Source organism: Lissotriton helveticus, chromosome 4_1 (genome assembly GCF_964261635.1).
Source record: "Lissotriton helveticus chromosome 4_1, aLisHel1.1, whole genome shotgun sequence".
Lineage (NCBI taxonomy): Eukaryota > Metazoa > Chordata > Amphibia > Caudata > Salamandridae > Lissotriton > Lissotriton helveticus.
Genome location: NC_136063.1, coordinates 31,206,344 through 31,783,059, shown reverse-complemented (window position 1 = coordinate 31,783,059; position 576,716 = coordinate 31,206,344). Strand labels below are relative to the sequence as shown.

At 45.0% G+C, this 576,716-nt stretch overlaps 2 protein-coding genes across 2 annotated transcripts; one reads left to right on the top strand and one right to left on the bottom strand.

Annotated features, from left to right (window-relative positions):
• Positions 1-102,287: 102,287 nt before the first annotated feature.
• LOC144827832 (fish-egg lectin-like) lies at positions 102,288-321,848 on the top strand. The gene is made up of 3 exons (XM_078685998.1): positions 102,288-102,521; positions 170,016-170,355; positions 321,713-321,848. Exons 1-3 carry the CDS (start codon positions 102,293-102,295, stop codon positions 321,846-321,848), a joined length of 705 nt encoding a protein of 234 aa, XP_078542124.1. The 5' UTR covers positions 102,288-102,292.
• A 364-nt stretch (positions 321,849-322,212) lies between these two features.
• Positions 322,213-564,954, bottom strand: LOC144827831 (uromodulin-like). The gene is made up of 8 exons (XM_078685997.1): positions 564,597-564,954; positions 490,223-490,363; positions 397,124-397,225; positions 392,438-392,655; positions 351,076-351,236; positions 339,163-339,405; positions 325,481-325,640; positions 322,213-322,350 (listed from the first exon to the last, which is right to left on the bottom strand). The coding sequence occupies exons 1-8, from the start codon at positions 564,952-564,954 to the stop codon at positions 322,213-322,215; spliced, it is 1,521 nt and encodes a 506-aa protein (XP_078542123.1).
• Positions 564,955-576,716: the final 11,762 nt, after the last annotated feature.

Here is a 576,716-nt window from a genome sequence, read left to right as displayed (position 1 = left end):
AGGGATTGGTCTAATTTGACGCCCACATTTTTTACGTTTTCTTTAGGGCATGGAGCCGTACCTAGTTCAGACGGCCACCACTCAGGGGACCAAAGAAGTGGAGCATTGCCGAAGAGCATGACCTCTGTCTTGCCCACATTGCACTGTAGGCAATTGGAGGTCATCAATCCGGCAATGGCTCTCATTCCAGAAGCAAATGAGTCTTTCACCTCAGATCTCATATTCTTGAAGGGAAATAGAAGCTGAGTATCATCAGCGTAGGATATTGGTGTGAACCCATATTCTCTCACAATATTCGCTAGGGGGGCCACATATATATTAAAAAGTGTAGGGCTCAAGCATGAGCCCTGTGGAACCCCCTTTGTGAGCTCCCTGTAGATGAAGCTATGGGAGCCCAGGCGAACACATTGTGAGCGGCCTGAGATAAAACTTTGCAGCCATGATAGGGCCACTCCACCCACTCCCACCCTTTTTAGGCGACTGATGAGGATGTCATGAGACACCGTGTCGAAGTCAGCGGACAGATCTAATAGCACCAGAATCATTGAGCCTCCCCCATCTTGTGCCATCCTGATGGTATTGGTCACAGAGAGGAGAGCTGATTCTGTGCTATGGTTTGGTCTGAACCCAGATTGTGAAGGGTCCAGACCGTCCGCTGCCTCGATGAATTTCGACAGGTGAAGGTTGACATGTCTCTCAGTCATCTTACTCAGCTGGGGCAGGAGGGATATTGGGCGGATATTGCTGGATCTGTAACATAACCGCTTGACAATCGAGAGCTGCATTGGGAGTGTTGAGGGGATAGATAATTTGCAGATCATCCGCATAGTTGAAGACGGTGATGTCCCACCTCTTCAAGGAGTGCATAAGCAGTTGGAGATAGAGATTGAAAAGCAGAGGGATGAACTCTGGGGCACTCCGCAGGTGGATGGTTCCTTAGCGGCCGTGAAAGGGCCTAAACGGACCGCCTGGGTTCTGCCCGACAAGAAAGATTTGATCCAGGCAGAGGCCAGGCCCCGAATGCCGGCCTGCTCGACACAGGGGAGAAGGATGTTATGGTCCACCGTGTCGAACGCCGCCGACAGGTCCAATAGGACGAGCGCCTGAGGTGCCCCTCTATCGGCATTACCCCTTAAAGAGTCCATAACTGCCAGTATCACAGCCTGGTGGAATCGGCTGGTCTAAAACCGGCTTGATTAGGTTCGAGGTAGTTGGAACACTCGATAAAATGAGAGAGGCAACTGGTGACATGTGCCTCCAAAGGTTTGGACAGGTAGGGCAAAAGGGAGATGGGCCGATAGTTGGCAAGGTCCACCGGGTCGGCACCAGGTTTTTTCAGCAAGGGCACCAAGACAGCCTCCTTAAAGGAGTTGGGTACCGTGCCCGTCTCAAGGGAGTTATTTAACAGAGGCAAAATGCAATCCGGCAAAGCCAGGCAAATGTCGTGGAAGACAGAGGGGGGACAACAGTCATTGGGCGAGCCAGATTTGACTCGGGCAACGAGTTTGGTCAGAGTGGCAGGGTCAAGGACGGGGAAATATGACAGTGAGAATGGGTTTCCAGGAGAGGAAGCTGATATGGCGGCGGAGGAGGAGGGAGGAATAGTATTCTTGATCTTAATAATTTTTTCAATGAAAACAATATTTAAGGCGTTGCAGGACTCTTGGGTAGGGGCCTGAGAAGGAAGGGTTCTGGCATCAGACGTGAGCTCACTCATGACTCTGAAAATCTCCTTGGACTTGTTAGGGGCAATGAGGATCCTTTCAGAGATATGTGAGATTTTGCTGCTATAATTGCACTTTTATATTTTTTCCGTGCAGCGACGTATACCTCTCTATCAGTGGGCGAGTAGTTACATCTCTACCTACGCTCCAACTGGCGCAGTTCGAGTTGCTGAGTTTTCAAGGTGGTATTAAACCACCTATGTGACTTGCTGTGCCGGGAGCGAGGGAATCTGGAAAGGGGGGCGAAATGGTCGCTGGCTTTAGTAACCCAACTGGAGAAGTCATCCTCCAGTGTGTGGACAGTCGCGACACTACGCGACGGAGGGCGAGTCTCAGCCAAGAAGGAGAGGAAGCCTTGAGAATCAAGGGCGCTCCATTTACGAGCGACTCCGCCCACCAAAGGAGGGACCTTTACACGACCCCTGACTGTGATCGCGGTGTCGATCATATAATGGTCCGACCAGATACAAGGAGTGATCACAGGGCAGGAGAGCGTAAAGTTGTGGGTCCAAATATGGTCTAGGATGTGGCCCCTGATATGGGTGGGAGAAGTGACAAGTTGAGTCAGGTTAAGGTTGGAAAGAACTTCAAACAGCTTGGACGCATGAGGGCCAGCGTCGCTATCATTGTACCAATAGTTGAAGTCGCCAAAGATAGCGACTCGGGCAGAAGAAGTAATCAAGTTGGCTAGCTGTTCGCTAAAAGCGACAGGAAACAGAGGCATAGATTGGGGGGGGGGGCGATAGAGAACAATAAGGGTAAGAGCTCCCTCCCCAGTTTCAAGACTGATGAAAAGATTATCTACACCGGTGAGGGTGAGAGAGGACGTGGAGATGAATTTAAACTCCTTTCGTATGACAGCTGCTACCCCACCACCAGCGCGACCTGAGGGTCGGTTCATATTGAGCATATAGTAGTCGGGGGGCAATGCTGCCAGGATGTCAGGGAGGGAATCATCAGTCAGCCAGGTCTCGGTAATTAGAAGGATATCAGGGCTTTCATCGATAAGAAGAAGAAAGAGATCAGCCTGGTGTTTTACAAATGAACGTGTATTTAAGTATAATACACGGATGCACGTTTCGCTGGTACTAGGGCAGGCTGAGGGTTTACAGCTATGACGTGGACGAGGTGCTTCACGCGCAATACCGAGTGATGAAATACGATCTTGGCTCACCAAAGGTAATACGCAATGTGCAGATTGTAGATTCCTGAGAGCAGAGGGTGAGTAGGTAAGGGGAGTAACAGCATCCCTGGCCCCTGGACCCGTCCGGCCGCGGATGGGTGCAGACGGGCAGGACTCTGGCACAACTCCGGCGCGGCCGCTGATCGCGTCAGCTGCGCGGAGGCAAGTCCGTCCCTTTTATCAACAACTAGAGCGCGAATAATCACAGCCGACTCAAGATGGCCGCCGTTGTTCTGTACCCGGGACCAACTCCACAGCTTCAATACTAGGCTGGGAGTGGCCCTGGGCAGCGGAAAGGAAAGGGAAGGTGATAGCAATAAAAGCTTATTAAGTCAAGCAGTTGGAGCAATATTGCCAGTAAATTTAAAAACACCGATTTTAAGCAGAATTTCGCTATTACAAATGAATTAAAAGTGCAGTCACACAGAGCTACAAAAACCTCCCTGCTTCCGCCTCAGGAGGGACACAAACACTCAATACGATCGAGTGCAGGGTCGAGGGATGCCCCTTTTATCAGCAACTAGAGCGCGAATAACCACAGCCGACTCAAGATGGCCCCCGTTGTTCTGTACCCAGGACCAACTCCACAGCGTCAATACTCGGCTGGGAGTGGCCCTGGGCAGCGAAAAGGAAAGGGAAGGTGATAGCAATACAAGCTTATTAAGTCAAGCAGTTGGAGCAATATTGCCAGTAAATCGCGTCAGCTGCGCGGAGGCAAGTCCGTCCCTTTTATCAGCAACTAGAGCGCGAATAATCACAGCCGACTCAAGATGGCCCCCGTTGTTCTGTACCCGGGACCAACTCCACAGCGTCAATACTCGGCCGGGAGAGGCCCTGGGCAGCGGAAAGGAAAGGGAAGGTGATAGCTTACAGAGATAAAAAAAAAAACAATCTAGCAACCTACTTGGATCAGGAACAATTGGAGTTAAACAAAGAAAAAACTACAATTGTTCGCTTAGTGGATCCCAAAAAAAACAAGCTTAAATGGTCGGCTAAAGGGGCAATCGTGGAAGTGCAGCGCTCCTATAAATATTTTGGCGTAACAATTGGGCAGGGCGCATCTCATAAGGAACATAAATTGGTATTAAAAGCTAAAGCTCAATCATTAATGTCCGCATACAGATTACTACGTAAAAAATTGGACGGCCCAAATTATATCCATCTGCTAAAGTTATGGCCGCACAAATCCAGCCCAGCCTGTCTTATGGTTTAGCCCCCTGGTGCGGCAAGGAAGCGGACTTAATGAACGAGCTTCAGACAAGGATTTACAAGGCTGTTTTTGACCTGCCAAAATCTGCCTCTCCTTCTCAGGACCGACTGGAATTCGGCCTCCAGCACCAGAAATTCCGAGGAATGAGCGGCTTTGTTAAACTTCTCTAACCCAGACACCTTGAACAGATTATGCTGAGACGAAATCAAGCACCGGATGGACCTTGAAACACCGAATTCCTGGGGAAGCTTTCTGAGAACATCTCTGGCCGAGCTGGAACTACAAACAGTATGGGGAAACGGGGATCATAGAGTAAGCTTCGGCAAAGCTGCAAATGCGGCAGCTAAAAATAAATCTTTGCTGGCTGACAAAAAATAAATTACCAAGCGCCGGCATGGTTGGACAGTCATCAACTCACATAGAACCCTAAGGCCACAAGCATATTTATCTGCTCACTTCAGCTTGAAGTTAAAAAAGAGCTTTACATATTTTCGAATGGGATTTGCACGACTCAAAGACCTGCATCCATCGTAAAAAAAGTCCTTTCAATCTGTGAATTGTCGATTATGTGGTTTTAAATTAGAATCCTTAACCCACTTATTATGTGTCTGTACAGCAGTCCTGGACCAGAGAAGACAGTATTTGAAACAAATTTTCAACATTCGTTCAAGCAGGCAATCGGTGATATGCTGGCTGGAGGGCACGTCCATCATCTTGGCCTGCCGGGGGGTCAAATATATGACAATGGTCAGAAGACTCTCATGGCAAGCCAATGGAGAGCAAACAAAATAAGTAGGATCCACGCCACCATGCAACAGTTGACTCATCATATTAATAAGCGGACAGAATGCTAATTCAAAAAACGACCCTGCTTAGCTCTAGGCCTTAAGTAGACGGTCTAGAATAGTATAGATTTGAAGAGTGGGGCTTCATCAAAATAATTGTTTTCTTGAAGGGTCCTCTATACTTTTAATTACGCTATTCTAAGTTTTTAACTGTAGCCCCTACCGGTGTTGTAACGCGCTGCTTAACTGATAGTCCGTCTTCTGTGTTTTCTATTCAGGAGACGGGGAGAGACAACTCTAAATAAGTTAAAGAGCTATTCGGGTTTTAAGCTAGGATAATGACTCTGTAAGTAGGAACACCTATACCTGAGTTTTTAACGAAAAGTATTTTGAATTTTTGTCAAATAGTTACGGTATCGTGTTAAAATCAGGTGTATTTTAAATTGGGAATGTAATGATCTGTTTTTATGGTTTTTTATCCACATCGGGGGGGAATTGTAATGATTTTAATTAATCAAACAATAAAACAATACTGACTGACTGACTCTTCGTTGGGACACCATTTACTAAAATAACTACTGGCTCAGTCTGTATCCAACTCCAACCGACTTTCAATGAACAAATGAGTACAACATTCCTGCCACTTATCATTGTTTTCCTTTTCACTTTTTAAATATAAATCACATTCCTAGTTTGACTTCTATTGTGAACACGTCGGCAACAAATACAAATATAGTTTGGTTTTTCAGATTAAACTATCTTAAACTCTGTAAAGTCTTCTGCAAACTTCTCAATACCTTTTACCTGTTCTTCACACCTACAGTTATCAAGCTCTCAGTTTCTCTACTCTCCTTTTCTGATCTGAAAAATTGAAACTGTATTCCATCACAAACCTTTTTTACATCTGAAAGTGAACCATGCAAAAGAGCTGTTTTCGTTTCACTTAAACATAATGCAGGACTTTTTACTTTTTACATCCTAACTTCTGAATTTCTGAGTGTTGTACTGCTTAAATTTTTTAATGATTACATTTACTTTTACACACATTTCTTGAAACACAAGCCAGAGAATGACCCTGCAGCTTAGTATATGTTCTTACTTCACATAGATCTAGTCCTTGTAACATCTTAATATTCTGTTTAAGACTTGTTTTGGCATATTCTCGTACAAAAAAACTCTTAATATGTCAATAGATTCCTGTTGAAAACTACAAATACTACTACAATCCCTGTTATATACTGGAGCTTGTGTGCACCTTTCTCATACTTCTGCAGCTGTTTCTTCTTCTATATTTCTAGGAACCATCTCTTCTTTTTCAATTGGACAACCATCTTTCATCTCATAGCAATGACCACTAGTATCAACAGCATGAACTAATGTATTTTGTTGAAAATAGCTTTCTTCATTAAAAAGAGGGTCAATACTAGAAGTGTGCTTCCATTCACCATAAAAAGTGTTGGTAAAGTTACTTCTAGTAACAAGCCTTTTCCTTTTGCTTTTCTCCTTCATAAAGTGCATTGTTTTATTCATTGTTTTCATTCTGTTCAATACCAATATAAATAATGTTTGCTTCAATTCAAATGCAGTATCTCAATGTGTTGTTTCTTCTTATACACTGCTGATCTTCTTTTATACTTTTTACAATCTTTTAATATATTTTGAATTGCTCTATTTAGAAAAAAACGGACACGTATAACTTTAAATTATTTCTGTCTATTAGTGACAAGAGTTATTTTTCCATTGCATCGCTTTACTTGCTACTGCATTTTTTATTTTAACTTTCATTCCTTATTGTCTTGCTTCAATCTCTCTACAACTTTTTAAATACATTGTTTAGTTTTCTTGCCATCTTCAATTTATAAGTCAATCAAAATATTTTTCCAAAAAACTAAGAACAGTTCAATTAGTTTGTTACACCAATTTTCAATTTAAAATCAATGACATCTTAATATTGAAGATAACAAGTAAGCATATATTTACAATTTCTTTGCTATTGCAGAAAGAGAAGAAAAGGGGCTCACATAGAACAATTTAAATTGGTGCAGAAAAACACAAGAGAAGTGCAAAAAGAGGCAAACAGGTACAGAAAGAGGAAGAGAGGTGCCAAAAGAGGGAACAGGGGTGCTGTGAAAGGCAAGAGAGGTGCAGAAAGAGGGAAGAGGGGTGCACGAAGATGCTGGAAGGGGTGCAGAAACAGGCACGAAGGGTTCAGAAAGAACAAATTGAGGTTCAAAAATAGGCAAGAGCACTGCAGAAACAAGCAAAAAAAGTACAGAAAGGAAGAACACAAATGCAGAAAGAGAATGTGTCTCTAACTGTACATTTGCATACAATAATATGAGGAAGCCTAATCTCTAATCCTTCTACCAACATGTCTAAAACCATACTTTTGTGCTGCAGCTTCACTATTAAGCAACCACTGAGAGTGTTGGGTCTAGCTAAATACCAGGAAGCAACTTTTCCAATGTGTCTGTTAAAAGTCTCACTATATTTCAGAATGCATGCATACATGTCTCTGTACCTTTTACAAGTGACATCATACATAAAAGAAACATAGAAATACATGTTTACCTGACAACACAAATACCCTCCCGACGTTCCTTCCGATGCTCCACCACTACTGCTCACGCGGTCTGCTCGACTCGGCTCTGGTCTGGTCTGCTGCAAACTCCTGACTGGGCTGCCCAACGAAGAGTCAAAAAATATGGCAAGTGTTTAGTAGATGTTCATAAACGCCATAAGGCTATATTATATCTGGTAGAGAATAATATGTATTACAAGAATGTAGATAGTGAAGAACAGGAAATATGCTTAGAAGATGAAACTGAAATGTCAAGTGGACAAATTGAAAAGGTGGACAAGTCTAAGACTGCAGACAATTATGAGCACTACAGTACATTCCAAAGAAGTGATAGGAAACAGAATTAAATTATTTCAAATGAAGAAAGCAAAGCAAACTCTCATGAGAGTTTGTGGGAAAAAAGTTTAGAAGCACGTTGTTTTCCACAACTGTTCCCCACTGGAGAAGGTGGGCTATTTGATGAGCGAGCTGTACAGATTCCAGCTTCAGAATACCGCTCGACAAGATTTTACTCTGAAGATCCAAGATTTCAACAATCAATTCCATACATATTTCATCTTCTATTTGAAAGTGATCTGTCTGCACATCCATATGCAGTGAACCACATAATAAAAACAGAAATTCATCTTCAACATGTTTCTGCACAATAATTCATGGAGAAAGTTCAACATAACGATTCAAATTTAGAGTCTCACTTAATAGATGGCATGTCAAGGTGGTACCAATGAATATTGTTTTAGATATCTCAGAGAACTTAAATGTATGTTAAGGAACTTGGGTATCCCTACATGGTTTGTAACACTTAGCTCTGCTGAATATGCGTGGGATCATTTACTTGAATTTCTATGAGAAGCAAATTCAAAAGTTCAGTTCACAAAACTTTATTCGGATAAGCATAGTATCCATAAAAGTACGGCAATGGTTAAAAAATCTCTCATGTGTTATGCCTAAAAAGATGGAAGAAGTATAAAACTCTGGTCTATATGTATTTATATGTTTGTTTTATGTATGACGCCACTACGGAAAGGTACAGACACTGAAATATATTGTGAATTATATTTCTAGACTCAAGAGCTATCTATGCACCGATGTAAAGAGGCACATATCACTCTTGGACTCATACATTCAGATGGGAGCTCCTATTCAGTTACGTATCAAGGAGGTACTATGTAACCACACTTGTAATTACTCAGACATTAACCATAGATATGTGTAATCAGCCAGCACTACCCATGCACTTTTTCATTCTTTAAAGCACTATCCATACACTCAAAGCATGCATTGGCTTTGCACTCATAGTTTCTCTCAGGTATTTCACATGCACTGATGTATTCACTCAGGCAGTACTGCTGCTCTAATGCAATCACACAGGCACTACTCTTGCACTGATCTGTTCTCCTACACAGTACCCATGCACTCATCCAAAGACCCAGGCTTTGCTACTACAGTTATCATTTTACTCAGGTACTACCCATGCACTGACGTAATCACCCAGACATTACCTTTGGAGTCAAAGACTAGGCCAGGTTGTTGTCAGGTAAACATGTATTTCTATGTTTCTTTTATGTATGATGTCACTTGTAAAAGGTACAGAGACATGTATGCACACTCCCAGCAGGCAGCACCCACCACGACGGCTGCCTCCCACGACACCAACGAAGAACACATGACCTTCCAACACAGTATGTTAGGGTGCCAGGAGAATCTGGCTGAACAGGTGAGGGTGGGCTTCGAATGCATGGCAGTCAAACTAGATGCCATACATGGGTGTCTAAGTACCATCAGGGACAACTCACAGTCCCTAACGGACACCCACAGTCCACTCCATGCTCTCCAATAGACCATGGCTGACATCGTTGGAGTCCTGAATAAGAGGATAGGACAAATGTCCAGTCAGAGTGGCTCTAGCGATGTCACACAGGAGTTGGGAAACATGCGGAGGTCATTGGAGATCATGGAGTAGGTGAAAGCGGAACAAGCGGCTGCCACAGCTGTACACCAGCGAGTTCTGCTACCACTACTTTCACATCTCCGCCCCCTGAAGTGTCAGTGCCACACAGTGTGGCAGACAATCCACGTCCGGACCCTGAGGTGTCACTGCCACACAGTGCAGGAGACAGAACACCACCACACATACGTGAGGCACATTAACCAGCAGTGGACGAAGATGCAGATGAACCTGCCTTCATGGTACGAAGGAAGCAGTAACATTCTTCTCTGCCATATGGCCAGTTTCTGTATGGTCCTGCCCTCTGCATCATCACCTTTCACTGTCCCCCGATGCACTCTGCAACACTCACCTTGGACTTCGACATGGACTGCCATGTGCCGTTTGATCGCCAATGATACAGCAATCAGACTGCGGACTGAACTCTTCTTCTTTCCTTGGACTTGTCATTCCCTGAAAGACTCTGGCTGGCCCTCCATGGGCTAACATTGTCATGTGGGCATTGCATGGCCCTGGAATGCTTCGGATTCAATACTCCACTGAATGTGCACTAAACATTCCTCATCACACATATGTGTCATGTCTATGGTTTTTTAAGTGTGGAAGTATGAATGAATGTAGGCTCAGTGAATTCCTCTTACGTCCATGTGGCTCATGTCATAGAACTTGAGTCACAGGGTCACACATTGCCGAATGGGGTCCGGGTGGTGCAGACACAACAACAGGGACACACTCATTAGTTACTTCCTTGTCCAGCCCAGTACGGAACCATGCCCAGTGGTCATTGTTCACACCCTTACGCTGGACTGGCATACTCCAGGGCAGTCCACTCTGCTTACACTCACAGGGGGGGTGGCAACGCTACATGCCCCAGGTCTTCCCTGTAGTGATCTGCTGGTCACAGGTCTAGTTGTCAGCATAACACAACCACTCCCTCATGGCTTTTGTACACCCACACCACACTCATTCTGCACATGTGTCACAGGACATGCGACCCTTCCAATAAAAAGTGTTGGGCGTACTTGCTCAATGCCATTACCTCTCTCTATCTGGGAGGTGTTCATGTAGGCATAAGGGCCTGGGGCCCTGCAACATCACTTCCCCCCAGCACAGAGGTGACATGATGACATCCGCACCGCGATACCCAAACAGACAGGGTCCATGATTTTTGGGGCACAGACTTGGTGGCACCGGATACACTGCGGCCGGCATGGGTACACCGCCATGGGGTGGTGACATTCGGTGTACTGAGGTAGGGGCATCTTAAGTGCTGAGTGGGTGTTCAGCCTGCGATGATGCCCCGTCCCGGTGGTCCGGACTGCTCAGGATTTGTGTGCCCTGCTGAACCTCAGTGTAGGCCAGAGCCAGTAGGCAGTGCAGACCTATCGACACTTGGCGTCGCCTCCTGGATCACAGAGAGTTAGTGGCTGAGCGGGTGTGCAGCCTGCGATGATGCTGAGTGCACTGGTATGTCCTCTGCCATGGCGAAATCAAGACCTAGAATCAAATGGAAGACCTGGTGGCATGGGAGGGTGCCATGTTCGCAGGTCCCGGACTTGGGGCTTTCACCGGCATGTGGTGGGCCCTCATTATGACACGACGGTTGCGGAAGTTGTGCATTGAGGAATGGGTGCGCAAGGGAGGCATGCAACGCTGGGTGGCGGGAGGGGCTTGGGTGCAGCTGCCTTGGTGCACTGGGGCGGGTCTGCACTGCTGGGTGGCTGGAGGGGCTGGGGTGCAGCTGCCTGGGTGCCTAAGGGTGGGCATGCACCGCTGGGTGGTGGGAGGGGCTAGGGTGCAGCTGCCTGGGTGCGTATGGGTGGACATGCACCACTGGGTGGCAGGAGGAGCTGGGGTGCTGCTGCCTGGGTGTGCAGGGTTGGACAGGCGATGAAGTTGTGTGCAATTGTATGTACTTTGCGGTTTATGTATGTGGACTCTGGTAAACTGCACTACACACCGGTATGTGGCTGGAGACACACTGGTGTCAGCAGGTGAGCAGTGGCACAGGAACCCCTACTCTGCATCTCATTAGCGATAGTTGTGGGGGTCATCTGTGGCGATGTTTTTTGAGGTTGCTATCACAGGTTAACTGGTGATATGGGCTGTTTGCACCAGCTTGTGAATAAGACGATATATTTATCGCCACTATGGCTGCGATAAAGTGCTGTTATCCCGGTGATAACTCCTTGAGAATATGCTCCTCAGTCTTTCAATGGAAAGGACAAGGGTTTGCGCAGCTACTGGCGAAAGTGATGAATTGGACTTTTTAAGCAAACAAGATGTTCATGTCCTGTGCTTTTAGGAAATCTAGTCTTCAAATGAGATGTCAGTCTCGCATGTTGTGGAACATGGTGTGCTGGCCAAAAGCAAAACAAACATGTTCACCCTTGTGGAAATTTAGCTATTTATTTATTTTTCTTCAAATGTTTATTTAACGGCAGCAAGGCTTGCTTGTTACATATGATCACATCCTGGATTTAGAGAGTGCCAAATGAGTCACTTCAGTGATTACGGCCACTCCTAGTTCAGTAATTTATACTAACATCTATATAATCCCTGCAAAGCATATAGAAAAGTTTCATTTTCAGCAAAGAAAAATATTATATGACAAATTAAGCAATATTAGTTTCTTAGATGTCAGAAGCTTGGGGCTCAATTTGAAGACGTAAAGTTACATATTTGTGTAAATTCATGTTTTTTCCAATTCACAAAGGAATTTTACTAGTAGTAACTTTACAACAGCAGAGCCTCCCCACATACAAAGATGGGACAGTCATATCTTTTTATGTGTGGAGTATCTGCCACAAGTGTGAGACTCTGCAGTCATAAAAATACTACTCATGAAGTACCTTTGTGAATAGGGACAAGTCATAAACTTACACAAAGGTGTAGGTTTCCCATTGTGAATCTGGCCCCAACTGAGCAAACACCTCCAGGATACTTTACACAGCTTATAACTGAAATCTCTAAACGGAAGATTCCTTTTGGGGCAGTCAATGGAGTACACCTAATGTCAAACCCTTTTTGAGGTTGCTGGGCCTTGGCCATTGGGCTGGTGTTGTTTACCTCTGCCGTCCTGGGGTCTGTCCTCCTGTGATTCTACAAACTGGGCCAAGTACATCCACTTCAGCACTTTACTCTTGCTGGTACTGATGCAGAGATGGCTCAAGGGCAGTGCCACAGGTGCCAGCACTCCGGAACTGACTTCAGGGGGTGCCAAGTTTGCAAGTTTATTTTGGTTGTAAAAGCAAATGCTCCAGGGTTCCTGGTCACTAGCAATTTCCAAGCAACCATAACAATGTCAATATAACTCCGGTGATTTATGTTCATTCTGGAGAGAGATCAAAGTTTCGTCTAGTGGACGTTTTGACTCATCTTAAGGTAGTGCAGAGGGTTAATATGTCTGCTGCAATGAGCGTGTACTATGCAGAGCACAAAAGGCATATAATGTAAGTAGGTCAGCGGGTTACTGCTTTTGGCAGAGAGATACTTTTGTTATTTGTAGTTTATAAATTAAAATCCTAATAAATAAGAACAATTATTTATTAACTGTCATAAGGAACTGCGTGCATACTGCCAGGTACAGATTAGAGCATAGCTTATTGTTGCCAAAAGGGCTCATTTGGGTAGAAATTGATTCTTATTTTTAAGGAAAGCCCCCAACTATGAGGTTTCCTTTCCACTTCCAAGTTTCTGCGTCTCTAGACTAAGCACTCAAACTATACTGCCTAACAGTAGGATGCCATGTCACTCCTATACCTTGTAGTCCTCTGGTTAGTGTAACATTTCCTATATGCTGATTTGCACATGTATAATTGATTGTCTCTGTGTAATGTGTGTGTGATGCGAAGTGCTCTGACAACCTACAGTGGTATGAGTGGTGCTATAAAACTACTCAAATGGATCGGGAAGAGAGTTCCCAGGGGGACTTGAGGGGCATTGTTAAATGTGGGAATGAGGGAATCTCTGGTGGAGGTGGTCTCGTCCTCCACTATGGATGGGCGGGCGCCAACAGACATCGGTGCTCCAGGCGCCGTTAGAGCTAAAACCAGCCCTGTGCTGATAGCAGGCAGTCACAGGCTTTACAGGAAGGTAGTATGCTCACCCTCAGCATTCATTAAACACTCATCTGTGTAATAATTGATTTGTAACCCAGTGCTTGACTTTATAAAAGAAAAACATTTTAATGGGCACTAGATCAGAATACTACACACTACTATGCACATAACCAAATGTATTATTCTGGCCTTCGGTGGAGTGTGCTTATCCCTTTTTCCTGTAACGGGACTGTATACTCAACGCCCCCAAATGGTTCAGGATTTATCATGATTAGGCTCAGGTGATGATTGAACCCTTCATGCACCTTCAAGCAAGTGCTCAGTTTTAGCAAGCCTCTTAACCCCTTCGATGCTTGTGACGGAACCATTCCGTCATGCCTCACGGTTGAGCTGTGCGGATGACAGAATGGTTCCGTCACGACCACACCTGCGAATGGAATGTTCAGCACCGGGGGAAAATCGGCGCCGCAGGCAAGGTGTTAAAGGCTTTCACCCTTAAGTTCAGTACAATCCATGGTTAGCTGTACTCAGAACGAAACCTCCTCAGGACTCCTCCACGAAATGAACATCGGCGCTCGGAGTCTGTTGAGTGTACGCTACAAGCTTCAACTCCGACACTGTCTGCCAGCACCGCTCCATCCCATCCTCATTGCCATTACTGGAAAAGAAGGAATCTTCAATGCAAGGGAGGATTTAAGGGAGCTTATTTATTGAAGGATAAAATCTTCACAAAGAGCTGTGCCCATGTTTGGCATTACATAGCTGGCAGCTCCTTCAACTGACACAGCCAACTAACCTCCCTAGAACTATGGTCAACTCATTCTATGTTCCACATTTCAGCCCACACTAACATTCTACCTACCCATCTCCATCCCGCCCACCTCCCCCTAAAAACAATATAAAATATGGTGCAAACACAATATTAACTAACATTTAATTAACAGAAGTAATACAAAAGCACACTGAGAAACAATGCAAAAATATTACAAGACACTACAATTAATGATGCAAGATCATGTAATTCTAACAGATAAATGTTTAAAATTGGTCCTCTTGTTGTCAGTGGTTGGCATCCTGTACAATGGGCGTCCACAATCCTAGTCAGGGTAAGCTTGAAACACACTTCAAATTAACCTATGCTCACCCTGTGCTGGCTTGGCACAGAGCAGGCAGGCTTAACGTAAGAGGCAATGTGTATAAAACATTTGTACAACACGCACACACACAGTAACGCAATGAATACTTCATAAAAAGACTCCACAGAGGTTTAGAATAAGAGAGAATATTTATCTGAGTAAAACAAGACCAAAATGACAAAACCCCAATCAGTAGAAGTCGACATAGAAATTTTGTAAGATTCAGGGCCTGATTTAGATTTTGGCTAACAGTTTACTTTGTCACAACGGTGATGGATATCCCATCTGCCAAAATATAAATCCTATTTATCCTATGGGTTCTATATTTTGGTGGCCAGGATATTCGTCACAGTTGTGATGGAGTAACTGATCCGCCAAGATGAAAATCAATCCCAAAACAGTGCTTAGAAATCAATACTGCTAAATGTCTACATGAGGTCACAAACCACAAGGGACCAGGACAGATCCAAAGTTCAGGCAGACCTCGAGGGGGAGCAGGCCGGCTACAGGACCCATGAAGGGTCCGCTGAATAAGGACCTTGGATTGAGCAAAGCATCTTCATCAACAGTCTGATGCATTGGTTCCGATTCACGCAGTCGGTTAGCTGCGCCAAAGTCGAGCCTCGCAGTCAGGACTTCAGATCCATGCTGTGTCAGAATCGAACCTCGCTGTCGCGACCTTGGATAGGCGCTGCATTATTGTCGAGCCACACAGGGATGTCTTTGAATCATCACTGCATTGGCATTGAAAGGCAGTCTGTCAGTTCCGATCATCACAGTGATGATGATGATGTTTCGATTTTAAAGAAGGACAGATGAGGAACTCACTTCTGAGGCCCAGTACTGCATGGTGCACCTCATGCAGGGCTAGGACTTACAGATGGCAGAGTCCAGCAGCAGCATCAGAATTGTAGACAGTCTTTTGTGTCCTTGAGACCTGAGAAAGTAGGAGGCAAGTCGGAAAGCACTTCGAATCACTGTGGGTTCAAGTGAGATAGGTCCAGTCCTTGTCCTCAGCAGGGCAGAGATCAGCAGGCAGCAGGGCAGCTCAGAAAAGCAAAGAAGTAGTTCCTCAGAACAGACGGTCAAGGCAAAGTGGCAAGCCTGACAGCACAGCAGTCTTCACGCCAGCAGAGTTCTTCCCAGGTCCAATAGTGTACTGATTTGGTCGGGTCAGAGACCCAGTATTTATACTCAAATGTGCCTTTGAAGTGGGGACTGGCTTTAAAGCAGCTCCTTGAAGTGCACAGGTAGCCTTTCACCTCAAGTGTATCTGCCAGTCTGTCTGTGAGGGTAATCAGTCAGCTGTGTGGGAATGGGACACAACCTAATCAGATGTAAGTGTGAGCTCCCTCTCCTCTTTCCTGCCCAGGAAGACTACCAAAATGCACATGAATGCAGATGGGTCCTCTGTCTCACCCACCCTTCCTGTGTTTGTGGATGTCTAGATGGAATGCACAAAGTGTAGCTGTCACCCAGACCAGACGTGTATTGGAGACAGGGTGCAGGTACACAAAGCAAAGTTATGAGCAGAGAAATGTCCACTTTCTAAAAGTGACATTTTTAAAATAGTAATGTTAAATCCAACTTCACCATTTAAAAGGATTGAGCATTACCATTCCAAAGTTGTGAAAAATAATTTAACTACTCCTTTCTAATAAGGGATTACAGCTTAAAAGGGTTCTAAGGAATTCCCAATACTAGGTTATGAGAAGAGTGGGCCTCACAGTAGTGAAAAACAAATGTAGCTGCTTGTCACTACTAGAACATATAAACCTTAAGTGTACATGTCCTACCTTTTATGTACACCACACCTTCCCTTAGGGTTACCTAGAGCCTACTTTAGGCGTAACCGATGTGTGAGAAAACAGGAATATAAGGCGTAGCAAGTGGTTTTAAATGCTAAGACGAAGTGCCCTTGGTTAGCATTAGTAGAGTGCTCAGAGGCCTAAGGCCAACATAAACATACAGCACAAAGTGGAGGTAAGCAAGAAAAAGGTTGGGGGAAGACCACCATAAGAATGACAGGTCCAACAATAATCATCAAAATGTCCAGGTACTTTCCTCACTCTTGCACACCGCCACTCACATGAATTAATTCTAAACTCATTATATCTTCCATTCATACCATAACCACTCCCACCACCACTTTTACTTTACACACCCACTTCCACAACATCTTTCTCCAACTCATGTCATTATTAGATGCACTGCCATTCTTAGCACCAACTTTCTTAGTTCAACACAAACTCACTCAATGTAAATTCTACACCTTCCTGTCTTCAAGTTTCACAGCTCTACCTAGAACCTTAATCATCTTCAAAATTTCGGACCAACTCACTGTGACATTTTGGAAGAATTGTGCTTTTCTTATATGTACGTATTGACCTACTTCCACCACAGACAAACTAAAATCTTCCTGTAATGTCTCTACCTTTCTTCTGATATCTGGGTCTGGTCCCACCGCAAATAATTTCTCATTCTTCCTCTTCAACCACCATTGCACCAATTTAGTAGACGGTTTCCTCCGCCTTAATAACTCAAACAGCATCTTGCCCTTCACAGAATGGGGAATAACCCCGTAAAACAACAATCTTTCCTGCAGCTATTTTTTCCATAACAACCCACATTTAAAAGCTAATAGGATGGTCTCCATTACCACCCTATTAAATCATTCTACCTGACTGTTTCATTCTGGGTAATACAATGATGTTCTCACATGTCTAATACCTGAGTCCCTCAAAAACATTTGCATTTTGCCAAAAGTAAGTGGCTCCTCATTGTTTGAAACCAACTCTTGAAGAATGCCTTCCTGTGAAAACACACCTTTTAGAAATTCTATCACCACATCAATAGTAACAATACTCACCATCCTCACTTCTGGCCATTTTGAATAATGATAAATAAGTATCACAGCATAACTTTCTTTATACAACAGTGTATTTTCTGTCTCATTTTCTCCATTAATAGCACTTATATGAGCAGAACTACCACTCTCACTGCTTAGTGTTTGTGTGCATTTCTCCGATACCTCAATACATCAGGCGGCTTCAACTGCTGCCTTCAATGTTAGTTCCACACACAACTATAACCTTTCTTCAATTTATTTAGACTTGTTCTTAATGAGAATTTGGTCCCTCAAGTATTCGCGGAAGGCCTAAGCTAATCTGGCATCCTCTGAGGCGCTTGGCAACCTTTGATGTCCTTGAAAAATGGCTGCCAACATGACACATTACTCTGCAGGCAGCAAAGGAAAGACTTCTGACATGCTCACTTGTTCACTATTAGAGGTCACATCCAATATGGCCAACACTTCCAATGTCAGCACTAGACCAGTAACCTTGATGTGCTTAATACATCACACCTCTAACAGTCTCTCCAGCAGCCGTCCTCGGGATCCAAAATATCAGAAACCATGAGACTGGTCCTCCAGGCCCCTACACCTCAAAGGAACAGCTGTACCCAGAACAAAACCTCCTCAGGACTTCTGCACCAAATGTCCATCAGTACTCAGATTCCGTCAACTAGGCACTTCAATCTTCAGCTCTGATGCTCCATATGCCCACACCACTCCATCCCACCCTCATTGCCATTGATGGAAAAGAAGGAGTCTTCAAAGCAAGTGAGGATTTAAGGGAACTTATTTATTGAAAGATATTGAAAGATAGGATCCTCACAAAGAGTGGTGCCAGCTTGTGGCATTACAATATTGGCAGCCACTTCAACTGAGAAAGACAACCAACCTCCCTAGAGCAATGATCCCACCATTTTGTGTGAGATATTTCACCACACACTAATATTCTACCTACCTTTCTTTATCCCACATATTCCTACTGTGGCCTTTTGGCTCCTCTTGTGCTTGCACGCTTACCTGTTCTTGGCTGAGCAGAAGCAATGAGCCTTCCTCATCCACCTTGCAGTGATATCAGTGGATGCAGAAGAGACTGGGGACGGCAATCCTCTTTACGGCCAGTGGTCTCCACTCCCACCACAAAGATAAAACTGGCACTTATATTTTCAGCGAGCAGGAGAGAGAAAGACACACAAAGAGGAAAGAAGGAGAAATAGAATGATGGAAAAACATCACAAAGGGAGTGGGATAAAGGAGCAGGGAGTGTCTAGCAGTAGATTAAATAGGTATGAGGTGGATTGAAGGCTATGCAGCATTAGAATATAGCGCAATGAGGTTTAATAGCACTGGCTGTAGGCTTCTGAGCAGTGGTTTTGGCACCAGTGCTCATTCTTGTACAAACTAAACACTGTTCACTACAATATATTATTAAAAAGCAGTACACTGCCACCAACCCTCTTTTGCCATGTTCACAGAACGATATTTCCCCAAACTTTGGAAAGAGGCATCAATACTACCCCTGCTCAGAAAGCTGAGTCTGGATCCTAAAGACGTGAATAATTATAGACCTATGGATCACTGAAATAATATCGAGGGACAGAATATCGACCAACAAAAATATCGTTGACAAAATATCGAGAGACAAAATATCGAGTTTCTATCTACAAACAGGTAAGTACAAAAATATCGAGTTAAAAATATCGTTTACAAAAATATAGTTGTAAAAAATATCGACTTTAATAAAAACAATGTTTAATTACATTAATATAAAAAATTCATTACTAAAATATACTTAACAATACTTAAAATAACTTTTAATAATTAAATAATTAATGATATTTCTTAAAACATATATATATGGTAACAAAATTTAATTAAATAATAGCCAATATTATTAACGTACAAATACAAAAGAGTAAAAATTACTATTCCCACTCCAGTGGGTGCAACAGTAGGGAAAGCGTTGGATAGTGTAGGGGTTAAAATTACTATTCCCACTCCAAAGAGTGCAACAGTGGATATATGACGTTACAACGCAACTTTTACAACGCACTACCATTACAACGTAAGTATTGGTAAGTATATAATAATTTTTATAATTTAAATTATTTAAAATTAATTTAATATAATTTAATTTAATTTCATTTCATTAAATTAAATTAATGTAAATTTAATTTTACTTTATTTTTATACTGTACCCCTGTACCCCAAAAACCCAAAACTGACCCTGAACCCTAAAAAAAACCCTTTACCCAAAAACCCAAAACTGACCCTGAACCCTAAAAATACCCCTTTACCCAAAAACTAAAAACTGACCCTGAACCCTAAAAATACCCCTTTACCCAAAAACCCAAAACTGACCCTGAACCCTAAAAATACCCCTTTACCCAAAAACTAAACACTGACCCAGAACCCTAAAAATACCCCTTTACCCAAAAACTAAAAACTGACCCTGATCCCTAAAAATACCCCTTTACCCAAAAACTAAAAACTGACCCTGAACCCTAAAAATACCCCTTTACCCAAAAACTAAAAACTGACCCTGAACCCTAAAAATACCCCTTTACCCAAAAACTAAAAACTGACCCTGAACCCAAAAAATACCCCTTTACCCAAAAACTAAAAACTGACCCTGAACCCTAAAAATACCCCTTTACCCAAAAACCAAAAACTGACCCTGAACCCTAAAAATACCCCTTTAATTTAACATAATTAGCAATTCATCAATTAAATTAAATTAATTACCAATTACATTTTAATTAATTAACAAATATTTTTTAATTAACAAATAATTAAATATTACTACCAATTATTAAATTTACATATTTAATTAATTATAATTAAATTACTTCCCACCCTATTCCCCTATAAACCCACAACCCGCTACAGGAAATAAATTATTTAAATTTACACAATTAGCAATTGATCAATTAAATTAAATTAATTACCAATTAAATTTTAAATAATTAACAAATATTATTTAATTACCAATTAATTAAATATTACTACCAATTAATACATTTACATATTTAATTAATTATAATTAAATTACTTCCCACCCTATTCCCCTATAAACCCACAACCCGCTACAGGAAATAAATTATTTTAATTTACATAATTAGCAATTAATCAATTAAATTAAATTAATTACCAATTAAATTTTAAATAAATAACAAATATTATTTAATTACCAATTAATTAATTATTACTACCAATTAATAAATTTACATATTTAATTAATTATAATTAAATTACTTCCCACCCTATTCCCCTATAAACCCACAACCCGCTACAGAATAAAATTACACAATAATTTTAAAAAAATCATTAATTAAAAATAATTATAACATAAAATGACACTTTTCACACATATTATAACATAAAAACACTATAAATAATTAAATATTATTTAAAAAACGATATTTTTTACTATCTAGATTATATACTTGGATATTTTCACTTTCTATATTATTTACAGTCGATATTACTTCACTTACCTTAAAAACGATATTTTGGCTGTCGATATTCTGTCCTGTCGATATTTTGTCCAAACGATATTTAAAACTCGATATTCTGTCCAAACGATATTTTGGAGTCGATATTATGTCTGTGCACCTAGACCTATATCTAGACTCCCTCTTGCTGCATAAACTGCAGAGAAAATTATGAATGAACAACTCAGTTCCTTCATGGAAGAAGCTCCTGTACTAGACCCTACTCGATATGGCTTTCGCGGTGGCCATAGTACAGAAACTGAGCTTCTCAAATCCACCGAGGAGATCAGGACCATTATTGATCAGGGAGGAAAAGCAGCTATGATTATGCTGGACCTCTCCGCGGCCTTTGATACAGTCCATCATGCATTGCTGATGGACCGGCTGCAAGAGATCGGAGTACAGGGCTTGGCATGGAAACTACCTAAATCATTTCTGTTAGACAGACGACAGACAGTCACCCTAGGCGAATTTTCAACTAAACCATACTCTCTTCCTTGTGGGGTCCCTCAGGGATCATCCCAAAGTCTGACACTTTTTAACATATATGTGTCACTACTGGCCCCCCTGATTGAATCATTTGGCTTCAATTTGACCTCATATGCAGATGACACCCAAATTGTGGTATCACTAAGGCCAGGAGAATTGCCGGGAACGGCGTCCAGATTTCATGACTGCATGATCGCGGTGGGTAACTGGATGGCCCAAATCTGTCTCAAACTGAACTCTACTAAGACGGAGGTGGTACTATTCAGCAATGATGTCATCTTCTGGACCCCAGAATCGTGGCCAAATACACTGGGTTCCCTTCCCACTCCTGTCAGAAAGGCAAAAAACTTGGAAGTCAGGATAGACAATAATCTGAGCCTAAGGGACCAGGTGAACACAGTGGTCTCCTCCACCTCCTACATTCTAAAAGCTTATAAGAAAATCCTGCCAGTCTTGCCTAAAGATAGTCATTAGTTAGTTATCACGGCTTTAGTAATGTCTAAACTGGATTATTGCAACAGTTTATATGTCAATATCTAGGAAGGACTAATGAACAAACTACAACTTCTGCAGAACGCAGCGGCCAGACTGTTGACTGGCACTCCCAAACATGCCTCCATCACAGCGGAGATCAGAACGCTCCACTGGTTGCCAGTGTGAAAACGGGTACAGTTTAATGCCCTGTGCACAGTACACAAGGCACTCTATAGAACTGGTCCCAACCATCTCAAAACGCAATTCCAATGGTGGACACCAACTAGATGTTTACGCTCTTCAGATGCTAAACTGGCGTCTTTGCCTTTTGTAAAAAATGCCAACTGGGGGGAAGAAGCTTTGTGGTTGGGGCAGCCAAGGCATGGAATGGCCTCCCAATGTATCTCAGAGCCTTGCCAAGTCTGCTCGCCTTTAGAAAGGCTTTGAAGACTTGGCTCTTTACTGACTAGATTAAAATTCTGGTTGACACCCCTTTGTTGCTCAAACCCAGGTAGGACTTCAGGTAGCGCCAGGACACCTTCGGATAGCAGTTCACGCTTTAGAAATGTAAATAACATTAACATAAAATACCATTAACATTATTTATCAGAGTTTTATACAGCGCAAACTTGAACCGAATAAGGTCATAGAGTGCCTTACAGAGCACTAGTTGCGTTACATGAGGACACATTCATTTTTTTTTTAGGCATGGGGAGATTAAGTGATTTGCCCAGAATCGCAGGACATTCAGTGTCATTGTCGAGACTCAAACCCAGTTCCCCAAATTTGTGGTCAACCACCCTAGCTGTTAGGCTAACTCCTCTCCCTTCTGTGTGCTAAACCCATTACAAGTGTGGTATTCCACTATGAGTATTATGAGGGCACGCTTGGTGCACCCCTCTAGGTCCAAGGACGAGTCCACGCTCTCAATTGTTTCGGGAGACAGTCCTAAGACTCTGCATACACACTATATGATTGCAAGGCTATGGCCAAGATGAAAACCAGGATTCCAGTTACACACAGTCGGCACTCAATGCAGAGGAACCCAACTCTATCCCATGTAGGTGACATTCGGGTCCCAGCACACCTGCATACACTAACAAAGAGTCACTCTTGGATTCTATATTTTACTTTATTTGCATTTCAATGAGTGGAATTAGTAGCATTCATGAATGTAAAAGCGCCTCTAATCTGCAATCAAGGCAAGACATCAGCATAGTCTTGTATCAGTGGACAACATCTGTGAATGGCCTTCCTGTTTCCAAATGGTAGCAGGTCATTGTGAGACAGGGCTTTTGCCCTGTTTAGTTCCTTTTACGTTTTGAGCTGCGCCATTTTCGTTCCCCTTCTGTGAGTCAGTCTCACTGCCTGAGAACTGAAAGTTCTGTCAAATGGATTGGGGGTGGGCGTGCTCACTGGTAGTGCCTGCTTTTTTAATGCAACGTAGGATAGAGAGGCTCTGAATGGATGACAATCCAGGTAAATAAAAGTCCCAACCACATGCACTGTGTGTTACTTCAAAGTTTTAATAATTCTCTGAGCCAGCTTCTTAATTAGATTGAACAGATTCCAGCTCTGATTCACCATGCGGGTCCAACACTCTTACTCCCCTGGTCATCTGTAGAATCAACGCTCTCCCACACAATAGGACATGGGACAGTGTCTTGGGCTGTCCTGGTAGAGCAAAGGGAGGGCACATAATATGCATGAGCTAATGATATTTCCACACTACACCTTCCCTGGAAAGGCTCTACTCCACAGAAACAAAGGAAGCCAAAATTGTGAGACCATTATAGGATGGCTGCCGCCCTTTCAATTTTTGGTGGGAAGGAACCCGGCTTCTCTGGCACTGAGGGACATGACTTACAAGTTATTTCAAAAGACTACTTGACACGCAATCTTGGACAGTTCCAAAATGCTGTGCAGGAGGGGTTAGGGCAGAGTTGGAGTGATGACTCAACACCTTAGGACAGTGCAGTATCCCATACGCCATGGAACATTTCACTCCCATTTATTAACCACTCCATAAAGGAGTATCCTTAGCTGGAAGAGAGAAAGCACCTGACTCCTTCTGATAGGGAATCAAGGACTCCTGAACCCCAATGGAGAAGGTGACCCAAGGGCTTCTGACGTCATTTGACATGCAGGGTCAGTGGTGCTACTCACTCAGACATTCTGGGAACAGTAGGGGGATGGACCTGCTCAGGGTACCCTGAATCTTCTGTGCAAATTGGTGCCTGCAAGGGTAGGAGGTAGACGCTGTGATAAAGGGCTGCGCGATTTTGCGCTAACGCGCTTATTTTTTTAAATGTAACATAACGTTTCATTTTTTGTGTGTATAATTTGTGATTTTACTACAAATACTATCCATCTGCCTTAGCGCTTGTTCTGGCCCCTCACCTGCATTTAAAACATTATTTTGCACCGCCGTTTGGTGGGCCCGGTTCTGGGGTGGTGAGGGAGCGCCATGTTGGTGTAGCCTGCGAAGCCTGACGCCGCCATCTTGGTGCGGGTCGTGGCGCCTGGGTTGCTCTACTTCCGCCGGCCTACTTAAGGCGGAACCTTCGGACGATCCTTCTTGGCAAATTGGTGCCTGCAAGGGTAGGAGGTAGACGCTGTGATAAAGGGCTGCGCGATTTTGCGCTAACGCGCTTATTTTTTTAAATGTAACATAACGTTTCATTTTTTGTGTGTATAATTTGTGATTTTACTACAAATACTATCCATCTGCCTTAGCGCTTGTTCTGGCCCCTCACCTGCATTTAAAACATTATTTTGCACCGCCGTTTGGTGGGCCCGGTTCTGGGGTGGTGAGGGAGCGCCATGTTGGTGTAGCCTGCGAAGCCTGACGCCGCCATCTTGGTGCGGGTCGTGGCGCCTGGGTTGCTCTACTTCCGCCGGCCTACTTAAAGCTCCACCCTATTCAACGCGCAGCGGTGACGCGCAAGGTGGCGCCTTCCCTGCGCCTGAGTCGTGCCAGAGTCCTGCCCGTCTGCGCCCGTCAGCGTTCCGGCAGCGGACGGTGCAGGACGGCTGGCAGGCTCTTTTTAAGTAGCTGGTACTGTACGTTTCTTAAAGTCTTATAATGTGCTATTTTTATTCTTCTGAGACTCTTTCTGATCTCCGTCCGCCGCTAGGGCGCTGCCACTCGGTTTTTCCGGGACATCGAACCTTAAGGAAAGGGTGTCAGGTTTGTGGTTGGCGAGCCCCTTCATGTAATAGACCAAAACATATTTCCTCGGAAACTACTATTACTTGTTTACTCCTTAATACACGTTCATTAGGCTGTCATGCCTTAGATATATGGAATTTACTTGATAACTCCGACATATCTTGTCTTTTTCTCACGGAGACATGGTTGAGTGATACCTCGGCCCCAGACTTAGCCAACGCCATCCCACCTAATTATTCCATCTTTAGGAGAGATAGAACATCTGGGCGTGGGGGCGGTGTAGCAATTATTGTTAACAATAAGCTGCACTGCACCACTTTTACGGTAGATAACATCCAGAACACCGAGGCGCTGGGTTTCACTCTCCATTTGTCTCCTCATTATGCTTGTACTGGCATTTTGGTATATCGTGCCCCTGGTCCATTAGGTTCTTTTCTGGACGAGCTACAGGTTGCTCTTTCAGTCCCATGTCTCAAATCTAAACATTGTTTATTTTTGGGTGATTTGAATATACATATGGATGAGGCTGTAAACCCCGACACGATGAAACTTCTGGAGGTTACGGCTACATTAGGACTTACTCCTTTCATTCATGATCCTACTCACAATAAGGGTCATACTTTGGACCAAGTATTTTCCACTGTTTCGATTAATGTACTCGCCCCCCAACCCGTATTATGGTCAGACCATTCCTTAATCACTTTTAGTCTTTCAAGTGTCTCTTCTGCCAGATTGAACCCCGTTAGTTCTGCCAAACGTTTGTTTAAGCCTTTTCATCTGCTATCTAGTGACACGTTACTCCAGGTCTTGGCTCGTTCACCCTGCACTTTGTCCGGTGAGGTGGAAGTTGACCTACCCCGTTATACGGAGTGGCTCACGGCCATACTGGCGGATCTCGTGCCTGAGAAAGTTGTCAAACCTGGAATGAAACGTTCTTCTGCTCCTTGGTTCTCATCTAAGCTTAGAGAATTACGTCAAAATTGCAAGAGAGCCGAAAGAACTTGGAGGAAAGACTATAACCCTCGTGAGAGAGAAAAATTTAAAGATCTGACCAAATCCTATCATAGGATGATCTGGAGTGAAAAAAAATCCTTTCTTGAACGGCGGATAGATGAATCGGATAATTCCTGTAAGGAAATTTTTAAAATTGTTAGAGACTTCACTTCCCCATCCTTAGCCACGTATGTGCAGTGTCATTCAGAATCTTGGCTGAATGAACTTGCACGTTATTTTGTTGAGAAAATAACCACTATTCAAGCCGACCTTGCCACTCATTCCATTCAGCCTCGGGCTGTGGATCCTGATGCTATCTCTCTTGCTATTCCCACTCTTTGGGAATTTCCGCAGCTAAGCCTTACTGCTTCACTGGATCATTTGACAAGCTTGAAATCGGGCTCTCCCCTTGATCCTTGCCCGGTCTCGTGTCTTAACAAAATAGCCTCTGTGCTAAATAGTCCCATTAATTCCATTCTAAATTCCTCATTGTCCGCCGGCATTGTGCCACAGGCCTGGAAGAGCGCCTGTATTATTCCTTTAATAAAAAAACCAACTTTGGATCCCATCATACATGCCAACTATAGGCCTATTTCCCTACTCCCTGCTTTGGCAAAGGTGGCGGAAAGACATGTGCATCGATCCATCTCCGATTTTATCGAGATTAACAACTTATTGCACAGTACTCAATCTGGGTTTCGTGCGAATTATAGCACCGAGACCACATTACTGGAAGTCACCACTGCCATTAGGGAGGTTTTAGACTCAGGAGGAAAGGCCATGTTGGTTATGTTAGACTTGTCGGCGGCGTTCGACACCGTTCCCCATGACACTCTCCTAATTCGACTCTGGGATTGTGGTCTAAGGGGGACGGTGTGGAAATGGCTTAAATCATTTCTAGCCAACCGTCGACAAACGATCTGGGCGCCACCTCACTCCGCAGCTATGTCAGCCCTGGAAGTGGGGGTCCCTCAGGGGTCTATTCTTAGCCCCCTGCTTTTTAACATCTTTATGGCCCCCCTTGCAGAGGTTGCGGAGTTGTTTGGCGCCCAGATCGTGTCTTATGCTGATGACACCCAGCTCTTGTTCATTCAGAATAAGAACGAGGTGTTTGATGGGACCCGCATCAGAGGCTGCTTAGAGGCAGTCTTTGATTGGTTCAGGAGGCATGGCCTGAAATGCAACTCCGATAAATCGGAGCTGCTCTTTTTCGGGTGTGTCTCCGAACCAAACTGGAAGAACTGGTGGCCTCAGGATCTTTTTCCCCCTGCCAATGCCAGTACCAAGGCTAAAAACCTTGGTATTATTGTTGACAACGAGTTGACTTTTGGACCTCAAATAGCCTGTCTTGCAGGGAAGTGCTTTGGTATCCTACGGATGCTTAGGAAATTCCTCCCTTTGGTTTCTGTGAATCATCGAAGGGTTATTGTCCAGGCATTGGTAGGGTCGCGCCTGGACTATGTTAATGTCCTTTATTTAGGTCTTCCTAAGTATCTTGTAAGAAGACTTCAGGTCGTGCAAAACTCAGCTGCTCGGGCCATTTATGGTCTACCTAGACGAGCTAGTGCTTCCAATCTGCTGAAGGAATTGCATTGGCTTCCTATAGCCAAAAGGGTGCTGTTTAAAAGCCTGACGCTTACCTATAAGGCCCTCCATGATTTGGGCCCTAGGTATATTAGAAAGCGCCTTGCTTTGTACCAACCGAGCAGAGCTCTTCGCTCCGCCTCCTTGTCTACAATGCGCGTTCCATCCATCAAACGAGCCAGACAAGGGGGGCGTTCGTTTCATTACCTGGCCCCACGTGCTTGGAATGAACTTCCAATTGCTCTTAGACAGGCCCCTAGTCTGTTGTCTTTTAGAAAGGCATTAAAAACATGGCTTTTTATTTAGGAATCGTGTTGTCTTTTATTTTCAGTTATGTTTCCTTTCCATTAAAGGTCCTCTTCGCCAAAGCGCCGGGACACTCCATTGTGAGTAGCCGTTGCGCTATAGAAGAGCCAATTAACATAACATAACATAACATAACTTGTCCAGTTGGGGGGAAAAAGGGGACCGCATGACCCCTGCTGGCACTCAGGTACCCTCCAAGAAGTATGTGTGCTGGGGGGCCTGTGGGTGCAGGAAGAGAGGGTTTAGGGGGCTGCGGATAAAGGCCCAAGCGCGAGAGAAATACCAGGGGACCAGGCCAGAGACAGGTTCTAGGACCAAAAGGAGCTAAAGAGCAGACGGAAAGGCCCAAATTTTTCCCACGTCAGAGGCTGATCAGGTAAAAATGAGTTCTAGAGAAGCAATATCTAGAGGACAGAAGGTCTGAAATAAATACTTTTGGTGACTTGATAGCACCACCATGATCAAAGCACCGGTATACAGCCTTTACAACAAAACTTTTACAACAAACTACCATTACAACGCAACTTTTACAATGCAAACCATTACAACGCATAGCGCTGGGGGGCGCTCTAGGATAGGGAATAGGTTTATTGTACTATCCAACACCTTCCCTACTATCCACGGGGACTGGAGTTGGAATTGTAAATTAAACTATTCACTATCCCGCGCCCAAAAGCATTATGCGTTGTAATGGTATGAGTTGTAAAACTTACGATGTAAAGGTAGGCGTTGTAAAAGTATGCGTTGTAACGTCATACATCCCAAAGTACCACCTACTTGTCAAAATTGGTCCTGTAGGGCAGAGAACAGAGGGAAAGCTGTCTGTAAGTCATCAGTGCCTCCAGGCCACATAAAATAAAATTGCACTTGGCAGTGAACAAGAAAACCCCTGGGAAAGGCCATCACCCTAGGGGAATTGTGTAGTAGAGGTGCACGTGGCATCCCACCCTTATTCTTTTCTATATCACCGGGGGGCACCTGCCCTAGGGACAGACTAGTTTCCAAAAGCCTCTTTATTCTCAACTCCATTACAGCGAGGGAGACAACGATGCAGCAGCAACTCCACTTCAGCATAAACTCCCAACCATCCATGCCCAGAAGCCTTACCTACCCCACATCACACTCACCTGACACATTCCAGTGCCAGCAGGCAGCGACACCTCAGCCTTGTACATGAAATAGAGAAGCTCATGGGGGTGGCCAGGATGCTAAGAGCACTGTAGTATGCCCCCCCACCCCCTAGTGCATGAGTGAGGGGAGCAGGGTGCACACTGCAAACTGCACTAAACACCCTGTGAATCCATGTGCAGAGGGGGAGAATGCAGGATGTCAGATACTGGGCGTATCCCGGCGGCAACAAAGTCGTGTAGTGTCACATGTACTTGTGTCATGTGTGGCGCTTGATTTGGACCATCCTCGGCACCCCACATGAGGTGCAGAGACACCCATGTTAGCAATACAAAAGCCAGTGGGGGCTCATCCGCTAAGGCAGAGAAGTGTCACTCCTCTGCTCAAAAAGGATAAAAAAAGATAATAACATATTGTTCTCATCATTTTATTTTCGCTATTGCAGTCAGTGGATGGGGGGAAACATCCTTTACAACGCAACTTTTACCACGCAGTGCTTTTACATCGCAACTTTTACAACGCAAACAATTACAACGCATTGCGCTGGGGGGCGCTCTAGGATAGGGAATAGATTTAATTTACTATCCAACACCTTCCCTAATATCCACGGGGACTGGAGTAGGAATAGTAAATTAAACTATTCACTATCCAGCCCCCAAAAGCGCTATGCGTTGTAATGGTATGCGTTGTAAAAACTGCGATGTAAAAGCATGCGTGGTAAAAGCATGCGTTGTAATGTCATACATCCATGGATGGACAGGGCTGGCCATAGCAGGGGAAGGAGTGGTGTGCACTCCCTCAGCTGGGGCGCACTTACCTGCGCTCTCCAAGGCCAGTAACTCCCAGCCACAGACAAGGAGGCAACATTAAGCATGGAGCAGATTCCCTCTTTCGGTGCGCCTGATCCCAACATGGCGGCTGCAGCACAAAGGCGGACAAACCCCAGTCACAGAGGCCCAGGAGGCACTAGATAAGTGGGAGGTCAGAAGCCAGAGACCTCTGGGTCCTCAGGGGAACAGAGTGAAGACCCAGCAGGACTTTGGACATAGTTTTCCTCGTCTCTACCCCTACCTCTGTTCCCTTACCTCTCCCCTCTTCCTCCTATGCCACATTCGTCTTGTATCATGTACCTTTGTAACATTGCTATTTGTTTGTCTATTTTGAGTGTGCATCACCATGCCCCAGTAACTGTTTGTAACCATGTAACTGTTACCAAACTACCTACCCCCTACCCCTCCCCACTCTACTCCTCTCCATTTTCCAGCTACTGACCTCTGCCCCCACCTGTTCCCGGCCCTAGTAAAAACCCTGTTTACCTGTGAGTTTTCCCTCGTCATTTGAGATCTACCTATTTTGTCTGATGCCCGATGGAGCTACCTGGTTTAGCTATAGGGGAGACTGGTCAGGGATTCCTTCCTTGGACATCACCTACCCAGTCGGTCTTTAGCCACACTTCCTTTCGTCTCTCCTTGTCGTCTCTTCATGCATCCTCCCTCTATTTATGTGTCTCCTTCTCTCCTCTCTCAATGTATTAAGACTGAACTATTTTGTCTCAAGCCCGATGGAGCTACCTGGTTTAGCTATAGGGGAGATGGACCGGGGACTCCCTCCTTGGTCGTCACCTACCCAGTTGGCCTTTAGACAGACTTCATTTCGTCTCTCCTCGTTGTCTCTTCCCCTATCCTCCCTCTCTCACCTTCCTTGTCCCATCACCTCTACACTCCATTTATTTTGCCCTCCATGTTCTTTAAATGTTTCCCATTAAGACCTAGCTACTTGGCCAAAGCCCAATGGAGCTACCTGAGAGCTATAGAGGAGATAGGTTTTGGTACTTCCCCCTCGACCGTCACCTACCCAGCCGGACTTTGGGCAGACTTTCCTTCGTCTTTATGCCGTATCTCCCTCCCACCCCTTTACCTTTCCCCCCTTCCCCTCTACACTTCACTTATCTTGTTTTCTATGCTCTTGTAATTGTTTGTCTAGCAACTGGTGTAAATTGGAACAGATGTAAATTTGTGGAACCTCATGTAAAGTGCTCTGACACCTCCGGGTCTAGCCAGCGCTATATAAAACTCTTAAAATAAAATAAACAAAAGCTGCAATACAAAGCCTGGTGAGGAACATTCACATGCTCCCTGTCCCCGTCTGAGCACCGAACCATGGTGCTCATACCAATCACAATGCTGCATTGCAGCGCTGTGATTGGCTCAATCAATCAATCAATCAATCAGGAGTTTGTTAAAGCGCGACTACTCACCCGTAAGGGTCTCAAGGCGCTAGGGGTGGGGGGGTTGGGGGGGTGCAGGTTCCATTCCATCAAGGAGGGGGTCTGTCGAAGAGCCAGGTTTTGAGGTTTCTTGCGAAGATGGGGAGCGATGTTGTCTGTCTGAGGTGGAGCGGAAGGGCGTTCCATGCTTTGGCCGCGAGGAAGGAGAAGGAGCGGCCTCCCGATCTGGTCTTTCTGGTGCGGGGGACCACAGCGTAGGAAAGCTGGGCTGATCGTAGGGTCCTTTGGGGTGCGTGGAATTTGAGTCGGCTGTTCAGGTATGCTGGTCCGGTGCCGTGGAGGGCCTTGTGTGCGTGGGTGAGCATCTTAAAGGTGATTCTCGCCTCGACGGGGAGCCAGTGGAGTGTGCGCCGGTGCTGGGAGATGTGGCAGTGTTTTGGCAGGTTGAGGACCAGTCTTGCGGCGGCGTTCTGGATGTTCTGTAGCTTGCGGATGAGGTTTTTGTTTATTCCGGCGTAGAGTGCGTTGCCGTAGTCGAGTCTGCTGGTGACCAGGGCGTGAGTGACTGTCTTTCGGTGTTCGAGGGGGATCCATTTGAAGGCCTTACGAAGGAGGCGGAGGGTGTGGAAGCAGGAAGATGAGACAGAGTTGATCTGGCGGTCCATTTTGAGCTCGGAGTCCAGGATGATTCCCAGGTTGCGTGCGTGGTCTGTGGGGGTTGGCGGGTTTCCGAGGGCGGTGGGCCACCAGGTGTCACTCCAGGCATCGGGGTTTGGGCCCATGATTAGTACTTCTGTTTTGTTGGTGTTTAGTTGTAGGCAGCTGTTTTTCATCCATTTGGCGACGGCTTCCATGCCTTCTCGAAAGTTGCGTCTGGCGGTGTTGGGCTCGTTGGATAGGGAGAGGATGAGCTGGGTGTCGTCTGCATATGACACGATGTTGAGTCCGTAGGTTCTGACGATGGGGGCAAGTGGAGCCATGTAGACGTTGAAGAGCGTTGGGCTGAGGGAGGAGCCCTGGGGGACTCCGCAGGTGATAGGTGTGGGGTCCGAGAGGAAAGGGGGGAGTCTGACCCGCTGCGTCCTGCTGGAGAGGAAGGAGCAGATCCAGTCGAGGGCCTTGTCCTGGATTCCTGCATCGTAGAGTCTGCGTATTAGGGTGCGGTGGGAGACTGTGTCGAACGCCGCTGATAGGTCGAGGAGGATGAGGGCTACTGTTTCACCTTTGTCCAGTAAGGTGCGGATGTCGTCTTTTGCGGCGAGGAGGGCGGTTTCCGTACTGTGGTTTTTTCTGAAGCCGGATTGGGAGGAGTCGAGGATGTTGTGTTCTTCAATGAATGTGGCGAGTTGGCTGTTGATGGCTTTCTCGATGACTTTCGCTGGGAACGGGAGCAGGGAGATGGGTCTGTAGTTTTTGAGGTCGGTGGGGTCCGCTGAGGGTTTCTTTAGGAGGGGGTTGACCTCGGCGTGTTTCCAGTCGTCGGGGAATGAGGCGGTCGCCAGGGAGCGGTTGATGGTTTGGCGGAGCATGGATGCGATGGTGTTGGCGGCTCTGTTGAAGATGTGGTGGGGGCAGGGGTCCGTGGGGGCCCCTGAGTGGATTGACTTCATGGTCTTCAGTGTGTCTTCGGTGGTGAGGGCTGTCCAGTCATCAATTGCTGGTTTCCGGGTGTCGGGGGTGGTTTGTGAGGGTTCAGTGTGTTGGTTGTCTTCGTCGAAGTTGTCGTAGATGCTCTTGATTTTGTGGTGGAAAAAGATGCTGAGTTTGTCGCAGAGGTCTTGTGAGGGAGGGATGTCGGTAGACTCGCTGGTGGGTTGGGCGAACTCCTTGATGATGCTGAAGAGTTCCTTGCTGTTGTGTGCGTGGGTGGAGATTCTGTCTTCAATCGCTTTTTTCCTCGTTTCTCTGATGAGTTGATGGTGGGCGTTGGTGGCGGCTCTGAAGTTGTTGTGGGCTTCTGTGGATTTGGTGTTTCTCCAGGCCTTTTCGAGGCGGCGGCATGTGCGCCTGGACTCTCGAAGTTCGGTGGTAAACCATCTGGCTTTCTTGGCACGGGTATTGTTGTTTTTCTTGAGGGGGGCTATGGTGTTGGTGCTGTCCGAGATCCATCTATGCAGGGTTCGGGCTGCGGTGTTGGGGTTGTCGTTTTCCGCGATGGTTGGGGTGGAGTTGTTGCGTGAGGAGGTGAGCTGGTCATCGGTGATTTTGGTCCAGTTTCTTTGTGGAAGCAGGTGCTGGTGTCTGTGGATGGTGGGTGTTCTGAAGGTGAAGTGGACGCAACGATGGTCGGTCCATGGGAGTTCGGTGGTGTGGCTGAAGGTGATGGAGTTTCCTGTAGTGAAGAGGGGGTCGAGGGTGTGTCCTGCTGAGTGCGTGGGCTCGGTCACGATCTGGCGGAGTCCAATGTTGTGGAGGTTGTCCAGGAGGGATGTGGTGTTGGGGTCCAGTTGATTGTCGAGGTGGAAGTTGAGGTCTCCCAGCAGGGTGTAGTTGGTGGACGCGATGGCCCGCGGGGAGATAATGGGGTGCCTGTGTGGCCAGGTGCTTCCTGTTGCTGGCCAGGACAGGAGACAGGAAGAAGGAAGATGGAAGAGGATGGAGGCAAGGCGGAGGCCGTTCCAGGTAGTTCCCTTTTTTCTTTATTTTTCAAAGTCAAGGCCCTGAATGAGTCAGGTCAACCACAAGATATAGGAATGCAGAGTTTGTTTCTCGGCGAGGCCTCCTATTGCTCCAGATATATCAAAGTCTTCACTGCTATGAGCACACCTCCTACAGAACAAACACAACAAAATACAGAATTCAAAAGGTCACCTGAATGCAAAAAGGGCTTTAGAAGCATCAAAGAAATAAAAGAAGCTGCAGTGGTCATGGCATACTTCGATGGAAAACTGCACACATAGGAGGGGGTGGACGCCAGCCGGTTGTATGTCAGTACAATGCATGCTTGGAGAGTGTGGTTCAATGGTTAGAGCGGCAGACACTGATGCAGAGCTCTAGCACGGGACCAGGGTTCAATTCCCCGTCTCGGCGGGTCTGGGGCTCAAAAATTCCACGGACCTGATAATTCTCGCCTTGATGCCTATTCCAATCATGGAGTCCAACTCTGCAACTCTGGGCAATAGCTTGCTTAATCTCCACAACGGCCCCCACAACGCTAAGGATGCCTGGCCTCCACCTTGGGGGTGCCCAGGAGTGGACACCTCACAGGGAAAGCCAGGATGGGTTCCACAGCGGTATTCGTACAAGCGCCTTGAGACCCTTGCGGGTGAGTAGTGCGCTATACAAGTATCAATTTACATGCTTTTACCCCGCATGCCATTACAACGCGGGGATTACAACGCAAGTCGTTACAACGACTTGCGTTGGGGGGCGCTGGATAGTGGGATAGTTAAATTTTCTATTCCAACTCCAGTCCCCGTGGATAGTAGGGAACGTGTTGGATAGAAAATTAAACTATTCCCTATCCAACAGCGCCCTCCAGCGAAAGTCGTTGTAACGACTTTCGTTGTAATCCCCGCGTTGTAATGGTAGTGCGGGGTAATAGTTGCGTCGTAAAGGATGTTTCCCACGCCAGCCCAGTGGGGCTAGGGGCTATACTGGCGCAATGCACGGAAGGCCAAGCATCCCCAGGAACCGGTGGTGGTGTATGCTCGCTGGAGCCTGCCAAACATAGGAAAAGTGTACTCAGAACCAGAAAAGAAAAGCCTGGTGGTAGCTGGGGCCTCTGAACACTTACACATGTTCTTGAATGGAACAATATTCACCATCATAACAGACTAAAAAGCCCTACTATCACTTTTCAGCAACCACAAAAGGTGGGAAATATGACTACAGGAATATGAGCTACCGTATCATCTACAAGCCAGGGAAAGAACAGGACTCAGCCAACTATTTTTCACAACATCCGCTGGAGTCAACAAAGTCACGTCCATCCATTACCAAAGAGTGCCTACAATTAATAGTCAGCAGAAGTACACCAACAGCTGTGTCATAACATCAACAAATAAAGACAAGGATCGGGAAGCCATCAAATATTTGATTAACACACAGAGATGGAAGCACAGCAAAGAATACGAAGGAAACCTTGCAGAACTCAAAGCATTCCTAAATATTCATGAAGAACTGGCCATAACAAAAGAAGGAAGATTATGGGGATCGCGAATTGTCCTTCACAACAGCCTTAGAAAGCAAGTGATCGAATCCACTCATGAAAGACGCTGCAGGATAGCTGCCACCAAGACAGCATTAAGAGAATAGGAGAGGTTTCCGAAATGGGAAGACCTGATCACAATGGAGCTACAGATGTGTCACACATGCCAGTGCACCTCCACAATATCAAGAACATTACACCTTCCAATGGAAGAACTACCTGAGCATTGGAGTTAGTAGCTTCAACAAAAGAGGGGGGGACCAAGGAGCTTTTTAAGGTCCAGTGTCCATGCTCCTTAATTATAAATGTATACCAAAAAAGTGAACACTGTTCCTAATGCAAGGTGCAAAAGTCACCCATGCAAAAGGGTGCAAAAAGTCACCCGTTTAAAAACAGGGGAAGAAAACAGAAAGAACAGGGATCCTAGGTAACAGTCCCCACTAGTGATAGGAAAACCATATTGTTGTCCTCTGTTGCCCTCACACACCCCGAAAGGTGTCATGCTTCATCATTGGGCAGTTGCTCCTCGTAGGGCCGGCGCTGCAATTCCCTACGGGTCCCCTGAAGGGTCTCTTTATCGGAGTTCTCTCTGGTAGATATTGCCTTCTCCATCAGAACCACAAAAGTTATGTGACCCTGGATGACATCTGTACAGCATTTGGACACCCAAAGACCCTTCATTAACCAGTGGAGCATTCAGACACTCTCTAGCCCAGCTAGCCATGGATCACAGAAAGATAATGGCTGTGGGGCTACAAGCCAATGGAATGGTGGAACGGTTCATTGGTACACTGAAGAGGACAGGGCAATGGGTGATGGCAAAAGGTGTGACAGTAGCAAGAGCATTGTTCCAGGTCCTGCATGCAATCAAAGAAAGGAGAGTGCCCAGCCACCCTCTTGTTTGGGAGATCCATTTGCACCAAACTACCACATTTGTCTGCCTCCATGGAAAATAATAAACTTAAGGCCAAAGATTAAGAGAAAAGGAGGATGAAGGCATACCCTGATACTAAAATAGCAATCAAAGAGATGACCCTCACAGAAAGGGACTGAGTAGTGGGCAAACAAAAACAGAAGAGGAAGCCAGACATGCCCATGACATAGAATCCCTACAGGTGACCGAATCAAAAAGCAGCATATTCACAGCGATTCGATCAAGAAATTTCAACATGTGGAATAGCGTGCACGGGGTCCACATCTGTGTGTATAAAATCAAATGATGGATGGAATCCTTGAATTAATGTCATCCACCGATAATTGCCCAGGCCGCATCACAGTGTTTGCGAGTCCTGAGTCACTGGAATCAGCTATACCTGACTGATGAGCCCAGTCTGGGTTGCTTGTGCTTCTGTTCAGGGAGGATGTGGCCTGCCAGTTCAGCCTTGACTGTTCCAATTGGAGCAGGGGCAAGATTGATTAGACTTATGATAGAGGCGAGCACTTAAGTGACACAATCAGGCAATACTGGAAGCAATGCAGCACAAATCAAAGAAAAATTGCAAACAAGCACAGAGTTTAATGACCTTTATCTCAAAACTCCTGATTTGCACATAGCTGAGTGGGACCCTTGCCGCATGGTGGGCAAAATAACGATGGACTGGGATGGAGTCTGAGTGATTACCAGTGGATGAGATTAATTCATGCATTCCATCTATCATTTTTAAGTATACTTTACTGTGATTAGGTGCACTACTTGTTTTAACCCCTTGGATGCGGGGTTAATTCCCCCGCTGTGCTGGGGGGCGGGTGGCACGCACAGCGCCCTGGTACTCGTGACGAGCTCAGCTCATCATGAGCCACGGTGGCCGTGTGCAGCCACATCCGTTTCTTTGGAACGCTAAGCACTGCGGGGGAATTTGCCCCGCGTACAAGCGTTGGAGTCGTTATGATGAGCTCAGCTCGTCATGAGCATGGCAGGGGTTAAGATTTAGCACATGCTTGTAATTTCCTCTGCATAAGCATTTAGGCTGAGTTATTCACTCAACCCATTTAATGTTTTTTTTGCTTTGTTGCCCTTCTTCCTGCCTGCTCGGAGCAGTGGCCACGTTGTGCATGTGTTTCCAATGACATAACTTCCTACAAGTCAGCAGGAAGATTAATTAAGAGCACAGGGGGGTGCAGGTGTACCTGTTCACACCATCCTGAAACATTTTAGTCTCACTGAGTAAGCACTCAATGAACACTGCCTTGATTTAATGTCACTTTTTATTGTACTCACTGGCCAGGTTTGTGAATGGAACGTAATGTGGAGTAAAATAGTATGTGTGAATGTGAGAGGTGTCCACGGCGCGCCAGGTGACTTCATTGTGTGTAAGCTGGCTTTCAGTAAAATATTTCACTGGTGGCTCCCAGTGTGAAGAAGGGGTGCAACTAGATTCACTCTTCCTTTCCATCTTCTTTCAAACTCTGGACATCTCCCTCTTTGAAAGCTCCTCAAATCATGGTTGTTCCAAAATGCCTCTCTGTAAACCATTTAGCTCTTCCCTGTCTTGCTGCTAGCAATGGGATGCCTTAAGGTAGATATGCTCTCAAGAAATGCTGTTTTAAATTAAACTGCAGTGAAATATCAGAAACAAATGATTCATCAGATACTTCAGACAATAGAGCAGCTAGATACCTGGTTGACAAATGAAAATGGATCTATGACATAATATCGACAGACAGAATATCTACATACAAAAATATCGACACAAAAATATCGACATCAAAAATATCGGAGTTATATCTTCATAAAGGTAAGTACATTAATATCGAAAAAATAATATCGTAGTACAAAAATATCGAAATTAAAAATATCGATTTTTTAAATGTATTAATAATAATGTAAAAATGATTTAAAAATACATATAATTTTACAAATATTAAAGAAAAACATTAAAACATATTTAAAAATGTATAACTAATGCATATACATATAAAATAAATTAAAAACTCTACATATAAATGTATATATATACTTGAATGAATGAATGAATGAAAGTGGATTTATAACAGCGCGATTGCTGCCCTGAGGCGTCCAAGCGCTAAAAAAGGAACCAGGTGAGAGGGTGAGAGATGGTAGAGAACCAGAAAGGAGGGAGAACTGAGTTAAATTAGACGGAATTGAATAGGTGAGTTTTTAATTGTTTACGGAAGGAAACGAGGTCAGGATTGGATCTCAAGTGAGACGGGAGGGAGTTCCAGATCTTGGCGGCGTTGAAGGCAAACGTCCTCCCGCCCGATCTAGTCCTTTTAACTCTGGGGACTGCTGCCATGAAGGCCTGACTAGAGCGCAGATTTCTACCTGGGTCATACTGGCTTACTAGATTACGGGTGATTAGGGGACCCGAATCCCAGAAAGCCTGGTGAGCAATACACATTGCTTTAAAAGTGACTCTCTTACGCACTGGGAGCCAGTGAAGATTGATCAGAGCTGCCTTTACTGACAGTCTACGAGGAATCTGCAGCAGAGTACGAGCAGCACAGTTTTGTACCAGCTGTAATCTCTTTAAGGTGTACTCTGGTGCACCCAGATATAGGACGTTGTTGGAGTCCAGTCGTGATTGTATCAGGCCCTGTATGGCTATCTGCTTTGCCTCCATTGGGAGCAAAGGAAGAACTTTCTTCAGTGTCCTGAGTATTCCAAAGCAGGTGGCTGAGAGCTTTGTGACCTGGGTGTTGAGTGAGAGACTCCTGTCCAGCCAAACCCCTAGGCTTTTGATTTTATCCTTCGGGGCCGGAGGGGGACCTAGACAGGGGGGCCATAATGAGTTGAAGAATGTGGGGTCGGCAGGGCCCAGGAGCATAAGCTCCGTTTTGTCACCATTAAGTTTTAATGATGACCGAGTCATCCAATACTTCACCTCCTCCAGACATTCGGTTAGTCTCCCTGATCGTGGTTGGAGAGTCTCCTGCGCTAATGAGACCACCAACTGGGCATCGTCCGCATAGGATATGATCTTGACTCCATACGGACGAACTACCTCAGCCAGTGGCCTCATATAGACATTAAAGAGCGCGGGGCTTAAAGAGGAGCCCTGCGGGACTCCGCACTTCAGGGGAATGCTAGAAGACACTGTCTGTCCATCAAACACTTGGAATGACCTGTTGCTCAGAAAAGATTTTAACCAGAGCCAAGCCTTGTCCACAATGCCGACATTCGAAAGACGGTTCAGTAGGGTGACATGACTGACCGTGTCGAACGCCGCACTGATTCAAGGAGGATCACTGCCACTGATCCTCCCTGATCAAGGATTTTCCTGGACTCCTCGATGACCATTAGGAGGGCGGATTCTGTTCCATGCTTAGGCCTGAACCCTGTCTGGGTGGTGTCTAACAGCTGGTTATCTTCAAGAAAGCTGACCAGCTGGAGATTGACATACCTCTCCACGATCTTACTCACCCAGGGAAGCAGGGAAATCGGACGATAGTTCCCAAAGTCCGATGGTTCCAGATTGGGCTTCTTTATCAGCGCTCGGACCATCGCCCGTTTCCAAGCAGGAGGGACAATGCCCGAGGCGATGGAGGCATTTAGCAGGTTCCTAATGATTGGTAGGACAGTCTGAGAGACCAGCATCATGGCTTCAGGGGGTGCCGGATCAGATGGAGATCCAGATTTTACTTTCCGAGCCATGGACTCTAATACTTCGAGATCCATGCCAGGAAAGTGACTGAGCAGAGGTGGAGGGGCTGGAGCGGAGTCTGACATCTTGGTTTTATCCTGAATTAACGGAGGGGTGGGAGTGAGAGTGCAGGGGAAGGAGGCATATATTGTATTTACTTTAGCTGAAAAAAATTCAGCCAAGTCATTGCACTGGGAAACAGACTTTTCCTTCAAAACACTTGGAGAAGGGAGTTTTGTGAGTTTTTGCAAAGTTTGAAAAATTTCTCTAGGTTTGGATTTTGCAGCTAAGATCTTGTCAGAGAAGTACGCTGCTTGGGCGGCTTTTAGTTCCTTTTTTAGGCTTTTATCTCCTCTCGATATCGAGTCTTTTCCTCCATGGAGTAGTCTATGCGCCATTTTCTTTCAATTTTTCGGCATTGGCGCTTTTTGTTCCTAAGTGCCTCCGAAAACTACGGTGCTGTTTTATGGAGGCGTTTTACTGTTAATTTCTTGAGGGGGAGGATGGATTCGAGAGAGTGCAGGATCCAGTTTTCATAGGCCTGGTTAGCCAGACATGGATCCTCGTTGTTAGGGGGAAGTTCTTTCATAAGTTAGTTTTTCCATTCCTCTGTAGGTATCCGTGCCCAAGATCTGGCATGTCTTATCGACGGTTTTACCGGACCGGATTTCTGGGTAGACCAAGTAAAGGGCACCAAAGAGTGGTCAGTCCACGGGAGGGGGAGCGGAAACTCAACCACAAGGTCCTCGCAGTTACTGAACACTGGATCTAATAGGTGACCCTTCACATGGGTCGATGCTTTTACTCGTTGGCTAAGTTGCAGCGCAGCCAGGTCATCGGCTAGCGTAATAGCCGTAGGATCCAGCAGTGAATCAAAATGAAAATTGAGGTCGCCTAACACGGTATAGTTGGCGGAAGCGCTAACGTGTGGCGCCATAATTACTGGTAGGAGATTGTGAAATTGTTTAGGGGGACCGGGTGGGCGGTATATCAATGTGCCCGAAAAGCAATGGTTAGGGGAGAACTCCAACGAGAAAGCAAGGGTCTCACAGTCTGGAATGGTTTCAGGGATGAGTCTGCAGTGGTATTGTTCTTTGAATATAATTGCTAGCCCTCCACCTCTACCCTCCGAGCGATCTTGTCGGATGATTTGGAAGCCTGAGGGGAGGGAGGTTACAACAGCAGGGTCGGAGTCGGGTGTCAGCCATGTTTCAGATAGAAATACTGCGTCCGGCGAACGCTCTTCTAGTAGAAAAGAAATTTCCACCTTATGTTTTGGTAGGGATCTGCAGTTTAGTGAGAACATACGGTATTCCTGCTTCGGTGTTTTGGTCTGCCACCGGTTAAGAGGGACGTTGCAATTTGGGCAAATGGCTGGAAGAGACGTTACCTCATAGCGATGCAGTTCACAGACCGGTCCTGAGGACCTCATGCCATGGAGAACGTCCGCACTGTAGGCTATGGGCTGTTTGGCATAAGATGTAAGGGGGGTGGCCCCTGGCCCGGACTCGGCGCGGACGAGCGCAGACGAGCTTGCCTTATGCGTGCCTTTGGCGCGCAATCGTCGCGCCCGCTGCGCTCGTCCGCTGCGTTTCCTGTCTAGACACATAATTTATAGATGGCAGGGGAGAGGAAATATGGGCGTGGCCTGGCCAGATGGGCGTGGCCTGTGTCCTGGGCAATGGTGGCAGGGAAACCAAACAAACCCTCGCCAGAGGCAGCTTTCAACTCAGCTGTCAGAGGACTCGTGAAAAGCGCGAAGTGCTCAGGGCAGGTGAGTGCAAGTTAAAAAAGACAAACACAATTCTAACACTTTAGATTTAAAAGACAGTTTCACTCTACTCCCGGCTCAAGCCTCAGGAGGTTCCAGTTTTTAATAGAGGCAGCGCTTGCAATCAGCGCGCTCTATATAGCGATGTAAGGGAGGGTGGGCGTGGCCTGGCCAGATGGGCGTGGCCTGTGTCCTGGGCAATGGCGGCAGGGAAACCAAACAAACCCTCGCCAGAGGCAGCTTTCAACTCAGCTGTCAGAGGACTCGTGAAAAGCGCAAAGTGCTCAGGGCAGGTGAGTGCAAGTTAAAAAAGACAAACACAATTCTAGCACTTTAGATTTAAAAGACAGTTTCACTCTACTCCCGGCTCAAGCCTCAGGAGGTTCCAGTTTTTAATAGAGGCAGCGCTTGCAATCAGCGCGCTCTATATAGCGATGTAAGGGAGGGTGGGCGTGGCCTGGCCAGATGGGCGTGGCCTGTGTCCTGGGCAATGGCGGCAGGGAAACCAAACAAACCCTCGCCAGAGGCAGCTTTCAACTCAGCTGTCAGAGGACTCGTGAAAAGCGCGAAGTGCTCAGGGCAGGTGAGTGCAAGTTAAAAAAGACAAACACAATTCTAGCACTTTAGATTTAAAAGACAGTTTCACTCTACTCCCGGCTCAAGCCTCAGGAGGTTCCAGTTTTAAATAGAGGCAGCGCTTGCAATCAGCGCGCTCTATATAGCGATGTAAGGGAGGGTGGGCGTGGCCTGGCCAGATGGGCGTGGCCTGTGTCCTGGGCAATGGCGGCAGGGAAACCAAACAAACCCTCGCCAGAGGCAGCTTTCAACTCAGCTGTCAGAGGACTCGTGAAAAGCGCGAAGTGCTCAGGGCAGGTGAGTGCAAGTTAAAAAAGACAAACACAATTCTAGCACTTTAGATTTAAAAGACAGTTTCACTCTACTCCCGGCTCAAGCCTCAGGAGGTTCCAGTTTTTAATAGAGGCAGCGCTTGCAATCAGCGCGCTCTATATAGCGATGTAAGGGAGGGTGGGCGTGGCCTGGCCAGATGGGCGTGGCCTGTGTCCTGGGCAATGGCGGCAGGGAAACCAAACAAACCCTCGCCAGAGGCAGCTTTCAACTCAGCTGTCAGAGGATTTACTCCACATATTGCAACAGTAGGAAAAGCGTTGGATAGCAAAGGTGTAAAAATTACTATTCCCACTCCAGAGGGTGCAACATTAGGGAAAGTGTTGGATAGCGTAGGGGTTTAAATTACTATTCCCACTCCAGAGGGTGCAACAGTAGGGAAAGTGTTGGATAGCGTAGGGGTTTGAATTACTATTCCCACTCCAGAGGGTGCAACAGTAGGGAAAGCGTTGGATAGCGTAGGGGTAAAAATTACTATTCCCACTCCAGAGGGTGCAACAGTACGGAAACCGTTGGATAGGTTAGGGGTAAAAATTACTATTCCCACTCCAGAGGGTGCAACAGTAGGGAAAGCGTTGGATAGCGTAGGGGTTTAAATTACTATTCCCACTGCAGAGGGTGCAACAGTAGGGAAAGCGTTGGATAGCGTAGGGGTAAAAATTACTATTCCCACTCCAGAGGGTGCAACAGTACGGAAAGTGTTGGATAGCATAGGGGTAAAAATTACTATTCCCACTCCAGAGAGTGCAACAGTAGGGAAAGCGTTCGATAGCGTAGGGGTAAAAATTACTTCCCACACTACTCCCCCTTTAACACACAACACACTACACATACAAAAAACACAAATAATATAAATTTCAATTAATCAATTAATAACAATTAATATTATTAAATTGATGTAATTATAAATGAACTAATTAACACATATTAATTACCAATTAAATAACAATAAATACCAATAAATAAATACAATCTCCTTCATTAATTACATTTTATTTATATCACACCCTATTCCCCTATAAACACACAACCGACTACACATAAATAAATCACATCATGTAATCACTTAATAATTATTAATTACAAATTAATTATTAATTAACAATAACAAAACATTAAATATATTAGCATATTAACTCTAATTAATTTAATTAAATAATTATTTTTATTTAATTACCAATTAATTATTAAATAACAATGACAAAAAATTAAATATATTAGCACATTATCTCTAATTAATTTAATTTACTATTTAATAATATTTAATTACCAATTAATTAATTAACAATAACAAAAAATTAAATATATTAGCACATTAACTCTAATTATTTAATTAACTAATTAATAATATTTAATTACCAATTAATTATTAATTAACAATAACACTAAATTAAAGATATTACCACATTAACTCTAATTAATGTAATTAACTAATTAATATTAATTAATTATCAATTAATTATTAATTAAAAATATTTACAAATATATATTAATTAATAAATTATTATTAAATTACTTCCCACCCTATTGCCCTATAAACCCACAACCCGCTCTGATACTAAAACGCAAAATGTAAACAACATTACTAATTTTCAAACATACATTACAAAACATATTTAACAAACATATAAACAACATAATAAAATACATAACACTAAACAAAATTTAGATATTAGTAAATTTCGATATTAGTAACATACATACCTTAAAAAACGATATTCTGTCTGTCGATATTTTACACATCAATATTCTAGTAACATACATACCTTAAAAAACGATATTCTGTCGATATTTTGCACATCGATATTCTATACCATCGATATTAAAACATCGATATTATTGTATATCGATATTTTAATTTCGATATTTTGTCTCACTACCAATGAAAATATTACCACTGATAGTATTACTATCTTAGGTTTAGCACCCGCAGAACAAAATACACCAATAACTTTATATGAAGACAAAGATTCAGAATTATTTGCTTTTCCATTACTTTTTTTGTGGAGAACAAAGACCTAATAATAAAGATAGATACTTACCTGTACAATACAACAATTCACTAAAGTATGGCAATGGCAATTAAGGAGCTGTGAGAGAAGGGTGGCAAAATCTATCACTAATATTTTCTTTAAGCTAAAATAATTACACATAAAACAAATTCAAGGTAAAATTAACATTTCACTACCAAACATTTTAACAATGGAAAACGTGTTAGTGCAAAAGACATCAATTATAATTTTAAAAACATGTTACAATACAACAAATGATACAAAATAAAAAACAACATTCACTGTTCCCCACCATATTGGGAACATTGCAAAAAAAATATTTTTGCTATGATACAGCCACTTGGAATACCTACATTTTTCCTATCTTCACCAGCAGCAGAAAAAAAATTTAATCATTTGAATAAAATACCACTAAGATTACAAAAATGAATGAATGCACACAGCAGTAGCTTGAAAATATTCCTTGGGAAAAAAGTGTAAAATAATTCAAGAAGATACAATTACATTTGCAAGTCATTATTATGGATTGAAAATGTTCCACAGTGTGAAAAAACAAAACTAAAAGAAGTAATTCAATTTATTTATAAATATGTGACATGCTAAATCACACCCCAACTAGAACCTTTAATACCAATACAAAGGCGTGCACACACAAAAACGTGCCATACAAAACAAAATAACATGCACATATCAATATCCTAATTATCCAATGACACGAACTATGATCCTTGAACCTTTACCAATAGACAAACAAATAAACAGTTGCAAGAACAGATTAATGAAACTATGAATACACCAGGTTTTACTATAGATTTTGTGCAATTCTTACAAATAACACATTTGAATAGAGAACATTATATTACATGTATATGATCAATATTGGAAAGAAATTTCATAGGAGAACATCAGCAGAAAGCTTTATTAATAACTACAATTCCATTATGATCTTGGTAAGCAAACATATATTTACATAGACTTTACAGTTTATATTAGATGATTATGCTTGTGCTGTCAACACAAATTCATATATCAGTAAATCACAAAGAGGAATGAACAAAATAATTACACAGGCAGTCAAAGAAGTATATTACAATACCAATATAAAAGAACAACTGAAGCACATGGGCACAAATTCCTAAACTGTACACAAATACATACTCAGGAAGCTGTTTACCTCCTTCATATTCCATTACACAAAAAGTCTAGGTCATTTGTATTTAATAATACAAGCCAAGCAGAAAAAAATAAGTTATTTATTGTGAGATCTAGATACTATACATGAATTACTAGATATATCAACTAGTATGCAATATAATAATATCATATTAAAATACAGCAAGCGGCCAAAAGCATTAGAACAATGAACATTAGCAGACTATTCTTCGATGTATAATCATAAAAGGACTAGTAAGCACACAAAAACTCAAAATTACAATGAAAAGTTACTTATTGAAACAGATTTCTGTAGCTCAGGTGAGGAGGAAATTGAAATAGACAACTTAAACTATGAAACAGATAATGTGCACATGGAAAGAACCGATAACCTAATTAAATGCAAAAGTAAGAAAATGATATGTTATTGCAGATTTAACATAAACAATAATTCTGTTGCATGCTGCCGAATGCCTTTAAAACTTACTTCAATGCTGAGACCTGTAGATGGCTGTTTTCTAACTCCCACAAAGAGATCCAGTGTGGAGTGATACACAAGTAATCAGTTGCTTGAAAACTGGTCCACATGCCTGTCATGAAGCGGATAGTATGAAGACCTCTCAGCTGCAAAGCTTGTCTAACCAATCACTGTACATCATGATGGCGTGCTGGAACAGCAATTCTGGCAAAATATGTCCAGCTGGGAACCTTCTATTTCAGTCAAATAGCTGCCTCAAATTCTTAAACTCCCACACATTCCTCAAAAGAAAAAGGGAGGAGGTCCATCGCTAACATTATTGCCAGCTTGTGGTTGTACAAACGTGCTGTTGGGTGTGTGCATTCGTAGGGCCCCTCCTGGCTAAACGTGCCCATATTAGTAGCCTGGATGTATTTATTTTCTGGTGCCTCTAAATCAGGCAATTTCCAGAGAGAACAAGGAGATGGTAAACTAAATTTATACCTTGAGGCAGTCACAGCATGATATGGTGTATCCATCTAATTATTGTGCCATTTTGTGGTTGCTGAGATTGGTGACACTTGCACACTGCTGGGGACAAGGCTGCTTTCCGTAAAGTTGACACCCTCTTCTTCCTCATCATCTCCCACTGAGATTGGGCCTGATTCTCCTCTCTCATCACCCACACCACCTCCACTAATTTTTTAAGGGGCTCCGCCCACCAGATTACATGATATTTTTTCTTATGGGTTATGTGGCCTCCATTACCATAGTGTGAACCAGGCTTACCTTGATGTAGACTAGTGTGGCAAATGTTTTCCTCCTGACTGCTAATCATAAATAAGTCCCAGTGGGCCACTGGAGCCACTGCCAATGCCCAAAGAACTGAACGTAGGTGGGTGTGTTAACAATTGCCTTCTGCAGTGCGTACTTTGACTGATATAGTGGTGAATACAGGTCTTAGCAGGGGCCTTATGAATATGGATGCTGGTGTTGGTGGTTGTACCGGTGCCACATCCCTAGGAGCAGGTTGAATAGGAGGGGTAATGTCTAGATCCTCTGAGTCAGCTTCCATGACAAGGACTGGCTCATCCTCCTCATCCCCTTCCATAACTGTAAGGCGTTCCGGAACTGTCCTTTTCCTTTGTCTCTTGTGGGAAGTCTCAGACTGAGCTGGGGTCCAATTAATGTCCGGATCTTCAAAAGGGAGGCTTGGAGAAGTTGGTGGAGTGCCCTTCCTATTTTTTCTCACTGGCCACTTTCTAGGCAACAGCTTTCTTTGGGGCCATTTTCAAGCTCTATCAGTTAGCAGTGGCATTAAGTTGTACACGCGGACATGTTTTGGTTACTTCACTTTGTGCCAGCCTTCTGTCTGTCATTACTGTGGGTGATGTCTCTTGTGTACCTAAAAGCAAACAAGCAAGAAAAACATTTAGTGAAATGTGTCATGTTTGCATTTTATAATATTCATAGTACAGACAATATAATTAACAACACTAGTGTATTCATTCCAAAGTCAAACCACACTACAATAACAATATATTTCATTTCCAATCAGGATAACAACATACAAATGTAACAGTTTACTTTATGGGCATATAAAGGGAGACACCTGTGGCAGTCATGAAAGTGCCGGAGAAAATGTTATAATAATTAAAAAATGAATGCTGGTGTGTGCCTATGGCAGGCAGGCGGTCCAGGGGAAAATGGAATAATCCTTAAAACAATAATTTTGGTGTGCACCTACGGCAGGAAGGGACTCTAGGGAAAAATGGAATAATCCTTAAAGCATTAATGCTGGTGTGTAGCTATGCGCCTTCAGGAGGCAGGGGTCTAGTGGGAAATGAGTCATGACAATCCTTAAAAAAATAAATGCTGCTGTGTGGCAGGTACCTATGGCAACCAGGGGGTGGCATGGAGGGAGAAATGTAAAAAAAATTCAAAAATATTATGAATGTAAAAAAAAAAAAAGATTTGAGCAATATTTAAAAAGTTAATGCCTCGTGTAGTAGGGGACTATGAGCAAACCATTGGGAGGAAAGAAGGTGCATAGGCGAAATGGAGACAATGCATGTAGTATTAAATCTGTGCATATATACATATACTGCAATGATCCTCAGGCATATTCAGCTGATATGAGGAAATGTAAAAAAATGAACAAAAACAAAAAAGGCATGGCCCTCTCCTATTAATTTCCCCAGAAAACGGCTTAAAAAACTGGAACAAGGATTTATACAGTGCTTGGCTGCACAAAATTACTGAGGGCCACATGGCCAACCAACAACAAGAAGCAGGGAGGTATGGACACAACAAAGAACACATATGGCCTGTGGCAAAATCACACTGGCTGGCTGCACAAACTGACCATCATCCACATGGTCAAACAATAAGCAAGGAGGCATGGACAACAAATAACACATACAGACCTATGGCAAAAGCTCACTGACTGGCAACACACAATGGTCACAGGCCACATTGTCAAACAACAACAACAAGCAAAAAGGCTTGGTCCCATCAAATGACACATACCGGCCTGTGGCAAAAGCACACTGGCTGGTTACCCAAAATGACCACAGACCACATGGTCAAACAACAACAACAAGCAAGGAAGCATGGCCACAACAAAGAATGCATGTAGGAATATGGCAAAATCACATTGGCTGGCAACACAAAATCGCCACTGGCCACATGTTCAAACAACAACAACAAGCAAGGTGGCATGGACACAACCAAGACAACATGCAGGCCTATGACAAAAGCACACTTGCTGGCTACACAAAATGGTCATCGGCCATATGATCAGACAACAAGCAAGGAAGCATAGACAGCAAAAAACACATACAGGCCTATTGACACTGACTATACAAAATGTCCCCCGGCCACATGGCATGCAGGACAAAGACAAATGGTGGCCTATTGTATACACACAAACTCCTGCATACACACACAAACTGGCCAGACAAAGGAGGCATGTTAACAATGAAGAAAACACTGCCACTACTTCAGAAATGCCCAAAAAAATAATTGAGAGAGCTATAACATTTTTATAACAGCACACATCCTCCCAAGGCATAAAATATTATCCCATGAAAATTAAATAATTTTTGCTGAAATAAAATGCAAAATTCAAAAAAAGACAAAAACACCCACACATTTTTTATGTAACCCAATGCAATTTCGGCCTGAATGATGTTTTAAAACAACATATTCCACAGAAACAATTGTTTCACGTACCCATGGCTAGTACTGGTTGCATGGCCCATGGTCAGACTAGGCCACATAGTAAAATGAAAGAATAGAGCAAATTTTACAAACATGGAGAAAATGTACTGAGCTGTACAAACATTTTCCCTTACAAAAAATAAAAAATGAAATGCAAAAAAATTACTAGGCCCCTACTGAAACTTCAGACCACCGACAACAATAAATCTAAAAATGTAATAAAAGTACAAATAAAAACTGATGCATGTCCTCTAGTATTCAGTATCAAAACTTTTATTCGATTGTCACATGACGAAACCATAAAAAGTACATAAAAACAATTGCAATACATGTTTACATCACAATGTTATAACACAGATAAAAACTGTTGAGCATTTAGAAACATTTAGTAAAAATAATTATTAAAAATGATGTACAAGAAAGCATGGCATCGTATAAACAGTAGCTCAAATTGTGCAGCGGATTTTCAAACACGATTTTAAAAAATAGGCTACACACTTAGCAACGTTTTGAGAATCTAGTAACTGTAGGCCCAAGTAAGCAGGCCGACAGGTTCTCAGGCCCATTTCACGAAGAAGGGGAATGATCCAGCGCTTGCGGGGTTGGTCGTAATATCGGCAGAACAAGGTTACATGTATTGTGGACTGGGATGATATTCCGTCGCAGGGACATTTAATCAAATCATGCGACCAGTCTGATTCATTGGGAATGAACAAAGCGAAAAAAAGAATTAAATCGGAACCTGGTCAAAACATATTTTTCATAGTTGGTTAAGAAAAAAGTTAAGTATGGCTGAATACCAGGGGAGGATTGGACCATAAGGATCTGCACATTGGATGGTTTGATTACTTCTTGGGAAAGAAGCAAATCTCTGAGATGGGTTAAACAGAGATTTTTCAAGGCCTTCCTGGAGATGTCTGATATTGAAATAGGCTCTGAGAAGTAAGATGTGCAGTTCAGATCCTTGAGAAAATTGGAGACATATAATAACCAAGGAATTTTGCACCAATTTGCCAGGGATAAGCAATTGGTTATTAGTGAACGGGTTAGATGGCATTGCGGTTTATTCCAAATACGGTGCCATAAAAAGATCGGCTGGCATCTGATGTTATCTGACAGGTAGTCGATGCCCAGCTCGATATGGCAACCGTATATTGGGGCACTTTGAGGAAGTGCCAAAATGTATTTTAAAAACCTGTTTTGGACCTTTTGTAAGTTATCTAGAGGAGCATAGCCCCAGACACCTGCGCCATAAGTTGCTACGCTATGGCATTTAGCGTGATAAATATTGAGCAACTCGGCTGGGGCAGGTTTACCCAATTTTCTCGAAAAAGAAACAAGAGCTGAAGTTGTTCTCTGATAGAGCGCCTTTTTGCTTATCATAGCTTGTTTCCAAGATAGTTGGTCATCTATTAAGATTCCTAGGTAAGGGTATTCCCTGGTACGTTCCAATCTAACTTGATCTATAAAAACAGGTTTTGGGTTCTTCGCCTTGGGGCCGATGTGCATAACAAAGGTTTTATTTTTGTTTACTTTCAACCCCAAGGAAAGCATAAACTGACAGTATTTATCGAACTGTCTTTGTAACTGCACTAGTGTTCTTGCTAAGATTACGGAATCATCTGCATAAAGTAGCGCGGGAAAAGGGCGGTGGTTGATAGTTGGAAGGTCCTGGCTCCCTGCTAACATGGCCGATTCCAGCCCATTAGTATAAAGATTAAATAAGAAAGGGGCCAGGACACAGCCCTGTCTAACTCCTTTGTTGACTGGGAAGGATGGGGATAGTTTGCCGCCAATCTCATATCTCACGCAAGCAGTGGCGTTGGAGTACAGTTCGCGGAGAAATTGGATAAGAGGAGGATCTACCCCCAGTTCGCTGAGAATAGACCACAGCCTAGAGTGTATCACGCAGTCAAATGCTGCGCTGAGATCGACGTAAACTAGATACAGGTTCTTTTTGCCCCAAAGTATTTACCTATTAGAAGGGTTAGATTCAATGTCTGCTCAACAGTACCAAGTCCCTCCTGGAATCCATACTGGAGATCTGTCAGAATGTTATTCCCAGTCGCCCAGTCCTGGAGACGTTCCAAGATCGATCGGCCAGCGACTTTCCCCAGGGAGTAGAGGAGGGAGATGGGCCTGTAACAGGCTGGGTTGTTGCGTTCACCCTTCTTAAAGATTGGGAGCAGAATAGAAGAAGACCAAGAGGTTATTAAACCTATCTTAGTGACTGCTGTCATTACCTGGGTGACGAGGGGTGACCAAAGTTCCATATTGCTTACAAAGATATCTAGTGGGACCCCGTCAGGACCGCGTGCCTTACCAGTATTAGAGGATGATAGTGCATTAATGACCTTGTTATGGTCAAAACAGAGGTCAATCGGAAATATTTGGTCCCCGATGCGTTCGCTTTCCATCTGAGCCAAAGTTATGGTGTCGACGGAGGAACCACCAAATATCCTTGAGTAGTGAGCCACCCACTCATCAGCCGTCACTGCCACATCTAGGTGTTGCGCATGTCCTCTATAAATCAACCAACACCAGCATACAAATGTATTTGAGGTTACTTGCGATATCACAAAAAAAGTCCTTAAAATCCACCTGTATACATGCAGCAGGGGATGCAAAGAGAGTGGTCCTTTCACCTTTATTTCCAAATGAAAAGTGATCAGGTGATTGACAAAGCACTGGGAGGAGCCTCCTGGACAGGAAGAGGAAGTTTGAGTCTCTGCGGCACTTCATTCTTGTTGAAAAAAAAGTAAAAGAAATGCTTTTCACACTAAAAAAAAACCCAAACGGTCCGTTGGAGTAGAATAATAACAAAAAAATGTTGTTTTGGGTAAATTTAGCTGCTTCTAAAGTAGAGAATCTGCGCAATAACCAGCCACAGCAGCTCGTGCTCACAGCATCACATCAATGACATTGGAAGGCTCTGTAGCAACCAGAAGCCACTCTAGCAGGCAGCAAAGTCATGTTTGCTCACTAGCAGCCATAAAATCTCTTTTTACTTTCCAGGGAATTCTGAAACAAGTTTTGATCGTGGCAACTGAAATATAATTTTGCAATGCACCAGATGGCAGAATTTAGTGAGAACTCCACGGCACATGCATCACATGGAGATAATGAGTTCCGCCATCTCCGCAAGTGGAGTTAGATTTCTGCCCAGGCCTAGTATTGGTCCAGTTCCTACAGAAGAACATGTGCAGGGAAGCAAATGACCCTATCTATTCTGTATCAATGATTCAAGATGATGAGTTTGCAATCTACCTTGTCACTTGTTTCCCAGGAGAAATTTTAGGGATTCACTAAATCTACTGGCTGTCTATCTGAACATCAATATTCATCCTTCTTCTGACTTGTTTCTACACTTCACTGTGTCAGACATTCACTTTCTATGTTGTGTCCTTCCTTTTGGACTTTCATCCACATCTTGAGTGTTTACTAAGTTCAGGGCAGCATTGGTGGCTGCCCTCAATTCCTTGGGTTTGTTAGTCTCCTTTCTTGGATGATTGGCTAATATGTGCTAAATCTTTCTTAAAGGCCCAGCAAGTTGTTCATCTGTTCTGCAGCTGCCTTAAAAGCCATGGTTTTCTGTTAAATCCAGAAAAGTCTTACTTAGTTCACATGCAGAATTTACTCCTCATCACAGCTCTTATAAACACAATGCTCAGAAAAGTGTTCCTTCCAGAAGCTCGACAGCAAAAACTGATGTTTCAACTATCTTGCCTTCTGTCTCTTTGGCAAGCCCTGACATATGAGTGCATGCGTGTTCAGGGGTATATGGCGAGCTCTCTATATCATGTTCCTTGGGCTCACCTGTACATGTATCATCCTGTGTCACATCTCATCTGTCTGTGGGAACCCAGCTCTTGGGACTATGACTTCCTACTGCCAGTCTCAACAACTATTTGTTGCAATCTTCAGTGATTTGCAGAGACTCCGGATCTGAACAAGTGGATTGTGCTCTCTTCTCCACTTTCATAGACTTTTACTACATATAGCAACTTGAACAGCTAGGGGGCAGTGTTGTAGAACTCATCACCCCAGGGTCAGTGGACCAGGGCAGAGGCCAGCAATTCACCTGGTTAGAGGAAGCTGTCTATGGTTTTCATGGTTCTTCTTTTCTTCCCCCTCAGATCTGTTTTTGTCAAGTACAGATCAGAACAGACAATTATGTGACCAGAGCCTATGTGAACCATCTGTGGGGCACAAGGTCTCTCCAGCTAACCACTCTGGCAGGGGAGATGGAATCTTGGGCTGCTGCAAAATTGATATTTCTTATTGCAAAGCTCCCCCACCCTCGGCCATTTCCTCTCTTTCTCCCCTGATGTTCTGGAAGATAGCTGATTTTGTCTTAGATGCTTGGGGGGGTGGATGCAATGACGTTTCCCTGGCTCTAGAATCCGCTCTACAATTTCCCCCCAATTTCCTTAATCAGCAGAGATTTGGCAAAAATTCAAAAGGAGAGGGTTGAGGTCCCACTAGCGGTCCTGTCATGGAAATGGCAAGCTTGGTTCCCTTACCGACTTCCTTTCGCTGTGGAACCCCACTGGATCCTCTCTCTGAATCTGTCTCATCTCCGATTCCTGACTTGGAGATCTTGCTTTGGCAGCTGTCGTAGTCTGGAAATTGAAAGGAGGATGTTGGACTCGTTAGGTTACTAGGATGAGACTGCCAGCTCTGTACAGAATTCAAGGAAATCCAGTTCTCCAAATGTTTATGAGGCCATTGGAGTAACTTCTCCCGATGTCATTAATCCAGGGGTTTCCTTCTTCTATCATGCGATGGTGGTCACATTTTTGAATTCCTGTACGATGGTTTCCTTTTGGGATCATGAGTATCAACATTAATAAGTCAATGGGTGGCTAGTAAAGCCATTAGATGCCCTGCACTCTCGCAGGTTGATGCCATGGATTCCAGGATGGTATGTAGCTTTAAATTAAAAAGAAAAATTGTTAACATTCCAATTCAGCCTTGGGATCTCCCTCTAGTTTTGCCCTTTCTGCAAGGTGTTCCTTTTGAAACTCTTTCTTCAGTGTCTCTGAAGTCTCATACTTTCAAGGTCTTTTTCTTGGTGGCAATCCCCACTGGTCAAAGATTGGGGAACTTTGAGGTCTCATTTATCATGAACAATTCCTCAAGGGGTTTCCAGATGAGGTGGTCTTCTGTCCATTTCCTACTTTTCTGCCTAAAGTTTCTTCTTCTTTTCATGTCTCTCATAATCTTGTTCTTTCTTTCTTATTTCATTGTCCCTAGTCGGAGCAGGAAGTTCTGTGGCAAACCTTAGACCTTGTCAAACCTCTGTCCATCTATTTAGAAAGGACATCCATTTTTCGGAAAGTGGAATTTCTTCTTCTTTCTTTTGGTTTTGGTAATAAAGTTCACCGCCCAATGATTTCCCCTTTGAGTAGGTGAGTAGGTGGGCCAAGAAGGCTATTTACTTGGCTTACCAGAATGCAGGCCTCTCTCTTCCTGTCATCATTGAGGAACATTCCACCAGAGAAGTTTCTTTAGCTTCTTTAAAATAAATTTTTATGCATCTTCTCCACATAGCTTTATTTCTCATTATAAGTTAGGAATGGAGGAATTGTTTTCACCTTCCTATGGTTTTGCGGTACAGTCAGCTGTGGCAAGGAAGACTATGAATAAGAGTGATGGAGATTACCAGTAGGAAACTGAGTCATTAAGAGCCCCAAGGAAAATGTCAATATAGGTACAAATGGTAATTTGCGCTCTATTTGACATTGCTTTTCGCAAACAAATGCCTACCCTGGATAGTTTCCCCATTCACATTTTGCCAGATGATAGCTGCCAAAGTCTGTGTGGAGAACCACGATCATGACTCAAGTTCTGCTGTTCAGGACATGAAATGTAGAAGGTTTTTATAACAACAAAATTGCAACCATCCAGTCTCAAAAGTATATTTACACACAGGAAAACCACAAGCACTAGCAATCCTTGGTACCAGGGTGATTTTTTTTATTTTAATATCGCTAAGCAAATGCAAAGAAGGTTCTTGTTATATAACATATATTAATTAAACCTGCCATGTTTGCACAAAATGCCCTGCCAAAAAATACACTGATTTGTGAAAATATGCTGATGTCCATGTCCACAGAGAAAGGGAGGGTCTTTGGAAGAGTGACACAAATGTTGAGTGGTTTTAACCCAATGTGCATTTCACAGAGTACAACAATGTCAAATCTTTAATTTCAGTACATTTAAACATTTTTGCCCCAAGAACAGTGGAATATTAAGATGTAACATGTTTGCTTGACAGTTCTGCTTTTTAAATAATTGTACATGTTATTGGAGTGTTTAACTCAATTCTGAAGTAATTATCTCATTTCACTTGTGTGGAGTGTCACTCTTGTATGAGTGACCCTCTTCTGGGGACTTTCCCTCTAGTGGGGAGAGTCCCCCTTTTGTGGGGTATGTCCCTCTTATGAGGACGGTCCCTCTTGTGGGGGTGCTAAGTTTCCCTTTTGTGGATAGTGCCCCTTTTGTGGGGAGTATCCCTCTTGTGGGGAGTGTCCCCCTTGTGGGCAGTGTCCCTCTTGTGAGGGAGTGTCCCTTTTGTGGGAAGAATCCCTCCTGTGAGGAGTGCCCCCTTTGTGTGATAGTCCCACTTGTGTTAGTCTCCCTCTTGCAAGGGAGTGTCCCCATTGTGGAGAGTGTCCCCCTTGTGGAGAGTGTCCCCCTTGTAGAGAGTGTCCCTCTTGTGTGAAGTGTCCCTCCTGTGGGGGTGTCCCCTCTTGTGGGGAGTGTCCTTCTTGTGTGAGTGTACCTCTTGTGGGGTGTGGTCCTCTTATGTGTAACCCTCTTGTGAAGTAGGGAGTGTCCCTCTTGTGTGTGTCCCTCTTGTGGGGTATTGTGGGGAGTGTCCCTCTTGTGGAGAATGGGAGTGTCCCTTTTGTAGAGAGTGATCCTCTTGTTGGGAGTATCACTCTTTCGGAGCGTGAGGGTGCCCATTTTGTGAGGAGTGTCCCTTTTGTGGGGAGTGTCTCTCTCGTAATGTGTGTCCTTCTTGTGAGGAGGGAGAAGTGTCCCTTTGTGTGGAGTGTCCCTCTTGTGGGTAGGGGGGAGTGTCCCTTTTTATGGGGGGTGTCCCTCGTGTGGGAGTATCCCTTTTGTGAGGAGTATCCCTTTTGTGTGGAGTGTCCCTCTTGTGGGGAGTGTCCCATTTGTGGGTAGTGTCCCTCTTGTGAGGAGTTTCCCTCATGTGGGGATGTCATTCTTGCTTGGACTTTCCCTCTTGTGGGGTGTGTCCCTCCTGTAAAGGGTGTCCCACTTGTGGGGAGTGTCACTCTTGTGGAGAGTCTCTCTCTTGTGGGAAGTGTCCCTCTTGTAGGTAGTGTCCCTCTTCTGAGGTGTGAGGTCATCCCTCTTATTAGGTGTGTCCAACTTGCGGGGAGGGAGTGCCCCTCTTGTAGGGGCTGTTCCCTTTGTGGTGAGTGGGGGTGTCCCTCTTGTGAGGAGTGTCCCGCTTGTTGGGAGTGTTTTTCTCTTCCGCGGAGTGTCCCTTTTCTGGAGGTTCCGCAAGATTCAAGAACATTGCTTTCTGATGCATATGTACCTTCCTAGTTATAAAAAAGTCCACAAACACTGCTCCTGGTGTGTGCAGTTTGTTTTCCCCTAACAAATACCTCTATGTGATGAATCTTTGAATACACCAGTTGTAAAAGAAATGCAGCCTTGCCGTTTATCCTCCAGCAGGTTTCTTTCCTCCATGAAATGGGGCGGTGCTTCCGGACACCCCAAACCCCTAGTCGGTGGAGGCTGCCTTAAACAAAGGGTGGTGAGGCAGGTAGAGAGAGTGCGGGGTTAGGAACCACAGAGGGGTGTTAATAATTATAATTAAAAATAAATGTACCTTTAGTTGCCGGCAGCCTCCTGGTCACACTTCCTCTTCTCTTCCTGGCAGCCCCTGGGACAGACTCTCACCCAATCCCTGCACTGCTCCCCTGCTAGGATAGCAGCATGGAAATCGGCCTGAGCGGACTGAAAACATGCTCCGCTGAGGCCAGGAGTCTATGGGGGTTCCTCCAGCCCGGCTATCCAATGCAGCCAGGCTGGAGAAACCTAAGTGCACATGTGCCTTTTGGTCGGCCTGAGATAGCTGGCCAAACACATATGTGTACTTAGGGAGTGCGCATAGCACTACTCCTCCCATGCCCTGCCCCACAGCTCCCTGCACAAGCTAGCTCTGAGCCGGCAAATGAAAAATAAAACGATCTTAGAACATTATTTTATTTTTCATTTGCTGGATCTGAGCCAGACAGTGGGGTGACGCCCCTTTGCCACTGCGGAGGAGTCACCGCTGCCCTTGTACCACTGCCACAGGTCCGGAGTCCTGGCTTGAACATATACAGACATCAGGTAGTGGGTTAGAATCGTCGTCGTGAACATTTATTTATTTATACAAGATTTATAATGCGCATGGCTGCCTCAGCGATGAGGCGTCCCAGGCCAACCAGAAACCGGAAGAGAAACAGGGAAACTCACAAGCATTCAGTATCCGATGGTGGAGAACAGCCATGTTTTAAGGACTACCTAGCTGAACATGGCCTGGCTTTTCTGTATTCTTATAAAGTAGGAATCTTGTGCTCTTGATCTGATCTCTCCCACTATGTCAGCATCTTCCCGTCCTTGGAACTGAAGCCCGCCTCTCTATCTGAGCCTCAGATGCACATGTGTTGACGTCCAGGGGGAGGTTCCAGTAGGTGGAGTTAAGACGTCAATATCAGTTCTCCTCCAATCAGATGCATTTTCTGGTCCCTCCTCCTGGGCGGGGCTGTGGATTGCAGCCTATTTAAGGCTCAGCACACAGTGCTCTCCTCATTTTACAGAAGGTCCTGCAGGTTGGGCGGGTCAGACGACAGACAGACAGACAATGGCTCCTACAATAACTCAGCTGCTCCTGGCCCTGGCAGTTTACAACTCAGGTGAGAGCCCCATCTAATGCTGTCAGCATGGCTTTGTGCAACAGGATCACACACAGACTGGGAAGAACTGCACATGTGCTGAAGGATAAGGGGATCATAGAAAGGATTCAATGATATTAATGCAACAATAATGAGCATCAGCTTGTGGGCTTGACTCTTATATCGCACAGCGCACAAAGGTGACACAAGCCAATTTTGATCCTTCTGAGTAAGCGGCACAGCACTCTGCTGCACACGGTTTGGACTCCAAGACCTGACTAGAAGGAGCATGTTGTATTCTATTTCTGTGCCTTACATTGCTGGATTTCACTTGCCTTGCATTTTGCATTTGTAAAGTGTTACACCACCACTAGTGTGGCCTGAAAGCCCTCTTGAGTCATCCTGAAGGCTCTTGCGCACTGGGGTTGTATGTATGGCTTGTAGCTCGTATGTTGGTAGTACGGCATACAAAGGGGTCTGGAGGTGTTGCACCTGATTCTCTTAAGGTCACCAGTCTTGTTTCTGCACCTTTGTGACTGCTCTTAGACATGTATTTTATTTTATTGTGACATTTATATATCTGTTGCTATCCCTATGCAAGGCATGTAAGAGCTTGCCCACATGGACCCCATGCCACATTGGGTATGGTGTATTGTTTGATTGGTGGCATCCTTATTTATTTATTTATTTATTTATTTAGAGTTTTATATAGCGCGGACAAGACCCGTGGGTATCAGAGCGCTTAACATAAAAAGATTACAAATTACCGATTGACATTATAGTGGCAATTATAACAACAAACATATATGAGGTAGTAGGCGATATGTTAACAGTAGTGATTAGAAAAGTATCTTCTTAACGTCTGTAACGTAAGCCTTAGGAGGTGCAAATATACGGCTAGAGCATAGTCATATCGTCAGGCTCGGTGAGGTAGGTTACATAGTGTTATCAGTGCAATTCCATGGTTAGATAGCAATAAGAGTTGAGTAGGTTTGGCTAGTGGTAGGGATTAAATAGATAGCCAAGTAGGGTAGGGAATTATATCATTAAAGGTGTGAAATGTAGTAGAGAGATCACATATAATTGAGGTAGCCTTGGAGTGTATAGCCACTGTTTGCACGGGAATCAGTCATTGTCTAGTTGGTCTTCATATTATTCAAGATGAGTCCGACCTTCGTTGTCTTGAATTGTTCATACTCATGGTCGGTGGGGATCTCTATGTATATTATTTACTCATCAAGTGGTTCTTCAGTTCCCGTTTGAATTTTACAGCATTTTGAATCATCCTGATGTTAGGGGGGAGGGAATTCCAGATTCTGGGGGCGGCTCCGGAGAATGCACGGTCATAGGTCTTTTTCTTGCGGAAGAAGGCCGGTCGTAGTAGCAGCTCCCTCGAGCTTCTAGTTGGTCTGTTACCTCCCGATAGCTTAATTTGCTTAGCTAGATATATAGGCGTGTTGAGGTGAACCGCTTTGTGGGTAATGCATGCCATCTTCATTTTAATTCTCGCTTCGTAAGGTAGCCAGTTTAGTGCCTTTAAGTGGGGAGATATGTGATCGAATTTTCTCGTTCCCGTGATGAGTCTTGTCGCAGCGTTGAGACAGGCTTTTAGTGGTGCAGTGGATGTCTTCAGTAGGCCAGCCAATGTGGTGCAGCCATATTCAATTCGCGAGATCACTAATGATTGGATAGCCAGTTTTAGATCTGCTTCTGAGATAAAGGGTTTCAGTTTTCTTAGATAGTTCAGGTGGAAACGGGCGCTCTTGGCCATTGTGTTTATGTGGTCTTTCATGTCGAGGTTCTCATCTAACGTAATTCCTAGTGATTTAGCTGAATTGATTAGGGTCGGAGTACAATTTAGAGCAGTCACCAATTTAGTCCATTCTTTTACCTCCGGTTGACTCCTTGCAGGTGATATTAATAGGAATTCTGTTTTGTCGGCATTAAGTTTTAGATGATTGGCTGTTAGCCATTGTAGTGCTCGCTTTAGTGTTTCATTCATTAGGACAATGTCATCCCGACTGGTGATCTTCATATATATTTGCGTGTCGTCTGCGTACATGTGATAGGAGATCTGTGATTTTCCAAGAATCTCCGTGAGGGGTTCTACATACAAGTTGAATAGATCTGGGGATAACGTCGAGCCTTGTGGGACTCCTAATGTGTTAGGGCACGGGGATGAGCTTACTTGATTGACCAGGAATAGTTGTGTCTTGTCTTTGATCCTATGAGGGAAAGATTTCAGAGTTGTAAGTGATGATCAGAGAGGTGCAGGTATTACATTATGGATGAAGCACTTAGAAGTGTGTTGGATAAAGAGAGGTGAGGGATAAGGTGCACAGTTTATAATTTTCAGGGCACTTTCTGGTATTTCTTATTATCATAGCCCACTTAGGTGGTAGGTCATTCTAAGGTAGTTTGTTTATGGTACTGAGCAGGCATAGATTGGAGTAAGAAATGGTGGAGAGTTCTGCTGGGACTTTGTTAATATCATTCCACATCTGATTGTCATTGTGAGATGTAAAGAAGTGGTTATAGTGTGTAACTAGTAAGGACCTTCAGGGGTGGACTTGGTTAGAGTCCTCTGATTGGCTAGCAGCGGGCCTGGACTGAAAAAACAAAAGCAACCCTGCAAAAATGTTCAAATCGGTAGGTGAGTAGCTTCAGGTTTAGGAGGGTGCCTGGGGTGTTACCCACCGTATACATATTTTTTTCTGGTATATTGTTGGGTACAGGTACTTTCAGTAGTGTATAGTGATTTTTATATGCGCACAGACAAAAATCCACACACACTCTCTCCCGCTTTAAAAAGTTTTCAAAACTGTTGGTTATTTTACAAAATATTGTGTTTTCTCTAATTACCCCTATCAATCTGTATTCCTTTTCCTTTCCACTGACCATTAAGTCCTTATCATGTGCCCTGCTTGTGATGTAATGGCTTTCAACATTATATGCTAGTGTGATTGTTGGAAAATCCGAAGCTCACCCCCCCAATCTTGCGGACCAGGCTGCGCACCTGTAACCCATTCAATTCCTCCTGCTATCTCTGTTTCCATCCATCCATTCTTCTATCCTCTCCTTCTCCCCCTCTCTTTTTCTTTCTTCGTACCCTCCCGATGCCTGCTGCAGTTAGGCTTGTGAAGCTGAAGAAAGTGACCAAGGCACCAGGAGCGGTCCTAGGCTATCAAACGGGGCTCTGAGTGCTCTAGCCCTCACCCCCATCAACAATGGTAATAAATGCCATATCATATATCATATCTTAGGCACCTGCATATATGGTTGATGGCATAATATTTGTTCACGAGTACCTGTTTCCACAACTAGAACAGGCTGGAAGGGGTTACATTTGTGCAGTGTGGTTACCTCTCGCTGGGGACACGAGTGACCCTTGCAGTGCAGTAATTCATGGATGTTCATTAGTGCACCTGTTCTAAATAATGTACATCGGGCCACAAGCATTTCCATTGGTACACGTATAATGGGGTGATGAGCATATTAACGTACCGCGGTACTCCAGTAACAGTCCTGCACTAGGCGGGAACCGTCTGGATGTCCACCAGTACAGCACTCACCCTGTAGAGAGGAACGTGTCATGTGTGCATCAATCTACCATTGTGAGCAGTGCCAGGCCTGGAGTGTGTGTGAAAGGGACAGCACTTCTCACCAGCACAGCACCCTACCAACATGAGTAGTGGCAGGCATGCGGTGTATGATGGACAGCACCTCTTCAGAACAGTACCTCCATCACCGTGAGCAGTGCCAGGCATGGGGTGTGTTATAGACAGCAACTCTCACAAACGCGAGACCAATTTGCATTGCAAATGCTTGTTTATATAGTAGTGCTCATTCTTTTTTTCCAACCAGGTGGTACCAATAGCATACCCAGTGAGCAGAACACCACAACTAAAACACTTGTTACACCCCCGCAGGACCATGCCTTCCCAATACCATTCCCCATGCTTCCTGTATCCCGTTATTTGGATACGTCCACTCTAATAATAATATATATTTTTTAAATGTTTTTTTATTGGTTTTTTCAATGTAACAGTACAGTCTTAATAAAAGCATGTAATAGTAGGCACAGTATGTATGCATGTGGGTGATATTGCTTATCTTCCGTTCGGATGGTACAATATAGAAATTTAGCCACATAGTTTGCACGCTCTTGTTGCGTTATTTACCATCAAATATCACAGTGTGACATTTCTTACGATAATATCAGTGCATCACCGGACACTCACCGGAGTGTCTTACTTCCAGTCTGCAATTTTCAGCCGCCATATTGTTGGTGAGGCAGTCTAGTCTTCTGGCCACCTCCCCATAGCCTGTATTTAACCGGGCCATGGCACAGGAGCGCAACTGATTACCTGTCAGTTTGCTAGGAGGCTAAGCACTTTGCTGTGTGGCGCACTTTGCTATGTGGCGCACTTTGTTTTGAAACTGTTACTGTGATTGTACTTTTATCTGTAAATTTACCACATCCACTTTTTGCACTTTATATCCTGACCTAAGCTTGGCCTGACCTGTTTGCAGCTCTGCATTTGGTCTCGGGTGCTTTTGTTGGCTGTTCTGCTCCCCGGTCCACCCCGTCATTAGCGGGCTGATCGTTGTGAAAGTATCGAACCGCCGATGCCGGAGTTTCTTACTTCCGGTGTGCCATTTTCAGCGGCCATATTGTTGGTGAGGCGGTCTAGTCTTTTGGCTACCTCTCCTGAGCCTGTATTTATACGGGCCGTGGCGTGGGAGCGCAGCCTACGTACGCAGCATACGGAGCCGCTGGTGCGCTAGCGGCACCCGTAGGCGCCAGAAACGCTGGTATTGGCACTTCAGGACCTTGTACCTATTCCAGGGCAAAGCTGCTGGCTGTCAATACTTTGGTAAACCCTTGTAGCTCGCCTCCAGTTGGTCCCATTGAGGGGCCCTTTTGCTGCCTTTTTGTCGGCTTGATTCGCACACGCTTTTGCCTCCCTCACCCCCCCATTTGTCCAGATCTTCAATGAAAATCCTTCAACTTAATGTTCGCTATCTGAAGCATGGGATAGGTGACCGTTTATGAGGTCTTTGGCTGTTGGTAATTGATATCGGAGCTTTATCCAGGAAAGAAATAGTGGTGGAAAGCCCATGCTTTGTATCACCCCAAAAATGTAGACCCATTCAAATGAATGAAATGCCTTGGTGGCATCTAGAAAGACTGCCGCCAGTGGCAGCTCAGGTGCAACATTATTGAGGGTTCGCCGATTATGTGAAGTGGCCCTCTCAGGCACGAATCCTGATTGGTCGGAAAGAACCAACTTTTCCATTAAGGGGCAGATAGCTATGATCTTGGATAGGATTTTTGTGTCGCAGGTGAGAAAGGACAGCGGTGAGTATGAGTCGTGGTGGATGGGTGACTTTTCTGGCTTGAGTAAGAAAGTGATGAGTGCCTCCCTCATGGATGGTGGGAGTTTGCCAGATCCCAATGAGTCTTCATACACCTCTCTGAGGATAGGGGCCATTTGATATATGTACGTTTTGTAGAATTCTATGGGTATACCATCCATACCAGCGGCCTTGCCGGATTGTGTATGCATTATGGCCTCTCGCACCTCATCCAGTTCAAAAGGAGCACATAAGAATTCTCTGTGCCAATCTCCCAGCCATCCCAGTGCCACATCCCCCAGGTATTTATCTAGGTCTAGATAGTCGTTCGTACTGGATATGTTAGCGAAGAATAGTGCTCGGTGAATGCATTAAGTATGCTGGCACGATAGAGTACCTCCCCTGGGCCAGCCAATTCCAATACATAGTTGAAGAAGCATGGCTTCTGTATAGTTTCTGCCAGTGCTTTTCGTGGACGTTTGCCTTCCCCGTAATGACGAGCCACCCAGTATTTTCCACTAAATTTTCCCTCACGATTAGCAGTGTCTGTGTAGTCTGTGAGCTTCTCTCAGAATTGTTGTTGGGCGTTGTAGTCATGTCTCACCAAGAGCTGTGCCTCAAGTGTTTTAAGCTCAGATTCTAATTTCTGCAGTGTGTTCTGTATGTCTCAGAGTACTACCAAGCTTTTTGAAACACAGAATCCCCTTATTATGACCTTGAAGGCCTCCCAAATGGTCCCCACACTATCTACTGAGCCTTTGTTTCTAGGATTTTGTCCACCCATTCACTTAGAAAGACTGCATCAAGCAAATCTGAGGGCTGCAGTCTCCAGCCACTGCGGGGTGGTGCTGTATCCCAGGGAGACTAATGTGAGCCTGACTGGGGCGAGATCAGAATATGTTCTTGCTAGGTGTGTAACATTGGTTATGGCGGGTCCTAGTCCTCGTGAAAAGAGCCAGTAATCTAAATGTGCCGGCACAGTGAAGTGCATGCCTTCCATTTTGTGAGGGTGTATATGTTGCCAGGCGTCAAGTAAGTGGTTGGCTGCTATTAAATCATGTATGACTTCACATGATTTAGAGTAATGATGAGAGGCTGGGTTCGATCTGTCAGCAGCAGGGTTATGAGTGGAGCCTATCTCCGGGAACTCACCCCAGGATGAAGCAAGGAATTCTAGGGTGTCAAGGTTGGTGCCGTAACAGCATGCTAGTGGGACTGAATCTATTCCCAGCCAACCCCAAGCTAGACAATATTGCCCCTGTAGATCCCAGGAAGCACCTGCTAAAGCAAAAGTAGTGCGTTTTTTTGAGAAGTATGGCTGTCCCTCTGGCATCCGAAGAGTATGAAGAGAATATCCTATGGTCGGCCCATTTTTGTGCAAAATTGTGATTAATATGTGTTTCCTGTAGCATAGCTATATGGATCTGATGTCTGTCTAAATAGGTCAGTATCTGTAGGCACTTTTTTGGCTCTCCCAACCCTCTGACATTCCATGTAAGGATCTGCAATTTCTCAAGCAATGATAAGTCAGTCTTAGGTCCATATAATACGTGGTAGTTGGCCCTGTGGCCTTGGAGTGTATGCAATAATGAGAGTACAACCATAGTTCTGTCCAACATACTGTGATGTGTCTATATTGAGTTCCCAAAGAAAAAAATACCCCATCCATCCCCGCCCATTGAAGCATCTCAATCATGCCAGAATCACATTTCTCTCCGCCACGCAAACTCCCAGAAACAGTAAGGCCATGCTGCTTGTGCTACGCATCGAAGTTCAATGGGGGGAATGCCCGTGAGGGGGATCCCCTAGGTGTATGCATGCTGGTTCTTTGCCTTTAGAGATCCGAATTGGTGGCACTGACTATCTCAGAGAGGGCAGAGGGTGCTTGTCGTAAGTGTTTTCTCTTTTGTTTGAAAAAGAAAAAGAAGAGAAAGACCCAGTATGTCACTTAGCTGGTCTGTGGTGGCTGATGTCATATGCAGGCAGGGGTTCATTTAGCAATGTTCTTTAGGCTATATGTCTCTGCAGACCACCCAGTCTTGTTCATAGTAATTGCTGTGTGTTCAGTGCAGGTCCTTCTCTGCGGTCGGTGAAGTTGATCGTGAGGGCGCGCCTGGCAAGGCATTCGTTGTGTTGTTACATTTTAGGGGTTTCAGGAATTCGGCCACTTGTTGCGGATTGGTGAAAAAGGTCTGTTTGCCCTGGTGCGTGATTCTGAGGTGTGCTGGGTACAGAATCACGTAATCTATTTGTGTCTTTCACAGTTTCTGTTTGGCGGGCATGAACTTCCGTCTCTCTTCTTGCACCGTCGCCATAAAGTCGGGATATTTGGAGAACGTGACGCCTTCCAAGCTCAGCTGGCGTTTATCTCGGGCCAGTCTAAGTGTGACATCACGGTCTCTGTAATTCAAGAATCATGCAATAATGGGTTGAGGTGTGCTCCCTGGCAGCGGCCGAGGTCCCAGTGAGTGATGTGCGCATTCAACTATGAATTTCGATGAGAATGATTCTGCGCCAATGGTTGCCAGCAATAATTTCTCGATGTAGTCCTCCATTTTCCCGGTGTTGGTACTTTCCAGGACCCCGAGGACGCGAATATAATTGCGACTACTTTGTGCCTCAAGGTCCTCGTTCTCGGCTGCTATTAGTTTCAAAAGTTTGTCCATTTGCGCCATATTTGTCTGTATCTGGGAGGTTGTGTCCTCAGCATCGGAGAAGTGGTGCTCGGTGTCTTTGATGCACTCTTCGTGGCCTTCTAGTTTGTGGACTATGGCATCCATATGCGTCGTCATGGCATCCCTCTTATCTGCAATGGCAGCTAGGCCATGTCTGACCTCATGAAGGATGGCTTTCATATCCTCATTTAGCATATTGGGGGAGTATTATTAACGAGCTTTGTGCGATTTCCCTCCCGGCTGTGTTCTGTTCATCCAGGTGCAGGCGGGTGCTTTTCTCCAGACTGCCTTGTGCCCTGCTTCCCCATGAGTGGTACTATGGTTTTGCGTCTTGGCCGCTCATACCAATTACTGTTATTTTGGTCCCACTTATTGCTATGCAGTGTCTTTAGTCTCTGGTTATCTCCAAGAGCAAGGGCAAGTTACAATGTTTGTGGTTGTTCTTGATGTTATGCAATTCAGTGCTGCATTTTGATGTTACATGTGGGCATGCTCTCGGTGCGTCTGCTGCCCGCTTCATGCCCGCGGCCAGCAGGAGCCGCGGCTCGACCGGGAATTGATGGGACTCTGGTTGTGTCCGATAGTTTCGTGAAGAGAGCGGCAAAGTTCTGTGGTCCTGCTGTTGGAAGTGCATGTACTCCCCGGGTTATGCAGCAGGAATTTCCCTGCCCGTTGAGCCTAGAGCTTTTCTACTGCAAGTGGTTTGCAAAAGGCTTGTGTCAGCAGAGATTCAGGGGGAGCAGGCGTTGATTTCTATCCCCTCGCACTGTCCTCTTCAATGGGTGCTGTGTAATGGGAATTTGCGCCCTGCATTTGTACTTTTACCTGAGGCGTTCTTTACCGCCTTCCAAGCGGGTCCTCTTCCACGTCTGGACAAACGCCGGCATTGTGTTAGCGGTGCTGCGAATTACAATCTGTGCGCTTATGCTGCCACTGGGTACGGGCCTGAGTTAGGGAGCCACCGGCTCTTCTGATCGTGATCGGGGGCAGCGCCTGCGGCAGCAGGCCGAGATATTTGAGTGGTTGCTTTCAGTGCTGGAATATGTTATTATATGCTTGTCTGCCAGCAACGGGGGGATCGACGCAGCACAGTCTCACCTCCTGTAGCCACTTGTCACTTCCGCTTTTATCCTTCGGTGGGGCCTATTCGCCATGTGGGCGCCGTGGGCCTCCCGTGTTCTCTCTTATCGAGCAGCGGCTTCAGGTAAGTCCGGCAGGCACAGCAGAGTATGGTTACAGTGGCGGCATGGAGCACTCCACCTACTCCAAATTCACAGCGGAGTAGCCGGATTCATTAGTCATCTTATTGCAATGGTTTCTGTGCATTAATGTTCATCTGGGCAGGATTAATTAACGTATCAATGTGCTGAGCTGCAGGAGCCCCACATCAGTGCGGCCATCGTGCTTGTGCGCCACCTAGTGCCCTCCCACTCTAATGATGATAGCTTGGCAAAACATGGACAACCTGCCTAATTTAGTCACTAGCAGCCTTCCTGTCACGAAGGCATGTGCTGGCAAATTTTCTCTAGTTCAGTCACAAAATCAACTCCTGAATATTGATCTTCCTACAGATACCTGCCCATATGTGGCCATTTTGTTGGGTGTCTCTCAGTTAAGATTTGACCAGTGTGATTTTTAAGAAGAGCTCTTCAATAAAACCTTACATTGGCTGGTCCGTCACAGAATCATGTCTTTCTCCCATGCAGGAGACATCGTACACGTAAGGAGATGTGCTTAGATTGGGCCAGTTCAACAAGGAGATTCCATTGTGGTAAATTTTAGACCCCCCCCCAACCTGGTGCATTGTTTGCTTTTTAATTTCAGGCACAGTAGCCTATTTAGCAGTTATATTATTCTGGCCTCACTTGGCCACTTTTATAGTCCCCCCCTCCTTTATGGCACCAGTCTTCTAATCCTTTACCACTCAAGCAACACTGTGCACCATATATGTGTACCTCTATTTATTGGGTGGTTAACAAAACATGTTCATTTAACCTTAAATCTCTGTATCTAGTTAGAGCCTCTTCCAGTAACGTCGCAGCCAGTGCTCAGGACATACGGTTCGCCCCGCATTCTGCACCCCTGTCTAAGAGGTTCAACGCACTTTCTAACCTGGATTGACATATGGGTAAGAAGGCCCTTGTAGTACCTGCTCTCATTTCTACTAAAGTCCGGGTTGTTATATCATCAGCAATTTCAGCTATCCCACACTTGTCCCACTGCCTGAAACAGTTTCTTCTTTAACTATGTCCTCACAGTACAGATCTCTTTCTATATTGAGCGGAATGTGCCTGGCTTAAAGGGGAAGATCAACAATTGTGATTGGCTGATATTTGTGTCAAAATTTGATATAATTGCACTACAAGCAATGTGACTTACTTCTGCATAACACATTGAGGGTTATGCCTGTTCTTCCCACATTGCCATCCTTTCAAACCGGGGACAGTCCATGGGAAGATTGGCCATCAGGGTGAGTCTAACCCTCTTGGAGGAGGTTTTGCAGGTCAATTCTGGCTCATCTACTTTATTTTTGCAATATTAATTCACATTTCAAAGTCAAAAATAGTATTTTATTTGATACATTTTTAAAAAAATGACTTTGTATAACATCACTTACACACACTTTATCAGTCAGTTCAATTTTTTATCAGACATAAAAACAAAAACTAAAGAAAATAGACACTCTCAACCATGCTTTATCATTTGGGGTGATTTTAATGCAAAGTTTAAAGATACAACCTTTATCACTTATTGAAAGTACAATTAATATTATTGGCAGATTAATTTAGAACAAACTAGTAAACTGGGCAGTAGACAAGATTTTTCTTTCCCCTTTCCAATATGGTTTCCACACGAAATTAGGCACAAACTAACAATGTCTGAACCTGGTGACAATAATTTCTAAATAACAGCAAGTAACCCCCTCCATCTACCTTGCTTTTATGGACCTGTCCACTGCCTTTGATTCAGTAGACAGAACCAAGTTATGGACAATGTTGCTGGAGCAAGGAGTGGACCCCCACTTATTATTTTTGTATTCTGATCACATTTAGACTTATTGGCCAGAATGATCTTAAATTCCTATGGTGATCTTTCTGCTGCCTTCCCCTTGAGGAGTGGAGTGCGGCAGGGATGCATATTGGCCCCACTGCTATTTATTTTATATATAAATGGACTAACAGGCCCAACCCTCTGACACTTCTAGAATAGAAGGCTCTTCAATCCCGCACTACTCTGCTCTGATGATGAGCTGCAGTTTGCCCTTACTCCCAATGCACAGAGACATCAGATGGAGGCCTTTGCTTGTTTCATGTGAAATGTTCATGTCCTGTGTACCAGGGAAAATAAGGGTGAATAAAATCAGCCTTAATGGGAAATACCTAACTGCTGTGAACAGCATCAGCTATTTTTGTCCAACTTTTATCTCCCCAGGGTCTTGGAACCCCCATCTGGCGCAGGCAAGCCTTAAACATTGCAAAACTGCAGCGACTGTTCGTAACCTGTCTAGAGAAGAGTCTAGAGGGACTGTTCTTCCTCCCTTCAAGGTATGCAGTTTTCAGTGCATTTGTGCAGCCACCTACGGTGTAGGTGTTTGGGGTTATAATAACTGCGCTGACCTTCAGTCCGAGTAAAATTGATTTTTTCAGCTGCTACTCAATCTACCACTTAGCATGTCCAGTTTTATTTTCCACTCGGAATTAAATCAGGATTATAAATCGGATAAAGTATGTGTGGAGCCACTTTTACTGTGGGTCAGCGTTTGGATGAATCCACCAGCAAAGCTTTGCAGGGACATTATACTTGACTCCTTGCACATGAAAAGGCCTTTTCTATCCCTAGCTAAATTTTATCTGGAACACCTAAGGAACCCTGAGTTTATCCGCCTGGTTTTCCCAACCCACCAGTAGCAGAAAAAACTGGTTAGACAAATCCTTTAAATTTGACTACCAAGCAATGACGCTGGCAGGAGCCTGCCATGGAAGGGTATAACCCTCCTTCCCATAAGGGCAAGAAGAATCATGGTCCAGGCCTTGGTCCTTTCTCGTCTGGACTATGGGAACTTCCTTTATTTGGGAGCTCCTAATTCATCAATAAGGAAACGCCAAGTCATTCAGAATTGTGCTGCTCGGTTGCTTCTTGGCACGCTTAAAACTCAGTCAGCTAAGCCAGCCTTGAAGACTAAACATTGACTTCCAATCTCAGAAATAATAAAGTTTAAATCTCTGTGTATAGCCCACAAAATCTAATGGGGGAAGGGCCCATCAATCAATGATTCTATTAACACTATCTATCACGCCATGAAATGCCTTCACTCGGCTAATTTAAATTTAGCCATATTCCCTGAAATGAAAAGGGTGGGATGTGGAGGCAAGCCCTTCACGTACAATGTAGCTAGACTCTTGAACACTCTTCCTTTACATCTTCGTTCAGATTCTGGACATCTCCCTTTTTGAAAGCTCCTCAAAACATGCCTTTCATTTAGCTCTTCCCTGTCTTGTTGCTAGCTTTGGGATGCCTTAGGGTAGCTATGCTCTCAATAAATGCTGTTTTAAATTAAATTAAATGAAACTGCAGTGAAACATCAGAAACAAATGATTCATCAGCTACTTCAGACAATAGAGCAGCAGGAAATCTAGATACCTTGTTGACAAATGAAACTATTACCCCTGATAGTATTACTATCCTAGGTTTAGCACCCGCACAACATAATACACCAATACATTTATACGAAGACAAAGATTCTGAATTTTTAGTTTTTCCAACACTTTTTTGTGAAGAATGAAGACCCAATAATAAAGATAGATACTTACCTGCACATTACAGTAAAGTATGTCTATGACAATTAAGGTGCTGACAGACCGTGGCAAAATCTATCACTAATAATTTCTTCAAGCTAAATTAACATTTCACTAAGAAACATTTTAACAATGGAATATGTGTTAGTGCAAAAGACATCAATTATAATATTAAAAACATGTTACAGTACAACGAAGGATTCAAATTACAAATAACATTCACTGTTACCCACCATATTGGGACCATTGAAAAAAAGATATTTTTGCTATGATATGGCAACTTGGAATATCTACATTTTTTCTATCTTGACCCGCAACAGAACAAAATTGAACCAATTACAAAGATGAATAAATGCACACAACAATAGTTGGAAAATATTCCTTTGGGAAAGAAAGTGTAAATTAATTCAAGAAGATAAATTACATTTGCAAGTGGTTTGGACCTACTAGTTCAGACATTTTTTAATTGCATTTTAATGCATGATGGTAACCCCTCTGGGAAATTAGTAGGCCACTTTTACAGGGCAGAATTTCAAAAAAATGATTTACCACATATGCATGCTTTATTATGGATTGAAAATGTTCCACAGTGTGGAAAAACTAATCTAAAAGAAGTAATTTCATTTATTTATAAATATGTGATGTGCTAAATCACAACACATCTAGAACCTTTAAAACCACTACAAAGGCATGCACACAAAAACATGCCTTAATAAAACAAAAGAACATGCAAATATCAATATCCTAATTATCTAATGCCACAAACTATGATCCTTGAACCTTTACCAATAGACAAACAGTTGCAAGAACATATTAATAAAACTATGAATCCACCAGAATTTAATAGTTTAGATTTTGTGCAATTCATACAAATAACACATTTGAATAGAGAACAATATATTACATGTATAAGAACAATGAAGGAAAAAAAATTCGTAAGAGAGTTTCAGCAGAATGCTTTATTAATAACTATATTTCCATTATGTTATGATCTTGAAAAGCAAACAAAGACTTTCATAAACTTACAGTTTGTATTAGATGATTATATTTGTGCTGTCAACATAATTTTATATATCTGTAAATCACAAAGAGGAATGAGCAAAATAATTGCACAGGGAGTCAAAGAAGTACAGTACAAAACCAATATAAAAGAACAACTGAAGCACATGGGTAACACATTCCTAAACCATACACAAATAAGTGCTCAGGAAGCTGCTTACCTCATTCTTCATATTTCATCACACATAAATTCTAGGTCATTTGTATTTAATAATACTAGCCCTCCTGAAAAAAAGAACATATTTAATGTGAGACCTAGATTCTATACATTAATTACTGTATATATCAACTAGTATACAATATAATATAATAATATCATATTAAAATACAGCACACGGCCAAAAGCATTAGAACAATGTACATTAGCAGACTATTCTTCGATGTATAATCATAAAAGCACAAGTAAGCAAACTCAAAAGGACAATGAAAAGATACTTATTGTAACAGATTTCTGTAGCTCAGTTGAGGAAGAAATTGAAATAGACAACTTAAACTATGAAACAGATAATATGCACATGGAAAGAACTGATAACTTCATTAAATGCAAAAAGAAGAAAATTATATGTTATTGCAGATTTAACACAAACAATAATTCTGTTGCATGCTGCTCAATGCCCTTAAAAGTTTATTCAATGCTGAGCTCTTTAGATAGCTGTTTTCTAACTGTGTGAAGTGATACAAATGTAATCAGTTGCTTGAAAACTGGTCCACATTCCTGTCATCAGGCCGATAGTATGTAGAGCACTCCGCTGCAAAGCATGATGGTGTGCTGGAATAGCAACTTTGGCAAAATATGTCCGTCTGGTAACCTTCTATTTCAGTCAAATAGCTGCCTCGAAATGTTAAACTTCCACACCTTCCTCAAAAGAAAAAGGGAGGAGTTCCAGCGCTAACTATTATTATGCAGTTGGGTGTTTGTGTCCATTGGGCCCCTCCTGCCTAAACATGCCCATATTAGTAGCCTGGATTTATTTCTTTTCTGGTGCCTCTGACGCAAGCGGCTTCCAGAGAGAACCAGGAGGTGGTAAACTAAATTTACACCTTGAAGCAGTCACAGCATGCTATGGTGTCTCCATCTAATTATTGTGCCATTTCCTGGTTGCTGAGATCAGTGACACTTGCACACTGCTGGGGGCAGGGCTGCTTTCCGTAAAGCTGACCCCCTCTTCTTCTTCATTACCTCCCACCTTGATTGGGCCTGATACCCCTCGCTCATCACCCCCACCACCTCCACCATTTTTTTAATGTGTGCCTCCCACCAGATTCCATGATATTTTTTCATATGGGTTATTTGGCCTCCATTACCATAGTGTGAACCAGGATTACCTTGATATGGCAAATGGAGCATATTACAATGTTTTCCTCCTGACTGCTAATCGTAAATCAGTCCCAGTGGGCCACTGGTGCCAAAACTGGAAGTTGGTGGGTGTGTTAACATTTGCCTTCTGCAGTGCGTACTTTGACTGATGTAGTGGTGGATAATAATTAGAGAGAGACCCCGTACAAACCAGGGGTTTAGAGTACTGGTAGATAGTGAGAAAAAAGGGGGATCCCTTGGTGACATAAACTAACACAACAAATTGGTATATAATTTGAACCAATTTAGCCCATATATTAGAAGTGAGTGCAACAAAACCAATCAATACATTCTATGATTCTTCTTTATTTTTTGTTTAAAAATTGAATATTTGCAAAAGTTAAAAACAGTGCATCACAAATACATTCAAATACATGTACATTAACCCCACATTGTATTAAAATAACAATAAAAATTATACTAATAAGGTTTCTAAACCATATACAATCATCAAATAAGGAAAAAGGGAGAGCACAAGAGACAGACAATCCTATTTGTCATATATGTACATACCAGGGAACCCGATTGTAAGAGACTAATCCAGGACACACTCTAATTTCAATGTCTATGGAAGAAGCTCTATCCCTGATTATGTGAATCTGGGCGTCGACGCGTTTCGATGGTTTAGTTAAAATTGACCATCTTTTTCAAGACAGAATAGATACGTCTCTCCTAACACGGGTACTGGATGGTTGCCACTTTCGAGGAAATCCTGTGGATAAACATACTTAAATAAGTATTGTGTACCAAATAGATCCGACCTGTCTGGTACAGTGACATTATTATTGACACTCATCATTTCGAACCATTTCAAGCCAAGTTTTCTGCATTGTATACATGATTCATTAAAATTGTGTAAAGGCACAATCTAAAAAAAAATGTTGCTACTGTTTACTGTTCAGTTCGTGTCATTCTTAATGATCTCAACAAGACATTTTCTTGTGTTATTCTTTTCCCATTATCATTTCTGGTATATGGGCTCTTAATGCTCATTCCCTTCACCCTTTCCGTATCAACCTGTGGGTTACGTGTGTCCAGATTTAATAGGACCACCTGCTACCTCCCACCCCGAGAACCTTGGGGGCAGATCAATCCTGTAGGCTTAACTAATTTCATATCCTCCATGGGAAAGCTCCTCCTATCCTAAAGGACCTCGTTGTCCCATATACCACCGCCAGAACTCTTCGATCCTCCAGTGCCCATCTAACCTTGACACCCAGGATCAAGAAAGCGCGCTCTGGAGGCCGACGCTTTGCATACCACGCATCTAAACTTTGGAACGCTCTACCTTCGGACCTCCGTGCCCAACACAGTCTCTTGCCCTTCCGGAAGCTTCTAAAGACCTGGCTGTTCCCGTGACTTTCCCTCCCGATCCTCGCTTGATCTTCTGTCAGCGCTGGGACGCTCACGGGCAGCCATGCGCTTTAGAAATCTTTTAACATCTAACAACATTTAACATCTAACATCTTTACCTTATATCATATTTGCCTTGCACCTCTTTCACTTTTCATAATTTTTATTTTTTCAGTCATCTGAGTAGTATCTGTAATGAGATAATCTGGTATCACTACACCATTATAATTAAATTATATCTCGCCCGTGTTCTCTTTCCTCAACTGTTACCTTGTTCTTTTTGTTTTTCGGTCTATTCCTGGATGTTCATATCTTCTGAGTTTATGATTTAATCTACAAAAGGAGAGGTTGTGGGTTATTTACTCCATGTTGTTAAACTCCCCAATTTTATTTACAGCAAGTGCTTTCTGTCTTTAACATACCTTTTGTTTTCGGGTACTACATGCAAAGTAGTCTTCCCTTCTTCCTACGATTATGGTGGGCAGCGTTTGGGGTAATGCAATCGTTTGCCTCTTATTTCCTGACTCTATAGTAAAATACAATAGCATATTTTGAAGTGTTCTTATTATTAATACTAATATGCTTCCAGCATAATAGGGCAAGACTTCGGACAATAGCATACCTCCTCGAGCTTACTCTAATGTTTTCCAAAATTCTTCTTCCTCCCCGATTATGTACCCTGCTGATAAGCGACTTTAAAAGGTTTTTCTTCTTGTTTCCTCGCTAAAAATTAAGGAAACAACACACATCGATGTTGCCTACTATTTTGTGAATATTTATTTCCTTCCGCTATTTTATGTGTATACGTGCTACTTACAATCCAAAAGGTAGGTTTGATCCTCCCTTTTGTTTTCAATCACCGGGGTGGTTGATCTATATGACTCCTGGTCCGCCTTGGAATACTCTAATTTGGAAAATAAAACGGACATAGTTCCCACTATTAGAATAACTTTACTTTTAACACTGTATTCTATACTCGAGCTATCCTTAGCGTTTAGATATAGTCCTCCTTACCTCAAAAAGTCCAAGCGCTTACTTCCAGGTCTCGTCTTTTGTCCACCCTCGGGTCGTGTATACGAAGAAAACGGCTGGCTAACTGTGATAACTATGTCAGGATATTTATATGCTAAACCCCAAATCTTATTGGCGCACACTAAAAAACTACAGGTGCGTACATTTGGAGTTCCCGCTCTTCCTCTCATGGCCCGGAAGTTCTACCCACTTTGCCCGGATAGTGTGATACTAACCGTTTTGATTGGCCGGATCTTCCAAGCCTCTCTTTCACTTTGATTCCTTGGCGTGGTTCTCCTGACCGCATCCAAGCCTCGATGTACTACAAAACGACGTAATGACCATAGCCGTGGTTGCAGCCCCCATTGTTTGCACGCATTATGCGTTGTGCCCCTACAGTTCAGCTATTACCTCATTTCATAATCCATGTTTAACCTGTATCCCGGGATACCACGAAGAACTATTTATTACAACTACTGACCTTTGTTTTACTATAAATGAGTATTTATTTTCCTCTCTATTTTAAATTGGTTAAATTTATTTTCAATAAATATAGGCTATTATATGTCATTCTTAAACCCGTATCGCGGGATACCGTGAAGAACTATTTATTACAATCTACTGACCTCCTTTGTTTTAACTATAAATTAGTATTTATTTTCCTCCCTATTATAAATTGGTTAAAGTAATTCTATAAATACAAACTATTCCGTGTCATTCTTGGAATAATTTATTTCTCATCTTTTGTTTGAAATTATCATAGGTAATTTATTCATCTTATGTCTTGTGACTGATTCACTACTAGCCTCATCCATTCCTCTCTGGTATTGAGGCCCTTGTGAATCGTATTCAGGTAACACATGAACCATTGTTCACGTGTTTTTCATATTGCCTCTAGATTGCCCCCCTACCACTGATGATGACCTTTTCTAGGATATACCAGGAGAAATCATTGCAACCATGGTTGTTTTTAAGAAAATGATCAGCCAGGGGTGCATTTTCTTTTTGATTTTTAATAGATGACCTGTGTTCCAAGAGTCTTATCCTGAGCTCCCTACCAGTCTCACCCACGTACCCATAGCCACAAGGGCAGATGAGTAAGTATATAACACTCTTGCTTCTACAGTTATTGAGTGTTTTGGTGGACAAGATGTTTCCATTAAAATTCAAAATTTTCGTTTCTATGCAGTTTGGACAGATTGAGCAGGAACCACACTTGTAATTTCTTACAGCTCTTATATTATTTAGGGTACTTTGGATACTGCTTACAGGATTTTTTTTTACATAAAGCTCAAGCAAATTGTGAGTCCCGAAGATGACCGCATAATAATATAGTGGCCGAAACCCCGTCGACGCTTTTTGGTGGCCAAAATTGAATTAAGGACACATTATCTCTGTTTGTGTTGTTCCTTTACCGTAATATGTAATGGTTTTGTTTGCCACATGTCTGGTCTGTGATAATTGTTTTTTTTTGTATACCAGCACTTTGTCTTGAGCGTAGCTGTTTTTAGAATCTTTTGTATTATGTGTAATAAACAATGTCTTTTTGATACTAGTAACACTGTTTGAGGGGCTTCTTCAATTATCTTTTCTTATCTTTCATTGAATAATTGCTTTTCTTTACTGTCTATAAACGTACAGTTAATGTGTTGGATCACATATAGTTTTAGGTGATCCCTTCCCTGAACCTACTGTTAGATGTATTGATCCTCTTGTGTGAGAGTCCCAGTTATGTTACTCTCCCTCTTGCAAGGGAGTGTCCCTCTTGTGGAGGAATGTCCCTCATGTGGAGAGTGTCCCTCTTTTGGGGAGTGTCCCTCTTGTTGTGTGTGTCCCTTTCATGGGGATGTCCCTCTTGTGGGGATGTCCCCTCTTGTGAGAAGTGTCCTTCTTGTGTAAGTATCCCTCTTGTGGGGAGTGGCCCTCTTATGTGTAACCCTCTTGTGGGGAATAGAGAGTGTCCCTCTTGTGGAGAGTGTCCCTCTTGTGGGGAATGGGGTGTCCCTTTTGTGGGGAGTGTCCCTCTTGTCAGAGTGTCACTCTTGTGGGGACCGGGGGTGTCCCTTTTGTGGGTAGTATCCCTCTTGTGAAGAGTGCCCCACTTGTAAGGAGTGTCCTTCTTATTAGGAGGGAGAGGTGTCCCTTTTGTGGGGAGTGTCCCTCTCTTAGGGAGTGTGGTGTATCTTTTGTGGGAAGGGTCTCTCTTGTGTGGAGTGTCCCTCTTGTGGGCAGTGGGGAATGTCCCTCTTGTGGGGAGTGTCCCTTTTGTGAGGAGTACCCCTCTTCTGAGGAGTGGGGTCATCCTTCTTGTTATGTGTGTCCCTCTTGTTGGGAGGGAGTGGCCCTCTTGTAGGGGGTATTCCCTTTGTAGTGAGTGGGGGGTGTTCCACTTGTGAGGAGTGTCCCGCTTGTGGTGAGTGATTTTTTCTTGCAGGGAGTGTCCTTCTTCTGGGAATTCCGCAAGATTCAAGAACTTTGCTTTCTGATGCATTTTTACCTTCCTAGTTATTATAAAGTAGCAATAAATTGGCCTCAAACGCTGCTCGTGGTGTGTGCAGTTTGTTTTCACCTAACAAATAACTCCATGTGATGAATTGTTGAACAAAAAGTCGTAAAAGAAAGGCAGCCTTGTTGTTTATCCTCCTGCAGGTTTCATTCCTCCATAAAATGGGGGGTGCTTCCGGACACCTGAACTCCTAGTCAGTGGAGGCGGTCTTAAACAAAGGTTGGTGAGGCGGGTGGAGGGAGCGCAGGGGTGTTAATAATTTAAATTAAATAAAAATAAATGTACCCGGCAGCCCCTGGGAGTGAGTGGAGTGATTTCAGGCTGGACTTGTGTTCTGTTGGTTGAAGGTGGAGAAGGAGTCTTGTGGACTGTTCAACAGAAGGATGCAAGGTTAACAGGGTTCACAGCTTCTTCAGGTGACTTATGGGTTCTGTCCTTCTCGGTAGATGTCACTGAGTATTCTTAACGGGGGAGAAAAAATGTCACCTAAGGAGGCCGGGTGCTAAATGCTTTCCAGACTTTTATGTGGCTTTAGAGTGTTCTTATTTGGGACAAGAGGCTTTTGCACTGTTAGAAGTTTTGTTTGTTTGAGATGGAACGGTGTGGTGGCAGATGGTATAAAACCTAGGGAATAGAGATCCTGTCGCAACAGTTCCCAAACTTGGTGAACCATTGAAGGGAAAAAGAAGAATAGTCCTTTATTTATATATTATTAAGAAATATATGTCAACCATCCGTACAGTTACCGTCCTATTCTTCCTTAGAACGACAGCAGAAAGCACCCTTTCAAAATGGACTAGAGGGAGGGAAGACTAGTGTGCATTTGAAGACATAGATGGTGAGAGAAGGTGTTATAACCTGCTGTGAATATACAGATGGGTTACTCGAGAATGGGAAGATGATTTTTTCAGCCACACACCATAAAAGAAGGTACAAGAAGCAACAAGAAGATACAACAAGGAACAAGAAGGTACACAAGGTTACAGGAAGTCACAAGAAGGCACAAGAAAGTACAAGGAGGTACAAGAAGGAACACGAAGAAGAATTTACAAGAAGGCAGAAGCTCCATTACAGGTGCTGGAGGTTACAGGAACATCAAGTGCCGCTATGCTTGAGGTTATGTGGATCCTCCAAAAAATCTTGCAAAGCATGTTAGAGGTATCTTTATTGAATAATGAATTCTTAAAAACACAAGGGGAGCAGTTTAAAGCAATGTTGGGAGAGTTGACACAAATTGAAGGGTTAATGCCGGCATTAGTTAGACCGGCTGGTGAAGATCAGGACGGGGTAGGTAGTAAAGAGAAAGTTGTGTTAGGGGCTCCCAACTCTCAGAAAGAGGAACCACGTGTTTAATTATCCCAGAAGCAATGATTGTAAGAAAATGGGGCGAAATGAGATACTATAGGAAGGGCGCCCCGTGGTCTAGGCGGGAGAAGGTCGCTCCTAGAAATAGACAACCTATAAGACAACCTGTAAGGAAGGTGAGAAGAGGGAATGGAGGGAAATGAGCAAAGAATGAATATGAAGCCCCAGTAAGGAAAGTAACGCAAAGGTCAAAGGAAAATAAGGTAAGGCCCCTGGCTCGACAAGTAGGATACTGGAATCAGCTAGATAGAACAAAGAATAGTAAAAGTAATTTGATGAAAACTCCGAGTGAAGGAGGGGAAAGTCACAGAAAAGAGGATACTCGCACAATCAGGACCTAGTAGTCCTAGGTGTAGCAAGGCCCTTATGAAAAAAGATAAAGGGGATATAGTAACAAAGAGAAGGGAAGCTGGATTAATGGGGGGCCCCATGGTGCAAGGTAAGAATGTACCCCGATCTCTGGGTTTTCCTAAAACCTTCCTGCCAGGGTAAAGGCGGGCAAAAAGCCAGGAAATTAAACCCACTAAACCGATCAAAACTTCTATTCTCCCTGTTAAAATGTGCAAGCCCCTGTAGCATTGCCACTGAGGACCTTAGAGAAGTAGGCTTTGTTACAAGCAGTAAAGGGGGTGAAGTAACCAAGGTTCTTTTCTACTCTGCCTTGGTGAAAGCTACTGTGGAAAAAGCTAAGAAATAGTTGCAAAAGGAGGGGATTAGATTGGTAAGAAGGGAGGAAATTCAGGGGCAGTATTCCCTTATGAACCATGTTGGCCTAGGGTTAAGGCAGATAAGATTAATCAACTCATGTTGGAATAAAAAGGAGGATCTTGAGATAACCATAACTGATAACAAAACTGCAAGATACGAAATAGATATACTTCATGGAAACAGGTTTAATGTCCTAACATCCCCAGAATTTATGGAGTACGAAGAGGAGGGGTACCTGAGCGAAATCGACTAGGAGCATGGGTCATCACACAGCCTATCAATCCTATCATGGAATACAAATGGCTACAAGAAAATAATGATTCAAGAGAATTTTGATAAATTCATTAGCAGTAACGATATTGTGTGCCTGCAGGAGACTTGGCTGTGTGACGATACCCTAGCAACCCTAGTTATAGAAGGAATTGTTCAACACTCAAAAGCACCAAAGAAAAATATCATGGGGAGGCCATCGGGGGGCAACTAACGCTGATAGCAAGGAAGGTTGAAAATGTGAAGCTACATTGTAAATGGTCGCATGGTTGTAGGGTTCTGCTATAGAAGTCGGATCCCTGTTATGATGGAATATGTATTATAAATGTATATATACAGAAGGGAAACAACCATGATTATAAGGAGAACCTGGGAAAGTTGAAAGAGGATTTAGCGTCTGTAAGTGTAAATTATCAGAAGGGTGTATTATTGGAGCTGGGCGATTTTAACCATAGATTGGACCCCCGAAGGGTGGATGCTGGCATAAGGAATTATTAACATCTTATAATATCGAAGTGGCCATCTTCCCTAGAGGAAAGACTTTGCCAAAAGATGTGATGTTTACACAGCTGATGGGCTCATTAGGCATGGTATGTGTAAATTGGAGAATGCAGTCGGATCGGCCAGAGAGTCGCACTTTTATGAAGGGCCAGCAACCCTGCCCAATAGCGTATGTATTTTCCCATGCCTGGTGTTTTGGGCTAATTAAAAATTTTGAGGTGGTAAAAATGAAAGGCAGCCATCATTATCCATTGAGGACAGAATTATTTTTATCAAGTCACAAAAATAGAGAAAGGGTCCTACAAGTACGTGTGGAGTAGCCTAAATGGCTGACAACTAGTATAACAGAGGAACCTATCGAGAAGCTAAAGCAAACCCAGCTGGCAATCCCTTTAGAAGAAATTCCATCTAAAAATGGAAGCACCTGGTTTGAAACCACCATAGGTAAGCTGGTGGATACCCTAAAGATAACATTTCAATTAAGAAAGTCAGGGTCTGGAAGTCACAGAGTCATTAAAAATGTGCATGCTTGGTTTGACAAAGAATGCCGTATAGCCAAGGCACAAATCAGACAGAAGGAGAGAAGACTAAGGGTAAAATTTAATGTGGAATTAACTCAGGCCCTCCAGTCATCAAGGATAAATTATAAAGCATTAATTAGAAATAAAAAAAGAATTTATAAAGATAACTGCTGGGCAAACATGTTGGAGGTAATAGAAACTAGAAATGTTAAAGGATTTTGGAAATTGGTCTAAGAAAGTGGGGGGAAAAAGTAGGATCCCTAGACGGTATGGTCCCTGAAGATGACTTGGTGGGTTACCTGGGAGAAATATATGGGAAATGGTCAATACATGATGAGGCAAGGACGTTAGTTTGGTCACGGGTGAGAGATGACATAAAAGTATATTTTACTTCTAACCATGTAAAGAAAATGATAGTAAGTTTGAACCTTACTCGTGCCGCAGGCCCAGATAATCTTTCGGCAGTGATAATAAAAACTAGATCTGAGTGGTGGGCTGAGTTTTTCGCAAGGATGTTCCAAGGGATCTTGGAGACAGGGATTGTACCAGAAAGCTGGAAGGGTGCAATTTTAAGATCAATTCATAAGAAGGGTGATGTAAAATCACCAAAAAAACTATAGGTTAATCAATCTCCTGGCTATTGGGGAAAAAGTCTTTGTGAAAGCCGTTTTGTGTTTACTTAAGGGCTAAGCGGAGGAAAATTAAATCATACCCCGGAACATGGGGGGTTTAAAGCAGGTCACTCCACGATTGATCATTGCTTTGCTCTCTGGTCCATAGCGCGGAAGTCGATCGAACAGCGGGGAAGCCTGTTCTGCTGTTGTGTGGACTTCCGCGTAGCCTTTGATTTGGTGGACCAAGTGCTGTTGTTGGAGACACTAATTAGATATGGTATGAGGATTTGTTAAGCCTGATACAAATTCTCCATACAAAGAACTGGGCCCAGATAATCTTAGATACAGATGGAAGTTCATCTGAGAAGATTGAGATTGTTAACGGGCTGCGGCAGGGGTGTGTATTGGCCCCTCTGCTGTTTTCTCTGTTCTTTGCAGATTTGCCATTGACCTTAGGGAACGTAAATGGGGCAAGCCCGAAACAAGATGGTAAGCATATTGCATGTTTGCTCTATGCAGACGATCTTGTGATCATGGATCAAACCGAAATAGGCCTGCAAAGGAAACTAAATATATTTAATGATTTTTGCTGCCAGAAAAAACTTAAATGAAGACAAAACTAAAACCTTTACCTTTGGCCAGAGGAAAGTTGGGTTTACATGGTTTTTGGGGGCTGAGAAAGTAGAAACTTTTACAGAATATAGGTTTTTGGGAATGTGGCTAGCAAAAAGTTTGAAATGGCATACCCACCTAGATGCGCTAAAATTAAGAACATCAGCATCGATTAGCGGCCTGAAACTATTCAATAAAGCTTATGGTGTGATGTCAGATCAGTATGTGAGTCTGTTGCACTTTTATTTGGCACAGTTTATAGGAGGCTGGCTAAGAGGTTGTATTGCATCACTTTAAGTGTTCTCTATTTTGGACACTGGGTGTCTTCGGCACACATCTTTGAATTTGACTAAGTGTACCTACTTTGCCGGTTGGGTGGTGAGCATAACAAACAAGAATTGGCACACGGTTTGTGTTGGGATCTAAAGGTTTTACCTACACTCCCATGTATGTTTGCATTTACGTTTGTAAATATATTTCTATCTAAAATATCTCAGTTTAAAATAGTCAATATTATATATATTATATTATATTATGTAACTCCGCCACAGTGTGGCACCCGTCATACCCAGGGTCCCCCACCAAGGCAGGCATTCTTACTTACACCCTGCTGATTCTAAGGCATCACCCAGGTCCAATAGGAATAAGTCCATGCCCATTCTAGACAAGTGGTCCACCATCCACATTAAAACCTCCATGTAAGAGCTGAGTCTGATGAAGCCAGAAACCCCTCTGTTCCGCAAATTTTGCGCATGGCGCTGTTTACCCTCCTTCAAGAAATTTCAACTGCCTCTCCGGACTTGGACAATTCCCATTTACCTCTGATGTGGTTACCTGTCCTTCTGGCTGGATAATTCACATCTACCTCTGCAGGTGTTTCCCGGCCCTAGCGAGGAAACCTTGAAATGTAGCACTAAAGAGAGCATGCCTAATTCACCAAGCCCTTCAGATTTTATATGATTTTGAATTAGAGTTGGACCAAGCCCTCATGCTTGGTGTCCTTGAGCATGGCTTATTTACCCTTGTGTAGGCAAGTTTGGTGGCCCACTCTTAACTTCGGCACTACTATTCTCTGTTTTAACCACAGATATATTTACCCCCATGGGCATGTTCAATGCCTCCCGAGGGTTGCGTCAACTGTTCACTATTTTAATCACTTGTCAGGAAGAAATCCCTATGGTGCCCTTTGCACTGCTTAGGGCCGTCTTGTTAGGTGTTGCCGCATCATGGGTTTACCCATTACCGCCCAGTCCCTCGTACAAGGCTTCGCTGGTAATCTTGGTGGATTTCGCCTCCAAGGCCATCAGTATAATTGTCAACCGTTATTAATTGTGGCAGCACAATACCCTTCTCTCTACCGGCTGACCTCCGTTGTATGGGAGTACAGCGCCGGCCAGAGATATTACCAGAAAATTAAAACTATTGCTCTCCTCTTGACCAGGCTTCTGCATGGTATACTCCCTTGTGCACTGTGTACCATTATGTGCAGTTCCTTATGGGGGTTGACTAAGCCCTTGGTTACCCCCTTGCTTGGCAAGTCCACGTTTGGAGGTTCACTGATGACCATGTGCAGCACTAAGAGAAAGTTTGACCCCCTGGAGAGGGTCCTCAGGCGGGGACAGGGTGGAGACTTGGGATAGATGCTGTTTCACCATGCTGGTGCCCCCACCCGAGTAGTAGCCCATAGACCGCTTAAGCCAACGGTACATCAGAGTGACAAAAAAGGTTTGCCAATGCTTTTGGATTTGAGGACATGAGGTTAAAAAATATGAGCAGATGTACCAGGCCCTTCTTAAATATGAATGCAATGCATTCACTGTTAGTTGTCTGACTTTGTGCTCCAATCCAGCTTTTTCAACAATATTGAAATAACCCCACCCTTTTCGGAATACCAAACTCACACACCACCTGACTGAATAGCGCTTTTTTGTGTGTGTCCCATAACCCTACTCTTGCTAAAGGTATACCAGTGTGCTGAACAGATGCCATTGTTTTTGGATTGTGGTTACCTGTAGTGAGTCATAAAAATCAATTTACCTGCACCTTCACTGAAAATACACATGTGTTCTGGTGGTTGTCAGCACATGTGCTCCAAATCCATCTGTCTCAAAACTATTGAGGCCAGCGCACACTTTTTAGATAAAAACTAACACAGCCCACTTGGCTGATGGGCAACAGGTTGTCTTGGCTTTATTGCAGGGACCCTAAGCCCACACTCATCCTTACAGTATTCTGCTTCATGTCATCCTTGCCTGCAAGCCCGTCACATCTGACTGTGATTTTTTGCTCCTGTGTCGCCCTGCTGATGTTCCCACCCTAGCGTGAGTAGCCTAGTACAAAACGTCTGCTCTTGCCTCATGATGGAGATCAGTGATAGAAAATGTTCCTGATGGTGAAAACAGGGAGACAGTAAGTACAACATCCAATCCCATTCTAATTGCAGGCTCTAGTTGGGTGCTGTGTTGCCATATTAATGCCCTACTACGATGTGTAAAGGCTCAACTATCTGAAGAGTCTAGAAATATGTGACCTTAAACAAGCGAGTCCTCGTATACTTGTCGTGAATCCCTCCTTTCTCACAGGAATTTTGCCTGTTCAGTTTATTTGTGGTGATTTCCTCTCATACTTCCCAGGCTGTTCACAGCTAACCATGTGAGCAGCTGCTGGCTTTAATGATGGAAATCTCCCAGTTGCCAGTTGAACTTATACACCGTCACCTTAATGCACTACGTTGTATACGAAGAAGTACCTAACTTATGTCTCTTCACCTTGGAATGATAAAAAAAATGCATTGGTCATTAGACCCATCATAAGCATAACATTTTAACATGGACATACCTCGAAGTGAGAGTGGCTCTACCCAGCCTTAAGCCCAGAGACACCCATGCATTAAACTCCCAGATACACCTTTGAGGTATGTTAACCTGCGCCAGAATCTGCTTCTCCCTGATCCTGAAGTAGGAGCCTGTTGCCTAGAGGTACAACCCCTCCGCCCCTGAACTCTCAATGATATCTGCTGGCTTAAGGTGCAACTCAATGCGTTACATTGGTTTGCCCAGGCCTGTTGAAAGTAAATTGTACTCTTTTCATTCGGGGTCTGGGTGAACTTGAGGTATGTGGGGGGACTTATAACTGTCTTTGCAGTACCAGAGTTATTGTTTTGACCAATTTATGGTGCACATGCTTGTGAAAGTGGCCCTTCAGATCTATGACTCTATCCCCTTGAAGCATGAACCTGTGGCTTTTGCCTAAGAAACCTGTATGTATGTGCCAAACATGACACGTATTTGAGCGCGCCGTCAACTTGAAAGGTATGTCGGCTCTGAATAACAGATGTCTGCTGATATTTGACCTAATGGTAGTCATATCATCGACCTCAGGGGGCTCAAAGGCTTGGTGATAGGACCCTCACATGCAGCAAATACTGTACAGATCTGCTCACCCTCCCTGGGCTGTCTAAATATTAACATTGTGGGTATTCCAATTACCCTAATGTCAAAACCAAGGTTCCCTGTTAATGTTCTAACTCAGCCCCTGTTATTTAGGGTCCTTCAAGGCCATCTCTGTTTTACTGAGTGTAACCTATATACTTCTCACTAAACGCACTTGCATGTCACTCTGAAAGGACGCACTGCATCTTGGAGAGGGGACAATCGGTAGCACCCATCTCTATGGGGCATCTGCTAATGTTTGGATGGCTGGGACCTATTTGGTACATGACTGCAGTTCGTCCCCCTCTAGGGGGAAGAACTGGAATCATCTAATATTTACTTGGGTCCTGCAGCTATGTGAAATACCAAAACTATTGACTTTGCCTGGCCAAGTTCTTCTTGATGGGCCAGAATTTGAGCACATTGCCCCCAGTAGTGCATGCGTGTCCTGCTGGAGTTTAGAGGCCATACCTTCCAATTCCCTTGTGTTCAAATCATTAATATACTGTTGTCCCTCTATCATAACAACCAGCAACCCACGGGGGTTCCTTGTGTTAAATGACTCCGTGGAGGGTGTTAAGGCTCCCATTGACAAAAAGTGTACCAAGTTCAAGTGCCACCAGGGGCCACAGAATGCACACTAATGATCTCCCAAAGACTGGCTGTATGTGGTACCTGTGACCTGTTGTCCTTTAAGGCTTTGTGTTGCTGATTGTAATATAATTTTGTGATCTAATCCTGTTCTGTTAATTTTCCTTTTTGACTTGATTGATGCCTTCTGAGAGAGGCCAGGATACCCAAATAGGAAGTACTTCTGTATATTGGTGGGTCAAGGGTGTGTTTGCCGCTGATGCTGGTGCAACTCCAGCTCTCTGAATACACACAGCGATACCAAGGGGGATGAAGGATGGCTCGTTGGAGCAAATCAAACACTTACTCCCAGTCAACTGATCTGTGTTTAATCCATCATCATTCTTTATCTAAATCCACCACCCCAAATTCAGACATGGCCATATGCAAATCAGTCTGACCCTGTGCCTCGTGGGAACAGTCCAGCCCAAACTGCTAAGCCATGTCTTCCCTAGACCGGAAACAAGCATCCTTTGACCGGTTTCTGGCTAATCAGCCGTCGTCAGCCAGGCTTGCTTGAATCCAGTGGCAAAGTGAGCAAGGGACCCACGTCTGGGCATACCCAGCCCATTTAGGGGAAACAAAGCGATACCAAAAGGGGTGATGGAAGGATCGTTGGTGCAGATCAAACGCATCAGAAGGGGACATGAGTTCCCATGAGACCTACTTCCTGAGTGGCCCAGCTGTCCCAAGATCACCTCACCAAGGCGCCTGCTCCTGATCGCGGGAACTTCAAGACTCACGCTGCCTGGCTGACTATGCACCCAGCCACAGGACCAACCAATTCAGCTCTGCTCCCATGGTCCCCGGGAATCACTGACATAATATCGAGGAGCTCAATATCGACCAACAAAAATATCGGTGACAAAATATCGACTACCAGAATATCGAATTCCTATCTACAAACAGGTAAGTACAAAAATACGTCTCCTATACCATGACGGATGGTATAGAAGACGCCCGTAGCCATGGATTGGGACTTCCCTTAGATGAATCGGCAAAATTGATACAGTTTGAGCAGAACTTGGATGCAAGATGTGTATTGGTTAAAAACAGATATAAAAATTAATGGGAATATTCGAGTCATCCGAAGTTCAAGTTAAATATTTGCTGATAACGGTGGATAGGAATAGTGAACACAGATTAGGAAACATTGGAAGAAAATGAAATGAGGAAGTGATGTCCAGGAGCTAAATATTGTGAAGTATAGATATTGAGTATTGCTTGCTTACAATTTTACTTTTGATGGGACTTGAAGATAGAAAATTGTTTTTCTGATAAGCTATTTTGAGCCCTGATGATGTCCTCTTGTGGACGAAACGCGTCGGCTGTTTGATGTTTTGTTTTGGATCTACATAAAAAATTGTGGAATAAACTGTGGATATTGTCGCCAGTTTTGGACTGATATTGAAATAAAAAGAACAACTTGGGAATCAACTAACTTTGGACCCTGTGATGTTTATATGGAATGAAGTCTACTCCCTTGAGTCATTGAAATAAAATTTTCCAAAATATCATTGTAAATGTAAATGTAAATTGATACTTGTATAGCGCACTACTCACCCACAAGGGTCTCAAGGCGCTTGTACGAATACCGCTGTGGAACCCATCCTGGCTTTCCCTGTGAGGTGTCCACTCCTGGGCACCCCAAGGTGGAGGCCAGGCATCCTTAGCGTTGTGGGGGCCTTTGTGGAGATTAAGCAAGCTATTGCCCAGAGTTGCAGAGTGGGACTCCATGATTGGAATAGGCACCGAGGCGAGAATTATCAGGTCCGTGGAATTTTTGAGCTCAAGACCCGCCGAGGCGGGCAATTGAACCCTGGTCCCGGGCTAGACCTCTGCATCAGGGTCTGCCGCTCTAACCATTGAGCCACACTTCTCCACTAATTGTAAATAATATAGCTTGTTAAAATATTGAATTTTTTAAATGTCTTAAAAGTAATGTAAAATTAATGAAAAAATAAATATAATTAACTAAACATACTTAAAAATACTTAACCTTAAAAGGTATGAATAATGAATGCAAGTAAAAAAAAAAATAAACATGCATTTTTATTTTTTAATACAACTTAATATTAATAAAAAATATTCAATCTTTTTTGCGTAGGATAGCGGGAGGGTAAAATGTACTATTACCTATCCAGTGAGTGCAACAGTAGGGAAAGCATTGGATAGCGGGAGAGTAAAAATTGCTATTCCCTCTCCAGTAAGTGCATCAGTAGGGAAAGCGTTGGGTAGCGGGAGGGTAAAAATTACTATTCCTACTCCAGTGAGTGCAACAATAGGGTAAGCGTTGGATAGCGGGAGGGTAACAATTACTATTCCCACTCCAGTGAGTGCAACAGTAGGGAAAGCGTTGGATAGCGGAAGGGTAAAAACTACTATTCCCACTCCAGTGAGTGCAACAGTAAAGAAAGCGTTGGATAGCGGGAGGGTAAAAATGACTATTCCCACTCCAGTGAGTGCAACAGTAGGGAAAGCGCTGGATAACGGGAGGGTAAAAACTACTATTCCCACTCCAGTGAGTGCAACAGTAAGGAAACCGTTGGATATTGGGAGGGTACAAATTACTATTCCCACTCTGGTGAGTGCAACAGTATCGAAAGTGTTGGATAGCATAGGGGTAAAAATTACTTTTCCCACTCCAGAGAGTTTAACAGTAGGGAAAGTGTTGGATAGAGTAGGGGTAAAAGTTACCATTCCCACTCCAGTGAGTGCAACAGTAGGGAAAGCGCTGGATAGTGGGAGGGTAAAAACTACTATTCCCACTCCAGTGAGTGTAAAAGTAAGGAAACCGTTGGATATTGAGAGGGTAAAAATGGCTATTCCCACTCCGTTGAGTGCAAAAGTAGTGAATGTGTTGGATAGCATAGGGGTAAAAATTACTATTCCAATTCCAGAGAATGCAACAGTAGGGAAAGTGTTGGATATCGGGAGGGTAAAAATTACTATTCCCAGTCCAGTGAGTGCAACAGTAGGGAAAGTGTTGGGTAGCGTAGGGGTAAAAATTACTATTCCCACTCCAGAGAGTGCAACAGTAGGGAAAGTGTTGGATATCGGGAGGGTAAAAATTACTATTCCCACTCCAGTGAGTGCAACAGTAGGGAAAGTGTTGGATACCGTAGGGGTAAAAATTACTCTTCTCACTCCAGAGAGTTTAACAGTAGGGAAAGTGTTGGATAGAGTAGGGGTAAAAATGACCATTCCCACTCCAGAGAGTTTAACAGTAGGGAAAGTGTTGGATAGAGTAGGGGTAAAAGTTACCATTCCCACTCCAGTGAGTGCAACAGTAGGGAAAGCGCTGGATAGTGGGAGGGTAAAAACTACTATTCCCACTCCAGTGAGTGCAAAAGTAAGGAAACCGTTGGATATTGAGAGGGTAAAAATGGCTATTCCCACTCCGTTGAGTGCAAAAGTAGGGAATGTGTTGGATAGCATAGGGGTAAAAATTACTATTCCAATTCCAGAGAGTGCAACAGTAGGGAAAGTGTTGGATATCAGAAGGGTAAAAATTACTATTCCCACTCCAGTGAGTGCAACAGTAGGGAAAGTGTTGGGTAGCGTAGGGGTAAAAATTACTATTCCCACTCCAGAGAGTGCAACAGTAGGGAAAGTGTTGTATAGCGTAGAGGTAAAATGACTCTTCCCACTCCAGTAAGTGCAACAGTAGGGTAAGTGTTGGATAGCGTTGGGGTGAAAATTACTATTCCCACTCCAGTGAGTGCAACAGTAGGGAAAGTGTTGGATGGAGTAGGGGTAAAAATTACTATTCCCACTCCAGAGAGTACAACAGTAGGGAAAGTGTTGGATAGCATTGGGGTAAAAATTCCTATTCCCACTCCAGAAAGTGCAACGGTAGGGAAGGTGTTGTATAGTGTAGGGTTAAAAATTATTATTCCCACTCCAGTGAGTGCAACAGTAGGAAAAGTAATGATTGAATATTTAAATAAAAATACATTAATTATCAATACCAATAAAAAAATAATTAAAACGAATTACCAATTGCAACATATTTAATAATTAATTAATTATAAATACCAATGAATATTATGTATTAAAAATTAATTACCAGTTGATAATTAATTAAAACACATTAATTTTCAATACAGATTTTATGAAGTAATAAAAAAATAACAATTATTAATTAATTAACAGTCAATTAATTATCAATACACAAAAATAATTTCAATTATCACTTAATTACAATTAAATTACTTCCCACCCTATTCGCCTATAAACCCACAACCCGCAACAGACCTAAAACGCAAAATTTAATTAAAAATAATTCATAATTCCTAAAAATTAATACTTAATTTTCTATAATTAAATCACTTCCCACCCTATTCCCCTATAAACCCACAACCCACCACAGAATAGAATTATGTAAAAATTAAATACCATCAAATTCATTACTTTAAAAAAATTCAAACATACATTACAAAAATAATACATACTTTTCACATATACTAACACTTAAAACACTATAAAAAATTCGATATTTTTAACAACTGTATTACGACTGTCGATATTACTAACTTCGATATTATGAAAATCAATATTTCTTACCTGAATTTCGATATTCTGCACCACTATATTTGTGCAATTCGATATTCTTTCGATTCTATATAAAAAACTCGATATTCTGTCCAGTCGATATTCTTTTTTTTCAATATTGTGACTAGTTACCTGTCCCCAGGCACTTGCGACCTCTTCCCTCTCTGGAACCCCACCGGACTTACCTGTAAGTCCCTCTGTGCAGTGCATTTACAAGTGGGCCCCTTCATCTTTGTGCACCAGCTTCTCTGCTCCCAGCTGATCCGTGATGCTCCTAAACGTCTCCTGCTGGAACTTTGGACTTGGTCCTGACATTGACATAATACAAGAACGTTAGCTTTGAGAAAGCATTGCCTGAACTTCTATGCATTTTTTTGCTTTTTCACCATTGTTTCCTATAGTACATAATTGTGTATAGAAGTTATATATTTATCGAACTTTGCCAAATCGTATCTCCGAAAGTACTTAACTCAGAACTGTGTTCTTAGTCTTAAAATGCATATAAAAATCTATATTATATTTACAAATTGGATTCATTCTTGAGTTGGTGTCCCATTTATTATCTCTGAGTTCAACAAATGCTTAACACTACCCTCTGATAAAGCCTAATTGCTCACCCACACTACCACAAAAAAAGAGTTAGTAGTATCTACTTATACCTTTGCATAACCATTGGGCATTCCCCGGATTCTCTACATTTTGCAATTCATGTTAGTACACTGTACGGAGAGCCAGTTTCCTACAGTGCTGATATTTCCTTAGCAGATGCCCCTGTGTTTCCATGACCAGGGCAAATTGGAGCAAGGGTAGTAACATCCCTGCTTTGTCCCTCGGCCAAAGTGTAGTTTTATATAATCCCGAAGGAGATGCTTCAAGTTTGAGCAAGACATCTACCTAAACAGAGCACATAGATGAGGAATCTAATCGGAAAGCAAAGTGCTGTGGTTGGGAGCAGTGACTCCCTTACCCCCCGGCGCATTTGGTAAATTACATAGAAGTCACTAACCTCTCTCTTTCTGAAGAGGTATAAGCTAAATGACTCACACTCCTTATAAAGTCCCAAGGAGGCTGGAAGTTACCTGGCTGAAACTTTCTTCAAAAAAGGAGTCCACGACAACGGGAAACATCCATTACAATGCAGTCATTACAACGCACTACCTTTACACCGCAACTGCCTTTACATCGCATGCCATTACAACACATGCCATTAAAATGCATGTCACTACAACGCATACCATTACAATGCATGCCATTACAACGTATGCCATTACAACGCATTATAAGGTAAGTAATGGAGATTTTTTTTAGATTAGGGGTGGGTATGTGTTTTGGGGTAATAGGCAATATTTATTTTTACCCCTACACCATCCAACACTTTCCCTTCTGTTGCACTCACTGGAGTGGGAATAGTAACTTTTACCCCTACACTATACAACACTTACCCTACTGAAGCCCTAAAAGTATTATGCATTGTAATGGTATGCGTTGCAATGGTAGTTTAAAAAAAAACTGTTGTAATGACATGCATTGTAAAATCATGCGATGTAATGGTAGTTGCGATGTAAAAACTGCTTTGTAAAAGCATGTGTTGTAATTGTTTGCATTGTAACATCATATATTCACCACAACTGGAAAAGAATTCTTGTGATGAAGATCACCTTGAATTTTACGAGTGGACTACCTTAAAGATGGACCCAATGTAAAAAGATAACATTTGGGGCCGCCTGTGCTTGTTAAGTGTATCTATAAGGACAGTATCTATTGCAATGGATTTTTATAAATTATGGCATGTATGCCAAAGAAATTAATAAAAAAATTGATTTACAGCTGTATCCTACAATTATTTAAAACAAATAATATAATGAAATATATGTGCTGGAGCAACGGAACAAACTCTAATAATAATTGAGATATTATTGTTGACATAAAGTTATAACATTTATCCCTCAAAAGTCAAGTTGTTTCAGTTATTCATGTGCTTGTGCCTAAGACTTGACAGCAATAATTGGGCCACCCCTATTGTATACAACGTTGAGTTATAGTTAGTTTCCACATGAAAATAATTATTTGTTAGTCTAATAAGGTTGATGAATCTTCACAACACTTTCCAAATCAGTCAATCAATCTGGCAAGGGTTTGTAAAGCACCGCAAATCACTAGTGAGGGACTGAAGGTTCTGGATGTACTGACTACTTCGTGGTGATCTGTTCATTTGATCAGATGGGTCTTGAGTTCTTTCCTGAATTGCTGGAGCGATGAGGTGGACCTGAGATGCAAGGGAAGTTAACTCCAAACTTTGGCCACGAGGTGTGATAAGGAGCAACCTCTACTGTTGCTTTGGTGGATTCGGGGTATCAGTGAGGAATATGGATGTGGATCATTGGTATCTGGTCGGTTGGTGGACGGTTATGCGTTTGTTGATGCATGCTGGTACTTGTTGTGCAGGGAATTGTATGCGTGGGTCAACCTCTTCAACTGGCATCTCTACTGGATTGGGAACTAGTGCAGCTTCTTAAGGTGGGGTGTGATGTGGGTTCATCTAGGAAGGTCAAGGATGAGTCTGGAAGCTGAGTTTTGCATTGTCTATAGTCTCTTCAGGGGATGTGCGGTGATTCCTAAGTACAGTCTGTTCCCATAGTTCGGACTGCTGGTGACAAGGGCCTGTGTGATGGCCCTTCTGGTGTGGACTGGGAGCCACCTGAAGAGCTTATGGAGCATGCATAGGGTGTGGAAGCAGGCAGAAGAGACTGTGTTGACCTCATTCTTCATAAATAGCTTGCTGTCCAAGATGATGCCTAGGTTGCAGGCATTGTATGTTGGGACAGGGGATGGGCCCGATTCAGCAGGCCATAAAACATGTCGTTTCATGGAGAGTTGTTCGCTAAGATAAGGACATGTGTCTCGTCCTTTTTGAGCTTAAAACAGTTTTCCTTCATCCAGTCCGTGATTGTAATTGTAATTTTAATTTATAGCGCGCGTTGTCACCCAAAGGTCTCTAAGCACTCTCAGAGGGCGAAACCTAAACTAGGTGGAGAGAAGGGGGGGAAAGGCTGCTTAAGTTGTGGCTCATGCTTCGAGGAAGAGCACAGTTTTAAGCTTCTTCCTGAAGGGAAGGAGATTCACTTCCTTGCGTAGGCTCACCTGGAGGCTATTCCAGACCAAGGGGATAGCGGTTGAGAACGCTCGCCCTCCCACGGAGAACAGTTTGAAATGAGGGCAGACCAGAAGGGTAGCCTCTGCCGACCGCAGTGCCCTGCTGGGAACATAGGTGGCAATAGGGTCCTTGATGTAACTTGGGGTTTGGCCATACAAGGTTTTATGTGTGATGCAGACACCCTTAAATTTAATTCTCTGTCTGATTGGGAGCCAATGGAGCTCGCATAGTAGGGGTGTGGCATGCGCTCGTCTTGGTCTTCTAAAAATTAATCTGGCTGCGTTGTTCATGATGATTTGTAATCTGGCCAACAATTGTTGTGGGAGGCCAGCGTAAAAAGAGTTGCCATAGTCCAGACACAACAGTATCATTGCTGAAACCGCCCATCTGAGCGTGGCAAAGGTAAGGAGTGGAGACAGTTTTCGCATTTGTCTCAGGAGGCCAACACAAGTTCCTACGACTGTCGAGACTTGTTGTGTCATGGATAGTTTGGCATCTATTTTGATTCCCAGGCTTTTCACGGCCATGGCTGGTTCAGGAAAAGGCCCGAGTTCTTTTGGCCAAAAGAGGTCATTCCATGGGCTGGAGGATGAGGTAATCGCCAGTACCTCAGTTTTGTCAGGGTTTATTTTTAGTGAGTTGGCTGACATCCAGTTGACAGTAAATTTTAGCATGTTTTGCATTCTTGCATATGCTGTTGGACAGCTGTCAATTGGATAATGATTTGAGTGTTGTCGGCATAATTGTAAATCCGGCACTTCATCTGATTCAGTGCGGCGATCAGGGGCTGTAGATTGGCATTAAAGAGGAGGGGCAATAATGCTGAGCCTTGGGGCACTGCACATGAGAGAGTAGCTGGGTTGGATACCAGATCCACTAGCTGGACTCTCTGGGAGTGTTTTTTTAGAAAAGAAGTGAGTCAAGCAAGGGCTGTGCCCTGAATGCTAAGATCCACCATCTGCAACAATAGTTGGTGATGCACATCACATATCTTTAGAAGTTGGCTCTGGGGGTGGAGGGGTCTTTTGACAGTGAGAGGATGAGCGTCATTGCCGTAGGAGGTAATGTTGAGTCTGTGGAATCTGACGCCATCGACTAGGGGATGTCATTTACATGTTGCACAGAGTGGGGCTGAGGGATGATCCTCGGTGGAAGCCGCAAATGATCTTCTTGGATTCTAAAGTGAAAATGAAAGTTCATCCACATACACTTCCTGGAACGTTTTGTGTCAATCCTTAAATGGGAAATTTCTGACGTAGCTTAAAAAACAGCTGAAGGGATGTATACTAAATTAGGCAAAAAGTTAGAACTTTACTCAGAAAACATTCTTTTTGTGATTTTATGTAAATTTGTTGAGATGTGTTTGAATAATTTGCATATAAAGAAGAGTTCAGGATGGGGTTAAAAATCTGTTTATCTGAACAGTTGATCCGGTGGGGCTATAATTCTAAAAATGTCCCAGAGAGTTTTTTCTCTCTTGATCCTTTTTGTTACCTCAGGACCAGGACTGGTGTGGTGGTAGCAAGCAGGAGGGGCAGGGGCAGCATGCAGAAAACAGAGGGCAGATGAGATGGGGGATAACAAGCTGACCATGGAGGACAAAGCAAACACAAGGGGGCATAGTGGCGCATTATTTACGCCACCGTTGCATCACAAAAGTATGGAGGTGCCTGTTGCAGCATCTCTATGTGATTGTCACCATATTTGTGCATGTAAATGTGTCGCAAGGGGCTTGTAAATATGCCCCAAGGATATGATGGACTGGGCGCTGAAACTTGTCAGATACTCACCCCCAGTCATAGATCTGGGTTTAATCCATCATCATTCTTTAGCTCACTTCGCCACCCCTTTTCAGACCCAGCAATATGCAAATCATTTTTGGCCCTGTTCCCCATGGAAACAGTCCAACCTGATGTTGGCCCTGCAGTCTGGGTGCTGCATCAAGTCGATAGAGCAAAGCGCTGATTCTGAGTGTGGCAGTTCCAAAAATGATGCGCCGTGTTGATCCATGCTGAAGGAGTGATGGGTTGATCTTCTCCACATAATGGAGGCAATGAGTTGGTTTAGAACCAGCGGTTTTGGATGTTGTGCGGCGGTTCATAGTGAGATGCACTGAATCTATTCCTGCAACAGGGTCAATGGAGCAGTTCTGCTTCACGCAGACTGGAGATGCATTGATTTCTCTGGTGCAAGTATCTGTGTCCACTTCCAGTGAACCAGCGCCAGGAGCAAGGGTAGAGACTTTGAGAGTCCTGAGTCTCAAACAACAGGAGGCATGGTAGGAAGTCCTTGGAGGTCACTTCAGTTGCAATGCAGAGTCCATCTCTCCTCAGCAGGGTCAGAGAGAAGCAGGTGGCAGGGCCGCACACCAGAAAAGTAAACCTTCCAGGTCAGTCAACCCTTGATGCGGCACAGCAGTTCTTCTGACAGAGTCCAGCTGTAGGTCTGTAAGTGTTTGATTTGGTGGGGTAAGAGACTCCGTACTTATACCCAGTTGTGCCTTTGAAGTGGGAGTGACTCTAAAGAAAGGTCTATGAAGTGCATAGAGATTAATTCTTACATGCTCCGGCTCCACATTATCAGTAGGGGGTAATCAGCCCTTTGTTTGGAGACAGGACACTACCTATTGAGGTGTAAGTGTCAAGCCCTCCCTCCCTGCCTAGGAAGAGCCATCAGAATGCATGCAAGTACTCAAACACACTTAAACTGCAGGTGTTTGTGGCTGTCTAGAGGGAATTTACAAAGTGTAACTGTCACCTACCCCAGATCTATACGGTACATAGAGCAGTAAGAGTAAGAGCAAAGAAACGTTCACCTTCTAAAAGCGGTATTTCTAAAATAGTAATGTCAAATCCAACTTCACTAGTAAAGAGGATTTGTCACTACCATTCCAAAGATATAAAACCTGACACAGCTACTCCTCTCTAGGCGGGAATGACATCTTAAAAGTGTATCAAGGAATTTCCCATGTTAACCTATGAGGGGAGTAAACCTCACAGTAGTAAAAAATAATTTTAGGTTTGTTTCACTACCAAGACCTGCCAAACTTAACACTACATGTCATGTCTTTTCCTTACACAGCATCCTGCCCTAAGGGTTACAGAAGAACTACTTTAGGGTCAAGATAAGGGGTGTTTAAGGCTTGGCAAGGGGTTTTAAATGCCAAGCCATATCGCAAGTAAAAATGGACACAGACTCTGTAATGGCAGGCCAGAGACAGGTTTGAAATGGCTACTTGAGTGGTTGGCACAATCAGTGCTGCAGGCCGACTAGTGTCATTTAATTTACAGGTCCTGGGTATATGGTATACCACTTTATAGGGGACTTACAACTGAGTTAAATATGCCAATTATATATGCATCAATAGTACCATGCTAAGTCAAGAAGCACATGCACGTTAGCACAGGTCAGAAGTGGTAAACTGCTTAAAGCCCTAACGCAACCAAAAAGAATCAGCAAAAAGAGGAGGCAAGCAGACAAAATGTTAGGGGAAAGACCACCATGAGGATGACCAATCTAACATTCATTCTCAAAGTTGAGCATATTCAAACCCTTCTAATGAAACCAGTGTCCAACCCGCTACCCAGTGCATTTGGCCATGTTCAGCAGAAGGGGGTGATGGGTGCCCACATGGTCTGGTATCTGGCCAGGTCTTGCTCCTAACCCCTAAGCTCCTCCGACGGCCCAAATCTCTGGCCAGCCTTGTAACCTTTCACCCATATTTGGCCATTTTCCAGGAACTGGACCCAACCTCTTAGAGTTGCCCAACCTCCTGCTGGTACCCAGCCTCCTGTCAGATGCCCCACCTATCCCCATGACCATTTTCAACTGCCTTCTGTGCATGATATCTGGCTGTTTGCAGTGGAGTGTTGGGCCAGAGTGTGGCTGGAGGCCAAGCCACGCACTAAACCTCACGTGGGTGCCCACATTTTAGCCATCCCATGAGCCCATTTCTACTTTTGGTGTTCATAGCCAATGGCACATGGCTTTTAGGTTTGTGCGGCAGTGGATTGAGCACTAGCCTCTGGACAAGCTGTGGACCCAAACATCTCCAAGTGTCTAAACCTCATGCTATACCATGCGCTCATCACCTTGTGGATGTGCAAACTCAGATTCTCACATCTTCGACTCTGCACAGTGGGGCTTTGGTGCACTGTCTATCCGGTGTCCACACCATTCACCCAACTGACCACTGGCTCCCTTTGCTGTGCACAGTAATTGGCTGTGCACAGCCATTCACGGTGCGCAAAAGAAGCATAGGCGTAGGACCTATCTTATGGCCAGACACTTTACACATCTGCACCTCTACTGCATATGGCCTTTGGCAGTGCACAGGGGGTCTTGGCATATGGCCTGGCCTCTAAAAAGGTCCAGCACACAACCCTTGTGAGCCACCAAACCTGTGCCCGGCTCAGCCTTTGACCATGTGCAGCGGTTAGTTGGTTGCCTTACCCCCCAGTGGTTGGCCAACTGCCCACTGCTCACGGCCTTTGGTCATGCTCCACAAAGGGATGGCTGCAGGGCTTATCTTGCAGCCATCACTGTACCCAGGCTCCTGTGATTGCCCAACGGCCAATGGGGACTCAATCACCCATTGCACAAAGCCTTCAGCCTTGTGCCTTGTACAGCGGTTGGTTGTACATGTGCAAATGAACTCCTGGCAGCCAATCCCCACTCCACAATTTCTCCACGCTATACCTTGGCAGTTGTCTCATTATCTTAAAAAATCTCATTATTACTATGGTGCTGTGATACTGCAGTAATATGGTACCACAATGACGGTACCAAGGTACCGCGGGGGATGCTGCACTGGTTACCTTAGTACCATGCATTGGTAATGAAGTGACCAAACTAGAAATATATATATTTCCCCGAGTCCTATAATGACCACCTGTCCACTTTGATTTGACCAGTCAGAGCATATCTGGACCATTGGTGTCTTTGAACTTTGAACCAGATTTAACTCCTTCATGCCCACCTAAGCACGTTTTTAAAATGCTAACTCCTTGAAAACAGAGGAACGGATTTACACCAAATCACAAAACCCATGCTTTCCGCGGTAAGTTCTAACTTTTTGCTAAATATTGTGTAATTCCATTGATTATGTTTCAGCATGTTCCTCTATATGGGAGCGACAAGTTCTGATGCATTAGGATCCGCACCTCCCTCCACCTCAAGAACTTTAAGCCAGGAGCTGATGCTCGTGCACAAAGTAATGCAGAGCAATTTGCATATGGAGGGTATTGGCATGTAAATACACATGGGCAAAATATATTTATTACTTCTGCTACAGCAATTCAGGCAAAAAAGACTTGTGAGACCCACCACACCCTTCACCTGAACTTCATTAGCCCCAAAGCAGTACTGATCTTACTGAAGGAACCCCCCAAAAATGCCCTTTTCCATCAGTGACAATCATCCAGTTTATGGTTGCATTTATGAAGACACCTTGAGTTGTACATCTGTAGTAAACATTATGTTCCTTGTGATGAAATCCCACTCTCCTGCACCCCATGATACAAGGGGATGTTTGGTGCGCTTCATAAATAATTTACACACCTTCACTGTATTCTGCTGGCACTACCTTCACATGTCTACATTAGGTGATAAAGCCACTGGGATGGTTTTTAAATGCCCACAGCTGTGCCCGTGATCATTGCTTTCGAAAAGCAATGCTCCTGCCCCTCCTCAGCTCCCCTGAGAACAAGTGTGTACCCCACACCCTGAACGTCTGATCATAGAAACTCTGACACACAGGTTGAGTTTTCATCAATCTAAGTTTGGGCCAAGCAGGAGTAGGTGGGATTGTTGCTTTTTAAAGATTGTGAAATGTCCACCCTTCATTTAGCCTCCACTTCTCTTCTCGTCATGAGGTTTATTTTTCCAGCAGGGGGCAGTATCTCTGCCTTTAAAAAGGTGCTTGGCTACTGTTCAAGTCATCAAAATTGACATTGTTTTACTAGTCTGAAAGCATCTCTGCCATGTGGATTACTGAGTATTCCCTCATCATCTCACTGTTTTTGGTGTGCATGCACTTGGAACCCCTCTGCTCCCTGGGCTAGGTTGCTGCTATGTAGCAACCCTGTATGTTTTAGTTCTAATTAAAATCTCATTTTTCATGCCTATCACTCAAACTCACGCTTCCGTCCAATTTTTAGGTGCTGCTCTCCAAGAGGTGATGAGAGCACCTCTGTGGTCACTCACTTACAACACCAGAGTGCTTCCACGTAGGATCCCAATGAAAGCAACACCTCAACAGTGTAGCATGATGCCTATAAGAAAGTACGCTTCAGTGCCCTTCATCAGGGTACAAAGGCCATAATATAACATGTGTAAGACAGTCAGTTAGTTGCTCAGTAGAAGCATGTGGGTGAAGGCTAATATTTATATATCCTACACTGTAAGTCAGGAGGCTCCATATAGAATTTGAATCGCATTTCTCGCACACCTAAATTGCACAGCGAACACTACAGCAGCCTCTTACGTTGATAAGTATTAAGCTCAGCTTAGATCTCCAAGATGCTCACCTTAAAGGTCCATTTGTAGCTGTTAGATGCACACTGAAGGAAGTCTGTTTTGCACTTCACACCCTCTTCATCACTGGACATAAAGGTAGAACCAATTCATTTGAAAGAGAAGAGAGACACTTCATACAAATATATTGGAATCAACCTGAATAAAGAAATAGCTATAGACCGCAGTGGTGATTACGTCTAGGTGTAAAAGCGGATTAGCCAGCCCTGAACACCCATAACACAGCACAGCTCCCTTCATGTCTTTCTTGCCAGTAATGTTTATAATCGTGGTGATGATGGTGGTAGATGGTGGTGGTTGTACATTTGAAAATGCTTCTTGTTATAATAAAAAACAAAATAAGAACAGATTGCGTTCTGGTTACAATGTACATAGCTTTCTCCTTAAAGTGCATGTAAGAGGTATATAGAATTGGGTGTGTAATGCTTGAGTGTATTTTGCACATGATAATTAGTTCCTTTAGCACTCTTTAGAAAGAGGAATGTTACACCAAACAGCTAAATGTGCATTACTCCTCTGGGTGGAGCCAAATCTCACACCAGGTCCATTGAATTATGAATATTTGTAATATGTATTGCAATGGTTTTAATTAACTATGCAAAAATAAATACACTTCAAACTTCACTCCAGGTCCATTGAACGTGTAACAATAGGCAGAGCATGTGTGTTTTTGTCTGTAATTTCAGTGCTCAGCTGCCTGGTGTCCTCTTCCTCTTCTCACCCTGTAGGTACAGTTGTATCCATGAAGTGTACTAAAGTCAAGGGGTCCATGGTGAGGATTGATGCCGGCAATGGCCAGGTGTTCGGAGTTAATGCAGATGCCAATCTTTTCACCCTGAACAGTTTAATCTGGACTCAGCTCCTGGGAGAGTTCCTCCATGTCACTGTCGGTGCGGCCGGAGTGTGGGCCGTCACTGCCAGTCACCGCCCCTCCAAGATGGTTGGCGGAGACTGGGCCAAGACAAAGGGAGGTGGGTGGAACCTTATTTACATTTATATTCATTGATCAGAACCCTTTAACACATGCAGTCATCTGCTCTCAGTAGTGTCTAATTTTAGAACAACTAACTCAAGCTACTATCTTTCTGAGGTTAATAATTTGATTATAATAACATTGAATAATGTTACACATACTATTTGTATACCTCAGCTAGAATAGAAACTGTGTATGAATCGTTTTATAAAAACAGGTATTATCCAAATTATTATTTCTATTTGTATTGGAATCTTATTCATGATTGCTGTTCTTATTCATGACTCTTATTCTTATTCTGTATTTGTATTCTTATTTTTATTCTTACTCTTATTCTAATTCTTATTCTCATTCTTGTTAGTCTTACTCTAAAACTAAATTTATATTCCTATTCCTATTTTTAATCTCACTATTAGTTTTACAATTCTTCTTCTTATTCCTACTATTACACCTATTCTTTATTATTCGTATTTTTACTAGTATTCTTATTCTTACTCTTATTATTAATATTGTTCTTATTCAGTTTTTTCTTACTCTTTTTCTTACTCCTACACTTAAGGGTATATGTACAATAGAAGTGGTGGAGCGCTGCGTTAGCCTCCTTGGCTTAACCTTGCGCTCCGCCACTTCTGAAATGCAGGGCTGCATCATATTTACAACCATATGGTTCAGCCCTGTGTTTCGCCCTGTGCTGGTGTTAAATTTTCTGCATAGCGCCAACACAGGCAATGTTGCACCATAGTGCAAGGGTGTCTACATTGCAGGGGAAGATTGTTTATGTGCAGGAAGGTCCACCCTTCATATGTGGAAGAATTCTGATGCATTTAAATCGCTCTGTTGCACTCCCCTGATTCGAGTCATCTGGAAGGCATTCCGGAACCAATTTGGTCGGAATGCTTTACAGATCGTAATCAGCCCCTAAGTGTGGCTTAATGATACCTTGTACATAAGGCAACGCCCCTGTCACCACCAAGACATCACGAAGTGACATTGTGGTGGTGATAGGGGCTTGTAAATATGCCCCTTAGTATTATACTTAATCGTATTATTATTATTATTATTAATATTATTATCTTTACTCTTACTTTTAATCTTAATGTTATATGTTTTCTTTTTTGTCGTAATCTTAGTTTTAATATAAATCTAACTTTAACTTTAATTCATATTCCTATTCTTACTATTACTATTTGTCTTACTCTTACCATTATCATTATTGTTCTTATTCTTACTATTGTTCTTTTTATTCTTATTCTTGATTCTATTCTTTATTTTACTGTTATTCTTATTCTTAATCTTACTGCTGTTCTTTATTCTTTATTATTCGTATTAACACTGTTAATATTAATTCATATACTGTTCGTTCTTACTCTTACTCTTATTCTTATTCTTACTTCTACTTTTATACTTATACCTAATGTTAATCTTAATTTTACTATTATTCTTGTCATTCTTATTCTTACTTATACTATTTTTCTTATTCTTATTCCTAGAGTCATGGATTCTTAATATTAGTATTACTCTTATTGCTATTCTTACTATTAGGCTTTATATTCCGATGCTTATTCTGTTTATCCTTACTCTTACTTTTATTCCTACTCTTATTTTTAATCTTACATTTACAATTATTCTTACTTTTACTATTAGTCTTACTCTAATTCTTACTGTAACTCTCATTGTACTCTGCTTCGAGCTCTTGTTCTTACTCTCTCTCCATTATTCTAACTCTAACTCTAACTAACTCTTAGTATTATTCTTATTCTTGTGTGGATTGTGGTGTATTATATGATAACATTGTTTGGCAATACTGTGGTTTCGAGCAGCAATGCTTAAGCAAACTAACTTTTACATAGCATTTAAGAGCACCAAACAACGACAAAAGTCAATTGGGGGGGCACTAAGTAGAATTTGAACAGTTATCTGGTCACCAAAGCAATCTCAAGTCTAGTTCCACACACTACTTCAAGAACGCCCTAGACTTTAATGGAGTTTAATGGAGTTGTCCTGATGCTTAGGATGCAGAAGGCTGAGGATTGTGAAAGATGCCCTAGGTGGTTTGCTGTCGATGGGTTATTCCTTGGTCCACAGATAAGGGGGTGACTTTGGCTACAGGGGTCAGCATCTGTTGAAGACCTTTTTGAGCCAGTAGTAAGCCAGCTTTGGCTGGGCTCCCAAACTCTGGATGAAGTAGTTCCGGGGTTATCCATTGGTGAAGGCTGGTGTCCCTTTTTGGTGACCAATCTGGACTCAAAAGTCACTCCCGGGTTGAGCAGACTGGGGTGCGACCTTTGGCTATTGAGGCTCGATCTCTTTTGGTGCCCAGCTGCAGCCAGTGGTGATTTGCAGAATGCTGCTGCTGACTTGCAGAATGGGTTACTTCAACTTTGATGGCCCTGGTGGCAGTTCCAGGAGGCCAGTCCACTGTCTCCTAGAGTTACGTCACTGTTCTGGCTCAGGAGGGACTTTCTCAAAAGCCAGGAGCCCCAGGCACGGTCCTCTATTCGCTAGCCCAAGGTATGGCAAGTGCAGTTCTGCAGTCAGGGCAGTTTCTCCTGTCAGGTCCAGGGGTCATCAGGTCTGTCCTTCTTTGGTATTTTCTCCAGTTCCAGGGTGGTAAGCGTGCCATATGTATGCACAGAAAGCACCCTGGGGGAATGAGACATTCACTAGCAATGAACGTTCCACGATCCCTCCTACCCTATGACAATTTCAGGCTATGTGTGCCTCTAGCAATCACACAGTGTACTATTCTGCCTACTCCTAATATTTCTGAAAGCTTCCTTGGATGTTAGGCGCTTGGTTGGCCACCATAGGGGTGTGGCTACCTGTGGGCAATACACATAAGAGAAAAACATTTTGGGCACTGGTCTTCCCTCTTTGTTTGCGCTGCTAGCCTGTCATCCTGAAAAAAGGCAATCCTCCAAGAGTTTGATCAGCTTTTGCCTACCAACGGTAGCTTTGTCTTTGAAGCTCGCCTTTTGGGAAAATACCCTGAGTGGCTTTCTTCAAAGGGGAGGAAACACATCTCTCTCCCCGTACCAGGCTTCTATTGCTCCTGAGCCTGGGAGTCATTAACCCTACTCCTCTGGATGGCAGAAGGCTGTCTAGTGGCCTGCTACCGTGCAAGGCCTCCGGACAAACTATGCAATGGAGTGGAAACTTTCTAAAATGTGCCTTTCCTTAAAAATGACATTACATTCGATTTGGGCATCAAGTTGGGTTTATTGCCATGATTAATTTGATACCTTTAAGTACCCATTTATAGTTTTATTCAGAACCTAGCCGGGCTGATAGGTCAGCCATTAACTCTGTTTACACCATTAGGGGTATTAACCTTTTCACTGGAAAATGTAAAATTTTAAAGTTTTGTTGTTGGGACACAGCAAAAGTATATGTCTCACATCATACTATACATCTTCCTGCCTCAGGGTTCCATTGGACTTCCTTGGGAGAGACTTGCATATATAGTTAAGGAATATGGGGGATTTGCCATCGGTTTGAATGGCGAGGTTAAAGTAGCAGCTTAAAAGGGCTTTTCCAGGCTGCAAAGGCAGGCAGAGAGCCATTTGTGTACTCTGTAACCCATAGGGTTAAACATCCAGTGCTGCAGCCTTGGGTATGGGGGTATTACATGCCCTGTGAACCCTAGGTACCATATACTAGGGACTTATAAGAAAGTCAGCTTATCTTAATAGTGGGTAGCAAATTTAACATTAGCTTTGCAGCGGGTTAGAACATTGGCACTGAGGACTGGTTAGAAGGACTCAGTGCACTCCCTAGTCAGAAAACCAGCAGCATCAGTCCAAAACATGGGGCTGATCATGCAAAAGAAGCATTTCCATACTCTTTAACTACATAACTCCAAAACTCTGTAACTCTATAAATCTGTAGCACTAACTCGAGCCTAACTCTAACTCTATGACTCTACCTCTATAACTCTTTCTCTACCCCTAACAAAATAACTCTATAACTCTAGATCTCCGTTCCTCCTCTCACAACCTTTTAGTCATCCCTAAAATCAAACGCAAAAAACATGGCGGTTTATGTTTCTCTTTTTTGGCCCCCAAAATCTGGAACTCCCTCCCGTTTGCTTTCTGACATTGCCCTACCTACGACTGCTTTCGTAGGATGCTGAAAATGTTTCTCTTCCAGTCAGCCTTCGAGTAATACCCGTTCCTGCCCTCCGCATTCGTTATGAGCGCCATGAAACCGTACGGTGACTGAGCGCGGTATAAAAATTTTAACATAACATATAACTCTAACTTCAACTCTATAACTCTTAATCTAACTCTAACTCCGCAACTCTAACTATAACTCTTTGGGCATATTCTCAAGGAGGTATCGCAGAGGTAACAGCACTTCATCGCAGCCAAAGTCGTGATAAACATATCACCCCCTTCACAAGCTGGTGCTAACAGCCCATAGCACCAGTTTACCTGCGATAGTAGCCGCAAAAAACATTACCACAGATGACCCCCGCAACTATCGCTAATGAGATGCAGAGTAGGCGTTCCCGTGCCAAAAGCCGCGACGACACCACTCCGCAACATTTTCAAGGACAAGCCAGATCAGCGATATGACCACAAAACATGCGATAAGGCGCGTTAGCAGCAGGAAACTAACACCTGCTCTGACTTGGTGTAAAGTCGGACCACAGCCTGCACCACAAAAGGGAGCCCAGCCCAGCGCCACACCTGAAGGGCAACAGATGCCATGGAGATACTGATCGTGCAGCTGGGATCCCCAACAGGACTACAACACCCACTGGCACCACCCCGAGGACCACCCCTCCACGCCCGACCTACCCCCATCCAAAGACATGTCACTTCAACTACACGGAATCATGTACCAAATAATCTGCCTGATGTCACACAATCACATCTGGTGACATGCATGTGTCGTCAAAAAAGTGAGCATCACACATTCACCTTCGAATCAACAAATGAAAATGTATGCAAAGAAACACAGAACAGAAATGAAGACACATGGCGGCTTCCCTTGGGACAATTCGTATGCCACAGCCTGCAAGACAAAATCATGATGAGAAGGCGTGTCTTGCGCACATCAAATGACAGAGAGAGAGCCAAGGAGAGAAGGAGATACAGAGAGAGAGAAAGAGAGGGAGCGAGAGATAGACTGACAGAGAGGGGGAGAGAGAGATAGACGGACAGAGAGGGGGAGAGAGATAGACAGACAGACAGAGAGGGGGAGAGAGATAGACAGACAGACAGAGAGGGGGAGAGAGAGATAGATGGACAGAGAGGGGGACAGAAAGATAGACGGACAGAGAGGGGCGAGAGAGAGATATACGGACAGTGAGACGGAGGGAGAGATAGATGGACTGAGAGGGGGAGAGAGCGATAGAAGGACAGAGAGGGGGGAGAGAGAGATAGACGGACAGAGAGGGGGAGAGAGACACAGATAACAGAAGAGACGGACATGGAGAGAGAGCCACACTGCTAACCTGCTGCCACTGGTAAGTCTCCAACCACTTGATGGTATGTAGTGAAGCTCACCAGGTCCCACATCTGAGACAGACCCGTCAACTGAAACAGAGTCCAAATACATGAATGGCACAGTACATACAATTGCACACAAAATCATCGTCTGTCCACCCCTGTGCACCCAGGCAGCTGCACCCCAGCCCCTCCTGACGCCCAGCGGTGCATGCCCGCCCCTGCGCACCCAGGCCTCACTGCTCACCTTCCGCCACCGGCGTGTAGAAAAGAGGGCCCACCATGTACTGCTGCAAGCCACAAGCCTGGTGCCCATGGACATGTCACCCTCCACATCATGCAGCCCCACTCTGCAGGTCACCAGGTCTCACTTTTGAATCTGGGTCTTGATTTCACCATGGCAGATGACATACCAGTGCACCTGGCATCTTCACAGGCTGCACACCCGCTTAGCCTCAGAAATCCTCATGTAATCCAGGGGGCGACATCACGTGGCGGTAGGCCCCAGCTGTCTGCTGGCTCAGGCCTACACTGCGGTCAGCAGGTCGCACAAAACCTGAGCAGTCTGGACTGCTGAGATCAGGCACCATCACAGGCTGCACACCTGCTCAGCACTAAAGGTGCCCCTACCTCAGTGCACCGAAAATCACTGTCCCATGGCAGTGTGTCTGTGCCGGCCGCAGTGTATCCGGTGCTACCAAGTCGGTGCCCCGCAAGTCATGGACCCTCTATGATTGGGTAGCGTGGTGGGGATGCCGTCATGTCACTCCGGGCCGGCATAATGTGATGTCGCAGCCCCCATGCCTACACGCACACCACACGGATACACCCCGAGGCAGTTTGGAAATGGCGTAGAGCACGTGCGCCCAGCCCTTTTTATTGGCAGGGTCACATGTCCTGTGACGCGTGTGTTGGATGGTTGTGGTGTGGGTGTATATGTGGCATGCTGACCACTAGACATGTGATCAGCACATGTACCATTGTCCCCCCGTGTGCATAAGCATAGTGGGCTGGCCTGGCGTTTGCCAGTCCAGCATAAGGGTTTGAACAATCACCCCGGGACTCTGGGTGGTGTTCTGTACTGGGCTAGACAAGGAAGTTACAAATGCGTGTGTCCCTGTTGTTGCTTTGGCACCACTCGGACAACATTCAGCAATGTGTCACATTGTGACCCAAGTCCAAAGACGTGAGCCACATGGATGTAAGAGGGATTCACTGACCCTACATTCATCCAAACTACCACACTTGAAAGACCATAGACACAACATATCTGTGTGATTCAGAATGTTTAATGCACAGTCAATAGAGTGTTGATTCTGGAGCTGTACAGGGCCATGCAAACCCCACTTTACAACGTTGGCCTGTGGATGGCCAGTCAGAGTCCTTCAGGGAATGACAAGTCCAAAGGAAGAGGAAGTGTTCAGTCCGCAGTCTGAATGCTGTCTCATTGGCGATCACACAGTATATGGCAGTCCATGTCGAGGTCTAAAGTGAGTGTCGCAGGGTGCATCGGAGGACTGTGGAAGGTGATGATGCAGAGGGCAGAACCAAGCAGAAACCGGCCATATGGCGGAGATGCATGCTACTGAGCCCTTCTTACCACAAAGGCAGGTTCATCAGCATCTTGGTCCACTACTGTTACATGTGCCTCACGTGTGGGCACCCTTGAAGTTTGTCTGTACGCTGTTGTGGTTGATGCTTACACTACCCAACCCTCATACATCACAGGCATTACTGAACATGTAACCCTGGCAGTGAAAGGGGCCAGGCACACGTGCCCATTGCCAGTTCCACAAACTCACTCAGTGTGTCCGTGTGGTCATTATGTATGCATGAGGGACCGGGGCCATTCCACATTACATTGTGCTGTTTCCAGCTGGCGCAACCGTGTCACCGCAGGCAGTGGTGTAGACCTAGGACATGTAACCGTGTCATAACTCCCTGTGAGCGTAAGCGGGGTGGACAGGCATTCGACGGTGCCGCGTAGGGGTGTGGCTCCTCCACATGTGGACTTTGGTGTGATTAGGTGTTCGCCTTGCCAAGGATGTGGCTCATGCGTGTGACCCTGTTGTAGTGTCTGCGCCACCCAGCCCGCATTCGGCAATGTTGCCATGTAGCATGCCCCCGATGCGCATGCTCGGCTGAAGGGGTACATAGGGGATGGCATTCCTGCTCGGGGTCAGGAATCACACTTGCTAACTGTTGTGTGTGTCACTATTAGCACAGCATGAGCCAAAGATCTACCCTCAACTGCATGTCGAGTTCAGCCAGGCAGGTGCTCCACATCTGTGTCAGCCCTGTCCTTACAATGGGCATACACACCATGTCCAGCCATGCAACTCTTCACATCGCAGTCTATAGCGGGAAAATAACGCTGTGTTAACGTATTCACAAAACGGCGCTACTATGCGATATGCCCATGGTAACGTGTCAAATGTCTGCGATAAAGTCAACGCGACACCGCAAAAACGCAAAACACAAACGCAAAAAAAGTTGCGATGAGACCAATTGTGATACAAAAATCTGTGAAAACCAGCGACAAGCATGCAATTCACACACGTCAGCCGGGAAAAATCACCATAAAAGTACAAAGAAACGTAAAAACAAAAGCCAAACAACAGTGAAGCACAATGGAGGTTGCCGGGGCAAGGAGAGAGGACAACCAGAACCCCACAAGCCCCCCTGAGGACCAGCCTGGGACCTCGGGGTCAGGGAACTGTAAGGAAAAGAAGAGTAGGAAGAAGCGGTTCAGTATGCAGGAAAACAGGATCCTGATAACAGAGGGGGCAGAACACCATCAACTACTGTTCGTCACCTGCACTGTGTCATTGGCATCAAATAATGGAATACAGCAGTCCATCGTGGATAAGGTGAATGCAGTCGGAGTGCTGAAGAGGACAATGGAAGAGGTCAAAAGGCGCTGGAATGATGTGAAGTGCAAAAGCAAGCAGAAACTTGCAAACAACCGGAAGGCAGCAATGCAGACTGGAGGTGGGAGTCCTGCGCCACAGGAGGAGCTGGATGATATGGAGGAAATGGTGTCCTCAGTCATCGATGGAGAGACGGTGGCAGGAGTTGGGGGTCCGGACACTGCTCAACATGACTGAACACAACAGCACTAGGGTGAGTAACGAGCAGGGACTGGGGGGACAGTGAGAGATGGGCACAATGGCACACATGCACAATCAAGTAGAGTATATCTGCAGACAAACCATGCCCCAGACCCCCAACTTACCCCAAGAGACCAATGTACCAAAGTATGCAACATCTCAGCACCGTATAAGCACAGAAGTCAAAGGCACACTGCATGTAAGAGAGAAGGAGCTGCAAAATCGAAGTTGCAGGGGCGACTCCTCCAAAATGCAGCTCACACACACATAACATGCAGAACACATCAACCTTGTCAGTGATGTGGTACAAACTGCAACACATACACAACAGAACACGGGATACAACAGGTGCCTTATGTATGTAGAAACTGGCCAATCACATAAGGCATTGCAGGGAAATGTGAGTTGATAATGTACAAGTACAAACACACATCTGTGATGTCGAAATGTCCACTGTCCCGCATCAAATAGGCAGCTTTTCCCAAACAGTCACTGTACACTGACATGATGTCTGTATGTAAACATGTATAATGCGACAACATACATGTGAACACAATGTTAAACTGCTTCTCCCCTTCACATTGCAGAAGGAAGTCCAACACCTCCTGCAGAGCAGCCCATAACTCTCCTCTCTGATGACGAAGAGAACCACCACACCTTCGACTCCGACGCCCTCCAACAGCTCGTGGAGAGCCTCCGCAGCCCACCTCCAGGAGCAAGGCAGCCCAGTTGCTACGAGGAGACCCCACCCCCTGCACAGGCCACACAGCAGGCAGCACCCACCACCACAGCTGCCACCCATGACCCACACAAAGAACACATGGCCTTCCAACGCAGTGGGTTGGGGTGCCAGGAGAATCTAGCCGAACAGGTGCGGCTGGGTTTCGACCACATGTCAGCCAAACTACATGCCATAAGTGGGTGTCTAAGTCCCATCAGGGACCACTCATAGTCCCAAACAGACACCCACAGTCCTCTCCATGCTCTCCAATGATCCATGGCTGACATCACTGGAGTCCTGACTCAGAGACTAGAACAACTGTCCAGTCAGAGTGGCTCTGGTGATGTCACACAGGAATTAGGACACATGCGGAGGTTAATGGAGACCATTGAGAGGGGGCAGGCAGAAAGAGTGGCTGCCAGGGCTGCACAACAGCAAGAGTTAGCTGGATTCCTCAATGACCTCTAGACCATCCTCATGGCATTGCTTTCACAAGGCCTGACTCTGATGCATGATGCTGCTACCACTACACCCACATCTCTGCCACCTGATGTCAGTGCCACTCACTGCGGCAGACATTCCACCTCCGGTTACTGACCAGTCACTGCCACACAGTGCTGGAGACAGACCACCACCACCCACATGTGAGGCCCTCTGCATCATCACCTTCCACTGTCCCCCGTTACACTCTGCAACACTCACCTTGGACCTCGAAATGGACTTCCATATCCTGGTTGATCACCAATGACACAACAACCAGACTGCGGACTGAACTCTTCCCTTTCCTTTGGACTAGTCATTCCCTGAAGGACCCTGGCTGGCCCTCTATTGGCCAACATTGTAAAGTGGGCTTTGCGTGGCCCTGTACTGGTCCAGCTACAACTCTCCACTAAATGTGCATTAAACATTCATAATCACACAGATGTGCCATGTCTATAATCTTTCTAGTGTGGAACTATGGATGAATGTAGGGTCAGTGATTCCTCATACGTTCATGTTGCTCATGTCATTGCACTTGGGTCACAGATTGACTATTGCCGAATGAGGTCAGGGTTTCGCCGACACAACAACAGGGACACACTGTTGGACTTGGCCCTTTTACCCTGAATTTTTTGCTTTTGTGGGAATGAACATGTCATGTTGATGTATTTGAAATGCAAATGTTAAATACTGCGCAAGGGTGTACTCAGGTTTATTTTGACCATTGTGTAACTGCTACTTTCAAAATGCACGCCATTCCTGTCTGCACATGTGCCGCCTGTCTGAGGTGAGTTGGTGGTCTAGCTGTATGCTTCCAACCCCCAGTTTTTGGAGGGAAGCTTGGCAGAGAGGGTGCTCTACACCACCACCTAAACCAGTTGGGACCGGTTTCCTAGGGAATCTCCTGGAAGCTTCCAGCCCTTTCTGGTAGGTAGGGTGAGCGGTGTATAAATTTCAGAGCTGGCATGCCATGTGCTGAGACTGAGCGTGGACCTGAATGAGAGGGGACACTCTGCCAGGAGGTACCACCGCATGGGCCTGTGTGCTGGCCCCAGTGCCCAACTGTACCCCTCTGATGTCCAAAGGGCTAGTGAGGTCCCCCTGACTGGAGTGAACACCGCTGACCCAGGAGGAGTGCCACTTTATGGGGGATGACTGTTCCTAGGAACAGCGGCCCTGCACTTATGAGTGCCCACTGCCCGCTGATCTTGCCCAGTACTGACTGATGCTCTCCAACCTAGCGCCTTGTGAGCGCTACAACTGTGCCCTGTCTGCTGGCTAGTGCCCGGAAAAAAAGAGTGCTTTATTTTACTGCCCAGGAGGTGATGAGCTGACACCTGCAGCGCTGTGCTGCGGGAGCACTACCTTTCCATTGACTGTGCCTTTCTGCCTGCTCCCTAACGCCTTGTGAGCGCTACAGCTATTTTTCAGCCCCCAAGCAACTTTTGTTCCTGCACCCCTGGACTCAGCGCTACAACTTTCTCCCTGCATGAGGAGAGCGCTTGATCTTAACTGCCCAGGAGGAGTGCTGGTGGCCTGCCGCGCAAGGCTGCGAAGTGTGTGGGTTCTACAGCGCTGTGCTGAGGAGCGCCTATCCCCTGCACTGCTGCGCTGCCTGAGGGAGCTGATCCTTTGAAAATGCAGCGGGAGCTTACCCCACATTTGTGGCCTCTTGCGAGTGCCTACCCTGTGTTGAGCCGTGTTTTTACATACTTGAGCAGTGGGTGCCCACCCCACATTCTTGCCGCATTGGTGTTTGTTTTTGTCGCAGGTGCCCAACCCGCGTTAACGCAGCGATTTCCATGCTTAGTGAAAACCAGCGGGTTTTTGCACTGATTTAACAGGAGCCTAACCCGTACTGGCATTTTATTTAAAAATGGGAGCCTACCCCGTATTATCCCTGTAAGAAGAAAATTGCCCAAGATCACCGCCGCGGGCCCGAGTTCCCGCACACCAAGAGTGCTCTCGAAGAAATCACGACCGCGACCTGGGCGCTGAGAAAACCCTGAGCCGCTGCATGCTCACAGCGACCCGGAAGGCAGGCAGGAGTGCGCCTGGTTGGGGATGTGGCCGGCCGGCCAGCAGGAGGAAGCCGGAGGCAAGCTGTGTTGTGGCGGGGCTCCCGTTGTGACGAGGGAGCCCGTGTGTGGAGAGAAGCCAGAAGAAGCGTTGCTGTGGCGGGGTTCCCAGGAGCTGAGGGGGGCCCCGTTTGCTGAGACGAGCAGAGCTCCTGGACAGCCGGTAAAATAAAAATAAATGTAAATGTAGTATACTTGTAAAGCGCACAGCTGCCCCAGCAACGGGGCGTCCCGGCGCTGTATAACTCTGGGGAACCCGTCCTGGCTTTCCCTGTGGGATGGTCCCTTGCTGGGAGTCCCCAAGGTGGAGCCAGGCATCCCCGGAATTGGTGGGGCCGTTGTGGAGATTAGGCAAGCTAATGCCCAGAGTTGCCGAGTGGAACCCCTGATTAGAGTAAGCACCGAAGCGAGAATTATCGAGTCCGCTGACCAAGGTCCACGACCCTGCCGCGTCGGGAATTGAACCCTGGTCCTAGGCTGACTTCTGCTCTCAGGCCTGCCGCCTCTAACCAGTGAGCCACACTACTCCACGGCGCAGGAGGAGACCGAGGGAGGGGGAGGACACTCGAAGGAGCCCCGGTGAGTGGGGGCCTCTTGGGCCATTTCTGTGAAGAAGGGTGAGTGGCAGGGGCTCCTTGAAGGCCGGAGCAGCCCTGCCTCTCCTCCCTGACCCATGGCTCAACCGGCTCCCCCAAGTGATAGAGGGCAGCCATGATCTTCTTTTGGGGAGCTTATGGTGGAGGGGGCAACAGGGCATGTTATCTGTGCCTGCCCCCCGGTGGTCCTTCTCAGAGGACCAGAGTAGTCGTGTTGGCTTTCGCAGCTGCCCCGCTTAGCAGTGGGCAGCTACAACGGATCGGGCATTACTGAACTTGAGAGCCCCGGGAGAGGGGACTCCAATGTGTGCCGAACTGGTGTTACTCACGCTTTTACCCTAATGCATAAGATTGTGCCTAATGTTATGCAGAATACGCTCACCCATTTATGCCTGATGCTAATAGGATTCTTCCTAATGTGATTGGGGCTCATGATGTTATTCCCCTAGGATGTTAATATGGTTATGCATTCAATACAAAATAAGGAACCAGTGGTGGACAATGTTTAACGGGGTCCAAAGTATATGTCCAGACAACTTGTAAGCAAAAAAATACTGAGTTCCCCAGAGATAGAAAAGAAGGAGGTGTACGGATATGGAGACGGGACGAAGGCAGGGAACAAGGTGTTCCCTTGTTGGAACTAGGGGACCTCACACACCCAGAAACCTAGGTGTCATGCTTCATCATTGGTCTCCTGCTCCTCGTCAGACTGCGCTGCAATGTCTGACGGGTGCCGTAGGCGCTCTTTGTTGGAGATCTTTTGTTCCAGCCAATGGTTTGAGTGCGTGTGAGGGGTCTGGTGAAAGTGTAGTCGTGAGGGGTTGGTGAGGTTTAAAAGAAGGTGAGTCAGTCCACAAGGGACCTTTATTAGAGTGGCTGACTCCCTTATTAAAAGGGTGGGAGGGGAGAAAGGAACTGCTCAATTTACAGCGGACTAACTCAACCCTCTAAAAAGGTCGACATGTTTCATGCCTGTCTGGCAATTCTTCAGGACCTCGTGTTTGGGTACTACACAGTGAAAATTATGATAAAAATTAAAAAGATAATGAAAAGATACAACCTCAATGGGTCAATCAGGGAGCAAGCCAACTGGTCCTACTCTAGAGGGGAAACCTAGAAGAAGCATGTGAAGGAGAGCCCATTTAGCATAAATTACGGCAATTCCTTCTAGAGCTGGGTTCCAATAAGTGCTCCATAAAACATACAACAAACATACATGAAGAGTATTCCTCGAATTACACAATAGTGGGCATATTAATGGTAATATGTCCACTCCTGACATTTGGGCAGTGTAATACAGGTTTGAAACATTTAATATTTTACAAAAAACATGAGAGGAAGAGGTTATCACAGCACTAATAGATGACTGGTCTTGTGCTTACCCTAAGAACAACCCTAGTGGGCCCCGCAGTCTGTTCCCGTGGGGCTGTTCGAAAGGTAGAATACCTGTAAAAGAGGAACACATACAGGCACCCAAAGGGTGTGTTCGTATAAGGCAAATTACCATAGTGAGGCCAAGTAGGTATTTGGATACTTGGCCTAACTAGAAGGACTGAGAGTCAATGAATGGAGGGACCAGAGAGAACCAACTCAGTCCCCCTCTCTGCCCTAAGGGTCAGCCCTGCCAAAGGTAAGCCCTGCATGAAATACAACAGGACCGCGTGCACAGCCGACTCCGCCTCTGAGTGCGGGGCCGGACGGGTCCGCAAGGTCAGCACCCGCCCGAGCATCGGTAACAGCCCGGATGGTCAGGACACCCCCGGCCCTGATGTGGAATATCTCTGCAGGGCACCTGATGGCAGGGGGGCATGTCCACCAGGCCAGAGCTAAGGGTACCCGCAGAGGTTCTCATCTTGGTAGAACCAATCACGTGATTGCAGTGTCAACTGCAAGAAAAGATCACAAAAACACGACCACGCTTACCTGTGACTTTTGCAAGTGTGACCAGGCAAGTCAACAACGTCTCCTCGGCGTGCTTCAACATCCTACGCATGCTACGGAAGATCTTCTGGTGGATCCCCACCGAGACCAGGAAGATCGTCACCCAGGCCCTCGTCACCAGCCGACTGGACTACGGCAACGCCCTCTACGCCGGTACCACCGCCAAGCTCCAGAAGAGACTCCAGCGGATCCAGAACGCCTCAGCCAGACTCATCCTCGACATCCCACGAACCAATCACATCTCCGGACATCTGAGAGACCTTCACTGGCTCCCCGTCAACAAAAGAATCACCTTCCGCCTCCTCACCCACGCACACAAAGCCCTACACGACCAAGGCCCGAGCTACCTCAACAGCCGAGTCAACTTCTACGCTCCCAAACGCCACCTCCGATCAGCCAACCACGCCCTCGCCGCCGTCCCCCGCATCCGAAGAGCGACTACAGGAGGAAGGTCCTTCTCCTACCTGGCTGCCAAGACCTGGAACTCCCTGCCGACCGACCTGCGCCTGACCCAAGACCACCTCTCCTTCAGGAAGAAGCTGAAGACCTGGCTGTTCGAGCAGTAGCGGCACCCCCCCCCCCAGCGCCTTGAGACCCTACGGGTATGTAGCGCGCTTTACAAGTGTCATTGATTGATTGATTGATTGATTGACAACGAACAGCCAGGGTGAAAACCTACCCCCAACGCGAGGCGCCCCTGCCGGTAGCGCGGAACAGCTGGTCCAGTCCTGGAGGGGCCATCAGGACTAAATGCTGTTAGACCGCGAATCCGTAGCGTGGCGCCCGTCAGTGGGCGTGGCCAACGTAACCCCGACCGCGCATGCACGTCAACGTGGACGCGTGTAATGCGTCTAAGATGGGAAAGAGTGTCCCTACGGTGGCGGCCATCTTAGAAGGAGGTGATTGTACAGGGGGGCAATGTCCTGCGTGATGTATCAGGTGGTAGGTGAGCCGATATCACGAGAAACATATGTTGACGATATTATTCGTCCACTGGGTAAATTATCACATGAATATGATGAAGCCGTCACTAACAAGTGTAGGGTGGGAAAGTAATAGAACCGTGACCAAAGAAAGGTAAAAGGCACGGTCTACTCAATTTCATTGTAAAAGCCGGGCTGTGAGGACCTACAAACAAATGGAATGGGGTGGATAGGTCGTGCTGGATTGAGTGCATGCCAAGAGGATCAACCAATAATGCTGGCACCAAGACCTGTGTGTCCCAGTAATGATCAGGCTGTAGTAGCACGGGCAGCGGGATTTCTCATGTGGCAAGATCAGGATTGAAGTAAGGAAAGAGAACAGTCTAGTCATGGACATATACGCCAGTAGAAGCATTCACAACGATACTCAGATGTGGCCATATGCAGTAGTGGCAGACTGTGGTGTTGTAAAGTATCTGTATGCTGGGGCGGCAGACTATGGTGTTCTCCAATGTATAAGAGTCATGTAGGTAACTCACAGTAGCTGTTGTAGAGGGGACCATGAACCAAGTGACCAACACGGATGGGAATAAGTCACATGAAAGATAATAATAATAATAATAATAATGACTCATATGTCAGAGAGTAAAGTTATCTCGCTAATAATGTCCAAGGCACAGAGTCATTAAGGCCCAGGGTGTCCAACTGGAGGCGATATATCCATCGCTGTTCGATTCTGAACAGTGCTTGGTGGGTGATGGACGCATGGGACTCAAGTACCAGCCATTTAATGTTGTCAGCTTGATGGCCATGTTGTACAAAGTGTTCGTACAATCTGGTGTGAGTTTTGGAGCAACGGATGTTGCTCTTGTGTTCCATGATTCTTAATTTGACTTGTCTCATCGTCATGCCTATGTAGTGTTTGCCGCACGGGCAGGTCAGTAGGTAGATGCATCTTGAACTGTTACAATTTGTATGTCTGTTCAAGTGCCAGGTGACATTTTCTGAGAGTTTGATCTCTTTGCATTGTGTGGTTTGTTGGCATACAACACAACCCCCACAAGGATAGTGACCAACCACCGGTGGAAGCCTCCACAGGGTACTCTGGTTGGTGGTAATTTGTTTTTTGGGGCGTGTGTGAATCAGGGAGTCTTTTAGATTGGCCGTGCGCTTGAGGGCAAAGTGAGGGCACGGTATTTCTAGATCCCCAGTGTTCAGTAGACCCCAATGTTTATTGATTGTTTTTTTAATACCGGTAGAATTCTGTGTGTAACAAGTCACGCAGGTGATAACGTCATCAGGCTCTTTTGGGCGTGACACCAACAGGGCCTCTCTTGGATTATTGAGGGCTCTTTTGCGTGAATTGTTAACCAGTCTAGAGGGATAACCTCTGTCTTGCAATTTATGTTGAAGCATCATAGACTCTTTCTTGTAGTCAGAGGTTGCGGTACAGTTCCTGCGAATCCTCAGAAACTGTCCGAAGGGGAGGTTTTCTCGTAGAGATCTAGGATGGTGGCTCCCAAAGAGCAGTAGGCTATTCCTGTCCGTCTCTTTCCTATACAGGGAGGTGCTCAGTCTCTCCTGATTCAGACTGATTGTGAGATCAAGGAAGGGTATCTTGATGTCTGAGATAGTGGCAGTGAATTTAAGAAATTGATTTTGGTGGTTGATCCACACACAGAAGGCTTCGCAACTCTCCCGGTTCCCATGCCATAGAACCAGAATATCATCAATATACCTGCGCCACATTGTGATGTTCTGGTTGTAAGGGTTGTTTGCTGAGTGGATGTGGAGGTTTTCAAAAGTAGCCATGTAGATGCAGGCTAGGCTAGGGGCAAAAGTCGAACCCATAGAGGTCCCCTGGATCTGGTGGTATAGCTGGGACCCATATTGAAAAAAGTTTCAGTTAGTGCTATACATGCCATTATGAAGGAAATGGGCGTAGGTGAGCTCCAATCCTCCAGCCGGAGGGTGTGCTCAACTGCATCTAGGGTGGCCTGCTGTGGAATATTCGTATATAGGGCCTCCACATCTAAGGTTAGGAGGAGGTCCACATTCTCTCTGCCCTCGATGGATTCGATGAGGCGAAGCACATCCCTAGTATCTTGGAGGAAGGATGGTATCTTTCTCACTATGGGTTGAAGAAATATATCACAAAACTTGGATAACGGCTCGAGTAGTGAGCCTAAACCGGACACTATCGGTCTCCCGGGGACTGGAGTAGTGCCCTTATGTATTTTTATAATACATAAGGGCACTACTCCAGTCCCCGGGAGACCGATAGTAGTGCCCTTATGTATTTTTATAATACATAAGGGCACTACTCCAGTCCCCGGGAGACCAATAGTGTCCGGTATAGGCTCACTACTCGAGCCGTTATCCAAGTTTTGTGATATATTTCTTCAACCCATAGTGAGAAAGATACCATCCTTCCTCCAAGATACTAGGGATGTGCTTCGCCTCATCGAATCCATCGAGGGCAGAGAGAATGTGGACCTCCTCCTAACCTTAGATGTGGAGGCCCTATATACGAACATTCCACAGCAGGTCACCCTAGATGCAGTTGAGCACACCCTCCGGCTGGAGGATTGGAGCTCACCTACACCCATTTCCTTCATAATGGCATGTGCCAGTATAGCACTAACTGAAAACTTTTTTCAATATGGATCCCAGCTATACGACCAGATCCAGGGGACCTCTATGGGTTCGACTTTTGCCCCTAGCCTAGTCGGCATCTACATGGCCACTTTTGAAAACCTCCACATCCACTCAGCAAACAACCCTTACAACCAGAACATCACAATGTGGCGCAGGTATATTGATGATATTCTGGTTCTATGGCATGGTAACCGGGAGAGTTGCGAAGCCTTCTGTGTGTGGATCAACCACCAAAATCAATTTCTTAAATTCACGGCCACTATCTCAGACATCAAGATACCCTTCCTTGATCTCACAATCAGTCTGAATCAGGAGGGACTGAGCACCTCCCTGTATAGGAAAGAGACCGACAGGAATAGCCTACTGCTCTTTGGGAGCCACCATCCTACATCTCTACGAGAAAACCTCCCCTTCGGACAGTTTCTGAGGATTCGCAGGAACTGTACCGCAACCTCTGACTACAAGAAGAGTCTATGATGCTTCAACATAAATTGCAAGACAGAGGTTATCCCTCTAGACTGGTTAACAATTCATGCAAAAGAGCCCTCAATAATCCAAGAGAGGCCCTGTTGGTGTCACGCCCAAAAGAGCCTGATGACGTTATCACCTGCGTGACTTGTTACACACAGAATTCTACCGTTCTGAAAAAAACAATCAATAAACATTGGGGTCTACTGAACACTGGGGATCTAGTAATACCGCGCCCTCGCTTTGCCTTCAAGTGCACGGCCAATCTAAAAGACTCCCTGATTCACACACGCCCCAAAAAACAAATTACCACCAACCAGAGTACCCTGTGGAGGCTTCCACCGGTGGTTGGTCACTATCCTTGTGGGGGTTGTGTTGTATGCCAACAAACCACACAATGCAAAGAGATCAAACTCTCAGAAAATGTCACCTGGCACTTGAACAGACATACAAATTGTAACAGTTCAAGATGCATCTACCTACTGACCTGCCCGTGCGGCAAACACTACATAGGCATGACGATGAGACAAGTCAAATTAAGAATCATGGAACACAAGAGCAACATCCGTTGCTCCAAAACTCACACCAGATTGTACGAACACTTTGTACAACATGGCCATCAAGCTGACAACATTAAATGGCTGGTCCTTGAGTCCCATGCGTCCATCACCCACCAAGCACTGTTCAGAATCGAACAGCGATGGATATATCGCCTCCAGTTGGACACCCTGGGCCTTAAAGACTCTGTGCCTTGGACATTATTAGCGAGATAACTTTACTCTCTGACATATGAGTCATTATTATTATTATTATTATTATCTTTCATGTGACTTATTCCCATCCGTGTTGGTCACTTGGTTCATGGTCCCCTCTACAACAGCTACTGTGAGTTACCTACATGACTCTTATACATTGGAGAACACCATAGTCTGCCGCCCCAGCATACAGATACTTTACAACACCACAGTCTGCCACTACTGCATATGGCCACATCTGAGTATCGTTGTGAATGCTTCTACTGGCGTATATGTCCATGACTAGACTGTTCTCTTTCCTTACTTCAATCCTGATCTTGCCACATGAGAAATCCCGCTGCCCGTGCTACTACAGCCTGATCATTACTGGGACACACAGGTCTTGGTGCCAGCAGTATTGGTTGATCCTCTTGGCATGCACTCAATCCAGCACGACCTATCCACCCCATTCCATTTGTTTGTAGGTCCTCACAGCCCGGCTTTTACAATGAAATTGAGTAGACCGTGCCTTTTACCTTTCTTTGGTCACGGTTCTATTACTTTCCCACCCTACACTTGTTAGTGACGGCTTCATCATATTCATGTGATAATTTACCCAGTGGACGAATAATATCGTCAACATATGTTTCGCGTGATATCGGCTCACCTACCACCTGATACATCACGCAGGACATTGCCCCCCTGTACAATCACCTCCTTCTAAGATGGCCGCCACCGTAGGGAAACTCTTTCCCATCTTAGACGCATTACACGCGTCCACGTTGACGCGCATGCGCGGTCGGGGTTACGTTGGCCACGCCCACTGACGGGCGCCACGGTACGGATTCGCGGTCTAACAGCATTTAGTCCTGATGGCCCCTCCGGGACTGGTCCAGCTGTTCTGCGCTACCGGCAGGGGCGCCTCGCGTTGGGGGTAGGTTTTCACCTTGGCTGTTCGTTGTCACAGGTAAGCGTGGTCGTGTTTTTGTGATCTTTTCTTGCAGTTGACACTGCAATCACGTGATTGGTTCTACCAAGATGAGAACCTCTGCGGGTACCCTTAGCTCTGGCCTGGTGGACATGCCCCCCTGCCATCAGGTGCCCTGCAGAGATATTCCACATCAGGGCCGGGGGTGTCCTGACCATCCGGGCTGTTACCGATGCTCGGGCGGGTGCTGACCTTGCGGACCCGTCCGGCCCCGCACTCAGAGGCGGAGTCGGCTGTGCACGCGGTCCTGTTGTATTTCATGCAGGGCTTACCTTTGGCAGGGCTGACCCTTAGGGCAGAGAGGGGGACTGAGTTGGTTCTCTCTGGTCCCTCCATTCATTGACTCTCAGTCCTTCTAGTTAGGCCAAGTATCCAAATACCTACTTGGCCTCACTATGGTAATTTGCCTTATACGAACACACCCTTTGGGTGCCTGTATGTGTTCCTCTTTTACAGGTATTCTACCTTTCGAACAGCCCCACGGGAACAGACTGCGGGGCCCACTAGGGTTGTTCTTAGGGTAAGCACAAGACCAGTCATCTATTAGTGGTGTGATAACCTCTTCCTCTCATGTTTTTTGTAAAATATTAAATGTTTCAAACCTGTATTACACTGCCCAAATGTCAGGAGTGGACATATTACCATTAATATGCCCACTATTGTGTAATTCGAGGAATACTCTTCATGTATGTTTGTTGTATGTTTTATGGAGCACTTATTGGAACCCAGCTCTAGAAGGAATTGCCGTAATTTATGCTAAATGGGCTCTCCTTCACATGCTTCTTCTAGGTTTCCCCTCTAGAGTAGGACCAGTTGGCTTGCTCCCTGATTGACCCATTGAAGTTGTATCTTGTCATTGTCTTTTTAATTTTTATCATAATTTTCACTGTGTAGTACCCAAACACGAGGTCCTGAAGAATTGCCAGACAGGCATGAAACATGTCGACCTTTTTAGAGGGTTGAGTTAGTCCGCTGTAAATTGAGCAGTTCCTTTCTCCCCTCCCACCCTTTTAATAAGGGAGTCAGCCACTCTAATAAAGGTCCCTTGTGGACTGACTCACCTTCTTTTAAACCTCACCAACCCCTCACGACTACACTTTCACCAGACCCCTCACACGCACTCAAACCATTGGCTGGAACAAAAGATCTCCAACAAAGAGCGCCTACGGCGCCCGTCAGACATTGCAGCGCAGTCTGACGAGGAGCAGGAGACCAATGATGAAGCATGACACCTAGGTTTCTGGGTGTGTGAGGTCCCCTAGTTCCAACAAGGGAACACCTTGTTCCCTGCCTTCGTCCCGTCTCCATATCCGTACACCTCCTTCTTTTCTATCTCTGGGGAACTCAGTATTTTTTTGCTTACAATATGGTTATGCATAACAGGCCTATGTTATCTGTATAATGCCCTTATGCTCAGGTTCTGCCTAAGTATTTCTGCCTCGCCCTAATGTGTCCATGCTTCAAGTCATGCTGTGGGGTACTATGTTCATACCAGATTACGTTTTATACCTAATGTGGTCCTCTGCCTAATGTTTATGCCACAAGGATGCCTAATCTAAGGTTGCCTAAAGCTAACTGGATATATGCCTTGAGTGATTTTATGCTTATGCAAATATGATGCATAAAGTGTTTCCAGGCCTGACTGAAAGCATTTATGTTCATGAGGTGTATGCCTATTTTTCTGCACCATGGACTTTGATGCTTATTGTGATTTATTCTACTGAGGTTATGATGCTACACGTTTATGCATACTTGGTTTATGCAAAGGAGATGTTGCTACGTGCAATGGTCCTGCCAGTAGGTGCTGGCTAATATACCCTTATTATTACTACTGGACTTTCATTTGTTCCTTACACTTACCTTACTCAGAAATATATTGTGATGATGTTGGCAGCGGCCCGATTGCCCCTGCCCTGTAAATAACCCCATGTAAATGATTGCTGGGTGTCAATCAATCAATCAATCAATCATAGCATTTGTAAAGCGCACTACATACCCATGAGGGTCTCAAGGCGCTAGGGGTGGGCTGCTACTACTGTTCGAAGAACCAGGTCTTGAGGAGTCTCCTGAAGGTTAGAAGGTCTTCGGTCTGCCGTAGGCGGATGGGGAGGGTGTTCCACGTCTTTGCGGTGAGGTGGGAGAATGATCTTCTGCTGGCGGTTACTCTTTGGATGCGGGGGACGGTGGCGGGGGCATCATCTGCAGAGCGGAGCTGGCGGGCGAAGGTATAGAGGATGAGTCATCTGTTGAGGTACGCTGGTCCTGTGTCATGGAGTGCCTTGTGTGTGTGGGTGAGGAGCTTGAAGGTTATCCTCTTGTTGACGGGGAGCCCGTGCAGGTCTTTCAGGCGGGGTGTGATGTGGCTGCGGTGGGGGATGTCGAGGATCAGGCATGCGGAGGTGTTCTAGATGCGTTGGAGTCGTTTGAAGAGTTAGGCCGGGGCTCCTGCCTAGAGTGCGTTGCCGTAGTCCAGTCTGATGCTGACAAGGGCCTGGGTGACCGTCCTTCTAGTTTCGGTGGAGATTCACTTGAAGATTTTGCAAAGCATGCGGAGGGTGTTGAAGCAGGAGGAGGAGACGGCCTTGGGCTGCTTTGTCATGGAGTGTGGAGTCGAGGATGACCCCTAGGTTTCATGCATGGTTGGTGGGTGTAGGGGTGCTCCTAGTGCTGTCGGCCACGAGCAGTCATCCCAGGCCGAGGGTGTGGAGCCGAGGATGAGGACCTCAATCTTGTACGAGTTCAGCTTCAGTCGGCTGTTCCTCATCCAGTCGGCGATGGCCGTCATTCCTTAATGGAGGTTGGTTTTGGCTGTGTGGGGGTACTTGGTGAGCGAGAGGATCAGCTGGGTGTCATCGGGGTAGGAGATGATGCTGTCGGGCAACGTGTGGGAGTAGTGCCATGTAGATGTTGAACAACGTTGGGCTGAGAGATGAGCCTTGGGGTACGCCGCAGATGATCTCGGTGGCTTCGGAGCGGAAGGGGGGGGGAGGCAGACACTCTGGGTTATCCCAGAGAGGAAGGAGGTGGTCCAGTCCAGGTCCTTCTCTTGGATGCCAGCGTCGTGGAGGCGTGCTTATAGTGTGCGTTGGCAAACTGTGTCAAAAGCGGCTGACAGGTCCAGGAGGATGAGGGCCGCGGTTTCTCCGTTGTTGAGCATGTTACTGATGTCGTCGGTGGCGGCGATGAGGGCAGTTTCGGTGCTGTGATTGCTGCGAAACCCTGACTGGGATGGGTCCAGGATGTTGTTTTCTTCGAGGAAGCTGGTCAGTTGTTTGTTGACTGCCTTTTCAATGACCTTCGCCGGGAACGGGAGCAGGGAGATGGGTCGGAATTTCTTGAGGTCCTTGGGGTCCACCTTGGGTTTCTTTAGTAAGGCGTTAATATCTGCGTGCTTCCAGCTCTCCGGGAAGGTCGCTGTCTCGAAGGTGATGTTGATGGTTTCAGGAGGTGGGTTGCGATGGTGCTGCTGGCTTTGTTGTAGATGTGGTGTGGGCAGGGGTCTTCCGGGGCACCGGAGTGGACGATGTTCATGATCTTGATGGTGTCGTTATCATTGATGTTGGTCCAGGCGTGCAGACGGTTGGTGCGGGTGGTGGTCGTGGGAGCGGGGGGGTGGGATGTTGCTGGGGTTGTGACAGGTCGAAGGTGTTGTGGATATCTGTGATCTTGCGATGGATAAAGGTGGCCAGTGAGTCACACATGTCTTGTGACGGTGGAATGTCGTTGGTGTTGGAGCTGGGGTTAGAGAGTTTCTTCATGATGCTGAAGAGCTCTTTGCTGTTGTGCGCATTGTTGTTTAGGCAGTCTTTGAAGGCCGTCCTTTTGGCAGATCTGATGAGTTGGAGGTCTCGGCTGGTGGTGTTCCTGTGGGCTGTGTAGCTTTCCGGTGTTCTTTTGCAGGTCCGTTTTTTTTCTTGTTTTCGGCAGGTTCGCTTGGAGGCCTGGAGGTTTTCGGTGAACCAGCTGGCTCTCTTGCTTTTGTGGGTGTTCAGGGGTTTCTTGAGCAGGGCGAGGGGGTAGTGCAGTCGTTTATCCATTGTCTGACGCTGCGGGCTGCGGCGTCTGGGTCAGTTGGGTCTGCGGTTGTGTTCTGGGTGAGGGCGGCAGTTAGCTGGTCCTAAGTGACCTTGCCCCAGCTGCGAGGCATCTGCTGGGTACGGTGGTGTGTGGTGGGTTTCCGGAAGGTGAAGTGGATGCAGCGATGGTCGGTCCAGTGGAGTTCTGTTGTGCGGTCGTAGAAGACATGGGTGCTTGCTGAGAAGATGGGGTCAAGTGTGTGGCCGGCGGAGTGTGGGGGTGCTGTGATGAGTTGTCTGAGTCCGAGGTTGCCGAGGTTGTCGATCAGGGTGGAGGAGTTGGCGTTGTTGTTGTTCTCGAGGTGGAAGTTCAGGTCCCCGAGGAGGATGTAGTCCGTGGAGGCAAGGGCGTGTGTGCTGACGAGGTCGGTGATGGAGTCGCAGAACTGCAGTCGGAGTCCGGGGTGGTCTGTTGATGAGGGTGCCTCTCAGGGTGGTGTTGGGGTCGGTGTGGATCTGAAAGTGCAGGTGTTTGGCGGTGTTGAGTGTGTTGAAATTTTGAGAGTGTTTCTGTGGACGATGGCATTTCCTCCTCCTATTCCGTTGGTGCGGTCCTTCAGGGTGATCTTGCAGCCTTCTGGATGGCTGTGGCTATGGCTATGGCAATGTCAGGTGCTGAGGAGGAGGTCAGCCAGGTCTCAGCCAGGTCTCAGTCAGGAAGGGGACGTCTGGGGCGTTGGTGTCGAGTAGGTCCCAGAGTTCGACGGCATGTTTGCGGGCGGAGCAGGTGTTGAGCAGGATACATCTGAGGAAGCTTGTTCCCATGTTGGATGGGTTGGCGGGCCGGATGCTGGTGAAGCTGCAGTTCCGGCAGGAGAAGGGTCCTTGGGTGCGTTTCGGGGTGGCCAGGTAGCAGGTGCGGGATCGTCCAACATTGAGTGCGTGGAGAGTGCTGGAGTCGTAGCGGAGGCGGGTGTCGTGGTGTGTGCGGGGTCCAGAGTTCCTGTTGCTGGGTGCGGTCCAGGTGCAGACGGGCTCAGACGGGCTTGCCTTAGGCGCGCCTGCGGTGCGGCCGAACAGGGTCCGGCATATATGGGGAGGTGGGAAGGAGGAGCTGCTGGGAGGCGGGAACAGCGAATGGGCAGTGGTCACTCAGGGGGGTGGGGACGCAGGGGACAAGGCAAAACGGGGCACAAGGAGGGGGAAAACTGTGGCACAGAAGGCAAAACAGGGCAGAAGGAGAGGGAAAACAGTGGCACAGAAGTCAAACAAACGGGGCACAAGGAGGGGGAAAACAGTGGCAAAGAAGGCAAAAAACGGGACACAAGATGGGGCAAACAGTGGCACAGAAGAAAAAAAAAACAGGGCACCAAGACAGAAAAGCACACTTGCGAGCGAGACCTCAGCAGCGGCAGGGGCACACAGGCAGAGCTGTGCGGAGGGGGAGGGACCTACCAGGGGGTAAGTTGGCACTGTGTTCATACATGTGATAATATCCTAACGTGTTCTGCATAATACAAATGCTGTCAGGCGGGAGGCGGTAGCAGCGAATGGGCAGTGGTCAGTCAGGGAGGCGGGGCCGCAGGGTACACCGCGGCGGTGGAGATGAGTGGCACAGAAGGAACAAATGGGGCACAGGAGGGGGAAAACAGTGGCACATAAGGCAAAACGGGGCACAAGGAGGGGGAAAACAGTGGCACAGAAGGCAAAACGGGGCACACGGAGGGGAAAACAGTGGCAAAGAAGGCAAAAAATGGGGCACAAGAGGGGGCAAACAGTGGCACAGAAGGCAAAAAAAACGGGACACAAAGAGCGGGAAAACAGTGGCACAGAAGGCAAAAAACGGGGCACAAGGAGGAGGAAAACAGTGGCACAGAAGGCAAAACACGGGGCACAAATAGGGGAATACAGTTACACCACAGGCAAGAAAAATGGGGCAGCAAGACAGAAAAGCACACTTACGAGCGAGACCTCAGCATCGGCAGGGGCACACAGGCAGAGCTGTGCAGAGGGGGAGCGACCTACCAGGGATTCAGTTGGCACCGTGTTCATACCTGTGATAATATCCTACCCTGTTCTGCATAATACAAATTCTGTTTTTTCATGCAACTTGGTGTGGAGTCCCTATTTGTAGTGTCCCTTGTAGGTCGCCTGTGTGTGCTGCACCGATGCTTTACACATTTCTTCCGGAGTTTGGCCCACTTGCTCTGCACCACGCTACCCGTTTCTGACACACACGCATTAGTTACTTCCTTGTTCAGCCCTGGACGGAACCTTGCCCAGAGCCCCGGGGTCATTGTTCAAACCCTTAAGCTTTACTGGCATATGCCCAGCCAGCCCACTCCACCTGCACTTACAGGGTAGGAGACGACAATGCTACATACCCTAGGTCTTCCCTGTAGTGATCTCCTGATCACAGTTCTAGTTGTCAGCAAACCACAGCCACTCCATCACGGCTGGTTCACACCCACACCACAACCATCCAGCACACGCGTCACAGGACATGTGACCCTGCCAATAAAAAGGGCCGGGCGCACATGCTTGACGCCATTTCCACTTTCTCTCTGGGTATTTATGTGTGGTTATTATTTCTGCATGAGGGCCTAGGGCCCTGCAATATCACATTCCCCATGCCCGGAGGGGACATGATGACGTCTGCACTACGATACTCAATCATAGAGGGTCCATGACTTTCGGGGCACAGACTTGGTGGCACCGGCTGGCACAGGCACACCGCCACAAGACAGTCATTTTCAGTGGACTGAGGTAGGGGCACCTTAAGTGCTGAGCGGGTGTGCATCCTGCGATGATATCCCGTACCGGTGGTCTGGATTGGTGTCGATTGTTGTGAGCCCAGCTGGACCGCAGTGTTGGCCTGAGCCAGTGGGCAGTGTGGGCCTACTGCCACGTGGCATTTCCTCATGGGTCAGCGAGTTAGTGGCACCTAAAGGGCTGAGCGGGTGTGCAGCCTGCGAGGATGCCATGTGCACTGATATGTCTTCTGCCATAGCGAAATTAAGACCCAGAATCAAGTGTGGGACCTGGTGGCCCGCGGAGCGTGCTGCATGATGTGTAGTGTGCTATGTTTGTGGGCCCCGGGTTTGGGGCTTGCACCGGCACGTAGGTGGCCCTCTTGGAGACATGCCTGTGGCGGAAGGTGAGCAGTGAGGCCTGAGTGCGAAGGGCGGGCATGCACTGCTTGGCTGTGGGACGGGCTGTGGAGCAGCTGCCTGGGTGCGCCCTAGGTGGGCATGTACCTCTAGGTGGCAGGTGGGAATGGGATGCAGCTGCCTGGGTGCGCAGGGACGGACAGGCGATAATGGCATGTGCAATTGTTTGTACTCTGCCATTCATGATAAACACCCAAAATATAGATTTAAAAATCGAAAGGACACAATATCGAATCAAAAATATTGAGAGGATAGAAAATAGAATAGACATAATATAGTTGGAAATAATATCGACATATAGGTAAGAAATATCGAATGTCATTATATTGATTTTTTTTATTATATTGTATGTTAGTATATGTGTTAAAAGTATATAATATTTTTTTTGATGGTTTTAAGATAATACATTTTATGTTAAATAATTTTTGTGTATATTAGTTCTGTAGCGGGTTGCGGGTTTATAGGGGAATAGGGTGGGAAGTAATTTAATTAATTTTGAAAATATAAACACATTAATTAATAATTGTATGGTTAATAATTAATAATGGTAATTAATGTTTGCGTATATTAGTTCCATGGCAGGTTTTGGGTTTATAGGGGGATAGGGTGTGAAGTAATGTTATTTAAATTTAAAAAAATAATAATGTATTAATTAATAATTTTAGGGTTAATAAGTAATATTGGTATGTAAGTTAAATAATGTATTATTAAATATTTAAAAAGTTATTAATACAAGTTTGTAATTAATTGATAATTATGTAAATTGTGTAATTTTCTATTAATTAGTAATTAATTAAATATTAATTATTAATGAATAATGTATTACTATGTTAATTATGTTCATTTTTTGAGGAGTGTGTTGAGTGTTTGTAAGGGAGTATGGTGTGTATTAAATTAATTGGAAATATATTTTTAATAATATTGATATCATATTTAATCAGAGTTATTTTCTACTGTTAATTGTGTTAATTAATTTGGATATCATTGTTATTTTATTTTTTATTGTAATTAGCTAATTAATTACATGTTAATTAATTATGTTAATGTATTAATGTTTTAGACTATTGGAGGTGGCGTGTATAGTGGAAAATAGTGGGAGGTAAATTACATTTAAATAATTAATTATTTTTGGAATACATTTTTATTAAATTGAAGGACTGGGTCTACTAAATTGTTCCTCTACGCTGTCCAACACTTTTCCTACTGTTGCACTCACTGGAGTGGGAATAGTAATTTTTACCCTCCCGCTCTCCAACGCTTTCCCTTCTGTTCCACTCACTGAAGTGGGAATAGTAATTTTTACCCACCCACTATCCAACATTTTCCCTACTGTTCCACTCATTGGAGTGGGAATAGTAATTTGTACCCACCCGCTATCCAACATATTCTGTACTTTTGCACTTGTCGTGTGAATACTATTTTTATTCACTACACTATGCAACATTTTTGAATGTATATAATATGTTTATTTATATATATATATGTAATAATATTTGTAATAATGTTTTAAATATATTATCATTAAACATATTAATTATTTTTTAATATTATTAAGTTAATATATATATATATGTGTTACAACATATTTAAAAGATGTACATTACATTTATTATTTTTACATTTTAAGCTTTTTCACATTATTTTAACTATGTTTTATTTAATTGTGTTTATTATTTACACACCAGTTCCAGCAGGTGAGCACTGAGGCCTGGGTGCTCAGTGTCCACACTCTCTCTCCCTATCCCTCTCTTCTTTTCACTATGTCTCTCCCTCCCTCTCTTTATGTTTTTCTCTCTCTCCTTCTCTCCCTCTCTTGCCATCTCTCTCTCTCTCTCTACCTCTCTTTCCATCTTTCTCTCTCTCTCCCTCTCTTTCCATCTTTCTCTCTCTCTCTCCCTCTCTTTCTGTCTTTCTCTCTCTCCCTTTCTCCCTCTCTGTCCGTCTCTCTCTCTCTCTCCCTCTCTTTCTGTCTTTCTATATCTCCCTCTTTCCGTCTTTCTCTCTCTCCCTCTCTTTCTGTCATTCTCCCTCTCTCTCTCTTTCTCCCTCTCTTTCCGTCTTTCGCTCCCCCTCTCTTTCTCTGTGCCTGTATCTCTCTCTCTCGTTTGCTCTCTCTCTGACTTTGATGAGCACATGTCACACCTTCTTATCTGGATTATTATCTTGCAGGCTGTGACCTACAGATTGTACCAAGGAGACCCGCCATGAGTCTTCACATTTGTTTTTTTGGGGTTCTCTGAATAAAATTTATATTTGGTCATTCAAAGGTGAATGTGTGATGTTCATTTTTGTGATGACACATGCATGTTACCCGTTGTGATTGTGCGACATCAGACAAATTTTTTTGTACATGATTTCGTGAAGTTGATGTGACATGTCTTTGCCTGGGGTAGGATTTGCCAGGGGGGTGCCCTGCAATAGCAGCAGCAAAAAACATCACCACTGATGGTCACCACAACTATCGCTAATGAGATGCAGAGTAGGCTTTCCCATGCAAAAATTTGTGACAACACCACTCTACAACATTCTCAATGACCAGCCAGATTGGCGATACGACCACAAAACCTGTGATAAGATGCATTAGCAGCAGGAAACTAACACCAGCTCTGACCTGGTGTAAAGTCAGACCACAACCTGCACCACAAAAGGGAGCACATCCCAGCACCACACACCTGAAGGGCAACAGATGCCATGGAGTCACTGATCATGCAGCTGGGAGCCCCAACAGGACTACAACACCCACCGCCACCACCCCCCGGGCCCGCCCTCCCCCCAGCCCCCTGGCCAAAGACATGTCACATCAACTACATGGAATCATGTACCAAATAATCCACCTGATGTCGCACAATCATATCTGGTGACATGCATGTGTTGTCACAAAAATGAACAGCACACATTCACCTTCAAATCAACAAATGAAAATGTATTCAAACAAACATAGAACAGAAATGAAGACACTATGGCGGCTCCCCTCGGGACAATCTGTAGGTCACATACTGCAAGACAAAAATCATGATGAGTAGGTATGTCTTGCGCACATCAAAGGACGGAGAGAGAGAGATACAGAGGGAGAGAAAGAGAGGGAGCAAGAGATAGACAGACAGAGAGGGGGAGAGAGAGAGATAGAGATAGACGGACAGAGAGGGGGAGAGAGAGATAGACTGACAGTGAGGGGGAGATAGACACAGATACCAGAAGAGACAGACAGGGAGAGAGACTCCTGACACTGCGCACCCAGGCCACACTGATCCCCTGCTGCCACTGGTGTGTCTCCAACCAATTGCTCACAACATCATTGCCTGTCTACCCCTGCGCACCCACACAGCTGTACTACAGCCCTTCCCGCCTCCCAGCATGGCATATCCACCCCTGCTCACCCAGGCAGCTGCTCCCCAGACCCTCTCGCCACCCAGCGCTGCATGCCTGCCCCTGCGCACCCAGGCCTCACTGCTCACCTGCCGCCACCGGCATGTAGAAAAGAGGGCCCACCATGTGCTGCTGCAAGCCACAAGTCCGGGGCCTACGGACATGGCACCCTCAGCATCATGCAGCCCCGCTCCGCAGACCACCAGGTCTCACTTTTGAATCTGATTCTTGATCTCACCATGGCAGATGACATATTGGCATCATCGCAGGCTGCACACCCGCTCAGCCTCATAGGTGCCACTAACTCTGTGATCCAGGAGTCAACGCCACGTGACAGTAGGCCCCCGCTGTCCACTGGCTCAGGCCTACACTGCAGTCCAGCAGGCACACAAAACCTGAGCAGTCCGGACCACCAGGACGGGGCATCATCGCAAGCTGCATAGTCGCATATACGCTCATCACTTAAGGTGTCCCTACCTCAGTGCACTCACCGTCCCACGGCTGTGTGCCTGTGCCGGCCACAGTGTATCCGGTGCCACCAAGTCTGTGCCCCGCAAGTCATGAACCCTTTATGATTTGGTATTGGGGTGCGGATGCCATCATGTCACCTCTGGGCTGGCAATGAGCATGTGCACTTAGCCCTTTTTATAGGCAGGGTCAAATGTCCTGTGACGCGTGTGTTGGATGGGTTTGGTGTGGGTGTATACCAGCCGTGAGGGAGTGGCTGTGGAATGCTGACAACTAGACCTGTGATCAGCAGATCACTACAGGGAAGTCCTGGCACAAGTAGCGTTGTTGTTCCCCCTTGTGTGTGTAAGAGTAGTGGACTGGCCTGGCGTATTCCAGTCCAGAGTAAGGGTTGGAACAATGACCCGGGGCTCTGGGCGTTGTTCCGTATGGAGCTGGAAAAGGAAGTAACAAATGTGTGTGTCCCTGTTGTTGCGTCAGCGCCACCCGGATAACATTTGGCAATGTGTCACCCTCTGACCCAAGTCCATCGACATGAGCCACATAGACGTAAGAGGAATTCAATGACCCTACATTCACATTTGAAAGTCCATAGACACGACACGTGTGATTCGGAATGTTTAATGCACATTCAATAGAGTGTTGCATCTGGAGCAGTACAGGGCCATGCAAACCCCACTTTACAACGTTGGCCTGTGGAGGGCCATCCAGAGTGCTTCAGGGAATGAAGGAAGGGGAGGAAGTGTTCAGTCTGCAGTCTGATTGCAGTTTCATTGGCGATCACACAGTATATGGCAGTCCATGTCGAGGTCCAAGTTGAGTGTCACAGTGTGCATCGGGGGACACGGAAGGTGATGATACAGTGGGCATAACCAAGCAGCAACTGGCCGTATGGCGGAGATGCATGCTACTGCGTCCTTCTTACTACGAAAGCAGATTCATTTGCATATTCGTCCACCGATTTTTCTTGTGCCTCACGTGCAGGTGGTGCCGGTCTTTCTCCAGCACTGTGTTGCAGTGATACCTCAGGGTCTGGAGGTGGAATTTCTGCTGCACTCTGTGGCACTGACACTTCAGGGGGTGGAGATGTTGATGTAGTGGTAGCAGCAGCATGCATCAGCGCCAGGCCTTGTGGCAGTAATGTCATTACGATGGTTTTGAGGTCATTGAAGGACCCAGCTAACACTCGCTGGTGTGCAGCTGTGGCAGCCGCTCATTCCGCATTGGCCCGCTCCATTGTCTCCATTAACCTCTGCATGTGTCCCAACTCCCGGGTGACATCGCTAGAGCCACTCTGACTGGACAGTTGTTCTATTCTCGGAATCCGGGCTCCAGCGCTGTAGGCCATAGTCTGTTGGAGAGCATGGAGCACACTGTGAATGTCCGTTAGGGACCGTGAGCGGTCCATGATGGGACTCAGATGCACACATATGGCATCTAAATTGTCTGCCATGCATTCGAAGCCTACACACACCTTTTCAGCCAGCTGCTCCTGGCATACCAACACACGGCATTGGAAGGCCATGTGTTCTCCGTAGGGGTCCTGGGAGGCAGCCGTGGTGGTGGGTGCTACCTGCTGTGTGGTATGTGGAGGGGGTGGGGTATCCTTGTTGCAGCTTGCCTTCACTGATCCTGGAGGTGGGCTGCAGAGGCTGTCAATGAACTCTTGTAGGGCGTCGGAGTCAAAGGTGTTGTGGTCCTCTTCGTCATCTGAAAAGAGAGGGTTGGGCTGCTCTGCAGGAGGTGTTGATTCACCCTCTTCAATGTGAAGGGGAGATACAGTTTAAAAATGTGTTCATATGTATGTTGTCGCATTGTACATGTTTACATACAGACTGCATGACTGTGTACATCGTGGCTGTTTGGGAGGAGCTGCCTATTTGATGGGGGACATTGGACATTTCGAGAACAGATGTGTGTGTATGTTTGTACTTGTACATTGTCAACTCACATTTCCCTGTAATGCAATTGTGATTGGCCAGTGTCTACACCCAGTCGGTACCAGTTGTGTTCTGTGTTCTGTTGATGACGTGTTGCGGTTTGTGCCACATTGTTGTCAGTGTTGAAGTGCTCTGCATGTAATGTGTGTATGCTGCATTTTGAGGGAGTGAACCCTTCTGCTCTGATTTTGCTGGCCCTTATCCCTTTCCTGAGATGTGCCTTTGACTTCTGTGGTTATATGGTGATAAGATGTTGCATACTTGGGTACATTGGTCTCTTGGTGGGAGTTGGAGTCTGGAGCATGGTTTATCTGCAGATGTGTTCAGCTCAATTGTGCATGTGTGCCATTGTGCCCATCTCCCCCTATCCCCCCAATCCCTGGTCGTTGCTCACCCTGCTGCTGTTGTGTCCCATCATGTTGAGCAGTATCCGTTCCCCCGACTCCAGCCACCGTCTCCCCACTGATGACTGTGGACACCATTTTCTCCATATCATCCAGCTCCTCCTGTGGCGCAGGACCCCCACCTCCAGTCTCCATTGCTGCCTTCCAGTTGTTTGCGAGTTTCAGCTTGGTTTTGCTCTTGATGTCATTCCAGTGCCTCTTGACCTCTTCCATTTTCCTCTTCAGCACTCCCACTGCATTCACATTGTCCATGATGGACTGCCATAGTCCATTTTTAGTTGCTAATGACACAGTGGAGGTAACGTACAGACTGAACCGCTTCTTCCTACTCTTCTTCTCCTTGGCCTTCCCTGACCCTGAGGTCCCAGGCTGGTCGTCCGAAGGGCTTGTGGGGCTCATGCTCCGGCAACATCCATTGTGCTCCGCTGTTGTTTGGCATTTGTTTGTCAGTTTTTTTTTCTACTTTTATGGTGATTTTTCCCGTCTGACATGTGTGAATTGCAGGCCTGTCGCTGGTTTTCGCAGATTTTTTTAGCGCAATTGGTCTCATAGAAGCATTTTTTGCATTCGCGTTTCGCATTTTTGTGGCCTGGAGTTGATTTGAATGTGGTCAGTTGACACTTTATCTGGAGACTATTGCATGGTGCAGCTGTGTTGAGAATGCTTTGTTATCACAGCTTAATTTTCCTGTGACAGACTACGATGTTGGAAGTTGTGTTAAGTTACTTTTGCACTGGTTATCACACGTTCTTGACAATATTCCTCTAAGTCTATAACTATAAACTTTTATAATCCTAGCTCTATAACCCTAACTCTATAACTCTAACTTTATAACTCTAACTCTATAACACTGACTCAATGAATATCACTCTATAACTCTAACTCTATAAATTCAACTATATAACCATAACTCTAAAACCATAACTCTATAACTCTAACTCTAGCATTACTATAACTCTAGCCTAAATCTAACTGAAAAAAATGTGGTCCATAAATCTATAACTCTATAAATCTGACTGTTTAACCCTAACTCTATAACTCTAACTCTATAACCCTAACTCCATCACCCTAACTCTATATCCCTAACTCCATAACCCTAACTCTCTAACTCTAACTAGATAACTCTAAATCTTGCCTAACTATTACTCTATAATTCTAACTCTTAATTTAACTCTAATGCTAACTCTATAATTGTAACTCTAACTCTAATCTAACTCTTTCTCTAACTCTGTAAGTCTAGCTCTCTAACTCTATAACTCGCACTCTAATTCTAACTCTTTAACTCTATCCCCTAAATCTATAACTCTATTACTCTAGCTCTATAACACAGACTCTTAGGGGCATATCCTCAAGGGCAATTTCACTGCTTTAGCAGCACTTTTTACTGCTAACAGCTGTTAGTGACAGATTTCTGGCAATAGCGCCCATTTTTTTGCCGCTTTGCATGTCAGCAATATTTATCGCTAATGACATGCAAAGTAGGCATTCCCCACTAAAATGTAATGAATAATGTCGCTAACACACCATCGCTCTATTATCAATGCAGATCCATATCCATGAAGCGATGAATAAAGGTGGGCTAAGCACTGTTCATCGCAACTATTTAACACTTTAAAATTTGTTTACTCAACCACCTTTACCATGGCAGGTGGATTGTTATATTAAGTCCACGCTTGCCTACTAGCAAGCTTTTCAGTATCGCACTTGCATTATCGCTGGATTTCTCCCGCTAATCCCGCTATTGCTGGATTTCACATATCAATTTTAGCAAAGCGTTGATAATACATCGCTACGAGTGTCTCCAGTCATTCCCTTGTTCTCTGGAATGCAAAAAATGATTTTACCAGTTTTTAGTGGCACTGGCGCGTCCTCAATCAGTTCTCCACTGCCAAACAGTTTTTGCTTGGGAAAACTTTATGTTTCTTCTCTCCTAAAGTGTTCGAGCATATGAGCATCATAGGGTAAAGAGATTGAAGCACACCAGATGTGACTGGCATGGATCCAGTTTATATGGCCTTCACAATAAACTGCAGTTTGGGTGGTTAGGAGGACCTGTACAGGACCCTACCGGGGCAATTGAAGTCCAGAAGTTTGTTGAAAGTTCTTGGTCAGGATCTACTCCTCAGGCCAGATATTGTGTCCCGGTCCTTCAGAGGTTGTGGCATGGATTACTTGACCTGTTGATGGATAGTAGAAAGACATTCAGTCAGTTCTTTACAATAATTTAGCAACATAGGATATTCAATTTTAGACAGTTTCTTAGGTCTTGGTACACCCCACATGCTGATGGGGTGACCCATTACAATTTCATAAGGGGCCAGCTTAGTGCTGGAATATACAACTGTTCTCATGGACTTAAGTGCAAGTAGCAATGCATCCACCCAAGTCAGTTTTGATTCGTACATATTTTAGAATGCTTGTTCTTGATGGTGGAATTGCAACGCTCCTTCAAACCAGCTGCTTGTGGGTTATACACAGAATGAAACTTGTGTCTAATACCAAGAGCCTGGCATACAAAAGTCATAGTGTTATTGATAAAATGTACGCCATTGTTACTCCAAATCATGTGAGGCAATGCAAAGCTAGGGAAGAACTGAGTGACCAGGGCCTTTGTAGTGTTTACAGCTATATTGTTTCTGAGTGCATATGCTAAAACATGCAGATCACAACTAAAACATATCGAAATGTATTGCAAGGTGGAAGTTCTGTGAAATCTATTTGTAGATATTCAAAAGGCACCGCAGGAGGTCCGAAATGACCCTTTGGGACAACTGTACCCTTTACGGTATTATACTGAGCACAAATTACACAGGACTTGCAAAGGGGAGTAGCCACTTTCCGAATTTTATAATTTTTACAGACAGAGTCAAGAGTATTCACTATGGCATTTGCATTTATGTTGGTGGAACAATGGGCTATAGTTACAATAGCAAATATATAACAATTAGGCAATAGCCATTGCCTTTTGTCCAAGTCATCTATCCAACACCCATTTGTATTTTATATTTCAAACTCCACATTTTCTATTCCTCCTCTGTTGCCTCACATTGTATACTTTTTACAGCATCAATAGTATTGTCAAACATTTGACAATCTGGAACCCAACGTTCTGACATACATTAAACTGGTTGCCTGTTGAGCAGTGTGTTTAGCAGTCTCATCTGCAAAAGCATTCCCTTGTCCAACATGAGCAACAATTTTGTGGTGTGAACCATATTTCATGACAGCCAATTTTTGGGACGTGCCAAGGCTTTAAGCAGATGCCAAGTGACATCAAAAAATCTCTCTCAGCCCATAGGCATCCAAAATTATGTGTGACACCAAAGGTGTACTGGCTACCTCTATAAATGTTAACATTAAGACTAGTACTTATATTACAAGCTCTAGTAAGAGCTATTATTTCAGTTGCTTGGGCAGAATATTGTAGAATTCGACAGCTTTCAACCACTGTCTTCAGTGCAGTAATCACATAGGCTGCAGTAGATTTTTCATCAGGTGATTTAAAGCATGAACCATCTACAAAGAATTCTCCATCCAGAGAAGTAATTGGATCATCAGTCAGATCCACCCTCCCTTTGGTTTCCTCGTCAGTAGTTAATATACAATCATGCAAGACAGTAGACTCGTCCCCAGGGAGGGGCATAAAGGTAGCAGGATTGAGGGTATTATATCACTGGATGACAATATTGGAGGCAAGGAAAGTGAGCTGATAATGAGATAGTTTGCCATTCGTCAGGTGTTGGGTCTGTGTTTCATTCAGGAGAATATCCACAGCAAGAGGAACAAAATTAGTCAATGAATGACCCAGCACAATGCTTTGGGCTTGTTTTAGAGAGAGGGCAATAGCTGCTACACCTTTAAGGCATTTAGGCAATCCTTTGGCTACTGTGTCCAGAGTGGCCGCAAAATAAGCACAAGGTCTTTTCTTCCCTCCGGGTCATTGATTTAGTACAGAAAGTGTGCAACCTTGTTGTTCATGGACGAACACAGCAAAGAGTTTAGAATAGTCTGGAATACTTAGAGCAGGAGAGTTGCAAAGGGCATTCTGAAGAGCATCAAAGCTTGGTTTGTGGGTGTCATTCCATGGGAGGGGTCTAGAGTATCTTTAGTAGAGAGAGAAAAAGCAGTAGTTTAACATGAATGAACACATTTGGGATCCAATGTCGACAGAAAGAGGTCATGCCGATAAAACCACTAACTTCCGGCTGATTAGTAGAAATAGGAATGGACAATATGGTAGCAATGTGCTGAGGGTGTAGTTTCCTTCCCCCTTTTGACAAGAGTTGGCCTAAGTAGGAAACTTCTTGTTGCCAAATTTGCAATTTGAGAAGGGATACTTTGTGACTATTGTCTGCAAGGAAATTTAAGAGAGAGATAGTGTCAGATACACAACCCTCTCTAGTGTCTGAAGCAATTAACAGGTCATCCACGTATTGTAATAGGACAGTACCAGAGGAGGAAGAAAAGGTTTGCAATTGCGTCTTTAAAGCCTGACAGTAGATACTTGGGCTTTCTATGTACCCTTGAGGAGCACGACAGAAAGTAAATGATTCACCAACAATATTGAAACTAAACAAATATTGGCTATCTGGGTATATTGACCTACTGAAAAACGCATTCTTCAGGTCCATTACAGTAAGCAATTTAGCAGCGGGAGGAATCATATTAAAAACAGAATTCATATCTGGGACAACAGGAAACTGTGTACAACTATTTTGTCAATGGCACGTAAATCAGTAACAAAACACCATTGCGGATGTTCAACATCATTAGTTATTTTTAAAATCAGAAGAATAGTACTATTGCAAGGGTTCCCTGAAATTACAAGCATACAATACATTTAGCCAACAGTTCAGAGAAAACTGCTTGCAAGCCCAAAAGAATCTCATGGGAACTTTTGTACAGAGAGATACGATGCAATTTGACATTAGGTTTGAGCATAATAGTGACAGGATCAATGTCATGCACTCTAGATCATTTATACCAACTTCCCATACTGCAGAATTGACAGAAGAAAGTTCATAATGGACAGAAAACTCTTTAGGGTTCAATATTACAAAACATTTGGCAAGGGATGCAGCAGAACACGTGAGGTAGACACCATTAAGGGAATAGTAAATATTGGCATGCAAACAACTTATTAGTACAAAGGAAGAGGAGCATGTTAGGGGACCAATATGAAATGCAAAGGTGTAGAAATGGGGCTACAAATAGGGGTATTTGCAAAATCCACAGAAGTGTTCATTTTCCCAGAGAGAGTTAGATCATGTGATAAAAAGGTATTGGACGCCGCTGTGTCCAAGAAAAAACTATTTTGTTTTTCCCTCAACACACATCTCTACATAGGAACCTGAAGTATCCACTGGAGTAGAAACATGATCCATGTTCTCTCTAGGGCTGCCCTATTCCACATGAGGGGAATCATAGTAGTCATCTTCGTAACACTCTCTAGAAGAGTAATTTAAAGTAGGTATGTCAGTGTAATTTTGGGGTTAGTAAAAATAATTTTCTGGGGAGGTGGGAGCATTACTTGGTTGTATGGAGAGGCAGAGCTTTCCCTATCTCGGCCACGAAATTAAGATCTACCCCTACTCCTTGGAATTTTGTGGGCACTTATGAATGAACTGGTCTGGTGCATGACAATAATGGCATCCATCATCTTGGATATTTTGAGGCTGAGAGGCAGGAGGAGTAGAGACTCCTCAGAGGTCTCCTCTGAAGGCGGCTCTACCTCTCCCCCTTTGGCCCCTTTGGCCCCTACCAGGAAATGCTTGTTGCATTAAATATTTCATCCTTTTATCTTTTGTTCCACTCAGATGGGGAACATCAGTTGAAGCAAATCTTCGTGTTGTAAGGTGTGGCGATCATCAAGCCGAGACCGTGGCTGCGGAAAACAAAATCCCCTCTTGCAGTGCGCTCCACTGTTGTAGCCTTCAGTCACTCTGCTTCAACCACGGTACATACTTTAAGATGTATGTTGGCATAATATCTTGCCATTGTCAATATTTGGGCAGTTATATATGGGTAGACAATGGTTCGACAACTGTCCAATAGGATCACATTAAACTAAGAAAAAGCGTTTCAATTAATTCACGCTAGGGAGCAGAAGACATAGTGAGTTTGTACAGTATACATTTATTTAAAGTACTCTATAAAAAGGAAGACAGAAAAATTTCAGGTGCTCACATAAGTGACAGTGTGCAGAACGTGACATAAGTGAACGAAGTGAAATCAGGCATCACAAAACAACAAGGTAAATCCACATAAATATATACAATTAAAACATGGAAATTTTCTTGTATAGGTCGACGACGTTTGGATCTATATAAATCAAGATCATCATCAGGACAGAGACGGAGCTTCCTGAAATAAGGAGCTGTTTTCATAACATCCTCCTCACACTTAATTTAATGTGGCTGTAGGAGTTTTAGTGCAAGTTCCGTTTCCTCGGAATAATGCTCACAGGGGAGACGTTTGGCAGGGGAGACAGCTGAGGTTTCTGCGGTAGCTTAGCTTAATTCAGTTAAGGAGCGGAGCCATAGTCCTCCGGTGGCTCAGTTTCCCTGGATGGGGGCAGCACTTGGGGTTCTCAATCTTGGTCTCCGGGCGACTCGCGTCCGTAGTCCGCGGCGCCGAGGTCCAATACTTCCTGTCCAGGCCAAGTAGATCCATAAGTCGGGATATCACTTTTAGGATGAGGTAACAAACTCTCAACATAATGTGAAAAAAAGGACTTCTGCCCTTCTGGATTAGCGAGGTCCGTTCCACTGTAGGAATTGAATGTGTTTTCCATTTGTGCAAAATATTTTTCAACTGTTTCGCCATCTTCTTGTTTTTAAGAAGTTAGTTTTTCCAAAATTCATTTGTTTACGAGGAACAATCTGTTGCATTCTTTTTATGATATTTTCAGGTAGTGCCAATATACTCAAATATAATACCCCAGCATTGGCTTCACGAAATGTAGCAACATCGGCATCTTCAAGAGCTGTCCATACAATGGGTGGATCTACACTACATTCTTGGCGACATTGTCGCCATATGTCAGGAGGTAGTATATAGGGAAACATTCGATCTAAATTAGACAGAGTTAATTGACCTATTTTAAAAGTCTGTGCATACCATTGCTTGGGGTTCTGGCAAATGTCAGGAAAATCTTCGGCAAATGAGAGCATTCCATCCTACTCCAAGGGACATGTACATAGCAGGCGGAGGTGGCCGCATCAAACCTGGAGACATCTATCATTGGCGCTTGTGTTTTGGGTATTGAATCAAACCATTCTAAGAAAACAGCAAGATCTCTAGAGCATCCATTTGAAGTTAATCTATAATTCTCAGCTTTCTCGTTAATATCATGAAAACCTTCAGGAGTGGTATAGATGGTACTTCATTGCACCCGGTGGCAGGAACATCACAGTGCCTGCCACCTGGGCCATGGCGGTTTTGGGGAACCTGTGGTGCACCCCTGGCCTCATAGCGGATGTCGCAGAGGGTTGGGGGTCCTGCTAAGGGCACCCAAAGTCCGTTTCTAAAGTCTTTCAATGGCAGTCAGACAGACATTGAAAGGCCATCAGAAAGGGCCATTGTGCAACCCTATGGTAGAGCCTGAATAGGCATTGAAAAGTTTACATTCTGACCTTAGGACCAACATGCTACTTGAGCCTGTTGGTACCTCAGTGGTTTGTCCCTCACCCATACAATAGGACATACAGCATTGTAATGCAGCAGTCCGACTGATGCTACTAATGTTGGTGGGACGCAATATCCTAAGGATGCCCTTTAACTCTAACTATATAACCCTAACTCTATAACCCTAACTCTATAACCTTAACTCTAGTATTCTAACTCTATAACTCTAAAACTAATTATAACACTTTAGCTCTACCTCTAACCCTATACCTCCATTACCTTAACTCTATAACACAAACTCTAGCCTAGCTCTAACTTTAATTCTAACTCTATAGCTCTAAGGGGCATATTCTCAAGTAACTATCGCCAAGTTATCAGCACCTTATCGCAGCCACATTCGCGATAAAGTCATCTCTCCATTCACAGGCTGGTGCTAACAGCCCATGTCACCAGAGTACCTGCAATAGCAGCAGCAAAAAACATCAGCATGCCCTGGCAACTGTCGCTAATAAGATGCAGAGTAGGCATTTGCATGCAAAAAACAGCAACAATACTATGTCACAACATTCTTGATGACCTGGCAGATCTACGATAACACCACAAAACAGGCGATTAGGCGCATTCGCAGCAGGAAATTAACACCTGTTCTGACCTTGTGTAAAGTCGGACTACAATCTGCACCAGAAAAGGGAGCCCAGCCCAGAGCCACACATGAAGAACAAAAGATGCCATGGAGCCATTGATCATGCAGCGCTGACACACAAGAGGGACACAACACCCACCTCCAACCCCCCCAGGACAACCCCCACTCCCCCTCCCTGGGCCCTACCTCGGGTACCCCCCACTTTCCCCGGACCAAGATATTGCACATCAAAGTCACAAAATCATGAACAAAAGCATTCGCCTGATGTCGCACCTTTACAACAATTAACATATATGAGTACAGAAAATCTGAATCATTCATTCACCACTGAAAGTAAAAACAAGATATCACAATCAAATTTGTCTTCAAACAACTATTTTGAAAAGTCATGGCGGGGCATCCCGGAACAATCTGTAAGTCTCACCCTGCAAGACAATATTCAAGATAAGAAGTTGTGTCAGGCACTCATCAAATGACAGAGAGAGAGAGAGAAAGAAAGAGGGAGATGGAAAAAGAAAGAGAGAGAAAGAGAGACAATCGGGCCCTTAGCTCATTCATACATGCCAACTGCTGCGTGTGTATCTCAGTTGGTGCACCCCAAATCTAAGGCCTGGCATCAAAGTCAGAGCAAAGGCCACATCACATTTAAGAAATGAAAGCAGTAGTCAGACTAAAATTAGGTATGAAAGCTCCTTTGTCTCAATACACAAGACGGAAGGACAACTGAACCTCCGACTTTGTTCCTGAATGCGGCTGGCACACATTGAGCGAGATTCCATACCAGACTCTGTGACTCCCACACCACAAACTGCGCTAATGAAAGACCAATGTGTCCACACCCCACACACACTTGGCGCTGCTCAAGCTACTCCCACAAAAGATGCCCTTGATACAATGCTAAAAAACAACCCATACGTCTAAACGTTGCACACACATATGAATCATTGCCCACAGCTGTGGCATATCGTCCACTAAAGTGCAGCCGATCTGATGATTGCCGGTGCTAAAAGACCAACAAACACAATGGCAGGCAATCCCGGGCACATGCAAAACTAGGTCATGATGGAACTGTACCGTGCATGAATGCTGCATCTGTTGGGATCACTTCCAAAGGCTGTGTTTCGAATCAGTTTTCGTCTGAGTTTCCGTCTTGACTATGTCACCTGAGTCCAACCCTGGTTCCACCGTCGATCATGCACATTCGAGTGGCCCATGGAGGACTGCCAAACCAACGCAACGGTAGCTGAATTGGATTATGACTTGACTGTGCGGCCCCTGTTGACCCACGAACAGGAGTGTCACCGGGATACCTGTGCATGGGATGCCTTGATCTTTGGCCTATGTGCTGGCTAATGTGCATGGGAGATTGCATAACTCCTCGTTGCAGTGACCACATCGAGGTGCTCCCCTATTGGTCTGTTTTGAGGATTGGTGAAACGAAGTGGACGGAGCACATCTGCCCGGACCAGTTAAGGGATTGGCTCTCCCTGGTGTTCCTTGAACTCGACAACAACCTACCCTTGCAACAGATTGCCCATGCAGCTGCGCTTGCATTCGTGGACGAGTAACTACGTTCCTGCAGCCACATCTGATTGTCACCCACAGCACAGGTACCCACACCTTGTTGCATCTTGGCCAATGCTCACATATCCCACCACAACAGTGGACATGTTTGCCTTCGCCTGGACTCAGAATGCATGTGCGTGGAACAACGCGTGTGTACACATACCTGCGCAAGGTGATGCAGTCCCATGGGCGGAGCTGCACAGCGTCGTTTGGCAGTGTTCCCAAATCGGGCATACTGCTTGTGGGAGAGTACACACATGGCAATATAGTACAACATGTGACCTTGTAGGACCCTTTCACCTGCTCCCTGTCAGCAGAGCAGACAGTCGGCGCAGTCCGTAGGTACAGCACCATGCCGATCTCATCGGCTGTGAGTCGTGTCTCCTGGCACGGCACACTGAACATACGCCAAACATTACATGACTCATCCAGCAAGGCAAGGTGGGCTGAGCGTGTTGCCATCCGGTATATTTTGTGTTCATTTTTGCCTCCCAATTTCTTGCACCATGACATGTTTCCATGCTGCGTGTAAGTCTTAAGCATTTCTCTGCATGTTGTGGCTCTTGCCTTTCCTGTACAGATACGCACATGCTCATAAAGTCTACGCAACTTCACTAGTGTTCAACTATGATGAGTGTTTATTAGAATGACAAATCGTGTCCCTCAATGAGCATTGTCTGTACACAGGGAGGGACTGCCTGACACCTGTACAATGGGGGTGGGTCCCTTTTGACAGCTCCACCTCTGTGAGCCAGGCATTGTGTTTAGGATAGTTGCTGGCACACCTGTGCACTTATGTGTCTTCAGCAATGTGAGTATGGTGTCCAACTTCTGGCCATGTAGAGCAATGTTATACATCAAAACAGACTGTCCACACAGATGTGTGTGAGTAGGTATGCGAAGAGACGTTCTGTTGTCACATGTGATGGTGGACACCATGTGAAAAGTTGGCCTGGCATATGCTGTCCAATATTCTAGTGGGCACCTTGCACCAGTCCAAACGACCCTTATTGATGGTAGGTTAAAGAGAATCTTTATAGAAAGATATCCTAGTGGTAGCTGTGGAGAGCAGCCTCCAGGCTAAGTCTTGGAGGAATGTAAAGCAGGTTGTTTTACCAGTCTATAATCTTGTGAATGACCAAATGAAAGGAGAACCACACCAGGTATATATATATATATATATATATATATATATATATATATATATATATATATATATATATATATATATATATATATATATATATATAAAATATATGTATTTATCCTAAATACATCTCACTAGTCTCTTTATGATGCTAGAGGCAAAAGTACATACAGTAAACTTATTAGCACACAGTAAATTAGCACAATGTATGTTGAGCCCTAGGGGCGTACCAAACCATATATTAAAAAAGTGGTATACGAACTACGACTTGACTAGACTGTGGTAAATAAATAATTAATTACCGGTACTATTTTTGACTATAATAAATAAACGGTTTAGCTCAATAAATAAGAGTCAAGATACGAGGTAGCTGGAGTATACAGGCTTTAATCAAGCATAAAAGGACTGGAACAGGACAGCCTGCATGGGAATGGGATGGCAGCTGCCGGGGGCAGGATCTGGGCAAGAGTGGCTAGCTTTTAATAACAGTGCACAAGTATATATAGTTAAACAAAATACATGGTATTCAAATACAGTAGGCGTAGCAGTAGGCGGAGTTTGTAGCAGTCGCGAAAGATAAGGCATAAAGTGGGTGTAACAAGAGGTGTGTACAGGGCGTATACATAGACATGTGATGCAAACGTAACAGAATATGTCATAAAAGGGGCGGAAACATGGAGGGGGCTACCTGAGGAGCTGGGACCTCTGACCTAGTGGTGCGCGCAAACTGGCAATGACGTGTTACCAGGAGGACTGGGGCTATGACTTCTGCACTAGAAGAGGAGACGAAAAGTCTGGAGTGTCAGGGCGACATGTACCTAAAGCCTATCTTGTATCTAGTGTTTAGAGAACATGTTGATAGAATCCAAAAGTTATCAGGGCAAAAGCTAACAGACACTAAGACTGGTGCATACATAATTCTACATGTAGTGCGGGTGCAGGGAATATTCTATGAATATTAATACAGTATTTCTCTTACATGGAGACATAAAGGCTAGACCATGACGGAAACTATTGATGTGATTCAGTAGCTTAGGAATGCAGAGAAGGAGGGCTGGACTGATAACTAGAATCATAACATACTCTTGGCAGACTGGCAGGCAGAGCCAGGCCGAGCCGGGCACTGTGAGGCAGGAAGTAAGCTAAGGGTCAGGGATACAGGTGGGGGCTGTATTGCTCCTCGGAGAGGGTTCAGGAAACAGGAGCTGAATCTGAGTCCGGGCCCTTTTGAGGCCTAGAAACGGGGACTTTTCAATGAATTAACGTGCACACTGTAAAACGTGGCAACGTAGGTTCACATAGGCCTAATATTCGTTGTATTCATGAAGACTGGAAACTGGCATACTAGAGATGGACACAACTGTAATTGCGTCTTTAATCGATCATAAGGGAATACATGCATATCGATCATGCACATATAACATAACATGGGGAACACGTAGGCACATATAACATGGCAAAATTTACTTTTCCACATTCCCTCCTTGTGCCCTACGTTTCCATCAGGAAACATCTATATTCATGATACCATCTATCATTTCATACAGCATCATTTGCTCGTCTCGAATTATCTTGGAACGGGACTTAGGACTAGGACTTGGAATACAGGATGTAGCACAAATGCCGCAAATCGCAGGGCCACATTGTAGACAGAGGCAGCAACTGAAAATGATCATTACTGCAATACCTAGGAATGACAATACTTTCCATCCCCAGGCAGAAATTATACTCCAGAGCCAACCGGACCATGTCCAGGTGCCTGGATTCTGGTGTAACTGATGGGCAATTTTATGAAGTCTGGTTATAGCTGAATAAACAGACGGCGCGTTATTAGGAATGAAAGGCAGCAACTAGATCCGAAGACTCTACATGCTCCTCCTCTATCGGCCAGTATGACGTCAAGAACGAGACGATTTTGGAGCACGACAAATCTCATAGCAGATTGCTCTTCGGTTAAGTTACCTAGAGCAGAAGTAGTCTCATTCACTACTGCTTCAAGGGTTCTGGTTAACCTACGGATTAGCTTACTATTCTGGATAGGGCCTATAAAGAAGAAGAAACCTTTATTGAAATCTGTATACTGTTCTAGAGCAGTTTCAGTTTGATCGACAATTGGGGACTCAATCTCCCTTCTATGTCTGACGTGTACTAGATGCGTGTTTCTGTGATAATCTGATGGGGCTAGAAAAACTGGTGGCAGTAGGAAGGCAATGTAACATGTTCCATCCCAATCGAGGGGCAGACGAACATATGCGGTCTGACCACACACAAAATAAGAATGACGTGAGGCTTTGAAAATAGATTTCCCACTGTCACTATACTCGACAGTAGTAGTACAATCACTATGTCCTACATGTGCGGAACCATTCTTCCTGACACATAATTCGCCTTTGACTGGTAGTACTGAAATAGCAGGTAAGTCTGGAGTAGTATCAGACTGAACATTCAGGACCATGAAATTCGAAGAATAATTACCTAAATTATAAACTTCATTTTCTAGATCTAACCCTGTTCTATGGGGGAGACCTTGCTTGTCTGGAAAACATGTTCTATTCAGAAGGGACATATCATTTGAGGATGACGTTAACGTGGACCATGCTCCACACGAACCATTATGTGAAAACGGATAAGGAAAGAGTGGCAGAACTCCCTTCGGTGTCTGGAAAGGGGGGAGTCGACCACACACCCAACAATTAGTAGCATTGTTGGTCTGGTGTGAATAGTGTAACATTCTAATGAACGTGTTATTGCGCATAGCAAGACGATAGGATAACTCGTGAGGAGGCAGATCACTAAACGTGTGCTCTACTGTAGCATTAGAAAACTTATTTACATGAGAAATTGGAAAACATAAATGAAATGCATAACTAAAATAAATAAATAAATATATAAATAAAAATAATAGAAAACTTAGAAAAACGATACATCTGATAGAGTTTTGACTAACTCTCTCACTATGGGGGTCTATCTCATACATGTCAGGGACCTGTCTAACCGTTTCACCCGAGGGGGACTTAGACAATTAAACTGGCTGACTTATTTTACTAGACCGGAGCTTCTTTTTATACTCCTGCTGCGGAGTTTCCTCTAACAGGGGAGGCTTTGACTCAAAGTTTGTAGCGGGACAGTCCTTAGAAATGGAACAGTCTTTAGAATTCTGGCAGTCCTTTAAAATGGAACAGTCCAATGTTTTTATGCGACATCCATGGAATTTCTTGACGTGGGACAGGTGCACCCAGCCTTTGCGGCCTTCCAACTTCACGGCCGTACGGGTGGTCAGAAGGACAAGTTTCGGTTCCTTCCAGCGAGGCTCCAGCGGACTTGAACGATCAAAATTCCTGATTAAGACCAGATTTCCGGGAAGGACCTCGTGTGGTTTGACTTCAGTATTGTCTGGAAATGCAGCGGCAACCTGTGAACGACAAGAGTGTAGGGCAGACATCAAGGAAGCTAGGTAATCTGTCAGCATATTACTGGAAACATCTGTAATACTGCGGGGTCTAGGTGTACCCCACATATTTGGGGGGCGGCCGAATACGACCTCATAAGGGGACAGACCTGATCTGGAATGTGCAAGCATTCGCATAAAGAATAAAGCAACTGGCAGAGCAACTAGCCAGTCTACACCTTTCTCTTTACATATTTTAGCAATACGGATTTTCAGGGTTTGATTATGTCTCTCTACGAGACCTGCTGCTTCAGGATGGCGCACACAATGGAACTTCCACTGGTACCCTAACAAAAGGGAAACATGCTTCATGAGCTCAGAGGAGAATGGCTGGCCGTTATCAGAATACACGACCCTAGGGAGTCCATAACGGGGGAAGAATTCACGAACCAACTGCCTGGCAGTGGTCGCTGCTGTGTAATCTGGAACTGGATATGCTTCTGTCCATCTGGACAAAGCGCATACAACTACAAGGACATACTTGAAACCTCGACATCGCTCCATCTGAATATAATCCATCTGGAGGACTTCAAAAGGGTGGTCAGGGGGCTGGAATCCACCTTGTTCCACCGGGACACTTTTACCTGGATTGAATTGACAACATATCATACAAGTACGGACTTTCTGCTTGGCTGCAGCTCGTAAATGCTTGTTGAACCAAAGGTTCTGTATACTGTCTAACATAGCTTTCTCTCCTAGATGTGCTGGACTATGTGCGGTATTAATAATGACTTGAACCATAGAGTCGGGGAGAAACCATGTGGCTTTTCCCTTCGTCACCCATCCCTGATCTGTCTGGACCCCTCCTTGTTCGGACCATTTCTTGATTTCTTCGGGAGTAGCATGTGACTGGATATCTATGACATCTTGAGTGGGGTCCTTAACTGTCATACATGTAGTCTGTTCTGGAGTGGATGTCTGTGTCTTGTTAACTGGAATGTCTGGAGTCTGAGCTGTAAGCTTGGCTGTTCGATCTGCTAGATCGTTACCCTGGGAAATGATGTCAGTAACTTTAGTATGTGCCTTGCACTTCATGATAGCAATAGCTGTCGGTAAATGTATTGCATCTAACAAAGCTTGAATGAGGAGACCATGCTGAATCTTGGTCCCATGAGAAGTCATGAAACCTCTCTCCTGCCAGAGCACTCCAAACTCGTGTACGACTCCGAATGCATAACGTGAATCTGTATATATGTTTACTTTCAGGTTCTTGGCACGTATGCAGGCTTGGGTCAGAGCAACTAGCTCTGCTGCTTGAGCAGACAGGGTGTCAATACGGTGTGTTTCAATAACTTCAGTTTCAGTAGTCACTGCATACGCGGCTACTAGTTCTCCTGTACTAGTTCTCATACATGAACCATCCACATAAAGTGTCAGGTCGGGATTAGGTAAAGCAATGTCTGTCAGGTCTTGTCTTGGCTTAGTCATAGTGTTAACAACTTCCACACAGTCATGTGTGGCCGGATTTGAAGTAACTGACGGTAACAGTGTAGCAGGATTTAGAACGTTGCAGCGTCTGATTTCTATGTGTGGCTGGAACAGTGTCAGTTCATAACCTGTTAAACGTGCAATTGTCAAGTGCTGAGTCTGTGTTCGGTTTAAAAGAACTTCCACGGAGTGTGGAACTTGTACTGTCAGGGAGTGTCCTAATACTATGGAATCACTTTGTCTGATAGCTAGAGCTGTGGCTGCAACTGACTTGAGGCATGCAGGCAGAGCCTGGGCTACTGGATCTAATGTGCTCGAAAAATAAGCACAGGGCTTGTACTGTCCTGCTTGATCTTGTGTGAGAACAGATAATGCAGTACCATCACGTTCTGTGACAAAAAGTGTAAAAGGCTTACTGTAGTTCGGTGTAGCTAGAACAGGTGCTTGGCATAAAGCTTTCTTTAACTCATTAAAACTAAGTGTATGTTCAGATGTCCAAGGAAGGACAGTCGATACGGCTGCCTCCTGTGTCGTTAACTGTATCAGTGGCTTTGCTAGAAATGCATACTGAGGAATCCATTGTCTACAATAAGAAGTAAGGCCAATAAAAGCTCGTACCTCCTTCTGTGTCTTGGGCTGTGGAAGACTCGCTATTAACTGGATACGGTCTGGTGTCAACTGCCTACCCCACTTGGACAGTAAGTGGCCTAAGTAGATCACTTGCTGGACACAGAACTGAAGCTTCGAAGGGGACACCTTGTGCCCCTGCTCGGCCAGAAAATACAAGACTGTAAGTGACGCACGCTCGCAAGCACGCTCAGAACGGGCTGTGATCAGTAGATCATCGACATACTGGAGCAGGGCAGTGTCAGTTGGCATGTGAATGTTGTCTAGTTGTCGTTTAAGTGCTTGACTGTAAATGCTAGGACTTTCTGTGAAACCTTGAGGAGCTCGTGTGAATTTATAGCTCCTTCCATTTAAACAAAAACCGAAAAGGTACTGACTGTCTGGATGAATTGGAACACTGAAAAATGCATTCTTGAGGTCTATTACTGTAAAAAATACAGCTTCAGAATCAATAGCTGTCAATAGGGATGAAATATCTGGGACTACTGGATACTGGGGTATGATACATTTATTAAGTTCTCGAAGGTCAATCACTAATCGATATACTGGAGGTGCATTTGGATCAGTACGTTTCATGACTGGAATGATAGGAGAATTACATACATTGGAGTCAGTTTCTACAACCACTCCTTGAGCAATAAGCTCGTCAATAATTTTGGATAAGGCTGCTACAGCCTCAGGTGGCAATCTGTACTGTCTGATTCGTGGCAAGACTACACCTTGCTTGAGGGTCACACGATGGGGTGTGATTTGCATGAAACCTACATCAGTTGGACCTTGCGCCCATAAATGCTGCGGTACATTAGACAATCTGGGATCAAAATCACGTAGTACATAGTGACCTTTGAAGTCACGCAAAAACAAATTTTCTGGACATGATTTCGTAAGTAACAAATCAGTAGTTCGGGACAATGGACCAACTTCCAGAGTAACTGGCTTTGATATCTCGTTTACAATAGGCTTTCCTGAAAATCCAAGGGAAACATTTCTAGAGCCTGAGAGCGGAGCCCCTGGAACCTCATCATGACTGATAGTAGTCCTACTTGCCCCTGTATCAATCAAAAACTTTCTGTCTTTCCCCAATACTTGACTGTGAACATAGGGACCCTCTTGATCTACAGGTATCTCGATGAGAGGCAAGCCTACCTCCCTCTCTAGGCTGTTTCATGAATATGGCTGATACTCTGGATACTCGGACTAGGCATACTGGTACATTTGCTGTGTAACATGCTGTGTTGCAGCGATAGGCTGCGGTGCTGGAACTGTCTGTTGTGCATTCTGTGGTGACTGAGAAGTCTGTGAAACTTGCTCTTGTCTAGGCGGACGTGGTCTTTCTTTAGTTTTACCAGTGGCTATGTTGTGTTTCAGAACTGCACACTCGTTTATGAAATGACCTGGCTGTTTACAATAATTGCATGTCCCTTTAACGGGAGCTGCAGGATGACTGGCTTGATTCGTACCCCTCTTCTGACTGTCTTGTGGAACAGATTGTGCAACTAGTACTTTCATTTTCGTGTCTTTCATACGTCTCCTTTCGTGTTCTTGCTCTTCCCTGATTCTATTCTGGTGATACTGGAGCATCTGGAGCATCTGTGACGGGGTACTAGCTTGCCACGTACTTTCGACTTTCAAAACTCGATTCTTAACTTGTGGGCTTGAATTCTCGACTAGTTTAGTAACAAAAAGATGAGGGTATGATTCGCTACCTGTCTTCAAACCACTGTTGATGATAAAGCATTTCTCGAATCTAGAATAAAAATCACTAGTATCTTCAACCTGTTTCTGTTTGCATGCTGAGATTGCATCCCAGTCTTCCTTTTTCGTGGCTAATAACCTAGGCAAAACCTGAATCAATAACTCTGGTAATTCTTTACATTTATCTCCAAGACCGGTACCTGGTACTCGTATCTTATCTTCAGCTTCTAGAACTGCCCAATCGATCTTTTTCTCTCCCACCTCCCATTCTTTTTCCTTGAGTTTCTCATATACCCCTGCGGGCAACAGGACCTTTAACATTTTAATAATATCTGGATACGTGTATTCTCCGATACGGAGCATGTCTTTTAATTCTCGATGGAACCCTGCTGGATCTTTGTCGTGACAGGGAATTAATTTCTTCATCTCTAAGAGTTCCATCTTTGTGATAGGGGTGTAAACAAATACTCGTTGCATTTCACCACCCGCTGTCCTAACTGGATGCACTTCTCGTAACTGATGCTGTCTATCTATGTAAAATGGTTTACTTTCTGGAGGTGAGACGTGAACAAAATGCGGGTTCAGAAACGTTCTATACTTGTGGCGCTGTTCTAGAATGACACTAATTAAATCGGTACCTAAACCGTTCCATTTATACTGGAGTAACTCGTTCAGAACATCATGTAACGGGCCTGGATCAGAATGTTGTCCCTCATACAGTGTAATGAGGTGCTGAATCATGTACATACCCACCAGTCGCTGCTCGGCTGGGGGCAGTTTCAGAAACATTTGTGCCACTATTTCGTCTGGAAAAGTGGTAGAATCAGTAATCCATCGGACTGCTGATCGGGCTAGTTCTTGTTCATGCATGGTACTGAGTTCACTATAACCGATACGTGATTTCAGAATGTGATCGGTAGCTTGAAATATTTGTTCCAGAGAACCTTGTTCTGGTGCTGGAAGATGAAAAACTTTCTTGTGTTCTAGGCGTGAATGTCGGTCTGGAAATCTAGATTTTCCTACATACGCTATTCTAGCGGTATTCTCGTCTTCTGCTTCTTCAGTATCAGAGTTACTTTCTTTCTCGCTTACTAGTGCCTCTTTGCGTTGTTCGTGTAACCTTATTATTTCTTTACGTATTTTCTTGTACATACTCTCTATACTACTGATGGTCCTGTGTTTACCCTCGGCTATATTATCACTCCACCTTGTCGGAACTTTCATTTTGGTCGGATCTTTAGTCGGACAATCTTGTTCCCTTACTAAACAATTGATTAGGAACTTTAATAACATGAGCTGGGTCTCAGCTTTCCTTAAAGACATGATTTCACCAATACTTTCTGGATCTTCTCCTGTACGGATGAAACGATACATTCTGTCTAAATCTTCTTTCATATTCGGTAGGGTGGCCAGATACTCGGTCACCCGTCTTACACGCAATGAATATAAAACCATATTGTCTTCGCCTGGGACTGGATCATAACAGCATTCGGTAAGGGCTCGCCTGATGTCTGCGACGGACTGATGTTTGGGCGTACGCTGTAACGCACGTTCATGTAACTCGACCAACCCTATACGTTTATTTGGCGGCGGGGTGCCAGGAGGACCTCCTCCCGCGGCCCCTAAACTGGAATCGTCGACTGATACTCTTCGTGCTGGCAGAGTGACCGATGTAGCGGGAACTTGTACTATGGGCTGGACCGGGGGTACCGTAACAGGTGCTGTAACAGGTGCCCCGGTGGCTGGAGGAACGGGAATTACATTATTTACAGGAGCTGGCGGAGCAGGATTCGCATACTCTGGGACTGTGTCGTCCAAATAGGACGAGAGAAAAATATCAGCTGCGGTCGGTTTGTGACGTAGCTTAATCGGAACTAATGGCGGCGGAAAATTACATGGTGCTTCCGGGGTTGCTTTTGGCAAGCCCTCGGCAAGAAGAGGATACATACCCTTAATGAGGGCATTTCTCTGTCTGTCTGACTGTTCGGCTTTAACTCGTTCACCTACTTCGATTAATTCCCTTTCCTGGGCTCTTTCTAAGGATTCTCTACTTAATTCTGACTTTCTGATTTCTTTTTCTGTTCTCCTGTGAGATTCTTTGCGCCATAACTCGATGGCATCTTTCTGGGACTGTCTGGCTTTCTTTTTCCATAATGCTTCTTCTACTCGCATGATGCACTCGGCATCCCACGTACCTGATACGGGCCATCTATACTTTTCCTCTAACTGTTTGGTGTACTCCACCCATAAATCTAGATACAATATGGCACTTATGCCATGCTTTTGATACATAAAATGACCTGGACTGTCCCTAGGCGGGACAGGAACTGCTTCTTCTAACAGACCTTTTCTAGTTTTTAACTGACGTAACTTGGAGAACAGAGGCATGGCTGAACTGGAGTCTAGACACAATACAATACACAATGAACACGATGATTAATGAAAAACAACACATTCATACCACGACATTGAAAACACATTGAAGAACATTTAAAATAACAGTTCGGACAAAATACTACCTGGAGTACTGAAAACAGAATACATGAATTTCTCGAGAACAGAACTTGACTTAGAACAGAAACTAGAAGGACTAGATGCACTGCTAAAACAGTACGAAACTTACCGGTCCCATAAAGAGACACGTCAGGACCCGCATCCACCTAAGTGGACACTTCGTGTTGGATCTGTGTACCCAAACCCACGGACCAGAGACAAATTAATTGACCCTGTCTAGATACTACCCCAGCAACGGTACTCACCGGGCAGCAAGAACGGAAGGCCTCGGACTGGACTGGACTGCTACGACGACGGACGGACGAACTTCGGACTTCAGTTACAGGTGGGCCTCCGGATACCTCGGACCTTGGACTCTAGGCTTGGGCTCTGGTCGGGACTCGCCGCGTTCCTCCACCGCCTCGTCTGGACGCTGGACCGCAACCTCCGTCTTCTCCGTGGGCCTGAGGGATACTTGAAGCAGAAATATCTGCACGTGCACGGTATGGTTCCGTCACGGCTGCAGAGGATCAGGGGGCCTGCGTGGCTTCTCCGGCGCGTGGGGAAAGGGCAAGTCCCTATTCGGGCGCCATTATGTGGTAAATAAATAATTAATTACCGGTACTATTTTTGACTATAATAAATAAACGGTTTAGCTCAATAAATAAGAGTCAAGATACGAGGTAGCTGGAGTATACAGGCTTTAATCAAGCATAAAAGGACTGGAACAGGACAGCCTGCATGGGAATGGGATGGCAGCTGCCGGGGGCAGGATCTGGGCAAGAGTGGCTAGCTTTTAATAACAGTGCACAAGTATATATAGTTAAACAAAATACATGGTATTCAAATACAGTAGGCGTAGCAGTAGGCGGAGTTTGTAGCAGTCGCGAAAGATAAGGCATAAAGTGGGTGTAACAAGAGGTGTGTACAGGGCGTATACATAGACATGTGATGCAAACGTAACAGAATATGTCATAAAAGGGGCGGAAACATGGAGGGGGCTACCTGAGGAGCTGGGACCTCTGACCTAGTGGTGCGCGCAAACTGGCAATGACGTGTTACCAGGAGGACTGGGGCTATGACTTCTGCACTAGAAGAGGAGACGAAAAGTCTGGAGTGTCAGGGCGACATGTACCTAAAGCCTATCTTGTATCTAGTGTTTAGAGAACATGTTGATAGAATCCAAAAGTTATCAGGGCAAAAGCTAACAGACACTAAGACTGGTGCATACATAATTCTACATGTAGTGCGGGTGCAGGGAATATTCTATGAATATTAATACAGTATTTCTCTTACATGGAGACATAAAGGCTAGACCATGACGGAAACTATTGATGTGATTCAGTAGCTTAGGAATGCAGAGAAGGAGGGCTGGACTGATAACTAGAATCATAACATACTCTTGGCAGACTGGCAGGCAGAGCCAGGCCGAGCCGGGCACTGTGAGGCAGGAAGTAAGCTAAGGGTCAGGGATACAGGTGGGGGCTGTATTGCTCCTCGGAGAGGGTTCAGGAAACAGGAGCTGAATCTGAGTCCGGGCCCTTTTGAGGCCTAGAAACGGGGACTTTTCAATGAATTAACGTGCACACTGTAAAACGTGGGAACGTAGGTTCACATAGGCCTAATATTCGTTGTATTCATGAAGACTGGAAACTGGCATACTAGAGATGGACACAACTGTAATTGCGTCTTTAATCGATCATAAGGGAATACATGCATATCGATCATGCACATATAACATAACATGGGGAACACGTAGGCACATATAACATGGCAAAATTTACTTTTCCACATTACACAAGGCCTAGAGCCTGTAAAAGTGCTGGGGCCACAAGGATCCACCCAAGGTAGTGACACATGGGACCCACAGGGGATGCCTGCAGTGTTTAAACACAGCTGTGGATCACCATTACCTTCTATGGGGAAAGTCGCGGTTGGAAATTTAAAGATAAAGGACACTTAGGAGAGGACTTTGATCAAAGCCCTTTAGACTTTATGTGTTCTAGGGCGAACACCTCAGGAGCACCGGAGTACTTGAGTTACCTCACCCAGGGAAGCCGGGTGCATAGGTGTATTTTGGTGTTGGGAATCGTTGTCGTTTTCAATGGCGATCTGCTGCAAAGTGCTACTGCCGTCCAAGTGGAAAGAGACCAGAGTGAGCCAAGCCTGGATCAAAGATGAGAAGAACCTGAAAGCAGAGGGGACAGAGTCTGGGTCACTTGCCAGTGACCAGGGGCACGATAGTCGAATGTCCACCAATGCTGGGAGATTTCAGGTGAAAGAGGTGAGGCCATGACCCGTTCTCAGTCGTTTTCAGTTGTTTACGTTTTTTTTGTTGCCCTATTGCTTGTTTTCGTAGATTCCAATGTAACCGGCATTTTTGACCCGCGATCAAATGCGGTAGGATTGTAACACTGCATGTTTACTTCGTGTAATAGCAGGGTAGATCTGTTGATGTGTGTATTTTCCAAACATTAACCCTCCAACGAGAGTTTTCTTTTAATACATACAATAAACCTCGGATCACAAAGGTCATGATCAACACGTCTGTTGTATATCGATCATGAAACGTTTTTTCAATTCAAAACAGTCGTCCGCCTTGAGTTAAAAATGGGTCTGTTTGACAACGTCTAAAGGGCTATTTGTAGGAAACATGCAACAAGAGAAATATTTGTCTTGTGGCACAATAAACACTCTCCTTTAATGATTCAGTTTTGATTCTAAAGATTTTCAATCTCGAGGTAACACACCTTTATAAATGGGCAACGTTTATATTGATTTGCCAAGAGTGGTTTGAATAGTCCAAAATGCTGAATAGTGAAGATGAAGGCCTTTTGAATTGTGGCGCTTTATAGATCTAATCCTTGAAGGTTTGTGCTACAGCAAGGTCTGGTGATACCATAGAGAATATTGCCTTTACATGACTACATTACCTGAGTGACTGAACAGCCAATAAATAAGATTAGTATCTTTGGACCCAAAATGCGTTGTTTGGTATAAAGATATTACATACACATATGTATTTTTAAACTTGCAATATATTAGATCCCCCTGTGACTAGAGACTTCATTGTATTACAGGGCGGGGTCTCTTACTCCTGAGTAGGTACCAGGTGAGGTGAGGCCTAGACCTCATACAAAGCAGGTGAGTGTAACCACTTTGTTGTTGTTTTTTGTCTTAAGATAGCCAACCTGAGATAGAGATGGCGTTCTTTTAGAGAGTAACGAGACGCATACCTCACAACTTGTATTTATGTCATCTCTCTTCTACAGGTGTGAAGATCACCCTGCCGGTATTGAGGTACTCTTTGTATATGAATATAAGTATGCACCTTTGCACATAATAAGTATGCAGTAGTTGATTTACAATGTAGGTCCTGAAGAAAGCCTGGGCGCAAGGTCCGATAGGCTGAAACTAGTTGACCAGCTTTTTGATAAGCGGCCTATTTGTTGAAAGCCGCTTACTGACACGTTTTTACTAGGATTGGAAGAGATGTCAGAATAAAAGAAGTTTTCTCTTCCGAATTCTTTTAAAAAAAAATGTTTTTATTTGTATTTACAAGATACATTATACACAAGATACATTGACATATATATCTTTCGGATTCCGTTATCCGGGGACAGGTTGATTATCTTATCAGTCAGGTTCTTCTTGTCTGCCCCATGAGGTCTGGTTTACATAAAAAACATAAAACATACACCACATAGAATGTTGCAATTGGGCGCGTACTTAGGGCCCTATTAGGATGGCGGATGGACCTGCCTCTGTCCGCCATCCCAGAGGTGGAGAGACCGTCCACAGGGGCAGCGACGGTCCCTCCGTGCAAATTAGGATGTGACCGCCACCCTGGCAGTCACATCCTGTATGTTTAACATTGCGGCGGGTGCTGCTTGAAGCAGCACCCGCCGCAATGTCAAAAATGCATGCTTTGCATGCTTTGCATGTGCATGCACAAAGCGGTATCCCCTATGTGCACCCCCTACCCTCCCCCTTCACCCTGGGGGCCCACAACGGGCCCCCAAAGGAAAGACCGTATGCCTTTCCATGGCGGCAATGCCGCCGTTTAAAGGAATGGGACCGCGGGCATCATAATATGGCTGGCGGTATCTTGCAGACACCGCCACCATATGTCTGCGGCAGACGGTTTTGCCGCCTGCCGCAGACCCCCCAGCCATCCTAATGTGGCGGGGGGTCTTTTCAGTCATCGCAGCGGTGAGTCCGCATCCTCCGGGCCAGCAGTGGCATCCGCCGACCCGGAGGATGCGGATTCACCGCAATCGTAAACGGCCCCTTAGTTGGGACAAAAAGACATTGAGTTGAATGGTGGTTATTTGGTGACAGAACGCCTGAGCTCCTTTGGTCTGTTTGCCAGGCATGAGTTGTCTAAGGGGTTTATATGTGCTTAGGAATTTGTCTAGTTTCACCCACATCAGTCTGTCAGCGTGCCTCCCTGGTGTGTGTCTGAGCGCAGTGCTATCAGCTCCTCTGAGGAAGGTCACCCAGTTCAGCCACTCTTTGAATGTGGCTTTGGAGGTGTCCTTCCATTTGGCTAGTACTGTTTTGACTGCAGTCGTAAGGAGGAAATCTAGGAGGTTTTTGTCCTCTTTAGTAGTAATGTCTGGTGCGATGTGTGCTCTGATAGTTGTGGCAAATGTTGCTTTAATGCTGCAACCTACTGTTTTGTTCATGAAGTCGATCACCCTTTTCCAGAAGTTTTTGACCTTGGTGCAGCGTTAGATGAGGTGCTCTTGGTCACCTCTGTCTATGCCGCAGTTCCAGCAGATGTCGTTGTCTCTTATGCCTATCGAGGCAAGGTGGGCTGGAGTCCAGTATGACTGGTGCAGAAACCAGTATTTGGTTTGAGCCAGTACTGGGGATATCATGTTTTTTGACGGAGTTGCCCATATGATTTGTAGTTCTCGTTCCGTGAGTTTGGAGCCTATTTGGGTTTCCCAGTAGTTGGTGTTTTTGGCATTAAGTTTGGTGGAGACTGGTCGGAGGAGTTTGTAGAGGAGCGAGATTTGGTGTCCTGTTCTGTTTATGGTTTCCATATATTGGAAGATCGATGGTTTCTCTTTGCTTAATTTTGACTTTGTTAATGCAGTTTGTATTGCTAGGAAATATATAGTTCTATGTCCGGTAGGTCGTATCTTGTTTTCAGGCTGTTAAAGGTATGGGGTTCTCCGTCAGGTTCTAGTTGAGCTGGAAACGAGATTCCTAGTTTTCTCCATGCTGCCATGTAGAGCATTTTACTTCTATATTTAATATTGGGGTTTGTCCAGAGCGTCTCCCACTGTGAGTACTTGATGCTGTTGGCGAGTTTCTGATCTAATTTGAGCAACGCGTGCCTTGCGATCCTAAAGATTGGGTTGTTCTTAAGTGATTGTTTGTTGGATGTTAGGAGTGTTAGTGGGTTTGTGTTGTTTAGGATTGCTTTTTCTATGGCGAGCCATGTCGGTGTGTATTCCTGTTTCAGGAGCACCCAGTGCATCCCTTGTCTTCTCAGGTCCGCTACGTTGAGTCCGCCCAGTTTCTTCTTTAGTTTGAGTTTTTTTAGGCCAATTCTGTTTTTTTTTTCCTCCATATGAATTTGTTTAGTAATCTGTCTATTTTCATGTGGAAATTGTCTGTGAGTGCTTGGGGTAGCATACCTGCAAGATAATTAACTATGGGGTGATCATCATCTTTACAGTGTCTATTCTGTCCCACCAGGTGATGTATTTCGGTGACCATGTTTCTAGTAGCTCTTTGATCTTCCCCAGATTTGTTTTCTCATTTTGTTCTAAGGTGCTTATTAGATTTTTCCCAAATTGAATGCCCAGGTATTTGACAAACCCAGGCTGCCAGGCCAGACCCGAGGTCCCTATTACCTCACTTGTTGTCTGTATGTTGAGGGGCAAGCATTCTGATTTATCTCTGTTGAATTTGTATTCTGAGTGGTTTGCGTATGTTTCTATTGTTTGCATGAGTGCTGGTATGGATTGGTCCGGATTTTCCTTTATAATAAGTAAGTCATCGGCATAGGAGGCAAGTTTGCCTGTGGTGTTGTTGATTGTCACGCCTGCTATGTCTCTGTTAGCTAGAGTGTCTCTTATAAGGGGTTCGAGTGCTAATAGGAACAGTAACGGTGATAGCGGGCAACACTGTCTGGTCCCTCTCTCAAGTTTAAATTGGGCCGAGGAACTTCCGTTAATGGATATCAATGCTGTGGGGTTTTTGTACAGTGCCATGACTTTCCTCGTATAGCTGTACACTAGGTTATATGCTTGCATGCACTTCTCTAGGAACAGCCAGAATACTCTGTCGATGGCTTTTTCTGTGTCTAATGTGATAGCTACTGCTGAGTTGGGTGAGTATGAGCAGTGCTCTATGACTTGAAAGAGAAGTCTTGTATTATCGTGTGACATGCGTGTTTTCATGTAGCCTACTTGTGTGTTTCCTATCAGTTGGGGTAGTAGTTTCTTTAGCCTTGTGGCCAGCAGTTTGGCATATAGCCTACAGCTTAAGTTTATGAGTGATATGGAGTGGTAGTTTTTGGGCCATTGTGGGTCTGTTCCTTTCTTGGGAATAACAATTATGTTGGCTTTCATCATGATTTCTGTAACTGTACCCTCTTTGGCGCAATGGTTGAGGGTTTTGGTCAGGACTGGGAGAAGGTGTTCTTGGAATGTTTTATAGAAGGGTGCGGTGTAACCTTCTGGACCTGGGCCTTTGTTCTCTTTTAGAGATTTTATAGCTAGTGCGACCTCACTCTTTTATATCTTGGCCAAGTGTTTTGGCTTCAGCTTCTGTTACCTTTGGTAGGTTCAGTCTGTCTAAGTAGGCCGAGCACCCCTCCTGGTCGATGTTGTTATCCCTTGTGTAGAGGTCCTTATAGAATTCCATGAAGGTGTGTAGGATAGCCTTGTGTCTGGTGTGTGGCTTGTTGCCTGAGTCTGTGATTGTGGATATGCTATGTTGTCTTTGCTTGCATTTGAGGTATGATGCTAGTTTTTTTCCTGCCTTGTTGGCTTTGCAGAGATTGATCTGTTTGTATTTTCTTAACCACAGCCCTACTCTTTCACTGAGAATCCTGTTAAATTCGTAGTTCTTCCTTGTAAGTTCTATCAGGACAGCTGTGCTTGAGGTGTCTGCGATATGCTTGGTCTCAAGTTGCTTTGCTTAATGTCTTTTTCTAGCTGGTCTAGCTGCTTTTTGGCTTCTTTGTCGCTTCTGGCTTTGATTCCTAGGAAAATAGAAAAATGAAAGATAAAATTGAAATATACTTGCACGTATAATAAACATAGGATCCCAGACATCATCACAAACATCCAGAGATGTGGGCTCCTGTAGGAAAAGTACACGCTCCCGGAGAGGGCGCAATGCTCAAAGAGCAGTATCAACCTCCCCTGCTGGTGCTCCCCCCGGAGACTGCGCGGGTTGCCTGCACCTGAGGGCCAGACCAACCTCTCGTAGAGCCTCAGTGGCTTGGATGGGACTCTTGGAGGGAGGCCCCCCCAGGTCTCCAACACTGTGATCAGAGGACACAGACCTCTTGCGAAGGAACTGTTATTTCTGTTTTTGTTAACAGTTTTCCACACAGCTGCAACAATGGCTATGACATTAGAGATGAATCTGCAGGCATCCTCTATAGGAAGGCCTGATTCACCCAGATGCTCCCAAGGTTTTGCCTCTTAAATCCAATAACCTGCCCACATTGATGGCCCCATGCAGCACCACCAGACCAACCTGGTAATGGTCCACTACGAGGGTGAACCCCTCAGAGACCTTTCCTGGAATGTGAATGGACTCTTAGATAAAGTGAAGAGTACTGCGATCCGAAAATATGCCCAGAGGTCATGCTGAATATTCTGTTGCTCCAGGAGACGCATCTCATGGGGAACTGCTGCCTCTTTTTAGCACGCTAGCGTTTTGACAGGGTCTGGCATTCGGAGTTCGTCCGAGGATTCTGTGGAGTGGCGATCCTCCTGTGACATTCCCTTCCCTTTACACTGGTCTACACAACTTGTGATCCTCAAGGCTGATGTTGACCCTCACAGGGACACTAGGAAAAGCCACAATTAATTTTGTGTCACTTTATATACCTCCAGTGACCCTGGATCACACCCTCCAGGCCACCGTAGAGGTAATATTATCTCTTCCTCAGGGGTTAACAGTAGTTGGAAGGGACTCTAATGCAGTCTTGGAACCCACCAAAGACACCACTTGGACACCCTCTTCCCACAGAATCCTAGGAGCTAGGTGACTGGCAGAATGGACATCCAAGTTGGGCCTCTGTGACATCTGGTGAACTTGGAACCCCAGGACTCTTCAAACACCCACACATCTGCTGCACACCAAACCCACTCCCACATTGATTTAGTCTTTATGCCTTCCCGAGACTGTCGCATGGTCACCAACATCCAAATCCTAGTGTGTGGAATATCAGACCACCCTCCTCTTCTTCTTAATGTTGGGGGCCCCACGGGAGCTCCACGTCCTGTTTGGAGGTTCAAATCCTGGTTTCTCCAGGATTAAGACAATAAAAAGGAGATAGGGGACGAATCAAATACTACTTTCAATCCAATGAGGGCACAGTAGAACTTCAGGGCAGATTATGGGAGATGGGTAAAGCCACTATCAGAGATCACACTAAATTCAAAGGCTTGACGCAGGTCCATCGTCTCTCTCAACTGGATGCCCAGGCCCTTCGTCTTTCTGTGACAGAGGGAGAAGCTGACTGATGCCAGCTTCATTTGATAAGATTCCTACAGGGCATCCCCTTCTCATGGCTCTCAGAGAGCAAAGCTCAGGGCCTGGATGAACGCATCTCAAGCTAGAAGATTGAGGAGGCAATCTCAGTGCTTGCAACCCACTGAATGTCTGAATGGCCTTCCAGCAGAGTACTATGTGGCGTTCTCAGAAACTCTGGCCCCACGCCATCATGTCTTGTATGAGGAAGTAATTGAGATAGGCGCCTTTCCTCCAGAGACTGCCATGGCTACAATCGCGATTATTCCCAAAACGGACCTCCTGTCAACCTCCTGCTCAGAATAATGCAGGATCTCTCTCATAAATACTGAAGTCAAAATATATGCGACCATCCATGACACACAACTTAAATAGGGAATCAGTAGCCTCATACATTCTGATCAGTGCGGCTTCATGCCTCATTGAAGCACTAGACACCCTCTAGGGTGCCTAAATGTGGTGCTCGCTCAACACCACCTCCTCCCCCCATATTTAGCCTTATTAATAATTGACTTTGAAAAGACCTTTGACACAGTTGATTGGATGTATTCGGGTAATGTGCTGGAGAGAGTGCTATTTGGCTCACATTTCAAGAAGCTGGTACTAGTGCTCTACTCTAACCCGTCAGCTAGGATCCTTGTCAACAGGGCACTCTCATCGATCTTTCCCATCTAGAAAGGAGCCTGGTAGGGGTGTCGTCTCTCTCCCTTCCTCTTTGCTCTAGCAATAGAGCCATTAGCCTGTTTTATCCGCTCATATATCCAGATTCAAGGTTGACATTGGCAAAATACTCATGAGGATCGCATTGCATTGTATGCTGATGATTCCTCATACTCTTTCAGCAATAACTAGGATGATCTTGTTGGCATAGTGCTTGGCATTGTGATACACCCAATGGGAAGTCATACTCACAATGCAGATGCCCCTATGGCATGGTACCTGGTTGAGGGAGGTAGCGACACTTGAGGGCTTCTGGAAATAGGATCTGATATTACTTACACACTTTGGGGATGTGTGGAAAGGTAGACATATGTGCTCCTTCCAAGACCTACAGGGGATTTAATGAGCACACTCGCTCACACTGTTTGTTTCCCGCCATCACGCATCAGAACAACCAGCACACTACCACCGTCAGCTTTGTGGTTTATCGGGCTGTTCTTTCGGCATATCTGTGGTCATCGTAGCCCGCCGTAAGCCTATCACCAACTCCGTGTCCGACGGCAGCAATCCCACGCTGCACTGGCTTTCCACATACCGGCACTCCGTCGTGAGAAGATATCGTGAAGCTTTAATCGCCAATTTTGTGGTCCACGCACTTGTCGTAAGCTTGCTACCAACCTCTATGACGTACCAGTTCTTCCATCACCCTATGGAAATACGTGAGCAGCAAACCACCTGAAGGCATTGATTAATATGCAGGCAATCATTTTATTAGTCCTGATGATGATCCCACTATTCTTCTGCAAGAGATCGAAACGTTGTCGACCAGTTCAATAGTCCCACGCTTAAACCATTGTGTAAAACCTGTGTGTTGACTATTATGGATAGCTTGTCGTAATCTCTTATTCATTCAAAGCTTCCGTTCCTTTTTTGCCTGGATTCCTTTAAATGTTTGTTTACACCTTTTCTTTGTTTTGTGTATTGGATGCAGGACTTCATCCCGCTCTATTGTTACTTTTGCTAACTGTGTAAAATTGTTTAGTTAACTAACGGATTAAATTCTGTGTCCGGCTGGACACTGTATAATAAAGCACCCATTGTGGTCTATATCTTATTCCATGTTGTACGTTTGTTTATCTAAGGACCATTGCTACACGTTATAATTGACACCCAGGGTCCTTAGTTACTCATTGGGTTCCCTTGTTTGTTCTAAACCTTCCAAGACCTATAATACACTTTTTTTACACTCGACCCAGTTTTATAAGTACCTCCAACTTCAGCACACCATTGCTCTTAACTTCCCCGAGAATGCCACACTCCCAGAATACAGTCCACTAGAAGCTATAGCACTTATTGGTAACCTAGGTAAGGGGGGTGTCTCCAAAATGTACTGCTCTCTAATAATCAATTTCCTGTCTACACTCGATTCTCTCAGGAGTGGTTGGGCGCTCTAGATTAGAAGGACTGGAGAGATGCCCTAATTGCCCCTGTGTACTCACCATCTCTGCGAGACTTCGCTTAATCCAAATATACTACCTGCACTGTACTTACCTTACCCCGATCTAGCTGCACCGGGCTGGATTCTTTCCTACCCCAGAATGCCCTTGATGCGCGGCGTACACTGCCGACTTCATTTTACATGGTCTGGTCTTTCACCTCTATCACCAGATACTGGTCAGCAATAGTGACAAAACTGAGCAATATGCTAGGCTGGACGGTCCCCATTGGTCCCCTTGCTCAACTCCTAGGGGTGATGGAGGATCTTGATGGCTCCCGAACCAATAAACTGTTACTGGGGTAGCCACCATGGTGGATAAAAGAGACATTGCAGCTGCCTGGAAAGATCCAAACCCCCGTCCATCATAATATGGCAGAAAGGAGTGGACTGGTGTGCCATGCAAGAGAAACTAGTGTACAAAGCATGTGGTTATCCTGCTAAGTATGGGTGTAAATGGGACAAATGGCTGGGTTCGGTGAACTGAAGATATGCAGGGGGGATTGGGTAACCTGATCATGTGCCATTTGATTAATTTGTGAATATTAAGTACCATCTAGAGAAGTAAATAAAGGTGTTGTATGCCAATGTGTAGCATTATGTGAAAACAAATAAAATTGATTGTCAAAAAAAATAAACATTGGAATAATAAATATATTCATTCATATGGTGATATTCTTCAAAATCAGTACAAATCACCCAAATTAATTACAAAAAGAATATTGTGTCATTGTTTGATTATAAAACAACACTTATGGCTCTCATTGCAACATGTTAGTACTACTGATTTTTCCTAAGTTGGCATGCCTAATTTTCAAACTTTACAACTTTTTGAACAATATGATTTACAAAGGTGGCAGGTAAATACAATAATGTGCATTTGGAAGCCATATAACTTTTATCCATTGGTTGCTCTCATAAAAAGAAGGGCTTGAGCACCTCAGGCCCATTTTCTCCATCAAGGCACTTGCACAGCAAATGAAGGAGTTCGCCAGCTCTATACTTTAGACACTGTGAAAGACATGGGTCATTTTGATACATTTTTACAACACACTCGTTCCCTTCTGAAAGACAAAATGGCCATAGCAGGGAGCGATCAGCAGCCGGATGAGTCTCACACGACTTGGGGCCCTCTTTGTACACGAAGACCCACAAACTACAATAGACTAACCCTCATTGTAGCTTTGTCTTAACTTTGCCACAAAACAAATTATTCAGCCCTAAGACACTGGGAAAAGAACAAGTTTATTACACATTAGGGGCCAGATGTAGGTAGGCTTTTACCGGTCGGTAACGGCCGAAATCGGCCGTTACCGACCAGTAAAAGCCTTTTCCTATGTAGGAGGCTATTTTACGGATTCGGTAAATAACGAATCGGTATTTACCGGTTCAGTATTTACCGAATCGGTAAATGAGATGTAGGAAGCACTGTAAACAGTGCTTCTGGGCTTTAAGAATTCGTTATTTACCACCAACTATTAGTTGGTGGTAAATAAGGAATTCCTATGTAAATGCATAAATGTGCATTTACACTCCAGGCCCATAGGAAGCAATGGCAAATACCGAATCGGTAAATACCGATTCGGTAAATACTGAATCTTACCGATTCGGTGTTTTTTACCGAATTATTATCTACATTGCAATTATCGATTCGAAAATACCGAATCGGTAAAATTCGGTATTTTCGAATCGGTAATTTACAATTACCTACATCTAGCCCTAGATTGTTGACATGAATTTAAAGCATTTTTGTATTTAAAATTGATTTTAAATCCGATTGTTCTTCTGCCTCTTCTGCCTTTTAAATTGTAATGATTTTAAGCAATCCCACAAATAAAAGTTATTCATTCATTCATTCACTTCACATGGTGTATGTCAAGTGACTGACTTGTATTCATGTCAGCTCCACAATATCAAATACCAACACATCTTTGAAGTAAGTAAATATGAAATTAAGAATAGAAAATCCTTTTCTGTGCCTGCTTTGACAATATGCAGGTGGTTGATAGGTTTGTGACCTCAGGAATTGTGATATTCAAAGGGAAATTTCTGCAACATGTGGTTGGTGGGGGTACTTGCAGCCACCCTCCCTGGGATCTGATCATCATCTCTTCCTGCCCACAATGGTGAATCATCTGCTTTGGGGAGATGTTTAGTCAAGGCTTGCATGAGTTTGTGGGGATCTTGGTTTCATTACATCATGACCTCATGTCATAGGAATCTATAATGCTATCTGTGTATTTCCAGTTTAGTGATTCTATGTCTCACAGTTAATCTGGGACTGCTGCAGCTGTGGCCAATAAACATTCATCTTGAAGTATTTATGTCTTCTGGCATTTCCTACAATATACTTCATTACAGAGGTGCATCGACCCACCTTTACTTTTGATTCAAACGCTTTCTCCTTCCCTCCTTTTCAGAGAATGTAATGCAGCTGGACGCAGGTGGAGATGGCTTTCTAGTGGCTGTCAGTGGCAACAATGACGTGTATTGCCTGCGTCAAAATGAGACGGTGAACGTAAAGAACAATACATTTCTGCCCTGGACCGAGATGAAAGGCAAGCTGAAGTACTACAGCTGTGGTCCTCTGGGCTGCTGGGGCGTCAATGCCACAGAAAGCATCTTCCACCGCCCTGCCCCCAAGCGGAACCCTTGCAAAAGCGGCAAGCCGCGGTTCGTGGATGGAAAGTTCTCCATGGTTGAGGTTGGCAGCGATGGTTCTGTGTACGGGGTGAACAGCCTTGGTGAGCTCTATCGCAGGTAAATACAGTGATAAAGTAAGCCTCTTTGGTTAAACCAGTAGGACTGTCCTTTACTAGTTCAGTGATGGTACCTGGATAAATAAGGACTAGTTTCAGGAATGGAGCAGCAGTATCTCATGTTCTCCTCTTGACTCTTTGTTCTGTGATGCAGAAGACATGAAATAGCATCCATATTCAAGCAGCATCTCAGGGAGGGGGGGGTTCTGGGGAATTGCAGAGTTGGGTGCAGAAATTGGCCAGACACTAGAGGCCAGGCACAGAGTTCTGTGCTCCCCTGCCCTCTGTTAGCTCCCCACAGGAGGTACATTGAAGTATTTTACCATGACTCCCCTCCTAGGGGGCAGTTATGTGCACCACTGTCTACTATAGACACACAGAGGAGGTAAATTACATTTTCTTACCCTGACTCTCCTCTACTAGGGAGGGTCTGTGCTCCTTTCACTACTGGAGATCTACACAGGAGTTATTTGAAGCTCTTTACCCATTACACTCCTCTGCTGGGGTGGCTCTGTGCTTCCCTGTAGTACTATAGATACACAGAAGATATACCGAAGTGTTGTACCCTGACAGTAGTCTGAGAGAATGGCTCTGTGTGCCACCACTTAATGTAGAGATACAAGAACCTATATTGAATTATTTTCCCCGACAATACTCTTGCAGAAAAATTGTATTGAAAACCCTTAAATCAATAAACACATTTTCCAGCATCCATTCTGTCAACTGTTAGCAAATGTCAGAACAAAAAAAAACTTGTTGTGGGAAGTCACTTCCATTAACTGAATAGGGCTCATTTATGAATAAACACATCCAAAATGTATTTACTACCCATGTCACACAAACTCTGCAGGCAATAAAAAATCATGAATGAAATTCAGCATATAACAAGCCGTTAACTCACCATGCTTTCATTTAATGAGCATCTTCACTCATCATTGTATAGGCCAGAAGAAGATCCCTTACATGACTGGTCCAGCTCTTCACTATGATGCATACCTTCACCTGACTAGTCCTTCCTTTCACCATCATGCATACTTTGACGTCACTGGTCCAGCCATTCAGCATGATGCATACCTACGCATGACTAGTCCATCTTTTCACCACGGTGCATACTTTCATGACACTCGTCCATCCTTGCCCCATGGTGCATAACTTTACATCATTGGTCCATCCTTTCACCATGATGCATACCTTTTGTTAACTCAACTCTTTCACCATGCTGCATACCTTCAGCTCACTGGTCCATCCTTTCACCATGGTGCATATTTTCACATCACTGGTCCATCTTTTCACCAAGATACATCCCTTCACATCACTATTCCATCCTTTCACCATTATGCATACCTTCACATCACTATTCCATCCTTTTACCAATATGCATACCTTCAGGTCACTGGTCCTTCCTTTTACCATGATACATCCCTTCACATTACTTGTCCATCCTGTCACCATGGTTCCTACCTTCACATCAATTCACCATGATGCAAACCTTCGTCACTGGTCTATATTTTCACCATGATGCATATCTTCACCTATCTAATCCATTCTTACACCATGATGTATACCTTCAGGTCAGCGGTCTATCCTATCACCAAGGTGCATCCCTTTACATGACTAGTCCATCCTTTCACCATAATGCATCCTTTCACATCACTGGTCTATCCTTTCACCATGATGCATACTGTTAGACCTGGCACCATTGGCGTGGGTCTCCCTTCCACTTTTGCTGTTGCCTCATGTGTTTTAATCAGGTGTTAGATGCTTTGGGCACTGTGCCACTGCTGTCCAGTGCCACAGTGCAAGTGCTCCCTACTGTAAATGAATGTATTAATTAGTTATTCCATGATTGACTATTTGGTTTACTTGTCAGACCTTAGTACAGTGCACTGAGTGTGCCAAGAGAGTGTCTATCCAAATGCTGCTAGTGGGCTTGCAGCACTGGTTGTGCCACCCACAGAAGTGGCCCTGTAAAATGTGTCTAAGGTCTGCCATTGCAGAGCCTGCATGCAGTCTGGTACTGCCATGCTGACTGGGCAAGTGCACCCTCTTGCAAGTCCCTAAACCTTCCCTTTTTTTAATATTAGTCACTCCTATGGTAGGCCCAAGGGCAGGGTGCATTGTAAGTATAAGGTAGGACAAGCCCTGATGTGTGTGGCATGTCCTAATAGTGAATTACAGCCATTTTCGTTTTTTCACTATTGCAAGGCTACCTGTTCTCCATATGCCAGAATGGGCTCTTAGAATTATTACATTTTATAATCATAATGGACTCAGAGAACATGGTAGAAATTCGAGTTTAGTATGCCTGGACTCAGAATAAAAAAATACCTCTTTTAGTGAAGTTTATTTTAATATTCTTTGTTTGCAAATACCAATTTAGGAAAGTAGGTAATTGCTTGTTTAACTATCAAAAGCCTGCCTCTGCTAGGTTGTGTATTCCTTTGTCTGGTTTTGTGAGTGACAGGGCTGGGGGATTCCAAGAGACAGGATGAATCAGCCCAGTGGTGAAAAGAGAGCTCTGCATATAGATGGGAGGGAGGAGTTGTACCTGAACCTTGAATAGGGCTGTCAACAAAGTGCTCCAGGACTGTACTTGCCTTCCACAATGCTGTGTCCACCTCCTGTGGGGCATCTGATGTTCCTGCCCTGCACTGTGAAAGGAAAGGAGAAGTCTGGTAAACAGAGTGCTTCAGAACTTGTTTGGACTGGGCACGGGACCCTCTTCCCTCAGAGAACAAAGGATTTTGGGGTATAAATATTGGGACCCTGATACCAAGAAATTAGATCACAAGAAGAAACCTTTGCTAAGGGGAGAAACCTGAAGAAACTGAGGAGAGACTATTCCCAAGCTGAAGTGCTGCTTGGGGGATGGCCTGCAGTGGTTGCCTGACTGCCAAAGGATGGAGAAAGAACTTTGTGTGCTTTACTTTCAACTTGTGAAGGATCTCCAAGGGCTTGGAAGAGAGCTTTCCCCCTGACCGAAGTTTCAGGACAAATAGACTTTACCAGCCTTTGTGGATTGCTGCTGGAAATACTGTTTTAGTGGCTACAGAGGCAGGGAGCTGTGACCGACTCTCACGACCGGCCCGGTGTCCTGTAGGCACCGCATCGACCAACGTCCTCCTCGAACAACGCAAGCTCTGAGCTCACCAACTCCGTCCTGACGCCATCACCGAGCCGTTGCTGGCACCGCGACTGGGGGACACCGCGACGTACAACGCCTCGCTACACCGACTGGTACTGGTCTGACCGACGCGGTCACTGTTGCTGACTTCAAGTCCCGGGAATGCACCGGAGTTGGGCACCGCCTCGCACGCTTCGCGACGCACCTCCAGACTCGCACCGCTGTCCGGACTGATCGATGCCAGCTCCCGAACTCCACAAACTGGGAGCACCACAACGAAGCACCGTCTCGCCCTGCAACGCACGCCTTGGATCCACCGACTCTGTCAACGGGCCGCTGTCTGCACTACATTGAGGGACAACGCATCCTGCAATGCTTTCTTTTCTGTCCCGCCCGAACACTGGAACCGGCTCGCACGTCCGTGCCAGCCGCATCATGTGAAAGGTACTGTGACGGAGTCTGTCGACATTTGAGTGTGCCCGGACCGACGCGGTCTGCTGGATTTGTTAGACTCTGTGTTATTTCAGCAACAAAGTAGCCAGACAGGGTAACAAACTCGCACAGAACCTTGATTTAAGCCTTTTCAACCAGAACTCTTGAATTCTAATAGTATTGTGGATTATTTTTTGTCATTTATTGGTCTTCTGGTAACTCTATATAAATATACAACCTGTGTGGTGACCATTTGTAGTGTTGTCACTTGATTACTGTATGTGTTCACAAATGCTTTACACACTGCCTCTGAGATAAGCCTGTCTGCTCGTGCCAAGCTACCAAGGGGGTAAGCAGGGGTTATTCTAGGAGTGTACCCTCCTTACTCTGACTAGAGGAGAGGGTCCCTATTTGTCACAAGTACCTACCTGTCCCAACAAGAGACCCCCAATTCTAACACATTCCTTCACATCACTTGTCCACCCTTTTACCACAGTGAATACCCTCATGTCACAAGTCCATCTTTTTAACATGACGCAAACCTTCACATCGCTGGTTAATCCTTTCACCCTGATGCATACCGTTGTCACTGGTCCATCCTTTCACCTTGTGCATAACTTCACATTACTGGTCCATCCTATCACCAGGATGCATACCTTCCTCACTGATCCATCTTTTCACTATATGCAAACCTTCACATGACTGGTGCAGATGGAACTCCACTCAGTCCTTCACTTGCCTGTCTCAGTAGGTAAGAATTACCTCTTCTTAATAATTCTCATGAGTTTCTTTTGAGACGCTTTCCGTTCATCGGTATTAAACATTTGTATTTATTACAAAAAACAAAAAAGAAGGCAGTAAGGGATAATTCAAAGCAGCACCACCTCGCTATACACAGGGCATAGATATAGTTTTAGATCAAAGTTGCCCACCTTCTTAGTCCACTGCCAACAAACCACACAACTATAGTACACTTCGAAAAGCACAGAGAGGCAACATAAATATTTAAAAATGCACAACAGACTAATCAATCCGGACTCTTCAATGATGTTAAGTATGATCCTTTAATGAATTCTTGGACCACCTATCACCTAAGATGTTGTAATAATACAGCCAAAGTGCATCCAACTGGTTTCGCCCAGAATAGGGCTTCCTCAGGGCTGCAAGCATAACATAGGCACAATCAAATAGACTGTTGGTAGTATAAGATAATTAAATCGTATATATCAATATAAAAATACTCCTCAGAGATTCACACGTTTAACATTGCTAGCATACTCAGTATTTGGATCATCATATTGGTATTTTACACCTGTGATTCGAATTCATCTACACGTGACAAGACCTGCAAAGAGAACGAGAGAAAAAGAAGGAAAAAAACAGAAAGTTTGTAATCACACAGTGAGTTTTTGAAAGATTCATGAGAAAAGCCCGACAACAAAGACAGCATTAAACAATGAGCTATCAGAACTATTCCTAAAAAATTCCACGGGTTGTCATACAAAATTAAATTAAATGTTAGCATCACTAAAACCAACCACAACATATACATACTGTTAGATCTGGGGGTCTCTAATTGGCAGAGGTGTGTACCTTAGCCCAAGTAGGGACCCTTGCATCTAGTCAGGGAGAATAATTACACACAGTAGATAACCCCTGCTCACCCTCTAGGTAGCTTGGCACGAGCAGACAGGCTTATCCCTAAGGCAATGTGTATAATAGTTGCACTTAACACAAACAATGACCCCCCATCCACCACAAACTGAGACCACACAGGTAAGTATATTTATAAAAATATATCTTTATCTAGGTTATGCAGTAAAAGATCAGCAATACACGGTAATCACTTTTCTAGGCATAGATTGCACTTAATCATAATGGTTGTCCTGGTGTTCAGGAAGTTTTAATAGCAAACTCAGTCTCAAGTCCCTTTAAATCAGTATAGAAAAATGATCTAACTGATTTATCTCAAATAGGTTGAAAAACGAACAGTCAAGCAATGCCAAAGGATAAGTTATAAAAAATCAGCCTTCTTAAACAATGAGCCCCAAGCACGGCAAGCGCGCCTCACCGGACATTCCTGGGACTCCTTTTCTGGTGATCGTGCACCTCCAATGGTTTCAGGCGCACCGCGCCGAGCAGAGAACACTCGCTCCCAGCCCCGGACAGTCTCAGCAGCCCTCCGCCCGCTCTTGGTTCCTCGGGGAGCGGCGGGGAGCTAGCTCGGCGCTCCGAGCAGAGACAGGCAGGCCGGGGGCTGGGGGCACTTCTGGGACTCCCACGGCGAGGTCGGGTCACTCTTCCCCGGCTCCGACGCTGAACACACGGCTCTTCCAGAGGTCCCGATGACGGGGACCAATCCTGTTGGCGACCGTGCGAACGCGCAGCGGTCACGCGCAGCGGGCGCGCCGATTGTGCGCCGAAGGCGCGCCAAAGGTAAGCCCGTCTGCGCCCGTCCGCGCCTGGACCGCGCCCAGTGCCAGAACCCCTGGTCCCCACCGACGGAAGCCGACCCGACGAACCTACAACGCCGCGGACCTCCTCGCACTCAACGCCGGCCGCACCCCAGGATGTCACCAAGCCGCCCCGAAGCACACCCACGGACCCTTCAGCTGCCACGCCTGCAGGTTCACCTGCATCCGGACCTGCCCTGCACCAGCACTCGCCAAGCCGAACATCAGCAGCAACCACCTCAAGTGCTTCCTGCTCAACACCCGCTCCGTCCACAGACACGCCGTAGAACTCTGGAACCTCCTCGACACCACCGCCCCTGACGTTGCCTTCCTCACCGAGACCTGGATGAACGCCTCCTCAGCCCCAGACATCGCCATCGCCATCCCGGAGGGCTACAAGATCATCCGAAGAGACCGCGACAACCAGACGGGAGGAGGCATCGCCATCATCCACAGAGACACCATCCGCATCACGACCAACACCGACGACACCCTAACCACCGCTGAACACCTGCATTTCCAGATCCACACCGACCCGAAGACCACCCTCAGAGGCACCCTGATCTACCGACCTCCGGGACCACGCACACGATTCAGCGAGGACATCACCGACTTCGTCAGCCCGCATGCCCTCCCCTCCGCCGACTACATCCTCCTGGGGGACCTCAACTTCCACCTGGAGAACAACAGCGACCGCAACACCATCAGCCTGCTCGACAACCTCGCCAACCTCGGACTCAAGCAACTGGTGACCTCCCCCACCCACCTCGCCGGACACACACTCGACGCAGTCTTCTCATCCAGCAAAGACGTCACCTTCAGCCACGCAACAGGACTCCACTGGACGGACCACAGCTGCGTCCACTTCACCTTCAAAAGAACGACGATCCACCACCACCAGCAACAGGCTGCCCGAAGAAGCTGGAACAAGATCACAGCCGACCAGCTCACCGCTTCCCTGAGCCAGCACCCTCCCGCCAGCTCAGCGAACCCCAGCCAGGCCGCTGACAACCTCACGAGGTGGATCAACAACTGCGCAGACGAACTCGCCCCTCTGAGAACCCCACCCAGCGGACCCTGCAGCAGAAAAACACCATGGTTCACCGAAGAACTCAAGAGCTCCAAGAAGAACTGTCGAGCCCTCGAGAAAGCCTGGAGAAGGGAACCAACCACGGACAACATGACCACCCTCAAGCACGCCACCCGGAAACACCACCAACTGATCCGCGCCACCAAGAAAAATACCTACAAGGACCGGCTGGACAACAACGCACACAACTGCAAGGAACTCTTCAACATCGTGAAAGAGCTCTCCAACCCGAACGCCGCTAACAACGACATCACCCCGTCGCAAGACCTCTGCAACTCCCTCGCGTCCTACTTCCACAACAAGATCGCGGACATACACAACAGCTTCAGCAACCAACCAACGGAAGCCACAACCGCAACAACGCCACCCACCACCACCCTCCGCACCTGGACTCCGATCAGCACCGAAGACACCATCCGCACAATGAACTCCATCCACTCCGGATCGCCGACCGACCCCTGCCCTCACCACGTCTTCAACAAGGCCGACGCTGTCATCGCACCCCACCTGCGGGACATCATCAACACCTCCTTCAGCACCGCCACCTTCCCGGAGAGCTGGAAGCACGCCGAACTCAGCGCCCTTCTCAAGAAACCCACAGCAGACCCCACCGACCTCAAGAACTACCGTCCCATCTCGCTCCTCCCGTTCCCGGCCAAAGTCATCGAGAAGACCGTCAACAAACAACTGGCCGCCTTCCTCGAGACGAATGGATCCCTCGACCCCTCACAGTCTGGCTTCCGAGCGAACCACAGCACCGAGACCGCCCTCATCGCCGCCACCGATGACCTTCGAACTCTGATGGACAACGGGGAAACAGCGGCCCTCATCCTCCTGGACCTCTCCGCGGCTTTCGACACAGTCTGCCACCGCACCCTAGTACAGCGCCTCGGCAACATCGGAATCCAGGACAAGGCACTGGAATGGATCACCTCCTTCCTCGACGGAAGAACACAGAGAGTCCGTCTACCACCGTACAAGTCAGAGGCCACCGAAGTCATCTGCGGCGTACCCCAGGGATCCTCGCTGAGCCCAACCCTCTTCAACGTCTACATGAGCCCCCTCGCGACCATCGCACGCCAACACAACCTGAACATCATCTCCTACGCCGACGACACCCAGCTGATCCTCTCCCTGACCAACGACCCCGACGCCGCCAGAGCCAACCTGCACGAAGGGATGAGAGAGGTTGCCGAATGGATGACGACCAGCCTTCTGAAACTGAACGCAGACAAGACGGAGGTCCTCATCCTGGGCTCCTCGCCCTCCGCCTGGGACGACTCCTGGTGGCCCCCCGCCCTGGGCACCGCACCCACACCGACGGACCACGCACGCAACCTGGGCTTCATCCTGGACTCCTCCCTCTCCATGACCAGACAAGTCAACGCCGTCTCCTCGTCATGCTTCAACATCCTGCGCATGCTACGGAAGATCTTCCGGTGGATCCCCACCGAGACCAGGAAGACTGTCACCCAGGCCCTCGTCACTAGCCGACTGGACTACGGCAACGCCCTCTACGCCGGAACCACCGCCAAGCTCCAGAAGAGACTCCAGCGGATCCAGAACGCCTCAGCCAGACTCATCCTCGACATCCCACGAAACAGCCACATCTCCGGACACCTGAGAGACCTGCACTGGCTCCCGGTCAACAAGAGGATCACCTTCCGCCTCCTCACCCACGCGCACAAAGCCCTACACGACCAAGGCCCGAGCTACCTCAACAACAGGATCAACTTCTACACTCCCACGCGCCCCCTCAGATCAACCAGCCACGCCCTCGCCGCCGTCCCCCGCATCCGAAGAGCGACAACAGGAGGAAGGTCCTTCTCCCACCTGGCTGCAAAGACCTGGAACTCACTCCCGTCCGACCTGCGCCTGACCCAAGACCACCTCTCCTTCAGGAAGAAGCTCAAGACCTGGCTGTTCGAGCAGTAACGGCACCCCCCCCCTCCCAGCGCCTTGAGACCCTACGGGTGAGTAGCGCGCTATACAAATGACTTGATTGATTGATTGATTGTTGCGGCGTTCGGGGCGAGCCTCCTTGCACACCCGGGAGTCAGCCAATGGCAGTGCGGCTCCCGGGGCAAGCCTGCAATGACCCTCTCCTGGCCAGCCAACCACAGCACGGCAACAGCGATGACGCTACGGCGCACGGGCCAATCCAGTCGTGGCGTTAGTGAGGGGGCTCGGCTCCTTCCACCAATGGGAGCGCGGCGGCTTCGATCCTCGGCCCCACAGCTCCGATTAGGACGGCAATCTTTGGAAGGGGGTTTCTGGACCCAGGCCGCGACGGTGATTTGGCGGCAAGAGATTTTTGGGGCCGTAGACCGCTGGCAGCCTGTTTCCTCACCAGCAGATCGACAGGGGGGGTCCTAGACACAGGAAAACACCACGGGCCTTTCCTCACCCCTGAATCTGTGCCGATGAGCACAGCGATCGTTCCACACAGCTGGCAGTTAGAAAACGCGCGTTTGGGCAGACCACCACACGATCTCCTCAGCAGTTCTTTGCAAAGCTTAGGAACCTTTAACCCTGGGTTCCAAACAGGAGGCCAGCTCTTCTCAGGCCCTTGGAGATTCAGTTCAGGAGACACAGCACACAGCAACGTCTCTGTAGTTTCAAGCAGGCATGGTCACAGCACACAGCAAAGTCCCTTTCTTCTTCTCAGCTTACAGTTGAACAGCAGAACAGGTCAGCCCTTAGAGCACACAGCAAGGCAATCTTCAGTTCTCCAGCAGTCCTTCTTCCAGCAGAGGTTCCTCTTGATTGTAGAATCTAATCTTCTGTTGTCAGGGGTCCTTCTCTTATACCCCAAAAAGCCTTTGAAGTCCTTTGAAGTCCTTTGTGCAAGTGGGCCCTGAGCCAGGTCTAAACCAGTTCTGGGTGTTGCTGGAGCACTGGGGTTTTCCTGGCTTCCTTCTTCCTCTCAGTATCCGGGACAGAGGTGACAGTCGCCCAGCAGGGAGGTGGAGCCAGCATTGTGGTCAGGCAGGCACAGCCCTTCACTATCAGGTGCTATCTCCTCCCACTTCCCTGGCAGCAGATGCTGCCTTTCATCCACAGGCTGACTCAGACAACCTCCTGGGGGCACTGCAGCCCCTGTCACACTCAAGCCAGACAGTCAATCCACAAACAGGCCCAGGCACTCCTGGGCCAGGCTCACCAGCCAATCACACGCCAGGCACATATTACACAAATATGCCAACTTTTAAAAGTGGCACTTCTAGACTAGACACTTTCATGCCGCATACACCATTACGCAGCTATCAATCTCACGAGTTCGCACATATCAAACTCGACCCTGCACTCCCCACACATCAGGAACTACCATGGGCATACATATTCCCCATTCATTCCTATGGGAGGGCAGGTCACTCACCACACATACACAGAGAGCACACGCACTTTACACTGTACCACAGTGAAAAAGTGCGCAAAGGCCTAAAATCACCAACACCAGGTTCCAGAAACAGGCTAGGAAAAAGCAAAAAGTTTCGGGGTGAACCTGCCAAAAAGGGCCAGGTCCAACAAATACACATACACATTCAGCACCCACTAGTGCCTGCCAATTGTGTCCAAAAGTCACAACTAAACTCAATCCTCACCAGTAATCAGAATCCTCCATCAGTAGGGGAACCCGATTTTAACTGTCTCAGATAACCTTGGAGGGAAGTTAGATCCAACTAGGGGAATCCATCCAGCAGGGTTTGTGCTTTTGAAATATAGTGTCTGTTGGTAAAACGGTTTGTTGGACTGTGGTCTCGGGAAACGACCTATAGATATCTAATATTTTAGCAGGAAAAAAAAACGTTGCACCGTTTTTGAGGGTTATCAGAGGTAGTGGGAGGGCTGGGGGTGTAAGAAGAGATTTGGCATTATTAAAAATTTCACGGGGAGAGTTGGCCGCCGATATAATTTTTTCTTGGTAGTAAGAGGCTTGAGCAGATTTTATTTAAGTTTTATAATGTCTCAGCACCTTTCTATATTTAGTTTTATTGGTGGCAGAGAAGTCCTTCCTCCAACTTTGTTCCTGATTTTTTACATGCTTGTTTTAACACCCTTAGTTTTGGGGTGTACCAGGCGTTTTTGTTGGTTCCTACTTTTTTAGGGTCTCTTTCCTTGGAAGGACCACACTGAGTAAATACTTGAGCCATTTGTTAAAATTATCATTTGCAGTGACGGGCTTTGAATGGGAAATTGGAGTAGTATTCTTTAAGTGTGTCCCCTAAGATTCCAATGGAAGCTTAGACCATGTGCGAGCCAATTGCTTGATACTCGCAACTGGTAGAATGGATTGCTGCAGAGCCCAAGTGAATATAAGTAAGTGGTGGTCAGTCCAAGACAGTGGAGTGGGTTTTTCAACCAGGAGATTCTGTATGTTTGAAAAAATGGGGTCCAACAGATGACCTTTCGCATGGGTGGGACCAACAACCTTTTGATTGAGTTGGAACGTTGCCAAGCCATCAATCAGTTCTAACGTAGAGGGGTATTGGATTTCGTCAAAATGCATTTCTCCCAGAATTGTAAAATTGGGAGAGGTACTTGCAAAATTTGCTTTAATATCAGGGAGGTCTTTGAAAAATTGGTCAAGAGGGCCTGGAGGATGGTATAGTAAAATCCCTGAGAAAGTAGAAGAGAGAGAAAAACTGATTGGGAAGGCAATACTTTTGCAGTCAGGAATGGGGTTTATGGTCACCCGGCATCTGAAATCATTTTAGTAAATAACAGCAATGCCGCCTCCTTCTTCCTGTATTATGGTCAAGCCTTTGGATTACATAAGTGGTAGGGGTTGGACAATGGCAGAGTCTGTGTCCAAATTCAGACATGTTTCTGTTAAAAAAAAGTGCATCGGGGTTCTTGTCTTCTAAGAAAAGGTGGATTTCAGTAGCGTGCTTAGGCAGAGAGCCGCGGTTAAGTAGAAACATCGTACCTGTTTTTTGGTCAGGTGTAATTGCAGGGGAGAAGCGCAGTTGGTACTATCTGGCAACATTGCATGTACACATCTATTTCCAACCTTACCTCTGAGCAAGTTGAGCTGCTTCCTGTCATAATAATGGCTATCCCTAGCAAAACCGGCTGGGGTACTGGCCCCTGGCCCCGGTCAGGCGTGGACGGGCGCAGACGGGCTCGCTGCGCGGTCACATCATCGGCTGTTTATAAAGCCGAGAGTCCGTGCCAGCGTCTGGAAGCTAGAACGCTGACCTACTAAAAATGATCTGTAACCCCCCCAGAGCTTTAACACAGCTCATGTGTGCAAAAGAACAGAACAGTTTTAAAAAAAACAGTACATATAAGGATCAAGAGAGTCAATATTTAAAAAGCTAAAACACATTCAATGTCAGTCCCTTCTAAAACAGCTGACTTCGATAGATACTGCTACTGCTCGTTATGGCAAAAGCCCGCCAATGCGCGGTCGCATCATCAGCTGCTTATGAAGCCGAGAGTCTGTGTCAGCGTCTGAAAGCTAGAACGCTGACCTACCAAAAATGATCTGGAACCCCCCCAGAGCTTTGACACAGCTCGTGTGTGCAACAGAACAGGGCAGTTTTAAAAAACAGTACATATAAAAATCAAGAGAGTCAATATTTAAAAAGCTAAAACACATTCAATGTCAATCCCTTCTAAAAACAGCTGACTTCGTTAGATATTGCTACTGCTCATTATGACAAAAGGACCAATAAGCATAAGAATTTATTGAACCAGTGTCATTCTAGTGTAAAATAGGTGTGCCGAAACAACCATTAGACAGTAACAGATACATATGATAATAAGCACTAACAAAGTAAAAAGATGGTAGATTTCTACCATTGTGCTAAAACAATGAGTACAGGCAAGTATATAAAATAACTGACAGTAAAATGCGTACTCCTATGATGCGTCCCTAACTAGATGTACCTGAATGTACCTAGGATGTATGTGGGTGTAAAGTCAAGAATCCCTCTAGGATAATGTCAAACCCATTACCTGAAGTGAGAGACTGTGGGACTCCGTCTTGGTCTTGAGATGGATGCCCACAAGTAATGTCAGACCACTGCAAGCTGGAATATCGCGTGCAGTAGCCTCTCGCATCAGTGTGTCGGCATGGAAGTCATTTTCTCCTCTGATTACCTTAGCAAGAGATGGTGTACATATGCCCAAAGTGATAACCCCTGGGGATATACCTCGCTGTGTCATGTCGGACTGGGATGATGGAACGAATGACCCTTATAAATAATTATTATGCAGGCGATGGTAGCCTGCTGTCCTGCTGTGATTCTAAGAATCCTCATGCATAATGAATGAGGCTTAAGCTTTTTGGAGAAAACCCCATGTCATTTCTGAACATTACAATAACTAGGTAAAAGGTCAGTACTAAGAACCATTATGTAGAGAAATGGTGGGGATAATATAGGTGATGGGTTAGGTGACTACCTGAACCTATTTAGGGTACCTGTATGGAACATAACACCCACTCCTCATCCGACTGGACGACATAGTGAAAATTCTAACATACGGCTAAATGTTGTACCCCAATAAGTCCATTAAAAATAGTACTTCAAAATGTAACATTTATAAAAAATGTGAAAAAGGAAAAATTAGTGCGTGCGATAGATAATAATAATAAATTCTTTAATGTGTAGTTAATAAAAACCGTTACAATATAGTAATAAGTAAAAAAGATACTTTCATATGCGGACTGTTGTGCAAAGGAGTACAACATTTTAAAACACAATTGTTCTTGAGATCCTAGTGGTTTCGAAAACTTATTCTAAATTAGCCAGTACAATTTAAAGTTCAAAAGTTCAGGCTTGTATTGGCTTTTCAAGGTTTTTTTTTTCAAAATTAATTACGTATTTGATTATTTGACAAATGAATTGTGGATCCGCTGAATCCAACGTGTGTAGTATCGCTGAGCAGCATGTGCGAATTCCTTTTTCGTTGAACTTTACCCTAAATAGACTCCGGCGTTCACAATCCATTACTGGACAAATGCAAATCAAGTGGATGATGTCTTGTACTGCAGCACCACATAGATTACAGTCCTTTGGGCCTGGTGTCTTCCAGCCCGGTTGGTCAGCGCTTGTTGGCAGTTTACCCATGCGTAGCTGTAAGTACTTTAGTTTTAAATGCGATGGAAAAGCAAGACCTAACTAGGCAGCTGGTACCAATCTTTTGTAGGATTGTATTATCATCCAGGCATGTGCACGGCGTCTAAGGGTTGTTTTGTCTTCGATCAACGAGTGCATGTTGACTGCCTTTTTTACGGTCTGCTTAAAAGATGTTACTGTTAACTTCCTTGTCCACATTGAAGCCATCTCGGTACTTTTCAGGGAGAAGTTTAAGTACTTCGCATACTGGGATTTGGACTTGCTTTGCAGAGCTTCCCAAAGAGCAGCGTTCATTTCTATATCGCTATTGAGCCAGATGTTATACCAAAATTTGATTGTCTCATATTTTTTGTGCAATATTTGGGACTGTAAACCAAATTCGAGGCGTACCTGTGCAGGTGAAGCATCACATGGTAAGCTGAAAACACGTTTGTAAACTCTTGTTTGGATTTTATCTAGTAGTGGTGCACTTCTTCCACCATGTACCACACTACCATAAGCTATAGTTGGGAGAAGTTTGGCTTTGGTAACTGTAAGGAGGGGCGTGAACAGAGGGACTTTTAGCTGCTTAGACAAGGTGCAAATTGCGTGCAGTAAGGCTTTTCCTTTCTTTTTGATAGCGTCAAAGTGCGTGGAGAAGGTGAACCGTCTATCCAGATATATCCCCAGGTATTTGTAGCTATCCACTACTTCCAGGTTCTTATTGTCAATTGTGAAGTTCAACTGTTTTATACGACGATGCGTTATTATCATGATCTTAGTTTTTTTGCAGTTTATTTCCATTAGATTCTGTTTAGTATATTCTGCTAGTTCGTACATGAGACGTTGTAGTCCTATTTTAGTTTGACTGAGAAGGACGACATCGTCTGCGTATGATAGATGCGTGAGGGGAAAAGTTCCTAGCCGTGGAGGATGCGCGTTGATCCCATCTAACCTTGTTGTCAAATCACCCATGAATAAATTGTACAAATGGGGAGCCAAGACGCAGCCTTGTTTTAGTCCTTCACTGGTTGTGATCTTCTGTGTTAGCCTTCGGCCATTGTCGACCTGCATCCAGGTGTTGGTATAGAGGTCCATAATTGGGTTCAGGATTGTATCCGGCAGACCCTGTTGCTTTAGTTTGGCCCATAATTTTTTTTCGGCTGACACGATCAAAGGCCGCCTTGAAATCCACAAAACATAGATGAAATGTTTGACGCTCTTTTAGGCTTTTTTCAGCTATAAGGATTATTGCTATGGCGTTTGTCATGGTGCCTACACAGCAGCGGAACCCTGATTGATTTATGGGGATTTTGTTGTTATCGTCAGACCATTTTGCAAGGTCGTTTAGCACCAGTGACGAGTAATATTTAGCCTCCGCATTGATCAGCACGATCAGGCGATAATTTGCTGGATTTTTACGGTCCCCGCCCTTGTATATTGGGTTGATGATCGCTCCTCTCCAGCTTTCTGGAATCCGACTGGTGACATTGATCGTCCGGAACAGATTCCTAAACTTACTAGCCCAATAATGGGGGTCTTGCTCATAAATTGCCTGCGGGACGCCGTTCGGTCCTGGTGCGCTATCTTGCCTGCTTTTCTTTATTATTTGCAGTATTTCTATCTCCGTGTAAACTCGAGATATTTGGTCTAAGCCTGCTTGCTTCTTATACGGGATGTTTATCAAATCGAACGCAGTTGTAGACTGAATCTCTGCGTTTCAACTTTTGTATGCAGGGATTACTGTTGATGACGGCTGCGTCATGGGGTTTATTGAGAATGTATTGATTAGATACTGTACCCATGCCATTTCCAAGACGCAGGTTGTACTTATAGGATTTGTGGTTCTGTTCAATGAGTTTACCTGCGACCAGAATGCTCTGGAATCGGATTTTTTAGCATTATACAATACTTTTGTCCAGAAATTGATGCCCTCGTTTTTTTTCTCATTCCAAATTAGTTTCTTATATGATTTCTTTAGGGAATGTACATCCTGCCATACTTTGGATTGAGAACTATGACCTTGTGCTCTCCTCAGGGACTGTCTCAAATGCCTTCTCAAAGCACGTGATGTCTGGCTGAGGTGGCTGTTGTTGTTGCCATTATACCTACTTTTGGCATTGACTCCTACCTTTGGTAATTTATTCACGAAGGTGGTCCATATTTCAACGTTCAGTTGGTTTTCTGGGGCAAGCGTTTGCATTAGATTTTTTGCATCCAGCGCTATTTGCGGTAGTGTGACACTTGTCCACCTTAATCGTTTCAAATTTATTGTTGACATTTCCCCTGCTAATGTCGAGGCCTCTTGATGTTTGGGAGGTGTTATTTTAATTTCAATGTGCTGTGCCGAATGATCACTATCAGGAGAGCATATGATTTGGAACTTCTTGGTTAGCCCTAAGAGGGGAAGGGAGACTATAGTGTAGTCCAAAATTGAACTTGAACTAGGACCAAGGTAGGTGCATTTTGCGGGTCAATCCTGTTTTATTCTCCCGTTTAACATGCGCATAGCTAGCTGTTCGAGATCCCAGATCAGTTGCCGCCCCACTTTGTCCATTCTTTTCAGCAATGGGATCGCCTGCATTTCTACTGCCCAAAGTTCATTGGCTGTGATGATATTGTCTTCGTCTTCATGAGGGTGCAATAGGTTGGCATTAAAATCTTCTGTGAGAATTATCTCCCAGGTTGGCTGATCGAGTCAAAATTCTGCTATTACATCGCTGACTTTTTAGAAAAGCTCTTGTTTTGTTTTAGTTTTTGGATGAGCATATATTTTAATGAGTATGATAACTCCTATACTGACGGGTTGACCCATTTCCAATTGTATTATTTGTATGTCAGCGGAAGTTGCGGATAATTGGGAAGACTTGATTTTTAATGCCGTAGAAATGTAAACAGACAGACCCCCCTTAGCTCGTCAATAGTGCTGAGTTCGAGTGGCGCTAACATGATGGCCTATTCTACCTGGGACAGCAACTGGGGCTGTTAGCCATGTTTCCTGTAATACAATTATTTCACACTTGTCCCAGGAATCCGTTTTTCCTTTGTCACTTAAGATGTCTTTTGCTCCAGCGATGTTCCACGATAGAATTTTTATGGGGGTTTGGTCGATGTTACCACCCTGATTATAATTTCATTCTTCTCTTGTTCCACTATTTAATCTGTGTTGATATTCGGGTTTTGAGTTTTCCGCTCTCTTGGCACTTAGCAGTAATGAGTATGTGATGCTTTTTTCTGTTTAAATATTTTCTCTTGCACCGCCTTTAATTAGGAGAGGGAACGGATAACCTGGTGTTACCTCTTCTTAGAGAGTGATACCCCACTCCTCAAATTTAATAGCTTCATGTAGAATCTCATTGACAATTTCTACATTCCTCCAGGTTGCTAGAGTACTTTCCTATGCCGCGGTGTTTCCGGGGTTTACAAATTCTATTGCCATTAGGTCAGCAGATGTAATGTGTTGTAAGCTTGGGATTTTAGCCATCAGGCATAAGATATTTCCTCTATTCAGGTAGTCTTGGACGTTCCTCCATCGTTTCATCACGGCATTTTTGTCTTTAGCGTTTGTGTCGTTGGATTGGGTTTTTGGGTTGTTATTATTATTATCCTTCCCAGTAAGCTCTCGAGACTCATTTACTTTTGTAAGTGCGTTCGGATTATCTTTCTTCAGACTGCTTGATCCGACGATTGTGGCATGTTCATCGGCGGTTGTCGAGTGGATAGGGCGCGACCTTGTTTCTTTTTCCATGCCACCAATATTCTTTGGGTCGTCTTGATCCGTGATTATGTTGACTAATAGCTGATCTTGCAGGCTCTTGTCAACTTTCGTTATAACTTGCCTAGAGTTTTTAATGTCCCGTTTACTGTGAGTTACTCTAGGGCAGACCGTTGTTTGCTGGACGAGGGATACTATTTGGTTTTTATTATGGGCTATGTCAAGGTCCTCCCTTTGGTGCCCTTTTTTCCCGTCCTTCTAGAAGTATTCTCTAAGTCCTTTGCGGTCTGTCCATATACCTGCTAAATTATCCGAACATCTTGTTTTAATATGTTCCCAGTGTTTTTGGATAGGCCCATTCGGCTCCCGGCTGTTCTGTTTGATCGTGGTAGTTCGTAGTCGCGACTCTTAAGACTCCGGTTAACACTACTCCTTCCTGGGGAGCAGGTCACAAGTTCATCATCATTGCTCTCCTCTGTGCGTGCTGATGTATTTAATCTTGGCACAAGTGCTTTCCCACTAGATTGTACTTCCATAGAGGTGGACTGATGTTGTTCCTCATTAGTACTTTGGTTGTGAAGTTTTCTATGTTTCTTGTCCATTGGGGTAGACTCATGTTGTTCATCTTTAGTGGTTTTGAATTGAAGTTTTCTTGGGTTCTTGGAAAGATTGAAAATTGGATAATTGACCAAGGCCTGCTTCTTAGCTGGTCTAATATTTACTTGCTGATTTCTGGCTTTTCTCGCACGTTTTTTTTTGTCGTTTTGTTAGGACAGGCTGTTGGGTTTTTATAATTTCTGTCTGCTCCTGTGTTCAATGATCAATGGATGGCTTTGTTTGGTCAGATCTGGGGATTCATCGTTTGATAGTATTCGGTCTTCAATTAGTTCCCCAGATTTTATATTTGTTGGCTTTTTTAGTGAAAAGTTTAGGTCTGTTGATTGTTGTAAAGTTTTTTTAGAGTTTATTTCCATCATCTTTTCTGTTTTAACAAGTTCGTCATTGAACGTGGTTTTTTGGTGATCTGTGGTGATAATGTCTCTTTCTTCAAGTGTGCTAATGGTGCCATGGTGTACCGTGTTAGCTGACTCGTGATTTGTACGTTTGCATTCCAGTAAGATGTTTTTAAGTATTATTGGTAGGTCCCTTAATTTGTCAAGTGTGGGACAACATGTACAATTTGAGGGCTGGGCCCGAAAATTGGTCTGGTCCTGGAAGTTTGCAAGTGTGTTTGCCATAGTTACCAGTTTTTTGTTTATGTCTGAAATATGCTCAGCGATTAGACTCATAAGATTTATTTGAATGTCGAGTTTATCGGACTGCATATTCAGCGTTTTGGTGGATGTTTCCAATATTTTCCCCAAAGCACCATGTAGGTTTATTATGGATTCCAAATTGTGATTGGGGTCAAGTTTTCCCTTGAGTACATTTTCTGCCTGCTGGCACTGATTGGTATTTTAATTTTGAGTGTTTGTTGTACATTTTATACTTTCCTTAGCATTTTCCTGTGGCATGTAAACTAGATGTTCCCAGTTTAGTTCAATCGATTGCACAAATTAAGACAGTTTAGTCACTAACCCATGCACTCAGTGAGACACATTTAATCACTCACTCATACAGTCAGTCATGCACCTACTAAATCCTTCATCCAGACACTTATAAATCCACTCATTCTTCAATATGTAAGACATATTTTAACTTTACAGAAACATACAGTCACTGGATGTAGTCATCAGTGATGTCATCAGTGATGTCATTTGATATGTCATCAGTGATGTCATCAGTGATGTCATTTGAGATGTCATCAGTGATGTCATCAGTGATGTCACTGACCATGTCATGAATGATGTAATATGTGACATGATCAGCAGTGGATTGCGGGTGCACGATATATAGTTAGTGCAACTAACTATATATGCGAATTTCAATGGTTTTGTGTGAGTAAAATAAGGTTTTGTAAATGCTAATTCCTAACTATATATGGTGTATAACCTATGTTTTTTTCAGTGAATTTTCAAGGTTTTGTAAATGCTAATTCCTAACTATATATGGTCTATAACCTATGGTTTTTTCAGTGAATTTCAATGGTTTTTTAATAGCAAATATTAAAAGCTGTTAAATGTATTCTTTTTTTAAGGGAAAAATATATTTTATATGTATTTAATATAACTTTTTTATGTATATATATTTTTTTGTTATTTTTTTTTGTTTCGCTACCGGTCCGCGCACCGGGTAGCTTCCCGTTAGCTCAATTTGTTGCCGCGACCCGGTCCGCGAACCGGTAAACGTTCCGTTAGCGCAACTGCCACGTTACAAAACAACATCGTGGCGCGTCGCGTAAGCGCGACGTATCGCGTTGCCGCGTAATGCGTCTTATGACGCGCCGCGTTAGCGCACCCGGAAGTGCTCCAGAGCGCGAACCGAGGCGCGAAGCGCAGCTCCCCGGAAGCGATCCGGGGCGCGTCGCTTAAGCGCGACGTATCGGGTTGCCGCGTAATGCGTCTTATGACGCGCCGCGTTAGCGCACCCGGAAGTGCTCCGGAACGTGAACCGAGGCGCGAAGCGCAGCTCCCCGGAAGCGAACCGGGGCGCGGAGCGGGACGCGTAACGTAAGCATAACAGGTCATGTGACCTGTAAATAACACTTTTCATTGGTTTAGAACTATTTTTTTTCCCAAATGATGAAAACCCCTCCTTTTTTCCTCACTCTGACTTTCATCTTTGTGAGAGGAAGACCTACTTTCTATATTTTCTAAAATGGCAAGTGTTGTAGCTGCAGCTGCTGGAGCCAATCCACCACCACCACCACCACCAAAAAAGGATGGACCACCTCCTCAGGTCATCCTTAATCAAGAGGAGGAAGAAGAGGAAGAAGAGGAAGAGGAGCAAGAGAGGAGGCAGCTTTTGCCTGAAGAGCCAAGGAGGTCCCATGTGAAGGATAATTATATCTGGCAATTCTACACATTTCCCCGGGGCCAAAAAAAAGTAAATGCCCGCTACGTCACATGTCTGATCTGTGACAAAGTTCTGTCCAGAGGGACTGATAAAAAGTACAGCTTCGGGAATTACACCATGCATCGGCACATGGAGAGGTGGCACCCTATAAATTATAGTGCTGCGCAGGTACGTGACCTACAGGAAAACCCCCCTCCTGTGGCCAGTACATCAACCGAACAGGCAGTGACGGGACCAGAGGCGAGGGAGACGGTCCCAAACATCCAGATGAACTTCGGGGATGTGAAGCAAGTCTGCATTTTTTGCGGCAAATTAATTTGCTATAGGGAGAGTAGCATAAATCTAATCAACAGAGCTATTGAAAATCATAAATGTACAAAACGCCCCAGAAAGTAAATTATCTTTTTTTTTGTTGCTCCTGTTGAGCCCTTTATAATGAATGATTTTCGTTTCCCCGCCCCAAAAAAAACAAAAAAAATATAAAACCGTTCAAAAAATACAAAATAAGTAAAAAAATGTTCAGAAAAAAAAATATATAAAACAACAAAAACAATTTAAAAAAAAGGTATTTTCAGAACTACCTCCCATTTATAAAAAATTGCTAGAATGTTTAGCACTCTGGCAACCTCTATTTCTTTTGATTCGCTTCCCGGTTCGCGCGCCGGTACGCGAACCGGAAGCGAAACAGAAATTTATTTTTTTTAAAAAAAGGAAGAGTGAGTATAAGGGAAGGAAACAGAAAGTAATGTTAAAAGAAAGACAGCTAGAGGGAGTAACACAGAGATACTGTTTAATAGATCAATTTACCAAAGAAAAGATGTAAGAGAGTATAATTGAGAAAAACAAAATAGATAAGGAAGTGAAAGAAAAAAAGGAGAGTAGAAGAATAATAAACAAGAGTTTCTTGGAGAATGTGAGTGAATGTTCAAATTAAGAAGAAAAACAGTAAAGGATGTGGAATGAGAGGTAGGGATAGAACCGGACTAAAAGAACAACCCTGAGGGAAAGTGTTAAGAAAACAGTGAGCGAAAGTAAATAGGAATAAAACAAGATGTATGACAGTGACTAAGGTTAAAACATGTGGAATAACAGAGAGAAAAAACAGAAAGCAGAAAAGAAGAAGTGACAGAAAAGGAATGATTGAAACAGCAAAGAAATGTAAATAACATAGTGTGCTTGAACTACAGGGAGAAAGCATAATGAACAAGTAGTGAAAGAGTGATGAGTCAGAGACAGTGAGAGTAATAGAGACGGAGTGATTGAACAGGAGTGAGGAACTATGAGAACAGAGGGACTGAGAAAAGGAGTGGAAGGAGTAGAGTAAGTAAGTAATAGAAAAAGGAATGAGGGAAGTAGCAAAGGCAGGAAACTGAGGGTTAAAGAAATGAAGCAGTGGAACTAATAGAAGTTAAATGTGATAGAGATGTAACGAAAAGAGTACAAAACACTTACCTTATAATTGTCGTTAACTTAGTCACTTGTTATTTTTATACTTTCAATCTGTGAAAGAAAGAACAAAAATTTGAAAAATATTAAAACATGTATTTAAAAATTAGAAAAGACAAGGGAAAAGATTGAAAATCATCCAATTTTACAAAGAAATAATGTTAGAGATAAACATGCAGAAGAAAAAGAGAAAGAAACGGTGATAGACAGACAGAGACAAAAAGAATTTGTAATAGAGTAAATTACTAAGAGAAAAAAGGAAGATACTTTCAGTGACAGAAAAGAAGGATAGAAGAGAAAACTAAATTGAAGTTGTGTAAGCTACTAAAAGAAAGTGAGTAAGGTAAACTATATAAGGAAAGGGTGAATAAGGAAAAGAGAGTGAGGGAGAGAGGAAACAGAGGAAGTGAAGGAAAGAGTGTCAGATACAGACTGAGTGAGGCAACAAAGAAAGATAAATGAGTGAGGGTGAGTTATACTAACTGATTGCACCAAAAAAGGAGAACCCAAAAATATTTAATTTAGAAAACAAAGGGAGGAAAGATGGAAAAGACAAGCGAAGCAGAGGGTCTAAAAGCTGGAAAATGGTGCAAGGGAGAAAAGAAAAAAGCAGAGTTGGAATAGGGAAACAAAGGTTGAAAGATAAGTGGAGTTAGAGAACAAGAGTGAAAGAGAATAAAACAAAAGGCAATGTGAGTATGTAAAGAGGATTGATAGAAGGTAGTAAAAGACGAGTGAGCATGAGACAAGACGAGTACAAATTAAAATTCACTATACAAAGTACAGAATTAATTATACATGTTAAATGGTTTATTTTTGCTGTTCTCAGAATATATCAAATTTCACTAAAAACAGTGAGTTGAAGGTATTCATCATATAACAGCGGGGAAAAAAACACGAAATCAAAATGATTGTGTTTAAAAAACCCATATAACATAACCAATCAGAAATCACTTTCTGAAAGAAAAGCTCCATCGTTTTGACAAATATGTTACATACAATAAATGACTTCTCGCTCTCTACCGCACTTCTCCTCAAGGCCAAATAGTGTAAGAGCCATTTATAACTCTTGGAATTCTTCTAAGCAAATCCCATTATTTTCTTTTTCCACAACTTTCAGAAAGAAAACGTCCAAGATCACTTTCACAATCCTGTACTAGTAATATCTCACCCTTCTTGCTCACTCATGTTCCACATTAACTTTTCACTCTGTACTACACTTATCCTCAAGGCCAAATAGTGTAGGAGCCATTAGAACCTCTTGAAATTCCTCAGAGTAAATCCAGAGATTCCTTCCCTAAAATTTTGGTTGTAAAAACACCAGGTAAGAATTTTTAGGGTCAAAAGGCAATCTTTTTTTCAAAGTTAAAACAGAATCATTGCAGAATGACCAGCCATTTCCAGACTTCAAATAAGTTGTGTAATGTCCTGATGTTGTTGAAGGACCGTCATGATATATAATTGCTGCAGTTACAAAAGTCCTTCCTGATATTGACAACTGCGAAGCCACAACATTTTTAATTAAAGTTGTCAATTTTGTTCCATCAGGCCTACATCGTTGGAACATTAAAATGACATACTGGCCATAACTTCTTATAAATAATGTGGACAGCATTGCAGACTTACATTGGCTACACTCCATGTTTTGATCGGCTGCTTTTACTAGCTTATTAAAGGACACTGATTTACTGTCTGGCAAAGTTAAATATATAAATCTTTCTGAGTCTACACTAGTAGTACTTGATACCCTACAGTTCTTGCAGTCATGCTGCCATTGATAAGAAAGGCCAAACAGATGATCTACATCTACACCTTCATCTTGCAATACATCAAGCATATACATTAAAAACTTCTGACAATCTTGCTGAATATTTTGAGAGAATTGCGTTTGACCTGAACATTTGTCTAACAGGTTTCGAATTTCAGACACACTTTCTATTTTTGTTCTATCAGTACTACATTTCTCTAACACAGAATTCAACAAACAGCAAAAACTTTGATCCGAATTGATCACAATCTGTTCTTTTAAAGTTTCTAGAGAAAAGACATTAGCATAGCAGTTGATACCAGAACTATTTTCAAATTGAAAACCAACAACATCTTCAACAGAATCCATTTTCTTTCTGCTTATAATTTCGGGTTCATCGACTTTTTGTCTTTTTGCTACAACCTCCCTACTATTGGTCACATTTCTTCGTTTCCGGCCTACCACACGGTTCTCAAACAAAGGATATTGAGGCAAATGTGGCGCATACTCTCTTCTTAACCTATTGTATTCCTTAACACAATCTAGATCCGCACAAATGTTTGTGACATCACACTCAATCAAGTACAATCCCGATAAAGTTCTGACTCGTGACAATGCCACATATGCCATACCCTCCTTGAACACAGAACTGCCAATATTCACTAATGCACTGTCTACACTTAAACCTTGCAATTTATGGATTGTCACCGCATATGCCAAGCTAACAGGAAACTGCTTACGGAGAACATATAAGTCTTTTACGAGCAAAAACCTAGCAGAGCAACGACCAATTAGCTGTACTTCCTCAATGCCATCAAATTAAATTTTAAAAAATTAAATTCCATCTCTATTTCTGTATTTCTCAAAATCAACAACATTACCCATTTGTCCATTTACCAGACCTCTTTCAACATGTAAACTCCTTCTCAAAATGATACGGCAATTTAAGCACACATTCAGAGTCTTTTCAAAACCAGCAGTTTTAGATATAGTCTTCTCTAATGAATCCAATTTAGATTTCAAATTCTCAGACAAAATAATTGTTGCTCCCATATGCTCTATTCTGTCAATAGCTTCCAGTTTCACAATCTCTTGGTTTTCTAAATTCAACATTTTGTTGTTGAAGATGGCACATTCTGCAAGAGTTGGCATTAAACATATTCTAGATTTCTTCTCAGTAATTTTCCGAAAAATATTCTCTGGCAGAATGTCTTCTTCTGGATACAAATTTGACAGTAATCGTGCATGTAAAGCTTCTTTCCCATGCTCGGTCACTTTCCCGATTCTAACATCTTGTAGAATATTCTTGTAATCTTCATCCTTCGCCTGACGCATATTTTCACGCAGCTCAGCATAATTGAAGTTTAACCATATGTTAACGTTGCCAATGCTCCCTAGGCACTTTCTGGTATCTTCATGCGTAAGCAGTTTAAACACTGGTTGTCCTTTCACTGGTGTCAGCTGCAGAAGATCACCGAAAACAATGATGTGTTTCCCACCAAATAACACATCATACTCTGTTTTAAGAACTTCCTGCACTCTCAAATGCACAAAGGCAAGCATGACATTAGAAACCATGCTTACTTCATCAATGATAAGAAGTTTCATCTTCTTCAGGATTCTTGAAACTTCACAACAAGCATCTCCAGATAACTTGTGGTATTGTAATTTGTTATCATGCTCCACTGGCAGCATCAGTAGACGATGTAAAGTAATCCCTTTAATGTTATGTGCTGCCAGCCCAGTTGGAGCGGTGACAACACAAGACAGCGATGACTCGGTCCTTTTCTGCAGATAACATGAAATTGCTTTAATGAGGAAACTTTTTCCAGTTCCTGCTTCTCCACTCACGTACAGTCGGACAGGCTTCAACGACGTACATGAGCACTCTTTCTTCTCATGACTTAATCCATGATCAATTTGGTTGGTAACTTCGTCATATATTTCCTCTGCTCAACGTTGAGTTGTCTTTCCAAATCTTCTAAGTTAACCGCATCCTCCTGAGCATGTGCCATGGCTCTTTCCACTTCAATCATGACAGTGGCAGCTTCATTTTCGATAACTGGTCCTCCTAGTGGATCCTGACTCAATGAAACAGAACTCTGACTGTCCTGAGAACTGTCTCTAGCAATCTCGGCTGCAATTGTTGCTTCCTGCTCGATTTCCGCATTCAACATTTCTAGATATTTTGGAAAAACAGGACATTCTATGGTCTCCTTGGCTGCATTGAAATAATCTTTGTAACAGAGGAAATCTCCAAGCAGTTCCTCTTCTGCACGCCAAGGCTTGAAAAGTTGCAAAAGAGCTAAATAGAAAAACTCTTTTTTTTCAGGAGATTCGCCACTCAATCTTCGATGATTTACCAATTGGCATTTTCTTTGCTTGACAAGACATCCCTCACTTCCAATTACAGCACACACTCCTTTATCAATATCTTCTTTGATGTTCCTCTTGAATATGTAATTTTGTAGAACCTCATACAGACAAGCATTCTCGAGGTGACTGCTTCTATTTGGATAATATGTATCCAACATGTTGGTCTTCAAAATATCTGTACTGTTTGGCTCCTTCTCCGCCAAATACTCAATTTCCCGTACAGGTTTCAGAACTCGATTACGCGTTGCAGCAAGACCAAGACTCGCCCAAATGATACTCCTAGATTTGGCATAGAGACTTGCTGAAGATAACCGGTCAGAACATTCGTAAGCTCCGATTTCTCGATGCGACAACATCTTCAGACTGAAACTGTACAACTTCTTACTGAGGCTCTTTTCATGGGAAATGTCCTCCCACATATCCTTCAATTCTGTCTTTTCTTTTTTTGTGATGTAAGATGTCACATACCGAGCCACAGCCATACAGTTATCAGCCACAAACTGTATATCCATGTTAGCATTCCACATGGACAAAATCACTGGGTTGTAGTCGTTGATGTACTTGGACTCTTCGTTTCTTTTCAAATTGTATGTATTTTTGGGTGATTTCCTCGTCACATTATGTCGCAGCGAAGACATCAAACTGTTCACTCTTCCTTTAGAAATCACCGGTCGTGGAAAGCCGAAACGACATTTTGTGTAGAACTTGTCCTTGTTTCTGAATTTACGACGACAGTACTTTCCACAACGATGGCTTTGAAAGCGTAAAACTTGTTCTCTTAGGCTTTTGTCTTCCTTTGTCTTTGGAACAGCACATGTAGAATACTGTTCTATGAAACTCATCACTAAGTCATCCGGATCTGTTCCAAATTTGGGTGCATCTTTGATCCATAGCAGCATATGTATATGAGGAGCACCTCTTGCTTGATACTCCTTTCTCCAGAAGAAATCCAACACCTCTCCAAGAGGTGGATTTTTCTTGTTCATGATGAAAGACATCATAGCTTCAAATCTATGATTGAAGTACCTGCATACATTCACTGGATCCAAAGAGCACAGTTCTCCGGGTGTCTTGAATTCGATATTTTCAATGTTTCCATTTCCCTCTCGTAGAAATTCAAGTAAGTCTTCCCAGCCATACTCGGCACAGCTGAGAGTGAGGAACCATGTGGGAGTTCCTAAGTTCCTCAGCATACATTTTAAATCATCATGACGACGGTACCAGTACTCATTAGTACCACGCTGACATGCCATGGGATTAATCAGGTGAGAATCCAAAATACTGTCTTGCACATTGACTTTATCCATAAAGTCCCTTGCCGAGATATTTTGCATCTGTACACCACTTTTCAAGATGTGGTTCACTGCATATGACAGTCCAGACAGATCATTTTCAAACAGTAGATAAAACAAATAGGGAATGCATTGACGAAACCTAGGATCTTCTGCATACAATCGTAAAGTCCGGTATTCAGAAGCAGGAATTTGATCAGGTCGCTCATCATATCTTCCTCCTTGTCCTGTTGGAAATAGCTGTGGGAAACACCGAGCTTCCAAACTTTCCTCCCAAACACTAATGGGACTCCCTTTGGCTTGTTTCATTTGAAACAACTCAATAGCATTTCCCATGACTTCCTTGGAATGCAAAGGATGAACACTATAATGTTCATATATTTCTTCATTTTTAGAGGCTTCTACTTTCTCAATTTGTCCAGCACACAAATCGCTGTCCTCTTCTTCACTTACTTCCTCTTCTGCAACACATACATTCTTGTAATACTTATTCTTTTTCATCAAATACAATGTTGCCTTTTTGACTTTCCTAACATCCACTAAATCTTGCCAGATTTTCTTACTCTTTGTCGGAACCCCATTAACTAAGATAACCAGAGGTTCCTCTTCCACTTTCTCTACTCCAATTGTATTAATGTTTTTCTTCAAATCTAGAGGCAAATAAACAACTCTTCCCTTTAATCCTCTCTGTAAATCTGATGGAGGCAATTTCCCTGTCTTTGGCTCCATTCGTACAATAGCCTGAAAGGGATGGACACTTTGAATCAAAATAGATTCATAAGTATTTAAATCCTTCAATTCAGAAGGAATGTCAACCAATTCCAGATTATTATGAACCGCTCTAGCAGGCATCCGGTTTTGATTTAATTTGTTACAACAATAAGTACACACACGTTGATCCGATCCCAAATCAAAACAATTTTCTACCATCAAGTATGTTGCGAAATCCTTCCATTCACTATTATTTTCCCTTTCACTTTTTGCACATAAATCCACTAACTTAGGGGCTCATTAGGATGGCGGACGGACTTGCGTCCGTCCGCCACCCTAGAGTAGGAGGGACCGTCCGCATGGGCTGCGGCGGTCCCTCCGTGCAAATTAGGATGTGACCGCCACCCTGGCGGTCACATCCTGGATATTTAACATTGCGGCGGGTGCAGCTTCAAGCTGCACCTGCCGTAATGTTAAAAAAGCATACATTGCATATGTATGCAGCAAGCAGCAGGCACCGCGCGGTGCCTGCCGCTTGCTGCATACATATGCAGGGGGGTACCATAGGTACCCCCCATGTGCACCCCCCACCCCCCCTTCACCCATGGGGCCCGCAACGGGCCCCCGCAGTGAAGCACCATATGCTTTTACACAGCGGAATATCCGCCGTGTAAAAGCATTTCTTTCTGTGCATCCTAATATGGTGGACAGTGTCTGAGAGACACCGTCACCATATTACAGCTTTTCCGCCGCGGTTGTAAGCCAACCGCGGCGGAAAAGCTGCGGACGGAAACCAGGACCCACCAGCCATCCTAATGTGGCGGTGGGTCTTTGGTGGGTCCGCTGCAGTTTTTCCGCATCCTCCGGGCCGGCGGTGGATTCCGCCGGCCCAGAGGATGCGGAAAAAGCGCCATCCTAATGAGCCCCTTAGTCTGATTCTTATAATAAGTGCGTCGACAACACACACAAGTGAAATTAGGCCTCTCACTTGATTTCACCTGAAACGTGGCAATTTCCTTCTGAAAATTATCTGTACTGGAAATCTATACACTCTCTTCCACATTACCTTCTTCTTCTTATGGGTCAATTTCAACATTCTCCTCTTTACTTGCAAAGTAACAAAACTCAATTTCTTCACAAATATTCTTCACATCTACTTCAGAACCATGCAAAAGAGCACTGCTTAATTGTTTAAGCTTAATTGCTGGACTCTTAGCAAAATACAACATTCTCACTAATTTCCTCACTTTATTATGATGGACTGCTAGCATCCTGAAATGATGAAAAACACTCTGGCATACTCTCCTGGAAAGACAAGCCAGTGAATGACCATGTAAACCTGTCACTTCTCTCACTCTGCATGGATCTAATTCCTGCAACAACTTCATCAAAGCAAATTGATGGAATCCTGTCGCACACTGCAAATACTACTACACTTCCAGGTGTACACTGGACCCTTAGGACGTCTCCCTAAAACTTCATCACCTAACACCTCTTCTGCCTCTGTTGACACAAGTTTTTCTTTTTCAACTGGACAACCGTCTTTCACCTCATATGCTCGACCACTGGTGTCAACTGCATGCACCAAATCATTGTCCTGGAAGTAACTCTCCTCATTGAAAAATGCCTCACAACTTGAACTATGCATTCATTCTCCTGAAAATACTTCACAAAAATGTGTACGATTAACTATTCTCTTCCATCTACTATTTGTTTTGAATTCATAAATTGCCTTGTTTAGTTTCCTAATTCTATTGATTACCAAAATAAATAACTTTCGCTTCATTTCCAAAGCCTGATCAATAATTTTCTCAACATTTTTCTTTTTTGTATAAAAAGCCAGTTTCTGTTGACCTTTCTTTACATTTGTCATGAAATTTACAATTATCCTGTTGCGGAACATTCGTGTACGAATGTCCCTAAATTGATTGTGCCTTCCACCGGCACTCACAGAATTTTCTCCTGCTCTACCACTAACTTTATTAAGGGGCCTTTCCTTCCTGTTTAAATTGACTCTCTTCTTCTGGACTAAAACATGTTCTGTAGTGATACTTTTTTTTCTGAAAATGTTTCTTAGGAAAGATTTTGTTGTCTTACCCGGAGCTTTTTTGGTGACTTGACGAGTTTTTATTGTAGAGGACTGCCGCAAGCATGTAGTAAGCTGCTGTGTTTGACGTTTTGTAGCCTTTCTCCTCCTTTGCCGTGAAGGCATTTTTTAATTTTGAAATGATCTGCAGTTGAATCTGTGGTAAAATATAATAAAAAATGTTATTAATCACTATTACCAAACAGTAAATCAATAACAGTCGTCAAAAAATTAACACACTAGTTGTCAATTCTACATACAATAATTTTTAGTGCATTGACAAATTTAAAACTCACAAATAGTAGCAAAGAAATGGAATGCTTCTACATTTGACCTGTGAATCTGAACTAATTTTATTAGCATATTTCAATATTTTATTAAAGACACTTCACACAAGCTGTTTTTGAAGTTGTATTTAAATTTAAATAAAATGGTTAACATGGTTACTTTTCATTTCCAGTAACTTAAATTTATTTTTAAAAGTCTTTATAGTTCAATAGGCTCGAGCAGATCAGCTGCCCACCCTATATCATACAATTCTGACAAATCGGCATCCTCATCATATTCTTCATCATCCACAGGATATAAATCATCCAAGGGATCTACTTCCACTGACGTTTCAATGACAAGTTCAATGATAAGATCGAGATCAACAGATTGCTCATTATCACTCATGGTTGATGTTGTCGTTATCTTTAAAGAAAGAGAACAACAATGAGATGTTGCAGAGTAAGAGACAAATCTCAGAGACTATAATAGTAAAATTGTTTAACAAGAGTAACATTTTGCAGATATTATTTAGCCATGTCCAGCGATGCTGAGGAGGTGAGGCCTATGTCCAAGTTTTCAGTGAACAGGACTCATCTCTTCTTAACCTTGGATAAGCCTCACCGACTCTGTGTCCCCTGCTCATACTTAAATGTAAAGGGGCAGATTTATGTTAACTGGCGCATCCCCAGGGATGCACCAGTTAACGTGCGCCGCTGCTCTGCCACCCATGGTGTGCCGCATTTACAATGCGGAGCACCATGGGGCAAAAACAGCACAGATGCGTCACGCATCTGTGCCGCAAAAGCGGCGCATTGCAGGAATCACGTCGCAAGCGCGACATGACTCCTGCAATGCACAGGGGCAAGCCACACATTGCATGGTGCGTCACTCCTTATGCCTGTTTCAAACAGGTGTAAGGATTTGATTCAGCAATGCCATAAAGCTGACTCAGTGAAATCTTGTAAATTTCACTGTGTTAGTTTTACAGGGCTTTCATGCAAGTGAACGCCCACCCTGCAACAAAACGCCCACATGAAACCTGACGCAGGTTTCATGTGGCGCAGGACTTTATAGCGTGACACATCTGCCTAGATGCATCAAGTTGTAAATATGTCGCAACATGGCGCATCTTTTGCGCCGCCGCTGCGTCACAAAAGTGATGCAACGGCGGCGCAAAAGAGGCGCACGGCCATCATAAATCTGCCCCTAACATTTTAAATGATTGGTTCAGGATGCCGATAAGGTGTGGCCTATCCAGAGGTTTGTTTGAGGTGAGGCCTACTCAGGGTTGCAGATGAAATTTAGGCTTGTTGAAGAGTACAGAGGACATAATACATGTGCAGGCCTACCAATGAAGTGAGTCATGTCCACTGCACTCTTGAACAAAGGCCAGACCTCCTCTGTCTCCCTGGACAGGCCTAAACCTCATCTGCACAATGTGATTCGTAATGTTAGGAAACACAGGTGATGTAATTGAAAAACGTGCAAATATTTTTGCTCATTTCACAATCACATCACCTGTGTTTCCTTTGCTTAGGTATCTCATTGTGCAGATGTAGTCTAGCATATCAAAGAGTACGCAGAAGGTGAGCACTGTATGCAACAACTTTGACACTTACAGAAGCCTCAGCTTCTCCATGCCCCCTACACAGTCCTAAATGTATACAGTTTAAACTGACGGTATCTTGTTGCAGATGAAGTGAGGCCTATCTTGCAACATGGTGCATCTTTTGCACTGCTGCTGCGTCACAAAAGTGACGCAACGGCGGCGCAAAAGAGGCTCACGGCCATCATAAATCTGCCCCTAACATTTTAAATCATTGGTTCAGGATGCCGATAAGGTGTGGCCTATCCAGAGGTTTGTTTGAGGTGAGGCGTACTCAGGGTTGCAGATGAAATTTAGGCTTGTTGAAGAGTACAGAGGAGATAATACATGTGCAGGCCTACCAACGAGGTGAGTCATGTCCACTGCACTCTTGAACAAAGGCCAGACCTCCTCTGTCTCCCTGGACAGGCCTAAACCTCATCTGCACAATGTGATTCGTAATGTTAGGAAACACAGGTGATATCATTGAAAAACGTGCAAATATTTTTGCTCATTTCACAATCACATCACCTGTATTTCCTCAGCTTAGGTATCTCATTGTGCAGATGTAGTCTAGCATATCCAAGAGTACGCAGAAGATGAGGACTGTATGCAACAGAGTAATGTACATTACTCACCTCCCTTGACACTTACAGAAGCCTCAGTTTCTCCATGCCTCCTACACAGTTCTAAATGTATATCATTATCATCATAGTGACTCATAGCTGCCAAGGTTTTAAATTGCTATGTGTGACATTTTCACAATTTCAGTGTAATCGTGATTGACATTTCAACAACTATGAGTGACACTTTCTCGTGGGCAAAATCACGCAATGAAGAAGGGGGAAACATATAAATATTAGAAACTACACCCATTTGAGCAACGAGAAATTGTAAGATCTTGAAACTGGTGCAAACTGATCTTTGCAAAATGCATTGTGACCCTCTGTGCTACTTTTTGGTGAGTCAAAACTGCTACTAGACAAGTAACTCTCCAGCAGGAGCTTTTACACCCATAAGTTATATCTAAACACAGCACCCTTCCTCAGCTCAGCTTGTGCGGCTGAACCACAAGTAACTAAAGGATCTCTGTAGCAAAAGCATTAACCTGCTGAGCTATCTACATAAAATACAGTTCGGTGATGTCAAAGTACACCTTCTTTGCTGCACCCTCTGCACTGGCAGGAGCATTTCGCTCTGCACCTGCAGTGTGTTATAGAAAGATCAGAGTTGACCAGATGAAATCTGAAACCAGTTCTGCTCAGTGATGGTACACTGTGTCTTCCATAAAGATAATGCAATGGGACTCCCTGCTTTCCACGGCCTGCAATTTCTATCCAAGATGTATGGCTTTCCCTTAACTCCATGATAGATTCAAACCCATACAAAATAAAAACTGTGCGAGAGGCAATTTTGATTGTGTATTTTAGCTTTCAATAATGAAGTAAATTAGACTCCGCACACTTAGAGTTCAGCAGTTATGTCTGAAATCACGCCACACCAAAAACAATTACACCCATTACGCAAGAAGCCAAGCTCTGCCCCGGCAACACAGGCATCAACCACAATTCTAATCCTTTCCACTGTGAAACATTTTCGATAGCAAATTCCCAAATTATCAGAGAGCAATTTAGCCTCCCACCCGAAGACTACACATTTTTGTTTGAAAGGCTGCCTCTGATTGGTGGTTGTGTGGAGTGAATTAGGTACATTGTAAGACCCGTCTTTCAGCAGGTATGTTCATGGCGCATTATAAATGAAATAGAATAGCAATTACATTACCTAAGACAGTGTTGTCAAGGGCAGTCTCTCAGGGCGAGGCACGGTACCATCGACCAGCTCATCATTAAAGTCTGCAGGCCCCAAACTCGACTGCAGCGTCCGGACTCACGCAGCATCAACAGACGCTGCAGACACCACTTAACCCAGTACTAGTCCAGCACTGTAAGCAACCGCGGTCCAACCCCAAGTCGACCAGCAGCACGGCGGCGCGCCATTATTTGTTAATCTGTCTGCCATTTATTGCAGTATTATCCTTCTACTTTGTTACCTCCTTCATTTTGTTTGCTTTAGACACTTGCACGAGTGCCACCATTGCATAAGTAATGTTTGTTCTTGTGCTGTTGAACGTGTCTGCCATTTATTGCAGTATTATCGTAGTTCTACCTGTGTCTAGGTACTCTTTTGTAACATACACAGACACGTCACTTATTCCCTGTAACACACTTTGCTACCTCGTACATTTTCTTTGCTTCAGATTGCACAAGTGACACCATTGCCGCGTTTCTTCTTTGTGTTTGAGTGCTTGCTGCCTATCTGCCATTTAGAACACTATTAATATAGGCTCTACACTTGTTACTTTACACGTTGCACGCATGCCACTTTTTCCTCCTGTAATATTAAGCACCGCGTTTCACGGTTGTGTATTTTTGTTTGCTGACGATTGACACTTTATTTTGCCTCATATAAATTAACGTTTTGCTTTGTTGTAGTATTTGTAATTTTCTCCTTTATCAGACAAGGTCACTGACTGTCTTGTGAGCATAAATTATATAAAATAAAACCATAATGAAGTCGGCTGACACTTACTTTGAGCTGGGCGGCTGTGCTGCTTTCCTGGTCACGGTGGCGGCCAGAGCGGTGTCCTGTGTCTGTCGGCGGCCGGCTCAGCTGAGCTACCAGGCTGCGGCGCTGCCACAGGTGCGCTGCAGAGACCCTGCTCTGTGTTTTTAGTGGGGGGGCTGCACAGGGGGCCGCGGCGGGTGGCCATGCTTGAGAGTGAGGACTGCACACCGCCCGCACCCTGCTGCCTGCACTCTAAATCACCCGCCGCTTTACTAGTTCCTGCTTCCTCCGGATGTGACGGCCCATCCCAGGCCGGCACATCCGGATTAATTCCTGGCGCCCTGTTGCTGGTGCCGTGATTGACAGCTCTGAGGCTGTATCGACTGCGGGCAGGCCGGGCGCCGGCTGGCCCCCCTGCAGACTCAAGTTTCCAGGGCAACGGGAACACTGAGATACATTGTAGCGCGGCGGCGCCGCTCAAGCTCAGCTCAGAGCTGCTGCAGTGACGTCTGTGGTTTCAGTTTGCACACACACAGTAGTCGGCAATATGGCAGGCTGAGGCAGCATTCACTCTCAGAACTTAGAGCCCGGGCCACAGGAGCTGCTGGCGCGCCGCTGGCACAGGTGGCAAAATGCGTGACAAATGCATTCAGTGCGGTGATGCGGATCACCGCACTGATATGCGTGAGTGTCACACCAGTTAAGTGACGCTTGACAGGACTGGTGACTATGAAACTCTAGCAGTACATATTGTGAAACCTAAATGTCTTAAAGTAACGATTTTTTAACCGACAAACAAGCAAATTATTCTCCCAGATTGATGGTGAGAAGTGATATATTTATTTAAAGAAGCAGACACCTTTTTGTCATTGTCATAAATGTAAAAAGCATTCCTTTTCTTTATGAACTATTTTCATGTCATAATTTGAAAACACAGCACAACTCCTATGTACAAGTACACCCTGTCAGTACTTAAATTTGCCAAGCACACATGCGGGCGTATTTACAAGAGCCTTGCACCACGGAGAAATGACTTAAATTTACCAAGCACTCATGAGGGCTTATTTACAAGGACCTTGCACCACCTTTAAAGTCACTTTTAACATGGGGAAAATGACGTGAATGTAGCTCATAAGCTTTGTAAATTTGCCCCCATGTTGACTATGAAACTCTTGCAGAACATATTGTGAAACCTTAATGATTTCAAGAAACGTTCTTAAACACATCAAGTAAGCAAATTATTCACCCAGATTCATGGTGAAGTGACTTAAAATGCCCTAACACACATGGGGGCGTATTTACAAGGCCCTTGCACCACTTTTGCGTCACTATTAACATGGGGAAAATGACGTGAAAGTGACTCAAAGGCCTTGTAAATATGCCCCAAGCAGGCTATGAAACTCTAGCAGTATATATCAAGAAACCGAAATGATTTCAAGAAACGTTCTTAAACACATCAAGTAAGCAAATTATTCACCCAGATTCATGGTGAAGTGACTTAAAATGCCCTAACACACATGAGGGCATATTTTACAAGGCCCTTGCACCACTTTTGCGTCACTTTTAACATAGGGAAAATGACGTGAAAGTGACTCAAAGGCCTTGTAAATATGCCCCAAGCAGGCTATGAAACTCTAGCAGTATATATCAAAAACCTAAATGATTTCAAGAAACGTTCTTAAACACATCAAGTAAGCAAATTATTCATCCAGATTCATGGTGAAGTGACCTAAAATGCCCTAACACACATGAGGGCATATTTTACAAGGCCCTTGCACCACTTTTGCGTCACTTTTAACATAGGGAAAATAACATGAAAGTGGCTCAAACATGAGAATGTATTTACAAGGCCCTTGCACCACTTGTACGTCACTTTTAATATGGGGAAAATAATGTGAAAGTGGCTCAAAGTCCTTCTAAATATGCCCCATGCTGGCTATGAAACTCTAGCAGTACATATCAAGAAACATAAATGTCTTCAAGAAACGTTTTTAAACACATCAAGTAAGCAAATTATTCTCCCTAAATCATGGGGCAAGTGAAATATTTGTTTAAAGAAGCAGACACCATTATTTCCTTGTCATAAATTTTAAAAGCATTCCTTTTCCTCAAAAACGATTTTCAAGTCATAATTTGAAAACACAGCACAGCTCCTATGTACAAGCACACCCTGTCAGTACTAATACTTCACATTATCTCCAATTACAATTTCTTAAAGAAACAACATCTATTTCTAAAACACTTGACACAAAGCAACATTTTAAATACACAACTTTCTTCCTAATTTTTTCCCTTAAGCATACTAATCTCTATCTAAATTAAATGAATCTTTTCTCACCTTAGCAAATACTTTTTGAGTTTCAAAACAGTCTCAGACACACACCAATTTTTCTTTAGCAGAGCAAAGGGTATGCACTCCAGAGGCTGCAACCAACAAAGGCACAGAAATGCTGTAATTCATCACACATATCTCTCATGTCACCCAATCAAAACTCTTCCCTCACTTTTTTCAAATCAACACCCTTCCCCCCTCTACCCTTTCTGCCTTTTTTCCATAGCAACTACCTCCTGAAAGACCTCTCATGTTTACAAGTTCACACAACAATGTTTCAATTGAACTCTGAACTCTCAGTACACCTGCGTATCCAGTGCATTGTTTCTTAAAATGATTTTTTCTTAACCATTCAAATTTCATCTTTCAAAGAACTCATCCATGCACCCTAACTTTCTGTTTTCAGCAATAAAAATCCACCAATCACTGCTACTGAATCATTAGCACTGAAACTCCACAGTTTCTTTCATTACAAACTCATACTGTTTCAACTGCCATTTCATTCCCACACTTCATCTGACTGCAGCAGAACCTCCTCTCACCATGTTTTCTGTCTGGATTATTGGACATAGTTACATCCACTGGGCTCAAAGGTATGCTGATAACAGAAATTTACACAACCTCAATTTACAAAATGTGGAAATCAACTGGATTGGCCACAGAGGATTGAGATGTCACCAATTGATACCATTGGTGAAAACCTTTTTGCATTTGCCAAACCCTGACCTGTTAATTGTGCACTGTGGAGGAAATGATTTGGGCACTTTGACTGGGGTAGGTCTGGAAATGCTTTTAAAGGACACCTTTGAACAATTGATGGCACTTTTTCCTCAAACTGACTTGGTATATTCAAATATATGTCAAAGACAGAAATGGAGGTGGTCCAAGCAATTTTGTCCACAAATTGAGAAATCGAGGAAGCATGTAAAAAAGTCAGTTTCAGCTTACCTGAGAGACCATGGAATGGGCTCCATCTACAACAATAACTTGCGTTACTACATGCAAGATATCTACAGAGGAGATGGAGTTCACTTCTCAGATGAGGGGAACAGAATTTTCATCCTGAATTTAAGACTATGTATTGGTACCTACTTATAAGTACCTAAATCTACCACAGACCCAAAAGCTCTTCTCAGAGCTACCCTAACTATGATCACTCTAAACAAATTTTAAATGTAACTTTTTAAAAATAATTTTCATGATTTACGCTTTCCAGAGCGCTACCGGGTTCGCGCACCGGACGCTAACCGCGCGAAAATTTGAAAAAAAATGTGATTTTTTTTCCGCATATATGGGCCTCCTCAGCCACCCTCAAAAAACCTAGGGGGTCAGGATACGTCTCCCGTGCCCCCTTATACCCATTCCCCACATTGTTTTTCCTCCATCTTGTGATTAAATTCGACCGAAACACAAGATGGCGGACTCCCGTTACGCTACCGGTTAGCTAACCGGTTCGGGTAGCGCCTCTATCGCGAAAAAACTGATTTTTTTTTTTATTATTTTTTGCCCCGCGGGACCATTTAATAGCCCCCTCATCAATCCTAGGGGGTCAGGAGGGGTCTACCTTGCCCCCTTTCATTAATTTCCCCCTTCGTTTTTCTTCACCTCTTGTCTCTCGATCCTACCGAGAGACAAGATGGCGGCCGCTCCGGACTGTTTAGAATGTTGACAGACACCGGAGAGCCAATCAGCTTCGCTTCGCGAAGTTCCGTTACGCGTCAGGTACGCGAACCGGGGCGCTAACCGGAGCGCTGTTACAGATATATATATTTTTTTGAACGTTAATTTATCAAAATCCACTGGAGCACATATATTGAGACCTAGCAAAGGCACATCGGGCAAACAATATCTACAATTTTGCCAAGTTTCATGGAAATCCATTCAGCCGTTCGAGCTAAAAGTGAGTCCAACCGCCCTATGGAAAATTGCATGGGAAAAACGCGTTTTGGGACCCCCCCCTTTTTTCTCGGCCCCCCCTTGACGAAACCCCCCCAAATTTTCAGGGGCTGCTCAGAAACAAAGCGTTCCAGTTTCATGAAAATTTCAGCCAATTCCGCCTCAAACGCAAAAGTTATTCGACATAGAATTTTCAAAAATCCCATAGGAAAAAAATCCTAACTATATATACCTACTGGCGACCGCCAGTAGGTAATACATATATATATATATATATATATATATATATATATATATATATATATGTATTACCTACTGGCGGTCGCCAGTAGGTAGTTATAGATAGGATTTATTTCCATAGGGAAATCGCAACATTCTATTGGGAATAACTTTGGCGCCGGTTGAGGAATCTGTCTGATATTTTCCTCAAATTTGCCTTGCGATGCTCCGGTCCTTCCCTGAAAGTTTGGGGGGGATTCGTTAAGCGGGGGCCGAGATAAAAGGGGGGTCCCAAAACATGTTTTCCCCATGTTAATTTCCATAGGGCGGTTGGACTCACTTTTAGCCCGAACGGCTGAATGGATTCCCATGAAACTTGGCAAAATTGTAGGGACTGGTAGCCCGATGTGCCTTTGCTATGTCTCAAGATATGTGCTCCAGTGGATTTTGAGTAATTTAGGTTAAAAAAAATATATATATCTATAGCCGCGCCCCGGTACGCGCACCGGGGAGCGCTCCCGGCGCGCACCGCGAGTTCGCGCACGGAAAGCTGATTGGCTCTCGGGTGTCTGTAAACATTCCAAACAGTCCGGAGCGGTCGCCATCTTGTGTCTCGGTAGGATCGAGACACAAGAGGTGGCAAAAACAAAGGGGGAAATAACCAAAAGGGGGCAGGGTAGACCCCCCCTGACCCCCTAGGTTTGATGTGGGGGCCATAAAAGGGTCCCGCGGGTCCAAAATTTTTTTTTTTTTTTCGATTTTCGTGGGGGGAGCGCCCGGTACGCGCACCGGGGAGCGTACCAGGGAGCGTACTTTGGTGAAAAATAGTGAAAATAGTAGTGTAAAATAATCATTTTGAGTGATTAGAGGTAGGGTAGCTCTGAAAAGAGCTTTTGGGTTCTGTGGCTGATTTAGGTACCTACAAGTACGTCCCACACACACCCACACGCACACAACCCCACACCCCCACACCCACACACTCCCCACACACACCTCACACACGCACACCTCCACCCACACCCAAACACCGCACACCCCCACACGACACCTTACACATCCACACCCACACCCACACACCCCACACACCCACACTCACACACACACCTCACCCCCCCATACACACACACACACACACACACAGACACCTCACAGACACACCCCACACATCCCACACACACACACCCCCCCCACACACACACACACCTCACAGACACACCCACACCTCCCACACATACACACACATCCTACACACATACCCCCCACACCCACACACACCTCACACACCCACACCTCCACCTACACCCAAACACCCCACACACCCACACCCACACACACACCTTACACACCCACACCCCCACCCACACCCACACACCCCACACACCTACACACACCTACACACCTCACCTCCCCCCCCACACACACACACACCTCACAGACACACCCCACACACACCTCCCCCCCCACACATGGGGAAAACTCAGTGAAACAGTAAAATAATAATTTAAAGTGCTTAGAGGTAGGGTAGCTCTGAATAGAGTTGTTGTGTTGTGTGGGTGATTTAAGTACCAACATGTAGGTACCAATGGAGAGTCTTAAATTCAATGTACACCTTTTTTTCTGTAGATATCTTGCATGTTGTTACAGAAGTTATTGTGGTATATGGAATCCATACCATAGTCTGTCAGGAAAGCAGAAACAGATCCTTTAAGTACTCCCTGAGAAGACCTAGGGGATCATGGGCAGTCTACCCTGCTCCCTTATGATGTTTTAAAATTGCATAGTATACTGTAAGTTTCACTTTATACTATAATATAAACATAATCATTTTGGTAGTACTTCATGAATTAGATATAAAAATGAATAATGTCTCAAACAATTTTTAATTATTAAATAAAAATGTATTGGTTGGAATTTTCATAGTTCAATAAAACTTCCAGCATTAGATCATCTGGAATCTCCTCAAAAATGCACGTTTCAATATCTTGTAAACATTCAATAAATTGTTGATCCAAAGACTGATCCATAAAATCTTCTTCAACAAAATCTTCATTAAGAATCTCCTCATATGTAATCTCGAAAGAAACATTAATGTTTTCTTGCTCCCCTTTTATTTCTTTTGCTGTAAATTGCATAAAAAATAACTATATCAGTAGAGTTAGGGCACTGTTGGGTTTAAGTTCAGACAGGTAGTTCTGATTTTTTAACAGTAAAGTTAACTTTGGGCAGTGTATGGTAACAGGCAGGAAGTAGAAATATAAAAAAGTGCCTGTGAAGAAGCGTAAGTATATTCATAATTATAGCAGAGAAGCCTAAGTCAATCCATAAATATAACAGAGGAGCCTATCTCTATCTATAACTATAGAAGAGGGACAGTAAATAACTATCAGAAAACATTTTTACAAATTAACTTAAAGTGCCCCTTACAAATTAACAACTTACTTTACAGAGAGGTGAAGAAGAAAAAAATGCGAAAATCCTTTCAAGATGTACCTCAGGTAGTTGTAGTCAAAATGGCCCTGTTTCCCTCTCATTTTTCATTTATATTCATGTACATAACCAATCAAATGTCAGGAAAAAAAAGTAGAAAATGAAAGTAACATTTTAATTGGTTGTAAATTCTAACACTTCAAATGTGTTTTTGTCATGTAATTTACCTCAGGATATTTAGACAATGCTACAGCTCAAATGGCTCAATGGAATTCCACCAAATTTGGGAAAATGGTAGGGACTGGTATGTAGTAGGGCCTATTCTATATTTGGTGAAAGTGTCTCCAGTGTTTTTTATGTAAATTAACTTTAAAAAAATGTTGGGAGCGCTTCCCGGTGCGCGCCCCGGTACGCTTACCGGCAGCGCTACGGGACTCCTCCATCTTGTGTTTCGGAAGAATTGAGACACATGATGGAGGACAAACAACGTTGGGAATTGGTAAAAGGGGGCACGGTAGACACTCCCTGACCCCCTAGGATTTCTGAGGGGGGCTTAGGAGGCCCATATAGGCTCAAAAAAAAAAAAAAATTTACATTTTCGTGGGGGGAGCGCCCGGTACGCGCACCGGGAAGCGTACCGGGGAGCGTACTTTGGTGAAAAACAGTGAAAAAAGTTAGAGAAAAATAATCATTTTGAGTGATCAGAGGTAGGGTAGCTCTGAAAAGAGCTTTTGGGTTCTGTGGCTGATTTAGGTACCTACAATACATAGTCTTAAATTCAGGAGGAATATTCTATTCCCCTCATCTGAGAAGTGCACACCATCTCCTCTGTAGATATCTTGCATGTTGTAACGCAAGTTGTTGTTGTATATTGAACTCATGCCATAGTCTCTCATGTAAGCAGAAACAGATTTATTGACATGTTTCCATGCTTTCTCAAATTGTGGACAAAATTGGGTGGACCACTTCCATTTCTGTCTTTGGCATATATTGGAATATACCAAGGCAGTTTGAGGAAAAAGTGCCATCAATTGCTCAAAGGTGTCTTTTAAAAGCATTTCCAGACCTACCCCAGTCAAAGTGCCTAATTCATTTCCACCACAGTGCAGAATTATGAGGTTAGGGTGTGGCAGATGCAAAAAGGTTTTCACCAATGGTATCAATTGATGACATCTCAATCCTCTTTGGCCAATCCATTTTATGTCTACATTTGGTAAGTCAAGGTTGTGAAAATTTCTGGTAGCTGCATACCTTTGAGCCCAGTGGATATAGCTATGTCCAATAATCCAGACAGAATACATGGTGAGAGGAGGTTCTGGTGCAGTCAGATGAAGTGTAGGAATAAAATGGCAGTTGGAACAGTAGGAGTTAGCAAAAAAACTGTGGAGTTTCAGTGCTCTTGAATCATAAGCAATGATTGGTGGATTCAGAAAGTTGAAAACTGAAAGTTAGGGTGCATGGTTCTGTTCTGTGAAAGAAGTAATTTGAATGGTTAAGAAAAAGTAATTTAAAGAAACAATGCACCTCATAAGCTGGGGTATTGAGATGTCAAACATCCTTGCTGATTTCATTTGCAACATTGTAGAATAAACTTTTAACCCTGAGAGCTCAGTGAGGAGGGAGTTGCTATGGTAACAGGTAGAAAGGGCTGAGGGGGGAGAGGTGTTGGTTTGAACATAGAGAGGGAAGAGTTTTAATTGGTTAACAAAAAGGGATATGTGTGTAGAATTAGAGGTTTTCTGTGCTATTCATGGTTGCAGTGCCTGGAGAACATACCTTTTGCTCTGCTAAAGAAATATTGTTGTGTGTATCAGACACTGTTCTCAATCTACCAAAGCATTTGTAAAGGTGAGTTATGATTCATTCAATATAGAAAGAGAGTTCAGATTAAGAAGCACATTGAGTTTCTTTGCTGTTGGTTTGTGTGATTCTTTTTGAAAATGCATGGTTTCAATATTTGCAAGATAGAGGATTTGTATTTTGTGAAATAGTGAGGTTTCAGTAGTGAAGTTGAATGGTTGTACATAGGACCTGTGCTCTGTATCTACAATGTTAATTGAAAAACGATTTTAGTGCAAATCAATGGGTTTCAGTAGTGAAAATGAATGCTTGTACATAGGACCTGTGTTCTGTTCCTAAAATGGTAATTGAAAAACGATTTTAGTGCAAATCAATGGGGTTCAGTAGTGAAAATGAATGCTTGTACATAGGATCTGTGCTCTGTTCCTAAAATGTTAATTGAAAAACGATTTTAGGGCAAATCAATGGGTTTCAGTAGTGAAAATGAATGCTTGTACATAGGACCTGTGTTCTGTTCCTAAAATGGTAATTGAAAAACGATTTTAGTGCAAATCAATGGGTTTCAGTAGTGAAAATGAATGCTTGTACATAGGACATGTGCTCTGTTCCTAAAATGTTAATTGAAAAACGATTTTAGTGCAAATCAATGGCTTTTACATTTTTAAGAAGGAATAAATAGTGTGTGCATAATTACATAAAAATATTTGAATCTTTTACAAACATGTCACCTGTGTTACCTCAGATTGGGAAGTAGACTGAGTTTCTTTGCTGTTGGTTTGTGTCATTTTTTGGGTAATGCTTGGTAGGAATGTTTGCAAGAGATAGGAAATGTATTTTGTAAAATAGAGACTTTTCAGTACTGAAATGGAATACTTGTACATAGGACCTGCACCGTGTTTCTAAAATGTTATTGAAAAATCGATTTTGGGGCAAAGCAATTGGTTTTAGATTTTTGAGAAGGAATAAATAGTGTGTGCAAGATTACATAAAAATATTTGAACCTTTCTCAATCATGTCACCTGTGTTACCTCAGATTAGGAAGCAGACTGAGTTTCTTTGCTGTTGGTTTGTTTAATTTTTTGGGTAATGCTTGGTAGGAATGTTTGCAAGACATAGGAAATGTATTTAGTAAAATAGAGACTTTTCAGTACTGAAATGGAATGCTTGTACATATGACCTGCACTGTGTTTCTAAAATGTTATTGAAAAATCGATTTTGGGGCAAATCAATGGCTTTTACATTTTTGAGAAGGAATAAATAGTGTGTGCATGATTATATAAAAAAATTTGAACCTTTCACAATCATGTCACCTGTGTTACCTCAGATTAGGAAGCACACTGAGGGCCTTATTTATGAAAACAGCGATGCGTCATTTTTCACTGCGCACTCCTTGTGACACCAATGATGCGTTATATTTAATGTATGACGCATCATGTTGCAAGGACTTACAGATAAGTCAGTATTTCTGATGTATCTGTAAGCGCAAAAGTGACGAATTGCTGGAGTGTGTCACAAAAGTGACGCAACTCCAGCAATGCATCCTTTCACATGGGGAAAGCCCCATGTGAAAGCGTTTGTCTCATTCTTACGCCTGCTGTGAGACAGGCGCAAGATTTTGACGTAATAGTTTCCTAAAAGTGACGCAGTGAAATCTCATAGATTTCACTGTGTCACTATTACGAGGCTTTTTGCGGGGGAATGCCCCCTCTGTGTACATTACACCTGACAGAGGTATAATGTGACGCAGAGGTTTAAAAAGTGACGCATCTACCTACATGCGTCACTTTTTAAATATGGCGTAACAAGGCACATGTTTTATGCCGCTGATGCGTCACAAAAAGTGACGCATCAGCAGTGCAAAACTGACGCAGGGCCTCATAAATGAGGCTCATCTTTTTTGCACACTACTCCAGTTTAGTCCTGTCCACTGCACTCTTGGACACAGGCGTCAATTTGACTCTTTCACAATGGTTTTACCTGTGTTAACTCAGTGTAGGAAGGACATTGAGTTTGTTTGCATAGAGGAATTGTATTTTGTAAAATAGTGAGGTTTCAGTAGTGACATGGAATGCTTGTATATAGGACCTGTGCTGTGTTTCTTAAATGTGAAGTCAAAAACGATGTTGGGGAAAATGAATGGCTTTTACATTTTTGAGATGGAATAAATAGTGTTTGCATGCTGAAAGAAATAAATGTGACCTTTTCAGAATGATGTTACCTGTGTTAACTCAGTGTAGGAAGCACATTGAGTTTCTTTGCATAGAGGAATTGTATTTTGTAAAATTGTGAAGTTTTAGTAGTGACATGAATGCTTGTACATAGGACCTGTGCTGTGTTTCTTAAATGTGATGTCAAAAACAATTTTGGGGAAAATTAATGACTTTTAGATTTTTGAGAAGGAATAAATAGTGTCTGCATGATTAAATAAATATATTTCATCCTTTCACAATAATGTGACCTGTGTTACCTCAGATTAGGAAGTAGATTGTGCAGATGAGGTGAGGCATGTCCAGAGGGACAGAGGAGGTGAGGCCTGTGTTCAAGACTGTAGTGGGAGAGAGGCCTTTTCTGGAGAGCGTAGGTGGTGAGGCCTGTGTCTAAGAGTGCAGTGGACTAGGCTTTATGAAGGCTATCCCCCACTGCACTCCTAGACACAGGTCTCACCTTCTTTGTACCCGTGGACAGACCTCTCTTCCACTACACTCTTCAATACAGGCCTCACCTCTTCTGCACCCCTAGACAATCCTCACCTCATCTGCAACCCTGAATAGACTTCAACTAATCTGTATCCTTAGACAGGCCTCAGCTTATTTACACCCTTGGACATGCGTCACCTCATCTGCACCCAGTTACCATCAATTATACTCAATACATTGAGGCCTGTCCAGAGGACACAAATGAGGTAAGGCTTGTCCAAGGGTGAGAGGAGGTCAGTCCTCTCCACTGTACTCATGGACACTGAATGCTTGTACATAGGACCTGCACTGTGTGTCTAAAATGTTATTTAAAAAACGATTTTGGTGCAAATCAATGATTTTTGAGAAGGAATAAATAGTGTCTGTATGATTAAATAAATATATTTCAACTTTTAACAATGATGTCACTTGTGTTATGTCAGATTAGGAAGTAGATTGTGCAGATGAGATGAGGCATGTCCAGAGGTACAGAGGAGGTGAGGCCTATGTTCAAGACTGTAGTGGGAGAGAGGCCTTTCCTGGGAAGCATAGGTGGTGAAGCCTGTGTGTAAGAGCGCAGTGGACTAGACTTCATGAAGCCTATCCCCTACTGCACTCTTAGGTCAGGTCTCACCTTCTTTGTACTTGTGGACAGACCTCTCTTCCACTACACTCTTCAATACAGGTCTCACCTCTTCTGCACCCCTGGAGAATCCTCACCTGATCTGTAACCCTGAATAGACTGTTTGCTTTTTGTCATTGCTTTGTTGTTTGGTAATAGTGGTCTATAATGTGCTATTTTTTTCTTTAAAACAGATTGAAATCAAGATTTGAAGAGTAAGGAAAGATGCCCTCAAGGGAAAGGAGAAGAAAAGATGATAAGCGCCAAAAAACAAAAACAGCAATGGAATTACAGCACTCTTCCACAACAAATACTTCAAAAAACAGGAAAAAAGCTCCTGGTAAGACAACTAAGTCTTTCTTATGGAACATATGTAGATCAAAAGAAAATGTTGGACAGCATGTAGAAAAAGAGAATGAGAGAGTAAATTTGAAAAGGAAGGAGAGGACCTCAAAAAATCTTACTACTGGAGCAGGAGAAAATATTATGTATAGGAATAGAAGGCAGAATCAGTTTAGAGACATTCGTAAACGAATGTTTCACAATAGGGTGGTTTTAAATTTGTTAAAATACATTAGGAAAGGTAAACAGAGAGCTGCTTTTTATAAGAAAAAGAAAAGTGTAGAGAAGATTGTTGATCAGGCTTTTGAAGTTAAGAAGAAATTATTTATTTTAATAATCAATAGAATTAGGACACTTAACAAGACAATTGATGTTTTCAAATCAAACAGTAGATGGAAAAGAGTAATTAATCGGACTCATTTTTGTAAAGTTTTTTCAGGAGAATGGATGCACAGTTCAAGTTGTGAGCCATTTTTTAATGAGGAGAGTTACTTCCAGGAGAATGATTTAAAGCATGCAGTTGACACCAGTGGTCGAGCATATGAGGTGAAAGACGGTTGTCCGATTGAAAAAGAGAAACTTGTGCCTAGAGAACCAGAAGAGGTGTTAATTGATGAAGTTTTAGGGAGACGTAGTAAGGGTCCAGTGTACACTTGGAAGTGTAGTCGTATTTGTAGTGTGCGACAGGAATCAATTGATTTGTTTTGTAATTTCTTACGTACATATAGTAAGAAAAGTCTAAAGCAGAAAATGAAGTTGTTGCAAGACTTATATCGTTGCAGAGTGAGAGAAAACACAGGTTTGCAAGGGCATTCACTGGCTTGTCTTTCTAGAAAAGTCTGTCAGAGTGTTTTTCATCATTTTAGGATGTTAGCAGTGCATCATACCAAAATGAGGAAATTAGTGAGAATGTTGTATTATGCAAAAAGTCCAGAACTTAAGCTTAAACAATTAAACAGTGCTCTTTTGCATGGAACTGAATTAGATGGGAAGAAGATTTGTGAAGAAATTGAGATTTGTTATTTTGGTGAAAAAGAGGACAGTGTGGAAATTGACACAGAAATTCAAGGTAATGTGGAAGACAATGTACAGATTTCAAGTACATAAAAGTTTGACCAGGAAATTACCAGGTTTAAGGTGAAATCAAGTGAAAGGCCGAATTTTACTTGTGTGTGTTGTCGACGAAGTCATTATAAGCATCAAACTAGATTAGTTGATTTATACGTAAAAAGTGAAAAGATAAATAATTATGAGTGGAAGGATTTTGCAACTTATTTGTGGGTGGAGAATTGTTTTGATTTGAGTTCTGATCAGCGTATTTGTAAATATTGTTATGATAAATTAAATCAAAACAGAATGCCTGCTAGAGCTGTTCATAATAATCTGGAGTTGGTAGACATTCCCCGTGAATTAATGGATTTAAATACATATGAGTCTATTTTGATTCAATGTGTCCATCCTTTTCAGGCTATTGTTTGCAGGGAGCCTAAGATAGGGAAATTGCCTCCTACAGATTTGCAGAGAGGATTAAAGGGAAGAGTTGTTTATTTGCCTCTAGATTTCAAAAAAATATTGATACAATTGGTATAGAAAAAGTAGAAGAGGAACCTTTAGTTATTCTAGTTAATGGGGTTCCGACAAAGAGTACGAAAATCTGGCAAGATTTAGTGGATGTTAGGAAAGTCAAAAAGGCAACGTTGTATTTAGTGAAAAACAATGAGTATTACAAACATGTATGTGTTGCAGCAGAGGAAACAGCTGCAGATGAAGACAGTGATTGTTCAGCCGGCCAAATTGAAAAAGTTGATGTGTCTAGAAGTGAAGAAATATATGAACATTATTCTGTTCCTCCTTTGCATTCCAAAGAAGTAATGGGGAATGCAATTGAATTGTTTCAAATGAAAGCAGCAAAAGGAAGTCCCATTAGTGTATGGGAAGAAAGTTTGGAAGCTCGTTGTTTTCCACAGCTATTTCCAACAGGTCGAGGTGGACGATAGGACGATCGACCACTTCAAATTCCTGCATCTGAATATTGAACTGTAAGATTATATGCTGAAGATCCAAGGTTTCGTCAATGCATTCCCTATTTGTTTCATCTACTGTATGAAAGTGACTTGTCTGGGCTTTCTTATGCAGTAAACCATATACTGAAAAGTGGAGCACATCTGCAAAATGTTTCGGCGAGGGACTTTATGGAGAAAGTGAATCTGCAAGGTAATATTTTGGAATCTCATCTAATCAATCTCATGGCATGTCAGCGTGGTACAAACGAGTATTGGTACCATCGTCATGGGGAATTGAAATGTATGCTAAGAAACTTAGGAACTCCTACATGGTTCCTCACTCTTAGCTGTGCCGAGTATGCATGGGACGACTTACTTGAATTTCTACGAGAGGCAAATGCAAATATACAAAATATAGAATTCAAAACACCTGGAGAACTGTGTTCTTTGGATCCAGTGAATGTATGCAGATATTTCAATCATAGATTTGAAGCTATGATGTATTTTATTACCAACAAAAAAAATCCTCCCCTTGGAGAGGTTTTGGATTTCTTCTGGAGAAAGGAGTATCAAGCGAGATGTGCTCCTCATATACATATGTTGTTGTGGATTAAAGATGCACCCAAATTTGGAACAGATTCGGATGAGACAGTGATGAGGTTCATTGAAGAGTATTCAACATGTGCTGTTCCGAAAACTACAGAGGAAAACAGTTTAAGGCAACAAGTTTTACGCTTTCAATCTCATCGTTGTGGAAAGTACTGTCGTCGAAAATTCAGAAACAAGGACAAGTTCTACACAAAATGTCGTTTCGGCTTTCCACGACCAGTGATTTCTAAAGGAAGAGTAAATAATTTGATGTCTTCTCTGCGACATACTGTGACGAGGAAATCACCCAAAAATACATACAATTTAAAAAGAAACGAAGAGTCCAAGTACAACCCAGTGATTTTGTCCATGTGGAATGCTAACATGGATATTCAGTTCGTTGCTGACAACTCTATTGCTGTGGCTCGATATGTGACGTCTTACATCACAAAAAAAGAAAAGACAGAACTGAAGGAAATGTGGGAGGACATTTCACATGAAAAGAGTCTAAGCAAGAAATTATACAGTTACAGTCTGAAGATGTTGTCGCATCGAGAAATTGGAGCATATGAATGTTCTGATCGATTGTCATCAGCAAGTCTCTATGCCAAATCTAGAACCATCATTTGGGTGAGTCTAGGTCTTGCTGCAACACGAAACCGAGTTTTGAAATCTGTACAAGAAATAGAGTATTTGGAGGAGAAAGAACCAGAAAGTACAGATATTTTGAAGACAAACATGTTGGATACATACTATCCAAATAGAAGTCCTTACCTTGAGAACATTTGTCTCTATGAAGTTCTGCAAAACTATATTTATAAGAGAACCATCAGAGAAGAGATCAACAATGGAATATATGCTATCATTGGGTGTGAAGGATGTCTAGTGAAGCAGAAAAAAGGCCATTTGATTAATCATCGAAAAATGAGTTGCGAAAATCCAGAGAAAAGGTAATTTTACTATTTAGCTATTTTGCAACTCTTTAAGCCATGGCGTACAGAAGAGGAACTACTTGGAGATTTTCTCTGTTACGAAGATTCTTTTAATGCAACCAAGGATACCATAGAATGTCCTGTTTTTCCAAATTATCTGCAAATGTTGAACGAAGAAATAGAGCAAGAACCCACAATTGCTGTAGAGATTGCTAGAGACAGTTCTCAAGACAGTCAGAGTTCTACTTCATTGAGTCAGGATCCACTAGGAGGACCAATTATCCAAAATGAAGCTGCCACTGCCATGGATGAGGTGGAAAGAGCTATGGAACAAGCTCAAGATGATGTAGTTAACTTAGAAGATTTGGTGAAACAACTAAATGTTGAGCAGAAGCAAATATATGACAAAGTCACAGAACAGATTGAACATGGATTCACTCATGAGAAAAAAGAGTGCTCATGTACATCATTTAAACCTGTCCAACTGTACGTGAGTGGAGAAGCGGGAACTGGAAAAAGTTTTCTGATTAAAGCAATTGCAACTTATCTGCAGAAAAGGACTGAATCACCGCTATCTTGTGTTGTTACTGCTCCAACTGGGCTGGCAGCACATAATATTAAAGGGATTACTTTACATCGTTTACTGATGCTGCCAGTGGAGCATGATAACAAATTGCAATACCACAAGCTATATGGAGATGCGTGTTCCGAAGTTTCGAGAGTCCTGAAGAAAATGAAACTTCTTATCATTGATGAAGTAAGCATGGTGTCAAATATAATGCTTGCTTTTGTGCATCTGAGAATGCAAGAAATTGTTAGAACAGACTATGATGTCTTATTTGGAGGAAAACATATTATTGTTTTTGGAGATCTACTGCAGTTGACTCCAGTGAAAGGACAACCTGTGTTCAAAATGCTCACGCATGAAGATACCAGGAAGTGCCTAGGAAGCATTGGAAACGTTAATATATGGTTAAACTTCAAATATGCAGAACTGCTTCAAAATATGCGGCAGTCAAAGGATGAAGATTATAAAAATATTCTACAAGATGTAAGAATCGGAAAAGTAAGTCAGCATGGGAAAGAAGCTTTACATGGACGATTTATTTCAAATTTGTACCCAAATGAAAACATTCTTCCAGAGAATATTTTTAAGAAAATTAACGAGAAGAAATCTGGCATATGTTTGATGCCAACTCTGAAAGAATGTTCCATGTTCAACAACAAAATGTTAAAGTTAGAAAATGAAGAGATAGTGAAACTGGAAGCTATAGATAAAATAGAGCATATGGGAGCAACAATTATTTTGTCTGAAAATTTGAAATCAAAAATGGATTCATTAGAGAAGACTATATCCAAAACTGCTGGTTTTGAAAAGACTCTGAATGTGTGTTTAAAGTGTCGTATCATTTTGAGAAGGAATTTAAATGTTGAAAGAGGTCTGGTAAATGGAGCAATGGGTCATGTTGTTGGTTTTGTGAATTACAAAAATAGAGATGGAATTGAAATTTTAAAAATTAAATTTGATGGCATTGACGAAATAGAACAAATTTGTCGTTCAGCTAGATTTTTGCTTGTGAAAGACTTATATGTTCGCAGAAAACAGTTTCCTGTTTGTTTGGCATATGCGGTGACAATCCATAAATCTCAAGGTTTAAGTGTAGATAGCGCTCTGGTGAACATTGGAACTTCTGTGTTTAAAGAAGGTATGGCATATGTGGCATTATCACGAGTCAGAACTTTATCAGGATTGCACTTGATTGAGTGTGATGAAACAAAGATGTGTGCAGATCTAGATTGTGTTAAAGAATACAATAGGTTAAGAAGAGAGTATGCTCCACATTTGCCTCAATATCCTCTGTTTGAAAAACGTGTGGTAGGCCGATAAAGAAGAAATGAGAATAATTGCAGTGAGGTAGTAGCAAAAAGACAAAAAGTAGATGAAACTGTAATTGTAAGCAGAAAGAAAAAGGATTCTGTTGAAGATGTTGTTGGATTTCAGTTTGAAAACAGTTCTGGTGTCAACTGCTATGCTAATGTAGTGGTTAATGTTGTTTTTTTCTTCAAACTTTACAAGAACAGATTGCTGAAAATCGGGATGAACACTCTGCTGTTTATTGAATTCTGTGTTTGAGAAATGTAGCAGTGATAGAGCAAAAATAGAAAGTGTTTCAGAAATTCGAAATCTTCTAGACATATGTTCTGGTCAAAATCAATTTTCACAGAATATTCAGCAGGATTGTCAGGAATTTTTAATGTATATGTTTGATGTATTGGAAGATGAAGGTGTAGATATAAAACATCTTTTTAGCCTTTCTTATCAATGGCAGCATGACTGCGACAACTGTAGTTTATCAAGTAGTACTAGAATAGACACTGAAAGATTTATATATTTGAGTTTACCAGACTGCAAATCAGTGCCTTTTAATAATCTAGTTAAGCAGCGGATCACAATATGGTGTGTACCCAATGTAAGTCTGCAATGCTGTCCACATTATTTATACAAAATACAAAATACAAAATACAAAATTATGGTCAATATGTCATTTTAATGTTCCAACGATGTAGACCTGATGGAAGTAAATTGTCAACTTCTATTAAAAATGTCATGGCTTCTCAGTTATCAATTTCAGGAAGAACCTTTGCAACTGTAGCTATTATTTATCATGACTGTCCTTCTACAACATCAGGGCATTACACATGCTATTTAAAAAGTTGTAAAGGTTGGACCCACTGTAATGACACTCATTTGACTTTCAAACAACGTTTCCCTTTTGACTTAAAAAATTCATACCTGGTGTTTTTAGAACCAAAATTTAAGTAAAGGTAATTGGCCTATGAAGACGGGAGCAGTTAATAAAGGTTAGTTTGCTGTTTAAAATTATATTCTGAGTAAAAGTGATCAAGATAATATAAAAAATTGACTTGTCATATAGGTAATGTAAGTGGATCTCATAGTAAGTGATATCAGTATCATACAAAATGATGAACATGAGTAAGTCAGAGATGAAATTACGAATACTTAAATATTGTGAAAATGTTGTTTGAGCCTATCTTTTAGAACGTCGGAAAAACTGTAATTTTAGAGTTTGTTTTAATTAATTTGAAAATATACTAATACATCTGACACTATTTGGCCTTAAGGAATGGTGAAGGAATGAGCAAACAGTTATGACTGAACAGAAGGAGTATATGAAAATAATGAAAATATTTCAGATGTTCTTCGAGGTTTTCTTCTAGAAAGTCGATGAAATGGAATTTTTAGAGAACAGCAGAGTACTTTCCAACGAGAAAAGGACCTTCATGATATACTATTTGGCCTAAAGGAAAGGTAAGTGAATCAAAGATTAGTGTTTGTCATTTGTCAGTATCTAAGGTTTATTTTAAAACACAATCTTTTAGATTGTGTTTTTTTTCCCCGCTGTCATATGATGAGTAGTTTGAATTCACTGTTTTAAATGAAATTCAATATATTCTGAGAACAGCAAAAATAAACTATGTAACATGTTGTACAAGTTATTCTATAGTTTCTATTCTGTAATTTAAATTGTATTCCCATTGTCTCACACTCACTTTCCTTTTTCCTCTCTCTTTCAGCTCTCTTTACTCACTCACACTGCCTTTCTCTCACTCTGTTTTACACCCATTCGTTTACTCCACTTCTTTCACAACCCCTCATTCTCATTTCAACTGTCTACATCCCCTCTCTCCCTTGCATAACTTTTCAGCTTTCAGTCTCTCTGCTTTACTTCCCTTTTCCATATTTTCCTCCTTTGCTCTTTTAGTAATTCCTCTTTACTCACTCAGCAGTATTATCGTACTCTATCACTATAAATCACCCACTCTCCCTCGCTTATCTTTGTTTGCTCCTTTCTTTTGACCTCTTCTCTCTATTTTTCGTTCACTACCTCTATGTCCTCAGTGCCTCACTCAGCTTGTGTTATGCTCACTTGTGTTTATCTACCTTCTATCATTTCTTTTACAACAACTTCACTGCTCCTCTCTCATCGTTCTTCATCCCATTTCTTTTACTCTGGTTCCATTACTATCCCTCATTTCCTTTCTTTCAATGTCCTTCTCTTTACTTTCATCACCAAATTATTTTCTCTCAGTACCACTGTTTTAGTCGTCTTCTCCTCTCTTTCTTTTTTTTGTTCCCTTACTCATTTCCTTTGCTCACTCATTGTACTCCACCTCACTCAGTTTTTCTCTTAGTGTGTCTATCTACTAACTTCCTCACTCCATTTCCCTCAATCGTTGTATATTATCCTCTCTCCCTTCATCCCTTCACTCTATGTCTGTTCTTCACTTACTCTAACTCTATTCCTCATTCTTCTAAATGCATCCTTAATTAGACTCTTTTCCGTCTCAGTCATTATCTTTTTACTTACTACTGTTTCCTGATTTGGTTTTGCTAACTCACATTGTTTTAGTATCTTTCTTACCTTCAGTTCATTTCTCTGTTCTTCTCTTCCTCTCTGTCAGTGAATCTATATGCCTTACTCTTAGTAAATTGCTCTCCTTCTATTTCTTTTTCTCTCTTTTTGTCCTTCTACCTTACTTTATTTCCCTTTCTGTGTTCTTCACTCTTACTTTATTTCTAAATACACTGTTATGATTTTTAACCTCTTCATTTGTATCTTTTATTTTAAAATACATATTTTACTAATTATAACTTATTTTTTCTTCTCTCTTTCACAGATACAAATTGTAGTAAAAAAATGTAATAAAAGTTACATTTATTATATGGTAAGTGTGACTAAAAAAATGTAGTTTGTCATCACCCTTTGCTTTAACCTCACTAATATTTTCTCAAACAAATTCACTCCTGTTTCTTTACTCTGCTTCTCTCACTTATTCTTATTCTCCATGTTTACTCCCCTTTCCCTATTTGCCCTCTCATATTCAACTTCTTTCAGTCCCCATTCTTTACTTCACTTACCCTCTGTTCCCTTCCTTTGCTTCTTCACTCATTCTCTTTTTGTTAATTATTTACTTCACTTCTACACACACACCTCATCCCCCTCCCAACACATACACACACCTCTGACATACACCCCACACACGCACCACACACACACCTCATACACACATACACCCCCCACACACACTCCTCACACACACACACACACATTCCATACACACACATACATCCCACACACATACCCCCCACACCCACACACCCCTCACACATATCTCACACACCCTCACCTCCACCCACACCCAAACACCCCACACACCCACACCCACAGACACACCTTACACACCCACACCCCGACCTACACTCACTGACTCCTTATAAGTCACAAACACTGCATTACTTACCTTTCTTTGCTGTTTCACTCAGAACCATTCAGCCACTGTTTCCTTTACTCTCCCTGTCCTTTCTCTTTGTCACTCCCCATCTCTTATCCTAATTCAATTTTTCACCCTCTTTCACCCCTCTTTACTTACACTCACTGCTCTTTTCTCACCCTCCCTCACCGTTGTTCATTTATCCCGGTTCCGTCACTACCCTTCATTCCCCATTTTTTACTGTCCTTTCTTTTTCTTTCAACACCCACTCACATTCTCCCACTATCTCTACTTTAGTCTTCTTCCTCTCTCTTCCCTTCTTTCGCTCCCTTATTCATTTTACTTTTCTCACTTTCACCCTATTACACCATCTCTGTTTTTTACTATGTAATAAATAATCCCTCTGTGTTTCTCCCTCTAGCTCTCTTTCTCTTAACATTACTCTCTTTGTGTTCTTCCCTCATGCTAACTCCTTCATTAATTTTTTTTTATTTTTTTTGGGTGCGCGCCCCGGTGCGCGTACCCTGAGGAAAAATAATTGACAGAGATTCTTTAAAAATATAGGTTTATTTTGATAAATTAAAGGTAGTTCTAAAAAGAACTGTTTTTTCTTCTTTTTGTTGTTTTATATTTTTTTTATGTTTTTTTGAACATTTTGTACTTTGTTTGGCTTTTCTGAACAGTTTTATATTTCTTTTGTATTTTTTATGGGGAGAAACAAAAAAAGGGAATTGAAAATGGCTCAACTGGAGCAAATAACAAAAAACGGAAAAAATTAGGGTTTTTTGGGGCAATTGTGGTTGTCACCAGCAAGGACGATGAGCTTTACGCTCTTTTCACCATAGGACATGAGCTTACCACAATGAATACATGTAATTCGGAAATCCTCAAATCGTGGTTGAATGCAAAGCATCGTCTCCGTTGTCTCTGGTCCCGATGGAGTGGGTTGCTTTCTTTTGGAGGTGGTCCTTGAAGATTGGGGGACGTTAATGGCCAGTTCCCTGAACTCTGCAGCAGAATAGTTGTTCGGATGCTTGTGGGTCATGTGTCTAATCATGGTATTATTACCAAAATAATATTTCTTATTAGGGTTCCCCCTTGAAAGTTCCATGCCACAGATTAGGCAAGTCACCTTGGCCGCATTGACTTTTTTCTTGCCCTCTGGGATAGAAAAAAACTCCCATACAATGTGTGGCTTTGGCTGGTATGGGGTATTGTCTTCATGCAGCCATCTTCTCCCCTCCTCCTCTTCCTCTTCCTCCTCCTCCTCTTCTTGACCACCAATGTAATGTTGTGGTGGTCCTGTTGGTGGTGGTGGTGGTGGTGCAGATGCTCCAGCTGCTGCTGCTAATGTAGCCATTTTAAAGTACAAAATATTTCTCTAAGTTGTTCAAACAGGTCTTCCTCAGTCAAAGGACAAAGTCAGAATAAGAAAAAAAGGTGGCGTCTTTCATCATTTGGAAAACAGAACTGTTCAGGACCAATGAAAAGTGTTATTTTCAAGTCACATGATCCGGGTTTTCATCATTTGGAAACCAAAACTGATCTGCACCAATGAAAAGTGTTATTTTCAGATCACATGACCCGAAGCGCTTACGCTACGCGCCCCGGGGCGCGCCCGGGGGTGCGTAGCATAAGCGTGTCAGGACGTTGCGCGATCGTATGCGCTCCCGTGCTTCCGGGTGCGCTTACGCAGTGCGTCATATGACGCATCACGCGGGTACGCGAAACGTCACGATGTTGTTTTCGTTCGCGAGAATGGTGCTAACGGGACGCTACCCGGTACGCGCCCCGGGGCGCGCCGTAACATTACGCTTACCCGTGCGTTCACTGGTACGCGCCCCGGGAGCGCTCCGGGCAAAAAATAAAAAAAAAATACATAATTATACAATATAAAATTCGTTATAACATTTTTTACTTTTTATACCTATAGAGATATGCTATTAAAAAAACATTGAAATTCACTGAAAAAACCATAGGTTTCACACCAGTTATAGTTAGCTGGAAATTTTACTCGCATAAAACCATTGAAATTCCCACGCTATAGTTAGTTGGACTCACTATAACTTGCGCGTGCAATGCACTGCTGATGACGTCACATATTACATCACTCATGACATGGTCAGTGACATCACTCATGGGATAGAAAAAAACTCCCATACAATGTGTGGCTTTGGCTGGTATGGGGTATTGTCTTCATGCAGCCATCTTCTCCCCTCCTCCTCTTCCTCTTCCTCCTCCTCCTCTTCTTGACCACCAATGTAATGTTGTGGTGGTCCTGTTGGTGGTGGTGGTGGTGGTGCAGATGCTCCAGCTGCTGCTGCTAATGTAGCCATTTTAAAGTACAAAATATTTCTCTAAGTTGTTCAAACAGGTCTTCCTCAGTCAAAGGACAAAGTCAGAATAAGGAAAAAAGGTGGCGTCTTTCATCATTTGGAAAACAGAACTGTTCAGGACCAATGAAAAGTGTTATTTTCAAGTCACATGATCCGGGTTTTCATCATTTGGAAACCAAAACTGATCTGCACCAATGAAAAGTGTTATTTTCAGATCACATGACCCGAAGCGCTTACGCTACGCGCCCCGGGGCGCGCCCGGGGGTGCGTAGCATAAGTGTGTCAGGACGTTGCGCGATCGTATGCGCTCCCGTGCTTCCGGGTGCACTTACGCAGTGCGTCATATGACGCATCACGCGGGTACGCGAAACGTCACGATGTTGTTTTCGTTCGCGAGAATGGTGCTAACGGGACGCTACCCGGTACGCGCCCCGGGGCGCGCCGTAACATTACGCTTACCCGTGCGTTCACCGGTACGCGCCCCGGGAGCGCTCCGGGCAAAAAATTAAAAAAAAATACATAATTATACAATATAAAATTCGTTATAACATTTTTTACTTTTTATACCTATAGAGATTTGCTATTAAAAAAACATTGAAATTCACTGAAAAAACCATAGGTTTCACACCAGTTATAGTTAGCTGGAAATTTTACTCGCATAAAACCATTGAAATTCCCACGCTATAGTTAGTTGGACTCACTATAACTTGCGCGTGCAATGCACTGCTGATGACGTCACATATTACATCACTCATGACATGGTCAGTGACATCACTCATGACATCACTGATGACACCATCCTTGTGACAGAGTGACAGACCTCCTTTCACTGTAATGTAACCCTTGAAACACATATTGAAAAATAGAAACTAAAATTTTCAAAAAAATAGAGTTACCCATACCAGTTACAACAACCAATTCAATAATCCCACCATCTATATACACATCCACTCATTCACCAACAGTTCTATATAGTCACTCATACATATACTCACTCATCATATGTAGTGATACACCTATACATCCTGTTACACACCGACAGTCATCCAAAAGATACTCTCACACATACTCACACATGCAAATAAACTATTGAATATCCATTTATTTGCATATACAGCTATACACACACTACCACCTTACTTCTAAGGAAACTTACACATACTTACTCTCTTAAACAATCACTTATAGAAACACATACTAATTTAAACAGGAACTCTTATAATCTCTTACTCTCACATATACTCACTTATATACATCAATATTCACATATACTAGATTAAAACATATGTAGTTACTGATAAAGACACTAGTGAGACAGTCATTCACTCACTTACACACACATATACACACTCATCCATCCATACAGTCCTGCACATATGCTGTCTTTAAAACATATACAAAGAGAGAGTCAGTCATTCATGCATCTATGTGCTAGGTAATACCCCCACCAAACCATACAGACACTCATACTGATACTAAGAAAAACACTTAATAACCCATATACATACACATGTACCTACTCACCAACCCATGCAGTCACTTATACACAAAGTGAAACACTAATACATATATTTAAATATTTAAACATTACTCACTAATATATGTATTCACTAAGATACACTTAATAAGCCAGTTAACCAATCAATTTAAAAAAAAAAATCCATGTAAACACTTATTTAAACATTTATTCTTCCATCAACTATTACATATACATATATAACATATATTTATTTTTCAGAAAGACACACATTCACTGGATGGTGTCATCAGTGATGTCATGAGTGATGTCACTGACCATGTCATGAGTGATGTAATATGTGACGTCATCAGCAGTGCATTGCACGCGCAAGTTATAGTGAGTCCAACTAACTATAACGTGGGAATTTCAATGGTTTTATGCGAGTAAAATTTCCAGCTAACTATAACTGGTGTGAAACCTATGGTTTTTTTCAGTGAATGTAATAGGTTTTTTAAATGCTAATTCCTAACTATAACTGGTGTGAAACCTATGGTTTTTTCAGTGAATATATATATATATAGTCCGAACTAGACTAGACTAGAACCCTGACTGTTGGGACCCAGACAGGTGTTGCTGTGACTGATTTGACTTCCCCAGTGGCGGTGTGTTTGGCCTGCACGTTGCTTAGTAGTTCTCTGGATTCATTTACATCCTGTAAAACAGCCAAATATGTATTGATGTCAAATAGTTTTTCATCCACCACTGTGCCTTCACAATTGAGATCAGGTACCCACATTCTCATCCAAAATAGGACTTCATAAAGAGTGACACCCCCTAGATAACTTCTTGGCATATTGTTGAGGGCATGCTGTACCCAATATAGGTGATTGACCCAACTACCACCCGAACCTAATAATCTTGCTGTTAAAGACTGCATTAAGTCCCGGTTTTTGCTCCACCACAACCAAATTTCCCTCGGGATGGTATGGAGAGGAGTACTGCAATGCTACACCCAAATCTTCCATGGCTTCCTTGTAAGCCCGAAAGCTAAACGCGGGGCCAGAATTTAATATGCCAACTGCATATGTCCCTATAAAGACTCGCGAATCTTTTATAACAGTTCGAGCGTCAGCCATGCGCTAGGGCCATTGCCATAGGAATCTTGAGCATGAATCCACTGCCACCAAGATATACTTGGAAGCCCCATCAAAATTTAGGGGGCTGCAGTGGTTCAGATAGACACAAGCCAGTGGTCTATCGGGTATTAGTAAAGGTGTCTGTGCTGGACGTGCCACGGTGGAACCCTTCATATGCTGGTAGATGTTGCATTTCAACACAAAATTCTTTGTCTGTTTAGTTAACCCAGGCCACCAATAGCATTGTTTCAATAAAGAAACTGTCACTATGATCCCCGTGTGTGCAGAACCTACACCCTCATGTGCAGCTAGTGTTAAACCTAATCTGCGATCTATGTTTGGTATCACTCAATCCGCCACTCCAGGAATCTGAGCATAAGGAATGTTGTTTGCATCTAACTTGTAGGAGTATTTGAGTGGAAAACCTTTTGCTCAGGCTGTGCTGTTTTTGCATGAAGAAATGACAGCCACCATTATCTGTCCATCTATTCTCATTTTGGAATGAGTAATTGCAGCTACGGAAGCAGTGCGTACTGCCCCCTTTGCGGCTTAATTAGCCAATGAATTCCCTTCAACGTGAACGCCATCTCGTTGATGACTCCAGTGTGTGTATCACTTGAGCTCTTGGTAGTTTGTTTTTCAACTCGGCTACCTGTTCCAATAGCATCTTGTGCTTTATTGTGCCAACTTTTGTGTCTTTAAACCCATTTTGACCCCAGTAGTGAAGATATTCATTGTATGACTGGACACCCTAAAAAGAATCGCACACTTTAAGTGTGGGGAATTCTCGATCCGTATTTATTAGTGCCAGTAATTGGGCTTTTAGTTCTGCCTTTTGGGCCTTGCAGTTTCCTAACTCCTAGAGTCTGGGTTTAAGTATCGCTGGGATGGAACTTGCCATCCGCATACATCCTTTTACAAAACCACAAGCGGCAAAGTATTGCTGTTTACTTCCTATGGCCAGCTGAGCATATCTGTCTGTGTAAATAATGTATTCATACTGATCTATACAAAAAGAACAATTGATGGACAGAATGCAGAACAATTCAATACATTCACCCCAGTACAGAGATCTGGGCGTAAATCTATAGTTTTTTTGCTCACCATGCCATTACAGTTTGGACCTAGCCATATGCAAATCAGTCGTGACCCTGTGCCTAATGGGAACAGTTCAGCCTGAACTGCCAGGCCAGGTCCTTCCTCGACTGGAAACAAGCATCCTAGGACCGGTTTCGGACTTTCAGCCATCATCAGCCAGGGTAGCTCGACTCCAGTGGCAAGGAGAGCACGGGACTCATGTCTGAGCATACCCATCGCACTCGGGGTGACAAATGCAAAAAGAGCAATTGATGGACAGAATGCAGAACAATGTCATACATTCACCCCAGTATAGAGATCTGGGCCTAAATCCATAGTTTTGTGCTCACCATGCCATTCCAGTTTGGACCCAGCCATATGCAAATCAGTCTTGACCCTTTGCCCAATGGGAACAGTCCAGCCCGAACTGCCAGGCCAGGTCCTCCCTGGACTGGAACAAGCACCCTAGGACCGGTTTCAGGCTTTCAGCCCTCATCAGCCAGGATAGCTTGACTCTAGTGGCATGGAGAGTATGGGACCCATATCTGAGCATACGCGTCCCACTCGGCGGGATAAATGCAAAAAGAACAATTGATGGACAGAATGCAGAACAATGTTATACATTCACCCCAGTACAGAGATCTGGGCCTAAATCCATCTTTTTTTTGCTCACCATGCCATTGCTGTTTGGACCAGATACATGTCCCAGGATACTTGTTTCCAGTTCAGGGAAGACCTGGCTTAGAAATTCGCAAGCCTGATTTGCATATAGCTGGGTCTGAACTGAGGTGGAGAAGTGAGCTAAAAAAAGGTTATGGATTCAACCCAGATCTGTGACTGCGGGTGAGTGTCTGAAAAGTTTCAGCACTCCGTCCATCATCTCCTTGTGTTTGCTTTGTTCGCCCTAAGTTGGCAGGGTATGCCAGATGTTGGTCCCTTCATCACTTTGCCACTTGATTCAAGCTAGCCTGGCTAATGAAGAGTGTTACCCAGAAACCGGTCCCAGGATGCTTGTTTCTGGTTCAGGGAAGACCTGGCTTCACAGTTCGGGCTGAACTGTTCCCATGAGGCACAGGGTCAAGACTGATTTGCATATAGCTGGGTCTGAACTGAGGTGGCAAAGTGAGCTAAAGAATGATGATGGATTCAACCCAGATCTGTGACTGGGGGTGAGTGTCTGAAAAGTTTCAGCACTCCGTCCTTCATCTCCTTGTGTTTGCTTTGTTCGCGCTAAGTTGGCACTGTATGCCCAGACGTGGGTCCCTTGCTCACTTTGCCACTGGATTCAAGCTAGCCTGGCTGATGAAGGGTGGTACCCAGAAACCGGTCCCAGGATGCTTGTTTCCGGTTCAGGGAAGACCTGGCTTCGCAGTTCGGGCTGAACTGTTCCCATGAGGCACAGGGTCAAGACTGCTTTGCATATAGCTGGGTCTGAACTGAGGTGGCGGAGTGAGCTAAAGAAGGATGATGGATTCAACCAAGATCTGTGACTGGGGGTGAGTGTCTAAAAAGTTTGAGCACTCCGTCCATCATCTCCTTGTGTTTGCTTTTTTTTGCCCTAGGTTGGCAGGGTCGGCCCAGACATGGGTCCCTTGCTAACTTTGCCACTGGATTCAAGCTAGCCTGTCTGATGAAGGGTGTTACCCAGAAACCGGTCCCAGGATGCTTGTTTCCGGTTCAGGGAAGACCTGGATTCACAGTTCGGGCTGTTTCAAGACTGATTTGCATATAGCTGGGTCTGAACTGAGGTGGCAAAGTGAGCTAAAGAGAGATGATGTATTCAACCCAGATCTGTGACATCATCTCCTTGTGTTTGTTTTGTTCACCATTCATACTGATCTAGAGGCATTATTTCATTTGTAAGAGGATATTCTTGTTCATAGTGCAGGGATGCTTGTGTTTTTAGCCTTGTATCACATCTGTATTCTACATGCGTTGCAGTGAGAGAATTAGCCCATTGTATCTATCTTGGATGTAAGGCTTTAGCATTAGGGACGCTTGCCTTTGTAGCAGCCTCTTAGGTTGGTACGGGAGTTACTACTATTCGTTTCCCATGTTCTTTCTCTCACTACAGTGGTCTGTACTGCTGTCAGGATTTTCTCTGTAGAAGCAAAGCTCTTTTCAGCGTGTGTGTACATGTGTGATTTATATGCTATGGGTATTGTTTCTCCTTCATTGAATGTTAGGTAAGTGTACCCAGATTGACCTGCTATAATGCAGATCACAAGATTGCGTACATTTACGCATGTCTGTAAGTGTTTTGAAGCTATTATGTAAGCTTGTAGGGAACAAAAGATATCTGTGTGTTCCTGTGTCCAATGCCTAATTGAAATGAGAAATCAGGTCTTATTAAGTCGTATAAAGGTTTTACTCTTTCTGTGTAATCCCATATGTATGATCTGGCAACATTTAAAAATCCCAATGTGGATTGCAAATTTTGTAGTGATTTAGGAGGTTGGAGCAGCACGCACTTTTCTAAAAAGTTAGCTGCCAGGCTTTTTCCTTCACTTGATAACTTGTATCCCAAAATTAGGACATTCAGGAGGGCTATTTTAGAATTTTTAAAGTTAAACTTGTAGCCCTCAGAGGCAAAATCCAAAATGCTGGTGCTCGCCCTGGTCAAGTGATCCTGTAAATCATTATCCATCAGATAAATATCATCTACATAGGACAATGCCTCTTTGTCCAAATTTTGAAGTTATTCTGTTACCATTGCGCTGAACAACTGGGGCTATATTTTGGCAGAAGAATTAATTTGAGATATCTAGTGTTGTTTTGAATTTTTTCCACTTAGTGTTTATCATTTATGCACCAATATCTGCATTCTGTAATGCAAATGCTTTAGTGCATGTGTTCAGATGTCTATAATCAAAAACTAGATCGTATGAATTGTCGGGTTTCATTACGGTAAACAAAGGATTGTTCATTGGAGAGGTGCAAGTTTCAATTATACCTTGGTATTCAAGTTGATCTAAGATCTCCCTGACTTATTTTTTCTCTTCTTATTTTATTCGGTACTGTCTCTGTGGAGTTAGAGTAGCTCTTAATGGGATTACATGGTGTGGTGACTCAGCATCCCACCCAACATTGTTGCGATATAGGGCCGGAGCAGGGGCTACAGCGCATTCCTGTCCAAATATGTATTTTAAGTAAATTGGAACGTGGTCATAAAAATTACAGTTTCTCTCTTTGGGCAATCCATAACATTTTCAGGCAGCGAATCTTTCTCACCTAAAAGTATGTCATAGCCATAAGTCAAGTTCTCCCAAAAGAGACATTTAACTTTTCTGGGTTTGTCCCCCTCCATTTGGAGTGGTATTTCGTGTAACCTATGTAAGACACTTAACCTCGCATCAGGTATTTCCACCGTGATGTGTGCATTCAACTCCGTTGTCACGAGAAATTCCATCAGGTTCTGGTGAGTTATTTTTACTTCTGTTGCGCTGTCTAGCATCATCAGAGCCCATTCCCCTTTCAGAAGTTGAGTACTACGAATTTTGGGCTTGTCTAAATTTGAGACCTGCTACCTTCTTCTTTTTAAATTGAGGTTTAGATTGTGGCTTGTCTTTCTTTTTTAGAAGTGTAGCTTAAAGCCGTTGGGGTGTCTCTGGACTTGGTACGCTCTTCTTGTCTGTGTTCTGACTGTCCTTCTAACTCTCAGTTTCTTGGTGAACCCTGAAAGGAACAAGAGGAATGTGAATCACTATCCTGATACCTGTCAGTTTTTTTCATGTTATCCCTATTTTCTTTCTAAGGGCTCCTGTTGAGGAGACCCACTCATGGCTTGAGATCTATTATTTTGTTTTTTATTGTGATTATCCCATTTCTTCTTCAAAGAATCAATTGCTTGCTTGGTATTATCCTTTCCAGGACCACCCATGAGTTGAGGTTTTGTTGCTCTAGCTCCCAAACTATCTCTACCTAATTCAGCATAGGTGTCTATGATAATTGTGGGCAATTTACATTCCTGTTGTAAAGGAGTGTAATCCCCCAGGTGTCGGCGTGTTGCCACTGCTGCTGCCTCTCCTTTTATATTTGCTAATATTATAGCTGATACCTGGGCAGAATGACCTAATAATTTTATCCCTACATTCAGAGTAGGTTCTGCTCCATACTCATGTTGTATTTGTCTTTATACGTCTGGTACTACGGCTAATGGTGGGGTACCATGAGTGTATATGGCTGTGAAAATTGTACCCCAAGTGGTACAATCCTCTATCGGGGGAGCTATCCCTATTGACAAGCAGATCGTTAACATGCTGTGGTTTTTTTTTAGGGCTTGTGTGTGGAAATACTGCCTCTAGCTGTGTTAGTTTCTGAGCTATCCAGAATTGCATTTGTTCACGTTTAATGGGCATTCTACCCATAGCTGCGTATAGCGTTTGTGGTGTAATTTTAGTTGTGGAACCCTTAATCTGTACTGCTTATGTACCTCTTGTTGGCTGAAGTGTGAGAGTTCTTATCACAAACTGTGTCAGGTTTCTGTATAGTTTTATTATTTCTTTATGAATTGTACGTAAGTCTGCTACTGGCATTGTGTCAATGTCTGGATTTGATGTACAAGGACAAGCCAATGGCCCTGTCTCTTCCAAGCAGACCTAGTCTTATTTTGTTTATTGTGTGGGGAGGGTGCCTTTAAACCAGTTTATGTGCTACTGGAAGTGAGCAGAATTTCAATGTCCTCATACGGACTGTATTCCTCTGGTGTTTCATCTTCAGTGTAAGAATTAAATGCATTTGATTGTGCATCTGCTTGCGGTAATTTAACCCATGAATAGAATACCTGTTCTAAATAACTCGTGAGCCTCAATCACGAAAATTACTGTCCCACTCCTTGCTGTGAATCCATAGTCTGTTAGCTTTTGAGTAAGGGCATACCTAACATTTTCTGAAATGTTAATTTCCCCTTCTTCTTCCTGTACTAAACACACGCTGTGCTGGCACAACGTCGTCTTCTGTCATTGTTGGAATACATTTCAAGGAAGAGTTTCAAGGAAACTGAGATACTATGTTATGCACAATTAGAACTGTTTGTACTTCAAGCTTGCTAAACCTACATCCAATAAATAGGAATTCTCCCTACTCTGCTGTGGGGGATAATTCTCTTCCCACTCCAGAAGTCTCTGGGGAAATGGGAGAAGGGGTATTCTGAGAATAGCACTACTGAACTACTCAAATTTGACTGTTATATAGGTACCAAACAAACTTTGGCGGTGCTATTTTGTGTAGATCCTGTAAACCTATGTAGGATCTGTTCGTTTAGACAACATATACTGTAGGATTGGACTCAGACTGATTCTGGACACCTCTACTGTATATGTCAACCTGTATACCAGCTAGCTCACAGTGCCATTAGACACTCCTCTTACCAAGGAGAGAATACTTCTTGGCAACTATCGAACATGACAACCCTGATCCATCAGAATCATGGAAACAGTGCCACTTTTCGCTCAGTCACTCGTGCTCACTTTGTCTCCGAGAGACACACAGAATAAACGGTGGGGACATTTCTCAATAAGCATTTATTGAACCAGCGTCACTCTAGTGAAAGAACCACTGGACAGTAACAGATATATATGATAATAAGCACTAACAGAGTAAAAGGATGGTAGATGTCTACTATCGTGCTAAAACAATGAATACAGACAAGTATATTAATTACATGACAGTAAAATGCATACTCCTATGATGCGTCCATAACTGGATGTACATGAATGTTCCTAGAATGTATGTGGGTGTAGAGCCAAGAAGCCCTTGAGGATAAAATCAACCATTACCTGAAGTGAGAGACTGTGTGACCCCGTCTTGGTCTCAAGATGGACACCCTGCAAAAGATGTCAGACCACTGTGAGCTGGAGTGTCTGTGTGCAGGAGCCTCGGTGTCTCACGTCAGGGTGTCGGCATGGAAGTCCTTTTCTCCTCTGACTACCTTTGCAAAAGATGATGTATATATACCCAAAGTGATACCCCCTTGGGATATACCTTTGCTGAGTCATGTCGGACTGGGATGACGGAAGGAATGACCCTTATACATAGTTATTATGCTGGAAATGTTAGGCCAGCTGTCCTGCTGTGATTCCAAGAATCCTCATGCATAATGAATGAGGCTTAAGCTTTTCAGAGAAAACCTCATGTCATCCTTGGACATTACCGTAACTAGGTAAAAGGTCAGTACTAAGAACCGTTATGTAGAGTAGTGGTGGGGGAGAATATAGGTGAAGGGTTAGGTGACTACCTGAGCCTATAATAGGGTACCTATATGAAACATACCAGTAGCTATGGCACAGAACAGGGCAGCCTAATCCTAGAGGCACATTTTGCAGTATCAAAATATAAAAAAGGCAAAACACAACGCAAGAAAATGGAGAATAGTTTACTAAATAAAATGGCACAAAAACAACAAAGATTCAATATGAGAGACGAAAGTCATGATTTTTTTAAGTGTAAGGATAAAATTAGCGCCAAAAAACACTCAGCATCAATTATGGTCATCTAGTTGCGCATGACCTGTCCATAGGTGCTGTTGGAATTAGGGTCTCTAGTTGGCAGATGTTTGTACCCAGTCCAAGTGTTGAGTGTCCCCTATCGGTCCCACTGTGTAGTTCCTTATGTTAGCCCAACCAAGCTTGTTGTACATGTTGCAGGCTGCTTTTGCTTTCCACATGTTTGTTTTTGTGCCTCACTATTATTTCAGAAATAGGCTGCATTATTCTGCTTTTGTACTTGGATTCCATCTGAACATTTAGTACAAGATCCAACAGCATTGTGCCCTATTATTCTCTGTATTCGGATACTAACAGCTAGACACAATAGAAGAGACCCATCTGTGGTTTATGAGCAGGGCATGTCTTATAATAATAGCCAAGACTTGCATTTTTGATAACAGAGAGGAGGATTTCTAGCAGAGAAGGGCCCCCGGCAGAAAGGGGCCAGTTTTGCGTATTTTGAGGTGCAGACCAGCTAATGGCAAATACCAGGAGAGTGTTATAATATTTTGAGGCTAGGCTCAGGCAGATACACCAATAACCATGATTGGTCTTTTCATTGTGTACAGTTTATTGGTGGTGCTAATTACATTAGTAAGGGACTCATTAGGATGACAGGCGGACTTTGTCCGCCCGCCATCCTGTCGTGGGAAGGGACCGCCCGCCATAAGGGTGGGGGTCCTCTGCGTTGAATTAGGATGCACCCGCCACAGTGGCGGGTGCATCCCGCATTTTTAACATTGCGGCAGGCGGTGCTGAAAGCACCGCCCGCCGCAATACTAAAAATGCATGTTGTGCGTTTCAAAGCACAACATGACAGGCACCGCGCGGCGCATGCAATGTTGTACTTTGAAACGCAGGGGGGTACCATAGGTACCCCCCATGTGCACCCCCTAACCCCCTTCACCCTGGGGGCCCACAACGGGTCCCCAAAGCAAAGACCGCATGCATTGCCGCCGTGGAAAGGCATAGGACCGGAGGCTTTGTAATATGGTTGGCGGTGTCTCGCAGACACCGCCGCCATATGTACGCACTTTTTCCGCCGGTCACAAAGGCGACCGGTGGAAAAGCGGCGGACGGTCTTCCCGTTCTCCGTGGATCCCCCAGTCATCGTAATGTGGCGGGGAGTCATTTCAGTGAGGATGGCGGGGGTATTGCCCCCGCCGGGCCGGTGGTGGCTACCGCCAGCCATCCTAATGGGGCCCATAGTTTTGTTTGTTTTCTAATTGCAGTGTAGGTGTTTCATAATATAGGACGATAGTGTCAACAAATATTGTAAACTGTTTTCGTGTCTCTCTTCTGTATATTGTGGACATGCATAAGTGACAGAACAACATTTTATGACGTGATTCTGCGGTTCCCTGAGGGGATTAGAGTATTGTGTTCTGGAGTGCCAACACATCTGCTACTCTGGGAAGTTTAAGAGTGCAGCTCGTTCTGTGACATTATCCCACAGCAAATTTCTCTGTTAATGTTGTCTCGTTTGTTATTTTTTATCTTGTGGCCAATTACAATAATTTAAGTTTATCATTTCATAATGGCAGGAGAAATCCACTTTTTACAAAGGGGGAATTGTCAGTTATGGTGGATGAAATCATAAGAGTTGAGTGGCAATTGTTTAGTGTCCGAGTCCAAAATAAAAGCATATCTCAGGAAAGGCAAATGTGGGGCAGAATAGTTGACAGCGTGAGTGCCGTAGCAAACAACGTGCGCACACAGGAGGAAATTAGGAAGAGGTGGAATGATATGTTGGGGAGAGTGTGTTCTCTGGCCTCCAAGCATCATCTGGAGGCCCAGATGACTGGTGATGGTTCTCACAGGCCCCCTTACAACTCTTTCCCTTTGAGGAGAAAGTGTTGCAGATCCTACATCCTGAAGGTTTGACTGGAATCCCCGATGGAGTATAAACAGGCAAGTTATACTAAACTAAATATCCTCATTGCATTGAAGTTAGTTGTTGCTAATGTGTTCAGTACTTTCACATAGAATCAAAAATATATCCGTAACATCTTGTTTGGCTTCTTTGTTTCACATATCAAAATTTGCTGAGCTATAAAATATAAGGTATAATATTTTGTATGCTGAATATAAGTGGCATATGTGAAAACCTAGCTCAGTAGTTTTCACATGATGACTAATTCGAAACATCCTTTTTAGTTGTGTAAATGCCTGTTTTTTAGCCTTCTAGGCCTTGGAATGCTGAATTTGAAATTTCCCCTCTCTACTGTGTAGTGTTGAATGGTTGGTTTATTGCATGTGTAATTACTAATTTATTTTTCATTTCAGCACATCATATTACCTATATATTTAAAGTACTTCTGTTTGAAATTTAAACTGTTTGTATAATTAATTACAATATCATAGAAAGGTATAAACATGAAATTGACCTTAAAACTCATTGGATGTGTAATCCACACTTTCACTACGTATTAATTTTTTGACATTCATAATAGGTCCAACAGCCTGTGCACATGTCCAAACATCTGTCATTGAGGAAATCTCCACTCCAGCCTAGAGTCAGGCCTCCAAGGAGGACTCCACTCCTGAAAGTCCAGATGAAAAGGAGCGGCCTGATCCACTTGGTCTGCCTGGGCAGACTGCTCCAGTGAGTTTTACTCAGCCCACACCTACACCTCCCACCCCAGATGTCACAATGCTTCAGATTACGGATAATTCCACTTCCTGTATCCAAACCAACATTACATTGATCCTGTGTCTCCCAGTCCTGGTTGCTGTTAAGACAACACCATCACCACCTACAGTGGAGCCAGGACCCAGTGGGATGGGGCAGACTGGGTCAAGGGGATAGGGGGAAGGGGGAAGGGGTCGTGAGAGGGATTTTGTGGGACAGCAAAGTGAGGCCACTGGGATCACTGCCACCCAACCACAAACAACCAAGTCTTGCAATCCCTACATCTGTCCCAAGACATGATGGGCCAGGTCCTTACCGAGCTCCAGGAGATGATACTCTTGCAGAGGGAGCACAATGCTCATTTTGGGAATCTGAACTCCAATTTGGGCTTCCTAACTGGGGTGCTGCCTGATAGTTACACACATTTGTGCAGGGCTTTCCCTGTACCATCTTTCCCTTTCTATGGTCCAACAAGAACTCGGCCAACTACATCGACCTCAGCCACAGAAAGAGAGGCCCTGTCACACGTGGCAACACCTACACCAACCTCATTCCCTGCAGCTGAGGATCCACCAGCCCCTGCAGGAGCATACGTTCATTCGGACCCTCAGGAGAGGATGGCAAGACCACCACCAAGAGACGGAAAACCGAATTTCCTCCAGTGTGTGACTACCATTCACTATGTGGACTATTTTCTGGACACATTTACCTTTCTGATTCATGTTGTTTTTTGGACGTTTGACTTCAAATTTTGGCTCTTCAATAATGGTTTCATTCAACATGACTGACTTTTTCATATTTTTGTTTCCTTTTTGGTTTTCATCGTGTATTAGTTTATTTGGTTTTGTTTAATAAGAGCAAAACTAGCAAAGTCAATAACTGGTTTTGTAGTTCTTTGTGCATTTTTCCTTCCATCATATACCTTAAAATGTGAACAATCAAATGATTGTTTATTTATGAATGAATTGCAAGTAGGTAATGTTCTTACATTTTTCTTCCATGACAACAAAATCCAAATACCAAAACGTCATCAACTAGTATTTTATTAAATTTGAAAGAGATTGGTCTATCTATTAATATTAATGAATACGATGTCAATGTACACCATGATGTATGCTTGCATAACAAAATCTATATCAGGAAATGCAATGCCTATGTACACCATAATCTATTAACGCATAGCAATGTCAATACCAGTAAAAACAACGTTGTTGTACGCTATGACAAATGTACTCATAATATTGAGAATGTTAGTAAATATGATATCAATGACCGCATGTTATATATATATATGCATTAACAAACTTGTATCATTGCTATTGCATTCACCCGAGGTGAATTCCCCATTAACCCCGAGTCAGAGATATATGGTTAGACTGGTCCTGCGACCTAAACCCAAGCCTTCCAATTGAGGGGTAACAGGTGGGATTACACTTAGCCCGAAGACAAACGTGTGAACAGTGAAAATCCTGATCAATCCGACAAATAGGCAGTTGCATCACAAGCTCGCCGAGGAGATTGCCCCAAATAAAACAAGTTTGGCCAAAGACGCGCATTCCCAAATACCACAAAGTCAGATGCCGCATACAGTTAGGAACACTCAGCTAATCAGGACACAGCATGCACACCACATCTAGTGATCACGCGCCCCATGCAGGGTATCTGGAAACATACACACTGGCCACCGCTAGTCCTCCCCGAGGATGAGAGCCACCTGTGTCCCCCTTGTCAGATAGTTGTATTTATGGACTATGACTAGGCCAGAATTTACATGTTTTACAAGAAAGTTGTTATTGTTTTGTTGCACCTCAAGAACTGTATACATTGCTGGTCAAAGCGTCTGTAGCTTGAGACTGTCTTCAGACATACTTCTGTAAATGCTCTCCCATTTGATTTAACCAACTTGTTCCTGTTTTGACAGACACCTCATGTCTTTTAATTTCGACTTGTTCCTGTTTTGCCAAACTCGTGTCTTTTCAAGGTAAAGTCATATCCAAGCAACATGTCTAATTTTTCTTTAACATAACAAACCATACATAGCACAAATACTCAGTGCCACTTTTACTTTTCCAGCTCCCACACTTTGCCACCATGGAAGAAGGGGGAAATAGTCAAAACAATCAGATTCAGTATGCAACACATTATTTATTTATGACATCAGCTGGTACCAGATCTCCTACCTCCAATAGGAATTGCACAATAATAACATCAATAGTCACAAATCCTGGCATTGCTCAATTTTGTGGCCACACAATTTTAATACACAGTGTAGAATGTCCTTTTGAGATCCTGAGTGAAATGTAATGATTGAAAAGAAGTGCCATTAATTTTTTACATTGCTATAAACAATGATAATGTGAATTTTAAGCACATTGGGCCTGATTACGATGGCAGTAAACCCGCCACCGTAAGTCCAATTACCGCCCGCAAGATTGTGATGCCGTGCAGTGTGCTAGTGGGTAGAAAGCCCGACTGCCACAGGTCCGACAGAAGGCAATCATTACGATTGCCTGTCAGACCGGTAACTAGACATAATATCGAATTCAGAATATAGAATAGCCATAATATCGAAGTATATTGGTGTATAGTGAATATAGTGGTGTAAAATATCGAATTGAAGGTAAGTAATATAATAACGATTTTTTAAAATATCAAAAGTCTAAATATCGAAGTGTATAATATAGGTATTCAAATATATCGCATTTTTAATAATATTGAATTTTTTAAAGTGTTTTGTATGTTAGTATATGTGTGAAAAGTGTATTCTTTTTGTAATTTATTTTAAGTAATGAATTTTATGTTATTTATTTTTGAGTAATTTAATTCTGTAGCGGGTTGTGGGTTTATAGGGGAATAGGATGGGAAGTAATTTAATTATATTAAATTAAATATTAATTTTTATAAAATACTCATTATTTTTAATTTAATTTAGCATTTTAGTTCTGTAGCGGGTTGTGGGTTTATAGGGGAATAGGGTGGGAAGTAATTTAATTGTAATTAATTTTAAATATTTTTATTTATTTATTGGTATTCATTTTGAATGAATTGTTAATTAATTTTTAATTGGTAATTCATTTTTAATACTTGATTAATTGATAATTATGTTAATTATATTAATTTATTTTCTGTAGGAGGTTGTGGGTTTATAGGGGAATTGGGTGGTGCGTAATTTTATTGTAATTAAGTAAATAATTTTTGTGTATGTATTGGTATTGATTTTTAATTTATTGTTAATTAATTGGTAATTGGTAATTAATTTGTATTAATTGGTAATTAATTTGTATTAATTCATTAATTGATAATTATGATAATTGTATTAATTTTTTTCTGTAGCGGATTGTGGTTTTATAGGGGAATAGGCTGGGAAGTCATTTAATTGTAATTAATTACATATTAAAAATAATTTTTGTGTACGATAATTAATGTACTGTTAATTATTATTAAGTGGTATTAATTTGTATTATTAAATAGTTTTTGTTATTGAAAATAATTAGTTGTTAATTAATTACGAATAGGTAATTAATTTTAATAACTTATATATATTTGTATTTTTAATAGATTAATTATTACATAATATTAAATTGGTAATTACTTTTAATCAATTTTTTATTGGTATTGACATTTATTTTATTTTTATTAATATATTAAATCTTTACTTTCCCTACTGTTAAACTCACTAGAGTGGGAATAGTAATTTTTACCCCTACGCTATCCAAAACTTTCCCTACTGTTGAACTCTCTGGAGTGGGAATAGTAATTGTTAACCCTACACTATCCAACCCTTGCCCTACTGTTGCCCTCTCTGTAGTGGGAATAGTAATGTTTACCTCTACGCTATCCAATGCTTTCCCTAATGTTGCACTCTCTGGAGTGGGAATAGAAATTTTTACCCCTACGCTATCCAACGCTTTCCCTACTGTTGCACTCTCTGGAGTGGGAATAATAATTTTTACCCCTACGCTATCCAACGCTTTCCCTACTGCTGCACTCTATGGAGTGAGAATAGTAATTTTTACCAATATGCTATCCAACGCTTTCCCTACTGTTGCGCTCTCTGGAGTGGGAATAGTAATTTTTACCCTCACGCTATTCAACGCTTTCCCTACTGTTGCACTCTCGGGAGTGGGAATAGTAATTTTTACCCTCCCGCTATCCAACGCTTTCCCTACTGTTGCACTCTCTGGAGTGGGAATAGTAATTTTTACCCTCCCTCTACCCAACGCTTCCCCTACTGTTGCACTCACTGGAGTGGGAATAGTCATTTTTACTCTCCCGCTATCCAACGCTTTCCCCACTGTTGCACTCACTGGAGTGGGAATAGTAATGTTTACACTCCCGCTATCCAACGCTTTCCCTACTGTTGTACTCACTGGAGTGGGAATAGTAATTTTTACCCCTACGCTATCCAATGCTTTCCCTACTGTTGCACTCACTGGAGGGGGAATAGTAATTTTTACCCCTATGCTAGCCAACGTTTTCCCTACTGTTGCACTGGAGTGGTAATAGTAAATTTTACCCTCCCGCTAGCGTACTGTAAAAATATTGTATATTTTTTATTATTATTATGTTAATATATATATGTTTAAAAAAATACAATTTTACGGGTTTTTTTATAACTTAAATTGATCATTTAATTATTTTAAGGTTATTTAAATATTTTAAAGTATGTTTTAGTTAATTATATTTATTATTTCATTAATTTTATTAATTTTAAATAACTTTTCAGACATTTAAAAAATTTCGATATTTTGACTAACTATATTTTTTCAAATGATATTTTTGATTCAATATTTTTGTTCTTACCTGTTTGTAGATAGGATTTCAATATTTTTGCATTCTTTATTTTTTCATTTATATTTTGGTAATTCTATATTTTTGTATTTGATATTATGTTAGTGATCCGCCAGACCGCGCCACGTCCTCAGAATGGTGGCGGTGCCTAGCAGGCACCACACGCCAAATAAGAATGCTGGATCCCTGCACGGGATCCTTTCCATGGCGGATCCCGTGCCATGGAAAGGCTGGCGGGGATCGACTTTGGGGGCTTGTTGTGGGCCCTTCTTGAGCAGGGCAACTTCCATTGTGTACTTCGGGGGCACCTTTGGTGCCCCCTACATTTCCCCTTACCATGTGGCAGGCACCATGTGGTGCTTGCCACGTAGTACAGGGAAATTTGAAATTGGCATTTTTTTCATTGCATTGGGCTGCAGCCAGCAGCACCTGGTGCAATGGGAAACATGTACAATGCATCCACCACATTGGCGGTTGCATTGTTATTGGGCCCGTGGGACTATGACGGTCGGTCCCTATCTCAGTTAGGGTGGCCATCCTAATCATACCCTTTACGACTAGAGAAAATTACACCATTAGTATGTGTTGTGTGTTATGAGCCATGCATTTTATTTGGTGCGTATTTAGAGATATATATCTATGTACATGTATTGGACTTGGCCCTTTTTGCAGGGTCATCCCTGAACTTTTTGCCTTCCTCCTGTATTTTGTTCTGGACTGCTGTTGGTTGTTTAATGACTCTAGGCACTTTTTCACTGCTGATCAGTTCTAAAGTGCATATGCTCTCTGTTCTAATGGATTAGTGACTCCATGATTGGCTATTTGATGTACTTGTCAGACTCTAGTACAGTGCACCATGTGTGCCCAGAGCCTGTAAAGCAAATGCTGCTGGTGGGCTTGCAGCACTTTTTATGCCACCCACAGAAGCAGCACAGAAGCAGCTTTTAAAATATGGCTCAGGCCTGCTATTGAAGAGCTTGTGTGCAGTCTGGGACTGCCATGTCTACTTGGCAAGTGCACCCACTTGTCAGTCCCTAAACCTTCAGTTGTCTACATGTTAGTCACCCCTATGGGCAGGGTGCATTGTATGTGAAAAGTAGGACATGCCCTGATGTGTGTGGCATGTCCTGATAGTGAATTGCAGCCAATTTCGTTTTTCACTATTGCAAAGCTACCTGTTCCAATAAGTCAGAATGGGCAGTTTGATTATAACATCTTATAATCCTAACTGACACAGGGAACAAGGTACAAAAACGTGTTTAGTATGCCTGAACTCAGAATGTTAAAATACATCTTTTAGTGTAGGTGATTTTTACATTCTCTGTTTGAAAATACCACTTTTATAAAGTAGGTATTTTCTTGCCTAACCATCCAATATGGGTCTGCTAGGTTTGTGTATTCTATGTCTGGTTTGTGAGTAACAGGGGGCTGGAGAAGGCCTTGGCTCCAGCAGTCAGATAGGTCAGGTCTGGGCTGAATAGGACCTGCATTGAATAGAGCGTAGGAGGAGGAGATTTCCTTTCACTTGCCTGAGCCTTCATAGAATAGAGAGTAGGGGGAGGAGATTTCCTTTCAGCTACCTGGGCCAGGTCTGTTTCAACAATGCTGTCTCCACCTCCTGCCAGGAAGCTGCAACAAGTAGGGCAGAACTGGTTTGGGCTTTCCCTAGCTACAGAGAACAAAGGTAGTATAAATATTGGGGCCCAGACCTCAGAACTTTTGCCAAGGAGAGAAACCAAGGAAGCTGAAGATGGAGACTGCCCTTGTGCTATTTGCTGTTTGGGGTTGGCCTGCAGTGGTTTCTTATTGCCAAGGAAAGGAAAAAAGGAATTTTGTGTGTACTTTACCATCTTGAGGAAGATCTCCAAGGGCTTGAAGCTTAGCTTGCCACCTGTTCTGTAGTCTCAGGGACACAAAGACTTCACCACCAGCTCCCCTGAATTTCCTTGCTGGGAATTCTGCCTGCAGATCGGTGCCTGCTGCTGTTTTTGGGACCTCTACAGACTGCGTGTCGCAGGGAGCTGGAAGCGCGATGCAACAAGGAAGAAGCGTGATGCCACCGCGGCTGTTTGCGGACGCATCGCCGAAGAAGCGCGTCGCATCGCCGGAGAAGCATGTCGCCGCCTCAGAGGTTGCCGTCGCATCACCGGAGAAGCATGTCGTGGCTCAAGAGTTTACCGATTTTGCCGCACAGCCGACGGGCGTGCACGCATCACATCCAAGTTGTCTCATTTCATCAAAGACGCCATTTGTCATATCGCACCAGATCGTCGCATCCCATCGATGAGCCATCTTGTCGCATCCTAACCAAGACGCAGTAAGAAACCGACCCATCACCTCCGCTCCGGAAAGAAACTGATGCATCATCTCCCCTGCGCTGCAGTAAGAGACCAACACATCACGTTCCCCGGAGCAAGGAACTGACGCATCACATTCCCTTCGACCCTTTTGTTTATTTTGCATGACGCATTCAAGGCACTTTGAGAGTAAAGTGTCATATTTACCATCTAAATTGAACTAAGTCATATTCTTGATAGTGTATTGTGGATTTTTGTTGTTTGGTCTTGTGTTAAGTCTAGTAAAGATTACTTATTTTTCTAAACTGGTGTGGTGTCCATTTGTAGTGTTTTCACTGTATTACTGTATGTGTTCACAAATGCTTTACACACTGCCTCTGAGATAAGCTGGTCTGCTCGTGCCAAGCTACCAAGGGGGTGAGCAGGGGTTATTTTAGGAGTGTATGCCCTTTTTCCTGACTAGAAGCCAGGATCCCTATTTGGACAAAGATGCAAACATTGCCAACTAGAGACCCCCATTTCTTACAATATGTAGGATTTTCAAGTGAAATATAGAAAAATCACATTATGTAAAAATAGAAAGCACATGTTAAGAACAACTGAACATTTATATCATTTTTTACATACAAACATAACATTTTGTTTACTATCTGTATACTCCCACAATTCACCCATCCTAGATCAGGTGTCTCCAGCCAGTCAAATGGGAACTACCAGAAGCTCCCAGACACCTTAGTAGGTCATAGCCTCGAAAAAGTTAAGGGAAGGCTGTGTTCATGTGAGATCATGAGGCTGCAGATAGCAGGGCCTAACAATCAGCAGTGCTCAGTCAGGTTTGCAGGTCAGACTGGAGCTGAGTCACAGAGGTGAACAACTAAAGTACTGAGGTATTTGACTCTTATAAATAATTCCTTGTTGTTAGACCTGTCTGCTTCTGAGAGTCCCCTCACACTATGATTTATTTTGTTCCCCCGTGCCTCCTAAAATTTGTCGCTTTTTCTTTGTCTACCAGGACCTTTTTGTGTGTTGTCCCATGGGGCTAGATGCTCTTTGATGCCCAGTTGCTCACCAAGTTCCTGGCACCTATGTACAAGGCGCCTGACGGAACCAGTGGCATAACCAACTGGGGTTGTCAACCCTAAAATGGTGGACACCATTGTCCCCTATGAGAGTGACTCCCATTGGAGCCCCTCTGACCTCTGACCCTTTGAAGGTTTTGGCGCACTTTGTGTAACCTGCAAACCTGACAGGAATCCCCTCAGGAGTTACAAGTACACAAAATGGCTGCCTTAGGAAGCCCGTAATGACCAATGACTCCTAATGACCAAAAAGATACCTTGAAAGGGCCATGTCATTGACATAGCCAGGGAAGGTTCTAGAACCTTCTGGCTCGTGCTGGCATCCTAGGGCACGGGCTATAAAAGGCCCAGTCCCTGGCGGCCATAAAGAGAATAATCAAAGAACACCAGAAGAAGAGGACTTGACCCCAGATTGACACCTGCCCTGTTAACCCCCTGAGGCAGCTGATAGCGCAGGCAGAAGAGCAGCAGAGGTTGCTGGCGTGGACCCTGACTGGCGTTCCAGTCAGAAGCGTGAGCAGTGACCTCTAGCCTTCAGCGCCTGGTCAGCGAGTGCCCAATTGCCCCTCAGAGACTTTGGCCATAGTTAGAGCCTCCCCGCCCCCCAGTGGTGAGATCGCAACTGCAACTCTTAAAAGTGCCACCTTCAACTTAAGTGCCTCCTGGCGGGCGTTCGGACGTCTCCGAACCCACCGCCGTCGACGCGCTGTTTGTGGATAGAAGGTGAGGTGCTGCGCTGGGGCGTGGAAAGGCTGGCCTTCATTTGGGCGAGATTACTGTCTCTGCCCTGCCCGAGTGACTTGGGAGCTAGTGTGTGGGCTGGAACCCCCCCCGTGAGTGAGCTCGGAGGGAGGATCGCGGAGCCCCTGGAACCCCCCTTCGCCCTTGGGAGAAGTGCCATACTGACTGGAGCGCTTACCGGCGCCGCCGCAGTGAGGTGGGCCGTCTCTACCCCTGAAGTTGCCGCGTTGTTGTGGAACTGTGATGCGGTCTCATTTTGAACTGTGCGCACAGGTGTTTTGGCACCTCCGGCAGCCCGTTCGACGTTCCCAAGACTCGTGAACTGGAGCCGCCTTCGGAAACCCCGCCTGCGCTGACAGAAGCGCACAGACTCCTCCGGCAGCAGTAGCATTGAACCGGCTGGCCGCGGAGTGTAATTGCCGTAGTCATTTTATGCCTTTATCTTCCAGATATACGCACAATGAGTTGTGAGTGCAACTAAGGGATTATCACGCGTATCTTGTGCCAGAGAGCCCGAACCCGTGAACACTTCAAAAACTGTAAGAGCACGCATTCCGCATTGAATGACAAACGTAATGTGTTTACCCTGAAAGTGATTAATTGGTGGCAGCGATACCAGAATGACCCTGTGATATTTATGTGAAACGATCAGTAACTAACCTGCTAGGAAACTGTCCAGTCATTGCTGATATTTATTCCAGTCATTGCTGATATTTATTCCAGTCATTGCTGATATTTATTCCAGTCATTGCTGATATTTATTCCAGTCATTGCTGATATTTATTCCAGTCATTGCTGATATTTATTCTAATGTATTGAATCCTGATATTTATCCCGTATATTTATTTATTAGAGTCCAACTATTTATTCCTGAGAAACCAGTACACAGCTAATCAAACCCATGTAAGAAATGTGAATGTGATTACCTAAGTGAACCTCCTTCAAACCCAGAGAACTTTTACATAAACGAAACGTATTTTTCTATAACAGTGGTGTGGTGTCCTTCTTTTTGTGTGGTGTGCAGGGAGTTATTATTTGGTCATAGCCGGCTTAACACAACAGCCTTCTACCGCCTTGTCACTCAAGCCAAGCTACCCCCCTTTGTGCTGGGCTTGCCTATCACAGGTCCAACATAAAATTGGTGCTCAGCGGGTGGGATTGCGAGCCGTGCTTGTTTTGAACCACATAATAATTCAGTGTGCACCACAGGTACACACCCGGAGTTTTCTCCTAGCGGCCCTCAAATTCAACGTTTTGCTTTTTCCAAATTCTTTCCTGGAGGTGGGTGGAAGTGACCCTCAAAGTTCTTATCCTGGTCACCTACTTCGGGGTGGTGGTCCACACTTTTCACTGACAAGATGGAATTCGAAATGTCAGAGCTGGAGACCTATACTGTGGCCCAGCTCAAGGATTTCTGTCAGGAGAGGGGAGTGTTTGTCAGGCGAGGGGCCAAAAGAGAGGAGCTCCGTACTAGTCTGTGAGCATGGGTGGAAGCACACACGGAGGGAACGGTGGAAGAGGAGGAATCGGACAGAGGTACTGTCATTGATAGGACTGCGGAATGTCCCCCAGGGGTGGGTGAGATGTCAATCAGCCCCAAGGCAACCTCGCGGGAGGGCAGCAGTGTGTCATCGAGAGGGTTGTCAGAAACCGAGTTAGCTGACAGGAGAGAGGAAAAACTGTTAAGGTGGGAAATAGCAAAAATGGAGTTGGAAGAACGGAGGGAGGGGAGGAGGTTGGAACATGAGTCCAAGCTGGAGATGGAAAGGAAAAGGATGGAACACGAGTTCAAGCTACGAGAACTCGAGTTCTAGGCCTCTAACATCACTCCGAAGGGTGTCGAGTCAAAGGAATTTGCCAGGGAGCCCAGGCCCCATTTACCCAAGGACGTAGTCGCCAGTTATACCGCTGGAGACGACATAGCCAAGTGGCTGGCAGCCTATGAGGTCTCCTTAAGAGCCCATGGGATCCATGAGAAGCATTGGGGTGGTGGATTATACCGGTACATGCCTCCAACAGGTAGGGATGCCCTATTGGCCCTAGACCGGGAGGAACAGGTTAATTATCCCGCCATGAAGGTGGCGCTCATCAGGAAGTTTGGGTTGACCCCCGAGAAATACCGGCAAAGGTTTAGGGGCAGCCACAAGCTGAGCTCACAAAATTGGGTTGACTTCCTGGATTTTGCCAAGAAAGCCCTGGAAGGGTGGGTCCAAGGTAGTGAGGTGGAGGACTATCAAGGGTTGTATGACTTAATCCTCAAGGAGCATCTACTCGAGAAATGTCTTCCCGAGCTGAGGCAACACCTGGTAGACAGCAAACTTACTTGCCCCCGTAAGCTTGCTGAGGAGGCGGACATTTGGGCGAGTACCCGAGTGTCCACGAAGGGGACTGGAGGAGATTCTCAGAAGTCCGGACAGGGCGCTCCCCAGAGGAAAGAGGGGGGAGATAATAATAAAGAGTTCTCCAAAGGTCCCCAAAATAACTTTAAGGGGAAAAACACCTTTTCCAACTCTAAGGCTAACCCGCAGAAGAACCCTAACCCTGGCCAGAGTCAGCAGCCAAGGGTTGTCCATTGCTTTGAGTGCGGTGGTATTGGACATTACAAAGGAGACCCGAAATGCCCAAAGAGACCACCCCCTCCCACTGGAGGAAAGGCCCCGGGAGTCGCTCGGGGAGGAGATGTCCTTAAGTAAGGGAAGGGATTGGGCGGGAGTCACCTTAGTGTCCCTGGGTGATCGGGAGATGGTTCCAAAGATCCAGGTGCCCGCGAATACTACCAAGTATGGGCAGTGGATCACCATCAATGGCCATAGAGGGGAACCTCTGAGAGATACAGGAGCCAGTATGACTATGGTAAGGAGTCATCTGGTGTCCTCGGAGCAGGTGATGCCAGGCGTACTTCATCCAGCCGCAATGGCTGACGGCAGAATGGGTCACTATCCTGTGGCCGAGGTTCCTTTGAGTGGGGAGGGGTTGCAGGTCCACTTCGAGTCGCCGTAAGCCCCGCCGTGCCAGTCGATTGTTTGCTGGGCAATTATATGGAGCACAATGCTTGGAAGGAGGTGGAATACCGGACTCATTCTGAGATGCTGGGTACACCTGATTGGGCCTGTGTGAGTACCAGGTCGGCGACTGCTCGAGAGGAGAAGTCGCAGGGGTCGGAGTCTGGAACAATGGCCCGCCCCGTAGCTGCTGATGAGGGAGCATGTCGAGGACAGGAGGAGCCTGCCTCGACGTCCGTGCCCCGTGAGGCAGATAGGTCACCTGCGGAGGTGGACCTGGAGTCCACGGAGGAGGACATGGTTCCGTTGGAGAACTTACCTATCCCCGCTGATTGGCGAGTGGAGGGAGGTCCGGCCAGGGAGGAACTGAGCAAGGGACAAAGGGAATGTCCCTCCCTCGAGGGTCTGAGGCAACAGGCTGAAGCCCAAGCAGCGGGTAACGAGTCTGGGAACTATCATGTTTACTGGGAGGATGGCCTTCTCTACAGTGAACCCAGGGCGCCAGTGCACGGATTGTCACGGGCCCTGGTAGTCCCACAGTGTTACCGAGCCTTCCTGTTAGAGTTGGCTCATGAGATTCCCTTGGCAGGACACTTGGGTCAGTACAAGACCTTTGCCAGGCTTGTCCCCCACTTTTATTGGCCTCGAATGAGGGTGGCGTCCGACGCATACTGTCGGTCGTGTGTGTCATGCCAAGCCAGTGGGAAAACAGGGATAAAGCTGAAAGCTCCCCTGGAACCACTTCCCGTCGTTCAATCAATCAATCAAAGCATTTATATAGCGCACTACTCACCCGGAGGGTCTCAAGGCGCTGGTGTTGCAGGGTTTCTGTACTCACACAGAACTGTGCACAGAGGAGTGGAACCTCGGCAAATTAGGATGTCCCAAAACTTACCTTAGCAACCAACTCACCCCTTACCGAGCTAGCTACAGTGTCTCATTGGACATATCAAACACCCAATGTTTAGACAAACCAGAACATGAACTTACAGTACCTCAGGGTACGTGGGACTCATGAACACTCTTTCGTTATATTATCATTACAAACCAGAACATGGAGTAAAGAAGACACATGTGCATTTGAAATGTTTATTTACTAATGCCGTCTTCTCAGGCGCAGTATCTTTGATAATACAAGTATACTTATTATCAGTAGCAAAATTATCAGCATAGTTACTAAGACATAAAAAGCGAATGGTGACAGCATGTTAACATGCTGTAATGAATAAGAGTTAACAACACTTATATCTCACCCTCCCTAACACATATATTATATTATTATCTAAGAAGGTCTCTTTGGGTTGTTTTAGGGCGGGCCCATACCTTAGTGTCCTAGCATGAAGGAATCACATCAGCATACACCAGCTCTCTCTGCATGTGCACCGCATCAAGTGTGTTAACAATTCTCGTGCAAAGCAATATCAATCCCGCCTCAAGCCCAAGTTGGCAAAGGCTGCACTTGTGTTATGACTATGAAGGCGTGGAGATCAGACCTCATAACAATTCCATATCGTGTTGCTCCTGAAACTTCAGCACTCTCCGTGCAGACATGTTTTATTAAACAAAGCAGATATCAGAGCAATAACATATTATTCTCACATTCACCACGGCAAACTACTAGGTTGAAAGCTAAGTCAACAAATGAGGGTCGTGTGCAGAAGTTGCAAGAAAGGAAAAATGGCGTTTAAATCTCAAACGTACCTATGCTAACTTAACACGATATAGGGATATATAGGAGTTATACAACACCCCCCCATGATCCGAGAACGGACTAAATAAGGTAACAGAAGTGCCATCACATGAGAGCAGAATCCATTTATAAACGAGCATGAATAAAGATTCAATAATAAAAACAAATGCTAAAAAATAGCCCACAAATATAATGTGGCTCAAGCCAATAGGCAAGCAAAAAAAAAATGTCTTGACCAAAAGTCAATAAAATCAAGGAAATGCTATCAATCAGCATGCCAATTTGAGGCAGTGTCTATGATAAGACTGTATATGAAAAGTAAGCTGCAACAGCCTCCAGGAGGAAGTCACTGTCCTCATCCGAAAACAGTTCAGCCATCCAATTTAAAAGATGAAAGGAACATACGTGATCTTCCAGCACCGGATCCTCTATAACCATCAGAGGACAGCTCGGTGGGTTTTCAAGAAAACTTCGTTCCAAGAAAGTTTGCGCTGCCGACAACACATCCCAGGGACCCATTAGTCCATGTGCCACCGCCGAGGCCATAATCCTTTCGTCAGAACAAACCAACTCGTGAGCAATGATAGGACTCATCAGTTGATCAAAATCGACGTCAGCAGATATTGGTCCGCAGAGACACAAATCAATGGCCCAAAGGAACTCACAGGTCAGGCAGCGAAATACAGGCTGGACACAGGTGAAATAGGAGAACCGAAAAGATAATCCAAAAGCCGTGCTTAGAGTCGCCAACGGCAGTGTGCCATAATAATCAAGCATGCGGTTGCGAAACCGTGTCAGTAGTAGCTGTGCGTGGACTTGCACAGGAAGGGCATCCATATTTAAAAAGGCAGAAAACCACCAATGCGCCAGCCGCTAAAGCAAGTAAAAACGGGAACCCTCCAAATAAGGATGAAAAGATAGAATGGAAGAAAGCAGGGATGACTCCAAAAATCTTCTCAAAGGAAGTCACGAGACCACCGCTAACAACTTTAAAAAAATGTGCTAGGCCCGTTGTGGAGGATGCGTTAAAGATAGAACGGACCATGGCTCCGAAATGCAAGGGCAAATCAGTGTTTAAAAGAGCCTGAACCTCCGTGCGGGTGTTAGCAATGTGAAGCACGAAAGTTTCACGGGCCGAGCTCAAGGCCACCTCTTTCTGGGACAATAGAGCTCTTATTCTAGCCATGCCGCTGAATTCTGCTCCCAAGGTCGGTATCTGTGGCCAAATGGAAGACTCGCTATGTTCACGTGTGGGAGGATAAAGAACATTTCTGCAGCAAATAACTCGCTCACTAACTGTTACTATGAAAGCTATACCTTTAATTAAACCACAACAGTTTTCATTATTGAGCATTAAATAACTACCATTCTCTAACAATTTAAACGTGGGGATGATAGCAGGAACTGGCGTGCCCTGTAAAACGCAAGCCATATTCGGGCGGTCCTTGTTACATGAACCGTGTAATTGTATGTGTCTGCACATTAAAGAATGATCTGGAGTCTCAGTACACTCATCCCCTGTTAGATAAACCTCTTGGTCATCCTTGAAACATCTGTATGTGTATGGGAGTGACCAGACCTCATGAAGAAAACCGCTACCTAAGGGTTCAAAACGACCTATTGGCACATATTTCATACAATTTGAAAACTTATATAATGCAAAAGGCAGTGTTATTAAACCGTGGATAAGCCACGTAGCAGCAGTGGATTCTGCCACAGAAAAAGGTAAAGATTCCAACCTTTCAATATGTAGCATAGAAAAGGAAGCATCACGCATTGAAAGCAAGCGTTGTTTGTCTGTCAAATTAAACGGTGCAAATAAAGAAGAAACGTTCATGTATCCCCAGGGAACTTTACCCATTTTTAGAGTCTGTAGTGTCCATGCAAACTGCATGATTGAACGTAATTGATTTTGACCATGGTATAATACAGACACTTCATCATGCACAATATCAACAACAGACGACACAATATTATCTAATGTGTAAATTCTAGAGGAAAGCACGTTAATGCTATTGTCAACCACTGCAAGCACTTTCTCAAGATTTGCCTGATCAATAGCCCTAAGGCGTGAAGCAGCCTCAATCTGTGAGAGTTTCCAAATTTCATTGTAAACACCATATAACCACCTTTTCGACCTGCCACTAGCTGGGCCCTTAATGAAATCATTCAAATCCACGTCTGCATTCAGTTTGGAAAGGTGATACTTAACCGCAGGTAAAGTTGAATGTTTCAGCCAAGCTTGACACAACTTGCCAACAGAGTAAGAAGTGACAGTATGACTCAAATCAAAACGGGGATCAGATCTAACAGTCTTAAAACCGTCAGTTATATTTAAAAATCTTTTTTGGCAAGAATCAGCACTACGGTGCCAAAGCAGCCAACCCTTGGGATTCATACTGGAAATGTTAAAGGAGGAATTCAGAAGCAGAGCCTGTATTTCTCTAATGGACAATTTAGTAAAATTACTCCAATTCTCATATTCCTCCAACTCCGGGAAAGACGGGGTGTTCAACCTTTTAGATGTAGCCAATCCAAAGCATGTGGTCTGGGAAATGGTATCATTTAAAAACCACATATGATTTGGGATGAGACATGCACGGTGCAAAGCCTCAGTGCCTTGTACCTGCCAGGCCCTTGAGCCCCAAACTGATTTAAGGTCTATGGTATCCTTCCATAACTCATACCCTCCAGTAACTAATTGATCCAGGAAGGCTTTTGAATATAACAATTTTGTATTTGTAAGTCGAACCTTGGACTGTGGCTGTTTGTGAAATTTAAAATAAAAGGACTCGGGATTGGACTGATTAAAGTCAGTGAAATAAGTATACTTTTTAAGAAACGTTTCTGAACTCCCTTGTGTTGGTGCTGGGCAATGTTCCCACTGAGTAAAATTAACCGCATCCCTTCGGGAAGATGTCTTGTGTAAGAAGTGATTGCCATAATGTTGATAACAGAACAATTCACCATAATTAGCAGATTCTAAATATAAATCCTCTGCATCAAAAGCAGCATAATATTTCAAATCAGAAAACAAACTTTCCACAGCATTAACATCCCAATCATCAGAACGAATGTTTTGTTTCACCACATCCCCCATATTAACTCTTAGTACATTAGGGACATTAACGACTTCCGTTGGGCCATGAATCTGAAAACGAACTGCATCCCACGCGATTCCATCCAGAACAGGCCACGCTGTGATGTTAACCAAAGTCAAGTCTCTTTTTAATCTATGTGTAGAATGTGAAGAGGAAAGTGGGGCCAAAGTTCCATTTAAATGAGTAATGCAAGTTCTCTCCTCGACATAGTGTCCATTCATAATCCGGAAAAAATAAAACACAAAACCAATTGACATAAAAAGGTACAGTGAAAAAAGGACCAGCCAAATGTATATCCAAGGAGGTATCAAAAAATGTTTTTTAAACAGGCTAGCATATACTGCAATTTTAGAGGGTTTTTTCGAGGCAAGGGAAGCAGAGTCAAATGAAAATCTGGATTCCGTGGCTAAACGAGCTTGCAGGTCAGGCATGGACAAATCAGTGGGGTATGTATAGTCTGTCTCATCAAGGTTAGTTCCTGGTAAATTATTCAATAATGGACTGGAAACAGCAGGTAATTCGATGGCCACCTCAGGTTCATTATTAGAAGCAGTGGGCATAATTGAATTTCTCACAATGGAAGGACAGGAAACAGCCGGTGTCATGCTAAGAAGAATCGGCCACTCTGTGTATCTTGACATTGTCAATAGAAATAAACCTGTTTTCCTTACGACCCGGAAGTGGTGGTAAAATGACTGTTCTTGTGCCCTTCACTCCAAGCACTGGGACCGGAGCTCGATAGGAGGGACCAAACTCTTTCTTGTTGTCGATCTTCTCTCGAACCAGTTCTCCAACTTGGGGTAGCCAGCCAACTACCGGGATCTGCAACGCATCATCCGATGTGGAGGGCAAATGTTCCTTTGCAAGAGTGTCTCTCGTCTTTTGTAGATTCTGTAAAACATTGCAATGTTCATCTGCGTCAAAGGAAGTGGCGCGAACCACCGAGTCTAGACCGTCAAGGTCAGGGACGAACATCTTGATGCCAAAGAGCATTTCGTATGGGGTCCGCCCACCCAGAGACCTTCTAGGGAGATTATTAAGAGCACGCTGCACGCCATAGAGGTGAGCCAGCCAGTTTCTGCCAGTGCCTATAACTCGGGCTGTCAAAGATTGCTTTAAATCACGGTTCATTCGTTCAACTACAGAATTACCCTCAGGTCTGTAGGGTGACGAAAACTTGACTTGGACCCCCATCGAAGTCATGGCATCCTTATACGCCTTAGAGGCGAAAGCCGGACCCTGATCCGAATGGAAGGTACCACAGGCAAAAATCCCTATAAAGATACGCAAATCTCTGATGACAGTCCGGGAATCAGCGCTGCGATGTGGCCATAACCACACAAAGCGTGTGCATGAGTCAACTGCTACTAAGATGTATTTATACGCAGTATCAGATGAAAATGGACCGCAGTGATCTAAATAAACACAGCCTAGTGGTTTATTAGAAATGTACAACTGTGTCTGAGGCGGACGCGTAGCAGTTGAAGGTTTAATCTGCTGGCATATGTCACACAGAAGGACATAATCACGCGTCTGTTTGTACAATCCCCGCCACCAGAAACGTAATTGTAATTGAGTTACAGTGGCCGAGACGCCCGCATGCGCAGACGCCACACCCTCATGAGCCGCTGTAATCAAGTCTGCTCTGCGATCCGTGTTGGGAATCAGCCGTTCCCCAACATCAGGAATTGTCACAAAAGGAACCTTTTCGGGACTTAAGTGGTACTTATATTTCGAAGGGAATCCCGAAGGATGTTTACTCCCCTTCTCAGAGGCAGCAACCGCTGCCAAGATGTCGCTATCAATCTTGGTTTTAGACCTAGTAACTGCTGCAACTAAGTATGTAGATACTGCTGATTTCGCCGCTTCATCAGCAAGCGAGTTGCCAAGAGCGTGTACTCCTACGCGCTGATGACCGAGAGTATGAATCACATAAACGAGTGGCAACATAGCCTTAAGCTCTGCCACTCGAACCCAGATCATTTTATGTTTTATTGTGCTACCCTTGGAATCACGAAAGTCATTTTGAATCCAAAAGAACAAGTTTTCATTGTAAGACTGGACACAGTAGTAAGAATCACTTACAATTAGAGTAGTAACACTTGGATCTGCGTACTTCAAAGCTAGTAATAGAGCACGAAGCTCTGCCAATTGTGCAGTGCAATCGCCCAGGGGCAACGTGTGTACCTCCCTGGAAATGAACTCGTCATTCAACATAGCACCGACCACAATGGCGCATGCGGAAACGTAGGCATGTTTAGAGCCATGCGCAACCTGCGCCGACCCATCAGTGTAAATGATGCAATGGAAGTCCTCCAAAGGTCGCATCGCCAGAGGAGCAGGATGAACGAATTCATACTGCAAGTACTCCTGTGACCGTAAGGAGGCGTCAAAAATAAACATGACATCTGCGGATGACAATGACGCAGCCCACTGAATCCACCGAGGGTGCAAAGCCTTTGAATTTGGTACACTGGCTTTCGTGACTGCCTCTAAATGAGGACAGGGTGTTACCACTAGCATGCGTTTCCCCTGTGACAGAGCACGTTCTTTTAGAATTGCCATCTGTACAGCAGTTAAAACCTTTTCTATGGTGGGAAACCGCATCTCAGCCGAGGTGTACAAGTGTGACTTGTAAGCAATAGGTACTGTGTCACCTTCATTAAAAGTGATGTAGGTGAAACCCACCGTCCCAGGAATTATTCTTATTACCAGGTTGGTGTGGTTATCACGAGTCAGTAAATATTTAGAAGCGAGCAGATCAGCCTGCAAGGATTGCAAAATGGCTGAATGCTCAGGCAGCCAGCATGATTTTGAGAAAGTTGGTTGTATCAAAGCATACAGAGGCTTGACACGCTGGGCATATTCCGGAATGTAAGTTCTGCCGAAATTCAAAAAGCCCAGTAAGGATTGTAATTTCTTCAGGGTTGTTGGTGCGCGCAATTGTGCGCACTTCTCCAAGAAGTGAGGAGCCAAACCTCTACCTTCATTGTTGAGCTCATAGCCCAAAAACAACACTGTGTGTTCAGCAATGTGCGATTTTGCAAAGTTGAATTTGTAACCCATGTCTGCGAAGTTGCAAACAAGAGAATTTACACGACACAGATGCTCCCAAATATCGTCGTCTGTGAGATATATGTCATCCACATACGAAAAAGCATCCGGGTCGAGTGCCTCCAGAATAGAGACAATTCGAGCGGTAAATACACCAGGACTATTCTTGTAGCCCATTGGAAGACGCCGGAATTGCTTTTGGACTCCAGCGCTTGTAAAACTGGTCCATTGGGAGCTAAAGCTGTCCAGTCTGTGGGCATAAAAACCATTGGATATGTCAAGCGTTGTCTTGAAACGCTTACGCACTAGACTATCCACTAGGGCAGAGCCGTGGGTATTCTGTACTGCACAGTTACGGCAATGCGAGTTCAAATGCCGGTAATCCAAAACCAAACGATATGATCCGTCAGGTTTATTCACAGTAAAAAGGGGATTATTCATCGGTGACACACACGTTTCAATAACTCCCTGATATTCCAATTGTTCAAGGATTTCCGCGACGGAAGATTTAGCTTCACGCCGAATGGGATATTGAGGTTGAGGCAGCGGCTGAGACCGCAACGGAATTTCGTGGCAAGGCGACAATTTATCCCAACCACATTGGTTACGGTACAGAGCCGGCGCGAGAGCCCGAGCCCACTCTTCTGCAAAATGCTGCGCATGCTCTTTCGAGACAGTGTTCGCGAAACTGGGTAGGATTACCTCCTCCCCTCGCGGCGCCGCGAGCACAAAAGGTGGGGGCCAGTCAGCCTCCGAAAGTAAAATATCATATGTAGAAGACAGATTCTCCCAAAATACACCTTTAACGGTACGCTGTATGTCACCTTCAATTAACAGGACAATTTCATATAGTCTTTCAGGGGGAGCAAGTCTCGTATCCGCTGTTTCTATCACAACGTAGACTTCAGTCGCTGTCACCCTCAGTAGTGGACGCAGCGCCTCTCTGACTATTGTTATCTCCGCCGCGCTGTCCAGCAAGGTCAGAGCCCACGTCAGATTCCGAAGCCGCGTTCTCACTATCTGTGGCATATCGATGCGCTGTTAAGGCTGCGACTTTCTTTTTCGCAAACTGCGGACGCCTAGGCGTAGAATCCTCCTGCTTCACTGCGCCGTCCGTCTGGCGGGACTGACCACGTCCTTGTTGGCCACCACGTCCACGTCCACCCCCTCCTCCTCCACCGGTTTTCTGGGCCGATGTGTCCTGAAAGGAACGAGGAGAGCGTTGATCAGAACCCTGAAAACGATCAGGTGATTTAATCATCGCGCGGTCGCGCAAATCATAAACTTTTTCGGATGGCGCAGGAGCTTGTATTGCAGGAAAAGAACCCTGAGTCTGCATTGTCTGCTTCCCCTGTGTCTGTTTCTTAGGCCAATTTTGTTTCTTGGACTTGGGCTGGGCATCTGTCACTGCAGATTGTACCAGTGGTTGTTTTTTCTCCTTCACTGGAAAATATTTCAGACCTCTACTTGTGCGGCCAATCGTTTTATAAGCGGCCACCACAATCTTTGCTAACTGGCGGGGTTTGTCGGCATCGGGCAGAGCAGCCAAAGCATTCGACACCTGAAAGTTAACTGCATCTCCTTTAACATTGGAGAGAATGAGATCACTTACAATCTCAAAAGAACCACACAGGCGCATACCCAATTCAACCGCTGCCTCTGGACCGTGATCATTCTGAACACGGCGAACGATTTCAGGCAGGGCAGTCATAGACGGGGTGCCGAAGCACCTTGTATAAACTGCCGCAAATGTTTTTCCCCAGCTGTCACAGTCAGCAAGTTCAGGAGTAATATCCTTCGGGAGAGTAATCGTCAACATTCTATGTTTATCAGCAGGAGTGGAATTCGGAAAAACCGCTTCCAGTTGATCAAACTTCTCTGCTAGCCAGAATGGGAAGTCATCGTTGTCAACAGGACGCGCACCAAAAACCGAATTTACCATAACAGGATTGAGACGCATTCCGCCTCGTTCCATGGGAGCGGCCGCACCCCCCTGGGGACCACCAGGAAGATGTCGACCGATGTATTGCACTAAAGCACGAATCACGGAAATGGAAACTACATGCAGCCTGCGTATTTCTGCCAGGGTACAAGCCCCGTGATTCGGGTACGGGGTAAAGCCACCCAACGCAGGCCAATTAGTACCTGGAATTGAGAGTGGACCTAACCTCGCACGGGACAAAGAGTGGGGGAGGGCGCCATCAAACCAAACTCGATGCTGCCAATGATCAATAGGTATTTCCAATGCCCTGTATGGCGTATATTCAGCCGGGACATCCGAGGCGGTGTAGGAGTGGTACAAACCAGAATTAGCGTCCACAGCCGGAAACGTAACCCAAGAGTAAAACAACTCATAAGGAAACGCCGGATCTGCACTTACCACGAAAATCACAGCCATCCCATCTACTGGGACTTGGTACGTCTGAAGATGGTTGCGTACCGCTACGCGACTATGCTGCGCAATAGCCACCGCTGCCGCCATTACAGAATTGGAAACAAGAAAACACAAAGAATACTTTGTAGCACAACTGGGTAGTAATTCAAAGAAACCGTTTGAGTAAGAATCAAGCTTGAATAAAGACCTATTTCAAAAAATAGGTAGGTTTCACCAACACCCCGTTTTCCGGAAACGGATGTGAAGGGGTTAAGGCATGAATGATAAACTACTCGAGTGTCATGATATAAGACCACCGAAAACGTTGGGCGCCATGTTGCAGGGTTTCTGTACTCACACAGAACTGTGCACAGAGGAGTGGAACCTCGGCAAACTAGGATGTCCCAAAACTTACCTTAGCAACCAACTCACCCCTTACCGAGCTAGCTACAGTGTCTCATTGGACATATCAAACACCCAATGTTTAGACAAACCAGAACATGAACTTACAGTACCTCAGGGTACGTGGGACTCATGAACACTCTTTCGTTATATTATCATTACAAACCAGAACATGGAGTAAAGAAGACACATGTGCATTTGAAATGTTTATTTACTAATGCCGTCTTCTCAGGCGCAGTATCTTTGATAATACAAGTATACTTATTATCAGTAGCAAAATTATCAGCATAGTTACTAAGACATAAAAAGCGAATGGTGACAGCATGTTAACATGCTGTAATGAATAAGAGTTAACAACACTTATATCTCACCCTCCCTAACACATATATTATATTATTATCTAAGAAGGTCTCTTTGGGTTGTTTTAGGGCGGGCCCATACCTTAGTGTCCTAGCATGAAGGAATCACATCAGCATACACCAGCTCTCTCTGCATGTGCACCGCATCAAGTGTGTTAACAATTCTCGTGCAAAGCAATATCAATCCCGCCTCAAGCCCAAGTTGGCAAAGGCTGCACTTGTGTTATGACTATGAAGGCGTGGAGATCAGACCTCATAACAATTCCATATCGTGTTGCTCCTGAAACTTCAGCACTCTCCGTGCAGACATGTTTTATTAAACAAAGCAGATATCAGAGCAATAACATATTATTCTCACATTCACCACGGCAAACTACTAGGTTGAAAGCTAAGTCAACAAATGAGGGTCGTGTGCAGAAGTTGCAAGAAAGGAAAAATGGCGTTTAAATCTCAAACGTACCTATGCTAACTTAACACGATATAGGGATATATAGGAGTTATACAACACTGGGGAGAGGGGGTCCGCTACCGCTCGAACAGCCAGGTCTTGAGCTGCTTCCTGAAGGCGAGGTGGTCTTGGGTCAGGCGGAGGTGGGCCGGGAGGGAGTTCCAAGTCTTGGCGGCCGGGTAGGAGAAGGACCTTCCTCCTGTGGTGGCTCTTCGGATGCGGGGGATGGCAGCGAGGGCGTGGCTGGTCGATCGAAGCTGGCGTTTGGGAGCGTAGAAGTTGAGGCGGCTGTTTAGGTATCCTGGGCCTTGGTTGTGTAGGGCTTTGTGTGCGTGGGTGAGGAGCCGGAAGGTGATTCTTTTGTTGACCGGGAGCCAGTGCAGATCTTTCAGGTGTCCGGATATGTGGCTGCGGCGGGGATGAGTCGTGCTGAGGTGTTCTGGATCCGCTGGAGTCTCTTCTGGAGTTTGGCGGTGGTTCCGGCGTAGAGGGAGTTGCCGTAGTCCAGTCGGCTGGTGACGAGGGCCTGGGTGACCGTCTTCCTGGTCTCGGTGGGGATCCACCGGAAGATCTTACGTAGCATGCGCAGGATGTTGAAGCACGATGAGGAGACGGCGTTGACTTGTCTGGTCATGGAGAGGGAGGAGTCCAGGATGAAGCCCAGGTTGCGTGCGTGGTCTGTTGGTTTGGGTGCGCTGCCCAGGGCGGGGGGCCACCAGGAGTCGTCCCAGGCGGAGGGTGAGGATCCCAGGATGAGGACTTCCGTCTTGTCCGAGTTCAGTTTCAGGCGGCTGTTCGACATCCATTTGGCTACGTCTGTCATCCCTTCGTGCAGGTTGGCTCTGGCGGTGGCGGGGTCGTTGGTGAGGGAGACGATCAGTTGGGTGTCGTCGGCGTAGGAGATGATGTTGAGGTTGTGCTGGCGTGCGATGGCTGCGAGGGGGCTCATGTAGACGTTGAAGAGTGTTGGGCTGAGCGAGGAGCCTTGAGGAACGCCGCAGATGACTTCGGTGGCCTCCGATCTGAACGGGGGGAGGCGGACTCTCTGTGTCCTTCCGGCGAGGAAGGAGATGATCCACTCCAGTGCCTTCTCCTGGATTCCGACGTTGCTGAGGCGCTGTACTAGGGTACGGTGGCAGACAGTGTCGAAGGCCGCGAAGAGATTCAAGGAGGATGAGGGCCGCTGTTTCCCCGTTGTCGAGCAGGGCTCGGATGTCATCGGTAGCTGCGATCAGGGCGGTCTCGGTGCTGTGGTTGGCCTGGAAGCCAGACTGCGAGAGGTCGAGGGAACCGTTCGTCTCGAGGAAGGCGGCCAGCTGCTTGTTGACGGTCTTCTCGATGACTTTTGCCGGAAACGGGAGCAGTGAGATGGGGCGGTAGTTCTTGAGGTCGGTGGGGTCGGCTGATGGTTTCTTAAGTAGAGCGCTGAGTTCGGCATGCTTCCAGCTCTCCGGGAAGGTAGCGGTGTCGAAGGAGGTGTTGATGATGTCCCGTAGGTGGGGTGCGATGACAGCGTCGGCCTTGTTGAAGACCCCCTTTGAAAGGGTGGGCATCGACATTGCTGGGCCCCTAGATCCACCGACAACCTCCGGTCACAGGTTTATCCTGGTACTGGTGGATCATGCCACAAGATATCCAGAGGCAATTCCTCTGAGAACCATCACTGCACCGGTGGTGGCAAAGGCCCTGATGGGGATCTTTACCCGAGTGGGTTTCCCCAAGGAAGTTGTGTCTGATAGGGGGACCAACTTCATGTCAGCATACATGCGGGCAATGTGGAAGGAGTGTGGAGTGACCTACCGGTTCACCACTCCTTATCACCCACAGGCCAATGGCCTTGTGGAAAGATTCATCAAGACGTTGAAGGGTATGATCAGAAGTCTACCCGAAAGCCTGCGGAGGAAATGGGACGTCCTCCTACCCTGTTTACTTTTTTCTTACAGGGAAGTGCCGCAGAAGGGAGTGGGCTTCAGCCCCTTCGAGCTTTTGTACGGGCACCCTGTACGTGGACCTCTCAGCCTGGTGAGGGACTCCTGGGAAAAGTCTCCCCGGAAAGTTCCCCAGGATGTGGTGATCTACATGCTGGCCTTCCGGAGCCAAATGGCTAAGTAGTGGAAGTAAGCTTCTGACAACTTGGAAGCCAGCCAGGCAGTGATGAAAGCGTGGTACGACCACAACGCTCACCCAGTGGAGCTGGAGCCTGGACAGAAGGTGTGGGTGATGGAGCCGGGAGAGCTGAGCGCTCTTCAGGACCGTTGGACAGGCCCCTATGAGGTATTGGAAAAGATGGGCAAGTCTACCTACCTGGTGGACGTCAAGACCCCACGGCATCCCCATAGGGTGCTGCATGCCAATCGCCTCAAGCCCCACTATGAGAGGCCCGAAGTCATGTTAATCATGGTGACTGATGGATCGGAGGAAGAGGACACTGAGCCTCTCCCCGACCTGTTTGCGTCTCAAGAAAAGGATGGGTCAGTGGGGGGAGTGAAACTCTCACCATCCCTAACTCTGGAGCAGCAGGAGGAATGTCGCCAGGTCTTGGGGTCATTCTCTCCTCTGTTCTCCCTTGTCCTGGGTAAGACCCATCTGTGTGTTCATGACATGGACACCGGTGACAGCCCACCTGTGAAGTCTTACCGGCTGTCGGACAAGGTGAAGGCCAGCATCCGAAGCGAAGTAGCTAAGATGCTGGAGCTCGGAGTCATTGAACCTTCGAATAGCCCTTGGTCTAGCCCGGTGGTTTTAGTTCCCAAAGCTGCACCACCTGGCACCACGCCAGAATTGCGATTCTGCGTGGACTATCGAGGACTCAATTCGGTCACGAAGACAGATGCTCATCCGATCCCTCGGGCGGATGAACTAATTGACCGGTTGGGAGCTGCCCAATATCTGAGTACCATTGACCTCACAGCAGGGTACTGGCAGATTCCCATGACTGATGGAGCAAAGGAAAGGTCAGCCTTCTCCACACCTGATGGACACTACCAGTTCTGTGTGATGCCCTTTGGGCTCAAGAACGCTCCTGCAACATTCCAGCGACTGGTGAACACGATCCTCACTGGGAAGGAATCCTTCTCTGCTGCTTACCTGGACGACATTGCCGTCTTCAGTAGCAGGTGGGAGGATCGCACCTGCAAGACGTTCTCCAGGCCCTGGAACAAGCTGGTCTGACGATCAAGGCCAGCAAGTGTCAGATTGGGCAGGGGTCGGTGGTGTACTTAGGTCACTTGGTGGGCCGGGGAACGGTGCAACCCCTTCAGGCCAAGATTGAGGCAATCGTGGCCTGGGAACCCCCCAAGACCCAGACTGAGGTCCGAGCCTTCCTGGGCCTCACAGGTTACTACAGACGGTTCGTGAAGGGGTATGGCACTATCGTGGCTCCCCTTACTGAACTCACGGCCAAGAAGCAACCCAGGAGAGTCATCTGGACCGACGCTTGCCAACGAGCCTTCGACACCCTGAAACAAGCATTGTGCAACGCTCCAATTTTGAAGGCTCTAGATTTCTCAAAGGAATTTATTGTCCAGACAGACGCATCCGACATTGGCATTGGGGCGGTGCTATCGCACCTCAATGAAGAGGGTCTGGATCAACCCGTGGTCTTCCTGTCACGGAGACTACTTCCCCGGGAACAGAGATGGAGTACCATTGAGCAGGAAGCCTTTGCGGTGGTCTGGGCACTGAAGAAGCTGCGACCATACCTGTTTGGTTCGCACTTCCTGGTTCAGACAGACCACCGACCCCTTCGTTGGCTCATGCAGATGAAGGGGGAAAACCCAAAACTGTTGAGGTGGTCTATCTCCCTACAGGGAATGGACTTTCGGGTGGAACATCGGCCCGGAGCTGACCACGCCAATGCAGACGGTCTCTCCAGGTATTTCCGCCTTAGTGTTGAGAACTCCCAAGGGGTTGGGTAGCTCTCCCCACTTTCAGATGGGGGGACGCGTGTTAGACCTGTCTGCTTCTGAGAGTCCCCTCACACTATGATTTATTTTGTTCCCCCGTGCCTCCTAAAATTTGTCGCTTTTTCTTTGTCTACCAGGACCTTTTTTGTTGTCCCATGGGGCTAGATGCTCTTTGATGCCCAGTTGCTCACCAAGTTCCTGGCACCTATGTACAAGGCACCTGACGGAACCAGTGGCATAACCAACTGGGGTTGTCAACCCTAAAATGGTGGACACCATTGTCCCCTATGAGAATGACTCCCATTGGAGCCCCTCTGACCTCTGACCCTTTGAAGGTTTTGGCGCACTTTGTGTAACCTGCAAACCTGACAGGAATCCCCTCAGGAGTTACAAGTACACAAAATGGCTGCCTTAGGAAGCCCAGTACGGTGGCTCCTAATGACCAAAAAGATACCTTGAAAGGGCCATGTCATTGACATAGCCAGGGAAGGTTCTAGAACCTTCTGGCTCGTGCTGGCATCCTAGGGCACGGGCTATAAAAGGCCCAGTCCCTGGCGGCCATAAAGAGAATGATCAAAGAACACCAGAAGAAGAGGACTTGACCCCAGATTGACACCTGCCCTGTTAACCCCTGAGGCAGCTGATAGCGCAGGCAGAAGAGCAGCAGAGGTTGCTGGCGTGGACCCTGACTGGCGTTCCAGTCAGAAGCGTGAGCAGTGACCTCTAGCCTTCAGCGCCTGGTCAGCGAGTGCCCAATTGCCCCTCAGAGACTTTGGCCATAGTTAGAGCCTCCCCGCCCCCCAGTGGTGAGATCGCAACTGCAACTCTTAAAAGTGCCACCTTCAACTTAAGTGCCTCCTGGCGGGCGTTCGGACGTCTCCGAACCCACCGCCGTCGACGCGCTGTTTGTGGATAGAAGGTGAGGTGCTGCGCTGGGGCGGGGAAAGGCTGGCCTTCATTTGGGCGAGATTACTGTCTCTGCCCTGCCCGAGTGACTTGGGAGCTGGTGTGTGGGCGGGAACCCCCCCGTGAGTGAGCTCGGAGGGAGGATCGCGGAGCCCCTGGAATCCCACTTCACCCTTGGGAGAAGTGCCATACTGACTGGAGCGCTTACCGGCGCCGCCGAAGTGAGGTGGGCCGTCTCTACCCCTGAAGTTGCCGCGTTGTTGTGGAACTGTGATGCGGTCTCATTTTGAACTGTGCGCGCAGGTGTTTTGGCCCCTCCGGCAGCCCGTTCGACGGTCCCAAGACTCGTGAACTGGAGCCGCCTTCGGAAACCCCGCCTGCGCTGACAGAAGCGCACAGACTCCTCCGGCAGCAGTAGCATTGAACCGGCTGGCCGCGGAGTGTAATTGCCGTAGTCATTTTATGCCTTTATCTTCCAGATATACGCACAATGAGTTGTGAGTGCAACTAAGGGATCATCACGCGTATCTTGTGCCAGAGAGCCCGAACCCGTGAACACTTCAAAAACTGTAAGAGCACGCATTCCGCATTGAATGACAAACGTAATGTGTTTACCCTGAAAGTGATTAATTGGTGGGAGCGATACCAGAATGACCCTGTGATATTTATGTGAAACGATCAGTAACTAACCTGCTAGGAAACTGTCCAGTCATTGCTGATATTTATTCCAGTCATTGCTGATATTTATTCCAGACATTGCTGATATTTATTCCAGTCATTGCTGATATTTATTCCAGTCATTGCTGATATTTATTCCAGTCATTGCTGATATTTATTCTAATGTATTGAATCCTGATATTTATTTATTAGAGTCCAACTATTTATTCCTGAGAAACCAGTACACAGCTAATCAAACCCATGTAAGAAATGTGAATGTGATTACCTAAGTGAACCTCCTTCAAACCCAGAGAACTTTTACATAAAAGAAACATATTTTTCTATAACAGTGGTGTGGTGTCCTTCTTTTTGTGTGGTGTGCAGGGAGTTATTATTTGGTCATAGCCGGCTTAACACAACAGCCTTCTACCACCTTGTCACTCAAGCCAAGCTACCCCCCTTTGTGCTGGGCTTGCCTATCGCAGGTCCAACACTTGTCAACTCAGAATTGGAAGAAAAATTAAATGGACGGTTGTTAATTACACAAACATTTTACATTTCACAACCTCTCAGTCACCCATTAAATATATCCCGTTCCGACGCACACATGTTCATACAGACCCAAAGATCACACTCTGAATGACACACATGGCAGCCCTTTTATAGTGCCCTTAGCCATGGTATTCATTTCAAACCCTAGCATCTGGCTTGATGGACATTAGGCTTCAAGTTAATGTAGCTAGCCGTGGGGGAGTCTGGTTACAACACACAAGTTGTTTAGCCGTCAGTATTTCATAATGATTTTCACTAATTGAGAAGTAGCCCTCATTATGGATCTTTTCAAGGCCACTGGCGTAAATGATGTCCCTGCCCAGCATTATTGAATTGGGGACATACCGGGGAAAAAGCCCCCGATTCACCCCTCCCCAGGGCGGCAAAAAAGCCACTAGGCACTGACTGTCTTTTCGGAATATGCCTACCTGTGGACTTTGGGTCCTAGTGCAGCTGGCACCCAAGGAAACCTAGCAAACCTATACATTTTGAAAGCTAGACAACCAGGGGAAACCAGGATGTGGTGACATGTGTGGCTCTCACTAGGTTCTGTTACCCAGAATCCCTTGCAAACCTCAAACTTTGTAACAAAAACTCATTTCCCTCACATTTCAGTGATGGAAAGTTCTGGAATCTGCATAGATCCACAAACTTCCACTCACCCCCACATTTCTCAAAGTCTTCCGATAAAAATTATACCTGACTTGTGTGGGTAGGCCTAATCCCCGCGACAGGAAACGTCCCAAACCACAAAATGGACACACCACATTTTTACAGTGAAAACTGACCCTTTTTTTGCAAAGTGCCTAGCTCTAGATTTTGAACCATAGCTCTGCCGGCACCTAGGAAAACCTAACAAAACCTATACATTTTTGAAAACTCGACACTCAGGGGAATCCAGGACGGGGTGACTTCTCTGGCTTTCACCAGGTTCTCTTACCCAGATTCCCTTACAAGCGACTTTGTCGAAAAAACACACTTTCCTCACATTTCTGTGATGGAAAGTTCTCGAATCTGCAGGGATCCACAAAATTCCTCCCACTCTGCATTCCCCAAAGTCTTCCAAGAAAAAAGGTACACGTTTCTCTGTCACTATTGTGACACTGGCACTTGTATCCCTATAGTCCATAGCCTCATTTCCATTAATCAAAGGTTGCTGCCTGTACTTGCCTCAGTTAGTGGGACTTACTAGTAAGGTGACAAAATCCATGCCACCATCACAGAAAAGGACAGCCTGAGCAGGAGTTATGATTATGCCAGGACCCTCCTCAGAGCCCAAGGTTAAACCTACTAATACCTTGGCTGCAGTACCTCCACTTGAACTGGAGCGAGGGGGTGCAGTTGTTTTACGGACAGTGGTAGTTTTCCTTGACTTGAGGATAATTAGCATCTTTTGTTCAATCGGTCTTGACCTTACAAAAGTAGCACCAAGATTTATTCTTGCTTTTTTTGGAGTTTTAGGACACACCATCCAATGCAGGTATTTGGTGGCCTGGAGAAGACTCTTTCTTGTCTTTATTTTTGTCCCCACCCTTGCCTTAGGATTTAGAAGAACCTTGCTTCCTCTGGTCACATCCACCACCAAGGTTTCTTTGCTTGACCCTGGTGCGGACCCATTTGTCTGCCTTCTTTCCCAATACTTTGAGAGGGATTAGATCAGAGTCCAGCAGCTACTGGTGTAAAAGTTGATTCTGACAATTAGTCCCTCATGATCAAATTATACAGATCCTCATAGTCCTGACCCTTCTACCATGAAGCCAGACTTCAGGAGCCTTAATAGCACCATCTACAAAATCAACTCAGTCTTGAGTACCTGCTTTCTGGGTATCTTTGAACTTAATCCTGTATTGTTCAGCGGTTAAGCCAAACCCATCAATGAGAGCCGCCTTTAATACAGTGTATTTCTGTCTAAAGAGTTACGTTGTGTCATTCGTTGTTTGTAAGTGTACTGTTTTGTGTAGCACTTTTTTTTTCTAAAGTGAGCGAAATAAAGTTATCTGACTGACTGACACACAATTGATCACCTCCATGGGCCCAAACATTGACTCTATTAAACCAAATTTCATGGAATGTATGATGAAAATTGCCTCCTGGATGTCCAACTATTGCAGACAGCTCAATGGTGATAAATCAGGAATTATGCTGTTTGCAAAGACCCATAATCACTGAATGAATGACCTCAAAAAGATAGTCAAAAACATAGCCATTCTAATTGACGATAGCCTCTTAATGAACAGCAGGCAAAATCCACATGCTACTCATTTTTCGGGATAATGTGCATGTAGAGAAGAGTATTCAAAGGCTGCCTCTCCACACAAGAAGGACTGTCAGGCAGGCTATTGTGGTTAGAAACTTAGATTATGGAAATGCCCTAACAGCACTGGCTAATGATTCTCTCCTTTCTAGACTACAAGTAGTTCCGAACACTGCAGCCCATCTTGTCCCTAAGCTCCCACCTTGCACCTTCGTAGAACCTATTCTTAGATTATGCACGGGCTGCCTATTTGGAAGTGAGCAATTTTCAAGCATCTGTGCTTGGTACCCAGATCTATTTCAGGTAAAGAGCCGGCATAGCTTCAAAACAAGATTTGAATTTATCGGCCAACCCAAAATTTGAGATCCAAGGATAAAAATGGCTCTGTCCAAGCCATATATGTACAGTCAGACGTGGCATAAAGAAACAACTGCCAGCACTCAACGCCAAACACAACCCATGGACCATTTTTCTACTGTGACTGCACCTCCACCATGCTCCGGAGCCCCACGGTTACTGCCCACCCACTGGGAACCATCACAAACAACCCCCTGAGCTGCATCCTCCTCAATGCATGCTTGCTGCGCAGACATGCAGTAGAAATCTGTGACCTCCGCTACACCCTGTTGCCAGACGTTGCCTTCCTCACAGAAACCTGGACCAATGCTACCTCTGCCCCTGACATCGCAACCGCCATAACCAACGGATACAAGATGCAAAGGAAGGACTGCCTCAACCACCTGGGAGGAGGACTCACTATCATCCACAAGAATTTCCTCTGAATCACCACAGCCATCATGACTCCTCGTGCCCCATGGAGATCCTCCACTTCCAGATCCAGACCAACCCCAGAATGACTCTACCCGGCACCCTCACCTGCAGACCTACAGACATCCTGGACAACGCACCATGTTAGCAGCAACCATCACAACACCCTATCGCCTCCACACCATTGCCTCCATAGACAACGTACTGCTCGGAGACTTGAACTTCCCCCTTGACAACCTCAGCGACCCCAACTCCACCGCCCTCCTGGACAACATCTCCAACATTGGACTGAAACAGCTTATCACCACCCACCCAGAAGGACTCACCCAGGACCCCTTCTTCACAGGAGGAAACAACATCCACTTCAGCCACACCACACAACCCTTCTGGACAGACCACCACTGCATACATTTTTCCTTCTAAAAACCCACCACACTCAAACCTACACCATGCCCCCCCCTGCAGGAATTGGAACATGGTCACAGAAGAGCACCTCAACTCCCCCCTCAACCACGCTTCCCCTCCCACCACAACAGACGCCAACTTTGTAGCCAACAAACTCCACAGACGGATCACCGCCTGCACAGACAAGCTTGCCCCCATATGGAACTCCAACAGACAGCGCCCCATGAACACCACCTGGTTCACCACCGACCTCTGAGAATCCAGACTCACCTGCAGACATCTCAAGAAAGTATGGAGAAACAACAAAACTCCGGAAGCATGGACCAGTTTCAAAAACACCCTGACAGAATACTACCAACTCATTAGATCCACAAAAAGGAACTTCATCCACAACACCATTGTTGTATAGCTCCTATATATCCATATTTCGTGTTAAGTTAGCATAGGTACATTTCAGATTTAAACGCCATTTTTCCTTTCTTGCAACTTCTGCACACGACCCTTAATTGTTGACTTAGCTTTCAACCTAGTGGTTTGCCGTGGTGAATGTGAGAATAATATGTTATTGCTCTGATATCTGCTTTGTTTAATAAAACATGTCTGCACGGAGAGTGCTGAAGTTTCAGGAGCAACACGATATGGAATTGTTATGAGGTCTGATCTCCACGCCTTCATAGTCATAACACAAGTGCAGCCTTTGCCAACTTGGGCTTGAGGCGGGATTGATATTGCTTTGCACGAGAATTGTTAACACACTTGATGCGGTGCACATGCAGAGAGAGCTGGTGTATGCTGATGTGATTCCTTCATGCTAGGACACTAAGGTATGGGCCCGCCCTAAAACAACCCAAAGAGACCTTCTTAGATAATAATATAATATATGTGTTAGGGAGGGTGAGATATAAGTGTTGTTAACTCTTATTCATTACAGCATGTTAACATGCTGTCACCATTCGCTTTTTATGTCTTAGTAACTATGCTGATAATTTTGCTACTGATAATAAGTATACTTGTATTATCAAAGATACTGCGCCTGAGAAGACGGCATTAGTAAATAAACATTTCAAATGCACATGTGTCTTCTTTACTCCATGTTCTGGTTTGTAATGATAATATAACGAAAGAGTGTTCATGAGTCCCACGTACCCTGAGGTACTGTAAGTTCATGTTCTGGTTTGTCTAAACATTGGGTGTTTGATATGTCCAATGAGACACTGTAGCTAGCTCGGTAAGGGGTGAGTTGGTTGCTAAGGTAAGTTTTGGGACATCCTAATTTGCCGAGGTTCCACTCCTCTGTGCACAGTTCTGTGTGAGTACAGAAACCCTGCAACATGGCGCCCAACGTTTTCGGTGGTCTTATATCATGACACTCGAGTAGTTTATCGTTCATGCCTTAACCCCTTCACGTCCGTTTCCGGAAAGCGGGGTGTTGGTGAAACCTACCTATTTTTTGAAATAGGTCTTTATTCAAGCTTGATTCTTACTTAAACGGTTTCTTTGAATTACAACCCAGTTGTGCTACAAAGTATTCTTTGTGTTTTCTTGTTTCCAATTCTGTGATGGCGGCAGCGGTGGCTATTGCGCAGCATAGTCGCGTAGCGGTACGCAACCATCTTCAGACGTACCAGGTCCCAGTAGATGGGATGGCTGTGATTTTCGTGGTAAGTGCAGATCCGGCGTTTCCTTACGAGTTGTTTTACTCTTGGGTTACGTTTCCGGCTGTGGACGCTAATTCTGGTTTGTACCACTCCTACACCGCCTCGGATGTCCCGGCTGAATATACGCCATACAGAGCTTTGGAAATACCTATTGATCATTGGCAGCATCGAGTTTGGTTTGATGGCGCCCTCCCCCACTCTTTGTCCCGTGCGAGGTTAGGTCCACTCTCGATTCCAGGTACTAATTGGCCTGCGCTGGGTGGCTTTACCCCGCACCCGAATCACGGGGCTTGTACCCTGATAGAAATTCGCAGGCTGCATGTGGTTTCCATTTCCGTGATTCGTGCTTTAGTGCAATACATCGGTCGACATCTTCCTGGTGGTCCCCAGGTGGGTGTGATCGCTCCCATGGAACGAGGCGGAATGCGTCTCAATCCTGTTATGGTAAATTCGGTTTTTGGTGCGCGTCCTGTTGACAACGATGACTTCCCATTCTGGCTAGCAGAGAAGTTTGATCAACTGGAGCGGTTTTTCCGAATTCTACTCCTGCTGATAAACATAGAATGTTGACGATTACTCTACCGAAGGATATTACTCCTGAGCTTGCTGACTGTGAAAGCTGGGGAAAAACTTTTGCGGCAGTTTATACGAGGTGCTTCGGCACCCCGTCTATGAATGCCCTGCCTGAAATCATTAGACGTGTTCAGAATGATCACGGTCCAGAGGCAGCGGTGGAATTGGGTATGCGCCTGTGTGGTTCTTTTGAGATTGTAAGTGATCTCATTCTCTCCAATGTTAAAGGAAATGCAGTTAACTTTCAGGTGTCGAATGCTTTGGCTGCTCTGCCCGATGCCGACAAACCCCGCCAGTTAGCAAAGATTGTAGTGGCCGCTTATAAAACGATTGGCCGCACAAGTAGAGGTCTAAAATATTTTCCAGTAAAGGATAAAAAACAACCACAGGGACAATCTGCAGTGACAGATGCCCAGCCCAAGTCCAAGAAATCGAATTGGCCTAAAAAACAGACACAGGGGAAGCAGACAGTGCAGACTCAGGGTTCTTTTCCTGCAATACAAGCTCCTGCGCCATCCGAAAAAGTTTATGATTTGCGCGACCGCGCGATGATTAAATCACCTGATCGTTTTCAGGGTTCTGATCAACGCTCTCCTCGTTCCTTTCAGGACACATCGGCCCCGAAGACCGGTGGAGGAGGAGGGGGTGGACGTGGACGTGGTGGCCAACAAGGACGTGGTCAGTCCCGCCAGACGGACGGCGCAGTGAAGCAGGAGGATTCTACGCCTAGGCGTCCGCAGTTTGCGAAAAAGAAAGTCGCAGCCTTAACAGCGCGTCGATATGCCACAGATAGTGAGAACGCGGCTTCGGAATCTGACGTGGGCTCTGACCTTCCTGGACAGCGCGGCGGAGATAACAATAGTCAGAGAGGCGCTGCGTCCACTACTGAGGGTGACAGCGACTGATGTCTACGTTGTGATAGAAACAGCGGATACGAGACTTGCTCCCCCTGAAAGACTATATGAAATTGTCCTGTTAATTGAAGGTGACATACAGCGTACCGTTAAGGGTGTATTTTGGGAGAATCTGTCTTCTACATATGATATTTTACTTTCGGAGGCTGACTGGCCCCCACCTTTTGTGCTTGCGGCGCCGCGAGGGGAGGAGGTGATCCTACCCAGTTTCGCGAACACTGTCTCGAAAGAGCATGCGCAGCATTTTGCAGAAGAGTGGGCTCGGGCTCTCGCGCCGGCTCTGTACCGTAACCAATGTGGTTGGGATAAATTGTCGCCTTGCCACGAAATACCGTTGCGGTCTCAGCCGCAGCCTCAACCTCAATATCCCATCCGGCGTGAAGCAAAATCTTCCGTCGCGGAAATCCTTGAACAATTGGAATATCAGGGAGTTATTGAAACGTGTGTGTCACCGATGAATAATCCCCTTTTTACTGTGAATAAACCTGACGGATCATATCGTTTGGTTTTGGATTACCGGCATTTGAACTCGCATTGCCGTAACTGTGCAGTACAGAATACCCACGGCTCTGCCCTAGTGGATAGTCTCGTGCGTAAGCGTTTCAAGACAACGCTTGACATATCCAATGGTTTTTATGCCCACCGATTGGACAGCTTTAGCTCCCAATGGACCAGTTTTACAAGCGCTGGAGTCCAAAAGCAATTCCGGCGTCTTCCAATGGGCCACAAGAATAGTCCTGGTGTATTTACCGCTCGAATTGTCTCTATTCTGGAGGCACTCGACCCTGATGCTTTTTCGTATGTGGATGACATATATCTCACAGACGACGATATTTGGGAGCATCTGTGTCGTGTAAATTCTCTTGTTTGCAACTTCGCAGACATGGGTTACAAATTCAACTTTGCAAAATCGCACATTGCTGAACACACAGTGTTGTTTTTGGGCTATGAGCTCAACAATGAAGGTAGAGGTTTGGCTCCTCACTTCTTGGAGAAGTGCGCACAATTGCGCGCACCAACAACACTGAAGAAATTACAATCCTTACTGGGCTTTTTGAATTTCGGCAGAACTTACATTCCGGAATATGCCCAGCGTGTCAAGCCTCTGTATGCTTTGATACAACCAACTTTCTCAAAATCATGCTGGCTGCCTGAGCATTCAGCCATTTTGCAATCCTTGCAGGCTGATCTGCTCGCTTCTAAATATTTACTGACTCGTGATAACCACACCAACCTGGTAATAAGAATAATTCCTGGGACGGTGGGTTTCACCTACCTCACTTTTAATGAAGGTGACACAGTACCTATTGCTTACAAGTCACACTTGTACACCTCGGCTGAGATGCGGTTTCCCACCATAGAAAAGGTTTTAACTGCTGTACAGATGGCAATTCTAAAAGAACGTGCTCTGTCACAGGGGAAACGCATGCTAGTGGTAACACCCTGTCCTCATTTGGAGGCAGTCACGAAAGCCAGTGTACCAAATTCAAAGGCTTTGCACCCTCGGTGGATTCAGTGGGCTGCGTCATTGTCATCCGCAGATGTCATGTTTATTTTTGACGCCTCCTTACGGTCACAGGAGTACTTGCAGTATGAATTCGTTCATCCTGCTCCTCTGGCGATGCGACCTTTGGAGGACTTCCATTGCATCATTTACACTGATGGGTCGGCGCAGGTTGCGCATGGCTCTAAACATGCCTACGTTTCCGCATGCGCCATTGTGGTCGGTGCTATGTTGAATGACGAGTTCATTTCCAGGGAGGTACACACGTTGCCCCTGGGCGATTGCACTGCACAATTGGCAGAGCTTCGTGCTCTATTACTAGCTTTGGAGTACGCAGATCCAAGTGTTACTACTCTGATTGTAAGTGATTCTTACTACTGTGTCCAGTCTTACAATGAAAACTTGTTCTTTTGGATTCAAAATGACTTTCGTGATTCCAAGGGTAGCACAATAAAACATAAAATGATCTGGGTTCGAGTGGCAGAGCTTAAAGCTGTGTTGCCACTCGTTTATGTGATTCATACTCTCGGTCATCAGCGCGTGGGAGTACACGCTCTTGGCAACTCGCTTGCTGATGAAGCGGCGAAATCAGCAGTATCTACATACTTAGTTGCAGCAGTTACTAGGTCTAGAACCAAGATTGATAGCGACATCTTGGCAGCGGTTGCTGCCTCTGAGAAGGGAAGTAAACATCCTTCGGGATTCCCTTCGAAGTATAAATACCACTTAAGTCCCGAAAAGGTTCCTTTTGTGACAATTCCTGATGTTGGGGAACGGCTGATTCCCAACTCGGATCGCAGAACAGACTTGATTACAGCGGCTCATGAAGGTGTGGCGTCTGCGCATGCGGGCGTCTCAGCCACTGTAACGCAATTACAACAACGTTTCTGGTGGCGGGGACTGTACAAACAGACGCGTGATTATGTCCTTCTTTGTGACATATGCCAGCAGATTAAACCTTCAACTGCTACGCGTCCGCCTCAGACTCAGTTGTACATTTCTAATAAACCACTAGGCTGTGTTTATTTAGATCACTGCGGTCCATTTTCATCTGATACTGCGTATAAATACATCTTAGTAGCAGTTGACTCATGCACACGCTTTGTGTGGTTATGGCCACATCGCAGCACTGATTCCCGGACTGTCATCAGAGATTTGCGTATCTTTATAGGGATTTTTGCCTGTGGTACCTTCCATTCGGATCAGGGTCCGGCTTTCGCCTCTAAGGCGTATAAGGATGCCATGACTTCGATGGGGGTCCAAGTCAAGTTTTCGTCACCCTACAGACCCGAGGGTAATAGTGTAGTTGAACGAATGAACCGTGATTTAAAGCAATCTTTGACAGCCCGAGTTATAGGCACTGGCAGAAACTGGCTGGCTCACCTCTATGGCGTGCAGCGTGCTCTTAATAATCTCCCTAGAAGGTCTCTGGGTGGGCGGACCCCATACGAAATGCTCTTTGGCATCAAGATGTTCGTCCCTGACCTTGACGGTCTAGACTCGGTGGTTCGCGCCACTGCCTTTGACGCAGATGAACATTGCAATGTTTTACAGAATCTACAAAAGACGAGAGACACTCTTGCAAAGGAACATTTGCCCTCCACATCGGATGATGCGTTGCAGATCCCGGTAGTTGGCTGGCTACCCCAAGTTGGAGAACTGGTTCGAGAGAAGATCGACAACAAGAAAGAGTTTGGTCCCTCCTATCGAGCTCCAGTCCCAGTGCTTGGAGTGAAGGGCACAAGAACAGTCATTTTACCACCACTTCCAGGTCGTAAGGAAAACAGGTTTATTTCTATTGACAATGTCAAGATACACAGAGTGGCCGATTCTTCTTAGCATGACACCGGCAGTTTCCTGTCCTTCCATTGTGAGAAATTCAGTTATGCACACTGCTTCTGATAATGAACCTGAGGTGGCAATCGATTTACCTGCTGTTTCCAGTCCATTATTGAATAATTTACCAGGAACTAACCTTGATGAGACAGACTATACATACCCCACTGATCTGTCCATGCCTGACCTGCAAGCTCGTTTAGCCACGGAATCCAGATTTTCATTTGACTCTGCTTCCCTTGCCTCGAAAAAACCCTCTAAAGTTGCAGTATATGCCAGCCTGTTTAAAAAACATTTTTTGATACCTCCTTGGATATACATTTGGCTGGTCCTTTTTTCAGTTTACCTTTTTATGTCAATTGGTTTTGTGTTTTATTTTTTTCGGATTATGAATGGACACTATGTCGAGGAGAGAACTTGCATTACTCATTTAAATGGAACTTTGGCCCCACTTTCCTCTTCACATTCTACACACAGATTAAAAAGAGACTTGACTTTGGTTAACATCACAGCGTGGCCTGTTCTGGATGGAATCGCGTGGGATGCAGTTCGTTTTCAGATTCATGGTCCAACGGAAGTCGTTAATGTCCCTAATGTACTAAGAGTTAATATGGGGGATGTAGTGAAACAAAACATTCGTTCTGATGATTGGGATGTTAATGCTGTGGAGAGTTTGTTTTCTGATTTGAAATATTATGCTGCTTTTGATGCTGAGGATTTATATTTAGAATCTGCTAATTATGGTGAATTGTTCTGTTACCAACATTATGGCAATCACTTCTTACACAAGACATCTTCCCGAAGGGATGCGGTTAATTTTACTCAGTGGGAACATTGCCCAGCACCAACACAAGGGAGTTCTGAAACGTTTCTTAAAAAGTATACTTATTTCACTGACTTTAATCAGTCCAATCCCGAGTCCTTTTATTTTAAATTTCACAAACAGCCACAGTCCAAGGTTCGACTTACAAATACAAAATTGTTATATTCAAAAGCCTTCCTGGATCAATTAGTTACTGGAGGGTATGAGTTATGGAAGGATACCGTAGACCTTAAATCAGTTTGGGGCTCAAGGGCCTGGCAGGTACAAGGCACTGAGGCTTTGCACCGTGCATGTCTCATCCCAAATCATATGTGGTTTTTAAATGAAACCATTTCCCAGACCACGTGCTTTGGATTGGCTACGTCTAAAAGGTTAAACACCCCGTCAATCCCGGAGTTGGAGGAATATGAGAATTGGAGTAATTTCACTAAATTGTCCATTAGAGAAATACAGGCTTTGCTTCTGAATTCCTCCTTTAACATTTCCAGTATGAATCCCAAGGGTTGGCTGCTTTGGCACCGTAGTGCTGATTCTTGCCAAAAGAGATTTTTAAATATAACTAACGGTTTTAGGGCTGTTAGATCTGATCCCCGTTTTGATTTGAGTCATACTGTCACCTCTTACTCAGTTGGCAAGTTGTGTCAAGCTTGGCTGAAACATTCAACTTTACCTGCGGTTAAGTATCACCTTTCCAAACTGAATGCAGACGTGGATTTGAATGATTTCATTAAAGGCCCGGCTAGTGGCAGGTCGAAAAGATGGTTATATGGGGTTTACAATGAAATTTGGAAACTCTCACAGATTGAGGCTGCTTCACGTCTTAGGGCTATTGATCAAGCAAATCTTGAAAAAGTGCTTGCAGTGGTTGACAATAGCATTAACGTGCTTTCCTCTAGAATTTACACATTAGATAATATTGTGTCGTCTGTTGTTGATATTGTGCATGATGAAGTGTCTGTATTATACCATGGTCAAAATCAATTACGTTCAATCATGCAGTTTGCATGGACACTACAGACTCTAAAAATGGGTAAGGTTCCCTGGGGATACATGAACGTTTCCTCTTTATTTGCACCGTTTAATTTGACAGACAAACAACGCTTGCTTTCAATGCGTGATGCTTCCTTTTCAATGCTCCATATTGAAAGGTTGGAATCTTTACCTTTCTCTGTGGCAGAGACCACTGCTGCTACGTGGCTTATCCACGGTTTGATAACACTGCCTTTTGCTTTATATAAGTTTTCAAATTGTATGAAATATGTGCCAATAGGTCGTTTTGAACCCTTAGGTAGCGGTTTTCTTCGTGAGGTCTGGTCACTCCCATACACATACAGATGTTTCAAGGATGATCAAGAGGTTTATCTGACAGGGGATGAGTGTACTGAGACTCCAGATCATTCTTTAATGTGCAGACACATACAGTTGCACGGTTCATGTAACAAGGACCGCCCGAATATGGCTTGCGTTTTACAGGGCACGCCAGTTCCTGCTATCATCCCCACGTTTAAATTGTTAGAGAATGGTAGTTATTTAATGCTCAATAATGAAAACTGTTGTGGTTTAATTAAAGGTATAGCTTTCATAGTAACAGTTAGTGAGCGAGTTATTTGCTGCAGAAATGTTCTTTATCCTCCCACACGTGAACATAGGGAGTCTTCCATTTGGCCACAGATACCGACCTTGGGAGCAGAATTCAGCGGCATGGCTAGAATAAGAGCTCTATTGTCCCAGAAAGAGGTGGCCTTGAGCTCGGCCCGTGAAACTTTCGTGCTTCACATTGCTAACACCCGCACGGAGGTTCAGGCTCTTTTAAACACTGATTTGCCCTTGCATTTCGGAGCCATGGTCCGTTCTATCTTTAACGCGTCCTCCACGACGGGCCTGGCACATTTTTTTAAAGTTGTTAGCGGTGGTCTCGTGACTTCCTTTGAGAAGATTTTTGGAGTCATCCCTGCTTTCTTCCATTCTATTTTTTCATCCTTGTTTGGAGGGTTTCCGTTTTTGCTTGCATTAGCGGCTGGCGCATTGGTGGTTTTCTGCCTTTTTAAATATGGATGCCCTTCCTGTGCAAGACCACGCACGGCTACTACTGACGCGGTTTCGCAACCGCATGCTTGATTACTATGGCACACTGCCGTTAGCGACTCTAAGCACGGCTTTTGGATTATCTTTTCGGTTCTCCTATTTCACCTGTGTCCAGCCTGTATTTCGCTGCCTGACCTGTGATTTCCTTTGGGCCATTGATTTGTGTCTCTGCGGACCGATATCTGCTGACGTCGATTTTGATCAACTGATGAGTCCTATCATTGCTCACGAGTTGGTTTGTTCTGACGAAAGGATTATGGCCTTGGCGGTGGCACATGGACTAATGGGTCCCTGGGATGTGTTGTCGGCAGCGCGAAATTTCTTGGAACTAAGTTTTCTTGAGAACCCACCGAGCTGTCCTCTGATGGTTATAGAGGATCCGGTGCTGGCAGATCACGTATGTTCCTTTCATCTTTTAAATTGGATGGCTGAACTGTTTTCGGATGAGGACGGTGACTTCCTCCTGGAGGCTGTTGCAGCTTACTTTTCATATACGGTCTTATCATAGACACTGCCTCAAATTGGCATGCTGATTGATAGCATTTCCTTGATTTTATTGACTTTTGGTCAAGACATTTTATTTTTGCTTGCCTATTGGCTTGAGCCACATTATATTTGTGGACTATTTTTTAGCATTAGTTTTTATTTTTGAATTTTTATTCATGCTCGTTTATAAATGAATTCTGCTCTCATGTGATGGCACTTCTGTTACCTTATTTAGTCCGTTCTCGGATCATGGGGGGGTGTTGTATAGCTCCTATATATCCATATTTCGTGTTAAGTTAGCATAGGTACATTTCAGATTTAAACGCCATTTTTCCTTTCTTGCAACTTCTGCACACGACCCTTAATTGTTGACTTAGCTTTCAACCTAGTGGTTTGCCGTGGTGAATGTGAGAATAATATGTTATTGCTCTGATATCTGCTTTGTTTAATAAAACATGTCTGCACGGAGAGTGCTGAAGTTTCAGGAGCAACACGATATGGAATTGTTATGAGGTCTGATCTCCACGCCTTCATAGTCATAACACAAGTGCAGCCTTTGCCAACTTGGGCTTGAGGCGGGATTGATATTGCTTTGCACGAGAATTGTTAACACACTTGATGCGGTGCACATGCAGAGAGAGCTGGTGTATGCTGATGTGATTCCTTCATGCTAGGACACTAAGGTATGGGCCCGCCCTAAAACAACCCAAAGAGACCTTCTTAGATAATAATATAATATATGTGTTAGGGAGGGTGAGATATAAGTGTTGTTAACTCTTATTCATTACAGCATGTTAACATGCTGTCACCATTCGCTTTTTATGTCTTAGTAACTATGCTGATAATTTTGCTACTGATAATAAGTATACTTGTATTATCAAAGATACTGCGCCTGAGAAGACGGCATTAGTAAATAAACATTTCAAATGCACATGTGTCTTCTTTACTCCATGTTCTGGTTTGTAATGATAATATAACGAAAGAGTGTTCATGAGTCCCACGTACCCTGAGGTACTGTAAGTTCATGTTCTGGTTTGTCTAAACATTGGGTGTTTGATATGTCCAATGAGACACTGTAGCTAGCTCGGTAAGGGGTGAGTTGGTTGCTAAGGTAAGTTTTGGGACATCCTAATTTGCCGAGGTTCCACTCCTCTGTGCACAGTTCTGTGTGAGTACAGAAACCCTGCAACACCATCCTCGCCAAATCTCGCAGCTAAAAGGAATTCTTAAGCTATACAAGAATGCACCAAACCACCCAGCGAAGTCTCAGATGCCATGCTCTCCCAGGACCTCTGCAACAAACTTGGCTCCTACTTCTATCTCAAGATCAAGTCCCTGTACAACAATTTCAACTAACCGAAACAAGGCACAGCACCACACCTATCTCCAGCAATGCCAGCCAGCCTACCATCTCTGGTGGACCCCGATCACTACATAAGGCACCGCCACAACCATTATGAGCATAGACTCAGTAATCACCACAGACCATTGCCTGCCGCACACCTTCCACAGAGCCGTCGCCACCATTGCACTCGAACTATGACGCATCATCAACTTCACATTAAAAATCGGCTTGTTCCCCGGCGACTGGAAACACGCAGAAGTCAATCCCCTCCTCAAGAATCCCTCAGCAGACCTTATAGACCTTTATAAACTACAGACCCTTCTTACTCCTCCCCTTTTCAGCCAAAGTCACTGCGAAGATAGTCACCATCCAGCTCATAAACATCATAGAGGCCAACTCAATCCTCATCTCCTCCCAATCGGGATTTGGATGCAACCACAGCACCGAGACCACCCTCTTAGCCGCCACTGACAGCAGCCCTCATCCTACTTGACCTCTTGGCAGCCTTGGATACCGTCTCCCACGACACACTTATCACCAGACTCCACAAAGCTGACATACAGGGAACTGCCCTAGACTGGATCCGTTTATTCCTCACCGGCTGAACCCAAAGGATCAGACTCCCACCCTTCCTCTGTGAACCCACAGAGATCAGCTATGGACTACCCCAAGGATCAATGCTCAGCCCCATGCTCTTCAACATCTACATGACCCCCCTCGCCACCATATTCAGAAAGCATGGACTCATCATTGCATCCTATGCCAATGACACCCAACTCATCCTCACCAAGGGACCCGACACCACCAGACTCAGCTTCCAGAAAGGAATGAAAGACGTTGCATCCTGGATGAGCAGCAGCTGCTTGAAGCTCAACTCAGAGAAAACAAAAGTCTGCGTTCTCGGATCTACCACCTCTGGATGGGACAACACCTGGTGGCCTACCGCACTCAGCAACCCCCCCAATACCACGGACCATGCCCGCAACCACGGCATCATACTCTACTCCTCCCTCACCATAACCTGACAGACCAACACAGTCTCCTCCACGTCCTTCAACATCCCTCCGCATCCACTGGAAAACCTTCAAATAGATCCCCTAAATCCAGAAAGGCTGTCACCATCCCTACTCCTCAAACTCCAGACCATCCAGAACACTGCTACCAGACTCGTCCTTGACATCCCACGACAAGACCAAATCACCCCACACCTACTAGACCCCCATTGGCTCCCTGCCAATAAGAGAGTGACCTTCAAGCTGCTCACTCATGCCTACAAATCCCTTCACAAAACCCAACCCCAATACCTCAACAAAAGAGTCTCCTTTAATGCACCCAAGCACTCTGCCGACCTCGTGCTGGCCAAAATCCTTGGCATCCGCAGAGCCAGAATGGAAGTGAGAGCCTACTCCTACATCATGGCAATGACCTGGAACGAAGTCACGCTCAGCAGCAGACGAGCCCCTACTCTGCAAGCATTCAGGATGAGCCTCAAGACCTGGCTCTTTGGATGAGAAGGAGCTGCACGATAACCCCCTTGTGACCATCATGGGTGAGTAGCACACCTCACAAATCCCTGATTGTTTGATTGCTTGATTGATTGATTGATCTTTCTTATACCTGTGTCCATTTAAATGGAACAGGATCCCGTTTCCCATTTGTGTCTGTTCTACTTAAAACCTGGCTCTTTTAAACATATTTCTTCTCTTCCACGCTCCTCTGGGTCTGCGCTTCAGTGCCAAGATACCCCTGGAAGGGTGATTCTCTGCGCTTTATTAAGTTTTGATAACATAAAATATCATAGTGGCTTTTCCATTTCTGCTGAGCTATAATGTTGGCACTGTTGCATTGCTTTTATTTGGGCATTTATTGAAATTATGCCAAACTGTAGCTGCAAGTTAGGGAATGATCAGACCATGTACAAAAGGAATAAAAGAGCCCTGTCTCTTCAATATTACATGTCATTACTATATGCAAGATATGACTTGAGTCACGACTTGGAGGATGGATTGTGTCAGATTTAAGGACAAGAGTACATCCAGGAATTCATTATCCTTGGCTCAAGCCTTAAGATCTTCTGCCTAGTGATTACAATCCTCAATTAAGATTGGGTGAGAGTAGCTAACCAAGAGAGGATAGGCAGGTACATAAGAATCCTTAGGAAAATTTGCCATTTTATTTTGATGATGGTATATTTATGAACAGAAACATATCATTCTGAAAGGCTCCAGCTGGGGCACTGAGGCTTGGAGATGTTCACTCATGATGGCTGCAACATCACCTCCTTTTAGAGCTATTCTGTTACTATTGATCATATAATATCTCTCAGGAATAGCAACAAGTGCCGGACTGGGAACAGAAACCAGATTACTGCTCGGCCGTCCGTGGGAGTGGGCTGCTAGCAAGATGCACCGCTCCCACTTTTCCTACAGGTGGCTGAGATTGCTACACTGCTACAAAGCCAGCCCCCAGTGCAAAATGAGCCCTAACCCCTCTGGTCCACCTGGGAAATATCCTGTCCCCACTTCGGCCAGTCCGGCCCTGATAGCCACTAGCACATCCTTGTACCAACGGTCTGTGATCTAAGCTTCAGCAAGTAAGAGAACTTCTATATGCTTAAATTTAAAAACCTATTTCCCTTTCATCACCCAGTCAAAATAATGGATAAAAAGTTTAAAGGTTAATGCTGGTAGACATAAGATTGTGACACACAATGACTTGATCTACTGAGCTATGACAGAATTGTTTGATATCATTTCACCAGTGTTGTTTTACTAATATTTTCACATGTGTTTAAGGTGTTATAGAGAAAGATCTTTCCTTTTACTTTAGGAAAGAAGGCAGTGGACATTGTGTAATCCTGTCAATCTTTCCTTGTACCTGCGATGTGTCCATGGGTACCTGCTCTGTTAATCAGATCTTTTGTTGATGAAGTGGACTCTTTGGTGTCTATACATCAGTTACTATACTGAAAGGATACATAATGCAGTAACACCTGATCCCACAGTTCCCTGAAATATTTCCACAGTGAGCTCAGATATGAAAGCATGCCAGAACCAGATGGAATGTAGCAATTGATTACACATTCACTGTGGGTACCAGGACACCCACTGAGTATTACTTTCATTTTCTGAACATTGTTAGTTTGGTGGGTATCACTGTTTCAAACTATTTCCATGGACCATGTGGACCATGTGGAGAAGTGTGGCTCACTGGTTAGAAGCAGCAGACCCTGAAGCAGAGATCAGGCCCGGGACCAGGGTTTAATTCCCGACGTGGCAGGGTCATGGGCTCAATGTCCGCGGACTCAATATAATTCTCGCCTCAGTGCCTTGTCTAATCATGGATCCCACGCTGCAACTCTGGGCAATAGCTTGCTTAATCTCCACAACGGCCCCAACAACACTGGGATGCCTGGTGTCACCTTGGGGGTGCCCAGGAGGGGCATCTCACAGGGAGAGCCATGAAGGGTTCCAGAGCGTTATACAGCGCCGGGACGCTACGTTGCTGGGGCAGCTGTGCGCTTTACAAGTATACTACATTTACATTTACATTTTGGTGTGATTATGAGCCCTTGCTGAGTCTTGTGATTTATGACACAGTATCCTTCTGCGAGTATGTGCATGCCAAATGTCTGAAGCCAGAGTGGCTAAGCCTCTTGTGGGGTGGATGAGGGCTTGAGGTCTCCTGAAGTACATCTACTGTAAATGTCTATTCTGTGCAAGCAGATCTCTACAATAAGCATCTTCTGACTTGTTCTTAGGGCTGGAATAAGCGAGAAGAACCCTGTTGGAATAGGCTGGGATCAGCTGTCCTACAGATCACTCAGGTTCCGACACGTGTCGGAAGATCTTGACCGACTCTGGCTGGTCACCACCGATCAGAATGTCTACACATGTGGTGTCTAAATCCGAAGAGAGTGAAGAGGTCTTAGCATCTCCAACCACCATCAACAAGATTCACACTGCCCTTGACATGGCCTCCACTCTCTTGCTCTAGGTTATGTGTCTCTCTCCTTTATCCTCTGGCCACGATGTCTCTTTCTCTCACTCCTCCACCTTCCATTACATCTGCCTTTTGTCAGATCCTTACACCATCTCTTCTCCCATCTTGTTTCCATTTTATAAACACCTGTGTCTTCTTGACTCAATTGCCTTTCTACAAACTCACTTACAACATCTGATGTTGTGCTCATGAATTCTCCAATGAAAAATCTCACATTTTTCAAAAATGAAATTCAGAATTAAAGTCTCTTGCAGAAGGATTCCTTCTTACCAAATGAGCCTGTGTGTCTAAAGATCTTTCATGTTTGATGGTCCCTCCTGTCACTGTGCGCGTGAGTATAAGCAGTTTAAGAGAGCTCTGTGGCTCTTCAGATGACACTCCTCAAAGTGCCCATTGGATGTGGGTGGGTATTGTGAGCCCTCTACACAGAACTACATGAATCAATTGTGTCACCTCATATCTTCATCTAGAAATGGACAAGACACTCCTGGTGACGAATGACAAGGGCATTTTAGTCAATGAATATCCTTTCAATGTAATCCTTGCCGGTGGAAACATGGCTGACATCCATGAAGAACACTTATTTTCTTAAGTGATGTAGGAAAGAGGATACTGCTTTTCTGCAAAACTGCAACCCAAAAAATATTCAGAGCCATTTTACTTCTTTGGGGAAGCTGAGATTTGATCCTATTGAGAAATAAAATCACAGTACATGAATGTATGGGCAAAGAAGCGGCAAACATAAGGCCACTAGAATTATGTAGCATGGTCACTGCTGGACTGCCCATTTTGCCACGCTGGCATCTCCCTGGTATTTTGCAAGCCAATGGCTACTATAAGATCAGGATGGCCGGCCATGACCTAACCATACCCCCTTGGTCCTGGAGAGTGAATCTAGTTTGACCATTTTTCCAGGATTCATTTTTGGTGTCAAGCAGGCTCTGAGAAGAAAGTTCCAATATAGGTGCAGTGTCCCTTTTAACTCCCAGAATAAAATATTTTGTGCAACGCACAGAAGGGTTCATTCAGCACAATGCTCGGTGACACGCGGAGACTTCAAGTAATAAGATATGTCCTTCCTTTATTCTTTATCCCTTATGAAACATTTTAGAACTGATTTTTATTTATTTTTTTTGTTCTCAGTATACACTATGGGCTCCTGGTAGCTGTACTTTTTATTACAAAGTAGCCTTGTGGGACATAAGGTTATATTTCATATGTTTAATATGTGTCACACTTGCAGGCTTGAACACATCAGACCTTAAAAACTGTAAAATGTTTTTGATTCTATTGATAAAATCAGGCTTCTATTTGAAGTAACTACTGTTTTCAGAACAATATATTTGTTGTAATCTGAATTTGCATGAATAATGAAGGATTCGTTTTTATCCTGAAGATGGGAATATTCATACTTTGTGGGCAAAGATTTTCCCTTTATTACATCCATTTAAAACTTGAATTCAGCAAGCAGTATCTAGATATCTGACCAGTTAATTGAGTGTCACATTAATATAGATATTTTAATCATCTTTTGATCTGTTTGAGGAAGTTGCATTTTTTTGTTGGCATACCACGCTATTTTACAGACTCTAAAGCAGCGACAGCATATGCAAAGCAATTGCAAAAGACCTGTCCATGAGACCCACTCACATCAACTGAAGATGGCCGCACCTGCGACAATGACTAGTAACACACACAACAAGGCAGATGACAGATCAAATCTGGTCCCCAGCACTGCACCGAAGCCATAAGTCACCAAAATCCCAGTGCAATACATAACACTGACTCCCTAAATGTAAATGTAGTTGAGCTTATATAGCGCACAGCTACCCGCAGTGGGTTTCCCGGCGCTTGCTTAGGGAACCCGTCCTGGTATTCCCCTGTGAGATATCAGGGTATCCACAAGGTGAAAGTCAGGCATCCCGCCGCGAGGGGCTGTTGTGGAGATTAAGCAAGCTATTGCCCAGAGTCGCAGAGTGTGAACCTGAGAGTCGAGGAGGCACCGGGGCGAGAATTATCAAGTCCGTGGAATTTTTTAGCCCAAGACCCGCCGAGGCAGGGAATTGAACCCTGATCCAGGACCGATCTCAGCTTCCGGGTCTGCTGCCTCTAACCCCTGAGCCACACTTCTCCGACATGCGTACACTCTATGCCAATACACAATATGCTACTTCCAAATGCACTGTGACGCTCAGTCACACAGCCTTTGTGTCAGGGAAGTAGACCGGCTGAGTCCACAAGCCGCAACAGATAATTACCATGAACACAGGTAGCCCAAAGCGGGCAAGGGAAACGGGGTCCATGTACACTAAAAGTTATTGTCTTACTGTTCATGCATACATTAGAATCCACTAACTGTCATAATAAGAGGGCAGACTGTCATTCCAAATGCTACAATCCCCCTCCATTCCTTATTGGTGATACACAATCACATGACAGCACACACACCCAATGACAACCCCATGAATGATGTGACATTCCTACCCTTGAACCTTAGGGGTCATAATGACCACCGTAAAACCCGTCTTACCCATACTTACATTACAAGACATAATATTGACATATGTTTTCATCACTAGATACAGGTTTCGAGCGCTAACACTGCTCAACTCCGGGCTCGCTGGTGAAGAGATTCCTACTCTTCCATATACTCCAACTCTGCTAGACGGGTCATCATTCTACTCAAAAAGGGCCTTCACTGGTGGAATGTCCATACCGACATTGATCCAGAGGGAGGGTACATCATTCCTGTGGGTTCCCAAACCACTAATCAGTAGATGGGCCCTACTCCGATGATCAAAAAAAAGTTCTTCAGGTCTAGAAGCTAATTGTGGCACATGGCCAAGCCCAATAGTTTGGGTAGGCAATTTTAACAATGTGCCACACAACACTCTTGATCGCTCAGGTACTAGAATACAACACCCGCATGCCATGGCAACATTACACTCACTCACACTAGACAATGCATTGGTTGATGCATGGCACCATGCCCAGCCCAATACATGCAAAGGCACCTGTACCTTAAACACACATAACTTTTGGTCTTTCATTGACCTGAGGCTGGTGTCCCGAGATGTCGCTGGCTGGTCCTCCTCCATTGAGCACTTGGCGCGCACACAGTCTGATCACTACCCTGTACGCCTGGTCCTCCAGTTCCCACGAACCCTGCGACGCATGTTCTTGTGGCACTTCCCACATTTGCATTGAAAGATACGGCATTCAGAGAAGAAATGCACAGCACCATAATAGAGTTCTGTGAATTAAATACTGCCTTGTTTAACCCGCAGACAACATTATGGGAATCATTCAAAATAGTCATTGGGGGAGTGTGCACTGCTAAGCAATCCAGGGTGCTCCGGGCGATTAGGGGGACCCTCAAGAAACTAGAGATGGAAATCAAAACACTTGACCAGGCACAGAGCACCAACCCCACACCTTCTACGTTGGAAGAGATCAGGGCAAAACTATCAGAATACCAAACTGAGGTGGAGCGGGAGGAGAGCTATCTATGTTGGGAGGTACGCGTTCGCCGATACGGGGAGGGGGCCCGCCCAGGTAAAACACTAGCTGGCCTGCTGAGGAAGCCACATGCATCCTCATATGTGACCAAACTGACAGATGACACTAGCGGTAGAATCACGTCTCCTGAAGAGATTAGTGCAGTGATTATTTATTTCTACTCCAAACTCTATATGCTGGGGCGGTGGGCACTCTAAAGCAATACTGTAACTCAATTGAGCTGTTATGGCTTGACCTATATATGCCCCTTTTACTGCGGAAGAAGTTGCATAGGTTATCGCTCCTTCCCTGGAGACAAAGCTCTGGGCGGGGATGGCCTAACCCCTGCTTTTATAAAAAATAAGCCTGTATTCTGATTCCTTATCTTGTTGAAATGTACAGTGAGTCAATCACACTGGGCCATCTACCTCCCCCTCTCCGCGAAGCACTAATCTCGATCATGCACAAGCCAGACAAGGCAACTGAAAACTGCGACTCCTACCGTCCAGTTTCTCTGATCAATACCGACAACAAAATATAAGTAAAACTATGAACAAATCGGCTCCTTCCACTCAGGTCTCTAATCATAAGGTCTTATCAATCTGGCTTAATCCCACGTCGCGCTGCGTCACCCAACTTATGCACAATCTTCTCAGTAATGCACCAAATGAATCCCTCTCTGCCAGCAGTGGCAGCCCAGGAGTGGCCCCTTCTTTTCTCGCTTCTGGGGCGTCTGGTCTTCAGTTTGAAATTCATACACAAGATCTGCTTGTTATACACCCTACCTTCGTTCGGTAACAAAATTAATGGACAGAACTGTGACCCAATTGCGATCACTAGGGGCATGCGCAAAGGGTGTCCACTCTCACCTCTCTTATTTGCAATAGCGATTGAACCGCTAGCAGCTTCGCTACGCAATACCCATACAGAATGAGGTCCAGAGCCCAGAGCCTTGTGAGGTCAATGTATGCAGATGATATCACAATATATATCCATGAACTGCAAAAAAAAACTAGCACCCATGACAACAGAAGTCATCCGAATTGGCGCCCATATCAATTGGAACAAATCCATATTATTCGATCTCACCAACACAATCTGCCCTTACCAAACTTAATACCGACTCAAATGGGCCACCAAACCAACTAAATATTTGGGGTTATGGTTGAGTAGAGACCCGTGGAGCTTTGGAAAGCGAATTACGAATGAGAGTTGGAATGGTGTGAAACTAAAATCCAAACATGGAGCAGGCTTTCACTTTCCTTAGCAGGTTGCATTGCAATAGAGAAGATGGTGGTTCTGCCAAAATGTCTATATTTGTGATGGAGCCAGCATTGTGGAAGGCAGGCTCAGCCCTATTCAAGGTTCAGGTGCAACTCCTCCCTCCCATCTAGATGCAGATCTCTCTATTCACCACTGGGCTGACTCATCCTGTCTCTTGGAATCCCCCAGCCCTGTCACTCACAAACTCCAGACAAAGGAATACACAACCTAGCAGAGGCAGGCTTTAAAGGTTAGGCAAGAAAATACCTACTTTCTAAAAGTGGTATTTTCAAACACAGAATGTTAAAACCAACTTCACTAAAATTTGCATTTTAACATTCTGAGTCCAGGTATACTAAACTTGAATTTCCACCATGTTCACTGAGTCAGTAAGTTTATAAGAATGTAATAATCCAACTGCCCATTCTGGCCTATGGAGAACAGCTAGCCTTGCAATAGTGAAAAATGACAATGGCTGTAATTCCATATTAGGACATGCCACACTCACCAGGGCATGTCCTACCTTATACCTCATACTTACAATGCACCCTGGCCTTGGGCCTACCATAAGGGTGTCTGATATGAAGAAAAGGGAAGGTTTAGGGACTGGCAAGTGGGTACACTTGCCCATGTCAGCATACCAGTACCAGACTGCACTCAGGCTCCGCAATGGCAGACCTTAGACACATTTTACAAGTCTGCTTCTGTGGGTGGCACAACCAGTGCTGCAAGCCCACCAGCAGCATTTGGGTTTACAAGCCCGGGGCACTTCTGGTGCACTGTACTAGGGTCTGACAAGTAAACCAAATAGCCAAACATGTGTCACACAACTTGCGCACAATCTTCTCAGTAATGCACCAAATTAATCCCTCTCTGCCAGCAGTGGCGCCCTGGAGTAGCCCCTTCTTTTTTCGCTTCTGGGGCGGCTGGTCTTCAGTATGAAATTCATACACAAGATCTGCTTGTTATGCACCCTACCTTCGTTCGGTATCAAAATTGATGGACAGATCTCTGACCCTATAGCGATCACAAGGGGCATGTACAAAGGGTGCCCACTCTCACCGCTCTTATTTGCAATAGTGATTGAACCGCTAGCAGCTTCGCTACGCCATCACCATGTAAATGTAAATTGATACCTGTATAGCGCACTACTCACCCGCAAGGGTCTCAAGGCGCTTGTACAAATACCACTGTGGAACCCATCCTGGCTTTCCCTGTGAGGTGTCCACTCCTGGGCACCCCCAAGGTGGAGGCCAGGCATCCTTAGCGTTGTGGGGGCCGTTGTGGAGATTAAGCAAGCTATTGCCCAGAGTTGCAGAGTGGGACTCCATGATTGGAATAGGCACCGAGGCGAGAATTATCAGGTCCGTGGAATTTTGAGCCCAAGACCCGCCGAGGCGGGGAATTGAACCCTGGTCCCGGGCTAGACCTCTGCATCAGGGTCTGCCGCTCTAACCATTGAGCCACACTTCTCCACAGAATGAGGTATTGGATTCACGGCCCAGAGCCTTGTGAGGTCAATGTATGCAGATGATATCACAATATATATCCATGAACTGCAAAAAAAACTAGCACCCATGACAACAGAAGTCATCCGAATTGGCGGACACATCAATTGGAACAAATCCATATTATTCCATCTCAACAACACAATCTGCCCTTACCAAACTGCATACCGACTCAAATGGGCCACCGAACCAACTAAATATTTGGGGATATGGTTGAGTAGAGACCCGTGGAACTTTGGAAAGCGAATTACGAATGAGAGGTGGAATGGTGTGAAACTAAAATCCAAACATGGAGCAGGCTTTCACTTTTCTTAGCAGGTTGCATTGCAATAGAGAAGATGGTGGACCTGCCAAAATTTCTATATTTATTCCTCAATATCCCGCTCCCTCTCACGATGCAATTTTTTAAAAGACTGCGCTCAGACATGATCGCACTAACATGGGCAGGCCGGCAGCAGCAGATCGCCTATGAAACCCTGACACTACCCTTCACGCGCTGCGGAATGGGGGCCCGACCTAAACCTATACCCTTTCGGTGCGCAAGCAAGCTTATTACACTTTTGGCTCTATCCAACGCCATTCCAGCCACATCTGGCAGTGAAGGTGGATCAGACTTCCCAGCATTATTTCTACTGTGCAAAGAACCCAGAGAAGATATTAACACTGTGGAGTATGTACACTGGACATGGGAGGAGATTTGAAGATGGGCTGTGTTAGGTTTGACATCAATATACAGTAGGGAGCACTTGCACTGTGGCACTGGTCAGCAGTGGCACAGTGCCCAAAGCATCTAACACCAGCATAAACACATGAGGCAACAGCAAAAATGGAAGGGAGACCCACGCCAATGGTCCCAGGTCTAACAGGCAGGCTCTAACACCCTACATGCACCATCCATGACACTAGCAGAGAACCTCTCCTTCCCTCCACTACACAACAATGGGATGGCAAGGTGTGCCAAGATGCTAGGTATCCACCCTTCTGCAGACCTTTACCCAGGCAGCCAGTTCCTCCCTTTTCTACTCATGCAGCGGCAGTCAAAACCAACCCACTAGATACTCTACTTTACTGCCAAATTAAAGCCACCTGCAGAAACACAAACAGCGCGTTCCCGGCCACCGCACTTAAATATATACATGCATCCATATTGCTGTGCAAACTCCTAACTAGACTCTACTCATTAACACTAGTGGCATCCCCACTAGACACTGAATGGGCCCATTGCGCCTGGGAAGTAGACATGTCCACGAGCCCAACAATGGAGCTTTTGCAATACTGCCGCAACCAAACCGAGAGACTCTTCACCAACTACAGATTAAGGTTGATACACTTCAAATACCTAGACAGGCTATATTGCACCCGACAGCTCTCCACGAAAATGGGCTTGACTGCTGACGCACCAGATGCTACATTCATATACCTAGGTTGGACATGCACGCGAGTAACTGGATTCTGGCAGGCAGTGTGCGAGACCATAAGCACTATCACATCTGACCCTATTGCGCCGACCCCGCTCATGTGCCTGATAGGATATGTCAAAGACATACCTGACGCTAGCTACTGACTAGTGGCAATGCTGCTACTGCTGGCTAAACGTAGGGTGGCAATACATTGGGGTTGCAAACCAGCACCATCAACTATGGCATGGCTTAGCGATGCAGGTCACTGCCAGACACACTTGACCAGATACTGGAACCTCATGCCCCCAGCAAGTTGGCTGTCCACACGATATCTGGCACCCACTGGTGATATATCTTCACCAGCTCAACACCACTGACACACACCCATGCCTTCCAAACACGGGTACCGGGCTCACTGTGCCACTGGATTCAATCTATCCAGGCTTATGTGGGGTGAAACTCCAAAACTGGTCCTATGATGCTTGTTTCATGTCCAGGGAGGAACTTGCTTGGCAGTTCGGGCTTTACTGATCGCATGAAGCACAAGGTCAAGACTGATTTGCATATGGCCCAGTCTAAACTGGGTTGGAATGCTGAGCAAAAGAATGATGGATTTAACCCTGATCTCTTGACTGGGCATAAAGGTTCTGATTTGTTCTGCATTCCGTCCATCAAATGTGTGTCTCTTGCTTTCTCACCGTAAGTGGGTCGGGTATGCCCAGATATGAGTCCCGGGCTCACTGTGCCACTGGATTCAAGCTATTTGGCAAGGATACCTTATGTGGACAAAACATGATGTGGGCCTAAACAGGCTTGGCACGGGGGTGAGGGAGGAATGGGCCTGGCAGAGAAGGTGTTAAACAATTTGTAAACAAAACTCTCATTAACTTTATTTAAAGATCTGTAGAGTCATTCTTTGTTAATGGCTAATTAATTTTACATGAATACAAATATGATAGCAGCTAAGGAACCCCTAAGTCATGAATTTAACCGAGGTTCTTGAAATGAGAAGGCAGTGTAGACTCCATGGGCATTATTACACATTATCATTGTTTGCGTCCGGTGCACCTTTCAAAAGGTGCGCCGAGTGCAATCAATGATAATGCGCCCTATTATGGTGAATGCGCTGCCCCCAGGGCAACCGCGAACTCCCGCTACCCCCATGGCAGCGCATTTATGTGAAAACAAGGAGCAGCTACTCCGTAATTTTGACAGTGCAGGCGGCACCCACCTGTACTTTCAAACGGGTTTAGAGAACCCCCTTGCAGGCGGGTGCAGTTACTGGCAGCTGTCAGGATGTGCACTGACAGTGCGCCACCTTTTAAATCGTGCACTGTCAGTGTGCCATCTGAGGGCTTCTTTGACTCTGCACCTGTGTCTTCAATATGGCGCAGGTGCAGAGTCAAAGAAATTCCCTCATTTGCATAGGGCATGCCGCTAAGCAAATGAGGGGACACCCGCTGTGGATAGCGCTGGCACATTAAATGCAACAGAGTATTCAATATTATAGAAGGGGGCGCACAAGCGTCTGCATCCCCTTCTATAACACCAAAGTGCCCCGGGGGTGCGCAAAGTGTGCGCAAATGCCAGTAGCGCCCCCGTGTCACCTCACGTAATACGGCCCCATATATGCATTAGCTGTTTCCCTATTTGTACCTGTGATCATCGGTTCCATGCCAGAGATCCAATGGAGCATGTTTAGACTTAGATAATAATTAGTAGAGTTGGTGAATGTTTCCATAACTAAGCCAGCTGAACTGTAGATAGTCTGCATTGTTATATACACTGGAGTCAATCATTCACTTGTGAATCAAAGATCATGCAGAGTTGTCATCACAGCTGTATTGTACAGATGTGCTCAGATGTCAACAACTAATCCAGATATGCACTTTTCAATGTGGGAACACCTACATAGAAACAGTGGACACACTGACACCAATGTGATGATTGTGTTGTTTAATTGAGTTATTTAACAGATATCAGCATTATCATAAAGGCGTAGGTGATATCCCATAACAGTTGCATACATTCAAAGAATAAACAGTCATTTGCATATCACAGTTGTCAATCATTACAGTGTTGTACAGCTAATAAGTGGGCAGTCATTCTCATTGATTCAATATGTAGACTTTGGCAGGATGTTATAGTTGGCTCCAAACTGGTGATGTGACTGTAGATCATTTTAATCAGATGTTCAATGTCCTTATGCAGCTAATGCATACCCCCAATTCATTCTCCTCTTCTCCAGTTAGTGTTCCTTCTCCTTAAAACAGGCTTCTGTTTTAATCAGAGGTTTGTATATCTAGTTATAGTCAAGGTATTCTGCCCCACCTCCCAGGAAATACTCCCATCTTGGAGAAAAGAAATACAGGCAATATATATGGTTTGCTTTCAAAACTCTCTGCACAGTGTATTCCAGCAAAAGCTACACCTTTCACACCCTCTCTGGGAACAGTTAAGGGGGGAATCTGTGGTCAGATGTAGCTGTGGGGGCACGAAGAGACTGCACAGGCATGGAAGTAGCTGGGCAGAGACAGCTGTGAGGAAACAGACAGAAAAAGCATTCATAGAGATGGAAATTTGGCAGTGAGCAGACTGGCAGAAAACTATGGAGATGAATTGTGAGACAAAAGGTAGAGAAACCACTTACCAGGGTGAGAAGTTGTGAAAGACAAGACAGAAAAGCAAATTAGCAGGCAGAGAAGTGGTGGGGAAGTTTGGCGAGAAGTAACTACAAGGGCGCGAAGTAGCTGAAGGGTCTATACATTTTGTGAGGTATATGTAGAAGCAACTGAAAGGGATATGGATAAGAGAATATTCATAAAATTTGAGGAGAGAAGCAGGGCAAGTACATGTTAGGTTATGTTGTTTACACACTTTAATCCGGGAGGGTAGCCTGGTGCTGAGCAGGTGTGAGTCTAGCCGTGACTAGGGCAGGAAGGAGGGAATATTTGAAGAGTCAGGTATTCCACTTTTTGTGGAACTCAAGAAATGAGGTGGAGGCTCTTACATGTATCAGCTGGCTGTGACAGGCTTTAGGAGCCATGTGGGAGAAGGCCTGAATGCTGGCTCTGGAACTGCTTATGTGTGGGTGGGTGCAAATACAAGCCTGGCCATGCAGAGGTGTCTGGAAGAGGCCTGTGAAGGGAGATACAGGTATTGAGGTAGCCTGGACCACTGTTGTGTAATGCTTGGAAGGTTTAGGAGGAACTTGAAATGTGTGCTTGTCTGTATACTGGAGAGCCAGTGAAGCTTCCTGAGATGCGATATTATGTATTTGCTGCGTGGGAGGTTGCGTGTGATTCTGGCTGCCCAGCTCTCATTGGTTTGTAGTCATAGGATGAGTTTTTTGCTGATTTTAGCATAGAGTGTTCTTGTGGTCCAATCTCCTTGTGATGAGCGAGTGAGTGACAGTTTTGCCGGAGCTTTGGGGGGCATTTGCAGATTTGCCTCATTATCTTCAGGGTTAGGAATCAGGAGGCTATGACAGTGTTGACTTGGTTGGTCATATTGAGATTGCTGAGGTTCTTGTCATGAGTTGTGGGTGTGGTCGTAGGTAAGATTTCAGCCAGCCACCAGGTGGACTCCCCTGGCACTGAGTTCTTTCTGAAAATCCTGACTTTTTTCATATTGGTGTGATGTTTGAGACAGTCAGTCTTCATCCAATCAGCAACATCGGTCAAGCAGATGGCTGATGTGCTCCAGGTGATTTATAGAGAGCAAACAAATGCCAGAAGGCGTCACGGTGATAATAGTGGTTAGTCCAGGAAGAAGGATGCACAGCCGAAATGGGGTTTTAGTGTTAAATGACCTTGAATCCTCCTTAAAGGGTGAAGAGACACGCTTTTAAAGCCTTTCGGAAAGGGGTGTGTGCCTGGAGGCTAGTGTTGGAATGCGGAAGGGAACTGCAAAGCCTGGTCACTGCCACCAAAAAAGCTCTTCCTCCCCATACTGCCCTTCAAAATTTGGGAACTGTCACCCGATTGTGTCTTGAAGACCAGAGCTGTCTAGATGGAGTCTACCATTGAAACATAGTTTAAAGACCTCCAGGCCCAATATTCTGCAATGCCTTTTGAACAGTGTATAGAGCTTTAGAGACACTACGTTTGATCATAGGTAGCCAGTGGATCTTTGATATCCCTTCTGAGACTGATTGATGTTCAGGAATATCAAGAATCAGTCTTGCTGCAGTATTTTGTACCAGTTGTAACTTGGCCCCAGCAGTCTTGTTAAAATCCAAGTATTGCAATAGTCAAACCTGGGTGAGATCCATGCAAGAGCCACTTACTTGTGGGCAGAGAGAGGGGTTTAGGTAAACACCCTCCTGAAAGTTCTGATAGTCCAAGACCAGGTTGAGACCATCTCATTGACAAATGACAAATTGATGTTGACCAGCTCTCCAAGATTTTTTGAAGAATCAGAAGGGACGGGTACCATGTCCAGCTTTTCCAGCCACCAAGATGCATTTCAAATGAATGGCTGGCTCCCAAAGATGAAGACCTTAGTCCTCTCTTCATTGAGTTTATAAAGTCAGTGGAGATGACCTAAGTATCTTTAGTGATTAACATGACAATTTGCATGTCTTCAGCATACGAGAAAGCCTGTAATCCAAAATACCTTATGAGCTTAGCCTGTGGGGAGACATATAGATTGAATAAAGTCGGGGTCAAGGAGGAGCCCTGAGGAACCCCACGTGGAACAATGATAGGTTTGGAAGAACATTGATTTAGGATTACTGTCTGTGACCGGTCATTGAGAAAGGAAGTTTAAAGCTTGAGTGCTGAGTTTATAAGACCCAAATCCTTCAGCCGTCGTTCATCAACCAAGGATGGATTAGAAAAGCTAAAAGGAGTAAAGGGTGGTAAAAAAAGGACATAAGTAGCCAAGACGAGCAGAGAAACTGGGCAAGAGAGAGCAGGGATGAGTGAGAGTCACATAGAAAAACCAAGAAGAGAAAAGCAGATAGAAAGATGTAACAAAAAAGATGTAAAGAGAAGTAGATGACGAGTTGATGAAGGGACAGGCATGCTTAGGGAGATGCCACTGAATGGGAAGGGCAGTGAGAATAGGAAAAGGAGGTGAATTGGAAAAAAAGCAGGAGGTATCCTGGCAGAAGTGGCTGACTGGCAGAAGGGAACAAGAAACATTCAGAGAAGGATGTGAATGGGTACAGAAGTGTCACAAAGCACAGGGAGAAGCAGGATCGTTGGAAGAGAAGCACAGTGAGATCATGAGAGGACAAGAAGTGGTAAGCAGAGAAAGACGCAGCTCTAAAGGCAGGTAGACATGGAGGCAACCGAATTAGCTGCAGTAGGGGAGGGCAACCTCTGAAAAGCAGGAGAAAAGCAGTGGGGATTACTGAAGAAGTAACCTAACTAAGAGAGGATTCAGAATATGGGTGGATACCACTGAACATGGAAGAAGTATGGATGAGCAAGGAGTCAACTACTGAAAGTAAACATGGTACAACGCTGAAGGGTAGGGGAGAAGGCTGGCACAGAGGAACACAACTGCAGGGTGATAAAGGAGTAGCAGCGGCCAGGGGTAACAGCATGGGAGGACAGCAGACATGTCACGGAGATAAGCAGTGGAATAGGGAACTAATAAGTGAGTGCAGATAAACAAGGGGTAAGGACATAAGGGAAAAAGCACAGTGAGAAACAAACATATAGGAAGCATAGATGTGGAGAATCAATGGAGCAAAGGGAACTGCAACACAGCGTGGAGTAGAATCTTGAGAAGAATTAGGGAAGCAGCAATGAGAGGAGGTAAATATTGGGACACAGCATGAAACAAAGCAAATGATGGGGAATCTTTGGGGCAATATTTTTTAACAGCAGAGAGAGATGCAACAAACAATAAAATCTGGGGTGTGCATGGAAAAAAGTGGTAAATTCCTAGAGAACCAGTGGGGAGTAACACATGATTAAAAAGCATTGTAGTCATGGGGAGGAGCAGCAAAGTAGACAGAATCATAGGGGTATGTGGGACCACGGAAATTGGACTGTAAGTGTACAAGAATGTGGAGAAGCACTAATGAGAGAAAAATCAGGTGGATAGGTTGGGGAATCGGTAGGAGGGGAAGCTGCAGTGAACAAAAGAACAACAAAGCGACGTAGAGAGTAAGAGTTGGGAGAAGACTCAATGAAGGAGTATATAGGTAAGAAGATTTAGAAAAAGAGGGTATATAGATGAAGTACCAAAGGTACAATCAGAAACATTCAGACCACTCCAAGTCCCAGAGATCTGTTCAAAATCAGTGTTGGCACGCATGCCTGAAGTTAACCTGAAGGAACATCATTGAGAAAGGTCAAGGATCAGATAGAAGACCTACAGAAAGAGGACCGATAATGCAAAAGAGAGTCAAGACACTGCAAGAAATGGAACAGGTCGATGGAAGGAATGTAGGAACAAGCACTTCGGGCAAAGTATGCGCGTTATAAGTTTTATTTCATTTCATTCATTTCATTTCAAGCATTCGTGGAGTGAGAAAAGGTGAAGAAACTATGATGCCTATGGGCGTGGAAGGGAGCTGTGTCAGGCAGTGGATGGGAGAGATGCAAAGCTGTAGGAATGAGAAGAGGTGCCAGACTATCAAAAGCATATATGTCAGTGACTGGGAGGGAAAACACATCTAAAGCAGCATAAGAAATACATGAGGCCATGGGAGAGAGATGCCTGACTTTACCAAGTCTGTCAAACCATAAATCAGGCCATATACCGGTACATAATTCTGAACCTAAACATTATAGAAAAGAAATGACTAAAAAGCAGATTCCTATCCATATCATCCTAGGCCAAAGACAACCATTGGAATCGAGCTCCGAAACCACCCCACCAGTTTGTAGAATGATAATTGTGGATGTCAGTAGCAGATCCATATCCGGCTTTGGGTGTGTTTAGACCTCCTCACATCAACCAGAGACTCAGCAGTGCCAGCAGGGAGCTCCCTACCACAGCCGAAAAGGAGACATCTGAAAGCAAGCAGGAAAATGTTCATGTGATGCCTTGAAACACAAAAAATAAAAGTTTCTCAGAACACACCAGCCACATTGTCTCATCTTTGATGTCTGTAGCCTCAGCCCTTTGCCCATGTACCTCAGTAGGGGTTTTCCTTTAAATGTCACAAGACCGAGCTTCCCTTCTAGCCTTGTAGGAGAGGCTTAGGAGTAATGACTTTCCTCATTCCAGCTATCTCCACACAGAATAAATGTTTTGTACAGAAAATACTACCTACTTTGAGATACATTATAGTGGAGTCATCCTCTTTGCTGAGGAGAGCGCTTTGTCACTGACACCCAGACATGGGTTCAGTGATGCCAACCTGGCAATGCCCTCTTGTCTATATCAAGAATATATGTAAACCATGCATAGTCTTGTGTCAAGGTTGCAATTTTGCATACCCACTAATGGGACGGGAATGCCCAGTCATGGGTCCATGCTTGCCATGCCACTGGATTCAAGATATCCTGGCTGATGAGGGGTGATACCCTGAAAATGGTCCCAGGATGCTGGATTCTGGACCAGGGAGGACCTGGCCTGGCAGTTCGGGCTGGACTGATCCCATTGGGCGCAGGGTCAAGACTGATTTGTATATGGCTGGATCCAGACTGGAATGGCATAGTGAGCACAAAACCAATGGATCTATGCCCAGATCTCTCTACTGGTGTGAATGTTTGACATTGTTCAGCATTCTGTCCATCAGTTGTTCTTTTTACAAGTTTGAGATGGTGATAACCACCTCAGGGGTTAGCAAGAAGAAAGCCTTCCTTCAAAGCCCAAAACCACGCACCCTAAAATATGCTTATATATGCTTCAGAGTGATAATTTAGAAAGGGAACAAACTGCAATGTGTTGATTACCTGTGTGCGATCCAGAGTTTATATCCAGGGACACTAAAAAAGAACCAAAAGAAGCAGATGGTTAATATGTCTTGTCTTAACTTCTGGTCAAGTGGTACGTTTGTACTGCATCAGAACTTCCTGTAGTCATGGATACCTAACAGAAGGTTATATGAATAAACCACTGCTGCCTAAACAACGACGTCCTTAACCACGAGCAGTGCCAAACCACTACATTATTAACTACGAGTTCCTAAAGCACGAAAAATATTCATTTTTTTTATGAGCCGTTTTCCAGTCACGAGGTCTTTTTTTCGTGGTTTAAAAAGTCGTGGTTAAGGATGTCGTCGTTGTTTAGGATTCGTTGTTCAGGTAAGTCGTTTTTAAAACTTTGTTATTAAGGCTGTTTCCCCTAATAGAATAATAGAAATAGTGCAGACACAGTGCTAACATCATATTGCATGACTAGCTCTATGGAGATGTGGTGCCTGTAATGCTACATTGACCTTCCTCCAGCAGTGCTAAAGTTATATATTCAAATGTAATACTGGAAGTGGATACTCCCTCCCCTTGAGTCTGGTCAGACCACTATTTAATTTTAGGTGGACATGTGTAGGGAGGACTCAACCACCAGGTGAGTTAGTGTATCGGGTGTTGAGTTCAGTCAGAGGCCTTCTGAAGTGCATTGGAGAAAAGAGTGCCTTCTCTCTCGGGTGATGTGGTCACTGATGCTGGTCTCTTGGGTAACTGGATTGGCTCCACTACCTGCAAACCTGCACCCGAACTGTTGCGGCAGTCGTTTGAGCTACGCCTTCCTGTCACTGGTACACAGACTCCCTCAAAAAGGTTAAGAGTGAGTGTAAACATTTAGAAATACAGTAGAGGGTATCATATAACCCAACTGCTAGAGACAGGTACAAAGCAGCTTTAAAAGTATTATAAAAAGATCAAAATGGCAAAAAAACTCTTCTCTTGAAGAAAATATTTTAATGCTGGTAACAAATCACAAGAGAATTTTAAAATATTGAAATCTTTCATGTCCCCAGTGAATTGTGCAGGGCGGCAGGGGCCCTCTATGGAATGGTGTGAAAAATTGGCTCACTATTTCCAGAATAAGATTCTAAATATTTAAGCCAGTCTCCCCTCTTCTAGTCAGGTGGAGGTGATTATGGGGGACAAACAGCAGCCTCCCCAAATAAATGATTCAACCCTTTCGCCGGATAGGTTCAATGCGATTTATTTGGAAGGATCACTCTCCATCAGATCCATGCCCTCCAGGTCTTTTGGCTATCGAGGCTAGTGTCATTAACCCACTGACAAACAATCTCATGAATGCCTAGAAGAAAGCTAAAATCTTGCCTCTGCTCAGGAAACCCCGGGTCGACTATGTGGATCCATCTAACTACAGGCCTCTTTCTCTACGTCCTGCCCTCTCAAACATTCCTGGAGAAGCACATCAACCATCAGCTATCCCAGGACATGGAAAGGAATAATTTATTGCATCCAAGTCATTCTGGTTTCCTCCTCAGTTGTAGTATAGATACGGTGCTAGTGGAGGAGGCTGATTACATCAGGGGTACCTTGGATGTCGGGGAAAGGGTTGTGCTGATTATGCTTGATCTGTCAGCAGCCTTTGACACAGTACCCCACTACACACTCCTGGGCCATCTGCATGCCATTGGAATGCAGACATGGGAATGGTTGGCTTGTTTTCTGGAGGGAAGAGGTCAAGAGGTTTGGTGTCCACCTTTTGTGTCTGGATCCTGTGATCTGCAGGTGGGAGTGCCACATGGTTGAGCTTTGAGCCACTCGTTATTCAATAAATATCTCATTCCTCCTGCATTCTCGGCAGAGGCTTTAGGAGCAAAAAAATCTCATATGTTGATGTCACCCAGTTAGTTTGTTTCCTGGGGTAGGGATGAAGTCTTCCCTGGCGTTAAAATCAGAACCCTTTTGACAGCAGTTTTTCAATGGCTGTCTCACCACCAGTTTAAGTGCAATGCTGATAAGACGGACCTACTTTTTTTTGGTGTAAGATACGACATTCCCTAGAAGTCCTTTTTGCCGGAGGGTGCTCCTCCTCCACTAAGACACACTAGGTCTGTCAAAAATCTAGTCATTCAATTTGAGGGTGAGCTCTTTGTTTTTGACTCAGGTTAATGCACTAGTAGAGATGTGTTTTGGTTTGTTTCATGTGCTTAGGAATTTCCCCCATTTTCTGTCTTTTTCTACTCTGAAACCGGATGTACGGGCCTTAATAACATCTAGGCTTGATTACGGCAATGCACTGTGTTTGGGCCTGTCTGATTACCTGATCAGTAAGCTGCAGAAGGTCCAAAATGCAGCAGCCCGCACGCCTCTTTGCTTGCCACTAAGAACTCATGCATCCCCCTATCTTAGGGAGCTGCACTTTCTTCCCATTAGGAAGAGGATCCTTGTCAAGACCTTGATATTGGTTCACAGGGCTCTTCATCAGACTGGTTCCTCAGAGCAAGAATTTGCTGCTCTTTTCCTTCCAGGTGTTTACACTTAGCTAACCTCTTTCTGGCTGAAATCCCTAGGATTCATTAGTCCAGAATGAGAGGCAGGTCCTTTTCATTTGTGACCTTCATTTTGGAACAAACTCCATTTAGAGTTACAGTGCATTTCAGCTACCCCCCAGTTTTGGAAGCAACTGAAAACATGGCTTTTTAAGGAATATTAGTGTTACTTCTCTCACTTACAAATTATTGGAGGTGCATAGTGCCTGGACACTCCTTGGGGTGATAGTGTGCTTTAGAAATGTCTTTTACATTACATACTCTAGCAACAATGCACTACTGGTGACGCAACCACCATGCTGTTCTGATGCGGGTCTGGTAATGCTATAGAGAGGCTCACCAGCAGAGCCACAACGCACTACTGATGCAGCGCCCACTGTGATATCATGATCCTGGCCCAGTAGTGCTATAGAGAGATTCATCAGCAGTGCTACAATGCACTACGGATGTCGCACCCACAGTGCTGTCATGATGCTATAGACAGACTCACTAGCAGTACTACAATGCACTACTGATGCCCGGCCCACAGTGATCTCATGATCCTGGCCCGGTGGTGCTATATAGAGACTCCCCAGCAACGCACCAGGACTGTCACTGTGATGGTCCCCTGCACAGCCTTGCAGGCTGCTCATGATTTTCCCAGGACCCATTCTCCTTCAATGTCGACCAAGAGTAACGTCAGGAGTAATCGCGAGGCCACAGTGATACGCTAGTGAACACCATAACCATATCGCTCCATGTTTTAGAAACTAAGGGCTAGATATAGGTGGCCCATTACTGGTTGGTAAACCTTGAAATTCAGTAAATTTCAGGTGTATTTATTTATTTATTTATTTATTTAACTTATATAGCGCGTTATAACCACCGGGGTCTCTAAGCGCTGTTTGTCCAGATATACATGATAAGGTGTAGCATTCACTGATCCCATTTCTGCGCCTAGGAGCTGCTCCATGCTTGCTTGAAGAGTACAGTTTTTAATTTCCTCCTGAAGGACAATAGATTACTTTCCTTCCGAAGCTCTGGGGCCAATTTGTTCCACAGGGCTGGGAGTGTGTTAGAGAAAGCACGACCCCCCACCGTGGTCAATTTAAAACGGGATTGGGACAGAAGGGTAGCATCAGACGAGCGCAAAGTCCTTCCAGGTATGTAGGGGAATAGACGGGATTTCACATAGCTTGGAGCTTTGCCGTACAGCGCCTTGTGTACGATGCACATTCCTTTAAAGACAATCCTCTGGCGGATCGGGAGCCAGTGTAACTCCTGCATCAGGGGGGACGAACGGGCGGATCTAGGTTTTTTATAGATCAGCCTAGCTGCATCGTTCATAACCCCCGGTTTACCGAACGGTATTGAGCCATTTGCTATGTAGGGGAGTTTTGGTAAATACCGAATCGGTATTTACCGATTCTGTATTTACCGAATCATCATTTACCGATTCGGTATTTACCGAACCGGTGAATGACATGTAGAAAGCACTTTGAAGAGTGCTTCTGTGCTTTAAGGATTCGTTATTTACCACCAACTATTAGTTGGTGGTAAATAACGAATACCTCGTAAATGCAAATCTGTGCATTTACACCAGTGCCATGTGGCAGACATACATGCCCTTAGGGCATGTATGTCTGCCACATGTGCACATAAGCACTATTCAAGGGTGACAGGGTGTCAATGTGACACCCTGTCACCCTTGACTCTTTCCCTAGTTTACCAAATCAGTATTTACCGATTCGGTAATTGACATTCATTCCTATTTACTACATAGCATTTACCGATTCTAAAATACTGAATCGGTAAAATTCGGTATTTTAGAATCGGTAAATACTATTTACCTACATCTGGCCCCTAATTACATTGTTTCAAACATCCCAATCTTCTGATAAAAAATTTAGTTTTCGCATATGTTTTTGTTTGTGAAGTAAATCAGATATTTCATATTTTGTGTATTCATGTGATGTTCACTTATTTCTGTATTTTTGTGTATTGTTTTGAGTTTCAAATCATAGAAATTGCTCAGGGGGAGGTCTCTGGTCACATCAGGATTCGCCGATGGACCACCGAAGGCAAAATGTCAAGAAGCAGCAGTCGATGAGAGTTGGAAACATCAAGTAGAGCTGAAATAAAATCATTAAACAAAATATTTTCTCTGATAAAAAGAGGTGTGGAAACCACCAGGTGTTTGGAAATCCTGTTGTGAGTCAGGAATATAAGAACTGATTATGGGAGGAAACTGGCCGTGCAATGCATCATGGGTAGTGGGAGCTTCTGGAGGCTTAAAGAGACAGACGCTTAATTTCTCAGCTTTCCACTGCAAGCCCACCAAGCTGTACTTTTCCTTAAATGATAAACAGATTTTTTTTTTAAATCTGAAAGTCTTAAAAAAGCCTTTTTCTAAAAATATATTAGTGTATATTTCAGGAATAACATTCATTGGACAGGCTTCCGAAGGGTGCTGCTCAACGCATGAAAGTATGCGCATTGGCGTCCTATGTACAACATTCTGTGGAAAGTTATTCAACATTAAGTTTTCTACGGTTCATACTCTCTCTGGGGAATCATTCTGACAATTATGTTTTCAAGGAAGATACCTGTGATGCAGAAGGAGGGAAGACTACAAGTGAGTAAGCATTTCATTTTTCTGAAACATTTTTTTTCTAAAAAGGAAGCAATTTAGAAGAGAACATACAAGCACATATTGGGGTGATTTATGATTCTCACATTATGTTTGCAAATTCTTTTAACATTTTTATTAACTCTGTTACTTCAAAGAGATAATCTCTTCATTATTTTTTTGACTCCTTTTTACATTCCAGACGAAATTATCTCTTTTTTCATACTCAATTAACAGTTTCTTAACAATAAGTGAAAGCTCCTAGGATGCAATAAGTTATTACAGGTACTTGTTTTACAGTAAAGTTTTCTATTCATACCCTTTTCATTAATACTAACTACCACATCTTCAAATAATGAAGAAAGGTTTGTAGCAGTTGACCCATCAGGATCAAAACAGCATACACTAGCCTGTCTGTATCAGCTAGCTCACAGTGCCACTATAATCCCCTCTTACCGAGGAAAGAATAGATTCTGGCACCCTCAGAACATGACAACCTGATCCCTCAAGCTACATTTTGCTCGGTCACTCGTGCGCACTAAGTTTGTCTCAGAGCGATACACAGAATAAACAGGCTGGACATTTTCAATAAGAATTTGTTGAACAGTTCTTATTCTAGTGTAGAATAGATGAGCTGCAACAACCATTAGACAGTAGCAGAGATATATGATCAGAAGTATTACGAAAGTAAAGGGATGGTAAAGTTCTACCATTTTGTAATATATATACAAGTATTCAGAAACAACGTGAACGGACCCACTAAAGATGACTCTACTACAAATATTGGAGTGCCAGGGACCTCTTGGGTTTGTAAGAAGAACCCTCACCCACCAACCTAGGTGGTGACATGCTTAATCATTGGGTTCCCAACTGGGTAGCCGAATGCTACCCGCAGGGCTTCGACCCCTGAGTTACACCAAACTGTTTTTTTTCGTTGGTGTGTAGTGCTCAAAAAATTGTGAAATAAAAAATATCTCTGGGATTCCTTACTGACCAATTTTTTATTCTCAGCAGCCCAGGATATGGTTAAGAGAGCAGAGGGATAAAAAGAAGACTAGTAATTGGTCTTCATTATCCTACTGGTCGACATGTTTCAGCCTCGTAAAAATATTAAGGAGGCTTTCTTCAGGACCAAACAGTGTGAAATTGTGTGAAGTAGTGAGGTAGTGGCAAAAATAAGCCACGTGCAATATTTGCAGCACACAGGATAAGGTGTGCTGGGCATGCAGCACACAATTATATATAAAACACATGATAAAAAGTGTGTACTCCTACGACGCCTCCCGAACTAAATGTACCTAAATGTACCTAGCATCTGTGTAGGTGTTATGCCAAGAATCCCTCTAGGATCTAGTCAACCCCATTAACTGAGAATGAGAGAATATGGGATCCCATCCTGGTCTCAAGTTAGATACCCCGCAAGGGATGTTAGACCACTGTGAGCTGGAATATCTGCATGTAGGACCCTCAGCGTCTCTGGTCAGTGTGTCAGCCGGGAAGTCTTGGTCTCCTCTGACCTTCTAAGCAAGATGTGATATATATATACCCATAGGTCTCCTCAGGGATCCTACCTCGCTGTGTTACTGTGTCGGCCTAAAGGTTGACGTTGGGCCTCAACTTTATACAGAGATATTATACAGGAGATGTCCGTCCTGCTGTTAGTCCTGCTGTGTTTCCAAGAAACCTCATGCATAATGTATGAGATTCGAACTAGGGAAAACCCACATTCTGAATGCAGTTTCCTATCTAGTAAAAAGGTCAGTCCCTAAGAACTGTTATGTATGTAATGTAGGGAAGAATATAGGTGAAACGTTGCAATGTTACCTGCGCCTATTTAGGGTACCTATATGGAATATAACAGTTCCGACGCTCAATCAGGACATGCCCCCTCCTCTAAAAGGATATATAACTATGACCGTATCGCATCAGCACAATTTCTCCGGAGCACACTAGAATGTGCATTTTTATTTCCTGATAGTCTTTGGAGGTGCCCGGCTCCTTAACAACATGAGCACCATATTGGGTGAACTGCAGCCCAATTGAAATGAAATGAAATGAAATGAAATTGGGTTTATAAAGCGCATGGCTGCCCTCGAGCGTCCCAGCGCTGTTAAAATAATAAACAATAATGATAATAGCAGAGAACTCAGGAAGGGAAAGATCTAGGATGTGTTAGGGAAAAGGAAGGTTTTAAGTGCCTTTCTAAATTTCGGATAGGAGGGTTCCATCCGGAGCTCCCTAGGAAGTGCATTCCATTTTTTTGCCGCATTCAACGAGAACCGGCGGCCTCCTGAACGTGCTTTCCTCACTCTAGGGGTGGTGGCCAGGTTTTCTCCCTCGGACCGCAGGGATCGGGCTGGTTTATAGGGGCAAATCATGTCTCTCAAGGCCGGAGGGCCTTTGCCTTGCAATGTTTTGTGAGCGATGCAGAGTGATTTAAAGGAGATTCGCTCCTGAATTGGGAGCCAGTGGAGGGCTCTTAACAGAGGTTTGGATGAGGCCCGCCTTGATGCCCCCATGAGCAGCCGGGCTGCGGCGTTCTGTACTCGCTGAAGAGTATTAATGGAGGCCTGAGGTGCAGCCAAGAAGAGGGTGTTACCATAATCCAATCTAGATAGGATTAGACCCTGGATAAGTAACTTTCTTGATTGGAAAGGCAAAAGAGGGAGTACCTTCCGCACTGCTCGGAGAAGGCCAAAGCAACCTCCGGCAACTTTCTCTGCATGGGTCTTAAACGTTAATTGAGGTTCAAACCAAACCCCAAGACTTTTAATTTTTTCCTTGGGTGGGGGGAGTTCACCCATGCAGGGGGGCCAAAGCTCAGCGGGCAAAGATGTCGCTTGACTACCCAGAAGCATGATCTCTGTCTTAGCTCCATTTAATTTGAGCTTAGAATCAGTCATCCACACGGAGACTGCAGTTAGACATTTAAAGAGATCATCTGGGCATCCCCCTTGGCGTGCCAGCGAGACGACAAGTTGTGTGTCGTCTGCGTAGCTGATGGATTTGATCCCAAAGGGGGCAATTATCTCCTCTAACGGGGCCATGTAAACATTAAACAGTGTGGGGCTCAGGGAGGAGCCCTGAGGAACCCCACACTGAAGAGGAGTGGATTTAGACATGGAACCATTTTCCCATATCCTGAAAGATCGTTTTTCCAGAAATGATTCCAGCCATTTGAGGGCAGATCCTGTGATGCCCAAGTTGGCGAGACGTTTGATCAGGGTTATATGGTCCACGGTGTCGAATGCAGCGCTTAGATCCAGGAGGATCAGAGCCGCTGATCCCCCTGAGTCTAAGATGCATCTGGCCTCCTCTGTCACCGCTACGAGGGCCGTGTCGGTACCCTGGCCTGGGCGAAAGCCTGTTTGAGAGCTGCTCAATAGACTATTAGTCTCTAGAAAACCAGAGAGCTGCCTATTCGCCAGTTTTTCAGCCACTTTGCCCAATCCCGGGAGCAGGGAGATAGGGCGAAAGTTGGCCAAATCCGAGGTGTCTAAACCCGGTTTCTTTAAGAGCGCTTTGATTTTTGCCTGTTTCCTGCTCGGGGGGACAATGCCTGTGGTAAATGAAATGTTTAGCAGTTCTGTGGCCATAGGGGCTATGGTGCATCGGGGCAGGGTCGGAAGGGGAACCACTTTTTATGTTCGAGAGAGTGGTGCAAAAGTCTTCCCTGGTTATAGCGCTAAACGCTTTAAATTGAGGACTAGTAGGCGCGATGGAAACGGCTTCGATAGAAGGTGTTGCAGGAGATTGAGGGAGGCTGTCAAGAATTTTCTGTATCTTTCCATCGAAGAAGTCTGCTAGTTGTATTCATTTTATGGATTTGTACTCAAATATATTTTTGTTTTCAAAGTTTTGTTACCAGTAGCAACACCCTAAGAGGAGCGTAGATGTTTTGTAGGTGTTGCTGGGCCTCAGTTCATAGTCCCATTTGATTTTGCCAGTCCTTCTGCTGTCCTGTTCTCCTCAGAGTATGCCATCCTCCTCTAAGAGGGTATTTAAATATGGTTGTTTTGTGTCCACACAGTGGACTCTCACACTCCCCCATTGTATCTGCCTTCATCTGACCTCTCTGACAGTCTCTCCCGTGCTGATATGCCACAACTGTAACAAAGCTATAATAAATCTGTCTCTGCACTCACTAACTGTCCCATATGACTTGACCCCTGCAAAAAAAAGGGGAACTACAATACACCTTGCACTAATTAATGCCAGCTTCCTGCCCAAACACAAGTTTGAAATGCTGACTTGGTCGACAGCGAACACCTTGAGGCAGTGGTTCCCAAACGTTTTTGACCCATGGCTCCCATGACCTAATTGGCAGTTGGCCGTGGCTCCCCATCATTTTTTTACCGGTGGGCGGGTGGGGGGGATAAAAGTCCAACCTCGGGAGAACTTCCTGTTGCCTTCCTTAAATTAATTGGGATGCAATGAAGGTATTATAATCATAATTGTAACAAAATAAAAAGATAACAGTTGTTTAATAAAAGCTCGTTAAGTGAGAAAAGATGCAAGATTAATAGACAAATATGCTTTCATGGCACTGTTTTTTAACCACACAACAATATTTTCAAATGCTGAAAATACAGCCCTGCACACACATACCATTGCAGCAAATGTAACAACACCCACACCAATTCAGCACATGCTGTGTAGCACATACAGCACTTCAAAAGTGCAGTGGAGCACATGTAAGTCAATGAAAAGACAGCAGATGCAACAGAGAGCACGCACATATTTTTTGGCTGTCCTGCTGACCCTAGGTGTCAGTCTTGGTGGCCGGCAGCCATGGCCCCTCCATTAGATGCTTCGTCCAAGGCCAAGAATCTTGGGGTGCAGATCGATAATGGCCTCACTTTGAAGCCTCAGATTCTTAGTCTTGTGGGGAAGTGTTTTGGCCTCCTCAAGATGCTTAGAAAATTTCTTCCTTTACTTTCCCTGGACCATAGGAAAACTACTGTGCAGGCCTTGATAGGTTCCCGTTTAGACTACGCCAAAGTGCTTTATCTCGGCCTACTGGAGTATCTTATTGCACGCCTGCAAGTTGTCCAAAACTCGGCTGCACGTGCCATTCTAGGCTTCCATCGGAGAGCTAGTGCCACCGACTCATTGAAAACCCTTCATTGGCTTCCAATCCGTAAACGGATTGTTTTCAAGGCACTTACACTTACTTTCAAAGCGCTCCATGGTTTCGGTGCCAATTACATCAGGAAGCGGTTGGCCTTTAACCAACCTTTTAGACCGCTGCGGTCAGCTTCGCTGCACTTGGCGTCTGTTCCGGTCATCAAACGTGCACGCATAGGCGGTCGTTCCTTCCGATGTACGGCACCCCTACTGTGGAATGCCCTGCCAGTTCTCTTGAGAAGAAATACTACTTTGTTAACTTTTAGGAAGGATTTAAAGCACTGGCTGTTTGTTCAATAGGCTACTTACCTGGGTTGTTTGTTCCTGTCTTCTGCATTGGGTTTTGAAGCGCCGGGACACTCCCTGGAGTAGCGGAGCCCTCTATAAAACTAATTTTAACATAACATAACATAACATGCTCCAGTGATGCAAAGTGTGTGCCTGGTCCCAAACCCTTATTTATGCCAGCTGCTGCTTTCAGTAGCTTTTGGTGCTAAGACCCACTCTGAGAAAATCGAACATTGAGTTTGGTCTGTCGTAATCAGTATCACCAACATTATTTGTACACTAAAAAGGCGGGCTTCACGGAGCTCATTAAAATAAAGAAATCGTGATAAGAAGGCTTATGATTTCTTTAACAAGGTCCGTGGAGCCCGCCTTTTCAGTGGAAAAATGATGCTGGTTATACTACTATTATTTATAATGCCATGCCGCTCCACTGCCCACCCTCAGTTCTGTGTGTTACGGAGCTCCAGTGTATGTATTCATGAGCATCTGTATGTGCCCTATGGCGACCCTGCCAGTGACTTGTGTGAGAAATATGATCCTGAGAACTCCCTAACTGCCAACTGAAACCTTTGTACTTTACTAACGATCATAAGGATATTATCATTCACTCACTCACAGTGTGCTTTAGTGGACTAAAAAAAACTGATTGTATGTGTACAAATAAACAGTGCACATGAAATACAAAGGGGCAGATTTACTTTAACTGGCGCATCCCCAGGGATGCACCAGTTAATGTGCGCCACAGTGTGCCACAGCTCCGCCACCCATGGTGCGCCGCATTTACAATGCGGCGCACCATGGTGCAAGGCAGGGAAGATGCGTGACGCATCTTTCGGCGTACGGGTGGCGCATTGCTGGAGTCATGTCACAAGTGCGACGCAACTCCTGCAATGCACAGGTGCCACCCATACAATGCATGGTGCATCACCCTTACGCCTGCTTCAAGCAGGCGTAAGGAATTGACGTAGAAAGTGACTCGGTGAAATCTTGTAGATTTCACGGAGTCACTTTCCAGGGGCGTTCCTGCGACGGAACGCCCACCCCTGCACCGTAACGCCTACATGAAACCTGACGCAGGTTTCATGTGGCGCAGGGCCTTTCACCGTGACGCATCTCCATAGATGCGTCACGTTGTAAATGCCTCGTAGGGATGCGCCACGTTTACGCCGCCTTGCGTGATGCAACAACGGCGTAAACGTGGCGCAAGGGCCTCATAAATCTGCCCCTAAGTATTGGTTTGGATTCCACCTCACAGAACAATCTTTAATAAAACCTTGGTTATACTACACCCTGGCAGGGTCTGTTAAAGGCACAAAAAGGGTGTGCATTGGTTACCAGGGCGCCACTCTCATCTGGTCAAAGAAGTGAAACACGAAACAAGTGGGTTTATTTTGAAGAAGGGGAAAAAAAGGATATCTGCTCCAGATGTTAGCACCTGTGACATTATTTTGCAAATGAAATATTGGAGAATCATGAACAGATTTTTTGCTGGACTTATAAATAACCACCCCTGGGAAAGAATTAGGATACTGCATTACTAAACGTCCGACTCCGGATGATTTGGTGCATGGAGCCGGGGTCCAGTGGAGGCAGCTGGGTTTTAAGCCCTCTGAACAACCTAGCCTGAAATATTACACGGAGATTCGCTCATGAGTAAGTGCGCCTTGGAAAGAAGGGCTGGAAGCCCTTCTGAACTAGAAAACTTACCTGCAGCTCGGTTTATCTGTTCTGCTTTCTCTCCTTCAGAAGCCAAAACTTGGGACTCGTTTCTTGCTTTCTGCCAGGTTTGCTAGACTGCTATGTGAAAAGCAGACACTAGATGGCAGCACACGCCAAGAATTTAATGACAAACGACGTGTAGACTCTCGTCTGGAAATGCAATGAATACAGAGGCATTTAGCGGACCAGAAAAGTGTGATTTTGAAACTGTGCTTGTTGCGCGGCGCCCCTGTCTAGGTTTTATGGCGCACTGGGGTGCCGCAGCGCACAGATTGGGAACCACAACCTTGGGGCTGTATTCATTACCAAAACCTGGGCAGATGAGGCCTGCAAACCAGACTTCACAGTAGCTGTCCCCAAGGGCTATTCACTTTTTAGGTCGAGCCTATAGCGGCAGCGGCTACTTGCTTCGCGAGGCATGCAGTATTCAGTATGGAGTGGAAGCTCTGTGGAAGCTCTGTCCACTTTCCACCCATCTTTTTAATGGGCTTAGTTCTTAAATGCTGCCTTCTGATTGGTTTTAGGCTTGTTAGTCCCTCCTTATGATGGGCCTGTCGTAATTTGTATCCTTCCATGGCTACTGGCCCCTTTACTTTGAGTGTTGCGCAGTATTTTGTATCTATACTAAGAGCACTATTTTCTTCCCGTGCCTCCCCCTCCCGTAGTCCATGCCTTCTCGGCACCCCTCCTCTGCTGATGACTCCCAATTGTTAGTCACAGCCTTCAACAGTGACCCGACTGGACCCTTACAATTTCCAGTTAGTCTTTGGATGAGCAAACACTTCTTAAAACTCAAATCTGGGCAAGAGGTGACACTGTATGGGAACCTCTCTCCTCCCTGGTCCTCAACCTGGTGGCCAGATGTGCTTGCCCCCCAATCCCTGTTTTAAAAGCCAAAAACCTGGTAGTTATTATTGATGACAAACTCAATCTCGGAGCCCAAGTTTTGTCAGTGGTATCTTCATCCTATCATTCGATCAGGATGATCAGAAAGATCTAAACCTACATTCCAGATTGATGCAGGAAAAACTTGATCGCTGCTTCAGTTCTCTCAAAGCTGGACTACTATAATGGCCTCTATATGAATCTACAAGAAAAGCATCCCACTAGACTTTAGCACGTTCAAAACGCTGCAGTTAGAATGATCCTGGATCTCCTAAAATTTCACTCACTTGCCCCTGATTTCCAAAAGCTGCACTGGGTCCCTGTTCATACCCGGGTGAGATTCACAGCCCCCTGCCTGGCACACAAGGATTTCTACCACACAGGACCACAATTGTTAAGGCATGCCTTTTGGTGGTACACTCCCAAAAGACCACTTCATTCTACAGGATTCAATACTCTTGTGATTCTCAGATTCAAGAAACCCAGCGGTGAAGGTAGAATCTTTGCTGTCATTTAAATTGAAATGTGGAACAGCTTTCTGGCCCACATTAGAACCATCCCATCCCCCCTCACATTTAGGAAGGGGATTATGGCCTGGCTTTTTAACAACTAAGGGGTCCATTGGCGATCCGTCCGCCAAACTTGCCCGTCCGCCACCTTTTTTCCCCCGCCATGTTATAATGGCCGGGGGGACCGTGGCGGACGGGAAGACCGTCCGCCGCTTTTCCGCTGTGGTCGGTTTGCGACCGTGGCAGAAAAGCTCTAATATGGTGGCGGTGTCTATCAGACATCGCCAGCCATATGAGGATGGCCTGAGGGGAATGCCGCCACAAAAAGGCATACGGTTCCTGCTTTGGCGGCCCGTTGCGAGCCCCCAGGGTGAAGGGGGGCATGGGATGTGCACATGGGGGGTACCTATGGTACCCCCCTGCGTTTCACAGCACAATATGGCAGACAACACGCGGTGCCTGTCATGTTGCGCTGTGAAACGCACAACATGCATTTTTCACATTGCGGCGGCACGTGCTTTATACACCGTCCGCCGCAATGTTAAAAATGCGGGATGCACCCGCCACTGTGGCGGGTGCATCCTAATTGGGGGCACGGTTCCTCCACCCTTGTGGCGGACGGTACCTGCCCCAGACATCCTAATCAACCCCTAGGTCGTGCCAACTTTAGCGTGTTCATGTTTAGTCACCCTAGGGTATTTGTGCGCTTTAGAAATCTTTTTAGCATAACATGACTGAGGCATGCTGCTCTTCTCTGACTGGAACATCTCTTTAGCAAGCATATTGTAATGAATAGCTAATATATGCTCCAGGCAAGCCAGCTTTGAGTATGTCTGCTCTCCAAAGGAGGGTTCACCTGTGATCACGATCATGTTCCTATTTTTTCCGGCCTGCAAAACGAGCATTCCCAAGATTATGCTTGGACAATCAGCAGCTCATACCTCGTTGGCCTATTTCTGCTCTCCTGCTCTCTACCCTACTAGTCTACTAGAATGGCCAGATTGATATTTGGACCAGTATCCAGCTCTAACAAACTGGATGATACGTACTGGGGACGGCAGGTTGTAATTTTATCCTTGATGGCCGATATGAGCCTGACAAGTTTTTCTAGGCACAGAGCTACATGCTATCATGGATGAAGCTCTGACCCTGGACTCTCTTCTAAAAGACCTAGGAACCTGAAGCACTTTTCTTCATCTAGAAGCATCCTTTGCAAAAGGAAAGCACCAGTATCTCTCTAGGACTTGCTTGGATGCATTTCTGAGAAGGCAGTGTTTTCCAACAAACCAAGGAATGTTGGGCAGACATTAAGTGGGCATGAAGACAACAGTGTACACAGAATTGAAAGAGACTGCCTGGTAGGTAGACTCATCCTGCATCATCAACATATTTTCCCAATGAGACCCCTTCTTTTGACCATGTATAGCTCTTGCATTGTATATCATTTATGCTGAAAGAATGTCTAGTGATACTTGAACCCAGAACCTGGGGTCTATGCATAGTACTCCATGATCCATCAATTGGGAATCAAAGTAGCTTTGTAGTTCTAGTAATCCATCAAAATTGTCTCCAAATGACCAGGAGACGCCTAAAGAAAAGAAAAAATATTTCCTACTATTGAGTCCTAAGAAAAAGCTCTGCAAAGCTTCCCAGTACCGCTAACCTAGTGAAAATCACAAGGCAAACCAGATGCACCAGATAATCTGGGCTGTGCGAAAATATAATTAGGAGTCATTGACACCATGGACTATATGGGTGATGCAAAATGTGCCATGAGAACATCACTGGTGACTTTTTCACTTAAATAAACAAAACACATCATTTCCTTCACATGGCTCAGGGTTCAGCATTCCCAACTACCCTGTAAGTCCCAATGAGGGCTAATATGAAGCTTCATGCCCATTTGAAGAGGCCAGATACATTCATTCGAATGCCCCCCTTTATCACTCGGTGTGCACAAAATAGAAGAATAGGTAGGGCTCTGGCAGTGATAGAAGCTCCCGGACTTAGGCTCCATTTTCCAGCCCACTGTACCACTTGAAGCCCAGGTCATGGTCCAGCAAGCCCAGGCAGGGCATCCCTGTTTTGTTGAATGAAAAATCTCTGAACGGACCCAAAATAAGATCTTTGGAGGGCCAAGGTTTGTAAGACCCTGGCCCTGGTCTCCCTTTCCTGGACTGCTATGTCAGTGAGAGCCTGGAACTGGGTCCTGCTGTCCCAGGCAGGGCTCCCCTGCTTGGTTGTGAGAAAAAGCACCAATGGGACATAGTTATGACAGAGTATCCCCAGAGTTCCATGCCTGAGGCGCAGCCCAGAGTCAGAGATTCAAACTTGGGGAGCACCGGGTCCCTTCAAGGGGGAGTGGAAATTGAATCATAAGACATGTGAGACCAGATGGCTGTCCTTCAAGCTCATGCATCAGGTTGAGCTTGCTGGGCCATCTGGTCGCACAAGGAATTAATGGCGTGCCCAGATTGCTAGGCCTGCTCCAGAAGTCCAGGTGACGACTCATTTGAATCTTTGAGCCCACCCCTGGATGTAGGCGGTCGGATACATTCTCTCAAATCTATTCCTTGTCACTTAGTGTGCACGGATTACAAGACAGACAGGCAGCTTTCGTTCATATTAGTAGGGACAAGGGGCCCGATTCACAGAATGAACTTAAGACTAAATCCTAAACTTACTACTATTTTGGTATTCACAGAATGAACTTACTACTTTTGGTATTCACAGAAGTTAGGATTTTGTCTTAAGTCTGTCTTAAGTCTGTCTTAAGACAAACTTAAGACAAAATCCTAACTTCTGTGAATACCAAAAGTAGTAAGTTCATTCTGTGAATACCAAAATAGTAGTAAGTTTAGGATTTAGTCTTAAGTTCATTCTGTGAATCGGGCCCACAGTGTCTGGTCATCTAGTCGGCCTCCGCATATGAGAGCAGGTAGGTGTGATGAATCAGCAATTTCTCATGATCCCTTATTCTATTCTTTCCAGTGGGGGAGTGTTTTGCACTTCAACTGAGACTGATGCTGGTGGCAGAGATCTGTGGGTCATCAATCTCTACATAAAAGTAGGCTTCTTCCTCTGTGGCCTGGGTCTTTCTCAAGTGTGGACTTTTACACAGCAATAGATATTATATTGCGTGAACTAGACCCGAAACATCGGGTATCAGAGCACTTTACATAACACCAGTTTTGTTACATCATTAATTTTTGTTAGACACATGGAGATTAAGTGATTTGCCCAGAATCATAGGATGCTGAGTGTCGTTGCTGATACACGAACCTGGTACCCCAGCTTCGAGGGTGCTCGCTCCAGCAAAAAAGCTACATCCTCTCCCCTACTTGTCAGTTTCCACATCACTATGGACCACATGAAACTCATACTTTTCTATCCCACAACCACTTACATATAACAAGAAACACCTACAAAACTTGCTGTGTTATAGCAGATAGTAAATAATTGCATAGCAAGGTGTATCGGGGGTAGGCTTCTTATGTAGTTAACACTGACCACTCCCCAGCAGTACAATGTGAGACAATATGTAAGCAATGGTTTATACCTGAAATCCCAATTGGAGCCATTTTAATAGTTACAGTGTCTTCATTTGCAGAACGAGATGAAGATGAACACTAGAAAGGAATAAAAACATATAGTTTATTTAGGTTTTAACCTCACATTTGAGCCTTCAGAATTCTCGCTCAGCCACAAAAGCCAATGTCACACTCGTCCTTGACACCCCTAATTTCTGCTATCAAATCACATTTTGCATCATGACCCAGCACACTCCTCACATTTGGTATTCCTATCAACCCTAACCTTCACATCTGGAATACAAACTATTCAAATGCTTCCACTATGCCCAGTATTAAAATCACTCTTTGCACCATTTGTCTCTAACAGGTTCTCACATTCAGCAACTCTTCACTTTCAATTACTCTTCACAAGGGGCACATAATGGGATTAAGATCCTACTTCTCACTCAAAAGCGACTCACTCAGTCAGTTGGCTGACCTTCTGTGTGGCTACAGCAAAGAAAATAACTGTGTGGTGGTTCCTACTACAGTGGGTGATGAACTGTAAGTGCTCCCTGAGGTCCTGGATGCCTTAGAAGTGGCCAAGAGGGGCTGCAACAGGATCTCTGAGACTTGAAAAATGTTTGGATGTCAGGAGCTTCATAGGGATCTTGTGGCAAAGTTATTTGATTTCAAGTGAACCTCATCAGATATATTTTGAGGAGTGCTGTGCTGGAGGATTTTGAGCTCCATTGAACTGACTAGAACATGGCTAAATTGGAAAGTAGAAATCTTGACTAAGCAAAGGTGTGAAAAGTATCCGACCAATAGCTAAATTGGGATTTTGTCCACTATGAGCGTTTCTCATCAAAACCAAAGGCCTCTGAGAGACCTCATACAATAGTTATCCACCTTTGAAAGGACTTTATCGTATATATCTTGCAGCCTTGTCCTGCTGGAGGATTTTGATTTGCATTTCGAAGAATAAAAAAAAAGTTAACATTTTTGACTGGGTTGACCCTCTTGCTTCATCGCTGTTGGCCTGATATCACACCCAGGTTTTTTTCAACTGCATGCATTGAATTCTTATTAGTGCTTTAATTGTTCTTGGTGCTTTTTGCCTTAAATTATTTGAAAAGTATCTATATCTCCAGTTCCTCCCTTTGTTTTTTTTTGTCATTTTCGTGTATTTGTACTGATTACATATTCTCTGTTTTCTACAAGAGATTTTTACTGTGCTGTTTTGTCTTTTTTTACTGTTGATACTGACAAATACATTATATATTTGCCAGTTAGGCTTGTCTGCTCATATGATTGCTAGTGGTTCAGCCCAGGTTTAAATAATAAAAAATGAGCTAATCTAATAAGTTGGTGATCTTGGGGCATATTATCAAGACTCGTTGATAAAATTATCGCCGCTTTATCGGCAAGAAATTGCCGATAAAGTGGCGATAATGGGCTTGATAATATGCTCTATGGAATTCCAATCGAAGCTCATGTTAAATGTCCTTCACATCTAACATGAGCTTCGATTGGAATTCCATAGAGCATATTATCAAGCCCATTATCGCGACTTTATCGGCAGTTTCCTGCCGATATAGCAGCGATAATTTTATTGCAGAGTCTTGATATTATGCCTCCTTATTCTCTGTGGTGAACTTGCATCCATCCCAATGAATAATGCACTGTATTACAATTACCTCAACACCAGGCTGAATAATACACAAGGTTATTTACCGTAAATACAGTATGCGCAGTATTCATGGCTATTTGCCTTAATAATAAGCTTATTAGTACTTTTTATTACTTATTTATAATACTTAACCACCACGCTGCACCGTTGTTAGACCTGGCAATATTGGCATGAGTCTACCTTCCATGTTTTGCTGTTGCCTCCTGTATTTTTGACCTGTTTTTGCTGGTCTAGATGCTTTGGGCACTCTGCCACTGCTATTCAGTGCCACAGTGCAAGTGCTCCCTATTGTAAAGTATTGTATTGGATTAGTGACTCCATGATTAGTTCATTTGATTTAATTGTCAGACCCTAGTACAGTGTACCAGGTGTGTCCAGGGCCTGGAAATCAAATTCTGCTGGTGTGCTTGCAGCACTGGTTGTGCGTCCACAGAAGCAGCTTGCAAAGTGTGTCTCAGGCCTGCCACTGCAGAGCCTGTGTGCAGTCAGGTACTGCAATGTTGACGGGACCCACCTGCATATCGAGAGAGATATGTAGGAGAGGAGCACCTGGGACCTGAATAGTGGCCCATACAATTTCAACAATATCAATTTACACAATATTGATTGCAATAACACCACCAAAATAATTACATTTTCACTAATAAATGATACAAAAATCACTTTTAATGCAAAACAATTATTTAAAATGAACCTAAAATATTTTATACACATGTTTCAATTAAATCCATTTTCCATTTTGATCAGCTTTATTCTACAGCTAAGTAATAAAAGCAAGTACGAAAATAAAATATATGACAGTGAAATATAAATTCCACAAATCGATACAAAATTAATTCTAGTATGAGAGCCTTCCAATCGCAACTTACAAAAATTGATTATTTAAAAAAAAAAAACACTAATTCAATGTAAATGAAATATAAATATATTAGGGCAACAAAATACTTACAATTCGCCCCAATAAATTATACAACCAAACAGATAGATATATAAATATACAAACACACATACACACACGCGCGCGCACACCCATACAAACACACACATAGAGTGGGGGACGGTGTGTGCCAGCAAGAGCTATGTGGAAAGTTTTAGGGTGAAAAAGGGGGTGTCCTAAAATGTGTTTTCCTCATGTTAATTCCCTTAGAGATTTTAGACATGACTACAGTCCGAACCGCAGGGTAGAATTTGAGCTCTTGGTCCAGAATCAGCCCTTTTTGTTATTTTGTGTAAATCAATACAGTATTTTACAAGATATTTAAAGAAAAACACATTTGTATATATTTGGTCGCAAAGACTTCAGCATGCTACATAACATGCAAAGTGTAAGTACCAAACTCTATTAAAGTCATAACACAACACAATAAAAATCCCAACCCAATTTTGAAAAAAAGAGCATAGTTGATTCTGTTTGCACATTTGTGCGTAAAGTCCCACTGGTTGTGCCAGTAACTCACTGTGACTGTGCTCACACCTGCTTCTACTTACACTCTTGCATCTTCTTGTTTAATACATTATTTACATACATTTTCTGCATCAACCTTCATCACTTACCTGGCAGGTATTTGATGGTGTGATTGGGCACAGGGACACATCACACCTCATGTATACTTCAGACTGCTCTTTAAAGATGAAGGTCTCTATCTCAAACATGACTTGCAGGGACAGGCCATTCTGAATCACATGTACGTTCACGTCCTGGGTCACAGCACAGCTGCAAAGAGAAGAGCATTGTGAAGCTAGAATTAAATTACAGCTTGTAAAGCAAAATGCTCTTTAAAGGCAGCTGACCCACACTGTGTGCATCAGTGCCATGGAAGGCCATTGGGTGGGATGTCTTTATTGTGCAGATATTGTGCATGTGTACAGAAGTGAAAGAGATTTTCGGCCCTTTTTATGAAGTCAAAACTGAGGTCTAACAAAGTACTTTGGGGGTCATTACGATGGCGGACGGACATCAGTCCGTCCACCATGGTCCCGGGGATTGGGACCGGCCACCTATAAGGCGGCGGTCCCGCAAGTGGAATTACAATGCGGCCGCCACCATGGTGACCGCTTATGGCATATTTAACATTGCTGCAGGAAGGAATTTTGTACTGTATGCAATGTTTGTCTTTTTAAATTGTTAGTGTGTTTTTGTGGACCTCTGTGGGAGTTCCAAAACAAAATAAATAAATTGAATTGAATTGAACATTGCTGCAGCACATGTCACAATGTTAAAGATGTGATGTTTGCATTTCCCTGCACTACATGGCAGGGACCATGCGGTGCCTGCCACATGGTGCAGGGAAATATAGCAGGGCTAGGGAGTAATGCAAACCAAGCATTTAACTCGTCCTCTTAGACAGGAGGATTTACCAATTAGCAACAACCACCTATCAATTAACTGGAATAACTCACACACAAGGTGTGCAAAGTCCTTTCCCATTTGGATGGAATAAATGTAAGAGGGCACCAAAGGTGCTCCCCAAGTGCACAAACAATCAGCTCCTGCACAAGGGGGGCCCGCAACGGACCCCCACTGTCAATCCCGGCCAACCTTTCCATGGCGGGGGAACTGCCATGGAAAGGCTGTGGGATGCAGCATCCTAATGTGGAGGACGGTGCCTGCTAGGTGCCACCCTCATTCTAGGGATGCGGGGTGGGTCTGACAGGCATTCTTAAAGGATGCCTCTGTCGAATAGGCTTTGCGTGCACCAGCACACCTCCCGCCATCCGTATCTAGCGGGCAGGGAATGGGCTTATGATGGCAGTGAACGCGCTGCCAGCAGCCTGGCGGTGGCACGTTCACCGCCGTAGTAAACAGGCCCATAGTTCTCAGGATGGGTTTGGTTCTCAATATTTTATCAGTAACTTGATTATGAAATGATTTCCTTCTTGTATAAAACAAATTCAATCAATCATATAGCTTTACTTTGACATCCAGTGCCATTAAAGCAATAAAAATGAACTGATCATGATGCGATTTTATTTGAATTCAAACAGGTAAAACAACATCAACACAAACCTAAGCCCAAGACCATGATAACCACTACGGCCTGGAAAAATATCAGCAGCCTAGAGCTAGGAAGTCTCCTGAAAGTCACAGCCCACTCCCTGCTATCAAGTGTACAGGAAGCCACGACCACCTACACAGAGTGGGTAGATTCCCCTTGTGGGAAATTAGCTCTGGCCAAAAGGTGCACTTCCAAGCGGGCATTCCCACCAGCCCCTTGGTACTCAGACAATCTAAAAGTGCACAAACTCGGCTGCAAGCTTCGAGAGCGGGCCTGGAGGAGAGTGTATATTAATACAGATAAAGAGGCTTACAAAGCAAGTCTTAGACTTTATAAAAAAACTTCTTCTTGACACCAAAAGGACATGTTTTGGAGATCAGATCAGGAAGGCCAAATCCTCCTCCAAAAACTTTTTTAACCTATCACCAAACTCACGGCCTCTACTAACCCGAGGACACATAGCAGCCCCGAATTCTGTGAACTACTTGCCTCCTTATTTTTGCAAAAGGTGGAAACCATCTTCTCCTCCTTTACGAATCAGACAATAGAGGTTAATAAGGTCTCAGCCATAGGGTTGCTTTAGGACAGCAGACTCACTGCCACATTAGACTGCTCTATGCCACTGGATTCACAAGGGGCCATTAAACTGTTACCTCTGCTATAGACACTATAGCCCCCATGAAAAGCATGAAATCAGCCTGACATAAACCTTCCGCCCCTTGGTTCATGCAGGAATTGCAAGCAGAAAAAAGCTGCTGCAAAAGGCTGTCGTGTATTTCTATAGGTTCTGAATCGATCCCCCTATTCCTGACCCTATTCTGGTTAAACTTACTAGCTAGTTAACTAACAGTCAAGTCAGCCCATGAGGCAAGTAATCCCCCATGATGCAGATACCGTTATCTGACGCAGTCACACTACGGCACAGGAACGTGTTATCTGATTAGGTCATAACGCTTGAGATCTAATTAGACAAGCGACATTCCTCCAGCCCCTGATAAGGCATACGACGTTCTCATAACAAATCAAACCTATGACAACCTGGATAATCCGTGCGGCCATTGTTTTGATTTCACAGAGAACTTTAGTAAAGAATGTGCTAACGAGCAAGTCGTATGACATCTTTATTGACGTACCTATGTCCATCCTTACGTCAATCCCGGCACCTTTAAGGTATAAATATTGCCGACCTTGCCCTATGCAAAACACACGCGTGGTGACAAGACGGAGCAGCCATACTTGCCGAAGCAGAGAGCAGAAGCAGACTCCGCAGGCAGCAGCCCCGCCTTCCTGACGCGCTGAGAGACGCGCTGCTATCTCAAGCCGAGAGACCCAGCACCGGCGCTTCCGGGTAGCCCTCGCAGGCAGCCTGGAATATCGAGAGCAGAGAAAGAGATACCATTCCTCATTCATCCTAAATTCCAGGTACAGAACTGAATAACCCCTCCTAGAGAATTCTTTAGTTATTTACTTGGCAAAAACAAACTTAACTTAAACTGTAACTTTCTATTCCCGCCCACGCATTAGACTTAGGTCAGGTACACGGGGTAGGCGTATTTAGAAACACCAGTTGAGTGCGTTTAGTCAAATGTATATGTGTATGTAAATATATTTTAATCATTTTAAACATCATATGGCTCAGAAACCATATCAATGTTTTTACAGTATTATTTTATACTATTGCTTCTAATGTATGCACTTTACTTAACTATAAGTATCGCAATAATATCGATCCATTTCTCTTGTACGAGAAAAGAGACTGATCAATAAATAACATCTTTTATTGAACACGCCCGTCTCTTCCTTTTCTCTACATTCTGATGAGACTAAGAATGCACGTACTGACTGAGTAAAATAATTGCCTTGTGCTCACACGACTCTTGAGATTGACTCTTGATTAGGGGAGAGCAAAGTTGTCATGTTCTATGGTTGTCAGAAACTAAATCCCTTCTTGTCTAATCAGGGAAGTTAATCCTTCCTTGAACATTCGAGAAAGTTTCTAGCGAACTCTGAGCTTAGCTGGCAAACCCAAAAATTAAGTCTAGTATCGACAGTAGTAGACCTAGTTAACGTCTGGCCTAGGCCTTTACTGCTGTAGGTACTATTCCAATGCGCAGAGCCTATTGGGAAAATAGGAGCTACACTACAAGGCTTGAGTGGACATGGCGAAAAACCTACAGTTCTGAGATGAAAAACACCTACAGGCAAGCAGTGAACCAATTTCATAAGCTAAAACGTACTTGCATAAAAAATCATATAGCTAATCAAATCAAACTATCAGACAATTCTACTAAAGAAGTCTTTAAATTTGTCCAAAACTTTATGAAACCAGAGACTATGAAAAATAACATCACCTTGCCTGTTAACCTTCGTGAAAATCTTTTGATTTTTTTCCATGAAAAAATCCAAGATATCTATGCCTCATTCACTGAGACCCCTAAAACACATTCACCCCGCCCACAGAAACCTGGTCAGATTTCTGCCCGATCATCCCTGATACCTCTCTCAGGCTTCTGGAAAAAGGCCCACATGCATCATTGTGACATTTTGCACTTCCTAATTTGCGAAAAATAAGGAATCGCAAATTAAGAAGTGCAAAATGCTATGCATCATTATTTTCGGTATTCATTTGGGATTCGGTAAAAATCGCAATTTTTACCGAATCCCAAATGAATACCGAATTCTTAAGTACATTTTCGCAATTCCCATTGATTCCTATGGGCCAAAAGGCCCATAGGAGTCAATGGGAAGGCATCAGCAAATTGCGAGTGGCACTTAGAAAATTTCATGGGTGCAGGGGGGGGTCCAAAGGACCCCCCCTGCACCCCTGAAATGTATTTTTCGCATCATGTTTCACACACACATGTCCTAAGGACATGTGTGTGTGAAACATGAATGTTGAAAAAAAAAAAAATTCACCATTTTAAACACTTTTTCCAAATTTACCGAGTGGTTCAACCACTCGGTAAATTTGGCACCCTAACTGCGAATTTCCTCTTGTAAAAGTAATGATGCATTGCTTTTAAGAAATCGCACCTTGCGACTTCTTAAAAGCACCCGCAATTTTAGAACTCGCAACAATGTTACGAATTCTAAAATTGCTTCATGCATCCCAAAAAGCACTTTTGCATTCGCAAACGGCCGATTTTAAGGAATCGCACCGTTTGCGACTACAAAAATGCTTGATGCATGTGGGCCAAAATCCGGATCCCCTGCCCAGTGGGGTTTTTCAAACTATTCGCCCATTTGATCAACCCTCCTTTAAATTTGCTTTGGAACACATCATCAAAATTAGCCACTTACCCGTCCAAATGGAAAACTGCACTGATCCAACCTATCCTCAAAAAAGAGGATGAAGACCCAGCCATACTAAAACATTTTAGACTCATCTCCTTACTGCCAGCACCAGCTAAAGTTCTGGAGAAAGGGGTGCAGAACCATGCATTGGTTACTTAGCCTACACTGGCTGCGGGTTAGGAAACTAACGGAATTCAAGTCACTCACCCTTTCTTACAGGGCAGTAAATGGAGTGAGCCCCCACTATCTACGAAAAAGAATCCACAAATCACACCAAATAAGGAACTTAAGGTCCAATCATTTAGAACTTCTCTTCACCCCTCGCTTTGCCAAAGCTAGAATGGGATCTACACTCATTTCATTCAAGACCATGATCCTTTGGAATGCCCTACCCGTACAAATCAGAAAGGCCAATTCAGAGCCTAGCTTCCGGAAGTTACTGAAGACCTGGCTTTTTAATCTCCCATAGCACCATGCAGGCTCCAACAGGCTGACCTCTTGCTCCTCTTGTCTCCTCTACCAGCACCGAGACACTCCCATTGGGGGTAGCCACGCGCTTTATAAGCTATAAATAATAATAATAATAACTGTTGTCTGAGATTCAATCTGGATCCCCTTTGGACCCATGCCCAGCATCCGTGATCAAACAAGTCCCAGCCATTTTTGGGGTAGCCCTTACCCCACTGTTTAACACCATTTTGAATTCCGACATTTCCCCAAATTCTGGAAACCAGCATTGATCCTTCCACTACTAAAAAAGTCTAATCTGGTTCCAAAAGACCGATTTCACATCTTCATTTGCTGGCAAAAATGATTGAGAAGGCCACGAATGGCCAACTCAGCATGTTTCTTCAGACTAACTGTCTGTTGGACCCTATGCAGTTTGGCTTCCGTGCTGAACAAAGCACTGAGCTGGCTTTGATTAAATCCACAGAGGAAATCAGAGAGGCCTTGGACCAGGGAGGCACTACGATATTGATCATGCTGGATCTCTTGCTGTGCTTCGATACGGTCCACCATGAAGTCTTGAATGACCGTTTATCCGAAAGGGGGGTCCAAGGAAAGGGGTGGGATCTCCTGAGGTCCTTTTTTACCGATAGGATACAAACGGTGGACCTGGGTAAAGACAGATCCAAGCCTTTTTTCTCTTCCGTGCGGGGTGCAGCAGGGGTCATCCCTTATTCCCACTTTATTTAATGTATATGTGTCACCACTGGGCAGCCCTGATTAAATCCTTTGGGTTCCAACTGACCGCTGAGACATGCAAATTGTGTTGTCTCTTCAGCATGGTAAAGAAGTGGAGATGGGATCTAGATGCCATGACTGCATGCAAGGTATCGCGGGCTGGATGTCATCAAGCTGCCTGAAACTTAATGTAGGAGTTTATCATATTTAGTAATATCACAAATCTTTGGATGCCGGAATGGTGGCCAAATTTAATGGGCATGCTTCCGGCCCCTACCGAAAAGACTAAGAACCTGGGGGTGATTTTTAATGCTAAACTCTCTTTTGGTGACCAGATAAGTGGGGTTGTTTCAACCAGCTTTTACCTCTTCAGACTCTTGAGGAAAATAAAATTCCTCCTTCCTGAAGATAGCCTGAAGACAGCAGTCACAGCACATATTCTGTCACGACTGGATTACTGCAATAGTCTCTATTTGAACATCCAAAAGAGACATTTGAACAGACTCCAGATCATACAGGTTGGGAAGCCAGGCTGCTAGGTTTGTCTCTGCGAGGAAGGGACTTTGAGACCTTCATTGGCTCCCTGTGAAACAACGTGCACAATTCAAGGCCCTTTGCACCATTTTTAAGGCCCTAAAGGGTATTGGTCCTGTTTATCTGAAACAATGCATACAATGGTACGTTCCTGGAAGAGCGTTGCGTTCCTCGGAAGCAAAACAAGTAATCGTTCCTCGTACCAAGAAAAACAGTTGGTGTGGCAAGAGTTTTCTCCACCGTGCCACAAAGGCTTGAAACAGCTTACCCTCGCACCTCAGAAATTCTACTGAGCTCCTCTCCCTCAGGAAGGGACTGAAGACCTGGCTCTTTCCTTAAACAGTCTTATCATTTCTATAACCATGTAGGCAGTGCTCAGCACCAGGACACCCTAGGGTAACTGTGCGCTCTAGAAGCTTTATTAACATAACATATCTTTAATATAGATCCCAGGAGACAAAGTGCTGTATATTACAGCTATGGACATATAAATGAAAGTTTATATGTCCCTATAGTAGCCATTTCCATTAAGGACTACTATCAGTGATCAGTGGTCTATAGGATAAAATGTTGGCACACAGCCACGCCCGAGGTTGTCAGCTCCATTGTGAATCTCCGAATATGGGTCATGTTTGGTATCAAACAAGATGCCTCCTCAACCCTGACATGCTTCCAAGATCAGGTTTGATGTGACATGAACACAGGTGGCTACCTTAGAGGTTGGTAATCTGGTTGCCCCTGCATTTCCTGTGCCCTGGGTGGAAGACTGCAGTTGCTAAAGCCAAGACAGGAATCTGACCACTTGCCAAGCAGTGTGAACACTCCCAGGAGTCAGAATCAAAGGCCAGGCCAGGAAGGAGGTGACACCTCCCTCCCTGACAGGATGGCTAGTGAAGAGACACATCAAGGTGGTACGCACCAAAGCATGCACTGCCTCTGATATGCAGTCAGCCTGACTCCCAAAGGAATATGCCACCCTCCTCTTATCCCCTGGCATATTTGAACCCAGGCATGTGGGAAAATTAGTAAGTCAGGGGGCGTACACCCTCAGAAGGCTAACCACACCCCTAGGGTGGGCTACCTGGTCAGTACAGCCAAAAAAGTTGGCCATTTTTAGCAGTGTCACTATTGAGGGTTCTGTTTAGAAAAGGTTACACACAGACCTTGATGTGGTCACCTCAGGTGCGAATGAGTAGCTGAAGCGAATAGCACCTCGGCCACAGGCACTCACACCTCAAATGATCCTAAATCTAGGATTTAAGGGACAAGCCTGACATCAGAACCTCAGATCTGTGAAGGCCACAAAGAAGTGTAAAGAAGAGAGCCTTGTCTGAGTCAACCAGAGCTGCACAACTCAAAGGCAGGATGCTCTGCACAGGTGACAAATCTCCTGAAACTGCACAGCTGCGTCTCCTCCTGGACCAAAGACCGGCTCCCCCAGACAGAGAGACTGCTTTAAGACCCAGAGGCAACTCCAGACTCCCTTTAACTAGTGGCACTAGTCCCCTGCAACCACAGGTAAAAACAATGTTCCTGAACCAAAGAATCACTGGCGATGTGGCCCTCTATGGGATCGCCTAAAAGTATATGGTCCAGTGCATTGTGGGAAATATAGTCCAGACCTCCAGCTAGTTTTAGGTAGCTATCCTTTTCCCCCGAAGTATCATCCTCCTGGCCTTACCTTTAAATGGCTTGTTGGTGACCAGTCGGTTACCACACCCTTTATTCAACGCTGTAAAAAGAGGGAACCATGCAACACCTTCAGCTGACCACAGCAGGTGCCCCCTGTCAATTTTGTGCATACATGTTTTGCCCAGAACCATCTAAGATGTAAACCCATCTCTCCCGCGGCTCCCGCTTCAGCTCCAAAGACAGCCAAGATAACTATGCACCTCTCATGCCAGGTAAAATTGAAATGACTAAAGCGGCTTGGTCCTGGTACCCGCATCACCTTACCTCTCTGTGGGTTCCCGCGTAACTGAACCTGCAAGTGACAGATTGTTACAGTATCGAGTTGCACCAATTCATGATTTCTTCTCAAATCCATAACTGGTTAAATGCACTCATATGTGTTCATTTTAGTGTTTAAATATATATCTATATACATCAAACAAACTAAGCCTCCTCACTTCCGCAGTGTATGTGGCGAACAGAGATGACAGCAATCCTTCAGATATAGGCACTGTTTTTATTTATTTAGGAGCTTCAGATCTGACGCATTTTGGACAGGAAAGTCCTTGTTCACAGATAGCCAGGTAAAGCTCACCATATTTTTTAAATATGCATTGTGATAACCACTTGATCAAATAACATAGAAAAATACTATACATTCATTCATGTGTAAAATCCAGTCACTCTGTTTTTTAACAATAAATATATCATGATCTCATATCCTTAATCATTATTATACACTAACAATTGAAAAAGATAAATATATATTATTGGTAAAAATAGCAGCCTCCAGATAATGTCACCCACGTTTGGAATAAACATAATACAATCCTGAGTATTTATCTCTTCATATTTCTGCTTGAATGTTGTAACTACCGTACAATGCTAACTCTTTTATATACATTTTCCTATCTGGGGTAGACTTAATATCAATAAAGTATTTCCCACTGTTAATCAGTGCTATATATATCTAATTGGTGTCCGGTTCCCTTCAAGTCATATCAATTACTTATCCTCCATGTTGGTACTCTGAAATCCTTAACACATGTTCCTCTAGTAATGCCTGATTATAATGTAGAACACTTTGGCTAGTCTGTATACTTCTGAAAATTTCGAACCTTTGCTTACTTTAAGTTAAGGCCTCTGATCTTGTAGTGCATCCCTCCACTCTCCAGTTGTGCATTCTAACTCATTACAGCATGCCATGATGATGTCCTCCTTATCTACATGCACTTTTCTGTAATCATGAACCGAAGAGGAGCACACTTTAGTACCAGCTTCTCTCCCTTCATGAAGTGCAGAAAAGAATACAAAAGTCAGGGTATAGGGTGGTATGGTGATATGGTAGCTCACACAATAGTTTAAAAAACATCCGATCCGTTGAAACTATTGACACTTGCTGCTGGACCTTGCCCTTTTTGCAGGTTTATCACCAAAACTTTTGCCTTCTTCCTCCAATCTTATGACCCTCTTTTTGTTGGCTTTAGGACTCTGGCCACTTTACTACTGTTAATCAGTGCTAAAGTGCATGTGCTCTCTCCTTTGAACGTGCTATGATTGGTTTACACCAGTTTGGCATATTTAATTTACATGCAAATTACCTGTACAGTGGTATCCCATATACCCAGAACCTGTAAATTAAATGCTAGTAGTGTGTCTGCTTGCATCACCCACAGAAGTAGCCTTTCAATGCTGCCTCAGCCCTGCCACTGCAGAGCCTAGGTGTGAAGTTTACTGCCACTTTACTTTGGCATTCACACAACTACTTGCCAAGACTTAAACTCCCCTTTTATTACACATAGGTCACCCTTAATGTAGACACTAGGTAGCCCTATGAGTGCCGTATTGTGCAGGTAGAAGGTAGGACAAGTGCCCTTTTGTGTGGCATGTCTTGGTAGTGACAAACAGTCTATTTTGTTTTTCACTACTGTGAGGCCTACTCCTCTAAATAGGCTATCATTGGGAATTCCCTTATATATGATTAAGTGGCAATTCTCGGTCTAAAAGCAGTGGTTTTGCCATGTTTGGTATTTTTAGAATGGTAGTGAGAAATCATGCTTACTGGTGTGGTGGGATTCTACATTGCTATTTTGGAAATGCCACTTTTAGAAAGTGCAGACCATGAACCAGTTCCTTTGGTCTGGAGTATTTCTTCACTCATTTTTTTATTGTTTCAAAATCAAGTCAAATGTTGTTTTACATGTTCAGAACAAGGGAAACTAATTTCTTTGAACAATTAGACATACAATCAACTCATATTGTTTATAAATTCCGTGCCCGTTTCGTTAAGTTAACGATACATTCACGGAATTCATAAACAAGCCTTTACCATTTCAACGAAAGCCCCTGCATCTAACAGGGCTCTGAATCATTGTTAAGTAAGTGACAAGATCTACCGTCACTTTGCTTTACTGTTAACTCAAAGGATTTGGTTAATGCTCAAACCCTTCAATTCATTATTTTTTCTCCATTACAGAACGGAGGCAATTTATTGCTCCAAGCACATGAGATGTTTACACGGGCTTACATCCTCCAAATCTCAAAAAGACGGACGACTTTAACAACTAATAAATCATTTAACAATCACAAGAGAGGGTTTATAAAAAAACATTTTTTTTATTTCTTGACCCCCTAGTTTTTACTCAGTCAGGACCCTGAATAAAACCCCAAGAAACGTGTTGGGGGTCGAAACGCGTCAGCACTTTTCACCACTGGGACACACTTTTGACTCTCCTCTTGGAGAATAACCGCTAGTTTAAACAAGGCTATCCCCAAGAGTCTAAATATTGTCCCCACTGGCAGTAACCTTTCAATCAATGTATAAAGTGGTTAATGAATTACCATATTGGTTGCTTTTTCTTTGTTGAAACTATGACTGTTTTTTTCTTGATATATGTATAATGTGCTTTTTGTAGATTTGTTTCTCACAATATCAGTTGATTGTATGTCTAAGTGTTGAAATCATTGTATTCCCCTTGTTCCTAACATTTAAAAAAACAAATGACTTTGTTTTGAAACAATGAAAAAGTAAATAAATACTCCAGACCAAAGGAACTGGTTCATGGTCTGTTGTTCAAATTACTGTATTTGATGATTAGACAATTGGTGGTTCTATATATCAGGCGCTTTCTAGTTGTCGCCTCTAGGGCCACCCCCTTCAGACATAAAACTTTTAAAAAGTGGGCATTTATCTGTGCTTATACCTATAGCGTTTTGCAGCCTGATCCGAATCCACGTCTAGGGCAGAGTGACAGCTACACTTTGTGTATACATTCCAGACAGCGCTCACACAGGAAGAGTTGGATGTGACAGTGTTACATATGCATATTAGTAATCTTCCTGGCCTGGGAGAGAGAGGGGCACTCACACAAAGGGCTGATTTACCCCCTAATGATGTCTGGAGCCAGGGCTAGGTTGAAAGGGGTTCTGTTAACTAGAAATGTTCCCATGAAACAAATACATTTTGGAATATGCATACAGGGGCTCTGCACCATGACTTTAGAGCACTTTTGGAACTGGGACTTAACTTTTATCAAAATTACTGCTGCACAAAGGACTCATTTTGACTGCTGTTCTGATGTTGCCCTGCTGCCTGCTACTTGCTGAGTGGACTAAAGGACTCACTGAATAACTTTGCTGCCTATTGCCCTGCTGCCAGCAGTTTCCTGGCTTTGCTTTCACTAGGCACTGCTGCTATGCCATGAGGAACTGCCATATAGTCTCCTTGCTTCTCTGTGCTGGCATGCCTGCCGCCTTTGTTCCACCAAAGTGTTGTCTCCAAACCTCCAGTGAGGAGTTAACTCTGCTTGTACACCTGGCCTCTGATCTCCCCCCAGCGTGTGATAACTTCTGTCTGCGGCCCCTTCTCACTTATTGTGTGTGAAGTGCTTCATCATGCACCTAGGACATCATGTGCCCATGTGCATTACATTTCCCTTGGAGTAGTATGTGCCCTGCCACTCTGTGTTGCACCCGGCATCATGCGTGTCGAGAGTGGGAAGTGCCGCCAGACAGAGGGAAGCCCTCTCAGCTCATTACCTGTGTTGCTGTAGAGACCAGGCTTTCCTGTGATGCGGCTACGGAGGGTGCACTGGCCACCACTGGCAGCGGATCAGCATGTAGCGGCTTAACACACCACTGGGGGACAGGCGCCCACGTGGTGTGGATGCAGCTCCTCACCTGCCAGAAGAGAGCAGCCTGACCTGGCTCCAGGACATTGAGGAAGGCTAAGGCCTGGCAAGAGGTTTAACGTGGCAGGTCCACATGGCAGAGTAAACTGCACATACATGTTCTGCAATGGCCGACCTGAGATATGGCTAGGGGGCTACTTAAATGCATGTCAAAAGAAGTGATGCGGGCCCACTAGTAGCATTTAAGTCACAGGTCCTCGGCACATGTAGTGCACTTTACCACAGACTTATAAGTAATTGAAAATGACAGTTGGATATGAGCCGATGTTACCATGTTTAGAGGAGAGAGTACATTTACTTTAGCCCTGGTTAGCGGTGGTAAAGTGCTCAGATTCCTAACACCAACAAAAACCAGGTCAGAAAAAGAGGAGGATGAAGGCAACAAGTTAGGATGAGCCTTCAGAGAGGGCATTTCCCAACAGATTTCACAAGGCCAAAACATATATGTCTCTCAATACCCTTACTTTGTCTTCAAAATGCCCCTCCAATCGTCTATATATAAGTTGGAAAATATCTTTTTGGTCTATATCTACAACAACTACAGGAGGTTGAGGCATGGCTTCATACACGTTATATCCTTTAGAGTGTAGACTATGAAGTTGCATATGGTGTTTATTAAGAAATGGCATTTAGATACAATTCGAAAATTCTAATCCATTGTACCCATGAAGATTGCATTCACTACTATCAATTAAGAAGATGGGGTACTGTCATGCGATCTAACATTGTGTAGATAATGCAGTACTATCTCACTCAGTCACTCTTTCTACCTAAATTCATGCTTTCTGCTACCATTTCAAGCAAAAATACTCATAGTTCTTGGTTCATGTTTACATGCATATATTGGTTTCACTTGCCTTTATTTGATTGTCATTTTATTTCTCCTTTTGTTCACTTGTTTAATACTTTTCCTGTTTTATTAATCCACTAGGAAATTCAAGGAAACTCGTTATGATAACATTCAATTTACATTGTGTCATTTTTATTGAAACTTATTCATTTTAATATGGAAAACATTTCAAAGTGTCGTTTTAATTTTATTTATTTATTCGAGTGCTTGTGGATACACGATTTTTTATTTTTCCTTCTGGTGCCTACATCAGTATTCGAAAGATTATGAGGGCCCTGGGGGGCCGATATTTAAAAAAGATTTATGCCAGAAACCTCCGCGGGCGTGTACTCAACAACTTCCCAAAGTTTCATGGCGATCGGATGAATGGTGTAGTAATGCATAAAGGACAAACAGAAAGACTGAAAGACATACTTTCTTTTTTATATATATATAGATAACATTTGCTGCTGATACTCAAGGTCTTCTTCTATTAATGGCATTGAGATCATACTGTATTGAGAAATGGTCACTCACCCGCCTGCAATGAGTTCAACGCTGGCATCAGCTGGGTTGTTGCTCGGAGCAGCAACACACCTCTCTGCCCTTAAGGTAAATTTGTCTCCATCAGAGAAAGTAGTTGAAATACCAATGTAAAGCGGTGTGCCGACTGTCAGGGTGTCATCTTCTGTGAGTGGATCAGTGAAGGAATTAGACTTGTAGGCAGCCATGGTGGCAGTAATTGTTCCAGAGCCATTCACTGATGGTAGAGTAGCTATGCTGGATATAGAAAAAAGAGATTTCAGGATACGTATAAGAGAGTTTATGCAAATTAAATGAAGAGATGTATGATTTATTCATTTGAATGTTTGACCAATAAACCCAGAATGTTAATCACTATAGTTTTCAGACAAGAGGCTTGAGAACAACGTACGCAACTACAGATGATGTACCGGATTCAAAGGGCATTACAGACCCTGAGACATTTCTGTATTTCTATTTCTAGGACAAAGACAAGATGGCCGGGAGCTCCTGGGCGAGGGATCACCTTTTAGTGAAAATCATAGAAAATTCCCCCCTTTAATCCTCCAATACCCCGGGGATTTGAAGGCTAGCATTTTCTGCGATCCTCCAGGACGATGTGATCACCGAAATTGAGGTAGCCTTCCACAGCAACAAGAAATACAACACCCAGCGGAATCCTAGTAAAATGGCCTATTGCCGGTTGAGCTGCTCAATGCAGCTGAGAGGAGACGGGCTCGGGGTCACCCTTTGGGTATTAATCCTTGGCTAGCACCTACCTTCCGGACTCGGCCACTATTTCTCTGCATCCTGCCGCGACTGCTTCTCACTGGCAATAAACACTTTGATTACCTTCAAGATGGCGGCCCTGCACATTTTTTCCACTGCGGCTGCCGCGGTCCCCGAGCTGAGTTCCCCCGGTTGGAGCAGGGTTAGAGCACTGGGTTCCAATCTTCTGCCCTCTGACCCCCATGACGCCCCCTCTTGCATTCCAGGAGTCAGGACAGGCTTTCCTCCACTGGTGTCGTTTGCGGTCCTAGGTGTCCCCACTCAACTTCTGAATGGCTGAGGTTTTTTGGGACTGGCGATCACTGATGGAGTCCTCCATCCTGTAGGTTTTTGGCGGGAGCACCGCTTGCAGCCTGTCTCATCCATGGTATTGGTTTCGGTGGCTTGGTCTGTGCCAAGCGTTGGACTGCAGAGATCCACTCTTGCTCCCCCATTGCCTTTTGTCTGCTTTCTGTTATTGGAGATGGTGAGTGCGAGGCGGCCATTTTATCCCCATCTGATGGCCTTCTTGGTGGTCTGCTGATCTTCCGCGCGGTGAACGAAACTGTCCCGCTGCGTTGCTGTGCCACAATTACAACCCTCCTGTGGGTCTTACACCTAACTCAATTTGGTCTACCTTTGTTCGGGCCCGGTGGGATGGACTGACCCCATCTGCGGGTCTTGAGCTTATTCTTATTACCATCTGCCTAATTCCCAATCCAGCTCTTCTCTTTTCAACGTGGACCTGTTTTTATCCCTTGCTCCGCTGCACTTCTCAAGTGTTGGACATTGCTGTTTGTATCTACTTTAATATAACCTGTGCAACTAGCACGTTCTCACCTATGTAAAGGGCTCTGATACTTCCGGGTCTAGCCAGTGCTATGTGAAACTCTAAAAATAAGTAAATAAAATAAATAAATGGATAGGGAGATTTTGGCTTTGATTTTAACAGAAGGGCAAGGGAAGTCATACATCTGAGGATTAAAAGAACTTCCGCTATTCTCAATAGAATTTATGAAACATAAGTCTAGATCACACAACATATTTGACTGGAGCTATAAGGAGCTATAAGATATCCTTGCTGTACAGGGATTCCCTGCTGCATACAACATTTACCACATAATTGTAAGACTAGCTCTTCACCAGGGAATTCCTTCTGATATTCATCAGAGGGGGGACATGTCTGAGCATGTGCAAGATCCAGGAAAACACAAATATAAAGATAAGTTCTCATATTTCTAACCCAACCAATAAATTGAAACATACTCAAATAGCGACATTTAATGTTTTTATTTCAATCCAATTAGACAAAATAGTAAAACAGCATTGCAATTGCCTAAGAAACACCACAGCCCCACTTTAAATAGGATATGCAACACAAAATAAAAATACAAAAAGTGGTGTTGCAATTTAAAAAGTACACCAAGCACAAAACACAGCTGTCTCTTTAAGAGCCCTAGAATTCTCAGCTCTCCTAACACAACCAGTAGGGTGATAGTTGTATCACTTTCCTCTCACAACCAGCAGAGGGATAGTTAAGCAAAACATAGTGTTTTTGAGAAAAATCGTGAATACATATTGTTAGACCTGTCAGCCTACGAATGCTCTTCCCCCAAGCATTGTGCCTGCTTGTATTAAATTTGCTGAATTATTTCTGTTAGCCTTAGGACTCTGAGCAGTTTATCACTGCCAACATTGCTAAAGTGTACGTGCTGTCTTCCCTTAACATGGTTTGATTGACCTATGTACAATTAGTATATTTAATTTATTTGTAAGACACTGCTAGAGTGCACTACGTGTGCACAGGGCATACAATTGGATGCTACTAGTAGGCCTACTGCGCAGAGGGTGCCACCCAAACAAGTGTTACGTTAAGAATGTCTCAGGTCTGCCACTGCAAAGCCTGTGTATGCAGTTTACACTGCCATGTTCAATTGCCATTTAAAACTCCCTTCCAAGCCTTAAACACCCCTTTTATTACACATAGGTTACCCCTAAGGTGGACCCTAGGTAGCCCATTGGTTAGCGTGCTGTGTGATCAAATGGTAGGACAAGTTCATTCAATTTCTCATGTTCTGATAGTGAAGAAACCCAAACTCATTTTTAACTAAGGTGATGCCTGCCTATCCCGTAGGTTAAGATTAGAAATTTTTATTAGTAGGCCTGTCATATTTCATTTCACTGGAATGGTAATGATAAATCATGTTTACTGGTAAAGTTGATTTTATCATTACCCTTTTAAAAATGCCACTTTTAGAAAGTTATAATACAACATAAGATGTGACTAAAAGGGATTTTGTTTGTCTATTACTTAGATTGATTCGTTTGCAAACAATATTTCGAGTTGGTTGTTAACAATCCAACCCAGGTGTATCCATAGGATAACAGTGCAAATTGTTTATATTGGTTACACTTTGGTTGGATTGTTAACAACCAACTCGAAAGATTGTTTGCAAACGAATCAATCTAAGTAATAGACAAACAAAATCCCTTATAGTCACCTCTTACGTTGTATTATTCACTGCCCAAGCCTACAAGGGTTTATTGGGTTACCCAGAATTATTTTGTGACTTTTAGAAAGTTGGCACTTTTCTGTTCTTAGCCCGTTTTGCATGCATCCTGTCCCAAATACAGGTCTTAGGTGGGTGACAGCCAAACTTTGTGAATTCCCTTTAGACAGCCACACCCAAAGGAGTGGCCATCTGCATCCTGATGGGCCATCCGGGGCAGGATGGGTGGTGGGAGCTAATAATTACACCTGAATAGGCTGTGTCCTGTCCCCACACAAAAGGGCTTTATAATCCTGTGTAGTGAGTCTGGACCAAGGCCAGAAGGAGAACCTCTGTCCACTGCAGAGCCCCTTTTTTGAAGTAGCCCCACTGCAAAGACACCACTGGGTTTAAGTACTGGGCCTCAGACCCCAGCAAATCAGTACACTACTGAACCTATAAAGAACTCTGCCAGGAGGAAGGGCTGTGGTGTTACTACAGTGACTGCCACTCTGCTGGACTCTGCTCTGGAAGAACTGCATTTCTGCTGTTTTGCCCTCATGCTTGCTACCTTCTGTCTGCTGAGGAAGGATTGTCCTATCTCACTTGAACCCAGAGAGATTTCAAGGGCATGCTGGCTTGCCCCCTGTTCTAAGTCTCAGGGGAATGAAGGACTTCCTATCAACCTGCAACAGCACCTGGACTTAACAGGCATTTGTCTTACCAAGTGGTGCCAATCCAGTCCTGGACCGAGGAAGTATGTATAGAGTGATGCAATAACGAGAATCCATGCATTGGCACCTTTGCAGGCTTCTTTGATTAGGTGATAAGTGTCCTGGTCGGAGCAGAGGTTATCTGATGGTGGGAGTTCTGCAGCTGCAAATATCAGGCCAGGAAGTGGGGTGGGTAGTAAAATCTGGGCTGCAAAGAGGAGAGGAGAGATCGGAACACCAGACCCACCTATCCCCATATCCTGTACCTCAGCCTGGTTGCAGGCTTAAGGCAAGGATTTGCAGAGGTCAGGAGCAGGAGAGCTAATGGAAATGAGCCACATTGTGGGTTGGTTTAGCCAGCTCTTACTCCTCTGGAAATAATTCATCCATGTTGGATTGTGGAAGTGTCAGGCTTTGTGAGACAAAAGTATGCCATACTTTGGAGGAAGTTGTCATGCTTTTGGGTGGTACCAAACATCTTATTTGACAGAGTTGCCCACATGCTTGTTGCCCCAAAACACTCAATAAATATGCGAGAGCTTCATGGTCTTGCAGATCATATGCCAGAACCTGCACAGAGTAGAAGGACTGCCCTTCTGGAATCTGTATTTGCACTTGAAGGCCTGCACTTTGATAGACTGTGCCTGCTGCACAATCAGGCACTACAGTCTAAGGGTCTGTACTTTTCTTTAAGAAGGAATAAGGAGTGGACGCCTTCCAAGCTACATGTTAACAGAGCCCATCTCCATCATTTCCATCAAGAGACCCCATCCTGGAGTGTGTCCAGTGTAGTTTGCCCCAAAGACTTTTAAGGATTTGGACAAGGCCTTGTGGGAATTGTAGTCCAGACACCCCAGAGACCATATATGAGATTCCAGACATTTACATTAGTGTTTTGTACACTTGTAACCTACAAAGATACCTTTAGGAAGCACCTCCTGAAGTCTGGAGAACTCTTAAGAACGTTTCTGGAAAATTTCCAGGAGTTGTTCGACCCAACGTTGGGAGTCAAGCCAACTACATTCAACCGCAAACCAGCAAGAATTTCAAGTTCGCCCCGCAAAAAGCTTCAGAACTCCGGACTTCCAGGATTTTACTGGGGCCTTGCAGAAAGTCAATCTGGCAAACCCTCTCTAAATGTGTCCCGTTTTGGAGGGTTGATCAACATCAGAAGAGAAAGCTTCAGAAAAGTTTCTAAATATGAAGGCAACATTTTGACCGAGGCATAATGCTTAGTGTATCCGGCCAGGGCTCCATCAAGTTGGCTTCAAACTTCGAGTTTTTCCTGGTCAAGCATGACCAGATGTCCCAAAATGGCACTATATGCTTTTAAGCAGTAGACAGTGTTAACTCTTCTAAAAATCATATCTCAGGCTCCCTACATTAGATGTTTGTCGTTTGGTGTCTATTTATTCTTAACAATGTAACCTATTCTTATAATTTGGTGTTAGAATTGTATTGCCTTTGGTGACTTACCCATTTGGTGTATTGGTGTTTATACATGCTTTACACTCCTGTCTCCTAAGTTAGGCCTCGATGCTCGCTGCCAGCTACCAAGAGTTGAGTAAGGCACTAATTTGTTTAGATTTTTAATGGACCGTGCACTGCATTAGTAGCCTTAATGATAGTGGTGTGCATACTGATCCCTGCCAATAACCCACTTTCCAACAGATGTGATGGTAGCATTCTTGTTTCGGGGATGACGTTTAAACTAAAAATCATGCTGCTCCAACCTCTCCACACAGAGGACAGCTGCCTCAACAGGCTTATGCTGAGCCTCCACAACCTGTTGCTTCACCTCATCCACATGATGTCAGGAATAGGGAGCATTGTCATCAAGAGTACATGAAAGGATCATTCTCATAAGAGATGAGGGAACGATGGGGAAGGACTAAATATGTATCATATAGTCCAAGGAGAAGACAACAACGTTCAAGGTCTGCATCATCCTCTTCTACTGGTTGGTAGGAGTTTACTCTGTCATCTCTATAATATCTTCCCATGAGAATCTCTCTTATGGATTTTTCAAACTTTACATCAGGGCTGAAAAGAAGTTTAATCTTCAGACCTCCACTTTTGAAGGAATGTATGACGTAACAACGTAAACAATTACAACGCATGCTTTTAAAACGCAGTTTTTACATCACAACTACCATTACATCGCATGATTTTACAACACATGTCATTACAATGCATTTTTAAAAACTACCATAACAACACATTCCATTACAATGCATACCATTACAACACATAATACTTTTAGGGTGAGTGTTGGATAGTGTAGGGGTAAAAAATTAATATTCTCACTCCAGTGAGTGCAACAGTAGGGAAAGTGTTGGATAGTGTAGGCGTAAAAATTACTATTCCCATCTACCCCAAAACCCGTACGCACCCACCTGCATTATAATGGCATGTGTTTCAATCGTATGCATTGTAATGAGATGCATTGTAGTGACATGCGTTGTAATGGCATGAGATATAATGGCAGTTGCGTTGTAACAGTTGTGTTGTAAAAGCAGTGTGATGTAATGATTGTGTTGTAATGGATGTTTCCCCTTTTTGAAGTCATTACTTTTTTATTTTCTAGCCAATCCAGACATGGTTGCAGGGTTTTCCCATTGCTCCAGTAGTCCATGGATTACCCATAATGGACACCTTCCCAGACCTAACTTTTGTCCAGGGAGTGAAGAGACAGCTGGAAAAGAAATTCACAACTAAAGACTTGAAACACAAATTTCTCAAGGAGTTGGTGCCTGGCGATTCCTTAATAGTAGTTACACCAAAGGATACATTTCATGTAAAAGCTCAACACCTCTCAAACCTCTTCAAAAGGAGAGGGGAAGATTGGGTGCCTGTTGCAAGATTTTCATAACATCAGGATGCATACTGAAGTTGCTAGTTCTTCTACTTCTATGATGAGTCAATTTATGTATTATCTCCCAAGAGAGAAAAAGGAAGACTTTAAGGAAAGAATGTCAACATTGGACAGCAACAATGGTTTAGCAGGTAACACTGCAAATCTAGGCATTGTAGATGTATGTTATCGAATAGGTGTAACGGGGTTCTCATGCCTTGGACCTATTCTGTAAACGTTAGCGGTCAACAACCCACTGCTCCTCCAATAAAGCAATGACACCACCCATCTGCAACCACTGACGAGCACCCTGGTGGGTGGTAGTAAAGTTAACAATCTTGTGACATGACAGCAAATTACAAAAGACAAACCAGTGTTTCATATTGTCTAAAATGGGTGCAAAAATCAGGTTTTCAAGATCGCTGTCTCAGATTCCACCAACTGGCTCAAATCAGTGGTTCTCAGATTGCGGTTCTTCCATCAAATGTTACATAACTGAAGTTATAGGTGAACATCAGATGCTCCCCGACCCTGCACACGGCCAGGAGGGACCTCAAGACCTGACTCCTCGACTGATCTGGAGTCGTCTTCTTCCGAGTAGCGCGCTTTATAAACCCCTGAATGATTGATTGATTGATTGATTGATAGAGATTGTACAAAATCCAAGTGTCTCACAAACAACAAGTATAGCAAATGAACCATAGAAATTTAGCAGGATAGGGGTAAAGGTGTGAAGTGTAGCCAGTGATGCTTATTGAAGCACACTCCCTTAAAGACCTTCCTAAAGCATGGTGTCGGAGTGTACTGACATAATTCTACTGATGAAACTATACAGCGCATAAACAATAATGTATGGATATTAGGTTTTAGCAAATAACTATCCTGTGCACATCACTAAGTAAAATGACTGGATTTGCATTGATCCGATTAAAATCTTTATTTTCATCATTCTTTAGAATTGTACAAGGGCTTCTTTTTTGTTTTCCTAACTACTGATATGTTTCGAAATATTTATACAGTTCATTTACAGGTATTTAAATGTTGTTATATGGTAGAAGAAACCTGAGAATCTACAGCCTTTCCTTTCACACTCCTTTTACCCTAGCATGATTGTCATGTAGTTCACTTTGCATACTCTAACTTTGCACTCAGAGAAAGAAACATAAATACAAAACTACATGTTAAAGAATTAGTAGTCATTTGTCAGAAGTCATAGTCTGACATTTAACCTCTGTCTTTGAAATGTGTCAGAAAACATCATAATTTCTATAAACACTTCTGGTTGATGTCGCAGTATATGAGGTAGACATCAAAGGCTTTGGTCCTGACGTGATTCCCATCAATTTGGATCAACATCAACACCACAAATGACACCACCACAGGTTATCTAGATCTTTCCATCAATCCATTCTAAGATATCTCATTCCCCTTTAAGGTCGAGAGATTGCAGCTAGATGAGACAAACACCGCCATGAAGAAAAATCTCTTTGTCGTCACACACTTTTCCACTGTTGAAGTCGAAGAATCACAAAACAATGGCAACACCCCTGAAGAAAAAAAAAGCCTGGGGTACCGACGGACAGAGCGGGGCCTCATCACCTGAGCGAGCGCCAGAAGAGGTGAGATGTTTCCCCAAGAATCTTTGGGAAGGAAATTATTTGCCAAGTACAAATTCACCTACACGTCGGAGTTTGCCACATGGTAGGAACAATCCATGTATGTTTTATCATTTGCAGTAGTGTAAACAACTAGGTCCTGAAGAAAGCCTCTGGTCTACCTCTTTGACCATTCATGGCTGAAACATGTCGACCTCTTCCACCATTTGATAGTTAATATTTTTTCAATACTATCTGCACACTGTTTTTAGTTTTGGCATTATAATGACCCTATAATAAAATTTGGCTTTCAGCATTATAATAGCCAATTTTAGTTTCACACTCTCTCACTCATCCCAGCACTGCAAATATTTTTCAGCACCACCACTAGGATTACTCTCACGTTTACATCCGGTGAGATACCTAGTAGATACCAGCTTTCAAAAATCCCAGATGATGATGCTCCGCCAATGGGTGGGCTGTTGAGAGAGAACAGATAGCCATACTGTTTGCTCAATGCATTAGGATTTCCTGTCCTGACTCCTGACCTATCACCTAAAAGGGGTGCTGCTAAAGTATCTATTGAGAAGGTGAGCAATCTGTGGGTTGAAGTATCCATAAGGATATAAGGCACCTTCCCTATGGTACCGATCTTCCAGGTGCCTGCAGATTCCTCACCAATCCCATCCACCTCCATATTCTGAGGCAAGCTCATAGGCATCTGATGAAGAAAAAGGTTTTAATTTAGTTTTTTGCACTGCCTATTCACTTTTGAATGATCCTCAGCAGCAGTTGTTTTTTATTATTGATTGGTATCATATCGGCTATTAGTCTAGGAAAACTACTATCTGTAGACTCCTGAGTGGAAATTGGCAGCTGTAAAACCCTTACCAAAAAAACAACTCCCCGACCCCACCACACTCTCTAATCTACGTCCGATCTCATTACTTCCAGCATTGTGCAAAATCACTGAGTCCACCGTGAATAAACAGCTGACACACTTCTTGGAAGAGAATGAGACATGGCACCCTAACCAAGCTGGTTTTAGGACCCAGCATTCCACCGAATCGGCCCTCCTGTTCACCACAGAAACCATCCGCTCAGCCTTAGATCAAGGCAAGAAGGCCGTCCTGATACTATTAGACCTGTCGGCGGCCTTCGACACGGTCTCACATGCTATCTTAATAGACCGGCTAATAACATCTGGCATAAAAGGCATTGCCTTAGAGTGGATAAAAAACTTTCTTGGTAACAGGCGACAAGTGGTGACCTTGGGGGATTTTCGTTCCAGTGAGAAGCCACTGTCAACGGGAGTACCTCAAGGTTCTAGCCTGAGTCCGACATTATTTAATGTCTATACCGCTCCCCTGATACAGCTGATATCGTCCTACGGCATAGATGTAATAGCATATGCCGACGATACTCAACTGATCCTGGTCATGGACAAAGATAACCAGGTCTGGGAAGAAAAACTCAAGTGTTGCTTAACGGCCACTTTTGAGTGGATGCGGAAAAACCACTTAAAATGTAACACAGGCAAGACCGAGATTATGCCCATAGGCCCTAATAATGATTTCATCCCTAGACTGTGGTGGCCTGAGAAGGCTGAAATACCACCCCACACTACCTCCTTGGCTCGCAACCTTGGGGTGCAGTTTGACGCCGACTTATCGTTTAAACATCAGGCGTCAAAAGTGGCAGGCACCTGCTTCGGGGTAATAAAAATGCTCAGAAAGTTCTTTGACTTGCTGCCCCTCGAAGCTAGGAAAACAGTCACGATTGCATTGGTCACTTCTCGCATAGACTATTGCAACAGCCTGTATGCTGGTACCAATAAGGTGGTTACACATAAACTCCAGATGGTACAGCATGCTGCGGCAAGGCTTGTTCTGAAATGGCCAAGAAGATCTTCAGCAACCAAAGCCCTCAATGTATTGCATTGGCTGCCTATAATCAAAAGGGTCCTTCACAAAGTACTAACAATTACCTTTCGCGCTGTACACAATTCAGGCCCCATGTACCTAAGAAAAAAATTTGTTAAATACTGTCCCAATCGCGCACTACGATCTTCAAATGCCAATCTTTTGACCATTCCAAGTTTCAGACTCAAAACCCGCGGGGGTAAATCTCTGGCGGTACTGGGTGCCAAAGCATGGAATGCGCTGCCCCCTGCACTAAGAGCACTAGACAGGGAATCCGACTTCCGTAAGCAATTGAAAACCTGGATTTTCAATCTTCCAGACCCAATGGCCAGAGCACTGGTGTGACTCCGGTTTTGGTCTCCTTGAGCAGTAAGGCAACCTTTTCATCTGGTTGTCCTCTTTTTGGCGCCGAGATGCTCCCTGGAGCGATTGTTAGCGCGATATAAATGGACTATACATACATACATACAAGACCCTTCCCTGCCATTCCACATACTGGCCAGTATCTATATTGCCAAAGAAAATGATTAATAAAATAAACAATGGAAAGAAACAGTACAGAGCAGATGAGAAAGTAACAGCAAGTTTGGTTGAAGAGAAACAGAGGGTATAAGGCCAAGATGCATCAAGCTAAAAAGTGGAAAAGGTGTGGCGCCGCGGCTAGGGCGACTGACTCCGGCTCCTGGGGATCCCGGTTCGATCCCCGGCACCGGCGGCAGATTAACCCAGCACCATGTGACTCTGGGCAATAGCTTGCTTAATCTTCCAGAGGGCCCCCAGCGCCTAGAGACCCTTACGGGTGATTGTGTGCTTTACAAATGTGGAATATTATTATTATTATTATAAAAACCGCTCGCAAAGGGGCAGATTCTCAGAATCTGCCCCTTTGCGACCGGTATTTTTACATTTGGGATGCATCATCTCAAATGCAAAAATCGTAATTTAAGAAATTGCAAATTTGCGATTACTTAAATTGCTATTGCATTTAAGGAATCTCAAATTGAGATTCCTTAAATGCAATGCATTAAAGTTAAAAAAAATTGCGATTTCGCTAATAGGGGGAGAAAATTACCATGAAGTTAAACTTCATGGTAATTTGCAAAAACTTTGAAAAATGCACTAAAGTGCATTTTTTAAAGTTCTATTTTACACACAAACATGCCTTTAGTGTGTGTGTGCAAGATGTACCCATATGCAGATTTCAGGGGTGCAACAGGGTGTCCTTTTGACACCCTGGCACCCTTGAAATTGCAATCTCAATTTGCGATTCTCTAATTGAGAATCGCAAATTGAGATTGTCTTCCTATTCATTCTGAATGGGGAGGTATTCCTTAATTGCGACTCCCAATTTGCGACTCGCAATTAAGGAATTTTAAGAAATCGCTATTTTTTAAGCGACTTCCTCATGCATAGCATTTTGCTATTCCTTATTAGCGAATCCTTATTTTTCGCTAATGAGGAATCGCAAAATGGATGCTTGATGCATCTAGGGGTAAATCTCTAACAAAAATCTGAAGATCGACAGATACTCATGGCTGTATTTGCAGAGTTTCCTTTCTACATACAGCCCTTTCCAGAGACACCTACCCGATAATAGGATGTAGAGCCGTGAGCAGGCTGGTCTGCATTGTCATGTTATATGTACATGAGAAGGTGAACATCAGGAGGCTGCTAATGATAATGCCACTTGAATCATCAGGGGGAATATAGAGGACATTGGAGAGAGTCATCGTCTTGTCATTATTTACCTAGAACAGAAATGACAGCAATAGAGACATTAAAAAAATTGTTTTGAAAACATCAGACAAATTTCTACGTATGTTTTAATTTTATTTCCCCAGCACAAAAAAAGTTCCGGCATTGTGTAAAAGTACAATTTTAGTTATAAAAACAAATCACCCCACAACGTTTTGAGAACAATACACAGCAGCAGCATTCAAAATGAAGATAGGATGGAAGGAAAAGAAAAGGGAGGGGGGATCTAGCAAGATCATCCAAGCTTTGAGATTATGATAATAGATGAAAATTACAACCAGGAGAATTGAACTCATCAGCCTCATTTACTAAAAGACCTAGGGCCATATTATCAAGCAAGGGCGATACTTTATCGCCGCTTTCATCGGCAGGAAACCGCCGCTAAAACGGCGATAATGGGCTTGATAATATGCCCTTGTGAATTCCCATAGAAGCCCATGTTGTGGTCTTAACCTGGGCTTCTATGGGAATTCAAATGAGCATATTATCAAGCCCATTATCGCCGCTTTAGCTTAAGTTTCCTGTTGATAAAAGTGGCGATAATGTATCGCACTTGCTTGATAATATGGCCCCAAATGTTGAAAGGAGGGCAATTTTTCCAGTTTTGCTTTCAGGATCAATAAGGTATTCTGCTGCTGGAAGCACTGTAGGCTGCGGCCTCATCTCCCCTGGCCGCAGTGACCTGCTGATGCTGCCATTATTTTAAAATGGAACTTAAAGCTACAACATGATTTCAAGATTCAAGCAACCTTATAGTTAGGTGAACATGTCAATGACATCATTAATGTTTGGAAGTCAAAACACCTTAGAATTTCTCCAGTTATAGTTGCAGAGCTAATTATAACTTGCACACCTGCCATGCACTGCATATGACATAATTGATGACATCACTAAGTGTGTCAGTTTGTTTAATAGTTTACATAGTGGAGGTATGTAACATTACATTTCTACCTAATGTTTTACAGTTTGTGTCCAGCTGATGGGTGTAGGTGTGATTCTTATGCATCACCGGTGTGTAGAGGTATTGAACATGTTATAAATCTTCGCATTCAAGAGTAAATCTGTGTGCAGGTGACAGCTAACAAACTTAGAGGTCTAAATCAGAAACCTGATCTGAATATCTTTCAAAATACCTTCATGTCTAAAAAGTACAACAAGATAAAGAAGTGGCTAACAGTTATGAACAACAGACCAGATCGCCAAGAAAAGGGCCACCTGTAATTGCTAATCAAAACCCATTATGGATTCCCATCAATAACTTGTATGGATCAATGTTTTCATTTGGAAATCCTGCCAGGGTATTCTGTCTCTTTATCGTTGAGACATACGGCATACCCCCATCTTTGGCATGGGGTAATGACCTACAATTACTAGATTAGACCAAATGATGATGATCTGATGGGAAAGTGCAGTGCAAAAAAATGAAGATGAATGTGATGGTTAAAACAGGATAGGGAGCTTTAACAAAAATTACTTTATTGGGCATAAGGCCCTTCCTTGTTAAAAACAAGAACAGTGCAACAACATTAACGAGTTTAAACAAATAGCTGCGAGAGGACCAACATGTTTCAGCCTATTATGGGAGGAAACCCAAGACTTTCGTCAGGGTCTCTGTTCTCAAAGAATGCTACTGCCAAATTAGTGAGAAACGTGTGAAAAAATTATAATAAAAAACACACAAGTGAACTAATAACAGCAAAGGATATATTTCTCCTATATCTGTTTCAATTCCTCCTTGGCACCTGGTGTGATCTACAACAACAAAAACATATGTGGACCCTTATTAGGTTCAAAGGTCTGTTAAAAACGGTAATCTATTCATCAGTGTTCAAGATTTTCAAGTACTCACCCAGTGTGCCCGGGGAAAGGACCTCACCTCTTCCTGGACCTGGCTCAGGTAAATGTGAGACAATAGTGTTAAATCCAACGAACCCCTTTTTCTCGTCTATATTGTGGTGGAAACGCTATATAGATGATGTTCTAGTGGTGTGGAGAAGGGACATAGATTCAGTTACAAACTTCCATCGGTGGCTGAATAATCAGAACGATATCTTACACTTTACCATCGAAACAAGCAAAGAGAAGGTTTCCTTTCTGGACCTCTCCATCTACACGACGGAGACTGGTCTCGAAAGTGAATTGTATTGAAAACCGATGGCAAGAAATTCGCTACTTCTATACGAGAGTCAGCACCCCAAATCCCTACGCGATAATTTGCCTTTTGGGCAATTCCTCCGAGTTCGGAAGAATTGTTCAACTCCAGAAACTTTTGCACATCATGCAGAGGAATTATCGGAACAGCTAACCAGTAGACATTATCCTAGGAAACTCATCAAACAATCGTTGAAACGTGCAGCCAACAATCATCGGGAGGCACTTCTTGAACCGAAAGGAGAGAAGACCAAACTGGATCGCCTGACTCTGGTTACTACCTATAATACAAAATCCAATTGTATCCAGAAAATCATTAGGCGTCGTTGGCGCATAATAAACAGTAGCAATAACAAGATTGAGTTTCCCTTTTTTGCATTTAAGAGGTCGGGCAATTTAAGGGACCGCCTGATACACACCCGTCCTCGAGAAACTTCTACCAGATAGGTGGGCACCTTGTGGGATTTACCTCCCGTAATGGGACACCATCCATGTGGGGGATGTTCGGTCTGTCCTTTAACGACCAAGACAACAAGCATTGACATAGGCACCGACCACCCTTGGCAGTTGAGACACTTTACTAACTGTAACAGCACTAACCTGATCTACCAAATCACATGCCCGTGTAATTTACGCTATATAGGCATGACCACCAGGAAGGTGCGAGTGAGGATGCAAGAACATAAAAGCACGTTTCGTTGCAGAAAAGATGTTTCAAGATTAACTAAACATTTTTTACAACACAACCACAGTGAAACAGATTTTATGTGGGTTGTTCTTGAGAAACCGTTTATTCCATCACATATAAGTGATATATCAAAATTCCTATTTTATAAGGAACAGAAATGGGTCTTCAAATTACGCACTGACAGGATTGGGCTCAACGATGATATTCCGTGGTTCAATTTACAATGATCATGACCACCCTGTCAGTAAGATGTGATTCCACTCCATGTTGTTCTTAACAGTTGGAGTTATTGTATGACTATAACGTGTTTGCAGCATTCTATGATACCTATAAGACTACCATACTAAGTGTCTTTATAACTTTCAGAAGATGCAAGAGACGATAGTTGTTGAGTGCATATAGCTGAGCTTATTTTCTGCTTAACTACAGCTGTTATTTGAGGGACATTACTCTGTAGTTTGTTCCTATTTCATAAGATCTGGGGCTTGTACCATTCTTGATACTGTGGTTGGTTAGAACTACTCCTTCCTGGTTTGGTGACCCACCCTGTAGTCCGTCCAAAATCCCATGAGAGTACGCGAGTTAAGCTGGGGTTGCTTTAGAACTACTCCTTCCTGTTTTGGTGACATCATCCTGTAGTCCGTTTGAAAACTAGCGAGAGCACGCGATTAAAGATGTTATTGGTAAACACGTTTGCTTTAACAACTATATCCCGATATACGCAATCTGTTTTTCCTAACCCTTCCTGTAGAGCTTAGGAAATGTTTCCCCCTTTTTTGTTTGCTATTTCCAACACAATGTTTAAATACAACCAGGCTGTGGTTGGTTAAAACTACTCCTTCCTGGTCTGGTGACATCATTTTGTAGTCCGTCCAAAATCCCATGAGAGTACGCGAGTTAAGCTGGGGTTGCTTTAGAACTACTCCTTCCTGTTTTGGTGACATCATCCTGTAGTCCGTTTGAAAACTAGCGAGAGCACGCGATTAAAGATGTTATTGGTAAACACGTTTGCTTTAACAACTATATCCCGATATACGCAATCTGTTTTTCCTAACCCTTCCTGTAGAGCTTAGGAAATGTTTCCCCCTTTTTTGTTTGCTATTTCCAACACAATGTTTAAATACAACCAGGCTGTGGTTGGTTAAAACTACTCCTTCCTGGTCTGGTGACATCATTTTGTAGTCCGTCAAAATCTCGCGAGATTACGCGAGTTAAGCTGGGGTTGCTTTGAACTATTCCTTCCTGGTTTGGTGACATCATCCTGTAGAGTTTACGAAATGTTTCCCTTTTCTGTTTGCTATTTCCAACACTATGTTTAAATACAATCAGGTTGCGGTTGGTTAAAACTACTCCTTCCTGGTCTGGTGACATCATTCTGTAGTCCATCAAAATCTCGTGAGAGTACGCGAGTTAAGCTGGTCTCAACGTATGAAATAGAGGCTCTTTCGAGCAGCCCAATGCCTCCCCCTGACTCAGTCATCGTTTGGGACAACGACGGACAGGTAGGCTCTAGAATCAGTCTGGGCTGTTTTTTGGCACTTGTTTTATGAGGACTTGGTTAACATTAAATAGTGATAAACAAGCCAACTACCTCATGGTTGTCTCATTAAAAGTTTGGCCCCTTTTATCTGTCAGCCTTGAATATGGGACAAAAGGTCTTTTTGCTGTATTGGCAATCATTTTTTGAGTTGATTTAAACTACATATGCTAAAATATTTTTTGTAAAGTCTAGCTAGAGAGTTGTATGTGGGTGCGAGGACTCTCTTGGGTGATAAGTTTATACCAGGAAGTCAGGCTCTATGTGCAAGACACATTGGTGCACCCCTAGCATTATTAATAGATAGAGCAGGGTAAAAAGGGCTCGCTCTATCTATACTAAGTGTAGGGGTTGTCTTGTCCTTACAGAGCGGGGTCTCATATTTACCTGAGCCAGGTCCAGGAAGAGGTGAGGTCCTTCCCCGGGCACACTGGGTGAGTACTTGAAAATCTTGAACACTGATGAATAGATTACCGTTTTTAACAGACCTTTGAACCTAATAAGGGTCCACATATGTTTTTGTTGTTGTAGATCACACCAGGTGCCAAGGAGGAATTGAAACAGATATAGGAGAAATATATCCTTTACTGTTATTAGTTCACTTGTGTGTTTTTTATTATAATTTTTTCTCACGTTTCTCACTAATTTGGCAGTAGCATTCTTTGAGAACAGAGACCCTGACGAAAGCCTTGGGTTTCCTTCCATAATAGGCTGAAACATGTTGGTCCTCTCGCAGCTATTTGTTTAAACTGCGTTTATAATGTTACACTGTTCTTGTTTTTAACAAGGAAGGGGCTTATGCCCAATAAAGTAATTTTTGTTAAAGCTCCCTATCCTGTTTTAACCATCACATTCATCTTCATTTTTTTGCACTGCACTTTCCCATAAGATCATCATCATTTGGTCTAATCTAGTAATTGTAGGTCATTACCCCATGCCAAAGATGGGGGTATGCCGTATGTCTCAATGATCAAGAGACAGAATACCCTGGCAGGATTACCAAATGAAAACATTGATCCATACAAGTTATTGATGGGAATCCATAATGGGTTTTGATTAGCAATTACAGGTGGCCCTTTTCTTGGCGATCTGGTCTGTTGTTCATAACTGTTAGCCACTTCTTTATCTTGTTGTACTTTGTAGACATGAAGGTATTTTGAAAGATATTCAGATCAGGTTTCTGATTTAGACCTCTAAGTTTGTTTGTTGTTCATGTTGTTCCTTCAAGGGGATCGAACTTAGATGGGTCTTTAAATGTCCCTTTAGCCCTCCGATACCGTTTTGTTAGTTATATGCAGGTGACAGCTGACAATTTGTGACCAGTATGATCCACACATGTTTTTTAGTTCTGCAATACGGCAAAGATTCTACTTAGTAGGTACTATGGGTATATTAGCCCCTTTGTTTCACTCTTGTCCCATGCAGAGTGATGCAAATGTAAAATTAGATGTAAGCCACGCAAGACCACCTTGCGCGGCTTCATTAATCTCAAATAATGTATCACAGCATAAAACCCTGCGTTACATTACTCTACGTCACAGGGGTGCTTCCCTGGGTGTTGCAGGGGCCTTCTCATGCAACATCAATGGATTTTGATGCTGCCCCTGATTCACAAGAACTTGTGAACTTGGAGATGAGCCAAAAACCTATGCCTTCTTAGGAGAGATGACACGAGGAGAAATATGTGTATTTCTCGTTGTTTCCTCCTCTTTCTGCAGCACACATAGTAAGAGAAAAAAATCCTCTCAGGACTGTTTTCTGCTGCAAGGTGTCCCTTCCTGCACAAAAACAATCCTGTCTACAACGCAGGCACTCTTGCACCATGGTGCAAGGGTGTGGACGTTGCCGCTAGGCTGCCAAGATGTCACCAGGGCAGGGCAGGGAGAAAGGACAAAAATGTGCCTTATTGAATAAAAACAGCACATTCCTGCCCTTTCCCTGTGACACAGGGCAGCTCAGCAAGATGACTTGCTGAGTTGCCCTGTGTCACAGGGAAAGGGCAGAAGATGCCCCAAGACACCAGACTCTGTTTCCAGGAAGGAATGAAGAATGTGGCAGCCTGAAGGAAAGACAGCTGTTTGAAGCTCAACTCTAGAAGACCAAGGTCCTCATCCTCGGACCCTGCACCTTTGCCTGGGACAACACCTGGTGGCCCGCAGCCCTCGGGAGCCCTTCTCCCCCACACACCATGCACGAAACCTCAGCATCATCCTCGACTCTCCCTCTCCATGATCCTCCAGATCAACTCCATCGCCTCCACCAGTTTCAACTGCCTACGCATTCTCCACAAGATTTTCAAATTGACCCCCCCCCGACTGCAGAAGAACTGTCACCCACTCATTCATACCCAGCAGACTGGACTACCGCAACGCCCTACACTCCGGTATCAACAGAACCCTTCTACACAAACTCCAAACCATACAGAATGCCGCAGCCAGACTCATCGTTGGGACACCACTTCACGGACACATGACCCAACACTTAAGAGACCTCCACTGGTCACCTTCAAACTCCTCACCCACGCCTACAAATCACTCAACAACATCGGACCCAAATACCTCAACGAAAGACTATCCTTCCACACACCCAAGAGGAACCCCCGATCCACTGACCTCACCCTGGCAGAGGTCCTCTGCATCCGCAGAAACAGAAAAGGAGGGAGATCCTTCTCCCACATCGTAGCCAAGACCTGGAACAAGCTCCCTGTGAACATCAGACGCTCCCCGACCCTGCACACGTTCAGGAAGGACCGCAAGACGTGTCTCTTCAACTGATCCGGAGCTGCCCCCCAGCACCTTGGGCCCCTCACTGGTGAGTAGCGCACTATATAAAACCCCTGATTGATTGATTAATTGATTGATCTTTGAGCTGCAGCTCAAAACTCCAAGTATTGTAAGCAGCCTTGAGTATTTAGACAGAATCATCTCAAGTTTTGCATAATTTAGAAGTCTCTGTGCACTAGGTACTAACCTATGTACATGTGCTTGTTTAGCTTCAGACGATGGTCTATATGTAAAGGTTTGAGCACAGTATGAAGGCTGCAGGTAGTGTGACCCTTAGCACCTTCAGACATTAGTTATTTTAGGCGAACAGTGTCGCTTTTGACAAGATTTGCGTAGGGTGACTGATACTGTTCAATAGTCTGTGGTGTATTTCTCATTAGAGTTTCACTGTCTGCAAACACTGTGGTACAGAATACACTCTCTCCATAGAGTAAACTCTGTTACAGGACCCAATTTGCTACTCATATCTATTTCATTTCTCATTGTAGGTTTCCTCATCTTTTTTATATATTCGACCTCGCAAAATAGGGTCCCTGGAGCCACCATTAGCACTGGTAGAGGGGGCCGCACGCAACCATCCCCTTCATTAACATAGGTGGCTCCCAGAGATGGGGTTCCCGAGGCCTAAAATATGCTGGGAGAGTGGGCTCTACTCTCGCCCTCCTCCCCATATATATTATTAAAAAATGGTGGCTGGAATTTGTTTTGTTTTTGCTGTGATCCCACAGGGCCTAATGGGGCAGGGTATCACTATCCACCCCCTTAAATTATTCCTTTTCTTATAACTTCAGGACAGGAGACTAAGTTCAAGAGTCCTATAATGGCTACCAGCAACATGGCTTGCTACCGCAGGAGTATGACTCCCACAGGATTAAGAAGACCCAAGGGGAAAAAACTTCTGGGGCCACACAGAAGGCTTTCTCTTTTTTTTTTATTTGAGTGACTCCAGCAAGAGTCCCCTGAACACAACTGTGCAGATATACAAATAGTTTTGGACCTTAATATCTCCAAAACTACTTAACGGATGTAAACCAAATCACAAAAGTCTGTGAACCAAAATCTAGCTTCCTGGCAAATATGGTGTAATTTTATTCAGCAGTTTTTGCGGTAGCTCTGCCTACGTAAGTCTAAGGAAAATGCAAGGCGATCCCCCTTTTTAATTGACCCCCACTTTATGGATCACCCAGAAACTTTACAAGCACATACCAGTCAAAAATCAACACATATTTGAAAATTTTGTGAAGATTAATCAAACGGGGCTATAGTTATTCGCAAAAAAGAAAGACATTCCCTAAGGACATGCTAACCTAATTATAACTACCCAGTGGAGACTGGCCGTTTTCAAGAAATGTTTGTTTATAGAAGCACCGGGTGGGATTAATGTGGTTTAAAAGTTTTGGGTATGTCTCGTCAATTTGTCCTCCAGGAATACTGCAGTACCAAAGAGGGGACGGCTCTTGTACTGATAGCGCTTTCCCTGGCGCTTACCTGGGATTGTTGCTGCCTGTTTGCTGCCTGTCTTCACAGCTCGCCGCACCCGCTCCGCGGGTGCCGCTTCGCCTCACTTGGCTGGGGGCTGGATTTTGTTTGCTGCACCTGGCGCTGTGGTTGTGCTGGGCTTGGGTGCGAGGTACTGCGGGGCTGCGAGCGTGTGCAGGGACTCCATTGCCCAGGAGTCCCTGCCTGACCCCGCAAGACCTTCCGGTCCGCTCTCCCCGGGGCCCGCCCAACGCCCACAGGAGGGTACTTTACCTCCCCTTGACCAACTGCTCCCTGGGACGCCTCTTGTACTGATAGCGCTTTTCCTGGCGCTTACCTGGGATTGTTGCTGCCTGTTTGCTGCCTGTCTTTACAGCTCGCCTCACTTGGCTGGGGGCTGGATTTTGTTTGCTGCACCTGGCGCTGTGGTTGTGCTGGGCTTGGGTGCGAGGTACTGCGGGGCTGCGAGCGTGTGCAGGGACTTCATTGCCCAGGAGTCCCTGCCTGACCCTGCAAGACCTTCCGGTCCGCTCTCCCTGGGGCCCGCCCAACGCCCATAACGGTCCCTACATCTAGGAACGGGACTCCCGCAGCGCGGGACGCAGCTCGGGGCGAAGACCGGGCTAAGAGCGGGCCGTTTCAGGCCGTTCGAGGTCTGAGAGGTCTGGTCTGGGCCCCTTCTCCTTCGCCCTAGCCTCGCCCTCTCCCTATTTGTTATTGGTCACTAATTTTGTCCAGGCGGGTAGCTTATTTTTGCATTCATGTGTACTCGTGTTACTCGCAATAGGGCTGCCAAGGGGGGGCTGGTCCACAATGGTCCTATGGATGACTTTATTACACGCACAAATATCGCCATAGACCAGGAAATTATTAAACTCCAAACTAGAGTGTCCCTCGACTTGGATGCTGCTAGGAAGTTGTCACTCGAGTTTGCCAACTCCAAGAAATCTTCCCTAGGGCACATAGCATCAGCCATCACCCCAAAGCGCGTACTCAACCAACAGTGTGTAACAACGATGGCTGATGTTCACGTCACCCCAGTTTTGCTCGTCCCTCCGCCTCCCCCGTGCCCATCACCTTTGCCCGAAAGCTTGCTCATCCCTGTGGGTAGCCCTCACCATCCCCTCTCTTCCACTTCCTATTCCTCGGATATCTCTGCTGCGTCCACTTGCTATGGTAGACTTGATAGCATCCCTGCCAATTCACACAAAAGAAAACGTATCCCTAGCTCAACTTCTTCACAGAAGAAGACCAGAAATCGGGGGGCATACTTACCTAACGCTGTTAACACCTCAGCTGACGGTAGTCTGGGAAGGCTCCATACTCTCCCACAGGCTCCTTGGTGCACTGATAATGATGGATTAGCTCCTGCTGCCACCAATAGCAATCCATCAACTGAGAGAGCAGACCTCGTCCTAAATGACCAGGAGGGGAGGGAAAGGGAATTCATAGGAGTGGTTTGGGATACCCTAAAAAGTCTTCTATCTCCCCTGGATTTAAGACTCTCCCGAATCGAGAACCATCTCCTAGAGATGGAGAAAAGCATTATAGCCTTGGCTACACTCGGCTTAAGAGGTCTTGAACACCAGGGCTTGATAGAGAATATCACTGCTCCTCAGGTTTCTACCCCTTCTCCCACAGTTTCGGTTGGCCTGACTTCCAACCCTACTGCACCTTGTCCCTCTCAGCCTATCCCTAAACCACGCACTAAGAGAGTCGTCACTACAAAACCGGCACCCCCGCCCGGGGTTAACACCCCAAACGCTTACACCTTACAAACACACACCCGTACCAATATGGCTGCCCCTAGGAGGCAGAATCCTAATAGTTCCAACCTCCGCCCTACTCAGGTCTCCCAGAATAAAACTTTCTCTCGCCCTACTGGGGGTCCTCACACCAAGAGCAACTTTCGAGGGGGGTATATTGATCCCCCGCCTGAAGCCAATGATTATGTGGTGGTTCTGACGGGCGTGCCGGAGGCAGAGAATGGCCACCATGAATACCACCGCTCCTTACATAACAAGGTCATGCACTGGCTTAGCATGTACAGACCGATCCCTAATGGCAGGAGGAGTAGAGTCAAAATGGTACGTAGAGTACCATGGGTGGGCTCAACAAGGAAATCCATTCCCGGCGATTGTATAGTCGTGACGTTTGAAGATCCTTACACGGCTAATTACATCTGCTCCTGGGCGGTTCAAGATGGGGGCTCCTCTATTGCCCCGAGGCCATTGTCATTCTTTTACCCACTTCGCGTTGTACACTCACACAGGGGCAATTGGTCCATGGTTCCCTACCAGCCTAGCTGGGGGTATTCCTCCAGGGAGCCTAATCCAACTGGAGGCTGGCTCGGGATAACAACCTCAAACAGGTTCGACTGTCTCGAGGATGTTGACTGACTTCCAATGTCTCCCGTCCTGGTACCACCTACTCAGCTTCAGGCATTCTTGGTGGAAGTTGGTACCTGTCCCCTGTTGACTACCCAGGTTGGGACTAGCCCTGCCCTTCCTATTCAAACTAGGACTCAGGCTTCCCCTGCACAGGGCTCGCTGCATTTTAACTCGGAGGTGTGGAGCTCACTCATTGCCCAACTCTTGAATGAGGCCATGACGGGCGGATGCCTCCCAGATTCGTGGAGGGGTGCGGAAGTCGTCCCTATTTTTAAAAAAGGTTGCAGGGACGACCCTGCCAACTACCGTCCCATAAGTCTACTTGATTCTACCCAGAAGGTAGCGGGGAAAGTAGTTTTAGGGAGGATTTTGCAGTGGGCCGAAGAAAAGCAGGTCTTGTCTGATTTCCAGGCCGGTTTTAGATCAGGCACTGGCACGATTGAGCAGACATTCCGATTTCTTATGCTTTATTGGAAAGTGGTTAAGCTAGGCAAAGGCAGTCTGTATCTCGCCTTTATTGATCTTCGGACTGCCTTTGACCTAGTCCCACGCAACCAATTGTGGGCTGTCCTTGAGGGCTTGGGCATCCCCCCGTACCTGCTCGCACTGATCATCAAATTCCACGAGAGCAACTTTGCTCAAGTTAGATGGGGCGCACAGGGCCAAAAAACACCTCGTATCTCTGTAGACAGGGGCGTCCGCCAGGGGTGTGTGCTAGCCCCCACTCTGTTTTCTCTATACCTAAACGGAGTGGTGGAGCATCTTCTTAAACTACCAGCAGACGCACCCTCCCTGGCGGGCAGGAAGATTCCAACTCTCCTGTTTGCAGATGATACCCTGTTGATTTCGAAATCCCCGCTAGGCCTTCAAACGTTGCTATCAAGGTTCCAGGGCTTTTGCGACTCCAGGGGCTTGGCTATTAACATCAGCAAAACCAAGTTCCTGGTGTTGAACCCCCCTAGGAAGACAGTACACCCCCCAACCCTTGACTCAGTCCCATTAGAAAGGGTAAGGGAATTTGATTATCTAGGCATCCGACTCTGTGACACTATGAGTTGGAAGGCACACCATCAAAAAATCATTCTGACTCATAGGAGGGTCACAGGTGCGTTATTAAAAGAACATCGTGCCTCTCCCCTTAAACCTGTCGGGGTGATACTTGATATCTATAGAGCAAAGGCTGTGAGTGCGGCGTTGTATGGGGCAGAGCTCTGGGGTACGCAGAAATTTGAAATGGATGCTGTCTGAATTGACAGATTGGCCAGTCGCACTCTTTTGGGGGAATTACCTCCTTAAAAATCCCAATTTGATTTAATCAAAGTTTTTTGCAAACAGATACTCGCACTGTACTCCAGGGTAGTTCAATTAATGCATTGATTTTATTTCCTGTGATTCAATTTATGCAAGATGAAGTAGTTGCATCACAACTTTGTGAAAGTTCATCAATAATCCTTTTGAAAATGTACATAACTACTGGTTCATCCACATGCCCAATGCATTTCGTGCTAAACGCACTTCATCAGGGGAAATACATTTCTGTGGGGTAAATCAAAACGGGAGGGAATTAATAAGAGGGAAGCAGGTCACAGTCTGCGTTAAACAATCAATGCGGTTCTCATAAAGTGACTAAAAACCTATAGCGGTGTGTAAAACGAAAATTAACTAAACAACAGCGACAATGCTTAAAGAATAGTGAAAATAGAAGCCAAATCGGTCAGCAAAACAATTAGCCCAGGTATAAGTATCTAGTTGAACGTAAGTCTGTGTGATAATAAAGATAGCGTGCAGCTCTTCAAGTGTCGTGCCTTGAGTACAAGTGTTAGTTATTCTGTCCAAGTGATCTAAAACTGTAAATTGCACTGTGAAATTACTAAGAGTGAAAGTTTACATGCTGTGTGCTCGCTCTTAAAGTGGAGAGTCGCCATGTAACACTCACCGGTCACCGGGTGGTGGGGACGCTTAGTTCGTAACCGCCGCTCTCAGCCTCAAACGGGTTAGAGTGAATTCGCGCATACGCGCGTGACTCGCGTAATATGTGCTTGTCTACGTGAAACGGCTATAGTTGTGAAGTAAACCTGTTCCACCGTGTGTAGCCAGTATTAAACAGCGAGTGAAGGAAAATATGCGCACATAATTAGTTACAATACTGGGTACAAAATACGAAATAATGCATGTATAGGTGGTAAAGGTGCACTATATGTAAGTAACATTCGCGGCCATCTTGGAATGGTCAACTATGCTTCTATAACCAATGTTGACAGTTGATGTAATGTAAGTATTTATACAACTAGGTGCTATCAAGGGTTATAACCATATGCTCTAGATTTAAAATCTAATGAAACATATTAGAGGAAATTAAGTCAGAAAAAATAAGCAACGAAAACAGTGATGGTGAGAACACTTATTGAGAGGGTGGAAAACAGATACTGAAAAAGTCAATGTCCACGTTGTCTCTCCAAGATTACAGGAAACAACTGTATTCAAGACGTTCATTAAGACCCGTAGGGTTGCAGGAATTTAACTTTTTAATCCAGAATATTTCACGTTGGAGCAGTCTTTTCTTGTTGTCGCAGCCTTGTCTAACAGGAACACACTCCAAAACCATGAAACGTATCTGACTGATGTTGTGGCTGTTGGTGATGTAATGTGCAGCTACAGGGCTTCCTCACAGCTCTCCCACTCTTCCCCTCCTACTTGTTACAGGCACACGCTCCATAGCCGAGCAGGCAAAGCTACGCCCTCTCCTATTATGGGCCCGCATATGGAATGTTCCTGAACTTTCAAGTTACGCAGATGCACTACGTGAACTCCTCTCAACCCCGGGCTGGCATAAGATCGGCTGGCTCGCGGAAGTAAAGCGCCTCCTTTACGAACTGGGCCTGGGAGACGCTTGGGTCAATAGATCTTCACCACCTAAACAGCTGCTAAAGAAAATATTTTGGTCGTGGGTGGGAAATGAGAGAGCGAGCCACTCCAACCTATGTAGATCTGCTGCTGAGTTTTTGGCTATTAAAGATCTCCCTCTTAGAGAACCCTACCTGGACCTGATCTCCAACCCAACAGATAGGGCACTGTATTTTAAATTCAGGGTTGGAGTTCTGCCCCTAGGTACATGGACAGCGAACTGGAAACCACCCTGGCAAACCATAGCAACCTGTCCTTTTTGTGCTAACAGGGATGAATCCATCGCCCATTTAATGTTTGAGTGTTCAGCGTATGTTGCCCCTCGCCGCAGATGGCTGAAACCCCTTTGCGTGAGGCTGGGCACCCGGTAACACGCTGAGGCCTTATTGATGCTAAGATCAGACACTCACCCATTGATTGCTTGTTGCCTGGCAAAATTTTTGGGATGGGCTTGGAGGATAAGATCTGTGAGGAAATTGCTCCTCCAGTAATGATCATCCATCCTGACTCTCTTGGTTTTAGCCACTTGTTGCCGTGTTCTTTTGTTCTTTTTAATGATGGTATATTGCTCTCTGTTGTAAAAATGTATCTTAGATGTAAAAATGTATTTTAGATGGCTGATTTGCACAATTGCTGCACATTTTAAACTGTCTCCTATTGGACTGCCTTTTTTAGATGGTCGGACGGCATAACTGTTCTATATTTTTAAAATTGTTTGTGCACTGTAATGCTTTTAAGAAATGATAAATATTTCGAAATAAAGCTATACAACAACAACAACAGCAGTACCAAAAGTACAATAATTGGAGCCCTCTGATTGGACAAGGGAGCTTTACTTCCATCTGCCCTTTCAGCACTAGTTACCGAATGATTTGATTGGCTGGCTGCAACCCAGAGAAAAATGTTGAGGCTGCTAATACTTTACTCAGGAACTAAGCACAGTTCTTTTTACGTTCTATAAAAAACATATAAAGGGGCAGGGTAGGGACACCTGTGAACAGGACCGAGGGGCCAGAATTTTCAAGGTACCCAGCACAGCCCTCCTGTGAGGTACTGCACTACTCCAGTGGGAGACACCACACAAGCTTTAACCTTATGGTACTGCAGTCTCTTGCAAGCCACACTAAGTGCAGCTTGCATGCCGCCACAGTTGCAAAGGAGTGAATCTTGAACACCTGTCCCATGGAAGACCGTGGCTGCGGCCGTTGGTGATCTGGGGTTTCCTGCGGCTTGGAGGTTTCAGCTGCAGCGAGCCTGTGCAGTGGGGCCGCAGTGAGGGATCAGGTGCCAGGATTTGAACGGGGGCGAAGGAGAGGGGGTGTCGAACCAATCCCCCAGAAGGACATCAAAAACAACAACAACAAGGTGAGGGGAGCCACACCAATCCCCCAGAAGGACATTAATAAAAACATTACCAAAACAACAATAGCAACAGAAAACAGGCCCAGCCTCCATACTTCAGAAGTCTTGGGGGTCCTGGCAGTATTGACAGTCTGACCCAAAATTAACAGGCATTTATAGGGTGTTCCTGGAAACCACTAAATGCACTCAAGCAGAAGCAGGAACGTGAGTGCAAGTGCGGCTGCCTTTAGTACGGCTGGCCGTAGTGAGAGTGGCCCTAGGCAAAATCGCGGAGGCGGCCAGATTAGATCAGGTGCAGCCAGCGACCCTGCCTTGTGTGCCCCGCTTGCTTCAACACAACTAAAATCCCTATCCTACTTGTTGTGCCTAAGTTTGGATGTCCTTCTGTCGCGACGGTGTACTCACCTCTGTGCAGGTGCAGTGAGCAGGAGCAGTGAGTAGGGAGCTGCGGGAGTAGCGGCCGCCGCTGAACTCGAAACATTCTTGACATCGACACCAACATCAGCTACCGGCACCTGTCCACCTGGTTAGTTATGAGGTCGGGTAGATTAAGAAGGTCCATTAAAAAGCCAGTATCTACACACCAAATGGATGCTGTATTAAAAGATGGCGATACCGCAGCAGCCTTAGAGAAAGACCCCAGTAAAACAACTAACATCAAAGAAGATGAGGATGTTAAAGATACCAACATTGGCAAAAGCATTTATAAAGACACGAGCACCTGTCAGATCGATGGCAAGTCTGCCAGCAGAGACAGCATCTCAGCAACCACAAAATGATTAAAAAATGCAGACCAATCAAATAACACACTTAAAAGGGAGAAAAGAAACAGAACAGAAGAGCTCATAACCATAGAAGGAGAGCCCTCTAGAAAAATCTCAAACTCCTACCAGCCAAAAATGTACACCAATGCTTTTTTAAAAGACCCTGGAACAGCAATTTACACAAAAAACGAGAACATAGAGGGCTTACCAACCCCATTGGAGCCCGGGAAGACTGAATATCCTACACTCCAAACACAAAGATCATTAAAGATCACAGTTGTGGATAAACATGTGGATCACAGTCACACAGTGCACACCAAAAGTTGGCAAGAAAGCCAAGAGGGGGAAGTAGGTATTGGAGGAAAATCGAAAGAATGGGCTGTGGATGCCAGTAGCCCAACAGATAACCAATCAAAAAGTCCTCAAGGCAAGGAAATATCACCCAGTGGGGTTAAAAGGGACAGGGCAATAGAACCTGCAAGCACTCCAGAATACCAGGGATGGAATGACTGGGGTGATCAGTCAACACCTCCCCCAGAACAAATACTCAGAACGAACTGGACGGAAGGACTATAACACCTCAGTCAAAAAGAAGTCCCTCACCAATGCTGGCACTCTAACATCCGCTAAAGAGCAGAGGGAAATTGGACAACTCAACTCACCCCTGAATCAGCAACAGGAGGACTCGCACACTGCAGGCAGCGATATGACCTTTCTCACATCTGAAGAGTGGGAAGATTTAGTGGCTTCATATAATCTAAAACCCACCAAAAACATCAACAAAGATGAACTCACCAGCATGTATGGAGAAGGGAGCAAAAGTCCGTCAGATATATTTTGGGCACCTTATTAAACACAATTCAATTATCAGCAACAGAACTGCAATATCAATCTGACAAACTATACATGCAGCTAACAGTACTTCAAACACTAGCGGAATTCACCTCTGGGATAGAGAGGAAACTAGGAGATCTAAATGGCCTCATCAAAAGGGGACAGGAAGCAGCACAACTCTCTGAGTTAGTAAGAACAGAATGCGTCTGTGCCCCAATAATAGACAAGTTATCAACGCTACCGACAATGTTAGGGAACCTCTTGGCAAACTTGAAACCAAACACAACGTCAGATGTAACAGCTAAAGTTAAAGCGGGAAACACAGCCCAGAACGAACAAGCAAAAGGAAATGAAGACAAGCAGATTAGACCGCAAAAAGAAGAGAACTGACCTCTCAATCCCAGACAATCCCCAGGAAACCCATCTTAAGTAACTCAAACTTTGAAAGAGACAGTGTTGAGGCACTTATGAACGCACAAACTCGCCGGAAACAAAAAAGGAAGGGCAGGAACAGGAAAATGACGACAGTTATCAATCAAGAGGAGAACCAGCCAGCAGAAACCCAGGGACATGTAGAACCAGTAAAGAAAGTATCAACACCCACCCAGGTTGAGCAGACTCCACCTTTGGAAAAGAACCTGAAAATCACAAAAATGTCAAATAAAGCGAAAATTCCAATGCCAAAAGAATTATCAGTGGACAAGCGAACAGCCTGGGCAAAAGGAGGGTAGAATGGCAACACATATGCAACAATGGGAAAGAGCAGAGCCAGAAAGTGATGTACGTAGTAGAGAAAGGAGACAGACAGTCAGTCAATCAAGGGAAAGAATACAAAGCGGGAAGCAGCTGGCTCTAGAGCAGGCACCAGAAGAATTAAACGGAGCCGAAACTGCCACATCAAACAGTAAAAATAACAACCAACTCTCTGACAGGGTTAAACATCACGAGATATCCTCAGCCCAAGAAACCAGGGCCATCGCACCAAAGGAGACAGACACTATATAATTTGTCCCTGAATACAAATCCAGAGGAAGAGAGGACACCTTAAATAGAGGAAACATATTAAAACTTGTACACTCAATCAAGGGACTGGAAGACATCAATTCAACAGACTTGCTTGCAATCGAATTCCAATCTACAAGCAACCCCCTCAATCCAGAAACCACAAAGACAACATGGATATCAAATCAGTTGGTCGATCGGATCCTAGGAGAAATTAACACATTCTCTCAGTGGGGAATACAATTGATACTAGTAAAAAGATTAGCCTAACCAACACCCTTTTTAGAGGAAAGCAAAAAAGAACATTTTTATACAGTAACATCTATTCTAAAAGGAGCTCTTAGCCAGTCACCAGGGCCTCACGGAAAGCTCTTATACACTAAAACCATAATAACACAACCACCAGCCCCCATCTTGGCTAACATACAGCGAACAATAACAAACGGGGCGGGCAATGACAAGGGTTACACGCCCAGACCTCACCACATATCGATCCAATTAATCTTAGAATATGTATCTGGAATACCAACGGTCCGATGAATACGCTGGAGGATCCGGAAACATTAAATTACTTAAGGACATTCGACCTGATATTACTTCAAGAAACCTGGGAAGAGCACGAGATAGCCCTTGAAGTATACACGTCACAAATAGTCCCAGCCACTAGAACCTCAACCTTTGGTCATTGCTCAGGTGGTCTGATGACATTTGCCTCAATTCTTACTATAGGAACAACAGAAGAGATAAAGATTAAAACCACAGCTCGAAGTGCAATACAGGCAATAGCCATAACAATCTGAATCAGAAAGGTGGATCAGCTACTAGTTAAAGTCAACTCATATATACACCCGAAGCAGGTTCAAGTTCAAGTTCAAGTTCGGGCATTTATATAGCGCACTACGCACCCAGAGGGTCTCAAGGCGCTAGAGGGAGGGGTTCATTATTTGTCGAATAGCCAGGTTTTCAGTTCTTTTCTGAAGGAGCTGTGGTTCTGAGTAAGGCGGAGGTGGGTGGGGAGTGAGTTACAAGTTTTGGCAGCCAGGAAGGAGAATGATCTGCCCCCCACGGTGGTTTTTCGGATGCGCGGGACTGCGGCGAGGGCTTGACTGGATGATCTTAATTGGCAGGTGGGAATGTAGAAGGACAGTCGGGAGTTGAGGCATTCGGGTCCCAGATTATAAAGGGCCTTGTGTGTATGGGTAAGCAGGCGGAAAGTAATTCTCTTGTTGACGGGAAGCCAGTGGAGATTTTTTAGGTGTCCGGTGATGTGCTCTTGGCGCGGGATGTCTAATATGAGTCTCGCTGACGCGTTTTGGATACGGATACGCTGGAGCTTTTTCTGCAATTTTGTTGTGATTCCGGCGTAAAGTGTGTTGCCATAGTCTAGTCGACTCGTGACCAGTGCATGGGTGACAGTCTTTCTTGTTTCGAGGGGGATCCAGCGGAAGATCTTTTTGAGAATGCGAAGGACGTTAAAGCAGGAGGACGATACGGCGTTGACTTGTCTGGACATTGAGAGAGAGGAGTCTAGAATGAAGCCAAGGTTACGTGCATGGTCTGTGGGTGTGGGTGCTGATCCCAAAGCGGACGGCCACCATGAGTCGTCCCAGGCTGAGGGGGAGGATCCTAGGATGAGCACCTCCGTTTTGTCTGAGTTGAGTTTTAGGCGGCTCTGTTTCATCCATTCGGCTACTTCTTTCATACCTTCGTGAAGATTGGTTTTGGCGGTGTTGCGGTCTTTGGTGAGTGAGAGGATTAGCTGGATGTCGTTGGTGTAGGAGATGATGTTGAGGTTGTGTTGACGTGCGATGGAGGCGAGAGGACTCATGTAGACGTTGAAGAGGGTGGGACTGAGTGAGGAACCTTGAGGAACGCCGCAGATGACTTCGGTGGGCTCTGAGTAGAATGGGGGGAGTCGGACTCTCTGGGTTCTCCCAGCTAGGAAAGAGATGATCCAGTCCAAGGCTTTTCCTTGTATGCCGATGTTGTTGAGGCGTTGTATGAGGGTGCTGTGACAGACAGTGTCGAAGGCGGCGGAGAGGTCGAGTAGCATGAGGGCTTCTGTTTCTCCGTTGTCTAGGAGTGCTCGGATGTCGTCGGTCGCCGCAATGAGGGCTGTTTCGGTGCTGTGTATGGCTCGAAAGCCGTTCTGTGAGGGATCCAGGGAGTTGTTGGATTCAAGGAAGGCGGCGAGTTGGCTGTTGACAGCTTTCTCGATGACTTTGGCCGGGAAAGGGAGGAGGGATATGGGTCGGTAGTTTTTCAGTTCTGAGGGGTCTGCTGTGGGTTTTTTCAGAAGGGCGCTGAGTTCGGCGTGTTTCCAGATTTCTGGAAAGGTGGCAGAGTTGAAAGAGCAGTTGATGACATCGCGGAGTTGGGGAGCGATGATGGAGTCAGCTTTGTTGAAGATGTAGTGGGGACAGGGGTCGGAAGGGGAGCCAGAGTGTATTGAGTTCATGAGGCGAATGGTGTCTTCAATGGTGATTGGGTTCCAGGAGCTGAGGTTGTTAGTTGGAGGGGTGGGATCTGAAGGGGGTGGAGCGGGTTGGTCACTGGGAGTATTCTTGAAGCTGTTGTGGATGTCGGCAATTTTGTTGTAGAAGAAGGAGGATAGCGCATCGCAGAGGTCTTGGGAGTTAGTGATATCGTTGGATGCTGCGGAAGGGCTGGTGAATTCTTTGACGATATTGAAGAGTTCCTTGCTGTTATGAGAATTGTTGTCGAGACGGTCCTTTAATGCTGATTTCTTGGCGGATCGAATCAGTTGGTGGTGTTTGCGGGTTGCTGTCTTGAGGGAGGCCATGTTGTCTGAGGTTGGTTCTTTTCTCCAATTCTTCTCCAGGGTGCGGCATGTCTTCTTGGATTTTTTAAGGTCATCATTGAACCAGGGAGCCTTTTTGCTGGATGATTTCAACTGGTGTTTTTTCAGGGGTGCTAGTTCGTCCGCACTGTGGGTAATCCATTGCATGAGGTTGGTGGCCGCTTGGTCTGGGTCCATTGCTAGGGTGGGAGGGTTTTGGTTGAGTGATGTGAGGAGTTGGTCGGTGCTGATTTTATTCCATTTTCTCCGGGGAATGGGTTGTGGACGGTTGTGGGATAGGGTGGTTTTGTAGCTGAAGTGAACACAGCTGTGATCCGTCCAGTGGAGAGCTGTAGTGCGATCGAAGGAGATGTGCTTGCTGGAGGTGAAGATAGGGTCGAGCGTGTGTCCGGCTGTGTGACTGGGGGTGTCAACAAGTTGTTTGAGTCCGAGATTGGACAGGTTGTCCAGAAGGGTGGTGGTGTTGTTGTCGAGTATGTTTTCAAGGTGGTAGTTGAGGTCTCCTAGAAGAATGTAGTTCTCGGAGGCGAGGGCGTGCGGGCTGACGAAGTCTGTGATGTCGTCGCTGAATTGAGATCGGGTGCCTGGAGGCCTGTAAATGAGGGTGCCTCTGAGGGTGGTCCTTGGGTCGGTATGGATCTGAAAGTGGAGATGTTCGGCGGTTGCAAGATTGTCGTCAGAGCTGGTTGTGATTTTGATGGTGTTTCTATGGACGATGGCAATGCCTCCTCCAATTTTTTCATTGGTGCGGTCTTTTCGAATGATCTTGTAAGTGTCCGGTATGGCTATGGCGATGTCGGGGGCAGAAGATGCGTTCATCCATGTTTCAGTAAGGAAGGCGATGTCAGGTGACGCAGTGTCGATTAGGTCCCAGAGTTCTGTTGCATGTCTGTGGACCAAGCGGGTGTTCAGTAGGATGCATTTCAGGCTGTTGAGTTCGGAGCTGTGTGTGGAGGAAGTGGGTTTGGTGAGGCTCCTGAAGCAGTTGAACTTGCAGGAGAGGCAGGCGAATGGGCCGTGGGTACGTCCTGGGGAAGCTTCGCAGCATAGTGGGGTGTGTCCGGGGTTGAGGGCGAGGAGAGTTGCGGCATCATATGTGACTCTAGAGGGTTGGGAGCGGCGGGGACCAGGGGGTCTGGCGCTGGGCGCGGTCCAGGCGCGGACGGGCGTAGACGGGCTTACCTTTGGTGCACCTTCGGTGCGCATGGGGCGCGATCGCTGCGCGTAAACGCTGCGCGCAGAGGCATCTGTCCTATGTGGGTAGTGGAAGGGGAGGGGCGAGGGAGGGTCAGCTGGGAGGCGGTAGCGGGGAGGAGACACGGGTCAGGAGGGACACAACAACAACAACAAAATGGCTGCTTAATACTAAAAGCGAAACGGGGCACAGCTGAGGACCGGCAATGAATGAATTAACAATCTGCGGCAATTATATTTCCAGACAAAGCAGCGCTAACGTGCAATATGCAAAATAAGCTGATACAGTTTCTATTTTAAAAGCGCTGGCTACGTTGCGTATTATTCTGCAAAGCTGTGCAAGTGGTCCTGAATGCTATGTGCAGACTACGATACCAGGACGGGTCCAGGCAGCAGGGAAGCAGGCAGCGGTGAGGCACAGGATCAGGCAGCAAGGAAGGGAGCATGGGTGAGCGACCGCTTCGGGGCAAGCCCAGGTGGTCACAGCGATAGGCAGGAAGGGACGAGCTTACTCTGTCTGTGGGAGGGAGGGTCAGCTGGCAGGCGGTAGCGGGGAGGAGACACGGGTCAGGAGGGACACAACAACAACAACAAAATGGCTGCTTAATACTAAAAGCGAAACGGGGCACAGCCGAGGACCGGCAATGAATGAATTAACAATCTGCGGCAATTATATTTCCAGACAAAGCAGCGCTAACGTGCAATATGCAAAATAAACTGATACAGTTTCTATTTTAAAAGCGCTGGCTACGTTGCGTATTATTCTGCAAAGCTGTGCAAGTGGTCCTGAATGCTATGTGCAGACTACGATACCAGGACGGGTCCAGGCAGCAGGGAAGCAGGCAGCGGTGAGGCACAGGATCAGGCAGCAAGGAAGGGAGCGTAGGTGAGCGACCGCTTCGGGGCAAGCCCAGGTGGTCACAGCGATAGGCAGGAAGGGATGAGCTTACTCTGTCTGTGGGAGGGATGGTCAGCTGGGAGGCGGTAGCGGGGAGGAGACACGGGTCAGGAGGGACACAACAACAACAACAAAATGGCTGCTTAATACTAAAAGCTAAACGGGGCACAGCCGAGGACCGGCAATGAATGAATTAACAATCTGCGGCAATTATATTTCCAGAAAAAGCAGCGCTAACGTGCAATATGCAAAATAAGCTGATACAGTTTCTATTTTAAAAGCGCTGGCTATGTTGCGTATTATTCTGCAAAGCTGTGCAAGTGGTCTTGAATGCTATGTGCAGACTACGATACCAGGACGGGTCCAGGCAGCAGGGAAGCAGGCAGCGGTGAGGCACAGGATCAGGCAGCAAGGAAGGGAGCGTGGGTGAGCGACCGCTTCGGGGCAAGCACAGATGGGAAGGGGCAAAATAATTGGTCAAGGAAAAAGCAAGAATCATAGAAGAGAGAGATGTGAAGAATTTGATCCTGGCAGGAGACTTCAATATTTTTCTCTTCGGAACTGCACTGGAAGACGAACTAGCACAGGAACTCAACATAGCTTGGGGAATTCCAAACCAAGCCAAATCACTTCTAAATAAACAAACAAGGTATTCATATCAATTACTAAAGGACTTAGAGCAACTAAACCTAAGGGTGCTGAACGGTCAGTTCAAAGAGGACACCCCACCAGCATCAACCTATTACTCCACAACCATCACTTCTTATCTAGATTATACCCTTGCAACTCTCCCTCTGTTTGACTTCATCAAGTCATTTAGATTGGGTGACAACGACCAAAGTGACCATCTATCGCAAGAAATTGTGCTAGCCGTAACCGGAGGGAGCCATATGGAAACAAAGGTAAGCGCTGGGACCGAATGCACTTCGGATTTTACACGAATAAGGTGCAAACCAGACAAGATTGAAGAACTATCCACAAGTGCAAAGGAACTAATTCATCAAGACAACTTGACTACAAACACAATTGAAGCATGGGAGGAGTAGGGGGCGCTAGAGGGCGCACAAGCTAATGGCCGCACTTCTGTGAGGCTCTGGCTGCCTGGCCAGAATCATCCTGCATTTCTCCACTTAACCTGGAAGTGGACGCCTGAAAATCACACCGAGGGTGGATATAAGAGTGCCGCTGACCCTGACCGAGTCTGGCGAGGATCTGTGGTCCGGCGCCTGAGTATCGGCGCTGAGTGCACCCACCGGGAGAAGGCACTGCGGACGGCTGCTGCGGCGCCCCGGACGCTGACCAACGCGAGGCCGCGGCGTCCCACGAGGCGGCTGGGCCGCGAAGTTACAAGATACGGCCTGGGAGTCGGGCGGCCAACGGGCAAGTCACCGGATCCTAGCGGAGGTGAGTCTGGCCCCTTCTGACAGCGCCGCAGCGGGAGGCGAGCCGGGAGACTGGCGCTGGGACCGGCGGACACTCCCGGAGCAACCACTGCGGAGGGAGGTACTTCGCACCCGGCCCCACGGCGCGCCTCACTGCCGGCCTCCCTGGGATACCTAAGAGACCCTACTGCCGCCGATCGGCGGACAGGGCGCCGGGGGCGGACGGGGGTGAGTCCTGCCGCCTCAGACGGCGCGGTGCCGAGATGCGGGTCGGGGGTCCGTACCTGGGACCGGCTGGCGCTCCCGGTGCACACAGCGCGTCACGCTTGGATCTACTGCAGGGGACGCCATCACTCCCGGCCACGCTGCATGCCTCCCTGCAGGCCTCCCTGGCATAACTGAGGGATACCGCTGCCATCATTAACGCTGTGGGAGCGGGCTTGGACACACATCGCCGGATTGCCCTCCACCTCTTGTGCGCTCCTGGCACCAGGGACTGCTCGGTGCTACGTGGGCGAGCTGCGGCCCGGCCACCATAACGTGGGCCCTCATTGCGCTCTGAACATTGTGACTGAGGCGCAGGGGGGGTCGGGGGGCCACTGGGAATCACCGACTTGCTCATCAGCTGATACTGCCTAGGGGGGGCTCGCCGCGTGGGCGACGGCCGGCAGAGCGCCATAGACTGGGGGTGAGGAACCCTACTGCTGCTCGCCATTTGCCTACCCCGAGTAGCGCCAACAGACTGGGCACTATGGGCAAAAACGACGCTAAACAACCCAAACTATCCTTCGAGCCCGCAGCCGCCAAAAAACCTACGCGAGGCACCATGGGAACTAGTGGTGCTCCAGGTCCATCGAATGCAGAGTCGTCCCCTGCACCTGTGACTCCAGAGTTGCGACTGATTATCGACGAGATGCGGCAGGGCTTCGCGACAATCGTGGATAAGGTTGACCGCCTATCTTCCAGGATGGACGGGGTAGCGCAGAAGATAGAAGTCCACGAGGAGCGGCTGACGGAGGCGGAACGGCGCATATCCACTGCTGAAGACACATCCAACATTCACGAAACGCGCCTCACCCGCATGGATAACGTCCTCAGAGTGATTGCGGCTAAAAATGAGGAGTTGGAGGCGAGGAGTAGACGCAATAACATCCGCGTCACGGGAGTTCCGGAATCCACCAACACCGGACGAATGGAGGAATACGTGGAACGCATACTGCTCACCGCAGTGGGTAAAGAGGCCTTCTCTAACCAATTCATCGTTGAGCGGGCGCACCGTTCTCTGGGCCCGGTCCCCAAACCGGGGGCGCAACCACGTCCTATCATTGCCAGGTTACTCAACTACCGTGATAGGGATGTGGCGCTGAGAGCAGCTCGTACGAACCGGAACCTGGCCTGTGATGGTGTACAGTTCTCCTTGTACCCAGATTTCACGCCCATGGTCCAGGACCAGCGGAAGAAATTTCTGGATGTGAAAAAGAAATTAAGGGACATGCAGGTGGACTATGCTCTTCTTTACCCAGCACGCCTCAGGGTGACCCATCAGGGCAAACAACACTTCTTCACGACTCCGCAGCAAGCCGAGGACTACGTAAAGAGGCTCCGCGCTGCTAGGAGGGACAGACGTAACGTTGAGGAGGAGGAGGCAGAAGGCAATCCGGTTGAGCAGGATGAGTCTTAATAGTGGTCTGATGCTCATTTTCTCGATAGCTCCTTGTTGTATTGTTGTTGTTCACTTTGGACACTGTTGCCTTTGGATATGAGTACCTCCCTTCACAGCCTACGGCGCCTATGATAACTGTTACCTTGCATCCTAGATAAGCTGCTGAGCGATGGTGGGCACTAGAATATTCTGTTCCTCTGCTGGGTTATTGCTGTGAATGCACAGTTGTATAGAAATGCCGATTAAGAGTGGGCAGTGGCAGATGCTTAGGCGCCGAGCTTTATTTGCACATTACTTTACATGACGTGAAGGACGTTTGGGGGTGAAGCCCTCATGATGGTTTGGCTATTGGGTACTGTTGAACTACTGGACCTTGCTTCAATGGTTCTGCCTTACATTCGACAGGATGGTCCTGCCTGCCTGCGTGGACACGAACGGCTGCTCCCTGGCAATAAGGACTCTTTGCAGAGTGAAGGCTGGTTTGCCCAATGTACACTATTGGAATGGCTTGGGGCTTGCGTGGGTTGGTGGAGCTGCAGGAGGAGGGAGGGGGAGTGGGCGGAGCCATGGCCGATCCCCCTGTCCACATTGTTGGCTTAGCCTGGTGGGAGGCGAGGAGGAACTTTGATGGTGTGTTGTGAGGGCTTACACTTGCAGGGTTTATGTATGCCAGGCACCACCCCTTCTTCTCTGACTTCCCCGTATGTCATTTGCGGGGCGGGAGGGGAGAGTAGGGGTGTATGGGTGCGTATCTCTAATGCCTCCAGGAGGGGATACCCCACATGGTTTGACTACAGTTGTTAAGTTTGGGGGTTGGGGTGGTGGGTGGGACTTTGGTACTGGCAAGTTTGGGTTGCTTCAGTGGGTTGGGGGTGGGACAGTGCTGCGGGAGTTGGAAAGGTGCACGTGTAGGGGGGGGGGATTACATGTTGGGATGGATGTTGTTGAGAGTGGTAGAGTTCTTGAGGGTGAGGTACATGGTATGCGTGCTGGTGCGGGAGATGCGGAGTATGTTGGTGTGGATGATCTTGCACAGCAATGGTTCGTGTTGGCGGAGGGACTGGTACTGGCTACGTCCCTGCAAAGAGCTGGAGCGCTGGGAATATGCGTGCTTATCTATAGTGATGACGAGTGCGGGTGATTACGCCTTATCCACTGTGTCCATATTGTCCTGGAATGTCCGAGGTCTTAATAACCCCCGAAAATGTAGGAATGTTATAGCATATCTGGATAGGAACAAGGTGCAGATAGTGATGCTCCAGGAAACCCACCTGAGTCCACGCTGTGTTCCCAGGCTCGCAAGTAGATGGGCGAATGTGAGAGAATTTTCTTCCTATTCCACCTATTCCAGGGGGGTGGCCATTCTGGTGAATAAACGATTGATGTTTCAGAAGATGGGGGTTAGTGCAGACAGGGAGGGGAGATATGTGATTTTGTGGGGGCGGCTGGGTACTGATGTAATAGTGTTTGTAAACTGTTATGCACCAAATGTTGACACACCGGGCTTTTTCTTGACGTTATGGGGTCATGTGCTTGAGGTCGAAGCTACACACATTGTCTGGGGAGGTGACTTTAACCTCTCATTGCATCCGGGGATGGACAGATCGGACGGTAGCGGACAATATAACACGAAAGCTAGGGATGCGCTGCAGGGTATACTTACAGAGGCGGGATTACTGGATAGCTGGAGACACTTACACCCGGGAACTAGGGAAGGAACCCACTTTACCACATACGCACGCTCATGGGCAAGAATCGACTACTGTTTCGTCTCTCGGGGCCTAGCTGGGGGAATCGTCCAGGTAAAACATCTGCCTCGTACATACTCGGACCATTGCCCTGTAATGACGGTTATAGAGATGCCTGGCTATGCAAGAGTACGCCCCCCGTGGAGACTTTTCCCTTCGGCCCTGCTTGATCCTGTCTTCAAGCAGGAACTAGGCGAGGAAATTGAAGCCTTCTTCCCTAGGAACAAGGGATCTGTTGCCAAGGTCGAAACGATATGGGAGGCCTTTAAGGTTACCGTGAGGGGTGTCACAATTTCCAAGAGCTGTGGAGTGCTGCGAGCAATCGTACGTACATTGACTGCTCTTGAAGCGGAACTCAAATCGCTAGAGGCGGAGATGGTCAGGAATCCCTGCCCTGACCTAGAGAGGGCTTTTAGGACCAAACTGTCAGCCTATGAAGAGGAAGCGGCCAGAGAAGCGAAATTTCGAGGCAAATATTGGACTGCCAGACGGTATTGCGAGGGAGATAGGCCGGGAAAAGTTTTGGCAGCGCTTACGAGGCATCAACGGTTCGCCACGCATATCTTGGAGATCTCTGATGGAGAGGGCAGGACCTACCGAGATACTAAAGGGATACAAAACACCTTCCTGCAGCATTACCAACGCTTGTACTCCACACAACAGTCAGGTGAGATGGAGCTTGGCAATTTCCTAGACGATATAGCACTCTGTTGGCTAAGTGATAGCGATAGGGCATTTTTGGGATGCCCCTTCGAGCTGGACGAAATCCGGGACGCAATCATGTCGCTCAGTAATGGCAAAGCTGCAGGGCTTGACGGCCTTCCGGCCGAGTTTTATAAATGTTATATCGACATCATGGCACCGGTACTGAAGGAGGTATTTGAGGAGTCGCTAGAGGAGGGAATATTGCCAGGCTCTATGAGGGAGGTGGCGATCACGTCGCTACTGAAACCAGGGAAAAACCCAGTGGACACCGATGCATATAGGCCCCTGTCATTACTGAACTGTGATGCGAAGATTTTAGCGAAAGTACTTGCGACTAGGTTATCCCTCCTTATGAGTACCCTGGTCCTGCCAGATCAATCTGGATTCATCCCGGGGAGAGCTACATCCCATAACCTCCGCACATTATTCTCCCTCATACCCACCATATCACCTGAGCTTCCGGTCGCTGCTGTATTTTTAGACGCCACCAAGGCGTTTGACTCGGTGGAATGGGGATATCTTCTGGCCATATTGGGCAGAATGGGGTTCCCCCGTATATTCATCGCCTGGGTTACACTACTGTACACTTCCCCAGTCGCCAGGGTCATCGTTAACGGTGTATTGTCGGCACAGATGCCAATTACGAGGGGAACTAGGCAGGGATGCCCCCTGTCGCCCCTGCTCTTCGCCCTGTCAATCGAACCGCTGGCCTGCAGGATCCGACAACTACATAAGGCCAGCGCCTTTAATTGCAACCAAAGGCAGATAGGCATATCCCTCTACGCGGATGACGTCACTTTATATGTGCGGCACCCGCAGGACAACCTCAATCCACTGCTGAGGGAATTTGTTTTATTTGGCGGCATTTCTGGAGTGCACATCAATTGGAACAAGTCACAATTCTTTCCCCTCACGGCATCAGTGACCCGCTTTGCGCTGGAGTACCCCTTGGAGTGGTGCGACTCTGACTTAAAATACTTGGGAATCGAGGTGTCGCTCAGCAGGGAAGACACGATCCGGCTGAACTATGGGGTAGCCATTTCACAATTGACTGACAATGTGACTCGCTGGATGGCCCTGCCGCTGTCGATGGCAGGCAGAGCCTCCCTGATAAAAATGGTTATTCTCCCACGGTTCTTATATCTATTCAAGAATGTACCTTACTACCCGGGGGCCTATTTTTTTAAAAGACTTCGCACTGAATTGCTACGCTTGTTCTGGGGAGGCAAGCAGCCGCGCCTTAGCTGGAATCTCCTCACACAGCCTTATGACAGAGGAGGTTTTGACGTTCCCGACCTTGAGGTGTACTACCTCAGTGCTCAAGCTCAGCATGCTTACCATTGGGTTAACCCTGCTCCCTTTCTGCCCCAGGTTGCTGCTGAGGATTGGATCGTTCACCCATTGCCACTCAAGGGCATGCTGATGGGGCTAGTGGGAGATGTTGAGACGCCGGCTACCACTGTCACCTGCACCATAGACTCGTGGCACAGAGTGACGAAACTGCTAGGGGCTTCAATGCTTTACTCACCGGCAATGCCCCTTGCATACCACCCGAAACTATCGCTACTGACGGAATGTGGATTCCGATCCATGTGTACCCGAGTACACCTTCACACCTGGGGCGATCTGTTTCAGGATGGACGATTCCGCACCAAGGAGCAGATCTTCCAGACCGCCCCACCGACGCCAATGGAGGTGTTCTATTATTTACGGCTGCGACAGGGCATGAGGGATATACTCCCCAGTTTCCCGGAAGAGCCGAGCACGGTTCTGCCTATGCACATTTTGCTGGTGTCAGACGGCAGACATTTGGTATCAAAATTGTATGCTGCCATTCGTGAGCAGCGTCCCCCTGTCTTGGCCAAAGCGCGAACTGCCTGGGACTCTGATCTTCCGGCTGCACTTACCGATGAACAATGGAAATATTGCTGCTCAGTCACGGCCAAAATTTCCTCCAGCTGTAGACTAAAAATTATTCACTATAAATTCGTACAAAGATATTACTACACTCCTGTGCGTAAGCTGCGTTTTCACCTTTCGGAGGATGATAGATGTGCGAGATGCCGTGCGGAGGGCGCGGATTTCCTCCACTTGGCCTGGGAGTGCGGAGCGATTCAGGCATACTGGGAGCAGGTTCACGCTGCGCTCCAAGTTATGATAGCTGGCCCTCTTCCCATGGACCCAGTGGTGATGCTGCTGGGTTACACCAGGAATGTTCCCAAGTCTGACCGTCGGTATGTTGATATTGCGTTGCTACTCGCGAAGAGAAAAATTGCTTGCAGATGGGGGAGGGGGAGGGCGCCAAAATTTAAGGAATGGCTGGACGATCTCAAGTACTGCCAGGATCAGCATGGCGTTTATGCAGAGCTAATGCCGGCCCGTTGTAAACCCAGCGATTTTTGGTCCCCCCTGCAGGTGTACTGGCTGTCTCAGGCGACTCACGGCGAATCCTCTGGTGATGACGAGTCGATACCGGACCCATGAGCGTGCATGAATTCCTCACACCACACCCACCACACTATAGATCACACGATGGGGAGGGCCCGTCCCGTCCTGATAGGGGAGAGGTGGAACGGCTACTGATGAGGTGACGCTAGGCAGCCCGTAGTGAGTATGATACACTTGACCTGGGTTACACGACTGGTTGCTTTCCACTTTCATAATCCTTGGATGTAATGGACCTCTGGGAGCGATCCAACGTGCTGGTCCCTACGGCCGCCAGTCTTTACAGTTGGCCTTTGTGCTGAGGTGCGTTGCGCCCTGCACTGGGTAGCGCCTTATTCTGATTACCCTCCCGTGGACTACCATCAGAGCACTTGACAGAGCTGCGCTCGCTTGCTGCACATGCGACACGATATTGTACGGGGGGATGTGGATAGCTGTCTGTTAGATCCCACGACGAACGGAGGGGTGGCGTGACTAGTGGTGTTTCCTGCCTGACCTGCTGAGCTGCCTGTGTATGACAGATTGGGTCTAAGTCTCCGCAACCTACGCCCCTGATCGGGGGTGGGGGTGAGCTTCAGAAGGCTCTGTTTCTTATTCCAGGACACTATATGTAATACGTGCATTGTACCAGCCCTTGTAAAGATGATCCCTATCCAGTGTGTGTACCATGAACAGTATTGTAATGTTTTATTGATGCTTTGTTCTCCATGCCTCTGAGTTGTATGCCACTACTACAAATAAAGGTTTTAAAAAAAAAAAAAAAAAAAAAAAGCATGGGAGGAGTACACAAATGCCTTTGGGACTAAGCACGCCACAAAACCAAAGACCTTCAAAGGTAATTCTCATGGTGGCTCACATCGCTAGGCACAGCCCCGGAACCCACAGACCACGCACGCAACCTGGGGGTCATCCTCGACTCCACCCTCTCCATGACCAGGCAAGTCAACGCCGTCTCCGCGTCCTGCTTCAACACCCTCCGAATGCTCCGCAGAATGTTCAGAGCACGATTGCAGCCCATGTTGACATATGGGAGCGAACCAATACACGGAAAAGACTCGTTGATTCTAGATAAAGTGATTAGCAGAACATATAGAGCAATTTTCCAGCTACCCAACTATGTGTCACCTGCGCAAATAAGCCTCGAATTTGGCCTCCAGAAGCAGACAGTGGAAAGAAGGGGCATCTACATAAAATGTTGGCACAAGGTTCGAGACGCAGAGCAAGGAACTCTAAATGCCCACCTTTGGATCGAGCTGTTACACTGAGAGCAATCATCAGCCAGAGAGTACCTGTTGGAATGACTAGAGAAGCTTGAACTGACTGATCTTTGGGAATCACCAGTAGATCATAAGAGCTTCAAAAAGGTCTTAACCAAAGTAGCGAAAATGATATCCTTAACAGAAGACAAGGAAACTCTGGCAAGGAGGGCACACGGCTGGACAGTGTTGAATGACTACAAAGCACTTAAGCCACAAGCTTACTTGAAAAGGGGAATTAAACAGAAGATAAAATAATTTTTTTTAAGGCTGCGGTTTGGTATCATACCAATTCTCCCTCACCTGGCACCTTGGAAAAGGAGACAAGAAGAGCAAACCTGTCGTCTCTGTAGAACAAGACCCGAGGACCTATTACATATAATTTGTATTTGCCCAGGCTTAACGGACAAAAGGCGAGCTTTATTATGAGCCCAATGGAACCAGAAGGGCATCAGGACTTGCAGGCAGGCATTCAAACTATGCTTTATTCCGCAGGAGACCCAGTTAAACTGCCGTCTCTCAAAATACTTTGATACAGTGGCTGGAAGACTAAAGCATCAGCAAATCGCAGAGACAGACTACCAGAAATCTAGCGCATCTAACAGAGTAACCCATTGGGACTTTGGCACACAGAATAACCTCGAAAACTAAACTGAAAACATGAACTTTACTTATTAACACATAAAGTGAGACAACGATGACTCATGTATTTTTTAAGCTTGAAAGTCCTTTTATACTTTTAAACTGTGAGTTTTAATTAACTGTAGAATAAAGATTACTTACTTACCATGGAAGACCTGCAAAGAATATACAAAAAATACATTGTGCACTGGTGTCCTGCGGGGGACTGTAGGTGTCAGCATGTGGTGGATTGATTAGCACAGTCCCTGGCTAGAGGAAAGGTCCTATGGCCAACTACTACCGTGCAGGGCGAAGGTCATGCACTGCGTGGATTGGCTGCCTTTGGTAGTTGTTTGCACGGACTAGCCAGAGGCTTTCGCATTTTTTGTTTTTGTAAAACAAACTCACAATGCAGGATTTAGTGTTTAAGAAGCAAAATAAGTAGAAGTTTTTCAAGTGCATGTGTGGGGTCATTGATGTTTTTTCCTGTCAGGCAGTCGAATAAATATTCTGTTGAGTTTGGCAACGGGGTCTCCGTCAACAGAATATTTAAGGTCTGCCCAACTTTAATTGAAGTGGACACTCCATTGCATTTGTGATGGAGTACCATATCCACCAAACTCTAAATCATGCAGGATAAGTAACATCAGCAGACCCATTGGTGCCTATAAGCAGCTCATCAGTGAAGCATGCAGTCAACGACAAGCCATATGGAATCATCTGGTGTAACACAGGAGCATCATTGAAAAGATTTCCTGATCCAGTCTGGTGTTTGGAGATAATTTAAAGGTGAAGGAACTGCACTTAGAAAGAGTATCCACCGTAAAGAGTGTTACCCAAAGTAAGGGATTTGCTCTTCTAACTTAATACCCACAGAAAGAGGAAAACCTATGTGGGCTCAATTTTCCAGGTTCAGTTCTGCATGGTATTTTTTTTATTTCATATTAACCTTTCATTTATCACCTACTGTGAGTAAATTGGAAATGGGAAATAAGAGCTGAGCTAATGTGCAGGGTTGATCAGTGGAGGCTATGGATTGGCACAGGGGTATACTCCATCTCTCCCTGTGCTGTATGTGGAAAGGGTGGGATTGACCATGTGGCCGGGCTTCTCTTACAGCATCATCATCTGCAATATACTAGCTGATTTATCTAGTGGGCAAAACTGTTCCCAGAGTCCCAACACCCAGAAAACTCTGATGGGGGAGCACATTCCAATCGTGACCAGGTGGATGGTATAACACATGCTCATTTCCTATTCCGGGCAATATATATAGTTCATCAAAATGCAACCCATATTATGCATTTTACCCTCATATTGAAGGGGGTTCCCAAAAGTAATTTTGACTCTCTTAAGAGGATTTCACCCGTACTGTTCAACGTGTTAGACCATACACCAACCTGCTTCTTCTACGATGGTCTGGGTTCACTCATAGCTATAATTATAATAGTACTTTTGTATTGGCTGGGTAATGTATCATTTGTATCTGAAGCGACTGTACCTCTTTGAGAACACATGTTGTGTGCAACCTGAGGGGATACTCCAAACCATACATAGCCCACTTTGAGGCACTGAATGATTAGATTGCACCTAATGACACTAACCATATATAATGGTCTTTGTTCTACAACTGGAGAGACTTTCTTCTCATTGAATGATGTACAATCTAGCAACTGTTAGGTCCCGCGTGCAGCAGCCATGCATCTGCTGGGTGTCTAGTAGCTATCTGATCCCACATGCAGCAGCTGTGAGTCTGCTAAGATTCTAACAGCTGTTAGATCCCACATGTAGTAGTTGTGAGCCTGCTGAGTACCTACCACCTATTTGATCCCACATGCAGGAGCTGCGCATCTGCTGAGTGCCTAGCAGCTGTTATAGCTAACATGCAGCAGCTGCACGTCTGCTGAATGTCTAGCAGCTGTTAGATCTCACGTGCAGTAGCTGTGAGTTTGCTGAGTGTCAGGCAGCTATTTGATCTCACATGCAGCAGCAGCAGCACATCTGATGAGTGTGTAGCAGCTGTTAGATTCCACATGCAGCAGCCATGCATCTGCTGAGTTTCTAGAAGCTGTTAGATCATGCATGCAGCAGCTGTGCATCTGCTGAGTGTTTAGTAGCTGTTAGAGCCCACATGCAGTACCACCACGACTGCTGAGTGTCTAGCAGCTGTTAGATCCCACATGCAGCAGCTGCACATCTGCTGAGTGTCTATCAGCTATTTGATCCCACATGCAGCAGCTGCACATCTGCTGAGTGCCTAGCAGCTGTTAGATCTCACATGTAGCAGCCATGCATCTGCTGAGTGTCTAGCAGCTATTAGATCTCACATGCAGCAGCCATGCATCTGCTGAGTGTCTAGCAGCTGTTAGATCCCACATGCAGCAGCTGCACATCTCCTGAGTGTCTGGCAGCTGTTAGATCCCACATGCAGCAGCTGCACATCTGCTGAGTGCCTAGCAGCTGTTCGATATCGCATGCAACATCGATGCATCTGCTGAGTGCCTAGCAGCTGTTAGATATCACATGCAGCAGCCAAGCATCTGTTGAGTGTCTAGCAGCTGTTACATCCCACATGCAGCAGCGGCACACCTGCTGAGTGTCTAGCAGCTTTTCGATCACATACGCAGCAGCCATGCATCTGCTGAGTGTCTAGAAGCTGTTAGATCCCACATGCAGCAGCTGCGCATCTGCTGAGTGTCTTGCAGCTGTTTAATCTCACATGCAGCAGCCATGCATCTGTTGAGTGTCTAGCAGCTATTTGATCCCACATGCAGCAGTTGCACGTCTGCCTAGTGTCTAGCAGCTATATGATCCCACATGCAGCAGCTGCATGTCTGCTGAGGGCATGGCAGCTATGTGATTCCACATGCTTCTGCTGCATGTCTCCTGAGTGTCTACCGTCTAGCAGCTGTTAGACCTCACATGCATCAACCATACATCTGCTGAGTGTCTAGCAGCTATTTAATCCCACATGCAGCAGTTGCATGTCTGCCGAGTGTCTAGCAGCTCTTAGATCTAACATTCAGCAGCCATGCATCTGCTGAGGGTCTATCAGCTATTTGATCCAACTTGCAGAAGCTGCACTTCTGCTGAATGTCTAGCATCTGTTAGATCCCACATGCAACAGCCATGCATCTGCTCAGTATCTAGCAGCAGTAAGATCCCACTTGCAGCAGCAATGCATCTGCTGAGTGTCTAGCAGCTTTTTGATCTCACATGTAGCAGCCATGCTGCTGAGTGTCTAGCAGCTGTTAGATCCCACATGCAGCAGCTGTGAATCTGCTGAGTGCCTACCAGCTATTAGATCTCACATGCAGCAGCCATGCATCTGCTGAGTGTTTATCAGCAGTTAGATCTCACCTGCAGCAGCCATGCATCTGCTGAGTGTTTATCAGCAGTTAGATCTCACCTGCAGCAGCCATGCATCTGCTGAGTGTTTATCAGCAGTTAGATCTCACTTACAGCAGCCATGCTTTTGCTGAGTGTTTATCAGCAGTTAGATCTCACCTGCAGCAGCCATGCATCTGCTGAGTGTCTAGCAGCTGTTAGATCTCACCTGCAGCAGCCATGTATCTGCTGAGTATCTAGCAGCTATTAGATCCCACATGCAGCAGCCATGCATCTGCTGGGTGTCTAGTAGCTATCTGATCCCACATGCAGCAGCTGTGAGTCTGCTAAGATTCTAACAGCTGTTAGATCCCACATGTAGTAGTTGTGAGCCTGCTGAGTACCTAGCACCTATTTGATCCCACATGCAGGAGCTGCGCATCTGCTGAGTGCCTAGCAGCTGTTATAGCTAACATGCAGCAGCTGCACGTCTGCTGAATGTCTAGCAGCTGTTAGATCTCACGTGCAGTAGCTGTGAGTTTGCTGAGTGTCAGGCAGCTATTTGATCTCACATGCAGCAGCAGCAGCACATCTGATGAGTGTGTAGCAGCTGTTAGATTCCACATGCAGCAGCCATGCATCTGCTGAGTTTCTAGAAGCTGTTAGATCATGCATGCAGCAGCTGTGCATCTGCTGAGTGTTTAGTAGCTGTTAGAGCCCACATGCAGTACCACCACAACTGCTGAGTGTCTAGCAGCTGTTAGATCCCACATGCAGCAGCTGCACATCTGCTGAGTGTCTATCAGCTATTTGATCCCACATGCAGCAGCTGCACATCTGCTGAGTGCCTAGCAGCTGTTAGATCTCACATGTAGCAGCCATGCATCTGCTGAGTGTCTAGCAGCTATTAGATCTCACATGCAGCAGCCATGCATCTGCTGAGTGTCTAGCAGCTGTTAGATCCCACATGCAGCAGCTGCACATCTGCTGAGTGCCTAGCAGCTGTTCGATATCGCATGCAACATCGATGCATCTGCTGAGTGCCTAGCAGCTGTTAGATATCACATGCAGCAGCCAAGCATCTGTTGAGTGTCTAGCAGCTGTTACATCCCACATGCAGCAGCGGCACACCTGCTGAGTGTCTAGCAGCTTTTCGATCACATACGCAGCAGCCATGCATCTGCTGAGTGTCTAGAAGCTGTTAGATCCCACATGCAGCAGCTGCGCATCTGCTGAGTGTCTTGCAGCTGTTTAATCTCACATGCAGCAGCCATGCATCTGTTGAGTGTCTAGCAGCTATTTGATCCCACATGCAGCAGTTGCACGTCTGCCTAGTGTCTAGCAGCTATATGATCCCACATGCAGCAGCTGCATGTCTGCTGAGGGCATGGCAGCTATGTGATTCCACATGCTTCTGCTGCATGTCTGCTGAGTGTCTAGCGTCTAGCAGCTGTTAGACCTCACATGCATCAACCATACATCTGCTGAGTGTCTAGCAGCTATTTAATCCCACATGCAGCAGTTGCATGTCTGCCGAGTGTCTAGCAGCTCTTAGATCTAACATTCAGCAGCCATGCATCTGCTGAGGGTCTATCAGCTATTTGATCCAACATGCAGAAGCTGCACTTCTGCTGAATGTCTAGCATCTGTTAGATCCCACATGCAACAGCCATGCATCTGCTCAGTATCTAGCAGCAGTAAGATCCCACTTGCAGCAGCAATGCATCTGCTGAGTGTCTAGCAGCTTTTTGATCTCACATGCAGCAGCCATGCTGCTGAGTGTCTAGCAGCTGTTAGATCCCACATGCAGCAGCTGTGAATCTGCTGAGTGCCTACCAGCTATTAGATCTCACATGCAGCAGCCATGCATCTGCTGAGTGTTTATCAGCAGTTAGATCTCACCTGTAGCAGCCATGCATCTGCTGAGTGTTTATCAGCAGTTAGATCTCACCTGCAGCAGCCATGCATCTGCTGAGTGTTTATCAGCAGTTAGATCTCACTTACAGCAGCCATGCTTTTGCTGAGTGTTTATCAGCAGTTAGATCTCACCTGCAGGAGCCATGCATCTGCTGAGTGTCTAGCAGCTGTTAGATCTCACCTGCAGCAGCCATGCATCTGCTGAGTATCTAGCAGCTATTAGATCCCACATGCAGCAGCCATGCATCTGCTGAGTATCTAGCAGCTATTAGATCCCACCTGCAGCAGCCATGCATCTGCTGAGTGTCTAGAAGCTGTTAGATCTCACCTGCAGCAGCCATGCATCTGCTGAGTGTCTAGCAGCTGTTAGATCTCACCTGCAGCAGCCATGCATTTGCTGAGTGTTTATCAGCAGTTAGATCTCACCTGCAGCAGCCATGCATCTGCTGAGTGTCTAGCAGCTGTTAGATCTCACCTGCAGTGGCCATGCATCTGCTGAGTGTCTAGCAGCTGTTAGATCTCAACTGCAGCAGCCATGCATCTGCTGAGTATCTAGCAGCTATTAGATCCCACATGCAGCAGCCATGCATCTGCTGAGTATCTTGCAGCTATTAGATCCCACCTGCAGCAGCCATGCATCTGCTGAGTGTCTAGAAGCTGTTAGATCCCACATGCAGCAGCTGCGCATCTGCTGAGTGTATTGCAGCTGTTTAATCTCACATGCAGCAGCCATGCATCTGTTGAGTGTCTAGCAGCTATTTGATCCCACATGCAGCAGTTGCACGTCTGCCTAGTGTCTAGCAGCTATATGATCCCACATGCAGCAGCTGCATGTCTGCTGAGGGCATGGCAGCTATGTGATTCCACATGCTTCTGCTGCATGTCTGCTGAGTGTCTAGCGTCTAGCAGCTGTTAGACCTCACATGCATCAACCATACATCTGCTGAGTGTCTAGCAGCTATTTAATCCCACATGCAGCAGTTGCATGACTGCCGAGTGTCTATCAGCTCTTAGATCTAACATTCAGCAGCCATGCATCTGCTGAGGGTCTATCAGCTATTTGATCCAAAATGCAGAAGCTGCACTTCTGCTGAATGTCTAGCATCTGTTAGATCCCACATGCAACAGCCATGCATCTGCTCAGTATCTAGCAGCAGTAAGATCCCACTTGCAGCAGCAATGCATCTGCTGAGTGTCTAGCAGCTTTTTGATCTCACATGCAGCAGCCATGCTGCTGAGTGTCTAGCAGCTGTTATATCCCACATGCAGCAGCTGTGAATCTGCTGAGTGCCTACCAGCTATTAGATCTCACATGCAGCAGCCATGCATCTGCTGAGTGTTTATCAGCAGTTAGATCTCCCCTGCAACAGCCATGCATCTGCTGAGTGTTTATCAGCAGTTAGATCTCACCTGCAGCAGCCATGCATCTGCTGAGTGTTTATCAGCAGTTAGATCTCACTTACAGCAGCCATGCATTTGCTGAGTGTTTATCAGCAGTTAGATCTCACCAGCAGCAGCCATGCATCTGCTGAGTGTCTAGCAGCTGTTAGATCTCACCTGCAGCAGTCATGCATCTGCTGAGTATCTAGCAGCTATTAGATCCCACATGCAGCAGCCATGCATCTGCTGAGTATCTAGCAGCTATTAGATCCCACCTGCAGCAGCCATGCATCTGCTGAGTGTCTAGAAGCTGTTAGATCTCACCTGCAGCAGCCATGCATCTGCTGAGTGTCTAGCAGCTGTTAGATCTCACCTGCAGCAGCCATGCATTTGCTGAGTGTTTATCAGCAGTTAGATCTCACCTGCAGCAGCCATGCATCTGCTGAGTGTCTAGCAGCTGTTAGATCTCACCTGCAGCGGCCATGCATCTGCTGAGTGTCTAGCAGCTGTTAGATCTCACCTGCAGCAGCCATGCATCTGCTGAGTATCTAGCAGCTATTAGATCCCACATGCAGCAGCCATGCATCTGCTCAGTATCTAGCAGCAGTAAGATCCCACTTGCAGCAGCAATGCATCTGCTGAGTGTCTAGCAGCTTTTTGATCTCACATGCAGCAGCCATGCTGCTGAGTGTCTAGCAGCTGTTATATCCCACATGCAGCAGCTGTGAATCTGCTGAGTGCCTACCAGCTATTAGATCTCACATGCAGCAGCCATGCATCTGCTGAGTGTTTATCAGCAGTTAGATCTCCCCTGCAACAGCCATGCATCTGCTGAGTGTTTATCAGCAGTTAGATCTCACCTGCAGCAGCCATGCATCTGCTGAGTGTTTATCAGCAGTTAGATCTCACTTACAGCAGCCATGCATTTGCTGAGTGTTTATCAGCAGTTAGATCTCACCAGCAGCAGCCATGCATCTGCTGAGTGTCTAGCAGCTGTTAGATCTCACCTGCAGCAGCCATGCATCTGCTGAGTATCTAGCAGCTATTAGATCCCACATGCAGCAGCCATGCATCTGCTGAGTATCTAGCAGCTATTAGATCCCACCTGCAGCAGCCATGCATCTGCTGAGTGTCTAGAAGCTGTTAGATCTCACCTGCAGCAGCCATGCATCTGCTGAGTGTCTAGCAGCTGTTAGATCTCACCTGCAGCAGCCATGCATTTGCTGAGTGTTTATCAGCAGTTAGATCTCACCTGCAGCAGCCATGCATCTGCTGAGTGTCTAGCAGCTGTTAGATCTCACCTGCAGCGGCCATGCATCTGCTGAGTGTCTAGCAGCTGTTAGATCTCACCTGCAGCAGCCATGCATCTGCTGAGTATCTAGCAGCTATTAGATCCCACATGCAGCAGCCATGCATCTGCTGAGTATCTTGCAGCTATTAGATCCCACCTGCAGCAGCCATGCATCTGCTGAGTGTCTAGAAGCTGTTCAATCTCACCTGCAGCAGCCATGCATCTGCTGAGTGTCTAGCAGCTGTTAGATCTCACCTGCAGCAGCCATGCATCTGCTGAGTATCTAGCAGCTGTTAGATCCCACATGCAGCAGCCATGCATCTGCTGCAGTCATGTTTTCTAATTGAAGATGATATCTGGACTTTGTCCTTCATAAAGTCTCTCTCTGGGGACTCTCTTACCCCAGCTAATCATATGTCAATGTTCACATTATCAAAATACCATAAACATACATACAGACACACATATACAAACATACAAGCATCTTGAAGATTCATTCCCCATGAAGTATTGAGTCCCACAGTGAGCATCAATGAGTTAAATTAGCATTCCTTCTCATTTACTTCCTTCTCCTGAAGTACATATTTTATACGACAACCACCACCTTTAGTAGCTGACAGTCCTGAAATGCACACAGTGTACCCTTTCTTACCATCAGCACATTTCCACACCATCCTGCTTGTAGAATGGCATTAACTTGGACCACATGTTCATTTCCCACCAGCTGCAGAGAAGTTGTGACTATGCAGTTCGAATCTGCAAAATGCATCTGTGTGATGCTGTACCCGAACCTCTCCAGGAGGCACTTGTAGAGAGACAATGTCATTGCTGAACCTTCACATTGAACAGTGGGAATGATGTCACTGCGACCTGCAACGAAGCACAACTGCTTGAGAAATAATCACATGCACAGACAGCTTATTTACCACTCTGGCAGTGCGGAATTCTGCAAAACATGACGTTTTTTAACAGATATGCAAGCAAAATAACCACAAAATGCATTTTTTCTGTTTGAATATTTCAGACTATTTTGAGTGGGTTCAGGGTTTCTTTGAAAGGTTGGTCCACAGACATTAGCATGTAGTGTCTTGGTTATTGTGCTTGTCATGTCATCCACTGCACCACCAGTGGAACCCTCTAGAGATGATGTAACATAGAATGTTGGTGTATGTGGAACCCTTTAGAGATGATATAACATAAGATGTTGGTGTATGAAATCCGCAGTTGGAGAAGGGGGTAAACAACGTTTACAACGAAACTTTTACCACGCACTACCATTACAACGCAGGCATTACAGCGCAAACCATTACAACGCATTGCGCTGGGGGGCGCTCTAGGATAGGGAATAAGTTTAATTTTCTATCCAACACCTTCCCTAGTGTCGACGGGGACTGGAGTTGGAATAGAAGATTATACTTACCACTATCCAGCACCTCTAAGCGCTATGCGTTGTAAAGGTTTGCGGTGTAAAAACCGCGTTGTAAAGGTATGCGTGGTAAAAGTATGCGTTGTAACGTCATACATCTGGAGAAGGGCTGAGCGCCTTGCTGGCTGCTCCTGGTGGGGCTGTATTACCAATCTTGTAACCAACTTGAATAAATCCTCTACCCGTGGATTGCTCTCTCGCATACTTACCTGGCCAGTTGGTGTACAGAGAGTACTCATTGATGGTTCCTCTTTCTTTCCTTTATTTCTTTTTCTCAAATATAGAATTAGAAGTAGGAGATAGAAGAATGAAATAGAGAGGCGAGTACTAGAGCGAAACAAAGCAGAGGTAGAGAGAAAGAAAGCAACCAAAAATCTAAAAGAAACAGATAAACATGACCTCCTTTATGTACATGAGAAAAAGAAATAAAGAAAAGTAAGAGGAACCCTCAAGGAGTACTCTCTGTACACCAACTGGCCAGGTAAGTATGCTAGAGAGCAATCCACATCAGGAGAAAAGAAGATGACAGATCAAGAGAATTAACTCATACAACTCTTACCTCTCCATAATGTAATAAGCAATAGAGTTAAAAATAATAAAAAAGTACTCGGCTACAGTGTTCAGCATGAAAAGGAAAACAGAGTTGAAATAAAAACGCCCAGTCTAACATAAACCAATGCACTACAGTTAATGGACAAGAACCAAAACTATACACCCATGTGGGTAACAATATGAACGTGCAGAGGCAACAACAAGAGACGATCACATTAATGTGCACTGTAGAATAAAACAAACAACCCACAGTATACACCTTAAGTAAGGTAAGAACGTGCACTGTAGTGAAGGTAAAAAACATGTAATGCCATGTGTAATGACATGTCTGTGTAAGGACGCACCTCGACTGGAGGCCATATGTTATGCACAGGATGATGGGAAGACCCAATAAACACACCTCACGGAGAGGTCAAACACACCTCGTGGAGAGGTCAAGAGACAATGTGCATTGGAAATGCGGGACGACAATCCTCGCAACATGTGAGCCATGAGGTGAAAGTGTGCACTGTAATTAAAGAAACATACCTCGTTGAGAGGTCAGTGTTGTGCACTAAAGTAGCGGGACTAAAATGCTTACAAGACACCTAGTGTGGAGGTAAGGACAATGTGCACTGTAATAACGGGACTAAAACCCCTGCGAGACACCTCATGTTGAAGTACAGACATTGTGCAACACACCCTGAGTAGGGAAACAAACAAGAAACGACGACCTTGTGTGGTCTGTAGACGTGCACTGTAGAGACGGGACTAACAGCCTGATTCATGTAGCTAAAAGCGCTCGCAAAAGGGCCAGATTCTGAGAATCTGGCCCTTTGCGAGTGCGATTTTTGCATTTGGTATTCATCATCCCAAATGCAAAAATCGCTATTAAAGAATTAGCAATTATGCGAGGAATAGCATTTAAGGAATCTCTATTAGAGATTCCTCAAATGCTATTCATGACACATGAAAAAATTGCGATTTTGCACTTTTGGGCCGCTATTTACCGAGAGGTCAGACCTCTCGGTAAATAGCAAAAACTCAGAAAAATGCTTTTAAAAGCATTTTTCTAAGTTGCATGTTGCACACACACATGTCCTTTGGACATGTGTGTGCGCAACACCTGTTCAAATGTGCATTTTAGGGGTGCTACAGGGTGTCCTTTGGACACCCCTGGCACCCTTAAAATCGCTATCTGATTTGCGAGTAGCAAATTGCTACTCGCAAATAAGGGATACTCCCCATTCATTCCTATGGGCCTTTTAGCCCATAAGAATGAATGGGGAGTTATTCCTTTTTTTGCGAGTAGCAATTTTCTACTCGCAAATAGAGAACATGTAGGAATCGCTATTAATTAACAATTCCTACATGAATGCCGTTTTGCGTGTCCTCAATAGCGAGTCGCTATGATTCGCTATTAGGGCCACGCAAAACGGCCCGTACATGAATCAGGCTGTAAAACTCTTGCAAGGCACCTCGTGTTGAGGTACAGACATTGTGCACTGTAACAATAAACAATTCAAAAGGATACAGGTTATGCAAAATTTAGGTTATGTAAAGCAAGATACCCATGGACTGATAGATTATCTCTAAAATAAAAAATGAATTCCAACTTTTCCCACAAGGTGACAACGTAACACAATTCATGTTGAAATGTCACAGTCAATTGGAAAATCAATACATAACTTCACTTGAGTGGCAAAAGTTCAACGTAACCATGCGTAACACTGATGAAAATTTCTGACAGGGGCACGCAGTGAAATAATGCTCTCTAGATGGGAAATGCCCAGTTGAAAGAATGACTCCAACATGGTGTAAGTAAGCACAGAAATGAAGAACAAAACACAGTACCTTCATCCTAGACCATACTTGCTGTTTAGTCAGGACTTCCATTCTCCCTCACAAATGACGAAGAAATAAAAAAAAAACCATGCAGGCCCAGGATGAAAACTGCAGAGCCTGACGTGAGGAGAACAACGTAGAAGGAACTTTGGGGCATATTATCAAGGGGGTTTATCTCTGCTTTTTTGGCTTTAAAAGCCAAGAAAGCAGAGATAGAATTATCTCCCTATTACCTAGCTGTCGCTAACACCAGTTAGCGACAGCTAGTAGGAGATAGCGACCATCTTGGGCCCCGCTTTGCATGTCAGTGAAATTTATCACTAATGACATGCAAAGTGGGCGTGCCAAGATGTTAGCGACTGGAAACAGTCGCTAACATCGCTATCTCCTATTACCAACTTTTGGAGATATTCGCGCTAAGCGCGAATATCTCCAAAAGCTAACACCTGCCCCTGAGCAGTTCTTAGCCATGTTATCCAATGGGAGGTGGATAACATGGCTAAGAGCATTAGCTCGGTAATGCATGAATATCGCTGACTTTTCAGAGATATTCATGCATTACGGCCGATTTTTATCGCTTAGGAGATAAACCTTGATAATAGCAAGGTACCTAAGCGATAAAAATCGCCGCAGCTCGGCGATAAAAATATTGCCGCTAAGCCAACATAGCGATAATTATCGCTAGTTGTTGGTAATATGCCCCACTTTTGTTACGCAGTAGATAAAAATAAATGTGGCTGGCAGATGAAACGTAGTTATAATCTTCAATGATGCACGCCGGTTGTGGGCAATCCTAAAATGGCGGCACGTATTTCTGTAAAATGCATTATTGATCTATTGGAGTAGATCTGATCTGGGGTGACTGCGAAAAGTGGTTTCTTTCTCATCCTCTCCTGGTGAGAGCAGAGTGATGAGTTCTCTCTTTTAATTACCCTGAGTATGCAAATGCACAAAATCATCTGCAAGCTTTGCTCGTTTGGCCCCCCCTGTTATCCTTAGTAATATGCAAAGGTCTTCCCGCCTTTTCCCACACTGATGGACAGTTTACCGAAAGGCCTGAGCAATTTGCTGCCGATTTAGGTGGCACATTATTGATGCAGAGCAATAGAAGGACATCTCCACCAAACAAAGAAGCACTTACTTCAGATAGTTAAGAGGAAGTACCCCTGTTTGGTGGAGATTTACTGCATTGTAGCCGTGTCGTCTTCTCGTGATGATGATTCATGATTTCATAAATTTGTGTGAAAAATGTCATCTATGTATCTGGTATTGTGTCACTCTCTGCCATCTGTCCATCTCTGGGATAGGTGTCTCTACATAGATAAATGCTGCTTTTTGTTCAGGTTATCAGCATTATATACACATATTGTAGAACGTTACTGATATAAACTATTTTGGCCTCAATTGTGTTTACGTATCACATGTGACTGTGGAGAGTGTTATCATAATGCTGTTCTCACTTTAGGAATGTGCCAGAGGGTTTCATCCACTCTGTGTCTGTGTCTGCATCAAAACATAGGAACCTTACATACTTACTTGCATTTAGGTATTTGCTTCGTTGACACTTGCACTCGGCATACCCTGCACTGTCCGTGCACAGCTCGTTATCAGCACACGCCGGGTTACACTCAAGCACACCTGCAACAACACAAAACGACAGATCAGAAGCTATGAAGGCAATCTGTGAATAGTATGGCACCTTAATGACAACACTGCTAAACACACCAAACCTGTGCCATGGTGCAGACGGATTACTATATCTCCTTTACGGCACAGCTTCTAAATGCACTAACACTGTGCCTCAGCGCAGCCAGATAATATAGCGCTTTACGGCACTGCTGCAAAACACATCAACACTGTGCCTCAACGCAGCCTGATAATACAGCGCCTTTACGGCACTGCTGAAAAACACATCAACACTGTGCCACAGTGCAGCCTGATTACTATAGCAGCTTTACATCACTACTCCTAAAAAACACTAACATTGTGCTTCCGTGCAGCTTGATTACTATGGCACCTTAATAACAACACTGCTAAACATCTGAAGGAATGAGAATTCGATTCCCCCCTTTCTGCAACATTAGACGTAGTTATATATATTTGTTAACATGATGTATCTATCTATATACCTAATCTATTTCACGTTTATCATAGTTTAGAATGATCAGTTATATTATTTCAGGAAACTACTTCCCTTATCTTGTGTAGTATTCTTTGTCTTCAAACAGAGAACCAAACTGACGCCATTTTGGTGTACATGTCTGAGATTCAGGCAGCAGTAACGTGGTGTCCTTCAGCAGTCAAGCAGGCCCCGTTAGCTGAGTTACATGGACAGCTGAATTCCTGTTACTCTCCCACTGTTCTGAGGCCCAAGGTTGCATCTGCTTTCAGAGTTGATGAGCAGAAAGGGAGTCACCCTTCCTGACCTTCCCAGTAATGAATAGCTAAGCTTTGAACTAATCATGTGCGCCATATATGGTTCCTTCCAGGAGCGAAGGGGCCAAGTGGTGTTCTTCCTTTTCAAGTGATTATGTGTGTTGAACTGAAAGTATATAATGAACTGTTTGAATATGAACTGAACTGCCAGTCTTCTTGTCACACTGACTGGGTGTGGACGGGGAGGCTCCTCTGCGCAGAGTCCATTTAGAATAAATGATAGGAACTTCTTCAATGCCAACTGACTGATTATTTGGTAATTGGTATTGGGGCTATTGGGGGGTATGGCTCTAATAGACTTATTTTTTGCAGTACAACATATCTCATAACTGTGAGTTGGTGCAGCCTGATTACTATGGCATCTTTATGGCACTGCTGCTAAACACACCAACACTGTGCCTCGGTGCAGCCTGATTACTATGTCACCTTTAGGGCACTGCTGCTAAACACACCAACACTGTGCCTCGGTGCAGCCTGATTACTATGTCACCTTTAGGGCACTGCTGCTAAACACACCAACACTGTGCCTCGGTGCAGCCTGATTACTATGTCACCTTTAGGGCACTGCTGCTAAACACACCAACACTGTGCCTCGGTGCAGCCTGATTACTATGTCACCTTTAGGGCACTGCTGCTAAATGAGACCAAAAATGTGCCTTGTTGCAGAGTGGTTACTATGTCACCTTTAGGGCACTGCTGCTAAACACACCAACACTGTGCCTCGGTGCAGCCTGATTACTATGTCACCTTTAGGGCACTGCTGCTAAACACACCAACACTGTGCCTCGGTGCAGCCTGATTACTATGTCACCTTTAGGGCACTGTTGCTAAATGAGACCAAAAATGTGCCTTGTTGCAGCCTGGTTACTATGGCACCTTTGAAGCACGGCTGCTAAAAATGCGCATCAGTTCAGCCTGATTACCATTGCACCTTTACGGTGTTGCTGCTAAACTCATCAACACTGTGCCTCGGTGCAGCCTGATTAATATGTCACCGTTATGGAACTGTTGCTAATCATACCAACACTGTGCCGCGGGGCAGCCTGACTACTATGGAAACTTTATGGCGCTGTTGCTAAACATACAAACATGTTGTTTAGGTGAATCCTCATTACTATTGCATCTTTACAGCACTGCTGCCAAACACAGCAACACTGTGCCTCGGTGCAGCCTGATTACTATAGAACCTTTCTGGCACTGCTGCCAAACACACCAATGCTGTGCTTAGGTGCAGCCTGATTTCTATGGCACATTCACGGCACTGCTACTAAACATGCCAACACTGTGCCTCGGTGCAGCCTGATTACTATGGCATCTTTATTGCGCTGCTGCTAAACGCTCCAACACTGTGCCTCAGTGCAGCCTGATTACTATGGCACCTTTACAGCACTGCTGCTAAACACATGAAGACTGTGCCTCGGTTCAGCCTGATTACTATGGCATCTTTATGGCACTGCTGCTAAACACTCAAAGACTGTGCCTCACTGCAACCTGATTATTATGGCATCTTTATGGCACTGCTGCTAAACACACCAACACTTTGCCTCAAGGCATCCTGATTACTATGTCACCATTAGGGCACTGCTGCTAAATACACCAACAATGTGCCTTGTTGCAGCCTGGTTACTATGGCACCTTTATGGAACTGTTGCTAAACATTCAAACACTGTGCCGCGGGGCAGCCTGACTACTATGGAAACTTTATGGCGCTGTTGCTAAACATACAATCCTGTTGTTTAGGTGCATCCTGATTACTATTGCACCTTTACAGCACTGCTGCCAAGCACAGCAACACTGTGCCTCGGTGCAGCCTGACTACTATGGCACATTCACGGCACTGCTACTAAACATGCCAACACTATGCCTCGGTGCAGCCTGATTACTATGGTACCTTTACAGCACTGCTGCTAAACACATGAAGACTGTGCCTCACTGCAGCCTAATTACTATGGCATCTTTATGGCACTGCTGCTAAATACACCAACAATGTGCCTCGTTGCAGCCTGGTCTATATGGCACCTTTCAAGCACTGCTGATAAAAATGCCAACCCTGTGCATCAGTTTAAGCTGATTACTATTGCACCTTTACGGTGTTTCTGCTAAACTCATCAACACTGTGCCCGGTGCAGCCTGATTACAATGGCACATATATGGAACTGTTTCTAAACATACAAACACTGTGCCGCGGGGCAGCCTGACTACTATGGAAACTTTATGGTGCTGTTTCTAAACATACAAACATGTTGTTTAGGTGCATCCTGATTACTATTGCACCTTTACAGCACTGCTGCCAAGCACAGCAACACTGTGCCTCGGTGCAGTCTGACTACTATGGCACCTTTACCACTGCTCCCAAACACAGCAACACTGTGCCTCGATGCAGCCTGACTACTATGGCACCTACACAGCTCTTCTGCCAAACACAGCAACACTGTGCTTTGGGAAGCCTGATTACTATGGAAATTTTTTGGCACTGTTGCTAAACATACAAACATGTTGTTTAGGTGCATCCTGATTACTATTGCACCTTTACAGCACTGCTGCCAAACACAGCAACACTGTGCCTCGGTGCAGCCTGACTACTATGGCACCTTTACCACTGCTCCCAAACAGAGCAACACTGTGCCTCGATGCAGCCTGACTACTATGGCACCTACACAGCTCTTCTGCCAAACACAGCAACACTGTGCTCCGGGAAGCCTGATTACTATGGAAATTTTTTGGCACTGTTGCTAAACATACAAACATGTTGTTTAGGTGCATCCTGATTACTATTGCACCTTTACAGCACTGCTGCCAAACACAGCAACACTGTGCCTCGGTGCAGCCTGATTACTATGGTACCTTTACAGCACTGCTGCTAAGCACTCAAAGACTGTGCCTCACTGCAGCCTAATTACTATGGCATCTTTACAGCACTGCTGCCAAACACAGCAACACTATGCTTTGGTGCACCCTGATTACTATGGAACCAGTCTGGCACTGCTGCCAAACACACCAACACTGTGCCGCGGGGCAGCCTGATTACTATGGCACATTCACGGCACTGCTACTAAACATGCCAACACTGTGCCTCGGTGCAGCCTGATTATTATGGTACCTTTACAGCACTGCTGCTAAGCACTCAAAGACTGTGCCTCACTGCAGCCTAATTACTATGGCATCTTTATGGCGCTGCTGCTAAACACGCCAACACTGTGCCTCGGGGCAGCCTGATTACTATGGTACCTTTACAGCACTGCTGCTAAGCACTCAAAGACTGTGCCTCACTGCAGCCTAATTACTATGGCATCTTTATGGTACTGCTGCTAAACACGCCAACACTGTGGCTCGGTGCAGCCTGGTTACTATGGCACCTTTATGGAACTGTTGCTAAACATTCTAACACTGTGCGGCGGGGCAGCCTGACTACTATGGAAACTTTATGGCGCTGTTGCTAAACATACAATCCTGTTGTTTAGGTGCATCCTGATTACTATTGCACCTTTACAGCACTGCTGCCAAACACAGCAACACTGTGCCTCGGTGCAGCCTGACTACTATGGCACATTCACGGCACTGCTACTAAACATGCCAACACTATGCCTCGGTGCAGCCTGATTACTATGGTACCTTTACAGCACTGCTGCTAAACACATGAAGACTGTGCCTCACTGCAGCCTAATTACTATGGCATCTTTATGGCACTGCTGCTAAATACACCAACAATGTGCCTCGTTGCAGCCTGGTCTATATGGCACCTTTCAAGCACTGCTGATAAAAATGCCAACCCTGTGCATCAGTTTAAGCTGATTACTATTGCACCTTTACGGTGTTGCTGCTAAACTCATCAACACTGTGCCTCCGTGCAGCCTGATTACAATGGCACATATATGGAACTGTTTCTAAACATTCAAACACTGTGCCGCGGGGCAGCCTGACTACTATGGAAACTTTATGGTGCTGTTTCTAAACATACAAACATGTTGTTTAGGTGCATCCTGATTACTATTGCACCTTTACAGCACTGCTGCCAAACACAGCAACACTGTGCCTCAGTGCAGCCTGACTACTATGGCACCTTTACCACTGCTCCTAAACACAGCAACACTGTGCCTCGATGCATCATGACTACTATGGCACCTATACAGCTCTTCTGCCAAACACAGCAACACTGTGCTTCGGGAAGCCTGATTACTATGGAAATTTTTTGGCACTGTTGCTAAACATACAAACATGTTGTTTAGGTGCATCCTGATTACTATTTCACCTTTCAAGCACTGCTGCCAAACTCAGCAACACTGTGCCTCGGTGCAGCCTGATTACTATGTCACCTTTAGGGCACTGTTGCTAAATACACCAACAATGTGCCTTGTTGCAGCCTGGTTACTATGGCACCTTTACCACTGCTCCCAAACACAGGAACACTGTGCCTCGATGCAGCCTGACTACTATGGCACCTATGCAGCTCTGCTGCTAAACACACCAACACTGTGCCTCGGTGCAGTCCTCCACACTGCTTTTGCAATGGCAGCTTTTAATTCTGTGGCCATTCGTATTCCTTGCATGTGTGAAAAGTGGGATGCAATAGCTTGAAAGCACAAGTGCCAGCGGGTATTATGACTCGCAGGTCAATTATGTGTTGTGCCTGCTCACATCTGTGTATCAAGACGTGATTATCTCCTAATTTGCACCCCCTCTGCTCAGATCTGTCTGGCCATCCAGCACCACACCACACATCATTCATATACATACATGAAATCATATATGTTTACAGTTAGGCAAAGGGGTATGAGTGTGGTCTCCCATGCCTGTAGTCCCTGACATTGCTGGTGAACTCCTGGTGTGTTCTGCACACCTCCTATAAGAGCACCACAGTGAACTCCATGTGTGCGCTGTACAACCCCTGTAAGAGCTTTGCTTGTGAACATCTGGAGTCTTTTGCACACCCCCTGTAAGAGTACCACTAGTTAATTCCTGGTGTGTTCTGCACATCCCCAGTAAGAGCACTGCAGAAGAACTCCTGGTGTATTCTGCACACCCCCAGTGAAAGCACTGCAGATGAACTCCTGGTGTGGTGGGCACACCCCTGTAAGAGCACAACAGTGAACTCCATGTGTGTTCTGCACACCACCGGTAAGAGCACCTCAGTGAACTCCATGTGTGCTCTGTACAACCCCTGTAAGAGCACAGCTGGTGAACTTCTGGATTCTTCCGCACATCTCCTGTAAGAATACTGCTGGTTATTTCCTGGTGTGTTCTGCCCAGCCCCTGTAAGAGCACTGCAGATGAACTCCTGGTGTGTTCTGCACACCACCTGCAAGAGCACTGCTGGTGAACTCCTGTCCTGCACACCTCTGTAAGGGCATCGCAGTGTACACCATTTGTGTTCTGCACACCCGGCGACCTGTTTTTCGACCCTCAAGTCACTAAAAAGGTTCCTTCCATTGCTCCATAGGGAAGCAAAAGAGACGGTGCTGCGTGCTCTGATCCTATCAAGGCTGGATTACGCCAATGCCCTCTTTAGCGGTCTCCCAAAATATCTCATCAACCGAATGCAGATTATTCAGAATGCGGCGGTTCGACTCCTATTCCATCTTCCGAGAAGAACTAGCGCTTCTGTGCATCGTCGAAAGCTCCATTGGCTTCCAGTGGCCCATCGCATTGTATTCAAATCTCTGGTCCTGGCCTTTCGTGCCTTGCACCAACAAGGCCCTCAATATTTGCACAAGAGGTTCACCTTCTATACCCCTCGCCGTGCACTCCGATCAGCTAATCTCCTTCTGATGTTCACGCCTAAAATCAAATATGTGAGATTGGGTGGCCAGTCTATTTCTGTTCAAGCAGCCCGATCTTGGAACGCCCTGCCGCTCTCTTTGCGAGCATCAGCCACTCTGACAGAATTTAAGAAGGGGTTAAAAACCTACCTTTTCAAACTCAGTATCTAGTTGCTTTTCTTCTCCCTCTGGTTTGGCTCTGTTGTAGTTCACATATCGCGCCAGGATACTCTGTAGTAGCAGAGCGCGTTATAAAATATTTTATACATACATACATACATACATACACACCCCTGTCAGAGCACCACAGCGAACTCCATGTGTGTTCTGCACACCACCTGCAAGAGCACTGCTGGTGAACTCCTGATGTGTTGTACATGTGAGAAGTTGGCCTGCCATATGTTGTGCACTATTCTAGTGGGCACGTTGCACCAGTCAAAACAACCCTTATTGATGGTAGGTTAAAGACAACCTTAATAGAAAGCTATCCTAGTGGTAGCTGCGGAGAGCAGCCTTCAGGAGGAGTCTTGGAGGAATGTAAAGCAGCTTGTTTTACCAGTCTATAATCTCGTGAATGACCAAGTGAAAGGAGAACCACACCAGGTATATATATAAAATATATGTATTTATTTTAAACACATCCCTCTAGTCTCTTTATGAGGCCAGGGGCAAAAGTACATCCAGTAAACTCAACAAGTAAATTAGCACAATATACGTTGAGACCGAGGGGCGTACCAAACCATATATTAGGAAATTGGTATATAAACCACGACTTGCATAGACAGAAGGCCTAGAGCCTTCAGAACCGCTCGGGCCACCAGGAACCCCCCAAGGTAGTGACCTAGGGGACCCACGGGGGACACATGTAGTGTGTGAACACAGCCGCAAATCATTATTAACTTCTATGGGGAAAGTCGCATTTGGGATTTTAAAGATAAAGGACACTCAGAATAGGACTTGGAGCAAACCCCTTTAGAACTAGGGGGTTCTAGAGCCAACACCCTTGGGAGCACCGGAGTACTTGAGTTACCTCACCTAGGGAAGCCGGGTGCATATGTGTCTTTTGGTGTCGGGTTTTGTCGTTGTTTTCAATGGCGATCTGCTGTAAAGTGCTACTGGCGTCCAAGTGGAAAGTGTACGGTGTGATCCAAGCCTGGATCGGAGATGAGAAGAACCTGAAACAAGAGGGGACAGAGTCTGGGTTACTTGCCAGTGACAAGGGGCACGATAGTCGAATGCCCACCGATGTCGGGTGATTTCAGGTGAAAGAGGTGTAGCTTGACGCTTTGGCCATGAGGCCCAGGAGGTGTTGATGACAACCAGGTTCTGGAATCGAGCTGTCCCATGCCTGATGTAGAGTGCTGCAGGGTCCTTTTCCGGATTGGACCCAAAAAGCCTTGGCAACAGCAACCCACACAGAAAGCAGAGATTGGCTTTGGTGCAGACCAGCAAGGTCTGAGGAACTCACCAATTGGTAGAGAGTCAGGGCACGTCTGATGCAACCAGGGAATTCCAAAGACAAGTAGAGTTACCTTCGAGTGGACCCACCAGTCAACGGATCAGGGATTGTGAAGGAGCCTCAAGGTGAAATGCAAGAAGCAGGCTCATGGAACACTCGTGGAGTGTAGGCCCACAATCTTTGGTGCAGATGGTGCACGGGGCCTGAGCTATGAGTAACCGAATGCACAAATTTGGGAAAGCTTGGAAAGTAGATGCACTAGCAAATGTGCACGCTGTCAAGGGGTTCCGGTTCCACGTCACTCGTAAGGGCTGCGGGTGGACTCGGGACGGCCTTTCAGAAGTCTGGAAATCCTCTTCCTGGGCTGCAAAAACTTTGGAGTCCGGCGGGAGCTTCAGAGATACAGACCGGTAAATGCTTCATTGGTGCCTGATTGAACATGGGAGTCACTCCTTGACCCAAAGGGAGATTCCTCCGTCCTCTAGTCTTTGGTAGAGCATCGAAGTTCCAGGATTCAGTTTCAGAGTTTCATACAGGTGTAATCTAAAGTCCTGTTGCCAGTGTTCCCTTACTTATACTAAAAAAAGAGGTTGGACATACTCTTGGGACCCACCTGTAGGAGGGTCAGGAAAAAGGGGTGGTTAAACCCATTTCCTTTGTCCAGTTTCGCACCAGAGCTGGGGCTGGTAGCCACTGCAACTGGTTTGAACTGGGATGTGCACAAGGACACCAAATGTGTCCCCAGTGCAGACTTTCAAGGCACTCTCAGAGTGCACCCACACAGCCCCAATACACAAAAGCATGTCTGGGAGGTGGTTACACTTCCTGTTGTGTGTCGGTTTAGATACCGTATATAGGTTCCCCGATTTACGCCCTAATATAGGCACAATCCACATTGTCCTTATTTAGGCAAAGACATCCTACCCTTATTTATGCATTATCCATGCTAGCCAAATCAGGAATGGTCACCTACATCCGTCCTTCAACGTCTCAACGAGTTCTTGGAAAACCAGACTCTTAAGCCGTTAGGACTTCCCCTTGCTTGGATTATTGATTTCTCCAAGAACTCATTTATTATGCATGAACATCTGTTCCTTAGGGGTTCATTCATGACGTTCTTCTGCCTGACTTTTACGTCAATACTGGCATTCCTAAACACTTTCAAGGTATAAATATACCTTCACTTGCCATGGCAAATCACGGCAAGGAGCAGATGCATACTTGCCCGACTCGCCAAGACAAGTTCGGAAGAAAGTCAAGTCCTAGCATGTTGCACTTACCAGACGCTGTCATCCTCCTCGCAGATAATCCAGCTCCAGTGTTCTGACTCCCCTTGTGGGGTGTTAGAGATTGAGACTCGGAAAGAGATTCCAACCTCGCACATTCTAAAGTATGGAGCAGACTAGAACCTAGAGAGACTCTTGGCAACTCTTGGCAAAACTAAACTATAGCTAGCTATACTTTAGAAAACAGCACCTACTTCTTACCTCGTACTCCATTTAGGTTAGGTACACTGGGGTAGAACTAGCTAGAAGCATCAGATGAGTATTTACATTTTAGCCTGTGTTATTTATGTATGTATTTTATGAATATATGTCATAGCTACAAATCATGCTATTGCAGTACTATTTTATATTACTGCTAACGCTGTACGTATTATATTTAGCATTCTGTCTGACGATTGTAGCAGCTTATATCTCTTGCATGAGAAATGAGACTGTTCAATAAACCCTTTTTATTGAAACAGCCATCTCTCTATTTCTGTGAAACTCTGTAGAAACAAAGCATGCACGGTTAAATGGGTGAAACTGTTATCTATTGTTTCCACGATTCTGAAACTGTTCCGATTCTAAGGGAAACAAAGTTGTCATGTATATGCGGTTGTCAGAAACAAATCCCTTCTTGTATATTCGAGAAGTATTTAGTGACCTCTGAGTTAGCTGGCACACACAAGTAATTAGGTTTAATGTACTCGATAGAGACATACAGACCTCAGTCCTATGTCAAATCTATAGTGTATATTATTCCAATGCTCAGAGCCTATCAGGGATATAGGAACTACACTACATGGCGCCCAACGGTTTAGTAAGGCACTAATTTAACGATAGATACTGAAGTAACTCAGCTGTACTTTTCTCAGATCCGCCATAGCTGAGAAGGACGAAAAATCCTATGTATTAGCTGTTTGTTTTGTTCCACGTTAAAGGATCCAGTGTTCCAAAATATTGTGCACCTTATCTTTGTTCCCTTGAAACTTGTTCTGCATATTTCATTAAACAATGTCCGAGGACAACACCGGAACTGGTGGAGCTGTAACCGACCAAGTTGCAAAAGCTTTTAATTATATAGGTTTTAATGAAACCGACGATGATGCTATCATCATCCCTCCAAATTTAAGGAGAGCCATCACTCTAAAACTTATAAAACATGGCCTAACACCAAGAGGTGGTGGAGCAGTTTTTATGATAGACACACACAAATCTCACCAGACAGAGATATTCTACTCATGGATAGTATTCCCAGAATTAAATCCAGCAACAAGATTGATTCAGTTCTACAAAGAAGATGAACCACATGAGGAATATATTACTTTCGAGGATATAGATATTCCGCTCACATACCAGGAGCATGATCTCTGGTTTAAAGGCGCCTAAAAACATTAGAATGACATTGCCAGGCTCGGTCCACTAGGTAGACCAGGAGCAACATGGCTGATTTTAGCCGGCTAAACACCTCATCCTGGCATTGAAGACATGTCAGATGTAGAACTACTTGCTCAACTCAAGAGCTAATCAAAATTTACAGACAATTGGTTCAATATGTCATGCGAACTTTCACAGTCCAAACACCTTTAGTTATTCCACAGCAAACCTCTCACCAGGGGAATAATCTACAAATTACTCCACAGACTTTACACGCAGTCATGGGTAAAATGCCCACAAAACGTGAACAAATTCCATTCTGGATAGCTCAAAAAATTACTTACATCGAAGCGGTATTTCCTAATACTAGCCCTTATGAGAAACAGAGAATTCTAACAATCTGTTTATCAATAGGGATAACACCACATTTAGACTAGGCACAGGGACACCAAATGTGCCCACAGTGCAGACTTTCAGAGTGCACCCACCCAGCTCCAATACACAAAAGCCTGTCTGGGAGGCGGTTACACCTCCCTGTGACAGGAAACCTAATGTCCAGGCCTCCCCTGCCAGGGTTTCATTCAGCAGCAGGAGGCCAGACTCGTGTCTGTGGCTGCAGCATCCATTTTGTGATGCCAGGGCTCTTTTAAACTATTATCGGTTAGACTAGTGTGTACATGTCTCTCCCTCTAGAAGGGTTGAATTCTACCCCCGCCGCCAGGACTGGCGGGGGGGGGGGGTAGGATTCCAAGGTGCTTGACACCAAACACAACATGTTTCCATGCAGCCATTCCAAAGTTAGCATTTACCGCAAGGTTATAATGCACTTAAGAGTATATGGTCTGGCTGCATCACAGAACAGCCTCAGAGATGGGGCTCCGAAAGCTGCAGAGGGATCCTGATCATGCATGGGCACCCTCTCACACAAAAACCAAGCACTCTGCCTTCAGGATTGATAAGGCCTGCTATAGGAGTGAGCGATAGGTCTATAATATATGTGTCAGTGATTTAAAGGTAGATATAGGTAACCTATATCTTAGTAAGGGGTGCATGTACCACCTTACCCAGGCTGCAGTAGCAGTCCTGTGGTATCATTTTGGAAGGCTTCCCAGGGGTAGCATAATTCATGCTTCAGCCCCTGGTAGGCCTGTGGGGTACCTATGCCCTTAGAGCATAGTGTACCATATACTAGGGACTCACAAGGGTACCTCAGTAACCAAACTGGAGTGTACCTAAAGTACATGCAATCAATTTATAGAGAAAGCAGCCAGGCTGGGGTCCTGGATAGCAGGGGCCCAGCCAGACTAAAGTCGCAAAAACATTGAAACACCAGCAACAAGTGGGGGTAACCATAGTAAGCAGATCCTACTCTCCTACAGTACACACCTCTTTAAGGGCATTACTATTAACTCCATTTGTGTTCTGCACACCCCCTGTAGGGGAAATGCTGGTGAACTCCTGGTGTGTTCTGCACACCTCTGTAAGGGCGTTGCAGTGAACTCCATTTGTGTTTTGCACACCCCCTTTAAGAACGCTGCTGGTGAACTCCTAGTGTGTTCTGCACGCCCCTGTAAGAGCACCATAGTGAACTCTATGTGTGTTCTTCACACCACCTGTAAGAGCACTGCAGTGAATTCCTGGTATGCTCTGTACACCCCCTGTAAGAGCACTGCTAGTGAAGTCCTGGTGTGTTCTGCACACCACCTGTAAGAGCACTGCAGATGAGCTCCTGATGTGTTCTGCACAGCCCCTGTAGGAGTACCGCAGTGAACTACATGTGTGTTCTACACACCACCAGTAAGAGCACTGCAGTGAAGTCCTGGTATTCTCTGTACACCCCCTGAAAGAGCACTGCTGATGAACTTCTGGAATCTTCTGTACACCCTCTGTAAGAGCACGGCAGATGAGTTCCTGATGTGTTCTGCACAGCCCCTGTAGGAGTACCGCAGTGAACTCCATGTGTGTTCTACACACCACCAGTAAGAGCACTGCAGTGAAGTCCTGGTGTGCTCTGTACAGCCCCTGTAAGAGCACCGCTGGTGAACCTCTGGAGTCTTTTGCACACCCCCTGTAAGAGTACCACTGGTTACTTCCTGGTGTTTTCTGCACACCCCTAGTAAGAGCACTGCAGAAGAACTCCTGGTGTGTCCTGCACACCCCCAATGAGAGCACTGCAGATGAACTCCTGGTGTGTTCTGCACACACCCTGTAAGAGCGGTGCAGGTGAATTCCTAGTGTGGTCTGTGCACCCCCTGTAAGAGCAGTGCAGGGGAACTTCTGGTGTGTTCTGCACACACCCTGTATGAGCAGTGCAGTGAAATTCTGGTGTGTTCTGCACACCCCTTCAAAGAGCACTGCTGGTGGAATTGTTTAACTTGTGATGAGGAAGTGAGTTAGTGAGAACTCCCAGTTGATGGGAGCAGTGGCGGGGTGTACGCTGGTGCCTACAGGTACATCTAAAAACACATGATGTACACGCAGAGCAGACTGGAGAAGTGAAGGTGCCTTCCACGATGTGACAAGGGTGACTCAGTGAGACCTCTACTGTGTGGTTTATTGATGGGAACAGTCAAGGGGGTGAACCGGTGCCTACAGGTAATGAATCTACACACAGTGCCGAAGGCATCTCACTGTGACAAGGGTGGGTTAGTGAGACCTCTCATGCCTCATATGTTGGTCGGAGCAGTAACGGTGTGTGCACCGGTGCCCTGAGGTACAGGATACACCTGTGGTGCATGTACAGAGCAGACTGGAGAAGTGAAAGGGCCTTCCACTGTATGAAACTATTACAAGGAGATGATGGACAGAGTGCTGAAACTTTTCAAACACTCACCCCTGGTCACAGATCTGGGTTGAATCCATCTTTAGCTCACTTTGCCACCCCAGTTCAAATCAGTCTTGACCCTGTGCCTCATGGGAACAATCCAGCCCGAACTGCCAAGCCAGGTCTTCTCTGGACCATAAACAAGCCTCCTGGGACCGGATTCGGGCTAACCTCCCTCCACTGTAAGACAATGGTTGGTTAGTGAGCCCTCTCACCTCTCATTTGTTGGTGAAAGCAGTCACAGAGTGTGCGCCGGTTTCCCACAGGCAGAAGATATACCTGCAGAGCAGACTAGAGAAGTGAAGGTGCCTTTCAGTCTGTGACAAGGGTGGGTTAGTGAGACCTTTCACCTCTCATTTGTCTAGTGCACACGCAGAGCAGACTGGAGAAGTGAAGGGGCCTTCCACTGTAGGACAAGGGTGGTTTAGTGAGACCTCTCACGTGTGTTGGTGGGAGCAGTCACAGGATGTGCACGGGTGCCTCGAGGTACTGCACCTATGTGTGGTGCGCAAGCACAACTGACTGAAGGTGTCTTTCACTCTGTCACAAGGGTGAGTTAGTTAGACTTCCCACTTCTCATTGTCAGTGGAAACAGTAATGGGGTGTGCACCAGTGCCTACAGGTACAGGATGTACATGTGGTGGACATGCAAAGCAGAGTAGAGAAGTGAAGGTGCCTTCCACTCTGTGACAAGGGTGGGTTAGTGAGACCTCTCATATCTCATGTTTTGGTGGAAGCAGTCACTGGGTGTGTAAAGGCACGTACATGTACGGGATTACCTGTGGTGCACACGCAGACCAGACTGGAGAAGTGAATGGGCCTTCCACTGTATGAAACTAACACAAGGAGAGGATGGACAGAGTGCTGAAACTTTTCAAACACTGGTCACATATCTGGGTTGAATCCATCATCATTCCTTAGCTCACTTTGCCACCCCAGTTCAAATCAGTCTTGACCCTGTGCCTTATGGGAACAGTCCAGCCCAAACTGCCGAGCCAGGTCCTTACTGGACCAGAAAAAAGCATTCTGGGGCCATATTCAGGCTGGCCTCCCTCCACTGTCTTTCACTCTGTCACAAGGGTTGGTTTGTGAGACCTCTCACTTCTCATGTGTTGAAGGGAACCATCATGGGGTGTACATGGGTTTCTAGAGGTACTGCATCTATGCGTGGTTCACAAGCAGATAAGTCAATTTGCCTTTAACTCTGTGACAAGGGTGAGTTACTGTGACCTCTCAAGTGTTAGATTTTGGTAGGCGCTCTAACAGGCAATACTGGACACAGGCAGTGTAAGCATCAGCATCTGACTGCCACCGTGGTCAGGGCAGTTCCCAGACTGCTGATTTTGTAATCAGGCCCTAAGTAACAAAAGATGTTGTACACTAAAGGGGTGACATTTACTATTGCCATTGTGTTGTAAATAGCGCTTTAAAGCATACAACAACATTTTTAAGAAAAACATGTAATAGTTGCTAATAAAAGGAAAAGTCCTTAAGTGCAATAATATGTTTTAACAATACATTAAACATTATTCAATTTTGATACATTTCAAAATATAACACACTATTTTATATATATATATTCACCATTGAAATTCTTCTGTCATAGTTAGTTCTGCTAACTATAACTTGCGCGTCCGCAATCCACTACTGATGATGTCACATATTACATCATTCATGACAAGGTCAGTGACATCACTAATGACATCACTAATGACATCTCAAATGACATCATCCAGTGAATGTGGTTTGGTTCGTTATTTAAATATGTATTGCATATATAGCAATCTGCATTGAAGAATGAGTGGATAAATAAACATACATATCTGGATGGAGGATTTAGTAGCAGTGTGATTGACTATTACTGGACTAATTTATAGTATCTCACTAAATATATTGGATAGTGACTAAACTGTGTAAATATCTGTAATACTTTGTCAGTTGTTGTGTAAACTGCTGCTCCAGTTGGTTACTAGCTATGTGAAAGTCTATGTTAGTTATTGATTAGTTAATTGAGTATTTGTATGGGGGAGTAAATGTGTGTGTGGTTCGGTGGGGGTGTGTGACTGCCCATAGATGTGTGAATAGTTGATTCAGTAGGTACATAAGGATAAGACTACATGTTATAACAGTTGTTTGGATGAGTGAATATCTTTATGGGTGTGGTGATGAGCAAATATATCTCACAATGGTACATGTCAAACAAAGTAGAAAAATAAAAGGCAGTGTATGTGACAGTTGTTGTATATAAATAAGTATAGATAAGACTCAGTGATTGTATGAGTGACTGTATGGATAACTGTATACTTGTAGTAGTGATTTTATAACAGACTAAGTATGAGTTACTATCTATATGAATAAATGAAGTGGTGTTTATATAAGTGTGTAGCTAAGTAAATTTAAGTATGATCCATTGCTTGCATAAGCGATTAGGATGACTTCATAAGTGAATAGGATGTGTGCTGGTGTGTAATGTCGATATAGGTGTATACGTATATTTGATAGTGTTATATTGATCATTGTCAGCATGTATGCATGAATCTATAGGTAAGTGATTAGATGTGTGTGTAGATCTAGGAATCACTGAGTGGGTTTTTAGAAATGTGTATTGGTGTGTCAATGGATTCAAATATGGACCTCTGTATTTTACAGTGACTGATGAAAGATTATACTAGTGTATGATGAGGTGTATCTGATTGTTACATGGATGATGCCATCAGTGATGTCATTTGAGATGTCATCAGTGATGTCTTCAGATTTCTAAGGAATATTTGTAATTTGTGAAAATGGACACTTAGAAACTTTTCTGGTGAAAACCAGACAATGGATTCATATGGAAGGACATACAAGTTACTGGTAAGTAAGGTTAGAATTACTTTTCAGGGTCAGTGCTTGGCTAAAAGATGCAGCACTGGGTTCTCTCCTGATAACAGATGAGTAAATTGGAATTTGTTGTTCGGATGATTTTAGGTGAATGTTTTAAAGTTCCAAAACTCCACACTTAGAAGAATTCCCAAGTGAAACCAGTCAATGTTAGCCTATGGAAGGAAATCCAGGTTACTGGTAAATAAGGTAAATAAGGATCAATACTGGGCTCAAAGATGCAGCACTGAGGTCTCTCCTGATAACAGATGAGTAAATGGGAATTCGTAGTTTGGCTGATTTTACTTTGGTCCACTATATATAGAGCTACTTTCCTTTACCATCCCCTCCCTTCACCACTGTGTAAACGTGCCGTACATCCATTTTAATTTAGGACATTAAGTCCCCTTGAATCCTGAGGGTCCCTGGGGTCTAAGTAACCCAATAGATACCTCCTGTAAGCGCCACAGAGCAGCGTTGCAGAGAGGTGTGAAAAGGGGCACGGCCTGGGCCACCTCTCTGCAACACAGCGCAGTGGCACTTACAGGAAGCACCTTGTTGGCTAGTTTGCCCCCAGGGGCCCTCAGGATTGAAGGGGAATTATTTCTCCAACTTAAAACACGCCACATGGCGTATTTGCACACGTCACCCCAGGCCCGTCCCCTCCCTTCGCCCCTGGGTAAACGCGCCCTGTGTCCGTTTTAAGTTGGGAGATTAAGTCCCCTTGAATCCTGATGGTCACTAGGGTCCAATTAGCCCACTACGTACCTCCAGTAAGCGCCACAGAGCTGCCAATGCCTACAGAGGTAGAACCTGTGAAGAAAGAAGAACAAGCATTAAAAATGCAATAGGTCTCGCCTTTCATTAAGTTAAAGCCATTTGCTTTGCTATACAATACCATTAGCAAAGCAAATGGCTTTAACTTAATCAAATGCGAGACCTATTGCATTTTCAATGCTTGTTTTCCACTGACACACAATCATGCGGCAGCCGTAGTCAAGAAACCACTTCTCTGCAACAGAAAAGCAGAAACAGCAGATAGGCTAACTCTATTCCTGACTGTGACACTGGAAGCACGAATATGTAACGCTGACTTTCCCAGTTGTAAAACTGCGCGCTCCTGCACAAGTCTCTTTAGAGTGTTTGTGTCTTCTCCCATTATCTCATGAGATCAACATTGCGAGGTGACACAACTGCTCCCAGTGTTAAGTGCTGTATAAAAGATCTACTTTCACTGAGGCATTGCTTAATTGTTTTCTTAGTTTAATACCAATGAAAGCTGTCGAGTGCTGTGGAAATGGTTCGCTTCTGCCTTCATGGACAAAGCAAAGTCATGCTGGCTCCCAGAATACCATCTCGATAATAGATGTGCCTGCTGCAAGGTCAGGTGTGGCACTTGCTAGAAAAGAGGGGCAGATTGCAGAACAGCCCCCTTTGCAGAAACATATCAGCAGATGTAGACAAGATTTTAATGGCTACATAAAGAGAAATGCATGACACGCTCATTAGGGGGAGGATAATAGCGCTGCGGGATGCTCGGAGGGGACAATATATATCAATGTCTGGTTTGTTACAGCTTCGCCAAGGGTTAGAGTTTGCCTCCTCACAATTTTTCACTCAGTTTCTATTCACCTGCTTTCCAGTAATGCTTCCCCACAATGGGCCTCCCGGCCTCCTTTCAGCTGCCTCACAATTGCTGACATAACTCACTGAACGCGGGCGATTCCGGCACGCTCGGTGACAGTAATAAACTAGTTTTGCAAGTATCTGGGTCTCTTTCCTGCAAACTGCATCATGTAGAATGTGTGTAATTTGAGAGTTACAGCATACTGTGTCACTGCCACTTGTATAAAATGAAATACCATTGTTTAACAGTGTGGCAGGGTGTCATGAATAGAGTACAGGGTTGGATTTGGATTAAAAATCAGCCCGGGCACACTAAAAACAAGCTCCTATGCCAGCTCAAGTCAGTCCCTATTCCCCCTTCACTCTACAGATGGCTGATGAAACAAGATGTGCGCGTGACGAAAAATGCCGTGGGGCGGGACTTCCGTTTTCTGCTGGAAGCCCGCGCCCAAGGAGTAGCTGGCCAGGAGAGGAGCAGTGGTGACGCAGGGCTCCCATGCCCGAGGGAGAACCCCGCGATGGCGGCTGAAGTCCGGAGTTGCGCCGATGCGGCAAGTGGGGCTTAGTTGTAGTGGGGGTGGCGGCAGGGGAGGGAGGGAGGGGAGGAGTGGGGGGTTTGTGCGTGTGTGTGGGTGTAGCTGTGTGTGTGCGCATGTGTAGCTGTGTGTGTGCGCATTTGTAGCTGTGTGTGTGTATGTATATGTGCGACTGTGTGTCTGTTAGCTGTGCGTGTGTATATGTGGGGCAGTGCGTCCTGATGCATTGTGCCTGCGTGGGTGTATGTGTGTGAGTGTGGCTGTGTGTGCGCGCGTGATTGTAAGAGGCTGCCGCTGTGAATGTGGAGCATGAGATGTGCAGGGCGCCGGGCTGGACGTGTGCGTCCACACACCAGAATCCTTGAGAGGCAACTCCATGACAATAGGTCTCGAGAGCGAGACCTAAAAAGCACGCAGTAAGAAGAAAAAGAAATTAAAAAAGAAGCAAAAGAAGTCCTCAAAGACGAAGAAAAGTTCAGGAAGAAGGAAGACGTGCAGAGAGAAAAAACAGAGAAGCATAAAGGGGCCTTGTTGCAAAATCATCCTGTACCCTCAACTTTTTCAGATGGGTACTGGTGGTAACTGACTCTGACTAACTAGTCCTAGAGCCAGTGCTATGCTAAAAGACACTTAGAATACAGTTAAAACACCTACATACACTAGGGAACACTATGCATTGCGATACCCCTGTTATTAGCAAGACCTCCTCTGTGAGCCCCTAGTATTTAATAGGGCAGGGGAATTAAAACTACCTCTTAAAAGGTGCCACAGGGCGTGTTTGCACACTGGTGAAGGGAGGGGGAGCTGAGCTGATATGTGCAAACACGCCCTGTGGCTTTTTTAATTTGAGGGATAATGTCCCCTTGAATCCTCAGTGTCCCTTGGGTACAACTAGCCCATCAGGTATCTCTAGTTAGCGACACAGCTGCGTTGCAGAGTGGTGTAAAAAGGGGCACGGCCAGGACCACCTCTCTGCAACGCAGCGCAGTGGTGCTTACTGGAAGCATCTGGTGGACCAGTTGGCCCCCAGGGTCCTCAGCATTGAAGGGGAATTATTTCCCCAACTTAAAACGCTCCACAGGGCTTCCTTGCACACGTCACATCAGCCCCCGTCCCTTCCCTTCCCTACTGTGTAAACACGCCCTGTGGCCGTTTTAAGTTGGGAGAATAAGTCCCCTTGAATTCTGAAGGTACCTAGGGTCAAATTAGCCCACTAGGGGCCTCTAATAAGCGACATTGTACAGAGGTGTAAAGAGGGGCATGGTCAGCACCACCTCTCTGCAACGCAGCGCAGTGGCCCTTACTGGAAGCACCTGGTGGGCTAGTTGGCCCCAGGGTCCCTCTGGATTGAAGGGGAATTATTTCCCCAACTTAAAACGCGCCACAGGGCATGTTTGCACACGCCCACCCAGGCCCCGTCCCCTCCCTTCACCACCATGTAAACGTGCCCGTGGTGGGTCTGTCACGGACCCCCCTACTTTGAATATTAGAGCCCCGGGGAGGTGGCGGTCTCCGGGACATGAATTCTTTTTAAATATTTATGCCAACAAGCCCTGGGGGTGGCAGTCCCCTGGGCTACGGGGGGGCCAGGAGCCCCCACCTATATTGTGATGAAGCCCAGCGGGGGTCGGTCCCCGGGGCTTGGGGGGCCTTTGAGCCCCCCACCCATTACTTTAGAAAGCCCTGGAGGGTGGTGGTCCCCGGGGCTGGGACCCAATTCCTTCATTGCCTGGGGCTAATTACCAATGAAGCGCAGGGGGCGTGTGCTTAATTTTTTTTTCAGCAGGATCCATGCATCCTGCGTGGATCTTGCTATTTTAAAAATAAATTTAAAAAATGTTGGGGCCTTGGAGGTCCTTGTGAGACCCCCTGAGCAGGCCTAGGGCATCAGGGTGTTTCTACCCTGCCTCCTTTTTGCGTTTTGCGCATTTTTTCTTACGTTTCTTGTGCCTCGTTTCTACCGAGGCACAAGATGGCTGCCAACACTTCCTGATTTGGAGTATTGTCAGCCAATTAACGTACGGCTCGTGATCGGGAGGGTGCGCTTAGGGTGTGCGGATCCTCCATGGCCATAGATATATATGTGATTTTACTTTTTATTTTCTCAGGAATTACTGAATAGATTTACACCATTTAACCAAAAGGCAAGAGTCTGAACCAAGGGCTACATTTTTGCCAAATTTGGTGTAATTCCGTTCAGCAGTTCGGGCTGTAGCTGCGGCTAAAGGTTCCTATGGGAAATTGCTTGGGGAAAACATGCTTTTGCCAAGGCCTGCTCAGGGGGTCCCAAAAGGACCCCCAGGGGCCAACAAAGTATTATTTTTTTTAAAACAGCGGAATGCACGCTGGGTGTGTAGATCCAAATGAAAAATAAAAAAAAAACGAAGCACGGGCTTCCTTGCTTCTTTAATTTTAACCCCCGGGTGGGTCAGGTCCGGGGTTGTTTTATAATGTAATAGCGGGGGCCCAGGGAGGCCCTCGCAGCCCCCAGGACCGCTACCCCAGGGGCTTAGAATTTTTACAAATTTGACCTGCGTGGGGGGCTCAAGGCCCCCCACACGCCCTTGGGACCACCACCTCCCCAGGGCACTGAAATTCAAATTAGGACGTCCGAAGCAGGCCCCGGCCCCGGGGACCACCACCTCCCGGGGGCTTTTGCAAAATGTTGTGAGGGGAGGCCATGGGGCCCCCTCCTGGAGCCTTTGATGGCCCTGGGGACTGCCATCCCCTAGGGCCGGCTCCTGCACTGTCCCGGGGTGGCCACCCCCGGGACACTGCTGTTTGCTACGGTTGAGTGGGAGAATGTCTCCTGCCATACCGTAGCAAACTCTGGTTTGGATTTTGGAAGAGAGAGCAGGGAAACCAAAATTCAAAACCCAAAATCCAAAGCAGAATTGCTTTTCCACCCGGTGGAAAAGCAATGCCGGTTCCTGGAGGACGCTGGAAGATGGCCAGACCGTGGGGGCATTGGGGCTCCCCAACAAAGTGGTTAGGCCCTGGGGGATGGGGTCCCTGGGGTGAATAGAAATTAGTGGTGGGAGCTGGTTTTTTTTAATGAAAAATTTGGAGTCGCAACCCTAGCGTGATGCTCAGCGCGTCCCCCTGGTGTGAACGTGCTGGATGGGAGGCTCCCAGCACGGCCCTCCGGTGTGAACACGCTGTGTGCGCGGCTCACAGCGCAGCCCCCTGGTGTCAACCAATCAATCAATTATTTCATTTGTAAAGAGCACTACTTACCCGTGAGGGTCTCAAGGTGCTGGGGGGTGGGGAATGCTCCTACGGCTCGAAAAGATCATTCTTGAGGAGTCTTCTGAAGGTCAACAGGTCTTGGGTCTGCCATAGGTGGGTGGGGAGGGTGTTCCAGGTCTTGGCGGCGATGTGGGAGAACAATCTGCTTCCGGAGGTTGCTCTTCAGATGCGCGGGACTGTGGCGAGGGCGAGGTCAGCGGAGCGGAGCTGGTGGGTGGGGTGTAGAAGCTGAGTAGTCTGTTGAGCTACGTTGGTCCGGTGTTGTGGAGTGCCTTGTGTTCATGAGTGAGGACCTCGAAGGTTATCTTCTTGTTGATGGGGAGCCAGTGCAGGTCTCTCAGGTGGGGTGTGATGTGGCTGCAGTGAGGGATGTCGAGGATCAGGCATGCAGAGGCATTCTGGATGTGTTGCAGCCGTCTCAGAAGTTTAGCCAATGCTCCTGTATAGAGGGCATTTCCGTAGTCCAATCTCCTGCTGACGAGGGCCTGGGTGACCGTTCTTCTCGTTTTGGTGGGGAATACTTGTAGATCCTGCCGAGCATGCAGAGGGTGTTGAAGCAGGAGGAAGAGACGGCGATGACCTGCTTAGTCATGGAGAGGGTGGAGTTGAGGATGACCCCTAGGTTGCATGCGTGGTCGGTGGGTGTTGGAGCTGTTCCTAGTGCGGTCGCCCACCAGGAGTCGTCCCAGGCAGAAGGGGTGGAACTGAGGATGAGGACCTCTGCCTTGTCCGAGTTCAACTTCAGTCGGCTGTTCCTCATCCATCTGGCGACGGCTTTCGTTCCTTCGTGAGGTTGGTTTTGGCGGGTTGGGGGATTTGGTGAGGGATTGGATCAGCTGTGTGGCATAGGAGATGATGTTGAGGTCGTGCAGCCGGGTGACGTGGGCGAGAGTTGCCATGTAGATGATGAACAGCGTTGGGCTGAGGGATGAGCCCGGGGGTACGCCGCAGATGATCTTGGTGACTTCGGAGCGGAAGGGGGGGCAGACGTTCTGTGTTCGGCCAGAGAGGAAGGAAGTGGTCCACTCCAGGGCCTTCTCTTAGAACCCGGCGTCGTGGAGTTCATAGTGTGTGGTGGCAGAACCTGTCAAAGGTGGCTGACAGGGCCAGAAGGATGAGAGCCACTGTTTCTCCGTTGTCTAGCAGCGTCCTGATGTCATCTGATGCGGCGATGAGGGTAGTTTTGGTGCAGTCGTTGCTGCCTAATCCAGACTGGAAAAGGTCCAGGATTCTGTTCTCCTCGAGGTAGTAGGTCAGTTGTTTGTAGACGCTCTTCTCGATGACCTTCGCTGAGAACAGGAGCATGGAGATGGGCAGGAAGTTCTTGAGGTCCTTGGGGTCAGCCTTGGGTTTCTTGAGTAAGGCGTTGGTCTCGGCGTGCTTCCAGCTCTCTGGGAAGGTTGCTGTCTCGAAGGAGATGTTGATGGCTTTCCGGAGGTGGGGTGCGATGGTTGTGCTGGATTTGTTGAAGATGTGGTGTGGGCATGGGTCTGACGGGCATCTGGAGTGGTAGGTGTTCATGATCTTGATGGTGTTGTTGTCGGTGATGTTGATCCAGGAGAGCAGGCGGTTGGTGCGGATGGTGCTCGTGGGGGTGGAGGTCTCGGTTGTTCTCAGGGCGGTCGTGGCGTTGAAGCCGTCATGGATGTCTGCGATCTTGCAGTGAAGAGGGTGGCCAGCGAGTCACACAGGTCTTGTGAAGGTGAGACATCGTTGGTGTTGGAGAACTCCTTCACGATGTTGAAGAGCTCTTTGCTGTTGTGTGCATTGTTGTCTAGGTGGTCTTTGAAGGAGGCCTTTTTGGCGGATCTGATGAGGTGATTGTGTCTGCCGGTGGCGTTCTTGTGGGCTGCGTGGCTGTCCGGTGTTCGTTCATGGAGCCAGTTCTTCTCCAGTTTTTGGCAGGTTTGCTTGGAGGCCTGGATGTCTTCAGTGAACCAGCTGGCTTTCTTGCTGGTGTGACTGTTGGAGGGTTTCTTGAGTGGGGCGAGGGTGTTGGTGCAGTCGTCGATCCACTGTCTGAGGTTGCGGGTGGCGGTGTGGGGGGTCAGTGCGGTTAGCAGGTTGTCTCTGGGCGAGGGTGGTGGTTAGCTGGTCTTCAGTGACTTTGCTCCAGCAGCGGCAATGCACCTGTTGGGTACGGTGGTGCATGGTGGGCTTCTTAAAGGTGAAGTGAATGCAGCGATGGTTGGTCCAGTGGAGTTTGGTTGTGTGGTTGAAGGAAACTTGGGGGCTTGCAGAGAAGATGGGGTCAAGCGTGTGACCAGCGGAGTGTGTGGGTGTAGTGACGAGTTCTCTTGTACTCAACAAGAGAGGTAGGGTAAAGAGGCACTCCTCCACCCCAATCACGATTATATGTAAAGTCCACATTTGTAAAGCGCACAATCACCCGTAAGGGTCTCTAGGCGCTGGGGGCCGTCGGGAAGATTAAGCGAGCTATTGCCCAGAGTCACATGGTGCTGGGCTAACCTGCCGCCGGAGCCGGGGATCGAACCGTGGTCCCCAGATTCCAGAGTCAGTCCCCCTGGCCGCGGCGCCACACCTCTTCCTTATATGTAACACCTAAGGAGTGACTAGGGGAAAGACACGTAGGCTAGTGACTTAAACCAAAAGAAACAGGAAAAGACACGTGAAATGTAACATGGTGTACCCAAAAAAACAAAGAGGTTTTTTAAGAAAACCCTCACTCACCCACCGAGTGGGTGTCATGCTTCATCATCGGGTTCCACCGGGCGGGCCGATGCCTACCGGGTGTGCTACGACACCTGTGATTGCAGTGGAGCTGGTTTTTCGAGAGTGAAAAATAGTGAAGTGAGTGATGCGTGTGATTAAAATAGAGAGAACTTTGACCAAAAATGTATTTTAATACAGGCACAGTGCGCTCTAGGTTAAAATCTGGAAAGGACAAAAAGATGGCCTTTAGTTGGAGCCAACTGTGTCCAAGTGATCAAAGGGTCGACATGTTTCTGCTCAGGGTAGCCAAGTCGGCTGAGCTTTCATCAGAACCACAATAAAAAAGTGTGAAGAAAAACCTACTGGGCGGTATACGCACGCTAAGGCGTACCCTAACCTCAGAGGTAAGTGTGAAAAATAATATTTCTGATTAAAAATATTTGAAAGCTCACAGTTTTGTACCAGACTAACCTGGCCTTTCCAGGTGTCCAAACTTGAATATAATTTGCGCTTCACTTCATGGGACCAGTGGTGGGGGGTTACTTCACGTTGGAGGTATGCACTCCGAACGTCTCCCCACTGTGAACCGAACTTGCTCGCTTCCACCGCCCAAATGTTGAAGCGAGCAAGTTAGTGCCTGCATTAAAATACATTTTTGGTCACAGTTCTCTCTATTTTAATCACATGCATCACTCACTTCACTATTTTTCACTCACTGCAATCACAGGTTTCGTAGCACACCGGGTAGGCACTCGGCCCGCCCGGTGGAACCCGATGATGAAGCATGTCACCCACTAGGAGGGTGAGTGAGGGTTTTCTTAAAAAACCTCTTTGTTTTTTTTTGGTACACCATGTTACATTTCATGTTCCTTTTCCTGTTTCTTTTGGTTTTAGACACTAGCCTACATATGTAGTGACGAGTTGTCTGAGTCTGAGGTTGGCGATCAGGGTGGTGGATTTGCGGTCGTTGTTGTTCTCGAGGTGGAAGTTCAGGTCCCCGAGAAGCTGACGAAGTCGGCGATGGAGTCACTGACCTGTGGTCGGGATCCGGGGGGTTTGTAGACGAGGGTTCCCTGAGGGTGGTGTTGGGGTTGTGTGGATCTGGAAGTGCAGGTGTTCGGCGGTGCTGAGGGTGTCGTCGGTGTTGGTCGAGGCTCTGAGCGTGTTCCTGTGGCCGATGGTGATTCCTCCTCCTACTCCGTTGGTGCGGTCCCTGCGGGTGATCTTGTAGCCTTCCGGGATGGCTATGGCAATGTCGGGTGCCGAGGAGAGGTTTAGCCAGGTCTCTGTCAGGAAGGCGACGTCTGGGGACGTAGAGCCGAGTAGGTCCCAGAGTTCCACGGCGTGTTTGCGGGCAGAGCGGGTGTTGAGGAGGATGCATCTGAGGTAGTTGGGTTCCTTTCTGGTCAGAGGCTTGGCGGGGCAGATGCTGGTAAAGCTGCAGTTCCGGCAGGTGAAAGGTCCGTAGGTGCACTTCGGGTCGGCCAGGAAGCAGGTGTGTGATCGTCCGGTGTTGAGTGCGTGGGGGGTGCTGGCATTGTAGTGGTGTCGGGCATCGTGGAAGTTGCGGGGCCAGGGGTTCTGGTGCTGGGCACAGTCCAGGTGCAGACGGGCGCAGACGGGTTTGCCTTAGGCGCACCTTTGGCATGCCAGCGGCGCGTCCACTGCACGCCCTCTATATGAGGGGAGGTGAAAGAGAGGAGCAGTTGGAAGGCGGGAGCGGGGTGGCGAATTGGTGATCAGGGGGCAGGGCCACAGGGACGCAGTGGCATGAAAAAACGGTTGAGGGTCGGCGGGGGAGCAAAGGGGCAAAGGAGCAAAGGGAAAAATGGGCACATAAGGGAAGCAGAAGGAGAATAAATTATGGAAAGCAAAGCACAGTCTTGAAAAAAAAACAATTAGGCATGCAAAGCAAGTCTGGCAAAACACTGCAGCAGTGTGGGGAGTGACCTACCTGCGAGCAGGGTCAGAGGTGTGAACGCGCGGGGTGCGGGGCTCCTTTGTGTGAAAGCACTAGGTGTGCGACTCCTAGCCATGCTAGGTGCGTGACTCCCAGCAAAAAAAAAATCAAGATTGTTTTATTATAAATCTAGGTTATATGTTTGGATCTTGGGTGGCTCTAAAAAGGGCCCTTGTGTTTATTGGGAGATTTTGGTATCTACATGTAAGTGCCTATGCAGAGTCTAAAAGACTCAGTTTCCCTCATCTGTGAAATGCACACCATCTCTCCTGTAGATGCCATCCATATTAAAATGCAAATTGTTGTTGAATATGGACCCCATACTATAATCTCTGAGATAAACTGAAACAGCTTTATTGATATGTTTCCTAGCTTTCTCAATCTGTGGACAAAATTGATTGGACCAGTTCCATTTCTGTCTTTGGCATATGTTAGGGTAGACAAAGGCAGTTTGTGGGGAAAGTAACATCAATTCATTAGCATTTCCCGCATTTCCATACCTATCCCAGTCAAAGTGCCTTGGTCATTGCCACCACAGTGCACAATTATGAGGTCAGAAAGGATTTAACCAATGGCATCAATTGGTGTCACTTTAATCCTCTGTGTCCAATCCATTTAATGTCTACATTTTGCAAAGATAGGTCTTTGTCAATACCTCTGCTTTCAGCATACCTTTTGCACCAGAACATATAGCTGTGTCCCACAATCCACACTCTAAGGATCTTGAAGGGAAGTCTGGATGCACTCAAAAGATGCCTGTAGCTTTAGTAGGCAGTTGGTAAGATAAGAGGTCTCTAAAATGGGCGACAAGGTGCAGTTTTAAAAAAAGAAGAGAAATGAATGGCTGTTTGAGAACATTATAGAGTGAAAAATATGGTGCATGTTTCTGTGTTTAAAAAGCTTGTTTCTTATTGGTTAGAAAAACAGTTTGACAGGTACATTAGATAGGATGAGCGGATATTTTGGAAAGTCAAGCACACTTGTTGTTTGAATTTGCAACATTGTGTGCTGAACTAGTGACCTGTGTGTTCAGTTGAGTTTTCCATGAACTGTTACTATGGAAACAGGCATTACTCAGAATGGGGGTGAGGTTGGAAGTTATATGTGGCATGAAAATTGGTATTTCTTATTGATATTACAGTAATATGTAATTGCAGTGAGATTTCCCAAATCACTGGTATAGTTAGAAGTAGTGTGTTATAAAAAAACGGTAAAAGTATATTTAATATACTTTTGAAGTCTCATCTGGATCCGCGGTTCAATCGCTTACGGTGCACAGACCAGGCACGACTCCAGACAATTCCAGAAGCAATTTTGGTTCAATTAGAGGTCAGTTGGCAAGGGTTGATATGTGTAACCAATAGAAATGTGTCTTAGATTTTGAACTAATCTGGGAAGCAACCTGATTTGATATTTGGATGTATATGTGTGCAGAATGAGAGGAAAACGTTGCCATTTTTTGGTTTGGCTAAGAGCAGTGCGCTATATTCATTGTGTGCATAAGAAAATCTGGGGTGTAATTCAGACACTTCATAATCTACAAATCAATTTGAAAGGTGAGTTATCAATTTGTGAGGTGTACTATGTGGTGCCTTTGTTTTTATACATAAAATATAATTCATAAATTTTGAAGTTAGTGATATATTTTCTATTGAAGAAATATTTATTGCAGTTTTTTGTAATGTGTTTAAGTGTTGTTTAATCTACACTTTGCATAGTATTATGTGTATTTTGGACTAGGGATTGCTGATTATGACTGATTGTTTTAATGTGTGGATATGTACATTAGGATAATAGTGCATAATTGTGGGTGTTTATTTTTTAATTGGAAATGTATACGTCAAGTTAATGTATTAGTGATGAGAGTAGGTTTTATAAGTGTCTACAGAGGTACAGTTAAAATATGCAACATAATTTTTCGTGTTTAGTTTCAAATTGAAGCTTGTATTGTGAATTTATGTGGTGTAGATAGAGTTCAGTATAGAGATACTCATTTATGTTTTTCAGTGATATGGTGAGAGTTATGGAAGAGAAATGTGAAAGGTTTTTGCTTTGTATTTGGCTACGTGTAATATTAAAAGTAGTTGTAGAAAGGTAATATAGCAGTAGAGATTTATGCAGTAGTTTTATTCTATAAAGTGTTTGCTTGCTGAGCAGGTATTGTCTTGTTAGTACTGAGACACTCCTCCAATCACCCATTGAGCACCATACACTAAATCATTTAGTGTAGTAATACGTAAGTACTTATACATTCTCTATGCACTGTGTTTGGTACAGTCAAATGTGCACAATGTATACGGTCCCCTAACCCCTTGCAGACTACTGAGTCAGTCCTGCAAAAGTCCGGGTAATAGTCATGCTTGTCTGGAAACACACTGTGCATCTATGTCTACTCCTATAATCATCCTGACAGAAGCATGTCCTTATCTAATCACTCTGCAAACACATAAGTTCATATAAACTTATCCTGCTGTCAACTACTAGCAATATGGGAACCCAGTCACTGTCTATGCACTTGCAGAATGACTCAGGATTTGAGACAAGCAGTGGTACAGTCAAATGTGCACAATGTATGCAGTCCCCTAACCCCTTGCAGACTACTGAGCCAGTCCTGTAAAAGTCCAGGTAATAGTCATGCTTGTCTGGAATCACACTGTGAGACTGTGTCCACTCCTACAATCATCCTGACAGAAGCATGTCCTAATCTAATCACTCTGCAGAAACAGAAATGTGAATAAACGTATCCTGCTGTCAACTACTAGCACTCTGGGAACCCAGTCACTGGCTATCCACTTGCAGAATGACTCAGGCATTGAGACAAGCTCTGGTACTGTCAAATGTGCCCAATGTATGCTGTCCCCTAACCCCTTGCAGACTACTGAGGCAGTCCTACAAAAGTCCAGGTAATAGTCATGCTTGTCTGAAATCACACTGTGAGTCTGTGTCCACTCTTACAATCATCCTGACAGAAGCATGCCCTAATCTAATCACTCTGCTGAAACATAAGCGCTTATAAACTTATCCTGCTGTCAACTACTAGCACTCATGTAACCCAGTCACTGTCTATGCACTTGCAGAACGACTCAGGCATTGAGACAAGCAGTGGTACAGTCAAATGTGCCCAATGTATGCAGTCCCCTAACCCCTGGCAGACTACTGAGCCAGTCCTGCTAAAGTCCAGGTAATAGTCATACTTGTCGGGAATCACACTGTGAGTCTGTGTCCACTCCTACAATCATCCTGACAGAAGCATGTCCTAATCTAATTACTCTGCTAAAACATAGGCGCTTATTAACGTATCCTGCTGTCAACTACTAGCACTCTGGGAACCAAGTCACTGTCTATGCACTTGCAGAATGACTCAGCCATTGAGACAAGCAGTGGTACAGTCAAATGTGTGCAATGTATGCGGTCCCCTGACCCCTTGCAGACTCTTGAGTCAGTCCTGCAAAATTCCAGGTAATAGTCATGCTTGTTTGGAATCACACTCTGAGTCTGTGTCCACTCCTACAATCATTCTGACAGAACAATGTGAATGAACGAATGAAGGAACATTTGTAGAGCACGTGGTTACCCAAGGGAATCTCAGCGCTAAGATGCCAAGTAAGCTGAGAGGAGGTTAATGAAAAAGAAAAGTTTTCAGCAGTTGTTGATGCATTGTATGTGAAGAGTCGGCCTCCACTATGTGCATGTTTTATCTTAGGAACAACAAATTAATCCTTTATTCCCAGACCTGAGGGCTCTGTTAGGTACATAAGGTTTACTCCAGGGAGGAATCAAAGGCGTGCCTTTTTCTGACAATGACTTATGGGTATGCTTTCCTGTTTTCAGTTTCTATTTAAGGTCAATTCTGGTGGGGGGGGTTCAGTTTTTTCAATACCTTAAAAAACAGTGGTTATCAGTGTTTACACATTTTTGCGCCATTAAAAACAACAGAAACTGTTTTTCCGGTGTTTATGGAATTTTCATGTAATTTTAATTATTGCTTGCTTTCTGCACTGATGAGGTATATGAGGTCCAAATAAATTTTTACTGCACCGGAATAGACTACAAAGTCAATCTTCATTAACTCTGAAGATTGTAAAGAAGCTTTCAGAATACCATCTAGCAAGTGACAAGAATCTCTTACAGGGAAGCACTTCAGCTCAGGTATCTATTTTTACAGTCCATCATACAACTTTTTTCACACACATAGCTGATTTACTGCAAATACAAATAATATCACTCCAATCTTTATTGAACTTGGTAGGAACTTTTTTCAGCAGCATTCCAAGCTACACTGAGTTCCATTTTTACCAAACATCTGGTGTCATGTTTTCACCACTATCTCAGATGCTTTATGACAACATTCTTTTCACATATACCTGTCACTACATCTTGCATTGAATGTTTAAAGCTCTGGGTGTTTGGCAATTCACTTGCAATTAACACTGAATCACTAGAAAAGGGGGCTGATGTATCAAAGGATTTCACCCATTATATGTCTGTGGGTAAATATGATGGTACATATTAGGAAAAATTCTTATGAAACTAGCCATTTTACCTAGCAATGAAATCAAAAGTAGCCAAAATATCAAATATGATTTTGATGTTACAGTCTATACAATTTGTAAAATAACTAAATATGACCTAAAACATGCTTCTAAACACTGCATCTTTAGACCAAAAACCACAAAACTGAAAAAAGCAGAAGGAAGAAGAGATAATGTTTTAGTGACATCCCTAAACAACAAAACTCAAGCAGAATAATGTTAGCACAGTCTTTCTTGATGCTACCTTGTATAACAAAGTTACATTGTATTGGCCCCTTCAGGAAGAAATAAACATGTCACTTTCACTCATCTTTTCCTTTCTTTGAATGGCACTTAGTTTGTGGTTGCAAAGGTGTTTTTTCAGTGTTTATATGTTTACAACGGTGATGGCTATTTTCCTTTCGGTGGGGTTTTATCAGTTATTACAGGTTTAAACCTAAAAACAGATAGCCTACTTATGGGTGATGCATATGGCCTAAAATGGAATTATTTCCTTGACAGGGAGCCAATGCAGGGTAGCAAGGGCAGGCCTTGCAGAGGAACGCTTGGAAATGTTCAGCAGCATGCAGGCTGCACATTTCTGTACAGTTTGTAGTCTTTTAATGGTAGCCTAGGGAGCCCCCAGGTATATGGCATTGGCGTAATCGAGCTGTGATAGTACGAGGGCCTGCACCCGCAGTCATCTCGCAGCAAACAGGAGTAAGGGGAGTATCTTTCTAAACCTTCTTAGTAGGCCATTATAGCTCACCGCCACTATACGTGATTACTCTCTAAAATCGAGATTGCAATCAATCCAGATTCTTAGACTCTTTATTCATCTTTTTGGGGCAGGAGGGGGACCTAGGGAATTGGGCCACAGCCACAGGTGATCAACATTTAGGGGAACAGATTTGCCCAAGAGCAGGAGTTCAGTCTTGGATCCGTTAAGTTTCAGAAAAGAACTGCTGCTAAATCAGGGTCTAGTTGGTTAGATTGCTTCAAGGAGACAAATAGTTGTGTGTTGTCGGCATATGTAATGATCTGTACCTCAAATGGGAGTACAAATTCATCCAGCAAACTCATATAGACTTCGTGGGTCTCAGGGAGGATCCCTGTGGAACCCCACAAGTCAATGGAATTGGTTTCGAAGAGCATCCCCCTTCGAAAATTGTATAAACCCTGTTTTGGAGGAAAGACTGTAGCCACTTTAGTGCCAGCCCAGTCACTCCGGCGTCCCTTAGTCTTTGTATCATAAACTGGTGATTGATAGTATCGAAGGCCACGCTGAGGTCCAACAGTATAAGAGCAGCACAGCCTCCATTGTCAAGGGTATTCCTAATTTCCTCTACTACAGCTAAAATAGCTGTCTCTGTGCCTTGTTGGGGTCTGAATCCAGTATGCGTAGGATGCAGACGGTTATTATCTTCCAAGAAGGCCGATAAAATTGAATTGATGTATTATTCGGTTAATTTACTGACTCCTGGCAGTAAGGAAATTGGTCCATAGGACCCCAATTATCTGGGTCAAGGTTTTTTTTTTTTAGAAGCGCTTTCACCCTAGCATGTTTCCATTGCGGTGGCGCAATCCCAGTTTTAAGTGATGTATTTATACAATTAGGTATGGCTGGTGACACCACCTCCGAAATTTTATGGAAAATAGTGGGGGTAGAGAAAGACTTTGGAAGCAAGATGGCGGAGCGTAGACGCCACTGAGAGGTCGCTCCCGATCAAGCCCCGTACTCCGAAAGATACTGGCATTTCTCGCCGATGAAAAATACGAGCTGAGCGCTACACAAGCATAGAGAAAGTGTTTGACCTACTAGGATTATCAGGGATTGACAGATTGATGGTTTTGTTCGCTGCAACCCCGGGCGGCGTGGAGTGAGGTCGGGCCGGGCTGAGCCGACCGGAGCCGAGCGGAGCTGCTGCTGCTATTGCCGACTGAGTGCTCCGTGCCCCGCCCCGCTCTGCTGCTCCATTGTTCCATTATTACAAGCGGAGGCTGCACAGGCTGCACAGGTGTTCCATATCTCCTTCCTTCACCCTCTTGACATCTCCTCGGCATGCAGAAACGGAGGAGCTGAGGGTACGGGCTTAGTACAGGATTCAGCCGAGGAGCTGGGGGAGAGGTCGTCTACAGCCACGGTCACGGTCACAGCTCCAGCAAAGTTGCTCGCCCGGGTTTTTTTTTGTATACTTCCCGTTTACTGGGAGCTGCCCTGTGGGACTGCTGCTGAGGTAAAATGAACAAACGCAACCTAGTAGCTGAGTGGAGTGGAGTTGCTGTGGTGAGTTGCTAAACATTATTAATACAAGGACTTGTTGTCGGGGTGAGGAGAGGTGAGGTGAGGTGAGGAGAGGGGAGAGAAGAGCGAGTGGCTTAGAGGCTTAAAGGCTTGCATAGTTGTTACGGAATATTGAAAGAGCAGCGCCGATGACGCGGAAAAACCCAACGCAACAGAACCGAGCTGGGAAAGGGGTTCCTTCGGGAGAGAGTGCGGAAGAAGGGCCCACTCTGGCGTTTAAAATGATTAAGCCAATCTCACCTGCAGTAGTTGCAAGAACGCCGCGGCATGTTGTAAATGCTCCTGAAATCCCCAGCAATACAGAGACTAATGCCGGTAAGCCGCTACCTACTCCCCCGCACCCTCTCTCTCTTTCAACGCCCTCAAAGAATGGTAATCTCTCAACTGCTCCAAAAAATAAGGATAAAAATAAAAACTTAGTAGCTTCGACGGAAATTATGGGCTTAGAAGTTAAGGGGTGCCTTGCTTCTGCTACAGAGATGAACACTGGCAAAACGATGGGGGCCGTTGCCCCAAGCAAGAACCCGGACGCGGATTTGGACGCCGAGGTGGCCGAGGTGGTCTCGGGGCCAATGGTAACACTAGAGGGCACTGTGGAGCTAGAGGGCACAAACGGAATACTGGAGATACAGGAGGAAAAGCCAGAGGAAGAGCCTAAAATATCCCTTGTAAATGCTGTCCCTTTATTTCCATCTCCATCCTTATCTCCACAACTTTATTCACCCACCCACTCTATTCAATCTGACAAAGACACTAATGCAGGGCCATTTAAGGAACTTACCGTAGGGAGGGTGGTGGAGGGGGCAGGGCCAGCGACAGTGGCAGCTGCTTCTGCTCCAATGGAAATAACAACTGAATATACCAGCATCACCTTGCCAGTACTAGTACCTATACCAGCACAACCCCTGGCATCAGATCAGAGCCTAGGTGGGCAGAGAGCAGATGGAGAATGTGCTATGGCGCCAGAAGAGATGTGGGATCACGACTCTAATGATGAGTATGAGTATGAGGAGCTCCATGAGGATGAAGGAGGGTTCGAAAAGCGAGAACACGCCAAACTTGAAGCTAAAGACAGTAACCCCTCGGGTTTTAAGAAGTGGGGGAGGAAAAAAAATAAAACAAAGAAAGGGGGGAGAAAACTGAAACCTATAATGGTAGCCTCTACATTACTACCAATAAACACAGCAGGGAAATCCATTAGAGACCAAACACCTCTTCTTAAGTGGATGCAACCTCGAGGGGCCATTAAGAATACTGTTCGGTGTTCTCCAGGAATTATTCCTACTATTTCCACAGAAGGGGGCACCTTAAAAAATCTGCAGAATTCTCCCGTAAAAAATAGGGCTTTGATAGATCAAGATCAAGATCAAGATTTAAATCTAGAGTTAGAGTCAGTGGAGGTAATTTCAAAGGCAACCTCGGATAACATTATGCCATATCTTGGACATACTCAACCTAATTTTAAGGATAAATCACCGGTTAGTACTGCTCTTGGCGGCAAGGCACTTCCTTTGCAATTGGTAACATCCTATCACTCTCCTAATGCATCTTCTGATACTTCCTCCTTGGATTTAATTTTAAAAACTTTATTGATACATCGACAAGAGTCTCAACAACTTTTTCTTCGATTAAGAGAAGACAATAGTAAGATGCAACTTAGCTTACAGGAACTTACTAATAAACTGAATGGGGTAACAAAAGAGATCGATGGATTACAACAGCGGGCTGTTGAAGTGGAGGAAACATTGGCTACTACTACAGCCCAAACAGGTCAACACAATGAAGTAATTGGGTCCCTATTAAATAAAGTAGAAGAATTGGAAAACAGGCAGAGGCCACAGAATCTGAGACTTTTTGAAATACCCGAGGGATCAGTGGGCTCAGATGCCAGGGCCTATTTGGTCAAACTATTTGAACGGGCCTTTCCCGACCTGTCCGACTGGGATTGGGACTCCCAATTACAACGGGTGCATAGATTACCTATAACTTTAAGAAACAAGGAAAGCAAATATCCACGCCCAATCATGATTTATTTTGGCAATTATCTGCTAAAACAAGCAGTCTCAATCAAAGCCAGACCTAATACAATGACATTGGACAATATAATTTTTTTTGTTAAATCTGATCTTAGTAAGATAACTATGGATAAAAGGTGGGGGCTTCGTAAGCTGATTGATCCTTTCAATCTATGGGTGCCACCGTTTTTCTTCAAGAACCTGCTCGTCTCAAAGTTATGAAATCTGGCAAAACTTATTTTTATAATGATGTAAAGGAGGCTGAGCAATTACTCACGAAAATGAATTCAAATGTTTAATAACAGAATCTTTAAAGGAAAAGAAGGAACGGGAGAGAGAGGGAAAGATGAGAAATAGCTAAAAAATGAAAAGGAAAGAAATTTAAGATTGTAAAGCTCACTGGAAATTCACTTTCTTTTTGTTTGTGATTTTTGATTTTTTTTTCGTATGAGGTTAATACGGAGAGTTGTGGTTCTCGGGGAGACCTCTCTGATTGGCTGCCCTTTGAGCGGCAGCAGAAGATAGGGGTAAGCTTCCGGGGAGATACAGGGAGGGGGTGCTTTAAGGGTTGGGGGTTAGGGTTAAGGGGTGGCGCGGGGAAGGGGAAGGACAACGGGGGAAAGGGAGGGGGAAAAAACAGAAAAGGACAAGACAAGTCTAAAGGTAACTGATTTAGTATTTTATAGACTAAGAATGTGTTTGAATTTAAGGAGAGGTGCAGTTCCTTGAAACTAGCCAGTATGTTGCGTTTTAGATGTTTAGCCTGGAACGTGTCAGGCCTGAATAATAAAAATAAAAGAAATTTGGTATATGAAGAATTGAAAATATATGACCCACATATGTTTTTGTTAACCAAAACGCATATTTGTTTTAAGGATAAGAAGCTATTGGGTCAACTGGGATATGAGTTGGTGATATGCACAACTTTAAATGCTCCTATTCGAGGTGTGGCTATCTTGAAAAAGCGACAACTAAGTGTAGAAATAATTAAATCTGCGGCGGACAATGCGGGTCGTTGGGCAACAACCCAATTGCAGTTTGAAAACTGCAAATTTGTTTTTTGTGCTATTTATGGGCTGAATATTAATGACCCACATATTTTTGATTGGTTAAACTTGGAACTACTGGCATGAGAGGGGGAACTTATTTTGATGGGAGATTTTAATTGTGTGTTAGATTATTATCAGGATGTTACAAAGAGAGGTATATTTCGACGTATGCGTAAAACCATCTTAGAATTAGCAAGGATACACAATGTTAGAGATGTATGGAGAAATCTATTTCCCGATATACCTGGATACACATATTATTCCCCACCCCATAAACGGTGCTCATGAATAGATCTGGCTTGGGCTTCGGATGAAGTTATCAATACAGGACACATGGAGATCTTCCGAAGGATCTCATCCGATCATAGCCCTATACTTTTCATATTTAATATTGTTCAAAGGGTACCTGAACTTAGACCCTTCACGTTCCTTAGATATTTGCTAACAGACTTAGGGGCATATTATCAAGGGGGTTTATCTCCGCTTTTTTGGCTTTAAAAGCCAAGAAAGCAGAGATACAATTATCTCCCTATTACCTAGCTGTCGCTAACACCAGTTAGCGACAGCTAGTAGGAGATAGCGACCATCTTGGGCCCCACTTTCCATGTCAGTGATATTTATCACTAATGACATGCAAAGTGGGCGTGCCAAGATGTTAGCGACTGGAAACAGTCGCTAACATCGCTATCTCCTATTACCAACTTTTGGAGATATTCGCGCTAAGCGAGAATATCTCCAAAAGCTATCACTTGCTCCTGAGCTGTTCTTAGCCATGTTATCCAATGGGAGGTGGATAACATGGCTAAGAGCATTAGCTCGGTAATGCATGAATATCGCTGACTTTTCAGCGATATTCATGCATTGCGGCCGTTTTTTATCGCATTTGCGATAAACCTTGGTAATACCAAGGTTTATCTGCGATAAAAATCGTCGCAGGTCTGCGGTAAATTTTTGTCTCTAACCAAGCAATAGCGATAATTATCGCTATTGCTTGGTAATATGCCCCTTAGTGTTTGTAGTTAAATTTAGGAACATATAAAGGAATTTATTGAAACACTGCTAACCTCCTATCAGTTTGGGACGCTTGCAAAGCTTCTATTAGGGGAGTTGCACAGCAATATGTATTCAAACAAAACTCTATCCGCAAGGAAGAGACTAAGGCTATCTTAGCTAATATTTTATTACTTGAGAATCAATTAGCTGATAGACTCAGAACTGATGATATCAATCAATCAATCAATGACACTTATAGAGCGCGCTACCTACCCGTAGGGTCTCAAGGTGCTTAGGGGAGGGGGGGGTGCCGCTACTGCTCGAACAGCCAGGTCTTCAGCTTTATCCTGAAGGAGAGGTGGTCTTGGGTCAGGCGCAGGTCGGTCGGGAGGGAGTTCCAGGTCTTGGCGGCCAGGTAGGAGAAGGACCTTCCTCCTGTAGTTGCTCTTCGGATGCGGGGGACGGCGGCGAGGGCGTGGTTGGCTGAACGGAGGTGGCGTTTGGGAGCGTAGAAGTTGATCCGGCTGTTGAGGTAGCTCGGGCCTTGGTCGTGTAGGGCTTTGTGTGCGTGGGTGAGGAGGCGGAAGGTGATTCTTTTGTTGACGGGGAGCCAGTGAAGGTCTCTCAGATGTCCGGAGATGTGGCTGTGTCGTGGGATGTCGAGGATGAGTCTGGCTGAGGCGTTCTGGATCCGCTGGAGTCTCTTCTGGAGCTTGGCGGTGGTACCGGCGTAGAGGGCGTTGCCGTAGTCCAGTCGGCTGGTGACGAGGGCCTGGGTGACGGTCTTCCTGGTCTCGGTGGGGATCCACCAGAAGATCTTCCGTAGCATGCGTAGGATGTTGAAGCACGCCGAGGAGACGTTGTTGACTTGCCTGGTCATGGAGAGGGAGGAGTCCAGGATGAAGCCCAGGTTGCGTGCATGGTCTGTCGGTTTGGGTGCGGTGCCCAGGGCGGGAGGCCACCAGGAGTCGTCCCAGGCGGAGGGTAAAGAGCCCAGGATGAGGACCTCCGTCTTGTCCGAGTTCAGTTTCAGGCGGCTGGTCGTCATCCACTCGGCTACCTCTTTCATCCCTTCGTGTAGGTTGGCTCTGGCGGTGGCGGGGTCGTTGGTCAGGGAGAGGATCAGCTGGGTGTCGTTCATGATATGAATGCACAAAGCATAGCTCAATTAGAAACCAAACTTGTAAGTCAGCGCTCCACTCTTAAAAGCTCTCTTAGGGAGAAAAATTCACTGAAAATTATCAAATACAAACTATCTCAATATGAATGTGGGGATAGAGTCGGGAAGCTCCTTGCATATAAAGTTGCAGATGATTGTGCAACAACCCTAGTTAAAGCTATTAAAGGTCCCCATAACATTCTATACACTCAATCAGCACAAATTCTGGGACAATTTGTCTCATATTATGAAAATGTATACACCCCCGAGAGTAGATGCACTGAAGTTCAGATACAATCCTATATTAATAAGAATTTGCCCGTAGGAACATACTTGGAACAAACATTAATTGACCAGTCGGAAGAGGAGGCTACACTAACAGAGCTACGCTTCGCTGTTACCTCTCTTCCATCTAATAAAGTGGCCGGCGAGGATACACTTCCCATAGAGTTATATAAAAGGTGCACAGATGAAATTCTACCACTGCTCTGCTTGGTCAGTCAGTCAGTCAAAAAGGCTTTATTTCGACATATAACAATATCTTAAAAAGCATACAATCAATAAAAAAATACTTTTCAGTACATTTAAAATAAACCGTAACTTTCTGCTATCAGAAAATGGATCTATAGGTTTTAAAAATAAGCATTTAGTTTAAAACAGACCATGGTAAAAAGTGTAATTAAACAATTTGCCTAAGTCTTTTTGACCGGATTCGCCATGCCCACCCAAGGTACTTCGAGGTGGCACATGCGTAAAAAGTACGAGTGTCCGAATAAAGAATTCTTAAGGCCACGTTGCAATGCCTAGTGCCCAGAGTACGACACATGGGTTTGAGCCATTTTGACCGTGGAACTATATATGCAGGACACTCGAATAAAAAGTGGGGGACAGATTCTCTGCGCTGTGGGCAAAAGGGACACCACGGAGCAGTCTGGTATGGAATTTTCCAGTGGCAAGTAAATTCCATTACGGGGAGAAGACCAATTCTGAATTTAAAGTACAGGGACCTTTCCCAAGAGGCTGAGATGGTGTCCAGATACAGATCTCTATAGGGGGTATCTTTGGACTCCATGAAGTTTCTAGTCGATTTGCATATCGAGGTGGAGGAATTCCTTCTGTTTGTCACCCAATTCCAATAAAGTTGTTTTATTGTGGATTTGGGGGGGGCTGACTGTTGGTGCCAAGCTTCTTCCAGCCCCAGATTGGTAAGTAAGGCTTTGATATCCGTTAGCCACTTTATTTTCGCCCACCCTGCCGAACTTAGTAACTCCCGTAGACCATCCGCATAACTTGAGAGTTCAGGAACTCTCCAGATGCGAGCCCACAGAAGCAAAGGGCGTAACTTCGCTAGATCTTCTATAGCCCGACAGCCCATGTCCAATTGCAGAGGCAAGATGGGGACAGACGGGCCAAGGGACATCAAGCTTCTCAAGAAGGAATTCTCAGCTCGAGTAAGGTCTTTCAAGTTCGACATTCCCCATAATTCCGCCCCATACAAGGCAGCACTTACTCCTCTGGCCGCGTAGATGTCCAATACTGCAGCTATAGGTTTAGTTGAGGCTGCTCTCTGCTCTTTAAGCAGGGTCCCGGTTATTCTTTTTAGGTTTAGCAACATTTTGAGCAGATGCTGGTCCCATTTCATGGAATCCACCAACCTGATGCCCAGATAATCGAAGGTTTTAGTCCTGTCCAATGCCACGGAGCCCAATGTTGGCGGAGGGCCCAGTTTTTGCGGAGGGTTCAAAATAAGGTACTTTGTTTTATCTGTATTTATACAGAGTCCTCTTTGTTTACAAAAATCGTCAAAGCCTGAGAGAAGCTGTTGTAGGCCCATTGGCGATTTTGAAAGGAGCAAAGTATCGTCCGCAAAAAGCAGGGTGGGGATGGAGCGACCTGCCAGACGAGGGGCATCTGCTGGAATCCTTGACAAGTGGTCCACCACCCCATTAACATAGAGCGAAAAGAGTGTTGGGGCAAGAACGCACCCTTGCCGCACTCCTCTGTTCACATCTATTCTTCGGGTTTTTTGGCCATTGGGACCCCAGCGAATTTGGGCGTAGTTGGATTCATGGAACTTCATGACCAGGTGGAGCAGGTAAGGTGGCAGGCCAAGATCGTTAAGAACCTTCCAGAGTTTATTTCTGGGGACCAAATCGAAGGCCGTCCGGAGGTCGATGAAGGCCAGATATAATGTACCCTTCCCAATTGTGACGACCTTCCAGTGGATCATAAGAAGCCTTAGCGATTGTTCAATTGTTCCAGTGCCAGCACGGAACCCTGCCTGAAAATCCGAAAGGATCCTGTTCTCATCTGCCCATTGCTGTATTCTTGTTAAAAGAACCTTGCCTGCAACTTTTTGTGAGCAGTCGATCAGGCTGATTGGCCTGTAGTTCCCTGGGTCATCTCTCGAGCCTTTTTTGTGAAGGGGAACCACTTCAGCGGCCATCCAAGAGGCAGGCAAAGGTGCGCCTTCCAAAGCAGCATTCAAAACCGAAGAGATCAGTGTGCTCCAATCATCTATGTCAGCTCGGAGCAAGTCACCCGGAAGACCATCGGGGCCAGCCGCCTTGCGTGGAACCAAAGATTTTATTGCACTTTCCGCTTCTATCTTAGTAAACAGACATTCCTCGAATCTTTCCATCACTCTTAGGGGCTGTGGGAAAACAAAATCCAACGCTTCAACTGCGGATGCCGTATACAATTTCGAAAAATGTGTAAACCATAAGTCCTCGCTTATATTACAGGTGATAACTGTATCAAGGGGTCTGTTCTTCTTGTGAACTAAGTCCCAGAAAGCTTTTGCGTTTTTTCCGCCGCTGGCAGCTCGGAGATCCTGCCAAAACTTGTCTTCCCAGTCTCTCTTTGCTGTTTTGAGCTCCAATTTATAGCCCTTCCGTTCAGTGGATATTAGGGTGGCATTACCACTTTTCACCGCCAGTATCAGGGCTCTCTTCTTGGCACGACACTCCTTCGTGTACCATCCTGACTTGCCTTGTTGGTTTTTACGATTAGGGTTCCCATTTTTTACTTTGGCCTTGAAAAGGTCCCCAATTGAGAGTGAGACCTCACAGAACAATGCTGTAATCTGATTAGGGCAAATAGGCTGACTTTTTAAAATGGCACAGGCTGTGGAAGTAACAGTTCTGATACATGCCATTTTCTCCTCATCTATTGCCACTTTGTCCCATTTCAAGCGTCTTAAGCAGTTTGTTGGGACCACTCCTCCCAGTGGCCCTGTTGCGAGAGCGTCATGGTTTCCATTTCCAGGGAAGTTCTCTTTCCACCAGGTTGATAGTGTCAAAGAAAGGGCGTTATGGTCACTGTCCAGGGAGGGTAGGACTACCATATCCTTCATGTGAGCCCACAAAGAAAAGTTTAGAAGGATATAATCGATCCGGGAAGAATGGCCGACCCTATTATATGTATGAGCCCCCACTAGGTCTGATGGTGTCCTCCCATTGACTGCCCTTAGACCATGCTCTAAAGTGAGGGAATTTAGTTGGATGATTCTGGGTGTCCAACTATTTATGATGGGCAAGTCAAGTGACGGGACACCTCTCCTAGAATCTTCATCATTTAGATCCAGGGATTCATCGGGTAACAAAGGCTCAAATGTGCAATTGAAGTCCCCCATGACCAAAATTAGGGAATCGCTACAGCACTCACCCAGGGCTACCTCCAGGTCCAAGAGCGTTGGTGACAAAGCTCTCCCGGTGGCCCCTCGTGTATAGATATTAAAAATCTCCAGTTTTTCTGCTCTCCTTGGGCAAGTTACAGTGAGATGCATCAAATCTGGAGTTTTTGGGGGGTGATGGTGTACCCTCCATCCCAAAGTAATGTTTATCCAAACCAAGAGACCTCCGAAGGGGCGACCTCTTCCCGAGGCTGGAATTTCTGCCGGGACAAAAAAGGTGGCATTACCTACTCGGTGCCTTGGTTCTACGCACCATGTCTCTTGAAATGCGCAAACTGAGTGGGGTTCAACGAGCGCCACCCAGTCTGGGACATCTAGCTTGCTGCTTAAGCCTGCCACATTCCAACTAATGATTTTCAAAGGGGCAGGATGCTGGGGCTCATTATAACCGCTATTCCCACCCTGAGGACCCGAAGTTTGAGGACTATCCCCTAGTTCAAGTTTATCTGTCCCATCACCTGAAGGAAAGGGTAGGATTGGGATAGGCGAGGGATCGGGCACAACAATGTTGGTCAGCGGTACCTCCCCTACCAGAGAAGTTGTGTCAGCCCTTTGGGGGGAGACATTTGTTACCTCTAAGGTGTTAAGTCACCAGCCCCAACCCTGTGGAGTGGTTGGTTGGGAGGGGGTCCATGCCCTTGCTCTAGGATCCAAGGTCGGGTAATGAGAGAACCATACACCTCTACCCCCATCTTGAAAGAACTTATTATTATTATTATTGAGCCCCATTAAGGGGGGAGGGTGATAAAAATACCCCAAATCCCTAGTTTGTATGTCGCAAAAGTTGTGCTGCGACTGTTGGTTACAAATCATACCAGCAGCTCTGGGATCATTGAAATTAATCAACACACAGTCCCCGGTAATAGCCTTGCGTCTGTTACCGATCCAACCCACCCTTCGGACGAAGGCTATTCTACCATCAATGTGCCCTGGGAGGGGTCTATTAGCTTTTAGCCAGGAGAGCGTCTTGTGTTTGAGTTCAGAATAGGACTCACAAGAGCCCTCGTCAAGCTCAGGTACCCCTGTTAGAATAACCACATAGGGCTTGCAGCCAGGCGGAAGGCTAGCATTTGGCGTACGCCGTTTTATCCTGTCTTTGGCTGGGGATTTTCTTGTAGTTTTTGCTGGGGATTTGGGCGCTACATGCGAAGCAGAAGTAGAAGGGGATGTGATTATAATTGCGGCGCCCTTGCTTACGGTCACTATATCTCCAGTTGCCTTAGTTTGGGAAGTAATAGGCTTGGGATTTGCAGCAAATTTGACCTTGGGTGCCTTTGGTACATGGGTGCTGGATTTGTTCATTGGACATGCCAAACTAGGCTCAGGGGTAGGGGTCGGTGGGGGGGGTATGGTTCCAGTAATAGGTTTGGGAGCCTTAGCCGAGGCAGGCGTTTTTGAACTAGGTGAGGGATCAGGGAGGGCTGTCGGATTAGACGGAACTGTTGGAGCGGCACCGCTCCTTAGCCCACCGTTTTCTTCAGCCTGAGTTTTAGCGTGAAATTTAACTAACGATTTCACTGCATAAAAATTGTCCAGCATTGACTGCTCGAGTGAGGCTAGTTTGCGTGTGAGGCCATCGATCTTATCTACGAGTGGCATCACCACAGACTTAATGATGCTCTCAACTTGGAGGAATATGCTAGCATCTATAGGGGCCAGTTGCCCAGGAGTGCCCTCGACAGCAGCGTCTCCAATATGGGGCGCTTGGGGTTTTGAGCGAAGAACCTGATTCGGGGTAATACCCCCTTTTGGTGTGATGTTCCTACTAACCTTACTATGAGGTTTTAGAGAGCCTCCCCTACGGGGACTAATGGGGCGCTTTCTCTTCTTTCGAGGGACGATGCCTAGGGTTAGATTCCCTACAGGTACAGTTTCGGGGACTACCACTCTAGGAGTGTTAGTATCAGAATGGCCTGCAGTGGATGGGGAATTCACAGCTGTATTAACAAACACATGGGGGCTCGAATCATCAGGGGTATTGAGAGTGCAATCTGGAATCTGCCTCTCTGGTGATGGAACACTAAAAAGAGAGGAAGTGGAGTGTGTCGGGTCGAGCACAATACTTGGAGCTGTGGTGGTTACCCTTTCTAGGCTAGCCCTAATCCGACTCACTCTCTCATCAATGGTGGGGGAATCAACTATTACTAAGGGAGTTGATGGAATATGACCAGGGCTATCAGCTAGGGCAATGGCGCCCAAAGAAGAGCGCTTATTAGACGTGCTAAAGGAGTCCCGAGACAACCTTCGCTCAGCCAAGATTATCTCCTTCTCAACTATGGAAACAGCACGGGTTATGAACTGGTCCATAGTGCCTATAACAACGTCTCCAGCAGATTTCTTTGTCTTACAAGACCGGGTTCCTGAAGCCATATTCCTGGTGGCTGGAAGTCCGCTTTGTGGGGCCAAGGGATGTGGCCCAGCCCGGCCTCCTCTGGCCCCGGACGGCCACAGACGGTCCCGCCCTTGTCCCGGGCTTCTCCCGGCGCGCTCCCGCTCGCTCCCGCGTAGCGGTAGAGCAAGCGTCTGTAAATAGATGGTGTGATTGGTGAAGGGGCGGGGCTTGCAGGGAGAGCGGCCCAGGTGATTGCAGGCGGGCTATCAGGGACTCCTGGGATATGGAGTCCCTGACCACGCTGCTCGCAGCCCTGCAAGGCTTACCGGCACCCTTGGCGTCTGCACGCACTCCCGAAGTTCCTCTGCTCCCAGACACGAAGCGGGACCCGCGGAGCGGGTCCGGCGAGGGGTAGCCTGGGTCCACAAGAAGGAAGCTGTTCCACCAGCAAACGGGCAGCAGGTACGCACAAAGAAAGTCCCAAGGAGGTAGTGGGAACAGTGGCTTTTAGCTCGTAGGTGAAGGGGCGGGGCTTGCAGGGAGAGCAGCCCAGGTGATTGCAGGCGGGCTATCAGGGACTCCTGGGATATGGAGTCCCTGACCACGCTGCTCGCAGCCCTGCAAGGCTTACCGGCACCCTTGGCGTCTGCACGCACTCCCGAAGTTCCTCTGCTCCCAGACACGAAGCGGGACCCGCGGAGCGGGTCCGGCGAGGGGTAGCCTGGGTCCACAAGAAGGAAGCTGTTCCACCAGCAAACGGGCAGCAGGTACGCACAAAGAAAGTCCCAAGGAGGTAGTGGGAACAGTGGCTTTTAGCTCGTAGGTGAAGGGGCGGGGCTTGCAGGGAGAGCGGCCCAGGTGATTGCAGGCGGGCTATCAGGGACTCCTGGGATATGGAGTCCCTGACCACGCTGCTCGCAGCCCTGCAAGGCTTACCGGCACCCTTGGCGTCTGCACGCACTCCCGAAGTTCCTCTGCTCCCAGACACGAAGCGGGACCCGCGGAGCGGGTCCGGCGAGGGGTAGCCTGGGTCCACAAGAAGGAAGCTGTTCCACCAGCAAACGGGCAGCAGGTACGCACAAAGAAAGTCCCAAGGAGGTAGTGGGAACAGTGGCTTTTAGCTCGTAGGTGAAGGGGCGGGGCTTGCAGGGAGAGCAGCCCAGGTGATTGCAGGCGGGCTATCAGGGACTCCTGGGATATGGAGTCCCTGACCACGCTGCTCGCAGCCCTGCAAGGCTTACCGGCACCCTTGGCGTCTGCACGCACTCCCGAAGTTCCTCTGCTCCCAGACACGAAGCGGGACCCGCGGAGCGGGTCCGGCGAGGGGTAGCCTGGGTCCACAAGAAGGAAGCTGTTCCACCAGCAAACGGGCAGCAGGTACGCACAAAGAAAGTCCCAAGGAGGTAGTGGGAACAGTGGCTTTTAGCTCGTAGGTGAAGGGGCGGGGCTTGCAGGGAGAGCGGCCCAGGTGATTGCAGGCGGGCTATCAGGGACTCCTGGGATATGGAGTCCCTGACCACGCTGCTCGCAGCCCTGCAAGGCTTACCGGCACCCTTGGCGTCTGCACGCACTCCCGAAGTTCCTCTGCTCCCAGACACGAAGCGGGACCCGCGGAGCGGGTCCGGCGAGGGGTAGCCTGGGTCCACAAGAAGGAAGCTGTTCCACCAGCAAACGGGCAGCAGGTACGCACAAAGAAAGTCCCAAGGAGGTAGTGGGAACAGTGGCTTTTAGCTCGTAGGTGAAGGGGCGGGGCTTGCAGGGAGAGCAGCCCAGGTGATTGCAGGCGGGCTATCAGGGACTCCTGGGATATGGAGTCCCTGACCACGCTGCTCGCAGCCCTGCAAGGCTTACCGGCACCCTTGGCGTCTGCACGCACTCCCGAAGTTCCTCTGCTCCCAGACACGAAGCGGGACCCGCGGAGCGGGTCCGGCGAGGGGTAGCCTGGGTCCACAAGAAGGAAGCTGTTCCACCAGCAAACGGGCAGCAGGTACGCACAAAGAAAGTCCCAAGGAGGTAGTGGGAACAGTGGCTTTTAGCTCGTAGGTGAAGGGGCGGGGCTTGCAGGGAGAGCGGCCCAGGTGATTGCAGGCGGGCTATCAGGGACTCCTGGGATATGGAGTCCCTGACCACGCTGCTCGCAGCCCTGCAAGGCTTACCGGCACCCTTGGCGTCTGCACGCACTCCCGAAGTTCCTCTGCTCCCAGACACGAAGCGGGACCCGCGGAGCGGGTCCGGCGAGGGGTAGCCTGGGTCCACAAGAAGGAAGCTGTTCCACCAGCAAACGGGCAGCAGGTACGCACAAAGAAAGTCATTAATTCAATTGCTGCTACTGGGAATGCCCCGGATTCATGGAAGACAGCGAAAATTATATTTTTTTCAAAAAAACATAAACCTCCTGTGGAGTGTGGGTCTCTCTCTGATAAATACTGATGCTAAAGTTTATTCTAAACTTTTAGCAACCCAATTAGCACCTCCTATGCCCCAATTGGTAAATGATCAACAACATGGCTTTGTTGTTGGGAGAGATACCACCACACATGTCAATATGGCTAGTACTGCTTTTGATGTGGCTACAACTAATCTCACCCCGCTCTGTATGATACTTTTAGACGTGGAGAAGGCATTTGACCGAGTGGAGTGGGATTATCTGTGGGGAGTCCTAAGGCAATTTGGTTTTAGAGGGCGTTTTTTGAGAAGTATACAGGCATTATATAAGGACCCTAATGCTAAAATTAGCTATGCTGGGGCTCTCTCGTCAATTTTTCCGATTCTGCGGGGGACGCGGCAGGGATGCACGCTATCACCCCTGCTCTTCGCTCTCTCCATGGAGCCATTTATTAACGCTCAGGAACCTCAAACCAAGATTGCCCCTATTTTGCACGAAGGTAAAACTCTAAAAATTACTGCATACGCAGACGATTTAGCTATTTACACCACCAATGTTGTGGATGCATTAACAGGGATAATGGCAGAAGCTAAAAACTTTGGGACTATTTCAGGCAATAAATTAAATATAAATAAAACACAAGTTATTACGAACTATCATGCCAATCTACCAGTGCAAGGGCTTTGTCAATCTGCTGTATATCTAGGGGTAAAGATATCATCTAATATTGCTGATATAAACTAATTAAACTATGATCCTTTACTAAAAGAAGTGACTAATCTTTTGAAAAAATGGCACAAGATTCCATCAAACCTCATAGGTTGCATGAATCTGATCAAGATGAACATACTGCCGAAGTTTTTATATCTTTTCCGTTCCATACCTTGCCGCGTTAATAATTTTTTTTTTTTTAAATTAGACGGCATTGTAAGTAGTTTCATTCGGGGCTATAAGAAGGCTCGTAGGTCTATGATAATACTAAAACTCCTATCTGAAAAGGGAGGTTTAAACTTCCCTGACTTCAAAGCTTATTTTTTTGCTTCTTTCTTAGGTCGGCTCCGCAGCCTATTCAACGCTAACAATCAATATTTTTTTCACCAATTCATGCTCGGTAGTCACTCAAAACAATTTCTGGCAAATGTACAAGACCCAAATTACTTCAAACGTGTAAAATTTAAGACTGCGAGAGACGCTGTATTTATATTAGGGGTGGGCGGAAAACTAAGCGCTGACAGCGTAGTGGATGATGCCAGCCACACCTGCTCCACGGGCCCGGTCCAATCTTCCGTAACCCTAGCCAGGCCGGGGAGAGCCTCCCCGGGCCCCTGTGGAGCCCCGTCCCCAGCGCCCGGACCCTCTGACGGCTTGCAGGACGGGGGGCTCACGCACCCCAGGTCCGGCCGGATGGAGCTCAAGCCCCGGGCCCAGTCCCAGCTACCTAACCCTAGCCAGGCCGGGGAGAGCCTCCCCGGGCCCCTGTGGAGCCCCGTCCCCAGCGCCCGGACCCTCTGACGGCTTGCAGGACGGGGGGCTCACACACCCCAGGCCCGGCCGGACTGAGCTCAAGCCCCGGGCCCGGTCCCAGCTACCGAACCCTAGCCAGGCCGGGGAGAGCCTCCCCGGGCCCCGGTGGAGCCCCGTCCCCAGCGCCCGGACCCTCTGACGGCTTGCAGGACGGGGGGCTCACGCACCCCAGGCCCGGCCGGACGGAGCTCAAGCCCCGGGCCCGGTCCCAGCTACCGAACCCTAGCCAGGCCGGGGAGAGCCTCCCCGGGCCCCTGTGGAGCCCCGTCCCCAGCGCCTGGACCCTCTGACGGCTTGCAGGACGGGGGGCTCACGCACCCCAGGCCCGGCCGGACGGAGCTCAAGCCCTGGGCCCGGTCCCAGCTACCGAACCCTAGCCAGGCCGGGGAGAGCCTCCCCGGGCCCCGGTGGAGCCCCGTCCCCAGCGCCTGGACCCTCTGACGGCTTGCAGGACGGGGGGCTCACGCACCCCAGGCCCGGCCGGACGGAGCTCAAGCCCCGGGCCCGGTCCCAGCTACCGAACCCTAGCCAGGCCAGGGAGAGCCTCCCCGGGCCCCTGTGGAGCCCCGTCCCCTGCGCCCGGACCCTCTGACGGCTTGCAGGATGGGGGGCTCACGCACCCCAGGTCCGGCCGGACGGAGCTCAAGCCCCGGGCCCGGTCCCAGCTACCGAACCCTAGCCAGGCCGGGGAGAGCCTCCCCGGGCCCCGGTGGAGCCCCGTCCCCAGCACCCGGACCCTCTGACGGCTTGCAGGATGGGGGGCTCATGCACCCCAGGCCCGGCCGGACAGAGCTCAAGCCCCGGGCCCGGTACCACCTTCCGAACCCTAGCCAGGCCGGGGAGAGCCTCTCTGGGAGCCCCGTCCCCAGCGCACGGACCCTAGGCCGGACCCAAGAAGGGTTAAGCCCAGGCCACGTCCACTCCCCGACGGCCTGCCAGGGGAGCCCATTTTCCTCGACTATTAGGCCCCCACGTAGTGGGGGCTTACAGAACTTTGGGGAAGGACAAAAGTTGGAGTTAGCCCGGCCGCCAGCCCGCAGGGCCATCTGGTCACCCAGCCCGCAGGGCCATCTGGTCGCCCGGCCCGCAGGGCCATCTGGTCACCCGGCCCGCGGGGCCATCTGGTCGCCCGGCCCGCGGGGCCATCTGGTTGCCCGGCCCGCAGGGCCATCTGGTCACGCAGCCAGGCGACCAGATGACCCGGGAAGACCCAGCGCCCGGATGGCCTGGGAGGGTGCCGTACCCAGTCGCACTTGCAGTCCAGCGAGGGTGGCCAGGCGCTGCTGCTCACTTCCCTGCCCGACTTGCCCTGCAGCAGTGGGAAGGGGAGGCCCAGCCGGCAGCGGCCCAGGCCATCTGGTCACCCTGCCGACCCGCAGGGGAAGGTGTGGCCCCCATCCCCGTACCCCGGTGGGGCGGGGACGGGAGGGGGAGGCCCCGCGCCGGAGGGCACGTGGTGGAGGCAGCCTCCCGCAGGCCCGCGTTACCCCCTCCGCATCGCTCCCACCGGCCAGGTGACAGAGGGACCCACCCCTGGGTGTGGTGGAGGGAGGCGTCCGCGTGCGCCCCACGCACGGAGAGAGACAAAAGCTTGGCTCAGAGGATGACTTTCAATAGATCGCAGCGAGGTAGCTGCTCTGCTACTTACGAAACCCTGACCCAGAATCAGGTCGTCTACGAATGATTTAGCACCGGGTGCCCCACGAACATGCGGTGCACTAAGGGCAATGGAGGCGGCCCCCTTCCGTCCACGCTCCGGTCCCCAAGCGAGCGGCTCTACGCACCGGCCCCCCGAGAGAGGCCAGCTATCCCAGGCCAACCGAGGCTCCACGGCACTGCGGTATCATTACGGTTTAGGGGGGAGAGGGGCGACCAGATGGCCGGGACCGAAATGACGCCCATCTGCCGGCCCCAAGCCTCTGTGGGGGGGGGGGCTCCAGCCTGCTCTTGCAGGGCTCGGTGGCTCCGGGACTGCAGGGCTCCGGGGCTGCAGGGCTCCGGGGCTCCGGGGCTCCAGGGCTCGGGGACTGCAGGGCTCGGGCTGCAGGGCTCCGGGGCTCCAGGGCTCAGGGACTGCAGGGCTTGGGCCGCAGGGCTTGGGCTGCAGGGCTCCGGGGCTCCGTGGCTGCAGGGCTCCTGGGCTCCAACCAGGCTGGGGAGATCAGGGAGTCTGCCCAGGCACGATGGACCCCTGTCCAGGGCACACGGACCCCCAGGACGCGCCCCCGTTTTCCACAATTTTTTATTTATGTTTTTTTCTCAAAATTTTGCGTAGTGTGCGTAGTGGCACTACACCCAGCCCTAATTTATATGGATACAGATGCTGAGTAAGTGCAATACTTCGTTTTTTCATAAAGAGCTGCCAATATGGGACAATCCTAGGCTTCCAGATATTTTTAGAGATAAAATTGGCCGAGAATGGGCTAATTATGGTATTGAGACACTAGGGGATCTTTACGGTACGGATGGTTTTCTACAATTTCCAACATTGCAACTTTTCTATAAATTGCCCGAAAAAATGAGATATAAATACATTCAAGTTAAGGATTACCTAATACGTAGAAATTACCAGCTCTGATATTTGGACTTGTTTCTATTCTGTGCATAGAAAATCATCAATTAGTCTGGGATACAAGTGTCTCAGTCAAAATAGCTCTGATGAAGCCCCTAGATTGGCAATAAAATGGACTAGTAGTTTAGGATCTAACGTGACAACCCAGAATATTTCCGTTGCCTTAGTAAACATCAGCAAAGTTGTCCAGTCCTCTAGTTTGAAACTCCAATCTTATAGGACGATTAGTCAACTGTACTATACTCCATCAAAAATTTCAAAATGACTACTGATTCACTCCTGTAAAAATCTAGGTAGTACTCATGCAGTGCCCCAATCACACTGTCGCTCTCTGTCCACTCTTGCAATCATCCTGACAGAACCATATCCTTATCTAATCTCTGTCCCGAAACAGAAGCATTTATAAACTCAATCAATCAAGCATTTCACCATACTGTTGGTAGATTTGGGGTTCTCTAGTTGGCACAGGTAGGTACGTGTGACAAATAAGGACCCTTGCCTCTAGTCAGGGAAAGGGGGTACAATATTAAAATAAGCCCTGTTCACTGCCTTGGTAGCTTGGCATGAGCAGACAGGCTTATCTCAGAGGCAGTGTGTAAAACATTTGGGACCACATACAGTAATCAAGTGACAACACTACAAATGGACACCACACAGTTGTATATTAAAAATAAGTATTCTTTATATAGACTTAACACAAGATCACAAACGACAAAAATCCACAATACTATACTTAAGATGGTAGTTTTAGCTGAGTTCAGTTCAGTTCTTAAAATGCAACACTTTAAGTCAATGCACCTAACGATGCGTGACGCTTCCACAACAAAAGTGTTGCAGCAATGGAAATGCGGCAAAGTTCCAGTGCAAAGAAATAAAGACGTGAAGATCTTCCAGTTGGGGTACACTTCTCTGATGATGCAAGAAGTCTTGATTCGATGCGTCAGCTGCAGCGGCGACACCCTTGTTCAGCGATGCGACGGCAACAGCCTCAGCTGTGGCACTCTTCTCCGACGTTGCGAGACGCTTCCGCACAATGCAACAACAACAGCGTCTACATCCAAGATGTGACAGCAACAGCTCCGATGGCGGCACGCTTGTCTGTGGATGCAAGGTGCTTTTCTTGATGCGGTGCAATACGACAGCTACAGCAGCGACATCCACGATGCGACGCCAGCAGCAGTGACGGTGACATGCTCCTTCCTCGTTACGAGCCGCTTCTCTCGATGTGGTGCAATACGACAGCTACAGTGCGACATCCAAGATGCGACGGCAGCAGCAGCGATGGCAAAAAGCTACTTCCTCTTGAGTCGGGCTTCCAGCTCCTTGCAACACGCAGTCCCTCAGAAGGTCCAAAACAGCAGCAGGCACTTCCCAAGGCACTCTGGGGCGCTGGGGGTTGAAGTCTGTTGTCTCTGGGACTTCAGCAGGAGGCAAGTTCTGTTCAAGTCCTTGGAGATCCTTACAAGTTGATGAAAGTCCACATAGTCCCTTTCTCCTCTCTTTGGCACTGGCAGTCAGGAACCACTGCAGGCCAACCCCCAAGCAGCACTTCAGCTTTGGGATAGTCTCTCCTAAGTTTCTTCAGGTTCCCTATCCTCAGCAAAGGTTTCTTCTTGTTTGTCCAAAAGTGATCTAATTTCCTGGGATCAGGGTACCAATACATATACCCCAAAATCCTTCGTCCTCTGAAGGCAGAGGGGTGAAAAACTTTCAAAGGCTAAAAACAGTATTCACAATGTGGAACATACAAAAAATGCCCCAACAGCAAGGAAGAATAAAAAGAAAAGAGAAGAAGTTAATGGGAAAATGCATTCTAAAGAATCAATGTATGGTAAAATGAGAAATAATCAGTTAGAAGAAATTAGAAAGAGAATGTTTTACAATAGAATTGTTTTTAATTTGTTGAAAGATGTGAAGAAATTGAAAAACAAATTAGCATTTTATAAAAAGAAGAAAAAAAGTGAAACTATTGTTGAGAATGCTTTTAAATTAAAAGGGGAATTATTCATTTTAGTTTTAAACAGAATTCGATCACTTGATAAGCCAATACTTTTTATGAAGGCCAAAAGTAAGCAGAAGAGACTAGTTAACAGAAGTAACTTTTGTGATATTTTTGGGATTAAATGGAAACACAGTTCAAGTTAAGAACCTTTTTTTAATGAAGAGAGTTATTTTCAAACCAATACATTATTGCTTGCAGTTGATACCAGTAATCAAGCTTATGAGGTTAGAAATGTTTTACGAATTGAGAAAGAGAAGATGGTTCCCAGAAATGTAGAAGAAGTGGTAGCTGATGAAGTTCTTGGGAGACGTCCTAAAGCCCCAGTGTATACTTGTTATTGTAGTAGTATTTGTTGTACAGAACTGCAATCTATAGATATTTTACACAATTTTTTACGAGTCTATAGTAAAAAAAGTCTTAAACAAAAGATTAAGATTTTGCAAGGACTAGATGCTTGCAGAGTGAGAAAACATACTGGTTTTCAAGCTCATTCTCTGGCTTGCCTTTCTAGAAAAGTATGTCAAAGTGTTTTTCATAATTTCAGAATGTTAGCAGTACATCATTCTCAAATGCGGAAGTTAGTCAGAAGATTGTATTATGCGAAAAGTCCAGCAATAATTTTAAATGAGTTAAACAGTGCTCTTTTGCATGGCTCAGTCTCAGATGTAAAAAAGGTTTGTGATGAAATAGTTTGGTTACTTTGGTCCTGAAAAAGAGTGTAGAGAAAGTGAGACATTAATAGAAGTAGATGTTGTAGAAAATGTGGAAAATATTGCTACAGAAAAGTTTGAAGAACAAATTACAAAGTTTAAGGTGATTTCAAGTGAAAGGTCAAATTATTCTTGTATTTGTTGCCAACAAACTCACTATAGAAATGAAATGAAATGAAAAAAATGAAAAAAGGAACTTGGTTAAGCGCACTGTGGCCAAGCATCTTCCTGGCGCTGGGGACTTGACTAGACTCGCAGAAGGGACCCAGGGAGGCTAACAGGGAAATGCCTGGGAAAACAGAAAAGTTTTGAGGGCTTTACGAAAATGGGTGTAGATGGGAATAGATCTAATGGAAAGAGGAAGACTGTTCCAAAACCGTGGGGCCAACACCGAGAAATGGGTGCCCAAGGTTCTGGATTTACGGACTAGAAATGTTGATTTATATTTAAAAAGTGAAAGCGAAAATAATGATGAGTGGAAAGAATTTGCAACTTATTTGTTGATAGAGGATTGCTTTGATTTGGGTACTGATAAGTGTATTTGTAAATATTGTTTTAACAAATTAGATGAGAATAAAATGCCCACTAGAGCTGTCCATAATAATCTAGAGTTGGTAACTATTCCTCCAGAACTAATAGATTTAAATAAGGATGAGTCTATTCTGATTCAATGTGTGCACCCATTTCAGGCTATTGTTCGTATGGAGACTAAAACAGGTAAATTGCCTCCTACAGATTTACAGAGAGGATTTAAAGGAAGAGTTGTATATTTACCTCTAGATTTAAAAAAAATATTGAAACTATTGGTGTAGAGAATGTAAAAAGTTAACCACTAGGTATTCTGGTTAATGGTGTTCCTACTAAGAGTAAGAACATCTGGCAGGAATTAGTGGATATCAGGAAAGTGCAAAAGGCAACATTATATCTGATAAAAAACAATGATTACTATAAAAATGTGTATGTGGAAGAAGAATAAATACTTTTAGGAGATGGTAGTGAAACGACAACTGGTCAAATTAAAAAAATGGACATGTCCAAAAGTGAAGAAATGTATGAACATTATAGTGTACATGCACTTCATTCAAAGGAAGTGATGGGGAATACTATTGAATTATTCCAAATGAAGAAAGCGAAGGGGACTCCCATGAGTGTATGGGAAAAAAGTTTAGAAGCCTATTATTTTCCTCAGCTGTTCCCAACTGGAAAATGTGGTTGATATGATGAAAGATTAGTGCAGATTCCTGCATCAGAATATCGGACAACAATATTGTATGCAGAAGATCCAAGATTTTGACAATGTATCCCATATGTATTTCATCTTTTGTTTGAGGGTGAATTGTCTGGATTTCATATGCAGTCAACCACATTTTACAAATAGGAGTACATCTTCAAAATGTTTCTACAAAGGAATTTATGGATAAAGTACATCAGAGAGATGATCTTTTGGAATCTCAACTGATTAATTTGATGGTATGTCAGCGTGGTACTAATAAGTATTGGTATCATCGTCATGGAGAACCTAAATGCATGCTAAGGAACTTAGGAACTCCAACATGGTTTGTTACCCTAAGCTGTGCTGAATACGCTTGGGTTGATTTACCTGAATTTCTTCGAGAAGCAAATTCAAATATAAAAAATATTGAATGCAAGACACCTGGAGAATTGTGTTCCTTGGATCCTGTAAATGTATGCAGATATTTCAATCATAGGTTTGAAGCTATGATGTCTTTTATCTGCAATAAAAAGAATCACCCTCTTGGAGAAGTTGTTGATTTCTTTTGGAGAAAGGAATACCAAGCTAGAGGTGCTCCTCATATGCATATGCCTTTATGGATCAAGGATGCACCCACATTTGGAACTGATTGGGATGACACTGGTTTATCTTTTATTGAAGATTATGCCACATGTGCTATACTAAAAAGAACTGAAGAAAATACCTTAAGGTAACAAGTGTTACGATTCCAAAGTCATCGATGTGGTAAATACTGTTGACGAAAGTACAAGTCTAAGGAAAATTATACCAAATGTCGTTTTGTATTTTCATGTCTTTAACAGTTTTATGTCAGCTGTGAGACATACCATCACTAGAAAATCTCCCAAAAATACATACAATTTGAGAAGAAGTGAAGAATCAAAATATACCAATGATTATAATCCAGCTCTTCATTCAATGTGGAATTCTAATATGGATATCCAGTTTGTTGCAGATAACTCCATTGCTGTTGCCTGGTATGTGACATCTTACATAATACAATCAAAAAAATACGGAGTTGAAAGAAATGTGGGAAGACATTTCCCATGAGAAGAGTCTTAGTAAGAAATTGTACAGTTTCAGTTTGAAGATGTTATCCCATCTAGAGATTGTAGTGTACGAATGCTCGGATCGGTTGTCGTCTGTAAGTTTATACTCAAATTCTAGAAGAATCATTTGGGTGAGTCTAGGTCTTGCTGCAACGCGAAATCGAGTACTTAAATCTATACAAGAAATCAAATATTTAGCTGAAAATGAACCGGAAAGAACGGATATCATCAAAACAAACATGTTGGACACATACTATCCAAATAGAAGTTGTCATCTTGAAAACATATGTCTCTATGAAGTGCTGCAATATTACACTTTTAAGAGGAATACTACAGAAAACATAAATGAAGGAAAATATGCAGTGATTGGTTCAGAAGGTTGTTTGGCGAAACAAAGCAAAGGAAATCTGATTAATCACAGAAAACTGAATTGTGATACTCCTGATAGAAGAGAATTTTACTATTTAGCACTTTTCCAACTCTTCAAGCCTTGGCGCACAGAATTGGAATTACTTGGAGATTTTCAGTGCTATGAAGATTCTTTCAATGCTTGTAAAGATATCATTGAATGCGCAGTTTTTGTAAATTATCTCCAAATGTTGAATGAAGAAATTGATCAAGATGCTACTATTGCAGCTGAGATTGCTAGAGACAGTTCTCAAGATAGTCAAAGTTCTGCTCCACTGAGTCAAGTTCCACTAGGACAACCAATTCTTGAAAATGAAGCGGCAATCGCCATGAATGAAGTAGAAACAGCAATGCATCAAGCTCAAGAAGATATTATGGACTTACGAAACTTGGATGAACAACCAAATGTTGAACAAAAAGAAATATATCAGAAAGTAAGACAACAGATCGACCATGGTTTTCTTCATGAAAAGAAAGAATGCACATGCACATCATTTCAATCTATTCAAATGTATGTCAGTGGTCAAGCTGGTACAGGAAAAAGCTTCTTAATTAAAGTTTTGACCAGTTGTCTACAGAAAACAACTGACTCACATTTGTCTTGTGTTGTAACTGATCCAACTAAATTGGCAGCACACAACATTAAAGGAATTACATTACATCATTACATCATTTGCTAATGCTACCTGTTGCGCATGAAAATAAATTGGAATATCACAAGATATCTGGAGAGGCTTGTTATGAAGTTTCAAGAGTGCTAAAGAAAATGAAACTTATGATTATTGATGAGGTGAGCATGGTCTCAAACTTAATGCTTGCCTTTGTGCATTTAAGAATGCAGCAAATTCTAAAAACAGAATACGATATTTTATTTGGAGGAAACATGTGATAGTTTTTGTAGATCTACTGCAACCCACATCTGTTAAAGGACTACCAGTATTTAAAACACTTGTTCATGAAGACACCAAAAGTCTTTGAGAAGTGTTGGAAACGTTAACATTTGTTCATATTTTGAATACAAAAAACTCATAAAAAATATGAGACAGGCATATTATGTTGATTATGGAACTATTCTTCAAGATATAAGAATTGGAGTACTGACAGAACATGGCAAACAAGCTTTGCAAAGTCGACTACTTAGAAACTTGTTTCCAAATGAAAATATAGTTCCTGAAAAATATACAAGAAAATTGCAGAAATATAATCTACTTAATGCCAACACTGCGCGAGTGTTCTACATTCAATGAAGGACTTTTAAAGCTGGAAAATGAACAGATAGTAAAAATGGAAGCCATTGATAAAATGGACCATGAAGGAATCACTATTATTTTGACGGAAAAATTAAAAACAAAATTGGATTCTTTAGAAAAATCTATATCTAAAACTGCTGGTTTAGAAAATAATTTATATCTATGTGTAAACTGTTGAGTAATTTTACGGCGTAATTTGGATGTGGAAAAAGGTTTCATAAATGGAGCAATGGGTAACAGTGTTGATTTTGTTAACTATCAAAATAGAAATGGTCGTTGGTCGGTTCGTTTTTTGCTTGTTAAAGATTTGTATGTTCGTAGGAAACAGTTTCCTCTTTCTCTGGTATATGTGGTGACTACTCATAAATCTCAAGGTTTAAGTGTAGACAATGCTTTGGTAAACATTGGAAGTACTGTATTTAAAGAGGGTATGGCTTTGTCCAGAGTCAGAACTTTATCCGGATTGCATTTGATTGATTTTGATGAAAGATTAGTACAGATGTAAATTGTGTAAGAGAGTATAATCGGTTAAGAAGATTGTATGCTCCCAATTTAGGTGAATATTCTGTATATGAAAAGTGTATAGTAGGTTGAAAAAGAAGATATGAGAACATCTATAGTGAAGTTAAAGAGAAGGAAAAAAATCAAGATAATGTTGAGATTGCAAGCAAAAAGAAAAAGGACAGTATTGAAGAGATTGTCGGGTATCAGTTCAAAAATAGTTCAGGTATCAGCTGCTATGCTAATGTAGTGGTAAATACTGTTTTTTTTTTCTAGAAAGTCTACAATAGCAAATTATGAAGAATAGAGAAAAAAGATTTTGTTCCTTGTTGCATTGTATTTATGAAAAATTCAGAACTGATAAAAGTAAAATGCAAGTGTTTCTAATATTCGGAATCTTCCGGATATATGTTCTGTTTCTACACAATTTACACAGAATGTCCAACAAGATGCTCAGGAATGTATATACTTGCAGTATTGGAAAATCTTTTTGGAGTTAGTTATAAATGGAAACATGAATGTGAAAATTGAACATTTACTTTTAACACTAACATAGACATAGAAAGATTCATATATTTGACAATACCAGACTGGAAAACAGTGTCTTTCAACAAACTCGTCAAAGCAGCAAATCAAAACATGGAGTGTAGCCAATGCAAATCAGAAATGTTATCAACATTATTTACAAAAAGATTTGGACAATATATAATTTTAATGATACAACGTTGTACAGCTGATGAGATAAATTTGGAAACTTTAATTAAACATTTTGTAGCAAGTAAACTATCAATATCAAGAAGAACTTTTGTAGCAGTAGCAATTACTTTCCACAATGGTCCTTCTACAACATCTCGACATTACACTGTCTATCTAAAATGCAATAAAGGATGGACATATTGTAATGATGCTCATTTGGTTTTTAGACATCGTTGGCCTTATGAATTACCAAATTCCTAGCTATCCCATGCATTTCTCTAATCATCCATCCGCCACTATCTACTTATTCTATTACTCCACCAATACCTAAGCACTTATAAATTCAGTATGTACTCGGTTTGCAGCACTGAAATTACTCCAGTTACTAGTCATATACTTATGGAATGGCCTTGCCACTAAAACAAGTGCAGCTACAATATTCTGTGTACTATGCATTCAGACTTTTAACCAGCTACATACTATTCATACACTCTTGTAAATATCCAGTTAATAACCATGCAATGCAGAAATCTTCCAGTCAGTCTCATGCACTTTTCAAATCAGTCATCCAGCACTATCTATTTATCCTATCACTCCACCAATACCTAAGCACTTATAAATTGACACCCTGTTTGTAGCACTGTACTCATTCCACGTACAAGAGATGTACGTATGGAATGTCCTAGCCACTAAGAGAAGTATACATAGAAAATTCTATGCACTATGCATGCAGACCTCTAACCACATACATACTATTGGTACAGTCTAGTAAATACTAAGGTACTACCCATGCTGCCTAGGAATTCTCTTGTCAGTCCCATGCACTTCTCTAATCACCCATTCAGCACTATCTACTTATCCTATCACTCCGCCAATACCTAAGCACTTATAAATTCACCAGCCACCCTGTTTGTAGCACTGTAATCATTCCACTTACTAGTTATGTACCTATGGAACGGCCTAGCTACTAACACAAGTATACATACAACATTCTGTGCAGAATATATGTAGACCTCCAACCAGAAACATACTATTGGTAAACTGGACTAAATACCCAAGGAGTATCCTTGCGCCTTGGGAATCTTCCTGTCAATCCCATGCACTCCTCCAATCACCCATCCAGCACTATCTACTTATCCTATTATTCCGCCAATCCCTAAGCACTTATAAATTCAGCATGCACTCTGTTCGCAGCTTTCAAATTATTCCAGTTACTAGGCATATACTTAAGGAATGGCCTAGCCAGTAAAACTAGTACAGCTATACTATTCAGTGCACTATGCATGCAGACCTCTAACCAGCTACATAGTATTGATACAGTCTTCTATATACTCAGGTAGTACCCCTGCAATGTAGGAATCCTCCTGTCTGTCCCATGCATTTCTCTAATCATCCATCCACCACTATCTACTTATTCTATTACTCCACCAATACCTAAGCACTTATACATTCAGTATGTACTATCTTTGCAGCACTGAAATTACTTCAGTTACTAATCATATACTTATGGAATGGCCTAGCCACTAACACTAGTGCAGCTACAATATTCTGTGCGCTATGCATTCAGAATTCTAACCAGCTACATACCATTCATACACTCTTGTAAATATCCAGATAATACCCCTGCAATGCAGAAATCTTACAGTCAGTCTCATGCACGTTTCAAATCAGTCATCCAGCACTATCTATGTGTCCTATAACTCCACCAATACCTAACTGTAGGAAGGTGGATATCTGACTATGGTTACCCCCAAACTTTTTGCCTGGTGTTTAGCTGGTTTTTGACTTTAGTTAGCCTGGGATCCTGCTATTCAGGGCCCCAGGCTAATTGCTCTCTCCTTAAAATGGACTCCATGTACCTTAGGTACATACACAATTGGAACTGGTTCACCTTATAGGCCCCTGTAACAGTGTACCCAAGGTACCCAGGGCATAGGTGTTTCCAAGGCCTACCAGGGGCTGCAGCATGTATTATGCCACCCCTGGCCTGGCCTCCATATTTGACACAACTGGCTGATCACTCAGCTGGGGTAAGTCGGTGTAATCACCCCTTACTTAGGTATAGTATGTCTATATCTAACTTAAAATGGACACATATGTTCCTATCAGCCACTCCTATGGAAGGCCTCATCAATCCTGGAGGCAGAGTGCTTGGAAATATGTGAGATGGTGCTCTAGCATGACCAGTTCTGGCGATGGGGGTAGCATTCCACCCTTCTAGAGGGACACGCGTTGTACATAACCTGAAATCCGGGTGAAGTTAAACATGAGCCTCAGCATCACAAAATGGATGCTGCCACCACAGACACAAATCTGACCTCTTGCTGCTGGGAGTCCTTCCAGCGAGGGAGGCTTGGACACAGGGTTTCCTGCCTTGGGAGGTGCTAGCACCATCCCAGACAGGATTTTGTGTATTGGGTAGGACAGGGCTGAATAGAATGAGACATGCCTGGGGCACACAAGGTGTCCCTGTGCATAAGCCAGTCCAAACCGGTGCTGAGGCTTCCCAGCCCCAGTCCTGGCGCGGAGATGGACAAAGGAAAGGGGGTGTAACCACCCCCCTTCCTGGTCCCATCCAGAGGAGGGACCTAGCAGGTAATCCGGCCCCTAGATTTGGAATAAGAGTAGGAGCTGTGTCCCAAGACTTCAGATCATCCTGAACTCGACTTGAAACTAAGAAGAAAACTGGACTTCGACATTCTGCTGCACAGAAGACTGAAGAGAATCTCCCTTGTGGCCAAGGAGTGACCACCCTGTGAACACAGGCACCAACCAGCAACTCGACGTCTGCTTTGCCGCCGCTTCCCGCCGGAGCCCGACCCCAGAGCCCAACAAGACCTGGATTTGCAGACATCTCACAGCCTGATCCATAGTCCCTCAAAAGAAGAGACCCCTGGAGGCATCGAGAGACGTGGGACCGTCCATCTTGAAAGACCCCCAAGAAGCTGACTGTGCAACACCCAAGGCTCCCTCAATCCTGTGCTTTGGGGTTTGAGAACCCCAACCACAGAGCAGCATTTGCACCGAAGATTAGCCCCCCAGCCTCTCCACGATCTGCGTGGAGCCCTTTTGCCCTTTTGCCCTTTTGCCCTTTGCCACTTGACACGCCACGCCATCCCGGCCAGTTGCCACGTGGCTAGCGGGCATCTTGGCAACAAAACCTACAAACAACACCACTGGTCTGATTGCTCTCGACTGGCCCTCACTCCCCTGAAAAGGAGTTCCCGCTCTGACCTTGCTGGTCCGAGTTACAAGCTTTCTTTACTTCCTGCGTGGCTTGCATTAGCCAAGGCCTGTTTGCTCCAATCAAGTTGCCAATATGGCCATCAGCTAGAACGTTTGTGGGACAGCTCGTGACCGACTCCTGGACGTCCTCAACCTCTTCGTGTCCACGTGGCTAAGGAGACAAGCTACACCTCTTCACCTGTTTGCACCCGACATCGCCTGGTTCCATCCTGGTTCCACGGTAGTCACTGGCTAGTGACTTTGAACATTGTCCCCTCTGCTTTCAGGTCTTCACATCTTCAGATCCACCCTTGGATCCACCGGAACTCTCCTCGACGACCCGCCTGCAGCATCTTCATCTTCAGGCACCATCGGCCTGCGTGACGAAACCCGACACTACTTTGCACCTGTGCACCCGCTTCCTGTGGGTGAGGTAACTCAGCAACGCCGGTGTTCCTACACTGGTACACACCTCTAGTGTCTAGGTCTAAAGTTTTGTCCTTCTAGGTCAGTCGGAAGGTTCCTTAAACAGTAACTTTATAACTTTTACGCACCATTGACATTGCATTGGTGCATGCGTGTGCTTTAAGCGCTACACCCGAGTACCGCGGGCCTTTCCCGACTTCTTCACTGTTATTCCCGAACAGCTCCAGCGATTCCCCAGGCCCTAGGCCTATTTCCTTTCCCATTGGTGGTTCTTATACCACTATTTTAGTATATGGTTTAGGTGGCCCCTAGGGCTCATCCATATTGTGCAACTTTGGTATATTTAAACTGTGTTTTGTTTTAACGCATTTGCTTCTGTGCTCATAAAGAGTATAGGGGATATTTATTGTAAGTAATAATAGTAGTCAATATATATCTGTGTGGTGTCCTTTCATTTGGTATTCAAGGGGATTGTGTATGGTAAAACAGCTTGCTTCACATGCCTTTACAGAGTTTAGCCTAAGACTGCTTTGTCCACGCTACCACTAGGATAGCTGGTCTATAAGGTTGACTCACAACCAATCATCATAAGGGTTGCTTGGCATGGTACAAGGTGATCACTAGAACTAGTGAGCATCATATACCAGGCCAACTTCTCACATTGCTGAGCAGCGGTTGGGATTTGAGCTTGCTGTTGTTTTACCATTACAATCTTTGAGAGTTTCATTTGAAAGATCATACAGGTACCTGTGAGGTACATATAAAACAAGACTAGTATACTTAAGTTCTACTGAACTTAGTTGTTGTAGAGGATAGGGAGTAGCACACCCTGACTACAACTACTAGATAGGTTTAGTAGGTAAACACCAGTGTAGGTAGATTGCAACATATCCACCCACACTAGAGCAATGTCTGGAGCAGAGGGGTCCACTGGACCTGTCCCTGTTGAGAGTGACCCTCCAAAGGCACCATCCAAATTTGTTATGTTAAACTTTAAAGAAATGAGGCAGCTGTGTACCTTAAGAGGTCTCAAGACGGGTCCAGCCCCTACCACAGCACACCTCAGAGAGCTTTTAGACCAGTCTGAAGCTCTAAAGACCTCCAATCCTAACCCCAAAGGGTCTGGAGAAGGAGGCTCTCCCTCTGAAGATGATAACACTGATGCCCCTGTCCCTGTCGTCCAGATAGATGAGGAAAACCACACCACTGGAGATACTCAGCCTGAGGATGAGGAGGATGAAGAGGAGGAAGAAGAAAGTGATTCTGATGATGAGAGACTTAGGGGTCGATCAGGATGGCGGACGGAAGAGCCACCGCGGCCCTGGAGTAGGCGGAAAAAGCCTTTTCCGTGTCCGCCTGCCGCGGATACTCCGTCCGCCATATCAGGATAGGAAAACGTGTCAAATTTCCGTCCGCGACGGAAAAACACGCTCCGCCGGCCAACTACACACGACCACGCGGCGGACGGAACACATCCAAACGCTCCGCCGTACGCACTGACGTCGAAGACCGTCCCCCAAATCAAGATGGCGGAAAACACACATAAAACCGCTGCGGAAAAACAACCTGTCTTAACACGGCGGAATCCCCACAGCGAACATAGGTGACACAGCCGAGATACCCACCGCAAGCTGACCACCACCATGGACCCGGCGCTACACGCTTTCCCGATGCTCTTCGCGATCCACCACGTCCTAGTCATGGCCTACTATGGACGACGACGCAGGTAAGGTACAAACCATTGGCTGTCTGGAGGGGAATACCAGCAAGGGACGTGACGTAGGGAGGGGGAGTGTCATGTTACCGAAACCACTGATGAGAAGCATATACGAATACACATTAGCAGGACGCAAGCAGGAATGACAACGACAGACCACGAGACTTGATAGACTACCTTTATTGTCAAATAATAGGGGTCAAATCACAGTGTATGCGTGAACATGGGCAAAGTGGGCACCAGAGCAGGTACAACATAGCAGGTAACGAGAGGGCAGCATGCAGTATCAGAGCATCAACAGGGCATTGTAGAGTACAGAGCAGGTACATCATAGGCAGGTAACGAGAGGGCAGTATGCAGTATCAGAGCATCAACAGGGCAATGCGCAGTACAGAGCAGGTACATCATAGGCAGGTAACGAGAGGGCAGAATGCAGTATCAGAGCACCAACAGGGCATTGTAGAGTACAGAGCAGGTACAACATAGCAGGTAACGAGAGGCCAGTATGCAGTATCAGAGCATCAACAGGGCAATGCGCAGTACAGAGCAGGTACATCATAGGCAGGTAACGAGAGGGCAGTATGCAGTATCAGAGCATCAACAGGGCAATGCGCAGTACAGAGCAGGTACATCATAGGCAGGTAACGAGAGGGCAGAATGCAGTATCAGAGCATCAACAGGGCATTGTAGAGTACAGAGCAGGTACATCAGAGGCAGCACGTGAGAGGGGCTAAGTGCATCAACAGTCCATTGCACAGAACAGCTCCATCAGAGGCAGCACGTGAGAGGGGCCAAGTGCATCAACAGTCCATTGCACAGAACAGCTCCATCAGAGGCAGCACGTGAGAGGGGCCAAGTGCATCAACAGTCCATTGCACAGAACAGCTCCATCAGAGGCAGCACGTGAGAGGGGCCAAGTGCATCAACAGTCCATTGCACAGAACAGCTCCATCAGAGGCAGCACGTGAGAGGGGCCAAGTGCATCAACAGTCCATTGCACAGAACAGCTCCATCAGAGGCAGCACGTGAGAGGGGCCAAGTGCATCAACAGTCCATTGCACAGAACAGTCACATCACTGGCAGCACGTGAGAGGGGCCAAGTGCATCAACAGTCCATTGCACAGAACAGCTCCATCAGAGGCAGCACGTGAGAGGGGCCAAGTGCATCAACAGTCCATTGCACAGAACAGTCACATCACTGGCAGCACGTGAGAGGGGCCAAGTGCATCAACAGTCCATTGCACAGAACAGCTCCATCAGAGGCAGCACGTGAGAGGGGCAGAATGCAGTATCAGAGCATCAACAGGGCATTGTGCATTACAGAGCAGGTACATCAGAGGCAGGTAACGAGAGGCCAGTATGCAGTATCAGAGCATCAACAGGGCATTGTGCATTACAGAGCAGGTACATCAGAGGCAGGTAACGAGAGGCCAGTATCAGAGCATCAACAGGGCATTGTGCATTACAGAGCAGGTACATCAGAGGCAGGTAACGAGAGGCCAGTATCAGAGCATCAACAGGGCATTGTGCATTACAGAGCAGGTACATCAGAGGCAGGTAACGAGAGGGCAGCATGCAGTATCAGAGCATCAACAGGGCATTGTAGAGTACAGAGCAGGTACATCAGAGGCAGCACAACTACGTGTCCCTACCAACCCGTCACAGGGACCACAAGAGTGCCACGCAGTTCTCAATGGACACACCATGTGAATTAACATTTGAGTGAAGTGTACAGCACGTCACATCACAGAATCAGGGGGGACTGCGTGAACTACCTGCCTCGGACACACTGGCAGCACCAGCAACAGGAGTGTGAGACACAGCCACAGATGTAGTCACTGACACGTGAGCCACTGACCCAGACAGACTGCCAGCACCAGAAACAGGAGTGTGCAACACAGCCACAGATCTTCTAACTGACACGTGAGCCATAGACCCAGATACACTGCCAGGACCTGCAACAGGAGAGGGCACAACTGACACTGTGCCACCATCTGATACATGAGAGTCAACTGCACCGGCGCCACTGGGACAACTGAAATGATGAGCCACAGGGCTGTATGGGCCAGGAGGCAGGGTGGGCCTGGGAGCTGGGGATAGCTCACCTAGAGCCAAATCGGGGTTTGCAGGTGTCAATGGTGTGTGTCTGCGTTTCTTAGGGAGGTGTGAGTGCACCCTGGACAGGACAGGACTGCCAAGTGGTGGGGACTCCAAAGAATCACCACCCAGTATAGGTGGAGCAACTGCTGCCGGGGATCTGGTTTCGGGGGACGTGCTGGAGCCTGCTTGTCGTTTGCTCTGTGCCTGCCGCCTGGACTCGGAATGATGTGTAATGGGGGATGCAACAACAGGGGACACCCTCCTCTGCTTCTGACTGGCCTGGATGGGAGTGGAGGTATGGGGGGACTCCGCCGCGGAGACATCAGTTTGGCGTTTAGTAGAAAACATCAGCCTCAGTGCAGCCAGGGGTGAAGTATGCCTGTCCTTGATTGCGCCATTGTCCATGCTAGATGCCTTGTCCGTAGGATGTGCCTTATCCTTAGGTGGAGTGTTGTCTCTGGATGTAGCCTGTGCCCTGCTCGCCGCCCTGTTCCTGCCAGCAGACTTGTCGTCTGTGGTGCACCTGCCTCCAGCAGACACCTGCTCCCTGTGTGTGTCGCTGCCCTTGGGAGTGTTCCTATCCACTGCTGTGGGCCTGCTCTTGGGAGTCTCCCTGCTCTTAGTAGGTGCCTTAGTCTTCTCACTGTCCTTGGGAGTGTTCCTATCCACTGCTGTGGGCCTGCTCTTGGGAGTCTCCCTGCTCTTAGTAGGTGCCTTAGTCTTCTCACTGTCCTTGGGAGTGTCCCTTACCTCTGCTGTGGGCCTGCTCTTGGGAGTCTCCCTGCTCTTAGTAGGTGCCTTAGTCTTCTCACTGTCCTTGGGAGTGTCCCTTACCTCTGCTGTGGGCCTGCTCTTGGGAGTCTCCCTGCTCTTAGTAGGTGCCTTAGTCTTCTCACTGTCCTTGGGAGTGTCCCTTACCTCTGCTGTGGGCCTGCTCTTGGGAGTCTCCCTGCTCTTAGTAGGTGCCTTAGTCTTCTCACTGTCCTTGGGAGTGTCCCTTACCTCTGCTGTGGGCCTGCTCTTGGGAGTCTCCCTGCTCTTAGTAGGTGCCTTAGTCTTCTCACTGTCCTTGGGAGTGTCCCTTACCTCTGCTGTGGGCCTGCTCTTGGGAGTCTCCCTGCTCTCAGTAGGTGCCTTTGTCTTCTGACTGGCCTTGTCCAAGGAACAGTCCATGGACATGTGAGTATCCCTTGCCTTCGGAGTACCTTTCGTGTTGAATGCCTGTGTAGCTCCGGAAGGCATGTCCCCCAACAACACTTGTGGATCCTGTGTGTGTACTCCAGTGCATCTGACGTCGTCTACGTGAACAGATTTAGCTGATCTAGGGGATGGGGTCTGTGCCCTGCGTGCCCTGACGTGCTGTCTGACGCTGCTTCTAGTGCAATAACCTGTATTTGAGTCCTGCTCTGAATAATCACTACCCCCTGAGACATCCAGCGGTGTAGATGGGGAAACAGAAGTAGCACCCTGTTCATTCGACTGTACTATTGCAGACGACACACTGCTTGCCAATGACTGCACTGTCCTGTGTAGACCTGCAAGATCGCCATGCATCCCTTCCATGAATGCCACCACCTGCCCCAACTTCCTATCATGATCCTGGAAAGCATTTGTCATATTGGTCTGACCCACACACAGCTGTCGCAGCAGATCAACGGCCTCAGCACACAGTGCATTTTGGCTCACCGTGGCAGGGGCAGCGGTGCCTGCACCGAACGCCACTCTGCTCCCCCTACTCCTTCGGCCACGAACAATACATGGTGCAGTTGGCGGAAGTGTGGGCCCTGTGTGCTGTCTTCCGACAGAAGGTGATGAGTGCCCACTCCCAGTCTGTGACAACAGTGCAGGCTCACCAAGAGTGTCCGACGAGGAGGACGATGGTGTCTCCACATGCGAGTCCTCAGGGACGGTCCTGTCCCCCTCTCCGGCGCTGGCCTCCTCCGTGTCAGTCTGCGTGTGTGCGAAGTCTGAGCCGGACTCATTTCCTCGGCTACTCTCCACCGTCTGTGGCTGAGTGTCCTCTGTCAAAGCTGAAATGCACAGAAAAGATGTGTGAGTCATGGGCACACTCACGTACAGAAGGAACAGGATAGCCAAATCACATAGCAGACAAAGGTTCATGAGCCCTCAGCCTGCACATGGCCCACCCCTACCAGTCATCCTCACATTTTCTGCCATGGGGACATGGACCACTAGGGGATGTGCTTTAACACTCAACTACTAAGCAAGTGGCGTGTCAACATGGCGGACCTGGATGTCAAATGAGTACCACCCAATGGGACCAAAATGCCATCACAGGCATACATACGCAACACGGAACTCAATGGTGTGTCTGTGCACCAATACATGCATAGCACTCACAAGTTTCCTACACAGACAGTATGCTCACCGCTAGTTTGCTGTTGATCGGCACTCAGACGTTCGGCCAGTTCAGGATGCGTCACTGCAATGATACGGTGCATGAGAGGGGTCATGGAGCGTCGGGCCAGACGGGGCGTCCTTGGAATCAGGCCCAGTGTTACTTCCGCTACATTCTTGCTCAGCCTGGAAATGTCGTCCCAGCGTTTGTGGCAGTGTGTATGTCGTCTGTTGCACACCCCCAATGCCCGTACTTCCCGTGCTATGGTCCTCCACAGGTCCTTGCGAAGGTGCAGCTTGACCTACCATGATGGGAGACAAAAGGGTTTAAGTCAGTGGACAGGTGGCCTGTCACACACATAGGGGCAAGACGTTACTGTCAGCAGCCATGCACAATCAGGAACATATGTCTAGCCCACACTACACAGCTAAGATATAAATAGGCCTGATCATTTGGCCCCCTCATGCACACCAACATGTCCCACACTGCACTTACCACCCGTCCCGGTGCGCCGTAGAGGCGTCCATAGTTGCGGAGTACACCGTCCACGAGGACATCAAGCTCCGCGGCGGTGAAGGGTCGAGACCGGATCTCTTTGCCTCTCGACATGGCAAGATCACGGAGTATGGCACTAGAGCAGCAGTCGGTGGTCAGCTCAGCAGCAGCAGCAGGTCGAGGCGATGGTCACAGGCAGCAGTCGGTGGTCAGCTCAGCAGCAGCAGCAGGTCGAGGTGATGGTCACAGGCAGCAGTCGGTGGTCAGCTCAGCAGCAGCAGCAGGTCGAGGTGATGGTCACAGGCAGCAGTCGGTGGTCAGCTCAGCAGCAGCAGCAGGTCGAGGTGATGGTCACAGGCAGCACTGGTCCCCAGGGTAGGAAGTTTCATGTTGGCCAAGACACATATATAGGGCCCTCAGCACGTGTCAGTGGCATACGTCGCCAGCAATTGGTCAGCCCTGGGAGCGTGATCGTGAAATGGGCCAATGACTGGCCCTGTTGTTGCGGTGCACAGCTTCCGCTACTTGCGATTGGCCGTATGCGGCCAGCGTCCCTCTTCCCATTGGCTGCATGTGCAGGGACCGTGACGGGCACACATCGGCAACCGCACGTGCAAGCTTCAGGCACGGATGCTTCAGTTGCAACAATGTACTATCACTGGCGCCTCCATGGCGGGGCACGTACACAGCGGGGGAGGTGCAGGCCTATACACCCTGCAGATGTACTCAATGGACATGCCAGTTCATGACCCCCCTTACAGTCACCTTGCATCATCCACCGTACACCGGCCGGAGCGGCCGGCCCATGAACATCCGCCGTGCCCGGCCATGAACACAACCGCCATGGCCGTGCCCGGCCATGAACAACCGCCGTGCCCGGCCATGAACACAACCGCCATGGCCGTGCCCGGCCATGAACAACCGCCGTGCCCGGCCATGAACAACCGCCGTGCCCGGCCATGAACAACCGCCGTGCCCGGCCATGAACAACCGCCGTGCCCGGCCATGAACACAACCGCCATGGCCGTGCCCGGCCATGAACATCCGCCGTGCCCGGCCATGAACACAACCGCCATGGCCGGGACCGGCGGTTGTTCATGGCCGGGCACGGCCATGGCGGTTGTGTTCATGGCCGGGCACGGCGGTTGTTCATGGCCGGGCACGGCCATGGCGGTTGTGTTCATGGCCGGGCACGGCGGTTGTTCATGGCCGGGCACGGCCATGGCGGTTGTGTTCATGGCCGGGCACGGCGGTTGTTCATGGGCCGGCCGCTCCGGCCGGTGTACGGTGGATGATGCAAGGTGACTGTAAGGGGGGTCATGAACTGGCATGTCCATTGAGTACATCTGCAGGGTGTATAGGCCTGCACCTCCCCCGCTGTGTACGTGCCCCGCCATGGAGGCGCCAGTGATAGTACATTGTTGCAACTGAAGCATCCGTGCCTGAAGCTTGCACGTGCGGTTGCCGATGTGTGCCCGTCACGGTCCCTGCACATGCAGCCAATGGGAAGAGGGACGCAGGCCGCATTCTGCCTTTGGGAAGTAGCGGAAGTTGAGCACCGCCATGGCGGCGCCAAATATGTGATCTTGTCAGACGCTGCACCGTGATGTGTTGTGTGCAGTTGCGTCATGAGGGATGTGAGCGTGATTGTGAAAGGTCATATGTCATACAATATAGCATGTGTGTCCATACAATGGACATCGGTCGGCACACAATGGCCAACAGATGTGCATTCGTACGTGTTGACGTCGGGTTTGACCCTACAGACGTTGTTACATCTTCACAACTACACAGTACATCACGGCTGTGTGGCCAATTCATGCATCTGTTGTCGGTTTATTGTTGTGTCGAGGTGACTACAGTGGTGGTGGTACACATGCATTCCGTGTATGTGATTTATACGTTCTGTCACCATGCATGTCATTACCGTATGCACATCATCATTGGTGGTGGCATTTGTGCTTGATGACATGGCGTGTGTAAACTTATCGTTTGTGTGCATGCAGTTGCATGAGTGTCTGTGATGTGTCTACGATACATTAGGGTGACGACTGGAGTTATGTCAGTAAGGTACACATGTGATGGAGTTGTACACGTATGCGTCGTTTGTACGTTGACCTAAGTTACATCTCTCTCCCACACAGGAGGGCTCCAAATGTGCATCGCCCATACACTCAGCTGGAGGATATGGTAGACGAGGAGGTGATTCGGAAATTCAGGCTGGATCGACGTCGGTTGCTGGAGCTTGTGGCTCAATTGGCTCCTCATCTGCAGCCACGTAGAACGTATCCTGGCTCGTTTACACCCACTGCAAAGGTCATGGCGGTACTACATTTCTTCGCTACTGGCACATTTCAGTATACAGTTGGAGGTGCCGGGGGTATGTCACAGGCAATGTTCAGCACGGTTCTTCGGGATGTGTTAACAGCTATGATGCTGTACAAGGATGAGTACATACATTTCCCACGTCCGGAAGAGTTGCCAGCTGTCAAAGCTGGTTTCTATGCACTGGGCCACATACCTCACGTTGTGGGCTCAATTGATGGCACGCACATCGCGCTCATTCCACCACGGGCACGCGAACAAGTGTTCAGGAATCGGAAACACTTTCATTCGCTAACGTGCAGGTGGTGTGCCTGGCGAGCAACATCATCTCCCATGTGTGTGCAAGATTTCCTGGATCCGCACATGACGCCCACATCATGCGAACCAGCAATGTCCCACGACTCATGGCAAATCTGCCACCCGGTCAAGCGTGGCTTGTTGGTGAGTGTGCAGTGGGGACTCTTGTGATCTCTGTGTTGCATGGGGTACCCACCATATCTTGTTCTGATGTTTGTCTCTGTCATCCCCCTACATAGGCGACTCGGCTTACCCAAACCGGCCCTGGCTCCTCAGTCCCCTACGTAATCCGAGGACGGCGGGTGAAATGCGGTACAATGAGGCACATGGAAGGACACGGAGAGTCATCGAACGTACCTTTGGACTGCTGAAGTCTAGGTTTCGGTGCCTCGATAAGACCGGAGGGGCACTGCCTTACTCACCAGGAAAAGTATGCAAGATCGTGATTGCCTGCTGCATGCTCCACAACCTGGCAGTACGCAATGACATTGAACTGCTGTTGGACCCTGAAGACGAAGGAGTTCCTCGGCCTCCCATCCCACCCATGTCGACTGATGAGGATAGTGGTGAGGAGGAAGGTGTGGACCAGAGGCGCCAGCTCATTGATCGCTACTTCCCTTGAATGTGAGTATCTACCTCTAGTGGCGGTTGACAATGCCTCATGTATGTTTTCTGGTGTTGTGTGGATATGGGGTTATTCAGCTGGGTGTGGTTTGTGATGGTTGCACATGTGTGTCTTCATGTCTTTGGACATAGGAGTGTCCATGATGTGTGTGCTCCCATCCCATGCTTGTGTGATGGTTGTCGTTTGTGTAATGTTGCTGTGCATTGTGTTGTGATGTGTGTGAATCTCTTTACTGACGTGTGTTTGCTGTCTCTGGTTTTCTCTAGGTCACTCCCGCAGCGCCATGATCATGTGCGACTATGATCCCTGTACCTGTTTACGTCTGTATCTGATGGCAATCATGTGAATAAACATGGAGGCAAAACATCATTGTGTGAGTAAATGCAATTTATTGACAGGTTGTGCTTTTGTGCTGGTGAATATATACAAGTAAGTGGGAGGGAGGGAGTTGGAGTTGTAGGTAATGGCAGATGAAATGTCCGTGCTGACACCACATTGGGGGGTGTCAGGCTAGTCCAGCAGACCAGTGGCAATGATTGTCTATGTGGGACAGGATGGTTTGCAGGGTGAATGTCTGGCACAGGCAGTGGCATTGTCAAGGTCGTCCCCTCTTGGAGCGTGTGCCTGGCGCTCCAACACTGCTCTCAGCAACTTCCTGCCTCGGCCGCCCCTCCGTCTCGGAGGTGGTACAGAGGCAGCTGGGAGGGCAGGTTGGTGATGGGCCACATCCGTCGCCAGGGGCTCAGGTGGTGGTGGCGGCGGTGGAGGCGGAGGCGGAGGCGACGGGGGAGGCGGAGGTGACGGTGGCGGTGGCGCTGACACACATGGTGGAGGGGGGGGGGGGGTTGTTCCGGGCAACCCATTCCCTCCACATCGTTGCCTGCTGGCCCATGATCACCAACATCTGGCCAAGGATGCCAGAGATCTCGCGCAGGCTGTTGGTGTTGTCCACTGAGTCCTCGTGAACACGATCAGCGTTTGCCTGGGACCGGTCGTATGAGGCCTGGCACCTGGCAAGAGCTTGTAGGGACTGTGCCACTGGCTCGGGTAGCTGTCCCTCCTCTGACCGGCGGTGTGTGGGTCGCCTGATTGGCAGTTGTCCCGTTGCCTGTGTTTGTGGCCCACTCACCCTGCTTGTGTGTGGGGCCGTTGGACCAGCGTTGCGCGCTGGGTCATGCTGGGTGGCACCGGCAGGAGTCGTGGTGCTCGTGGTAGTGGTGGTAGTGGTGGTACTGGTGGTACTGGTGGTACTGGTGGTGGTGGGGACTGTGCAGATCACAGAGACGGGTGCCGCGGGAGTCACACATGCGACGTTGGTCGGTCCCGGGAGTCCCTGTGAGCCAGATGGCCCTGGCTGCGTGCTTGGTCCCGCTCCATCCTCCGCCCCGGAGCTGCCTGTGTCGTCGTCGGCAGAGAGTCCTGTAGGTGTGGGAGGCGAGGCTGGCGGCCGGGTACTGCTTTCCCCAGTCAGTTGACGATCACCTGAGGGACAAGATCGAGCAGGTCAGTAATGTGGACAGTACATGGTTACATTGATTTGTAGACATTTCTGTTTCCTGTCGCACACACCCCACCCTCCACCACCACCGCCACCCTCCCCGTGCACATGGGGGCCTGTTGGGAGTTGTAGTTTGGGCCTCTCACACACACCACCCTCCACCACCGCCACCCTCCCCGTGCACATGGGGGCCTGTTGGGAGTTGTAGTTTGGGCCTCTCACACACCCCACCCTCCACCACCGCCACCCTCCCCGTGCACATGGGGGCCTGTTGGGAGTTGTAGTTTGGGCCTCTCACACACCCCACCCTCCACCACCGCCACCCTCCCCGTGCACATGGGGGCCTGTTGGGAGTTGTAGTTTGGGCCTCTCACACACCCCACCCTCCACCACCGCCACCACCACCACCACCCTCCCCGTGAACATGGGGGCCTGTTGGGAGCCATGGACATGTTAGTGTGTTGGTGTCCGACGTGCATGGGTTGGGGCGTGGGGGATGTTTCTTCTCAGTTGTGTGAGCCTGACCATGTCGTGCTGATCGTGGTGCTTGGTTTGTACTCACCAGTCTCTTCTCCTTCGTCAAGGCCGTCTAGGCTCTCTGGGTGTAGTATCACCAGCACCTTCTCCTCCCAATCGGTGTAGGGTATGGGCTCCGGGGGTGTGCCACCGCCAGTAAGATTGGCTCTGGCGTGGTTTTTCGCTCGGATGCCCTTGACCCTGGTCTTAAGGTCATGCCACCGCCTCTGAATGTCGTGCTTGGTCCTCGGCACAGTCCCCGACGCATTCACACGAGTGACGATCCTGTCCCACATGTGGTTCTTTTGCGCCACGGTCGTCTGCTGGACTTGGGCCCCGAAGATGTTGGGCTCCACACGGATAATTTCATCTACCATTACCCGCAACTCTGTCTCCGTGAATTTGGGGGTTTTTTTGGGTGCCATGGTGTGTGGTGCTCAGTGTGTGAGTTGAGTGAGTTGGGAGGTGCAGGTGTGTGGTGTGTGATGTGTAGGATTTGTGTGGTGGGTGTTTGTGTGGTAGGGTGGTGGGTGGGTGTCTTCTATGTGATTTTATGTGAGTTCGCAGTGTCTCGAATGGCCCTCTTGCTGGCAGCAATGCTGTGGTGCAAGGGATTGTGGTTGTGTGGGGGTGTCTTTTTATAGTCGTGTCTCGATGGTTGTTGGCAGTCAGGTGGTAGGTGGGCGTGTTGACTTGTGTGCATTATTGGATAATTGGGACGTGTCATGGTGGCTTGTGCTGGGGGGGGGGCCTTGTCAATGTTCGTATGTTTGCTTAGGACTTGCGGTGCACTTTCATACATTTGTTAGGCGCTAGGGATGTTGTGCGTGTTGGCCTTCCGCCCTGATGCTGTGGTTCTCGTTGCATTGTTTCCGCCGCGGACGTGGATGGCTGTGAGTTCCGTTGTACGGGCGGATTTATCCTAATTGCGGCCACGGAGTATTCTCAGGGATGGCGGTACATGTTTTATTTTCCGCGGTCATTTCCGTCCGCGGCAGTGGTTGTTCATTGGACTCCGTCCGCCGCGGACGGACTTGGTTGTGTTCCGTCCACCGCGGACGGTGTTGGTTGTGTTCCGTCCGCCGCGGTCGGAGTTTCGTGACATGAATATCCTAATCCCAACCGCGGTTTCTCCGCGGCGCAGCCGGGAGTAAAATTTCCCCCACCATGGCGGACAGTACCCATTTCCGTCCGCCATCCTAATCGGCCCCTTAGTCAGGTGCCAGTCAGGAGACTTAGCCAGGCTAACTTAAGCAAATTTGGGACTGAGTCAGGGTCAAACCCACTCAGACCCCCAAGTGGACTTAACCAGGAGTCTAGGAGGAGAAGGAATCACTCAGGTGAATCTGACACTTCCCATGCTTCTAGAGGTTCTCATGGTCACTCCAGAAGGAGAATGACATCCCCTCAGAGGAGGGAACATGAGGCCAAAATGGATCCAGAAGCAAGAATTAGAAGTTGCCCTGGCCCAAGAGAAGCTTGCTAGAGCAAGACAGCCTAGAGAGAGTGGATTAGGATCCACTGGTGGCAGCACTATCCCTAAGGATAAAGACAGGTCCTATGACAATAGAAACCTGAGTAAGATTGTGCCCCCTACAAAGCTGGGGATGACATCCACAAATGGATAACTGCACTTGAGAGAGCCTGCAGAGTACAGCAGATCCCTCAGGAGCAGTGGGCAGCAATCTGGTGGCTCTCCTTTGAAGGTAGAGGCCGAGACAGACTCCTCACAGTTAGTGATGGGGATTCTAGAAACTACCTGGTCCGCAAGAGTGCTCTGATAGATGGGTTAGGCTTAACCACTGAACAGTACAGGTTAATGTTCAGAGAGACCCCGAAGACACAGACTCAGGACTGGTCTGAATTTGTTGAATGTGCCACTAAGGCTCTGGAGGGCTGGTTGCTGGGAAGTAAGGTTACAGACTATACAGGATTGTATAATTTAATTATGAGAGAGCAAATATTAAGTAATTGTCAAAATCAGCTTCTACATCAGCACCTGGTGGACTCTGATCTGACCTCTCCACAAGAATTGGGTACGAGGGCAGACAAATGGGTCAGAACCAGGATCAGGCCTAAGAACCAGGGTGGTGACCAAAAGAAAGAGACTACCAAGCCTCAAGAGAAAGGTGGGGATAAAACCAAAGAGAAAACTTCCCCAGGGCCCCAAAACTCCAAGGATGGGGGTGGGTCCCAAGACACTTCATCTACACAGAAAAAGCCTCACTGCCATGCCTGTAAACAGGTTGGCCATTGGAAAACAGACAGCTGTTGTCCAAAGAATGGTAATAAGGAAAATATACCTCCAGGTAAAGCTCCAATTCCTCCTGTCACTGTTAGCAGTGGTCCCCCAGGTGGTGGGAGTGCCCCCAAGAATTTGGGTGGATTTACTTTTGGAACACAGGTGGACTCTGGCCTAACCAGGTCCCCTACCTCAGATACTCTTGTCTATGAAACTGGCATGGGGTTTGCCAACTTCACTCCTTGCCCAAACACTTTGAGCAAGTACAGACAGGAGCCCCTCATCAATGGCTTGAAAGTTGAGGCCTTTAGAGACACAGGGGCTAGCATCACCATGGTGGCAGAATGTCTAGTCCCCTCAAGGCAACGTTTACCTGATGCCACATATCAGGTGACAAACATTGATGGAATAGAAACCAAACATCCCATGGCAGTAGTCAATCTTAGCTGGGGAGGTGTCACTGGCCCAAAGAGAGTGGCAGTGTCAGCAAACTTGCCTGTAGATTGCCTACTTGGTAATGATCTGGAAATCTCAGCCTGGGCTGAGGTTGAACAGCAAACCCATTCTAGAATGGTAAATCTCCATGGAAAGGTTAGTGGGGCTGTGATGGCTACAGCCCCAATCCAAGATGGTCTTCCTGAAAAGGTTGATAGGGCTGAGCAAACCTCAGCCCCATCCTTAGCTAACTTCCCTCCTGAAAAAATTCACAGGGCTGTGATGGTAACAGCCCATACCCAAACTGAGTCCCTTCCTGAAAAGGTTGGTGGGGCGGTGATGGCCACAGTCCAAACTCAAACTGATACCTGTGTTGTGAAGCCTGAAAAAATGGATCACTCCACACAAACAGAGAGCATTGAGGAGGAAGAGAAATCTCCCTCCCACCAGACTTTAGGAAAGGATCAGCCTCCTCAGGGAACTGATCTTACCCCTGATGAAGGAACTGCCCCAGAGGTGGTTAGGCCTAGCCTGACAGAGCCCCTGATGTCAGTGGACCCTTCTCATGTGGGACCCAGTCTGGAGCAGGTAACCTGCCCCTCTCTACCTTGCCTTAGTCAGCCCAGGGCTGCAGAGGACAAGAAGGACAGTGAGCCCCAAAGGGCCCCCTGTCAAATAAAGCACCCCCATCAACAGATTAGGGGCACCGAAGCTATCAGCCCTAGCCAGGTGAAAACTTTAAAAACTCCTGAGGGATCCCCCTTAAAATTAGTTAGGGACCTCCCACAGATGGATTCTGTTGGGCACAGCCAAACCTGGGACCCAAAGGGCCCAAACCTGAACTGTCCCTCCAGTAAGCCAACCAAAGGGACCCAGCCTCCAGCTTTAGGTAGCCAGAGGTTGACCCTGAGAGCACAGTGCAACTCAGTCAAAGAAAGAAAGTCCTACATGGTGGAGAGTGATTGGAGGAAGCTGAGTCCTAAAGAGGAATCTCACTCCAGTACTCCATCTCAACATCAGCCTTTAACTTTGCCAAGACACACCACAGGTAGAGATTCCCTATGGTGGAAACCCTCAGACACCCTTAGGGTGAGGGATTGCTTAGTGGACCATGAGACAGGGGGTAACCAAGCCAGTGATGGTACTTCCTTATATGGCCACTTAGGCAATATAGGCTTACCTGGTCAAGGATAGCCTTATCTCCTTTCGTTTGGGGGGGGGGGGGTTGTGTAGGAAGGTGGATATCTGACTATGGTTACCCCCAAACTTTTTGCCTGGTGTTTAGCTGGTTTTTGACTTTAGTTGGTCTGGGATCCTGCTATTCAGGGCCCCATGGTAATTGCTCTCTCCTTAAAATGGACTCCATGTACCTTAGGTACATACACAATTGGAACTGGTTCACCTTATAGGCCCCTGTAACAGTGTACCCAAGGTACCCAGGGCATAGGTGTTTCCAAGGCCTACCAGGGGCTGCAGCATGTATTATGCCAGCCCTGGCCTGGCCTCTATATTTGACACAACTGGCTGATCACTCAGCTGGGGTAAGTCAGTGTAATCACCCCTTACTTAGGTATAGTATGTCTATATCTAACTTAAAATGGACACATATGTTCCTATCAGCCACTCCTATGGAAGGCCTCATCAATCCTGGAGGCAGAGTGCTTGGACATATGTGAGATGGTGCTCTAGCATGAGCTGAGCCTGTCTGCACCTTTCGGAACCACGTCCTTTAGCTGTTCCATGATACTGCCATACCATATACTCTTAAGTGCATTATGAACCTCGCGGTTAAATGCTATCTTTGGTTTGGCTTTATCAAAACAAGTCGAGTAAGGTGTCATACAAATTGGAATACTACCCCCTTGCCAGTTCTGGTGACGGGGGTAGCATTCCACCCTTCTAGAGGGACACGACATGTACATAACCTGAAACCCGGGTAAAGTTAAACATAAGCCTCAGCATCACAAACTGGATGCTGCCACCACAGACACAAGTCTGACCTCCTGCTGCTGGGAGTCCTTCCAGCGAGGGAGGCTTGGACAAAGGGTTTCCTGCCTTGGGAGGTGCTAGCACCACCCCAGACCGGATTTTGTGTATTGGGTAGGACAGGGCTGAATAGAATGAGACATGCCTGGGGCACACAAGGTGTCCCTGTGCATAAGCCAGTCCAAACCGGTGCTGGGGCTTCCCAGCCCCAGTCCTGGCGGGGAGATGGACAAAGGAAAGGGGGTGTAACCACCCCCCTTCCTGGTCCCACCCAGAGGAGGGACCTAGCAGGTAATCCGGCCCCTAGATTTGGAATACGAGTAGGAGCTGTGTCCCAAGACTTCAGATCATCCTGAACTCGACTTGAAACTAAGAAGAAAACTGGACTTCGACATTCTGCTGCACAGAAGACTGAAGAGAATCTCCCTTGTGGCCAAGGAGTGACCACCATGTGAACACAGGCACCAACCAGCAACTCGACGTCTGCTTTGCCGCCACCTACCGCCGGAGCCCGAGCCCAGAGCCCGACAAGACCTGGATTCCCAGACATCTCACAGCCCGATTCATAGTCCCTGAAAAGAAGAGACCCGTGGAGGCACCGAGAGACGTGGGACCGGCCTTCTTGAAAGACCCCCGAGAAGCTGACTGCGCAGCACCCGAGGCTCACTCAACGCTGCACCACCGAGCAGCATCTGCACCGAAGATCAGCCCCCCAGCATCTCCACGATCTGCGTGGGGCCCTTTTGCACTTTGCCTCTCGACGTGCCATCCCGGCTAATTGCCACGTGGCTAGCGGCCATCTTGGCCATGAAACCTACAAACAACACCGCTGGTCTGGTTGCTCCAGACTGGCCCTCGCTCCCCTGAAAAGGAGTACCCGCTCTGACCTTGCTGGTCCGAGTTACAAGCTTTCTTTACTTCCTGCGTGGCTTGCATTAGCCAAGGCCTGTTTGCTCCAATCAAGTTGCCGATACCGCCATCAGCTAGAGCCTTTGTGGGACAGCTTGTGACCGACTCCTGGACGTCCTCGACCTCTTCTTTGCGTTGAAGGGGTGTTCCATGAGTGTTGCTGTGTATGTTCACACACAACACCCATGGAAGAAGAGACATCTCAAGATTTATGAGAAATCGTAAATCTGGAGATACAAGTGAATGCTGCGCCACCCTAGAGGTGGTGTAGCGAGGCGTAATGCGGAGAAATGTTTTCCTTTCTCCTTGTTTTTTCCTCTTTCAATGTGGGCTGCATTCCAAAGCACACATTGAAGGAGGAAATTACCTTTAGTGATTGTTTTTGTGCAAGAAGTTGTCCCTTACTGCACAAAAATAATCTCCCCACGACACACACATCCTTGCACCGTGGTGCAAGGGTGCTGCGTCAGAGCATGGCTGAAGTTTGTGTGCCAGTGCATAGGGCAGCACAGAGTTGCTACATATTCATGTAAATATGTCATATCCCTGAGCTTCGGAAGTGCTGCGGCGGAGTGCATTCTAAATGGCTTGCAGTTTCACGCTGCAGCACTTCCTCATAGATCTGCCCCAATAAATTCACCATACACTACTAATCAATCAATCAATCAATCAGGTCATTTGTAGAGCGCACTACTCACCCGTAGGGTCTCAAGGCGCTGGGAGGGGGGGGGGGGTGCCGCTAATGCTCGAACAGCCAGGTCTTGAGCTTCTTCCTGAAGGAGAGGTGGTCTTGGGTCAGGCGCAGATTGGTGGGAAGTGAGTTCCAGGTCTTGGCGGCCAGGTAGGAGAAGGATCTTCCTCCTGTTGTCGCTCTTCGGATGCGGGGGACGGCGGCGAGGGCGTGGTTGGTTGATCTGAGGAGGCGCTTGGGAGTGTAGAAGTTGATCCGGTTGTTGAGGTAGCTCGGGCCTTGGTCGTGTAGGGCTTTGTGTGCGTGGGTGAGGAGACGGAAGGTGATTCTCTTGTTGACCGGGAGCCAGTGCAGATCTCTCAGGTGTCCGGAGATGTGGCTGCGTCGGGGGATGTCGAGGATGAGTCTCGCCGAGGCGTTCTGGATCCGCTGGAGTCTCTTCTGGAGTTTGGCAGTGGTTCCGGCGTAGAGGGCGTTGCCGTAGTCCAGTCGGCTGGTGACGAGGGCTTGGGTGACCGTCTTCCTCGTCTCGGTGGGGATCCACCGGAAGATCTTACGTAGCATGCGCAGGATGTTGAAGCATGATGAGGAGACGGCGTTGACTTGTCTGGTCATGGAGAGGGAGGAGTCCAGGATGAAGCCCAGGTTGCGTGCGTGGTCCGTCGGTTTGGGTGCGGTGCCCAGGGCGGGTGGCCACCAGGAGTCGTCCCAGGCGGAGGGCGTGGAGCCCAGGATGAGGACCTCCGTCTTGTCTGAGTTCAGTTTCAGGCGGCTGGTCGTCATCCATTCGGCTACGTCTCTCATCCCTTCGTGCAGGTTGGCTCTGGCGGTGGCGGGGTCGTTGGTCAGGGAGAGGATCAGCTGGGTGTCGTCAGCGTAGGAGATTATGTTGAGGTTGTGTTGGCGTGCGATGGCCGCGAGGGGGCTCATGTAGACGTTGAAGAGGGTGGGGCTCAGTGAGGATCCTTGAGGGACGCCGCAGATGACTTTGGTGGCCTCTGACTTGTACGGTGGTAGGCGGACTCTTTGTGTTCTTCCGTCGAGGAAGGAGGTGATCCATTCCAGTGCCTTCTCCTGGATTCCGATGTTACTGAGGCGCTGTACTAGGGTGCGGTGGCAGACAGTGTCGAAAGCCGCGGAGAGGTCCAGGAGGATGAGGGCCGCTGTTTCTCCGTTGTCCATCAGGGTTCGAAGGTCGTCGGTGGCGGCGATGAGGGCGGTCTCGGTGCTGTGGTTCGCTCGGAAGCCAGACTGTGAGGGGTCGAGGGATCCATTCGTCTCGAGGAAGGCGGCCAGCTGTTTGTTGACGGTCTTCTCGATGACTTTGGCCGGGAACGGGAGGAGCGAGATGGGACGGTAGTTCTTGAGGTCGGTGGGGTCTGCTGTGGGTTTCTTGAGGAGAGCGCTGAGTTCGGCGTGCTTCCAGCTCTCAGGGAAGGTGGCGGAGTCGAAGGAGGTGTTGATGATGTCCCGTAGGTGGGGTGCGAGGACAGTGTCGGCTTTGTTGAAGACGTGGTGAGGGCAGGGGTCAGTCGGAGATCCGGAATGGATGGAGTTCATGGTGCGAATGGTGTCTTCGGTGCTGATCGGGGTCCAGGTGCGGAGGGTGGTGGTGGGTGGCGTCGTTGCGGTTGTGGCTTGCGTTGGTTGGTTGTTGAAGCTGTTGTGTATGTCCGTGATCTTGTTGTGGAAGTAGGACGCGAGGGAGTTGCAGAGTTCTTGCGACGGGGTGATGTCATTGTTTCCGGCGTTGGGGTTGGATAGCTCTTTCACGATGTTGAAGAGTTCCTTGCAGTTGTGTGCGTTGTTGTCCAGCCGGTCCTTGTATGCATTTTTCTTGGTGGCGCGGATCAGTTGGTGGTGCTTCCGGGTGGCGAGCTTGAGGGTGGTCATGTTGTCCGTCGTTGGTTCCCTTCTCCAGGCTTTCTCGAGGGCTCGACAGTTCTTCTTGGAGCTCTTGAGTTCGTCGGTGAACCATGGTGTTTTTCTGCTGCAGGATCTGCTGGGTGGGGTTCTCAGAGGGGCGAGTTCGTCCGCGCAGTCGTTGATCCATTTCGTGAGGTTGTCGGCGGCCTGGCTGGGGTTCGCTGAGTTGGCGGGAGGGTGCTGGCTCAGGGAAGCGGTGAGCTGGTCGGCTGTGATCTTGTTCCAGCTTCTTCGAGCAACCTGTTGCTGGTGGTGGTGGATCGTCGTTCTTCTGAAGGTGAAGTGGACGCAGCTGTGGTCCGTCCAGTGGAGTCCTGTTGCGTGACTGAAGGTGACGTCTTTGCTGGATGAGAAGACGGCGTCGAGTGTGTGTCCGGCGTAGTGGGTGGGGGTGGTCACCAGTTGCTTGAGTCCTAGGTTGTCGAGGTTGTCGAGCAGGCTGATGGTGTTGCGGTCGTTGTTGTTAATTCAAAATATTTCAGTTTGAAATGTATTTTAAAAATGTTTTAGCAATTTTCAGAAAAATATATAACATTGTTTAATAAATGAAATATTTATAAATAAACAGTTAAAATACTGTTTAAATTCAGTACCAAAAAATAGGTATAACTACTATTACACTTAAAAATTGGCTTTTAAAAAACCTTTGAAATTCACTGAAAAAACCATGGGTTTCAGAGACGTTATAGTTAGAAATTACTATTTGAAAAACCTTTGAAATTTACTGAAAAAAACATAGGTTTCAGAGACGTTATAGTTAAAAATGAGCATTTAAAAAACCTTTGAAATTCACTGAAAAAAAGATAGGTTTCAGAGGCGTTATAGTTAGGAATTAGCATTTAAAAAACCTTAGAAATTCACTGAAAAAACCATAGGTTTCAGGGGTGTTATAGTGAGCTGGACATTTCACTCGTACAAAACCATAGAAATTCCTCCATTATGGAAGGCTCATGCAACTCCCTGAATAAATGTTGATAACTCACTTGGTGTGAATCCTTCAATCTGTGGCAACTTTCTTCTTTTGTATAGCGGCTTGGCCACGCCGCAAAGGAGTCCCACTGCTGATCAAGCAGGTCCGGCGCATCAGGATATTAGATGCACAGGGAAAAATGAGTCCTTGTTCGAGGATGTTATAATTGCGGAGTACCTACCTGACTGTTGTAGACAACCCCACTTGGGTGAGAACTTTTTTCAGAACTGGACCCACTAGGGTATGAATATTGAGCAAACTACACTTCCCAAGTTACACCAGTGAATACGCCCATCGGGGCGGGGATAAAATCTACCTTGGGGTGTGGCACACTTTCCTATTGCTGCCTTATAATTCTTTGTTCATATCAGCTCCTATGTTGAAAGTTTGGGGGTGATTGGTCAAGGGGGGGCCGAGATAAAAGGGGGGTCCCAAAACATGTTTTCTCAATGTTAATTTCCATAGGAAACTTTAGACAAGGCTACAGGTCGAACGGGTGAATGGAATTACCACAATTTTGACAGGGAGAAGGGTCTTGGTCTAGAAAGCACGCTTTTGTTTATTTGGTGTAAATTCGTTCAGTAGTTTTGGAGAAATATCGACATTTACAGATATCGATATTTGGGAATTCTGCCATCTGATGGGCCGAGGCATTACGAACACGAGCTTGCTGCTGATTGGCTGCATGTGGAGTGAGCGGTTGCAACTAGGAAGTGTTGGCCACCATTTTGTGATTCCAGTGAAGCAAGAAAGGGGAAAAAAGGGCAAGAAAAGTGGGAAAGAGGAGGGTAGGAGTACTGTAACCTCTGTGGGGTGTTTAGGGTGTGCTATAGAGGGGGTACGAAGTGAAGTATTTACCCGTACCGGTGTGAAAGTGGTGGGCTACAGAAATTAAGTGAGGTATTGCCTAGAGTCTGATGCTGCTAAGGTGAGCTGGTGCGGGACTCGGGGATTAAAGCGTAAGCCCAAATTGTGTTTCTTGTGCCGTGGCCTCTGCACTACACCTGTTGAAGTAGTGTCAGCATGTGTTTATACCTACTAGGATGATCTACTGGCCCGTACTGGTCTGAAAGTCCTGGGGTACGGAAAATATGTGAGGTACTGTCTAGAGTCTCATGCTGCTAAGCTGAGCTGCTGCCGGACTCGGGATGAAAGGGTGAGCCCAAACAGTGAGTCATGTGCTGTGAAGTCCTGTGCTCTGGCCGCTGTGCAACATCTGTCCAAGAAGTGTGAGCATGTAGTTATACCTACTCGGATGACCTTCTCTTTCCTGCCTTCATTACCTGTCTACTTCCCCAGGTCCTACCCCATCCCCTGAATCTTTCCCCTTGCCTGCTTTTCCCCATACGTCTTTGTGCTTATTGTTTTATCACGACCTTACAAGTAACTATGTTGCCATGCCCTAATAACTGTGTAAACTTTGTAACAATGTAACCTGTAACTACAATCTGATGCTCACATAAAGCGCTCTGATACCTCCGGGTCTAGCCAGCGCTATATAAAACCTTTAAAATAAAAAAATAAAAAAATAAAAAATTTTAACTTGTGTATGGTGCTCAGGGGGTGTTATACAGGGAGTGCGAAGGTACATTTGCACGTATAAAATCAATTCGGCATTTGTGCAGTGCAAAGTACTCACTCGTACGGGTCTGATAGTGCTGGGCTGTAAGCTGAGCTGCTGCGGGAGTCGGGGTAAAGTCGCTGAACGACTGACCCCTACTGGTCTGAAAGTGCTGGGTACGGAAATTAAGTGAGGTACTGCGTAGAGTGTCATGCTGCTAAATTGAGCAGCTGCTGGACTCAGGGATGAAACCGTAAGCTTAAACTGTGTGTGCTATGCTGTGAAGTCATGTGCTCTGGGTGATGTGCCACACCTGTCCAACTTGTATATGGGGGTTAGGTGGTGTTGTATAGGGAGTGCAAAGGTAAATTAATATTGTATTTGTAAAGCACAAACTACTCACCCCTATGGGTGAGTAGAGCCGGTGATCAAAGCGAGACCTCTGTGTTGCAAAGTGACACGGTCTGGCCGTTGCGCCACAGCTGTGTCGAGAATACATGTTAGGGAGGGTCCAGGAGTTGCCTTTACCTGGCCCTAAAATAGCGGGCCTAAGTTGCAGGGTGGCTCTAAAAAGAGCCCTTGTGTTCAATAGGTGGAGCTACATATAAGTGCAGATGCACAGCTTCAAGTTATTCAGGAAAACTCGATTTCCCTGATCTGTGAAGTGTAAACCATCACTTCTGTAGATATCAGCCATATCAAAACGTATGTTGTTGTTGTAGATGGACCCCATGTTGTGGTCTCTGATGTAGGCAGACACAGCTTTGTTGACTTTCTTCCTAGATTTTTCAATCTGAGGACAAAATAGTTTTGACCATTTTCACTTCTGTCTTTGGCATATATTGGAATATACAAAGACACTTTGAGGCAAGAGTAACATCAATTGTCCAAAGGTGTCCTTCAAAAGCATTTCCAAACCTACCCAAGTCAATGTTCCTAAGTCGTGCACAATCATGAGGTCAGGGGTTGAAGATGCAAACACGTTTTAACCAAAGGCAACAATTGGTGCCACTTCAATCCTCTCTGTGCAAACCATTTAATGTCCACATTTTGTAAACCTATGTCTAAGTCAATATGTCTCTGTTCTGCATACCTCTTGCACCAGAAAACATAGCTATGTCCTACGATCCACACTAGCATTTTGAAGGTATGGCTGGAAGGTATGGAAAGATGTCTGTAGCTCATGCAGTTCCTTTGTAGAATAAGAGATATGTTTAAAGATGGGGAACTAGCTTTTTTCACATACAAGACGATACCTGATTGGGAGATGAAAAACATTGTTTTTTAAAAGTAGGGTACATATTCGTTTTGTGGAAAAGCATATTTGGGATTGGATAAGAAAAAGCAGTTTGAACATGGAGTTCATATTATAGGATAAAATTTGCTCAACTCAACCACACCTGCTACTTGCATTTGGAAGGCACTGTTCGAACTTAAAACAATCGTGAACTTTTAACCTGCAGGTGCCATTAAATGTTCGAGAAAATATTGCAAAAATATATCGTTAGGTTTAAAAAATGGATGAAATTTTAACCTGCAGATGTTGTAGAATGTTCTAGAAAGTGTGTTGATAGAATACGTTGCACTGCTGACTTCGATGTGTCCAAGAATATGAGAAAAACGTTATATCAAAAATTAAAATAGAGAGAAGTTTTGAAACGTAAAAGAATGAAGGAAGTATTCTAATGTGTTCTTTACATGTATTTATGTGTGGAGGAACAAAATTATAGAAACAACAGAACCAGGAAGAGGAAGAAGCAGGGAGTGGGGGGACGGGGGAGATGGGCACAATGGCACAAATGTACAATGAAGTACAGCACAAGTATAGACAAACAATGGCCAAAATGAAACACACCAACAAGGAGCAGAAGTCACTCAAACCCGGCAACATCACACCACTGAATGAGCATAGAAGTGAAAACCATGCTGCATTCATACAGGATGTGTACAAAGGTCGGTCGTGGGTGTTGTGGGATGTTTGCGACGTGGTCATCATGGATGAGATGCCCGCCACGTGACACATGGGCGGGTTCACAGCTGCTCCTCCCTCCCACGAGCCCCCACAATTTTGTACGGTGCGCTGTTTTTTTTTGTGCACTAATACGGCACAGCATTGTAATGCCTATTCCAGCATGTCCTGTGGCATTCGAACTACACCATGAGAGTGCCATTTGGTGGTGGTGTATGCCACTTTACAACATCATCTGCTGCGGCCCTTGTGGCAGGCCACACCAGAACACCGAGACACACTTACCGCACTTCCTGCACACATACATGTTCGAGACACCCCGTTTACCTTGTCGGATAGGCACACCTCTGCGCTGACCTGTGTACGCCAGACCAGCGTACACAGGTGTGTTGTGCTTGCAGGAGGATGCGTGTGTAGCTTAATGTTCAGGGTCACTGCCAACACTGAGGTGACATGGTAACGTCTGCTGAAGACAACACACTGTCATGTTGCAGGGCCAGTGCCTATCATGCTAACACAATGACCACACAGACACACTTGATCAGATGTGGGTTTGGGGGGTGTTGGTGGTCCTGGGGTTGTTGCCGTGAGTCTTGAGGCCCTCATGGGTATCCCTGTATCATGCTCATTGACTCTATGGCACCTGTGGGTGTTCTGGTGTGGCTCTTGGTTGTGTTTCCTTTCATGCTGCAGGTAGTCGTCCTGCTTAACACCAGCAGAAAGCAGGTCTAAAATTCCTGGTGGTAACGTGGGTTATCACCAGAATTAATTTCGCATTGCAGTTGTGAAAGTTGTGATGCCATTTTGTCGTGTGCAAAACAACATACTAACTGGGAAGTGTATCCGTCAAGATCCAGCACCTGATGCACTAATTCTAATCAATATAAATACAATGAGATTTCTTCATTGATTTTGTGTGTACACTGTAAGTGCAGGCACTACCTCAGTGCAATTCAATACAGGATTTTAGTATTTAGAATAAATCGCAAAGGTGCACCTCGTATCTTTTTGCACGGGCACGGCTACTCTGCATTTCATTATCAGCACTTTAATGCAACTAAAGTTGAGATAAATCTAACACAGTATTCAGAAGTTGGTGCAAACTACAGAGATCACCAGTATTCCTGCGATAAGTGCTCCAAAATTTAACACCATCGTGGATACCAGCAAATAACAGTAATAAGAACAAGAAAGAGTCACACAGCAGTTAAGAAAACAACCAAAAAGGTTAATCATTTTTTTTTGTCAAACTTTATTTTTTATAAACATATATAAACCATTAACTATTTTCAAATTTTATTTTTTTATTAATATATATATATAAAAAATAAACCAATAAACACAATTTAACAAACATAATAGAAAACAACAAGGTGGAAGACTCCTGTGGGGACCATGGATGTCAAAGACAGAGCCTGGAAAATAAAGAACAAAATAAGGACATGTGTAATGCACATATCAAGGGACTGAGAGAGAGAAACAGAGAAGGAAAAACAAGCGAGAGAGAAAAAGATAGGAATGGAAAGAAAGGGAGTGAGAAAGGGAGAAGGGAGAGAGAGATAGAAGGAAAGGAATGAAGAGAGTGAGGGAGAGATAGAGAGGAGAGGGAAGTGTGAGAGAGAGAGAGAGAGAGAGAGAGAGAGAGAGAGAGAGAGATAGAGACTGTCGCCTCTGCGCATCCATGAGCAAATAATTACCTGGTGCCAGCAGAGTGTGCAACAGTGGGCGGACTCCACGTGCCCGTCAAAACCCCGCCGATCTCAGATGGGTTGCTGAGTCCTGAGTTATGAATAGCGGAGACCACATCAGATTCTGCATGGATCCTACAGATGTCTCCGAGTCCTGAGTCCTAAATGGCGGAGACCACATCAGCTTCTTCGCGGATCTGACAGATGTCGCTGAGTGGAGACCAATTTAGCTTCTCTGCGACCCGGCAGATTTCACACATGTCGCTGAGTCCTGAGGCGTCAATGGTGGAGACCACCTCAGGATTTGGTGCCGCTAAGCCTGTGGAACTGAAGTTAATGCCACTTAGTGGTAGGCTCCTGATGGCCACATGAAATTGGGGTGGCACTAACCCTATGCATATGAAGTCCGCGCCAAGGGGATGGTGGGCCACTGACGGCCATACAGCTGAGGGTATGACTAACTTTCTGCGCAACTTTTCATGGACTCTTTATGGTTGAGACCCGTGGAGCGCTCGCCAGCTAGTCAGCACTGGCAATAAAGGATGTGACGTTGTCGATTTATTATGTTTGCGTGGTCACCTGGCCTGTGCCGCATGTGCCGGATTGGTGTGGTGTGTGTGCAAACCTACCCTCAGGGATTGGCCGTGAGATATTGAGAACAAGACCACTGACCCGCACACCAGCAGCGAGTACGCCTGCGACAGTTCGCTATATGGTGCCATCATCAGAACGTCATCGGAGTGATGTGGCGTACGACAGAACAGGGCAGGGATAGCCACAATGACGTGGACGCCTCGTAGTACTGCGTCTGCGAGTCTAGCGGACGGGCCGCAGCTGTCCCTCTGCAAGCCTGGGTGCGGACTTTTCACAACTCACACTACTTAAGTATTGAAAAAGCATTTTGTGATTCAGTCCGTCAGCTGGCATCTGTCCGAGGCATTTGTGAAAACATATCAAAGTTCTTTCTGTGAGTGATACCCTTAGAAGCTTCCTATCCCCACATTAGCAGGTAACGTACCCTCTTCCCACATTACCAACATATCCCCAACAACCTTCTTGGGCCCAGAAGTGTCCCTGTGCGGTTGGACAAAGACGCATCTTAGTCATGTATAGATTTACATATAAAAAAAGTTATTTAAAGAAAAGAACAACAAATAAGACTAAAGGGAATCTGGTGCTGTGGCCGCTGCCACGAAGATGTGGTCACTGCTGTTCAGTACTCAGGACACAGTTACACACGTGGGATTGGTTTGTGTTAAATAGGGTTAGTGGTACCAGAAGCATTGAGACTGTATGAGCCTGTGATGATGCTTGACTTGGATAGGTCGCTCTGCGAGCAATGTGTCTTGCCTACTGGACTGCGTCATGTGGAATCAGGATTGTATCTGAATTGTGAGGTCTGCTGACAATAGTTTAGGCCAGAGGTAGCTATGAGGAAGGGCCCACAGCCATGTGCATACATTGGTGCCCCACCGGCCTCCATAGTGCAGGTTCAGTGGCACCACTTGTCGGCAGGCTTCAATCTGTAAATACTCCTCACTAATCAAAGGGAGTGAGGTGCTAGTTGGGGCCACTGCCAGGACTCAGGACACAGTTACACATGTTGGATCGGCTTGTGTTAAAGAGTGTTAGTGGGAGTACGTGTCGCCGGCTTGCATATCGAATTATACCTCACTGATCGAAGGGAGTGTGGTGCTGTGGTCGCTGCCACAGACTTGGGGTCACTGCCATTCAGGACTCAGGACACAGTTACACATGTGGGATCGGCTTGTGTTGAACAGTTAGTGGCAGCACGTGTCGCCAGCCTTCCATATGGCAATATGCATCCCTGATCGAAGGGAGTCTGATGATGGTTGACTCATGGAGTTGGGTTACTGCTATTCAGGACTCAGGACATAGGTACACATGTGGGATCGGCTTAAGTTGAACAGAGTTAGTGGCACCACGTGTTGCCGGTCTTGCATATCGAAATAAGCCTCACTGATCAAAGGGAGTCTGGTGCTGTGGGTGTGCCACGGACTTTGGGTCACTGCTGTTCAGGACTCAGGACACAGTTACACATGTGGGATCGTCTTGTGTTGGAGACAGTTAGTGGCAGCATGTGTCGACGGTCTTCCACAGTGTAGGTCAGAGGTAGCGGTGAGCAAGGGGCCATAGCCATGTGGATACGTTGGTGGCCCCACTGGCATGTGTAGTACAGGTTCAGTGTCCACGTGTCGCTGGCCTTCCATATGCAGATATCCTTCACTGATTGGAGGGAGTGTGGTGCTGTGGTCGCTGCCTCGCAGTTGGGGTCACTGCCATTTAGGACTCAGGAACCAGGGATCAGCTTGTGTTGAACAGGGTTAGATGGCACCACGTGTCTCCGGTCTTCCACAGTGTAGGCCGGAGGCAGCAGTCAGCAGAGGGCCACAGGCAGGTGACGCTGACTTGAGCTGCACAGATTGGGGCATTTAGTCTTCTTAACCCATTATAATCTCTTACACAATTTGCGTCGCTACTAATGTTGAATTGTGAACCGTGTAACCCCAGTGTAGGGTGCAGGCAGCGGTCAGGATGGGTGCACAGCCACATGGCGTTGAGTTGAGCTGCACAGTTAGTGGCACCTGGAGTACTCGACGAGTGCAAAACCTGCGATTATACGTGGTCCCAGTGGGCCGCACTGGGAGCAATGTCTTGCCTTGATAAGGCCACGTGGAGATGACTTATGGTGCAGTGAGTTAGTAGCACCTGAAGCACACAGCGTGTGCGCATCCTGCGACGATGCGTGGTCTTGGCAGGCCGCACTGGGAGCAACATGTCTTGCGAACTGGACTGCGTCATCTGCAATCGCCACTGCATCTGAATTATGAGCCCTGCTGTCCGCAGTGTAGATCGAAGGTAGTAGTTAGCATAGACATCAAGGAATGCTTTTTGTCACTTCTTGACAAAATCCGAGGACATCAGTGATGTCATCAGTGATGTCATTTGAGATGTCATCAGTGATGTCACTGACCATGTCATGAATGATGTAATATGTGAAGACATCAGCAGTGCATTGCGAATGCGCGAGGTATAGTTAGCTCAACTAACTATAACAGTGGAATTTCTATTGTTTTGTATGAGTGAAATGTCCAACTAACTATAACGTTCCAAAAACCTATGTTTTTTTCTGTGAATTTCTAAGGTTTTTTAAATGTTAATTCCTAACTATAACGTCTGGAACAATGTGAGTAGGGCCTTTTCTATTATGATGAAGATTGACATTAAGGTAAGCGTTTTGCTTGTTATCTTTGGATGTGAGGATTCCCTAGCAAAAATTACAAAAAAAACAGGCACGGCTGATCTTTTCTTCTATGCTACTGGCGCATAGAGAAATTTGCAAACAGTGGGTAGCCGTGGCCCCTCCCAGGTTCAATTATTGGGCACGCTCCGTTAAATATGTTGCTGGATTGGATATGAAGGGTTTTAAAAAGTATGATTTTTGGTTTCCCTCAGTGGATTGGTGTGAGCAACAGAATAATGAAGTCCAAAGATTATGCCTCGTCTGGCTATCTGGTCTCCCCCCCCCCCCCTTTCTTTGTTCAATGAGGTGGGGAGTGGAGTGATAGCAAGGGATTTTTCAAAGAAGACTGAGTTTCAAACAAACGAGGGTGGTAAAGGTCGAAACCCCTTGTCTCTCTCCATTTCCCTGCTTCCAGCACAAAAGGGCATGGTACTCCATAAAAAGGTGCAAATGGAATTGTGTTTTTAGAGGAAAATGAGGACAATTAATTAAAATGAATTACCCTGCTTGCACCACCATCTGGAAATCCCAGTTCCAGGTGCCCCAGTGAGCTTTCAGTGCTCTGAGTGGAGAAAAATGCAAACAGCTGTACCCATGGTCAGGTGCTCCAAGACCAATCAGCCATCTTGCAGAGCCAAACCAGCCATCTTGAACAGCCAAAGCAGCCATCTTCAACAGCCAAAGCAGCCATCTTAAACAGCCAAAGCAGCCATCTTAAACAGCCGAAGCAGCCATCTTGAACAGCTTAAGCCGTCATCTTGAACAGCCAAAGTAGTCATCTTGACAGCACGAGCAGCCATCTTCAACACCCAAAGCAAACATCTTGAACAGCCAAAGCAGCCATCTTGAACAGCCCATTCTCTCTGTGACACGTTTAACCAGTCCAACTCTAGTCAATAATTGGATATTTCAATATAGACTCAGCTCTTTTACAACAAACTGGAAATTGAAAAGACAGACTTCCATCTTCTTAGCACCTTACCGCTCGGCTGGAGAGGTCTGAAGCACCAGGTGGTCCCTGGTTTTCTGTCATCATAGCAGCAGCCTCCTTCATTGCACAGCTCTATGGTAATTCCTGCATCGCCACATTCGACTCTTGACTTTGGTTCAATCTCACATTCGTCTGTGAAAACACGTTTGATAACTTTTACTTAAAAAATACATTTTGCAATCACAGGTACATAAATAAAACTGCAGATTGTCTATCAAACTCTATGTGGTTGTATTTATGTTATACGTAACCCTATTGTAGATCTGTGGGCATATTTCAGAGATTAAGTAACAGACAATTGACCCACCATTGTTGTCTGTTTTCCTTCTTGGCCAATATAGAGTTGTAATATTCATCAAATATAGAGTTGTCGCTGCATCAGTACCTGTTTCTCCACCTAAACAGATGTAAGCACCATGGACAAAAACATTTCAATGGAGAATCCACAAATGCCCCCCTCTCCCAGTGGAATTTCGTCGGTAGTGGAATTTGCGGCTAAAAGTGTGGACACTTGAGATGCACCACAAAGTGGGAGTACACTTCCTATGACTGCATGTCTACTCTGCCTAACATGCTGGGTGAAGCTGATTGTACTAATCCTTAAGTGAACAACAAGACACAGAGATGATACCATCTCAGAAGTACTCGAAGTCAAACGTTCCTGTACCACATAGATAGTATGGTGGAGGCCATTGTGTCAGTAGTATCTTATGTGGACTGACTGGGCATGTACTATGGAAAGAGGGGCACTGTGCATTCTGAGGCTTGTAGACATAACATTGGAATAATACATCTGAAACAAAAAATCCAAGAAAGCAAAATATTCTTGGCTTCAAAACCAAGGCTGTCGGTCTGCGTTATATACAACATGAGTAGGCTTTTTCCATTGGCCTCTTACATAGTGAGATACAAACAGACTGACACAAAACATATCTGATGTTATGCCTGTACAGTTAATGAGTAAAGTTTTTTTGTTTGCTTGATTGCTGGCCAAATAGTACAAAACCTCTTCTATTTAGTCAGTTGCCAGTTCTAACTAGTGCTGGTTTCTTCTACTCCACAAATGCTCTAACTCTTTTACTTTTATCTGCAGAGGTGAATAATGGTAAACATTATTAGTACCTTTGCAAGACTACTTAAAGCTGTTTAACGTTCTAAAGCTATGGACTCACTCCCACTCGCGAAGGCATTGGAATGTACCATGGCCAGATATAGGATTACTAAAAGGTTCAATATTATCAGAACACATATTTGTCCTGCAGCAATCAGTGCATTCTGGAAATATTAATTCTGGCCCAGTTCAATTAAACAAATCAGACTAAAACACCTTAAAATGATGATTTGTAAAAACTGGAAATGTTGTATTCCAGTAACACAAAGCCATCTAATATTTTGGGTGATTTTCCAATTTTATGACCAAAGGAAGAAAAGCTAAAGGCCCGGTTTAGAGTTTCAAGGACGGCTTTAACTCTGTTAAGACGGCGGAGGACTACTCTTCTGCCATTCTGAGAGACCTCGTTCCATAAGTTTTGAGTTGTCCACTGGCTCTATGGACAACTCTCTACATTGACATTAACTGCTGTCATGATGGTTCTGTGAATGCACAAAAGATTTGAGGGACAGTACTGTCATTCAGAATGGCTGGCCAGCAAATGTAGGAGTTTGTTTTTGAAAAAAAAATGAATGGTCCCACATGATGGGATTTTCCTCCCATGATGTCAGGTGCCATTATTTTTTCTCCTGTCCCTCACAGCCAGGTTTCACTCTATATTGGGCGGATAATATAATGGACTTCCTTCGGCGGCCCCTATTCTGTCTGGTCATCAGAGGAAGAATTATTTTGAGGAGCCACAAATAAAGGAATTGGACTATAATTAATTGAACTGAATGTCATTGTAATGTAAATGTAAAGTAAATCAGTGAAAGATATATAGATATCAAAGACACAGAAGAAAAAAAAATCACAGAGAACTTTATTCAGTGACTTTATTACAAATATTGTAAGAAATGAATGAACTAAATAAACAAAGCCTTTTTGTTACCTCCATTCTTGTGACCTACTGATCGATCCTTTCATATCTCCACTTTAATACTCATTTTCTAGAAAGGGGATGTGGATCCACTATTGAGGTTTCAGAACTAGCCCTATCTCAGACACAGTATTGCTTCTGACCCACCCTCAGACTACTGTACCAACATCCAAAAGCACCTACTACACTTCAACGTCATAGCGTGGCAGCCCCAGCTTTTTATTCAGTCTGTATGCTCTGATCTTTCAGCAAATACTTACCAGTTCTATACGTGAGCGGAAGAGTTGGAGGTTTTTAAGAGTTAGCAGCAGAATAAGCATGAATAGGAACCATTTATAAAAAGATATCCTAATACATGTGGCAAAGTATCACATAGGTGTCCTCCTGCTCCCGGTCTACTTCTTTTTCTTCCAGGTCTTTCTGTGCCTTTAGGCATTGGTCCCCCTCCTAGTCATGTTCCAAGGCCTTCTTTTCTGGGTTGTTTGGGAGCTCCTGATCCTCATCCTGGCCCTAGTCTAACTAAGTATGATCACCCTGGTACTGATTTCCTGATTCTTTTGGTCCTGCTTGTAGTCCTTCCTGACCCTAGTCTTCCTTGTATTCACTGTTCCTAAGCCGCCTGATCCTGGTGCTACTGATCCTTACTCTGATGGGTCTTTATCCACTTAGCCCAATTCTCTGGGCTCTCCTAGGGCTGTCAGTCAGTTTTCCTCATTTGTATCACTCTGAGTCTCCTTGCCCTGAGTCACCTTGTGGTCCACTGGTCCTTCTCCTCCTTTTTAGATCCTCTTGGGCTAGGCCTGGTCATTTTGGTCCTGGTCTGGTCCCATTGGTCCTCGTTCCTCTGCTTGCCCTGATTTCCATGATCATCACCAGCCTGGTCCTAATACCCCAGTCCTAGTCCTTCTGCTCCTCTTGTAATTTCAGATCCTGGTTACTTTGTTCTGACATTGCTGGTCCTCATAGTCCTGATACGGGTCCTGCTTCTTCCACTCCTTCTAGTCCACCTAATCCCCCATCTGGTCCCTGGTCCTAAAGGCCCTAGTCCACCTAATTCTGATCTGACCAACTCTCTGGGTCCTCCTCCAACATGTCTTGGTCCTCTAGTCCCTGGTTCCTCCTGCGTGTTGTTATCTTGGATTATTTGTCCACTATGTCTTATCCGCCTTGTTCCGGCCATCCTGCTCTTAGCCACCAGTCTCGAGCATCATGACTCTCGTAATCCTGGTATTCCTTGTCCTTCTTTTCCTCCTCTCCCTGGTTCTCCTTGATCTGGTATGTCAGGTCCTGATACTCCTGGGCCTCTGTGAATTAAGCTTCCTTTCCCCTTGGTTGTGGTCCCACTGGTCCTCATAGCCCTGGCCCCCCTAGCTCTGGTCCTGGCTGGCCATCTCCTCTTTATTCTTCAGGTTCTGTTATCTTAGAAATTCACAGTTTGACTTTTTCAAAATATTTATTGAATCACTGATATTCCTGTATAGATTACATGTGCTATGTTATTATGTAGACAGAAGCAGATGACAGTGATTACAAGCAATGCAAGAAATGAGGTGCTTTGCTACATGGGTCTAACCCGGGCACATAACAGGAGTTGTCAAATGGACTAAAGTTGTTTTAAAGGAAAACCAGAGTGAAGCAAGTTTTTACATGGGGATGAGATCCTGCTCAGGGGGCAGGTAAAGGCACCTCTACCCCTGGAACAATAAGGAGCGCATTTACGTGTCCTGCATCAGCCTGTGATCATTACTGACCTGTATACTATTGGTATGGATTTATTTTAGAATTGCTCCTTGAGGGCAAGCTGTTTACTTCCTCGATGGAAGAGGTGTGGTGCAGCGGCCAGGGCGGCTGACTCCAGAACACAGGGGCTCATGGTTCAATCAAAGGCGGCAGGTCAGCCCCGCACCATGTGACTCTGGGAAATAGCTTTATTATTCTTCCCAACTGCCCCCAGCGTTGGGACACCTCGCCTGAGGTAGCTGGGCGCTTTACAAATGCTGGTTATTATTATTACTGCTGATTTCATGGGGGAGGGTGGTCTATTGACTCTTTGAAACTTTTAGTGCATTTGTTTATTTTGAAAGTTTTATAGAGCGCAAACAAGACCCAAAGGGGTATCAGAGCGCTGTACAGCGTTGTCGTCAGTAATTATCCAGTAAGTAAGTAAAGTTAATTGTGTTGATTATTTAAAATCTTACAATATTGCACATTCGAAAAAGTCAATAAAAGCTATATTCATACATAAAACAGTTACAATATCATTCAAAATTAAAAATTTTAAAATGGTTACATCTCCTAGTTTCCTTTTAGCTGTCATTAGAAATTTTACAAACGTAGCATTTAAAATAATATCATTCGAGTCCAAACACCTTATCAGGGCCTGCCTGCATGACCTTATGCCTCGTGCATTTAGTGGAATCTTAAGCAAAGTTTTTCTCTTCCTGGGAAAGTTCCGGACAAGTACAGCGAAGATGGAGGATATCCTCCTCACAGGTGTTGCACAATCTACATTCTGTTTGCGTTACCGTTCTTGCCCAGGGTGGACGATGGCACAGGCCTGGCATTTTTCCAAATCTTGCATTGAGGAGCACCTGTTTATTTTTTTCCGTCCAGGGAGTCACCAAATATTGTTGGATTTCTTTCTTTTTATACCCATTTATTATTGTCCAAGCATGTTTTCTTTTAGTAAGGATAGCTTTATCGTTTAGAATAGATAGGTGGCTTGCAGTTTTGTTAATTATTCTCTTAAACGATGTCTTGGTTATATTTGTATCCCATATTGACGTCACCTCAAAATCTTTTATCGCTTTCGTTAGGTACAGCCCTGCCAGAGAGTTCGTGTCATTACTTAATTCTTTCCATAAAAGTTGCGATATTTCATTTTGGTGATCAGTTTTTATTTGGTTCCAAACTTTTATGAAGTGTGCTTGCCTTGTATATTGTTGATTAATTAGTCCAAACTCCAACCTTACTTGTGCAGGGGAAGCGTTTGCTGGAAGCCGAAATAGGGCCCGATATACTCTGGTTATATTTTTATTCAGGATTTCAGTATCCCTACCCATTGCAGCTTCACTACCGTATGTGATAGTCGGTTCTAGTCTTGCATAAATAATACTGAAAAGAGGGCCGTAAGTTAGGCTGGGAAGTGATTTCTGCACAATTCTGAAAGCTGCAGACAATGCATTTGATTTCCTTTGGATGTCCCTTTTATGTAGTTGAAAGTTGCCTTTTGAATCAAACAGAACCCCCAGGTATTTATATAACTCCACTTGCTCCAGCTCGGTGTTATCCATATACATTTTGGTAGTGTGTTTTTTCGTATTATTTTTAGTAACTACCATAATCTTGGTTTTTGTGTCATTTATGACCATACCATTTGCCTTAGAATACGTGTGAGTCCTCCTAATTAATCGCTGTAGACCCACTTTGGTATGGCTCAATAATATCACATCATCCGCATATAATAAGTTCGTGAGCCGCTTATCTGCTAACTTCGGGGGGTGGGCGTTTTCATTGTCCAGTATTGGCGTAAGGTCGGCAAGGCAAGAAACAAATTAAAAAGGAGGGGAGCTAAAACACAGCCCTGTTTTAGGCCTTCCTTTGCTGGAATCTCCTTAGATAATGTACTGCCGTCCCCCATCCTCACACTCACCCATGTGTCTGTGTACAAGAGACGAATCAATTTAAGTAGTGAGGATGGTATTTTCATTGTCTCGAGTTTTTCCCAAAGTAAATTCCTACTTACACAATCAAATGCGGATTTGAAGTCTATAAAACATAGATATAAAGGTTGCTTCTGTCTAATTGACTTGTCAATAAGTAGGGTACGAATAAGAATATTTGTGGTTGTACCCAATCCTTGAATGAAGCCTGTTTGATTTAAAGGCAATTTCTTGTTGTCCGACACCCATTCTGTTAATTTAGTCAACAGGATTCTGGCAAACAACTTGGCGTCCATGTCTTGTAAGGTGATTAACCTATAGTTTTCTGCCAGTGCCCAGTTTCCTTTTTTGAAAATTGGGGTTATTAGGGATCCTCACCATGACTTGGGGACAGTTCCTGTTAGTATGACTTCTAAGAATAATTTCTCTAGAATAGGCGCCCATAGTTCGGGGGTTTCCTTAAAGAGTGCAAATGGTATCCCATTTGGTCCGGGTGCACCGTTTTTCTGTTTTTTTATCAATTTAATTATCTCTTCTTTCTCGACTGGTATTTGCATATCCAATTCTTTATAGTGAATGGAAGATTCCATGTCGCTATCATTTTTGCTCTTGTAAGACTTATCCGGCGCGATTGTTTGAGTAGTATCCTGATTGAGGTGGTTCCTCAGGTAAATCTCCCATTCCTGCTCAGTTAGCGGTGATGAGACTACTTGCTTATTGGGCCTAGCCAGTTGATTGATAATTTTCCAGAAGTCTCTTGAGTTCTTCTGCTTGCTGGCGTAAAGTACTTTTGCCCAGCTTTTTTGTTTTGCTTTATTTTTCTCACCCCATATTAATTTTTTTAGGTTTTGATTTAGTTGCTTCAAAATTTCTAGATTTTCTGCTTTTACTTCCGGTTTCTTCATTGACCTAATAATCTTGTTGCGATCTTTCTTTAGTTTTGTTATTGCATATGGCAGGTTTAACTGCTGATCCTTGTCCCTGGGTAAGTCATTCCTTCTTCGGTTCTTATTTGACTGCAATTCACTTTGAGTCTTGATTAGTAATCCAGTGAAGTATTCCCATTGCTCAATTCCTGATTCTAGTGCAGTATCTTTAAAGCATGATTCGATGAGCCTTTCTATCTGCTTGTTCATTACTTCTTTGTTGCTAACATTCCAAAATATTTTTTATAGTTAGTTGTGCCAATTTGCCCTTGTACAGTCCGGTAAAGCTTGTTTGTATTTGTTCCGATGTTCATTATAATTATTTGCTGGGCGTGGTCACTTTCCTTTACTTTCTTTAGTTGGTACAAAGTAATGCTGTGAAACATATATAATGAAGTCATAGTATAATCAAGCCTGGAGTGAGCATTATACCCAAAGTAACAATATGCAGGAGGCACATCCGATTTTATTCTGCCATTTAGAATTCGAAGTCCCATTGCTTCAATATCCCTTGCAAATTTTTTCCCCATTCTGTTCTTATTGACGGAATTATCGTTGCCTAGGTCCTGCTCTGGAATTAGCCATTGATGATTTTGCATTTGGGTTATATCATCTCTAATGTGGGTTGACATAAGGTTAAGGTTGAAATCCCTGGTAATCAAATAGTCTGCTAGCGGATCTTCTAACATCATGGTGATTAAAACACTATTTAGTGTTCCGCAAATTGATTCTCTACTTCGGTTTTTTGGCAATATGTAGACGGTGATCAGGTATAAGGTTTTAGTTTTTTGATTATTTGTTTTGTAGATTAATTTAACTATCAAAATGTTTGTGCTATTTACTTCCACTTGCTCGTGATGGACCTGTAATGTGTTTGAGATAAATATCGCCTGACCCCGCTAGCACAGCCGAACCTTTGGTCTTTCTTGCCATGTTCATATTAGCCAGCATATCCATGTAAAAGAAATGGGTTGGTTTCCCATGTTTCTTGTAATCCCATGTTTCTTGAAATAGCTTTACTATTCTTCCCAACTGCCCCCAGCTCTGGGACACCTCGCCTGAGGTAGCTGCGCGCTTTACAAATGCTGGTTATTATTATTACTGCTGATTTCATGGGGGAGGGTGGTCTATTGACTCTTTGAAACTTTTAGTGCATTTATTTATTTTGAAAGTTTTATAGAGCGCAAACAAGACCCAAAGGGGTATCAGAGCGCTGTACAGCGTTGTCGTCAGTAATTATCCAGTACTTAAAGAAGGTAAGACATTCACGAAGTGTGGGGTGTACCAGTGGTGCCATAGAGCGCTCTGAGTACATTCTAGTATTTCCGCCATCTGCATGTGTGCCTTTGTTTCTCAAGACAGAGCATCATCTGTACTGATTGGAGTAAAATTGTCTTCATTGAAAATATCTGCATCTGGCTTGAAAATGTTGTGTAATTGACTTTCCTTTGAAATAGGATTAAATCAGCAAATCATTTTTAAGGCTGGCCACAGGAGGACATTGCAAGCTCAGTTTTCCTATGACTGGTGTGTTTTTTAGGTCTTGCCTACGCAGCGCGCATGCATTGCCTACGCAGCGCGCATGCGCTGCATAGGAAAAAGACCTGTAGCAATCGCTACGGATTTTGGCCCAAAAACATGCACGCGTTGCATTGCCTTCAATGGCAACACTTGCACGTTTGGCGATTCCCTCACGGGAGCGAACATGACACCATATGTTTGTAATTAACTTGCAAGCACATGGCGCCCGTGGCTCGCTTCCGCAAGGGAAACGCTTTCACTTTTGCCAACACTTTTTTAGGCGCGCGCTTGTTTGAACAGTGGCGCTTGTTTTATATGGTAATGCCGCATTGCCGCCCATGTTCAGTGTTTGTAATACTTTTAGATGAGTATGGGCATTTCAATCAGTTTCTTAAATGATTTTACGGCACGGTTGCAATGCTGATGGTATACATTTACAAGCACTTGAAATTCACGGACAGTTTGACAATTCCCTCATTTTTCTGCCGGTCTACAATATTGATAACATATTGGCAGCACCATTTCTCCACTATTTGGCAATTCTGAATGTATGCGACCACTTGCACTTTTCTCCTGGGTTGTAATACAGATAATATACGAGTTCTGGCACTTCTGGGCTGTCAAATACTGTAATACAAGAACACTGATTCTTCTAAGCTGGTTCTATATACTGATAATACAATAAACATGATAAAACAAACATATTTACTCGCGTTGATGTCCTCCTTCGAGCCCAGAGACACCGCAATTCTGCCTGATAAGATGTGGCCGTAAACCCCTCATCCCATGTTACTCGTTTCACAGAGCCTGCCTCACTGGGTCTGTGCGCACATGCGTGTCGGGCACAGCCCTGGTTCGGGCGAGTTTCACCTTTAGATGTACACCGTCAATCTTGTTCACTCATTAGCGCTGTGAAATGCTACAAAGTGGTATCGAGCGCAATAAAAAATAAATAAATATATATTTAAGGTATCACTGTGAAGGAGAGTTTGAAAAATAACAATTGCCTCACCTCTGCCTAGTGGAAAAATAATTTGGACGTGCAGCGCCAGAAAATTCTGGCAAGAACATTGGGGCATATTACCAACAACTAGCGAAAATTATCGTTAAATAGGCTTAGCGACAATTTTTCTATCACCAAGCATCGCCGGATTTTATCGGTGAGATAACGTGCTATTAGCAACGTTTATCTCAAAAGTGATAAAATACCCGGCGATAGCGGCAAAATGTGTGAATATCGCTGAGAATACAGCGATATTCACGCATTAGCGACTAAATGCTCTTAGCCATGTTATCCACCTCCCATTGGTTAACATGGCTCAGAACTGGTCTGGGCAGGTGTTAGTGTTTGGAGATATTCACACTTAGCACGAATATTTCCATCGCTACGCCTGCCTTGCTAATAGACGATAGCGATTTTAGCGACTGCTTTAAGTCGCTAACAGGTTGGGTACGTCCACTTTGCATGTCATTAGCGATAAATATCGCTGACATGCAAAGCGGGTCCCAAACCACTCGCTATTGCCTACAAGCTGTCACTAAGTGCTGTTAGCGACAGCTTGCTAATAGGGCGATAGAATTTTCGCCGCTTAGCGGCCGAAAACAGCCGCTAAAGCGGCGAAAATTGCCTATTGCCCCCCTTGATAATATGCCCCATTGTTATTATAAACTTCTCGAGGGTGGTGGCTTCTCAACTACCAAGTTGTCATGTTCCTGCTCTTATCGCGCTTCGGCTCAGGCCAGGGTTGGTGCAGGGAAGAGTCCCGGGAGACCACTCTGCACAAATGAATACATGCGGAGCTTGTTGCCTTACGCACTTTGGAAATAAATGTGTGCGTCTGAGCGAGTGAGAAAGATGCTTGACCTCCCTTTCTAAAAGACACGCTAAAAGGCACACATAGGGGCCGATTAGGATGGCGGACGGACTTGCGTCCGTCCGCCACCCCTGAGTAGGAGGGACCGTCCGCATGGGCAGCGGCGGTCCCTCCATGGCAATTAGGATGTGACCGCCAGGGTGGCGGTCACATCCTCTATTTTTTACATTGCGGCGGGTGCAGCTTCAAGCTGCACCCGCCGCAATGTTAAAAATGCATGTGTTGCATTTACATGCACAAAGCGGCTGCTTTGTGTACGCAAATGCAGGGGGGTACCATAGGTACCCCCCATGTCCACCCCCCACCCCCCATTCACCCAGGGGGCCCGCAACGGGCCCCCAAAGTGAATGTCCGTATGCTTTTCCATGGCGGAAAAGCCGCCGTGGAAAAGCATATGTACACCAACATCATAATATGGCGGACGGTGTCTCATAGACACCGCCTGCCATGTTATAGCTTTTCCGCCGCGGTCGGAAGCCGACCGCGGCGGAAAAGCGGCGGACGGAATTCCAGACCCACCAGCCATCCTAATTTGGCGGTGGGTCTTTGGAGTCTCCGCCGCGGTTTTTCCGCATCCTCCAGGCCGGCGGACACTTCCGCCGGCCCGGAGGATGCGGAAAAACCGCCATCCTAATCGGCCCCTGAGTTCCGGTTTGGCTGAGGATAAAACGTTCAAAATAGATGCAACTTGCAACCCATAGATGGAAACGAAAAGCAAGCGCCCATTGGTATTACTTATGCAGAGACTGGCTATCTAAGGGTTTTCTTTCTGTGTGTACCTTCAAGTAATAAAGGTCCAAAGTGTGCCCTTACTTTTTCTCTTCTTTCCTTCCTTTCCATCTTCTTTCCTTTCTAGCTTCCACCTTTCATTTCTTCCAGTTTCTTTTCTCCACTCTTTCCTTTCTTTCTTCATACATTGCTTTCTATCTTACACCCTTCCATCCAAAATGTTTTCCTTGTTATTTTTTCTTTCTATATTCCTTTCAGTCTTTTTTTCCTCTTTCTTACTTACATGGAGACTATGAACATATAGGGATTAGAATACTATTTTTAAATCAGTTGGGTCTGCATTTACATCTTGCTATTTGCACTCTGCTCCACTGCAGAAAAAAGAAGCGGGCTAATAGTTTTAAAAGCACCTTAACGCCATCAATTTCGAATTTCTAGGTGCAGGAGGCTAGAGAAGCTGGGAAGTGGGGGTAGTCCGGGTCTGCCGTACATGCGCCATGAAACCGTATGGTGAATGAGCGATCTACAAATTCTCTTAACATAACGGATGTCATGGATGGATCAGCATTAAAAGGGTAATCCTTTTATTGGTCATGCACAGTCAGCTCACTCGACAGTGCAGTTCAGTAATGAGAAACCAGGCCATTGCTTGTTTTCTGTAAAGAGTTTCTGCATATAAAATATTGCCAGGAAAAAAGTTCAGATTTTGTTGAAGGCCCATCAGGTTAAAACAGTTTACCATTTTCTTTAATAGCCCAGCTTTACACAAAGTTAATGCTGATCACTTCTCAACCCCCTATTAAAAAGTAAGGTGTAACGGTTGCAAGCTTTAAAATTAATATTCTTATTATTTCCAGCACTCTTCCCGCATTCCTGAATATACTATACAATAGTTATGTCTTAATAAAGACATAATATTATTAAACATAACAAATCTGGTAGGAATTTAAAGTTGTACTACAAAAACTTTTTTTTTATATCACACTCTTTTATTCCACAGCTTTAAACTGGACTATTTTTTTTAAATACACCAAGTGTAAGATTTTATATTGTACCACCAGATCTGTGGATTTTAACGAATGTCGTTTTTTTTTTAATTTAGAAAGCTTTATTGAATTAAATATACCATGTAAAACATCAGTACATTATCACCAATAGTAAAAATAGACTAAAGGAAATATGCAATGAAAAAGGTGAAATCAAATAGAGAAACAATAGAAACTCCCATAAAGGGAGTAATAAACTTTATACTAAGAGAAACTGCATTTTAAGATTTTGCGAGAAAGAGGAAAAGGGAAAAGAAAAGAGGAGAAGAGGGAAGAGAGGGAAAAGGAAAATAGAAAGCATGTAATTCAAAAAACAAGAAAATACAACACAGATTAAGGCATATGTCTGGAAAGAAAATCTGTTAAAGGCAACCATAACAAATCCCTTTTTATCAAAAGGGGAGTTGTAGTAGCATAGGCACGATCAAGTCTATGATGATGACAAATCGGATTCCACCAAGCACTGTAAGAAATTTTTGAGGTATCCTTCCAGTTCGTAGTGATTACCTGCAATGAAATAGCTATAAACAAATCTATAAATTTACGAACATTGCATGAAACATTCCAAATGGGGGAAGAGCCACCTAGGAAAATATGAACAATATCAAAAGTATATGCAGAACCTAAAATATCATTCAACTTGGACCATATTTGATACCAGAGGGATTTAACCATTGGACAGTGGAAAAACATGTGAAACATATCACTATCAGTGTGAGTGCAGGACCAACATTGACTACAATCTTGAATTTAAATAAGTCCGAGGGGGTAATGAAAAGACGATTACAAAAAAAATATAGGGTCTGAGTGGTACTAACTGAGCGAGAGACAGAGCGAATTTTACACCATATGGAATCCCAGACATGGAAGGAGAAATCTCTTTCCCATGCAAGCTCAGGTTTGGATTTGGGACGCTCTGAGACAGAACGGGAAAGAATCTTATAAATGACAGAAACTTTGAGCGGGATAGGGAAATCTGGAGGAGGAAAATCTGACGGGGAAGTATCAGGGAGAGAGTTATGTTGAGAAATGAGGGTGGTTAGAGCTAATTTAAGCGCGGGGTATTGGGAGGAATATTTGTTAGATATGTGGAAAGATGTACGAATATCAGAAAAATCCAACAAAGTATCATTGACAAAAAGATTGTCCGCAAAAATAATGCCTTTATCGATCCATTCCTTCCATAAAGAGAGCTTTATTATTAATCTTAAGGGATTGCTTGTACCATAATGGGTGAAAAAATTAAAACGTGCTTGAGAAAATGAGGCGCGAAATGAAGATATAGTGAGCGCCCTTGAATGTTTGAAAATGGGTGAAAGGAATCGGTTAGGGGGTTGAGACAAATGAGTAGCATTGAGAAAAGAAAAAGGCGAAAACTGAGCCACTTCTATTGCACTCCAGGCTGTGACAGGGAGAGGGGGTGAGTCAACTAAGAAGGGCCAGATTTGTTTTAAAGTAAAGGATGAATGAAAACGAGTGAGATTGGGAAAGTTGACCCCTCCCGGGTTCTTTGGTTGCTGAAGTCGAGATAAAGAGATCCTAGACTTGCGATTATTCCATAAGAACCGAATAAGAATACGATTAATGAGCGGAAAAAAATAAGCGGGGAGTGAGATGGGAAGCATGGAGAGGTAGAAGTTAACAATAGGGAGAAGCAGCATTTTAATGGCTGCTAATCTTCCCCTCCAAGATAAGAATAGTGGAGACCACCGATCTATTAGTGCAGAGAGCTTAGTGAGAACATCTTTATGATTAACTTAATGGTGTCTTTAATATTATTAGCATATAGGATACCTAAACATTTAATATTCGAAGGGTTCCATTCAAAAACTGAACCTTGAAACATGTGAGGAAGACAGAAAATATTTATCAATATTTAACTTGTATCCAGAGACCAAGGAATATTCGTTAAGTAAGGAAAAAAGAGCAGGTACAGAGGTATCAGGATTGGAGATATATAATAAAATGTCGTCAGCATAAGCCGTGAATTTAATATCATTATTCTTATACACAAAACCAGAATAAGAAGGGGAGCGATGTATGTTTTCAGGAAAGGGTTCTAAAGCAAGTATAAAAAGAAGAGGAGATAAAGGACACCCTTGTCTGGTGAATCTATGCAGAGGAAAGTAAGAGGATTGAACACCATTAACCCAAATGGAAGTAGAGGGGGCTGAATATAATAAGTGGATAAAGTTAATGATGTGGGGGCTAAAACCGTGCCAACGAAGGGCACCGAACATGAAATCCCAGCTGACCCTATCGAATGCTTTCTCTGCATCAAGAGTGATAGCGGCGATTGGAGAGTTCATTATAGAAGCAAGGTGAATAATATCAAGAAAAGTTCTGGAATTATCTGTGATAGACTGACCTTTAACGAAACCAGATTGGTAGATGTTGATAAGGTCAGGAATAACAACATTTAATTGGGAAGTTAAAATTTTGGCATATATTTTGCAATCAGTATTACTTAATGAAATAGGCCGATAGTTCTTACAAAGAGAGGGATCTTTGTCTTTTTTTGGAAGTAAGCATAGCATGGCTTGTGTGAACAAACCTTTGGATTCCCCCATAGAAAGAAAGTTTGAGATCAATGAAGAAAGATGTGGTAATAGGAAAGTCTTGAAATGAAAATAAAAATGAACAGTGAAGCCATCAGGGCCAGGTGATTTATCTTTGGGTAGGAGGGTAATAGCGTGAAGAATCTCTTTTTCGGAAATGGGTGCATCAAGAGAGGAGAAATCAATATCAGTATTCGAAGATTTGGGAATAGAATGGAAGAATGAATCAATTTGAGCAGAAGACGGAGTCGATTGAGGTGTATATAAATAAGAGTAATACTGGACAAAGCAATTGAGGATTTTATCATCAGTGGAGTGACGATTCCCATGGACATCAGTAATGACGGCTATTTTGGACTTCTGTTTTTCGATTTTGAGATAATTCACAAGTGATTTACCCGCTTTGTTGCACCCGCCATATATTTTTTAGTTGAATTTGAGAAGATTATTACAGGCCGCATCCCAAGAATGTTTATTAAATTGAATTTTAGCTTTGACAAGAGCGGAAAGAGCATCTGCAGAGTTAGATGTATAGAAAAGATGCTCTAATTCCTTTATCTGTTTGAGAATAAGGGAGGATTTAGAAAGGGCTTGTTTCTTCTTTCGAGAAACAAAGTCAATGATGTAGCCTCTTGCTGCTGCCTTAAACGCTTCCCAGATGAAATTAAATTGAGAGGTCGAGTTGAGGTTATTTTGAAAAAATTCATCCATGAAAAGAGGAAATTGGTCAGTAAATTGGGGGTCAAGGAGAAGAGAGTTATTGAAGCGCCAACGGCGGGAGCTGGGAATAGGAGAAGGTAGATCAAGGTCAAGAATAACAGGGGCATGATCTGAGATAAGGATGGAGCCAATTTCAACATTAGTCATAAATTGGAAAGTGTGTTGGGTGAGAAAAATATAGTCAATACGGGAATGTGATGCATTGACAGGGGAAAAAATGAAAATTCCAGAGTATCAGGGTGGGATAATCTCCAGGAGTCAATTAGGCCTCTAGAAGATATAGCTTTAGAAAAGGACTTTTGCATCTTATTGGGAATGAATCTAGTTTGGGACTTGCGATCTAGAATAGGTTCCATTAATTGATTACAATCGCCACCAACAATTAAATCAACAGTAGCATGTGAGGAAAGAAGCATGGAGAAATCATTCCAGAAAGTTAAATCAACACCAGTAGGACCATAAACATTGCAAAAGGATAAGTCCGTATTGTTAATTGATACATCCAAAAATAACTATCTACCATTAGTATCTGAAAACTCATGTTTTATCTGGATAGATAATGATTTATGAAACAAAATGAGAACACCATTCTTGTTATTAACTGAAGGGGAACAAAAAATGTCTCCCGCCCATTATTTGCGTAGAGAAGACAAATCTTTGAGGGAAATGTGGGTTGCTTGTAAAAGAGCAACTTGGCATTTCAGCCTTGCTAAATGAGATACGACCCGTTGTTTCTTGACCGGGTTGCGGAGTCCTTTGACATTCCAGGAGATAACACGGACGGCTCATCTCAGGAAGTCACAGAAAAAAAGGCAAGAAGATAGGAAAGAAAGCGTGCAGTGCAATAGGGATAAACAAGAGTTAAAAAATACAAGAAAAAGAAGAGAAGCTAAATGAAGGAAATTAGTAAATAAAACACTGGAACTCGTAACCACCATAGAGAAAAAAGGATAAGTGAGCAAGCTGTAAGAGAACGAAGGAAAATCAGAAGAGAAGTAGCAAAAGGAAGAGGATGTAAAAGGAGCAGGATCAAATGAAGATTGCCTTGGAAAAAGAGAGGAGCTTGATAAGGAAAGGGAAACCCAGAAAAGAGGAAGAGGAGAGGTAGGGAAAGAAGGAGTAGAACTAAGGAACAGAATAGGAGAGATGAAGGTGGAGAGAAAGAAGTGGGAGACCAAAACTCCCAGGAGATAAAGAGAGAAAAAGAATATTGCAACAAGCCGGGTAGCTTTATCCATTGAGGTCAAGAAAACAAAGGACAATGAAGTAGGAGGGGGAGCAGCGAAGAACAAAACAACCGCACGAGCAAAAAAGAGGGTCAGATGTATGGTCTCCAAAACATTAATTACATAGAAGACAGAGAAGATACAAATAGGTCTAAAGACCAAACATGAACAAATAAGACAAATGAAGGGGACTTACCGGACAATTGGGAAGTAAAGGAGGGCAGTGTGACTAAATGCACATGCACAGCACAGAACATCGGGGCAGCACAGAAAATGGAATGAACAACGAGAACAACCAAGAGGGAACCTAAAAAACAAGATGAGAAAAACAGGAACAGCATTACCACGAGAAACAAGATACCTGAAAATACAAGACAATGAACATGAAGAGAGAAAAATTAAGGTTTGCTGAGTTCCATGGAATCCTCCTTATGGGTGTTGATGAACTTCCGAAGGTCAGCCGGTTCGTCGAAACTAAAAGTTCTTTCTTTATAAGTATGAATGTTGTTTTAATATGTTTTATTTATACTTTGTGATGAATTGTGTTTAGTGGATGTTGGCACAATTATTCCATGTTCAAAAGGTGATTTTGTTTACAGTAAAGCTGTAAGCACTTTACAATGAATCTAAATCTGTACTTTGAAAGGCAGGGGTTATGTATAGTAGCTTCTATCAGGCAGTGCATAATTGAGCGACATTTGTCTGCAGTGGAAACCGGACTCTGCTTTAGCGGGGCTATACTGTGACAACTTCTAGCATTTCACATCCCCTTGACCTTCAGTAGAGTGTTCTGTGCATTTATGATCCCAGTACCCCGGTACAGTTTTATTTGTCTATTGAATGGCTTCTGGTAACCATTGCACATGTAGCTGCTGTTCACTTGCTAGGTTTAATTTTGTTTTCCTGTCCTTTACTTGATCACTAACTTTCTCCCTTCCTGAACAAGCATTGGCATAGCCAAAAGGTCTCGCCTTTAGGACCTTATAAGTATTTAGTTATGCAGCACAATATCCTTGGTGCAACAATATCAACTGTTGCATAACTAGACACTTCTAAGGTCCCAAAGGCGAGACCTATTGGCTATGCCAATGCCTGTTTTTAATTCAATTCATAAACCTCGAGCACTTGGCATATTTGAGTGAATAACAGTTCAAACCAAGAATTGTATGTATTGATAGCATCCAGCACTGTGTGAAAAACCACCAGCTTGTTACTTGCATTAAATACACCAGAGTGAGGCATGCATTATTTCGGGTGCCAGCACTGGATTATATTAGCAATATGTCAAAAGTCTTCCAAGTTGGATGCAACTGCACTTGGCAGAGTGACAGTGCGTTCTCGCTAAGCGTAGAAGAAATTGTAGGATCAGAGCACAGAGCCCTGTGAAGAAATATGTGCCTTCTTCTTAGGTGTGGGAAAGGAATCTTCCATCGTTTTACACATACTTTGTTGTCTCATTCACAAATCCTATTGATTCTCACTATTCCATGATGTGCTGCTGAGACTCCTATTCTGCTTTCATGGCAACTGTCTCAACTGACTTAAAAGCAGTGCTTGAAATGGAAAAATAGATGTGCAGGCACTCTGTGCCAGAGTACCTGCTTATTTCTGGGAAGTGTTGGTACTCTCCAATTAAAGGTATTACATTTCGCTTGAGAAGTGCAAAATAAAAAAGTGCTGGTACTCAGTACTGGACAGTACCGGCCCATTTAAAGCACTGCTTAAAAGGAAAGACCCTTACCAACTGTAAATCACTATAATCCTAGAATCTCAAGTCAGAGGAAAGTACTCCTTCAATAGACAAAATACATAATAGAGAAAAAGGACCGGTATTAACCAGACAGGACAAAGAAAGATGGGAAACTAGAGCGCAAACTTCAACAAATATTGGTTATTTGTTTTAGTTTGTTATGGTACGTTGTTATCTTAAGTTATTATTTTGATTTGTTTTTTTAATAATTTTTTTAGGTTCCGATTTTACAATTCTTTGTAGGTAAAATGTCCGGCTAAATATGTGTCTCTACCACCATTTCAAAAGAAATCCAACAGTGTACAAAATCATATAATGTCGTCTTCAAACGACCCACCACCCCACCTCCCACCCCGGGTCAAGAAAGAAAAAAAAAACAAAAAAAAACAAAGAGGAAAAAAAACATACTATTTGAGCTTATCGCTATTACATTCTCGAGACTTAGGGCTAATTTCAGTGCGAAAGAGTTTTCAGTAGTACCTAGACATTAAGTACTAAACAAGAAGACTAACGAAAAATCTATTATGACCTATAATACTATCATGTACTACCATTAAAGGGGAAGTATAGAACCAATGGAAAAAGACAAGACCAAGACAGGAGGTGGGTGGAAGGAATGCAGGGCGGGACGGTGGGAGGGGCAAGGCAGGGAAGAAGGTGCGAGAGCTTGAGGAGAGAGAGAGAAAATGATAGAATACTAAGAAATGAGGAAGACCATATATTATGTAATCTAGGTATTCAAGTGTTCAGGGTGTCCAGTCATCTGTTCAGTGGGTCCCAAACCAAGAGGCCCCTTTTTTTGCCCTCCTTCCCTTTTTAGAATAAATTGCGAATTGTAACCTAAAAGTAGCAGGCAATCTCGCTTGCCATTGACCAAATGAAGGGGGATTCAGATCTTTCCAGTTTGAAGCAATACATATCGGCAAAATGGTCATTGCGACAAATATCAATGCCCCTCCTTTTTTTAAGTCAATACGATCTTAAAGCCCTAACAGAATAGTGCTGGACGTAAGATATATATCTAAAGAGAGAACTCTGCTCAGAAAGCACTGGACCTGTGTTAATAGAGGCTTAAGATTAGGACAGGTGGCAAACATATGTACAGCATCCGCACTATATTCCATTCAGCGTGGGCAGTTTGCCCCAGGACCAGTAGCCCATTTAGCTACCCTACTGGGGGTTATGTATAAGAAAAAGCCGGTTTTGTAAAATTGTGCTTGTAGCTTAGAAGATAAAAGACAGTATTCCGCTAGGCCTAGGGCAGAACAAAAAGCACTCAGTGCAGTGTTCAGCTTGAGCTGCCATTTGGAGTCAAACTTACTCATATCATCTGGTCGGTGTTCGTTCAGAATTTTGTAGATACTGCCAATCCTTGGTAAGTTAGGGCCGAGTAATTTGTCGATAAGATCCACCGCTGTGAATCCTGCTAACCCTCCGGTTTTATGTGTAAGATAGTTCGTTATTAACTGGTATTGAAAGAATTGGTGACTGCTCAATTTATAATAAGTTTGCAAGTTCTTAAATGACCGTATACGGCCAGCATTGTACAAATCCCCTAGTCTGCGGATACCAACCGAATACCATTGATGTATATATGCATTCTTGAAGATCAGCGGAAGGTTATCATTCTGCCTGATCGGAGTGTAATAATTTAATTGGGAAATTCCAAATACCTTGCGAACATTACAAAACACCCGATAGGCACTAGTCATGGTCTTAAATCGGACTCGCTTGTAGTAAGAGAATTCCAGATGACGCCAGAGCATTCTCTCCAAAAAGCAAAAAATAGGGCGACGGTAGTCCCGAGGGGCTTGAGACACAGTCTTCATTTAAAAGTTCACTACAATGTTGTAAAGCAGTGGCCCAATAATATAGCTTTAAGTTAGGAAGAGCCCAACCTCCCCTCTCTCTGGGTAGAGAGAGGAGAGTAAAGGCCCTTCTTGGCTGTGAGTAAGACCAGGTAAACCGTGAAAACATTTGATCAAAAACAGCGAGTATATGGTGATTAGAACTTAGAGGAATTATTCGAAAAAAATAAAGTAGCTTGGGAAAATATGTCATCTTTAGGACATTACACCTTCCTACAATAGTTAGGTGTAAATTATCGATTCTCCGAAGTGACTTCTCCATGTTGATAGCGAGTGGAGACAGGTTTTCTGAAACTAACCAGTCTAGGTCAGAGACTATGTTGACTCCTAGATATTTTGCCTTACCGGTGATTCTATTATCTTCCCAACTTATTTTCCAATTAACAACTGTCTGTGTTTTTGTTTTATTCAAGGAATAGCCAGAAATTGCTCCAAATTCCTGGGCCTCTTGTTCCAAAGCCCTGATTGCGGAATCGGGTGCGGGGGTGACTATGGCTAGGTCATCGGCATATGCCATGACCTTTGTATCTATACCGAACCTACTAACTGGCAAGATAGAGGGGTTTGATTCAATTTTTTTTATCAGAGGGTCTAAGTAGAGTGCGAATAGGAGGGGTGAGCAAGGACACCCCTGCCTCGTTCCTCTTGTAATCTTAATCTGATCAGACAGATGGCCATTAATACATATTTTGGCTATTGGCTCTTGATAAAGTGCCTGCACCGCTTGGAGTATTCTGGGTCCAAAACCAATCCTTCGCATAATGGCCCAGAGAAATTGCCAGGAGACCCGATCGAACGCTTTTTCAGCATCTAAGAGATTAACGAGATCGGGTCTCCCGACACCTCCGCAGGATCAAATAGGGTAATAGTCCAGCGGACATGCTCAGTGGTACCTTTTTTTGGTATAAAACCATTTTGCCACTTGGAAACTTGTGGTAAATAAATAATTAATTACCGGTTCTATTTTTCAGGATACTCTAATAACAGATAGCTCAATAAATAAGAGTCAAGATTCGAGGTAGCTGAAGTATACAGGCTTTAATCAGGCACAAAAGGACAGGAACAGGACAGCCTGCATGGGAATAGGATGGCAGCTGCCGGGGGCAGGATCTGGGAATTGGCTGGCTTTTAATAACAGTGCATTAATATATATACTAAAAACAATTACATTGCATTCAATACAGTAGGCGTAGCAGTAGGCGGAGTTTGTAGCAGTCGCGAAAGATAAGGCATAAAGTGGGTGTAACAAGAGGTGTGTACAGGGCGTATACATAGACATGTGATGCAAACGTAACAGAATATGTCATAAACGGGGCGGAAACATGGAGGGGGCTACCTGAGCAGCTGGGACCTCTAACCTAGTGGTGCGCGTAAACTGGCAATGACGTGTTACCAGGGAGAACTGGGGGCTATGACTTCTGCACTAGAAGAGGAGACGAAAGTCTGGAGGGTCAGAGCGACATGTACCTAGGCATATCTAGTATCTGGTGTTTATAGTACATGTTGATAGAATCCAAAAGTTATCAGGGTAAAGGCTAACAGACACTAAGACTGGTGCATGCATTATTCTAAATGTATTGCATGTGCGAGGAATATTCTATGAATATGAATACAGTATTTCTCTTACATGGAGACATAAAGGCTAGACCATGACGGAAACTATTGATGCGATTCAGTAGCTTAGGAATGCAGAGAAGGAGGGCTGGACTGATAACTAGAAACATAACATACTCTTGGCAGACTGGGAGGCAGAGCCAGGCCTAGCCGGGCACTGCGAGGCATGAAAGTAAGTGAAGGGTCAGGGATACAGGTGGGGGCTGTATCGCTCCTCGGAGAGTTCAGGAAACAGGAGCTGAATCTGAGTCCGGGCCCTTTTGAGGCCTAGAAACGGGGACAATTCAATGAATTAACGTGCACACTGTAAAACGTGGCAACGTAGCTTTACATAGGCCTGATATTCGTTATATTCACGAAAACTGGAAACTGGCATACTAGAGATGGACACAACTGTAATTGCGTCTTTAATCAATCAGAGGGGAATACATGCATATCGATCATGGACATATAACATAAGATGGGGAACACGTAGGCACATATGACATGGCAAAATTTACTTTTCCACATTCCCTCCTTGTGCCCTACGTTTCCATCAGGAAACATCAATATTCATGATACCATCTATCATTTCATATAGCATCATTTGCTCGTCTCGAATTGTCTTGGAACGGGACTTAGGACTAGGAATACAAGAGGTAGCACAAATGCCGCAAATCGCAGGGCCACATTGTATACAGAGGCAGCAACTGAATAGGATCATTACTGCAATACCTAGAAATGACAATACTTTCCATCCCCAGGCAGATATGATACTCCAGAGCCAACCGGACCATGTCCAGGTGCCTGGATTCTGGTGTAACTGATGGGCAATTTTATGAAGTCTGGTTATAGCTGAATAAACGGACGGCGCGTTATTAGGAATGAAAATGCAGCAACTAGATCCGATGACTCTACATGCTCCTCCTCTATCGGCCAGTATGACGTCAAGAACGAGACGATTTTGGAGCACGACAAATCTCATAGCAGATTGCTCTTCGGTTAAGTTACCTAGAGCAGAAGTAGTCTCATTCACTACTGCTTCAAGGGTTCTGGTTAGTCTACGTATTAACTTACTATTCTGGATAGGTCCTATAAAGAAGAAGAAACCTTTATTGAAATCTTGATATTGTTCTAGAGTAGTTTCAGTTTGATCGACAATCGGGGACTCAATCTCCCTTCTATGTCTGACCTGTACTAGATGTGTGTTTCTATGATAATCAGATGGGGCTAGAAAAACTGGTGGCAGTAGGAAGGCAATGTAACATGTTCCATCCCAATCGAGGGGCAGACGAACATATGCGGTCTGACCACAAACAAAATAAGAATGACGTGATGCTTTGAAAATAGATTTCCCACTGTCACTATACTTGACAGTAGTAGTACAATCACTATGTCCTACATGTGCGGAACCATTCTTTCTGACACATAATTCGCCTTTGACTGGTAGTACTGAAATAGCAGGTAAGTCTGGAGTAGTATCAGACTGAACATTCAATACCATAAAATTCGAAGAATAATTACCTAAATTATATACTTCATTTTCTAGATCTAACCCTGTTCTATGGGGGAGACCTTGCTTGTCTGGAAAACATGTTCTATTCAGAAGGGACATATCATTTGAAGATGATGTTAACATGGACCATGCTCCACACGAACCATTATGTGAAAACGGATAAGGAAAGAGTGGCAGAACTCCCTTCGGTGTCTGGAAAGGGGGGAGTCGACCACACACCCAACAATTAGTGGCATTGCTGGTCTGGTGTGAATAGTGTAACATTCGGATGAATGTATTATTACGCATAGCAAGACGATAGGATAGCTCGTGAGGAGGCAGATCACTAAATGTGTGCTCTACTGTAGCATTAGCAAACTTATTTATATGCGAAATTGGAAAACATAAATGTAATGCATAACTTGTGCAGGTAACCATCAAACTTAGAACCAATAGGAAACTTAGAATGACGATACATCGTATAGAGTTTTGACTAACTCTCTCACTATGGGGGTCTATCTCATACATGTCAGGGACCTGTCTAACCGTTTCACCCGAGAGGGACTTAGACAATTAAACTGGCTGACTTATTTTACTAGACCGGAGCTTTAACTTATACTCCTGTTGCGGAGTTTTCTCTAACAGAGGAACTTTCAGTTCAGGATTTAGATCAATATCTGGTTTCAGGCAGTCTTTAGAAATGTCCTTTGCAAATGTTTTTTTTCGGACTCCATGGAACTTCTTTAGATGAGACAGATGGACCCACCCCTTGCGGCCCTCCAACTTCACGGCCGTGCGGGTGGTCAGGAGAACAAGTCGCGGCTCCTTCCAACGAGGCTCCAGCGGACTTGAACGATCAAAGTTCCTTACAAAGACGAGGTCGCCTGGAATGACCTCATGCGGTTTCACTTCAGTATTGTCTGGAAATGCAGCGGCAACCTGGGAACGACAAGAGTGTAGGGCAGACATCAAGGAAGCTAGGTAATCTGTCAACATATTGCTGGAAACATCTGTAATACTGCGGGGTCTAGGTGTACCCCACATGTTTGGGGGGCGGCCGAATACGACCTCATAAGGGGACAGACCTGATCTGGAATGTGCAACCATCCTCATGAAGAATAGAGCAACTGGCAGGGCAACTAGCCAGTCTACACCTTTCTCTTTACATGTCTTAGCAATACGGATTTTCAGGGTCTGGTTATGTCTCTCTACGAGACCGGCTGCTTCAGGATGGCGCACACAATGGAACTTCCACTGGTACCCTAACAAGAGGGAAACATGTTTCATTAACTCGGATGAGAATGGCTGGCCGTTATCAGAATACACGACCCTAGGGAGTCCATAACGGGGAAAAAATTCACGAACCAACTGCTTGGCAGTGGTCGCTGCTGTGTAATCTGGAACTGGATATGCTTCTGTCCACCTGGACAAAGCGCATACAACTACAAGGACATACTTGAAACCTCGACATCGCTCCATCTGAATATAATCCATCTGGAGGACTTCAAAAGGGTGGTCAGGAGGTTGGAATCCACCTTGTTCCACCGGGACACTTTTACCTGGATTGAACTGGCAACATATCATACAGGTACGGACTTTCTGCTTGGCTGCAGCTCGTAAATGCTTGTTGAACCAGAGGTTCTGTATACTGTCTAACATGGCTTTTTCTCCTAGGTGTGCTGGACTATGTGCGGTGTTGATAATGACTTGAACCATAGAGTCGGGGAGAAACCATGTGGCTTTTCCCTTCGTCAACCATCCTTGATCTGTCTGGACCCCTCCTTGTTCGGACCATTTCTTGATTTCTTCAGGAGTAGCATGTAACTGTATGTCTATGACATCTTGTGTAGGGTCCTTAACTGTCATACAGGTAGTCTGTTCTGGAGTGGATGTCTGTGTCTTGTTAACTGGAATGTCTGGTGTCTGAGCTGTAAGCTTGGCTGTTCGATCTGCTAGATCGTTACCTTGGGAAATGATGTCAGTAACTTTCGTATGTGCCTTGCACTTCATGATAGCGATAGCTGTTGGTAAATGTATTGCATCTAACAGAGCTTGAATGAGGAGACCATACTGAATCTTGGTTCCATGAGAAGTCATGAAACCTCTCTCCTGCCAGAGTACTCCGAAGTCGTGTACAACTCCGAATGCGTAACGTGAATCTGTATATATGTTTACTTTCAGGTTCTTGGCACGTATGCAGGCTTGGGTCAGAGCAACTAGCTCTGCTGCTTGAGCAGACAGGATGTCAATACGGTGTGTTTCGATAACTTCAGTGTCAGTAGTCACTGCGTACGCGGCTGCTAGTTCTCCTGTACTAGTTCTCATACATGAACCGTCCACATAAAGTGTCAGGTCGGGGTTAGGTAATGCAATGTCTGTCAGATCTTGTCTTGGCTTAGTCATAGTATTAATGACTTCCACACAGTCATGTGTGGCAGGATTTGAAGTAACTGATGGTAACAGGGTAGCAGGATTTAGAACGTTGCAGCGTCTGATTTCTATGTGTGGCTGGAACAGTGTCAGTTCATAACCTGTTAAACGTGCAATGGTCAAGTGCTGTGTCTGTGTTCGGTTTAAAAGAACTTCCACGGAGTGTGGAACTTGTACTGTCAAGGAGTGTCCTAATACTATGGAATCACTTTGTCTGATAGCTAGAGCTGTGGCTGCAACTGACTTGAGGCACGCAGGCAAAGCCTGGGCTACTGGATCTAATGTGCTAGAAAAATAAGCACAAGGCTTGTACTGTCCTGCTTGATCTTGTGTGAGAACAGATAATGCAGTACCATCACGTTCTGTGACGAAAAGTGTAAAAGGCTTACTGTAGTTCGGTGTAGCTAGAACAGGTGCTTGGCATAAGGCTTTCTTTAATTCATTAAAACTAAGTGTATGTTCAGATGTCCAAGGGAGGACAGTCGATACGGCTGCCTCCTGTGTCGTTAACTGTATCAGTGGCTTGGCTAGAAATGCATACTGAGGAATCCATTGTCTGCAGTAAGAAGTGAGGCCAATAAAAGCACGTACCTCCTTCTGTGTCTTGGGCTGTGGAAGACTCGCTATCAACTGGATACGGTCTGGTGTCAACTGCCTACCCCACTTGGACAGTAAGTGGCCTAAGTAGATCACTTGCTGGACACAGAACTGGAGCTTTGAAGGGGACACCTTGTGCCCCATCTCAGCCAGAAAATACAGAACTGTAAGTGACGCTCGTTCGCAGTCACGTTTAGAACGGGCTGTGATCAGTAGATCATCGACATACTGGAGCAGGGCAGTGTCTGATGGCATGTGAATGTTGTCTAGTTGTCTTTTAAGTGCTTGACTGTAAATACTAGGACTTTCTGTGAAACCTTGAGGAGCTCGTGTGAATTTATAGCTCCTTCCATTTAAACAAAAACCGAAAAGGTACTGGCTGTCTGGATGAATGGGAACACTGAAAAATGCATTCTGGAGGTCGATAACGGTGAAAAATGTAGCTTCAGAATCAATAGCTGTCAATAGGGATGAAATATCTGGGACTACTGGATACTGGGGTATGATACATTTATTAAGTTCTCGAAGGTCAATCACTAATCGATATACTGGAGGTGCATTTGGATCAGTACGTTTCATGACTGGAATGATAGGAGAATTACATACATTGGAGTCAGTTTCTACAACCACTCCTTGAGCAATGAGCTCATCAATAATTTTGGATAAGGCTGCTACAGCCTCAAGTGGCAATCTGTACTGTCTGATTCGTGGCAAGACTATACCTTGCTTGAGAGTCACACGATGGGGTGTGATTTGCATAAAACCTACATCAGTTGGACCTTGCGCCCATAAATGCTGCGGTACATTGGATAATCTTGGATCAAAATCGCGTAATACATAGTGACCTTTAAAGTCACGCAAAAACAATCGTATTCCTTCTGGAGAGCAGCAAATTACTGCACCTAATTCTTTCAATGTTTTAATGCCTAACAAATTTTCTGGACATGACTTCGTAAGTAACAAATCAGTAGTTCGGGACAATGGACCAACTTCTAGAGTAACTGGCTTTGAAATCTCGTTAACAATAGGCTTTCCTGAAAATCCAAGGGAAACATTTCTAGAGCCTGAGAGCGGAGCCCCTGGAACCTCGTCATGACTGATAGTAGTCCTACTTGCCCCTGTATCAATCAAAAACTTTCTGTCTTTCCCTAATACTTGACTGTGCACATAGGGACCCTCTTGATCTACAGGTATCTCGATGAGAGGCAAGCCTACCTCCCTCTCTAGGCTGTTTCATGAATACTGTTGATACTCTGGATACTCTGTCTGAGCATACTGGTACATTTGCTGTGTAACATGCTGTGTTGCAGCGATAGGCTGCGGTGCTGGAACTGTCTGTTGTGCATTCTGCGGTGACTGAGAAGTCTGTGAGACTTGTTCTGGTCTAGGCGGACGTGGTCTTTCTTTAGTCTTACCAGTAGCTATGTTGTGTTTCAGAACTGCACACTCGTTTATAAAATGACCTGGCTGTTTACAATAATTGCATGTCCCTTTAACGGGAGCTGCAGGATGACTGGCTTGATTCGGACCCCTCTTCTGACTGTCTTGTGGAACAGATTGTGCAACTAGTACTTTCATTTTCGTGTCTTTCATACGTCTCCTTTCATGTTCTTGCTCTTCCCTGATTCTATTCTGGTGATACTGGAGCATTTGAAGCATTTGTGACGGGGTACTAGCTTGCCAGGTACTTTCGACTTTCAAAACTCGATTTTTAACTTGTGGGCTTGAATTCTCGACTAGTTTAGTAACAAAAAGATGAGGGTATGACTCGCTACCTGTCTTCAAACCACTGTTAATAAAACATTTTTCAAATCTAGAATAGAAATCACTAGTATCTTCATCCTGTTTCTGTTTGCATGCTGAGATTGCATCCCAATCTTCCTTTTTCGTGGATAATAACCTTGGCAAAACTTGTATCAATAACTCGGGCAATTCTTTACATTTGTCCCCAAGACCGGTACCTGGTACTCGTATTTTATCTTCAGCTTCTAGAGCTGTCCAATCAATCTTTTTCTCTCCCACCTCCCATTCTTTTTCCTTGAGTTTTTCATATACCCCTGCGGGCAACAGGACCTTTAGCATTTTAATGATATCTGGATACGTGTATTCTCCCATACGGAGCATGTCTTTTAATTCTCGATGGAACCCTGCTGGATCTTTGTCGTGACAAGGAATTAATTTCTTCATCTCTAAGAGTTCCATCTTTGTGATAGGGGTGTAAACAAATACTCGTTGCATTTCACCACCCGTTGTCCTAACTGGGTGTACTTCTCGTAACGGATGCTGTCTATCTATGTAAAATGGTTTACTTTCTGGAGGTGAGACGTGAACAAAATGCGGATTCAGAAACGTTCTATATTTGTGGCGCTGTTCTAGAATGACACTAATTAAATTGGTACCTAAACCTTTCCATCTATACTGGAGCAACTCGTTCAGAACATCATGTAACGGACCTGGATCAGAATGTTGTCCCTCATACAGTGTAATGAGGTGCTGGATCATATACATACCCACCAGTCGCTGCTCGGCTGGGGGCAGTTTCAGAAACATTTGTGCCACTATTTCATCTGGAAAAGTGGTAGAATCAGTAGTCCATCGGACTGCTGATCGGGCTAGTTCTAGTTCATGCATGGTACTAAGTTCACTATAACCGATACGTGATTTCAGAATGTGATCGGTAGCTTGAAATACTTGTTCAAGATTCTCTTGTTCTAGTGCTGGAAGGTGAAAAACTTTCTTGTGTTCTAGGCGTGAATGTCGGTCTAGAAGTCTAGATTTACCTACATACGCTATTCTGGCGGTATTCTCGTCTTCTACCTCTTCAGTATCCGTGTTGTCTTCTTTCTCGCTTACTTGTGCTGCTTCGCGTTTCTCGTGTAACCTTATTATTTCCTTACGAATTTTCTTGTTCATACTCTCTATACTACTGAGTGTCTTGTGTCTTCCCTCGGCTATATGATCACTCCACTTTGTCAGAATTCTCATTTCGATCGGATCTTTAGTCGGACAATCTTGTTCCCTTACTAAACAATTGATTAGAAATTTTAATAGCATGAGCTGGGTCTCAGCTTTCCTTAGAGACATGATTTCGCCAATACTTTCTGGATCGTCTCCTGTACGGATGAAACGATATATTCTGTCTAGATCTTCTTTCATATTCGGTAGGGTGTCCAAATACTCGGTCACCCGTCTTACACGCAATGAATATATAACCATATTATCATCGCCTGGGACTGGATCATAACGGCATTCGGTGAGAGCTCGTCTGATATCTGCAACGGACTGATATTTGGGCGTACGCTGTAACGCACGTTCATGTAACTCGACTAACGTTACACGTTTGTGTGGCGGCGGGGTACCAGGAGGACCTCCCCCCGCGGCCCCTATACTAGAATCGTCGACTGATACTCTTCGTGCTGGCAGAGTGACCGATGTAGCGGGAACTTGTACTACGGGCTGGACAGGGGGTACCGTAACAGGTGCTGTAACAGGTGCCCCGGTGGCTGGAGGAACAGGAATTACATTATTTACAGGAGCTGGCGGAACAGGATTTGCATATTCTGGGACTGTGTCGTCCAAATAGGACGAGAGAAAAATATCAGCTGCGGTCGGTTTGTGACGTAGCTTAATCGGAACCAATGTCGGCGGAAAATTACATGGTGCTTCCGGGGTTGCTTTTGGCAAGCCCTCGGCAAGAAGAGGATACATACCCTTAATAAGGGCATTTCTCTGTCTATCTGACTGTTCGGCTTTAACTCGTTCACCTACTTCGATTAATTCCCTTTCTTGGGCTCTTTCTGAGGATTCTCTACTTAATTCTGACTTTCTGATTTCTTTTTCGGTTCTTTTATGAGATTCTTTGCGCCATAACTCGATGGCATCTTTCTGGGACTGTCTGGATTTCTTTTTCCATAATGCTTCTTCTACTCACATGATGCACTCGGCATCCCATGTACCTGATACAGGCCATCTATATTTCTCTTCTAGATCTTTAGTATACTCGACCCATAAGTCTAGATATAATATGGCACTTATGCCATGCTTATGATACATAAAATGACCTGGACTGTCCCTAGGCGGGACAGGAACTGCTTCTTCGAGCAGACCTTTTCTGGTTTTTAACTGACGTAACTTCGAGAACAGAGGCATGACTTAGACTGGAATCTGGACACAAATACAATACACGATAAACACAATAATAACTTGAAAACAAATCACTCATACCACAACATTGAAAACACATGAAATAACATTTAAAATAACAGTTCGGACAGAATACTACCTGGAATACTGAAAACAGAAACACATGAATTTCTCGAGAACAGAACAGAACTTACTGGAATGACTAGATGCACTGCTAAAACAGTACGAAACTTACCGGTCTCATAAAGAGACACGTCAGGACCCGCATCCACCTAGGTGGACACTTCGTGTTGGATCTGTGTACCCAAACCCACGGACCAGAGACAAATTAATTGACCCTGTCTAGATACTACCCCAGCAATGGTACTCACCGGGCAGCAAGAACGGAAGGCCTCGGACTAGACTGGACTGCTACGACGACGGACGGACGAACTTCGGACTTTAGTTACAGGTGGGCCTCCGGATACCTCGGACCTTGGACTCTCGGCTTGGGCTCTGGTCGGGACTCACCGCGTTCCTCCACCGCCTCGTCTGGACGCTGGACCGCAACCTCCGTCTCCTCCGTGGGCCTGAGGGATACTTGAAGCAGAAATATCTGCACGTGGCCGGTATGGTTCCGTCACGGCTGCAGAGGATCAGGGGGCCTGCGTGGCTTCTCCGGCGCGTGGGGAAAGGGCAAGTCCCTATTCGGGCGCCATTCTGTGGTAAATAAATAATTAATTACCGGTTCTATTTTTCAGGATACTCTAATAACAGATAGCTCAATAAATAAGAGTCAAGATTCGAGGTAGCTGAAGTATACAGGCTTTAATCAGGCATAAAAGGACAGGAACAGGACAGCCTGCATGGGAATAGGATGGCAGCTGCCGGGGGCAGGATCTGGGAATTGGCTGGCTTTTAATAACAGTGCATTAATATATATACTAAAAACAATTACATTGCATTCAATACAGTAGACGTAGCAGTAGGCGGAGTTTGCAGCAGTCGCGAAAGATAAGGCATAAAGTGGGTGTAACAAGAGGTGTGTACAGGGCGTATACATAGACATGTGATGCAAACGTAACAGAATATGTCATAAACGGGGCGGAAACATGGAGGGGGCTACCTGAGCAGCTGGGACCTCTAACCTAGTGGTGCGCGTAAACTGGCAATGACGTGTTACCAGGGAGAACTGGGGGCTATGACTTCTGCACTAGAAGAGGAGACGAAAGTCTGGAGGGTCAGAGCTACATGTACCTAGGCATATCTAGTATCTGGTGTTTATAGTACATGTTGATAGAATCCAAAAGTTATCAGGGTAAAGGCTAACAGACACTAAGACTGGTGCATGCATTATTCTAAATGTATTGCATGTGCGAGGAATATTCTATGAATATGAATACAGTATTTCTCTTACATGGAGACATAAAGGCTAGACCATGACGGAAACTATTGATGCGATTCAGTAGCTTAGGAATGCAGAGAAGGAGGGCTGGACTGATAACTAGAAACATAACATACTTTTGGCAGACTGGGAGGCAGAGCCAGGCCTAGCCGGGCACTGCGAGGCATGAAAGTAAGTGAAGGGTCAGGGATACAGGTGGGGGCTGTATCGCTCCTCGGAGAGTTCAGGAAACAGGAGCTGAATCTGAGTCCGGGCCCTTTTGAGGCCTAGAAACGGGGACAATTCAATGAATTAACGTGCACACTGTAAAACGTGGCAACGTAGCTTTACATAGGCCTGATATTCGTTATATTCACGAAAACTGGAAACTGGCATACTAGAGATGGACACAACTGTAATTGCGTCTTTAATCGATCAGAGGGGAATACATGCATATCGATCATGCACATATAACATAAGATGGGGAACACGTAGGCACATATGACATGGCAAAATTTACTTTTCCACAAACTAATGACTCGATGTTGATAGAAAGTCTGGTGGCGATAATTTTAGAGAAAATTTTAGAGTCAGTGTTTATTAATGTAAAAAGCCTATATGAAGATATTTCCATGGGTTATTTATCTTTTTTCGGAAATATATCTATTTTAGCTAATGACCAGGTATCTGGAGGTTTAGCCCCCTCGAAGATGGATCTTACTACCTTACTAAGGCATCCTTAATTTGTAGAGAAAAAACTTTATAGAATTTGACGGGTATACTGTCCGTGCCGGCGGCTTTGCCATCCGGAAGACAAGTAGGTGCAGCCAAAATCTCCTCCCATACGGGGGAACCTTCCAATACCTCATATGCATTCGAATTGAGTTTAGCAGTGGGTGTGTTACCTAAATATTCCCTGACCCTGACTTCTATATCTTCAGGATGTGGCCTATGTTAATAAAACCTTTTCCCTATGGAAAAACTGGTTAAACTTCTTGTTACTTAAAACCGCCCCCTCGCTGGAACCTTATCTAACATGGCCTATTTCATCTCATGAGCGGTTTCTGTATAAACAGATTCAGGTTTAACCTTTACCACCTTCTACTTGCTGTCCCAAAGGGAAGTCATAAAGGGCAGGTCTTGCTGCCCTGTGGCTGCGATGTTTCATCTCCACAGGACCTAATGCACTTTATGTTCTTTTGCCATTATTATGATGTTCTCCGTAGACTCTTTTTAAAACCTCTTTTAAAAAAAATGAATTTCACCCAGGTTAGTCCGGCTCGTTGCTTCCTGCAAATGTTGAGCCCAGAAAGCACTTTATTTGTGGTTGTTTTTTAAAAAAATGTATTGAGACTGAGAAAAAGCCTCCCAAACTAACGGAACCTTGTACCATAGTCATGGCATCAACTACATTTTAGACTTATGTTTGCACTTCTGGGATGCAAGCTTTTTAACTTGTTTTGTATTAATATACGAAGGAACTGTTTTATTACTTGCACACGTTTAGCATACATATTCTTAATCATATAATTGTCCTTTTTATTGTTGAAATATCACTTTTATGGTTTGCTATTTGTAAAACCGAATAAAGTATTTAGTCTATGACTACGGATGATATATCTTCAGTTGTTCCGATTATTTCTTCTGAATAGAGCTTCTCATAAAACTTCCTAAATACTGCTTCTATTTTCACAGGATCTGTGTCTATAGCGGTAATGGTGTTAGTGGTAACCTGTTGCCTGGTTGCCATGGCCAGCTGATGACCGATAAATGTTCCTACCTTGTAGCATTTCTCCTTTGACGCCGCCCATTTAGTTGCTACTTTTTCTGCCAGCATTATACCCATCTCTGATTTTGCTACAGAGACTGCAAGCTGTGCCTCCTCTATGTCTGACCCTGACTGAATGGCCTGGATTTAGTTTCTTCTCTGCTGCAATCAATTGCGCCTGCAACATGTTGGTATGTCATTTCTCCTTACGGTTCCTCCTAAGAGAGGACCGTAGAGTCTCACCCCTTATACCAGCTTTGAATGCATCCCATACAACCCTAGTGAGTGCCAAACCATTATTAATACAAAAAAAATATTGAATCCACCGGGCCATATGTTCTCTGAAGGAGTTATCATACAGTAATGCCTTTTCAAAGGTCCAATGAGAAATAGGTGCCTGATAAGTCCAACCATCCAGATTTAAAATAAAGGGGTTGTGATCTGATAGTAATCGAGGCGCTACATCAATAGAGCATTCATGCATTAAAACAGGCGAAACAAAAAAATTATCGAGTCTTGCAAATAAAGCATGAGGAGCAGAGAAGAAAGTATAACCATTTTGATCAGGTTTCAGGAATGCCCAAACATCCTTTAACCCTTTAAGTGCTGCCGTCGGCCAACGGTCGTCACGGGCACTACCTCCCCAGTGCTGCGTGCGACCGTTGGACGTCCATTCAGCACTGGATAATGGACAGCGCAGCACTGGGGAGGTCTAGGTTTAGGTCCCCACATAAAATTACCAGAAGTGGCCAGTGGGCAAGTTCTTCATTTACATAATTTATTACCCCTGGATCATCTAAATTGCTGGCATAGACAGAACAAATAGTAAATATAGATTTGGGGGATAGAGAACAGCTTGCCAAAACCCATCTCTCCTGCATGTGGGTTTTAACTCGGTACACTTTTAACGGTAAGGTATGACGCGCCAGTATTCCAACTCCCTTTACCTTAGCCCCCTGAGAGGTTGCCCCTATAGACTTGAACCCAAAGGAATTCAGCATGGATTTCTGTCTGCCTTCAATGTGAGTGTCTTGGAGGCAGATAATATCTTCCCCCATCAATCTTATAACCTGTGCAGTTTTCTGTCTCTTAGCAGAGTCGTTAAGACCACATATATTTAATGAGACAATCCTAAGTATATTCAGTGGATTCATTGACTAATTCAAGCATTGGCCAGTATATGATTGCCAGTATATGATTGCAGCAAGAGTCTGTTCCTCCCCTCGTCCCCGGCCCCCACTCCTACTACCCCAATCCCCATCCCCCCAGTCCCCACCACCCCATCCCTCTCACATTTTGTAGATACAAATAATTAAAGTTTGAGTGAAGTCCAGTTAAACCTATTAGCCTTTAGCCCTACATGATTTGAAACGGACCCGAACCCCCCACACCCCCTCCACCCCCCCAAAAAAAAGACAGTCAGGAAAACCCTGAAATATGTTGAGCTTACGTGAGGTCCCGACCACCACCCCACCTAGTGTTTCATTGTTTTCTAACGAGACGACCTAGAGAATGGGGAAAAATTAGAGAGGAGAAACGGACAAGTTCACGAATGATAAGAAAAGAAAAACAGAGAAGATAATGCTAAAAGATGTCATTCAAATCTGCTATGCTATGACAAAACAGCTTGGGCTTAGAGTAAGAGAAGTCAGGAGACGCTTTGTCTGGAATTTAACGTGGGAGGACAGCAGATGACGCTGTTGTGAGTGAGGACAGCAGATGGCGCTGTTGTGAGTGTTTCCCTCTCTCGATCACCACGCCACTTACAATGCGAAGTTGATACGAGGCTGACCTACACCGCCAGACTGCGACAAACGGCTTGCTGATTAATGGCCGGAGTTATCCACCTATTGTGCCGAACTTCCAAAAACTAAAAACTGCTTGCTGTCCGGAGTAACGGCTTGGATTAACGGCCCGGAATTATCCCCTCATCAAGCTGGGCTCCAGCGGACTGCTTGCTCCACAGACTGGTTCTTTCCTGCAGGGTGATTGTGCTGCCTCCCCTGTTCGCTAGTCATTCGGCGCCCTGGGCATTTAAGGCTTCTGACCCGCGCCCGGAGCGGATCTGGACTGATTGTGCTGGTTCCTCGGTGGTTGGACTCCAGTGGACTGCTTGTTGTCTGCTGCTTTTCATTGCCAATCCGGACACCGACGATTAACGGCTCAGGGGCTATCCACCTACCGAGCCGGGCTTCGAATAAACTGCCTGTATTTACAGTCTGGAGTGGACTTGAATCGATTGGAGCTGGACTGGCCGCATTGTTTGACCGCCTAGACTGATGGCCCGGAGTCATTCATTTACCAAGCCAGGACACCAACAAGTGCCCTGATTAACAGCCTGGATAAACTGTTCAGAGCTACCCACTTACCCAGCCAGATTCCCCCAAAAAATGCTTGCTTCCCGTGCTGGCTTTGTTTTACGGATTGTTGCACTGCCTTCTGCGCTGCCCGCCTATTTGAAAACCCGGGCCTCCCGCTCTCTGGTCTATGCTCGGAGTAGACCTGGAGCAAACAGGTCACGTGTCTGGGTTTCAATATCCGTGCGAGTATGCTGCTAGGCTGATTGTGCCTGCTCTTCTGTAGCCAGGAACAGGACTACTTCTGCCTTCACTCTTGTGCTCCAAAAGGGTCTGCGGGTGTTAAGTGCAACTGGCAACAGTAGTTGGAAGCCCTGTGATAAGCAAGACGACGAAAGTTGTAGGGGCGGCGGAATGACCACGCGGGGCCAGAAAAACCTTAAAGCAAAAAGAAATAACACGACCCACGAAGAGCTGGGTGAAAGCGACAAGCTGGCAAAAGATTCTGAAAAACAAGAACTCCCAACTAAAGGTAATAGGGAAGGAGGGGTCCAAAGAAAACGGGTAAGCCTGGAGGGGCAAATTATTCAAAAGAAAATCTATCTGCAGGTGCTGTAGGACACTCGCATTTTATCTCTAGACACTTTCCTGTGCTAAAAAACCCCATACACCCATTTTAACCCCTATTTCTAATCCTATTTCCGCTTTAATCAACAGTAATAACTCGCCTGACGTAGCGCCTGCTCAAGAGCTCATGCACCCCTTGTCGCAACAAGGACAACCACCCACGAGTGGCCATAACGGGGAGACTATCAGAAATAGCGATGTGCTACCTTCAGCTTCTACCTCTACTTTTGGTGAACAAGCTACCATAGATCCCACTGTTGTCAACGATATCGCTCCCCCTGCATCTCCTGCCACCTCTACTCTCAATGTCCTTGAAATTATAAGAGACACCTCCGGCAAGTTTAATAAGCTGGCAGTGAACGGCAGGGAGAATGCGATATAAAGCTAAAAAAAAAAACAGATCTCAGACTTAGCGGACCCAGCAAACAAAAACTTTTTTTCAGTCCCAGATTGCTCTCAATCAGGCACAGGCGATGAGGCTTCAAGCCTATCTGAAAGCAGCTAGTCTGAAGGGACTCAGAACGATACAGCTGCTGGTACTATTAGCTCACAGCAAAAGGCGCAGTCAATCAAAGGGAGCTCATCCAGACCTACAAGGGACTTTATCTTTGGGGGGTACTAGCCAACAACACGGGGCAAGCCCACAGTTAACTGTCGCAAGCACCCATGAGCCCTCTTTGCTGTCAATTCTCAAGTCTATCAAGCAATTCCGGGAGGAAGCTCAAACTGATAGTCTAGCCGCAAAGGGGGCCTCTAAAAAACTTCAGGGTGGCACCCGAAAACTTAACAAAATCTGTACTGATATTGACGACAGGGTTTCCATGGTGGAAGCAAGAACAGCGACTCTAGAAACAGAAGTTGTGCAAAAAAAAGAGCAATGTGTCACACATGAGGCTTGCCTTACCGACTTGTTGACCAAGATGGAGGAGCAAGAGAACCGGATACGGAGGAAAACCTGAGACTGCTGGGGATCCCGGAGGGCGCTGAGGGGGAAGACCCTAGAGGGTTCACCGTGAAACTACTCTGGGCAGCCTTTCCCTCACAGTCTAACTGGAATTGGGATCAGGAGATCCAAAGAGTCCATCGCTTTCCTTTCAACTTGAAGTCAAGGCGGGACGGTAGTAGTCTTAGCAATGAGGAGCCCAGAGCATTTCTAGTCTTCTTTGGGGATTTTCTCCTGAGGCAAATAGTCTACCAGGCCAGGTCCAACTCCCACAAAGAAGCTGAGGGCAATAAAGTTATTTGCCAAACCAGACTTCAGTCACGCGACAGTTGAACGGAGGTGGCGGCTCCACCAACTGATAACTCCCTTCCTACAACAAGGTGCCCAAGTATATTTGATGAACCCGGCTAGACTAAAAGTGATATATGGCGGATCAACCCAGGTTTTCCAATCCGAGATCAAAGCAGGAGAATACCTGAAAGAACTAACCACGAGAAAGACAACTTCTACCACCATTCCTAATGACATCTGGTGAACCTGTCATCCTTTGGAAGCAATGCAAATAATTATTTTCTACCTATTTGTTAGCGATAGGAGCAGACAAGTATGGTCCGTTGAGATGTCAAGCAATATTACATCATCATTTGGGTGTGGAGGGTAGGTGATTCTATGAAGATTTACCCACAATTTCACTGGGAATGCGCAATCACCAACCTAACAATATCTATGAGATGTCAATTTAAATGTTAGAATTACGTTTTACTCCCCAAACTAATGTTGTGTTGGAATGCCAGAAGTTATTTACTAGAGCACAGAAAGATGATGAAGATATTGCTTCTTACATGGCAAAACTAAAAGGATTAGTGTGTCTTGTAGGTTTGAACAGTTTAAAGACTCATAGTATGTTGTACCAGTAGTAAATGAATACAAGAAAATCTTTTAATGAGAGATCATACACTAGAAGAAGCTATACAGATAGCGAAAGGTATGGAGCATACATCCATGTGGTTGAGCGAGATGGAAGGCACATCAAGTGGGAAGCAGGTCAAAGTTGAACTTGTAGAAAGCAAACAAGAAAAGAAGAAAGAGATAGAAATGAATATTGACTTGCAACAAATACAAAGCGGGAGGAAAAGTGTACCATTCAGAGAAATTTTGGGGCATATTATCAAGAAATCTTTTGCAACTTTAGTGGCACATATCTCCGAAAAAGCAGCAATTTTTTTTAATCGCACTATCAACAAGAACACGCTAACATGCTTTAGTGCTTGTTTTCTTCAGATAGCTGCCATTTTATTTTTTTGCTTTGCCTGTCAGCGATATTTATTGTTAATGACATGCAAAGTAGGCATTCCTCTGTTGATCTGTTGCACATTTCTTTCTTTGTGTTCACCTTTATTGTTCTTGTTGTCCTTCTCTCAATGGTCCCTAATTAGTTTTTGATTGGAACTAATTTCAGTAATTTCCAACCTTCATGGCCTTACAATTGTTTCTATGTATACAATAATGTGTGCTCCTCTGTAGACTTTTACTTCCCCTGTTTCATAATTTCATGTAATCTTGAACCTATGGTTATTGCCTTGCACTTGATTCTGTAAGGCACTCTAATACCTTAGGGTCCAGCTAGTGCTATATAAAACATTTAAGATAAATAAATAAAGCATGACTGCAATGAAGCACTAGTACTGCACATTAAATGAGCCACTCCTACAATGAAGCACTAGTACTGCACATTAAATAAGGCATGCCTGCAGTGAAGCACTAGTACTGCACATTAAATAAGGCATGCCTGCAGTGAAGCACTAGTACTGCACATTAACTAAGGCATGCCTGCAGTGAAGCACAAGTACTGCACATTAACTAAGGCATGCCTGCATTGAATCACTAGTACTGCACATTAAATGAGCTGCTCCTGATGACGCACTAGTACTGCACATTAACTAAGGCATGCCTGACTGAAGCACTAGTACTGCACATTAGATAAGCCATGCCTACAAGGACACACTAGTACTGCACATTGAAAAGGCATGGCAGCAATGAAGCACTAATACAGCACATTACATAAGCCTTGCCTGCAATGAAGCACTAGTACTGCTTATTATATAAGGTATGTCTGCAATGATGCATTATTACTGCACATTAAATAAGCCATGCCTGCAATGAAACACCAATATTGCTCATTAAATAAGGCAAGCTTGCAATGAAGCACTGGTACTGCACATCAAATAATCCATGCCTGCAATGAAGCACTATTACTGCACATTAAATAAGACATACCTGCAATGAAGCACTAGTAGAGCACATTACATGAACTGCTCCTGCAATGAAGCGCTAGTACTTCTCATTAACTAAGGCATGCTTGCATTGAATCACTAGTACTGCTCATTAAATATGACATGCCTGCAATGAAGAACTAGTACTGCACATTGAATAAGTCTTGACTGCAATGAAGCACTAGTACTGCACATTAAATATGACATGCCTGCATTGAAGAACTAGTACTGCACATTGAATAAGGCTTGACTGCAATGAAGCACTAGTACTGCACATTAAATAAAGCAAGCTTGCAATGAAGCACTAGTACTGCACATTAAATAAAGCAAGCTTACAATGAAGCACTAGTACTGCACATTAAATAAAGCAAGCTTGCAATGAAGCACTAGTACTGCACATTAAATAAAGCAAGCTTACAATGAAGCACTAGTACTGCACATTAAATAAGACATGCCTGCAATGAAGCACTAGTACTGCACATTAAATAAAGCAAGCTTACAATGAAGCACTAGTACTGCACATTAAATAAAGCAAGCTTACAATGAAGCACTAGTACTGCACATTAAATAAAGCAAGCCTGCAATGAAACACTAGTACTGCACATTAAATAAAGCAAGCCTGCAATGAAGCACTAGTACTGCACATTAAATAAAGCAAGCCTGCAATGAAACACTAGTACTGCACATTAAATAAAGCAAGCCTGCAATGAAACACTAGTACTGCACATTAAATAAAGCAAGGCTGCAATGAAGCACTAGTACTGCACATTAAATAAAGCAAGCCTGCAATGAAACACTAGTACTGCACATTAAATAAAGCAAGCCTGCAATGAAGCACTAGTACTGCACATTAAATAAAGCAAGCCTGCAATGAAGCACTAGTACTGCACATTAAATAAGTCACACCAGCACAGGAGCAATAGTGCTGCACATTAAATAAGGCACGCCTGTACTGGAGACTCGCTACTGCCCCATTAGATATTACAACCCTGTACAGAGACACCATTATTGGCAAATGAATATCGCATCCCTGCACAGAAGTGCTAAAACAGTATGTTAAATACTTTATCCTTGCACAGAAGCACTTGTACTGCACATTAAAAGGCACCAATAATTTGGCATGCCTGACAGAAGTGATAATGTTGGCGAATGAAATATCCTCTCCTTGCACACAAAGGCTTGTCAAGGTCCATTGAAGTGAGGTTTGTTGCTGCCAAAGCCTGCTAGCACTGACTTACTTGTAGTAGGGAGCAGGTTACTGATAATGGTCCCTCCTCCGGTGGTCGCACGCCAGATGAGCAGGAAGCCCAGGAGCCGGGCTGGACTGTGCCAAGCCATCTCAAACTGCTGACCACAGAGTGAGCCTGCAGTAAGTAACTGTGCTAAAATGCAGAGGGCTGGTGTGTGGTGAAGATCTGGGTGAGGTGTTCTGGGCTCTTTATATCTACTGGCCTCCAAGGATGGGCACATGATGAGCAGTGTGTGACTGGTTCCTTCTACTGCCCCAGGTAAAACACAAACGGGTCCATCCACCACCCAAACATAGCCATAAAAGGAATGGGTGCAACCATCTGAGGAGGTACATTTCTGAACTAACTTCCTGATCAGCCTGCAATGTGTCCTGAAGGCAGACACTTGAGATTCTGGCTGCTTCACATTCACACATAGGTGAGTGACAGTGCAGAACCAGGCAAGGGAGAGGGGCCATGGCTTGCCAGAAGATTGCTGTAGATGTCTGCATGTAAATTCAGGGACAAGCTCCTGGAATCATCTGGTTAGCCCAGGTTGATGATCCTTGCGACCATGGGAGCTGGCAGAGATTCCCTTAAAACTTTAAGATGAATGCAATACTGAACCCACACTAAAGGGTGGAATCTGCTTACCACTTGGGGTGTATGGATATATTCAGGAGAGGGGGTCAGCGGAATGTTAACCTTCCATTTACAAGGGGATAGTTGGTTCTCCTAGCAAATGCATAATTAATCAGACATGTCTTCCTTCATCCAGTTCACGTCTTTCTTCCCACAACAGCTGCTTGGAACCCCTGGAAGTGACCTGGTAAGAAGGGATTCATGGAATCTGGAAGTGAAAGAAAAGGCAGACTGCACACAGAGTGAGCTGGGCTGGCTTTCTAGGACTATTATTGTTGTTCTTGTTATTTGAATTTATATCTAGGCGCAACAGCTACCCAAAACGGTTTCATGTCGCCCGGCAGAAACACCCATTTAGTGATTTGCGAAACAGTGTGACACTCGTCTGTGAATGAATAGACATCGGAAGATCATTCCACAGAACAGGGCCCAAATAGGAAAAGGAACGGCGACTCATACGGAATAGTCTAATCTTTGGCACTTGAAATTTAGCCTGCGTAGTAGATCTAAGGGTACGTGAAGGCATATACGGATGGACTAGATTTTGCACATACGTGGGAGCCATGCCATGCTTGATTCTGAACACATATTTCAGAGCATTATACTTAATCAGATTTTCAACTCTTAACCAGTGAAGGTCCCTCAAAGAAGTAGAAATAGAAACTGTTCTAGGAGTTCGACAGAGCAATCTGGCCGCGGAGTTATGGACTCTCTGTAGCTTTCATATCACATCTTTATTAGCTCCAAGATAGAGGATGTTACCGTAGTCCCGTCTAGATGTAACAAGAGCCTGGACTACGGTTCTCTGAGTAGGGCTAGGAAGCATCCACATAATTTTTCTCAGCCATTTCAGGATGGTGAAACATGTTGAAGTGACCTCCATGGCTTGTTGATACATAGATAGTGAATCGTCAATATTAAAGCCAAGGTTGCGAACATGATGGGAAGGTAGCGGTACTGCACCCATTTCTGTGGGCCAATGTTGCGGACCCCAGAGCTCTTTGTCTTTCCCTAGTACCAGGACCTCCGTTTTCTCACCATTCAGCTTAAGAAAATTGGCATGCATCCATGATGTCACTTTACTGAGCCCAGCCCGGAGAGCAGAGTGCTCTGAATCTTTTCCTGCAGAAAGTGAAAAAATAATCTGTGTGTCGTCAGCGTATGAAAATAATGACAGCCCAGCTTCTTCAACGATCGTTGCTAGAGGTCGAACATAAATATTGACAGCAAATGACTAAGGAAAGACCCCTGGGGAACTCAGTTCGGGGATGCATGAATCTTGGAGTTAGCTGTAGAAGAGAAGACCTGAAACGTACGGCCAGTCACAACATCTTCCTTGTCAATACCTGGGGTCTCAACCAGCCTTCCTGGCTGACGACATTTTGCTTCATTAACATTTGAGACCTCTTTGGCGATGGGAGAGCACTTAGAGGTGATGGCTGGTCAACCGCCAGGGTAGTATACAGCTGCAAGTAATCTGCAGCACAGGTACCATCTGCCAGAGCACCAGCACTAGAGGAGGAGCTGCATGCCTGTGCATCCTCTGAAGGTTCCCTGCCCAGGCCCTGCTGCAGTGTGGCACTGAGGTTAACCTGCCATAACACCCGCACTCACAGGAGCTGCATGCTTCCGTATCCTCTGAGTGTTCCATGCTCAGGCCCTGCTGCAGTGCAGCGCTGGGGACCGTCTGCCACAGCACCAGCTCTAGAGGAGGTGCTGCATGCCTCCGCATCCTCTGAAGGTTCCTTGCTCAGGCCCTGCTGCAGTACAGCACTGGGGACCATCTGCCACAGCACCAGCACTAGAGGAGCTGCATGCCTCAGCATCCTCTGAAGGTTCCTTGCTCAGGCCCTGTTGCAGTGTGGCACCAGGGACTGTCTGCCACAGCACCAGCACTAGAGGGGGAGCTGCACGCCTCAGCATCCTCTGAGAGTTCCCTGCTCAGGCTTTAGCTGCAGTGCAGCACTGGGGACCCTCTGTCACAGCACTATCACTAGAGGGGGAGCTGCATGCCTCAGCATCCTCTGAGGGTTCCCTGCTCAGGCCCTGCTGCAGTACAGCACTGGGGACTATCTGAAGAGCACCAGCACTTGAGGAGCTGCATGCCTCAGCATCCTCTGAAGGTTCCCAGCTCAGGCCCTGCTGCAGTGATGCACTGGGGACTATCTGAAGAGCACCAGCACTTGAGGAGCTGCTGCATGCCTCAGCATCCTCTGAGAGTTCCCTGCTCAGACCCTGCTGCAGCGCAGCACTGGGGACCATCTGCTGAGCACCAGCACTAGAGGAGCTGCATGCCTCAGCATCCTCTGAAGGTTCCCCGCTCAGACCCTGCTGCAGTGCAGCACTGGGGACCATTGGTCAGACCTCAAGCACTAGAGGGGGAGCTGCATGCCGTGGCATTCTCTGAGGGTTCCCTACTCAGGCCCTGCTGCAGTGCAGCACCAAGGACCATCTGCCACAGCACCAGCACTAGAGGAGCTGCATGCCTCAGCATCCTCTGAAGGTTCCTTGCTCAGGCCCTGTTGCAGTGTGGCACCAGGGACTGTCTGCCACAGCACCAGCACTAGAGGGGGAGCTGCACGCCTCAGCATCCTCTGAGAGTTCCCTGCTCAGGCTTTAGCTGCAGTGCAGCACTGGGGACCCTCTGTCACAGCACTATCACTAGAGGGGGAGCTGCATGCCTCAGCATCCTCTGAGGGTTCCCTGCTCAGGCCCTGCTGCAGTGCAGCACTGGGGACTATCTGAAGAGCACCAGCACTTGAGGAGCTGCATGCCTCAGCATCCTCTGAAGGTTCCCTGCTCAGGCCCTGCTGCAGTGCAGCACTGGGGACCATCTCCAAGAGCACCAGCACTAGAGGAGGAGCTGGACGCCTCAGCATCCTCTGAAGGTTCCCCGCTCAGACCCTGCTGCAGTGCAGCACTGGGGATCATCTCCAAGAGCACCAGCACTAGAGGAGCTGCATGCCTCAGCATCCTCTGAAGGTTCCCCGCTCAGACCCTGCTGCAGTGCAGCACTGGGGACCATCGGTCAGACCTCAAGCACTAGAGGGGGAGCTGCATGCCGTGGCATTCTCTGAGGGTTCCCTACTCAGGCCCTGCTGCAGTGCAGCACTGGGGACCATCTCCAAGAGTACCAGCACTAGAGGGGGAGCTGCATGCCTCAGCATCCTCTGAAGGTTCCCTGCTCAGGCCCTGCTGCAGTGCAGCACTGGGGACCATCTGCAGAGCACCAGCACTAGAGGAGGAGCTGCATGCCTCAGCATCCTCTGAAGGTTCCCCGCTCAGGCCCTGCTGCAGTGCAGCACTGGGGACCATTGGTCAGACCTCAAGCACTAGAGGGGGAGCTGCATGCCGTGGCATTCTCTGAGGGTTCCCTACTCAGGCCCTGCTGCAGTGCAGCACCGAGGATCATCTGCCACAGCACCAGCACTAGAGGGGCTGCATGCCTCAGCATCCTCTGAATATCCCTGCTCAGGCCCTGCTGCAGTGCAGCACTGGGGACCATCTGCAGAGCACCAGCACTAGAGGGGGCACTCTATGCCTCAGCATCCTCTGAAGGTTCCCTGCTCAGGCCCTGCTGCAGTGCAGCACTGGGGACCATCTGCAGAGCACCAGCACTAGAGGGGGCACTCTATGCCTCAGCGTCCTCTGAAGGTTCCCTACTCAGGCCCTGCTGCAGTGCAGCACAGAGGACCATCTGCAGAACACCAGCACTGGAGGAGGAGCTGCATGCCTCAGCATCCTCTGAAGGTTCCCTGCTCAGGCCCTGCTGCAGTGCAGCACTGGGGACCCTCTGCCACAGCACAAGCACTAGAGGGGGAGCTGCATGCCTCAGCATCCTCTGAAGGTTCCCTGCTCAGGCCCTGCTGCAGTGCAGCACAGATGATCATCTGCCACAGCACCAGCACTTTATTTATCTGTTTCCGATCACTGCTTCTTTTACAGTTAATGGTAGGAACACTGACAGCAAAGTTTGCTATCTGCGCTGTTGGGAAATAATTAATTTGATAGTTTTATAGAATATATTTTAATTTATGTGGACGTAGAGAGAGTGTTTTTTATTATTTCGAATAGTAGTGTAACCATATATGTATGACAGTATCTTTGAGATAATATAGGTGTATGAGTGTTTCAAAGATGTGCAAATTAATGTAGTGAAAAATAAAATATGTAAGGAATTTTTAATGATGCAATCAGAAACTAAAGATATGTATAGTGATGTGGTCATTATTTTAAATATGATTTTGAAGACTTTAGATTTGCTTTATTTGAGCAGTTGTCTATAAGAGAAACTGGGTGCACTTAACATTGTCACTTATGCGGTAGAATTATTACAATTTCATGATATAGTGTTTGTAGTTGGTGTTGGACTAAGGGGGTTACTTGATTTTTTAGTTTTTATTCTCAATTTAAAAGACAATTATTAGGAATATGCGTAAAACTATCAATGAATCAAGGGTTAGTAAACTACTCACCAGTGAGGGTCTCAAGGCACCAGGGGGAGGTGGGGAGCAGATCCGTCTAAGTGTTGGGGTTATCCGAAGAGCCAGGTCTTGAGGTCCTTCCTGAACTGGGGTAGCATGGGACAGGGTGTTCCAGGTCTTGGCAGTGAGGAAGAAGAAGGACTTTCCACCGGTTCTGGTCTTGTGGATGCATGGGATGGTGGCCAGAGCGAGCGGGGCAGAGCGGAGATGTCTTTTGGGTGCGTGGAAGGAGAGGTGTGCTAGTCAAATCAAATTAAATCAAATCAAATCATATAATATTTAATAAGCGCACATATTACTCGAAAGTCTCATGGCGCTGGTGGATGACTTTGAGACGAACTTGATTTGGTGCATTAGATGTCAAACAGCCATGTCTTTAAGTTCTTACGAAAACAGGTATGGGCATTAGTGGTGCGAAGAGATAAGGGCAGTTTGTACCAAAGGGACGGAGCAAGGAACGAGAAAGATTTCCCTCCACAAGTGGTGGTACGAATTCTGGTTGATGAGAGGAGTGCTTGGTTGCAGGATCTGAAAGTTCTACCAGGATGATACCAGGTTAACTTTTTGACCCAAAAATCAGGAACTTTTACGTACATATTCTTTTGCGTCAAGCAAAGAATCTTAAAGCGTATACGTTTTCTTACAGGCAGCCAGTGTAAAAGCTTCAACCTAGGTGCCGATGGAGATCTTGGTGGAAGATTAAGTACCAGCCTTGCTGCTGTGTTCTTCAGAACCTGCATCCTTCAGAGAACGTTTTCATTGGTAGAAGCCAGCAGGGCATTCCCATAGTCCATACGACTAATAATTAGTCCCTGGACTAGGGGTTTTCTAGTCTCAATCGGAATCCACTTAAAAACCTTGGCAGGCTACGCATAACACCAAAGCAGGATCAAACTGTCTTATTAAAATGGTCTTTCATTGACAGTTTATTGTCCATTTGAAAGCCCAGATTTTGCACCAACTGAGTTGTAGTAGGACAAAGGCCAAGGCTTGAAGGCCACCAATCGGGAGGCCAATGCTCATGAGCCTTGCCATAGAGCATTTTCTCGGTTTTTCCTCCATTCAACTGTACGTGGTTGGTGCACATCCACTTATCAATTTGGGACATGCAATCTTTAAACCGGTACTTGGTTTCCGATGGGTTTGGACCAAGAGTGACCAGGATCTGAGTATCGTCAGCATACGACACAACACCAAAACTATATGATCTAATCACTTTGGCCAGAGGGTCACATAAAGGTTAAAGATTGTGGGACCCAAGATAGATCCCTGTGGTACTCCCATCCTGACTAATCTACTACAGGATCTGGTATTTCCTCCCTGTACTATTGTAGTTCGATCGGTTAGATAATTATTGAGCCAATGTAAAGCCTTACCTCTGACACCAATCTCCCAAAGCCGATGTTGAACGCTGCAGATAAGTCGAACCGAACGACGATAGATGACTGTCCCCTGTCTAGTGCAAGCCTGATATTATCAGATACCTCTAGCAAAGCTATTTCGGTGCTGTGGGCTGCCCTAAAGCCAGATTGTGAGGGGTCAAGCAATCCATAGCTCTCAAGATGAAACACAAGCTGTTTTGATACATCCTGGAAAGGAGATCCAGAAGATTTGGATAGGTTACAGATGAAAGTTTATTCTTCTTAGATGGTTAGATAGGTTTTCCAGTATATATGTAATCAAAGCCCCACCAGGAGCATCCGCTCTGCTGCTCAGCCCAGGATCCAACTGACAGTCCACTCCCAGCATACCAAACATTCCAATGACATCACATTCACACTAACATTCCACTCACACTGGCTGAACAGCAAAGGCAGAGAAACAGGGAAGATGTAAGGTAAAAACCTTAGATATAACATGTTTGTTAACCAGTGACTCAAGCATCCTACCGAAATGAGGAATCAAAGATAGTCCAGCGTTGTAGAGGAGTTTGAAGGTTATTCTGTCTACCGGGAGCCAGCAGATTTTGCGGAGGTGTTGAGTGATGTGTGTGTGCCGGGGGAGGTCGAGGATCAGTCTAGCTGCTGTGTTCTGGACCTCCTGAAGCTTGCAGAGGTTTTTCGGGGTAACGTCGTAGTAGAGTGTGTTGCTGTAGTCCAGTCTGCTGCTGATGAGTGCATGGGTGACAGTCTTTCTGGATTAGGTAGGGATCCATCTGAAGGTGTTTCACAGTAGGCGGAGGGTATTGAAACAGGCCGAGGATACTGAGTTGATCCACAGGTCCATAGTGAGTGATGCATCTAGTATGATGCTGAGGTTTCATGCGTGGCCCTCGGGGTCATGGCAATTCCTAGTGCAGAGGGCCACTAGGTATCATTCCATGCGGAGGGGGTGGATCCCAGGATGAGGACTTCTGCCTTGTCTGAGTTGAGCTTAAGCAGCTGTTCTTCATCCAGGTGATGATAGCTTTCATCCCTACTTGGAAATTGTGCCTGGTGACATTGGGATTATTGGTGAGGGCAAGGAACAGCTGTGTGTCGTTGGCATAGGAGACGATATTGAGTCTGTGGATCCTGCTGATGGTTGCAAGGGGGGCAATCCAGCTAGGGGTTGAGGAGATTATAAAGAAAAAAGTGGTTTGGTTATTTGAAAATATATGTTTCTAGAATATTTTTTATGTGAACCATACAGAATATTTTATAGTGACAAGACACTAGACGCTATAGGACCAAATATTAAAGGAACTTATATATTACTTCCAGCACATGTATATTATAGCATGTTTCTTAGTACCATGGAATGTTTTTGATTACCTTAGTGTGGGTTGAACAGTAAAAAAGGCATGTGTAGTAAAAAAGTCCCAAAACTGTAGTGAGGCAAAAGATGAGAAGTTAGGGTGCAGATTAATGCTGTTTCCTCTGTTATGTGCCTTTCACCTCACACTCTATGTATAGCCAATTCATGATTCCCCTTACCTCTATCTTCCTCTTTTTTCTTTCCATTTCTTTCACAAATGGTTTTCATACACATTCTATTCATGTATCTATCCTTGTCGCTTAGTTGTGCTTTTCTGAGCTTCTCTAATGTGAGTAATTTCTTTCTTCGTTAGAACTTGTGATTGATATGGAAGGGAAAGTTGTTTACAGTGAAAATTCAATGTGTATACGACATTAGCACAAGGACCCCTGAATAAAAGACTACTGCCAAGAAAGCTGGAACTTTAAGTAAAGTTATGAAGCATGTCTGCTGTTTAAATATTTTAGAGGGCTAGGGTATAATATTTGTTTATGTGTCAGTGATGAGATGGGTTGCTGTGTGGCTTCCATAGTTATAAAATGACTGAGTGTAGTGCAGCTGAATATGTATGGCGGGAAGTGGTGTCCAAAGCAGGCCACATTTGTACCCTCTGATCTGTCCTGTGCTCCGTACGATCTCATGTGGTTTGAAATGCATTTGATGGTGTTCTGACTCCTGTGTTTGGTTCCCCTCTTCTTTCCATTTGTTTCTGAAGTGTCGTTTATGTTCTTTCTAGGGCTAAAGCTATCCTTTTTGCTGTGGTGTGGCTGTGGTTGCTTTGTTTACCTCTTATCTCACACTAAATCAAGTATAAACATGTAGCTGATCTGTAGTTAAACAACAAGGATGGAAAACGTAGTTTAAGTAGGGAAAACCAGGTGCTGGTATGATAGTGAGTGATGACGTCGAGTTGTTTTATAGTTCCAAAAGTCAAGGCTGTAGAAACTATAGTTAGATGACAGGAGTTTTGAAAGAGTGGAGATCAGTCGGAGGCCGGCGCGTAATCCCAAAGGGTGACCTCTCGACCCTTGGAATTAAGAGACTGGGTCTTGCCAAGATAAGTCCAGCAGACGTCAGGATATGTTTGAAGACGTGATCTCAGTCTCCTATAGCAGAACCCGTCTTGCCATTCGTTCTGACTCCACAAGAGTTTCTGGGCCCATCAGATCCGCTGCAGTAGATTAAGGCTTTTAGGGATTCCTGCTGTGAATCTTCGGTACCCTATTGAATCCCTCACAGGTGCATTTGAGCCAAAATGATCTAAGGAGACCTCCAGCTGGGTTACCACCAGAACACAGGCCTCCAAATGTCCCTCGTGGCCCCACAGTGGGGCAGCCTTGACCTCGGGGACAATGCCTGCCCCAGCCCCCTCTCCACTGCAGAGACCTAAGCCCGAGCCCCACTTGGGGCTGCTGACACTGCTGATGCAGTTTGCAGAATATAGTTCTAATTTGGAGTGAGCACCATTTCAGATCTCCCTCTATGTTCATGATGCACATGGCAGACCTCTAAACCCACATTAAACAGGGCAGAGTGTAGACCCGGATGTGTGACCAGGATGAGGCTTAGAAGGCCCTGCAACCACCAGCCTTTCAGTATCCGCCTGTCATCTAAAGGACAGTGCTGATTTAGCTCCACATTTCTTTATGTGGGTACTTTAAATGGGTTTTATATCAAAATATTAATAATAAAAATATATGTGGCACAAATATTGTATATTAATTATTGTTTGCAAAAAAAATCACTTCATTGGGTGTAGATTTTCTGTTCTTAGTGCAGTAGTTTTGTTAGACGATGATGACGTCCTGGCTCAGTACCCTCTAAGACGCCATCCTTACCACAGACTTAAGTGCAGGAACTTGGGCAAAGTTGGTGGCATGATTTCCTCACATCTTCGTGAGTACTGAGAATGTGACATGCAGCAGAGCTGGCTCAGCAGGATGCTGTAGGCTCTGGGCACCCACAGGCCCTTTTTCCCATGCATATCCTATTACGCTGTCAAGCCCACTAATAGTAGCGTTTGAGCTCCTCTTACGAGTTGACATATTTGAGACATCATTTGTGCTGTCTTTTTTTTTAAGTTTAGAAAGCTTTATTGAGTAGAAATATACAACGTAAAACATCATTACAGAGGTAAATGATACAAAAGAAAATAGGGCATCTAATAAATAAAAACCTTTAAACTACACCTCCCCAAAAAGGGGGAAGGAACTATACCGATAAAAAGAGCTTTTGTGGCAATTTTGTCATAGGGGGAAGGAGTAAAAGGAAAAAAGAAAAAGGGGAAAGGAAGGGAAAAGGGGCAACCTAGAGTACAAAAGGAGCATGTCTGGAAGTATAATCAGTTAAAGGTAACCATACCAAGTCTCTTTTGATTAATATGGGTACAGTTGTAGCATAAGCACGATCAAGTCTGTGGTGATGACATAGCAAATTCCACCAAGCGTTATACGCAGTCTTTGAAGTGTCTTTCCAGTTGGTAGTAATTATCTGAAATGAAATCGCTATTAACAGATCATTAAATTTATGAACATTGCACTGAACATTCCATATGGGGGAAGACCCACCCAAAAAAATATGCACAATTTCAAAGGGAACATTAGTAGATAGAATATTGTTAAGTGCAGACCAAATGCGAGACCAAAGCGATTTGACCAATGGGCAATGAAAAAACATATGAAGAAGGTCACTATTATCACATGAGCATGACCAACACTTTTTTGAATCTAGTAATTTAAATGTATGCAAGTCAGAAGGCCTAAAAAAGAGCCTATTATAAAAGAAATAAAAAGTCTGCGTGGTGCTAGCCGAGCGAGAAACTGTGTGTACTTTAGACCAGATAGAATCCCAAACCTGTAGAGAAAATTCCTGGTCTAAATCTGATTCCCATAGAAGTTCAAGTTTAGATTTGATCCTGTCAACATTGGTATGCGATAGTAACTTGTAAATGGCCGAAGCTCTAATGGGAATCGAAAAGTCGGGCGGGGAAGCGAGGGAAAATGCAACAGTGGACGAGGGGATGTTCTGAAAAATAAGAGAAGATAAGGTATGTGTAAGCAAGAGAAACTGATCAGAATGTGTATGAGAGAGGTTAAAAAAGTCACGTAGGTCCTGGAAAGTTCTTAAAGAGTTATCTTTGAGCAAGTGGTCATAAGAAATAATTCCTTTATCAATCCATTCTTTCCAGAAAAGGGCTCTTTTATTGATCTTGAGGAATTTATTGTTCCAAATTGGAGTCAATGTATGAAGGTTAGAAGAAGAGAGGAAAGAGCGAAAAAGTGTAAGTGCTAATGCCTTTGAGTGCTTAAAGACAGGAGTAAGGAATCTTGTTGCAGGCTGAGATAAGCGAGTGGCTGTAAGGAATGAGAAGGGAGCAAGTTGTGCAAGTTCCAAAGAGCTCCAGGCTGTTAAAGGAGAAGAAGAAGAATCAGTAAGGAATGGCCAAATCTGCTTAAGTGTGAAGGCAGAGTGAAAACGAGAGATATTAGGAAAGTTGACACTACCTAAGTTCCTGGGTTGCTGGAGACGAAAAAGGGAAACCCTAGCTTTGTGATTATTCCATAAAAATTTCACTGAGGCGATTAATGGTTGTGAAAAAATAGTGGGGAAGGGTGATTGGAAGCATAGAAAGGTAAAAATTAACAATAGGGAGTAGCATCATTTCAAGAGTCGCCATTCGGCCCCACCAAGAAAGAAAAAGGGGGGACGAACCTTCAATGAGTGAAGAGATTTTTTTAAGTATATCCGAATGAATAATTGTGATGGTTTTTCTGATGGTATTAGCGTATAGAATACCCAAACATTTAACAAACCCGGGATTCCATTCAAACCCAGATCCCTCAAACATATGGGAAAGACAAAACTTGTTGAAAGGAAGGACTTCGAAATTGGCAATATTCACTTTATAGCCAGATACCAAAGAATAATCATGGAGTAGAGAAAAAAGTGCAGGTCAGGAAACAGTTGGATTGGAAATGTAAAGTAAAATATCATCCGCATACGTGGTACATTTGATTTCAACATCCCTGTATACGAATTCGGAGTAGGAGGAAGAAGTTCTTATTTTTTCCAAGAAAGGTTCTAAAGCAAGAATAAAGAGAAGAGGGGAGAGAGGGCATCCTTGCCTGGTTCCTCTATGAAGGGAAAAGTAGTTTGATTGTGCACCGTTGACTGAAATAGAAGTTTTAGGATCGGAGTATAACAATTGAATATACCTAACAATATGCGGACTGAAACCATGCCATCTAAGTGCTCCGAACATAAAATCCAAGTTGACTCGATCGAAAGCTTTCTCAGCATCTAGTGTGATAGCTGCAATGGGAAATCCATCTTGGCAGCAAGATGTATAATATTAAGAAGGGTTATTGAATTATCAGTGATAGAACTACCTTTTACAAAACCAGATTGATATATGTTGACTAAATCAGGGATGACTTTATTAATACAAATAGCTAACATTTTTACATATATTTTACAGTCTGTATTTATAAGAGAAATGGGCCTATAATTTTTGCAGAGGGAACGATCGTTGTCCTTTTTAGGGAGTAGGTAAAGAATTGCACACCTAAAGGGACCTCTGGATTCACCCGTGGCAAGGAAGTGATTAAATAAAGTAAGTAAATATGGTACTAGAACTGTTTTAAAATGAAGAAAAAAGCGCACCGTAAAACCATCTGGACCAGGAGTTTTGTCCTTGGGAAGAAGAGAAATCGCAGCAACAATCTCCTTCTCTGAAATAGGAACATCAAGGGAGGAAAGGTCTACAAGTTTATTAGGGGATTTAGGGATAGATTGAAAAAAGGAATCAATTTGCTCAGGAGAAGGGTTGGATTCAGGTGTGTAAAGGGAAGAATAGTATTGAACAAAACAATCAAGAATTGTGGCATCCGAAGACTGCGAAACCCCCTAGGAATCTTTAATGACAACAATCTTGGATTTCTGTTTTGTAATGTTAAGATAGTTTGCAAACGATTTGCCAGCTTTATTACGTCCACCATACATTTTGCCATTAAATTTAAGTAGTTGGTTAGAGGCGGAGTCCCAGGAGTGTTTATTATACTGCATCATAGCTTTGATGAGGGAAGATAATGTGTCGGGGGAATTAGTAGTAAAATAGAGGTGCTCAAGGTCCTTAATATGTTGAAGAATGTGAGATGCTTGGCTGAGGGCTTTTTTCTTTTTCCAGGATACAAAGTCTATAACAAAGCCTTGAGCAGCGGCCTTGAAGCCATCCCAAAAAAAGTGAAAATCTGAGGCAGTGTTCAGGTTGTTGCCAAAAAATTCATCCATAAAAAGCGCAAAATGATCAGTAAAAAGGGGGTTAAGGAGTAATGAATTATTGAAACGCCAGTGACGAGAGGCAGAAATGGGTGAAGGGTAATCCATATCTAAGATAACGGGGGCATGATCCGAAATAAGAATAGAACCTATTTCAGAGTTAGTCATAAATTGAAAAGCGTGGTGTGAGAGAAAAATGTAGTCAATGCGGGAGTGTGATGCATGCACTAGAGAAAACAAAGAAAATTCTAGGGAATCGGGATGAGATATTCTCCATGAGTCTATAAGGCCTCTGGAGGAGATGGATTTGTGAAATGATTTTTGCATTTTATTGGGAACATATCATGCTTGTGACTTACGGTTCAGAACGGGATCCATAAGTTGGTTAGAATCACCACCCACAATCAAATCCTCATTCACATGAGAGGAGAGAAGTCAAGAAAAGTCATTCCAGAAGGTTAAATCAACACCGCTGGGACCATAAACATTACAAAAAGAAAGATGAACATTATTTACAATGCTATCTAGAAACAACCATCTACCATTAGAGTCAGAAATTTCATTTTGTATTTGAACAGACAACGATTTATGAAATAAAATGACAACACCATTCTGGTTGTTAACAGCAGAGGAGCAAAAGGCTTCTCCTACCCATTGTTTAAGCAGTGAAGATATATCCTTTGAAGAAAGATGTGTTTCTTGCAACAAAGCCACTTGACATTTCAAACGAGCCAAATGAGACAAAATACGTTGCTTTTTAATAGGGTTTCGAAGACCCTTAATATTCCATTAAATGATTCGAAGACCATTCATAATGAGAAATTAAAATGGAATAATAAAAAACGCATAGAACAGTTAAGAAAGAAAAAGAGAAAATGAAAAAAAGTGAGAGTAAGCGGTTAAAAAGATAAAAATACTCAGAATATCAAAAGGATAGAAAAGAAACAGTGACCACCACAAATGCAAGGTCCAAATTAAAACATGAAAGCGGTAGAAGTTAACAATGCAGAGTAACAGGGAAAAAAAAGAGAATAAGAAAAGGTGAATAGAAAAACTGTTGCAGAGGAAAAAGAAGTAGAGGGAAGTATAATTAACATAGGAATGAAATAAAATGAGAGAATAGGAAGTAATAACTCCAAAAATAGTAAAAACAGAGGAGATGACAAGAAGGCAAGGAGTTTTAGTCATAATACACTAAGAAAGAAGAACAAGCAATGACAAGGGAGGGGGGGCGGAAAGAAGGGAACAAGACAACCGTAACACTGGGAGGGGAACAAGGACAGAATCGACAATAAATTGTAGGGTAATATGAAGGAAAGAAATATCCAAACAAGACATGTGAAACTGGCAGAGCTATAAGACAATATAAAAGGGGAACTTACCAGGGTAAGGGGGTGCACATCAATGAAATGTGTCAAACAAGCAAATATACGAATGGTACACACAAGAATCCGCAACCATAACAAAGATCGAACCTAAAACAGACAACAAAACATAGACCAATTAACCGAAATACAGGGCAAAAGCATTAACCAAAGGCAGAGAACAAAAGGAAGCCAAGAACATGAAACAGAAAAATACAATTAATGTTTGCTCAGTTCCATCTGCTCTTCCCGATGAGTATGGATGAACTTCCGGAAGTCAGCTGGATCGTCGAATGAAAACGTTCTTTCCTTGTAAGTTACTTTAAAGAAGCAGGGGTGTATGAGGCCGTAATGAGCATTCATTGACTTCAAAGCTGGCCGAAGATCTAAGAATTCCTTGCGTCTGGCGCCAGTTTGCTTGGAAACATCTTGACTGTAAAAAATCTTATGTCCAGACCAAAATATCTGCTTATGTTGTTTAGCCGTGTTGAGAATAGTCATTAAATCAGAGTACAACCAAAAATAGGCTATGATACCTCTTGGTTTGGTAGCTGAAGAGGCATTTTGAGGACCTAGCCTGTGGGCTTTCTGGATATTGAAGTCAACGGTCTTTGCGAGTCAAAGAATCTGTAAGACCTGAGTTTTCAGGAAGTTAATCATGTCGGAGCCTTCTGAACCTTCTGGAATTCCATAAATTCGTAAATTATTGCGGCGATTCTGATTTTTTCAGAAGGTGGACTTCCTTAGTGAGAGTGTCAACTTTTGCGATGACATCCTGAGCATCACTAATTTTTTGTTCAACATCCGATAGTCTTATGTCCAGGCCAGACCATTTTTCTTCAATTCTTTGGATAGTGGTTGTGGTATCTGACATAAATGGATGGATAAGACGTAGTTCATCCATAATATCCTCCAACGTAATGGGAAGAGGAGATTTAGTTGGAGATGAAGGATCTTTTTTCTGACGTTTGCCGGTATTAATTGAAGGCTCCTTACGACCCCCAGGAACAACTCCGGAAGTGCCATGTGAATTATTTGGTTGCGTGAGATCCATAGTGGATTGATAATTAGAGTCACCTTAAGAGAAAAAAAATCTCTATAGGCGCCTGCAGCCTTGAAGTGGAAGCGTTATACTGCAAAATGTGGGCGCAGTGAAAGATAGATCCGCATATGTAGAAGAACAGTTATGCAACAATCCAGGGAAAAAGTAGCATGCCGTGTAATAGTATCCTCTGCAAAATAGACACTGCTAAGAAGCTCCAAGAAAGTAAAAAAATATATCTTGTGAAAAGAATTAACACGTCTGCAGCCAAAAGAAACATTGCCACTTCATTCCGTTGGCAGCATGAGGAGCATGGCGTAAATAAGTTCTGCAGCGTAGTATGTAGGTACAGCCTTGAAAGAGAAGCAGTGTGCTGCAAATTGCGGGCGCATTGAACAAATAAGTCTGCATATATGAAAAGTCATGTATGTGCCAACCAAGGAACAAAGTAGCTCAGCGTATAATAACATCACTGACATAACAGATACTGCTGAGGAGCACGAAGTCAATCAGAAATGTGCCTTGTTAAAAAGAAGTAGCACGTCCGCTGCCTTAAAAATAAAAAAAAAGCCAAAATGGAACATTGACACTACAGTCCATTTATAATAGGGGGAGCATGGCTTAATTAAACTCCGTTTATGAGGAGAACTGGTATCCGCGTCATCTCGAGCCTATAAAATGGCGGCCGCAAGAGAAATGCTAAAGGAGCAGAGTAGCAAAATTGAAGAGAACACACCTGTCTTCAAGCTCCAATAGTCGAAAAACACACCAAAATGTTCCAGGCAGTTTCCGACATCGTAATCTCCAGCCAGAAGCGGGAACCGAGCCAATTAGCAGTTCCTTCGTGGAAAGAGGTGTGCAGATTCTGCGGAGCCTCCTCAGGTCGCGGCCATCTTGCCGCCGCCGCCGCAAGCTCCTCCATTTGTCTTTAAACGGTGAAGAGGACACTGCTGAACTTATGACTAGGAAAGGCTGCTTCACATATGAGCTTGCCCTTAAGACACACTTTGCCACTTTGATGCACACACTTCTACACAATCTAGGAGTAAAGTTAGATGCTTTGCTAACTATGAAGGCCCAAATTCAGACTGTGCTTGGTACATGTTTTGGCTTGTTGAAAATGTTACGTAACTTTCAACCTATGCTGCCTGTAGAGCACCGGAAGACGGTAGTTCAGGCCTTGATCATCTCAAGGCTTGACTATGTCAATGTGTTATATTTGGGTCTTCCTGAGTATCTACTTAACCGTCTTCAGGTGGCTCAAAATGCTGCAGCCGGGACCCTTCTTATGGTGGGGCCCAGAGCACATATGTCTTCGCATCTAAAAACTTTGCACTGGCACCCAATTCATAAGAGGATTCAATTTAAAAATGTAAAGCCCTGTTTTCGGCGTTCAGGGCAGTTCATGGTACGAGTGCCGTTTATTTGAGGAAACGGGTGCACCATGACGTGTCCACCTGCGCCCTGAGGTCCTCTGGGCAAGGACATATACGTATTTTTAGTTTTGCCCATTCTCGGGTGGGCGGGTGCTCTTTTCAAATGCTAGCCGCCCGCCTGTGGAATAGTTTACCCCCTTATCTTAGGATGGTACAGGACCTGCTTGCTTTCAGGAGACAGTTGAAAACTTGGCTTTTTTTACCACTAGGCCTTGCCCTGCTCTCGTGTGCTGGCTTCAGATCCCTGATTTCTCTGTTCCCTCGGTGCAGCAGCGCTGGGACACTCCCTGGAGTAGCCACGTGCTTTATAAGCTCTATTTTCATTTCATTTCTTTTTATTTTCAGGGCTCGTATGGAAAGAGGAAAGGTTATTTTTGATGCTATGGAATAGTTTTTTGTTGTTGCCTCTGGTAGCATAGTAGGATGGGGCACTGAAGTCATAGGTCACACAGGAGTTAAAGGAAAAGAGGTGAGTAGCGGCAGGTTGTTGTGCCCATTGCAAGCGTGGAGGGCTGGGATCAGTATTGCCGCTAACTAACACTGTCAAAGATGTAAAGAGGGTCTTATCAAAGGTGTAAAGAGGGTCTTATCAAAGGTGTAAAGAGGGTCTTGTCAAAGATGTAAAGAGGGTCTCGTCAAAGGTGTAAAGAGGGTCTTGTCAAAGGTGTAAAGAGGGTCTTGTCAAAGATATAAAGAGGGTCTCGTCAAAGGTGTAAAGAGTGTCTTGTCAAAGGTGCGATCAGGGTCTTGGCATAGGTGCAAAGAGGGTCTTGCCAAAGGTGTAAAGAGGGTCTTATCAAAGATGTAAAGAGGGTCTTATCAAAGATGTAAAGTGGGTCTTATCAAAGGTGTAAACAGGGTGTTGTCAAAGGTGCAAAGAGGGTCTTGTCAAAGGTGCAAAGAGGGTCTTGTCAAAGGTGTAAAGAGGGTCCTGTCAAAGGTGCGAACAGGGTCTTGTCAAAGGTGCAAAGAGGGTCTTGCCAAAGGTGTAAAGAGGGTCTTATCAAAGATGTAAAGAGGGTCTTATCAAAGATGTAAAGTGGGTCTCATCAAAGGTGTAAAGAGGGTCTTATCAAAGGTGTAAACAGGGTGTTGTCAAAGGTGCAAAGAGGGTCTTGTCAAAGGTGCAAACAGGGTCTTGACAAAGGTGCAAAGAGAGTCTTGTCAAAGGTGTAAAGAGGGTCTTGTCAAAGGTGTAAAGATGGTCTTATCAGAGATATAAAGAGGGTCTTAAAGAGCACTGGAGGAGCTGCATGCCTCAGCATCCTCTGAAAGTTCCCTGCTCAGGCCCTGCTAAACAATATATTTTAAATTATATTAAAAATGTTAGATATATTATTTAAATATTTTAGAGTTTAAGGGTATATTGTTTGTTTATGTTTTCTGTGATGGGATGGGTTGCTGTGTGGCTTCCATAGTTATAAAATGAAAGTTGAGTGTAATGCAGATGAATATTTATGGCGGGAAGTGGTGTCCAAAGTAGGCCACAATTTTACCCTCTGATCTGTCCTGTGCTCCTTACGATCTAATGTGGCTTGAAATGCATTTGATGGTATTCTTTCTCCTGTGTTTGGTTCCCCACATCTTTCCTTTTGTTTTCTGAAGTGTCGTTTATGTGCTTTCTAGTGCTAAAGCTATCCTTTTCGTTGTGGTGTGGTTGTGGTTGCTTTAGTTACCTCTTATCTCACACTAAATCAAGTATAAACATGTAGCTGATCTGTAGTTAAACAACACAGATGGAAAACGTAGTTTGAGTAGAGAAAATCAGGTGCTGGTAGGATAGTGAGTGATGACGCCGAGTTGTTTTATAGTTCCAAAAGTCTAGGCTGTACAGAGTTTTGAAATAGTGGAGATCAGTTGGAGGCCGGCCCATAATCCCAAATGGCGACCTTTCGGCCCTTGGAATTTAGATAATGGGTCTTGCCAAGAGAAGTTCGGCAGACGTCAGGATATGTTTGAAGATGTGATCTCAGTCTCCTTTAGCAGAACCCATTCCTGCTATGGTTCCGACTCCACATGAGTTTCTGGGCCCATCAGATCTGCTGGAGCAGATTAAGGGTTTTCGGGAATTTCCTGCTGTGAATCTTCAGAACCCTATTAAATCCCTCTGAGGTGCATTTGGGCCACAATGATCTAAGGAGACCTCCAGCTGGGTTACCACCAGAACACAGGCCTCCAAGTGTCCCTCTTGGCCTCACAGTGGGGCAGTCTCGATCTCGGGGACAATGCCTGCCCCTGCCCCATCCCCACTGCAGAGACCTGTGCCCAAGCCCCACTTGGGGCCGCCGACACTGCTGATGCAGTTTGCAGCATATATGTCTAATTTGGAGTGAGCCCCATTTCAGCTCTCCCTCTGTGTTCATGATGCACATGGCAGACCTCTCAACCCACATTAAATAGGACAGAATGTAGACCAGGATGTGTGACCAGGATGAGGCTTAGAAGTCTCTGCAACCACTAGCCTTTCTGTATCCTTATGTCATCTAAAGGGCAGGGCTAATTTAGCCCCACATGTCTTTATGTGGGTACTTTGAACTGGTTCTATATAGAAATATTAATAATAAAGATATACGTGGCACATATATTGTATATTAATGATTGTTTGCAAAAATATCACTCCATTGGGTGTAGATGTTCTTTTCCTAACTCCAGTTGTGCAGTATTTTTGTGAACATCATTTGAGACACAATTTTTTGTTAGACGATGTTTAAGCCCTGGTTGTGTCCCCTTTAAGACGCCATCCTTACCACTGACCTCAGGGCAGGAACTTGGGCAAAGTTAGTGGCGTGATTTCCTCACATCTTCGTGAGTATTGAGAAAGTGACATGCAGCAGAGCTGGCTCAGCAGGATGATGTAGGCTCTGGGCACCCACAGGCCCTTTTTCCCATGCAGATCCTATTACGCTGTCAAGCCCTCAAATAGCAACAATTAAGCTCCTCTTCCGAGTAGACACATTTAAGACATAATTTGTGCTGTCTTGAAACGGTGACGAAGACACTGCTGAATTTTTGACTAGGAAAGGCTGCTTCACATATGAGTTTGCCCTTAAGGAACAATTTGCCACTTTGATGCACGCACTTCACCAACACAGGCCTCGTATGGAAGGAGGGAAGGGTATTTTTGTTGCTACAGGATAGTTTTTGTTGTGGCCTCTGGTAGCGTAGTAGGATGGGGCACTGAAGTCATAGGTCACACAGGAGCTAAAGGAAAAGCGGCGAGTAGCGTCGCGTTGTAGTGCCCATTGCAGGTGTGGAGGGCTGGGTTCAGTGTTGCCTCTAAATACCACTGTCAAAGATGTAAAGAGGGTCTTATCAAAAGTGTAAAGATGGTCTAGTCAAAAATGTAAAGATAGTCTCGTCAAAGGTGGTACAGAGGTCTTATTAAAGCTGCAAGGAGGGTCTTGTTAAAGGTGTAAAGAGGGTATTGTGAAAGGTGTTAAGAGAATCTCGTCAAGGAAGTAAAGGTGGTCTACTCAAAGATGTAAAGATGGTCTTTTTAAAGGTGTAAAGAGGGACTTGTCAAGGAAGTAAAGAGGGTCTCGTCAAACATGTAAAGAGGGTCTTGTCAAAGGTGTAAAGATGGTCTTGTCAAAGGTGTAAATAGGGTCTTGTCAACGGTGTAAAGATGGTCTTGTCAATGAAGTGAAGAGGGTCTACTCAAATGTGTAAAGCGGGTCTTGTTAAAGGTGTATGGAGGGTTTTGTCAATGAAGTAAAGAGGGTCTCATCAAAAGTGTAAAGAGGGTCTTGTCAAAGGTGTAAAGAGGGTCTTGTCAAAGGTGGCAAGAGGTTCTTGTCAAAGGTGTACGAGGGTCTTGTCAAAGGTGGGAAGAGGGTCTTATCAAAGATGGGAAGAGGGTCTTGTCAAAGGTGTAAAGAGGGTCTTGTCAAAGATGTAAAGAGGGTCTCATCAAAAGTGTAAAGAGGGTCTTGTCAAAGGTGGCAAGAGGGTCTTGTCAAAGGTGTACGAGGGTCTTGTCAAAGGTGGGAAGAGGGTCTTATCAAAGGTGGGAAGAGGTTCTCGTCAAAGGTGATAAGAGGGTCTTGTCAAAGTGTTGTGTTTCGATTTATATTCCGTATGCATTTCCCAATTCATGCCCTTATATAGGTATAATTGCCGTTGCCCTTATATAGGCATAGTCCATGCTACCCAAATACAGGCATGGCTACTCACATCCGTTCATTCACGTCACAATAATTTCTTGGAAAACCAGACTCTTAAGCCTTCTGCTTGAATATTGATTTCTCCAAGAACTCATTTACTATGCATGAACATCTATTCCTTAGGGGTTCATTCATGACGTTCATATGCCTGACTTTAACGTCAATACAGGAATTCCTTAACACCTTCAAGGTATAAATATACCTTCACTTGCTATGGCAAAGCACGTGTGGTTCGGTGCAGTACCTACTTGAACGAAGCAGCTCGCCACAGCAAGTTCCGAAGGAAGCCAACTCCCCAGCTGATGCACTGACCAGAAGCTGACATCCTCCAGCTGAGAATTCAGCTCCAGTGTTTCTGACTCCCGTTGCGGGGTGTTGGGAAATCGAGTCCCGGGAAAGAGATACCAACCTCTCTCATTCTAAGGTATGGAGCTGATTAGAACCTAGAGAAACCTTTGGCAATTCTAGGTGAAACTAAATTCAACACCTACTTCTTCCCTCGTACTAGACCTAGGTTAGGTACACTGGGGTAGGCTTATTTTAGAAGCACCAGTTGAGTAGTTTAGCCTGTGTATTTATGTATGTATTTTTATGAATAGGTAATAGCCTCAAATCATGCTATTACAATATTATTTAATATTACTGCTAACGCTGTACACATTAAACTTCACATTCTGTCTTATGATTGTAGAAGTTCATATCTCTTTCATGAGAAATAAGACTGTTCAATAAAGCCTTTTATTGAAAACGCCCGTTTCACTATTTCTATGCACTTCTGTAGAAAGGAAGCATGCACGATTAACTGAGTGAAATAGTTATCTATTATTTTCACGACTCTGAAGATTGTTCTGACTCCAAGGGAAACAAAGTTGCCATGTTTATGCGGTTGTCAGAGACTAATCCCTTCTTGTTTATTCGAGAAAGTTTCTAGTGACCTCTGAGTTAGCTGGCATACACAATTAAGTTTAGCATACTCAATAGAGACATACTGACCTCAGTCCTATGTCAAATCTATAGTGTATATTATTCCAATGCGCAGAGCCTATTAGGGATATAGGAACTACACTACAAAAAGTGGTAAGAGGGTCTTGTCAAAGATGGCAAGGAGGTCATGTAAAATGTGTACGAGGGTCTTGTCAAAGGTGTGAAGAGGGGCTTGTCAAAGGTGTAAAGATGGTGTTGTCAAAGGTGGTAGGAGGGTCTTGTCAAAGATGGCAAGGAGGTCATGTAAAATGTGTACGAGGGTCTTGTCAAAGGTGTGAAGAGGGGCTTGTCAAAGGTGTAAAGATGGTGTTGTCAAAGGTGGTAGGAGGGTCTTGTCAAAGATGGTAAGAGGGTTTCTTTTGTCAAAGATGTAAAGAGAGTCTCGTCAAAGTGTAAAGAGGGTCTCGTCAAAGGTGGCAAGATGGTCATGTCAAATATGTACAAGGGTCTTGTCAAAGATGGTAAGAGGGTTTTGTCAAAGATGTAAAGAGGGTCTTGTCAAAGTGTAAAGAGGGTCTCATCAAAAGTGTAAAGAGGGTCTTGACAAAGGTAGTAAAAGGGTCTAGTCAATAGTGTAAAAAGTGTCTTGTCAAGAGTGGTTAGAGGGTTTTGTCAAAGGTGTAAAGAGGGTATTGTCAAAGGTGGGAAGTGGGTCTTGTCAAAAGTGGTAAAAGGGTCTAGTCAAAGGTGTAAAAAGTGTCTTGTCAAAGGTGGTTAGAGGGTTTTGTCAAAGGTGTAAAGAGAGTCTCGGCAAAGGTGGAAAGAGTGTCTTGTCAAAGGAGTAAAGAGGGTCTTGTCAAAGATGTAAGGAGGGTCTTGTCAAAGGTGTAAAGAGGGTCTTTTCAAAGGTATAAAGATGGTCTAGTCAAAGGTGTAAAGTGGGTCTTGTCAAAGGTGTAAAGAGTGTATTGTCAAAGGTGCAAAGGTGGTCTTGTCAAATATGTAAAGAGGGCCTTGTTAAAGGTGTAAAGAGGGCCTCATCAAAGAAGTAAAGACAGTCTTGTCAAAGAAGTAAGGAAGGTCTTGTCAAGGTGTTAAGAAAGTTTCACCAAAGATGTAAAGAGGGTCTCGTAAAAAAAGAGGGTGTAGTCAAAAGTGTAAAGAGGGTCTTGTCAAAGTTGTGAAGAGGGTCTCGTAAAGAGGGTCTTGTTAAAGATGTAAAGATAGTCTCGCCAGAGCTGTAAAGAGGGTCTTGTCAAAGGTGTAAAGAGAGTCTTGTCAAAAGTGTAGGGAGGGTCTTGTCAAAGGTGTACAAGGTTCTTGTCAAAGGTGAAAAGAGGGTATTTTCAACGGTGTAAGAGGGTCTTGTCAAAAAAGTAAAGCCGGTCTTGTTCAAGATGTAAAGAGGGTCTTGTCAAAGAAGTAGAGAAGGCCTCATCAAATATGTAAAGAGGGTCTTGTCAAAGAAGTAAAGAGGGTCTTGTCAAAGATGTAAAGAGGGACTTGATAAAGGAGTGAAGAGGGTCTTGTCAAAGGTATAAAGAGGGTCTTGTCAAAGGTGTAAAGAGGATCTTATCAATTATCAATGGTGTAAAGAGGGTCTTGTCAAAGGTGTAAAGAGGGTCTTATCAATTATCAATGGTGTAATTCAAATGTGGTCGACCAAGAACTAACTTTTGGCAAACACTGGCCAAGATGATTGCTCTGGAGACTCTGAGAATAGAAATGGTGATTTGACAAGATAAGTTAAGATGAGAATCCTGTGAATTGGTTTTTAGAGTGTTCAGAAGAATGGCGCACAACTTGTTACGGTAGGGTAATGGTCAATGAGATTTTAAGAGGATATTTTCGATTGGTGCTTCTTGGTTAGAGGAAAACCTCACATATGTTGTATTATTAATAGTATTATTTCATCTGAGAGTACTCTTTTTCCTCTAAACTAAAGCATAGTTGATAATTGTACAATTGACACACTTATGTGTGTCTTCTGGTAACTGGCTATATGTACCGCTGATTTTGATTATGTGTTCCTATACCAATTCTTTTGCCTCACTGCAGACATGCACTAGATCAAGTATGTGACGTATACCTAGACTGTTGACCTACTTTTACACCGACTGCGCCGAAAGTCACCACACATTGGTTCTGTCCTTGACACTAGGTATTTACAGTAATGTTTTGCTAAATAAACTACGAAAAACACGAAAAAAGTTTTCCTGTTCCTACCCCTTCTGTGTTGGTTTCCACTTCACGGGTGTTCCCTCTTACACTTATAATGCAACATCCCGCCCCCTTTTTTATGACCTCTTAATTATTTCTGATTGTTTTCTTCCAGCCCTGAAGAATCACAGCCATATGTTGTGACGAAACACGTGTCGGCTTGATTTGTGTTTACAGTGATTCCCAGATTGGGAACACTGTGGGTGAATAAAACCTTTGAAAACGATACGCTTTTTTTCCGGTCCATCCCTACTATCACTACTCTAAGACAAACCAGTCTATTTATACTTATTGTGTGCTCTGGACTCTTGCCTAAGATAAGTTAAGGTAACATTTGCCATGTGTGCTGGGGATACTGCCTGTCTTGTGCGCTGTGGGGTGGAGGAGGGGCTGAGGTCTAAAAACGGTGTTGGATCTAGCCCTGATCTCTTGACTGGGTGAGAGTACTCTGCTTAATTCAGAGACTCTGTCCATCACCACCCCTTGTTGTAAATAATTTTGTCCACCCTAAGCGTGGAAGGGTATACTCAGATGTGAGTCCCTTGCTCATTGCACCATCAGGATTCAAGCAAGCCGGGCCGAAGACGCCTGAAATGGCAGAAACCGGTCCCCGGAAGCTTGTTTCCTTCCCAGTGTAAGAATTGGCTTTTGTAGTCTGGTCTGCCCTGTTCCCATGATGCACTGGGCCAGGGACAGACTAATTTGCATACAGCCAGGTTCTGAAACTGGGATGGTGCAATGAGCTAAAAAACGGTGTTGGATCTAGCCCTGATCTCTTGACTGGGTGAGAGTACTCTGCTTAATTCAGAGACTCTGTCCATCACCACCCCTTGTTGTAAATAATTTTGTCCACCCTAAGCGTGGAAGGGTATACTCAGATGTGAGTCCCTTGCTCATTGCACCATCAGGATTCAAGCAAGCCGGGCCGAAGACGCCTGAAATGGCAGAAACCGGTCCCCGGAAGCTTGTTTCCTTCCCAGTGTAAGAATTGGCTTTTGTAGTCTGGTCTGCCCTGTTCCCATGATGCACTGGGCCAGGGACAGACTAATTTGCATACAGCCAGGTTCTGAAACTGGGATGGTGCAATGAGCTAAAAAACGGTGTTGGATCTAGCCCTGATCTCTTGACTGGGTGAGAGTACTCTGCTTAATTCAGAGACTCTGTCCATCACCACCCCTTGTTGTAAATAATTTTGTCCACCCTAAGCGTGGAAGGGTATACTCAGATGTGAGTCCCTTGCTCATTGCACCATCAGGATTCAAGCAAGCCGGGCCGAAGACGCCTGAAATGGCAGAAACCGGTCCCCGGAAGCTTGTTTCCTTCCCAGTGTAAGAATTGGCTTTTGTAGTCTGGTCTGCCCTGTTCCCATGATGCACTGGGCCAGGGACAGACTAATTTGCATACAGCCAGGTTCTGAAACTGGGATGGTGCAATGAGCTAAAAAACGGTGTTGGATCTAGCCCTGATCTCTTGACTGGGTGAGAGTACTCTGCTTAATTCAGAGACTCTGTCCATCACCACCCCTTGTTGTAAATAATTTTGTCCACCCTAAGCGTGGAAGGGTATACTCAGATGTGAGTCCCTTGCTCATTGCACCATCAGGATTCAAGCAAGCCGGGCCGAAGACGCCTGAAATGGCAGAAACCGGTCCCCGGAAGCTTGTTTCCTTCCCAGTGTAAGAATTGGCTTTTGTAGTCTGGTCTGCCCTGTTCCCATGATGCACTGGGCCAGGGACAGACTAATTTGCATACAGCCAGGTTCTGAAACTGGGATGGTGCAATGAGCTAAAAAACGGTGTTGGATCTAGCCCTGATCTCTTGACTGGGTGAGAGTACTCTGCTTAATTCAGAGACTCTGTCCATCACCACCCCTTGTTGTAAATAATTTTGTCCACCCTAAGCGTGGAAGGGTATACTCAGATGTGAGTCCCTTGCTCATTGCACCATCAGGATTCAAGCAAGCCGGGCCGAAGACGCCTGAAATGGCAGAAACCGGTCCCCGGAAGCTTGTTTCCTTCCCAGTGTAAGAATTGGCTTTTGTAGTCTGGTCTGCCCTGTTCCCATGATGCACTGGGCCAGGGACAGACTAATTTGCATACAGCCAGGTTCTGAAACTGGGATGGTGCAATGAGCTAAAAAACGGTGTTGGATCTAGCCCTGATCTCTTGACTGGGTGAGAGTACTCTGCTTAATTCAGAGACTCTGTCCATCACCACCCCTTGTTGTAAATAATTTTGTCCACCCTAAGCGTGGAAGGGTATACTCAGATGTGAGTCCCTTGCTCATTGCACCATCAGGATTCAAGCAAGCCGGGCCGAAGACGCCTGAAATGGCAGAAACCGGTCCCCGGAAGCTTGTTTCCTTCCCAGTGTAAGAATTGGCTTTTGTAGTCTGGTCTGCCCTGTTCCCATGATGCACTGGGCCAGGGACAGACTAATTTGCATACAGCCAGGTTCTGAAACTGGGATGGTGCAATGAGCTAAAAAACGGTGTTGGATCTAGCCCTGATCTCTTGACTGGGTGAGAGTACTCTGCTTAATTCAGAGACTCTGTCCATCACCACCCCTTGTTGTAAATGAGGTCTAGAGGCAGCACAGCAGCAGCATAAGGGCTGATGCTAATGTAAATCTTCTAAAGTCCACTACTGCTTCAGTGCCAGGATATACTCTGAGCCCTGCATTTCGGTTGGGGATTTGTGAACAATTTGGCGGTTCAATCATATACTAGCTGTCACTAGAGACTTTTAGTAGCATGCCCTGTCTGGCTTGTGGTCAGATTTCTTTGTCACTAAAATATTGGGTATGTGAGTAAATAAATGGATTTTTAAGTTATGCAAGGGAATGCTTGAAGAGGAATAATCTGTGAATTATTATCGGAGACATTCCCTACTTGCATCCTCATGTTTTAGGACTCATAAAAATGATATGCAGTAATTTGATGATGCTTTATGCAGCTGAGTGCTGGTGATGAGCCCGTTGCCATGGTTTGTTTTCTTGTGCATGTTTGTTGTGTAGAATGTTCCCGTGAGGGTGTTTTTCTATAGTATATGTTACACTGTGTGATATTGTTTTGCTCCTGTTGTGAATCTGTTGTTAGCTTGAGAGTACACTGCAGTATTTTAAAGTAATCAGCTGCTGTGACCTAGGAATGTGCCTGTGGAGGGTCCATGCAATGCTGTTTGGTTCAGATTAGTAACTGTTGATCTGGGCTTCTACCTGCTGGTGACTGGAGCTGCATTCCTCTATAAATGAATCACCTAGTTCACATCCATGGACAGCTCATTTACTAAGGTTACTACATTGTTTGTTTGGTGACATGACATTAAGCTTTGCAGGGAATCTACTGCACTTTAGCCCCTACTCTCTGCAGTGCATCTATCTGTTGTCCCAGGTCCCACTGCCTCTGTCCTGCAGACCTGCAAATATCGGAGCAGATGTGTTTGGTGGGTATGTGGTATAAGAGGAAATGGTTCAGGTATGCCGGTCCTGATTTGTGCATGGCTTTGCAGGTGTGCATGAGGAGCTTCAAGGTGCTTCTTTTGTAGACTGGGAGCCTGTGGAGTTCTTAGAGATGTTTAGTGATATGGCTGTGGCAGGGATGTCGAGGACCAGTCTGGCTGCGGTATTTTGGATGTTCTGTGTTTCTGGGTGACACCGGTATAGAGTGTGCTGCCATAGTCGAGTTTGCTGCGGAAACGTGCGTGGGTGACTGTTTTTCTGGATTCCTTGGGGATACATCTGAATGTATTTCGAAGCATGTGGAAGCATGATGAGGAGACGGCATTGATCTAGTGGCTCATTGTGAGGGAGGAGTCCAGAATGATGTCATGGTTTCATGCTCGGTGCGTAGGGCTGAGTGGAGTTCCGAATGAGGAGGGCCATCAGGAGTCACCCAGAGCTGAGGGGGTGGATCCTAGTACAAGGACTTCATTCTTGTCCGAGTTGAGTTAGAGGCAACTGGTTTTTATTCAGTTGACAACAGCCTTCTTCCAGCTGTGGGAGTTATTTCTGGTGGTTGTGGGTTTGTTGGTAAGGGAGAGGATCTGTTGGGTGTTGTTGGCGTAGGAGACAATGTTGAGTCTGTAGTTCCTGATGACGGCCACAAGAGGAGCCATGTAGATGTTGAAGAGGGTGGGGATCAGGGAGGAGCCCTTGGGAACTAAGCAGCTGATCTCCATGGGTACGGAGAGGAACGGAGGTGGTCTGACTCGCTGTGTTCGACCAGTGAGGAATGAGTGGATCCAGTCGAGGGCCTTGGCATGAATGCCGGCGTCGTGGAGTCTCAGGACTAAGGTGTGATGGAAGACGGAATTGAAGGTGGCCCAAAGGTCCAGAAGGATGAGGGCTGCTGTAAGAAGGCTTATAGGTCCATTGTCAACATTTGCTAAGTTAGCATGAGCTTCACTGTTATGAGGCTACTTATGCACAAGACACTCCGAGCATATATTTAACAAGACTTTGTTTGTGCCCCTCTTCACATGAGAACTGTCTACCCTGCAAGTATTTTGCTGTGCTCTGAGGTTTAGTCTGCTCACGATGTTCAAGGTTAAACAGTAATGCCCCATGTTATTCTTTTCTGATCAGTCTCTCGCACCTAGACATAACATGCTACACACAGCTGCACTTGTGGAAATCGTGTACTTTAATATTGCAACTGCAACCTGTTTTTACACATTCGGAGGGAAACCTTTCCAGAGAGAAGACCCATGTTTGTACGGCAATGTGAACATTGCATCTAGTATATTTTACAACAAAAGGGAGAGGTATTAAGGTAAGGGCAATCACCACTCCACAGCGGTGCCCTCAACAAGCGAGGAAATACAAGGATTGCTGGGCTGTTCCTAAATATTATTCAGGAAGGTGCGTGTCACTGGAGTTTGTAGGATGTTGGAAGGTCTCGGAGAGTCCTACCGTTGGGCATCCATTTTGTTGGATGTAGTGCCCTCACACACCCTTTCAGGTGTCATGCTTCATCATCTGGGCTGCTCCGCGTTGGGTCGGCGGTGCAATACCCAACAGGCGACACCTCGAATAGGGGCTCTTTAGGAGAGATCTTCTATCCAACTGCCATTTAGATGAAGTGCGGGTGTGGGGCCAAGAGAGAGTAGACGTGTAAGTGTGAGTTTAAAATAAAGCTAGGGGTGCCATGAGAGAATTTATTCTGGGGTCCCCTGCTCTAATTAAAATAAGCCTGAAAGGTACTCACTGGAATGTCATGCTTCCAGTAGGGAATTCCGTTCCAGTTGGTGCTTTTACTCAGTCAACATGTTTCTCGCTTGTGTCTATTAACTAGCGATTCTTCATGACCAAACCTTAATATAAAGCAAATATCTAAAGTACTAAAATATCTAAAGGCAGAGTGAAAACAAGAGATATTAGGAAAGTTGACACCACCTAAGTTCCTGGGTTGCTGGAGACGAAAAAGGGAAACCCTAGCTTTGTGATTATTCCATAAAAATTTCACTGAGGCGATTAATGGTTGTGAAAAAATAGTGGGGAAGGGTGATTGGAAGCATAGAAAGGTAAAAATTAACAATAGGGAGTAGCATCATTTCAAGAGTCGCCATTCGGCCCCACCAAGAAAGAAAAAGGGGGGACGAACCTTCAATGAGTGAAGAGATTTTTTTAAGTATATCCGAATGAATAATTGTGATGGTTTCTCTGATGGTATTAGCGTATAGAATACCCAAACATTTAACAAACCCGGGATTCCATTCAAACCCAGATCCCTCAAACATATGGGAAAGACAAAACTTGTTGAAAGGAAGGACTTCGAAATTGGCAATATTCACTTTATAGCCAGATACCAAAGAATAATCATGGAGTAGAGAAAAAAGTGCAGGTCAGGAAACAGTTGGATTGGAAATGTAAAGTAAAATATCATCCGCATACGTGGTACATTTGATTTCAACATCCCTGTATACGAATTCGGAGTAGGAGGAAGAAGTTCTTATTTTTTCCAAGAAAGGTTCTAAAGCAAGAATAAAGAGAAGAGGGGAGAGAGGGCATCCTTGCCTGGTTCCTCTATGAAGGGAAAAGTAGTTTGATTGTGCCCCTTTGACTGAAATAGAAGTTTTAGGATCGGAGTATAACAATTGAATATACCTAACAATATGCGGACTTAAACCATGCCATCTAAGCGCTCCGAACGTAAAATCCCAGTTGACTCGATCGAAAGCTTTCTCAGCATCTATTGTGATAGCTGCAACGGGAGAATCCATCTTGGCAGCAAGATGTATAATATTAAGAAGGGTTCTTGAATTATCAGTGATAGAGCTACCTTTAACAAAACCAGATTGATATATGTTGACTAAATCAGGGATGACTTTATTAATACGAATAGCTAAAACTTTTGCATATATTTTACAGTCTGTGTTTATAAGAGAAATGGTCCTATAATTTTTGCAGAGGGAAGGATCTTTGTCCTTTTTAGGGAGTAGGCAAAGCATTGCCTGCGTAAAGGAACCTCTGGATTTACCTGTGGCAAGGAAGTGATTAAATAAAGTAAGTAAATATGGTACTAGAACTGTTTTAAAATGAAGAAAAAAGCGCACCTTAAAACCATCTGGACCAGGAGTTTTGTCCTTGGGAAGTAGAGAAATCGCAGCAACAATCTCCTTCTCCGATATAGGAACATCAAGGGAGGAAAGGTCTACAAGTTTATTAGGGGATTTAGAGATAGATTGAAAAAAGGAATCAATTTGCTCTGGAGAAGGGTTGGATTCAGGTGTGTAAAGGGAAGAATAATATTGAACAAAACAATCAAGAATATTGGCATCCGAAGACTGCGAAACCCCCTGAGAATCTTTAATGACAACAATCTTGGATTTCTGTTTTTTAATTTTAAGATAGTTTGCAAGCGATTTGCCAGCTTTATTACGTCCACCATACATTTTGGCATTACATTTAAGAAGTTGGTTAGAGGGGGAGTCCCAGGAGTGTTTATTATACTGCATTTTAGCTTTGATGAGGGAAGATAAAGTGTCAGGGGAATCAGTAGTAAAATAGAGGTGCTCAAGGTCCTTAATGTGTTGAAGAATGTGAGATGCTTGGCTGAGGGCTTTTTTCTTTTTCCGGGATACAAAGTCTATAACAAAGCCTCGTGCAGCGGACTTGAAGGCATCTGAACATCTGAGGCAGTGTTCGGGTTGTTGCCAAAAAATTCACCAATAAAATCCGCAAAATGATCAGTAAAAAGGGGGTCAAGGAGTAATGAATTTTTGAAACACCAGCGATGAGAGGCAGAAATGGGTGAAGGGTAATCCATATCTAAGATAACGGGGGCATGATCCGAAATGAGAAAAGAACTTATTTCAGAGTTAGTCATAAATTGAAAGGCGTGGAGTGAGAGAAAAATTTAGTCAATGCGGGAGTGTGATGCATGCACTGGAGAAAAAAAAGGAAATTGTAGGGAATCGGGATGAGAAATTCTTCATGAGTCTATAAGGCCTCTGGAGAATATGGATTTGTGAAATGATTTTTTGTATTTTATTGGGAACATATCATGCTTGTGACTTACTGTCCAGAACGGGATCCATAAGTTGGGTACAATCACCACCCACAATAAAATCCTCATTCACATGAGAGGAGAAAAGTCAAGAAAAGACATTCCAGAAGGTTAAATCAACGCTGTTGGGACCATAAACATTACAAAAAGAAAGATGAACATTATTTACAATACTATCTAGAAACAACCCTCTACCATTAGAGTCAGAAATTTAATTTTGTATTTGAACAGACAACGATTTATGAAATAAAATGACAACACCATTCTTGTTGCTTACAGCAGAGGAGCAAAAGGCTTCTCCTACCCATTGTTTACGCAGTGAAGATATATCCTTAGAAGAAAGATCTGTTTCTTGCAACAAAGCCACTTGACATTTCAAACGAGCCAAATGAGACAAAATACGTTGCTTTTTAATAGGGTTTCGAAGACCCTTAACATTCCATGAAATGATTCGAAGACCATTCATAATGAGAAATGGAATAGTAAAAAAAGCATAGACCAGTTAAGAAAGAAAAAGAGAAAATGAAAAAAGTGAGAGTAAGAGGTTAAAAAGAGAAAAATACTCAGAATAGCAAAAGGATAGAAAAGAAACATTAGTGACCACCACAAATGCAAGGTCCAAATTAAAACATGAAAGCGTGGTGTGGCTCACTGGTTAGAGGCGGCAGATCCGGGAGCAGAGGACGGCCCGGGACCATGGTTCAATTCCTGATGCGGCAGGGTCTTGAACCAGGGTCAACGGACTCGATAATTCTCGCTTCGGTGCCTACTCTAACTAGGGATCACACTCGGCAACTCTGGGCATTAGCTTGCCTCATCTCCACAACGGCCCCCCACATACCCCGGGGATGCCTGGTTTCACCTTGGAGAAACCCAGTAGGGACCATCTCACAGGGAAAGTCAGGATGGGTTCCCCAGCGGTCTACAGCGCAGAGATACTCCTTCGGGAGTCGATTCCAGCGCTTTAGAAACCCACAATCAATCAATCAATCAAAGCGGTAGAAGTTAAAAATGCAGAGTACCAGGAAAAAAAAGAGAATAAGAAAAGGTGAATGGAAAAACTGTTGCTGAGGAAAAAGAAGTAGACGGAAGTAAAATTAACATAGGAATGAGATAAAATGAGAGAATCGGGAGTAAAAACTCCCAAAAGAGTAAAAACAGAGGAGATGACAAGAAGGCCAGGAGCTTCAGTCATAATACACAAAGAAAGAAGAACAAGCAATGAGAAGGGTGGGGGCGAAAAGAAGGGACCAAGACAACCGTATCACTGGGAGGGGAACTAGGACAGAATCGACAATAAATTTGAGGGTAATTTGAAGGAAATAAATATCCAAACAAGACATGCGAAACAGGCAGAGCTATAAGACAATATAAAAAGGGAACTTACCAGGGTAAGGGGGTGCACATCAATGAAATGTGTCAAACAAGCAAAGATATGAATGGTACACACATGAATCCACGACCATAACAAAGATTGAACCTAAAACAGACAAGAAAACATAGACCAATTAACCGAAATACAGGGCAAAAGCATTAACCAAAGGCAGAGAACAAAAGGAAGCCAAGAACATGAACCAGAAAAATACAATTAATGTTTGCTCAGTTCCATCTGCTCTTCCTGATGAATATGGATGAACTTCTGGAGGTCATCTGGATCATCGAATGAAAAAGTTCTTTCCTTGTAAGTTACTTTTAAGAAGCAGGGGTGTATGAGGCCGTAACGAGCATTCCTTGACTTCAAAGCTGGCCGAAGATCTAAGAATTCCTTGCGTCTGGTGGCAGTTTGCTTGGAAACATCTTGACTGAAAAAAATCGTATGTCCAGACCAAAGCATCTGCTTATGTTGTTTAGCCGCATTGAGAATAGTCATTAAATCAGAGTACAACAAAAATAGGCTATGATACCTGTTGGTTTGGTAGCTGAAGAGTCATTTTGAGGACCTAGCCTGTGGGCTTTCTGGATATTCAAGTCAACGGTCTTTGGGAGTCCAAGAATCTGTAAAACCTGAGTTTTCAGGAAGTTAATCATGTCGGAGCCTTCTGAACTTTCTGGAATACCATAAATTCGTAAATTATTGCGGCAATTCCGATTTTTCAAATCCTCTGTGGATTTTTTCAGAAGGTGGACTTCCTTAGTGAGAGTGTCAACTTTTGCGATGACATCCAGAGCATCACTAATTTTTTGTTCAACATCCGATAGTCTTATGTCCAGGCAAGACCCTTTTTCTTCAATTCTTTGGAGAGTGGTTGTGGTATCTGACATAAATGGACGGATAAGACGTAGTTAATCCATAATATCCTCCAACGTAATGGGAAGAGGAGATTTAGTTGGAGACAAAGGATCTTTTTTCTGACATTTGCCGGTATTAATTGAAGGCTCCTTACGACCCCCAGGAACAACTCCGGAAGTGCCATGTGATTGATAATTAGAGTCCCAGAAAGAGAAAAAAAATCTCTATAGGCGCCTGCAGCCGTGAAGTGAAAGCGTTATACTCCAAAATGTGGGTGCAGTGAAAGATAGATCCGCATATGTAGAAGAACAGTTATGCAACAATCCAGGGAAAAAGTAGCACGGCGTGTAATAGTATCCTCTGCAAAATAGACACTGCAAAGGAGCTCCAAGAAAGTAAAAAAATATATCTTGTGAAAAGAATTAACACGTCTGCAGCCAAATGAAACATTGCCACTTCATTCCGTTGGCAGCATGAGGAGCATGGCGTAAATAAGCTCTGCAGCGTAGTATGTAGGTACAGCCTTGAAAGAGAAGCAGTGTGCTGCAAATTGTGGGCGCATTGAACAAATAAGTCTGCATATATGAATAGTCATGTATGCGCCAACCAAGGAACAAAGTAGCTCAGCGTATAATAACATCACCAACATAACAGATACTGCTGAGGAGCACAAAGGCAATCAGAAATGTGCCTTGTTAAAAAGAAATAGCATGTCCGCTGCCTTAAAAATAATAAAAAAGCCAAAAAGGAACATTAACACTACAGTCCATTTATAATAGGGGGAGCATGGCTTAATTAAACTCCGGTTGTGAGGAGAACTGGTATTCGCGTCATCTCGAGCCTATAAAATGGCGGCCGCAAGAGAAATGCTGAAGCGTATGAAAATAACGACATCCCAGCTTCATCAAGGATCGTTGCCAGAGATCGAACATAAATATTAACAACAAACGACTAAGAAAATACCCCTGGGGAACTCAGTTCGGGGATGCATGAATCTTGGAGTTAGCTGTAGAAGAGAAGACCTGAAACGTACGGCCAGTCACAACATCTTCCTTGTCAATACCTGGGGTCTCAACCAGCCTTCTTGGCTGACGACATTTTGCTTCATTAATATTAGAGGCCTCTTTGGCAATGGGACAGCACTTGGAGTCGATGGCTGGTCAACCGCCAGGGTAGTATACAGCTGCAAGTAATCTGCAGCACAGGTACCATCTGCCGGTGCACCAGCACTAGAGGAGGAGCTGCATGCCAGCGCATCCTCTGAATGTTCCCTGCTCAGGCCCTGCTGCGGTGCTGCACCAGGGACCATCTGCAGAGCACCAGCACTAGAGGGGGAGCTGCACGCCTCAGCATCCTCTGAGGGTTCCCTGCTCAAGCCCTGCTGCAGTGCAGCGCTGCAACCATCTGTCAGAGCACCAGCACTAGAGGAACTGCATGCCTCAGCATCATCTGAGGGTTCCCTGCTCAGACCCTGCTGCAGTGCACCACTGCAATCATCTGCCACAGCACCAGCACTCAAGGAGCGATGCAGCATGCCTCAGCATCAGCGGAAGGTTCCCTGCACCGGGCCCTGCTGCAGTGCAGCACTGAGGTTAACCTGCCATAGCACCCACACTACAGGAGCTGCGTGCCTCAGCATCTTCTGAAGGTTCCCTGCTCAGGTCCTGTTGCAGTGATGCACTAAAGACCATCTGCAAGAGCTCCAGCAAAGAAGGAGCTGCACGCCTCAGCATCCTCTGCAGGTTCCCTGCTCAGGCCCTTTTGCAGTTCAGCACCGGGGACCATCTGCCAGAGCACCAGCACTACAGGGGCAGCATACCTCAGCATCAGCTGAAGGTTCCGTGCACCGGGCCCTGCTGCAGTGCAGCACTGAGGTTAACCTGCCATAGCACCCGCATTACAGGAGCTGCATGCCTCAGCATCCTCTGAATATCCCTGCTCAGGCCCTGCTGCAGTGCAGCACTGGGGACCATCTGCAGAGCACCAGCACAAGAGGGGGCACTCCATTCCTCAGCGTCCCCTAAGGTTCCATGCTCAGGCCCTGCTGCAGTGCAGCACAGAGGACCATCTGTAAGAGCACCAGCACTGGAGGAGGAGCTGCATGCCTCAGCATTCTCCGAAGGTTCCCTGCTCAGGCCCTGCTGCAGTGCAGCACTGGGGACCCTCTGCCACAGCACAAGCACTAGAGGGGGAGCTGCATGCCTCAGCATCCTCTGAAGGTTCCCTGCTCAGGCCCTGCTGCAGTGCAGCATAGATGATCATCTGCCACAGCACCAGCACTTTATTCATCTGTTTCCGAAACACTGCTTCTTTCACAGTTAATGGTAGGTACACTGACAGCAAAGTTTGCTATCTGCGCTGTGGGGAAATAAGTAATTTGATAGTTTTATAGAATATAATTTAAATTATGTGGACGTAGAGAGAGTGTTTTTTATTATTTCGAATAGTAGTGTAACCATATATGTATGACAGTATCTTTGAGATAATATAGGTGTATGAGTGTTTCAAAGATGTGGAAATTAATGTAGTGAAAAATAAAATAAGTAAGACATTTTTAATGATGCAATCAGAAACTAAAGATATGTATAGTGATGTGGTCATTTTTTTAAATGTGATTTTGAAGACTTTAGATTTGCTTTATTTGAGCAGTTGTCTATAAGAGAAACTGGGTGCACTAAACATTGTCACATATGCGGTAGAATGATTACAATTTCATGATGTAGTGATTGTAGTTGGTGTTGGACTATAGGGGTTACTTGATTTTTTAGTTTTTATTCTCAATTTAATAGACAATTATTAGGAATATGCGGAAAACTATCAATCAATCAAGGGTTAGTAAATCGCAAATACTCACCTGTGAGGGTCTCAAGGCACCAGGGGGAGGTGGGGAGCAGATCCGTCTAAGTGTTGGGGTTATCCGAAGAGCCAGGTCTTGAGGTCCTTCATGAACTGGGGTAGCATGGGACGTCTGACGTGGAGGGACAGGATGTTCAAGGTCTTGGCAGTGAGGAAGAAGATGGACTTTCCACCGGTTCTGGTCTTGTGGATCCATGGGATGGTGGCCAGAGCGAGCTGGGCAGAGCGGAGATGTCTTTTGGGTGCGTGGAAGGAGAGCCGGCTGTTCAGGTGTGCTAGTCAAATCAAATCAAATCTAATCAAATCATAGAATATTTAGTAAGCGCACATATTACTCGAAAGTCTCATGGCGTTGGTGGATTCCTCTGAGATGAACTTGATTTGGTGCATTAGATGTCAAACAGCCATGTCTTTAAGTTCTTACGAAAACAGGTATGGTCACTAGTGGTGCGAAGAGATAAGGGCAGTTTGTACCAAAGGGACGGAGCAAGGAACGAGAAAGATTTCCCTCCACAAGTGGTGGTACGAATTCTGGGAGATGAGAGGAGTGCTTGGTTGCAGGATCTCAAAGTTCTACCGGGTTGATACCAGGTTAACTTTTTGGCCCAAAAATCAGGACCTTTTACGTACATATTCTTTTCCGTCAAGCAAAGAATCTTAAAGCATGTACATTGTCTTACAAGCAGCCAGTGTAAAAGCTTCAAACTAGGTGCTGATAGAGATCTTGGTGGAAGATTAAGTACCAGCCTTGCTGCTGTGTTCTGCAGAACCTGCATCCTTGAGAGAAGGTTTTCATTGGTAGAAGCCAGCAGGGCATTCCCATAGTCCATACGACTAATAATTAGTCCCTGGACTAGGGGTTTTCTTGCCTCAGTCGGAATCCACTTAAAAACCTTGGCAGGCAACGCATAACACCAAAGCAGGAGCAAACTGTCTTATTAAAATGGTCTTTCATTGACAGTTTATTGTCCATTTGAAAGCCCAGATTTCGCACCGACTGAGTTGTAGTAGGACAAAGGCCAAGGCTTGAAGGCCACCAATCGGGAGGCCAATGCTCATGAGCCTTGCCATAGAGCATTATCTCGGTTTTTCCTCCATTCAACTGTACGTGGTTGGTGCACATCCACTTATCAATTTGGGACATGCAATCTTTAAACCGGGACTTGGTTTCCGATGGGTTTGGACCAAGAGTGACCAGGATCCGAGTATCGTCAGCATACGACACAACACCAAAACTATATGATCTAATCACTTTGGCCAGAGGGGTCACATAAAGGTTAAAGATTGTATGACCCAAGATAGATCCCTGTGGTACTCCCATCCTGACTAATCTACTACAGGAGCTGGTATTTCCTACCTGTACTATTGTAGTTCGATCGGTTAGATAATTATTGAGCCACTGTAAAGCCTTACCTCTGACACCAATCTCCCAAAGCCGATGTTGAACGCTGCAGATAAGTCGAACAGAACGAGGATAGATGACTGTCCCCTGTCTAGTGCAAGCCTGATATTATCAGATACCTCTGGCAAAGCTATTTCGGTACTGTGGGCTGCCCTAAAGCCAGATTGTGAGGGGTCAAGCAATCCATAGCTCTCAAGATGAAACACAAGCTGTTTTGATACATCCTGGAAAGGAGATCCAGAAGATTTGGATAGGTTACAGATGATAAGTTTATTCTTCTTAGATGGTTAGATAGGTTTTCCAGTATATATGTAATCAAAGCCCCACCAGGAGCATCCTCTCTGCTGCTCAGCCCAGGATCCAACTGACAGTCCACTCACAGCAGACCAAACATTCCAATGACATCACATTCACACTAACATTCCACTCACACTGGCTGAACAGCAGAGGCAGAGAAACAGGGAAGATGTAAGGTAAAAACCTTAGATATAACATGTTTGTTAACCAGTGACTCAAGCATCCTACCGAAATGAGGAATCAAAGATAGTCCAGCGTTGTAGAGGAGTTTGAAGGTTATTCTGTCTACCGGGAGCCAGCAGATTTTGCGGAGGTGTTGAGTGATGTGTGTGTGCCTGGGGAGGTCGAGGATCAGTCTAGCTGCTGTGTTCTGGACCTCCTGAAGCTTGCAGAGGTTTTTCGGGGTAACGTTGTAGTAGAGTGTGTTGCTGTAGTCGAGTCTGTTGCTGATGAGTGCATGGGTGACAGTCTTTCTGGATTAGGTAGGGATCCATCTGAAGGTGTTTCACAGTAGGCGGAGGGTATTGAAACAGGCCGAGGATACGGAGTTGATCCACAGGTCCATAGTGAGAGATGCATCTAGTATGATGCTGAGGTTTCATGCGTGGCCCTCGGGGTCATGGCAATTCCTGGCGCAGAGGGCCACTAGGTATCGTTCCATTCGGAGGGGGTGGATCCCAGGATGAGAACTTATGCCTTGTCTGAGTTGAGCTTAAGCAGCTGTTCTTCATCCAGGTGATGATAGCTTTCATCCCTACTTGGAAATTGTGCCTGGTGACGTTGGGTTCATTGGTGAGGGCAAGGAACAGCTGTGTGTCGTCGGCGTAGGAGACGATATTGAGTCTGGCTCCATTTGATGGTTGCGAGGGGGGCCATCCAACTAGGGGTTTAGGAGATTATAAAGAAAAAAGTGGTTTGGTTATTTGAAAATATATGTTTCTAGAATATTTTTTATTGTGAACCATACAGATTATTTTATAGTGACAAGAAACTAGATGCTATAGGACCAAATATTAAAGGAATGTATATATTACTTACAGCACATGTATACTATAGCATGTTTCTTAGTACCATGGAATGTTTCTGATTACCTTAGTGTGGGTTGAACAGTAAAAAAGGCATGTCTAGTAAAAAAGCCCCAAAACTATAGTGAGGCAAAAGATGAGCAGTTAGGGTGCAGATTAATGCTGTTTCCTCTGTTATGTGCCTTTCAACTCACACTCTATGTATAGCCAATTTATGATTCCCCTTACCTCTATTTTCCTCTTCTTTTCTTTCCATTTCTTTCACAAATGGTTTTCATACACATTCTATTCATGTATCTATCCTTGTCGCTTAGTTGTGCTTTTCTGAGCTTCTCTAATGTGAGTAATTTCTTTCTTCGTTAGAACTTGTGATTGATATGGAAGGGAAAGTTGTTTACAGTGAAAATTCAATGTGTATACGACATTAGCACAAGGACCCCTGAATAAAAGACTACTGCCAAGACAGCTGGAACTTTAAGTAAAGTTATGAAGCATGTCTGCTGTTTAAATATTTTAGAGGGCTAGGGTGTAATATTTGTTTATGTGTCAGTGATGAGATGGGTTGCTGTGTCGCTTCCATAGTTATAAAATGACTGAGTGTAGTGCAGCTGAATATGTATGGCCGGAAGTGGTGTCCAAAGCAGGCCACATTTGTACCCACTGATCTGTCCTGTGCTCCGTACGATCTCATGTGGTTTGAAATGCATTTAATGGTGTTCTGTCTCCTGTGTTTGGTTCCCCTCTTCTTTCCATTTGTTTCTGAAGTGTCGTTTATGTTCTTTCTAGGGCTAAAGCTATCCTTTTTGCTGTGGTGTGGCCGTGGTTGCTTTATTTACCTCTTATCTCACACTAAATCAAGTATAAACATGTAGCTGATCTGTAGTTAAACAACAAGGATGGAAAACGTAGTTTAAGTAGGGAAAACCAGGTGCTGGTATGATAGTGAGTGATGACGTCGAGTTGTTTTATAGTTCCAAAAGTCAAGGCTGTAGAAACTATAGTTAGATGACAGGAGTTTTGAAAGAGTGGAGATCAGTCGGAGGCCGGCCCGTAATCCCAAAGGGTGACCTCTCGACCCTTGGAATTAAGAGACTGGGTCTTGCCAAGATAAGTCCAGCAGACGTCAGGATATGTTTGAAGACGTGATCTCAGTCTCCTATAGCAGAACCCGTCTTGCCATTCGTTCTGACTCCACAAGAGTTTCTGGGCCCATCAGATCCGCTGCAGTAGATTAAGGCTTTTAGGGATTCCTGCTGTGAATCTTCGGTACCCTATTGAATCCCTCACAGGTGCATTTGAGCCAAAATGATCTAAGGAGATCTCCAGCTGGGTTACCACCAGAACACAGGCCTCCAAATGTCCCTCGTGGCCCCACAGTGGGGCAGCCTTGACCTCGGGGACAATGCCTGCCCCAGCCCCCTCTCCACTGCAGAGACCTAAGCCCGAGCCCCACTTGGGGCCGCTGACACTGCTGATGCAGTTTGCAGAATATAGTTCTAATTTGGAGTGAGCACCATTTCAGATCTCCCTCTATGTTCATGATGCACATGGCAGACCTCTAAACCCACATTAAACAGGGCAGAGTGTAGACCCGGATGTGTGACCAGGATGAGGCTTAGAAGGCCCTGCAACCACCAGCCTTTCAGTATCCGCCTGTCATCTAAAGGACAGTGCTGATTTAGCTCCACATTTCTTTATGTGGGTACTTTAAATGGGTTTTATATCAACATATTAATAATAAAAATATATGTGGCACAAATATTGTATATTAATTATTGTTTGCAAAAATATCACTTCATTGGGTGTAGATTTTCTGTTCTTAGTGCAGTAGTTTTGTTAGACGATGATGACGTCCTGGCTCAGTACCCTCTAAGACGCCATCCTTACCACAAACTTAAGTGCAGGAACTTGGGCAAAGTTGGTGGCGTGATTTCCTCACATCTTCGTGAGTACTGAGAATGTGACATGCAGCAGAGCTGGCTCAGCAGGATGCTGTAGGCTCTGGGCACCCACAGGCCCTTTTTCCCATGCATATCCTATTACGCTGTCAAGCCCACAAATAGTAGCGTTTGAGCTCCTCTTACGAGTTGACATATTTGAGACATCATTTGTGCTGTCTTTTTTTTTAAGTTTAGAAAGCTTTATTGAGTAGAAATATACAACGTAAAACATCATTACAGAGGTAAATGATACAAAAGAAAATAGGGCATCTAATAAATAAAAACCTTTAAACTACACCTCCCCAAAAAGGGGGAAGGAACTATACCGATAAAAAGAGCTTTTGTGGCAATTTTGTCATAGGGGGAAGGAGTAAAAGGAAAAAAGAAAAAGGGGAAAGGAAGGGAAAAGGGGCAACCTAGAGTACAAAAGGAGCATGTCTGGAAGTATAATCAGTTAAAGGTAACCATACCAAGTCTCTTTTGATTAATATGGGTACAGTTGTAGCATAAGCACGATCAAGTCTGTGGTGATGACATAGCAAATTCCACCAAGCGTTATACGCAGTCTTTGAAGTGTCTTTCCAGTTGGTAGTAATTATCTGAAATGAAATCGCTATTAACAGATCATTAAATTTATGAACATTGCACTGAACATTCCATATGGGGGAAGACCCACCCAAAAAAATATGCACAATTTCAAAGGGAACATTAGTAGATAGAATATTGTTAAGTGCAGACCAAATGCGAGACCAAAGCGATTTGACCAATGGGTTGCCGCCCCCAAACTTTGGAACACCCTTCCTCTCCACATTAGGACCAGCCCTTCCCTTTTTATATTTCGCAAACAACTTAAGACTTGGTTATTTGGCCAATAGTGCTACTCTTGTAAGGTCTTTTTAAATACTGATCCATCCCCTAAGTCAGCGCCGAGACGCCTACGGGTATTCGCCGCGCTCAACAAATGTCAATAAATAAATAAATAAATAAATAAATAAAAAACATATGAAGAAGGTCACTATTATCACATGAGCATGACCAACACTTTTTTGAATCTAGTAATTTAAATGTATGCAAGTCAGAAGGCCTAAAAAAGAGCCTATTATAAAAGAAATAAAAAGTCTGCGTGGTGCTAGCCGAGCGAGAAACTGTGTGTACTTTAGACCAGATAGAATCCCAAACCTGTAGAGAAAATTCCTGGTCTAAATCTGATTCCCATAGAAGTTCAAGTTTAGATTTGATCCTGTCAACATTGGTATGCGATAGTAACTTGTAAATGGCCGAAGCTCTAATGGGAATCGAAAAGTCGGGCGGGGAAGCGAGGGAAAATGCAACAGTGGACGAGGGGATGTTCTGAAAAATAAGAGAAGATAAGGTATGTGTAAGCAAGAGAAACTGATCAGAATGTGTATGAGAGAGGTTAAAAAAGTCGCGTAGGTCCTGGAAAGTTCTTAAAGAGTTATCTTTGAGCAAGTGGTCATAAGAAATAATTCCTTTATCAATCCATTCTTTCCAGAAAAGGGCTCTTTTATTGATCTTGAGGAATTTATTGTTCCAAATTGGAGTCAATGTATGAAGGTTAGAAGAAGAGAGGAAAGAGCGAAAAAGTGTAAGTGCTAATGCCTTTGAGTGCTTAAAGACAGGAGTAAGGAATCTTGTTGAAGGCTGAGATAAGCGAGTGGCTGTAAGGAATGAGAAGGGAGCAAGTTGTGCAAGTTCCAAAGAGCTCCAGGCTGTTAAAGGAGAAGAAGAAGAGTAAGGAATGGCCAAATCTGCTTAAGTGTGAAGGCAGAGTGACAACAAGAGATATTAGGAAAGTTGACACCACCTAAGTTCCTGGGTTGCTGGAGACGAAAAAGGGAAACCCTAGCTTTGTGATTATTCCATAAAAATTTCACTGAGGCGATTAATGGTTGTGAAAAAATAGTGGGGAAGGGTGATTGGAAGCATAGAAAGGTAAAAATTAACAATAGGGAGTAGCATCATTTCAAGAGTCGCCATTCGGCCCCACCAAGAAAGAAAAAGGGGGGACGAACCTTCAATGAGTGAAGAGATTTTTTTAAGTATATCCGAATGAATAATTGTGATGGTTTCTCTGATGGTATTAGCGTATAGAATGCCCAAACATTTAACAAACCCGGGATTCCATTCAAACCCAGATCCCTCAAACATATGGGAAAGACAAAACTTGTTGAAAGGAAGGACTTCGAAATTGGCAATATTCACTTTATAGCCAGATACCAAAGAATAATCATGGAGTAGAGAAAAAAGTGCAGGTCAGGAAACAGTTGGATTGGAAATGTAAAGTAAAATATCATCCGCATACGTGGTACATTTGATTTCAACATCCCTGTATACGAATTCGGAGTAGGAGGAAGAAGTTCTTATTTTTTCCAAGAAAGGTTCTAAAGCAAGAATAAAGAGAAGAGGGGAGAGAGGGCATCCTTGCCTGGTTCCTCTATGAAGGGAAAAGTAGTTTGATTGTGCACCGTTGACTGAAATAGAAGTTTTAGGATCGGAGTATAACAATTGAATATACCTAACAATATGCGGACTGAAACCATGCCATCTAAGTGCTCCGAACATAAAATCCCAGTTGACTCGATCGAAAGCTTTCTCAGCATCTAGTGTGATAGCTGCAATGGGAAATCCATCTTGGCAGCAAGATGTATAATATTAAGAAGGGTTCTTGAATTATCAGTGATAGACCTACCTTTTACAAAACCAGATTGATATATGTTGACTAAATCAGGGATGACTTTATTAATACGAATAGCTAACATTTTTACATATATTTTACAGTCTGTATTTATAAGAGAAATGGGCCTATAATTTTTGCAGAGGGAACGATCGTTGTCCTTTTTAGGGAGTAGGTAAAGCATTGCACACCTAAAGGGACCTCTGGATTCACCCGTGGCAAGGAAGTGATTAAATAAAGTAAGTAAATATGGTACTAGAACTGTTTTAAAATGAAGAAAAAAGCGCACCGTAAAACCATCTGGACCAGGAGTTTTGTCCTTGGGAAGAAGAGAAATCGCAGCAACAATCTCCTTCTCTGAAATAGGAACATCAAGGGAGGAAAGGTCTACAAGTTTATTAGGGGATTTAGGGATAGATTGAAAAAAGGAATCAATTTGCTCAGGAGAAGGGTTGGATTCAGGTGTGTAAAGGGAAGAATAGTATTGAACAAAACAATCAAGAATTTTGGCATCCGAAGACTGCGAAACCCCCTGGGAATCTTTAATGACAACAATCTTGGATTTCTGTTTTGTAATGTTAAGATAGTTTGCAAACGATTTGCCAGCTTTATTACATCCACCATACATTTTGCCATTAAATTTAAGTAGTTGGTTAGAGGCGGAGTCCCAGGAGTGTTTATTATACTGCATCATAGCTTTGATGAGGGAAGATAATGTGTCGGGGGAATTAGTAGTAAAATAGAGGTGCTCAAGGTCCTTAATATGTTGAAGAATGTGAGATGCTTGGCTGAGGGCTTTTTTCTTTTTCCAGGATACAAAGTCTATAACAAAGCCTTGAGCAGCGGCCTTGAAGCCATCCCAAAAAAAGTGAAAATCTGAGGCAGTGTTCAGGTTGTTGCCAAAAAATTCATCCATAAAAAGCGCAAAATGATCAGTAAAAAGGGGGTTAAGGAGTAATGAATTATTGAAACGCCAGTGACGAGAGGCAGAAATGGGTGAAGGGTAATCCATATCTAAGATAACGGGGGCATGATCCGAAATAAGAATAGAACCTATTTCAGAGTTAGTCATAAATTGAAAAGCGTGGTGTGAGAGAAAAATGTAGTCAATGCGGGAGTGTGATGCATGCACTAGAGAAAACAAAGAAAATTCTAGGGAATCGGGATGAGATATTCTCCATGAGTCTATAAGGCCTCTGGAGGAGATGGATTTGTGAAATGATTTTTGCATTTTATTGGGAACATATCATGCTTGTGACTTACGGTTCAGAACGGGATCCATAAGTTGGTTAGAATCACCACCCACAATCAAATCCTCATTCACATGAGAGGAGAGAAGTCAAGAAAAGTCATTCCAGAAGGTTAAATCAACACCGCTGGGACCATAAACATTACAAAAAGAAAGATGAACATTATTTACAATGCTATCTAGAAACAACCATCTACCATTAGAGTCAGAAATTTCATTTTGTATTTGAACAGACAACGATTTATGAAATAAAATGACAACACCATTCTGGTTGTTAACAGCAGAGGAGCAAAAGGCTTCTCCTACCCATTGTTTAAGCAGTGAAGATAT

Excerpts from the sequence above, each read along its gene's own strand:
- LOC144827832 (XM_078685998.1), top strand. The coding sequence starts at position 102,293 with ATGAAGTGTACTAAAGTCAAGGGGTCCATGGTGAGGATTGATGCCGGC. Across the intron at positions 102,522-170,015 it reads CTGGGCCAAGACAAAGGGAG|AGAATGTAATGCAGCTGGAC; the intron begins GTGGGTGGAACC and ends CCTCCTTTTCAG. Across the intron at positions 170,356-321,712 it reads CTTGGTGAGCTCTATCGCAG|TGGGGGAGTGTTTTGCACTT; the intron begins GTAAATACAGTG and ends TATTCTTTCCAG.
- LOC144827831 (XM_078685997.1), bottom strand. The coding sequence starts at position 564,954 with ATGTCAGATACCACAACCACTCTCCAAAGAATTGAAGAAAAAGGGTCT. Across the intron at positions 490,364-564,596 it reads TTCAGCTACCAAACCAACAG|ACGAATGTGAGATTGAACCA; the intron begins GTATCATAGCCT and ends GTGTTTTCACAG. Across the intron at positions 325,641-339,162 it reads GTTGAACTCATTGCAGGCGG|CTGTGCTGTGACCCAGGACG; the intron begins GTGAGTGACCAT and ends TTCTCTTTGCAG.